Below are 495,670 nucleotides of genomic sequence, written 5' to 3'. Positions count from 1 at the left end.
CCTGAGGGAGAGACCACTCTGAGCCCAGAGGAACGGAGTCCTCCTTCGATGCCGGCAATGCTGGCAGACCAGAGCCCTGGATTGACTAGACCCGATGAGATGTCTGATCTGGGAGCAGGGGCAGACTCTGCTAGCAGAACGCCGAGTGCAGCAGTGCTGGTGGTTACTGCTGAGAATACCGAAGGAGCAGGAGCTGAATCACAAGAGAGCAAGACTGGCTCTAAGAAAGGAGCTCAGGAAGAGGTAACATTGAAATTATTTCCTAAAAAACCGGAGAAAATAACCCTAGAAAAAATTTGGGATGCTTTGGAATGTTTAGAAGATTCTTTAACCCAGAAACTATCTCCAATAGTTAAAGTTACTCAATCAAATCAAGCTAAAATAGCAGACTTAGAAAAACAGTTGGAACAATCTAAAACTTTTGAACAAACAATTATACTTGAAACAAATCAAATTAAAGAGAGTCAAATAACTTTAATAAAAGAAAATGTATACTTACAGAGGAAAATAGAAACTTTAGAAAATTTACAAAGGATGAAAACATTGAGATTTATAAATTTTCCTAAAGTTCCAGCAGTGGCTCCTTTAATAACATTCAAAAGATATCTTTCTGAAGTATTAAAAATTACTGAACAATTGTTTCCACCTGTAGCAAGGATTTATTATTTGGCTCCCTATGTTAAGAAACCAAGTGAGCACATAATACCATCTATGGAAACCCCATTTGAGGAGCTAAATTTGAATTTATCACAAACAATTGAAGATGAACTATGTGGAGTACAACCTGCTACATTAATTATAGACTTTGTTCTACAGCCGGATCGGGACTGGATCTTGAAAACTTTCTTTAAACATAGACATGAAGTCTTTCTGAATTGCAAAGTCAAAGTATTTCCTGATATTGCTAGACAAACTCAGAAAAGACGTCAGTCTTTTTTGAAACTTCGTGATCGTGTATTGTCACAGGGGGGAATTTTCTGGCTTAATTTTCCTTGCAAATGTGTTGTTAAATTTCAATCAATTAAATATGTTTTCTTTGAGAGTGATCAGTTAGCAAATTCCTGGACTCCAGACAAGAACCAGCTGTAAACTCTCTTGTGCTTCCTCCATTAGTATCTACTCCGTGATAGGATAAGTGGGAACATGTTCTACTCATTTTTTCCTATGTTAACCAATTTTTGAATTGTGCCTTGCCTACAATTGTGGACTTTAGCAGTAATTATCATTTAATAGATTTTCTTTATAAAATATTTTCTTGTATGATATGGTAATACTCCTTTTCTGTACAAGTGTATCTTGTAAAATTCATTAAAATTACAAATAAATTGAGAGGAAGTGACGTCACGGGACCGAATGGCCGCCTAAACCCGGAGCTCCGTTCTTCCCTCCTGCTTTAAAGCTCCACTTATCATAAGGAAGCCTCTCACAGAGTCCGCAAGAACTGCAAACTGTTGCTGACTCGTCTAAGCCAAAGAAGATGAGTAAAAAAAGCGGCGCATTACATCGAGAGAGCGAGCGGTTGTCGGCGAAGCAGATGGATCGCGGCCTAGCGCGACCCGCCTCCCCCAAGGTACGCAGAATCTCGGAATCCGGCCACAACCCGGCCCGTGAAGAACGCCACGAACCCGCCCCCAATCAGGACCTGGCGCAAGAAGTGACCAAAAGCTTGGAGGCGCTCAGGGCTGAAATCGTGGCGTCCAAGGAAGAAATACTGGAGCACGTGGACGCCCTGAGTGTTGACCTAAGAGAGCTTGGGGGCAGGGTAGAAGTGCTGGAGGAGCGCGTGGACGAGATGGGGGAGAGAAACGAAGAAGCTGAAAGGTGCATGAAAAAAATGTCAGAACAGACAGAAGACCTGCAGTTTAAGTTGGACGACCTTGAAAACCGGGGGAGACGTCAAAACCTCCGGTTTCGGGGCGTCCAGGAGAACGCTGATAATGAAGACGTCCCGACGGTTGTGCGAGCTATATGTGCGCAGCTGTTGGGCCCAGAATTTGATGTTAGCCAGATTGCCATGGACAGAGCGCACAGAGCACTGGGGCCGGCGAGAGATAACAGGCCGAGGGACATAGTGGTTAAGTTTTCCACATATGCCTGCAAAGATCAAATATGGCAGAAGGCTCGCCAGTGCTCAAACCTCGAATTCAATGGAGCTCGAGTGGCGATCTACCAAGACCTATCCTTGTTTACGCTGAACCTCCGAAGGTCTATGAAGCCGGTAACAGAGGTTCTAACCAAGGAGAAGATTGCCTATAGATGGGCATTTCCATTTGCCATTTGCTTCGACCTCAAGGGAGAGAAGATTCGCTGCAGGTCCGTGGGCGCTGCGTGGAAAAGCCTACATGAAGTGGGTTTAACCCCCACGGAAAGTTTGCCTATGGGAATGGCCCCCTCAACAAAAGAGCGTCTGCAGAGATGGAAGAGAGTCGAGAAAGGGGCAAAGAGCTCAAGACATCAGACCTGAACTGTAGAGGTTGGACTTTCAGGGGTGAACTCAGTTGTGCAGTTATTTTCCCCGAAGGGGGGTAAAGTTGAGAACATGTTCTAGAGAGAGCAATTCAAATGATAATGTACTGATTGGTAGTGGAAAATAAGGTGATATTGTGGTCGATTGGAGGAGGAGGGAGGGATGGGGGGTGGGGGGATTGGGGGGGAATTCATTATATCTGATTGTTACATTGGTTAAAATAAGTTGCGATTTGGTCAGGGGGGTTTCTTCTTCCAAGTCCCAGGCAGTGCCGAATGGCACTGGTTGGTGGATTCAGGTTAGGGGGGAGTAGGGAGGGTTTATGGGGTAGAGAGAGGTTCTGGGGGCTAAGGCGGGGGGGGAATTAGGGTAAGGGGGGAGGGGGATAGTTTGGGAGGGGGGAAGTTGTTATTAGAGTTAAGTCCTCAAAGGTCAACATGTTATTCTTCATTCTCTCTATTGAAGATTGAATGGTAGACTTTAAAATCTGTACATATAATATAAAGGGGTTGAATTCGCCTTACAAGCGACACGCACTGCAACGTGAGCTACACTTGATGAAGCCGCGAGTAGTCTTTTTACAGGAAACACATCTATTACAAAAGCACGAGGGGCTCCTGCTGTCTAGACAATATAGGCAGGTTTACTGTGCCTCAGATGCTACGGGTGCAAAGAAACGGGGAGTGGCCATCATGTTTCATAAAGACACCCAGGTACAGATTCTGCATTCCAGAAAGGACAAGGAGGGTAGATTCCTATTTTTACATGTGTTATTGGAGCAGGAGGAATGTACATTGGCTAGTATATACGCCCCAAATGAAAGGCAGGACTCTTTTTTCCTGCGCTTGAACAGGGAATTGCAGAAATTTGCTAGGGGTAAACTAATTGTAGCTGGTGATTTTAACGCCACCATGCAGCCAGGTCTGGATAGATCAGCTCCTCCTGCTCCGATTGACTGCAAACTTTCTCGAGCCTTGAAATGTTTGGTTGACGAACTGGGATTATACGATGTATGGAGACAGGCTAACTCTAGGGGGAGAGAGTATACTTTTTACTCAACGGTGCACCTTTCCTACTCCAGAATTGACTATATTTTAATGGATAAGACACTGTCTGACGGGGTAGGGGGGGCCACTATAGGTCATATTACTATATCAGACCATGCCCCAGTCTGGGCCAGAATTTCATCCTTGCAGGCTGAGAGGAGGGATAAGAGATGGGCGCTTAACAACTCTCTGCTGCAAAACCCAGAACTGGTGGTGGGATTTCAATCAGTCCTGAAAGAGTATTTTGACCTCAACATAGACTCTGGACCACCACTGGGGGTAGTATGGGATGCTTTTAAAGCTGTGGCGAGAGGGTATTTTATTAAACAAGCTGCTCAGAAATCCCGAATCCAAAGGGAACGTTTGACTCAATGTATGGGTGCAGTAGGGGACCTGGAAATTAAATATAGGCAGTCTGGTTCGAGGTCTGACTACCGGAAGCTGCAGGCAAAGAGACTGGAAATAGCCTCCCTACACGAAGATAGTCTGAAGTTTGCGCATGCTAGGACCAAACAGGTGTATTACGAATGCACTAATAAACCAGGTAGACTATTGGCCACAAAATTAAGGAAAATAATATCTGACCGGCACATATTAAAAATAAAGGGAGTTAGAGGAGAGGTTCTGCATAAGGCCACTGGGATAAGAGACTGCTTTGCACAATACTATGAGAGGTTGTATCGGGAAGATCCCACTGTACAGACGGGAAAAATAGATGAATACTTGGCTGAAAGGGGTTTGAAAGTTTTGTCCGAAACGCAGAGGGTGGCACTAGACCAACCAGTGAGTGTAGAAGAGGTGTTGCAGGTAATTAAAGCAATGCCAGCGGGTAAGGTGCCAGGCCTAGATGGTTTCACCAACGAATTTTATAAGATCTTTCGACCACATCTGGCACCCTATTTAACTTTGATAGCCAACTCGGTGAGAGAAGGGGCCCCACTACCAGCGACGATGATGGAGGCTTGGGTGGCAGTAATTCCCAAACCTGGTAAGGACGGAACTGAATGTGCCTCGTACCGGCCAATATCAATACTCAATGCTGACGTAAAAATTTTGGCTAAGGTTTTGGCCAATAGGCTGGCGAGGCTGTTACCTAGTCTGATCCACCCCGACCAGGTTGGGTTTATAGCAAATAGGCAAGCTATGGATAACATCCGGAGAACAGTGGACCTCTTGTATGCAGCCCAGACAAAGGCCAGTCAGGTGGTGTTGTTAGGGCTGGACGCCGAAAAGGCCTTTGACAGGGTTCACTGGGGGTTCCTTGATAAAGTCCTGGCTAGGGTAGGGATAGGATCTCAGTACAGGGCCTGGATTGGAGCGTTGTATGCGGCGCCGCGTGCGTGTGTGAGGGTGAATGGTGGACATTCGGAGATGTTTGGGCTAGGCCGAGGTACGCGACAAGGGTGTCCCTTGTCTCCCTTACTCTTTGCACTGGCAATGGAGCCATTGGCAGAGGCGATTAGAGAACATCCGGATATTACAGGGGTGAAGGTGGGTGGACAGGAATACAAAGTAGCATTATTTGCAGACGACGTTTTGTTGTCCCTGTCTAACCCTTTAATCTCACTGCCAAATTTAATGAAGGCGATAGATGAATATGCTGCAATCTCTGGCTATAAACTCAACGCGGGTAAATCTATCGGCATGGCGCTGGGTATACCCCCAAATATATTGGATTCACTGAAGGCGTCTTTTAATTTCAAATGGGAGCTTAAAGCCTTGGGTTACTTGGGAGTTAAGATCTCGAGCAACTTATCTGATCTGTTTGATGACAACTACCTGGCCCTTAGAAGGGAGATACAGAGGGATCTGGATAGATGGTCATCCATGGGACTGTCCTGGTTTGGGCGCATTGCCACGATTAAAATGAACATTTTGCCCAGACTATTGTATTTATTCCAGGTACTGCCCTTGAGGCTGTCCAGGTCCTTCTTGTCCGGGATTCAGGACTCCTTGATACGGTTTATATGGTGTCATAAGAGGCCACGTTTGCCGCGAGCGGTGCTATATAAGAGTAGAAAAGAGGGAGGCTTGGGTGTGCCCAATCTTACCTGGTACTATTGGGCAGCACAAGCTAGAGGGGCAGTCGATTGGTTTCGAAGGGAAGAGCATAAGAGGTGGATAGATATTGAACAAGCCCTGGTGGGTTCGCGTGAGCTTGGGCATCTCATGTGGTTGCCTGGTAAATACAGAGGTAGGGTGGAAAGATTTCCGCCAGCAGTCCAGACTACCTTCCACTACTGGGACTGTATGTTTCCGGAACGACAGCCGATTACATCTGGCTTGGCCCCGATTGTGGATAACCCTTTATTCGAACCAGGTATAGGCAATAGTGTTTTTTGCAGATGGGCAGCCTCGGGTTTGGAGTTGTTGGGTCAATTACATGTGGGGGAGGCTGTTTCGCCCTTTGAGTCCTTGGTGGAGGACTACGGTCTTAGTCCTAGTGATAGATATGCTTATTCGCAGCTCCACCACTTTCTCAAAGGGCCTATATATGGTAGATGCTTGGGGCGAGAAATTCACCCGACGGAGGAGATATGTGTAGACACTGGACGCACCAAGGGATTGATATCCTTTTTATATGACTATCAAATGAGACGCGCAAAAACGTCTATATTACATAGACAGAGATGGGAACAAGAGTTACATTTTACACTACCAGAGGCCAGGTGGCTGGCTCTTGAGAAACAGATTCGAAAATCTTCAACGGCGGTGGCCCTACAGGAAAACGCTGTTAAGGTGTTTTATAGATGGTACTTGACTCCGGCTAGGCTACATCACATGAGTGCTCAGATATCCCAAAATTGCTGGCGAAACTGTGGGGGGGTAGGAACAGCGGGTCACATCTGGTGGACATGCCCTAAAGCGCAGGCATATTGGATGGGGGTTCGAGCACGTATTCAGGTATGGACTGGTAGGTCTGTGCAGTGGCATCCCTCGATCTTCCTCTTGGGCGGGCGACCAGAAGGCCTTACGTTAGACCAGTGGCTACTTGTGCGCGCCTCCCTAAACGCTGCCCGGGTGAACTTAGCTCAAAGTTGGAAATCCCCGTTGGTCCCTCCAATGGTGAGATGGATAACTAAGATCAGATATATTTGTGAAATGGAGAGACTGACAGCCTTGAAGAGAAAAAGGCTACCTAATTGGCAGAGAATTTGGGACCCTTTTCTGAATAAGTGTTTGGAATAGCAAGAAAATGACTGTATGGCTCTGCTGACTGCGAGGACGGGAGGGAGGGGGGGAGGGAGGGGAAGAAGTTGATAAGGGGATTTGGGGGAATAGTATAATTAGAAAAAAAAAAAAAAAAAAAAAATTAAAAATGTGTGAAGTAGATTAAGATTGAGATAAGCTATTGTTATAATGATGGTTATATTGTTTGACACACAGTCTTCGCTACCGGTAATCCTTGTATTATGCTGAGATGTGTAATGTTCTTATTTGAATAACAATTTTCAATAAAGACTTCCAATAAATTAAAAAAAAATTACAAATAAATTAAAAAAAAAATGTTTGACTTTGTAATGATTATTGAGTAAGTTGTGACCTGTTATTGCAAGGTGATTTCCAAAAGGTACTACAAGCAATAATTTTTATACAATCTGAAGTATTATGTGGGCTTGCCCATTTTGTGTATACAGGCATAGGCAGTACAGAATGTTTCCACACGGTTGTAGGGACTATTTGAAAATTGAATATGTATTTCCTTACTATGGCAGTTGTGCTGGCTTGCTGTGGTGCAAAGAATCAAATTTTAAATTGTTGCTACTGGTTCATTTGGGATTACATCAGGATTCATCTTTTTATCTGTGCAGTGTATTAGAGTTATGTGCCTTCACGATCAGTGTTCAGCAAGTGCTTATGTATTTATTGTGCCAAATTTAAGATTTGTGTCTGACTATTACAAGAACTGGCACATTTTCTGTAACGGGCCCCTCAGAGTTGAATAAGTTACCCTTGCCACTGTCTTTTAAATTAATGCTAAACTGTTATGTTATGCCAAATTTTTGATCTGCCATGATTTGTCTGTGCCTCACTGACTCTACTTCCCTGCTGCATTATTTGTGTTTGTTAGTTGATTATATTTTAACTAGTAAAAAAGGCCCATTTCTGACACAAATGAAACGGGCGCTAGCAAGGTTTTCCTCGGAGTGTGTATGTTTGAGACAGTGTGTGAGAGAGAGACTGGGTGCGAGTGTGTACCAGGGCCCCCCCCCCTCCCAGTTCCAGGGTCTCCCCTCCCTCCTGCCCTCTGAGTTCCAGGCTCATCCCCCCCTCCCTCTGAGTTTCAGGGTCCCTCCCCTGCATTCATCCATATGCAGGCAATGTCCTCTGTGCCCTGCCCCCTCCATCCATGTGCAGCATCTCTCCCCTGCCCCCTCCACCTCCTTCCGAGTTCATGTCCCCTCCCATTTCCAGGGTCCCTTCTCTGTTGATCTGTCTGTCCCTAAACTGGGAGGGAGGGGGGACGTCAGCACATAGTTACAATCCCAGTGACACACATTGGGAGGAGCAAATTATTATATTAGATTGTGTATGTTTTGTTACTTGCCTTGGATAAAAGCAGGCTATAAATAATAAAACAAAGATGAGTGGTGGAATGATGCATGTCACGCATGGATTATATAACAGCACATATGAGCACATTTATGTGCCTAACTTTAGGCATGAGTAATTAAGCTACCCAAATGGCTGGTGGAAATGTTTGAGTCTAACTATAGGCAGTTTGACATATAAATATAGTTTCTTTAACCCATGTGGCAACTGCCAGACATGCTTATGCCCCTCCCAAGTTAATGTCCCTTTACAGTTGTGTGCTCCAGAATTTACAGCCAGTTTATAGCGTAACACTTGGGGTAGGTGTTGGCATTAAGTTACACATGCAACTACTCTTTTTTTTTTTTTTTTTTAATATCTTCCATATGCACTTTCACACAGCTGCAAAGGCGGGCACAAAATTTATAGATTTAGGTCAGTATCAGTGCATTTCCAGTGTAAAGGGGGGGGGGGGGGGGGGGGGAAGAGGCAACACCCATAGACTTTACTATTTCTCCTACACAGCAACTGGTGCTATTGCTAAGATACTTATCTGGTGCAGGTATGCTCTGAAGACAGCCTTATATGCTCACAAGTGGGTAACGTGACCTGCATTGCCCAGTTTGGAGCTTATATCAAGCTGAGTTTTGTAGGGCAAGAGACTTGTTCCACTGCACATTTGTGTGTGCCTTCCTGTCTGCCACAAGAGCACGGGCCCACCAGTCCCATACTAGAACATAAGAAAAAAGAGTAAATGCAGAAAGGTGGGAGGGTTTGTGAGAATATAAGGCATGCTGTCCTTGGAGAATACCTGTTACAGGTAAGTATCTTCACTTTCTCTGAGGACAAGCAGGCCTATATTCTCACAAGTGGGGAATCCCTAGCTATCAGGCTTACCAAAAACAACCACCATAGGTCAGTTGGGCCTTGCAATGGTGAGGACCAAACGCAGATCAACCTGAAATTATATCCAAACTGTGCAGCTTAGAACAGAACAAGACTAGGCGGGTGGAATTGGATTCTAGACTCCAAACAACTTCTGCAGAACTGTCTTTCCAAACCGACTGCATCGGGTGCCCTGCTCAAGCCAGTAATTAGATATGAATGTGTGGACAGAAGACCAAGTTGCAGCCTTGCAAATTTCTTCAATGGTGGCTGACTGCAAGTAGGCTACCGACACAGCCATAGCTCTGACATTGTGAGCCTTGACCTTACCCTCCAGGGTCAGTCCAGCCTGGAATAAGTGAAAGAAATATAATCTGCAAAACAGAGATTGTGCGATTCCTGAGAGTGACCCCCATCCTCTTGGGATCAAAAGAAAAACTTGTGTGGACTGTTTGTGGGGCTTAGTCCATTCCAGCTAAAAGGCCAAGACTCGCAGTCCAGGTCTGCAAGGCGCTGTCACCAGGATGGGCATGAGGTCAGGGAATGAATGTTGGCAAGCCAATTGAATGGTTCAGTTTGAATTCCGACAGCACCTTAGGAATTTAGGGTATGTGCAGAGGACTACTCTATTGTGATAAAACCTTGTACAAGATGCATCCACCACTAAGGCCTGAAGCTCACTGACCCTCTGAGCTGAAGTAAAAGCCACCAAGAAAATGACCTTCCAGGTCAAGTACTTTAGCTGACAGGAATCCAGTGGCTCAAAAGGAGCTTTCATCAGCTGGGTGAGAACAATGTTAAGGTCCCATGACACAGGCAGAGGTTTGATAGGGGGCTTTGACAAAAGCAAATCCCTCATGCAGCAAACTAGAGGCTTGCCAGAGATGGGTTTTCCCATTACATTGATAAGTACTAATCACACTGATGTGAACCCTTAAGGAGTTTATTTTAAGGCCCGACTAGAACAGTGGAGAAGGTATTCAAGCAGGGTCTGTGTACAGCAGGAAATAGGCTCTAGGGCCCTGCCCTCACACCAGATGGTGTGTGCTAGTCTGGTTTGTGTCATTTGGGTGTACTGGAGCTGTAACAGCTTAAAGAAATAGTTTATAATGGAAAAAAAAAAAAAGCACAAGTTATTTTTCATCTCCTATAAACTTAGTTGATAATGAAGAAGAACATCAATGAGCCTGAAGTATTTGCTTCATTGTATTAAAGAACAAAATAATGACAATCATTGGCCTACTTGTTAGACTTAGAACAAAAGAATGAATTGTGCCAAAAATATGACTGGCTCTCTATACAATCCTGGGCTGGAGTGGCATCACATATCTGTAAAGGAAGGGGCAATGACCAGAGCAAGAGCAATCCAGACAGACAGGTTTGCAAGTTTAAGAGATAACAAGATATTTGAGTGCTGCTGGAAGGCTTACAATCTATGTTTGTACCTGAAGCAATGCAGGGTGAACTGACGTCCAAAATCACAAGCAACAGCAATGGGATTTGAACCTGACTTCCCTGATTCTCAGCCTGCTATGCTACCCCATTAGGCTCATCCTCCAAATGGTCCTTTTTCTATCAACATCTATTAGATTGCATTACTGGCTGATATAACCCACTGGTGTGACTGATATAGCATGCTTGTTCACAAAAGAAAATATGCAATAAAAAAATCCAATCCATAGTAAACAACTGCCAAATAAATGATTAAAATACATTACTGGACCAATACAATATCTTTAAGGAAATTTGTGAACTTATAAAATAAAAAAAAAAGATGAGGGTATATATAGTAACACTTTCACAAAACATGTATATGGTGTCAACTTACATTTAAATTCTAGTTTAAAAAATTACTAGCTGGTAGATTTTTTTCTGTAAATGTTACAGAAATTGTTAAAAATGAATTTCAATACACTTCCACAAAGTGAGTGAAAGCAACTGAATAACTTGGGTAAAGAAATATACTTTTGAAAACACCATCAAAAAAACTCATTAAACTATGTTGAGCTCATTTTGAAAAAGGAAACCCAAATGAAAAAGCATTCTTTAACATTTATTATAAAACAAAATGATACTTCTCTTCCAACAGACAGTTGAAATGTAACTGACAATAAGAAATTCACTTAGAAAGTTCATACACTTAAAGAAGAAATTGACTAAACTTTATTGAACTGGGTGTAGGAAAAAAATGTTAAGGCAGGGTTTCAAAGGTAAGACAAGCTCTAAAAATGATCACATTGTTGAGGTTCTTCTATGATTTATAAGTTAGATGTGACCAGCTTAATTTGAATTTGCACTTTTTAAACATTACTGCACTGTGAAAATGCAAAGGGATAGAAACTCCTTCTGAACTTGACATTATAGACAATATTTTCATTTTTCTAAATATCAGTTTCTGAAGAATTACTTTGCTTTGGATTCTATCATAGTTATTTTCCCTGGAGAGCAATTATGACCTTGCAAGCGACTTTATCCTCATATGGTAAATCACTTCTTGTATATTAATGTTAAAGATGGAATCAGACTGCTATTAGTTTTCCAGAAGCATTGTCAATTTCTTATTGCATAACTATTACTGGCTGCATGTATAGTATCTTACACAATCATATCTAAATCTACAAAAGAACACTTAAATACATATTAGGAAACCACTGTTTCGCCGACACATTCTAACATTCCCAACCGGGCTTTCAACAAACTGTCATTAGTTATTAAAACTAGTAAAATATATAAATTTGGTCTCCCAACTCTAGTATTCTAATTAGTAGAAAATAATGTGCATTGAAAATTTCTCAAATTCATAATACAAATATATATTTTCCAGCACAGTTCATGTGAAATATGTATAAAACTAGTAATTCTCTATGGGCTTCTTTTACAAAGTGGCACTACTGATTAGCTCACCCTAAATGTGAAGAAGCCCATTCAATTCCAATAGACTTATTTGCATTCAGCGCACATTAATTAGTAGCGCCGCTTTGTAAAAGGAGCCCTATATGTTTAAAGCCTGTTCCAAAACTCTATTATAGATTGCAGCTTAAAACAAGTTGGTGCTTTATACTTAGCATAAGTAGATCTTGAAGTATAAACTATTCAACTTTCTTAACACTGCACAAAATTCAAAATTTGTTACAAGAGATTCTGAACTGCTAGTTGAAGAAAAAGTTATAAAACTGAGGACAGTTACGTTTAAAAGAAAAGTTATTTTTTATAAAATGGACTCGAGGTGACTTATGCTGTCCTATTTACACAGGGCCTTGTTTACTAAGCTGTGCTGTAGGTGCGTTTAGCGCAAGATAAAAATTAGCATGCACTAATGCTAAAGACACCCATAAGACACCCACCAGCATATATGGGTGTCTCTAGCATTAGCGCACACTAAAAAGTTAGTGCACCTACAGCTTGGCTTAGTAAATAGGACCCAAAGGCTGTAATTTAAGGCATTTTCATGTGTATATGATAGTATACATGTGGAAAATGCCTCAAAGTTACTGCACATATAAGTTTGCATGATGACAAGAATGCATGGGTACAGAAATGTTTGGGGGTAGAGCTGTAATTTACACATGTATATTTACTTTATGTGTGAACATTTACACCTCCTCTTGATCATGTATAAATTTTTGCAGCTTCATTTTAGCTGCTATTTATGCAGCTTTTCTAGGGCAATTTTGTCAACACTTAGGTGCCTATCAGGCTTATTTTCGAAAGAGAAGGGCGCCTATCTTTCGACACAAATCGGGAGATAGGCGTCCTCTCAGGGTCGCCCAAATCGGCAAAATCAAAAGCCGATTTTGGGCGTCCCCAACTGCTTCCCGTCGCAGGGAAAACCAAAGTTCCCGGGGGCGTGTCGGAGGGATAGTGAAGGTGGGACTGGGGCGTGCCTAACAGATGGGCGTCCTCGAGCGATAATGGAAAAAAGAAGGGCATCCCTTATGAGCACGTGGCCGACTTAACGTGGTCCATTTTTTCTTATGACCAAGCCTCAAAAAGGTGTCCAAACTGACCAGATGACCACTGGAGGGAATCGGGGATGACCTCCCCCAGTGGTGACTAACCCCCTCCCACCCTGAAAAAAACTTTAAAAACTTTTTTTTGCCAGCCTCAAATAGCATACTCAGGTCCATCGCAGCAATATGTAGGTCCCTTGGGGGGGGGGGGGGGGGGGGGGGGAGGTGTGCGTGTGTGTCAGTGGAGGCATAGCGAAGGCATGGACGTCCTTCTTTCAAAGTTATGGACGGCCAAATTTTAAGGGAGTGGAGTGGTTAGAGCACTGGTCTTGCAAGCCAAAGGTGGCTGGTTCAAATCCCACTGCTGCTACTTGTGATCCAAAATCCAAATAAATAAAGGGAGTGTCAGAGGCATAGCAAAGGCATGGATATCCTTATCACAGAAACATCCACATTTTGGACGTCAACTGCCGTCGCAGGGACGGAGGCATAGGAAAGGACGTCCTTTACCCATACTCTTTAAAAAAAAAAAAAAAAGACATCCCTGACGAGCACTTGGATGTTTTCACCTGGACTTGTATTTTTCTAAGGTTGTAAACGGCTATTATACACACAGCTTGTCTGCATGTATAAAGCCATCTTTGACATGTGCAGAGCAGCCATGCATAATGCTTGGCTGCTCTGCACTGGCTTCCCCTCCTTAGGAAGGAAATCATGTGCAAATGAGTTAACAGTGAGCAGCTCATTTGCATGTGATTTCCTTCATGCATGCCCGTTCCTTTCCGAATCACTAAGAGATCGGTAAGGGAAGGGCTTTTTCCGTTCAATTAGTGCATCAGTTAGTCCACTGCAGTGCCCCCTAGGGTGCCCGGTTGGTGTCCTGGCATGTCAGGGGGACCAGTGCACTACAAATGCTGGCTCTTCCCACGACCAAATGAGTTGGGGTGTCCTCGGTTTCCATTATTGCCGAAAACTGGGGACAACCATCTCTAAGGTCAACCTAAATGTTGAGATTTGGGCGTCCCCTACCGTATTATTGAAACGAAAGATGGACGGCCATCTTGTTTCGATAATACGGGTTTCCCGGCCCTGCGCGGGGACATCCTGGGAGGACGCCCTCAGGAAAACTTGGGCACCCCATTCGGTTATGCCCCTCCACGTGTCTTTTTATACAATAGGCTAAAATATGGGCCTGCTCGACCTCTAAACACAGGCAAACTGTTACAAAATTATCCTCATAATGTACACATTGAGCATTCACAATATATAACTGTTATCACATGACAGATGCTGCAGTATGTGACACCAAGACTTGCTTTTTTTTCTCCATACCCACCCTACTTAACCCATTATTCAATATACACAAGTGCCAAAAATTAATTCAGTACAATTTAAACAAATTGTACTACATTTTTAATGTCACCCCTATTTTAAAAGGCAACAGTTTATTTAGGCGTTATGTTCCTAATATTCTTAGAAAAAAAGCACAAGGCTGAATGGTGATATACCATATTTTAGCTATCCATAGAAATATGGTAAGTAATATATAATGTTTAAAACTGAATGAATACGAGGTTAGTTGAAAGATTTTATAGGAACATATTTTGTAAATTAACACAACTTCCTGAATATGTTACGCTTTCTCAATATTTGTTAAATTGTACAATTATATACAAATATAAGTCAGTAAGACCCATCCAAATTAAAGAGAACATGTGGGTAAAAACAAATGTTTTAGCAGCCTGATTCCATAGCAGATCCAACTTTGCTACTTTTCTTCTGGTTTTCTTTACCCTTCTTTTGAATCTTTTCTTTTTGTTTTTCCAGTTTTTCTTGCATTTTCCTGATTTCCTTAATTTTCTTCTTAATCATGGCGCGATCACTTTGGCTGGAAACACCTAAGGTCTTTGAAGAAAATGAATAATTATTTAGCTTTGGTCAGGACAACAAACAAGCTTTTTCATCCATTTTTAAAATCAAAGATATAGCCATTTATCAAAGACACACAGTAATAACATTAATATATACAAAGAGCAAAGAAACAAACACTAAGTAAACAAGCAATAAAGCCAAATTACTTACCTGTAGCAGATGTTCTCTGACAATAGAAGGAAGCAAGTCCTCACATATAGGGTGATGTATTCCAGAGCATACATGGGAAAACACTGTTTCTCATCTGTAGTAGGTGTCTTTCATAGATGACAGGACTGATCAAGCACACAAGTGGATGACACCACACACTGATTAACAGCTATCTCAGGGCTTAGATATGGCCCTTGTGCACAGTGGTCTCCTCAGTTAATTCCATAGCTCAAGAATAAATGCAACTCTTGGAGAGATGGAAGAGACTGTGTCTGATCAATCCTGCTGTGTACAGAAAACATCCATTTAAAGATTAAAAAAACAATGCTTTTCCTGTTGAAAAGCAGGATGAGGTAGGCCAACAACAGAGTGGGTTGTGAGCTGCTAAATTTGTAGTTCATACCTGCTGTGGAGTAGCCTGCTCTGAAATAAAGGTGGTGAGAGTTGCTAATTTTACAGATAAGTTAATCAGTATAACTCGACAAATGCACAGTTACTGTAGCCAAGCAGTAGTATGACTAAAGGATCAAGTTGCAGCTTTGCATTATGGTGTCCAGTTAAGTGGACTTCAGATGAGCCTTACTAGGTTTCACTTTACTAGTTAAAGGAGTACCAGTTCATTCTTAACATAATTGAATGGAAGATTCTAATCAATTGACTAAAATATGTTTGCTAATACCACCATTGTGGAGGTAAAGGAGTCACAAAATGGCAGAGTAAGATTCAAATTAAGGAGTCACAGATTTTTTTTAGGTAATAAGCAACAGACCTTTTGCAGTCCAGAATGTAAAGGGCAAAATATAGGGAGAATTGTTTCCTAATCCATATGAAAAAGTGTTACTATCTGTGAGAAACCAGTATGGGTCCAAAGAACTACTTTATGATGATGAAAGAGTATACAGCTCATAACAAAAGCTTGAAGTTCACTTATTCTTGTTGATATAACTACTACAAGAAAAAGCGAAGTTACTTATCAGTACTAGGTATTTGCTGAGAACAGCAGGGCTTATATTCTCACAAGTGTGAGACACAGCACCATGTTGCCCAGTCTGGGCTTTATGACAAGCCATAAGAGCTTTTGTGAAGTGTGAGGCACGCTCCACCACCCATGTGCGGGTGCTTTCCTGGCCACTACAGTTAAATACTACAGCAAGAAAAAATAAAAACAGGAAACAATTCCTAGGGGAGGTAGCAGGGTTTGTGAGAATATAGGCCATGCTGTCCTCGGAGAATACAGGTAAGTAACTTCGCTTTCTCCGAGGACAAGCAGGGCATTAATTCTCACAAGTGGAGTATCCCTAGCATCCAGGCTCACAGAAAACAACATGCATTGTTCAATCGGACCTCGCAACGGCGAGGACGTAACACAGATCAACCTGAACCTATATACAAATAGAGAGAGTGCAGCCTGGAACGGAATAAAACGGGCCTAGGGGGGTGGAGTTGGTTTCTAGACCACAAACAGATTCTGCAACACTGTCTGCCCGAACTGACTATCGTTGCTATCCTGCTCAAGGCACTAATGAGATGTTAATGTGTGGACTGAAGACCACATCACAGCATGGGCGTAGCCAGACTTTGGCGGGAGGGGGGTCCAGAGCCCAAGGTGAGGGGGCACATTTTAGCCCCCCCCCCCCCGGTGCCGCCCCTCCCCCATCCTTTCGACCCCCTCCCTCCCCCGCCACTGCCAGGCACCTTTGCTGGCGGGGGTCCCCAACCCCCACCAGCCGAAGTCCCCTTAAGCACATGTCTCTGAGTCCGGCGCGTTCACTGATCTGGATTCTGTTTCTGTGAGTCCTGATGTCAGGACTCACAGAAACAGAATCCAGATCAGCATCGCGGGACCCCCACCAGCAAAGGTACCTGACGGCGAGGGAGGGGGGAAGGGTCAGCAGCGGGGGAGGGGGGTGAAAGCAGGGGGGCTCTAAATCTGTGGGAGCCCATGCCCCACCTAGCTACGCCCCTGCATCACAGCCTTGCACATTTCTTCAATGGAGGCTGACAGCAAGTGGGCTACTGACGCAGCCATGGCTCTGACATTATGAACCTTGACATGACCCTCCAGGGTCAGCCCAGCCTGGGCATAAGTAAAAGAAATGCAATCTGCCAGCCAATTAAAGATTGTGCATTTCCCGCAGGCTAAGGGATCAGGTGGAGCGGGCTGGATGGTAGGCCCAAGCACCCCCGACACCGATGCACAGTGCTGCGAGATGCCAGCAGCTCAGGGAACAAGGCCCAGATACGCTCGAGGGCCGACACCGATGCACAGTGCTGCGAGATGCCAGCAGCTCAGGGAACAAGGCCCAGATACGCTCGAGGGCCGACACCGAGAAAGACTGGGGTGTCTGCTCTGAGACAAGCTGCAGAACAGATGGGCAGAGACGATGCCGAGGACCCAGACTTGGCTACCCAAAAATCTTCTCTTTGAGCCTCTCTGGATAGTTGAGTCCTTTTCTTCATACAAAGGACACAATTAGCAGGGCTATGGTTGGGCCCTACACACTGAAGACACCAAGAATTGGTGTCCATGCCAGAGACTGTCCAATTGTACTGGGTACTGCGCTTAAAGCCACTGAGAGCTTTAGAGGAGATGGACGAAAAACTGACGCCAAATCAAAAGACGTGACGGTGCCTGAAAAGAGGGGCAAGGCACCAGGAAAAAAAGATGGGAAAGATCCGACCAGATACAAGGCCTAAATGCAGCCTAGCAGATGGAAAATAAAGAAAACTTAAAAACTGGACAAAATAAACCAAAAATGTATGGGAAGAGAAGGGAAAACAAATGCCCAAAAAGGCACAGTGAAAAGCTGCCGAAAAAATACGAAAGGCACCAAAAATAAAGCTCTTCACACCAGGCGTGAAGAGAAGTCACAAATGCAGTCTTCTCCTCACTACGGTACAAAAAGAATTGCGGTAGTTGTGCACAGGTGGTGGGCAGGAAGGCACCCGCACATGTGCAGTGGATCATGTCTCGCACTCCACAAAAGCTCTTATGGCTCATCATAAAGCCCGGACCTGGTAACGCCACATTACCTACTTGTGAGAACCTGTTTGTCCTTTGAGAAAATATTTTACAGGTGATATGCATGAATGAAGCAGACTCCACTTGTTCAAAATGCAGCTTATGATAAATGCAAGGATGACATTCAGGTCCCAAGTTACATGAAGTTTTTTTGCAACAGTGGTTTGACAAAACGAAGGTCCATCATAAATTAAGAAATGATAGGGACACTATGAAACCAAGAGCCTATCAAAACAGGCATGGAGAGGTCAAGAGAGGATTAAGATACACTTTCATAAAGGATTTAATTTATTGCATTTGTATCCCACATTTTCCCACCTATTTGCAGGCTCAATGTGGCTTACAGAGTTTTGTTATGTCATAGTCATTACAAGATGTCAGATATAATTGTTGTTTTGTTATGGCATATTCATTATAGGATACCAGATACAATTGGTAGTATACAAAGGTTAAGTCAGGGTTAAGTAAGGGAAAAGATAAGGAAGGTTTTAGGAAGGATAGTATAGAAGGTGGACTGTCAAAGCTGGTGGATTCGTAGGTATTTTGTGGGTTATGGGTTCTCTTTGTATGCCTTGTTGAAGAGAGTTGTCTTCAGAGATTTGCGAAAGTTCGTTATTTCGGCAGTAGTTTTCAAGCAGTTGGTAATGCATTCCACAGCTGCATGCTCATGTAAGAGAAGGTGGTGGAGTGTATCAGCCTGTATTTTAGTCCTTTGCAGCTGGGGAAGTGTAGGTTCAGAAATTTTAGGGGATGATCTTTTGGCATTTCTGGGAGGAAGGTCCACAAGGTTTAGCATGTAGATTGGTGCGTCTGTGTGAATGATTTTGTGTACCATCATGCAGATCTTGAACGCAATGCGTTCCTTGAGTGGGAGCCAGTGAAGTTTCTCTCTTAGGGGTTTTGCACTTTCATATTTGTTTTTTCCAAATATGAGTCTGGCGGCGGTGTTCTAGGCTGTTTGGAGTTTTTTGATAGTTTGTTCTTTGCAGCCCGCGTATAGTGCGTTGCAGTAGTCCAGATGACTTATTATCATTCATTGTACCAGGGTACGGAAGATGTATCTCGGGAAGAAAGGTTTTACTCTTTTGAGTTTCCACATGGAGTGAAACATCTTTTCGTTGTATTCTTCGTATGGTAACTCCAAGAATTTTCAGATTTTGTGAGACGGGAAGTGAGCAGTATGGTGTGGTTATGGTGGAGTATTTGTTTGTGTTATGTTGTGAGGTGAGTACAAGGCATTGTGTTTTTTTCTGCGTTGAGTTTTAGCTGGAATGCATCAGCCCAGAAGTGAATGATTTGAAGGCTTTGGTTGATTTCGTTGGTGATTTCGTTTAGATCTTGTTTGAATGGTATGTAGATCGTGACATCATCTGCGTATATGTAGGGGTTGAGGTTTTGATTGGCTAGCAGTTTGGCTAGCGGTACCATCATTAGGTTGAAGAGAGTTGGAGAGAGGGGAGATCCTTGGGGAACTCCACATTCAGGTGTCCATGGGAGTGATATGTCCGCATTTGTTGTTACTTGGTAGGATCTTGTGGTTAGGAATTCTTTGAGCCATTTGAGAACTGTGCCTCCTATTCCGAAGTATTCTAGTATATGTAATAGTATTTCATGACTAACCATGTCAAAGGCGCTGGACATGTCAAATTGTAGTAGTAGTATGTTGTTGCCAGTTGCTATTGCTTGTTTTAATGTTAATTGCGGATACTAGTACAGTTTCGGTGCTGTGATTTGACCGAAATCCTGATTGAGACTCATGCAGAATTGAGTGTTTATTTAGGTATTCAGTGAGTTTCGTTACTATGCCCTCCATGAGTTTGGTTATGAGTGGAATCGATGCTACTGGGCGATAATTAGTTAGGTCCATTGTGCTTTTCTTAGCATCTTTTGGCAGCGGAGTAAGTATTCCCTTTGTCCGTGGGAAAGAGACCATTTTGAAGCCTGTGGTTTACATGATTTGTGAGGTCTTTTTTTTAAATTGTTTGGGGGCAGATCTTATTAGGCTAGTAGGACAGATGTCTAATTTGCATTGTGACTTAGTGTATTTTCCGAGCCAATGTGAGATTTCCTTTGACGATAGCGTATCAAAGTTGGTCCATGATCGGTCTTGCTGGGCATTCCCCGGGTTTTGGATCGAGACATTCAAGGATGTTTGTGTACTCAGTGCTGTTGGTAGGTATCTTGAGTCGGAGCTTTATCATTTTTTCCTTGAAGTATTTCGCGAGGTTGGTTGCGGATGGGGTGTCTGTATTATTAGAGGTAACCGGTGTAGTATTTAGGAGTTTGTTTACGAGAGAGAAAAGTTTGTGTGTTTCCTTGTAGTTTGGTCCTATGTCTGTATGTCTGCCGTCCAATAAAGATGGTAAAAGTAATGCAGTAAGTCATCAAAATCATGGCTATTTGTGAAGCACAAGATGGAAATCTCTTCCAATTAAAGGCATAGGTATACCTACTTCATTGTTTTCTTGCAGCAACCAAGATATCTTGAATAGGCACTGGGAGGCCTAGATTGAAAATTAAACATTGCTCAGCTTTCATGCTATCAGAGCTAGGGATTTGAAGATCAGATGAAGGGGCCCCTGTTCTGTGTGATCAGCAATGCAGAGGTGTGAAGCCTACACAGAAGAGGAACTGTGAATATTCCGAGAAGAGGGTCCTTGTAACTTGAAACTCCATTGAAGTTCTCTCAGTTTGGTGTGGGCACAGGACCCACATATACTGCACCACCCATATGACATCATCTGTAAGCTGGTCTTGACTGTGATGGTGCTAGAGGACAGGACATGAAAAATTAGGGTTTGCATTCTATCTGCTGGCATAACAGTTCTTGTTTAATTTGTGTCTAGAGTAGTTCCTATGAATGAACAAGTGGCTGAAACATTAACTTTTCAGGGTTAATGATAAAACCCACGCTATGTAGAAAGTGAATAGTTTAGTCTCTGATGATTAGAGCCATTCCATTCAAATCTCTCTCATGCATATTCACTGTGGGTATCCTGAAACCTGACTGGCTAGGTGTGTCCTGAGGACTAGGTTGAGAACCCCTGGTTTAAGTGAACAGCCACCACTATGAGGCATTTGGTGAGAACTCAGGGGGTTGGAAATTGTTAAAAGCTTTTTTATTTTCTGAAGCTTTTAATGGGCAAGTAGTCAATAAACCTAAATACTGGTTTTGAATGGTAATAATTAATCAGATGAGTAAACACTGGCTTGTAGAATAAACTAGAAATGCTGCTGCTGAAATATATGACCATATTTTATGAGGTATGTTGTAATGTTTGAATGTCGTTTTGTTTTCTTTGGTTCCTTATGTATTTTTTATTGTTAGTTGCCTAGACAATAGCACAGTCTAGAAATCTTTTAAATAAAAAATGCAAAGATTTTATGGTGATAATGGTTTGTATGCAAAAGGAAATGGAATTATTTTCTACAATGTGGCTGAATCAATGAGCGTGTAGCATCTTTGAAATTCAAAGTGCACAATCAGTCTCTGTTCTTCAAATAGAGTATTTATCTTAAACTTTTCCTTGTAGAGGAATAGATCGAGTTTATAGCTGGCATTGCTCACGGTTACCCTGGTTGAAGCCGAAGGTTACATTTAATCAAAGCTCCTGCAGTTCTGGTGAGGAAGATAACACTCATTATTCCAGCCATACAGATATGTCCGTTCAATCTCAGGATTTTTTGAATCATCATCCACATCAGAGGGGCAGGTCTAGAAGTCAAGGGGCTTTCAATGCCGATTGAATGCCAGGTTACAACTTACCCAGAGATCTTTGTTCCTTCACTCGGTCCCAGAACAGATGCAATTGGCAGTGATTACTATCTCTTCTATTCCACTTACTACAGCTCAGATTCAGGTGTTAAGTAGAGGTCTATCTTTTGTATCGGCACCCAAACTTGATTTGTTTTCTATACATCATTCTTTGCAAGGTTTCTTTCATCTGCTGAGATTAAAAGTTTTTTTCATAATCATCCCAATGAAGCTTCTACAGATACATCATGAGTGAAGTTAGGCTCTAAAGTGGGTTCCACCAGGACCAGTTGATCCTGCTGTTGAGATTTTTCAGCAATTAGTGATAAAAGACCTGCAAGTATATGACTTTCCTAAATGTTACCATCATAATTTAACTCGATCTGTGCAGCAAACTATCAAGGAATTGAGAAACCATGCTTCTTTAATTATTAAACCAGTGGATAAGGGTGGCTTGGTGGTGGTGATGGACTGCCAGTTGTATGGTGATGAAGCTTCATCCCAACTTTCCAAGACTGAATTTTATCAACGGATGGATCATTACCCCATGAGATATGTGAAGGATTTGGTAGATGTCCTGATGCATGAGGGGTTGGATACACAGTATTTAACCCTGTGTGAAGGCCAGTTTTTACAGGTACCACATCCGGCGATGCCAGTGATTTATATCTTGCCTAAGTACATAAAAACCTTCAGAATCCACTAGGTCGCCCTATAATATGTATTTTTTCTGTAATGTTGATTTTGTATTATTAATGTATTTTTATGTGTATATATTATACCTCGTCATGGATAAGGGCAAGTTTTAAAAAATAACTCTAGATCTATTATATCTCTTCTAAGGGGTCTTTACTGGAGCCTCTGTCCATTCATGTGGTTTCCTTCTTGAGACCTTTGGTGCAGAATGCCCCTTCTTTTCTGAGAGATTCAATTGATTTTATGTTGCAATTCGATGCTTGCAAGATTGAAGACAAGAATTGGCTTTTGGTCACTGCAGATCTCGAGGCACTCTAAACCAATATACCCCAGAAGGCTAGCTTGTGTGTGGTTCAAGAGGTCCTGAACATCCAAAGACAGGACCAACATCCATCTACTAATTTTCTGGTTGATCTCTTGAGGTTAGTTTTGAGAAAAATTTTCTTCATGTTTCAACATCAATAATTTTTTTTTTCAGGAGAAGGGTACAGCAATGGGAGCCACAGTAGCTCCAGATGTGGCTAACTTGTATGTCAAAGCGATTTCTGTCCAGTACCCCTTCTGCATCTTCTATACTTTTCTGGAAGCATTTTATTGATGATCTTCTTTATGGGAAGGTGATATCTCCAGCTTGGATGCTTTTTTTAGATGGCTTAATGGTTGTGGTCAAAACTTCAAGTTCGTTTACCACTTTGTAGATCCAAAAATGATATACAATGTGCAACAAAGTTTGAGAACTAGTACTGGGTTTGAGTATACTGTTTTTTGCTCCATTTTCAGAGTGCTCATCCATGTAACCTACATAAGAGTATTCCTGTGGGCCAGTTTTTACGCCCAAGACGGATATTATTATTATTATTTATTGCATTTGTATCCCACATTTTCCCACTTCTTTGCAGGCTCAATGTGGCTTACAATACATCTTGAGTAGTGGAAGTACATTAAAAATAGACAATTATTGTTACAGAATGATCTTGGACAGCATGATAATGATAAAACATGATAATGGTATAACAAGCATATATTGTTATGTGTATTCTCACATAGGTTGATCTTTGTGGTAAGCCTTGTTGAAGAGATGTGTCTTCAGTAGTTTGCAGAAGTTCATTAGTTCGCTGATTGTTTTCAAGTTGCGTGGCAATGCGTTCCACATTTGTGTGCTTAAGTAGGTAAAGTTTGACGCGTGCATCAATTTGTATTTTAGACCTTTGCAGTTAGGGAAGTGCAGATCAAGGAATGTGCGGGATGATTTTTTGGCATTCCTGGGTGGTATGTCTATCAGGTCTGACATGTAGGCTGCTGCATCTCCATGAATGATTTTATGAACTAGGGAGCAGATTTTGAATGTGATGCGTTCCTTAAGTGGGAGCCAGTGTAGTTTTTCTCGTAGGGGCTTAGCACTTTCATATTTAGTTTTGCCGAATATGAGTCTAGCTGCAGTGTTCTGGGCTGTCTGAAGTTTCTTGATTATTTACTACTACTACTACTTAACATTTCTAGAGCGCTACTAGGGTTACACAGCGCTGTACAGTTTAACAAAGGACAGTTCCTGCTCGAAGGAGCTTACAATCTAAAGGACAAAATGTAAAGTTGGAGCAATCAAGATTTCCTGAATAGAGGTGTAGTGGTTAGGTGCCGAAGGCGACATTGAAGAGGTGGGCTTTGAGCAAGGATTTGAAGATGGGCAGGGAGGGGGCCTGGCGTATGGGCTCAGGGAGTTTATTCCAAGCATGGGGTGAGGCGAGGCAGAAAGGGCGGAGCCTCGAGTTGGCGGTGGTGGAGAAGGGTACTGAGAGGAGGGATTTGTCTTGAGAGCGGAGGTTACGGGTAGGAACATAAGGGGAGATGAGGGTAGAGAGGTAAGGAGGGGCTGCAGATCGAGTGCATTTGTAGGTTAGTAGGAGAAGCTTGAACTGTAAGCGGTACCTGATCGGAAGCCAGTGAAATGACTTGAGGAGAGGGGTGATATGAGTATATCGGTCCAGGCGGAAGATAAGACATGCAGCTGAGTTCTGAATGGGCTGAAGGGGGGATAGATGGCTAAGTAGGAGGCCAGTGAGGAGTAGGTTGCAGTAGTCAAGGCGAGAGGTAATGAGAGAGTGGACGAGAGTTTGGGTGGTGTGCTCAGAGAGGAAAGGGCGAATTTTGCTAATGTTATAGAGGAAGAAGCGACAGGTCTTGGCTATCTGCTGGATATGCGCAGAGAAGAAGAGGGAGGAGTCGAAGATGACTCCGAGGTTGCGGACAGATGAGACGGGGACGATGAGGGTGTTACCAACTGAGATAGAGAGTGGAGGGAGAGGGGAAGTGGGTTTGGGTGGGAAGACAATAAACTCGGTTTTGGCCATGTTCAGTTTCAGGTGGCGGTTGGACATCCAGGCAGCAATGTCGGATAAGCAAGCCGATACTTTGGCCTGGGTTTCGGCAGTGATGTCTGATGTGGAGAGATAAAGCTGGGTGTCGTCAGCATAAAGATGATATTGGAAACCATGAGATGAGATCAGGGAGCCCAGGGAAGAGGTGTAGATTGAAAAAAGAAGGGGTACAAGGACAGATCCCTGAGGAACTCCAACAGAGAGGGGGATGGGGGTGGAGGAAGAACCATGAGAGTGTACTCTGAAGGTACGGTGGGAGAGATAAGAGGAGAACCAGGAGAGGACAGAGCCCTAGAACCCGAATGAGGACAGTGTGGCAAGAAGTAAATTGTGATTGACAGTGTCAAAAGCGGCGGATAGGTCGAGGAGGATGAGGATGGAGTATTGACCTTTGGATTTGGCAAGGAACAGGTCATTACAGACTTTAGATAGTGCCGTTTCTGTTATTTGCTCTTTGCAGCCAGCGTACAGTGCATTGCAGTAATCTAGATGACTGAGCACCATTGATTGTACCAGGTTACGGGAAAACATTCCTTGGGAAGAAAGGTCTTATTCTTTTTAATTTCCACATTGAGTGGAACATCTTTCTTGGTTGTGTTTTTCGCGTGGTTCTCAAGTGTTAGGTGTCGATCTATGGTAACTCCAAGAATTTTTAGGGTGTCCGAAATTGGAAGGTTCAGATTTGGTGTGTTAATGGCTGTGAATTTGTTCTTGTTATGTTGAGAGGTGAGTATAAGGCATTGGGTTTTTTTCTGCATTGAGTTTCAGCTGAAAAGCATCCGCCCATGAATGCATGATATGGAGACTCTGGCTGATTTCATTGGAAATTTCCTTTAGATCTTGTTTAAATGGGATGTAGATCGTTACGTCGTCTGCGTATACGTATGGGTTCAGGTTTTGGTTTGATAATCATTTGGCCAAGGGTATCATCATTAAGTTGAACAGGGTCGGCGAGAGAGGGGATCCCTGTGGGACTCCGCATTCAGGTATCCATGTGGCTGAAATAGTCGAGTTAGATGTTACTTGGTATGATCGTGTGGTCAGGAATCTCTTGAACCAATTGAGGACGTTGCCTCCAATTCCGAAGTACTCGAGGATATGTAGTAGTATTCCGTGATCAACCATGTCGAAAGCGCTTGACATGTCAAATTGTAGGAGTAGTGTGTTCTTTCCAGTTGCAATCGTTTGTTTGAATTTAGTCAAGAGGGTAACTAATACTGTTTCAGTACTGTGGTTGGACCGAAATCCTGACAGAGTCGTGGAGTATTGAGAATTTGTTTAAGTAGTTTGTGAGTTGATTGGTCACCAACCCTTCCGTTAGTTTGGTTATTAAGGGAATGGATGCTACTGGCCTATAGTTGGTTAGCTCGCTGGTGCTTTTCTTTGCGTCTTTAGGTATGGGGGTGAATAGAATGTTTCCTTCTCCTTCGGGAAGAGTCCATTTTGTAACATATAGCTCAAGTGTTTCGTTATGTCTGTTATAAATTGTTGAGGAGCAGATGTCAAAGTTATTTGGGCATATATCTAGTTTGCAAAGAGATTTGGCAAATCTTTTGAGCATTTGGGAGATGGTACCCTCTGATAGTATCTCGAAGTTGGTCCATGTTCTGTCTGCTGGGTAAATGCCAGGGTCTGGGTCTAGACAGTCAAGGAGTTCGGCATAGTCGATGGTACTGACAGGTATCTTAAGTCGTAGTTGTACGATTTTCTCGTTGAAGTATCTCGCGAGATTGTCTGCTCCTGGTGTGTCTTTGCTGTTGGTTGTGACTGGTGTAGTATCTAGTAATTTATTCACTAGTTGGAAAAGTTTGTGTGTGTCCTTGAAGTTTGGTCCAATTACAGTTTTGTAGTATAATCTTTTAGTTTGTCTTATGGTATACTAGTAAAAAAGGCCCGTTTCTGACACAAATGAAACGGGCGCTAGCAAGGTTTTCCTTGGAGTGTGTGTGTTTGGGAGAGTGTATGTGAGAGTGACTGTTTGAGAGTCAGAGTGAAAGTGTGAGTGTGTGAGAGAGAGAGTGAGTCTGGGTGTGAGTGTGTTTGTGAGAGAGTGTGTGTGTGAGAATGAGAGTGTGTGCAAGTGTGTATGTGAGACACAGTGTGAGAGAGAGTGTGTGTATGAGACCAAGCGAGTGTGTGAGTGACTGTGTGGCACATAGAGAGTGAATGTGATACAGTGTGAGACAGAGTGTGTGAGAGTGAGAGTCAGAAAGACATTGTATATGAGAGAGAGAGTGTGAGCCGTGCCCTCCCAATCCATGGCCATCTGTCCCCTGCCCCCTCCATTCATCCTTTTCCAGCAATTCCCCTCTCTCCCTGAGCTCTGCCCTCCCAATCCATGGCCATCCATGTTTCTCTGTCACCTGCCCCCTCCATTCATTCCTATCCAGCATTTCCCCTCTCTGCCTGAGGCCTGTCCTGCAATCCATATCCATCCATGCCCATCTGTCCCCTCCATTCATCCCTATTCAGCAATTCCCCTCTCCCTGAGTCCTGCTCTTCCAATCCATGCCCATCCATGCTCCTCTGTCACCTGGCCCCTCCATTTTTCCCTATCCAGCATTTCCCCTCTCTGCCTGAGGCCTGCCCTGCAATCCATATCCATCCATGCCCATCTGTCCCCTCCATTCATCCCTATCCAGCAATTCCCCTCTCCCTGAGTCCTGCTCTTCCAATCCATGCCCATCCATGCTCCTCTGTCACCTGGCCCCTCCATTTTTCCCTATCCAGCATTTCCCCTCTCTGCCTGAGGCCTGCCCTGCAATCCATATCCATCCATGCCCATCTGTCCCCTCCATTCATCCCTATCCAGCAATTCCCCTCTCCCTGAGTCCTGCCCTTCCAATCCATGCCCATCCATGCTCCTCTGTCACCTGGCCCCTCCATTTTTCCCTATCCAGCATTTCCCCTCTCTGCCTGAGGCCTGCCCTGCAATCCATATCCATCCATGCCCATCTGTCCCCTCCATTCATCCCTATCCAGCAATTTCCCTCTCCCTGAGTCCTGCCTTTCCAATCCATGCTCATCTGTCACCTGGCCCCTCCATTTTTCCCTATCCAGCAATTGCCCTCTCTACCTGAGGCCTGCCCTGCAATCCATATCCATCCATGCCCATCTGTCCCCTCTATTCATCCCTATCCAGCAAATTCCCTCTCTCCCTTAGTCCTGCCCTCCCAATCCATGCCCATCCATGCTCCTCTGTCCCCTGCCCCCTCCATTCATCCATTTCCAGTAATTCCCCTCTCTCCCTGAGCCCTGCCCTCCCAATCCATGCCCATCCGTCCCCTGCCGCCTCCATTCATCCTTTTCCAGCAAGTCCCCTCTCTCCCTTCCATGCCCCCCCCCCTCGCATCATGCTCCTCTCTCTCCCATGTCCCAGCCTGGCCCGCCCTCTTCTCCCCCCCCTTCGCATCCATGCATCCTCCCCCCCCCCGTTCGCATCCATGCATCCCTTTTTTTTTTTTCTTCTTCGTTTTAACTTTACCTCCGTGGCGGTTCGTGCAGCGAAGCGTCAGGGAAGGAGGCGGCGCTCCCGACGTCTAGCTTTCCCTTCACTGTGTTCCGCCTTCTTTTGAAGGCGGAACACAGCGAAGGGAAGGCTAGACGTCGGGAGCGCCGCCTCCTTCCCTGACGCTTCGCTTCCGGATTTGTTTGGTTTCAGGCGAGGGCGGGGCAGAGACGGCTGGCTTGAAGGCTTCACACCACGAATCCACGAACCCTTCAGCCTGGGAGTGACGTCAGATGGCTTCAAGGCTTCAGGGCTTCATAGAACGTTGGCCTCAGAACGTTGAGGGTGCGTTTTATTATATTAGATTTGTATTTTCTTTGGAGTTGTTTCCAGTTGTTAAGTGTGGGGTTGTCTTTCTTTTTATTCCATGCACGTTCTAACCTTCTAACTTGTGTTTTAAGTTTTTTTCAGCTCTTCACTGAACCATGGTGTTGAATTTTTTCTATGTAAGGTTCTAGTTTGTGTCTAATATGGAACTGCATCTGTCGTCCCATTCTAATAGGAATTGGATTGTATCTGCTTTTATTCATCGATCTCACAATTTAGACAACAGGCTGCAAATATGGTTGTGCATTTTATACAGCATGGTTATCCTATTTCAGTTATGAAGATGGCCTATAAGAGAGCAAGTTGGGCTACATGGACTATCTTCTTCTGCCCACAACAGAAACATCTGAATGTGTTACAGATGTTCTTCCCTATTGTCCAGGATCATCTTTTGTCAGGTCAACCAATTTAAAATTTGGGCATCAGCCTCCTCTTTTTGCATTTCAACAAGTGAAGAAATATGAGCACAAGTTATGCACTATGGAATGGGTTAAAAGGTCAGAGATTGATAAATCTGTATGACTCTGGAATCTATTTGAGATTGACGAGCCTGCATGACTCTGTAATTTATGATACCCTTAGGGGGCAAGCGGGCCTGGGAAGGAGACTAGTATAAACAGCAGAAGAATGTTGTTTTAACAGTTTAAGAGAACCAGACGTTGGAAATCAGATAATAATCTGTGAGAAGGACAGTTTGCAGAAAAAGAGTCACGTAAATCATTGTTTGAAACGAACGATATAAGCTGCCGGCTCAGAAGAATATTTCAGAGATGCAGACAGAAAAACATCTTGCTATGTAACTGTGTTGATCTCTCATGAGAAACTATAATTGTATCATTATTTGGTAAGTGAATAAAAGGACTTTTTCATATGCCCTTAGCATTGGTTTCTTTTACTCCTCCCAGTTGAGAATGGCTGGTTCATGCTAATTTGGGAAGGGATACAAGCAGCCTAAAAACACAAGGGAAGAATTTAAAGGACCTTTTGGTCCCCTCCTATTTAGGGAATGTATCTACTTTTTGTACCAGTGATACACCTGTGGGCCATTACCCCTGTAACCGTTGCAGTGTCTGTATGACTTCTCTCTCAGGCTCTGAATTAGTTTTGAACCATCACGTGATCAGGATGAAAATGTCCACCACATATGCTTCAATTCAGGCAGTTTATGCTACTTGGTGCCCCTGCATTTTGGTATATGTATGCAAAACTATGCGCACTGTCAAGACAAGACTTCTGGAACATAACAGTCACTTAAAATGTCAGGACCTGACTGCTCCTCTTGTGGAACATTACTTAACAGAAGGTCACACCTTTGATAATTTGAAGATCACAGTATTGGAAACTGTATCTCAATCACCTTGGAGAGGAGACTTAAAATACTTTGTTATGTTACAAGGAGAGACGGTGAATACATTTTCTAAGGACCCTTGCTCCAAGGGGGCTCAATAGGGTCTATGATGGCTGATGTTCATTTTTGTTTTTAATGATTTTGGAATTTTTGATCTTTGAAGAATTTTTTTTATAGTTGTAAGAGGTTTTACAACTCCTAACCATGACTCTCTTACTCAACACCCTCACTTATCACCCCTACCACTGCAATTTCCCCACCCCTAGCTGTCTGTTCGTCTGTCCAATTTAGAATGTAAGCTCTGTTGAGCAGGGACTGTCTTTTCATGTTAATTTGTACAGCGCTGCGTAAGTCTAGTAGCGCTATAGAAATGTTTAATAGTAGTAATAGTAGTAGTATCTCGGTAGTATTTTTCATAGTTTTATGGAATTTTTTCATTTTGGTTTTCTCGTCTTCCCCCGTTTTATTTAGCTATTCACTTCATTGATATGTGTTAAATTTATATATAATTCCAAGTATATTTGTTGACATTTATTTAGTTATAAGGATATAGTTCACTAAATATAAATGGATTCGCTCTTTCCCACGGCTGAGGGGTGATATGATAGAAGTCTACAAAATAATGAGCGGAGTAGAGCGGACAGATGTGAAGCGTTTGTTTACACTTTCAAACAATAATAGAACCAGGGAACACAAGATGAAACTAGAATGTGGTAGATTTAAAACAAATAGGAGAAAGTTTTTCTTTACCCAGCGTGCAGTTGGACTCTGGAACTCGTTGCCGGAGAATGTGGTGGCAGCGGCAGGCCTTATGGAGTTTAAGGGGGGTTTGGACAGATTCCTGAAGGAAAAGTCCATTGAACATTATTAATTTTTTTTTTTTTTCGGTTTTGCCAGGTTCTTGAAGCCTGGATTAGCCGCTGTCAGAGACAGGATGCTGGGCTTGATGGACCCTTGGTCTTTTCCCAGTATGGCGGTGCTTATGTGCTTATAAAGTGTTTAAATCAATGGAGTATAGATACTTTGGCAAGTGACTGATGACAAGTTATAAAGCTTTGATCTGGAATAGCTGGGCATTATAAGAGGTCTCATAGCTTTTCTCATGAACATCTGATGCGGTACCTTTTAATTAACTAATTAGTGTAAAAATGTGTTACATTGTGATGTTTTAAGGGTCAGTCACGTTTCATATTCCTCTCTCTCTCGCATGAAGCAAACTAAAGGCTGTCCAGAGATAGTTTTACCCTCTACATGTCGATAAGCACTAATTGCGCCGAGGTGAACCCTTATGGAGTTGGTCTTGAGACCAGACTCTGGCAAGTGTAGAAGGTATTCAACCAGGGTCTGTGTAGGACAAGAAAGAGGATCTAGGGCCTTGCTGTCACACCAGACGGCAAACCTCCTACATTTGAAAGAATAACATCTCTTCATGGAATCTTTTCTGGAGTGGAGGAGTGGCCTAGTGGTTAGGGTGGTGGACTTTGGTCCTGGGGAACCGAGGAACTGAGTTCGATTCCCACTTCAGGCACAGGCAGCTCCTTGTGACTCTGGGCAAGTCACTTAACCCTCCATTGCCCCATGTAAGCCGCATTGAGCCTGCCATGAGTGGGAAAGCGTGGGGTACAAATGTAACAAAACAAAAAAAAGCAAGGAAGACTTGGGAGACACTATCTGTGCAGCGCTGCGTATGCCTTGTAGCGCTATAGAAATGCTAAATAGTAGTAGTAGTACCTAAGGAGGCGAATTCTAAGGTCTCAACATCCAGGCCGTGAGAGCCAGAGACTGGAGGTTGGGATGTAGAATCGACCCCTCGTTCTGAGTGATGAGGGTTGGAAAACACTCCAATCGCCACGGTTCCTTGGAGGATAACTCCAGAAGAAGAGGGAACCAAATCTGACGTGGCCAGAAGGGTGCAATCAGGATCGTGGTTCCGCGGTCTTGCTTAAGTTTCAGCAAAGTCTTCCCTACTAGAGGTATGGGAGGATACATATACAGAAGGCCTATTCCCCAATGAAGGAGAAAGGCATCTGACGCTAGTCTGTCGTGGGCCTGAAGCCTGGAACAGAACTGTGGGACCTTGTGATTGATTTGAGTGGCAAAAAGATCCACCGAGGGGGTGCCCCACGATCAGAAGACCTTGCTGGCTATGCCCATATTCAGGGACCACTCGTGAGGTAGCATTACCCTGGCTCAGCCTGTCGGCCAGATTGTTGTTTACACCTGCCAGATAAGATGCTTGGAGATACATGCCATGACGGCGTGCACAAAGTCACATCTTGACAGCTTACTGACACAGAGGGCGAGATCTGGTACCACCCTGCTTGTTGGTGTAGTACATCGCAACCTGACAGCCGACCTCTGAAAACCTTCAGAGCATTCCAGATCACTCGTAATTCCAGGAGGTTGATCTGAAGACCTGTTTCCTGGAAGGACCAGGCTCTTTTGAGTGTGAAGCCCATCCACATGAGCTCCCCACCCCAGGAGGGATGCATCCGTCGTCAGCACTTTTTGTGGCTGAGGAATTTGGAATGGTCAAATTGGACCAAATTGTCCACCACTAAAGAGAATTTCGAAAGTTGGTGGACAGTTGGATTATATCCTTCAGATTCCCTGCAGCTTGACACCACCGGGAAACTAGGGTCCATTGAGCTGATCTCATATGTAGGTGTGCCATGGGTGTACATAAACTATGGAGGCCATGTGCCCCAAGATTCTCAAATCTGCCGAGCTGTGACCTGCTGAGACACTCGAACTGTGGACACCAGGGATAGGAGGTTGTCTGCCCTTGTCTCGGGGAGATAAGCCCGAGCTGTCTTCATGTCCAGTACTGCTCCAATGAACTCCAATTTCTGAACAGGCGTGAGAGGGGACTTGGAGCAATTTATTATGAACCCCAGTAGCTCTAGCACCTGAACAGTCATTCGCATGGACTCCAGAGCACCTTCCTCCGAGGTGCTCTTTACCAGCCAATCGTCGAAATAAGGAGATACATGCACTCCCAATCTGTGTAGCAACACTGCGACTACTGCTAGACATTTTGTAAACACTCTGGGCACAGACACCAGGCCAAAGGGCAGTACACGGTACTGAAAGTACTAGATGGGCTGAAGATAGGTCCCTAAGTGGTGAACTGGATTAGGAACTGGTTGACGGACAGACGACAGAGGGTGGTGGTAAATGGAGTTCGCTCGGAGGAGGGAAAGGTGAGTGCCTCAGGGATCGGTGCTGGGGCCGATTCTGTTCAATATATTTGTGAGTGACATTGCCGAAGGGTTAGAAGGTAAAGTTTGCCTATTTGCAGATGATACTAAGATTTGCAACAGAGTGGACACCCGGGTGGGAGTGGAAAGCATGAAAAGGGATCTGAGGAAGCTAGAAGAATGGTCTAAGGTTTGGCAATTAAAATTCAATGCGAAGAAATGCAAAGTGATGCATTTAGGGAGTAGAAATCCACGTGAGACTTATGTGTTAGGTGGTGAGAGTCTGATAGGTACTGAGGGGGAGAGGGATCTTGGGGTGATAGTATCCGAGGATCTGAAGGCGACGAAACAGTGTGACAAGGCGGTGGCCGTAGCGAGAAGGTTGCTAGGCTGTATAGAGAGAGGTGTGATCAGCAGAAGAAAGGAAGTGTTGATGCCTCTGTACAAGTCATTGGTGAGGCCCCACCTGGAGTATTGTGTTCAGTTTTGGAGGCCGTACCTTGCGAAGGATGTTAAAAAAAATGGAAGCGGTGCAAAGAAAAGCTACGAGAATGGTATGGGATTTGCATTCCAAGACGTATGAGCAGAGACTTGCTGACCTGAACATGTATACCCTGGAGGAAAGGAGGAACAGGGGTGACATGATACAGACGTTCAAATACTTCAAAGGTATTAATCCGCAAAAAAATATTTTCCGGAGATGGGAAGGCGGTAGAACGAGAGGACATGAAATGAGATTGAAGGGGGGCACACTCAAAAAAGATGTCAGGAAGTATTTTTTCATGGAGAGGGTGGTGGATGCTTGGAATGCCCTCTCGCGGGAGGTGGTGGAGATGAAAACGGTAACGGAATTCAAACATGCATGGGATATGCATAAAGGAATCCTATGCAGTAGGAATGGATCCTCAGAAGCTTAGCCAAAATTGGGTGGCGGAGCAGAGGTTGGTGGTTGGGAGGCGAGGATAGTGGAGGGCAGACTTATACGGTCTGTGCCAGAGCCAGTGATGGGAGGCGGGACTGGTGGTTGGGAGGCAGGAAATACTGCTGGGCAGACTTGTACGGTCTGTGCCCTGAAAAAGGCAGGTACAAATCAAGGTAAGGTATACACATATGAGTTTATCTTGTTGGGCAGACTGGATGGACCATGCAGGTTTTTTTTCTGCCGTCATCTACTATGTTACTATGTGTTCACAGCCAAAATCGAAGATACTTCCTGTGAGCATCGTGATGTGTGTGTAAGCATCCTTTAAGTCCAGAGAGCATAGTCAATCGTTTTCCTGAATCATGGGAAGAAGGGTGCTCAGGGAAACCATCCTGAACTTTTCTCGGACTAGATAATTGTTCAGGCCCCTTAGGTCTACGATGGGATGCATCCCCCCCCTGTTTTCTTTAGCACAAGGAAGTACCTGGAATAGAATCTCAGCCCTTCTTCTCCTGGTGGAAGGGGTTAAACCGCATGGGCCTTTAGAAGGGCGGAGAGTTCCTCTGCAAGTACCTGCCTGTGCTGGGAGCTGTAAGAATGCGCTCCCGGTGGTCAATTTGGAGGTTTGGATTCCAGATTGAGGGTATATCCTAAATGGACTATTTGAAGAACCCACTGGCTGGAGATTACGAGAGGCCACCTTTGGTGAAAAAACATTAATCCCTCCAACCGGCAAGCCGTCTGGTTCGGACACTTTTACTGCGGCTATGCTTAACTGGAGCCAGTCAAAAGCTCGTCCTTTGCTTTTGCTGGGGAGCAGCAGGGGGCCTTAGGCGCACACTGCTGATGAGAACGAGTGCGCTGGGGCTCAGCCTGGCTAGGCTGTCAAGAAGCCGGAGAGTACCTACGCCTATCATAGGAATAGGGAGCACTCCGCTTCCCACCAAAAAACCTCCCAGTTGAGAAGGCTGTAGCAGAAGGCACCGGACGGGAGAATCCATAGCATCATTATGCTTCTTGATCTGGTTAAGATCCTCTACCTTTTCTCCAAAAAGATTATCCCCCCCCCCCCCCCCCCAGCAAGGTACATCCGCCATCCGCTGTTGGACCAAATGATCCAGGTCAGAGACACGCAGCCATGAGAGCCTGCGCATCACTATACCCTGAGCAGCGATTCTGGATGCCACACCAAAGGAGTTGTAAGCGCCCCTAGCCAGGAATTTATGACACACCTTCTGCTGCCTGACCACCTAGCGAAAAGGTTCAACCTGCTCCGGTGGGAGGGCATCGACCAAACTTGACAGCTGTCTCACCGAGTTCCGCACGTGGATGCTTGTGAAGAGCTGGTAAGACTGGATACGGGCAGCGAGAATAGCGGCCTGATACGTCTTCCTCCCAAAAGAGTCCAAGGTCCTAGCTTCTCTGCCTGGGGGCGCTGAGGCATAGTCCCGCGTACTCTTGGCTCTTTTGAGGGCGGAGTCCACCACCATGGAATTGTGGGGTAACTGAGACCTCATCAACCCAGGTTCACTGTGGATCCGATACTGGGAATTTCGGGAATAACATGTATAAAATGTTTGGGTAGCTTTCCAGGTGCCCTTGACCTGGATTGGCCGCTGTCGGGGACGGGATGCTGGGCTCGATTGACCTTTTGTCTTTTCCCAGTAAGGCATTACCTATGTACTTATGGGAATCAGCTTTCTTCGGAATCACGGGAACAGAGGGAACAACCAGTTTTGCATAAGGACTTCCTTGAGTACCTTATGCAAAAGAGCCATCACAGCCTCCTTAGGTGGAGAGGGATAATCCAGGACCTCGAGCATCTCAGACATGGGCTCATCCTCTACCTCCACAGGGAATGGAATAGCAGTAGCCATTTCCCGGACAAAAGGTGTAAAAGAGAGACTCTCAGGAGCAGACAGTTCCTTTCAGGTGGAAGGGAAGGTTCAGAGGGAATCCCAGACGACTCATCAGAAGAAAAGTATCTGGGATTTTCCTCTGACTCCCACGAACACTCCTCTTCAGTATTGAAAAGTACCTTCCTAAGGGAACTCCGAGACTGAGTCTGCCTCAACGCCAAGGATCGATGTCCTCAATAGCAATGTCTAGAGGCCGAAACTCGCATTGACTGCGGCGAAGCTTCCTCCACCGAAGTGGAAGGGTAGTCGACCTGGATCGCAAGGACAGGGACCTCACTGCAGGTGAAGGGCCAGATGCCGCTGCAGCAGACAGCACGAAAGGCGCAAGCACCCCCGACACCGAAGAAGACTGGCACAGCAGTCCTTCCAGAAGTTCTGGAAGCAGGGCCCAAATGCGCTCGTCAAGAGCCGCCATCGGAGAAGGCTGCGGGTTAGGTGGAGCAGCCAGTGGCAGAATCTGGTGAGGCTCAGGTGCAGGTACCGGGCTGCTAAGAGGCCGACGCATCGGCACCTCCTTTATGGAGGGGGAGTGATTCTCTCTGTGCCGACACTTCTCGGGTGCCGAGTCCTTCGACGCCCTGGAGCTCCAGGCACCCTGTGTTGAAGGAGAACGGTGACGGTGCTTCTTTGCCTTCACTTGATGCCCGTCACCGAAGCTTCTCAGTGCTGACGAGGACGACGTGGAACCCTCACATCTTGGGGTCGGGTCAGACGATGGTTGGTCGCGGGGGGCCTACATAGCAGGTGGCCTCGAGACAGGTGGAGACCCACTTGACACCTCACTACTCCCAGTGCAATTTGGTCTCTTAGCAGCCATTACCTCTGCACCTGACGTCGATGCTTCCCTCTATGTTGACGCCGTCAACCTCGGTACCAATGTCGATGCCAACGTCGAAGGACCGGACCAAGCCCCAAAAGGTTTCTCGCGTTGGGCTTCTCAAGCTACTTGGGTCCGCTTCTTCATACGAAGACACAGAGCACAAGCAGCTGGGCTGTGGTCAGGCCCAAGGCACTGGATACATCAGGAATGGGTATCGGTACCTGAGACGGTCTGGTTACACAGAGTACAATGTTTGGAGCCGCTGGGTGTCCTCAATGACATGAAAGGAAAAACGGCTCTGGCGAAATCAAAAGACTCGATTGTGCCAATAAAAAGGGGCACAAATATAAGGAGAAAACCGGCTGCATCGAAAAAGAAAGGAAACTTACAATTGGACAAAAAAGACTGAGGATTAAGGATAATTAAAAAAAAAAAAGGGGGGGGGGGGGTTCTAAGCTCTTTTAAAAAAAAAAGAAAATAATGGCAAAATGCCGATTCCTAGGCCGATGCGGACGTCAACCCACGTGTGAGAATAAGCAGCCTGCTTGTCCTCGGAGAAATGCAATATCTCTTTCACAAAACTCTGAAAAGGACCTATTTGTTTCTTCGACTTGATTGTATCTGTACAGTGTTGCATGCATTTAGCAGCACTAAAAAAAATAAAATAATAGTGGTAGCCTGTTATACTTTCAAGAATACTTTAATTTGAATTTAATATTTTAATAAGAAATTTAAATTATCTGTGACCATTACCTTTAGCTTGTCACTATCTAGCAGCATCAGCTGTTGCCCATCTATATTCTTAGTTGTAAATTCAGCAATGTATTGTTCCATGTTCATTCCTATTAGCCACTGGCACACCTGCTGGACTGTCCAATCAGAAATGGGTCGGCTATGCCACTGATTCTGTTTTCCTGCTACACAGTCATCATCTAGTGCCTAGAAAGAAGAGACAGAAAAGGAATGTCACATGGAGCAATTCACAATTACATACAACTCAGTCCATCAACAACTAAAAATGTGGTAACTTGGTTGTTTAATATTTCTTAAATAATTTTACAATGACAATTTTCCAGATTCTACACAAACAGCAAGTAAACCTGATTACCACTCAGGGTGCGCCACTGAAACAGTGGCTTCCAAGCCATGGGTCATGACCCTAAATGGTCTCAGGTCATCAGTAAATGGAGTCACAGAAATAAGGCTGCTCCTCCTCTCTGGATATTCCACTTGTGGCAGTTAGCATGGGGCCTGTACATAATATGCCCTTCTCCCTCTTCCCATGTGGGCTTCTTGTTAGACTGGAAATCCTTGCAAAGTGTTGGGATCTCTGAGTGCTGCCTCCTGCTATTGCTGTCTCCAATGTTACTGCTGCTATCTTCATGCTTTGGATAAGGAGGGAGGAGGATGTAGATTAAAGGAGGCAAGGTAAGCAAAGATCTGCCTTTTGTTTCATCATTTTAGATCATGTGAACTTTTATGTGTTAAAATGGGGTCATACTGGATAAAAGTTTGGGAAGAACTGTGTTAGAGTACTGCAGTGCTCCTCTGCCATTAGTACTTCTCATCTCCTTCCTATGGGCAATGTAGTTCACACATCAGCTGTGAACTGAATGGGGCTCTGCAGACAAAGATGAACACTGAATAGCACAGATGTAACAAAAAGAACAGAGGCCAGCACTGTGGCATAAGGATGAATCAGAAAGGGTATGAAGGACAGAGGTGCACAGGGACTAGGAGATGGGTGAAAGAGCAGAACTTCTAGTCAGAAGGCAGTAAACTCTGGCATGGTTGCTTCTGCATAGCCAGGAGGGATGACGTGAAGACCCTTCCACTAATGACATTGGAAGAGACTTCCCCTGACCACTGAGGGAGCACGGCGATTTTAAAAAAGGAAATAGAAAGCAGTAAAGCAATAGCATTCTAAACCTGCTACAGAAAATGAAATTGCTTGCAGACTAAATATGTTCTCCTGATCACAGCTTTGAATTAAATCAATTCACTAGATTTCGAAGAGCTCCTAGTTGATATTTAACCAAACCTATAGTTCCTCTCACTGAATTAAAACATAATACTCCATATACCAAGATACTATGGTGTTCTTTCCATCATGCATGATAGCCATCAATGGCTATATGTGTAAAAATATCGCAAAAGTTAAGTTATCCAAAACAGAAGTCCTAAGGACCAATTAATGTTCTTTACAGTTGAACACTGAATTTGACAGGGTTATTACCCAACTGAGAAACCGGGTTAGCAACCTGGAAACGGCTGGATGAGGACTGGACTATGGTTCCCCAGCAGGAGCAACTGGGGATTAATCCTCCCTGCCATCACTAGACACCAGGGATTTTGAATAAGGTAGGCCTGAGGGGACATTTGGGAGGGTGAGGGAAGGGTGCTGGCTGGGCCACCATAATTAAAGGAGGGGGGTGCACTCTGGCCAATACTTGTTCTGAAGGGTGCTGACCCCTTCAAACAATAGTCCAAAAGCACTGGGCCACAGCTTGGTGACTCTATGCTTCCAGCCAGTAAAATAACCCCAGCTTTTACCTGGGGTTACTTTAAAGGTTGTAACACAGCTTGGAGTATACACCAGGTTTTTGCATCTTACTATGCAACGTGGGGTGACATAAATATTGCTGCATTAGGGCTTTAGAGCCGCTTTGTTTGTACCACAGAAAGGAAATATAACCAAATGAATTACCCTTAAACATGAGTTAAGGAGCAAACAACATGGGTCAGTGCCCTAATGCAGCTTGATAACTACTCCCCACCTCTCCTAATTCCAACTACTGGTACAAAATCCTGGATGTCAAAAAGTTACCACCCAAGAAAATAATTGGAATCATTGTGGACAATATGTTGAAGTTTTCATCCCAGTGTGCAGCAGTGGTCAAAAAAGCAAACAATGTTAGGGATTCTTCAAAAATTAAGAACAAAATAGAATATCATTATGCTTCTATACAGGTCCCTAATGTGATAGCACCCCCAGTATTGAGGGCTGTTCTGGTTGTCCAATCTCAAGGACGGTATAGTGGAACTAGAAAACATTCAGAGAAGGGCAACAAGTATGATAAAGGGGAAGGCTAAACAGGTTAGAGCTCTTCAACTTAGGGAAGAGATGACTGGGGAGAGGAGGGGGGATGGCTGACGTAGAAACGGGTAGGCCTGCAGGAAGAAGAGTGACTCCAGCCTTTTCTTTTTATTTGGGGGGGGGGGGGGGGGGGGGAGGATTGAGCATAATGGCTTGCCATTTCAAGAAAATATCTTTTGTTGCTCTACCCTCCTTTACCTTGATAGCAGCTGGAACAGCAGAAGGATTTCTCAGGCCCTGCCCCCTCATCGGATGTCATCAAAGCGAGGCCCAGTGGGCCATGTTAAGGACCCTGTGTGGCTCTTCAGGTGGAACAAGAATAGTTTTATATTTAAAATTGAAGTTGGGTACGCTGTCTTTCACTGGACTTTTGATTCTTTAAAAATCTGGAAACTTCACCCCATTTTGTTAACGGTGCTTTTTGTGGAGAAGACAGACAGTGTCATGGAACCATGAACTGAAGATTTGGTAAGATTTGCCTGGGACCTCCGTTGAGTTAGTTCTTTGCTCCGAGGCTTTCACAGTACCATTATAAATACTGATATTAAGAGGACTGAGCAGACTGGATGGGAAACAGATGGATAAGAGATATAAATGTTAAAAAGTGGTCAATATAAAACAAATAATGAATGTGTTTAGAAGGATCTTCTGCAAAGTCTGGCCATGGAGTTCAAGATATTACATAATTTAATTGACACTTTAATGCTTTTTAATGTTAAGAGGGAGGGAGGGACATACCTAATTCCAGTAGTTTGGGAATGGAGAATGGCCTATAGGAGATGGAGGAACTGAGGGAGTCTAACCTACCAACTGACTGTAGATTCTTCACAACATTCGCACATTGGTGTTACAATAGGTTGAGGGAGATATATTAGATATGGTTATAAGAATAGCAAAACAGAAAGGAGATCTTTGGTTTTCTGTACTTTCAATAGATTATCATGAGAAGGGAATTCTACAAATAACAGAATGATGAGTGACTAAGACTGCAATGTTTTATCAGATCAGTGATATATCTGTACAGACTGACATGGTTTTTATATAGCGCAGTTAGCACTACTTGTAGTGCTTTTGTGTTTGTTTTAGACCTTTTTATTTTTTTTAAAGGAAACTATTAGGAACTTCACTGGAATAAAATGACAAATTTTGGCCATCAATTTCAGAGTGTGTTTAGAATATTGCAGAATTCAGCCCACTACTTGTAAATGTACTGCAAGCACATCCATGCTGGATGGCAGCCCATACTAAGTAATTACAAAAAAACAATATTTTTATGAACATTAGAATATTTGCAAATCACAGTTACTGGAATAACAAACAGGAGCATAGCTTTTAATAGCTATCCACAACAACTGAAAAGTTGACCAATCCATATGTACCATAAATCACGTTCAAGCTATAGATAATTTTTAAGTAAAACCCAGAAAAAGAGGAAGTCTGGTGAGAACTTTTACAAGACAATCATTCTATGAATGACTGATAACATGAAGCAAACATGATTCCGGGCATCAATTATCAGTGTTACCAGTTTCTCGACAATTTGACAGCTATCAACTCAACGCCTATCATTCATGTTAGGGAAATTGAACACGTGCCCCATGTGATCCTGTTTATGTGGGCATGACAGCTCCACTATGTCATTGGTACTTAACAGCAATGTGTCCTAAATAAAATCTCTCCTTGTACAGTATTTGACAAGCACAAATTTCTCCTTGATTGCTGTTTTTCTCAGTCTTCCCATCTTCATCTTTTTCTTCCTCCTCTTCATCTCATTCCTCTGTCACTTCATCTTCTTGCCTATCACGCTTCATTATGCCACTGAGAGTAGTAGGATATCCTTTTCTCTCCACTCTAAAAACTTCCTGGAAGAGGTGATCAGGTCAGAATTGGGCCTGGAGAGGCTTTTAAAAGTGTGTCTATACTGCTTGATAGTGAATGATACATACCTGTAGCAGGTGTTCTCCGAGGACAGCAGGCTGATTGTTCTCACGACTGGGTGACGTCCGCGGCAGCCCCCACCAACCGGAAGAAGCTTCGCGGGCGGTCCGCACGCAGGGCACGCCCACCACGCATGCGCGGCCGTCTTCCCGCCCGTGCGCGACCGCTCCCGCCAGTTGAATGACAAGCAAAAAGATGAAAAACGCAACTCCAAAGGGGAGGAGGGAGGGTAGGTGAGAACAATCAGCCTGCTGTCCTCGGAGAACACCTGCTACAGGTATGTATCATTCACTTTCTCCGAGGACAAGCAGGCTGCTTGTTCTCACGACTGGGGTATCCCTAGCTCTCAGGCTCACTCAAAACAAGAACCCAGGTCAATTGAACCTCGCAACGGCGAGGATACAACAGAAAATTGACCTACGAAGAACAACTAACTGAGAGTGCAGCCTGACCAGAATAAATTCGGGTCCTGGAGGGTGGAGTTGGATTTACACCCCAAACAGATTCTGCAGCACCGACTGCCCGAACCGACTGTTGCGTCGGGTATCCTGCTGGAGGCAGTAATGTGATGTGAATGTGTGGACAGATGACCACGTCGCAGCCTTGCAAATCTCTTCAATAGTGGCTGACTTCAAGTGGGCCACTGACGCTGCCATGGCTCTAACACTATGAGCCGTGACATGACCCTCAAGAGCCAGCCCAGCCTGGGCGTAAGTGAAGGAAATGCAATCTGCTAGCCAATTGGAGATGGTGCGTTTCCCGACAGCGACCCCTAGCCTGTTAGGGTCGAAAGAAATAAACAATTGGGCGGACTGTATGTGGGGCTGTGTCCGCTCCAAGTAGAAGGCCAATGCTCTCTTGCAGTCCAATGTGTGCAACTGACGTTCAGCAGGGCGGGTATGCGGCCTGGGGAAGAATGTTGGCAAAACAATTGACTGGTTAAGATGGAACTCCGACACCACCTTCGGCAGGAACTTTGGGTGGGTGCGGAGCACTACTCTGTTGTGATGAAATTTGGTATATGGAGCATGAGCTACTAGGGCTTGAAGCTCACTGACCCTACGAGCTGAAGTAACTGCCACCAAGAAAATGACCTTCCAGGTCAAGTACTTCAGATGGCAGGTATTCAGGGGCTCAAAAGGATGTTTCATCAGCTGGGTGAGGACGACGTTGAGATCCCATGACACTGTAGGAGGCTTGATAGGGGGCTTTGACAAAAGCAAGCCTCTCATGAATCGAACGACTAAAGGCTCTCCAGAGATGGCTTTACCTTCCACACGATAATGGTAAGCACTAATCGCACTAAGGTGATTCCTTACTGAGTTGGTCTTGAGGCCAGACTCTGATAAGTGCAGAAGGTATTCAAGCAGGTTCTGTGCAGGGCAAGAACGAGGTTCTAGGGCCTTGCTCTCACACCAAACGACAAACCTCCTCCACTTGAAAAAGTAACTCTTTTTAGTGGAATCCTTCCTAGAGGCAAGCAAGACACGAGAGACACCCTCAGACAGACCCAACGCAGTGAAGTCTACGCCCTCAACATCCAGGCCGTGAGAGCCAGGGACTGAAGGTTGGGGTGCAGCAACGCTCTGTCGTTCTGCGAGATGAGAGTCGGAAAACACTCCAATCTCCACGGTTCTTCTGAGGACAACTCCAGAAGAAGAGGGAACCAGATCTGACGGGGCCAAAAGGGCGCTATCAGAATCATGGTGCCGTGGTCTTGCTTGAGCTTCAGTAAGGTCTTCCCCACCAAAGGTATGGGAGGATAAGCATACAGGAGGCCGGTCCCCCAATGGAGGAGAAAGGCATCCGACGCTAGCCTGTCGTGTGCCTGTAGTCTGGAACAGAACAGAGGCAGCTTGTGGTTGGTCTGAGAGGCGAAAAGGTCCACCGAGGGGGTGCCCCACTCTCGGAAGATCTTGCGTACCACTCTGGAATGAAGCGACCACTCGTGCGGTTGCATGACTCTGCTCAGTCTGTCGGCCAGACTGTTGTTTACACCTGCCAGGTATGTGGCTTGGAGGAGCATGCCGAACTGGCAAGCCCAACGCCACATGCCGACGGCTTCCTGACACAAGGGGCGAGATCCGGTGCCCCCCTGCTTGTTGGTGTAATACATTGCAACCTGATTGTCTGTCCGAATTTGAATAATTTGGTAGGACAGCCGATCTCTGAAAGCCTTCAGTGCGTTCCAGATCGCTCGGAGCTCCAGGAGGTTGATCTGCAGATCCTTTTCCTGGAGGGACCACAGACCCTGGGTGTGAAGCCCATTGACATGAGCTCCCCACCCCAGGCGAGATGCATCCGTCGTCAGCACTTTCGTGGGCTGCGGAATTTGGAATGGACGTCCCAGGGTCAAATTGGTCCGGATGGTCCACCAGAGCAGTGAAGTGCGGCAGCTGGTGGAGAGGCGGATGACATCTTCTAGATTCCCGGTGGCCTGAAACCACTGGGAAGCTAGGGTCCATTGAGCAGATCTCATGTGAAGACGAGCCATGGGAGTCACATGAACTGTGGAGGCCATATGACCCAGAAGTCTCAACATCTACTGAGCTGTGACCTGCTGAGACGCTCTGGTCTGCGAAGCCAGGGACAGGAGGTTGTTGGCCCTCGCTTTGGGAAGGAAGGCCTGAGCCATCTGGGTATTCAGCAGAGCTCCTATGAATTCCAGAGACTGTGTTGGCTGGAGATGGGACTTTGGGTAATTTATCACAAACCCCAGCAGCTCCAGAAGTTGAATAGTGCACTGCATAGACCGGAGGGCTCCTGCCTCCGAGGTGCTCTTGACCAGCCAATCGTCGAGATATGGGAACACGTGCACTCCCAGCTTGCGTAGGTACGCCGCTACCACCACGAGACACTTTGTAAACACTCGTGGGGCAGAGGCGAGCCCAAAGGGCAGCACACAATACTGAAAGTGCCGTGCGCCCAGGTGGAATCTGAGATACTGTCTGTGAGCTGGCAGTATCGGGATGTGAGTGTATGCGTCCTTTAAATCCAGGGAACATAGCCAATCGTTTTTCTGAATCATTAGCAGAAGGGTGCCCAAGGAAAGCATCCTGAACTTTTCTTTGACCAGGAATTTGTTCAGGCCTCTCAGGTCGAGGATGGGGCGCATCCCCCCTGTTTTCTTTTCCACAAGGAAGTACCTGGAATAGAATCCCTGCCCTTCTTGCCCGGGTGGTACGGGCTCGACCGCATTGGCGCTGAGAAGGGCGGAGAGTTCCTCTGCAAGTACCTGCTTGTGATGGGAGCTGAAGGATTGAGCTCCCGGAGGACAATTTGGTGGCAGGGAGGCCAAATTCAGGGCGTATCCGCACCGCACTATTTGGAGAACCCACTGGTCGGAGGTTATGAGAGGCCACCTTTGGTGAAAAAATTTTAACCTCCCTCCGACCGGCAGATCGTCCGGTACGGACACTTTGAGGGCGGCTATGTTCCTGTGGATCCAGTCAAAAGCCCGTCCCCGGCTTTTGCTGTGGAGACGCAGGGGGCTGCTTAGGCGCACGCTGTTGACGAGAACAAGCGCGCTGGGGCTGTCCCTGTGCCTGGCGAGGCCTTCGGGCCGGCTGGGTGTACCTACGCTTTGCAAAAGAATAGGGCACAGCCTGCCGGGCCCGGGAAAAACGTCCACCTGCTGAGGTGGGTGCTGAAGGCGCCCGGTGGGAGAGCTTGTCGAGAGCGGTTTCCCGCTGATGCAGTTGGTCCACCAGCTGCTCGACCTTCTCACCAAAAATATTATCTCCCCGCAAGGGACGTCGGCCAGTCTCTGCTGGGTGCGGTTGTCCAGGTCAGAGGCACGCAGCCATGAGAGCCTGCGCATCACTATACCTTGGGCCGCAGCACGAGATGCCACGTCACAGGTGTCATAGATACCTCTGGACAGGAACTTTCTGCACGCCTTCAGCTGCCTGACCACCTCCTGATAAGGCCTGGACTGCTCCGGCGGGAGCTTATCGACCAGGTCCGCCAGTTGCTTCACATTGTTCCGCATGTGGATGCTCGTATAGAGCTGGTACGACTGGATGCGGGTCACGAGCATGGAGGATTGGTAGGCCTTCCTCCCAAACGAGTCCAGAGTGCGAGACTCCCGCCCCGGGGGCGCCGAGGCGGTATCCCTCGAACTCCGTGCCCTCTTGAGAGCAGAATCCACGACCGCCGAGTCATGGGGCAATTGGGGCCGCATTAACTCTGGGTCCGAGTGGATTCTGTACTGGGACTCTGCTTTCTTGGGAATGATGGGATTAGATAGTGGTCTCATCCAGTTCCGAAGCAGTGTCTCTTTGAGGACATTGTGCAACGGCACCGTGGAGGACTCTCTAGGTGGTGATGGATAGTCGAGGACCTCGAGCATCTCAGCCCTCGGCTCATCCACAGAGACCACGGGGAAGGGAATGCAAATAGACATATCCCTTACAAAGGGGGCAAAGGAGAGGCTCTCAGGAGGCGAGAGCTTCCTCTCTGGTGAAGGCGTGGGGTCCGAGGGAAGACCCGCAGACTCCTCTGAGGAGAAATATCTGGGGTCTTCCTCTTCCCCCCATGAGGCCTCTTCCTCGGTATCGGACATAAGCTCATGTAGCTGAGTCCTTAACCGGGCCCGGCTCGACGTCGAGGCACCGAGGCCTCGGTGTCGTCGAGCGGTGGACTCCCGCGCCGGCGGGAACGAAGCTCCCTCCATCGACGTCGACTCCACCTGCGTGGCGGTCAAGACCGGCGCAAGCACCCCCGGCGCCGGCACAGCCTGGCGCATCAGCCCTTCCAGGATCCCCGGAAGGATGGCTCGGAGGCACTCGTCCAGGCCCGCTGCCGGGAAAGACGGGGGGGGCCGGTAGAGGTGTCGGTGCCGGAAGCTGCTCGGGTCCAGGAGACTGCACCGAAGTGCTGGGACCCTGACGCGTCGGTACCTCCACTACCGAAGGGGATCTCTCCTCTCGACGCGGACGCTTCGGCGTCGACTCCTCGCCAATACCGAGAGCCGGATGCATCGAAGGCGACCGATGACGGTGCTTCTTAGATTTCTTGCGGTGCCCGTCATCGGTGCCAGGTGGAATGGAGGAGGAGGTCGATCCCCCTCGGTCTCGAGGAACCGGGTCAGACAGGGTTCGGTCCCGAGGGCCATGGGCCGAGGGAGTGACCGGGGCCGATTGCCCGCGCAGCCTCTCACCCCTACCCTCACCGGAGGACCGGCGGGCCGACGGGACCTGTGCTCCTGGGGTCGATGCCATCGGTGCCGATTTCGCGGGCATCGATACCGGTACCGAAGAACCGGCCGTCGATACCGATGCCGTCGAGGTCGACGTTGAGGGGCCGGCGCAAGTTCCAAAAAGACGGTCCCGAAGAACTTGCCTCGCAACCTGAGTCCGTTTCCGGAGACCAAGACACAAAGAACACGACTTGATATTGTGCTCCGGCCCGAGGCACTGGAGGCACCAAGCGTGTGTGTCGGTCTGCGAGATAGGCCGGCCGCACCGACCACACTTCTTAAATCCACTCGGGACCTTCGAGGACATCGACGGAAAAATCGCATCGGCGAAGTTAAAGTCGTCGATGGTGGCGGTAAATCACACCTCGAAAAATAATCGACCGCGCGGCCACAAGGCCGCAACGCGACGCCCCCGCTAGAAAACGAGGGAAAATAAAGCGCGTGCTCTCTTTTTTTTTTTTTTTTTAAAGTAAAAGGAAAAAACTGGAGCGCGCGGCAACAGAAACAAAAAATAAACGAATTCGCGAACAACGCGACGGTTTTCCGGGGCTGACTAAGAGAGAGCGGCAGTCGCACGACTCTCTCCAGGCGCGGAAAAGAAAAGACTGGCGGGAACGGTCGCGCACGGGCGGGAAGACGGCCGCGCATGCGCGGTGGGCGTGCCCTGCGTGCGGACCGCCCGCGAAGCTTCTTCCGGTTGGTGGGGGCTGCCGCGGACGTCACCCAGTCGTGAGAACAAGCAGCCTGCTTGTCCTCGGAGAACAATGTAGCCACCTCCTGCATCTTTATTTCTGAAGAGATTCTCTCTATGGCACAGCACATCAGTAAGGTTTTCCTGCACATCATGCTTTGGGTCTGAGGCCTGAACCTGAAAGCCAGGAGACACTTTGGAGATGGAGGAGTGGCCTACTGTTCGTGTAGCATGTTGCAGATCTGGAGAACTGGGTTTGATTACCATTGCTACCTGATGGTCAGCAGCAGGTTGAAATCCTGGGGCAAACCAGGTTCAATTCCCTTTGAAGCTCCGTGTGACCCTGTCACTTAACTGTCCATTGCCACAGGTACAACAGTAGTGCAATGTACTACTTAGACTGTGAGCCCACTAGGGACAGACACAGTACTTGTAAAATGACCCCCCCCCCCCCCCCCCCAAAAACAAAACAAAACAAAACTGTAAACTGCTTTGGTCTAAGTGGTATATAAATACTTAAATGAATGAATGAATATCCACTGCAGAAGCTTCAGTGCTTTATCGAAAATACCATGGGTTGCTCAGACAATACGTTTTCCACACTCCACTTTGCCCACTTGTGAGGGAGAGTATTATCAAATTCTGTCACACTGTGCACAGTATCTTACAAGTACATGCACATGAAGCGCTGATAAGATGTTATACGAGGTATTAACACTGTTCTGAAAAAAACTTCCTTCCAAAAGACTCCAATGTCTGAGCTTCTTCTCCCAGGGCATCAAGGAAAAAGTCTTGCAACTTTTGGCCCTTTTGAGAGCAGATTCAACCACCATGGGAGTGGTAAGGAAGTTGCTGCATCTCAAATCCATGATCCTCTGGGCTCTGTACATCAAACTGACTAGCTCATTAACGGACACAACAGAGAGGATTTTTCCAATTCTCATCTGTAAGTTCTTCAGGATTCTGTGAACAACCTCACAGCCTCTGTAGGGGGAGGACTGGAGGATATCCAATGTTTCAGCCTCAGGCTCCTCCTCCATCTCTAACTTGAATGGAATGGCATAAGCCATTTCCCTCACAGAATCGAAGAATGAGAGCTCCCCTGATGGAGATTTTCTTTTCTCATTGGGTAGGGAGGGATCTGATGGCTATTCAGATGAACCCTCTTCAGAGAAAACCTCTGGCATAAGGCTGGAATTTCAGATGCGCTCAGTATCCAACCCAGAAAAATACTCCATCAGAGAAGTCTGTCTTGACCTACTGACATCAGTAGATAGGGGGATCTCCAATATGCCAGTGAAGCTTCCTCTCTTGATGGGTCTTGAAGATTAGCTGGAAGTCCTTTTGTCTCAATATTGATGTCAATGCCATAATAATATGTTGAGCAAAGAAGAATCCCATCTGTTCCACAAAGGTTGCCATCACCAAAGATATGGGGAGTGCAGCAAGTCTAGAGACAGCCCAGCCTGGAAGTGAAGGAAATGTAGTCTGTTAACCAATTGGAAAAGTGTGCATTTGCTGATGGCAACCCCATCCTATCTGGATCAAAAGAAACAAAAAACTGAGGACTTTCCTGTGGGCCTTAGTCCACTCTAGATACAAGGCGAAGGCTCTCTTGCAGTCCAGTGTGCAGTGCACTTTTGACATGGGATTTAGGAAAATGATTGGAATGACATGACTGGTTAAGATGGAATTCTGACACAACCTTAGAAAGCAACTTTTGATGAGTCCACAGCACCACCATATTTAGAAAACTTAGTGTAAGGCAGATCGGTTACTAGAACTAGGAGTGGAGGAGTGGCCTAGTGGTTAGGGTGGTGGACTTTGGTCCTGGGGAACTGAGGAACTGAGTTCGATTCTCACTTCAGGCACAGGCAGCTCCTTGTGACTCTGTGCAAGTCACTTAACCCTCCATTGCCCCATGTAAGCCGCATTGAGCCTGCCATGAGTGGGAAAGCGCGGGGTACAAATGTAACAAAAAAAAAAACAACCCCCCCCCCCAACACCTCACTAACCCTGTGTTCTGAAGTAACTGCCACAAAAAAATGAACTTCCAGGTTGGTACTTCAAGTGGCAGGTATCTAGTAGATCAAAAGGAGTTTTCATCAACTGGGTAAGAACATTGTGGTCCCATGACACTGCAGAAGGCTTGATGGAGGTTTCATAAGTAGAAAGCCCTGCATAAAGTGAACAGCTAGATACTGGTGGGTGACATCACTAACTGTATTGCTATTTGAATGTGTGCTGCCTTCTGAGCTCTTCCTCTGCTCCTTTGTACATTGGGAGAGCAGTTTCCAGCACTCAGAACAGGGAGAAAGCGGCCTCTGCTCTAGGTGTTGCGCGCCGGGGCATTTTTTTTTCTTTACATTTATTTTTCTCCCAGTTACTACTTATGGCTCCAGTACACTTTCTCTTCTTGGTACTGTCCCTTCCTAATCTGTTTCTCCATCTGAAACCACTGTACACTGCAGGAACACATTGTCCACCCTCTGTATTCATCATCTTACCATCTTTTTTTTCCTCTTCTCAGCTCTCAACCTTCAACATTTCCTTCCTTCATTCTACTCATCCTTCTCCTTTCTGAGTACATCTCGCTTTCGTCGCTGTCGTCATACCTCTCCTACTCTTCTCCTGCTGGGGACATTAATCCCAATCCTGGTTCTCCACATCAGCTCTCATCCTATTTGTGCAGGTCACACCATGATATCTCCAATCTAATTTCTGTTCCTCTCCTTCCCCCTTCTTTTCTGCCTTTCTCTTGTGGTCTGTGGAATGCCCGCTCTGTTTGTAACAAACTTTCCTACATCCATGACCTCTTTATCTCTCGTACTCTCCATCTGCTTGCCCTAACTGAAACTTGGCTTTACCCTGAAGAATCTGCTTCAGTCGCGGCCCTATGCCATGGAGGTTATCTTTTTTCCCATCTTGGGCTACTACTTTCACCCTCTTGTAGATTTCAACCTCTTCTTCCACCTCAGTCTCACTGCTTTTCTTCCTTCGAAGTCCACTCCATCTATTTGCCTCTCCGAGTAGCAGTCATTTATCAACCCCCTGATAAGTAAGTCCCTTTCTTCATTTCTTGCTGACTTTGATGCCTGACTTTCCTTCTTTCTTGGGGATTTTAACATTCATGCTAATGATCCCTCTGACTCATGCTTCTCAGTTTCTTGCTTTAACATCCTCTTTCAATCTTCAACTGTGCTCCACTGCCCCCACTCACCAGAATGGCCACTGTCTTGATCTTATCCTCTTCTCAAACTGCTCACTCTCCTGTTTCTGAGCCTCAACTCTTCCCCTCTCTGACCATCATCTGATAACTTTCACACTTAAACACCCTCCTCCCCAGTCCCGTCCAATCTTAACCAGCACATTTAGGAATCTTCAGGCTATTGACCCTTCTACTCTGTCCTCCAGTGTTTCAAATCTCTTCTCTACCAGTATGTTATCCAAGTCTGTCAATGAGGCTGTCTTTTCCTATAATACTATTCTCTCCTCTGCCCTGGATACTCTCGCTCCTCCCCGTTCTGTAAAACGTACCGAAACCCAGCCTTGGCTGACCTCTAGAATCCGCTACCTACGTTCCTATGCCCACTCTGCCGAATGCCTTTGGCTGAAATCCCATGCCCATGCTGACTTCATACATTTCAAATTCTTGCTGACCTCCTTCCAGTCTGCTCTTTTACTTGCCAAACAGGACTATTACATCCAGTTGACAAATTCTCTTTGCTCAAACCCTTGATGTCCCTTTGCCACACTGAACTCTCTCCTCAAAGTGCCTTCACTTCCTCCCCAGACTCTGGCTGAGTACTTTCATGATAAGGTTCACAAGATTAAACTTGAATTCTCAACCAGGTCACCTCCACCTCTTCTTCCCTTAGTCCATTCTCTCAACCCTCCAACCCCTGCCTCCTTTTCTGAAATCACTGAAAAGGAAACTACACATCTTCTTTCCTCCTCGAAACTAACTACCTGTTCCTCTGATCCTATTCCCACCCATCTACTTAACACTATCTCTCCTACTGTCATCCCTTTTATCTGTCATATCCTCAATCTTTCAATTTCCACTGCGACTGTTCCTGATGCCTTCAAACATGCCGTAGTCACACCACTCCTTAAAAAACCTTCACTGGGAGTCACGTGATGTGTTAGAGGGAGCAGGACGCGTGATTTGCTCTCTCTGAGGCACCTGGGGCCTTTCTGCTTAAAAATGTACCCTTAACCTGGGACGAAATTGTCTGCGATCGGCTCTGAGGACCATACACAAGTCATGGACAAATTTGTGGAGGCCAATCCAAAAACGATGGCCAGCAGAGTGAGTAAACGCGAAAAAGAGAAGCCCCGACAAGAGGTGATGGCAGAACAAAAATGGCCACAGAGCGGAAGCGCGGGGTTTACTAAAGAACAACTTGCGCAGCTTACTACAGCAGTGGAGGCGGCAATGGAACCCAAGCTAGAGAAACTTTCAACCCAACTCACTAATTTTGAGGCGGCTCAACTCGAGTTTTCGTGGCGAGCTGGTGAACTCGAGCAACGAGTATCTGATCTGGAGGACGCCACGGCGCTAACACCTCTGCTGCTTAAACAATTAAAGGAAACAATCGAGTTCCTTACTGTCAAAGTAGATGACCTCGAAAACAGGTCGAGAAGGGCGAATCTCAGGCTGATCGGAATCCCGGAATCTGTGGGGGACAGAACCCTGGCCACGGAGCTGGAAATTTGGCTCAAAAACGAGTTTGCCTTGTCATACCATGTGGGGTCATTATGCCTAGAGAGGGCCCATAGGCTGGAGCGGATACATGATGGCCGCCAAGCGCCATGATCGTGAAAGTTCATAATTATCCCCATAAGGTGGAAATTCTGAATGGCTATCGCCTGAAGAGGGAATCTACGAAGTTTAAAGGCAGCTCTGTAAGGATTTACCAAGATTACTACAAGAGAATAAAAAGGAAGGTGTTTTCTCTGTTGTGCAGCCGACTACATAATTTGAAGATCCAATTCATGTTAGTTTACCCAGCAGTACTAAAAATTAAACAGAACGGAACCTGGAGTTCCTTTGCTTCGGAGTCGGCTGCCAGTGACTATGTGGGGGACTTAGAACGGAGCAGAATCAGCAGCAATACAGGCTAATCTGCTGACCTAATGAAAGCAAGACATGGACACAAGATTGGTGTGTGTGGTTCTGGGAAGCAGGTTTGTGGGATTATGTATACGAGAGAATGTAGGGTACTGTATGTTGATAATATGGGGCTTGGGGAGGGGGATCTCTGCATATAGGTGACTCCAGTGATGTTTGCAAGGGGGTGGTTGGGGAGGGGGGGGGGAGGTTGGAGGTGTGTGGGGAGGTAGAGGGGGGGGGTGTTGGGGATGGGGGATGAGTGTGGAACGGGGGGGGGGGGGGGGTGAAAAAAGAGCTATGTGGTGCTTGTGACAGGTTGATAGGTGGTATAGGGTGGTCCCATGCTCAGCGCAACAGCAGTATTGCCCTGGGGGAGGGGCTGGGCCTCCGGGGGTTTCGATGGCAGGATTTTGAGAGCACATGACGATGGGATAGATGACTAGCCACCTTGGTATAAAAATAATATCTTGGAATGTCTCTGGCATTACGTCCCCAGTGAAGTGCTATAAGATTCTGCGTCAGCTTAGGCGCCAGAGTGCTACTATAGCCTGCTTGCAGGAAACAAAATTGTCAGACATAGAACATAGGAAACTTTGCCAACAGTGGGTGGGCTAGTGCCATTTTTCCTCGTCAAGTAACAGGAAAAGTGGGGTAGCAATATTATTGAAGGGGTTGCCCTGTCAGTCCAAACTGGTGTATAAAGACAGAGGGGCGTATTGTACTGCTTCATATTAATTACCAGGAACAGAAGTTTTAGTTTATGGCCCAAATTCTTATTGCCCTAGGTTCTTTCAATTCCTCATAGCGCTAGGACTACAACATGCAGATGATCCCTGGGTATGGCTGGGAGACTTTAATCAAGTACAGGACCCAGTCTTAGAAAGATTATCTCCCAAGGCCATCCCGGGGATGGGGAAAGGGAGGGGGTTGCCGGCATTATGTAAACACCTTCACTTAGTAGATCCTTGGCGGTCACTCCACCCCAATACAAAAGATTACATGCACCAGTCCAAGGTCCACCATTCCTGGTCGAGAATAGACTACATACTAATTTCCCAATCCTGGTTTTTCAGAGTCAAGAAAGCTAATATTGGTCTGATGGAGATCTCAGACCACAACATGATCTGGATAGATTTGGATCTGGTAGGAGGAGGCCCCGTGGGCAGGATGTGGAGATTTCCCTCCTATTTGTATCAAGAAAGCAGTTTCGTGATCACCTCTATAGGAAGTGGCAATTTTATGTAGACACTAATTCTGATTCATGTGAGTCGCCAGTAATATTCTGGGAGGCCTCCAAGGCAGTTATGCAGGGGGAAGTGATAGCGTTTGTGAATGCAAGGGCGAAACATCAGGCAACAGCCATTCTGAGGTTAGAGGAAGCATATACGATAGCGAAGAGAAGGTACCTTTCTAGTCCGACAGGGGTAAACAAAGACTTGATGTCATCGGCCTTCGTGGCTTTAAATTCACTTCTCCATGAACAGGCCATGGCACAGTTGATGGCTAGGCGATTAAATTTTCAGCGCTTTGGCAATAAAGCAGATAGGCTTCTGGCGAGGGTGGCTAAGGCGAGTTTACCACGCCAATTCATTCCTTCAGTAGTGACCCCCTCGGGGGACTGTGCCACTCAATTGCAGGACATATTAGATATCTTTCACTCACACTTTACGAATATGTATTCCTCCAGAGATAGAGTTCATGGCCCCTTGACGTGGGATTATTTAGAGGATGCAGGTATGCCAAGGCTAACAGAAGATGCGCAGCGGGCAATGTCAGCACCTGTTCAGGCGCAGGAGGTGCAAAGAGTCTTGAGGGCCTTGCCGCTGGGTTCAGTGCCGGGGATGGATAGCTTTTCAAGCGAGTATTACAAAATTTTGACCCAGCAAGTCTGTGGACCCATGATTGCATATTTTGACATGGTAGTTGAAAGGGGTTTTTCGCAGGGGGAGAATGAAGCTTTGATCACACTAATATCCAAACCGGGTAAGCCCAAAGACCAAGTGGAGTCCTATAGGCCAATTTCACTAATCAATGTTGACATAAAAATTCTGTCCCGGGTGCTGGCGGACAGATTAATGCAGAATATCCCAAATTTGATAGGAAAACACCAGGTGGGGTTTGTTAAGGGGTGACAGGCCACTAGGCACTGCGCAAAGTACTATTGGCAGTGGCTTATGGACAGGTCACGGGAGATCCCTTGCTAATGGTCAGCTTGCATGCAGCCAAAGCTTTCGAGAAGGTCAGCTGGGACTATTTGTTCCAGGTCCTTGAGTATATATATTGGGATGGGGGGATGGTTCCTAGCGGCCATACGAACTTTGTACAAGGGCACAACTGCAAAGGTCTTGATTAATGGAACTAGGTCCCCATCCTTTCAGGTAGAGCGGGGTACCAGGCAGGGATGTCCTTTATCGCCCCTCCTATTCCTGCTATATTTAGAGCCTCTACTGCATACAATTCTGCAGGACCCAGATATAAAGGGAGTAATGCTGATGGAGAAACAGATAAAGGTGCTGGCTTTTGCAGATGACATGTTTTTCACTCTTACCCAACCATGCTCATCAGTTTCCCGCCTTTTGGAGGTCATAGATGAGTTTAGTTTTTTCTCTGGGCTGCAGTTGAACTTACAGAAGTCGATGGCTCTGCTGGTCCAGTCGGCAGTCCAGACAGAATGGGTGGGGCACTTTCCCTTCCAGTAGGTCACAGGGGGTAATTCAATACCTGGGGATATATGTCCCGGCAGACCTAGCTAGAATGTACTTGGAGAACATAGGACCACTGAAGATGCGAATGGCAGAGATTTTACAAGGATGGCAAGGGCTACCCATCTCTCTGCAGGGTAGAATATCACTATGTAATATGATTCTTTTCCCAAATGGACATATGTGTTTCAAATGGTTCCAATCATATTGGGATATAGCGAGGAAAGGTGGCTACAAAGAGCACTCAACAGGTTCTTGTGGCAGGGTAAGAAAGTGCGCATAAGGCTATATAAAATTATGCGACCCCGCGCCAAGGGGGGATTGGGACTGCTGGATTTGAAATTATACTCTATGGCTAGCTGCCTACGCCACTTATCTGATTGGATCCGTTCCAAGGAATTTTTCTCTTGTACGACAGTAGAAATCTCCTTGATGGCACCACTTAGTTTTGCATACTGGCTACATGCCCCATTGGATAAATTGCCCGTACTAGGATCTTATGGATATATTTTGAACCCTCTGCGCAAAGCGTGGCGGTGGCTAAGCAAAACCTTTAAGTGGAATAAAGCAGTCTCTCCCTTACTACCTATTGGGGGAAACCTGGCATTTCCAGAAGGAAGGTCATCGTTATTGTTCAAGAGGTGGGCTACTCGTGGAATTCATTACCTATTTCAGGTGGTAACTGAGCAGGGGACCACAAAGCCCTTCCAGACCCTGTGTGATGAATTTGGGTTAGAATAGAGAGATATTTTTGCTTAAATACAGGTTAGACACTATGTTAGCTCTTTGCCTGCTTGTTATTTGACTCAGGAAATCTGGGACACTTTAAATGATCTACTGGGTCTGGAAGCTCAGTTAAGAGTTCCACTGAAATAAGGGACTCACTTGAACACAATGATTATGTCTTAGTGACGAGCCAATGGGAACAAGAGCTGCAATGGAGACTTGACCCTGGACAAGTGGAAACGTTTGACGTCTATGTACAGCATGACAGAAAATGCAGCTGGGTGGGAAATGCAGTATAAATTTACCATGCGATTGAGCATATCAGCACACAGGGCCTACAGAGCGACTTTGAGGAAAACAGATGATTGCCCCAAATGTAAGAGTGTGGGCACCAACCTGGCCCATATGTTTTGGTCTTACAGGGTGGTGCATTCCTTCTGGACAGAGTTGGGCAGGCGGGTATCATAAATGTGGTTGGTACAATGGGTGCCATCGCCGGGACAGCTGTTTGACGTCTCTGAAGTTCGAGGCAAGTGGCCAGAGGGATTTAAAGCCTTTCTGAAGAGAACTGTACTGTTGGGAAAAAGGGTAATACTACAGCTGAAGCTGGAGGTGCCCAGTGTTCCACAGTGGCAAGGGGCTATGATGCAGTGCTGTTCGTTAGAAAAGGGAGTCATGGATTTGGCTTCAAAAAAGGGAGATCAGTTTTGTAAGATTTTGTTACCGTCTTGGGATTCTCTGACACCTGTTGCAAGAAGCAGGATTTTGAACTGTTGAGGGGAGGGGGGAGGCGGGGAGGCAGTGGGGGGGGATTAGTAGTAGGGGGGTGAAGTAGGTGGGGGAAAAATTAGAAGTAAAAAAGGGCATAACTTTCTCAGATGCATATATGACATATTTTGACTGTGATTGTAATTTGCTCATGAATGTTCGACGTGTAATCTGGTTTGTCAATAAATTAAAAAAAAAAAACCTTCACTGGATCCTACCTGTCCTTCCAACTATTGCCCCGTCTCCCTCCTCCCTTTCCTATCCAAGATACTTGAACGTGTTCACCGTTGTTGCCTTGATTTTCTTTCATCTCAAGCTATTCTTGATCCACTTCAATCTGGCTTTCGCCCCCCTTCATTCAACCGAAACAGCGCTTGCTAAAGTCTCCAATGACCTGTTCCTGGCCAGATCCAAAGGTCTATTTTATCCTCATCCTTCTCGATCTATCTGCTGCTTTTGACACTGTTGATCACAGCCTACTCCTTGATACGCTGTCCTCACTTGGATTTCAGGGCTCTGTTCTTTCCTGGTTTTCTTATCTCTCCCAGCGTACTTTTAGTGTATACTCTGGTGGATCCTCTTCTACCTCTATCCTACTGTCAGTTGGTGTACCTCAGGGATCTGGTCCTGGGACCTCTTCTTTTTTCCATCTATACTTCTTCCCTCGGTACTCTGATCTCATCCCATGGTTTTCAGTATCATTTTTATGCTGACTACTCCCAGATCTACCTCTCCACACCAGAAATCTCAGCAGGAATCCAGGCCAAAGTATCAGCCTGCCTGTCTGACATTGCTGCCTGGATGTCTCACTGCCATCTGAAACTAAACATGACCAAGACTGAGCTTCTTATCTTTCCACCTAAACCAACCTCTCCTCTTCCCCCATTCTCTATTTCTGTCTCATCAGCTCGTAACCTTGGGGTCATCTTCAACTCCTCCCTCTCCTTCTCTGCACATATTCAGCAGACTGCTAAAACATGTCGTTTCTTTCTCTATAATATCAACAAAATTCGCCCTTTCCTTTTTGAGCACACTACCAGAACCCTCGTCTACACTCTTATCACCTCTCGCTTAGACTACTGCAACTTGCTTCTCACAGATCTCCCACTTAGCCATCTCTCTCCTCTTCAATCTGTTCAAAATTCTGCTGCACGACTAATATTCTGCCAATGTCGCTATGCTCATATTAGCCCTCTCCTCAAGTCACTTCACTGGCTCCCTATCTGTTTCCACATATAGTTCAAACTCCTCTTATTGACTTATAAGTGCATTCACTCTGCAGCTCCTCAGTACCTCTCCACTCTCATCTCTCCCTACAATCCTCCCCGGGAACTCCGTTCACTGGATAAATCTCTCTTATCTGCACCCTTTTCCTCCACCACTAGCTCCAGACTCCGTTCCTTTTATCTTGCTGCACCATATGCCTGGAACAGACTTCCTGAGCCGGTACGTCAAGCTCCATCTCTGGCCGTCTTCAAATCTAAGCTAAAAGCCCACCTTCTTGATGCTGCTTTTAACTCCTAACCCTTATTCACTTGTTCAGAACCTTTATTTTATCATCCTCACTTTAATATTCCCTTATCTCTTATTTGTCCTGTTTGTCTGTCCTAATTAGATTGTAATCTGTCGAGCAGGGACTGTCTCTTCATGTTCAAGTGTACACCGCTGCATACGTCTAGTAGCGCTATAGAAATGAAAAGTAGTAGTAGTAGCTAAAAGCTGTACAGAGATGGGCTTCCCTTCTACCTGATAAGCTCCAACTGCATTAAGGTCCATCCTTACTGAGTCAGTCTTTAGACCTGCCTCTGATATAGTAGAAGGTATTCAAGGAGTTTGTGTGTGGGAAAAATAAAGGGACCTATTACTTTGCCCTCATACCAGAGGGCAAACATCTTCCATTTAAATCCATATACTCTCTTAGTGGAATCCTTTCTGGAAGTTAAGAAGACCTGTGGGATACTGTCAGGCAAGCTCAGGAAAGCCAATGCCAGTCTCTCAACATCCAAGCTGTGAGAGCTGTGGACTATGCTGGAATGCAACAGTGTATCCTGCTCTTGTGTGATCAGTGTTGGTAAGAAAACTCCAGTCTCACAAGATTTCTAATGGAAAAGATCCAGAAATGAAAGCCATATCAGATTCAGCCGATAAGGGCTAAGAGAAACGTGGTTCCCTGATCTTGACCAAGTGTCAGAATAGTTTTCTCTATGTGGGGTATCGGAGGATAACACATACTGGATGGACCGCTCAGGTCTTTATCTGTCATTTATTATGTTACATACGGAAGACCCTCTTAATGCAGAAGGGAGGCATCCAAGGCTAGCTTGCCATGTATCCCTATCCAGGGGCACACCTGAGGATTTTTTTTTGGAGTGGCACTGACGTGAAAGCCATATGATAGAACGCAGCACTGGTATCAGAGTTTCCCTATGACAAATCATTGATACTTCTTGTGGCTAGGATGCATCTGTATGTAAGAGTCCTTTAGATCCAGAGAACACAGCCAGTCTTCTACTTTGAAGAAGTAGTATGATGGAGCCTAAGGAAACCCATCCTGAATTTTTGTTTGATGAGATTTGTTCAGGGCCCTCAGGTCTAGAATTGGGCAGAATTCGCTTCTTTGTGATCAGAAAATACTTGGAATAAAATCCTTTTTCTCCTTCCTGTGATGGAACAGGTTCAACTGCATTGGCCTGTAAAAGGGAATTCCTTTGTAAGTATTCCCTGATGCTAAGAGCCTAATCATGATGCTTGGTAGGCAATTTGGGAGCCACTCCACTAATTGAAGACTACTTTAAGAACCCAATTGTGAGGTTATAAGGAGCCATCTGTATGTAAAAAAATAAAATTATAAAAAAATTCAGCTTTCCTCCTACAGGTTGGCCATCCAAAATGAATATAAAGACTGAAGTTATATTCTCATTGGAGGCACTCAAAACCTTTTCTCTGGGTTTGGCTGTGACAGAGTTTGGAACTTTTGGGTCCTCTGCTGTCTGGGACATGAACCCTGTCTAAACTGAGGACAGCAGGAGGCTGGAGGTTACCTGCACTTATCAGAATAATAGGACTTCTGTTGCCCTTACTATGATACCTGCTGGAAGAGGCGGCTGGGTTGGAAGTTGGCCTGGAAATGGGTCTTTAGAGTGTCACTATACTGCTTGATAAAGGCAGATTCTTGTTGCACTTTATCACTGGATATTCTCTTCCTGGTACAGTATCCCAGCAATTTTTTCCTGCAAGTCCCAAGTGAAAGGTCCACAGCCAGGTGAGACTACAGGCACTAAATTTACATTGCAGAAGCTCTCAATGACATATCAAAAATATTTTAAGTCGCATGTACAACATTTTCTGCACTCTTTCCCTTTGACTACTAGTGAGAAGAGTTCCTTGGCCTACTCACCAGGAAGAGGGACTTAACTCCGCCACATTGTTCTGCAAGTAAATGCCCATAAATTGATGTTAGGATGCTATGTGAGAAGAGAGCATTGAATTCTGAAACTAACTGTTCCCAAAAGACTCCAATGTTTGAGCTTTCCTCTCCAGAGGCACCAAGGAGCAAGTCTTGGAACTCTTGGCTCTTGAGAGCAGATTCAGTCAACATAAATCAGGGGTTTTCAACCCAGTCCTTAGGCCACACCCAGATAGTTAGGTTTTCAGGGTACCACAATGATAGATTTGCATATAGTAGAGGCAAGTGCCTGCAAATCTCTCATATGCATATTCTATGTGAACATTTTTAAAACCAGACTGGCTAGGTGGGTCTCGAGGATCAGGTTGAGAGCCTTTGCGTAGATCAATGAGGAAGCTGCTGCTGCTTCTGTGTCTTGGTGTCAAGGTGTCTCTTTCTGGACAGCACGGGTCTTACATATCAGATTGCCTTTGCTTTCGACATCAATGATTTCAAGGCTGTGGCATCTCTTTCAGCAAAGAGGTGCTCCTTGAAGGATGCCATCATCAAAGATGTAGACATAACAGTGGGAGTGGCCATGTCCTCCTGAGTCATTTGGGAGTTTTGGAACCAGGTCTCAGGTCCATGAAGGTTGTCACACCCTCTCTGATGGCAAGGAGGGTAACCATTCTTCATGATTGGCCGCTGGTGGGGACAGGATGCTGGGCTCGATGGACCTTTGGTCTTTTCCCAGTATGGCATTACTTATGTACTTATTGGCCGCTGTCGGGGACAGGATGCTGGGCTCGATGGACCTTTGGTCTTTTCCCAGTATGGCATTACTTATGTACTTATGTTAAGGGAGCATCAAGGACACCAATGACCTTGGTGCCTCAGTTTGATGGGGAGCAATGCTGAGACATCGCAACTTCCACTCAAATGTATCTCATGGTACCAACAGATTAGGTCAAATCCTTCCTATTCTTCATATGGGATTGAGATGATGGCTGCTCTCTGTGGCTTCTCTTGATGCTCGATGTTGAAGGTGATCAACACACTCTTGATGCTGATGCATCCCCAGTAAACAGTGAGCTCCTGGACCTGTGGAGACCAATGTTTCTGATGCCGATGGTCTGGTCTTGTCTTATCACTGAAAAGCCTCTCTCTCTGCTTTTCTCTACCACAAATTCCTCTCTGACATATGTTAATAGACAGCATAAGAGAGATCATAGTTGGGTTTCAAGAATTGCAGACATGAATGGGCATCAATAATGGATATGGGTCTTGTTACACTGGGAACATCTTTTGATGCCACTGGCAGTCTTCTTTTGGGACATTTCATCTGGACACAGTGATGGTGACAATAATACCATAGCTGAGAGCTCGAGGCCTAAAAACGGTTTACACTGGACTAACAAGAAAAAAGAAAAAACTCAAAATCTGCTGAAAAATCTGATTAAAGAAATACTGGGTACTCACGAAAAGACAAAACATGACAGCGACAGGACTTATAGACTTGAAAGAAGAAATTACAAAAAAACCCTCTAAATGCACTGAGGCAACTACAATGGAAAACAGGTCTGACTGGCTCTGTAGGAAAATTTAGAGTGAGGAGGTTCCATATGACAGCAGCAGGCAGGCGGAAGCAGGCATGCATGTATGGCGAGTCTACCCAAAAGCTTCCAGAAAAAGCTCCTGGGGTACCATTTCCCATGCCGGGCTCTGTTGGTGACACCACCCATAGGTAAGGATTTTTACAGTCCTGCTTGTCCTCTGAGAAAAAATTAACTTTTTCATTAGAACAGTAAATGGTATCAATATGCTATTCTAAAATATACATAACAAATTATATATTTTGAAGGCGTACCTTGTCCTTGTTTTTTTCTTGACCAGGTTCACCTGGGGGTGGTCCATTCTGGGCAAACTGAATGCTAGTACTATATGTATCTCTGTGACTGTCTCCAAACCAAGAGAAAGGCATGCAAGATGGAACAGGAGAATCAGAGTCTGTTGGAGATGGATTCGTGTCAACTTCCTCCAACAATTCGCGTGAGCCTCTGAAATTACAACGTTTATTATTATATTTTCTACAATAGTTGCAATCAAATAGGGATCATTGCATTTACTCTGCCAAAAATCATACTCGTAATTTACTTCTGATTAGCCTTTAGATTGGAGGAAGCTTACTGCCCTGAGGGCAACACAGGGGACATGCAGTCATTTGTGGGCCACCCCTCTGAATCTAAACTGTTGTATCCTCCTTATCCCACTCCCACCTCTTCCACAGTCCCCCATCAATATCCCTCCATCCCCTGACCTTTAACTCCCACTTCCTCCAGCCATTCTCTCCATTCAACTCCCACCAACATTCTTCTCCTTTCAACATTCGTCTCTGGCATTTCCACCTTTTTCTTTTCTTTATTTATTTAGATTTTGCTCACAACTTTTTCAGTAGTAGTTCAAGGTGAGTTATGTTCAGGTACACTGGATATTTCTCTGTCCCAGGAGGGCTCACAATCTAAGTTTGTACCTGAGGCAATGGAGGGTTAAGTGACTTGCCCAAGATCACAAGGAGCAGCAGTGGGATTTGAACTTCTGGATTGCAAGACCGGTGCTCTAACCACTAGGCCACTCCTTCTGCTGCCCTCATCAGACCTGATCCTTGCTTCTTTGCTTCCTGCCTCTTCTCTCTAACTTTCCTTTATACATTCCACCTCTTCCCTTGATCCCTTCTGTCCCCGTCCCACTTTCTCTTATTCTTCCTTCAACCCTTGCCTTCTGCTGCTTCTACCCTACCTTTTATTCTAACCTTTCTATCAGCCTCAGATTTAGTTCTTCTCCATCCCCTTCAACAACTGTAAACATGAACTGAAGCAGTCAGCCCTAACAACTATTTATGCCTGTAGGACAGTGGTTCTCAACCTTTTTTCTGTTGTGACACATCGAAGACAAATTCACACTGAACAAAGCACATCTAAATATTTCATTGTTTAACTGTAAGTTTAGTATGAAATTGCCTATCCCATATCAAAACGCTGTATGCAATACGAGTCCCAAATTTTTCAATTGCCACACAACAAAACAAATATATATTCAAATTCTAGTGTCACCTCAGTAACAGCAACACAAAATCCCTCCACTACCTGATACTGTGAAGCAACACAAAAACCTACAAATATGCTACAAACTATGTAACAAAAGGAAGCTGTGGACAGCAGACCTGCAACATGTTAAGTTTTTTTTTTTTTTTTTCTTACATTTGTACCCCGTGCTTTCCCACTCATGGCAGGCTCAATGCGGCTTACATGGGGCAATGGAGGGTTAAGTGACTTGCCCAGAGTCACAAGGAGCTGCCTGTGTCTGAAGTGGGAATCGAACTCAGTTCCTACTACTACTACTACTACTATTTAGCATTTCTATAGCGCTACAAGGCATACGCAGCGCTGCACAAACATGGAAGAAAGACAGTCCCTGCTCAAAGAGCTTACAATCTAATAGACAAAAAATAAAGTAAGCAAATCAAATCAATTATTGTGTACAGGAAGGAGGAGGGTAGGTGGAGGCAGGTGGTTACAAGTGGTTACGAGTCAAAAGCAATGTTAAAGAGGTGGGCTTTCAGTCTAGATTTAAAGGTGGCCAAGGAAGGGGCAAGATGTAGGAGCTCAGGAAGTTTATTCCAGGCGTAGGGTGCAGCGAGACAGAAGGCGCGAAGTCTAGAGTTGGCAGTAGTGGAGAAGGGAACAGATAAGAAGGATTTATCCATGGAGTGGAATGCACGGGAAGGGGTGTAGGGAAGGACAAGTGTGGAGAGATACTGGGGAGCAGCAGAGTGAGTACATTTATAGGTTAGTAGAAGAAGTTTGAATAGGATGCAAAAACGGATAGGGAGCCAGTGAAGCGACTTGAGGAGAGGGGTAGTATGAGTAAAGCGAACCTGGCGGAACACGAGACGGGCAGCAGAGTTTTGAACGGATTGGAGAGGGGAGAGGTGACTAAGTGGGAGGCCAGCAAGAAGCAGATTGCAGTAGTCTAAACGAGAGGTGACAAGGGTGTGGATGAGGGTTTTGGTAGAGTGCTCGGAAAGAAAGGGGCGGATTTTACGGATGTTGTAAAGAAAAAAACGACAGGTCTTGGCGGTCTGCTGGATGTGAGCAGAGAAGGAGAGAGAAGAGTCAAAGATGACCCCAAGGTTTCGAGCCGAGGAGACAGGGAGAATGAGAGAGCCATCAACAGAAATAGAAAACGGGGGGAGTGGGGAGGTGGGTTTGGGGGGAAAAATGAGAAGTTCGGTTTTGGTCATGTTTAATTTCAGGTGGCGTTGAGACATCCAGATAGCAATGTCAGACAAGCACGCTGAAACTTTGGTTTGGATGCAAGGTGAGCTATCAGGGGTAGAAAGGTAGATTTGGGAGTCATCAGCATAGAGATGGTAGGAAAAGCCATGGGATGAGATTAATGAACCAAGGGAAGAAGTGTAGATAGAAAAGAGGAGGGGACCAAGAACAGAACCCTGAGGTACGCCGACAGGCAGAGGGATAGAAGTAGAAGAGGATCCACCAGAGTGAACACTAAAGGTGCGGAGGGGAGAGGTAGGAAGAAAACCAGGAAGGACAGAGCCCTGGAATCCAAGTGAGGACAGAATATCAAGGAGTATGCTGTGATCGACAGTGTCAAAAGCAGCGGAAAGATCAAGAAGAATGAGGATGGAATAGAGACCTCTGGATTTAGCCAGTAATAGGTCATTGGAGACTTTAGTAAGAGCAGTTTCGGTTGAGTGGAGAGGGCGAAAACCAGATTGTAGTGGGTCAAGAATAGCATGTGAGGAGAGAAACTCAAGGCAGCGGCGGTGAACAGCACGCTCAAGTAATTTGGAGAGAAAAGGAAGGAGGGAGATGGGTCGGGAATTAGAGGGACAAGTAGGGTCGAGTGAAGGCTTCTTAAGGAGAGGTGTGACCACTGCATGTTTAAAGGCAGTAGGGACAGTTGCAGTGGAAAGTGAGAGGTTGAGAATGTGACAGATAAAAGGAATAAGAGCAGGTGAGATGGCATTAAGAAGGTGGGTGGGAATGGGATCAGAGGAACAGGTGGTACATTTTGAGGAAGAAAGGAGAAGTGTAGTTTCCTCTATAGTAACTTCAGGAAAGGAGGAAAAAGAATGAGGGGAAGGAGAGAGAGGGGAACGGACTAGTGGAGAGAGAGATGGCGAGGTAGAGAATTCAAGGTTTATCTTTTGAACCTTGTCGTGAAAGAATTCAGCAAGGGTCTGAGGAGATAATGAAGGGGGAGTTGGGGGAGGGGGCACCTTGAGGAGAGAGTTCAATGTGGTGAAGAGAAGTCGAGGGTTAGAGCCAAGAGAGTTGGTCAGTTGGATATAAAAGAGCAGATTGGAAGGAGGTCAGCATGAACTTAAAGTGTAGGAAATCAGCAAGGGCCCGAGATTTCCGCCAGAGGCGTTCGGCGGAGCGGGTACAGGAACGTAGGTAGCGGATATTAGAAGTCAGCCAAGGTTGGGGTTTTGTGCGCCTTATAGGGCGGGTCATCAAAGGTGCAACAGTGTCTAAGGCAGAGGATAGAGTATTGTTATAAGAAGAAACAGCCTCGTTGACAGACGTGGATGGTGCCACAGTAGAGAGGAGGTTTGAAACATGGGAGGATAGAGATGAAGGGTCAATATCGAGAAGATTCCTAGATAAATTAGATATAATAGGACGGGACTGGGAGGGAGGAGATTTAAGTGTGAAAGTTATAAGATGGTGATCAGAGAGGGGAAGATGAGAGGCAAGGAAACTAGAGGGTGAACAGTTGGAGGAGAAGATGAGATCAAGACAGTGACCATTTTGATGACTGGGGGAGGTGGAGCATAGTTGGAGATTAAAGGAGGATGTTAAAGCGAGTAACTTGGAAATTTAAGAGTTGGAAGGATCATTAGCAGGAATATTAAAGTCACCAAGGATGAGAGAGGGGGAGGAAGGATCATGGAAGAAGGCAAGCCAGGCATCAAAGTCACTGAGAAAGGATGAGAGGGACTTATCAGAGGGACGATAAATGACCGCTATTCGAAGAGGCAGAGGAGAGAAAAGGCGGATAGAGTGGACTTCAAAGGAGGAAAAACAGTGAGATTGAGGTGGAAGAAGGGGTTGAAATCTGGAGGAGGGAGAGAGAAGTAGTCCAACACCGCCCCCGCGACCAGTAGGGCAAGGAGTATGTGAAAAAAAGATAACCACCATGGCAGAGGGCTGCGACTGAAGCAGAGTCATCAGGGCAGAGCCAGGTTTCTGTTATGGCGAGCAGATGGAGGTGACGCGAGATAAAGAGGTCCTGGATATAGGGAAGTTTGTTACAGATAGAGCGGGCATTCCATAGGGCGCAAGAGAAGGGCAGAGAAGAGGAGGGGAGTAGAGGAATAGAGATGAGGTTAGAGAGGTCGCGGTGAGATCTGTAGAGTTGGGATAATAGTTGGTGAGGAGGGCCAGGATTGGGATTGATGTCACCGGCTGAGAGTAAGAGAAGGAGTAAAAGAGAGCGGAGGAGAGTAGGAGAGGTGTGGCCACGCAGGCGTCGAAGGCGAGAGGTATTTAGGTGGAATGGGGAAGGCAAAATGGAGGGAAGAAAGAGACGGAGATTAAAAGCCAAGAAGGAGGAGGAGGGTAGGAGAGAAGGTGAGGTGATGAAGTCGATGGATGGGCAGTGAGTTCCTGTAGCGGAGAGAGGGTGGTGGACCAAAGTCCACCACCCTAACCACTAGGCCGCTCCTCCATTCCAAGTTGGAGCTGGAGGCAGCAGTTATTATTGGGGATAGTGGGGAAGCAGAAATAGGGACTAGTTACAGGGATTTCAAGAACTGGCATTCAAGATTGCTGGTCTTCCCAGCTTGCAGGCACAGATGATTGTCAAGGAAACACAGGCTTGCTGTCTACACCAAATTTTTTGTGACACCTCCCACCTCATGGGGACACACTGGTTGAGAACCAATGCTCTAGGAGGTATACAAACTCTCTTGTTGTTCTAAGCTTAGAAGAAATTCTAAAGAAGAAAGCCATGTAGTTACTAAAAGCAGATATGTAACAATTCAGGATTTTACTATATGAAGATAATACGTAGAAATAAAATAAAACAAAACAAAGTAAATATGATACCTTTTTTAAATTGAACTTAATACATTTTTTGACTCGCTTTCAAAGGTAACCCTTCTTCAGATCAGAAATAAGCAAATGCTGACAAATATTAGAATATATACATGAAACACAAAAACAGTCCAATGACAAGTCTCACAGGAAGAGGGTGGGGTGGGTTAGGTGAGAAACAGATTTGGGTGGGTGAGAGACCGGGAGAGATGGATGGCTAATAAGAGGGTGACAAAGCAGTAGAATTTTATGGTTTATAATGGGATAGAAAATCAGATCTTTGTTTAGTCCTGTCTGGTGGATGTCAAACTATTTTAACATTTTGACTTCAAAGGTCTTACTTTTCTGGATTGTCTTAAAGTTTCCATTTATTCTTGCCATAAAATCATTCATGAAGTGTTCTGGTTTTATAAAGTGCTGTCCCACACATGTGACATTCTGGTTGGCATTGTCATGCTTAATATAATTTCTATGTAGATGGAATCTTGTCCACACAAACACCATATTAAGCATAACATGCCAACCAGGATGTCACCTGAGAGACAGCACTTTACAAAACCAGAACCCTTCATGAATGATTTTATGGTGAGAATACTAAAAGAAAACTTTAAGACAATCCAGGAACGTAAGTACACCTACCAGAAAGGACTTAAATATCTGAGTTTCTATCCCGTAATAAACCATAAAATTCTATCGCTTTGCCACCCTCTTATCAGATATTCACTTCTACCTCTCTCTCACCCAGCTCTATTTCTCACCTAACCCACACCGCTCTCTTCTTGTGAAACTGTCACTGGCATACTTATATTTGTCAACATTTGCTTATTTCTGATCTGAAGAAGGTGGTTACCTTTGAAAGCTAATCAAAAATGTATTTAGTCCAACAAAAAAGATGTCATCTTATTTTCTTTTCTCTGTTTTATTTCTATTTATTACCTTTAAAAGTGGACTAACACGACTACCACACCATTATATGAATAAAATGGCATTTATGGTCTAGTCAAACTATTTTAATATTTATAATCTGCACAATCTTATATCCATGACAGATAATGTACATAAATAGTAGTAAATAATTAAAACCAATAAGATACATATAATTAAAGATAATACACTAAGGGCCCTGTTTACTAAGTCATGCTAGAGGTGCATTAGTGTTTTGGGGTGTGCTAACCGTGTAGATGGTCACGGTTAGTGCGTGCTAATTTTTAGCACATGCTAAAAATGCTCGTGGACCTTAATAAACAGGGCCCTAAAACAGCACAATAACTCAAATTATACATCACATAATTATTGTACCAAAACAGTTTAGTTCAAGCACTCTATATAAAATTTCATCATAGATATGACATCAGCATATCTAGTCTTATCTAGTTTTATATATAATTTCTTACTTTATAATATTTAATAAATTTACTACATAATCCCTGAATCTACAAAAAACTGAAGCAAATATTCTGGGTGAAAATTGTACATTTCTCTTGTATTTTACTAGAGAAAATTAAAAAATAAGAATACCGGCTGTCCAGAGATCCTCTCAGATTTTCTTTGTCTTGCTTCTTGCCTTTCCCACCTGATTTTCTTAAGCCTCTAGAGTGAAGAAAAATATGTCACACTTTTATACAAATTAGTTACGCTACTTAATTTTGATCTGCACATACAAAGAATATTTTGGATCAGATAACTACAGTCAATACTTAAAAAAAAATATTAGACTACAGTACATAGGAGCCAAATGGAAAAGTAAGCTGGGTCTGCCCTCATGGCTATGTTTTATTTATTTATATTTCTACTCCACATTTTGCCACCTGTTCGCAGTTTCAATGTGGCTTACAATGGAATTAATAGAAAATAAGTTACATAGAGGCAGTGTGGTGTGATTATCAAGTTCAGTCGCTTGGTTAATGTAAGATTAGTTCAGTGCGTGGATAAGGAATAGTGGACTGTTTGCTGTTAGGCTAGGTGTTGTCCTCTAGGAGGAGTGTTTAGAAGAGCTGTGCTTTCAGGTGTTTTCTGAATTGTAGGTAGTTTATGGATTTTAGGTTTTTTTGGTAATGAGTTCCAGATTTTGGTGCAGTCGTAGAGAAGCTTGTTGTGCATGTGGTTTTGTATTTCGTGCCTTGAGATTTGGAGTAGTGAAGGGTTGGGTAGGATCTTGCGCTCTTGGTTGCATTGCGTAGCGGTAATTAGGTCAGACATGTAGACTGGGGTGAGGCAAAGATTATTCTGTAGGCCAAGGTACAGATCTTGAATGATATGCGCGATTTAATGGGTAGACAATGTAGGTTTTGGAGTAGAGATCTTGTGCTTTCAAATTGATTTTTATCATATATAAGCTTTCAAATTGATTTTTACCATATATAAGTCTTGCTGCCGTATTTTGTGCAGTTTGTAACTTCTTTAAGGTCTGTTCCTTGCATCCTGCATAGATTCCGTTTCAGTAGTCTACATGTGCAAGGACCATGGTTTGGATGAGGGAGCGAAAGATCTCTCGTGGAAAATAGTTTTTATGCATTTGAGTTTCCACATTGTCTGAAACATTTTCTTTGTAGTGTTTGTGACCTGTTTGTCGAAGGATAATACGTGATCTATGGTGATTCCTAGTATCTTCAGGTCTGCTATGGGGATAGTTGTTCCCATAACACTGATGGATGTAAAGCGATCGGTATTGTATGGTGATGTATCAGGCAGTGAGTTTTTTTTTTCCTTATGTAGTTCATTTGTTGCATTTGTATCCCACATTTTCCCACCTATTTGCAGGCTCAATGTGGCTTACACTGTTCCGTTATGGCCTTTGCCATTCCAGAGTAAAAGATAGTAATTGGTGTTACATAGAGAACATAAATGAGATAATAGAATTAAGCAGTTAAGCAAACAGATATAGGGAGAAAACAATTCAGAATATAAGGTAAAGTGGTGATACGATTACGTTTACAATTATTGATCATTGTGGTATGCCTTGTTGAAGAGTTAGGTCTTCAGGTCACCAAACGGCATGGATGCCTACTAGCTGAGCTCCGTACAACCCGCGGGGATCAGACGCTAAGAAGCCTATTCAGCAAAGCAAAAACACTGCCAACCGGGAGCGGAGATATGAGCCAGAGAGAGCAAAAATCGGATGCAGGCGGAGGCGGAGAGAGTAGATTTTTCCCGTTTCGCATACTCACCGCTGGCACGAGAAAACAAAATGGCGGCCGCGCCACATAATCGCCCGGAATGAGCGTAGGTGACGGCCCTCACAGAGCCAGCATCCCCAACGGAGACAAACACTGGCGCTGACCAAGGGGGACCCGAGGAAGAGATGGGACCGGAATGGCAGAAGTGGCTGCAAGAGATACGGGCAGACTTAAAAGTGATGTGCGGCGAGCTGGTAACTATGGGAGCAGACCTCAAGGGTGAAATCAGAGAGCTTGGATCCAGGCTGGAAGAGGCAGAAAACCGGCTAGACGCTCAGTCAGAAACAATTGACGCGTTGGACCAGCGCACTACGGAGAGCCTGCTAGCACATCAACAGGTCTTAGATAAGTTAGAAGACCTAGAGAAAAGCAGCCGCAATTTACGCTTCAGGGGACTACCAGAATCCCCTGCTTATGCGGACTGCGAGGACACTATACAAAAGTTGGTGAATGATCTACTGGCAGCTGGAGGTACTGTGGTAGAACCCGCGTCGATTCACCTCGAGAGAGCTCATCGGGCATTCGGAACCCCACGAGCCAATCTGCCCAAAGATACAATAGTATGCTTCAAGGACTTTAAGATGAAGGAGCAAGTGGCGAAAGCGGCACGTCAGACCCCAAATTTCAAATGGGACACATACGCAGTTGAAGTATATCAGGACTTAGCCGCTACCACATTAAAAAGCGCAGAGCGGAACTCAAGCCAGTCACTAGGCGACTTCAAGAGCTGGGGATCCGTTACAAATGGAGACATCCTTTTGCATTAGTTTTTTACAAAGAGGGAAAAATGCAGCAAATAAAGACAATCTCAGAGGCAAGAGAAGTCCTACCAGAGGAAGGCGAGATGGAGACATCGAATCTGGCAGCACCTGCAAAACGAGGCCCACCGAGGGTGATACCACCAAAATGGCAACGAGCAGGCAACGGCCAGAAGCGCCTGAAGCATCAACAGTCGGCAACCAAAGTGACCTGAATGAGGACCAACCCAGTGGGGAGATCCTGTTCATGTGTAGCCGATGGACAAGCCGAAGGCCACTGAGATACCCATCAAGCTGTTCATTGGCAATGACAAAGAGATGATGGACTTTACAGAGTGGTTGGGTGAAGTATTTCATTATGTTGATAATGTGTATGCACCTGTTATACTGTTATGTTGTTACACAGTTCTATAATGAGGTCAGAATTGAAAAGAAGCAGGGCTTTGATTTAATATATAAGAGCACCCGCGGGGATACGGAATGATCAGCTTATACTTCTTCCTAGGATGCCCTTAGTGAAGCACAGAGGCAGCTTTAGAACTCGGGGGGGGGGGGGGGGGGGGGGGGGGGGGGGGGGCGAAGGGAGGGGGAAAAGAGGGAAAGGGGAGGGAGGAGACCTATCAGGAAGCTGAGGGGAGGATTACCCAGAGGCGGCAAACGGAAGAGAGACAGAGAGGCAAACTAGCTAAGATTCCAGAAGACTACAGATATATGTCAGCTATTAATTTATTGCTGCTCAATGCTAAAGGGCTGAATATTCCGAGAAAGCGACAACTCCTGTTTTAGAGGAATGCTCCGTCTTCGAGCGGATGTGGTCCTGGTGCAGGAAACCCATTACCTAGATCTGAATACCTGTGTCATCATAAAAAATATCCTAATATATACTTTGCGTTCAACGGTGATAACACAAAGAGTAACGGGGTGCTGATGGCATTCGCGGGTGATAAACCCCTGGAATATTCTGAAAGTAGTTAGAGATAGGGGAGGAAGATATCTCTTGGTGGTTTTTTCATTGATGGGACAGGTATACACTGTAATAAACTATGGGCCTAATACGCAGCAGGAGGAATTTTTCTCAGAGCTGGATTTGTTAGTTCAGAAACATATAAAGGGCTCCCTCATTGTAGGGGGAGACTTTAACCTCACCATGCAGTCCCACCTAGACAATTCCTCGAGCAGTATACGATATGGCCGTAGGGATACAGCAAGACTGCAAGAATTCGTCAATCATTGGCATCTAATAGATCTGTGGCGGCAGATAAATCCGAGAGAGCGTAGCTACACATACTATTCCACAGTCCACCAGTCCTCCTCCTGGATTGATTACTGGCTAGGAGAGGCAACTATAGCGGGAATGATGGAGTCACATCAGATAGTGCCCAGAACCTGGTCGGACCACTCCCCGGTTCTACTACAGCTGGTACTACCTAAAACACGTGAAGGGCAGAGAAGTTGGCGTCTGGATGACGCTCTTTTGCAAGATCCAATCAATATTACGAGTATAGAAAACAATATTAAAGAATATATCCAATTCAATGGGGCAGTCTCGCCTATAGTGGTCTGGGAGGGATTTAAAGCAGTTATGTGAAGTCACCTCATAGCGCTGAAGGCACGTTAGGAAGCAGCGGATATCCAGGGAGGCTACCCTCCGGAAACAATTAGAACAGGAAGAAGCCAGTCTCCACCGTGGTGGGTCAGAGCACTTACAGGCAGGTTTGGATAATATCCGCCGGCTCCGGAATCAAATCTGTGACCTGGAGCTGGCGGATCTCGCGGAGGACCTTCAGAAGGCCCAACAGACCCACTACGAGTTTGGCAATAAGGCTAGCCGTCTTCTGGCTTATAGGCTTAAACAGCAAACAACTCGTAACATAATTGCAAGCCTGAGGGATGAGGGAGGGGACAGCTATACAGACTCTGATTATATAGAATCAGCATTTAAAGATTTTTATGAGAAACTATATGCTAGGGGCGAGGAAGTAGCGACCTCAGACACAGAAAACTATTTAGAGGGTTTGGAGCTTCCCAGCCTGACGGCCAGTGCTACCCAGCTGCTATCACATTCCATTGAATTGGAGGAGGTTATTCATACTATCAAGGGGCTCCCAGCAGGAAAAGCGCCAGGCCTCGATGGATTTACCAACAAATTCTATAAAATACTTGGGAAACTTCTGGCCCCATTGCTGTTACAGGTGTTCAATTCCTTAGAGACTAGTTCGGGACTCACACCAACATGGAAACTGGCCAACATCATGGTCATTCACAAGCCAGGGAAGGACCGGCAACTTTGCGGATCTTATAGGCCTATCTCGCTGTTAGGGATAGACTATAAGATCTTTATTAAGATTCTGGCGACGCGATTGCAGAAACATCTGCCCTCTCTGGTCCATGAGGATCAGGCAAGGCTTTGTGCATGGGAGACAGACATTTGATAATATATGCAGAGCTTTGCACATGGTGTACCATGCACAGGACACACAGTCCCCACTATGCATTTTGTCACTAGACGCCGAAAAGGCGTTTGATAGAGTGAGTTGGTCCTTCCTGTTTGGAGTGCTAGACAAACTGGGATTCACAGGGCGATTTGTTCACTGGCTCCATCTAATTTATAAAACCCCTCAAGCTTCCATCAGAATAAACGGTAGACTGACAGAGCCTTTTACATTGTATAGAGGAACAAGGCAGGGATGCACACTGTCCCCCTGCTTTTTGCCATAGTAATGGAGCCACTGGCGGTCAGGCTTCGGACACACCCAGATGTTAGGGGGCCACGACTGGGAAGATTCGAGACACGAGCTCTCCTTTTTGCAGATGACATTTTGCTCTTGTTGAGGGACCCTGAGACCTCATTTCCGAGAATACTAGAGATGTTGCATGCTTATGGGAGAGTCTGAGGTTTCAAGATTAATTTAGACAAATCTGAAGCGCTAGACATAAACATCTCTACTGAACAAAAATCCATCCTGCAAAATACAGCCCCATTCCGATGGGCATCGCGATACATCCGATATCCGGGGGTTAACATCCCCAGGTGTATTGAGGAGCTTTTCCAGGTTAATTTCCCCGAGATAGCGAGGTGGCTCCTCCAGGATTTGCAGAGATGGGAGGGTCTCCAGCTGTCTTGGGTTGGGAGGTTAAGCGCAGTAAAAATGGTTATACTCCCGAGGATATTATATCTTTTCATGGCATTACCGATTTCCATCCCTGATAGCTTCCTAAGAGGCCTCCAGAGAGGCATCTTCTCATTTATCTGGAAAAAAAGACCCCCACGAGTCAGAAGGGAAGTTATGTATCAACCAAGAGAGTGAGGTGGGATGGGGGTCCCTTCTATCGCTTTGTATTTCCAGGCAGCACATCTCAGAGCAATAGCTGCTTAGTTTACAGATACGGAGAAATTAAGTATAAAGATAAAGCAGGGCTGGGTGAGTCCTTTCCTGCTTAGGGCTATACCATGGCTAGCTAAACAGGAGTTGGATGAGCTAATCAAAGGATGTCCGCCCCTGATGCAGTGGCCTTTGCTCACCTGGAGTAAGGTTCGAGAACAGTTTTTTCCAGGGCGCAGTTTTTTTCGGCACATGTATCTTAGATTTGCTCCACATTTTGCACCAGGGGGGCAAGATAGGGCCTACTGGAATTGGGAGGACATGGGTCTATGTACACTAGGACAAATGTGGGAAGAGGGTAAGACGATACTTTTTGAAGAGCTTTGCAAAGAGCATGGGCTATCTCCCCTACAAGCCTTCCAGTACTACCAAGTGCAAGACTTTATAAAGCGGAGGGCAAGGGAAGAGCTTAGTTTAGCGGAAACCAAGATAGAACTGGGAATGGTGAGAGGGAGAGGAAAGGGCAGTATATTAAGACTTTATGAAGCGCTACTTCTGTATTCCAACCCAGTAGAACACTATTTAGCTAAATGGAATGAGGCCCTGGGGGTGACATACACATACCAGCAATGGAAACTAGCATTTAGATCTCTGAAAGTCTCGATCTCTAGTGCCATGATTGAGAATGGACATAAGGTATTATATTGCTGGTATTACACTCCTCATCGCATTGCAAAGATGTTTAGGGAAAGTTCAGCTACATGTTTGCGGCAATGCGATGCAATAGGAGATATGTTCCACATTTGGTGGGCTTGCACCCGTGCTAAGACATACTGGGCTGCGCTACTGAAATTTTTGTCTGAGGTTACAGGGGTGACCTACCCAATGAAAATGGATCACTGTTTGCTACACTTTAAACCTAAAGGAATCCAAAACCCAATACATCAGTTTGCTGGACAACTATTTGTGGCAGGCAAGCTGGTATTGGCAGCGGCCTGGAAACAACCGTCGCTGCCGGGTCTTCAGCAAGTCTTGCAGAAACTGGACTATATCTGCCTTATGTCAAAACTTACAGCATTACGGACTGGCCGCCTAGTGCAACATCAAAAGATTTGGAAGCCTTATGAACAATGGTTGTCCTCACAGCACACTCCGGGACAGTAAAGTACAAGATAACATACAGCGAGATAGAGAGGCCTGGGAGGGGAAGGGGGAGGGGGTTCTTGAAAAGAAAGAGAGGAACCAGCAATGTGAAACTGATTTGGAAATTTGATTAGCAAGGTGGTTGTATTAGAAATGTTTTACACTCTGGCATGTTTATGTATGAAAATAATAAAATATATGGTTAAAAAAAAAAGAAGAGATAGGTCTTCAGAGATTTACGAAAGTTAATTAATTCGTAAATTGTTTTTAGGTTAAGTGGCAATGCATTCCACAGCTGTGTACTCATGTAGGAAAAGCTGGATGCATATGTTAGTCTGTATTTTAGTCCTTTACAGCGGGGGAAATGAAGATTGAGGAATGTGCGGGATGATCTTGTAGTGTTCCTGGGTGGCAAGTCAACTAGGTCTAACATGTAGGCCGGGGCATCTCCGTGAATGATTTTATGAACTAGAGTGCAGATCTTGAACGCGATACATTCTTTAAGTGGAAGCCAGTATAGCTTTTCTCTTAGGGGTTTTGCACTTTCATATTTTGTTTTTCCAAATATGAGTCTGGCTGCAGTGTTCTGGGCTGTTTGAAGTTTCTTGATGATTTGCTCTTTACAACCAGTGTAGAGTGCATTGTAGTAATCTAGGTGACTCAGCACCATTGACTGTACCAGGTTGCGAAAGATGATCCTAGGGAAGAAAGGTCTTACTCTTAAGTTTCAGTCTGAAAGTTGCTTATGCTGTAATTTTGAAAGTAATTTTGGATATATCTGTTTTGAAGGGAATGAAGATGGAAACATCAGCGTATATGAAGGGGTTCAACCCTTGACTGGAAAGGGATCTTGCAAGGGGGATCCATCATTAGATTGAATAATAGTGGACAGAGTGGTGAGCCTTGGGGTATTCCGCATTCTGCTTTCCAGGGTTTTCAGATCGTGGAGCTTAGTTTCACTTGGTAGGATTGAGTGGTCAGGAATCCACAGAACCATTCAAGTACTTTCCCTCCTATTCCTATTTTGACGAGCATTCTTTGTAGGATAGAGTGATCGACCATTTCAAAATGCATTGGACATGTTGAACTGTAGTAAAAGTATATTATTCCCAGTTGCAATTCCATGTTGCAATTCGACTTCCCTATGAAGAAAGACTAAGGAGGCTAGGGCTATTCAGCTTGGAGAAGAGACGGCTGAGGGGAGACATGATAGAGGTATATAAAATAATGAGTGGAGTGGAACAGGTGGATGTGAAGCGTCTGTTCACGCTTTCCAAAAATACTAGGACTAGGGGGCATGCGATGAAACTACAGTGTAGTAAATTTAAAACAAATCGGAGAAATTTTTTCTTCACCCAACGTGTAATTAAACTCTGGAATTCGTTGCCGGAGAAAGTGGTGAAGGCGGTTAGCTTAGCAGAGTTTAAAAAGGGGTTGAACGGTTTCCTAAAGGCCAAGTCCATAAACCGCTACTAAACAGACTTGGAAAAATCCAAAATTCCAGGAATAACATGTATAGAATGTTTGTACGTTTGGGGAAGCTTGCCAGGTGCCCTTGGCCTGGATTGGCCGCTGTCGTGGACAGGATGCTGGGCTCGATGGACCCTTGGTCTTTTCCCAGTATGGCATTACTTATGTACTTATGTTTGAATTTTGCTAAAAGTGTGATTAGCACAGTTTCTGTGCTGTGGTGGGTTCAGAAGCCTGATTGGGATTCGTGTAGATATTTGGTTAGCTGCTTGACTATGATGCCTTCCATTATTTTAGTCATTAGAGGTATGGAAGCTAATGGTCTGCAGTTTGCGTTATCACTGATATTTTTGCTAGTGTCCTTTGGGATTGGCGTGAAGTATGTTGCCCTTTTCTTTTGGGAACTGGCCTTCTCGGGACATGAAGTTTAGATAGGAGGTTAACTGGTCAATGAAATGATTTGGAGGAGCATTCATAATATAGTTGGGGGCAGATATCGAGTGGGCAGTGTGCACTCAAGAATTTTCTTATTGCTTGTGTTACAGTCTTGTTGGTAAGTTGGGCAAAAGTCGTCCAAGTTCTGTCTGCTGGTGATTCTTCTGGGGGGGTTGGTTAAGTTCGTCTAACAGCTTTTCAAGGTTGGTGTTAGTCTGTAGAAGACTCATCCCTAAGTTGATAATTTTCTCTTAGAAATATTTGGCCAATTCATGTGTTGGTGGGGTGTTGTCATTCCCTGTCTTGAGAGGTTTGGCATTGAATAGGTTGTTTACAAGTTTATAGAGTTTCTTCATATCTATGCAATCTGAGCCTACTTGTTCTTTATAGAATTTCCTCTTAACCTGATTCTATTTTTGTACCTTTTTCATGACTCGGTTGTAATTTGTTTCCCCCCCCCACCCCCACCCCCAAGGATCATTCTTGTCTTCTGCATTGGGTTTTTAGCTCTTTTAATGTATAATTGTACCATGAAGCCAGTTTCCTTTCCTGTATTCTTCTGGATTTCATGGGGGCTATCTCATTTAGTATGGTGGCACATCTTTCGTCCTAATATGAAATCCGCTGATTTCATTTGAGGTACCAGTGATCGTTGTAGATGGAGGCCCAGAATTTAGTTACATCAACATTTGAGTTAGGAATGGTACATGGTTGTCTTGGGGGTGGATCCCTAGCTTTCTCCAATAGAGGGTCATGTGTAGTTTGAAGTGGTTTTGGTTTTGTATGGTAAAGTCCTGGTTGGGTAAGAATCTGTGTGCTATCAGGTCTACAGCGTGTTCTTTAGTATGCATAGAGGGCTCTGGTGACCACTGGAAGTCCCAGAGGTGCAGGAATTCTAGACAGTCCTTTGGGTTTTTGATGTTTTGATTTTCTAAGTGTAGGTTTATGTCTTCTATTTTCAGTATATTGGAGTTGGTTGTACAGGTGTTGGAGATAAAGTTTATGAAGTGTGTTTGGGTTGTAGAAAAGTGGTTATGTAAAGCTTTGTCACTTATTCTAAATGAGGCAATTTCCAGCTGTTGTGTTATGGATTCTGTAATGGGTTCCACTGTGAAGAAGGATCTGTAAATAAATGATATACCCCCCTCCTTTCTTCCCAGTTCTGGTCCAATTCAAAATTTTGTATCCAGTAGGACATGGGTCTAGGATTATGGGGTCATCTTTATCATGAATCCACGTTTTGGTTAGGAAAATTAGTCCTAGGTCTTCATCTAGTATCCAGTCTTTGTTTCTGTGTTGTTGGCCGCTGATCTAGTGTTGATGTAACCTATTTGTACTGGGAAATGATTGTCATCGGGTAACATGACTCTAGAGATTTTCATTAATTGACGTCTGGTAGGGTTTTGGGTTTGGTTAATTTCCTTTTTGGCTAGTTGTTGTATTTGGGTTGTTGTAGGATGTGTCTCTTCTGTTGTTTTTGGGTTTGTGGTTTCCCATCTGTTGGAGTGAGGTCAACCATGATGGAAGGCAGTGTGTCTAGTACGGTGATTTGAGCTGAGGAGTATTGGTATTATGTTGTTGTCACCCTCTGTGAGGGCTACTGAGGTGGATAGCAGAGTAAGGATGGATATGCTAAGTAGAAATTTGGTAACATTCATTTTGTCTTTGTATGTGTTGCTGAGTGCTTGAGATATTTTGGTTATGGGGTGGGGGAGGTGGGGTAGAACACTATTGTGTTGTGTTTCATGTGTGTGTGGGTATTTCTAGGTTTGGCAAGTTAGTGTATTCCAGATGGAATTTTACTATGGGCTGAACGGTCAAGGATTAGCTAGGTGTGTGGAGTGAGGTGTATCAGTGGGAGGGTGAAGTGGTGGTGTGTCAGTAAGAAAGATTTGCCCAGTAGAGTGTCCATATGGTAGTCAGAATGTTGGTTCCCTTTTCTTCACCTGTAGGGCAGATCTCCTCACAGTTTCCTCCCTGCACTCATCAGGGCAGTGTCCGTTGGGTGGTATTCTCTGAAGTCACCTCAATGTGGTTCTACCTGAGGACTGAAGGAGTGCTAGAGTATCCTGTTTCTGTTGTTGCAGTTTGTTTTTCACCCAGTGAGGTGCAGTTGGGGAGCATGAGGGAGTAGCAGGCAAAATCGTTCCCGGCTGACACTAGGCTGGGGGACAAGAGCATCGGCGAGGTGAAGTCAGCAATCCAGGTAAGTTGGGTCCTGCCTCTGCTACTGTGCACATGGTGCCCTTCAGATCACACGTGGAGGGAAACTGTTTCCTTTGGTGTAAGGCTGTTTTCTCCCAATGAGGTTCAATTTGAGACAGCTGGGGGAGTTGCATGGCCAAATTGCTCCTTGCTGGTACTGGGCTGAGGGATAGGATCGTCGGCAGGTGAGGTTAGAACAATCTGGACAGTTGGATGCCCGCTCCTCTTCTGCTTGTGCATCTGTCTTCCAACTGCATGTGGACCCACCAATCCCCCTCCATATGAGTCAGCCACTCTGTTGTCTTGCAACCAAGCTCTCCAACCTCCGACAGTTGTTGGATGGCTGATCCTCTCAGCTCTCTCCTCTCTGCGAGCTCAATGCCGCTGCAGCCCGGGGTCTAAACCAACCTCGTGCGCCTCCCCTCATTGCGCAGAGACTTAGGCCGAGAGGGCCAATGGCATAGTGTCTCAGCGACCTGCCTTCGGGCCCTCTCTTTTTTTCTATTTACACTCTCCATGGGTAGCACTAATCTTCTCTGAAACAAAATGCAATATCCAGATTTCTCTTTATTTCCCTTTCCATCCATTCTCAGTCTGTTAATTCTTCTTCAATGTTCCCTTCCACCAACTGAATATGAGAGGAAGTATTTCTAACCTTTGAATCTGATACACTAAGATTAATATCTCAGTTCCTAGTGTATGGATGTTTACACAAACAAGAAAGTCAAGTTGCTTACTTATTACAGGTAATCTTTCCACTCCAAGATGGCTGACTGATAGGACGTGCAGTGAGGAGCTCCTCCGGACAGTATCGGAGATCTCCACTCTCGGAGACTACATTTAGTAGCTGCTCCAGCACAACCGCTGAGTCAGACGACGGATAGACAGCGGACTGGAGCGGACCGAAGTCGGAACCACAGATGTCCCAAATCGGATCCACAGACCTCCCCGAAGACGCCGGTTGGCAGACGCGCCGACCCGGGGCACACACCTGAGCGGCCCAAGCTACCCTCCACTTGGCAACCTCCATTCGGCAACTTTCACGTTGCTGATCCCGAGGGCCAACTGGGCAGCCAGCAGAGAACAATCACTACGGAGCTGACGACCAGCTCGCCTGAATCACCCGGAACACGTGGTAGCCCGGAAAGGGCACCAAACCTCCGATACGGCTGCTGGACGACCGTCTAAGGGATACAGTATTGCATACATGTATTAGAATCTGTGCTGACTCTGTGTTGGTATTGTCTTATGGCTCGAATGTTGAATGCACACATCTTAACACTGTTTCTTGGTCTCCTGTACATATATGTTGGATTGACTGAGGGGGACAGAACTACATACATGTGCTGGTAATAGGCTGGCACTGGGCTAACATTGTCTTTTACCTCAGCTTATACCCTGACCAATTGAAAGGTGCAGGGTTACACACATTTACTGACACTGTACTGGAATTGTCCTGTATCTTGACTGATGATTGTGCACAATCTAACACTGATTCCTGCTCAGAACTATAGTAATGCTGAAATGTGAAAAATTTGATGTTACTCGCAATTATCCTATTTTTCATTCGACTGTATATACATTGATACTACCTATGCTAACATTCAATGAACCCCTATGCCCCACCAGTACACATTGTAACTACCTTCTTGCAGTCCCATTCACCCAATCCTCTGCCTCCCTGCACCCCCATCCCTACTAGACCAACAAATCTAAACCTCCCTCATATAACCTTCGAAATGGCACTTGCCCCTTCGTAGTTCACCTCTCCTGTATCCCCCACTCCAACCAAGCCAACAAGAACACACCCTTCATAGTTATATTCTCCGGTGCCCCACCCCAACCATGCAAACAATGATAACCCACCCTACCCCTACCTAACCCACCCCTAACCCGCACACACCCCTACCCAATCTAAATCATCTCACCAACATGATCTTCCTGAAAATACTCATCATCATCCACTCAATCGTTATCATTCAACCAACTTTCAACACCCCCCCCCCCCCAACGGAAATCAACATGATACCAGTTCTTCAACATCACTCAAAAACACCCAAATTAATCTCAAACCAACAACTGTCACAGAAACCCAACAACACCCAACCATCCTCAAAAACAGAAACAGTCCCACCTAAATCTAAAACACCTAAAACAAGACAACTTATTAAAATCCGCCCCTCACTCTAGACTGCTGAACCACACCTACCCGTCCGAGTGGGATATATCAATGCAAGATCAGCACTTAACAAAACCGAAATCATCTCAGACTGGATTACATCAGACAACCTTGACCTACTCTTCATCACAGAAACCTGGGTACGGAACTCAAAAGATCCCATCATAATTGATCTGTGCCCCCCTAGCTACAAAATATCACACTGGCCTAGAAAAGACAAAAGAGAGGTGGAGGCATCGCACTCATCTACAGATCCAACTTCTCCGCAGAAGCCATCTTTGAGTCCATTTCACCACAACTCGAAATTCCTTCAATAAAACTTCACAGCCTCACACTATACGACCATCTAACCTGCATACTGTTTTACAGACCTCCCAGCAACTGGAACAATAACCAAACCATATTCATGGACTTTATATCAAATGAATGCGTTAACAACTCCAATATATTATTAACTGGAGACCTGAACCTTCATCTACAGGAGTCCAACTCTGCCCACACTATGTGACTTCAACCTCCCTCCAATGCAACCAACCCACATTAAAGGACACTCACTCGACATCATTGCCCACAAACACTCCACAGACCAAAACTTCCTTTTATCAGACATCCACTGGTCTGATCATCACAAAGCGACCCTATCAATACAAACGCATAAAAAAGACCAGCCTAAAACACACAAACCCATAATCAGCACCAGAGGACGGATAGACAAAACTTTCTGGCAACAAATCTATGACAACGAATGGTCAAAAGATCCAAACTCTAACCTCTTCTTCACAGAATGGAGTGGAGGAGTGGCCTAGTGGTTAGGGTGGCGGACTCTGGTCCTGGGGAACTGAGTTCAATTCCCACTTCAGGCACAAGCAGCTCCTTGTGACTCTAGGCAAGTCACTTAACCCTCCATTGCCCCAGGTACAAATAAGTACCGTGTATATGTAAGTCGCATTGAGCCTGCCATGAGTGGGAAAGCGCGGGGTACAAATGTAACAAAAAAAATGGGATAACAGGTGCAAACTTTTTCTGGATGAAATTGCTCCACTACAATCCAAAACTCTACGTAGACGAAACCCTTCACCATGGTTTAACGGCGAATTAAAAAATCTAAAGTCACAAACCAGGAAACTAGAAAAAACTTGGAGCAAATCAAAAAACAATCCCTCCCTGAATGCATGGAAACAGACACAAAAGAACTACAAGAATGCCGTTAAAAGAGCAAAAAGATCCTATTATACAAAACAAATTACATCCACTGGAACAGACATAAAAAAACAATATCAACTTATAAAGAATCTTCTCAACACCGAACCAGTCAACTTCATCCTCAAACTGTCCTTCTGCCGACCAGCTGGCCAAATACTTTAACGACAAAATCATCAATCTATGCAATACAATTCCCCAAGACGATGCCAGCATCGATAGTTTCCTCGATGAACTAGACCCCGGAATGGACGAAATCCCGGCAGACCGCTCCTGGACAAACTTCACCCTCCTCACCACTGAGGAAATTTCCACAGCAGTATCCAAACTCTCCAAGTCCCACTGCCACCTGGACCCCTGCCCCAACTACCTAATGAAAAATGCGCCAACACAATTCATTACAGACCTCACCACCCACTTAAACTTCCTACTTCCAAAGGGCTCCTTCCCCACCGAAAAAGGTAACATACTACTCACACCAATACCAAAAAAACCCAAGAAAACAGCAAATGACATCACCAATTACCGCCCTATGGCCTCCATCCCTCTACTGATCAAACTAATGGAAAACAGAGTAACCTCCCAACTCAACGAATTTATACAAAAAAAATTCTCCATACTACATGAGTCACAATCGGGCTTGCCCGCACACAGCACAGAAACTTACTCACCTTAATATCCAAGTTCAAACAAGAAATATCATTTGGAAACAACATACTTCTTCTAAAGTTCGACTTATCCAGCGCATTTGACATGGTAAGTCATGATATTCTTACAAAAATACTGGACAAACTAGGGATCGGCAGAAACATCATCAAATGGATAAAAAGTTTTGTCACCACAAGATCCTACCAAGTCAAAACAACAACAATCTCGTCTGCGTGGTCATCAACATGCGGAGTTCCCCAAGGATCGCCTCTATCCCCGATCCTCTTCAATCTTATGATGATCCCCCTTGGCCAAGTCTCTATCTATATACGGCCTAAACCCCTTCATCTACGCAGATGACGTTACTATATTCATCCCTTTCCAATCCAACCTAGCAAAAATCTCCGATAAAATAATCACTGGCATGAACATTTTAGCTTCCTGGGCTAACGCTTTTAAGATGAAAATGAATAAAAAGAAAACACAATGCCTAATCATCTTATCCCAACACTCCACACTCCTCCCAACTACCCTGACCACCCCTGTTGTCACAATCCCCATATCCGACAATCTAAAAATCCTAGGAGTAACATTAGACAACCACCTAACTCTGGAAACTCACGCAAAAGCCACGACAAAGATGTTTCATCATGATGTGGGTGCTGAAACGAATGAAACCTTATCTCCCCCTAAAAACTTTACGCAACTTGGTACAATCCACTGTACTTACCCATGCTGACTACTGCAATAGCATCTTCACTGGTTGTAAAGCCCAAATCCTGAAAAAAATTCAGACCGCCCAAAACACAGCAGCCAGACTCATTTTTGGTAAATCACAATTTGAAAGCGCAACACCTCTCCGTGAAAAACTCCACTGGCTCCCTATCAAAGAACGAATAAACTTCAAAGTCCACACACTGATTCACAAGATTATCTACGGAGAATCTCCAAGCTACATGACCAACCTGATTGACCTTCCAGCTAGAAAAAGGTCAAAATCTTCTCGAACATACCTCAACCTGCACCTTCCCAATTGCAAAGGCCTCAAGTACAAAACCTACTACGCATCGAACTTCTCCGTTATGGGCAGCCAACTCTGGAATGCCCTACCAAGACCCATTCGAATAGTCAGCGAACATCTACCCTTCCGAAAGCTGCTAAAAAAACTTACCTCTTCAAGCAAGCCTACCCAAATGAACCGACAATCTATGAGCCTATTCCACACCACCCCTACCTCTCTACCTTCCTTGCCCATCTCACCTTTCTTAACCTATTCCAAACAACTACATCATAACTAACTCCACTATTCCACAGCTGTGTGCTTTCTGTGATACTTTGTAACCTGTACTACATAAGCCACACTGAACCTGCTACCAAGCGGGAAAGAGTGGGGTATAAATGTAACAAATAATAATAATAATCTCTGAATACAGGGCAATCACCTAACCAATGGCTGATGCCATTATTGCTCAGTAATGACAGATTTCAGAACTTTCTAGAAATGTATTTTAGAGAGCTCCAGGTATGTGTGAGAGATCCCATGCACCTGCAGTGTTGAACATGCCTATATCCTGTAATTAAGCAAATAAGCTCAAACCCAAAAGGGAATTAAGGAGGAAATGTGTGACTGATCTGTATGCCTTCAAAGAACATTTGTTATAGGGACACAAATTTATTTTCCCTAAAGACAAAGTGATTTGTAAGTAACACCGCTGGGTCACCCTAGCGAGGAGGCATCTTCAGTACTGAAAGGAGCAGAGGAACAAAAAATTTACTAAGAGAATGATGGACACTTTTTGGGGGTAAGAACTCCTATGTCTTTTATTTTAAAGGCAACCCTAAATAATAAAATGGGTCCGAGGATTGGAGATGGAGGCACTGGGCTCTAACCCTCAAAAAGGCCCTAAAGAATGTACTCTCACACCAGTGAAAAGTGAATGTGTGGCAAAATTACTTCCACAGAGGCCACCCTCAGGTGGTCACTAACACAGTTATGGCCATATTATCATCATCATCTAAGATCAAACTGTTGAACTGAAGCATATGCAGTTTGCTATCCAGTCAGACAAGGTTCTTTTTGATGCTTCAATCCCAGTCTTGCTGGGAAGAAAACAAAATTAGTTATAATCTTCCTACGGCATTTAGTCCACACTAAACAGAAGGCAAGGATTCTCTTGTAATCAAAAGTACACATGGATTGTTCTCCTTTAACATGTTTTTAAAAAAAATGTTTGAACCCTATTAAGAAACAGTGCAGATGAGTCACAAAGGCCTAGGAGTTCACTGCATGCTAAAGTAATCAGATCATGTACTTCAGTGCACAAGAAGCAAGAGCCTTGCCATACTGAGGGTTCCATAACACTATTGATGACTTGACAGGAAGCTTCAAATGAAGCAAGGCTTACATAAATCTTCTAATAACAGGTTGTACAGAAACCAGTCATTCTTCTGCATGATGGCATACCATGTAAGGGATTATCATGAGTCCACGCTTTCAAATATGCAGAAGGTGTTCAGGCAGGTTTTGTGTGAAACAGGACAGAGGATTTTGGGCCATGCCTTCACACCCACTGTGGTCATCGGGCGAAGAAAGGAAGACCGTCCCACCGCCATCCCAGGAGCACTGGTTAGCGCCGCCTGGGTGAGCGTCCAGCATGCATGACCGTGGTGACATCAGACATGGGTCAACGCTAAGGGATTTAATCTCTCTGCTCCTGACTTCAGAACTTTTGTGTCATTAGCCGCCCTCTGCTTCTCCAAATCTGTGGGTTCTGAGACACCTTCCTGCCAGCCTGCCCTTTCTCTCGGAGCAGTGCTTGAGTGAGTTCCGGTGAAGCCTTCGGCTTCAGTACGCAAGTGGGTTCCCATAAGCCGCCAGCTTCTGTGTGTGACTGAGCCCCCGAGTATCTTTCAGTGTCTGTCCGTGTAGAAGTAGGGGGCCTTTCTTCTTGCCCCATCCCTGTGTACGCCAGCCTTCAGGTCACCGTTTCTTGTGCTTTCAGCTTTGCTGCTCACGTTGGACTGCTGGTGAACCAGATAAATTGCAACAGTAAATTACTTGCCTCTTAAAGTCCAAGCCTCAAAGGTGTGAGACTGAGGTTGTAAGAACATTCTTTGGCTTTGCATTATCAAATTGGAAAAATATCCAACCTGACTTCATAGGGGACTAGGATCAAAATCTGTCTCAGAAGAGGGTACTAAGAAAATCACAGTCCCCGACTTCTTATGAGTGTTACAAAGTATTTTCCCAGTAGCGGAAATGGAGGTGCATAGCTTATCTTCCACCAATAAAGGGGAAAAAAAGGAAGCAAACGATACTATTGCAACTATCACACATACTCAAATATAAACCCATCCAAATATAAAACAGATAATATTTTCCCCTAAAAAAGGGGAAAAAATGTTAACTCGAATATAAAGCACAGTTACTCACCTGTAGCAGATGTTCTCCGAGGACAGCAGGTCAAGTATTCTCACAGCTGGGTGTCATCATCCAATGGAGCCAGTGCAGATGCTGACTAGCGAAATTAAGTTAGAACTTTCTAGCAGCATCCTACCAAGCATGTGAAAGGTGCATTCCTGCACAACGGGCGAACGTGGGTTCCTCAAGTCATTTAACAAAAGATAAAGAATACAACCCCAAGGGGAGGTGGGAGGGTATGTGAGAATACTTGGTCTGCTGTCCTTGGAAAACACCTAATACAGGTGAGTAACTTTGCTTCCTCTGAAGACAAGCAGGTCGTTGTATTCTCACAGCTGGGAATCCCTAACTTGAAACCATTTACATACCAGTTGTAAAGGGGCAAAATGGAACTAAAGAAAACTAGGCTAGGGGGTGGAGACACCACACAAATTCTTCAAGCCTGACTGCCCGAACCCACTGTCATGTTGGGTATGAAGCTCAAGGAAGTAATGGGATGTGAATGTGTGGACAGATGACCACGTCACAGCTTTACAAATCTCCTCTGTGGAGGCTGACCTCAAGTGAGCTATCAAAGTAGCCATGGCTTTGACATTATGAGCCTTGACATAACCCTCTTGAGTCAGCCTGGACATAAGTAAAGGCGACGCACTCTGCTAGCCAATTAGAAATTGTGTGTTTGCTGATGGCTACCAACATCCAAATTGGGTTAAAAGAAGCAAAGCCAGCTGGACTATCTATGGTCTCTAGTCTGTTCCAGATAGGTTAAGACTCGCTTAGTTAAGTTATGCAGTACAAATCCTAGTAGCTCCAACACCTCAATAGTTAGGAGGATTAACTCTGATGCCCCCTCCTGCGATGTGCTCTTGACCAGCCAATCATCCAGATCTGCACAAATACATCTCAACTGCTGCTAGACACTTGGTGAATACCCTGGGAGCGGACATGAGGTCAAATAGAGCACAGTACTGGTAGTTCCCCTATACGGAATCTGAGATACTTCCTGTAACTGGGAAGTTTCGAAATGTAGGTATAGGCATCCTTTTAAGTCCAGAGAGCACAGAATCATTTTCCTGAATCATGGGAAGAAGGGTGCCCAGGGAAATTATCCTGACTAGGAATTTGTTCAGGGCCCGAAATCCCCCCACTCTTTCTGGGCACAAGAAGTACCTGAAATAGAATTCCTTCCCTTCTTCCCCTGGTGGTACGGGTTTCACCCTGCTTGTGCCTATGTACAATGCTATCGGTGGTCAATTCAGTGGTCTCTGATGTCAATGTAGGGTGTAACTGAGATGGACTATTTGAAGAACTTACCGGTTGGATGTTACAAGGGGCCACCTGTGATGCTAAAAATTCAGCCTCCCCTCCTACTGGTAAGCCTCCGGGACAGTTACTTTGAGTGTGGCTATGCTCCCCTGGAGCCAATCAAAAGCTCATCCCTTGCTTTGAATGGGGAGCCGGCTACAGCTTCTGTGGGCAGGACTGGTGAGGTCAAGAACACTGGGCCCGAGGGTTCTAGGCAGAACAGAAGGCAGCAGAAACCTACACCCTTGAGAGTAGTAGGGTCGTTGCCTAGGCCCACTGCAAAATCTGTGAGGAAAAAGAGGTTGCAGCTGGAAGGTGCAGAGACAGGGTTTGGATGGTATCAGTATGCTTCTTAATGAGGTCAGCAACCTCTTCTACCTTATCTCCAGATTGTCACCTCAGAATGGAATGTCCATAACCTCCCTGGAACCGGGTCAGACACACAGCCATGAGAATCTGTACATCGCCACACCCATGGTAGAGAGTCTGGACGCTATGTCAAAAGAATCATATGCACCTCTAGCCAGATACTTTCTGCACTCCAGCTGTTTACTGGCCAACTGGCAAAGCTTTGTGGCCTTCTCCTGTGGGAGAGAATCCGCAAGACTAAGTGTACTGCGAACTGGTAGAACTGGATGCGGGCAATGAGAATCGAGCCTTGAAAAGCTTTCCTCCAAAATGAGTCTAGTGTCCAAGCCTCTCTACCTGGGGGCACTGAGGCATGAGTCCTGGAGCTTCTAGCTCATTTGAGGGGGGGGGGGGGGGCGGGAGGGGATTCAACCACCAGAGAGTAATGAGGCAGTTAGGTCCACTCGAACCTGAAAGCCTTCTGGATACGATACTGCATATCCACCTTCTTAGGGGCAGCCTGCACTGAGAGGGGAGATTCCCAATTCTTTGCAGGAATCCTTAAGGATAGAGTGTAATTGTACTGTGACCACTTCCCTTAGGAGAAGACTCGTAGTCCAGGACAGTTAACATCTCCGTCCTGGACTCTTCCTCAGTCTCCAACTTAAGATGCTGGCATCGAGAATCTCTACCCAGGCATGGATGGAGCCTCAGGAAGCATCTGGGGCTGATCCGCAGTTGGGGCAAGCGAGCTCGATGTCCGAGCAGTCTGCAGCATCTGCGTCAGCTTCTTCCTGAGCATGGCTCAGAACAACTCATCAAAGGAAGGCATCGGCAAAGGCAAGGGGAGCCGGGAGAGAGGCAGCCTAAGGTGGTGTTGGTGCAGAACCGGTAGCAGGGACTTAGCTGCCTGGAGACTTACACACTGGCACCTTTTCCAAAGAGGAAGAGCACTTCTCCCAGCACCAGCACTTCTTGGGGACCAACAATGTAGATGTCCTGGTGCCCTTGGCATCATGCGTCAATGAGGACCGATGCTTATGCTTCCTGGGCTTCCCCTGATGTTCAACATCATGGTCCTTCTGTGCCGACGAGGATGATATTAAACCAGTATGTGGCCTCAGTGTTGGGTCCAATGCTGACTGGTCCCTGAGGCCTACTTTCTTGCCCAATGATGAGAGTGCTGGAGACCACCTTGATGCCTGTGTACTCCCAGTGGATGTTGAAGTCTTGGCAGCCATTTAGGACGATACCTCTTTGCTGATCACAATGTACTGGCCTTCAAGGAGCCAAAAAATCTCTCCTATTGAGTACGTATTGAGAACGTCATGCCCTCTGTGTCCTCAACTGAATTTTTAAACAGAGACAACAAGAGTTAGGCTCACGGTCGGGCCCAAGGCTCCCAGTGCACCAAGAGTACAGGTCCATCACAGAAATCACCCGGTTACATTGTGTACACCTTTTGAAGCCACTTGGGGGGGGGGGGGGGGGGGGTTCTTTTGGGACATTGAGAAAAGTAATTAAACAACTCAATTGTGAACAGAAAACAGGACAGTATTCAAATTGAGGTTGTGTTCTGGCCTAAACAGGCCTAGCAACTCGCAAAAAAAAAGGAAGAGCCGAAAAAACTACTAAAATATTAAGGGAAATAAAATAGAATAAAGAAAAATGAAAAATAATTCAAATAAAGAGAAAAAAAAATACTTGAACGGGAAGGCACTGCGAAACAGATGTACACATGAGATGCGTCTACCCTGCTCCACAGAAAAATCAAGACTGATGAACCCGTGCTCACATGTCAGGCTGGAAGGCACCAGTGGATGCGTGGTGGGATGCAGCTAGAAAGTTCTAACTTAATCTTACTAGTCAGCGTCCACACTGGGATCTGTTGGATGACGTCACCCAGCTGTGAGAATACAACGGCCTGCTTGTCCTCGGAGAAATCAAGGGTTTATTATTCAAGTTTTCCTCTCCTTTCTCCTCCCTATGGTGTCCCTCCAAGCCATGGCTTGATGCCCCTGTGGGTTACTGCCCTAATGCAGTGACAAGTATATAGGATCTCTAAGAGAGAGAAAAAGATAGTAGATGGCATGGATGGGCATACTGGTTAAGCCATATGGTCCTTATCTGCCTTCATTTTTCTATGTTTCTATAACCTTCCCTTCTAAATTGTAATCTTACTCTTAAGAATAGAATCAAAATACATGGGGAGACCTGTGCGGAAAAACAAACTGTCAAAATCCACACCAAACCTGTCAGTTTTATACTAGTATGCACAGTTCCTTTAAAATTTGAATTTATTAAAAAAAAAAGTCATACCCAAAATCTGGAAATCTTCTTTTGTTCTTTCCAGATGAAGTACCTTCACTTGTTTCCATTATTTTACCTTCAATTTTTTTGTCATCTAAGAGAGAGATGAAATCAGGTCAAAATCAAGATTGTCATTTACCTTAGAACACAGCTCTAGTAGCCATATTGGTTCTGGTGGAAACTGGATGCAGTGCAGGATGTATTTTATTGGACCAATGCAATCATTATTGAAAGATGATGCAGTATATGAGTTTGGAACATTATAAGTCCCTACTTCAAACAAATATATTAACTTACACTAGTCTCTATTCCTGAAGATGTGAAGTATTAACATGCAAAGGTGTGTTATTTATTTCAGGCCTGATTATTTTTGACAGAACCTATACATTCAATGCATATTTTGCTGCAATAAAGATCTTCCACAAAGGAGACCATTATTATTATATTATAATTATAATATAATATATATCATATATTATATCATACAAAGAGGAATTTACAATCACAGAAGCTAATGACAAGTACTTCTGATCTAAAATACCATTATTTCTAAGTCAAATTTTGTGATTAACAAACTTGCAGAGCCAACCATGAGAGATCCAATTCCAGAAGCAGATTCATCAAAATGTCCCATTTATGAACTAAAACTGACACTTTGCTATCTACAACAAAATAATGAAAATCCTTAGTACTGAAACAACAGAACTGCCTGATGGCTCAATGGGAACACTGTAAGGGTATGATACATACCTGTAGCAGTTGTTCTCCGAGGACAGCAGGCTGATTGTTCTCACGACTGGGTTGACGTCCGCGGCAGCCCACACCAACCGGAAGAAGCTTCGCGGGACGGTCGGCACGCAGGCCACGCCCACCGCGCATGCGCGGCCGCCTTCCCGCCCGTGCGCGACCGCTCCCGCCAGTTGAATGACAAGCAATAAAATATGAAACACACAACTCCAAAGGGGAGGAGGGAGGGTAGGTGAGAACAATCAGCCTGCTGTCCTCGGAGAACAACTGCTACAGGTATGTATCATACCCTTTCTCCGAGGACAAGCAGGCTGCTTGTTCTCACGACTGGGGTATCCCTAGCTCTCAGGCTCACTCAAAACAATAACCCAGGTCAATTGAACCTCGCAACGGCGACGGTACAACAGAAATTGACCTACGAAGAACAACTAACTGAGAGTGCAGCCTGACCAGAATAAATTCGGGTCCTGGAGGGTGGAGTTGGATTTACACCCCAAACAGATTCTGCAACACCGACTGCCCGAACCGACTGTCGCGTCGGGTATCCTGCTGGAGGCAGTAATGAGATGTGAATGTGTGGACAGATGACCACGTCGCAGCCTTGCAGATCTCTTCAATAGTGGCTGACTTCAAGTGGGCCACCGACGCTGCCATGGCTCTGACACTATGAGCCGTGACATGACCCTCAAGAGCCAGCCCAGCCTGGGCGTAAGTGAAGGAAATGCAATCTGCTAGCCAATTGGAGATGGTGCGTTTCCCGACAGCGACCCCTAGCCTGTTAGGGTCGAAAGAAATAAACAATTGGGCGGACTGTCTGTTGGGCTGTGTCCGCTCCAAGTAGAAGGCCAATGCTCTCTTGCAGTCCAATGTGTGCAACTGACGTTCAGCAGGGCGGGTATGCGGCCTTGGGAAGAATGTTGGCAAGACAATTGACTGGTTAAGATGGAACTCCGACACCACCTTCGGCAGGAACTTTGGGTGAGTGCGGAGCACTACTCTGTTGTGATGAAATTTAGTATATGGAGCATGAGCTACTAGGGCTTGAAGCTCACTGACCCTACGAGCTGAAGTAACTGCCACCAAGAAAATGACCTTCCAGGTCAAGTACTTCAGATGGCAGGTATTCAGTGGCTCAAAAGGAGGTTTCATCAGCTGGGTGAGGACGACGTTGAGATCCCATGACACAGTAGGAGGCTTGATAGGGGGCTTTGACAAAAGCAAGCCTCTCATGAATCGAACGACTAAAGGCTCTCCAGAGATGGCTTTACCTTCCACACGATAATGGTAAGCACTAATCGCACTAAGGTGATTCCTTACTGAGTTGGTCTTGAGGCCAGACTCTGATAAGTGCAGAAGGTATTCAAGCAGGTTCTGTGCAGGGCAAGAACGAGGTTCTAGGGCCTTGCTCTCACACCAAACGACAAACCTCCTCCACTTGAAAAAGTAACTCTTTTTAGTGGAATCCTTCCTAGAGGCAAGCAAGACCCGGGAGACACCCTCAGACAGACCCAACGCAGCGAAGTCTACGCCCTCAACATCCAGGCCGTGAGAGCCAGGGATTGAAGGTTGGGGTGCAGCAACGCTCCGTCGTTCTGCGAAATGAGAGTCGGAAAACACTCCAATCTCCACGGTTCTTCGGAGGACAACTCCAGAAGAAGAGGGAACCAGATCTGACGGGGCCAAAAGGGCGCTATCAGAATCATGGTGCCGCGGTCTTGCTTGAGCTTCAGTAAGGTCTTCCCCACCAAAGGTATGGGAGGATAAGCATACAGGAGGCCGGTCCCCCAATGAAGGAGAAAGGCATCTGACGCTAGCCTGCCGTGTGTCTGAAGTCTGGAACAGAACAGAGGCAGCTTGTGGTTGGTCTGAGAGGCGAAAAGATCCACCGAGGGAGTGCCCCACTCTCGGAAGATCTTGCGTACCACTCTGGAATGGAGCGACCACTCGTGCGGTTGCATGACTCTGCTCAGTCTGTCGGCCAGACTGTTGTTTACGCCTGCCAGGTACGTGGCTTGGAGAAGCATGCCGAACCGACACGCCCAACGCCACATACCGACGGCTTCCTGACACAGGGGGCGAGATCCGGTGCCCCCCTGCTTGTTGACGTAATACATTGCAACCTGATTGTCTGTCCGAATTTGGATAATTTGGCAGGACAGCCGATCTCTGAAAGCCTTCAGTGCGTTCCAGATCGCTCGGAGCTCCAGGAGGTTGATCTGCAGATCCTTTTCCTGGAGGGACCACAGACCCTGGGTGTGAAGCCCATCGACATGGGCTCCCCACCCCAGGCGAGATGCATCCGTCGTCAGCACTTTCGTGGGCTGCGGAATTTGGAATGGACGTCCCAGGGTCAAATTGGTCCGTATGGTCCACCAGAGCAGTGAAGTGCGGCAACTGGTGGAGAGGCGGATGACATCCTCTAGATTCCCGGTGGCTTGGAACCACTGGGAAGCTAGGGTCCATTGAGCAGATCTCATGTGAAGACGAGCCATGGGAGTCACATGAACTGTGGAGGCCATATGACCCAGAAGTCTCAACATCTGCCGAGCTGTGATCTGCTGAGACGCTCTGGTCTGCGAAGCCAGGGCCAAGAGATTGGTGGCCCTCGCTTCGGGAAGGTAGGCCTGAGCCGTCTGGGAATTCAGCAGCGCTTCTATGAATTCCAGAGACTGAGTTGGCTGTAGATGGGACTTTGGGTAATTTATCACAAACCCCAGCAGCTCCAGAAGTTGAATAGTGCACTGCATGGACCGGAGGGCTCCGGCCTCCGAGGTGTTCTTGACCAGCCAATCGTCGAGATATGGGAACACGTGCACTCCCAGCTTGCGTAGGTAGGCCGCTACCACCACGAGGCACTTTGTAAACACTCGTGGGGCAGAGGCGAGCCCAAAGGGCAGCACACAATACTGAAAGTGCCGTGCGCCCAGGCGGAATCTGAGATACTGTCTGTGAGCTGGCAGTATCGGGATGTGAGTGTATGCGTCCTTTAAATCCAGGGAACATAGCCAATCGTTTTTCTGAATCATTGGCAGAAGGGTGCCCAAGGAAAGCATCCTGAACTTTTCTTTGACCAGGAATTTGTTCAGGCCTCTCAGGTCTAGGATGGGACGCATCCCCCCTGTTTTCTTTTCCACAAGGAAGTACCTGGAATAGAATCCCTGCCCTTCCTGCACGGGTGGTACGGGCTCGACCGCATTGGCGCTGAGAAGGGCGGAGAGTTCCTCTGCAAGTACCTGCTTGTGATGGGAGCTGAAAGACTGAGCTCCCGGAGGACAATTTGGAGGCAGGGAGGCCAAATTCAGGGCGTATCCGTACCGCACTATTTGGAGAACCCACTGGTCGGAGGTTATGAGAGGCCACCTTTGGTGAAAGAATTTTAACCTCCCTCCGACCGGCAGGTCGTCCGGTACGGACACTTGTAGGGCGGCTATGTTCCCATGGATCCAGTCAAAAGCCCGTCCCCGGCTTTTGCTGTGGAGGCGCAGGGGGCTGCTTAGGCGCACGCTGTTGACAGGAACGAGCGCGCTGGGGCTGTCCCTGTGCCTGACGAGGCCTTCGGGCCGGCTGGTTGTACCTACGCTTCGCAAAAGAATAGGGTGCAGCCTGCCGAGCCCGGGAAAAACGCCCGCCCGCGGGGGCGGGTGCTGAAGGCGCCCGGTGGGAGAGCTTGTCGAGAGCGGTTTCCCGCTGATGCAGTTGGTCAACCATCTGCTCGACCTTCTCGCCAAAAATATTATCCCCCCGGCAAGGGACGTCAGCCAGTCTCTGCTGGGTGCGGTTGTCCAGGTCAGAGGCACGCAGCCATGAGAGCCTGCGCATCACTATACCTTGGGCCGCAGCACGAGATGCCACGTCACAGGTGTCAAAAATCCCCCTGGACAGGAACTTTCTGCACGCCTTCAGCTGCCTGACCACCTCCTGATAAGGCCTGGACTGCTCCGGCGGGAGCTTATCGACCAGGTCCGCCAGCTGTTGCACATTGGTCCGCATGTGGATGCTCATATAGAGCAGGTAAGATTGGATGCGGGTCACGAGCATGGAGGATTGGTAGGCCTTCCTCCCAAATGAGTCCAGAGTGCGAGACTCCCGCCCCGGGGGCGCCGAGGCGGTATCCCTCGAACTCCGTGCCCTCTTGAGAGCAGAATCCACGACCGCTGAGTCATGGGGCAACTGGGGCCGCATGAGCTCTGGGTCAGAGTGGATCCTGTACTGGGACTCTGCTTTCTTGGGAATGGTGGGGTTAGTTAGTGGTCGCACCCAGTTCCGAAGCAGGGTCTCCTTCAGGACATTGTGCAGCGGTACCGTGGAGGACTCTCTAGGTGGTGATGGATAGTCGAGGACCTCGAGCATCTCGGCCCTCGGCTCTTCCACAGAGACCACGGGAAAGGGAATGCTTATAGACATATCCCGCATAAAGGAGGCAAAGGAGAGACTCTCAGGAGGTGAGAGCTTCCTCTCCGGTGACGGCGTGGGGTCCGAGGGAAGGCCCGTAGACTCCTCTGAGGAGAAATATCTCGGGTCCTCCTCTTCCCCCCACGAGTCCTCATCCTCGGTATCGGACATTAGCTCATGTAGCTGAGTCCGGTACCGGGCCCGGCTCGACGTCGAGGCACCAAGGTCTCGGTGTCGTCGAGCGGTGGACTCCCGCGCCGGCGGGGACGGAGCTCCCTCCATCGACGTCGACGGGGACTCCACCTGCGTGGCGGTCGAGACCGGCACCGCAAGCGGCGGCGGTGTCGACAGCCCCGGCGCCGGGCTAGAGCTCGCCGGCGCCACAGTCATCGGCGCCGGGGGCGCAAGCACCCCCGACGCCGGCACAGCCTGGCGCATCAGCCCTTCCAGGATCCCCGGAAGGATGGCTCTGAGGCACTCGTCCAGGCCCGCTGCCGGGAAAGGCGGTGGGGCCGGTAAGGGTGTCGGTGCCAGAAGCTGCTGGGGGCCAGGAGACGGCACCGAGGTGCCGGAACCCCGACGCGTCGGTACCTCCACCACCGACGGAGATCTCTCCTCTCTGCGATGACACTTCGGCGTCGACTCCTCTTCAGGGTGCACCGAGGGCTCCCGGTGACGGCGCTTCTTATCTTTTTTCCGGTGCACGTCACCGGCGCCGGAGGGCATGGAGGAGGAGGAGGTCGATCCCCCTCGGTCTCGAGGTACCGGGTCCGACAGGGTTCGGTCCCGTGGCTCACGAGTTGAGGGAGTGACCGGGGCCGACTGCCCACGCGGCCTCTCAACCCCACTCTCACCGGCGGACCGGCGGGCCGACGGGACCTGTTCTCCTGGGGTCGCTGCCATCGGTGCCGATGTCTCGGGCATCGATACCGGTACCGAAGAACCGGCCTTCGATACCGATGCCGTCGAGGTCGACGTCGAGGGGCCGGCGCAAGTTCCAAAAAGACGGTCCCGCAGAACTTGCCTCGCAACCTGAGTCCGTTTCCGGAGACCGAGACACAAAGCGCACGACTTGAGATTGTGCTCCGGCCCGAGGCACTGGAGGCACCAAGCGTGGGTGTCGGTCTGCGAGATCGGCCGGCCGCAGCGACCACACTTTTTAAATCCACTCGGGACCTTCGAGGACATCGACGGAAAAATCGCGTCGGCGAAGTCAAAGTCGGCAATGGTGGCTAAAATCACACCACGAAAAAATCAACCGACCGAGCGGCCACTAGGCCGCAACGTGGCGTCCCCGCTAGAAAGCGAGGGAAAAAGGGGAGCGCGTGCTCCACACGCGCAAAAAATTTCTTTTTTTTTTTTTTTTTTTTTAAACAATACAAACAAAATCAGAGGAAACCGAACGGGATCCAAGCGACGATCCGCGCAAACGCGGTCGAAAATCCGGCGGCTGAACAGAGAGAGAGGCAAACGCACCACTCTCTCAGTCGCGGAAAAAAAGTAACTGGCGGGAGCGGTCGCGCACGGGCGGGAAGGCGGCCGCGCATGCGCGGTGGGCGTGGCCTGCGTGCCGACCGTCCCGCGAAGCTTCTTCCGGTTGGTGGGGGCTGCCGCGGACGTCAACCCAGTCGTGAGAACAAGCAGCCTGCTTGTCCTCGGAGAATAAATGATACACAAATGACCCCAGTTCAATTGCTGGCTTAGATGTTCCATTGCCTGGGACAACCCAGGTCTAAGCAAGTGTTCACAGCCCATGTCTGGAAGTCCCAGCCACCATACAATGGCAAAAAGTAGTGACCAGATTCAGGACTTAGGATTGTGGAGATCTCAAAGCAGGTGCCATGTTTATTTTCCATTGTGCTCTTTTTTTCCCCTGTATTCCTTTTTTTTTTTTTTTTTTTACAAAAGGCATTTTCTAGCTAGGGATTCTTATGGAAAAGCACTAATTGTTCTACTTATTCTCTGGGAAAGGAAAGATCCGTACAATAACTGTTATTCTCCAAGAACAGCAGGATCTTACTCCTCAGAAAATCTACCTGCCTCCCCCATCATCTTGTAAAGCGAATACTACATACCTGTAGAAGGTATTCTCCGAGGACAGCAGGCTGATTGTTCTCACTGATGGGTGACGTCCACGGAAGCCCCTCCAATCGGAACTTCTCTAGCAAAGGCCTTTGCTAGTCCTCGCGCTGATGCGCACCGCACATGCGCGGCCATCTTCCCGCCTGAACCGGCTCGTGTTCGTCAGTCCCATATGTAGCAAGACAGAGACAAGGGAAAACAACTCCAAAGGGGAGGCGGGCGGGTTTGTGAGAACAATCAGCCTGCTGTCCTCGGAGAATACCTTCTACAGGTATGTAGCATTTGCTTTCTCCGAGGACAAGCAGGCTGCTTGTTCTCACTGATGGGGTATCCCCTAGCCCCCAGGCTCACTCAAAACAACAATCATGGTCAATTGGGCCTCGCAACGGCGAGGACATAACTGAGATTGACCTAACAAATTATCCAACTAACTGAGAGTGCAGCCTGGAACAGAATAAACATGGGCCTAGGGGGGTGGAGTTGGATTCTAAACCCCGAACAGATTCTGAAGCACTGACTGCCCGAACCGACTGTCGCGTCGGGTATCCTGTTGCAGGCAGTAATGAGATGTGAATGTGTGGACAGATGACCACGTCGCAGCTTTGCAAATCTCTTCAATAGTGGCTGACTTCAAGTGGGCTACCGACGCTGCCATGGCTCTAACATTATGAGCCGTGACATGACCCTCAAGAGCCAGCCCAGCCTGGGCGTAAGTGAAGGAAATGCAATCTGCTAGCCAATTGGATATGGTGCGTTTCCCCACAGCCACTCCCCTTCTGTTGGGATCAAAAGAAACAAACAATTGGGCGGACTGTCTGTTGGGCTGTGTCCGCTTCAGATAGAAGGCCAATGCTCTCTTGCAGTCCAATGTGTGCAGCTGACGTTCAGCAGGGCAGGAATGAGGACGGGGAAAGAATGTTGGCAAGACAATTGACCGGTTCAGATGGAACTCCGACACAACCTTTGGCAAGAACTTAGGGTGAGTGCGGAGGACTACTCTGTTATGATGAAATTTGGTGTAAGGGGCCTGGGCTACCAGGGCCTGAAGCTCACTGACTCTACGAGCTGAAGTAACTGCCACCAAGAAAATGACCTTCCAGGTCAAGTACTTCAGATGGCAGGAGTTTAGTGGCTCAAAAGGAGGTTTCATCAGCTGGGTGAGAACGACATTGAGATCCCATGACACTGTAGGAGGTTTGACAGGGGGCTTTGACAAAAGCAAACCTCTCATGAAGCGAACAACTAAAGGCTGTCCTGAGATCGGCTTACCTTCCACACGGTAATGGTATGCACTGATTGCACTAAGGTGAACCCTTACAGAGTTGGTCTTGAGACCAGACTCAGACAAGTGCAGAAGGTATTCAAGCAGGGTCTGTGTAGGACAAGAGCGAGGATCTAGGGCTTTGCTGTCACACCAGACGGCAAACCTCCTCCATAGAAAGAAGTAACTCCTCTTAGTGGAATCTTTCCTGGAAGCAAGCAAGATGCGGGAGACACCCTCTGACAGACCCAAAGAGGCAAAGTCTACGCTCTCAACATCCAGGCCGTGAGAGTCAGAGACTGGAGGTTGGGATGCAGAAGCGCCCCTTCGTCCTGTGTGATGAGGGTCGGAAAACACTCTAATCTCCACGGTTCTTAGGAGAACAACTCCAGAAGAAGAGGGAACCAGATCTGACGCGGCCAAAAAGGAGCAATCAGAATCATGGTGCCTCGGTCTTGCTTGAGTTTCAACAAAGTCTTCCCCACCAGAGGTATGGGAGGATAAGCATACAGCAGACCTTCCCCCCAGTCCAGGAGGAAGGCATCCGGTGCCAGTCTGCCGTTGGCCTGAAGCCTGGAACAGAACTGAGGGACCTTGTGGTTGGCTCGAGATGCAAACAGATCTACCAAGGGGGTGCCCCACACCTGGAAGATCTGTCGCACTACTCTGGAGTTGAGCGACCACTCGTGAGGTTGCATAATCCTGCTCAGTCTGTCGGCCAGACTGTTGTTTACGCCTGCCAGGTATGTGGCTTGGAGCACCATGCCCTGACGGCGAGCACAAAGCCACATGCTGACGGCTTCCTGACACAGGGGGCGAGATCCGGTGCCCCCCTGCTTGTTGATGTAATACATGGCAACCTGGTTGTCTGTCTGAATTTGGATAATTTGGTGGGACAGCCGATCTCTGAAAGCCTTCAGAGCGTTCCAGACCGCTCGTAACTCCAGGAGATTGATCTGCAGATCGCGTTCCTGGAGGGACCAGCTGCCCTGGGTGTGAAGCCCATCGACATGAGCTCCCCACCCCAGGAGCACTTTTTGTGGCTGAGAAATTTGGAAAGGACGTCCCAGAGTCAAATTGGACCAAATCGTCCACAATACAGGGATTTGAGAAAACTCGTGGACAGGTGGATCATGTCTTCTAGATCCCCAGCAGCCTGAAACCACTGGGAAGCTAGGGTCCATTGAGCAGATCTCATGTGAAGGCGGACCATGGGAGTCACATGAACTGTGGAGGCCATGTGGCCCAGCAATCTCAACATCTACCGAGCTGTGATCTGCTGGGACGCTCGCACCCGCGAGACGAGGGACAACAAGTTGTTGGCTCTCGCCTCTGGGAGATAGGCACGAGCCGTCCGAGAATCCAGCAGTGCTCCTATGAATTCGAGTCTCTGTACTGGGAGAAGATGGGACCTTTGGATAACTTATCACAAACCCCAGTAGCTCCAGGAGGCGAATAGTCATCTGCATGGACTGTAGAGCTCCTGCCTCGGATGTGTTCTTCACCAGCCAATCGTTGAGATATGGGAACACGTGTACCCCCAAGCCTGCGAAGTGCCGCTGCTACTACAGCCAAGCACCGTGAACACTCTGGGCGCAGAGGCGAGCCCAAAGGGTAGCACACAGTACTGGAAGTGACGTGTGCCCAGCTGAAATCGCAGATACTGTCTGTGAGCTGGCAGTATCGGGATGTGCGTGTAGGCGTCCTTCAAGTCCAGAGAGCATAGCCAATCGTTTTCCTGAATCATGGGGAGAAGGGTGCCCAGGGAAAGCATCCTGAACTTTTCCTTGACCAGATATTTGTTCAGGGCCCTTAGGTCTAGGATGGGACGCATCCCCCCTGTTTTCTTTTCCACAAGGAAGTACCTGGAATAGAATCCCAGCCCTTCTTGCCCGGATGGCACAGGCTCGACCGCATTGGCGCTGAGAAGGGCAGAGAGTTCCTCTGCAAGTACCTGCTTGTGTTGGAAGCTGTAAGACTGAGCTCCCGGTGGACAATTTGGAGGTTTTGAGGCCAAATTGAGGGTGTATCCTTGCCGGACTATTTGAAGAACCCACTGATCGGAGGTTATGAGAGGCCACCTTTGGTGAAAAACTTTCAACCTCCCTCCGACCGGTAGGTCGCCCGGCACTGACACTTGGATGTCGGCTATGCTCTGCTGGAGCCAGTCAAAAGCTCGTCCCTTGATTTTGCTGGGGAGCCGAGGGGCCTTGCTGAGGCGCACGATGCTGATGAAAGCGAGCGCGCTGGGGCTTAGCCTGGGCCGCAGGCTGTCGAGAAGGAGGATTGTACCTACGCTTACCAGAAGAGTAGGGAACAGTCTTCCTTCCCCCATAAAAACGTCTACCTGTGGAGGTAGAAGCTGAAGGCTGCCGGCGGGAGAACTTGTCGAAAGCGGTATCCCGCTGGTGGAGCTGTTCTACCACCTGTTCGACCTTCTCTCCAAAAATATTATCCGCACGGCTAGGCGAGTCCGCAATCCGCTGCTGGATCCTATTCTCCAGGTCGGAGGCACGCAGCCATGAGAGTCTGCGCATCACCACACCTTCAGCAGCGGCCCTGGACGCAACATCAAAGGTGTCGTACACCCCTCTGGCCAGGAATTTTCTGCATGCCTTCAGCTGCCTGACCACCTCCTGAAATGGCTTGGCTTGCTCAGGAGGGAGCTTGTCCACCAAGCCCGCCAACTGCCGCACATTGTTCCGCATGTGTATGCTCGTGTAGAGCTGGTAAGACTGAATTTTGGCCACGAGCATAGAGGAATGGTAGGCCTTCCTCCCAAAGGAGTCTAAGGTTCTAGAGTCTTTGCCCGGGGGCGCCGAAGCATGCTCTCTAGAACTCTTAGCCTTCTTTAGGGCCAAATCCACAACTACAGAGTCGTGAGGCAACTGAGTGCGCATCAGCTCTGGGTCCCCATGGATCCGGTACTGGGACTCGATCTTCTTGGGAATGTGGGGATTACTTAAAGGCTTGGTCCAGTAGGCAGCAATGTCTTTTTTAGGACATGATGCATGGGTACTGTGGACGCTTCCTTTGGTGGAGAAGGATAGTCCAGGAGCTCAAACATTTCAGCCCTGGGCTCGTCCTCCAAAACCACCGGGAAGGGGATGGCCGTAGACATCTCCCGGACAAAGGCCGCAAAAGACAGACTCTCGGGAGGAGAAAGATGCCTTTCAGGGGAGGGAGTGGGATCAGAAGGAAGGCCATCAGACTCCTCGTCAGAGAAATATCTGATGTCCTCCTCCTCCTCCTCCCACGAGGCCTCACCATCGGTATCAGACACAAGTTCACGGACCTGCGTCTGAAGCCGTGCCCGGCTCGACTCCATGGAACCACGGCCACGGTGTGAGCGTCGAGAGGTAGACTCCCTTGCCCGCACCGGCGAAGCTCCCTCCGCCGACATCGTCGGGGAGCCTTCCTGGGAGGCGACCGCAGTTGGTACCGCAAGCGGCACCGATGTCGGAGACCTCACCCCGGGCAAGGGGCCAGCCGGCGCCTCACTCGACGGTACCGGTGGCGCAAGCACCCCCTGTACCGGAGGGGAAGGGCGCAACAGGTCTCCCAGGATCTCTGGGAGAACGGCCCGGAGACTCTTGTGCAGGGCGGCTGTGGAGAAAGACATGGAAGCCGATGCAGGAGTCTAAGTCAGAGTCTGTTCCGGGCGTGGAGGCTGTTCCGGGCTGTCCAAGGTGGAGCGCATCAACACCTCCTGAACAGAGGGTGAGCGGTCCTCCCGGTGCCGATGCCTGCTGGGTGCCGACTCCCTCGGCGACCCAGAGCTCTTGGTACCGACGCGGGAAGGAGACCGGTGTCGATGCTGCTTTGACTTTTTCAAACGAAGCATGTCACCGGAGCTTCCCGGTACCGACGAGGACGTAGAATCCAGCCGTCGCTTCCTCGGGGCCGAGGCCGAAGAAGGTCAGTCTCGGGGGGGCTGTAGCGCAGGAGCCCTCAGGGTAGGGGGAGACCCACCCGAAGGCTCACCACCACCAGCAGGGGAATGGACAGCCCTCACCTGCACTCCAGACGAAGCACCACCGTCCGACGACATCAGCACTAGTGGAGGTCCCGGTACCACCGACGCCGACGCAGCCTTCCGATGTCTCAGCCCGACGATGCAGAGGGTCGATGCCTCGATGCAATCGATACAGTCGCGGCCGAAGGCGAAGGTCTTGACGCTGTCGACGCACTCGATACTCCCGGTGCCGATACCGACGAAGAGCCCGAGAACAAAACGTTCCACTGGGCCAATCTCGCTACCTGAGTCCTTTTCTGTAAAAGGGCGCAAAGACTACAGGCCTGCGGGCGGTGCCCAGCCCCCAGACACTGAAGACACGATGCGTGCCTATCAGTGAGCGAGATTACCCGGGCGCTCTGGGTGCACTTCTTGAAGCCGCTGGGAGACTTCGATGACATGGGCGGAAAAATCATGCCGGCGAAATCAAAACTCGTAATTGCGGTAAGGCACCAAAAAGAAGGGGAGAAAAAAACTCGACCCGAGGCCTCAAAGGGGCCTACCCCGAAAATGAAAGAAAACTTATCGGGGCCAAAAACTAGAAGTACGGGGAAGGGAAAGAGACCGTAAGGCCCTTCTCCGAAATCCCTTTTTTTTTGTAAGCGAAAAATCAAAAGACGCACGAGGGTCAACTTAAGGGGCGCGAACGGCACAAACACGACCGTACCGAGCGCGGACAAAAGAAGACTGACGAACACGAGCCGGTTCGGGCAGGAAGACGTCCGCGCATGCGCGGTGCGCATCGGCGCGCGAGGACTAGCAAAGGCCTTTGCTAGAGAAGTTCCGATTGGAGGGGCTGCCGTGGACGTCACCCATCAGTGAGAACAAGCAGCCTGCTTGTCCTCGGAGAATTTTTTTAAATGTACAGGTCAGAAGGGTCACATGATGTGCTGTGTGAGGCGGCTGCGTTTGGAGGAAGCTCCAGGACTCTCTCCTCCCGAATCTTTTTTTTTTTTTTTTTTTACTAAAGTTATGGTGTACGGCTAGTCACCTTTGATAGAAATTCAGCGGGCCATTATATGGACAAGCTCTTGGCCGGGTCTCCGATGGTGATGGCGCATAAAACGACAAAGAAAGAGAAAACCAGATCCGGCGAAACAAAGATGGCAGATGCCCCATGTGCTTCGGCCATGACGTTTACAAACCTGCAGCTGACTCAACTTACTGAAGCGGTAGTATAAGCGCTGGAACCAAGGTGGGAAGTGATCTCACAAAAATTGTACAGGCTCCAAACCCTTCTAGATGGACTTAATACTCGAGCAGGAGATTTAAAGGTGTGTGTTTCGGTGCTTGAAGACAATGTGCGCACACAAGGCCCGGATTTGATTAATTTACGCCAACAGTTGCTGGACTATTCTGCAAAAATTGATGACTTAGAGAACCGCTCGAGAAGGAATAATTTGCAAATAGTAGGCTTACCGGAAAGCGTGCCAGAGCAGAATTTGGCCTCTTGGTTGGAGAACTGGTTGGCAAAAGAAATGGCTCTCTCCAATTCCATGGGCCCCCTAGTGACAGAATGTGCGCACCGCGTGGGCAGAAATGCAGAAGACCGAACCCGGCCTAGAACTGTGATGGTAAAGATCCTCAATTACACAACATAAATTGTAAACAATAGAAATCAAACAAAACATGGAAAATAAAATAAGATACCACCATTTTTTATTGGACATAACTTAATACATTTCTTGATTAGCCTTCGAAGGTTACCCTTCTTCGTCAGATCGGAAATAAGCAAATGTGGTAGATGACAGTATATATAAGTAAAACATCCAAGCATTTCATTGATAGTCTAACAGGGTGGGGGTGGGTAGGAGGTATGCATGGGAACATCAAAGCATTTCAGAGATAGTCTAACAGGATGGGGGTGGATAGGTGATCTCATCCCATGGTTTCCAATATCATCTTTATGCTGACGACACCCAGCTTTACCTCTCCACACCGGACATCACTGCGGAAACCAAGGCCAAAGTATCGGCCTGCCTATCTGACATTGCTGCTTGGATGTCCAACCGCCACCTGAAACTGAACATGGCTAAGACCGAGCTTATTGTCTTTCCACCCAAACCCACTTCTCCTCTCCCTCCTCTCTCTCTGTTGATAACACCCTCATCCTCCCCGTCTCATCGGCCCGCAACCTCGGAGTCATCTTCGACTCCTCCCTCTCCTTCTCCGCGCATATCCAGCAGATAGCCAAGACCTGTCGCTTCTTTCTCTATAACATCAGCAAAATTCGCCCTTTCCTCTCTGAGCATACCACCCGAACACTTGTCCACTCTCTCATTACCTCTCGCCTTGACTACTGCAACCTACTCCTCACTGGCCTTCCACTTAGCCATCTATACCCCCTTCAATCTGTTCAGAACTCTGCTGCACGTCTTATCTTCCGTCAGGACCGATATGCCCATATCACCCCTCTCCTCAAGTCACTTCACTGGCTTCCGATCAGGTACCGCATACAGTTCAAGCTTCTCCTACTTACCTACAAATGCACTCGATCTGCAGCCCCTCATTACCTCTCTACCCTCATCTCCCCTTACGCTCCTACCCGTAACCTCCGCTCACAGGACAAATCCCTCCTCTCAGTACCCTTCTCCACCACCGCCAACTCCAGACTCCGCCCTTTCTGCCTCGCCTCACCCTATGCATGGAATAAACTCCCTGAGCCCATACGCCAAGCCCCCTCGCTGCCCATCTTCAAATCCTTACTCAAAGCCCACCTCTTCAATGTCGCCTTCGGCACATAACCATTATACCTCCATTCAGGATATCTAGACTGCCCCAACTTTACATTTTGTCCTTTAGATTGTAAGCTCCTTTGAGCAGGGACTATCCTTCTTTGTTAAACTGTACAGCGCTGCGTAACCCTAGTAGCGCTTTAGAAATGTTAAGTAGTAGTAGTAGTAGGGTGATAAACACAGCAATACAACTTTATGGTTTATAATGGGCTAGAAAACCCAGATCTTTGTTAAGTCCTGTCTGTTGGGTGTCAAAATATTCAATCATTCTGACTTCAAAGGTCTTACGTTCCTGTATTGTTTTAAAGTTACCTTTCAGGATTCTTACTAGGAAGTCACTGGTACAGTGATCTGGTTTTGTAAAGTGCTGACCCACAGGGGTGGGAACCAGGCTAGCATCAGCATTGTTCATGTGATGTCTATGTAGATTAAATCTTGTCTTTAGCATCTGGCCTGTTTCTCCAATATAGCATCCTTCGTTACACTTTTTACACTGAATGACATATAAATCCAACACTATCTTAGGAAAGAATTTAGGATTTGTACACAGAATAACCCTATTACAGAAAAGCTTTGTGTAAGGTGATTCAGTCACTAGAACTCCGACTCTGCATGCCACATTCATTACCACAAAAAGTCCTTTCTGGTCAGATACTTCCACTCGCAGGAGTGTAGGAGCTGAAAGATAACTTCCATCATTTCAGTTAGAAGCACACCAAGGTCCCAAGATGCAGCAGGAGACTTCAACAGAAGCAAGCCTCATACAAATCAACGACTGAACTAGTCGTTTTTAATCTTTTTTCAGTAATGATGCACCAATGTGTATGTGCATGACACATGCAAACTACACTGCACAGTTTAACTTATAACACAGTTTAACTTATAAATGAGAAAAATTATTCTGAACACAATTCCAGGATACCTTAACAAAATGTAACTGTATTCTAACTATAAATAAATTGGCAGTGCCAGCCCTGAATAAAAGCAGTGTGCATTTCCAACTTCTAAGGACAGAAAACACCTCACCTGTAGGCCAGTTTATGCTCAATCTGATCTTAGTCTACAAATATAATGCTAGCATTTTTGTTACACTAATAGCTTCCTTCTGGAGTTCAAGGAATAAACTATGACAGACATCAAACCAATGCATGCTTGAATGTTTTTTTGTAATATCTCTCCATACAGGGAGTAATTTTATAAGAGGACACCAATGTCCAAGTAGTAAAAAGGCACCTATTTTATAAGAGGAAGAGAATTCTTGGTGAAAGGTTATATGGATTGTGATTATGGCCTTGTAATATATGTTTGAATGATCAGAGCTGGCTGAATACCTCAACAAAACCAACACCGGCTGTGGAACACTGTATCCAATTTAAACATGTTTAAAGTGACCTTCGTTGGAGAGTGATATGTGAAGGATGACTGGTTTGGAGGAAATTGAGATAATTTTAAACTATAAAACAATTCTGGATATACTCATTGAATACTGTTAGCACATGAAGGGCAAAAAAACAAAGCACTAACATTTATCCACATATATGCTGGTATAGCGAAGATACTTACCTGTAGCAGGTATTCTCTGAGGACAGCAGGCTGATTGTTCTCACATGTGAGTCGACGTCCGCGGCGGCCCAGGAATCAGCAAAAACGTTTGCAAGCAAAATAAAATCAAAGTCTGTCGCGAGAGTTCCATCACGCGGGCAGCACAAACCACGCATGCGGGAACGACTTCCCACACGCCGCGAGAGCGTGCCTCTTTAGTTTAATCAAAAAGCATATAAACAAGAAAACAACAACAACTCCAAAGGGGAGGAGGGCGAGTTTGTGAAAATAATCAGCCTGCTGTCCTCAGACAATACCTGCTACAGGTAAGTATCTTCGCTTTCTCCGAGGACAAGCAGGCTGCTTGTTCTCACATGTGGGGTATCCCTAACACCCAGGCTCACTCAAAACAATGAACATTGGTCAATTGGGCCTCGCAACGGTGAGGACATAACCTAGATTGACCTGAAACCAAAATCAACTAACTGAGAGTGCAGCCTAGAACAGAATCAAAATGGGTCCAGGGGGGTGGAGTTGGATTATAAACCCCAGATTCTGCAGCACTGCCTGCTCAAACCGACTGTCACGTCAGGTATCCTGTTGAGGGTAGTAATGAGATGTGAATGTGTGGACTGATGACCACGTTGTAGCTTTGCAAATCTCTTCAATGGAGGCCGACTTTCAGTAGCCCACTGACGCAGCCATGGCTCTAACATTATGAGCCGTGACATGATCCCGTAGAGTCAGCCCAGCTTGGGCATAAGTGAAGGAAATGCAATCTGCTAGCCAATTGGAGATTGTGCGTTTTCCAATGGCAACTCCCCTCCTGTTGGGATCGAAAGATACAAACAACTGGGCGGACTGTCTGAAGGGCTGTGTCCACTCCACGTAAAAGGCCAATGCTCTCTTGCAGTCCAAGGTATGTAAACTGCTTTCACCAGGGCAGGTATGAGGATGGGGAAAGAATGTTGGCAAGACAACTGACTGGTTCAGATGGAACTCCGGCACCACTTTAGGCAGGAACTTAGGGTGTGCGCGGAGGACTACTCTGTTATGATGAAACTTGATATAAGATGCATGCACTACCAAGGCCTGAAGCTCACTGACTCTATGAGCTGAAGTAACAGCCACCAAGAAAATGACCTTCCAGGTCAAGTACTTCAGATGGCAAGAATTCAGTGGCTCAAAAGGAGCTTTCATCAGCTGGGTGAGAACGACGTTGAGATCCCATGACACTGGTGGAGGTTTGACCGGGGGCTTTGACAAAAGCAAACCTCTCATGAAGCGAACAACTAAAGGCTGTCCAGAGATAAGCTTAACTTCTACACGGCGATGATAAGCACTAATCGCACTAAGGTGAACTCTTACGGAGTTGGTCTTGAGACCAGACTCTGACAAGTGTAAAAGGTATTCAAGCAGGGTCTGTGTAGGACAAGAAAGAGGGTCTAGGGCCTTGCTGTCACACCAGATGGCAAGCCTCCTCCATTTGAAAGAGAAACACCTCTTCGTGGAATCTTTCCTGGAAGCAAGCAAGACTTGAGATACACCCTCTAAAAGACCCAAGGAGGCGAATTCTAAGCTCTCAACATCCAGGCCGTGAGAGTCAGAGACTGGAGGTTGGGATGAAGAAGCGACCCCTCATTCTGGGTGATGAGGGTTGGAAAACATTCCAATCTCCACGGTTCTGCGGAGGACAACTCCAGAAGAAGAGGGAACCAAATCTGACGCAGCCAGAAGGCAGCTATCAGAATCATGGTTCCAATGTCTTGTTTTTTCAAACATTTTATTAATGGGAATACATGTGTTCCTAATTATTGTAACTATATGTCTTAAAAAAGTTATCACCACAGTATTTTTCTGCCTCAGCCTTACTGACAATGCTCAGGCTTGTTGGTATTGCATTACCTGTAATGCTTACTGAAGTTAATTACTTTCTCACACTAATTACCAAACTTGATAACTATTTATTAACCATAGTAACAGCATTACTATAGTTAATTACTTTTATCTTAGTAACAGGATTTCAAATAATTGTGTTTGGATGGAGGCTCCTGGCTCTAGAAGGAAAGCCTGGAATGGGGCTGGAGACTTGCTGACACGTTTGGATGAAATGAAGGTTCTCTGAGGATAGTGGCCAGTCGAGTGAGAACTGAACCATCCAACCCAGAGAATTCCCCCCCAGCTGTATGACTGTGGCACTGGCCCCTTTCTGAAATCCAGGGCTCAAACACTACACCAGCTGTTTGCCATGGAACCTCTCTTCTGAGACTCTGTAGCATGTTGGAATATTGAACCACAAGTATGGATCCTGAGTTTTTCAGTAAAACATTTTTGTTTCAAAGCCTCTAGTTTGAGCCTTACTAGTGAACAGTAAAGGAATCCTATAGAGGGACAGGTAGTGGGAACCCAGTCTGCTCCTACATTCCTGCCATGCCAACAGGTCCACTACTTACATCCACCCCTAGGGGGGTGACAGAACTGAAAACTAAAGATGAGAGATGGCTGCAGAACCAGACAGTGGATTATTATGGGCAAGATGGCTCAGCACACATTAAAAATAATTGTGTTTACTCATGACAATGTTTACTCATCACTGTCAATGTCAACAGCCACATCTCAATAACTATTCTACCAGTGTGCTCACCTTCCCTGAGGGCCCCAGCACTCCTGTAACCTCATCCTGCCCAGAGCGCATGCACAAGAACGGCTCAGAGTGCTCACCCTGCTGCCCCCAGAGCGGAGCTGCATCCCTTTTTCAGAGTAACATCAAAACACACGGTTGTTGGCAAATGAATCTTGATTAGAATGACTTATCACAGTGGCCCTGTCTTAGCGGATTCCAATGCTCTTTACTACAGCAGAATGAGGAGGAAAGAAGCGGCTGAAATATATTCGCTATATCAGCTTCGTGCTTCCTTTCCTTTTTGAGTACAATTATGTTTGAAGCAAAAATTTATAATGAATAAATCTACAGCACCAGAAACTACTTTTGAAGCCCAGTATTTAAAGGAATTTTTTGAGCTTAAAAGTCACATAAGAACATATATGTGCAATAAAAATTGTTTACTTACACTAAAAAATGCTCAGCACTGCTAAGAATACTACTTCAAATCTTATGAAACATCTTGAAGTACTAGTATGTTAACTACATCTTTATAGGTTCTTAAAGACTTTATATTTTTATAATATCGTGTCCTATGATGTCCATCTTGGTTTATTAACATCATTCTGTGTTTCTACAAAATGCATCCTCCTGCTCTGTCAAAATTTCAAAGAGATAACGAACTAAATTCTGAGAAAAGAAAAGCATATACCAGCTGAGGAATTAACCCTCCAAAACAAGAAAACTCATATCTGATGAAGGCACTTCGTGCAGTGATTACATTTTTGGATTGACACAAGGAAATGTCAATGCCTTGATAACCATCACAGAATAAATGCAGTCCTTGAGTTTTGCTGAATAGCCAGTATTTATAAAACTGTTTTACAATGCTTACAGCCATGTAAAACAGGATTAAAACAAAAAAAAAACTTTGGTAACCACTATTGAGAAACTTTACGAGATGTGTAGCAATCTTGCTCCACATTTTGCATCTGCTCGTTATCTTTACAGAACTGCCACTGTGGTACTGGTGAAGGAAAAGTAATTAGTTACTCCAAACAGGATAACTGTCATCCGTAATGAATTACTTTCCTAGATGTGCAATTTAAGTACTGCAACTAATTACTTTAAGCTGAGAAGTAACAGTAACTATAATTACTTTTGATGAGTAATCAGCACAACTATGGCGACAACTCTTTCTGGGAGACACTATCCCCCCCTCCCCCTCCCATTTCCTCATGCAACTTTTTATCTACAGGGTCTGCTCTCCTAGGTTTCTCTAATCTATCAAAAAAGTCAATCTTTATAACAAAACAATATTTACTGAAGCAACACTCGTCTAATAATAAAAGAATATATATTTAAATCTTTAAATTTTTGTGTAGAGCCTGAAGAGTTCAGTATAGGTTGCAACTGCAGTCGAGCATTTGAATCAGTGAGACTTCCCGCTGTAATGTGGCTCACTATATAGCTCTATACATCATGTGGTACTCTCCATACACAGCTCTATTTTGTGTGTAAAATTATAAACATTACCATAAAGTGACGTGAAATAAAGCGAATGCTACATACCTGTAGAAGGTATTCTCCGAGGACAGCAGGCTGATTGTTCTCACTGATGGGTGACGTCCACGGCAGCCCCTCCAATCGGAATCTTCACTAGCAAAGTCCTTTGCTAGCGCCCGCGCGCACCGCGCATGCGCGGCCGTCTTCCCGCCTGAAACCGGCTCGAGCCGGCCAGTCCAGTATGTAGCAAGACAATACAAGGGAAGACACAACTCCAAAGGGGAGGCGGGCGGGTTTGTGAGAACAATCAGCCTGCTGTCCTCGGAGAATACCTTCTACAGGTATGTAGCATTCGCTTTCTCCGAGGACAAGCAGGCTGCTTGTTCTCACTGATGGGGTATCCCTAGCCCCCAGGCTCACTCAAAACAACAACCATGGTCAACTGGGCCTCGTAACGGCGAGGACATAACTGAGATTGACCTAAAAAAATTTACCAACTAACTGAGAGTGCAGCCTGGAACAGAACAAACAGGGCCCTCGGGGGGTGGAGTTGGATCCTAAAGCCCAAACAGGTTCTGAAGAACTGACTGCCCGAACAGACTGTCGCGTCGGGTATCCTGCTGCAGGCAGTAATGAGATGTGAATGTGTGGACAGATGACCACGTCGCAGCTTTGCAAATCTCTTCAATGGTGGCTGACTTCAAGTGGGCTACCGACGCAGCCATGGCTCTAACATTATGAGCCGTGACATGACCCTCAAGAGCCAGCCCAGCCTGGGCGTAAGTGAAGGAAATGCAATCTGCTAGCCAATTGGATATGGTGCGTTTCCCCACAGCCACTCCCCTCCTATTGGGATCAAAAGAAACAAACAATTGGGCGGACTGTCTGTTGGGCTGTGTCCGCTCCAGATAGAAGGCCAATGCTCTCTTGCAGTCCAATGTGTGCAGCTGACGTTCAGCAGGGCAGGAATGAGGACGGGGAAAGAATGTTGGCAAGACAATTGACTGGTTCAGATGGAACTCCGACACAACCTTCGGCAGAAACTTAGGGTGAGTGCGGAGGACTACTCTGTTATGATGAAATTTGGTGTAAGGGGCCTGGGCTACCAGGGCCTGAAGCTCACTGACTCTACGAGCTGAAGTAACTGCCACCAAGAAAATGACCTTCCAGGTCAAGTACTTCAGATGGCAGGAGTTCAGCGGCTCAAAAGGAGGTTTCATCAGCTGGGTGAGAACGACATTGAGATCCCATGACACTGTAGGAGGCTTGACAGGGGGCTTTGACAAAAGCAAACCTCTCATGAAGCGAACAACTAAAGGCTGTCCTGAGATCGGCTTACCTTCCACACGGTAATGGTATGCACTGATTGCACTAAGGTGAACCCTTACAGAGTTGGTCTTGAGACCAGACTCAGACAAGTGCAGAAGGTATTCAAGCAGGGTCTGTGTAGGACAAGAGCGAGGATCTAGGGCCTTGCTGTCACACCAGACGGCAAACCTCCTCCATAGAAAGAAATAACTCCTCTTAGTGGAATCTTTCCTGGAAGCAAGCAAGATGCAGGAGACACCCTCTGATAGACCCAAAGAGGCAAAGTCTACGCTCTCAACATCCAGGCTGTGAGAGCCAGGGACTGGAGGTTGGGATGAAGAAGCGCCCCTTCGTCCTGTGTGATGAGGGTCGGAAAACACTCCAATCTCCAGGGTTCTTCGGAGGACAACTCCAGAAGAAGAGGGAACCAGATCTGACGCGGCCAAAAAGGAGCAATCAGAATCATGGTGCCTCGGTCTTGCTTGAGTTTCAACAAAGTCTTCCCCACCAAAGGTATGGGAGGATAAGCATACAGCAGACCCTCCCCCCAGTCCAGGAGGAAGGCATCCGATGCCAGTCTGCCGTGGGCCTGAAGCCTGGAACAGAACTGAGGGACTTTGTGGTTGGCTCGAGATGCGAAGAGATCCACCAAGGGGGTGCCCCACACCTGGAAAATCTGTCGCACTACACGAGAATTGAGCGACCACTCGTGAGGTTGCATAATCCTGCTCAACCTGTCGGCCAGACTGTTGTTTACGCCTGCCAGATATGTGGCTTGGAGCACCATGCCGTAACAGCGAGCCCAGAGCCACATGCTGACGGCTTCCTGACACAGGGGGCGAGATCCGGTGCCCCCCTGCTTGTTGACATAGTACATGGCAACCTGGTTGTCTGTCTGAATTTGGATAATTTGGTGGGACAGCCGATCTCTGAAAGCCTTCAGAGCGTTCCAGATCGCTCGCAACTCCAGAAGATTGATCTGTAGATCGCGTTCCTGGAGGGACCAGCTTCCTTGGGTGTGAAGCCCATCGACATGAGCTCCCCATCCCAGGAGAGACGCATCCGTAGTCAGCACTTTTTGTGGCTGAGGAATTTGGAAAGGACGTCCCAGAGTCAAATTGGACCAAATCGTCCACCAATGCAGGGATTTGAGAAAACTCGTGGACAGGTGGATCACGTCTTCTAGACCCCCAGCGGCCTGATACCACTGGGAGGCTAGGGTCCATTGAGCAGATCTTATGTGAAGGCGGGCCATGGGAGTCACATGGACTGTGGAGGCCATGTGGCCCAGCAATCTCAACATCTGCCGAGCTGTGATCTGCTGTGACGCTCGCACCCGCGAGACGAGGCACAACAAGTTGTTGGCTCTCGTCTCTGGAAGATAGGCGCGAGCCGTCCGAGAATCCAGCAGGGTTCCTATGAATTCGAGTTTCTGCACTGGGAGAAGATGGGACTTTGGATAATTTATCACAAACCCCAGTAGCTCCAAGAGGCGAATAGTCATCTGCATGGACTGCAGGGCTCCTGCCTCGGATGTGTTCTTCACCAGCCAATCGTCGAGATATGGGAACACGTGCACCCCCAGCCTGCGAAGTGCCGCTGCTACCACAGCCAGGCACTTTGTGAACACCCTGGGCGCAGAGGCGAGCCCAAAGGGTAGCACACAGTACTGGAAGTGACGTGTGCCCAGCTGAAATCGCAGATACTGTCTGTGAGCTGGCAGTATCGGGATGTGCGTATAGGCGTCCTTCAAGCCCAGAGAGCATAGCCAATCTTTTTCCTGAATCATGGGAAGAAGGGTGCCCAGGGAAAGCATCCTGAACTTTTCTTTTACGAGATATTTGTTCAGGGCCCTTAGGTCTAGGATGGGACGCATCCCCCCTGTTTTCTTTTCCACAAGGAAGTACCTGGAATAGAATCCCAGCCCTTCTTGCCCGGATGGCACAGGCTCGACCGCATTGGCGCTGAGAAGGGCGGAGAGTTCCTCTGCAAGTACCTGCTTGTGCTGGAAGCTGTAAGACTGAGCTCCCGGTGGACAATTTGGAGGTTTGGAAGCCAAATTGAGGGTGTATCCTTGCCGGACTATTTGAAGAACCCACTGATCAGAGGTTATGAGAGGCCACCTTTGGTGAAAAGCTTTCAACCTCCCTCCGACTGGCAGGTCGCCCGGCACTGACACTTGGACTTCGGCTATGCTCTGCTGGAGCCAGTCAAAAGCTCGCCCCTTGCTTTTGCTGGGGAGCCGAGGGGCCTTGCTGAGGCGCACGCTGCTGACGAGAGCGAGCGCGCTGGGGCTTAGCCTGGGCCGCAGGCTGTCGAGAAGGAGGATTGTACCTACGCTTGCCAGAAGCATAGGGAACAGTCTTCCTTCCCCCGAAAAATCTTCTACCTGTAGAGGTAGATGCTGAAGGCTGCCGGCGGGAGAACTTGTCGAATGCGGTGTCCCGCTGGTGGAGATGCTCTACCACCTGTTCGACTTTCTCTCCAAAAATGTTGTCCGCACGGCAAGGCGAGTCCGCAATCCGCTGCTGGAGTCTATTCTCCAGGTCAGCGGCACGCAGCCATGAGAGCCTGCGCATCACCACACCTTGAGCAGCGGCCCTGGACGCAACATCAAAGGTGTCATACACCCCTCTGGCCAGGAATTTTCTGCACGCCTTCAGCTGCCTGACCACCTCCTGAAAAGGCTTGGCTTGCTCGGGGGGGAGAGCATCAACCAAGCCCGCCAACTGCCGCACATTGTTCCGCATGTGTATGCTCGTGTAGAGCTGGTAAGACTGGATTTTGGCCACGAGCATAGAAGAATGGTAGGCCTTCCTCCCAAAGGAGTCTAAGGTCCTAGGGTCTTTGCCCGGGGGCGCCGAAGCATGCTCCCTAGAACTCTTAGCCTTCTTTAGGGCCAAATCCACAACTCCAGAGTCGTGAGGCAACTGAGTGCGCATCAGCTCTGGGTCCCCATGGATTCGGTACTGGGACTCAATTTTCTTGGGGATGTGGGGATTAGTTAATGGTTTTGTCCAGTTCGCCAGCAATGTCTTTTTTAGGACATGGTGCAGGGGAACAGTGGACGCTTCCTTAGGTGGAGAAGGATAGTCCAGGAGCTCAAACATTTCAGCCCTGGGGTCGTCCTCCACAACCACCGGGAAGGGGATGGCCGTAGACATCTCCCGGACAAAGGAAGCGAAAGACAGACTCTCAGGAGGAGAAAGCTGTCTTTCAGGGGAGGGAGTGGGATCAGAAGGAAGACCCTCAGACTCCTCGTCAGAGAAATATCTGGGGTTCTCCTCTTCCTCCCACGAGGCCTCACCTTCGGTGTCAGACACAAGTTCACGAACCTGTGTCTGCAACCTCGCCCGGCTCGACTCCGTGGAGCCACGTCCACGATGGGGGCGTCGAGAGGTAGACTCCCTCGCCCGCATCGGCGAAGCTCCCTCCGCCGACGTAGTCGGGGAGCCCTCCTGGGAGGTGGCCGCAGTCGGCACCGCACGCGGTACCGACGTCGGGGACCTCACCCCGGGCGATGGGCCAGCCGGCGCCACGCTCGACGGTACCGGAGGCGCAAGCGCCGCCGGTACCGGAGGGGTAGGGCGCAACAGCTCTCCCAGAATCTCTGGGAGAACGGCCCGGAGGCTCTTGTTCAGAGCGGTTTCAGAGAAAGGCAGAGAGGTCGATGCAGGCGTCGACGTCAGAACCTGTTCCGGGCGAGGAGGCTGTTCCGGGCTGTCCAGAGTGGAGCGCATCGACACCTCCTGAACAGAGGGTGAGCGGTCCTCTCGGTGCCGATGCCTGCTGGGTGCCGACTCCCTCGGCGACCCAGAGCTCTCGGTGCCGACGCGGGGAGGAGACCGGTGTCGATGCTTCTTCGACTTCTTCCGAAGCATGTCACCGGAGCTCCCCGGCACCGACGAGGAGGACGTAGAATCCAGCCGTCGCTTCCTCGGGGCCGAGGCCGAAGGAGGTCGGTCTCGGGGGGGGCTGTACCGCAGGAGCCCTCAGGGTAGGAGGAGACCCACCCGAAGGCTCACCACCACCAGCAGGGGAATGGACAGCCCTCACCTGCACTCCCGACGATGCACCACCGTCCGACGACATCAGCAGACGAGGTCCCGGTACCACCGACGTCGATGCAGCTATCCGATGTCCCGGCGCCGATGCAGAGGGCCGATGCCTCGATGCACTCGATGCACTGGCGGCCGAGGATGAAGCTCTGGACGCTGAAGACGTCGATGCACTCGATACCCTCGGTGCCGATGCCGACGAAGAGCCCGAGAACAACACGTTCCACTGGGCCAATCTCGCTACCTGAGTCTGCCTTTGCAAAAGGGAACACAGACTACAGGCCTGAGGGCGGTGCTCGGCCCCCAGACACCGAAGACACGACGCGTGTCTGTCAGTGAGCGAGATAATCCGGGCGCACTGGGTGCACTTCTTGAAGCCACTGGAAGGCTTCGATGTCATGGGCGGAAAAATCACGCCAGCGAAATCAAAATCTGAAATGACGAAAATGAGCACCAAAAACTTTTAGGGAGAAAAATCTCGACCGAGGCCGAAAAGAGGCCTACCCCGACGACGAAAGAAAACTTACCGGGGCAAAGACTGAAAATACGGGAAGGGGCAAAACGAAACCCGAGGGGCTTCCGGAGTACTTCCCGACAATTTTTAAAGATTTTCCTAAGAAAAAAACAACACGTCAAAGAAAAGGACGCGCGAGGTCGACTTTCCGGGGCTCGACACGGCGAAAACACGACCGTACCGAGTGCGGACAAAAGAAGACTGGCCGGCTCGAGCCGGTTTCGGGCGGGAAGACGGCCGCGCATGCGCGGTGCGTGCGGGCGCGCGAGGGCTAGCAAAGGACTTTGCTAGTGAAGATTCCGATTGGAGGGGCTGCCGTGGACGTCACCCATCAGTGAGAACAAGCAGCCTGCTTGTCCTCGGAGAAATAAATGTAAACTACGTGTGTTAATTGGGTAATGTTGAATAAAAGCATAAAAATGTTGAATAAAAGCATAAAAGGATAGAAGTGGAAAGCTTCAAAGATCATGCAGAACAAGCTGTTTCAACACTAAACTAAATCTCCTGAGACATGAGGCCCACATCAGCCAAAGGCAGGCTCCAGAAAGTCTGTGGGATAATGGGAACCAGATGCAGCATATGTTCTGCTGTAGGATTTATGGTATGGTACAGCCTGCAAGCACGTGATATCAGGAGAAGATTATAAGGAGAGTGGAACAAAGAAATAAGTAAGCATTTTGAATTTTTCTTTGTCTGTATATAGATTTCTCTCTCTGTATATAGCATTCTGATTTCTTTGCTTTACATTGCTTTGTTTTGATCATTCATTCTGACTTGTATCAAGAAATGCTTCCTGCAATAGCCCATTGAGCTATTCAGAACAATTGTAAATAAACTGTTTATATTAAATATGAAATTCGTCTAGCCGTCTCTTCAAGTGGCGAGCCAGCCAGGAGTAGGCCGCACACAGAAAAGAGAAGGCGAGACGAAGGACAAATTAAGTTGTTGTTAATGAAGTTTTTTACAGGATTGAAAGCAAAGCAAGCGTTGTTTAAACCTGATGATTTCTGTGCTCCACTGATGTGGGATTGATCAAACTATTGAAGTGGACATACGGGTGACTCCTGAGCTTGCTAAAAGAGAAATAAGAAGATGCGTGAGTAAGCTTACACTGTGGCCTTATTACTGGTATATTTGTTTAGTTTTGTAGTTTTCTGTTTTGTATATTTTCTTGGTTTAGGTGCAGTAGTATATTTTTGTAGGTTGTGGCTCTATAGGAGAAATTGTAATAGTCAGAATAAAATGAAAGGGAAAGGGGCAGATAAGAAAGAAAAGCCTCCTGTATATGCTATGTATTTAGATTTAGATAGTTCAAAAAAATGCTCCCCTTTGCAGCATGTCATAGAATTATTCCCATTAGAAAAAAAACAGATTGAAAAAATACATGACAAATGGGTCAAATATGATGCAAACTGGTCTCAGTATGGATCGTTTGATCGTCCAAAATTATTATCTCTCCTGACATACATACAAGAGAATAAGAAAAAGAAGAAAAGCTTAGAGAAGCATCTTACAATTTGGAATTTATTTTCTGTAACAGCAGATCTTTTTCATGCTGATGTAGATAGGATACAACAAGAGGCAGAAATGTATAAAAGAAATAATCCCCCGTCGTATGAATCTAGCAGGGACACGTTGTGCCCCCTAAGGGCGACTGATAAAATGAAGGAATCAAAGCCAAAGCGCTCTGTGCCATGCGCTGGGTATTCGGCTCTTGATGACCCCCCCCCCAGTGATTCAGAAAGTGAAAAGGGAGGGGATAATGAGGACAGTGATGTGGGGACTAGGGAACAGAAAAAGGAGAAAAAACGGGTGAGACAGAAAGAAAAAGGAAAATCTAGTGCAGAATCAGGCACTTACCCTGATTTGAAAACCCTAATTACATCAGAACAATATGACCTGGCAACTCAATTTGAAATTGAGGGACGACTGCGGATGTATTCCGAGCCTCCCATGACCATGTCAACCCCAACTCATAAGCGAACAAAAACTATGCCAACATCTTTAACCCCAGGGCCCCCCAGGCCAATTTTTCGAGGCACGCATGTGGCTGCAGAGCTTATGAGACTGAATAATACTAGATATGGTGAGGAATGGTGGGGGGCTACTAGACACTTGTTAGATGTAAAACGGCTCCCCTTGCCGTGCGATGAAAATGGTCCTAGTACACATGAGGACATTCAGGAATTATTAAAGGCTGTCCACAAAAATTGCCCGGGTATAGGGACTGGAACATTTGTAAAAGAGGGATTGGAATTCTGGGATAATTGGTTCCACAAAATAAAACGTGATTTGGAAGAAGAGGTGGAAGAGGAAGGTAAACAGGAGATTTGCAGCGCTTTAGATAGTAGTGCTTTACACATGCCAGTTATGACGCGCTTAGACGCAGCTGGCAATCGAATACGTCATTACAAACCATACACCCCCGTAGATGTTACAACTTTAGTTGCAAAAATTCCCAGTATAGTGAAAGGAGCTCGTATGTGGTTAGATGGGATAGAACAGGCAACTGCAGGGACTCAATTGACTATTGGAGATTTTAAAGCCCTGTGTGCAGCGTCAGGTATTAGTATATCTCAACTGGCAGTGCAGTGTGGATATCAGCGCCTGCCATCACATACTGTGGATGGGGATGTATACGCAGGGAATAGTAAGGCTGCTCTTTCTGCAGCTCTGCATGTGATGTATCCAACACCGATTGATTTTTCAGCCATAACAGCAAATAAATGGGACCCTAAAACTGATTTTTTCGGCACATTTGACAAAATGTATAAATTTGTATAAGGCTCAAACAGGGCAAGATGCAGATGTGGATCATAATGTAGCAGTATTTTTACACCTATTCATGTCCACACTGCCTGATAATATGCGTAAGAATTTAGACGCTGTCATTGCCCTGTCCTCAAAGCCGTGGCCAGAAATAAGAGAGACATTGATGCATTTTAGTAATGTGCATCGTAAACTGATAGAGACCCCACAGAAAGAACAGGCTAAATTAACTTCTAAGTTAATGACTATGCAGTTAAAGGATTTGGAAAGCAAGGAACAGGATAGAAACAAAAAACAGGAAACAATGGTAATGCCCTCTGCCTCACCTCCACAGGTCATTTACTATGTACAACCGGGATATAGCCGGCCATACCAACCAAGAGGACGAGGCATGGTTAGAGGCAGGGGTAGAGGCCGAGGGATGCAAGGATCAGGACCATCACCTAATAGAAGGACGCATGTACAATGTTGGGGCTGTAATCAATTTGGTCACTATGCTTCAGAATGTTATCAGAATGCAGGAATGCCCCAAGTACAAATGCAGACGCAGCAAGGATTAATGCCACAAGTAGTAGGGATACCTGCGAGTGCCCCGCAGACTGCAATACAGCAGCCGGCGACACAGTCACAGGGACCAGGAGCGGCAGTACAGAGACAGGGTACTGTGAATGCCTTTCCAACTTGGCAGAATATTCCAGACCAATGCTATTGACTGGAAGCAGACCAGTGTCAGGAAGAGGGAATGATTTTCAGGTTAGACACAAGGGAGCCCTTTATTACATTGACAATTGGAAAATATGGAACTCCTGTGAGATTTTTGATAGATACAGGGGCGAGTACCTCTGTGTTATGTGCAAAACCGCAGGGAGTTAAGCTTTCAAATCAGTATAGAACAACAGTGGGATTTACGGGGATAGAACAAAGAAAAAGGCTAACGGAACCGACTCTGGTGAGCTTGGAATGCCAACCGCACGGTTCAAGGGAGGCTGTGGTACCCTTCTTAGTGGCACCTGATTGCCCAGTAAATTTGTGTGGTAGAGACTTGTTGTCTCAATTAGGACTGTGTTTAGATTTTGGAAATAAAGAAATACCAAGTTTGCTCACTATGGTCCAGCAGTTGAATAATGAAAATAAATAAGGGTTATGGAAGAATTACCGCAACATATTTGGAGTACAAGTGAGTCACCATATGGACTAGCCGTAAATGCAAACCCCATAAGATAGAATTAATAGAAGGGGCAAAGGGGCCGAAGCAAGACCCTTACCCCATACGACCTAAATTAGTATCCAAAACCTTGGAACACATTGATAAATTATTGAAATGTGGTATTATTGAACCTTCAGTATCCCCGTACAATACCCCATTGTTTCCGGTTCCAAAAGGGGAAAACAATGTAAGGATAGTACATGATTTAAGAGAGCTAAATGAGATTACAAGAAATCAATTTCCGATTTGTGCAAATCCTGCTACTCTTTTGCATACCCAGAATATATATGCATATAACACTGTTATTGACTTGTCTAATGCATTCTTTTCAATACCTCTTCATCCAGAGTCTAGGGATTTGACGTCATTTATAGTACAGAATGAGGCATACAGGTGGACTAGGATGCCGCAAGGCTTTACTCATCGGTATTCTCAAAACAACTAATGATGGATTTAAAGGATTTCAGGAGTCACTTGCCTGACACGGTGTCATTGTTTGTCTATGTAGATGATATTCTACTGTCTGCTGAGACTGAAACAGAATGTCTAGAATGGACTAGAAAATTATTTTTGTTATTAGGAGAGTTAGGATATAAATGTAACAAGGAAAAATGTGTTATAGCTCAGTCTACTGTCACCTTTTTAGGACAAAATGTTTCAGCAGAACATAAGGTCATTATACCAGAAGTTATATCTATTTTAAATGAAACCCCGGTACCGCAAACAGTTACCCAGTTACGTGCTGTTTTGGGAATGTTAAATTACTGCAGACAATGGATACCAAATTATACACAAAAAGTAATGAGACTTTATAAACATTTGAAACTGCCCGCAGCCACACCAAAGAATACACTAATTGTATTGGAAGAACAGGATAAGATGGTATTGGCTAAGATTGTGAGGGATTTGTTATCCCCAGGACCCTTAGCAGTAATAGATATCCAATCACCTGTGCATTTGTGGGTAAAAGACATGGGAAACAGTTGGGCAGCTATGATTAATCAAAACAATGAAGTAAATGCACCAGTAGCTTTTTTATCAGGCTCTTTTAATCATGTGGAAAAGGGAATGAAAGAAATACCAAAGTTACTGACAGCTATAGTGGCTGCAGTAGGCAAATGGAGAGCACAAATGCCTTTTGTTCCTATTGTAATACATACCAACCACACGATTAAAACGCTGTTGAGCCCTAGCCAGACGGCATTGACAGCCACTAGATTTGGAAAATATCAAGCAGTACTTTTAGGACAAGATATAAGAATAATACCATTAACTAAAGAACAGAGAAATAAGATAGATCTGCTTTTTCCTGTTGATCAAGAGATTGAGATTGATACTATAGAAATCCCTACATTTCACTGTCTTACTTTTGAACCCTTATCTGATGGGTTAATATGGTTTACAGATGGAGCTTGTGAAAGGACTGTTGCAGGCTTTGCCTGCGTGCAGGTAGATGAGAATCTAAGAAAGATAATGCAAGTACAATATAAAACCCCTCCTGATCAGACTGCACAGCATGCTGAACTTTTAGCCGTTATTACGGCCTTACAACACACTGATATGACTCAAAATGTCACTATATATACTGATAGTGGTTACGTTGCAAGTTCACTACAGTATCATATATTAAAATGGCAGCGTAGGGGGATGATAACCAGTGCAGGTAAAAATCTACAACATTACACATATTGGAAATTGCTGTTTGAAATTTTGGCAAAAAGGGAACGTGAAGGTAGAAAAACTGCAGTTGTGTGGACCCCGGCCCACACTGAAAGGCCAACCTTTGAGGCACTAGGTAATGCAATGGCTGATGCAGCAGCAACGGAGGTGGTTAAGCAAAGTGAAAAGATTTTGTATAATACTAGACAGACACAGGAAGGGCCACTTACGAATGTAGATAAGATTGAAATGTGGCAGCCAGAGGGACAGGAAAGTGAAAAATGGTTGAAGAGAGGATGTATGAAATTGGGAAGTGAATGGTTTAATGCAGAAGAAGGATTACCTTGTATGCCAATGAGTCAGGTGATTAAGGTATTGGCTGAGTGGCATGCAACCATGCATTGGAATAAGGAAACAATGAGGCAACAGTTTGAACAAAGGTTTTGGACCTTAAAAATTGATAACTTGATTCAACAGGTTGTGCAGAATTGCATGGTATGTAATATTAACATACCTAAACGAGGTCCTAAAATATCGCCTGGGACACTTCCAATACCAGAAGGCCCAGCAAAAGAATGGTATATAGCACAGCTCAGTACTGGCAAAAGCTACAACCTATGTTGAACCTGACAAGTGATATGATCCGAACAAATGTAGCATCACAGGCAGGGACTACTAATGATGTTTGTGCTTTTAAAGTAGGTGATCTAGTACTGCGAAAGAACTTTACACATAAAACATGGAAGGATCCTGTGTATGTAGGACCTTTTGCTATCACGGCCCTTACTCAGACCGCTGCCCGTCTGGAAGGTCATACTTCTTGGATACACTTATCAGATATTCGACGAACTAATAATATTGAAATGGACAAAGAATAAACAAACATCATGTCCCTAAACATGATGGTATTGGGATGTTGTTGTTGTTGTTGTTTTGTTGTTGTTTGTTAATGGACAATGAACACATATAAGAATAGACTTGTTACAGCGGCCAAGATGTTGAATTTGACTAATTGTATCATATGTGCCCACATCCTTGTCCTTGCCAGCTATGATGTATGGGACTACAATGATAAAATTGAGTGGGCACCATGACTGTGATCCCAATAATACCTGTGTAAGGGATGATGAAAACCTTCATTGGACAAATGAGACTATTTATATTGCTTATGGACAAGTGCCCACAGACATCATGTTGGTGTCTGATTAATAGTATGACAACTGAACACATTCCCCCGATAAAGTGCACTTACATGCAGAATGTTGTAACAACTGATTCAATGAATGTTATGCTTTTAATTTGTGTAATTCTTAATGCCACATCAGCTAATGAAAAGTAAGAATGAATGACAGTGTATTCCCCTGTGATGAAGCTCACTGTCCTATAAATTATATACCTCAAGAGATATAAATTTTGTACCCTAGTACAATTGAATCTGTTTAATGCAACATGTATTAGCATGTTTGCAAAGATGTGCCAGGATGCTTTTAAAATGATAATGATAACTGAAATCAAGAATGAATAGAACTTTAAAATGTCAGCAGAAATATTGAAAGATGTATGATAAAGATGATGAAAAGGCAGAGCTTGCAGGCACAGCATATCATAAATAACAAGGGGGAGGAGATTTAGAAGGGAGGTAAGGAAACAGACTGGAGCTGAAACAGATGTGTTGAGGCCTGGAATATCAGTCCTCAAAGGGAGGATGTTGAATAAAAGCATAAAAATGTTGAATAAAAGCATAAAAGGATAGAAGTGGAAAGCTTCAAAGATCATGCAGAACAAGCTGTTTCAACACTAAACTAAATCTCCTGAGACATGAGGCCCACATCAGCCAAAGGCAGGCTCCAGAAAGTCTGTGGGATAATGGGAACCAGATGCAGCATATGTTCTGGTACAGCCTGCAAGCACGTGATATCAGGAGAAGATTATAAGGAGAGTGGAACAAAGAAATAAGTAAGCATTTTGAATTTTTCTTTGTCTGTATATAGATTTCTCTCTCTGTATATAGCATTCTGATTTCTTTGCTTTACATTGCTTTGTTTTGATCATTCATTCTGACTTGTATCAAGAAATGCTTCCTGCAATAGCCCATTGAGCTATTCAGAACAATTGTAAATAAACTGTTTATATTAAATATGAAATTCGTCTAGCCGTCTCTTCAGTAAGTATTGCAATTCTTTGGGATCCTCAACACGTCGGGTGAGAACTTTCACCCCGCAGGAATAACCTCAATTCTGATAAACATACACTGATTTTTATAAGGTTAAAGCACTGGAAAATAAAGCTAACAGGAGCAGAATTATCTGAATTCAAAGCTTCGTCGCCAATGCACTGAAAGTTTTAAACATCCTACAGGAGTTCCTGTTTCAAAGACTTTTTTTCCTCAGGGGCACCAGTGCTAGCATTACAAGAGGTCCTCCATTAGTAGTGATTGATTTCTCCTAGGTTTCTCAGCAGCTTGTCTCACCTTTTTGGGGTTTTCCTTTTAGAGTCCTTAGCCCTGGAGAGCTAGCCCCAGGTACAAAAACAGACTGTGAGCCCACTAGGGAGAGAGAGAGAGAGTACCTGTATATAATATGCAAACCACTGGTTGTACCACAGAAAGAAGTATATCAAATCCATGAACCTAAAGACTCGTATTGCTCTTCAGATGTACAATTTATAATTACCAAGACGCTCAGAGAAATCCTTTAATTCTTGTATCCAACTGATTGAAATTTCTCAGGGGCCAACTTATGCGCCCCCCATCATCATCATCCCAATATTTTTTTAGCCATAAGTACATAAGTACATAAGTAGTGCCATACTGGGAAAGACCAAAGGTCCATCTAGCCCAGCATCCTGTCACCGACAGTGGCCAATCCAGGTCAAGGGCACCTGGCACGCTCCCCAAACGTAAAAACATTCCAGACAAGTTATACCTAAAAATGCGGAATTTTTCCAAGTCCATTTAATAGCGGTCTCTGGACTTGTCCTTTAGGAATCTATCTAACCCCTTTTTAAACTCCGTCAAGCTAACCGCCCGTACCACGTTCTCCGGCAACGAATTCCAGAGTCTAATTACAAGTTGGGTGAAGAAAAATTTCTCCGATTCGTTTTAAATTTACCACACTGTAGCTTCAACTCATGCCCTCTAGTCCTAGTATTTTTGGATAGCGTGAACAGTCGCTTCACATCTACCCGATCCATTCCACTCATTATTTTATACACTTCTATCATATCTCCCCTCAGCCGTCTCTTCTCCAAGCTGAAAAGCCCTAGCCTTCTCAGCCTCTCTTCATAGGAAAGTCGTCCCATCCCCACTATCATTTTCGTCGCCCTTCGCTGTACCTTTCCAATTCTACTATATCTTTTTTGAGATACGGAGACCAGTACTGAACACAATACTCCAGGTGCGGTCGCACCATGGAGCGATACAACGGCATTATAACATCCGCACACCTGGACTCCATACCCTTCCTAATAACACCCAACATTCTATTCGCTTTCCTAGCCGCAGCAGCACACTGAGCAGAAGGTTTCAGCGTATCATCGACGACGACACCCAGATCCCTTTCTTGATCCGTAACTCCTAACGCGGAACCTTGCAAGACGTAGCTATAATTCGGGTTCCTCTTACCCACATGCATCACTTTGCACTTGTCAACATTGAACTTCATCTGCCACTTGCACGCCCATTCTCCCAGTCTCGCAAGGTCCTCCTGTAATCGTTCACATTCCTCCTGCGACTTGACGACCCTGAATAATTTTGTGTCATCGGCGAATTTAATTACCTCACTAGTTATTCCCATCTCTAGGTCATTTATAAATACATTAAAAAGCAACGGACCCAGCACAGACCCCTGCGGGACCCCACTAACTACCCTCCTCCAAATTAGGTTAGCAGTTTTTTTCCCAGTTGGTCAACTGTACAGACAGAGAAGCAAGAAAACTACATGCACGACCTGTTCCTGGCTGAGGAGAGCAGCACTATGGTCTCCACTTGCCCACCAGCTATTGAGAACCTTCCTCCAATTCCATCCTCAACAGCATCATCTTCAGCAGCTAATGAAGTAAGAAGAATCCCAGCTTCCCCAGGCCTGGGATGGGAGAGGGGGTTTGTGAGATTCAGGGCTAAGTAAGACCTCCACATACAATCATTTGTAAAATGAATAACACACCACCTGATTTCCAATTCTTATTTCAGGCCATTCCAAAGCTTTGATAATTGCCTTTCCTAAATTTTCTTGAATACCGGTTAGCCATTCTGATTCTAAGCTGTATTCTACAAGGTCCTTGTTCAGAATCCTCCAAAACCTGTTTTGGTTTTAGTTGGCGTTTTCTTCTACTATACTGCTACTCTTTGTCAGTTCCCCACAGAAATGTTTTGGACTCTCTAAATATTTATGCTGATCTCACTTTTCTGCTTTTTGATCTCTCCACAGTTCTGGTGCTGTTTCTGCTATTTTCAAATTATTATAGTTGCTTATAAATTTAAGGTTTTCTGTTTTGTAATCTTGATCCTTTGAGAGATACTCATTTAATAGGGACATCTCTGCAAGCAGAGTTTTTATTTTTCCTTCAATATGTGTTTTCCAAGGAGGAGCTGCTATCTTTCTCCTTTTTTTTCTAGTCCTCTGTCCTTTTTGGTAGAATTCTCTCAGTAGAAGTTTTTGCTGCACAGTATTGAATTCAGTTTATTTCTGTAATATTAATACATGATTCCTTAATATGGATTATGACCTTGCTATTTTCCTTGTCAAGCTTTATATTCCATGTGTTGTTAGGTGCAGTGGGGCACAGGAAAGGGAACGAGTACCAAAACTGAACCCATCAATCTTAATGCAGGCCAGGCGTTCTCTTCCTGTGTAGCCACTTTTTTTTTTTTAATAGAAACTTTGGAATAGAAAGATCTTCCAGAGGTGAGATGCTCCTTGCCTATTATTTGTTACATTTGTATCCCACATTTTCCCACCTTTTGCAGGCTCAATGTGGCTTACATATAACCGTTAATGGCGTTAGCCGATTACGGTCTGAACAATACATGGTATGAATGAATACAAAGTGATATTGTGGTAGAATAAGGTACATGTATGGTAGGTACAGTTGGGGGGGAACTTAGAGAGGGAAAGGGAGAAGAAGAGTCTTGTAATGTCCGTTACGGTCTTTGGTTACATTGTGTCACAGGTAATCAGGTATTTTTATGTTGGGTCGGTAGGGTATGCTCTTCTGAATAGGTTTGTCTTAAGTGCTTTCCAAAAATGTAGGTGGTCAAGTGTAGTTTTTACTGCTTTTGGCAATGTGTTCCATAGTTGTGCGCTTAGGTAGGAAAAGCTGGTTGCATAGGTGGATTTGTATTTGAGTAATTTGCTGCTTGGGTAGTGGAGGTTTAGGTATGATCGTGCTGATTTTGTGGAGTTTCTGGTTGGCAGGTTGATGAGGTCTGTCATGTATCCCGGTGCCTCGCCGTAAATAATTTTATGAACAGTCGTGCAGATTTTGAAAGTGATATGTTCTTTGATTGGTAGCCAGTGCAATTTTTCTGAGTGGTTTGATGCTGTCAAAACGTGTTTTTCCAAATATAAGCCTGGCTGCTGTGTTTTGGGCGGTCTGAAGTTTCTTTATGATTTGATCCTTGCATCCCGCATAGATTCCATAACAGTAATCTGCGTGGCTTAGTTAACATGGACTGTACCAGGTTACGTAATATTTCCCTCAGGAAGAATGGTTTTACGCGTTTGAGTTTCTACATTGAGAAAAACATTTTCTTTATGGTGGATTTCGCTTGGGTCTCTAGTGATAGGTTATGGTCAATTGTTACCCCGAGAATTTTCAGGCTGTCTGAGACAGGGAGGGTGTATCCTGAGGTGTTAATGTTTGTGGGTTTGTATGTATTGTATTGGGATGAGATGATGAGACAGTGTGTTTTTTCTGTATTGAGTTTTAGTTGGAATGCATTTGCCCATGAGTTCATGATGTTTAAGCTTAGCTTGATTACGTTGGTGATTTCCACCAGATCATGTTTGTATTGGATGTATAATGTAACGTCATCAGCGTAGATAAATAGGTTGAGGCCTTGGGTGGATAGGGTCTTGGCTAGTGGAGTCATAATGAGGTTCAAAAGGATTGGTGAAAGTGGTGATCCTTGCGGTACTCCACAGCCTGGTTTCCACGGTAACGATATGTTTGTTTTTTGATTTCACTTGATATGTTCTTGTGGTTAGAAAACCCTTAATCCAAACGAAAGTGCCACCATTGATTCCGAAGTATTCTAGAAGTCTTAGCAATATGTTATGGTTAACCATGTCGAATGCACTTGACATGTCAAATTGGAGGAGGAGAATGCTCTTGCCTATTACTATTTCGGTGATGTGTAGGGGTCGAAATCCTGATTGTGACTCATGTAGTATACTGAATTTGTTTACATAGTCATTGGAAGAAAGAGGTAACCTATTGTTGCCTTCCACAAATCAAAATTATTTGCTGGTAGAGATTTCCTTCTTTTTCTGTTTCCTTACTGCCATATACTCCCCTCCAGCCACCCTTCTCCCTTTCAACATGCCTGCCACCTAACACTCATCTTCTGAAACACTGCATACTTTTCTATCCTTCCCTACTGCACTGCTGCATATTCTTCACCTGTCTTACACTGTCCATTCCTCATTGTACACCATGGCATTGTATTCTTGTGTACTCTTTCCCTACTTGCTGAACACTAACTGTATTGTGTCATACGCATACTTTATTGGTTTACAGCCAATATGGCCAATAACTTAGGTATAGACAAAGAACTTCATTGTCAAATAGAACAGTAAAAGCAAAGCAAGGGGGGAAAAATAGAGTAGGCAAGGGAAGGCAATCACGACCCACCATATGTTCATACAAAAAAGTGGGCTTTTAATCCTGCCTTAAACTTCTTGTAGGTACTCTTTGTCACCACCAACATTATCTAATTTGCATTCCTTGCTATCAGTGGTATTCCGCCTCTCTCTCAGCCAACAACCGTTTGTATCAGCACAATGATGCTAAGATTGCAGAAGCTTTAAGAGGAAGAGAGGGATCTGCTAATGTAGAAGGCAGTGTTGAGGGGAAGAGGGGCAGCTGATGAAGAAGATATTTGGAGAGTGCTATATGAAGTACATTACTAAACTATACTATACAACACTGGTGGAGAAGACAGTGTTTGGAAATGGTCAGCATTCCAGACTGCTAGTTTGCGAGAAGGTGGAAATTCTGACTGAACCAACTGTTTCAGTGTAACCGTGACTCTGAATGCATGCACAACCAAGGATTTTAAAGCAAGACTCTAGTGCCACTTCTCTTTCAACACAGATTTTAGCTTCGGAGTCCTGATGAAGGCTTAGGCTGAAACACTGACCGTGTTGAATCCATCTTCAACTGGTTTGCTGTGTTTTTATTTTGACTCATCGAATTGGTCGTTCCCTCCCTTTTTTCCTTGAATCAACTGTCACATCAGGAATCCTGATCATTATGAGATGTGAATGTGTGGGCAGTAGACTACATTGCAGCTTTGCAGATCTCCTCAATGAAGGCTGACCTTAAGTGGAATACAGATGCAGCCATGGCTCTGACATTGTGAGCTGTGACATAACCCTCAAGAGTCAGCTCAACCTGAGCATAAGGAGATGCAATCTACCAGCCAATTTGACAAGATGCATTTACCAATGGCTGCCCCTATTCTGTTTGGATCAAAAGGAACAAAAAGCGGGGTAAACTGTCTATGGGCTTTAGTCCGCTCTAGATAGAAGGCCAAGGCTCACTTCCAGTTCAAGGTATGCATAGTGCACTTTCACCAGGATCGGTATGAGGTTTGGGAAAAATATGGACAGAACACTTAACCAAGGTGGAAATCTGACAGTACCTTCAGAAGAAAATTAGGATACGTGTGTTGTGGTGAAACAATGTGTAAGATGGATCAGGGGGTCCAAAAGTACACAACCAAACCAGCAAACAAGAAGCACAAATGAGTCTTCAATAGTGGAACAATGGAGAAACCTTTAATTCAACAGACCCAACACAGGCTGTGTTTCAGCACAAACTGTGCCTGCGTCAGGGGTCAAAGAAATACTCTTAACAAGGTGCAAATAACGTGCAAAAAAAGGGGGTCATTCAAAACAGTACTGAGTTATGATTTGCAGAAGAATAAACAAAATGCATTCATACACATCTAAGGCTTCCAACAAACTGCCTGGCAGCTTGTTGGACGCCTTGGATGAATAAGAACACATTTTGTTTTTTTCTGCTGCCAATCATAATGCAGTGCTGTTTTGAATGACCCCGTTTTTTGGACATTATTTGCACCCCTGAGCAAGGTGAAGTTTGTGCCGAAACACGGCCCGTGTCAGGCCTATAAATTGATAAACATGTTGCCAACTATCTAAAGAACCCAAATAATATGCTTACCTTTTCCTTTTGATTCTGTCTGGTTTGCATTTTTGGAATATTCGGTTTGAGAACTAAAGTCTTCTGTCTCATCATTAAACAAACTTTTACCAATACTGTTTTCAGTCTTTGGACTATGTACTGGGGAAGAATGGCTAGAAATGTAAGGACTTGATTCCAGAAGGCTATCTATGCTTTCAGCTGGTTCAGGTTTTCCAGTCATTTCATCATCTATATCATGAAATAGTGACGAACACATGCTCTCTTCTCTTTCTTCAAATGACAGGATTTCCAGTGAGGTGCAATGCTCTCCACACTGGATACTTCTACCCTCATCTTCATCCTAGATAATATAAAATGACAAAGAGATAGTAAATATCTTAAAATCAACCTAAACCCAAAACAGCAAAACCTTAACAGTTACCAAAGTAGCTGTTCATAACCATCATTTTTTTTTTAATTATATGCTTTTATGAGTATATACTCCCAAGAAATATTACAAGAACTATACAAAAGGGAAGAGAAATGGAAATGGGACTTGATATACCGCCTTTCTGTGGTTTTTGCAACTACATTCAAAGCGGTTTACATAGTATATACAGGTACTTATTTGTACCTGGGGCAATGAAGGGTTAAGTGACTTGCCCAGAGTCACAAGGAGTTGCAGTAGGAATCGAACTCAGTTCCCCAGGATCAAAGTCCACTGCACTAACCACTAGGCTACTCCTCCACTCAAGTTATAACTAAAGGGAAGGGAAGGGAAATGGGACTTGATATACCGCCTTTCTCAGGTTTTTGCAACTACACTCAAAGTGGATTACATATATTCAGGTACTTATTTTGTACCAACAATAAGCAATACAACAATAATCAAGTTCATATCATGGGGAGAATTTAAAAAAAAAAAAAAAAAAAGAAAGACTCAAAAGGAAATTATGAACAGTCCCATATTTACAAGACTGCATTCAATTTAAACTCCTACAAATCACACCTCAACTAAATTAATGTTCTATCAGAAATTTTTCCAGTTGAAAAGGATCAAACAAAATATATTGATGACCCTTAAATGTGACTAAACATTTATAGGGAAATTTTAGAAAAAAAAAAACCCATAGCTCCCTTACCCCTCCCTTTACTAAGCCACACAAGGATGCAGTGCGCTAATGTCAACATAGCCCATTCACTTTGAATGGGCTGTGTCGGTACTGCTGCGCAGCTTTGTAAACCCCGGGGGGGGGGGGGGGGGGGGGGGGGGTTTAGTTAACACTTCTGCCTTCAAAGTTAGAAAGGACTTTGCATTAACTGGGTAAAATTAGATTTATCTAGAAAAATCTGTATGTTATTTTATACAGTTCTTATATTCCACTACTTTCCAAACGGATTCTAAATGGATCACAAACAGCCGAAAACACAGCAGCCAGACTCATATTTGGAAAAACGAAATATGAAAGCGCTAAACCCCTACGTGAAAAACTACACTGGCTCCCAATCAAAGAACGGATTGCATTCAAAATCTGCACCCTGGTCCACAAAATTATCCATGGCAAAACTCCGACCTACATGGCAGACCTAGCAGATCTACCAACCAGAAACACAAAAACTTCAGCATGCACATACCTAAACCTCCACTACCCAAGCTGCAAAGGACTAAAATATAAATCAACATATGCAACCAGCTTCTCCTATATATGGCACACAATTATGGAACACATTACCAAACGGCCTGAAATCAATACATGACATAACAATCTTTTGGAAATCACTAAATACCAATTTATTCAAGAAGGCGTACCATAACGATCCAATCTAAACGCCCGAATCATGCAACACCATGAAACTTGCTAAACCAGGACACTTAAATTCTCCTCTTAACCACTTAATTCACTCTATAACTCATGTACTTTGAATCAACTGTATTTCTCATACCGGAAGTGGCATCCGCCACCAAGGTACTACATAAGCCACATTGAGCCTGCAAATAGGTGGGAAAATGTGGGATACAAATGCAACAAATAAAAATAAATAAAATAAAGACCTACATAACAGGAAAATTGCAACAATCCAACATTTGGTAGAAACAAAAGGAAAAAAATATCACATAACTATTGTACAAACAGTTCTACTGAAATTTTTCTTTAAAATTAAAAATAAAAACAAAGTCTTAAGAGCTTTTCGAAAAGTAAAATATATCTTAATTTGTCCAATGTTCAATGGCTGGCAATGAATTTCAAATCTTCACTCCCTGATATAAAAATGACTCCTCCAATACCAATCTGAACAACCACAGAACAACTTAATCTTATTTTTAAAATAAGACTTCATGACTGCAATCTTATCCACCTCATTAGAAAAAATAACTAGGAGGATGGCCCTGGCAGGGATATCTGTCAAACCCTTAAGAAAAGCAGATAAATCTGAATTCACAGAAGGAACCAAAGGGGCCAGGTCACCCTCTGGAACCAACACCTTCCTACTTGGCAAATAACAATTCTTAAGAGAAATTTGATCTAAATTAGATAAAATTTAACAGGGGGGGGGGGGGGGGGGGAACAACACCAGGAAAAAGACAGGCCACACTGGACTGCAGGTTCACAAGATAGTCCAATATATTCTACTAGGAGTCAGTTCCAGCAACTGCAGAATATATAAAAACACAGATATATTTTCTTTATTGTAAATTCTATGAAACCTAGTAACTGAACCCTATGCCTATATAGTGACACTTGTTTGCTACTAGTTAGTAGGAATATTGCCTCTCAGTGGTGAAGACACACGGCATCACCTGTCACCTTGAGGCAGTGGCACCCTATGACCTTTGAAATCTATTGACAATGACTTCTAATTGTTACATATATTATCATGCTTGGTTTCATTCTATTATATTTCCAGACGAATTGAATGTTTGGGAATCTATTCATTCAAACCACCCCTCCCCTATCAAAGGGACACACACCAAAGGAACTTATATGAGCACGTTTATATAAACATACAAAGGAGTTAGAAAGAATTCCATGAGCCATGCTCTACATGCTTTCCTCACACGTATAGCAGTGCAATGTGTGCACTGCCATGTTTCCTCTTTCTCTTTACGATATTTGAGAAAACATTTTTACTTAAAGTTGGATCTAAGGCCTCAATTTAGGTGCAGGAAGGACTAAATGGTGAGAATCCAAGGAACATAAATGCCTAGAAGGGGTGTATGGGATAATCAAAAAAAGAAAGGAAAGCAGGAAGACCGGTGTGATAAGCTTTATTATGGGCCAAACAGAGAATGTTGAAGAATGACCTTTTAAGGAAAAGGCAACCAGTGGATGTGTAGGAACAACGGGGAGGGGGAACATGGTCAAAGTGAAACTGACTACACAGAGAAGCAAATACCTTTCACCACTGGCAGTCTGGCTTTGTTTCCTTGCTCACACTGAGTGACTGCTGGAGTTAGGTGCTATCAGACTCCAGATTGAACTATGTTTATATCATTTTTGAACAGAGATTCACTGCTGCTGCCTGGTCTCCTCATGAAGGCAATAAGCTGAAACATGAACCATGTAAAGTCCTCACTCCAGTAAATACTTGTCCATTTTTATGGTGCTGATTCCAAGCATATATATAAAATAGAGACTTTTTTAAACTACTCCTTGAGTCATCACTCTGGGCATTCCCACCCTTTGGTTTGCTTATGCCAACTCTTGTGGGATTACTCGTCTTTCCTATTTGGAATGCATTTTAAAAGTAGTACTATGTAACATCCTTGAGTGTTTCCTAGTCTTTGTACCTTTTCAAAGAATAAAAAATCAATTTACATTTACCTGTTCTACACCACTAAGTAATTTGTAGACCTCTATCATATCCCCCCCCACCCCCCTCAGCTGTCTTTTCCAAGCTGAAGATTCCTAACCTCCAAAGCATTTCCTCATATGAGAAGAGTTCCATCCTCTTAATTATTTTGGTCCCCCTTCTTTGAACCTTTTCTAATTCTGCTATATCTTTATAAAGACACAGTGACCAGAACTGCACATGATACTCAAGGTATGGTCGCACCATGAAGCGATACAGAGGCTTTATTATATTCTGTGTCTTATTTTCTATCCCTTTCCTAATAATTCCTAGCATCCTGTTTGCTTTTTTGGCGGCCACCACACACTTAACAGTTTGTGGACTTATCCTTAGAACTTATCCAAACCTTTTTTAAACCCACATATGCTAACTCATCAATCCTCCACAACAAGTTTCAGAGCTTAACTGTTTATGGAGTGAAAAATATTTTCTCCTACTCATTTTAAAAGAATTACCATATAACTTCGTGGCATGTCTCCTAGTCTTTGTACTTTTTGAAAGACTAAACAACTGATTCACGTTTACCCATTGTACGCCATTCATGATTTTGTAGACCTCTGTCATATGCCCCCCCCCCCCCCCCAAAAAAAAACTCTTCTGCGAGCTGAAGAGCCCTAACCTCAAGCTTTTCTCATATGGGAGGAGCTCTGTCCCCTTAATCATTTTGGTTGCCCTTGAGTCTAATTTCGCTATATAGTTTTTGAGATACGGCAAACAGAACTGCACACAATAGTGAGGTTGGAGTGATACTGAGGCATTTGGAGCACCCTGCTAGTGGCGCTTGCACTACAGCGGCACACTGAAGAGTGCTCCTTGGAGCGACTCTAGGGTATCAACAGTTGTGTGCCCTTGAGTTGGTTCAACTCCGGGTACAGATTTGAAGAAAGGTCAGAAGTTTTTCCATTTCTTAGGTATGGCTTTGCTTTTGTTTTAATCTGTGGTGCTCTTATTATGACATCTATCCCTGTCTTCTGGTGCCACTGCTCCTCTCTAATTCCAGTCCTACCTATATCTAGATTTCTCACTCCGTGTCCAATTTTGAAGCTTGTACCCCTGGCTTTGTCCCCTTAACCCTGATTTGCTTCCATTGGTTGTTTTCCATTCTCCCTCTAAACTGTAGATCTCTTCGCTCTAAGATGGTTTTAATTCTCCTAGTGCCTTCCCCATGATTATTCAGACTTTTGTATACACAGATCATCTTCTAAGAGAGGCGGTAGGGTGGCTCTACTTGACCCCTCTGCCCTCCCTTTAACTGAAAAGAGTCCCAAGCTTCTTTCTTATTCCAAACTGCTCTTACTTCAATTATTTTCTCTCCTCTATATTTTCTTCTGGTATGTCTGCACCCTTCCCCATCCTTGTCCCTCCAGGATTTACTCTATCAGTACATTTCATATATCTAAATGCAGTTCCCTAATTTGCTTATTCTTGGACAATTTAACATTCATTTTGACAACCCTATCAGAGCTCATGAGAGAGACATTCTCTCTCATTCACAACCTAGATCTTTATCAACATGTTCCTTTTTGGCGGGATACATCTTGGATCTAGTTCTTTCACGTACTACTCATCCCTTCCACTTTCTTGGTCTGATCACTTCTTGATCAGCTTTTCCTTTTTCTGTCTGCCTCAAGACCCTCCCCCCTCTTATTCTTCTGCAACTTCTAGATCGTTATCTTTATAAGTTGGCCTCTACCTTCTCTCTGCTCATTCTTTCCTCTTTCATTTCTCTCTTCCCCTTCATGACCAGGTCTCTCTCTGGGACTTGACCCTGCATTCTGCTTGCTCTCCCCTTGCTAAATCTGATCTCTCTACCCTTTATCCTGCTAGAAAGCCCTGTGATCAAGCGGATTTCCACCTGTTAAAGCGCCAACTTTGCAAAGCAGAGCAAACCTGGTGGGGGTTGCACTTGCCTTCTAGTTTATCTCTGCAAATATCTACAGACTCTATATCAATTCCCAATTGAGAACTGCCTGATGCCAATATTACTCCAGCTTAATCAACAGGGCCACCATTTGTTCTAGGCAATTATTTTCCTTAATTTCTCAACTCTCTGCATTTACCCCCCCCCCCCCCCCCCCCCCAGTTCTTCGGATCTTCTAGTCTCACTGCTTTAACGTGCAATATTTTTCTCAGAAGATGTTGTTCCTACAATCTTCTTTTATCCTGTCCCCTCAGCACCCTACTCCAATTCCTTATTGTCCCCATATCTCCAAGTGATGTTCCCTCTCCATCCCCTTTTCTTTCCTCTTGGCTCTCTTTCAACATTCCTTCTTCAATGAAATTTTCTAAGTTGATCAGCTCTTCCTGACCTGAAAATTCCTTCTCTCAGTCTACTCCCCCTTTTGCTCTCAATGGTAACAATCTGAGTGATGGGTCAGTTTCTCCCGTCTGGAAATTTGCCATTATCCACCCCCTTCTTAAGAAATCCTTCCTCGACCCTTCCCTTCCCTCTAATTACCATTCTGTTTCTACCTTACCATTCCAGCTACTGTAGAATGCTAAGGCTTCTCATCTTCTTCATCCTTTCCATTCTGGTTTCTGTTCTAGACACTTTACGGAGACAATCATGGCCTCCCTATTGAATAATTTCCACTCCACTACTGATCACAGTGATGCTATCCTTCTTGTCTCTCTTGATTTAACTGCAGCTTTGATCTTCTTGATCTCTCGTCTTCTTTCACGACGTTCTGATGTTGGTCTCTTTTGGACTGTTCTTTGGTGGTTCCAGTCTTTTATTTCCAACTGAACTGTCTCACTACCTTCCTCTACTCCTTTTTCATTATCTTGTGGGGTCCCCCAGCGTTTTGTTCTCTCCCCCCTTCTTTTTAATATTTTTCTTAGGTCTCTTGCCACTCTGATACAAGACCATTTGATTAAGGCTTACTTCTATGTAAATGATATTTTAGTAGTAGCTGTACAAGACTCTTATCACTCAATTCAATTCTCTTAAAAGTTTTTTAAAAAGTGTCGACACTATTGACTCTTGGCTTCATTCCTACCCATTCTGTTGAATCCTTCTAAGACCATGGCCTTATGGATCACTGGTCGCCCCCCTTTTTCCAAAATTCACTCCCACCTTGAATGGCTCTCCAGTAGCCTTGGTTGGTTCATTTAGATACCTATCTTTCAAAACTCAAATTTCAGCCTACATTCTACCAACATTTGCTTATTTCAGAAGGGCAACCTTCGAAAGCTAATTAAGAAATGTATTAAGTTATGTCCAATAAAAAAATGTATCTTATTTTCCTTTCCATGTTTTATTTTGTTTTATTTCTATTGATTACATGACTCAGGAATCCAGCAGATTTGAAGATTTACTATAAATTCAAATAAGAAAAGGGCATTCACAGAGGCCTGGCACAGACCATGTTCTGCAAGAAGTCCCTGTGTCAGAGGTACTCAGACTGTGACATGCCAAACTTCTAATTCTGAACCGTAATAATCCTCAAATATGTTTCAACTCCATTACCCTTAGTATTCCCACACCAAAAGCAGCAGCTTCTAACAATGCTGCCAAACCAAAATGGTAATCCAGAAAGAATATAGCTGTGAAGTGCAGAGGAAATGGGTATAAAACAGTCATGGCCACAACAAATTTGGGAGAAAACCTCTTGGATCTGGGACTATGGGAACTACCAAGCCCTTGCACCTCTCACCTTCTGCTGACAGTGCTGGGGGTTCAGGGAATCCTAGGGTCACCTATTCTGCAAGCACTATTGAAGAGCCCAAAGCATCACATGGGAAATCTAAAATGGCATTTCCCACCAGAATCCCATCTGCTGCTGGGGGGGGGGGGGGGGGGGGGGGGGAAGGAAGGGGCGCAAAGCACACTTCCCCTCTCCACGACTTTTCCACAAGCAGTAGAAATTGTGGAGAAACCAAGTGCATTTCTGCAATCCCAGGCTCCATCAGACTGGATTCACATGCTGACGGACCCTCTGAACTTGTGGCTGCACTTAGTGTTTCCCAATACTTAGCACAGCTCTCCTGCTGTTGACTTGACACTCACATTCCTTCAATTAACCTCTTCTGCTGCACTGCATTCTCAGTTGCCTAACTTTCCACTGTTTTCTTTTTTAAAATAAACTTCAGTCTCAGTGCACAAGTAATAAAACTAGGCCTGGCAGAAATGATTAGTAAAGGGAAATGGTATGCACTCCCCCCCCCCCCCCCCCCCCCCCCACCATAAAGGAAGGAGGCCGCCACCTTAAAAGTGCCCCAGAGCCCCACACACTGGTCAAAGGAGGTACCAACAGCACACCTCTAACTCCCTATCCCCCCTGCTCAACCAAGGCTGCTATTCTATGCCTCAGAACTATGAGAATCAGAACAAAAAAGGTTACCACCAAGATCTGACTAGGAGTGACAGCCCACAGGATGTCTTGGGAGACTTGGCACCCATTCAACCAAGGAAGTCAGCCCTGAGACTGCTGCCTTGGAAACACAGGGATAAGTTCAACTTAGGGAACAGATAGCCCACTACCCTGAGAGCCATACCAGTCCCCTCAACCTGGAGCGATAGCTTGCAGGCCACTACCCTGGCAGATAGGCGAGCTGGTGCTCAAGCTGCAGATACTACAATGTTCAAGATATTTCTATCCTGCTAAACCAGAAAAGTACATGCTACCATTTGCTGGAGGCATGAGTACATCCTAAAGGCAAAGGCCTTTATAGGCAGTGATGTCACTTTGCTTCCATCTGCTGGCAAAGTGACAAACCAATTAATCTGGATGGATATAGAACAATGTTGACAAATAGCTATTTTGACTATTGTCAAAGGGAGGTGGGGCACTGGGCTCCCTGACAGAGCATGCAATGTTGTACCTAATATGCATTGGACAAAAAGGTAAATATCAATTGCTGTACATCTACAACTATAGAGCTGCTAGAGGAGATCTGCAGACCCTATTCTTTTGCAATTTATTACACAACAGACCAGAGATTGATCTGTAATAAAGGTATAAGGATCCCATGGCCACTCTGCTAAGCTTAGAAATGGTGGTGGGTAGCTGGACAAAACAGAGACAGTGTCCCCATTTATCATGCCACCTTGGAATAGAAATGTTCACCAAAATAGGGACGCAAGAGCATCCCAACAGTGAGATAGCAATAAACACAACCAGGTACTTTCAAACAAACAGCAGACTTCAAAGATGTCAAATTATCACCATCAACTGTTGAGCAAGTTGTAAATAGGAACAAAAAACTTTATCTTAAGTGTCTATATACAAAAGCTAGAAGCTTAAAAAAATAAGATGGAAGAGTTAGAATATATAGCACTAAATGAAGAGGTAGGTAGCATCTCTGAGACTCAGTAAAAGGAGGGTAACCAATGGGACACTCTCCTACCAGGGTACAAATTATACTGCAGTGATAGGGTGGATCAAATTGATAGAGGAGTACGGCTGTATGTTAAAAGGGGGCCATAAATCAAATAGAACAGAAGCTCTGCAGGAAACAAATACACCTTGGAAACTTTTTGGGAAGAAATGGTAAAATTATGCCTTACCTGATAATTTTCTTTCCTTTAACCGCAGCAGATGAATCCAGAAACTGGTGGGTTAAGTCCTCCTACCAGCAGGTGGAGATAGAGATAAACAAACTGAAGGGTGACAGCAGACGGCCAGCCCCTCTCTCAGTTAGTATGTCATTCGTAAGCAGTAACCAAGGCAAAAATATGAAACAAACAACAACCAAAAACTATCCTCACTATTAAAAACAGAGAACCAACAATAGCCTTGAAATAACTTCCACTTGTTCCCCAAATCAGAATCCTTTCCGTGTTCCCATATCTGTCTGAACTCTGCAAAAGAGAACCCGGAAGGAAAAAACAGTCACTCTGCGTGGAAAATGAAAAAACAGTCGGCTGAGCTAGGGAGGGATCCTGGATTCATCTGCTGCGGTTAAAGGAAAGAAAATTATCAGGTAAGACATAATTTTACCTTCCTTGTCACCTGCAGCAGATGAATCCAGGAACTGGTGGGATGTACCAAAGTAATCCCTAAGTAGGGTGAAAAGCCGACGCCCCCCCCCCCCCCCCGCCAACACTCCCGCCCCAAAACTCGCATCCTTCCAAGCAGACACGTCTAGTCTGTAATGCTTCGCAAAAGTATGATGGGACACCCAAGTAGCTGCCTGACAAATCTCTTCCAGAGATAAGGCCGATGCCTCCGCCCAAGAAGCTGCCTGCGCTCAAGCAGAATGAGCCTTGTGCCACTGGAGATGCCTGACCATGTAACACATACGCCGCCCCAATGGCCTCCTTAATCCAGCGAGCAATGGAAGCCTTAGAAACCGCCTCACCTCTCTTTGAGCCCGTCAAGAGCACAAAGAGATGATCCGAGGGGCAAAACACATTAGAGACCTGTAGGTACCGAAACAAGGCTCTCCACACATCCAGGAAAAGAAGCAACGCAAACTCCTCTGGATAATCCTCTCTTCGAAAGGAAGGAAGATAAACCGCCTGATTGACATGGAAAGCCGAAACCACGGCACCGTCCGAATCGATACCCCAGCTTCAGAGAACTGCAAAAAAGGGTCTCTGCAAGACAAAGCCTGAATCTCAGAAATCCTCCTAGCCGAAGCGATGGCCACCAAAAACACCATCTTAAGAGTAAGCACCTTCTCAGAAACCTTGTTCATAGGCTCAAAGGGTGGGGCCTGCAGGGCTCGCAGCACCACATTCAAATGCCATGACAGGCACGGCTGCTGCACTGGAGGTCGAAGACGAAGAGCAACGCGCAGCAAACGCACATCAGAATGAGCTGCCAAAGAGGAGCCGTCCAGTTTGCCTCGAAACAGGCTAACGCGGCCGCCTAAACTCGAGGGGAATCCTATGCCAACCCCTTTTGAAGACCATCCTGAAGGAACTCCAAAATAACTGGAATGGCTGCCCGAAAAGGTGACTCGGCACACAGGCCACACCATGCCGAGAAAGCTTTCCACTCCCATGTGTATGCTGCCGAAGTGGACTGCTTCCGTGCCCCCAAAAGAGTGGCAATGACTGGTGCTGAAAATCCCTCCCTCCTCAGCTGCTGCCTCTCAATAGCCAGGCCGTAAGACCAAAGCGGGAGGGATTTTCCATCTGGACTGGTCCTTGATGCAGAAGATTCAGAGTCACTGGAAGTCGCAACGGGGGCTCTGAGATTGCCCGAACCAGATCCGCATATCACGGACACCGGGATCCAATCTGGAGCCACTAGAACTACCTGCCCCCGATGCTGCCCTATGCGGCAAAGAATTCTCCCTATCAGAGGCCACGGAGGAAAAACATATATATAGTAACATAGTAGATGACAGCAGAAAAAGACCTGCACGGTCCATCCACTCTGCCCAACAAGGTAACTCATATGTGCTACTTTTTGTGTATACCCTACTAGCTGCTGCTGTTCCGGCCGGGGCTAGAGAAGAGCGTCCAATCCTGTGGTTCCTGGCTGCCTTTTGCGACTGAAGAACGGGGGAACTTTGGCATTCCAAGCCATGGCCATGAGATCCATCACCAGCCTTCCCCAACGCTAACAGATCAGCCGAAATGTGGAGTCCGACAGCATCCACTCCGCTGTGTCCAAAATCCGCTTTAACATTGGCCTGACCCGCAATGTGCGCTGCTGACAGACACAATACATGTGCTTCTGCCCGCAACAGAAGACGAGACGCTTCCTCTGCCAGTGGAAGACTGTGAGTGCCCCCCTGCTGATTGATGTAGGCCACCGTCGTGGTGTTGTCCAAGAATACACGAACTGCCTGCCCTTGCAGAATGTCCTGAAAACTCCGCAGCACATTCACGACTGCTCGCAACTCCAGACAATTTACCGGCCAAGTCACTTCGAGTGGGGTCCAAGATCCCTGGGCTACCCTGTAGACAATGGGCCCCCCCAGCCCGCAAGACTGGAATCCGTCATGACCACCACCCAATTGGGAGAAGCCAGAGGAACGCCCTTATGCAAATTGGCCGGCCGAAGCCACCAAGCAAGACTGTCCCTGGCTCGGCTCAGCCAAGGAAGGCGCCGTTGATAATCCATCGACGTTGGCGACCATTTGCTCAAAAGGAAGATCTGAAGCGGCCGTATGTGAGCCCTCGCCCACGGAATGGCCTCTAAGGTTGCTGTCATGGAACCGAGGAGCTGAACATAGTCCCACACTCGAGGAGCGTGATGACTCAACAAGGTCCGGACTTGGGAAAGCAACTTGATCCTCCGCCCCTCGGGGAGGAACACCTTCCCCTGCTTTGTATCGAATCACACTCTGAGGTACTCCAGGCTCTGAGTAGGAACCAGATGACTCTTGTCCATATTGACCACCCAACCTGATTGCAGGACCACTTGACTCTTCTCCACTGTAGTTGGCTGAATTAGCCAGTTGTCGAGATAAGGATGCACCAAAATCCCCTTCCTCCTCAAAAAAGCCGCCACCACCACCATGACCTTGGAAAAAGTGCGTGGGGCACTGGCCATTCCGAAAGGAAGGGCCCGAAACTGGAAGTGCTGACCCAGCACTGCAAATCTGAGAAATCGCTGATGAGGCTGCCAAATGGGAATGTGCAGGTAAGCTTCTCGCAAATTGAGAGCCATAAAAAACTCGCCTAGTTGAAGAGCAGCAATAACTGCCCTCAACGTCTCCATGCAGAAGTGTTGAACTCGTAAAAACTGGTTTACTTTACTGAGATCGAGAATAGGTCAAAAAGTGCCTCCTTTCTTTGGAACCACAAAGAAGATGGAGTACTGGCCTGTGCACCTTTCAAGAGGAGGAACAGGCACAATAAACCCTATCCGCAGAAGGTCTCGCAAACATTGCAGAACAGCTGTCCTCTTGGCCCGCGATATGCAGTGGGACTCCAGAAAAAAGTCTGTGACGGGAGAGAAGAATTCTAGCTTGTAGCCTCCCCACAACACATTGAGGACCCACTGGTCCGAAGTAATTCTGGCCCACTCTGGAAGAAATAGAGAGAGCCAACCGCCGATCTGCTCTCCCCCCGAGTGGACCTGCGCCCCATCATTGGGAGGCTCGAGAAGGAGCCCCCTGACGACAGGGGGGTCCAGTCGGACACTTCTCGTTATGAAAGGAAGGACGCTGCCCAAAACGAGGACGCTGAAAGGCAGCGTTAGACCGTCCCGGGCGATACCATCACGTTTCTCTGAAACGTGACCTCAAAGCTCCCTGCTTGGAACCAGACCTGGGTCTATCCTCTGGGAGATGCTGAGATTTGGAATTCCTCAAATCCTTAATCTTTTCTAGGTCTTCTCCAAAAAGCAATTTCCCCCGGAAAGGTAATTTAATAAGCCGCTGCTTAGAGGCCATATCTGCGGCCCAATAACGGAGCCCCAGAAGATGCCGAGAGGAGACGGCCAAGGCCATGAGATTGGCCGAAGCATGGACCAAATCATACAAGGCATCTGCCAAGTATGCCAAGCCAATATCCATCAGCAACATTTGAGGAGTTCATGGCATATCGGACTCCGAAACCGAATCCACGACAGAATGCAGCCAACTGAGACAAGCTCTAGCCGCATAACTACCAACAGAAGCTTGAAATGTCAAAGCGGCCACCTCAAAGGCACGTTTTAAGGAGGCTTCTAGCCGTCTGTCCTGCATATCCTTGAGTGCCACACCACTCTCCACCGGAAGAGTAGTCTTCTTAGTGACCGCCATCACTAGGGCATACACCTTAGGTAGAGCAAACAGCTCCAAACGCTCCGCTGAGACCGGATACAACTGGGACATAGCGCTGGCCACTTTCAGCCCCCCATCCGGGTCCGTCCACTGGGCCGAAATCAACTCTTCTATAGCTTCATGCACCGGAAAAGCCTTAGAAGGCCATCTGATACTAGCCATCTTGGGGTTGATCGCCTGAGAAGCAGAGACCTCCGGGTCCTCTATATTCAGGGCTTCCAGCGCCTGAGAGATAAAGGAGGACAGTTCCTCCTTATGGAAAATCCTCACGGCCGAAGAGTCCTCTGGCTGGTCAGTGAGGACACCGTCCTCCATTTCCTCTAGCCCCGTCTGCTCAGAAATAGCCACCACCGAGGGGGCTGCAGGCGACTGCACTAAGGACCCCTCCTCAGACCCCAAAGAAAATCTACGCTTTTTAAGGGAGGAGAAATCCTCTGGGGAAAAACCCAACATCCAAGATCCCCTGGCTACCCACAGACCCCCCAAGAGGTTCAATGCCCGAAGCTGCAGCAGCATGGTGGGGGGGGGGGGGGGGGGTCTTCTTCAGCAAATAAGCCTGATGGAGGAGCAAAATTAATTCAGGTAAAAACCCCTCCCCCAAATCGGAGGAGCCCGCAGCCATGGCCCCTAAACATAGCCAACAGTGCCTGACGGCCCCCCCCCGACTCACCTAACAGCGGAGAAGCAACTTTGCCCAAAACCGCTACCAGAGCCGGCTCCGTGGCAGATCAGAAAATGGCGCACGAATTGCCAGGCTCCAAGCAGGAAAGCGCTCTCTCGGGGGGGGGGGGGGGGGCACCGCTCTGTCGAGTCCTGCCAAGTCAGCGCACCCCGCACTACAAAGACCCGCTGCCGAATGCCATTTCCCGCATCAGGAACACCGCTTAACAGCCTCAGCTGCCATCTCCCATGCCAAACAAAACAAACCCTACAGAACTTACCCCCAACCGGGAAAAGCACGGGATCTGTCACCCGAGTCGATGAAAAAAACTCTCCGACTAATCCCAGGCAGGGCTCAGACAAGCAGTCAACAGAAGCAGGACTCAGACGGGCAGGAACACAGCCCTGCTCTTACAACAACACACCTCCCCTCTGCTTCTCTCGCTCTTTTTTTTTTAAAATAAATCTTATGGTTCTCTTTTTAGTGAGGAGGCAGAAACAAATGGAAGGAAAGGAACAGTAAAAGCCTGTTCAGAGGGAATTTGAGGTGCAGCAGGGACCCAGCACCTGAGTATGCTGCCAAAGGGAACACCTTCAGTCCGCCACCCCCGGCTCAAACTGGCCACCGGGCCCAGGAGCACCCTCAGCAGCCTTGGATCCAGGAGCTGGAGAAAAGCTGTCCACCACCTGCTGCAGATAGAGACATACTAACTGAGAGAGGGGCTGGCCGTCTGGCATCACTGCCTTCAGTTTGTTTATCTCTATCTCCACCTGCTGGTAGGCAGACTTAACCCACCAGTTCCTGGATTCATCTGCTGCAGGTGACAAGGAATCAATGTGTAAAGAGGAAAACGATAGCAATATAGTATACTATCATCCCACTGGACAAAATGGACAGATGTTGAAATGTTAGCATAAATTAGGAAGGCTAACAAAATAGGTAACAATAATAATGGGTGATTTCAACTACCAAAACAACTATCTCCTAAAACTGCCTTAGAGTTGAGTGCTATAAAGTTTTACACCTTATAACCCCATAGTTACAAACATTGTGGTTTAATCTGAACTAGCGCAATCATGGTTATACCACCATCTCCAACCTTGTAAACATACCAGATTGAAGAAAAAACAAACACATAATATGGACCAAAAAACCCAAACTCAACCCAAATAGAACAAAAGATACAGAATGTTTTATAAAACACTCAGCTGCAAGGATACCAAATTTTCACATGCTTGCTTAAAAAAAACAAATTCAAATATGCATCCTAAAAAAAAAAATCTCCCAAATTCCATGAAAAATATCAAAGAAAAAAAAATAACTCAGCAAATCTCAATATGGAAATTTAGCAAATAAATTTATTGATACATCAAATACTTCCTCCCAACAAGACTTCCTTGTTTAATGTTTTACTGTGTCAGGGGACTGAAGCTTTCACATCTATTAGTGATTTATTTTTAAAATCAAGCGTGGTACCGGAAGATTGGAGGGTGATCAATATAACACCAATTTTTGAAAAGGGTTCCAGAGGTGATCTGGGAAATTATAGTTTATGAAAACTTGCTATACCGACCAAGCTGACAAAAAATAAAAATAAAAAAGAGCAATAAAAAGAAATGAACTACAATATATGATAGGAAAGGAGGGGAACATTCAACCCCAGCAATGGTAAGAGAAGGGAGGGGCAGGCATGGTAGGAGGGAGGTGGAAAGGAAAGGGAAGGAGAAACACAAGGTTAATGGCTATAGTGAATGCTAACTCAAAAAAAAAAATCAGAATTCAGAGGGAAAAGCCTGTTGAGATAGCCAAGTCTTAATAGCAGTTTTAAACTTATTATGGCATTTATATCCCACATTTTCCAATTGACACTGTTTCAATGTAGCTTACAAATAAGGTAGTTACATTTGAAAAGTGATCTATGTTAGTGGCAGGAAAAGAAGGTAGGAGTATATATTAATGGCAATAGTTGTATTGACAAGTATTTATCTAACTGACATTTCTAGTTTGCTGTCCCTCTTTTCCTTCATAGAAGATCTTCTTGAAGAAGAAAGCTTTAAGTTGTTTTCGGAATATCAAGTAACCATTTATGTTTCTTAAGGATTTCAGCAGTGCATTGCAATTCTTAGTGCATAGGTACATGAAACTCAAGTACACCGACACGTATCGCAGTCCCTTGCAGTTGGGGAAGTGGAATGTGAGATAGTTTCTTGAATCTATGCTTATGTTGCATATTGGTAGTGTTATTAGGTCTGCCATGTAGCTTGGGGTTAGACCAAATATGATTTTGTATGCTATTGTGCATAGCTTGAAGGCTATTCTTGCCTTGACAAGAAGCCAGTGTCAGACCTTCAGTACTGGTGTGGCTCTGTCATAGCATGATTTTCTGTGAATCAACCTTGTGCCGTTAATTTTTTTAGGACTTGATCTTTGCAACCTGCATATATTCCATTACAGTAGTCTAGGTGTGCCAACGTTAGTATTTGCACTAGCATGCGACTTTTCTTGGAAAGTAGCCTCTTATTCACCTTAGTTTCCACATTGTTCAGAATTGTTTTGTTGCAACATTTGAGGTTTGCTGCTCGAGTGCCAGGTTTCTGTCTAATGTAATCCCTAGGATAGTGATGGCGAACCTGTGGCACGAGTGCCAGAGAGGGCACGCAGAGCCCTCTCCCTTGGCACACGCGCCATCGCCATCGCTGATCCGCCCACTCTCCCTCCCAGTTTGGCCTTCCTCCCGCCCTCCCTCCAACGCAACGAGCAACAGCCCGCCCGCCCGTCCTCCCTCCTTCCCTCCCTCCCAGCACCAGGAACCCCCCTCCTCCTAAAATTTAAAAAGCGTACCTCCTCAGTCGGGGTTAAGGCGGCGTGCGTCGGCAGCGAAGCGCCTGTGCTTCGCTCAACGCGCCTTCGGCCTTCCCTGTCTCTCAAGCTCTGGTCCCGCCGATAGCTTGAGAGACAGGGAAGGTCGAAGGCGCATCGAGCAAAGCACAGGCGCTTCGCTGCCGACGCACGCCGCCTTAACCCAGACTGAGGAGGTTGGAGGTACGCTTTTTAAATTTTAGGAGGAGGGGGTTCCTGGTGCTGGGAGGGAGGACGGACGGGCGGGGCGGGTGGCCTGATGCTCGTTGGGTTGGAGGGAGGGCGGGAGGCCGGCCTGGTGCTGCCTGTGTGCTGCTGGGTGGGAGGAAAGCCTGATGGTGGGTGCTGGGTGGGAGGGAAGCCTGATGGTGGGTGCTGGGTGGGAGGGAGGCCTGATGGTGGGTGCTGGGTGGGAGGGAGGCCTGCTGCTGCTGCATGCTGGGTGGGAGGGAGGCCTGGTGCTGGGTGCTGCTGGGAGGTAGGGCAGGGGGGAGAGGTGGGCTGCTGGACATTTGTGGCTGGAGGGGAGAGGATGGTTGCTGGACATGGATGGAGGGCAAGAAATGAAGAAGAAAGGAGGAAAGTAAAGAAATCAATGGAAAGGAAGCCCTGGAAACGGAGTTAAGAGAACAGATAGAGAGCAGCAGAATCAGCGACTAGAACCAATATGGATAGAAAAACAAAATCACCAGACAAAGGTAGGAAAAATCATTTTATTTTCATTTTAGTGTTTGGAATATGTCGAATTGGAGAATTTACATCTGCTGTCTTATTTTGCACTGGGCATACTGGAGCTGTAACAGCTTACAGAAATGATTTATAATGGAAGAAAGTCATGTTATTTTTTCTCCTACACTAGCATAATATTTTCAATGATGTCTGTTTATATGCGCCATGGCTGGTGTAAGGGGTGTGGCTATCATAGGGGTGGAGTCATATGTGGTGACCCCGCCCATAATGAGTACCGGCACTTTGCGATAAATAATTTGGTTTTGGGTTGCTGTTTGGGCACTCGGTCTCTAAAAGGTTCGCCATCACTGCCCTAGGACTTTTAGGTGTGTCCATTTAGAGTGAATCTGGGGAATGTGTTTTTGCAGTAGGTGGATGTGAGTATTAAGAATTGTGTTTTCTCTGTTCAGTTTTAATTTGAATGCATTTGCCCCAGATTCTAGGATATTTACTCCTTGGGTTATCTTAGTTGCAATTTCTGTTGTGTCTTTGTTGAATTTTTTGTAAATTGATACACGCAGATGAATGGGTTGAATCCATATATTGCTAGTATGTTGGCTATTGGGGCCATAATCATGTTGAAAAGTATTGGTGATATTGGTGATCCTTGTGGGACTACACATTTTTCCGTCCACTTGGGTGATAGTGCGTTACCCATCCTGGGTTAGGATCTGGATGCTAGAAATCCCTTGAATCAATCTAATATCCACCAATGCCGATTTTGTCCATTATTCTTATCAGGATCTGGTGATCAACCATGTTGAAAGCGCGTTTTTAAGAGTAAGAATTTTCTTGCCTTTGCTGATTTCCCTTTGAAGTTGGCTAATAGTGTTATTAGTACTGTTTCTGTGCTGTAATGTGGCCTGAATCCCAATTGTAAGTCATGCAGTATGGAGAAGACGTTGAGGTATTCCACAAGCTGTTTGGCTAGTAGACCTTGGTCATGAGAGGTGTGGAGGCCACTGGTCTGTAGTTGGAGATTTTGCTTTTGCTCTTTTGTGTGTTCTTTGGGATCAGTATTAGAACTATTCTGCCCCCTTCTGTTGGAAATAAACCTTTGGAAAGCATGTACTCTGTGTGTGATCAAATTAGTTCTATGAAATGTGCTGGGGCGTCGTTCATTAAGTAGTTAGAGCATTTGTCTATCCAACAGAATGCTTTTGAGTATTTTTTTTCCACTTTGACTAACAATGTCAAATGTGGGAGGAGTGAATGAAGTCCATATTTGATCCGTGATGATGCCTCAGTGTTTCAAATCCATCTATGTATGTGTTTAGGTATCTTTGGTCATTTGTTAGTCCCTTTCTTAGGTCTTCGATCTTCTTCTCCAAGTATTTTGCTAGATCTTGTGCTGATGGGGTCAGTTCTGTGATGTCACCAGCTTTGTGCCAAGTATGTTGTGTATAAGTCCATAACGGTTCTTTGTATTTTTGTAATCAGTTCCTACTTGTTCTCTGTAGTGATTCTATTTGGCATGTCTTACATTCATCTTGTAGCTTTTTGTTGCTTTTTTCCATTCCAGCTTATTCTCGAGGTTTTTTTTTTTTTTTTTTTTTGGGGGGGGGGGGGGGGGGGGTTGCTTTCTTTTCTCATCTTCTTCTTCATTGGTTTTTCAGTTTCTTTAGCTAGTCATTGAACCAAGAGGATGATTTAGTCCTTCCCAGGTGATTAGGAATCCTGTGGTTTCAGGTATTAGGTTTTTAGTACAGTTAAGAATTTTGTTCCATAACTCTTTGCTGTTAATCTTGCCTCACTTTTCATACTGGATTGATGGGGTTTTTCTTTCTAGTTTGGACTGATATGTCTTTCCAAATGAGAGTTAGATTTAGTCTGTGATGATCCGACCATATTATTTCCTCCCATTTGTAGTTTCCTATTCATAATTCTTGATTGGTGGTGAATCTGTAGGCTAACAGGTCAAATGTGCACCCTTTTTCATGAGTTTTGGTTACTGTTGGTTGTATGAAGTCCAAAATTTTTAGTATTTCCCTACATTCCCTTCAAGGGGGGCTGAGACATCTTTTAAGAAATTTAGAGCTGCTATCAAAACTTAGCTCTTTCAACATGCTTTTCCCTCTGAATCCTAAATCTTTCTAAGAATTGGCGTTCACTGTAACCATTACCCATGAGCCTGACACTGGTGCCAGGCAAAATGGTAAAGGCTATTATAAAGAACAAAATTACTGAGCATATAAAAAGGAATGGATTAATGGGACAAAGTCAACATGGATTTAGCCAAGGGAAATATTGCCTCATCAATCTTCATTTTTTGAAGGGATGAACATGTGGATAAAGGTGATCCAACTGGTGTTATCTGGATTTTCAAAAGGCACTTGACAAAATATCACACGAATGACTCCTAGGAAATTAAAGTGTCATGGGATAGGAAGCAGAATCCTATTGTGGATTAAGAATTGGTTAAAAGATAGAAAAGATTTATGCTGGGGCTGAGGCTTTCTAATGTGTTTATACATAATGAAGAAACAGAAACAAGTGAGGTGATCAAATCTGCTGATAACACAAAATTATTAAAAGTTGTTAAATCACAGATGATTGTGAGAAATTTCAAGACTTTACGAGACTGGGCATCCAAATGGCAAATAAAATTTAATGTCACTAAGTGCAAAGTGATGAATGTAGAGAATAGGAACCCAACCTATAACTACATGATGCAAGATTCCTCATTAGGAGTCACTTGTCCAGAAAAAGGATCGAGATGTCACTAATGATATGTTGAAATCCTCTGCTCAGTTTGCAGTGGTATCTAAGAAAACAAATAGAATGTTAGGAATTATTAGGAAAAGAAAGGAGAAAAAAAAACAGAGTTATAGCGCATCTGTATCACTCCATGGTGTGACCACACCTCAAACATTGCAGGCAATTATGGCCATCGCATCTCAAAAAAGATAGAATTAGAAAAGGTATAAAGAAGGGTGACCAAAATGATAAAGACAATGGGATGATTTCCCTCTGAGGAAAGGCTGAAGGAGCTAGGGCTCTTCAGTATGACGAAGAGGAGGCTGAGAGGAGATAAAATAGAGGTTTATGAAATCATGAGTGCCGTGGAATAGGTATATGTGAATGGCTTCTTTACTCTTTCCAAAAGTACAAGGAAATAATGACTACATCATAATAACACTCTGTAAGCCACATTGAGCCTGCAAAAAGGTGGGATAATGTGGGGTACAAATGCAATAAATAATAAATAATACTAAGTAATACATTTAAAACAAATGTGAGAAATATTTCTTCACGCAATTTGTAATTAAGATCTGGAATTCGTTGCCAGAGAATGTGGTAAAAGCAGTTATGTTTATTGGTATTTGCTAAAATCTCCCTTATTACATGACAAATCAGAGAAATGTACAATAAAATCAATAAAACGTTAGCAAAGGAATTCCATTAAAAATAGGCCAGAACATCAGATAGTCACAACCATACTAGAAAAGAAAAAACAAGAGCCTATGGCAAAATTGCTGCCTATAAACAAAATATGTTTGCTAACTGCGCGTTAACTCCAAACAGTATTTAGTTTAGCTGTGTTTAAAAAAAAGGTTTGGAAAAGCTCCTAAAAGAGAAATCATAAACCATTATTAAGATGGACAAGAAAAAACACTGCTTATTCCCGGTTTTTGGGATCCTGCCAGGTACTTTTGACCTGGATGCCACTGTTGGAAATAGGATACTGAGCACGAGAAACCTAACACAGTAGATGACAACAGATAAACACCTGTACGGTCCCATCCAGTCTGCCCAACAAGATAAACTCATAGCATAAGGTATGACTGTAGAAGTCTGTCCAGCACAGTCTTTGTTCTAAAAGTTCTGAAGTTGTTATTGAAGTTCCATTCCAGCCCATCCAAATCTGTCCAGCCACGATCAGGGTACAGACTGTAGAAGTCTGCCCAGCACTGGGTTTGCTTCCCAATTACTGATGTTGCCATCTAATCACCACTAAGCTTCTAAGGATCTATTCCTTCTAAACAGAATTCCTTTGTGTTTTATCTCACACATTTTTTAAAATTCAGTTACTGTTTTCATCTCCACCACCTCCCACGAGAGGGCATTCCAGGTATCCACCATCCTCTCAGTGAAAAAGTACTTGACATTAGTCCTGTGTCGGCCCCCTGCAACCTCAATTCATGTCCTCTAGTTCTATCACCTTCTCATCTCTTGAAAAGGTTTGTTTGTAGATTAATACCTTTGAAATATTTGAACATCTGTATTATATCACCCCTGTTTCTCCTTTCCTCCAGAGTATACATGTTCAGGTCCTCGAGTCTCTCCTCATACGTCTTGCGACGCAAACTCCATACCATTTTTGTCACTTTCCTCTGAACTGCTTCAAGTCTTTTTACATCCTTAGCAAGATATGGCCTTCGGTCTGTCTCAGTATAGCAATGCTTATGTACTTATATACATAACTGGAGAGACAAGGGCTGTAAGAACATAGTGCTACCAAAACTAGGGAAAAAAGACATCCCTTCCTTTGAGCAAGTAAAAAATAAGTGGGATATTCCTAACATGCAACTCTTCACATACTTGCAACCTAAGCACTATGGGCTTGATTCTATATATAGTGCCTGAGAATTCTGAATAGAAAAAAATATGCCTAAGCATATTCTCTAAAATGCGTCTAAATATTATAGAACTAGCCGTTATGCCCGTTAAAACGGGCGAGATTTCCAGCTACCCTCCTCGCCAGGTCGCCGCCGCCCCTCCCCCCCCGAGGTTGCCACTACCGTTCCCCCCCCCCCCCCCCCCCCGGAGTCGCCGGCCTGGGCCCTCTCTTCACAATTCAACTTACAGCGCCGAAACCGCAGCAGGCAGATCAGCTGAGCTGCCGTTGGCCTTCCTTCTCTGCCTGTGTTCTGCCCTCGTGTGATGTAACGTCGGCGAGGGCGGGACAGAGGCAGGGAAGGAAGGCCGACGGCAGCTCAGCTGATCTGCCTGCTGCGTTTTCGGTGCTGTAAGTTGAATTGCGAAGAGAGGACCTGGGCCGGATGAAGGGGGGACGGCTGGGTGGAGGGGGGACGGCGGTGGTGACTTCAGTTGGGGGGGGAGCCGTAGCGACCTCGGCGGTTCCCTCCCTCCCTCTCCTTCGCGCAGTTTCCCTCTCTGTCCCACCCCCGTCATCACGTATTGATGCGGGGGCAGGACAGAGAGGGAAAGTCTCTACTGCGCATTTGCGGGTGAGTACGGTCACTCGCAATTTATATGTTTGATAGGCTTAAATTTCTGCACAGCATACAGAAAACGCCGGGCACCTCTCCACATAACCAAATTTAGTCACAGCCATTTAGGCCATGTTTTGCTTGGTGTAAATCCTGATGCCTAAATTAGGCACACAGCGGGTGTATTCTATAACAATGTGCATAGATTTTACAAACATCTTTGCCCCACCCATGGCCAGACCCCCTTTTCCACTATGCATCTTAGAATTTAAGCACACCACGTTACAGAATACGTTTAGCGAGCTGTGTGCGTAAATCTTAATGGCAATTAGTGCTCAACATCCAATTGACAGAGCTGATTAACTAGTTAACCAATTAAGTTACACACACTGTTATACAATATTTTGATTTCCACACAGAAATTAAGGTGTGATATATAGAATTCCTGGATTTGTGAGGGCTTTGATAAGCAAGGCTGAAATGGACCTAAAACTATAGCAGGTGGATAAAGAATTTATATCTATTCCCTCAAATTTTAGAATACGGTGCTGTGTTACCTATTTCTGAATTCTTGCATAACATTCTTGCGCTGATTTAATAAAAAATAAAATAAAGCATTTGCTTACATTGCAATTCCACTTCACCCAACTATGCCTCTGGGAACGCTTACATCCAGAATGTTCTTGCTGGCATGTGTACTTGCATGCACATATACACCCATGCAATTTTATGAGCCATGGTTCATATGTAAAGCATGCTTACATATGGAAATTCCTTTACAAAAAATTATCCCCCTAAAGTTATCTGACAATAATCCCAAGCTTTTTTGGAGCAAAAATAAAGGCCAGAAGGACTTTTTACGAATTTTAAAGGTCTTTCATCCACTTCAGAAGTATTTTTTTCTTCTAGTGTTCACTTTGCCCAGTTTAAATGGTCAAAAATTAAATGAACCACTATTTATCAATGCTTATACCTTCATACTCAGGTTCTGCTGGTCATTTGCAAGAGATTCTCTCATTTTTAGTCGAGTAGGTGGATGTCGTTTAACTTTTAAGGCAAGCTGGGCTTTCGCTTTGTGGGCACTGGTATCTAACCTCGGAGTCTCTCTAACACATGCATCAAAATCTGAAACACACAAACAGCACAGAGTTAACATAAGCACATCAGCTTTACCTACTTAGTAAAAGACTTAGAATGAGTTGGATGCCAAGTAATAACACCCTATTTTGCAGCTGGCCAAGACAAAAGGAAAATTCATTTCCAAAAGAAGCAGCAATATTTTTCAAATAAATTATTTCACTCAATATATAAATTATGCAGACATATCAAGATTATGCTAAATTGTGTTAAATGGAGGAAGAACAGTACAAAACAAATTTGGTTCCACAATGAACTGTGCTGTGCATATGGGAAAATTAGGTTCTTACCTTGGTAATCTTCTTTCCTTTAGTCATAGCAGATGAATCCATTACAAGTGGGTTGTGTCCATCAACCAGCAGGGGGAGATAGCACTGAAAAATCATAGTGCCTCACGGCCAGCTAGCTCCATCTGCCTCTTCAGTATTTGAAGCTTCCAAAGCAGTGTTACACCGCAAAGCATAAGAACATGAACTTTCCTCACAGCGGATGAACACCCCAAAACTGGAGCTATAAGTCAAAGGAGGGAATGGATTCATCCTCCTAGAGGGAATGAACTCATCCTCCTGTAACTGAACAGAAATCCTGAAGACTGTTTTCCAACTTCTCCCAATGAGGGAACATATCTACAGGAAAAACTGAACATAAAATTGACAGTCACATAATGAACCACTGAGGGAGGGCTCATGGATTCATCTGCTATGACTAAAGGAAAAAAAATTACCAAGGTAAGAACCTAATTTTCCCTTCCTTGTCATCAAGCAGATGAATCCATTACGAGTGGGATGTATCAAAGCAATCCCTAGATAGGGTGGGAACAAGCCACACCACGCGCCAGCACTTGTGCTCCAAAATGCGCGTCCCTCCTGGCAGCCACATCCAGCCTGTAATGTTGGGCAAATGAGAGCTTAGAAGCCCAAGTAGCTGCACTACATATCTCTTGGAGAGAGTGATCCAGTTTCAGCCCAAGAAGAGGAAATCGCTCTTGTGGAATGTGCCTTAAAGGCTTCAGGCGGAAGCCGGCCAGAAAGCAGATATGCTGAAAAGATAGCTTCTTTGAGCCAACGGGCTATAGTGGCCTTAGACGCTGGAGACCCTCTGCACGGACCTGACAAAAGAACAAAAAAATGGTCAGAGGTCCTGAAGGCATTTGACATGCGCAGATATTGCAACAGAGCCCTTCGCACATCCAAAAGGTGCAACTGCCCATAGGCTTCTGGAAACTCCTCTTTAGAAAAGGAGGGCAGGAAAATAGGCTGGTTTAGGAGAAATGCTGAAACCACCTTAGGCATGAAAGAAGGCACCGTACGTACCATTACCCTGGACTCTGAGAATTGCAGAAATGGGTCTCGACAGGACAGCGCCTAAAGCTCAGATACCCATCTCCCCGATGTCACGGCCACCAAAAATACCGTCTTTAAGGTCACATCCTTCTCCAAAGGTCGCCTAAGCGGCTCGAAGGGCGAACACTGAAGGGCCTTTAAAACTAACCCCAGGTTCCAGGCCGGACACGGAGCCCGCACGGGAGGACGGAGCCGAAGCACCCCTCTAAGAAACCGTGTCACATCCGGGCAAGCAGCCAGAGAGAGGCCAGCAACCTTCCCTTGAAAACATGCTAAGGCTGCCACTTGAACACGCAGGGAATTATAGGCCAAGCCTTTTTGTAAACCATCCTGCAAAAAGTCAAGAATCGGCGAGACAGAAGCCCGCATGGGTGTGATCGCTATAGCAGCACACCAAGCCTCAAACTGGCGCCAAATACTGGCATAAGCCACGGAAGTGGAATGCTTGCGGGCCTGTAGGACAGTGGAAATTACTATCCCTTGTCTCTCAATTGCCCCCTCTCAATAGCCATGCCGTAAGACCAAAGCGGCAGGCGTCCTCCATGGTCACTAGGCCCTGTGACAACAGGTTCGGTACCAGAGGTAACGGCAGAGGATCCTCTACCAGCATCCGCCGGAGGTCCGCATACCATGGCCTCCTGGGCCAATCCAGGGCAATGAGAACCAAGGAGAGGTGGTGAAGCTGAATCCGCAGGAGTACTCGCCCTATCAAGGGCCATGGAGGGAACACATACAGGAGGCCCTGAGGCCAGGGTTGAGCCAAGGCATCCAACCCTGCCGAGTGAGGATCTCTCCGTCTGCTGTAGAAGCACGGGACTTTGGCATTTGTGATTGATGCCATAAGATCAATTACGGGCTTTCCCCATTTGGCACGTATCTGCAGGAATACTTCGTCTGCAAGTTCCCATTCCGCTGGGTCGATTTCATTCCTGCTCAGATAATCGGCTTGCACGTTGCTCTGACCTGCAATATGAGCTGCTGACAGAAACTGCAGATGAAGCTCGGCCCAGTGGCAAATCTGCGCGGCCTGCGTTGCTAGTGCTATGCACTGAGTGCCTCCTTGGCGATTTATGTAGGCCACTGCTGTCATGTTGTCCGACAGAACTCTGACAGCCAATCCTTCCAGGGTCAAGTGAAAGGCCAGATGCGCCTGGAAAATCGCTTTCAACTCCAAGTGATTGATGGACCACACCGACTCCTCGGGTGTCCAAAGACCCTGGGCATGCCTTCCCCGGCAATGTGCACCCCAGCCCTTCAGGCTGGCATCTGTTACCACCAGGCACCAATCGGGGAGCGCTAGCGGCATTCCTCGCCGCAGCATGCTGTCTGAGAGCCATCACTCCATACTGAGCTGGGCCGCAGGGAGCCATGTGAGTCTGCATTGATAATCCTGAGACATTGGAGACCACCATTGAAGCAGGGAGCACTGCAGAGGTCTCAGGTGCGCTCTCGCCCAAGGCACCACTTCCAAAGTGGCCGTCATCGACCCCAACAGCTGGACTATGTCCCAAGCTCGCGGGCGAGGTATCCTCAGGAGCAGATGGACCTGGTTCTGAAGCTTGCACCGCCTTTGCTCGGGTAGGAAGACCATCCCCGAGGCTGTGTCGAACCAGACCCCCAAATATTCTAGAGATTGAGAGGGGGTCAGGTGACTTTTGGCTATATTGACGACCCAGCCCAGAGATTGCAGTACTGAGACCACTCTGGCTGTAACCTAACAACTCTCTTCTGCAGAGTCTGCTCTGATGAGCCAGTCGTCTAGGTGCGGGTGAACCCGGATACCTTCTCGCCTGAGAAAAGCAGCTTCTACCACCATTACCTTGAAAAAGGTTCGGGGAGCTGTGGCGAGGCCAAAAGGCAAGGCCCGAAACTGGAAATGTTTTCCCATCACCGCAAAACACAGAAACCTCTGGTGCGGGGGCCAAATTGGTATGTGCAAGTAAGCTTCTTTCAGGTCCAGAGATGTGAGAAACTCTCCTGGCTGTACCGCCACTATGACAGAGCACAGGGTTTCCATGTGAAAATGCCGCACGTTCAGAGATTTGTTGACTTTTTTTAAGTCCAGGATAGGCCGAAAAGACCCTCCTTTTCGCGGCACCACGAAGTAAATGGAGTAACGGTCAGAGCCGCATTCGGCGGGAGGCATGGGGGAAACCGCCCCAATGTGAATCAAGCCTTGCAAGTCTCCTCTACCGCCGCCCGTATGGCGGCAGAACCGCATCGGGACTCCACAAACACGTCTTGTCGGGGCATTGAATTCTATTCTGTAGCCTTCTCTGATCAGGTCCAAGACCCACTGATCTGAGGTAATCTTGGCCCACTCCTCGAGAAAGAGGGAAAGTCGTCCTCCTATCACAGGAATCGAGGAGGGGGCCGGCGCACCATCATTGAGAGGGTCGCCCTTGAACTCCAGGTCTTGAGCCTGCTTCTGCGGAACGTCTGTCCGAGCACCACTCTCTAAAGGGGAATCCACCCTTCTGTGCTTGTCTTGCGGCCATCTGTCAGGGGAAAACGCGCCTGACGGTAATCCAAGGCCAGACTCCACTTGAGGGGATACAGAAAGCAGGGCCGCAGAGGACCCCTGCGGAAGAGCTCTTTTTAACATGTATGCATTATGCAGCAATAAAACAAATTCAGGGGAAAATGGCTCATCCTGGCCTCCCGGTTCCAGTCTGGGGGAAACAGCTCTTTTATTAGTCTCTATACGAGGCGCCCCTCCAGGCTTAAACCCCTCCGCCTCAGCGGGGGTCGCCCCATGCTGTTCCAAAATGGCGGCTGCTGCCAGCTCCACGGAGCGGGAATGAACATCGCTCGCCCATGCTCGGGCCGGCTCTACCATCTGAAAAGCACGCCTTACAGAGCCCCGCTGCAAATTTGCGCTTGCCACAAACAGAACAGCACTTTACTTTCTCAGCAGCCATCGCCGAAAACGGCGGAAATTCAAAATGGCGGATTCGCGCCAAAATTGTCCCGAACAAGAGCCCCTCCCCGGAGGAGCTACAAAATGCTCTTACCTCAGCAGACCGAGTTTCCGAGCTCTGGTCACGCTGCACAATCAGAAGAAAACCTCTTTTCTGGGATCGCAGCGCCAAAGTATGATGCGACTTTTTTTTTTTTTTTTTTTACGCTGTGAGGAAAGCTTGAGGCAACAGTGAAAGAGGCAAATTTCCAACTCCGGAGGATCAGTAGCGTGGGAAAGGCAGGGAAAGGGCGAACCTATGTGCCTGCATCCACGGCGTGAGCAAAGACAGGGACAGGGCTTGCCTATTTGTCTACTTCCACATCGGGGACCGGGTAAGGCAGGGAAAGGGCTAACCTATTTGCCTTTAAAGTGGGCACCATCAGCCACAACACCCCTGCTACAACTGGCAAAAGCACAGAAGCCACCCCAGGCAGATTTTCTGAAGGAGCTTGAATAAGCTGGAACCACCCTGCTGGAGAGATAGAGAATACTGAAGAGGCAGATGGAGCTAGCTAGCCATGAGGCACTATGGTTTTTCAGTGCTCTATCTCTCCCTGCTGGTTGATGGACACAACCCACTCATAATGGATTCATCTGCTTGATGACAAGGAAATGGTATATATCTTTTTATTAAAAACAAATAATTTACCACTATAAGTTCCTTAAGCAAACGTTCATACATCCATCTGAGCTACGAAGATGGGTCTCCCTTCAGATGGGACCTATCTCAAATATCAGTCAGCGGAGGCAATGTATAAACATTACATTTGGGATTGTCCTGGTCTACAGCTTCTCTGGCAATACCTCTGGACACATTTAAATGGCATTCATCATCCTGACTGGGTCCCCACGCCACAACTATCTGTTAGAAGACACCTCTGCGATTGCAGAGGCTACTCAAGTATATCTAGCTTTTTTTCTATGTAAGGCCACTCTGATTGAAAAAACATTGCATTCTACTTCAATTGATCAGACTGGACCCTCCAACACTACTTCAGTGGCGCAATCAGATACATGAACTTCTCAACACGGAGCGTATGTCTCTAGACATGAAAGGGCCAAAGGCAAAAAAACACTTTCTGAAACTCTGCCTACCATATTTAAACACTATGAATGTGTGTGTTCACTCGGTTTATTTAAATACCTGGAGATCTGATTTCTTGATCCTTCATAGTTTGATCTGAGGGATGGTGTATGGTATTTTGATTTTGTTTTCTTGTTTGCACTAATGTATGTTTGTTGGTCCTCAGGGGCCATTATTTGTATAGGAGGATAATGTACAGGGAGGGTGGGTATGGAATGGGGAGGGTGTGTTCACGATTAAGCTGCTCTTTTAATGTGTATTATTCTCTGTTATTCTGGTATATCAATAAAAACAAGGTTTTGACTAAAAACTAATACTAAAAACTATTCTCATTATTGACTTTTAAAAAAGTGATCTGCCACATGACAAATGTATTATTTTATTATGCAATAAAAATAATAAATAAAATAATAATAATACATTTGTCATGTGGCAGATCACTTTTTTAAAAGTCAATAATGAGAATACACCAATGCTTTAATCTAATCAAGGCATTAACCCTGTAAACATTTAACTGAATGCGACAGAGGTGCAAAGTCACACATTTTTGATGTGGAAGAGTAAATATATCAGTAATGAATGAATGTATTAAGCTGTTAAAAAATTTGTTTAGGAAGCCAATTAGCTTTTAGAACATTGACAAACTTTCATGCTTTTTAATTTTCTTATATTAACTTTCTTTACTCATATATAAGTTTATAAAATTAGGCAGGAACATGGAAAAGAGATGGGATTTGACATACTGCCTTTCTGTAGTTACAATCAAAGCAGTTTGTGTGATAATCTTAAATTTCTGCATCTTGCTGTTTTTTTTCTTACAAAATTACACTGATTTTTGCATCAGTATCCTGTCTCCTCTTTTGTATAGACCAATTGAGCTATTAGACCAATTGTCTGCAGCCCGCTTAAGTACTATAGCGACTTAACTGCAAGGTGGGCCATAGCCATGTCACCAAACGACGCACACATCTTACAGAATACTATCAAATGCATGCATTTATTGGCAAACCTAGGTATGCCACTTACACCAGTCACTGACCTGGCATAAGTAATCCCATCTAACTTCTGGCATGCCAAAGCAGGTTTGTATTAGTATTCTGCATTTTTCCTAGTCCTCTCTCAGAATATATAATTATTCCTTATTTCAGGACACATGCAGTAGCCAAGGGTTCAGCTCCTTAAGAAGCAGCAGCGAAACAGGGGCTCTCTATCGAGCGTACCCTACCGACCCAGCTACAGCCCAGATAAGTGCCCTTCCTAGTCAAAAAGCCTGAGTAATACTGCTTTTTTGAGACAAAGTTTATTGCTTAATCGGAGGTTTTTTTTGACGTGAGAAGCTCGCAGAATAACAGCAGAAATCTAGTCTGCATTGGATATGAGGCAACCTGCCATTCCACAAAACACATCAACAGTGTGAAGTCAGAGCATCTGAAGTCTTTTCCTCTGTTAATAAAAAAATTTTTTGATAAAAAAGTTTTGAGAGAATTATACTTGTGAACAGTATATATTGAATTAATATTGTGTAACAACTTAGGTGCACCCAAGTGCCATTATAGAATTGACACTAAGTACACCCCATTGTAGTGCCTACTATTTGATGTCAAATTGTAAAGCAGGGTGTTCAGGTGTACAAACCTGCACCCCCCCTCGCGGCTGGAGCGATAGACCGGAGGAACCGGACAGAACGAAACGGAAACCACTGCAGCAACTGTTCTGGGAGCCGGCTGAGACCACGGCACAGCCAAGAATCGCTTAAGACTGCGACCCGAGAGCACCAAAGTTTTATTGCTGAACATATTTAGTGGATTGTACTCGGTGGCGCTCACATCCCTCCTCGTGGTTGTGGCGGCGATCCAACACGAACAATAGGGCGGCGTGACGAGGAAACCTTACCGCACCACCACAGCCTTCAACCCAGATACAAGAAGAACAGGGACACTACGGGAGTAAGGCAGAGGCCAAACAGCATCGGAACCCACCACAAGATCAGGAACAGCTCGCACAGGAAACCAAAAGGTCGGCGGCTGTGGCGGCATCCTGGCTCGAATAACCAGGCGGTGTAAGAGGAAAATTTCCGTACCTAAGGAGCCTCCAAATAGCAGGAGTGGAACAGAGTCACTGTGGGAACAAGGCACAGACCACAAGGCATTGGAATCCACCACCTAACCCGAAGTAGACTGCACCGGATCCCGTAAGGCGCCCTATACCATAGAGGAGCAGAATTGGAACCTCCGGCAGAAACAGTAAGAGAGAACAGGGAAGATCAGACCACAGCAATGGAACCACCTTAAAACAAAAACTCCCAGCAGCTGGCTAACTCCTGCCCCAGCCCAAGACTGTAAGTCTGCCTTGGACTCGGAACCAATGGTCCAGGATCCACAGATCTCACCATCACTCAACTGAATTAAGCAGAATCTCCTCAATGCAGGGTAATTTGCACAGGAAACTGATACCCGATCGCAGATAAAGATTTAAACAGCAAGACTGTAAGGCTGCCTGGATCTGAAATCAACAGTCCGTGATCCAAGGATCCAACACCATCATCCAACTAAATTAAGCAGAATCTCTTCAGTGCGGTGCAATCTGCACTGGAAACTGCTACCCTGTTGAACAACAGATGCTGCAGGTAAAGATTTAAACAGCTCATCCTGTAAGAAACCAGGTATTTTCCAGAGAAAGAGAAGCAAAGCCAGTAAAGATATTACTCTTACAAACAATTACAAATATAAACACTCACAAAAACCCAAACACACACAAACACTCCTACATACACATACTGCAGACTCCACTGGTATAAGCACAACCAGAGTCACTCACCACAACTCTAAAGGAGCCAAAATGAACACCATAAAACTACTCCTACGAATCCACTCCCTAACACTGATCCAAGTACTAACAGCCGCATTTCGCAACGAAAATACCATCATACCCATACTACACAACCAACCGACAACAGAACCTACAGTAGAAAATCAACATCCTACGAACAATACGTACACATGGCAAAAAAAGGTTCAAACCAATGCAACCCAATAAACAAACGACAACTAATAAAAGTCACCACAATCCCAAATATAGAAGAACGATACCTTACAATTAAAGTAGGTTATATTAATGCCAGATCCACAGTAAACAAACCAGAAACACTAAGACTGGATCACAACAGAAGCCCTCGATTTACTGTTCATCAACGAAACATAGATCCATGACCAAGACGACCCCATAATCCTTGACCTATGTCCTCCTGGATACAAAATCACACACTGGACCAGAAAGGGAAAAGGAGGAGGAGGCATCGCTCTAATTTACAGATCTCACTTCACCACCGAATCAATAACACCTCAACTTGAAATTGCATCAATCAGAATACAACATAAAATCCTATCTAACCATCTGAACTGTCTCATATTCTACAGACCACCAAGAAACTGAATGAAGCCCAGACAAATTTCTTGGACTTCCTATCAGCCACATGTACAGCTAACTCAAACATTCTGGTCATAGGAGATATTAACCTTCACCTAGAAGACCCAAACTTAAATGGTGTAAGAGAATGTAAGGAATTCTTCCAAATCTGGGACATCAAATGGCCACATTTGGAAGCTACCCACATAAGAGGCCATACACTTGACTTACTTGCACACAAATTCATAATAGACCGAAACCTCAAAATTACAGAACATAAATGGTCGGAAACACCTTGGTCCAATCACTTCAAAACTAAATCTGACCCTACTATGGCTGAAGGGCATCATCATATAGATGAAAAATCATATACGAGGTCACGTGGACATAAACACATTTTGGCAATTGATATACGACAACAATTGGTCAGCTCCAACTGATAATCTAAACTACTTCGCGGAATGGGAAAAGAGATGCATCTCCGTTCTTAACGAAATAGCCCCCATACAAACAAAAACCTCACACAACCCCGATTAAGACCCCATGGTTCAACAAAGAGGTGAAAAAACTAAAAACAATATAAAGATGAATGAGCATGGAGGAAAGATAAAAATGTACAAACACAAACCACATGGAAAGAATCATAAAGAAAATAGAAATATGAAATGGAAAAAAAAAAAATCCAAACGGAATTACTATAAAACACAACTAGGAACAGACTACAAAGACATGAAGAAACTATACAAACTACTGGACACCAAACACAGGCATTCCACCAGCAGACGAACTTGCCAACTAAGGAAAAAAATCAACAACCTATGCAAAACCATGTCTCAGGAGAACACTAACCTTGATATCTTCCTTGATGAACTAGACCCACAATCAGGAGAATTCCCAGCAGACCGAACTTGGGTCAAACTTTACCCAGATCACAGACGAAACAGTTGCACAGGCAACAGTAAGTTCTCAACCGCTTACTGTCAATTGGATGCATGTCTCAACTAGTTAACAAAATCACCCCCCCCCCCCCCCCCCCCAACCGTTTCATAGCCGATCTTACATCCTACCTAAACTTTATGCTTAAGCATGGCATATTCCCCAAGGATAAAGGCAACATATTACTTACACCTATACCGAAAGACACCAAGAAACAAACAAGTAAAATCACCAATTATCGTCCTGTAGCATCCATCCGACTGACAACCAAATTAATGGAAAGCATCGTAACCAAACAACTCACAGAGTATATCGACAAATTCTCAATACTGTATGAATCACAACCTGGCTTCAGATCCCTCCATAGTACAGCAACGGTCCTAGTTACCCTCCTGGCCAAATTCAAGCAGGAAATTGCACTAGGCAAAATCCTCCTACTCCAATTCAACATGTTGAGCGCATTCGATATGGAAGACCACAATACCCTGCTAAGAATACTCAACAAGATAGGTATCGGAGGGAATACACTCTAATGAATCAAGGTGTTTCTAACCACAAGATCATATCAAGTAAACTCAAAATTGAACATTTCACCACCATGGAAAACTGACTGCGGAGTACCACAGGGATCACCTCTATCACCCATTCTTTTCAACCTAATGTTAACCCCCACTAGCAAAATCCCTCTTCAATCAAGGTCTTAACCCTTTCCTGTATGTGGATGATGTCATAATATATATGCAGGGATTTCTTCCAACTATGGGATCTCCACTGGCCAAATATGCAAGCAACCCACATTAAAGGACATACACTCGACATTATTACTTACAAGTTTTCCCCAGATTTAAATCTTGTACTAAATCTCATACTAACAGATACAAAATGGACGGACATACCATGGTCTGACCATTACAAATTAAACCTTTCCCTACAATGGCGTAAAAAAGACTCACACCAGAGTAAAGAACGTGTAACCTATACTACAAGAGGCCAAATTGACCTAATAAAATTCTGGCAACAAATCTACAAGAACGAATGGTCAGCTCAAATTGACTCGATAATTTTTTTCCTAGAATGGGACAACAGATGCAGAAACATATTAAACACCATAGCACCATTGCAAACCAGAACCTCATGTAGACAAAACCCAATACCATGGTTTAATGAAGAATTGAAAAAATTAAAAACACAAGTCAGAAGATTAGAACAAGCTTGGAAGAAAAAGAAAGATGAATCCACACTCTACGCTTGGAAACAACAAAGAAAATACAAATATACCATTAGACAAACCAAAAGATCATATTACAAAACCAAAATTGGACCAGACTATAAAGATACACAAACGTTTCCAACTTGTGAACAAATTATTAGATACTACACCGGTTACCTCAATCACCACAGACATTGCGATTTACTTCAATGAGAAAATTACAAAATTACGACTCACAATACCAATTAATTCCACTGATTACGTAAAATTCCTTGACTGTCTAGATCTGACCCCCGATGAGTATCCAGTAGATCGAACTTGGACAAACTTCAACACACTCTTGGACGATACCATCTCCCAAGCAATCAACAGGTTCGCCAAATCTCATTGCAATCTTGACAACAACCTTTTAAAATTTGCCCCTCAACGATTCATAACTGACCTCACGATGCATTTAAATTACATGTTACAACACGGACTCTTCCCAAAGGATAAAGGAAATATACTACTCACCCCAATTCCTAAGGATTCAAAGAAAAAATTAAGTGATTTAACCAACTATCACCCAGTAGCATCTATCCCTTTGGTAACCAAACTAATGGAAGGTATGGTAACCAAACAATTGAGCGACTTCTTAAACAAATTCTCTATTCTTCATGATTCTCAATCAGGTTTTCAGTCAAACCATAGCACTGAAACAGTACTAACTACTCTTCTAACTAAATTTAAACAAGCAATTGCAACCAGCAATAATATACTTCTCCTGCAATTTGACATGTCCAGCGCATTCGATATGGTAAACCATAAAATATTATTAAACATCTTAGAATACTTCGGTGTTGGTGGAAACGTTCTTAACTGGTTTAGAGGCTTCCTTACCACAAGAACATACCAAGTGAAATCTAATTTGAATACATCAGCACCTTGGAAACCTGAATGCGGAGTTCCCCAAGGATCACCACTCTCACCGACTCTCTTTAACCTAATGATGACACCTCTGGCCAAATCACTATCCAACCAAGGCCTCAATCCACACATTTATGTAGATGATGTCACGATCTACATCCCGTTCAAACATGATCTAAATGAAATTATCAATGACATCAACCACAGCGTCCAAATCATGAACTCATGGGCGGATGCTTTTCAATTAAAACTTAATGCTGAAAAAACACAATGTCTAATCCTCTCATCACAATATAACATGAGCAAATCCAATACTATAATGACACCAAACCTTACCCTTCCCGTCTCAGACAGCCTGAAAATTCTTGGAGTTATCATTGACCGAAATCTCACATTGGAAAATCATGCGAAGAATACAACAAAGAAAATGTTCCACTCAATGTGGAAACTCAAAAGATTAAAAACTTTTTTCCCAAGGGATATATTTCGTAGCCTGGTACAATCAATGGTGCTAAGTTACCTAGACTACTGCAATGCACTCTACGCTGGCTATAAAGACCAAATCGTCAAGAAACTTCAACAGCCCAAAACACTGCAGCCAGACTCATATTTGGTAAAACAAAATACGAAAGTGCCACATCCCTTAGAGAAAAACTACACTGGCTCCCACTCAGGAAACGTATTACGTTCAAGATTTGCACCCTGATTCTTAAAATTATCAATGGAGATGCCCCGGTCTACATGTCAGATCTCATAGACCTACCACCCAGGAACTCTAAAAGAGCTTCTCGCACATTCTTGAATCTCCACTTCCCCAGCTGCAAAGGACTAAAATACAAACTAATACATGCATCCAGCTTTTCCTACATAGGTAAGCAACTTTGGAATGCATTACCACTGGATGTGAAAAAAATGCGTGACCTAATCAATTTTCGGAAATCACTGAAGACCTACCTCTTCAACAGAGCATACCATAGCAATCCATCATATGAACTCAAAAACATTACCGCTTTATCTGTTATTTCAATAATGTTCTCTTTATAGTTGATGCTTTACTCCATTATGTTACCCATGTTCTTATGTAATTACTAATTGTATCTTTTATTCTGGTATAGCGATAGCCATGGCGGAACAATGTAAGCCACAAATGGGTGGGAAATGGGTGGGAAAATGTGGGATACAAATGCAACAAATAAATGAATACATAAATAAATACATACCTTTCAAATCAAATCCATCAGAAATCACCAACGTAGTAAAGAACAACCTAAGCAAAATGGACTCCTGGGCAACGGAATTCAAATTAAAACTCAAAGAAAAAACACATTGTCTCATTCTTTCATCCCAACATCCTATATAATAAAAAGCACCTCCAACGTTCTGAAGCTGACTCTGTGGCACTTAAACATTGAGCCATTCGTGCTCTCCGTGTGATGAAATGACGTCGGCACTTCCTGGTACGTCACCAGCAACACTAACCAACCACAAGAAAGCAACACGCCCCAAACAGCGTGCCCGAACATCAAGGGCACACAACCGCCGTGAAGAACAGCGCCGGTAAAGCAAAGAAAACAACCTCGCTCACACACTCGAAAACAGCCCCCCTGGTGATCTGTCACTCACCCCCAAGATGCCACTGGACCACATCCCCCAGCATCAGATACCCTCATCCGATCATGGACACCCACCCTCTATTCTCAGACTTCGGACCTCCCCCTCCTCCACCAAAAGACTCCCTCCCGAATCAGTGTAGAAATCATCCATAATCTCCCCCCTCCCGTCACGCCTCCGGATGTAGAGGACCCCACCCTCTCCCCCCCGCGCTCAACGGTCGTCGTCCCTCAGTAACACCCTACCTCACACTTGCAGGCACCCTCCATCGACAGTGTGACGGCGAATGGCAGCAGCAGACCAAAGCATCAACAACGTAACAACGACAAACAAGAAGATTCCCCCCTCGCCCCCCCCCCCCAAAAAAAACACCCACCCACCTCCAAAACACCTGCAAAACCCTCTAAGATAAAAAAAAAAAAACCACTTCCTCCAACTTACAGCACAACCCCCCCCCCCCCAAAAAAAAAAAACAGCAAAAACACGGATACAACCCACTACACCCCTCAATAACGCTGACCCCACTCCAACCACCCTCACATTTCACCCACCCACGGACCCCCCCCCCCCATCATTGACAGACACAAACACACACCATACACCCCCCCCTCCACCCCCCAAAAAGAAAAAAAACCCCACAGAACCACCTCCAAAACCACTGCAAAACCCTCTAAGTTATAAAACAATTCCTCTTACTTTGAAAGAACACACACAAAAAAAAGCCAGCAACAAGGACACAATCCACTCCACCCCTCAACAAACACTGACCCCCCCCCTCCAACCACCCCACATTTCAGCAACCCACGGACACCCCCCCCCCCCCACACCGTCATGGACAGACACAAACACACACACACACACACACACACAATACCACAGAAACACACACATTCCACTGCTAACACCCTGCAACAATAACCACCCTCAAAGCCACACACCACTTCATCCCACTTTGCCAGCACGGCACATCCCCCAACCCCCCCCCCCCCCCCAAAAAAAAAACCAACATTTAACACAAAAAAATTACAAAATCACAGACACTCACCAACCTCCAAATACACCCCACCCTCACTCACTTACACACACACACACAAACTGACTCTGTGACACAGACACACACAATGTAGCTCAGTGACACACATGATCTTTCACAAGCCCCCCTCCCCCCCCCCCAAAACCACAGAAGATGCACAAGGATACATGCACACTCAACCTCAACCTCTCTCTCTATATCATCCCTGCAACAATAACCACACTCAAAGCCACACACCACTTCATCACACTTTGCCAGCACAGGACATCACTAACCCCCCCCCCCCCCCCCCCACACACACACACACAAAACAAACATTTAAAACAAAAATATCACAAAAACAAAGACGCTCGCCCCCAACCTCAATCACTTACATACACACAAACAAACAAACTGACCCTCATACACTCCCAACCACCCCCAACATCATCATACATAAACTCTGCCATGGTGAATCTCTGTCTCTCACTCACTCCCCCCCCCCCCCCCCCCACACAAACTAAATACAGAAGATCTACCACGGAAAATCAACATCTCTCACTCACACATACATAACCAAACTCCCCCACCCCTCACATCACACACAATCTGCCATGCAACAATAACCACCCTCATAGACGCACGCCACTTCCTGCCACTTCGCCAGCACCGCACACCACAATCCCCCCCCCCCCCCCCCCCCCCCCCCCCAGCGGAAACAGGAAATCAGGGCGGGACCGGAGCTGAGAGACAGAGATGGGCCAAGCCTGTACGCCGTTTAACGATGCTGCTGCTACTGTCCGCCGTCACCCAGACTAAGTAAGTGAGACTTCTAAAATTTGGAAGGAGAGGGGCTGGCAGTGGATGGGAGGGAGGGAGGAAGGGAGGCACGATGACCCTGGAACTGTGAGCAAGGGGGGATCCTGGAACTGTGAGCGAGGTGGGATCCTGGAACTGGGAGGGAGGGAGGGAGGGAGGGGGATCCTGAACATCGGGGATCTGGGAGGGAGGGGGACCCTGCCACACATACTCTCATTCTCACAAACACACTCGCACCCAGTCTCAATCTCTCTCTGTCACACACACACACTCGCACATTAAATCTCTCTCTCTCACACAGTCACTCTCACACACACTCTCTCAAACATACACACTCCGAGGAAAACTTTGCTAGTGCCCGTTTCATTGTGTTCCGAAACGGGCCTTTTTTCTAGTAGCACATATCACCCCACAGCCATACACACCCCAAAATGTACTCTCCCAATCTCAGACAACCTGAAAATTCTCAGCATTACCATAGACAGCAACCTAACTCTAGATAAACAAGCCACTAACAGTACAAAGAAAATGTTCCACACAACGTGGAAGCTCAAACAGGTAAAACAATTCTTCCCGAGGGAAACTTTTCGTAACATAGTTCAAACAATGGTATTAACCCACACTGATTATTATTGTAACAAAATATACAAGGGATGCAAAGAACAAATCTTAAGGAAACTTCAGGCTGCTCAGAACACAGTAGCCAGAAAAACAAGATATGAAAGTGCAAAACCCCTTCGCGAAAAACTGCACTGGTTTCCAATTGGATTGCCTTCAAGATCTGTACTCTTGTCCACAAAATAATCCATGGCCTAGCTCCGGGCTACATGACCCAACTAATCGACTTACCAACTAGAAACACAATCGAATCAGCAAGAACGTACCTAAACCTTCACTTCCCAAGATGCAAGGGCCTGAAATATAAAATGTACGCATCCAGTTTTTCCTACATATGCACACATCTCTGGAATACACTACCAAAATACCTGAAAACCTCGAATAATCATTTCAAATTCCGAAAAAAACCATAAGACTCACCTTTTCAGAAAGACATACCCCACTCAAACCGAAATAAACACTGAACAATGAAACACAATAAAACTAAGAAACGGACAATTCTCAATGCCTTGTCGCATAATCCCACCCTTGCAACCTGCATGGGACAAACCTCTCCAAATCGAATTGTACTATCCACTCTGTATTAGTTCACACCGGAGTCTGTAACCACCCCTCCTGTACTATATAAGCCACACTGATCCTACAAAGAGGTGGGAAAATGTGGGATACAACTAACAAATAAATTATAGCACTGCGTCATATGTTTGCCCATGATAGACAAATTCTCACCAGAACCAATTCACACTAATAGACACAAAATGGACAGCCAGGCCATGGTCCGACCACCACAGTGCAAACCTCTCCCTCCACTGGAGAACAAAAAAGATACAACAAAAACAAAAACAACAAACATATACTACGAGAGGCAAAACTGACCCACTAACATTCTGACAACAATTCTATACGGATGAATGGACAATACCTACAGACTCACCCCAATTTCTCCAAGATTGGGATAACAGATGCAGAACGCTAGACAATATAGCACCACTTCAAACCAGAACCTCACACAGAAAAAACTCAATATCATGGTTTAACAAAGAATTGAAAAAACTAAAAACACAAGTCAGAAGATTGGAAAGAGCATGGAGCAAGAAAAAAGACAAAAAAAAAACACACAAAGACTGGAAACAACTACAAAGAAAATACAAATACACGATTAGACAAACTAAAAGGACCTAGAACAGCCCAGAACACGGCAGCCAGACTTATATTCGGCAAACCAACATACGAAAGTGCATCACCCCTTTGGGAAAAACTACACTGGCTCCCACTCAAAGAACGCATCACGTTCAAACTCTGTACCTTGGTCCATAAAATCATCCATGGCGACGCCCCAGCCTACATGTCGGACCTAATAGAACTACCATCCAGAAATGCAAAAAAATCCTCCAGCACATTCCTCAATCTCCATCCTCCCAAATGTAAAGGCTTGAAATACAAATCAGTGCATTCATCAACCTTTTCCTATACAAGCACACAGTTCTGGAATTCACTGCCACGTAACCTGAAATCGATCTACGAAATGACCAATTTCCGCAAACTCCTGAAAACTTATCTCTTCGACAAAATATATCATAAAGAACAACACGCGTAACTCTACTTTCTTTAAGTCACCCAGGAATGTTCTTTAATGTCTTCTGCTTTCACACTAGAGAGCTGCACGGCTTCCGTCCCCGCGGGAATCCCGCGGAACCCGCGGGATTCTCGCAGGGACGGAGGCAGTTCCTGCGGGGTTCCCGCGGGGATGGAAGCTGTTCTGCGGGGTTCCCGCGGGGACGGAGTCAGTTCCTGCGGGGTTCCCGCGGGGATGGAACCAGTTCTGTGGGCTTCCCGTGGAATTGTAAGCTCCACCTGCACCAGCCTCTCATCTACCAAATACCAATTTCTTTGAGTGCTGTCTCCTCCTCCTCCTCCTCTTTGCTTTAACAGCATAAATGTGGAAAGTCTTCCATTAAGGAGGTGGTAGAGTCACAAATGATGACGGAATTCAAAAAGGCATGGGATGAACACAGAGGATCTCTAATTAGAAAATGGAAGTTATATAAAACCTAACCTTAAATGGCTGCATGTGTGTGGATGTGTCAAGTGACGCTTAGATGGGGACTCTGGCTGTGATGAACTAGAGCTGATACCTGGCAGACTTGTATGGTCTGTGTCTCATACATGGCAATCTGGTGTAGGATGGGCTGGAAAGGGCTTAGACAGCAACTTCAGTGGCTGGAACATGAGGACAGTGCTGGACAGACTTTTATGGTCTGTGTCCCACAAATGAGAACATGAATAGGCTGGAGTGGGCTTCGATGGCAACTCCAGCAGTTGGAACATAAGGATGGGGCCAGATAGACTTCTGTAGTCTTTGTTCCAGAAACACGAAAGAAAGACCATAATCAAGTATATAATATCACACTCGTTGATTTAATGATGAATTGATCATGAGTGTGACTATTGGGCAGAGTGGATGGACCGTTCAGGTCTATTTGCTGTCACTTACTATGTTACTATTAATCCTCTTTGCTCCCAGGCTGGTGCACAGACCTCAGCTCTGACACAGGCACGAGAATCAGATGTCACCTGACCTACTGGCGCGTGCATGTGGCGACCTCTCAGCACACACTGCCAGTGAATCAGAGACAAATCTTACATGTGCGCACCAGAGTGTTCCAAGTTCCAACTTCCGTTCCTTCCTTGCCTACAGTGCTGTGGCTCAAATCCAGAGAGAGACTGAGGGAGCTGACTGGAACTTTCTTTTATGTACTATTAAATTCTTACGGGGATGGGTGGGGATGGTTTAAATTCTTGCGGGGACGGGTGGGGACGGGTTGGGATGGTTTAAATTTTTGCGGGGATGGGTGGGGATGGGTAAGATTCCAGTGGGGATGGGTGGGGACGGGTAAGATTCCAGCGGGGACGGGCAGGGATGGGTAAGATTTCTGTCCCCGTGCAACTCTCTATTTCACACTATCATGCACCTAACTGTCTATGGCTTTAACACTATCATGTAACCAAAACTTCTGCTAAAACAAATGTGTACTCCTTTCTACTTCTAACATTATGTATTTCACCATCATGTACCCAAAACTCGCTGTTAAACCAAATGTACATTCTTTTCTATTTCCAGTATCTACGATGAATTGTAAGCCACATTGAGCCTGCAAAAAGGTGGGATAATGTGGGATACAAATGTAATAATAATAATATTACAAAACCAAAATAGGACCAAACTATAAGGATATACACAAACTCTTCTCACTTGTAAACAATCTTCTAAATACTACCAAGGTAACCTCTAACAACTCAGATACTCCATCAGCAACCAACCTTGCGAACTACTTCAATGAAAAAATCATAAAACTCCGACTCATGATACCCTCTAACACAACGGACTACACAAATATCCTTGAATATCTAGACCCAAATCCCGGAGAATACCCAGCAGATCGATCATGGACCGACTTTGACACGATCTCATCAAAAGAAATCTCACATTGGCTAGGAAAATACTCCAAATCACAATGCAAATTAGACACCTGCCCTAACAGTCTAATAAGATCCGCACCCAAACAATTCAAAACAGAACTCACCAACCACATAAATTACAGGCTCCAAAATAGACTCTTCCCCACGGATAAAGGAAACATCCTACTCACTCCGTTACCGAAAGATGCTAAAAAAAAGCACAATGGACCTAACCAACTACCGACCAGTAGCATCCATTCCACTCACGACCAAACTCATGGAAGGCATAGTGACGAAACAATTGACTGAATACCTAAATAAATACTCAATTCTACACAAGTCCCAATCAGGATTTCAGACAAATCACAGCACTGAAACTGTACTAGTGTCCGCAATGAACGCATTCAAACAAGCAATTGCGACTGGTAACAACATCCTCCTCCTACAATTCGACATGTCCAGTGCCTTTGACATGGTTAACCATGATATACTAATACATATACTAGAATACTTCGGAGTAGGAGGCACTGTTCTCAAATGGTTCAAAGTTTTCCTGACCACAAGATCATACCAAGTAACAACGAACGAGGACAGATCACCACCATGGATACCTGAGTGCGGGGTCCCCCAGGGATCCCCTCTCTCACCAACACTATTCAATCTAATGATGATACCTCTAGCCAAGCTACTAGCCAATCAAAACCTCAACCCCTACATTTATGCAGATGACGTCACAATTTACATTCCATTCAAACATGATCTAAATGAAATCACCAACGAGATCAACCAAAGCCTCCAAATAATGCACACCTGGGCAGATGCATTCCAATTAAAACTTAACGCAGTAAAAACACAATGCCTTGTACTCACCTCACAACATAACACAAAAAACTTCAACACCATAACCACACCATACTGTTCCCTTCCGATCTCACAAAACTTGAAAATTCTTGGAGTCACCATTGATCGAAACCTCACTCTCGACACCCACGTGAAAAACACAACCAAAAAGATGCTCTACACCATGTGGAAACTTAAGAGTAAAACCTTTCTTCCCGAGATACATCTTCCGTACCCTGGTACAGTCAATGGTAATAAGCCATCTGGACTACTGCAATGCACTGTACGCAGGGTGCAAAGAACAGACAATCCAAAAACTCCAAAACTGCCCTGAATACGGCTGCCAGACATTTGGAAAAACTAAATATGAAAGTGCAAAACCACTAAGAGAGAAACTTCACTGGCTCCCAATTAAGGAACGCATTGCGTTCAAGATCTGCCCGATGGTACATAAAATCATTCATGCAGACGCCCCAATCTACATGCTAAACCTCGTGGACCTACCTCCCAGAAACGCCACAAGATCATCTCGTAAATTTCTCAACCTGCACTACCCCAGCTGCAAAGGACTGAAGTACAAACTGATGCATGCCACCACCTTCTCGTATACGAGCACGCAGTTATGGAATGCATTACCCGCAGATTTGAAAGCAATCAACGAAACAACTATCTTTCGAAAATCTCTGAAAACATTCTTCTTCAACAAGGCCTACAATGAACACCTATAATCTCACTGAATCACCTCACCAACCCACTCAATTATGAAAGCTCACTTTATACAACTATCCTAATCACTCCCTCCTTCTTCCCTCCTCCCTACCTGATCGCTACACATTACGAATTGTATCTGATATCTTGTTATGATTATGTCAACAAATCTATGTAAGCCACATTGAGCCTGCACATAGGTGGGGGAATGTGGGATAGAAATGCAATAAATAAAATAGACAATTTGAAAAATGCTCTGCTTTTACAGCTCGTCAAAAATGTATTAGTTGTATCTTTTTTATTGGACTAACATATTTTCCTCTGTTTTGTTTTACTTTTATTACCTTTAAAGCGGACTAACACAGAAACCACACTACTTTATCCGAGACATTTTCATGTAACCACGAATAAAACAATTAAATCTTGAGACTCTTATTCAGCCATTGTAAAGAAAATTGAACCACCTAACCTGAAGAAAAATTTCTCTCTAAATGGTGTAGCTGGCCAGACAAGACAGAGAAACTGCAAAGTTTAGGGTAAATCTGCATTTTCTAAGGGAATCTCATGACTAAATAAACAATCAGAGAACTATAGGACCAGAGCATGGAGCCCCTCTTCTGGGTAATATTATAGTAGGGACTCATTTAATGCCAGATCCCAAACTCACTGACCATCTGCAAGACCTGGAAAGTATTCTCCAACAAAAAGAAATAATTCTCCATTTCAGGGCCTAAGACGATGCTGGTGTCCCAAAACAAAGTGTTAAGCAAATAAATGTCTTCAAAGTAAACTAGTACATATTCCAAATAATAGCAGTATAGAAAAGAGATTAGAACCATACTTCCAGCCATTTCTAGGATATCCTCTCCTGCTATTCCTTTGGGTTCCCGCTGCACCTACACTGGGGTCCCTTGACTCTTCAAGTACCTTCCTTCATGCTCCTTTTCACCTCTCATGAACTCCTATGGAATCCTGGATTAGGTTCTAGCTGGGTAGTCTTTCTCCTTTCTACTCTGGTTGGGAACTTTAGAAACAGCTGCAACAAGTGAAAGTAAGAAGCACCCAACAGGGACTCCTCTGGGTAGTTCTCTATTTCCGCTGCAATGAAATTCAGAACTAAAGGCAGGTTTGAACTCGAAGTAGGAAAGGAGGAAACAAGCCTTCTCTTCCTCCCTACTGTAGTTACTTTTCTAGGAGTGCCTGCTTGAATCTCCTCATGGCCATACTAACTAATCCTTAGGTGATCACTGTTGTGGTTACTCTGAGGGGGGTATCACAGCAAATGGTCCAGTCCCCTCTACATTTACCTATTTTTATATACTCTGAACTGAGAGAAGCACAAAACTAGAAAGGGTAGGGATGGGTTGTCAATTCTGACCAAATGTAATTAACCAATATGTGTGCACTTAAAAACAAACAAACACCCTCTTCATGAAATTCATTCTAGAATTTAAAAAAAAAAAAAAAACAGAGAACAAAAGTATATATTTTTTGGCTGCTTATCTCTAAGTAAAGGGTGCAATGGCTCCTATACACAAAGAAGAAACTGACTGAGAGGACCTCGCACATCACTGGGAATATATAACAATTTACATGTTCAGTAAAGCTTAAAAGTTTTTACTCAGATACATCACTTACATCTTTGGACCACTGGATGTCATCATCCACCTGTATGACAATTTCTTGCTTGTCCATGAAGAAAACAGAATTCTTAAGAGAAGAAAAATAATGAAGGCTGCCTTAACCTATCTTCATTAATTCACCCCACAACCAGCTGCATTTTCAGGATATAGAGTGAATACACAATAAATCAGCACACACTTTCAGGATATACACGACGGCCCTTCATGCGTCCGTCGGCAGTCTGAACGGAGTAATATTAGACCGGAGGTTCTGAAGCAGCTCTGGAGAAACGGAGGCTCACGTTAACCACAGTTCTAATCATGGAGGAGCCCGAGAGAAGCTACGTACCCTCTTGAGTTTTCAATATATATTTGTCAAACATCTGTAATTCTCAAAAGAAGAGTGAAATACTTAATTAATATTGTTTGAAATAAATATTTTGGGAGGTTTTTTCCGATGATGAAGAAGCCCTAGCCCTTTCATTCCCTTATATAGTAAGAGAGGTGCTTCTTGAGGTTTTTCCTCCTATTCATAAATGTGTAACAGTTTGCTGATATGCTAGTTTCCAAACGCTTATAATTAATGGATGTTCCTTTTTTTGGAAACTCCCCCTGATTTTCAATTTAGCTTGAGTATACACAAAATAAATCAGCACACACTGAAGATCAAATTTGTAAATTTATAATATGAATATTCATTGTGGATAGTCTGAAGACAGTTGGCTGTAGAGTTTAAGAAGCCCTGCTGCAAAGAAAAGGTAACAATTACAGAACATATTATCTGCAGTTTTAAATTGTTAACTAGATTTTGACAGTCACACAGTGCTTTATGCATAAAGCATTAACTTACCAATTATAAGGTCAGAAGGCACTGACTGTTCCAATTCTGTTTCTACTGATGCTGTATCTTCAAGTAAACGCACATGGTTTTCTAAATTTACTGGATTATTTTGAAGAGAATGTTCATACTTCTCCACATCTTCAACTATACCACTTGACCTCCAATAAGTTATTTGCTTGTTTAACTGCATTTTATTTTCAAGTTCTGCAATCTGCAAATTTTAGGATACAATTTTAAGACAGGTACAAATTCAAAATAAAAGGTAAAATTATGTATCATACCTGATAATTTTCTTTCCATTAATCATAGCTGATCAATCCATAGACTGGTGGGTTGTGTCCATCTACCAGCAGGTGGAGATAGAGAGCAATCCTTTTGCCTCCCTATATGTGGTCATGTGCTGCCGGAAACTCCTCAGTATGTCGATATCCAAGCTCCATCCGCAAGACTCAGCACTTAGAGAATTACACCCACAAAGGGACACTCTGCCCAGCTCACCACCGCCGAAACGGGGGAGGGGAATTAACCCAGCTCATCCCCACACAAGTGGGGGAGGGGAATCCGTCCAGCTCATCCCCGCGGAGAGGGGGAGGGACACCACACCCGCCGATGCGGGGGAATCTGGCTTATCCTGCAACCGCAACAGGAGCTGACTGACCCTAACACCGCCGAAGCGGGAGGGGTACAAAGCTACCCTACTGCCGCACGAAGCGGGAGGGAGCGCCGGCAGAATTTATGTCTCAATCCAGCCCAGTAAAACGGAGGGGAGAGGAATGCAGCAGCTCACTGTAACACAAATTCGTCTCAACTCTTGAAGAATCCATTGAAAAACTTGAACACGAAGTCCTCCTGAACAGGAACTGAAGTCTAAACTTGAACCTGAAATGCAACCAGAATATAAACAATACAGATATCTGGGAGGGGCTATGGATTGATCAGCTATGATTAATGGAAAGAAAATTATCAGGTACGATACATAATTTTACCTTCCATATCATCATGCTGATCAATCCATAGACTGGTGGGATGTACCGAAGCAGTACTCACCCAGGGCGGGACATTGAAATCCCTGACCGCAACACTGAAGCTCCAAACCGGGCCTCCGCCCGAGCAGCCACAGCCAAGCGGTAATGCCTGGAGAAGGTATGGGCCGATGCCCAAGTTGCCGCCTTGCAAATCTCTTCCAAGGAGACGGACCCGGCCTCTGCCATCGAGGCCGCCTGAGCTCTAGTGGAGTGAGCCTACAGCTGGATAGGCGGCACCTTCCCCGCGGCCACATAAGCCGCTGCAATGGCTTCCTTGACCCATCTTGCCACTGTAGGCTTAGAAGCCTGCAGACCCTTATGAGGACCTGCAAACAGGACAAACAGATGATCCGATTTCCGGAAATCATTGGTCACTTCCAAGTATCTGATGATGACTCGTCTCACATCCAGATATTTGAGAGCAGAGTATTCCTCTGGGTAGTCCTCCCTACGAAAGGAAGGGAGACAGAGCTGCTGATTCACATGGAAGCGAGAAACAATCTTGGGCAGGAAGGAAGGCACTGTGCGAATAGTCACTCCTGCCTCAGTGAACTGCAGAAAAGGCTCTCGACATGAGAGTGCCTGGAGCTCGGAAACTCTTCTGGCTGAAGTGATAGCCACCAAAAAGACTGCTTTCAACGTCAGGTCTTTCAGAGATGCCCTAGACAAGGGTTCAAAAGGCTGCTTCTGCAAGGCTCTTAGCACCAGGTTGAGATTCCACGCAGGCACCACTGAGTGCAGAGGAGGGCGCAGGTGATTAACTCCCTTGAGAAAGCGCACCACATCTGGCTGCGAAGCCAGGGAAGCACCCCTCATGCGGCCCCTGAAGCAAACCAGCGCCGCTACCTGGACTTTAAGGGAACTGAGCGACAGGCCTTTCTCCAGACCTTCTTGCAGGAACGCCAACACTGAAGAAATTGGAGCATTGAAGGGAGAAAGTGAGCCTGCTTCACACCACGCTGCAAAGGTACGCCAAACCCTGGCATAAGCAGTAGAAGTAGAGCGCTTCCTCGCTCTCAGCATAGTGGCGATGAGAAGCCCTTCTTTCTCAGACGCTGCCGCTCAATAACCAGGCCGTAAGACCAAAGGGGGAGGGATCCTCCATCACCACGGGACCCTGATGTAACAGGCCCTGCTCCACTGGCAGCCGCAGAGGATCGTCGACTGAGAGCCTGATCAAGTCCGCATACCAGGGACGTCTGGGCCAGTCCGGACCCACCAGGATTATCCGGCCCGGATGCTTTGCCACCCAGTCTAGCACCCTGCCCAACATGGGCCAGGGCGGGAACACATAGAGAAGCTCTTGTGTCGGCCACTGTTGGAGAAGAGCATCTACTCCCAGGGATCGAGGGTCCCGTCCTCTGCTGAAAAAGCGCGGCACTTGGCAATTGGCCGATGACGCCATCAGATCTAGGCTCGGCTGGCTCCAGCGCTTCGTGATGTCCAAGAACGCCTGAGCAGATAGCTGCCACTCTCCGGGCTCCAAGGTATGGCGACTGAGAAAGTCCGCCTTGACATTCATGACTCCGGCAATGTGGGCCGCTGACAGCTGTTCCAGGTTCGCTTCCGCCCACTGGCATAGATTCATGGCCTCCTTGGCTTGAGGGGCGCTCTTGGTACCTCCCTGGCGGTTCACATAGGCCACAGCCGTGGCATTGTCCGACAGGACCCGTACTGGCTTCAACGCCAGTACCGGGATGAACTCCAAAAGCGCCAACCGAATGGCTCTGAGTTCCAGGAGGTTGATAGACCACTTTGCCTCTGCAGGAGACCAGAGCCCCTGCGCTGTCCTTCCCAAGCAGTGGGCTCCCCAGCCCAACAAAGAGGCGTCCGTCGTGACGACAATCCACTCCGGGGTCACCAGAGGCATTCCTGCAGACAACTTGTCTGTCTGCATCCACCAGCTCAGCGCCTTGCGCACTGCTGGGTCCAAGGGAAGGCGCACAGCATAATCCTCCGACATCGGAGTCCAGCGCTACAGCAGAGAGAGTTGTAGTGGTCTCATATGAGCCGTGGCCCAGGCCACTACTTCCATCGTGGCCGTCATAGAGCCCAACAGCTGCACATAGTCCCAAGCCCGAAGAGGAGAGGCTACTAGGAACTGGTCCACCTGAGCCTGAAGTTTGACAATCCGATTGTGTGGCAGGAACACTCTGCCCACTTGGGTGTCGAATCGAACTCCCAGATACTCCAGGGACTGAGTCGGGCGCAGCTGGCTCTTCTCCCAGTTGATGATCCACCCCAGGGAGCTCAAAAGAGCAACCACCCGGTCCACAGCTTTGCCGCACTCTGCATAAGAGGGGGCTCGGATCAACCAGTCGTCCAGATAAGGATGGACTTGTACTCCTTCCTTTTGTAGGAAGGCCGCGATGACCACCATTACTTTGGAGAAGGTCCGCGGAGCAGTAGCCAACCCGAAAGGGAGGGCTCTGAACTGGAAGTGTCGGCCCAGGACTGCAAAACGCAGAAAGCGTTGATGAGGAGGCCAGATGGGAATATGCAAGTACGCTTCCTTGATGTCCAAGGAAGCCAAGAACTCTCCTGCCTTCACTGCCGCTATAACAGAGCGGAGAGTCTCCATGCGAAAGTGCCGCACTTTCAAGGCCCGATTGACCCCTTTGAGGTCGAGGATAGGCCGGACAGAACCTCCTTTCTTTGGTACCACAAAGTAAATGGAGTAACGTCCCTTGCCAATCTGATTTTCTGGCACCGGAACGACCGCACCCAGGCATATCAGGTTGTCCAAGGTCTGCTGCACTGCCACAGCTTTGACCGGAGACTTGCAGGGAGAGAGTACAAACCCGTCTCTTAAGGGTCGGCAGAACTCTAACTTGTAGCCGTCTCTGATGACTTCCAGCACCCAAGCGTCTGAAGTTACCCTGGTCCACTCGCCCAGAAACGAGGACAGGCGTCCTCCAATCTGCACTGGGCCATGGACCAGGACCCAGTCATTGGGTACGAGACCCTGAGAGAGGACCGGAGGGCGTACCTCCGGGACGGCGGTCTCTGCGAAAGGAATGCTGCTTGGGGGAGAAGTTCCTTTTGAAGGAAGAGGGGGCAGAGGAGCCCGACTTGCCCGGGCGGTACCGACGGGCTTCCTGAAACCGTCCTCTGGAGATACCGGGGCGAGCACTGGCCCAAGCCCTGACCTCTGGTAACCTCTTGCCCTTAGACGTGCCGAGATCGGTCACGATTTTGTCCAGCTCGACCCCAAAGAGCAGCTTGCCTTTAAAAGGCAACTTAGCCAGGCGGGACTTAGAGGCGTGGTCCGCAGACCAATGTTTCATCCAAAGCCAGCGCCGCACAGAGACTGTCTGAGCCATGCCTTTAGCCGAGGCTCTCAAGACATCATACAGTAAGTCTGCCAAATAAGCCAAGCCCGATTCCAGGGCCGGCCAGTCAGCCCTCAAGGAAGGATCCAAGGGGGAAGCCCGCTGCACCATCGTCAGGCACGCCCTGGCCACATAGGAGCCGCAAACTGAGGCCTGCAAACTTAAGGCAGCCGCCTCGAAGGACGACCTTAAAGCCGCTTCCAATCTTCTGTCTTGGGCGTCCTTTAGTGCCGTGCCACCTTCCACCGGCAACGCCGTTTTCTTAGTCACCGCAGTGATTAAAGAATCCACGGTAGGCCAAATAAAGGCCTCACGTTCACTTTCAGGCAAAGGATAGAGGCGGGACATAGCCCTAGCCACTTTGAGGCTCGCTTCCGGGACATCCCATTGAGCCGAAATTAAGGTGTGCATGGCATCATGCACGTGGAAGGTTCTAGGCGGGCGCTTCGTCCCCAGCATAATGGCAGAGCCAACAGGGGCTGAGGGAGAGACATCCTCTGGCGAGGAAATCTTCAAAATGCTCATGGCCTGCAGTAACAGGTTGGGCAAATCCTCTGAGCGAAAGATTCGCGCTGCAGAGGGGTCATCCGCTCCATCCGAGCGGGAATCCGTCTCCTCCAAGGAATCCCCAAAGGACCGTTGGGAGAACTCAGATACGCTGCCCTCATCTACATCAGAGGAAACAGCGTCCTCTAAGGCCTGGGAATCCACCCGAGGGCGTTTACTTCCGGGGGCCTCAACCCCTTTATCGGACAAGGGAGAAGGGGCAGCGTTTTGCATAAGGAAGGCCTGATGCAGCAGCAAAATAAACTCGGGGGAGAAACCCCCCAGACTGTGAATTTCAGCAGCCTGGGCCACAGCCCTAGACGCACCCTCAACCGGCGCTCGCAAGAGCGGGGGAGCAACATGCTGCGCATCCAAGATGGCGTCCGGCGCGACACTCCGCGAAGGAGCCGTGTGGGAAGAACGGCGCTTAACTTTAGCCGCTTTTTTGCCGTCGCCAAAATCAAGGGCGGCCATGGCATGAACGTCTCCCAGCTCAAGGGCGGCCCAAGAAGAAGCCGTCCGAGCAGAGTGGCCTGCCAAGATGGCGGAGGCGAGCAGCGGGGGATGGGCGTTTATGGTGGGAAAAATCGCCGCGCCGGAGGAAGACCCGGGACACTGACCGGCCTCCAAACTGACACCCACCAAGGGCGAATCAGATTTTAAAACCCCCGCATCCCCGCTAGAAGCGCACACGCGGTCCGGGGAGCGATTCTTCGCGCCCTCGCCCTCCGACGCCATAGGCCACGTGGAGATCAATCGGGGAACCCCCTGCCCGTTATAAAAAGGTAAAAATTACCTGCTTCTCGCTCCGAGCTGTAACGACCTGGTGTCCCAGTGAGTAGCTGCAATAAACGTTTAAATAAACGTCAAAATAAACGCCCTTAAGGACGTCCAAAAATTATTATTTTTTTTTTTTTTTACGGAGCCAGCGGGAGGGGGGAGAAAAGGAGGGACCTGGCGCCACCAGGTTTGCACTTGCTCAAGAAGAGCCCTCAACCCCAGGCACTCAACAAAACCTAAAAATTAGGCTTGGAGGCCTAGCCAGACCTGCTGCTGTGTGTGACCACCACCTGCTGAGATAGAGAACATACTGGGGAGTTTCCGGCAGCACATGACCACATATAGGGAGGCAAAAGGATTGCTCTCTATCTTCACCTGCTGGTAGATGGACACAACCCACCAGTCTATGGATTGATCAGCATGATGATATGGAAGTACAAGTTATACAAAGAACAATTGTTAAATAATTTCTGGTTTTAAAAGAGAAAAAAATGAAATCAGGTGTATTATTTCCACTAATATTGGACAAAGCGAATGCTACATACCTGTAGAAGGTATTCTCCGAGGACAGCAGGCTGATTGTTCTCACTGATGGGTGACGTCCACGGCAGCCCCTCCAATCGGAACACTTTACTAGCAAAGGCCTTTGCTAGTCCTCGCGCGCCGATGCGCACCGCGCATGCGCGGCCGTCTTCCCGCCCGAACCGGCTCGTGTTCGTCAGTCCCATATGTAGCAAGACAAAGACAAGGGAAGACACAACTCCAAAGGGGAGGCGGGCGGGTTTGTGAGAACAATCAGCCTGCTGTCCTCGGAGAATACCTTCTACAGGTATGTAGCATTCGCTTTCTCCGAGGACAAGCAGGCTGCTTGTTCTCACTAATGGGGTATCCCTAGCCCCCAGGCTCACTCAAAACAACAAACATGGTCAATTGGGCCTCGCAACGGTGAGGACATAACTGAGATTGACCTAACAATTTTTCCAACTAACTGAGAGTGTAGCCTGGAACAGAATAAAACATGGGCCTAGGGGGGTGGAGTTGTATCCTAAACCCCGAACAGATTCTGAAGCACTGACTGCCCGAACCGACTGTCGCGTCGGGTATCCTGCTGCAGGCAGTAATGAGATGTGAATGTGCGGACAGATGACCACGTCGCAGCTTTGCAAATCTGTTCAATAGTGGCTGACTTCAAGTGGGCTACCGACGCTGCCATGGCTCTAACATTATGAGCCGTGACATGACCCTCAAGAGCCAGCCCAGCCTGGGCGTAAGTGAAGGAAATGCAATCTGCTAGCCAATTGGATATGGTGCGTTTTCCCACAGCCACTCCCATCCTGTTGGGATCAAAAGAAACAAACAATTGGGCGGACTGTCTGTTGGGCTGTGTCCGCTCCAGATAGAAGGCCAATGCTCTCTTGCAGTCCAATGTGTGCAGCTGACGTGGACAGGAATGAGGACGGGGAAAGAATGTTGGCAAGACAATTGACTGGTTCAGATGGAACTCCGACACAACCTTTGGCAAGAACTTAGGGTGAGTGCGGAGGACTACTCTGTTATGATGAAATTTGGTGTAAGGGGCCTGGGCTACCAGGGCCTGAAGCTCACTGACTCTACGAGCTGAAGTAACTGCCACCAAGAAAATGACCTTCCAGGTCAAGTACTTCAGATGGCAGGAGTTTAGTGGCTCAAAAGGAGGTTTCATCAGCTGGGTGAGAACGACATTGAGATCCCATGACACTGTAGGAGGTATGACAGGGGGCTTTGACAAAAGCAAACCTCTCATGAAGCAAACAACTAAAGGCTGTCCTGAGATCGGCTTACCTTCAACACAGTAATGGTATGCACTGATTGCACTAAGGTGAACCCTTACAGAGTTGGTCTTGAGACCAGACTCAGACAAGTGCAGAAGGTATTCAAGCAGGGTCTGTGTAGGACAAGAGCGAGGATCTAGGGCTTTGCTGTCACACCAGACGGCAAACCTCCTCCATAGAAAGAAGTAACTCCTCTTAGTGGAATCTTTCCTGGACGCAAGCAAGATGCGGGAGACACCCTCTGACAGACCCAAAGAGGCAAAGTCTACGCTCTCAACATCCAGGCCATGAGAGCCAGAGACTAGAGGTTGGGATGCAGAAGCGCCCCTTCGTCCTGTGTGATGAGGGTCGGAAAACACTCCAATCTCCACGGTTCTTCGGAGGACAACTCCAGAAGAAGACGGAACCAGATCTGACGCGGCCAAAAAGGAGCAATCAGAATCATGGTGCCTCGGTCTTGCTTGAGTTTCAACAAAGTCTTCCCCACCAGAGGTATGGGAGGATAAGCATACAGCAGACCCTCCCCCCAGTCCAGGAGGAAGGCATCCGATGCTAGTCTGCCGTGGGCCTGAAGCCTGGAACAGAACTGAGGGACTTTGTGGTTGGCTCGAGATGCGAAGATATCTACCAAGGTGGTGCCCCACACCTGGAAGATCTGTCGCACTACACGGGAATTGAGCGACCACTCGTGAGGTTGCATAATCCTGCTCAACCTGTCGGCCAGACTGTTGTTTACGCCTGCCAGATATGTGGCTTGGAGCACCATGCCATGACGGCGAGCCCAGACCCACATGCTGACGGCTTCCTGACACAGGGGGCGAGATCCGGTGCCCCCCTGCTTGTTGATGTAATACATGGCAACCTGGTTGTCTGTCTGAATTTGGATAATTTGGTGGGACAGCCGATCTCTGAAAGCCTTCAGAGCGTTCCAGACCGCTCGTAACTCCAGGAGATTGATCTGCAGATCGCGTTCCGGGAGGGACCAGCTTCCCTGGGTGTAAAGCCCATCGACATGAGCTCCCCACCCCAGGAGAGATGCATCCGTGGTCAGCACTTTTTGTGGCTGAGGAATTTGGAAAGGACGTCCCAGAGTCAAATTGGACCAAATCGTCCACCAATACAGGGATTTGAGAAAACTCGTGGACAGGTGGATCACATCTTCTAGATCCCCAGCAGCCTGAAACCACTGGGAAGCTAGGGTCCATTGAGCAGATCTCATGTGAAGGCGGGCCATGGGAGTCACATAAACTGTGGAGGCCATGTGGCCCAGCAATCTCAACATCTACCGAGCTGTGATCTGCTGGGACGCTCGCACCCGCGAGACGAGGGACAAGTTGTTGGCTCTCGCCTCTGGGAGATAGGCACGAGCCGTCCGAGAATCCAGCAGAGCTCCTATGAATTCAAGTCTCTGCACTGGGAGAAGATGGGACTTTGGGTAATTTATCACAAACCCCAGTAGCTCCAGGAGGCGAATAGTCATCTGCATGGACTGTAGAGCTCCTGCCTCGGATGTGTTCTTCACCAGTCAATCGTCGAGATATGGGAACACGTGCACTCCCAGCCTGCGAAGTGCCGCTGCTACTACAGCCAAGCACTTCGTGAACACTCTGGGCGCAGAGGCGAGCCCAAAGGGTAGCACACAGTACTGGAAGTGACGTGTGCCCAGCTGAAATCGCAGATACTGTCTGTGAGCTGGCAGTATCGGGATGTGCGTGTAGGCGTCCTTCAAGTCCAGAGAGCATAGCGAGAAGGGTGCCTAGGGAAAGCATCCTGAACTTTTCCTTTACCAGATATTTGTTCAGGGCCCTTAGGTCTAGGATGGGACGCATCCGCCGTTTGCTTTTCCACAAGGAAGTACCTGGAATAGAATCCCAGCCCTTCCTGCCCGGACGGCACGGGCTCGACCGCATTGGCGCTGAGAAGGGCGGAGAGTTCCTCTGCAAGTACCTGCTTGTGTTGGAAGCTGTAAGACTGAGCTCCCGGTGGACAATTTGGAGGTTTGGAAGCCAAATTGAGGGTGTATCCTTGCCGGACTATTTGAAGAACCCACTGATCGGAGGTTATGAGAGGCCACCTTTGGTGAAAAACTTTCAACCTCCCTCCGACCGGCAGGTCGCCCGGCACTGACACTTGGATGTCGGCTATGCTCTGCTGGAGCCAGTCAAAAGCTCGTCCCTTGCTTTTGCTGGGGAGCCGAGGGGCCTTGCTGAGGCGCACGCTGCTGACGAGAGCGAGCGCGCTGGGGCTTAGCCTGGGCCGCAGGCTGTCGAGAATGAGGATTGTACCTACGCTTACCAGAAGAGTAGGGAACAGTCTTCCTTCCCCCATAAAAACGTCTACCTGTGGAGGTAGAAGCTAAAGGCTGCCGGCGGGAGAACTTGTCGAAAGCGGTATCCCGCTGGTGGAGCTGCTCTACCACCTGTTCGACCTTCTCTCCAAAAATATTATCCGCATGGCAAGGCGAGTCCGCAATCCGCTGCTGGATCCTATTCTCCAGGTCGGAGGCACGCAGCCATGAGAGTCTGCGCATCACCACACCTTGAGCAGCGGCCCTGGACGCAACATCAAAGGTGTCATACACCCCTCTGGCCAGGAATTTTCTGCACGCCTTCAGCTGCCTGACCACCTCCTGAAATGGCTTGCCTTGCTCAGGGGGGAGCTTGTCCACCAAGCCCGCCAACTGCCGCACATTGTTCCGCATGTGTATGCTCGTGTAGAGCTGGTAAGACTGGATTTTGGCCACAAGCATAGAAGAATGTTAGGCCTTCCTCCCAAAGGAGTTTAAGGTTCTAGAGTCCTTGCCCGGGGGCGCCGAAGCATGCTCCCTAGAACTCTTAGCCTTCTTTAGGGCCAAATCCACAACTCCAGAGTCGTGAGGCAACTGAGTGCGCATCAGCTCTGGGTCCCCATGGATCCGTTACTGGGACTCAATCTTCTTGGGAATGTGGGGATTACTTAGTGGCTTGGTCCAGTTCGCCAGCAATGTCTTTTTTAGGACATGATGCATGGGTACTGTGGACGCTTCCTTAGGTGGAGAAGGATAGTCCAGGAGCTCAAACATTTCAGCCCTGGGCTCGTCCTCCACAACCACCGGGAAGGGGATGGCCGTAGACATCTCCCGGACAAAGGCCGCAAAAGACAGACTCTCGGGAGGAGAAAGCTGCCTTTCAGGGGAGGGAGTGGGATCAGAAGGAAGGCCATCAGACTCCTCGTCAGAGAAATATCTGATGTCCTCCTCCTCCTCCTCCCACGAGGCCTCACCATCGGTATTAGACACAAGTTCACGGACCTGTGTCTGAAGCCGTGCCCGGCTCGACTCCGTGGAACCACGGCGTGAGTGTCGAGAGGTAGACTCCCTCGCCCGCACCGGCGAAGCTCCCTCCGTCGACGTTGTCGGGGAGGCTTCCTGGGAGGCGACCGCAGTCGGTACCGCAAGCAGCACCGATGTCGGAGACCTCACCCCGGGCAAGGGGCCAGCCGGCGCCTCACTCGATGGTACCGGTGGCGCAAGCACCCCCGGTACCGGAGAGGAAGGGCGCAACAGCTCTCCCAGGATCTCTGGGAGAACGGCCCGGAGACTCTCGTGCAGAGCGGCTGTGGAGAAAGACATGGAAGCCGATGCAGGTGTCGATGTCAGAGTCTGTTCCGGGCGTGGAGGCTGTTCCGGGCTGTCCAAGGTGGAGCGCATCGACACCTCCTGAACAGAGGGTGAGCGGTCCTCCCGGTGCCGATGTCTGCTGGGTGCCGACTCCCTCGGTGACCCAGAGCTCTCGGTACCGACACGGGAAGGGGACCGGTGTCGATGCTTCTTTGACTTTTTCAAACGAAGCATGTCACCGGAGCTTCCCGGTACCGACGAGGACGTAGAATCCAGCCGTCGCTTCCTCGGGGCCGAGGCCGAAGAAGGTTGGTCTCGGGGGGGGCTATACCGCAGGAGCCCTCAGGGTAGGGGGAGACCCACCCGAAGGCTCACCGCCACCAGCAGGGGAATGGACAGCCCTCACCTGCACTGCAGTCGAAGCACCACCGTCCGACGACATCAGCACTAGTGGTGGACCCGGTACCGCCGACGCAGCCTTCCGATGTCTCAGCCCCGACGCAGAGGGTCGATGCCTCGATGCACTCAATGCAGTCGCGGCCGAGGACGGAGGTCTTGACACCGTCGACGTCAACGCACTCGATACTCCCGGTGCCGATGCCGACGAAGAGCCCGAGAACAAAACGTTCCACTGGGCCAATCTCGCTACCTGAGTCCTTTTCTGTAAAAGGGCGCAAAGACTACAGGCCTGCGGGCGGTGCCCAGCCCCCAGACACTGAAGACACGACGCGTGCCTGTCAGTGAGCGAGATTACCCGGGCGCACTGGGTGCACTTCTTGAAGCCGCTGGGAGACTTCGATGACATGGGCGGAAAAATCACGCCGGCGAAATCAAAACTCATAATTGTGGTAAGGCACCAAAAAGAGGGGGAGAAAAAAATTCGACCCGAGGCCTCAAAAGGGCCTACCCCGAAACCGAAAGAAAACTTAACGGGGCAAAAACTGGGAATAGAGGAAGGGGAAAAAGACCGAACAGGCCTTCTTCCGAAATCCTTTTTTTTTTTTTTTTCTCTAGTGAAAAGCCAAAAAAGATGCGCGAGGTCAACTTAAGGGGTGCAAACGGCGTAAACACGACCGTACCGAGCGCGGACAAAAGAAGACTGACGAACACGAGCCGGTTCGGGCGGGAAGACGGCCGCGCATGCGCGGTGCGCATCGGCGCGCGAGGACTAGCAAAGGCCTTTGCTAGTAAAGTGTTCCGATTGGAGGGGCTGCCGTGGACGTCACCCATCAGTGAGAACAAGCAGCCTGCTTGTCCTCGGAGAATAAGTATGTTTCCAACGAAATTGACTATACACCGTCTTGGGTTTGAAGAAGCCAACCAGATGATCAATGTGGAATAATGATTTAGATAAATAATAACTGCGGATAATCAGGCTAATACCACATTTTCTTTGTTTACTGTTTAATTGATCTCCTTGTCTTGTTTCACTCTCCCTATTTATTTAGTGGTCTAAGAAAAAGAAAGATTGTATATAATCCATTAATCTAGTTGAGATTGTTTTCTTCTAATACTGTATTATTGTACAGTCATCTCTGAATTACTGTTTGCAAGTGACCCTTGTAAAATGAAAAATTATAAATAAATGATTAAATAATACAAAGAACAATATAATTAGCTAACCTGGGCATGTAATATCTTAAGTTCCTCTGAATGTCTCTCTTCTTTTGCTTCAAGAATTTCTTTATGGTCCTCTTCTTGTTTCACAAATTCTACTTCTCTGAAAAAATACAGTTATAAGTACATAAGTATTGCCACACTGGGACAGACCAAAGGTCCATCAAGCCCAGCATCCTGTTGCCAACAGCGGCCAATCCAGTTATGTTGTGGAATTTCTAGAATAATACATTGCTACTGTCAAAGTTCACCTATGTTCCTATTCTGTCTGTTCTGATTTACAATACAATGAATATTCCAGTTTTAACAAGCAGCTTAACTTGTTTTTGGAAGTAACTTTTCAAGGGGGAAAAATAACTACTGTCTCAATGCATTTTTCCCAGATTAAGACTATGAAAAGCAACAGTGGCATCTATACCTTATTATACAAAACCAAATTTCACAATGAAGTGATTTATAAAATATACTATACACAACTATTAAATTAAGTGGCACAAAGCAGCAGATGGATATTTATCTTGCAAAAACATCCAAATCGCTATTTTCAGAACACATATTTAAGACTTTTTCTATGCATAATAACATATTAACATAGTAAATGATGACAGAGTCTGCCCAACAAGATACTCATTTTACATGGTATGCGATACTTTATATGTATACCCGAGTTTGACTTGTCCTTGCCATTCTCAGGGCACAGATTGTAGAAGTCTGCACAGCACTGTTCTTGTATTAAAAGTACTGATGCTAACGTCAAACCCCTTTAAATTTACACTCTAGCCCATCCCTATCTGTTCAGTCACAATCAGGGCATAGTCCGTTGAAATCTGCCTAGTCTGCCCAGCACTGGTTTTGCTTCCCAATTACCGGTGTTGCCACCCAATCTCCGCTAAGATTCCGTGGATCCATTCCTTCTAAAAAGGATACCTGTGTGTTTATGCCATGCATGTTTGAATTCCATTACCATTTTCATCTCCACCACCTCCCGCGGAAGGGCATTCCACATATCCACCACCCTTTTCATGAAAAAATATTTCCTGATATTACTCCAGAGTCTGCCCCCCTTCAACCTCAATTCATGTCCTCTAGTTCAACTGCCTTCCCATCTCCAGAAATGTAGTTCACCTGCAGTGCGTTCAAATCACCAGGGGCATATTAGGGTGGTATTTGGGTGTTCCCACAACTTGGACATTTTTCTGCCAAAATGGAACAAAGTAAAAATGTTCAGGGCTAATAAATTGGACATTTTGGTCTGGATCTGTTTCAATCATGACTAAGTCATAAAAAGGTGCCATAAATGAGCAGATGACCACTGGAGGGATTAAGGTCTGACCCCTCCTTATTCCCCCAGAGATCACCAACTCCCTCCCACGCCCCAAAAATGTGAAAGCAGTACATACCAGCCTCTATAACAACTTCAGATGTTATAGCCAGTTCTATTAAAGCAGCAAGCAGGTCCCTGGAGTAGTCTAGTGGTTGGTGCAGTCACAGTGCACTATAGAGAAGGGGACACAGGGCCATATCCCACTTTGTTACTTGTGGAAAGCATAAGCCCTCCAAAACCCACCAAAAACCTACTGTATCCACATATAGGTGAACACCTGCAGGCATATGGGCTATCTGTAGTGGTGTACTGTTGGGTACAGTACATTTTTGGTGGGTTTTGGAGGGCTCACCATATAAAATAAGGAAAAAACGGTGAGATGTGTACCTAGGACTTTTTATGTGAAGTCCACTGCAGCCCCCTAGGGTGTTCCACTGCTCTGCTGGGATGTGTTCCCCCCCCCCCTCCCCCCCCCCAAAAAAAAAATGTCCTAATGACTTGTTTTTCTGAGTTTTTCCCTTGGACTTTTTCTTTCTTTCGAAAATGGTCAGAAAAGAAATACACAGAGTACAAAATGTCTAGGAAATCGCCATTACTGAAACAAAGAGATAGCTGATTTTCAGGTTTGAAAATGGTCATGTTCGCCATGTTAAGCAAAATGTCCAAAGTTGGATTTAGATGTCATATCGAAAATGCTCCTTCACATTACTTAAGATATCATATGCAAACTAATTTGATTGCTTGGGTAGTGATGTATCCAAAGTAATGATTATATATAATCTGAAGATATCATATGCAAACTAATTTGATTGCTTGGGTAGTGATGTATCCAAAGTAATGATTATATATAATCTGCACTTGGCCCTCAACTACATAGTGAGCTGTATTGTACATAAAGCATTAGCATCATATCTATGTTATCTGAACGTTCTAATGTGTGCTTATTAGGTGTTTCATTGGTATTATGCTGACAATGTATTATACATATAACATACACTATACATATAACATTCAATAACATACATTGATATAGCAAAGATACTTACCTGTAGCTGGTATTCTCCGAGGACAGCAGGCTCACTCTTCTCACAATTGGGTCGTCTTCCACGGTGGCCCAGGAACCGGAAAGACATTTTGCCAGCAAAAATAAAGACTTTCGGGAACATTCTGTCATGCGAGGACGGACCGCGAATGCGCAAATGACTTCCTGCCCGCCGCACGAGCGTGTCTCCTTAGTTTAATCAAAAAGTATATAAACAAGAAACAACCATAACAACTCCTCCAAAGGGGAGGAGGGTGGGTTTGTGAGAATACTCAGCCTGCTGTCCTCGGAAAATACCAGCTACAGGTAAGTATCTTCGCTTTCTCAGAGGACAAGCTGGCTGTTTGTTCTCACAATTGGGGTATCCCTAGTACCCAGGCTCACCCAAAACAATGAACATTGGTCAATTGGGCCTTGCAACAGCAAGGACATAACAAAGATTGACCTAAAACTAACAGAGTGCAGCCTGGAACAGAAGAAAAATGGGCCTAGGGGGGTGGAGTTGAATTCTAAACCCAGAACAGATTCTCTATAGCACCGCCTGCCCAAACCGACTGTCGCATCAGGTATCTTGCTGAAGGCAGTAGTGAGATGTGAATGTATGGACTGATGACACGTAGCAGCCTTGCAAATCTCTTCAATGGAGGCCGACTTTAAGTGAGTCACTGACGCAGCCATGGCTCTAACATTATGAGCCGTGATGTGACCCTGTAAAGTCAGCCCAACTTGGGCATAACTGAAAGAAATGCAATCTGCTAGCCAACTGGAGATTGTGCATTTTCCGATGGCAACTCCCCTCCTGTTGGGATTGAAAGATACAAACAACTGGGCGGACTGTCATAAGAACTTCGTCCTCTCCACGTAAAAGGCCAATGCTCTCTTGCAGTCCAAGGTATGTAAACTGCTTTCGCCAGGGCGGGTATGAGGAAGGGGAAAAACTGTTGGCAAGACAATTGACTGGTTCAGATGGAACTCCGACACCACCTTGGGCAGGAACTTATGGTGCGTGTGGAGGACTACTCTGTTGTGATGAAATTTTATATTAGCTGCATGAACTACCAAGGCCTGAAGCTCACTGACTCCACGAGCTGAAGTAACAGCCACCAAGAAAACGACCTTCCAGATGGCAGGAATTCAGTGGCTCAAAAGGAGCTTTCAACAGCTGGGTGAGAACGACGTTGAGATCCCATGACACTGGTGGAGGTTTAACTGTGGGCTTTGACAAAAGCAAACCTCTCATGAAGCAAACAACTAAAGGCTGTCCAGAGATAGGCATTACACTGCGATGATAGGCACTAATCGCACTAAGGTGAACACTTACGGAGTTGGTCTTGAGACAAGCGTCTTTACTTTCCACCTTTCTTCTTCATTTCTTGCCCTACATCCGTAAGTAAAAGCTGGGTCCTCCGCAAACTTCACTGTCCGGGGATCCAGCTTCTGCCAATTTTCTTCATCCATGTGCAGTTTTTCTCCTCTCTTCCTTTTCCCTCATCTCATCTCCTTCCTCATTCTTCCCTCCCCTCCATCCATGTCCAGCATTTCTTCTCTCCCCCATCCACCAATGTCCAGCAACCCTCCTCTCTCCCTGCCTCCCCTCCAGCCACCCATGCCCAGCGATTGTCCTCTCTCCCCTGCCCCCCTCCAGCCACCCATGCCCAGTGATTCTCCTCTCTCTCCCCTGCCCCCCCCCAGCCACCCATGCCCAGCAACCCTCCTCTCTCTCTCCCCTGCCCCCCTCCAGCCACCCATGCCCAGCGATTGGCCTGCCACCCCTGCCCCCCCTCCAGCAGTGATTGTCCTCTCTCCCCTGTCCCCCCCTCCAGCCACCCAGGTTGTCGTGGATTCTTCGGGGCAGGCAGGAAAGATTCCCAGTCTTTCCTGCCCGCTGCCGGCGCTGACTCTCCCGCAGCGCTACTGCATCTCTCTTCAAAATGGCCACCAAGACTTACAAGGGCAGCCTCCAAGACTTCAGCAGAAGTCTCGGCGGCTATTTTTAAAGAGCGATCCGGCAGCGGGGGAGGGTCAGCGCCGGCAGTGGGCAGGCAAGATTGGGGATCTTTCCTGCCTGCCCCGAAGAATCCGTTGCCTTCTTCAGGTAGGAACCCTCTAGCTCGGGGAAGGGAGGGAGGAGAGCCGGCTCGCCCTGAAGAACAACCGGCACAAAAAAAGCACTGCCTGTCATTAAAATCATCCACTGTAGCTAAAGATTGGAAGATTGCCCATGCAAGGCCAATTGTAAAAAACAAGTTCTAGGGATGATCCAGGAAACTACAGACTAGTAAGCTCGATGTCCATGCCAGACAAAACAGCTGAACTATTATTATAAAGAACAAAGTTACCAAACACAGACAAAACTGCTATAGTGGGATAGAATAAAACATGGATTCAGTGAAAGGAAGTAGTGCTTCACCAATTTGATAGATTTCGTTTTCGAGGGCATGAACATGTGGATAAAACTAATTCTCAAAAGCTTTCTGAAAATCTAGATACTACTTTAGAGTCCCTCACGAGAGACTCCCGAGGCAATTAAAAAACCATGGGATAGGAGGTAATGTTCTGTGGTGGATTAGGAACTGGTTAAAATATAGGTTATGAAATGGCCACGTCTCTTAATGGAAGAAGACAAATACTGAAGTACCACAAGAATATGTACTGGGACCAGTGCTTTTTAAATATTTTTATAAATGATGGAAATGGGAATGAGTAAGGTGATCAAACCTGCAGACGACAAAGAGGGGCATTTTCGATTTGGATGTCCTTGCAAAACGTCCCAATCCAGGGGCAGGGAAACCCATATTTTGAAACAAGATGGACATCCATCTTTCGTTTTCGAAAATACCGTCAGGGACGTCTAAATCCTTAAATTTCGCCACCCCTAGATTTGGACGTCCCTACACATGGACGTTTCTGACTTTTGGCGATTTTCGAAACCAAGGACATCCATCTCAGAAACGACCGAATGCAAGCCATTTGGTCATGGGATGAGACAGCATTTGTAGTGCACTGGTCCCCCTGACATGCCAGGACACCAACCGGGCACCCTAGGGGGCACTGCAGTGGACTTCATAAAATTCTCCCAGGAACATAGCTCCCTTACCTTGTGTGCTGAGCCACACAACCCCCCCCCCCCCCCCCCAAACCCACTATCCCCAACTGCACACCACTACCATAGCCCTTACAGGTGAAGGGGGGCACCTAGATGTGGGTACAGTGGATTTCTGGTGGGTTTTGGAGGCTGCGCTGTTTCCTCCACAAATGTAACAGATGGGGGTGGGGCTGGGTCCGCCTGTCTGAAGTGCACTCATCCACTAAAACTGCTCCAGTGGCCTGCATGCTGCTATCATGGACCTCAGTATGACATCTGAGGCTGGCACAAAATATTTTTACAGATGTTTTTTTGAGGGTGGGAGGGGGTTAGTAACCACTGGGGGGAGTAACAGGAGCTCATCCCTGATTCTCTCCAGTGGTCATCTGGTCATTTCAGGCACCTTTTTGTGCCTTAGTAGTAACAAAAACAGGTCCAGGTGAAAACGTCCAAGTGTTCGTCAGGGATGTCCTTTTTTTCGATTATGGGTCAAGGACATCCAAGTGTTAGGCACGCCCAAGTCCCACCTTCGCTACGCCTCCGACACGCCCCATGAACTTTGGCCATCCCTGCGACGGAACGCAGTTGGGGACGTCCAAAATCGGCTTTCAATTATACCGATTTGGATGTTTCTGCGAGGACGTCCATCTTCCGACTTATGTCGAAAGATGGGCGTCCTTCTCTTTCGAAAATGAGCCCAAAAGTATTCGAAGTTGTTAAATCACACGTGGACTGCAAGAAATTGCAAGATAACTTAGGAAAGATGGACGACTAGGCATCCAAATGCCATATGTAATTTAATGTAGACAAGTGCAAAGTGATGCACATTAGCTACATGATGTTATGTTCCACATTAGCAGTCACCACCAAAAAAAAAAAAAAAAAGGAATTTAGGTGTCATCATGGACAATATATTGAAATCTTCTGCTCACTGCGTGGTGGTGGCCAAAAAGCAAACAATGTTAGGAATTATTAGAAAAGGAAGAGAGAATAAAACAAACTGGAAAAAGCAAAGAGAAGGGCGACCAAAATGACTAAGGAATGGAACCAACTCTCATATCTTATTATTACATTATTTAATTGTATTTTACTAACTGTAGCCTGCACTACGGTATTGTGTAAGCCACACTGAGCCTACAACTAGTGGGAAAATGTGGGGCATAAATGTGTTAAATAAATATGAGGAAAGGCTTAAGAGGTTAGAATTCTTCAACCTGGAGAAGAGACAGCTGAAGGGAGGCATGATAGAGGTCTACAAATTCCTCAGTGAACCGAGTGAACACAAATCAATCGTTTACTCTTTCAAGTAGTATAAGGACTACAGAACACTCCATGAAGTTACACAATAGCACATTTAAAACAAATAGGAGAAAATATTTTTCACTCAATGTATAGTTAAGCACTACAACTCACTGCAAGAGGCAAATGATAAAAAGCAGTTAATGTAACTAGATCCAGATTCACTCTACAGGGTTGATCCAGTCCTGGCCTTACCCCCCATGGCATGCAGGGACTTGTGGTTCTGATTTCCCCATTGGATTCCCTAAGAAAAGCAAGGCTACAAGTCCCTGTATGCACTAAGGTAAGCCCAGGACTGAATCAACCCTGTCAGGCAAATCTGGATCTAGTTGGCAACCCTAGATGTATGCAAGTTTATTTTTATGGCTGTCTTTAATAACTGAGATCAATAACTATCTTCCAATATGATGCATTCAGAAACTCACAGGAACGTTAACTTCTCAGCACTTACTTTTGCTGATAATCCTTCAGTAATTTTTTGGCCTTATTATATTTCTTCTCAAGCACATCATACTGTTCTTGAATTTCTTTTAGATGCTCATTCACTGTTTTACATAAACTTTGTGCCTCTAGCCAATAAGTCTCCAATTTTTTTGCTTTCTCCTTGTTTTCTTCAATATTTTGTTGAAGTTGTGACCTGCTCAATTCCCATTCGTTCTTCTCAGCTTCTGCAGCTTTCAGCTTAAACCAAAAATGTATGAAATATTAGATATGAGGAAAAGGCCCAAAACAGCAGCACTATTCTCAATGAAGCTGTTATTACATTTGTAATTAACTTTTAAAGTAAAATTGCCATTTTAATTATTAATTCTTTACCCTTCTTTGCACATCTTCCAAGTTCTCAGCACAGCATAATGCATTATCATTTTGTGATAAAGCAAAGTTACTCACCTGTAGCAGGTGCTCTCCGAGAACAGGCCAAGTATCCTCACATGTGGGTGATGTCATCTGACGGAGCCAAGTGTGGACACTGCCTAGTGTGTATTTGTTAAAGAAAGTTCTAGCAGTGTCACTGAGCATGTGTAGGTGACTTCCCGCCTGACGTGCGAGAATGGGTCCATCAGTCAAAACATATAGCTGTAAAAGACAATTCCTAGGGAAGGTGGAAGGGTATGTGAGAATACTTGGCCTGCTGACCTCAGAGTATACCTGCTACAGGTAACCTCACCTTCTCTGAAGACAAGCAGGCCAGGTGTATTCTCAAATGTGGGAATTCCTAGCTACAACAATAAAAATGAACCAAAAGATAAATCCTTACACAGGAAACCACAAACAGAAAGAAGTAGGGACAATGTTCTTCAACATATCAGTAAATAATTTATTGGAAAAGAACATGTACTGAGACCCTATACGGGACCGTGTTTCAGCTGCAGAGACTGCCTGCCTCAGGGGTCACACACTCAGATGTGATGAATTTCTAGCAACCAGGTTCACCGAAAACAACAACATGAGGACAACAGGGACTCAAAACATCAAAGTAAATTAACCTGAAATTATATACAAACTGGTTGTGAAGGTGCAGCCTGGAACAGAACAAAACTAGGCCTAGAAGGGTGATGTGAGTGTGTGGACTGAAGACCACATTGCAGCCTTGCACATCTGCTCAATGGAGTCTGATCTCAAATTGGCTGACGTAGCCATGATATGGCCCCCGAGAGTCGGCCCACATATGGTGTAAGCGAGGGAGATGAAATCTGCTAGCCAACTGGAAATTGTGTGTTTGCCAATGGCCACACACCCCCTTCTTCCTGCTTGGATCAAAAGAAACAAAAAGTTGGGTGGATTGTCTATGAGCTTTAGTCCACTTCAGATAGAAGGCTAAAGCTTGCTTGCAGTCTAAGGTATGTAGTGCGCTTTCACCAGGATGGGCGTGAGGTCTGGGGAAAAATGTTGGCAGAACAATTCACTGGTTAAGACAGAGCTCTGAACCTGCACATACCCTAAGTTCCTTCCTAAGGTGAAGAGCTACTCTGTTATGATGAAATTTTGTGTAAGGCGGATCAGCTACTTGGGCCTGAAGCTCACTGGCCTAAGTGACCGCCACCAAAAAAACAACTTTACAGGTCAGATATTTCAGATGTTTATGTGTATGAGAGCTAGATATATTGCTTTAGCTAACTGGTAGGACAAAATAAAAAAAAATGAAAGGGTGTGCCATAAAATGCTAGGAAACAGCCAGGAGACAAGTGACTCAAAAAGAGCTTTCATTAGCTGAGTAAGAACAACATTGAGATCCCATGAGACAGTAGGAGGTTTGACTGGGGCCTTCGTCAACAGCAAACCCTCTCATGAATCAAACTAGAGACTGTACAGAGATGGGTTTACCCTCTACACGAAGATAAGCACTGATTGCACTGAGGTGTGCCCTTACAGAGTTGATTTTTAAACCAGACTCAGAGGTGCAGAAGGTATTCAATCAGTATTTGTGCAGGGCAAGTAAGAGGATCTAGGGCCTTGCCCTCACACCAGACTGCAAACCTCCTACATATAAAAGAATAACATCTCTTAGTGAAATCTTTCCTGGAAGCGAGCAAGATTCTGGAGACACCCTCAGGCATATTCAAGGACTGAAATTCTATGCTCTCAACATCCAGGCCATGAGAGCCAGGTTGGGGTACATAAAGGACCCTTCATTCTGTGTGACGAGGGTTGTAAAACACTCCAATCTCCATGGTTCTTCTGAGGACAACTTCAGAAGAAGTGCGAACCAGATCTGCTTTGGCCAGTACAGGGTGATCAGGATCATGGTTTCCTGTTCTTGACTGAGTTTCAGCAAAGTCTTCTCTATGAGAGGTAGGGGAGGATACACATATAGAAGTCACCCCCAAGCGGAGCTGTGGCCAAGTGGTTAGAGCGCTGGGCTTGTAATCCAGAGGTGGCCAGTTCAAATCCCAGTGGTACTACTGAAAAGAAGTCACCCCCTCCCTCCCACCAATGTAGGAGGCAGGCATAAGACTCTACTCTGCCATGCAACTGGAACCTGAAACAGAACCGAGGGACACTGTTGAGATGAGAGGGTGCTCCACTTCAGGAAAATCTTATGGACTGTGCCCATGATGAGAGAGCACTCATGAGGTTGCATCACTCTGCTCAGTCTGTCCACCAGGCTGTTTTCCTTCCAGAGAGTTACATGGCCTGTAGGACCATCCTGTAAAGGATAGCCCACTACCATATCTCCACTGCCTCCTGACACAAGGGTATGAGCCCATATCCCCGACTGTTCACATAGTACACTGTAACTTGGTTGTCTGAAGTAAGAGATCCCTGAAATCTCTTAGAGCGTTCCATGTGGCCCTTAGCTCCAAGAGGTTGATATGGAGATTTGTTTCCTAAGCAGACTATGTCCCTTGGGTGTGAAGCTCATCTACATGAGCTCCCCCATCTTGCACTGTATCAAGCAGGGCTACTATGTATTCCAATTGTACTGGGTACAGATGGGACTTGGGGTAGTTTATAACACAATAACATAGTAAGTGATGGCAGATAGACCTGAACAGTCCATCCAGTCTGCCCAACAGTCACACTTATCAATTCATGATTAAATCGACAACGAACATGATATTATATACTTGATCGTGGCCTTTCTTTGGTGTTTCTGGGACATAGACTGTAGAAACCTGCCTGGCTCTGTTCTTATGTTTCAACTACTGGAGTAGCCATCAAAGCCCACTCCAGCCAATTTGTCTTATTTGCGGAACCCAGACCGTAAAAGTCTGCCCAGCACTGTCCTCGGTTCTAGTTACTAAAGTTGTCTCTGAAGCCCTTTCCAGCCCATCCTAAACTGGATTGTCATTTACAGAACAGAGACCTACAAAATTTAACCGGCACTGGCATTAGTTCTTCACAGCTTGAGTCACCGTCCAAGCGTCACTCACACATCCACAAATCTGCGCCCATTTAAGTTTTTTTTGTTTGTTTTATACCATACATTTTCTAAATAGAGATTCTGTGTGTTCATCCCACACCTTTTTAAATTCCATCACCATTTTTGTCTCTCCACCTCCCTTGGGAAGGCATTCCAGGCATAAACCACCCTTTCTGTGAAAAAGAATTTTCTGGTATTACTCCTAAGTCTACCACCCCACAACCTCAGTTTATGTCCTCTAGTTTTACCACTTCCTTTAAATGGAAAAGAATTGTTTCTATATTAATACCTTTCAAGTATTTAAATGTCTGTATCATATTTCCCCTGTCCCTTTTTTTCCTGAAAGCTATAGATATTCAGGTCTTCCAGTCTCACTCATATGTCTTACGGTGCAAGCCCCATATCATTTTTGTCACCTTCCTGTGGACCGCTTCTAGTCTTTTTACATCTTTAGCAAGATACAGCATGGAAAATTGAACACACTACTCCAGGTGAGGCCTCACCAGTGACTTGTACAAGAGTATCAACAACACATTTCTTCTATTGGTTACTCCTCTCTCTATGCAGCCAAGCATCCTTTTGGCTAAGGCCACTGCCTTCTCACGCTGTTTTGTTGCTTTAATATCCATGGACACCATCACCCCAAGGTCTCTCTCCCTGTCTGTGCATATCAGCCTCTAACCTCCTAGGACATATGGCTCCCTTGGATTTCTACTCCCCAAATATATTCACTTTGCACTTCTTTACGTTAAATTTTAGCTACCAAACATTAGACCATTCTTCTAACTTTTGCAGATCCCATTTCATGTTTTCCACTCCCGCCGGGGTGTCCACTCTGTTACAAATCTTGGTATCATCCGCAAAAGACAAATCTTACTTTTTAATCCTTCGGCAATGTCACTCACAAATATACTGAATAGAATTGGCCCCAGTACTGATCCCTGAGGCACTCCACTACTCACTTTTCCTTCCTCCAAGTAAATTCCATTGACTGCCACACTCTGGTGTCTGTCTGTCATCCAGTTTCTAATCCAGCTCACAACTTTGGGACCTAACTTCAGCCTATCAAGTTTATTTTAAAGCATCATATGAGAAATCATGTCAAAGGCTTTGCTAAAATTCAAGTAGATTACATCCTCAATACAATTCTCTGGTCACTCAAACAATTTTGATTAAATTAAAATTAAATTAAATTGTTTGGCACGATTTACCTTCGGTAAAACCATGTTGCCTCAGATCTTGTAACTCATTGGATTCCAGGAAATTCACTATTCTTTCCTTCCATTACTTTTCCAATAACCAAAGAGGCTTACCGGTCTGTAGTTTCCCACTTCTCTGACGAACCCTAGTAGCTCTAGCACCCAAATACTTCCCTGCATGAATTCCCACACACCTTCTTGTGACATACTCAACCAGCCAATCGTCCAGGTAGAGAAAAAAAACAAACTCCCAGTCTATGTAGCGATGCCAAAACTAATGCTAGGCATTTGGTAAAGACCCTGGTTGTTGACACAAGGCCAAAAGGAAGAATGCAATTTTGGTAGTAGTGCTTCCCTACCCAAACTCTGAGATACATCCTGTAACAGGGACTGAAATGTGGGTGTAAGCATACTTCAACTTTATAACAAACCTTTTTCCTGAATCATTGGGAGAAGCGTGCCCAGGGAGATCATATAGAACTTTTCTTTGACTAGGAATTTGTTCAGGTCCCTTAGGTTTAGGATGGGATGAAATTACCCCAACTTTTTTGGCACAAGAAGTACCTGAAATAGAATCCCTTTCCTTCGTCCTCTGGTGGCACAGGTTCAACTGCACTGGCCAGGGGAAGGGAAGAGATTTCCTCAACAAGTACCTGCTTGTGCTGAAAGCTGATGAATGATGCTCTCGGTGGGCAATTTGGTAGTTTCTGATGCAAATGAAGTGTGTTAACTGAAACAGACTACTTAAAGAACCCACCGGTTGGAGGTTAAAAGGGGTCACTCTCTGATGGAAAAAAAATTCAGCCTCACCCTTACTGGTAGGCCATCTGAGATGGTAACTTGGACTGCGGCTATGCTCTCCTGAAGCCAATAAAAAGTTCATCACTTGCTTTGACTGAGGAGCCAGTTAAGGTTTCTGGGTCCGTGGCTGGTGTGGCTGGGACTGCTAAGCACAGCGGAAAAGTGAAGGAAACCTACACCTTTGAGCGTAGCAGGGTCTCACTCCAGAACCCCCAATTAGAGGAAGATGCAGCTGGAGGCTGCCGAGAAAGGGACTGAATGTTGTTAGTGTTTCTTGATGAGGTCAGCAACTTCCTCCACCTTGTCCCCAAAACAGTTGTTACCTCGGCAAAGTACGTTCGCCAATCTCTTGGAACAGCTGCTACTAAGACAGTGACACGTAGCCATGAGAGTCTATGGATCCCCACACCCATGGCAGAGAGCCTGGACACAATATCAAAATTATCATAGGTGCCCCTGGCCTGATACATCCTGCACTCCAGCTGTTTCTTGGCCAACTAGCGAAGCTCTGCAGCATGGTCCTGAGGGAGAAAGTCCACGAGACTAAGCGCACTGTGCATCAAAGATGTCAAAGATTTGCGTAGAGCTGGTAGGTCTGGATTTGGGCAAATGAGCATCGAGGCCTGATAAAGCTTTCTTCCAAACGAGTCCAGAGTTCTGGCCTCTCCACCTGAGGGGAGCCGAGGAATGAGTTCTCCTGGCCCGTTTGGGGGCAGATTCGACTACCAATTGAGTAGTGAGGCAATACGTGACCTTTCGAATCCGGGAGCCTTTTGGATATGATATTGTGTATCCACCTTCTTTGACACGACCTGCTTTGAGAGGGGAGATTCCCAGTTCTCATCAGTGCATCCTTCAGGATAGAGTGTAACGAAACCGTGAACCCCCTTTCCTTGGGAGAAGATTCATAGTCCAAGAATGATTGCCCTGGGCTCCTCCTCGGTCTCCAACTTAAATGGGACAGCAGACACCATCTCCTTTACAAAACCAGTGAAACAGAGACCCTCAGGTGGGGATTTAAGCTTCTCTTGTAGCAGGGATGGATCAGAAGGGATACAATTTTATTTATTTATTTATTGTTCACTTATATCCCACATTTTCCCACTCACGCAGGCACAATGCGGCTTACAAACATTAAATAAAATACAGAATAGGAAAACTTAGAAGAATATACAAGGAGTATGCAGGGAGAGAAGCATCTAACAGGGTGAACTAGCAGAGTAGGAGCCAGGGAGGGTGCATCAAGCAGCGGTATAAAGTGAGGAGTAGGTCTTGGCAAAGAAGTAGGTCTTCAACAACTTCTTGAAGAGGGCGTGGTCCGCTTGAGTTTTAAGGTGTTGCGGGAGAGAATTCCAGTGTTTAGGACTCCAATAGCGGAAAGATGAGGCGAAGATCCTCTTGTACTTGACACCCTTACAATTTGGGAAGTGAAGGTGGAGGAAGGAACGAGCAGCAGGGTTGGCATTCCTGGGTGGGAGGTTGATAAAGGGGTGCATATACTCCGGGGCAAACCCATAGATAATTTTATGGGTCAAGGAGCAGAGTTTAAAGGCAATGCGCTCCTGAACAGGCAGCCAGTGCAATTTGAACCGTAAGGGTTCAGCATGTGCAAAGCGTTGCTCTCTCAGGATGAGTCTCGCAGCAGTGTTCTGAACTGTTTGGAACTTTTTCAACAGATAGGCCTGGCAGCCCGCGTAAATTCCGCTGCAGTAGTCCAAGTGGGAAAGGACAAGCCAGTGGACAAGTGTGCGGAACAAATCTCTAGGAAGGAAGTATCTGATACGCCGAAGCCTCCACATGGCGTGAAACATTTTTTTGGTGACCAAGTGCACATGATTGTCCAGCTGGAGGTGTGTGTCCAGTTGCACTCCTAAAAGTCGCAGGCTTGTGGCATTCGGAAGGACAGAGCCCAATACTGGGAGCATCATGTCAGTTACTGGAGTGTGGATGGACGAGAGGATGAGACACTGTGTTTTGTCCTTGTTTAATTTGAAACGGAAGACCTGAGCCCAATGTTCTAAGGTGGAGAAACAGGCATCAATGAGGTGAACAATTTCTGACACGGTGGTGCGAAAGGAAATGTAGACTGTAATATCGTCGGCATAGATGAAAGGGTTAAGGTCCAATTTTGCGAGAGCAGCAGCTAAAGGCAACAACATAATATTGAATAAGGCTGGTGAAAGTGGGGAGCCCTGCGGAACCCCACAGGAGGCCTTCCACGGATCAGAAGTAACTGAGTTCACTGAGACCTGGTAAGTTCTTGTTGTTAAAAAGCCCGCGAACCAGTGTAAGACAGGACCTCCTATACCAAGAGTCCAGCAGATGAAGCAAGATTTCATGGTCCACCATATCGAAGTCACTAGACATGTCAAATTGAAGCAGTAAAACCTTCCGACCAATGGATAGCTCTTGCTTAAAGTTAGATAAGAGGGTGACCAGGACAGTCTCGGTGCTATATTGAGCTCGGAAACCAGACAGAGGGGTGTAGGATATCGAAGGCAGTCAGGAAGTCGTTGAGCTGGATGTTGACCATACTCTCCATTAACTTGGTAACTAGGGGAATCGAAGCCACTGGGCGATAGTTAGAGACGACGTCTGGTTTAATGTTTAGATTCTTCGGAACGGGTGAGAAGGATATTACCATGGCCTGGCGGGAAAGATCCAGCACTTAACATGAAGTTGAGGTAAGTAGTCAGATCTTCAACAAAACACTTCGGTGCAGCTTTCAGGAGATGAGTCGGACAAACATCCAATCTACAGGGTTTGTTGGAGAACTTAAGTAAAGCAGCGGTTACCTTGTCAAGTGGTAAGCGGGAGAATTTGGTCCAAATGTGATCTGCTGGGCAGACACCCGTTGGCATAGTCAAAGATTCCAGGAAGTCATCCACATCAGAGAGGCAGCTCACAGTTGAAGACCGTAGGGTCAGTATTTTCTCATTGAAATAAATTGCAAGTTGGGAAGCAGAAGGAAGATCAGCACTGGAGAATTCTAGAGTACGGGTATCAAGGAAAGAGTTTATCAGCTGGTATATCTTTGTGATGTCCCGGCCAGCAAACTGTAGTGTAGCAGAAAAGTACTTTCGCTTTGCTTGACGGATGGCATACTTATACCTGCGGTGACTGCCTTTCCAAGCACCCAACTCAACATTCGACTTCCGCCAGGCTCTTTCCAGACGTCTAGTCTCTGTTTTTAAGGCTCTGAGATCAGCCGAGAACCAGGGTGTAGAGTTGCGGATGTGGGAAGTCTTGAGATGGGTAGGTGCAACATGGTCCAGCACAACCTTGCAGTGGTTCTCCCAGTCAGAGAGATAGGTTGGCGTGGTTGGCTGCAAGTCCACGCCGCAACTGTAAAGGGACTTCCAGAACAGGCTGGGATCAATGACGCCTCTAGTGTTGTATTGTTGGATTTGATGGGGCTGGGGGAGGCCTGAGGTTTGCCAACGCAAGGAAAACTGCAACTTAAAGTGGTCCGACCAAGTCGTTGCATACCAGCCAACCAAATGGTCCAGATCAGACTCCTCAAAATACTCTGAACAGACTGAGTCTGTCTGCCCCAGCTCAGTGAGATCCTGCCCATGCCCCGAAGGGTGCCAAGGTACAGCTCTAACCCCTCAGGCTCTGGAAGCTTGCTAACTCGATGTTGAGGGTGATACTGCATGGGTTGACTGTGATGCCTGTTAAGGTGCCGGTGAAGACTACTCTGGAGGCAGAATCTGGCACTCAGGCCGCCCTGAAGCTAAAGATGCAGCTGGCTCAAGTGTCCTCAATGCCCGAGTGGAGTGCAGCTGGAACATCTGTGCCAGCCCTTCCCTAAGCATGGCTCGGGTACCTCTCAGAAAACAGGCACTGGCAAAGGCTGGAGAGCCTGTTCACAAATAGCCTGGACAAGTGTTGCTGTCAAGCCGGAAGTGGGAAGCTGGTTGTCCGAACACTGGTACACCAACACCTCCACTAAAAATGGGGAGTGGTCCTATCAGTACTGCGCTTCTTGGGTAACAGTGACTTGGATGTTCCAGTACTGCCAGTACCATGCTTTGAAAAGGACCGAAAATGATGCTTGCCACTCAGCACCGTGGTCCATCAGTGCTAATGTTGAACCCGTACATGTCCTCTGTGTTGGGTATGACGCTGACTGGTCCTGGGGCCTGCTATCAATGCCCGATCCAGAGCACTCCCAGTGGTTGATACAGTCTGTGAAGCGATCGAGGTCGATGCTTTTGGTGCTGATGTCAATGGACCTGCGTTCGAGGAGCCAAAAGTTTCTCCTCCTGGATATGACACACTTTCCAGCTTATTTTCAAAAGAGAAAAACGCCTATAGTGCGACCTAAATCGGGAGATAGACGTTTGTCTCGCAAAGGCGCCCAAATCGGTATAATCGAAAGCTGATTTTGGCCGTGTCCAACTGCACTCCGTCGCGGAAACGAATAAAGTTGATGGGGCGTGTCGGAGGCGTGGTGGAGGCGGAACTGGGGCGTGGTTATCAGCCGAGGAGAGATGGGCATCTTTAGCTGATAATCGAAAAAAAAAAAAGGCGTTTTTACTGCGATTTTGGGTCACTTTTTGTGGACCCTTTTTTTTCACGAACAAGTCCCAAAAAAGTGCTCCAACTGCCCAGATGACCACTGGAAGGAATCGGGGATGACCTCCCCGGACTCCTCCAGTGGTCACTAATCCCCTCCCACCAAAAAAAACCCACTTTAAAAACTTTTTTTCCAGCCTGTATGCCAGCCTCAAATGCCATACCCACCTCCATGACAGCAGAACGTGTTCGATCCTGTCACAGCCTTTCCCTAGGTCAGATGTGGCTCTCGGGTGCAGTACAGGGTCACATCAGCATTGCATTGTGGTGGGTGTAGGGTAGTGGGCTCCGTGATTTCATTAGCTTGTGTTACAGTCTCAAGATGTTGGTAGTTGGTAGGCTCTTCTCCCATGGTGCTTTTCCCCCTGCCTACTGGGTCAGAGTGTGCCCTGTTGTGTTTCCTCTTGTAGTCCATGCGGTAGTGGCCATTTTTGTAAGCCAGTTTTAGTTCCCTTTCCTGTGTTAGCCACGTTAGACAACTTAGTTCTTACCTTGAATGTGGCTGAAAGAGGGCATTGTACACCATTCTGCCAGCTCTGACCTACTGCTCATCTCAGTACCAGGGAGACTCGTTGCGAGTGGGGCACAACCTCTGATCTGCAGTTAACTGTGAGTAAAGGCGGTTATTCCAATAAAGGACATTTTCAGAGAAATTAGTCTTCAGGTGTCAACTGCTGTGCCAATGTTATATAGCAGCAACCAGTCCTAGAGGCCTACGTGTATGCAGGTCCCTGGAGCACTTTTAGTGGGTACCGCAGTGCACTTCAGCCAGGTGGGCCCCAGGCCCATCCCCCCCCCCCCCCCCCCCACCACCTGTAACACTTGTGCTGGTAAATGGGAGGCCTCCAAAACCCACTGTACCCACATTTAGGTGCCCCCTTCACCCCTAAGAGCTATGGTAGTGTTGTACATTTGTGGGTAGTGGGTTTTGGGGGAGGGGGTTGGGAGCTCAGCACCTGTGGTAAGGGAGCTATGCATGTGGGAGCTTTTTCTGAAGTCCACCGCACTGACCTAGGGTGCCCAGTTGGTGTCCTGGCATATCAGGGGGGCCAGTGTACTATGAATCGTGGCCCCTCCCACAACCAAATGGCTCGGATTAGGACGTTTTTGAGCTGGGCATTTTTAGTTTCCAATATCGCTAAAAAAAACCAACAAACGCCCAGCTCAAAAACGTCTATTTTTTTCAAAAATACGGTTCGGCCCGCCCCTTCACGGACCCATTCTCGGAAATAAACGCCCATGGAGATAGGCGTTTCTGTTCGATTATGCCCCTCTTTGTGTCCTCAAAAGCAGTACCTAAAAATATAAGGAAAAAGAGATTAGCCTTTATAAAATAAAAAAGAGATCGCAGAAAGAGGAAGGCAGGCAACAATATCTGGAAAAGCTAAGAGAAGCTGGTAGAGTAGTCAGGAAACCAGAGATGCAAATGGAAGAAAAAATAGCCAATACGGTAAAATGGGGGGGGGGGGGGGGGGGGGGGAAACAAAGACATTTTTTAGATATGTTAGTGATAAGAGGAAGTACACAAGTGGCATTGTGAGACTCAAAGGAGAAGAGAAGGAATATGTAAAAGATAAGGTGGAACTGCTTAACAAATATTTCTGTTCCGTGATGACAGCTGAAGGGCCAGGAGCAGGACCACAGAAGACAAACAAACAGGAATGAAAGGGTAGTAATCCTTGAATGATTTTCAGAAGACTCTGTTTGTAAAGAGATGGCTAACCTAAAAGGTAGACAAAGCAACAAAGCAATGGGGCCGGATGGCATACATCCGAGGGTATTGAAGGAACTTAGGGAAGTTCTAGCGGCTCCCCTGGCCGACCTTTCTAATGTTTCTCTAGAGTTGGGAGTGGTCCCGGAGGACTGGAGAAAAGCAAATGTGGTCCCCCTTCACAAAGGCAGAAGTAAGGAAGAGGCTGGGAACTACAGGCCGAAGTCAAACTTCTGTGGTAAGTAAATTAATGGAAACGCTTTTTAAAAAACAGAATAGTTTTTGGAATCCAATGAATTTCAAGACCCAAGGCAACATGGTTTCATTAGAGACAGGTTGTGTCAGACAAACCTGATTAATTTCTTTGACTGGATGACCAGAGAGTTCGATCAAGGGAGAACGCTAGATGTGGTGTATTTAGGTTTTTGCAAAGCCTTTGACAGTTCCACATGGATGACTAATAAATAAACTGAGTGCCCTTGGTATGGACCTTAAAGTGACTGACTGGATTAGGAACTGCTTGAGTGGAAGGCGACAGAGGGTAGTGGTAAATGGAGCTCATTCTGAGGAAAAAGATGTTACCAGTGGTGTGGCCAAACAGGTGGAAGAGGTGACGGCAAAAGCTAGAAGGATGATTAGGGAGAGGAATAGCCAGTAGGAAAAAGGAGGTGATGATGCCCCTGTAGAAGACTCTGGTGAGACCTTATTTTTGAATATTGTGTACAACTCCAGAGACTGCACCTTCAAAAAGATATAAACAGGATCGAGTCGGTCCAGAGGGTGGCTACTAAAATGGTCAGTGATCTTTGTCATAAAGCATATGGGGGTAGACAAAGATATCAATATGTATACTTTGAAAGAAAGGCAGGAGAGGGAAGATATGAGAGAGATATTTAAATACCTATGTAGCATAAATGCACACAGGAGGTGTGTTTCAATTGAAAGGAAACTTTGGAACAAGAGGGCATAGGATGAAGGTGAAAGGGGACAGACTCTAACCTAAGGAAATATTTCTTCAAAGAAAGGGTGGTGAATTTATGGAATTACCTATCGGTGGAAGAAGTGGAGACAAAAACAGTACCTGAATTCAACAGAGCTTGGGAAAGTACATAGGATCTTTAAGGAAGTGATAGGGAGAGTAGACGGCATGGATGGGCAGACTGGATAGGTCATATGGTCTTTATCTGCCTGTATTTTTCTATCTTTCAAATGCATTTTTAAACAGAGAATCATCCTGTTGGTTAGGCCCTAAGCACCCAATGCACTAATTGCATGGGTCTGTTATAGAAATCACCCCATTATATTGGGTGCAACTCTTGAAATCACTGGAGGATCTTAGATACCAAGAAAAGAATCATGACCAAATTAAACTCAATCTTGAGAACAAATGGGACATAACTCAAATCAAGGCAGGTATTCAGGCTGAAGTGGACCTAAAGATAAAAAAGAAAGAAGTATGATTTAACAGGGAAAGGTACAGAAACTAAAATATTGAAGAAAAATAAGTAAAAGGAGATAAAGGTCCACACTCAAGACACTTGAAACAGCGAAGCAAAAAATGCGCTGAAGGGAAATCGCAAAGATGTGTCCTCCTAGCTCCATGGAAGAGAATGATGGACCCTCGCTTGCATGCCAGGTAGGAAGGCACCCGTGCGTGCACGACGGAACACTGCTAGAACTTTCTTCAGCTAATACATGCTAGGCAGCGTTCGCACTCTGCTCTGTTGGATGACGTCACCCACATATGAGAATACAACTGGCCTGCTTGTCCTCATAAAAAAGATGAGTTACATTATTTCTATCAACACATTTTGTTAACCAACTGGTTCATACTAAAATACAGAGCAGGCATGCAATTTTGGTAACATTAACATTTTTAACCTTTATGGTAACCAATGTCTATCACTCAGCAACAGTAAAAACAAAATACATGCGAAAGGCAATTCTATAAACTAGATGCTCACATTTATCTGCTTGTGTGCGCACACAGGCATGTAAACAGTAATATTCTGCCTAAGTGCTATTCTAAACGTAACTGCTTAAACTTGTGTAGCTTATATTTAGAAAGGGGCATACATGGGACTGAGCATGGGACAGGGGTACGAGTCTGACTTATGCACACAACTTACAGATACTTTAAATTCACCAACTCTAGATGTTATGCGCACTGATACCAGATTATACTAGTATTCTTTAACAGAACCTACGCATCTAAATGGAGGCACCCAGTTATAGAATTACTCTCCAAATGTTTTTATTTTTAATATTTGTGGACTACTAGAGACAAATCTTACAATGACTTTCCGCAGAGTCTGACTTTTTTTCAAATTCTTCTCGTTTTGTGTAATTTGTGATAAGTTAAAAATACACACACACTTATGTTTTTGCTTTGTCTGTCTGAAAATGACACCTCAGGCAGCGGAGCAGCATCATGCAGGCAGAAAACATACATGTAAAAACAAAAGTGCTAGTGGGGAAAGACCACTGCACTACCAGTCCAGCTGTGTTCAACCCCCACCAGGCAAAGAAGGGGAGCAGCTGTTGGCAGTAAAAGTAGCAACAGGACTATCAGAGTTTGCTATGCTTCACTCACCAGCCAGAGACAAAAAAAGAACAAATGGTGGCAAACACAGCACAACTAGCAAGGTTTCCCAAGCTAACAGCCAAAAAAGAGCCACCAGTAGCTGGATCAAGGCTAGAAGGTTCCCCAAACATTACCAGCTCAAGACAAGGCTGTGCCAGGAAATCAGTACCCTGATGGAGGAGCCAAATCCTACCTCCAAGCCCTCAAGTGTTTCAATACCTCCGATACATCACCCTCCACATTCTCAAAACCCTCCACTTCCAAACACATTATCCACCACCCCTGCCTACACAGATACACCCCATGCCTCATCCTCAGTCTAACAGCCTCCTCTTATATAACCCTTTCCCATCTCTCCTGAGAGAGACATATTTATCCAGAACACATGCACACTAAAACCAAGCTTGAAATTTCCTTAACAGGTCGAGGTAGATATTTCCGGTGACTGGTATTGAATATCCGGTTTATTTTTGGCCGGTTTAAACTTAACCGGCTAAGTTGATATTCTGAGACAGCTAGTTAAGTTTAAACTGGCCAAAGATATTCCATATATTTAAGGAGCCCGATGTGGCTGCTTACAATAGCCAGCTATGCACTGAATAGTCAGAGATTAGTGGCTATATCACGTGATCTAGCCAGTTACGTCCCAGTCACTAACCAGGAATATTCAGTGGGGGATAACCGGCTAGCACTAAATATCACCAGATACCCAGTTAAGTGTCATTTACTGGCCAGGTGTCGTTCTTGGCCGGTTAAATGCTTTTGAATATCGGGAGGAAAGAGCATTGGAAACAATTATAAAAAAGCGAACAAGGTAATCCATCAATTTTGATCTACAGGAAGAAAATTTGAGTATCTGGAGCAAGTTAGAAAACCAAACATACCAGATCAATATTTTCAAAGAACTATCCAAGAAAGTGAGCAGCTTTCATGAGAGAAAGAGAAACATGAAAACCCTCAAGGGAAAGGGGAAGGAGTAGAAGTGAGAAATAGGGCAAGGTGAATGGTAATCAAAAGGTGACAAAACAGTACAATTTTATGGTTTATCTATTAGATTGTAAGCTCTTTGAGCAGGGACTGTCTTTCTTCTATGTTTGTGCAGCGCTGCGTATGCCTTGTAGCGCTATAGAAATGCTAAATAGTAGTAGTAGTAGTAGTAATAATGTGATAGGAAACCCAGATCCTTGTGAAATCCTGCCAGATGGATGCCAAATATATCATCTTAACTTCAAAGGTCTTACATTCCCAGATTTTTTTTTAAAGTTACTTCTTAGCATTCTGACCATTATATAATTGGTGCTATACCCAGGTTCTGAAAAATGCTCACTCACACACGTTTAACTTTGGTTTGCTTTGGTGTCTATACGAGTTGATTCTTGAATTTAGCATCTGTCCCATTTCCTTCTTCACATTTTCTGCATCAGCTTAGGCTTTTATCGGCCTCCCTGTGCCTTGTGATTGGAATAAAAACAACTGCTTTGCTTAACAGGTAATTGGAGGGGCGTTATGAATCACAAGAAATGATGCATTTTCAATTAGAGGCCCAATGTTGTGGAATAATTAGCCTGAGAAATATTATGAAATTATTTTTAAGAAGCAGCTGAAAACAGTTTATTCAAGTTTTATGTTTTATTTTTTTTTTTTTTAGCTCCTTTTCTCATATAACGCATGTCAATGACTAAGTTTTTTTTTTTTTTTTTTTGTTACATTTGTACCCCGCGTTTTCCCACTCATGGCAGGCTCAATGCGGATTACATATTGTATACAGGTACTTATTTGTACCTGGGGCAATGGAGGGTTAAGTGACTTGCCCAGAGTCACAAAGCTGCCTGTGCCTGAAGTGGGAATCGAACTCAGTTCCTCAGGACCAAAGTCCACCACCCTAACCACTAGGGTTTGTTTTATTGTAACCCGCCTAGAAATGTTTTAAATAAACTGAATATATACACCATTTGAGGAATAGGATCAGTAGGTCCCTTATATTAAATATTTTTCCCAAGTGGGTAACTGTGGGGTCCTGTGACAACTTGCGGCTTGGTACATTGCAGGGACTTGTGTCATTCTCTTCTTTTTGAGCTTCTATTGGGAGTTTATTTTTCACTCATTTTTGCTTATGATTTGTTGGTTGTCAGAAAGCCAACATTGGTGGAGCTGGGAATATTTTTTTTAATAATACATCCTCCTGGAGTACTGAGAAAATCATAAAAGATTTACAGCCAGTTTTTCTTTCTTTGGATTGTATGTCACTACAAGAGGGACAGACTGAGGTTTTCTTTTCTTTGTACTACAGTAGGTTTTCTCTATGTGTATACAGCATGCACTGTGAGCGCGCTTTCAACTCTTCTGTGTGTAATTGCTACAGCACCTCCTTTGACTGCAGGTTTGATGGTAATGTTTTGGTTATTTCATAGGCTTTTTATAGCCACTTTTTCTAGTACAGAAAGGTTGTATAGAATTTTTGTTTTCCGTAAAGCTGTGATTTCACCTTGTCAAACTCTGTCAGTGATTTCCAACCTTTTTTTTTAATCTCGCGACACACTTACGAGGCACAAAAATTGTTAAAGCACACCACTGGAATATAACCCATCCCTGCCCATCCCCATCCATACCTGAAACCTTCAGTAGTACTTATTTCATTTAATTATGCTACTGAAATACATTAGAGCACCAATATACCTGCTACTGGGAAACTGGAGCAGGACGGACTGTTACAGATTCCTACACAAACACCACATACCAGCAGAATCCTTCACCTCAGTTGCAGATGCAAACATGACTTTCACCTGATACAAAATAGGGAACCGCAAAAAAAAAAAAAAAAAAAAAACATGCAAAAACTAAAAGCAGAGATTGTGGATTCTACATATCTTGCAACAACGGAAAAATAGAAAGAAATGCACCTCCTCCTGTACTGTGCTAAATAAAGCCAACAGATGTAAATTCTCAACACCAACATAATTCAATCACTAAACTTAAAATAAAATCATTTTTCCTACCTTTGTGGTCTGGTGAATTTATTAATCCAATCATCTTGTTCCCAATCTTTGGTTCTCCATCCCGCTGTCTGTGCTCTTAACTCTGTTTCCAGGGCCTCCTTTCCATTTGCAAATTTTTTTCTCACCTAATGCCCTCTGTCTGTTTGGCACTGATCTTTCACATTCAGCTTTCATGAATTTCTCTGCCGCCTCCTCAAATCTATCTTGTTTTCCCTTTCTCTTCCCTTCATGTGCAGTCTGTCTCCCCTCTTCCATAGTAACATAACATAGTAGATGACGGCAGATAAAGACCTGCACGGTCCATCCAGTCTGCCCAACAAGATAACTCATATGTGCTACTTTTTGTGTATACCCTACTTTTGATTTGTACCTGTGCTCTTCAGGGCACAGACCCGTATAAGTCTGCCCAGCACTATCCCCGCCTCCCAACCACCAGCCCCGCCTCCCAACCACCAGCCCCGCCTCCCAACCACCGGCTCTGGCACAGACCGTATAAGTCTGCCCAACACTATCCCCACCTCCCAACCACCAGCCCCGCCTCCCACCACCGGCTCTGGCACAGACTGTATAAGTCTGCCCAGCACTATCCTTGCCTCCCACCACCGGCTCTGGCACAGACCGTATAAGTCTGCCCAGCACTATCCCCATCTCCCAACCACCAGCCCCGCCTCCCGATCTTGACTAAGCTCCTGAGGATCCATTCCTTCTGCACAGGATTCCTTTATGCTTATCCCACGCATGTTTGAATTCCGTTACCATTTTCATTTCCCTTCCCTTATGTGCACGTCTCCCCTCTTCCAGTCCCTTATGTGCATATCTCCCCTCTTCCCTTCATGTTCAACCTGTCTCCCTTCTTCCCTTCCCTTATGTGCAGCATGTCTCACCTCTTCCCTTATGTGCAGAATGCCTCACCTCTTCCCTTCCCTTATGTGCAGAATCTCACCTCTTCCCTTCCCTATATGTGCAACATTTCACTCATTTTCGCTGTAATATTTTCTTCTCCTCCTTCATTCCCTGCAGGTCGTTGAGCACTCTCTCTCCCCCCTCCCTCCCCCGTCCAGTGACCTCCCTGCCCAACACCTCTCGCTCCCCTTGCCCCCTGATGCAGCACAGTCCTCCCTCCTTGCCCCTCATGCAGAACTTCTCTCCTTCCTTGACCCCTTGTGTCAGTCTTCAAAATTATTTCCCAAGTTTGCTTTTCCATTTCTTCTCTCTTCTCTAGTTTTCTTCTTTTCCTTCTCTACATCTATCTGCCACTGATCTGTTTTTTTCCATTCTGTCTTCTCTAGCACCTGCCCACTGTGTCCCCACCTCTCCCCATGTCCCTAACCCCTTCTACTAACCAGCTCTTTCCCCTCATTCAAGGGCAGGTATCTCTATAGATTTTTCTCTTTCCATCTTTGGGTCCAGCAACTTTCCCACTCTTCCCTCTGCTCATCTGCCTTCCCCCCTCCCCCAGCATCTCTCTCTCTTTCTCTCTCCCTCCTTCCCTTTATTACTCCAGCCTCTCTCCCACTGTTTCTCACTGATCTTTCTCTTATCTCCAGGTCACTTCTTACTCCCCAGCATCTCTTTCCCTCCCTGCCTGTTGGTCATGCATCTTCGTTTCCCTGCCCACCTGTACTGCTCTACTCAGCTGATGGGCATCTTCCACCCACAACAGCGACCCCATCCCCTGAACAGGCACATGCCATCCTTGCCCCTCCCTGAATTTGCATATTCCACCTACACCCCCCCCCCCCCCAAAAAAAAGCATCTTCCACCCACGCCAGTTCCCCACCCAGAACAGGCATCTTCTACCAGTGCCCACCCACCCTGAGAATAAAACAGAATATAAATAGTGTACACGATAAAAGGATTGTTGAAATAAGGAGACCATTGCCCCTTATAATTGATAAGGATGAAGGTTAAAGAATAATTCAAGAAAATTAGATGTATTTGGAATGAAACAATGTAAAGTTGTTACCTGCCACTGTGTGCAAGTTGTGCAAACTAACAGCAAACACTGTGAATAGTCACATGGAAGGGGTGACTACTATTATAATAGGCATAATGTAAAGAAAGAAAATTGCAGTTTGACTGGAAGATATGAGTAAAGTGAATATATATAGAAGTATTTTTATGATTTATGAACGCTTGTATCCCACTGTTATTTATGACATTTATACCCCACATTAGCTCGAAATAGACTCCAGTTCAATGTGGCTTACAAGCAATAAAGTGAATAAAGCATAATGCATAGAATATAATACAAATTACAATAAGTTCAAGAAGCAAATTGATACATGTGCAGTAACCAGGGATTTAGACTATCTCAAGGACAAACAAATAATTAATGGTGGATAGTTGAGAGCATAATTAGAAAGGACTAGATGGGAAACGAGATTAAGAAAAGGGTGTGGGTAAAATTCAAATAGAGTTCTTTGTATTCAGAAAGGCCAGACTGAAGAAATGTGTTTTTAGAAGACTTCTAAAAGTTAGGTATTCATCTGTAAACCTGATTTGATTTAGGAAGAGAATTCCAAATTTTGGTGCCTTGATAGGAGAAATTAGCAGAGTGAATTATTTTATATCTCACATTCTTACAGACAGGGAAATGTAAGACGAGATATTTTCTAGATGACAAAACAGCATTACAAGGGGGTAATTCAATAACATAGTAACATAGGACAAGCAGGCTGCTTGTTCTCACGACTGGGGTATCCCTAGCTCTCAGGCTCACTCAAAACAAGAACCCAGGTCAATTGAACCTCGCAACGGCGAGGGCATAACAGAAATTGACCTACGAAGAACAACTAACTGAGAGTGCAGCCTGAACAGAACAAAATCGGGTCCTGGAGGGTGGAGTTGGATTCAAACCCCAAACATATTCTGCAGCACCGACTGCCCGAACCGACTGTCGCGTCGGGTATCCTGCTGGAGGCAGTAATGTGATGTGAATGTGTGGACAGATGACCACGTCGCAGCCTTGCAAATCTCTTCAATAGTGGCTAAGTGGGCCACTGACGCTGCCATGGCTCTAACACTATGAGCCGTGACATGACCCTCAAGAGCCAGCCCAGCCTGGGCGTAAGTGAAGGAAATGCAATCTGCTAGCCAATTGGAGATGGTGCGTTTCCCGACAGCGACCCCCTTCCTATTGGGGTCAAAAGAAATAAACAATTGGGCGGACTGTCTGTGGGGCTGTGTCCGCTCCAGATAGAAGGCCAACGCTCGCTTGCAGTCCAATGTGTGCAACTGACGTTCAGCAGGGCGGGTATGCGGTCTGGGAAAGAATGTTGGCAAGACAACTGACTGGTTAAGATGGAACTCCGACTCCATCTTTGGCAGGAACTTAGGGTGAGTGCGGAGTACTACTCTGTTGTGATGAAATTTGGTATAAGAAGCATGAGCTACCAGGGCTTGCAGCTCACTGACTCTACGAGCTGAAGCAACTGCCACCAAGAAAATGACCTTCCAGGTCAAGTACTTCAGATGGCATGAATTCAGTGGCTCAAAAGGAGGTTTCATCAGCTGGGTGAGGACAATGTTGAGATCCCATGACACTGCAGGAGGCTTGACAGGGGGCCTTGACAAAAGCAAGCCTCTCATGAATCGAACGACTAAAGGCTCTCCAGAGATGGCTTTACCCTCGATAATGGTAAGCACTAATCGCACTAAGGTGATTCCTTACTGAGTTAGTCTTGAGACCAGACTCTGATAAGTGCAGAAGGTATTTAAGCAGGTTCTGTGCAGGACAAGAACGAGGTTCTAGGGCCTTGCTCTCACACCAAACGACAAACCTCCTCCACTTGAAAAAGTAACTTTTTAGTGGAATCCTTTCTAGAGGCAAGCAAGACATGGGAGACACCCTCAGACAGACCTAACGAAGCAAAGTCTACGCCCTCAACATCCAGGCCGTGAGAGCCAGAGAATGAAGGTTGGGGTGCAGAAGCGCTCAGTCGTTCTGCGAAATGAGAGTCAGAAAACACTCCAATCTCCACGGTTCTTCGGAGGACAACTCCAGAAGTAGAGGGAACCAGATCTGACGGGGCCAAAAAGGCGCTATCAGAATCATGGTGCCTTGGTCTTGCTTGAGCTTCAGCAAAGGTCTTCCCCACCAAAGGTATGGGAGGATAAGCATACAGGAGGTCATTCCCCCAATGGAGGAAACGACCGCACGGCCACAACGAAGCGCCCTCGCGGCTAACGACGACGAGGACACTTTTATTTTTTTAATTCGGTAGAAAAAAATACGCGAACGCGTACGCTAAACAGAAAAAAAGCCGCGGCTAGCCCGTAATCCGGGTTCCGGGGCTGACAAAGAGAGAAACGATAACACGTCTCCAGCGCGGAATAGAAAAAAACTGAGCGGGAACGGTCGCGCACGGGCGGGAAGACGGCAGCGCATGCGCGGTGGGCGTGCCCTGCGTGCGGGACCGCCCGCGAAGTTTTGTTACGGTTTGTGGGGGCTGCCGTGGACGTCAACCCAGTCGTGAGAACAAGCAGCCTGCTTGTCCTCGGAGAATTAGATGTTATACAACAGGGTCACATCAGGAAGGTATTCAGCAAGACTTGGGGAGAAAAAGTGTTCCCTCCCCCACAGAGACACACACAGCAACCCACCAGTCCATCTACTGTATTGCTTGTTGTGATCCCCTTTGTGTGTAGTTGTGTTGTTTCTGCGTGACAGAAGAGATGGTTATGAGGCAGTACTTTTGGGGGTGAGGGTAGTTGGAGGATGGAGGTAGTGGTGTATGTGTAAGAGGGGATTGCTGGGGGGGGGGGGGGGGGAGGGAAATAGTTTGAAAGGAGAAATTCTGTAACCGTTATGTTTTATTGTTTCTATGTTGCGCAGGTTAGAACTGCTTCTCCCATGGAAATAGGCCAACCTTTGAGAAGCATATTCCTCTGGAATTCTGTTTGATCTGGCCCATTTTTGAACTTGATGGGTCTTTTTCATCCCTGTCAAATTTTGTCCTGTTTCATTATCAGAGTTATTTTGCCCCCTTATGTATAGCTTTTGTCAACATGCTGGACTGGAAAGAATAAAGACAGAATATATTTAACTGAAACTTACCTTTTCTTTTAGCTGATTAACTTCAGCTGTAGTAACTGCATGTTTTAGTTGAAGCTAAAATTATTTAAAAAAAAAAAAAAAAAAAAAAACACACTGGTCAAGAACAGGACAATTTTATGCTTGTATATTTAATGCTCTGCTTCCTTGCTTATAGAGTTTAATGCTCTTCATCTAAAACATTACAAAAAATATATATATTCTGCAACATACTTCAATTTAATAAAACTAATAACACCCACCATTTCACCTAAGACTAAGAAAACAGTAGTCTGTTTGAAGGCTGTGACATATAAACTCTCACACACTGAAGTAGAGGAGTAGCCTAATGGTTATTGCAGTGAGCTGAGAACCAGGGGAACTGGGTTTGATTCCCACTGTGGATCCTTGGGACCCTTGGCAAGTTATTTAATTCTCCATTGCCCCAGGCACAAAAAAGCAAAACAAACAAAAAACAGATTGTGATACCAGCAGGGACAGATTAAGCACCTATATATAATGTTTAATAAAAATTTGATGGAGCGATAAATTTGAAGATACCAAGTCAAGGCAATTTACAAATAAAATCAATAAAAGTACAGACAGAAAATGAACTCCAATAACATAGCTAAACCAGGAAATGTCTTATAAGAGTAGATGTATGATTCTTGGCGATTTTGACAGCGTTCAAACAAAGTTTGCTAATAAGCAGTTCCTATATTCTAAGGTTCTGTTTTTGCACTTACTCGTATAAGACATTTCTTCTTGGAGTGAGCGACCCCCGAGGCAGACAGGTGTTTCCTGTCGAAACACAGCAGTGATGGGTCTGATGTATAAGTGGTGCCTAATAAAGACTTGTATTCTACCCATTTGGCAGCGAGTGCCTCCTTGGTTCACCCCTACTTCTTGGCCTGGATGTTTTACACGTAAGGGATCTTTATCCTATTTGGTGTTGCTCCAATAATATAGAACTGAATGTAATCACACAAGAAAAGGTCAATCAATCCAAGCACACAAGGATTACTTTATTGTTTACTAGTAAAAGAAGCCCGTTTCAGAGCAAATGAAACGGGCGCTAGCAAGGTTTTCGTCGCCAACACCCTCCTCCCTCCCTGGCCAACCCCTTCGTTGTTCTGGCATTGCTCTGCCCCCAACATCATGACGTTAGACGCGAAGGTGGGGCCCGGAGCGATTTCCCACCCCCCCCCCCCCCCCGCCTCCCTGCCAACCCCTTTGTTGTTCTGCCATTGCTCCGCCCTCGAGGGCGGGGCCCAGAGCGATTCCCCCCCCCCCCCGCCTCCCTCCCCGCCAACCCCTTCGTTGTTCTGCCATTGCTCTGCCCTTGAGGGCAGGGCCCGGAATGATTTCCCACCCACCCCCGCCTCCCTGCCTCCCTCCCTGCCAACCCCTTCGTTGTTCTGCCATTGCTCCGCCCTCGAGGGTGGGGCCCAGAGCGATTTTGGTGGCTTCACCACCACGAACCTTCGAACCTTTTTGAAGGAAGTAAGAGCTTGGCTTCACTGACGTCAGTGTCCTCAGAACGTTGAGGGTGAGTGTTATTATAGTAGATTATATATACCGATTCTGGTTGCCAAGCAAATTCACACAATCCACACAAAAATCAGTAAAATCAGGAAAGGAACTCCATAAAATGACAGAAGAGAGAACAAATATCAGACACTCTAAAAAACTTACTCAGAGAGGAAAGCTAACCATTCAAACAAAAGTCTAAAATAGCTACTTAAACATACCAACATCCAACACACTCAAAAACACACTCAGAAAGGAGGAATCATCCATTTAAATAAGGTCTATAAAATACTCACATAAAGTGTCATTACCAAAGTATCCCACCTGTTTGCAGAAACCAGCTGAAGCACCTAACCACTAGGAGAATCAAACACTAATTAAAAAAAAGGTATGTTTTTAAGGCAGAGCAGTCCAAAAAAGCAGGTAAGACGTTTCCAAACACAGATGTTGAGGTAAGGAATTCCAGAGAGCAGGAGATAAGAAATAAAAGGCTGAGGAGCGAGTAGATTTCCATCTAGACTGAGGGAGGTGGGAGTACTAACCTGCTGTCTGCCAAGGATAGTTAGATTAGCCAAGTGTGAAGGAGATGTAGAAAGTCTTGTGTGTCAATGCTAATATTTTTAATTCTACGTTCTATCGGTAACCAGTGTAGTCGTTGAAGAGGAATAGCCAGATTGTACTTCCCAGCTGGACAAATGATGTGTCTAATTAATCGGCCAAAACTTGGGCGGGCGTAACCAAGCACAAACAAATTTAAACAAACCTAGTATACCAATAGCTTACAGTACTTTTAAAGCATTCAGAGCAGATTTGCTACATAAAGTCAAAGACCTCAGTGGCAACTCGTGTCACAAGAGCCAGAAATACTCTTGGCTTGCCTCCTCACTGGTCTGTAATTACTTTAAATTTTTACTTAAACTTTAATTAAACTTCATATTAGATGCAATTGTCCAAATATTTATGAAACATTTTGTTCAGCTTTTTATTAAAAAATAATGCTAATTAGCTTGTTTTCAAATTGTAGGATCACTGGCCAACATGCATGTTTCGCATCCAGCTGCATCAGGGTCCAGTCCTCAATGTGCACACCATATAATCACAATCATGTTACTTATATGTTCAAAGAAAAGTACTGGTTGACTACAGAACAAAAGATCACCTACAAATTATTACTTACTTATAAGGCATTTAAAGTGGGAGTTCCAAATTATTTGGCCTCTCACAATTCCATATACCCCAGCTAGAGGTTTATATTCAATAAATGATTTTCAACTGGTCCTTCCCGGACCACACCTACAAATTATTACTTACTTATAAGGCATTTAAAGTGGGAGTTCCAAATTATTTGGCCTCTCACAATTCCATATACCCCAGCTAGAGGTTTATATTCAATAAATGATTTTCAGTTGGTCCTTCCCGGACCACACCTCAAATCAACAAGACATTGTGCCTTTTATTTTACGGCTCCTGCTACATGGAATGATTTACTAGTTACTATATGTAGCATTACTTCTATTAAAGAAATTAAAAAGACTATGAAGAAATGGTTATTTGAACAAGATTTCTGACTCACAGGATTTCTGTATAAAGTGTCATTCTCTCCTTGTCAGTAAATTTTTCTCGTGAAGCATTCTTGAATTGATATAATTGGTTGTCGATTGGTTCTATTTTCTTTTCTGTGAATGTCTTTCCTATCCTATGATTATTGTAGTTCAGCATTTTTCAACCAGTGTGCAGCAGGAATCCCATGAGGATCCCCTCTACAGAAATATGCTGCATCTTCCACCTGCACCACATGTCCCCCGCCCAAATCAGCATCTTTCAACCCCCCCCCCCCCCCCCAGCAAGGTCCACTAACTTTTTATTCCTTTCTTTCTCCCCCAACGCTTTTCCAACCTTCTCATTCAGTACCAGCAGTGTCAGCGATCAAGGCAGGCTGATCCTGGAAGCTTTCTTTCTGCAGCTCCCATGTCCTCTGATTCAACTTCCTGTCCCCGCATAGGCGGGAGCTGCACAAAAAAGCTTCAGGGAGCGGCCTGCATGGATCACTGATGCTGCTAGCACTCAATGAGAAGGTTGAAAGAGAGTCAGAGAGGAGAAAGGGGGGGGGGGAGCGGGCGCAGATAGATGCCAGTTTGGGGGGGGGGGGGTAGGAGTGGGTGGAAGATGCCAGTTCTGGGGGACATAGGCTTGGGTGGAACATGTTGGTTCAGGGAGGGAGCAAGGGTGGAAGATGCCGGTTCGTGGTGGAGGGCGCTAGAGTGGGTGGGAAGATACTGGGGAAGGGGCAAGGATGGAAGATGCTGGGTCTGGGGGGTGGGCTGCGCAGATGGAAGATACCTGCCTGCACTTAGGGGGGAGAGAGCAGAGCAGATCAGTACAGGGTGGGTAGGGAAACAAGGCAGGGAGGGAGGTGACCTGGAGATAGAGAGATTGGATAAAGTATTGAGAAAGAGTGGGAGAGAGGCCGGAGTAATGGAGGGAAGGGGAGAGACAGAGAGATGCTGGGGGGGGGGGGGGGGGGGGGGAGGAGGCAGGTGAGAAGAGTGGGAAAGTCACTGGACCCAAATATGAAAAGAGAAATATAAAGAGATGCCAGCCCTTGGATGAGGGGAAACAGCTGAAAAGTAGAAGGGGCAGGGACACAGAGGGAGGGGGAGGGACACAATGGGCAGGTGCTACAGAGAACAGGATGCAGAGGGAATTATGGTGGATAAAGAGAGAGAAAAAATGTCAAATGGACTGGAGACTCTTGAAAGAGCAGAAGATGGGACTCAAGGCTAGGGAATCAGAGCAGATGACTGGGAATTGGGGACTGAGTTGAGGCGCATTTAGGGGAGGACTATGGATGGAAGAGATGGAGAGAGACTTTTGAGGGGACAGGGAGGATCTGGCAATTAGTGGGTAAGAGTGAGGGTGTGTTGATGGGTTGGCAGAATGAGTGAGGATGTGTAATGGTGAGGGGGTAAGACAGAGGGGATGAACTGGGGGGGGGGGGGGGGGGGGGGGGGGGGGACTGAGACATATTGTAAATGACCTGATAGACTAGAGAGAGGATGAAAGGCATTGAAAAGGGATGGGGTCCTGAGGAGGGATACTGGAGGAAGGGGATGATGGGTCTCTGAAAGGGAAAGGGGGGATGGGACTTGATATACCGCCTTTCTGTGGTTACAATCAAAGCGGTTTACATATTTTATACAGGTACTTATGTTGTGCCTGGGGCAATGGAGGATTACGTGACTTGTCCAGAGTCACAAGGAGCCGCAGTGGGAATCAAACCCAGTTTCCCAGGATCAAAGTCCACTGCACTAACCACTAGGCTGCTCCTTGAGTGGGGTGGAAATGGGGTTTAAAAAAGTGGTGAAAGAAACAATATGAGTGGGGCACAGAGTAAGAAATTAAAAGCATAGCGTGGAGGCAAGAGAAGAACGGAGAAATAGGGATGGAGCTGGGACTGGTGAGGAGATGAATGACGTGCCTGGTAGGTGAGGAGTTGAGAGGGATTGCACAGAGGCTATTGAGCAGACCGGATAGAATGTTCAGGTCTTTACCTGCCATCATCCACTATGTTACTATGAAATAGAGGACTAGGCAGAGAGACTAAGGGAGCAAGGGGAATTTTGGAGAGGGGATGAGAGGTAAAAATGAGGACACTAAAAAGAGGGTGAGAGAAAGAGAACTAGGGTAAAATCAAATAGGTAAATATAAAGGCAGAGAAGAGAAAAGTTGAAAAAAAAAACAGATCAGTGGCAGACAGATGTAGGGAAGGAAAAGAAGACGACTAGAAAAGAGAGAAGAAACGGAAAAGCAAACCTGAGAAATAATTTTGAAAACTGACACAAGAAGTCAAGGAGGAGAGAGGTGCAAGTAGGGAAGGCGGTGCTGGGCAGGGAAGTCAACTAGGAAAGAGAGAGATCCAATGACTTTGGTAAAGAGAGGGTGCATGGAGAGGGAAAGAGGTGCTGGACTGGGGGGCGGAGAGAGCTTCCAGGACCTGTAGGAAAAGAGAAGACAATACCACAGTGGAAAATGAGTGAAATGCTGCACGCCAAGGGAGAAGAAGAGGGGCGACAGGCTGCACATGAAGGGAAGAGGGGCGACAGGCTGCATATGAAGGGAAGAGAAAGGGAAAACAAGATAGATTTCAGGAGGCAGAGAAATTGATGAAAGCTGAAAATGAAATATCAGTGCCCAACAGACATAGGACAGGAGATGAGAAAAGAAATTGCAAATGCAAAGGAGGCCCTCTAAACAGAGTTAAGAGCACAGACAGAAGAAAGCAGAACCAAAGATTGGGAACAAGGTTGGAATAATAAAATCACCAGACCACGAAGGTAGGAAAAATGATTTTATTTTCAGTTTAGTGAATGAATTATACAGGTGATGAGAATTTAGTGCTGGAATTTAGATTTCATTACTTGTTTTTCCAATTCTTACAATCAAGGCAAGCTCCATATTCAGGAACAGTTAGATTGATTTCTTTTAACTATACAGAAACTGAAGAGCTCAATATGAGAAAACAAAGCATACTAAACAATAGGAGGCTAAGTTATACATAGGTATTCAGTCAAAGGTTAAAAAGAATGAAGGAAACTTGAATAACTGCATTCGAACTGAGATACCAGTCCACAAAGGGGTCCCAAAACATCAAAAGTGTGTAGCTACCAAGGGAGGAAGTGATGTCGCTGCCCTAGATGGCTACTTAAGCTGAAAGCTCCTCACCCCCCAAGCCTGTTGATTTTTAGCAGCCTATTTGATGTTGCGGAATGGTCTCTGGTACCTGGGACAGTTTCTAAAAGTAAGCTTTACCAGTACACGTGAATTTTAAGCAGCGGGGGTGAAAGTCTCTCAATTTTCCTACTTAGCAGCAGTATAGGCTCTGCGGCAAGACTCCGCAAAGATGATGGACGCTAGCACGAGTGATCACCACGAGGTGCCTCAGAGCGGAACCAGTGGATTACAACTCACAGACCAAGAAGCAACGGGTGCTATCTGCAAATGGTTGCAGGAAATCAGATCAGACCTTAAGGCTGTGTGGACTGAATTGAACACGCTGGGCTCTGATCTGTGGAGAAATATAGCTGAGCTGGGCAGGCGCATTGAAGAATCAGACTAGTGCCTCGAGGAACATTCTAAAGCCCTCTCTCCCTCATAGATAAGCAAATGGGGGAGTTAAAAGCACAGAATACAGAGCTGGCATTTAAAATAGAAGACCTGAAAATAGGTCATGAAAGTGCAATCTACACAAAAAGGGACTGCCAGAAACCCCAGAATACTTAGATTGTGAGTCAGTTGCACAGCGAGTAGTGAGCTCCTTATTATCGGACGGAGGGACGAAGGTTCCTCCGGAGCATATCAAAATTGTAATTTTTTTATTTATTTATTGCATTTGTACCCCACATTATCCCATCTTTTTGCAGGCATTGTTCCTTGGGGAAGGCATGGAATAATATAGTCAGAGACATAATAGTGCGCTTCCAGAGTTATAAGATGAAAGAAGCAATCTTAAAGGCCACCTGTAGTAAAGACGACTTTGGTTGGGACACTTACCAACTATATCCAAATATCAGGACTTAGCGGCATCCACTCTGCGGCGCCGAGAACTTCGCTTCCTCATCATCCAACTAAGGAAGCAAGGAGTGTTAAATCGGTGGCAATTTCTTTTTGCCTTGGTTTTCACCGCAAGAATCAACTGCAACGCATCCGTTTGAAAGAGGAGGCTTACCTGATTTACCCATGCCCTGACCAGAGTCCAGAAGGAGAGAAGGCTCAGCATGTAACCCAGAAGATTTGTGATTGTCCTAAATGGAAGAGGATTTCCAACAACAGACGCCATCGTCTGCAACGCCAGGGCTCTACGACAAGTCTGGCAGGAGCCCCCTTCTGATTAGAGTCTCTTTTGAACTGGACTTGATATGTCAGAGTGGAGGGGGTGATTATGAAAATTGATAATATGCTGTTTTCACTTGTATTGCCTGTTTGGGGTTTGATTAGGGTCTGGGTCATGCATTGAGTGGCTGAATGAGGCTTGTACTAACAGTATTTGATTCTTTGCTATTTTCTTTTATGATTTCTAGAGTTTTGCTAAAAAGCAAGGTATCCTATTCCAGAAATTCTAAGTACAGTCTGGTGGATATAGAGGATGTGAGACTATACTGGGCTGCTACTTTCAATAAGCTTAGTTTGGAGGTAAATGCATGGGGGGTTGGGGAGGGGGTGACCTCGCTCTTTCCTTCATACCTGGTCACATACCTTCTGGGAGAGGAACAGGATGTGTGTGTGTGGGGGGGGGGGGGGATGGCAGGAGGGATATACAGTGCAATCCACTTCAGTCCAAGGGTCTGGGACCAAAGAAATGCATGCAGTTAACCGGAGAGTGCACTTAACCGTTGTGACCCAAAGAAGCTTGACATCTGATAAACATATTTACAGTACTGTTTATTATTATACATACAGTATACAATCTCCGTTAACTGACATTAGACTTACTTAAAGTAATACTATATAATAAAACGCACCTCCAACATTCTGAAGCTGACTGCATGGCTGAGGCATTCCTGCTCTCTGTATCCATCTCCTGAATTGACATCACGTACTTCCGGGTTCATCACAAGCAGAAGTGACCAACCACATGAGGTTTCTCGGCTTCAGAATGTTGGAGGTGCATTCTATTAAATAGGATTGGTCAGTTCCTTGAAGCACAGCCACAGCTCAGCATTCTGCACAGTAACGCTCAGACACCAGAGAAAGAGAGGGGGGCCTGACACCAGAGAGAGGGGGGGGGGGGGGGGCTGACACGAGAGGGGGGAGGTATCTCTGTCACACACACACTCTCTTTCACAGACTCTCTCTCACACAGTATCACATTCACTCTCTATGTGTCACACAGTCACTCCCACACTCTCTTGGTCTCATATACTCAGTCTCACAGAGAGTCTGTCTCACACACACTGTATCTGTGTGAAACACACTCTCTCTCACACACACACACACTCACACATTCACTCTCACATACACTCTCTCAAACATACACACTCCGAGGAAAACCTTGCTAGCGCTCGTTTCATTTGTGTCAGAAACGGGCCTTTTTTACTAGTCAGTTATAGTCCTCTGTACACTAATGGGTCTGTGAGTTCCATAGACTACGTCTGCCAGACGGTAAAAACTGTCATAGCACTGACATCCAGTGGCCTCCAGATTGGCCCGCACGGTGTTGAGACTCTACAGCACTCTTGCAAAAGTGACAGGTGGAGGTTGTTGAATTTCGTCAGCATGTGCCTCACTGCTCATTTCATCCTCTGTTTCATCATCAGCAGTTGTTGCCTGCGTGTAGGCGCGTATCTCCACATCAGTGCTGTCATCGGCTGTTTGTAGATCATAATCAACAGCTACGTAGCGATGAAACTTCTCTTCAATAACACCGGCTGGGATGTCAATAACCAGTTCATCTGACGCGTTTGCAACAGCTGCATCTGTTTCGTCCCGCTCCACATCCTTAACAAAGCTTGCCCGCTTGTAGCAGTTCACAATGGTTGCCTGTGTAACATGATTCCAGGCTTCTTTCTGCATATGTAGGGAATCCAACAGTGATAGATTATGAGCCAGTTCAACAGCACGTTTATCCTAGCCAGTCTGGTCATCCATAATGCTCATCAGATGACGTAGCACAAGAGCCCGATAATGTTGTTTGAAATTGGCTATTATGCCCTGATCCATAGGTTAGATTAGAGCGGTAGTGTTTGGTGGTAGTAAGACCACCTTGATGTTAGACAGCTTGATATCATCCCTGTGTGTCATCACCGATGATACGCTGAAACCCTCTGCTCAGTGTGCGGCAGCAGCGGCAGCTAAAAAAGCAAACTGAACGTTAGGAATTATTAGGAAAGGAATAGTAAATAAAAATTAGGATGTTATAATGCCTTTGTATAACTCCATGGTACGACCACACCTCGAAAACAGTGTGCAGTTCTGGCCACTGCATCTCAAACAAGATATAGTGTAATTAGAAAAAGTACAGAAAAAGGCAACGAAAATGATAAAGGGGATGGTACAACTTCCTTATGAGGAATGGCTAAAGCAGCTAAGGCTCTTCAGCTTCAAGAAAAGATGGCTGAGGGGAGATATGATAGAAGTCTATAAAATAATTAGTGGAGTGGAATGTGTGGACATGACTTACTACTACTACTACTATTTAGCATTTCTATAGCGCTACAAGGCGTACGCAGCGCTGTACAAACATAGAAGAAAGACAGTCCCTGCTCAAAGAGCATACAATCTAATAGACAAAAAATAAAGTAAGCAAATCAAATCAATTAATGTGAACAGGAAGGAAGAGACGAGGGTAGGTGGAGGCGAGTGGTTACAAGTGGTTACTTGTCAAAAGCAATGTTAAAGAGGTGGGCTTTCAGTCTAGATTTAAAGGTGGCCAAGGATGGGGCAAGACGTACGGGCTCAGGAAGTTTATTCCAGGCGTAGGGTGCAGCGAGACAGAAGGCACGAAGTCTGGAGTTGGCAGTAGTGGAGAAGGGAACAGATAAGAAGGATTTATCCATGGAGCGGAGTGCACGGGAAGGGGTGTAGGGAAGGACGAGTGTGGAGAGATACTGGGGAGCAGCAGAGTGAGTACATTTATAGGTTAGTAGAAGAAGTTTGAACAGGATGCGAAAACGGATAGGGAGCCAGTGAAGGGTCTTGAGGAGAGGGGTAGTATGAGTAAAGTGACCCTGGCGGAAGACGAGACGGGCAGCAGAGTTTTGAACCGACTGGAGAGGGGAGAGGTGACTAAGTGGGAGGCCAGCAAGAAGCAGATTGCAGTAGTCTAAACGAGAGGTGACAAGGGTGTGGATGAGGGTTTTGGTAGAGTGCTCGGAAAGAAAGGGGCGGATTTTACGGATGTTGTAAAGAAAGAAACGACAGGTCTTGGCAATCTGCTGGATATGAGCAGAGAAGGAGAGAGAAGAGTCAAAGATGACCCCAAGGTTTCGAGCTGAGGAGACAGGGAGAATGAGAGAGCCATCAACAGAAACAGAAAACGAGGAGAAGTGTAGTTTCCTCAATAGTAACTTCAGGAAAGGAGGAAAGGGAATGAGGTGAAGGAGAGAGAGGGGAACGGACTAGTGGAGGGAGAGGTGGTGAGGTAGAGAAAGCAAGGTTTATCTTTTGAACCTTGTTGTGAAAGAATTCAGTTAGGGTCTGAGGAGATAATGAAGGGGGAGTTGGGGGAGGGGGCACCTTGAGGAGAGAGTTCAATGTGGTGAAGAGAAGTCGAGGATTAGAGCCAAGAGAGTTGGTCAGTTGGATATAACAATCCTGTTTGGCACATAAAAGAGCAGATTGGAAGGAGGTCAGCATGAACTTAAAGTGTAAGAAATCAGCAAGGGCCCAAGATTTCCGCCAGAGGCGTTCGGCGGAGCGGGCACAGGAACGTAGGTAGCGGATATTAGAAGGCAGCCAAGGTTGGGGTTTTGTACGCTTTACAGGGCTGGTCATCAAAGGTGCAAGAGTGTCTAAGGCAGAGGATAGAGTATTGTTGTAAGAAGAAACAGCCTTGTTGACAGACGTGGATGGTGCCACAGTAGAGAGGAGGTTTGAAACATGGGAGGATAGAGATGAAGGGTCAATATCGTGAAGATTCCCAGATAAATTAGATAAGATAGGACGGGACTGGGAGGGAGGAGATTTAAGTGTGAAAGTTATAAGATGGTGATTAGAGGAGGGAAGATCAGAGGCAAGGAAACTAGAGGGTGAACAGTTGGAGGAGAAGGGACTTATCAGGGGGACGATAAATGACCGCTATTCGAAGAGGCAGAGGAGAGAAAAGGCATATAGAGTGGACTTCAAAGGAGGAAAAACAGTGAGACTGAGGTGGAAGAAGGGGTTGAAATCTGGAGGAGGGAGAGAGAAGTAGTCCAACACCGCCCCCACGGCCAGCAGGGCGAGGAGTATGTGAAAATAGATAACCGCCATGGCACAGGGCTGCGACTGAAGCAGAGTCATCGGGGCAGAGCCAGGTTTCTGTTATGGCGAGCAGATGGAGGTGACGCGAGATAAAGAGGTCCTGGACATAGGCGAGTTTGTTACAGATAGAGTGGGCATTCCATAGGGCGCAAGAGAAGGGCAGAGAAGAGGAGGGGAGTAGAGAAATAGAGATGAGGTTAGAGAGGTTGCGGTGAAATCTGTAGAGTTGGGATAATAGTTGGTGAGGGGGGCCAGGATTGGGATTGATGTCACCGGCTGAGAGTAAGAGAAGGAGTAAAAGAGAGCGGAGGAGAGTAGGAGAGGTGTGGCCACGAAGGCGTCGAAGGCGAGAAGTATTTAGGTGGAATGGGGAAGGCAAAATGGAGGGAAGAAAGAGGCAGAGATTAAAAGCCAAGAGGGAGGAAGAGGGTAGGAGAGAAGGTGAGGTGATGAAGTCGATGGATGGGCAGTGAGTTCCTGTAGCGGAGAGAGGTAAGGGGTGAGGGAAAAGATTAGGAAGGGACAGGGCTAGGAAGAGAATGTGAATAGGGGCCATAAATGACTGAGGTACTTTAGCAACTGGGAAGAAGATTAGATGTAAAGAGAAAAATGCCCCGCGCACCTAGAGCGGAGGCCCTGAGTGGATCGGAGTGGACCTGGGTATCACCCCGGAGAAGGCTGTAAGGATATGCAGATGAGCTGCAAGTCCTCCACAGCACCTGAAAGGCAGCCGGTGGTAGAGCTGGGCACCTCTCAGCTGAGGAAAGGCTTACCAGGGGTTAGGCCGAAGCCAGCATTCCTCCCCCTGAGGGTCGCTTGTTTACTCTTTCCAAAACTACTAGGACTAGGAGGCACGCAATGAAGCTACTAAGCAGTACATTTAAAACAAATCACAGAAAATATTTCTTCACTCAACGTGTAATTAAATTCTGGAATTCACTGCCAGAGAATGTGGCAAAAGCAGTTAGCTTAGCGGGGTTTAAAAAAGATTTGGATAACTTCCTAAAAGAAAAGTCAATAAACTATTAAGATGAACTTGGGGAAAATCCACTGCTTATTTCTAGGATAAGCAGCATAGAATGCATTGTACTGTTTTGGGATCTTGCCAGGTACTTGAAACCTGGATTGGCCACTGTTGGAAACAGGATGCTGGGCTTGTTGGACCTTCAGTCTGTCCCAATATGGCGACGCTTATGTTCTTATGAAGCTGCTGGTATTGTGTTTCCTCAAGTGGCATGAAGAAGTGCCTTTAAGTCTAGATTTATTAAGCCTTTTTTTTTTTCACTTAGACATGGATTGAGAAAAAAAGTCTTAGTAAATCAGGTCCACAAGTTACTGCAGTAGACCTCAGAAGGGATCTCTCTCTCTCCTCTTCCTTAGCCACTGACTATGAAGATTTTTGAAGGCTTGCCATAGACCCTTTTTCCTGTTCCAAATAAACACTGCTTGAATACCTGCTACATATTCTGAGTCTGTACTTACAAAACTTTGAAGGCATTGTGTAATTGGTATATATCATCATCATTACAGAATGGAAACATTTCTGTACAACCTTTAGTTTCAAGAATCACAAAGGGCTTGCTTTATTTTAGGCCTCCCAGCAAACAGAATCAGACCTCAAAGTCGTTCAAACTAAGCTGATGAAAGTCTATTTTTAGACAACAGGACACCTGAGTTTCAAGTACCTAACCTACAAGGTCTCATTTGGCAGCATTAGATTGAATCAGACCCTAGTAACTTATCTACATTATACTAAATTCCATCATATAAACGTGGTAGTGCTTATCTATTATTATTGAGGTTGTTTTACTGTTTCAAAAGGGAAAATTAGGTTCTTACCTTGGTAATTTTCTTTCCTTTAGTCATAGCAGATGAAGCCATTACGTATGGGTTATGTCCATCAACCAGCAGGGGAGATAGAGAGCACTCAAACTTTCACAGTGCCCTCTTGGCCAGCTAGCTCCACTGCCTCTTCAGTATTTGAAGCTTCCAAAGCAGTATGGCAAACCGCAATGGGAATCACAAGAGCTTTCCTCACAGCGAACGATGGCCCATCACAAGGGCATGAACTCATAAAGAAGGGAATGCACATCCTCCTGGAGAGAATAAACTCATCCTCCTTATTGTATAAGTGGAGGGGAACACACGCGCCTCCTGGAGGGAATCACGCATCCTCCCAACACACTGGAGGGAATGAACTCATCCTCCTATTTATAGAACTGGAGGGGAACACACGCGCCTCCTGGAGAGAATCAACACATTCTCCAAAAAAAACATGCTGGAGGGAATGAACATATCCTCCTAAATTTAAACTGAACATGAATCCTGAAGATTTTTTTCCAACTTTCTCCCAAGGAAGGAACTTCAGGAAATTAGAACAGAACCTGAAAAACAGATTCACAGCATACAGACAATCATACAGGGAGGGCTCATGGCTTCATCTGCTATGACTAAAGGAAAGAAAATTACCAAGGTAAGAACCTAATTTTCCCTTCCTTGTCATCAAGCAGATGAAGCCATTACGTATGGGATGTAACAAAGCAATCCCAAGAAAGGGTGAGAACAAGCCACACCACGCGCTAGCACTTGTGCACCAAAACGCGCATCCCTCCTGGCAGCCACATCCAGCCTGTAATGTCAGGCAAAGGAGAGCTTAGAAGCCCATGTTGCTGCACTGCATATCTCTTGAAGAGAGAGTGCTCCAGTTTCAGCCCAAGAGGAAGAAATCGCTCTAGTAGAATGTGCCTTAAAGGCTACAGGCGGAACCCTGCCGGCCAGCAGATAAGCTGAAAAGATAGTTTCTTTGAGCCAGCGGGCAATAGTGGCTTTAGACGTTGGAGACCCTCTGCGAGAACCGGATAGCAAAACAAACAGATGATCAGAAGTCCTGAAAGAGTTAGTAACTCGCAGATACTGCAGCAGAGTCCTGCGCACATCCAAAAGGTGCAGCTGCCCATCTTTATCCGATGCTCGCCGAAGCGGCTCAAAAGGAGATGCCTGCAGGATTTTCAAAACTAGCCCCAGGTTCCAAGCTGGACAGGGTGCTCGCACTGGAGGTCGGAGCCGAAGCACCCCTCTAAGAAACCGTGCCACATCTGGGTGAGCAGTCAAAGACACGCCTTCCATCTTACCACAAAGGGAGGCCAACGCTGCCACCTGCACCCGCAGGGAATTATAGGCCAAGCCTTTTTGTACACCTTCCTGCAAAAAGTCCAGAATCGACGAGACAGGAGCCCACATTGGAACAATGGCTCTGGAAGCACACCAAGACTCAAACAGGCACCAAATCCTGGCATAAGCCACGGAAGTGGACAGCTTGCGGGCTTGCAGGAGAGTGGAAATAACTTTATTGGAATAACCTTTATCCCTCAATTGCGCCCTCTCAATAGCCATGCCGTAAGACCAAAGCGGCCGGCGTCCTCCATGGCTACCGGTCCCTGAGTCAACAGGTTCGGTACCAGAGGTAACGGCAGAGGAGCCTCCAGGAGCATCTGTCGGAGGTCTGCATACCAAGGTCTCCTTGGCCAATCCGGGGCGATGAGGACCACTTCTCCTGGGTGCAGCCGAATCCGCAAGAGCAGGCGCCCTATCAAGGGCCATGGGGGAAACACATAAAGTAGACCCAGAGGCCAGGGTTGAGCCAAGGCATCCAACCCCGCCGAGCGAGGATCTCTCCGTCTGCTGAAGAAGCACGGGACTTTGGTATTGGCACTTGTCGCCATTAGATCCATCACGGGCTAGCCCCATTTGGCACAGATCTGCAGGAATACTTCGTCTGCCAGATTCCATTCTGCTGGATCGATCTGATGCCTGCTCAGATAATCGGCCTGCACATTGCTCTGACCTGCAATATGAGCTGCCGACAGACACTGAAGATGCAGCTCGGCCCAGTGGCAAATCAGTACAGCCTGTGCGGCTAGTGCTCTGCACCTTGTTCCGCCTCGTCGATTTATATAGGCCACCGTTGTCGTGTTGTCCGACATCACTCTGACAGCCAATCCTTCCAGGGTCACTTGAAAGGCCAGAAGCGCCTGAAACACCGCTTTCAACTCTAGGCGGTTGATGGACCACTCCGACTCCTCGGGTGTCCATAGACCCTGGGCATGCTTCCCCTTGCAGAGTGCGCCCCAGCCCTTCAGGCTGGCATCTGTTACCACTAGGCACCAAACGGGGAGCGTCAGCGGCATTCCTCGCAACAGCATGCTGTCTGAGAGCCACCACTCCATGCTGAGACGAGCCGCAGGGAGCAAAGTAAGTCTGCATTGGTAATCCTGAGAAATAGGAGACCATCTCCGGAGTAGGGAATACTGTAGAGGTCTCAGGTGCGCTCTCGCCCAGGGTACCACTTCCATCGTGGCTGTCATCGATCCCAGCAGCTGGACAATGTCCCAAGCTTGCGGGCGGGGCATCCTCAGGAGCGGGCGGGGCATCCTCAGGAGCAGACGGACCTGATTCTGAAGCTTGCACCGCCTTGGCTCGGGTAGGAACACATAGCCCGAGACTGTGTCGAACCTGGCCCCCAAAAACTCTAGAGATTGTGAAGGGGACAGGTGACTTTTGGCCATATTGACGACCCAGCCCAGAGATTGCAGTACTGAGACCACTCTGGCTGTAGCTTGTAAGCTCTCTGTTGCAGAGTCTGCTCTGATGAGCCAGTCGTCTAGGTACGGGTGAACCCTGATACCTTCTCGCCTGAGAAAAGCAGCTACTACCACCATTACCTTCGAAAAGGTTCGGGGAGCTGTGGCGAGGCCAAAAGGCAAGGCCCTGAACTGGAAATGTTTTCCCAACACCGCAAACCTCAGAAACTTCTGGTGCGGGGGCCAAATCGGTATGTGCAAGTAAGCTTCTTTCAGGTCTAGAGACGTGAGAAACTCTCCTGGCTGAACCGCCGCAATGACGGAGCGCAGGGATTCCATGTGGAAATGCCGCACTCCCAGGGACTTGTTCACTTCTTTTAAGTCCAGAATAAGGCGAAAGAACCCACCTTTTCGCGGCACCACAAAGTAGATGGAGTATCGGCCGCAGCCTTGCTCGGCGGGAGGCACCGGGGTCACTGCCCCTAACTGAATTAGACCTTGTAAAGTCTCCTCCACCGCCGCCCATTTGACGGCAGAACCGCATCGGGACTCCACAAACACGTCTCTTACTGGGGCGTTGAATTCTATTCTGTATCCATCTCTGATCAGGTCCAGAACCCACTGATCTGAGGAAATCTTGGCCCACTCCTCGACAAAGAGGGAAAGCCATCCTCCGATGACAGGCATCGAGGAGAGGGCCGGCGCACCATCATTGAGAGGGTCGCCCCTGAACTCCTGGTCTTGAGCCACCGGCTGCGGAACGCTTGTCCGAGCAAAAGGAGTTCCTCTGCTGACCACGGGCACGTGAAGTGAACCCAGCAGAACGCCCCGGGCGGTACCTTCTAGCTTCACGGAAGCGAGGTCTGTACGAGGAGTGGACCGCCTGGCCCTTAGAGGAAGGCCTCTGCCTATCTTCGGGCAAGCGCTGGGGTTTTGGATCACCCAGGCCTTTCACAATTTTCTCTAACTCCTCACCAAATAGGAGAAGTCCTTGAAAAGGCAACTTCACCAACCTTTGCTTAGAGGCCATGTCCGCTGCCCAGTGTCGCAGCCACAGACGACGGCGAGCCGCCACTGCTACTGCCATTTGTTTAGCCGAAGCTCTGACAAGGTCATAAAGGGCATCAGCCAGAAAGGACAAGGCCACCTCCATCCACGGAGCCACATCCAAGAAGGGCTCCGCTCCATCTCCGGGCTGAGCCACTGCCTGTTGCAGCCAAGCTAGGCAGGCTCTCACAGCATAACAGCTGCATGCAGACACCCGAACAGTGAGACCTGCAATTTCAAAGGACCGTTTCAATGCTGTTTCCAGCCTACGGTCTTGAACATCCTTCAGGGCAACACCTCCTTCAACAGGGAGGGTAGTTCTCTTTGTCACAGCAGTGACTAGGGCATCCACTGTAGGCATTAGAAAACGAGCCATATGTCCCTCACGCAGAGGGTATAACTGCCCCATAGCCCTGGAAACTCTCAAAGGTCCCTCGGGGTCAGCCCACTGAGCCGAAACAAGCTCTAGGATGGAGTCATGCAAAGGGAAGGCCCGAGCAGCTTTCTTGGTACTAGCCATCCTGGGATTACCCGAGGAGGCCATGCCACTGTCAGGATCTTCAATCGAGAGGGCCTGCAGGGTATCTGAAATAAGCGCTGGCCGCTCATCACGGTGGAAAATCCTCACCGCGGAGGGATCATCCAGATCCTGTGGTAAATCCGCACCTGACTCTGGTTCCTCAGACCAAGAACGTCTGTCAGAGTTCTCCGAATCCTCACACCCCGACCACGGGGGGGAAAAAGGTGCACCACAATCTGAAGGGGAATTAACCCTTCTGCGCTTATCCTTAGGCCAAGCATCCGGGAAAAAAACCTCACTGGGCAGTCCCAGGCCAGAATCCATCGGGGGGGGCAATCAGAGGAGCCTCAGGCGACCCTTGAGGAAGGGCTCTTTTCATCATGTATGCTTTATGCAGCAAAAGCACAAAATCCGGGGAGAAAATCTCACCATGGGCACCCAAATCCTGTCCGGTGCTAGCCACTCCTGAAATAACCTCATGTCGAGGTGCCCCACCCGGCTCAGGTCTCTCCGTGTCCACGGAGGCCGCGCCATGCGGTGTAAGCAAAATGGCGCCCGCTGCCAGCTCAGAGCGGGAAGAAACATCGCTCGCCATGCTCGGGCCGGCTCCTACGCCAATACAGCACGATTTACAGAGCCCTGCTGCTGATTTGCGCTTGCCACAAGTGGAACAGCGCTTTACATTGTCCGCAGCCATCGCCGAAAAACGGCGGTAAAATCCAAAATGGCGGTTTCGCGCCAAAATCGCCCCGATCGCGGGCCCACCCCGGAGGAGTTGGAAAACACTCTTACCTCAAAGGATCTAGTGTACAACTACGATCCTGCTGAAAATCAGGTCAAAAACCTCTGTTCCAGCGTCTCTGCGTTTAAAAACGCGTTGCGACTTTTTTTTTCTTTTTAAGCTGTGAGGAAAGCAGAGGTATTGAAGACTCCGGAGGCTCAGATGAGTGGGAAAGGCAGGGAAAGGGCGAACCTATATGCCTGCATCCACTGTTGGTGGGTAAGGACAGGGAAAGCAAGGCAATATGTCCACATCCACAGAGGTATGGGTAAGGCAGGGAAAGGGCTAACCTATGTGCCTTTAAAGTGAAGCTGCTATAGCCTCCAACACCCCGGTTAACAACTGGCAAGCCAGGAACCACCTCCCGGCAGATTTTTCTGGAGCTCGAACAAGCTGCAGCCACCCTGCTAAGGGAGATAGAGAATACTGAAGAGGCAGTGGAGCTAGCTGGCCAAGAGGGCACTGTGAAAGTTTGAGTGCTCTCTATCTCCCCTGCTGGTTGATGGACATAACCCATACGTAATGGCTTCATCTGCTTGATGACAAGGAATAGGGAATTTAAAAAAAAAAATCAAAAGCGACTCGCAGGTTTTTGTTGTTTCCACTTTTTGGCTAGAAAACCACCATTAGTTAAGTACAATCTTCAGAAAAAATAAGGTTGTTTACAGGTAATTAGTGTTCTCTGAAAACAGCAGTTCACCAATCACACATACTTTCTGGAGCTGACCCTATTACCCTCACTGTAGAACTCGGGCACACTACACGTACATAGAAGCTACTACGCATCCCTACGGGGACTCAAGTTTCCACTGGAAAGCTCTGGAACCCATGTTCTACGTCGTTATCATCAGATGAGGGCTCCCATCTACATGATCTGTGAGATGTCTTCAGAAAACACCAATTATAGAAGGTCAGTATGGTTCTCAGACTCTCTACCCTACACTACTACCACACATACCTCTTTAAATTTAAGAACAAATTGTGCAGAGTCCATATCCAATGAAAAAACTGTATCATCATTTTCTGGAAGATAAAAAACTTCAACAGAATTTCCACTTTGTAAATGGGATTCAATAGGATCGTCCTCATCATAGTCATCCTCCTGAAAAGTAAAGTACACAAATATTACATTGAAAAGTAAAGCGAAGATATTTACCTGTAGCAGGGATTCTGCAAGGACAACAATTTTATTATTCTCACAAGTGGGTAGATGCCGATCTGCGTCGCCCGGTCCGGCAAATATGCCACAGAAAAAACTAGAGCTTGAAGAGTGCGAGCCACTCTCCACCATGCAAACGCGAGTGCCTTCCTGCCCGCAGAATGAACGCGACTCCCTCAGTTAAATACTAAAGCAAAAAAACAAAAAAAAAAACAAATAAAAATATGCAAGGAGACAACTCGAAGGGGATGTGGGCGGGACTGTGAGAATAAGAAGCCTGCTGTCCTTGGAGAATACCTGCTACAGGTTAAGTATCTTCGCTTTCTCCGAGAACAAGCAGGCTTGCTTATTCTCACAAGTGAGGAATCCCTAGCATCCAGGCTCACCCAAAACAACAAACAACAGTCAATTGGGCCTTGCAGTGGTGAGAACGCAACACAGATTGTCCTGAAACTATATGCAATCTGAATGAGAGTGCAGCCTGGAACAGAATAAGACAGGCCTAGGAGGGTGGAGTTGGATTCTAGACCTCAAACAGATTCTGAAACACTGACTGTCCAAGCCGACTGTCGCATCGGGTATCCTGCTCAAGGCAATAGTGAGATATGAATGTGTGGACTGAAGACCATGTCGCAGCCTTGCAAATCTCTTCAATGGAGGCTGACTTCAAGTGGGCTACCGATGCAGCCATGGCTCTGACAATATGAGCAGTGACATGACCCTCCTAAGTCAGCCCAGTCTGGGCATAAGCGAAGGAAATGCAATCTGATTTGCTAGCCAACTGCATATGGTGCGTTTCCCCGATGGCGACGTCCATCTTGTTGGGATCAAAAGAAGCAAAAAGCTGGGTGGACAGTCTGCAGGGTTTTGTCCACGCCATGTAAAAAGCCAATGTTCTCTTGCAGTCCAAGGTGTGCAAACTGCTTTCGCCAGGATGGGCATGAGGTCGGGGAAAAAATGTTGGCAAGACAATTGACTGGTTCAGATGGAACTCCAACACCACTTTCAGCAGGAACTTAGCATGTGGAGGACTATTCTGTTGTGGTGAAACTTAATATAAGGTACATCCGCTACTAAATCCTGAAACTCACTGACCCTACGAGCTGAAGTAACGGCCACCAAGAAAATGACCTTCCAGGTCAAGTACTTCAGAAGGGAGGAATTTAGTGGCTCAAAAGGAGCTTTCATCAGCTGGGTGAGAATGACGTTGAGATCTCATGACACTGGTGGAGGTTTGACAGGGGGTTTTGACAAAAGCAAACCTCTCATGAAGCGAACAACAAAAGGCTGTCCAGAGATAGGCTTACCTTCTACACGTTGATAAGCACTAATTGCGCTAAGGTGAACCCTTACTGAGTTGGACTTGAGACCAGACTCTGATAAGCGTAGAAGATATTCAAGCAGGGTCTGTGTTGGGCAAGATAGGGGATCTATGGCCTTGATGTCACACCAGATGGCAAACCTCCTCCATTTAAAAGAATAACACCTCTTAGTGGAATCTTTCCTGGAAGCAAGCAAGACCCGGGAGACACCCTCCAAAAGACCCAAGGAAGCAAATTCTAGGCTCTCAACAACCAAGCTGTGAGAATCAGAGACTAGAGGTTGGGATGAAGAAGTGACCCCTCGTTCTGTGTGATGTGGGTCGGAAAACACTCCAATCTCCATGCTTCTTCGGAGGCTAATTCCAGAAGAAGAGGGAACCAAATCTGACGCAGCCAAAATGGTGTGATCAGTATCATGGTTTTGCGGTCTTGCTCGAGTTTCAACAAATTCTTTCCCATTAGAGGTATTGGAAGATACACATACAGAAGGCCTATCCCCGAGAAGGAAGGTATGTGGGCCTGAAGCATGGAACAGAACTGAGGGACCATGTGGTTGATCTGAGTGGCAAAAAGATCCATTGAGGGGGTGTCTCACGCTTGGAAGATCTTGCAGGCTATGCCCATATGAAGAGACCACTCGTGCGGTTGTATTATCCTGATCAGCCTGTTGGCCAGGTCTTTGTTTACGGCTACCAGATAAGTGGCATGGAGAAACATGTACTGGCAAGCCCAAGCCACATTTGGATGGCTTCTTGACACAGCGGGCGAGTTCTGGTGCCCCCTGCTTCTTGGTGTAATACATTGCAACCTGATTATCTGTTTGATTTAGAATAATTTGACAAGACAGCCGATCCCTAAAAGCCTTTAGAGCATTCCAGATCGCTTGAAGCTCCAGGAGGTTGATTGGAAGATTCGTTTCCTGGGAGGATCAAGCACCCTGAGTCTGAACCTCATCTACATTAGCCCCCCATACCAGGAGAGATGCATCTGTCGTCTGCACTTTTTGTGGCTGAGGAATTTGAAATGGAAGTCCCAGAATCAAATTGGACCAAATCATCCACCACTGAAGAGAACGTACAAGCTCCGGGGACACTTGGATGACGTCTTCTAGACCCCCCCCCCCCCCCCCCCGGTGGCTTGATACAACTGAGAAGCCAGGATCAACTGAGCTGATCTCATGTGCAGGCATGCCATGGGTTTAACGTACACTGTGGAAGCCATGTGGCCCAACAATATCAACATCTGCCGAGCTGTGACCTGCTGTGAAGCTCAATCTTGGACACTAAGGAAACAAGATTGTCCGCTCGCATCTCCGGAAGATAGACTCAAGCAATCCGCATATCGAGCAGGGCTCCTATGAACTCCAATTGTTGAACAGGGTGGAGATTGGACTTGGGGTAGTTTATAATGAACCCTAGCAGTTCCAGCACCTGAATAGTCATCCGCATTGACTCCTGAGCACTGTCCTCTGAGGTGCTCTTCACCAGCCAATCATCGAGATATGGGAACACATGAACTCCCAAGTCTGTGTAGCGACGCTGCAACTACTTGGTAAAGACCCTGCGAGCTGACACGAGCCCAAAAGGCAACACGTGGTACTGAAAATGATGTGTTCCCAGCCAAAATCAAAGATACTTCTGATGAGCTAAAGTATCGGGATGTGAGTACATGCATCCTTTAAGTTCAGAGAGCATAGACAATCATTTTCCTGAATCATGGGAAGAAGGGTGCCCAGGGAAACCATCCTGAACTTTTCTCGAACTACGAATTTGTTCAGGGACCTTAGGTCTAGGATGGAACACAAACCGGTGCACAAGGAAGTACCTGGAATAGAATCCCTGCCCTTCTTCCCCTGGTGGAGCAGAGGTTCGACTGCATGGGCCCTGCTTGTGATAAGAGCTTAAGGAATGAGCTCCTGGTGTGCAATTTGAGGGTATATCCGATCCAGACTATTTGAAGAACCCACCAGTTAGAAGTTATGAGAAGCCACCTTTGGTGAAAACACTTTAACCTCCCTCCAACCGGCAAGTCATCCATGTCCCTTGCTTTTTGCAGGGGAGCGGCAGGGGACTTTGGTGCATGCTGTTGACGTGAACGAGCACGCTGGGGCTGAGCCTGAGCAGGCTGGCGGGCCGCACGAGTGTACCTATGCCTACAGTAGTAGCAAGGAGCACACCACGACTTACCAAAAAACCTCCTAGATTAGGAGGCAGATGCAGAAGACGCCCGTCGGGAGAGAGAAGATATGGTATCCGTATGTTTCTTGATTTGGTCAGCAACCTCTTCTCCAAAAAGGTTATCCCCCGGCAGGGGTATCCGCCAACCTCTGCTAAACAGAATGTTCCAGGTCTGAAACACGCAGCCATGAGAGTCTGCACATTGCTATACCTTGTGCAGAGATCCTGGATGCCATGTCAAAAGTGTCATAAGTGCCTCTGGCCAAGAACTTGCGACACGCCTTCTGCTGCTTGATCAACTGGCAAAAAGGCTCGGCCTGCTCCGGAGGGAGCACGTCGACCAAGTCTGGCACCTGCCTTACCAAGTTCCGCAAGTACACGTTCGTGAAGAGCTGATATGACTTAATACGGGAGTTGAGCAAAGAGGCCCGATACATATTTCTCCCAAAAGAATCCAGGGTTCTAGCTTCTCTGCCTGGAGGAGCTGAGGCATAGTCCCCTAGTACTCCTGGCTCTTTTGAGAGCAGAGTCCACCACCATGGAATCATGAGGTAACTGGGACCTTACAAATCCAGGTTCACTGTGGATCCAATACTGGGTGTCAATCTTCTTAGGGACCACAGAGACAGAGGGGAAGCCCAGTTCCTGACGAGGACTGCCTTGAATACCTCGTGGAGAGGAGCCGTCACAGCCTCCTTAGGAAGGGAGGTGTAGTGCAGGATCTCAAGCATCTTGGCCCTGGGCTCATCCTCCTCTTCTACAGGGAATGGAATGCCATCAGCCATTTCCCTCACAAAAGATGTAAGAGAGAAGCTCTCAGGTGGAGATAGTCTCCTCTCAGGTGGAGGGAAGGGCTCAGAAGGGATCCCATAGGACTCATCAGAGGAAGAGTACCTGGGATCCTCTTCTGATTCCCATGAGCGCTCCTCCTCGGTGTCGGATAAAATCTCCCTACAGAAAGTCTGAGACAGAGACTGGCTTGATGCCAAGGACCCATATCCTCGAGAGCGGCGTCGAGAGACCGGTTCCCATCTCAACTCCGGCGAAGTGTCCTCTACCGATGTCAAGGGTATACTGGTCTAAGTGGCAGTCGACACCGGGGCAGCAAGCAGTGCCAGCGTCGGAGGCCACACCGCAGGATGAGGGCCAGGCGGAGCCACAGAGGAAAGCAAGGCAGGCGCAAACACACCCGATACCGATGCACATCACTGCATGAGGCCATCCAAAAGCTCAGGGATCAAGGTCCAGATGTGCTCATCGAGGACCGACATCAGGAAAGACCGTGGCGTCGGCTGAGGCACAGGTTGCAGAATCGCTGGGGCCAATGCAGGAGCAGTATCTTGGCTGCTTGGAGATGCGCGCATCAACACCTCCTGGATGGAGAGCAGTCCTTCCGGCGCCAACGCTTCTCGGATACCAAATCCCCTGGCGCCCCAAGCTCCCAGCACCATGAATTGAGGGAGACCGGTGACGAGGCTTCTTGGCCTTCGCCCGATGAACGTCACCCATGCTCCTCAGTGCAGATGAGGACGACATCAAATCCTCCCGTCACCTTGGGGTCAGGTCTGACAATGGACAGTCCTGGGGGACCTGCATAGCAGGAGGCCTCAAGACAGATGGTGACCCACACGACGCTTCACTGCTCCTAGTATCGCGGATTCTTGAAGCAGCCATGCCTACCATGACTCCCGATGCCGGTGCGATGCTCAACATCGATGCAGACGCATCAGACCTTGATGCTGATGCAGACTTCGAGGAACCAGGCCTGGCTCCAAAATTCTTCTCGTGTTGAGCCTCCCAGGAAACCTGGGTCCTCTCCTTCATACGAAGGCAGAGGACACAGTTGGCAGGGTTATAGGCACTTGAGACACCAAGAACAGGTGTCTTTCCCCGAGATGGTCCGGTTGCACCAGGTACAACGCTTGAAGCCACTGGGAGTCTTCATTGACATGGAAGGAAAAACTGCACCGGCCAAATCAAATGACGCAACGGTGCCTGAAAAACAGGGCAAAGGCACAAAAAAAAAAAAAAAGAAAAGAAACCTGACCGGGGCAGACCTAAAACCGGCCCGCATCAAAAAAAGAACAGAAACTTATACGCGGAGAAAAAAAACACTACTAGGTAGATGGAGGGATTTTTTTTTTTTTTTAAAGAAAAACAAAGCAAGGGCCGAAGGCACTCGAAAAAAGCAAAATAGCTCTGACCGGGCGTGTGAGGAGACACCACAAAAAGCAGCTACTCCTCATGCGGAAAAAGTGAAACTGGGTCGCGTTCACGTGGCTGGCAGGAAGGCACTTGAGTATGCGCGGTGGAGCACGGCTCACGCTCTTCAAAGCTCCAGTATTTTCTATGGCATATTTGCCGGACCGGGCGATGCAGATCGGCGTATACCCACTTGTGAGAATAAGCAAGCCTGCTTGTCCTCGGAGAATACATATAGTTTTACAAGTTAAAAGTTTATTGGATAATTTTACACAATTATTTTAGTTTGAGTATATTTCAATTTTATCAAAAAGAAGCTTATTTACTTAATAGCACATTTCAAGACACTAAAGGCAAGGTACAGCAAGATCAAATTCAAGGGCAATCAAAAATAACCATTACACAGGATTTTTAAAAACATAAAGGGAAAAGGAGCTCATGAAATAAAAGTTGGATGGTGAACAAGAAAGTGGAGTTTATACACAAAGCATGGGAAGTGGTGTACATACTTTTTTATGCATGGGCTCTATTGGATGGCAACACCCAATTTGAGGACATTGTCCTGCTTGTCCTCAATGAAAGTATAAAATTCTCTCTTTTGCTAATCTTAGTCTCTAGTAAGAGCATATATGATGCTCCCCCCTCCACACAAATATCAAAAGGGTATAGCCAGAAAAATTAATGCTAGTAATTTAAATTGGACTTTAAAAGGCACAGGTAATCTGTGCAGTCGTACCTCCTTGTCACTAGTGCAGTGAGTCCCCAAAACTTTCTCGGTTCACAGCGCCCTTGGTGTTTGAGTAATTTTTTCACAGCGGGCAGCAGGATAGGAATCCTATCTATGCTGGAAGGGATGCCCAAGCCCCCGGGCCAGCCAAAGCAATCCATTCGAGCTCCATGTTGCCTGAGGAAGTCGGCAGCATGCATCAGCTGCCTACACTGAGACACCTGCGTATATTCAGTTCAACATGAACTGAGCATGCACGGGAGAGCAAGCATTGGCAGTTGATGAATGCTGCCAACTTCCTCAGGAAGCACGGAGCCCGGGGGGCTCTGGCCGCGGACTGCTTCAGTTGGTGGGTCTTGGGCATCACTGCCATCCATTCCATGGGTGTCACAATTTTTTATTGAAACAGCAAACAGCGTATAATGTACAACACAACAAGAAGCAGGTACATGTGGTTTCTTCAATGCAGTCACCCCATTCCACATCCATACTTGCTCCTCCCCCTCCACTCCCTCTTGCCCTACCCCCATCAGAAAGAAAAACCCCTCAAGCCAAAGAGAAAAATGAGATCAAGGGTAAATCCCACTCCCCATCAAGTTATTGCCATCTTTGGAACTGTTTCCACTTGCATTCAAAACTACGCAACTTAAGCACTGTCATGATATACATATAATCAGGCATCCAGCTTCTCCCCACCCTTCTCCAATAAGGCATAACAGGTCTCTGCCAAGTCAGTGCCACGGTCGTGTAGCAGTCAACAACAAATCACAGAAAGCAGACTCACTCTCCTCCAAGGCCATAGCACACAGATGAAGTAGCATAGTCCCCCAGGAAGCTGAAACCCTCCACCCCAAAATCTGAGACATGGTAAAAGACAGAGACCCATAATGGTTGCACCAGAGGACAAGTCCACCACGTATAGAAAAAAAAGCCCCCCCCCCCCCCCACAACACTGCTTATCCCCTCCCTCCTTCCAACTTAGCCAGCAAAACTGGGGTATAGTACCATTGCAACAGAACCTTATAGCTGTTTTCCATGATAAGTGGCCAGACCCAGGGAATTAACTGTCCACCATATATGTTACCATTCCTCAACAATCACCTCCCAAGGTCTTTCTAGGCCAAAGGTTCACCCCTTCGTACATTTAGACACTTATAGATGCTAGATGTCGATGGGAGTTACGTGATGTGCTGAGCAGGGATGGATGCATTTTTGCCTGTTCCAGGAGCCTCTGATTCCTTTATCCACTTTTTACACCTAAAATTGGGGGGGGGGGGGGGGGGGGGGGGGTTGGCTTCAACACTGCGCTGCAACAAAGCAATTGGCATATGGATAAATATTTGGCTCATTCCAGCAGTCATCACCAGCAAAATACTTCAAAAAGAGAGAAAAATATAGCCGTGGATACAAATATAGTGGCGGGAATGAGTGCGGAGGCTCCAGTTTTCTCCTGTAGCAATGACAGATTACCCAGAAGTTGCCACTACTGCACTAGAATCCCACTTCGAAAAATTACTAACACAATTATCACATTTGGAGATGTTATGCACCAATATTACATCCTGAACAGCTAAGTTGGAAATATCTCTCTCTTCTATCGAGGATGAGGCCCTAACCATACGGGAACAGATGGCGATATTACGCACGCAGGTACAGCTCCACTACGATCACATTGAGGAGTTGGAAAATAGATCTGAGAGAATTTATGATTTGTGGGCATCCCTGAATCAGTATCTGGTGCTCTGATTTTATCAACGCTGGAACACAGGCTTCAAAAGGAATGGGGCCGGTGCACCTGGATCATGCACACAGACTTGAATGTCGCCGAACTAGTGGTTTGCATCTTCGAATCATCATAGCTAACTTTCACAATTTCCAGTATCGAATGAAAATTCTGCAGCAAAGGCGCCTTAAAAGGGATACTCTTCCTTATGAAGGGGAACGTGTTCGGTGTTTCAAGACTTTTCTGCAGCACTGATAGAAAAGAGAAGGCACTTTACTGCCATCTGCGCCGCCTTGATAGATAAGGGAGTTCGCTTCATGTTAACTTATCCCACCATACTGAAGGTCTACCATAGTGGTATGACACTCCTGAGAAAGCGCAGGATTTCATAAATCAGTTAAATATTTCTGGCTCTCCATCCTCCTCTAATGGCTGAGCCTGTGGTCTCCTACTGTGGGGGACAGCTGTGTTAAAACTGTCTATGCTGGAAAGGTCTGCTGGCTGTGGCACTGTACAGTCTGCTGTGTTCATGTTATTCAGCCCCAGTGTCTGTGGCTCAGTATTACTGTAATGCCTTGTTGTCTTAAATCCTTAAGTGCACTGTTTTTAGTTTTCAATATTATTATTGTCGTGTGGGTGGAGGGGTTAGAGGCTCCTCAGAACATCAATTATGCCCTCTACATGTCATCTCCATTTTAACAGATGGCATACAGTGGTGGAAATAAGTATTTGATCCCTTGCTGATTTTGTAAGTTTGCCCACTGACAAAGACATGAGCAGCCCATAATTGAAGGGTAGGTTATTGGTAACAGTGAGAGATAGCACATCACAAATTAAATCCGGAAAATCACATTGTGGAAAGTATATGAATTTATTTGCATTCTGCAGAGGGAAATAAGTATTTGATCCCCCACCAACCAGTAAGAGATCTGGCCCCTACAGACCAGGTAGATGCTCCAAATCAACTCGTTACCTGCATGACAGACAGCTGTCGGCAATGGTCACCTGTATGAAAGACACCTGTCCACAGACTCAGTGAATCAGTCAGACTCTAACCTCTACAAAATGGCCAAGAGCAAGGAGCTGTCTAAGGATGTCAGGGACAAGATCATACACCTGCACAAGGCTGGAATGTGCTACAAAACCATCAGTAAGACGCTGGGCGAGAAGGAGACAACTGTTGGTGCCATAGTAAGAAAATGGAAGAAGTACAAAATGACTGTCAATCGACAAAGATCTGGGGCTCCACGCAAAATCTCACCTCGTGGGGTATCCTTGATCATGAGGAAGGTTAGAAATCAGCCTACAACTACAAGGGGGGAACTTGTCAATGATCTCAAGGCAGCTGGGACCACTGTCACCACGAAAACCATTGGTAACACATTACGACATAACGGATTGCAATCCTGCAGTGCCCGCAAGGTCCCCCTGCTCCGGACGGCTCATGTGACGGCCCGTCTGAAGTTTGCCAGTGAACACCTGGATGATGCCGAGAGTGATTGGGAGAAGGTGCTGTGGTCAGATGAGACAAAAATTGAGCTCTTTGGCATGAACTCAACTCGCCGTGTTTGGAGGAAGAGAAATGCTGCCTATGACCCAAAGAACACCGTCCCCACTGTCAAGCATGGAGGTGGAAATGTTATGTTTTGGGGGTGTTTCTCTGCTAAGGGCACAGGACTACTTCACCGCATCAATGGGAGAATGGATGGGGCCATGTACCGTACAATTCTGAGTGACAACCTCCTTCCCTCCGCCAGGGCCTTAAAAATGGGTCGTGGCTGGGTCTTCCAGCACGACAATGACCCAAAACATACAGCCAAGGCAACAAAGGAGTGGCTCAGGAAGAAGCACATTAGGGTCATGGAGTGGCCTAGCCAGTCACCAGACCTTAATCCCATTGAAAACTTATGGAGGGAGCTGAAGCTGCGAGTTGCCAAGCGACAGCCCAGAACTCTTAATGATTTAGAGATGATCTGCAAAGAGGAGTGGACCAAAATTCCTCCTGACATGTGTGCAAACCTCATCATCAACTACAGAAGACGTCTGACCGCTGTGCTTGCCAACAAGGGTTTTGCCACCAAGTATTAGGTCTTGTTTGCCAGAGGGATTAAATACTTATTTCCCTCTGCAGAATGCAAATAAATTCATATACTTTCCACAATGTGATTTTCCGGATTTAATTTGTGATGTGCTATCTCTCACTGTTACCAATAACCTACCCTTCAATTATGGGCTGCTCATGTCTTTGTCAGTGGGCAAACTTACAAAATCAGCAAGGGATCAAATACTTATTTCCACCACTGTATGTGATACTGTCTTGTCTGTATTGGGTTTGAAGGGAGGGGAAGTGACAGGGGGGCAAGCACTGGTACCATGATAAATGGGTGATCTTATTGGGTATTTTTTTAGAGACTTTTTTTTCCTTTTCCTGCACTTGCTAACCAGAAGTTGAGTGGTAGCTTGGGGTGGAGACTGGGCACCCTTTTTTGCTTATACTCTGTTTAATTATTAGGCCTTAGTAGTTTTGTTTTACTATGTCTATACCCAAATGTAGAATCCTTACTTGAAATGTAAGGGGGGTGGTATTACCTCACCAATTAAATGGGCCAAATTGTTGTTTGCATTAAATCGCCAACATGCTAACATTGCTTGTCTCCAAGAGACTTGTCTCACTGAAGCTGAAGATAAAAAGTTGCATAGGCAATGGGTAGGCAAGATGTTTTATTCCTCTTGTTTTGAAAATCTCTGCCTTACAGGTTGTTCCCTGCGGCTCTGCAAACTCCCTTCCCTTGAAGGGATTAAGGTCAGCAACAGATTAAAGTCCACCCTGGGCCTACAGGCACTCAGGGAAAGCTCAGGGATAGGGACTTGGCCACCCGAGTTTAGCACCCCCTAGGCATCAGATAACCCCCCACGGGTCTCAGTCTCTGCCAGTAAATTAACCTAACGGCGCACAGATGCAGGAGAGAGGAAAGAAACAGGAATCCTTAATCTTGCTGTTATGATTTTTTTTGTTTTTCTTTTTTAAGAAGACAGAAATTAGAAAGAAGATCAGAAAAAGAGAAACTTGGAGACCATGGGGCTCACCACATCCACCACCTGCTAGAGAATGAGAATACTGAGGCTTTCAGGGACTGAGCAGAGGTCTTATTGGCTTGATCTAGAATCAGTCATTCTGGGCCGGTCTGGAGGGACGCTAAGGAAAAGCAAGTTGTGGAAACATGTCCATGGCGCCTGCAGTTTTGAAAAAAAAAAGCTACACACAGCTTTCATAAATGCACATATAAACAAAGAATGGAACCCCCCAAGAAAATATCAACTGTCACACAAGACAATTGTAAAAGCAAATTTAATGGACTTTTGGTCTTCATTCAACTAACCTATACTACTAACTTATGGAACTAAAGATTTATTTGCTGGAAAATATCAAATTCACCATTTGGACATTAGTGGAAAATGTTTAAGCCAGGCTCACAGTTAACTAATAAAATACATTTAGAAAATATTGGATTGAAAACTATCAGGTCAACATTCAGCCACCCTGGTCAACTTTTTTTTTTTTAAATAATGGCTGCAGTGGTAAAAAAAAAAACAACAACTGGGAGATATGATAGAAGTGTATAAAATAATGAGTGGAATGGATCGGGTGGATGTGAAGCGACTGTTCACGCTATCCAAAAATACTAGGACTAGAGGGCATGAGTTGAAGCTACAGTGTGGTAAATTTAAAACGAATCGGAGAAAATTTTTCTTCACCCAACGTGTAATTAGACTCTGGAATTCGTTGCCGGAGAACGTGGTACGGGCGGTTAGCTTGACGGAGTTTAAAAAGGGGTTAGATAGATTCCTAAAGGACAAGTCCATAGACCGCTATTAAATGGACTTGGAAAAATTCCGCATTTTTAGGTATAACTTGTCTGGAATGTTTTTACGTTTGGGGAGCGTGCCAGGTGCCCTTGACCTGGATTGGCCACTGTCGGTGACAGGATGCTGGGCTAGATGGACCTTTGGTCTTTCCCAGTATGGCACTACTTATGTACTTATGTACTTATAATCAGCATAATGGCGGAGCCAGTAGAGGCAGAGAGAGGGCCTTCCTCCGGAGAGGCAATCTTCAAAATGCTCATGGCCTGCACAAGCAGGTTGGGCAAATCCTCTAAGCGAAAAAGCCGCGATGGTCATCCGCTCCATCTGAGCGAGGATCAGTCTCTTCCATAGAGTCCGCTAAGGATCTCTGGGAGAACTCAGACACACTGCCGTCATCCACATCAGAGGAGACCGAGTCCCCCGGAGGTGGAAGATCCACCCGAGGGCGCTTGAGCATAGAGGCCTCATCACCCCTATCAGAGAGGGGAGCAGGGGCAGCGTTCTGCATAAGAAAGTCCTGATGCAGCAGCAAAATGAACTCAGGGAAGAAACCCCCCAGTCTGTGCATTTCTGCAGCCTGTGCCGCGGCCCTAGAGGCGCCCTTCCATCTGCGCTCCCAGGAGCGGGGAAGAGGCGTGTTGCGCGTCCAAAATGGCGTCCGTCGCGAAACTCCGAGAAGGAGCCTCGCGGGAAGAAAGGCGCTTTAATTTCGCCAACTTTTTACCGTCGCCCGAGTCAAGGACGACCAAGCTGTTAACGTCTCCCCCTCGAGGGCAGCCCAAGAAGACGCCATCCGAGCAGCGTGGCTGGTCACGACCGGGAGGGCGGCCAGCGGGGGATGGGCGCCTAAGGCGGGAAAGGCCGCCGCGCCGGAGGAAAAACCGGGGAACTCTCCTGGCTCCGAAAGGGCGCCCCAAAAAAGGCGACTCTACCTTCGAGCCCCCCGCTTCCCCGCTAGGCGCGCGAACGCGTTCCGGGGAGCGCCTTTTCGCGCCCTTGCCATCCGAGGCCATAGCCACGTGGAGACCGTTCGGGGAACCCCCTGCCCGATAGTAAAAGGTAAAAATTACCTGCTTCTTGCTCCGAGCTGCGACGACTTGTTCCAGTGAGCAGCTGCAAATGGACGTCCTTTTTGAACGTTAAATTTTTTTTTTTTTTTAACGGAGCCAGCGGGAGGGCGGAGAAAAGGAGGGACCTGGCACCACCAGGTTTGCACTTGCTCACGAAGAGCCCTCAACCCCAGGTACTCAACAAAACCTACACAATTAGGCTTGGAGACCTAGCCAGAGCTGCTGCTGTGCGACAACACACCTGCTGAGATAGCGAACATACTGGGGAATTTCCGGCAGCACATGACCACATATAGGGAGGCAAAAGAGTGCTCTCTATCTCCACCTGCTGGTAGATGGACACAACCCACCAGTCTATGGATTGATCGGCTTGATGATAGGGAAGATTTATTTGCTGGAAAATCTCAAATTCACCATTTGGACATTAGTGGAAAATGTTTAAGCCAGGCTCACAGTTAACTAATAAAATACATTTAGAAAAATATTGGATTGAAAACTATCAGGTCAACATTCAGCCACCCTGGTCAACTTTTTTTTTTTTTTAATAATGGCTGCAGTGTTAAAAAAAAAATACAACAGGATAATCAGCATCTGGATAATGGCTGGCATGAATATCTTGATATCACAGTATCAGAACGTATCCAAAAAGTGGCAATACTCAATCTGCTAACCAGATAACTTAACTCAGGACAGATAGAAGGCTATGCTATCAGGGTAGCAGAATGAACATTTCCAGACTCCAGATAATTTTCAGGACCATCCTGGTTTCACCCACTCTCTGCCCCAGGACTATCTACATAGAATAAAGGCAGTCTGTAAGGATATTCAGAGGCACTATCCTGATCAACAACACTTATCTGGATAGCAAGTGCTGTTATACAGATGAGTGCTTTTAAAAATTGACCTGTAGCCTATTTATAATTATTATTTGTATCATACCTGCCCTGTGCTGCCCTCTGAATAGTGTTGTTCATACATCTGCTGTTGACATCTTTCTTGTTCCAAAGTTTCACTGATTAATCGTGCTACTTCACTTTGTGCCCCTGGTTTTTCACGTCCAATTAAAAACCTAGACAAACACAGAAAAAAAGAAATAGTACTTAAGAACTATTTTATAAAGACTCATAGGCACCTTGGTACCTAATGTATATATGTAAGCAAAAGTCAAACCTATCTCGCAGGCACAGACACTTACACCTGCTCTTGAGAAGGTCCAAGTGTGTCTGCCTTGAATGTGCATGCAGACATATAAATCACTGTATTTGATAATCTACACTAGGCAGTATTTTATAAGGTAAAATTAGTCCTTAACTGATCATTTTCTTTCCATTAGTCCCAACAAATCAATCCAGAGATGAGTGGGATATGTCCCTCTACCAGCAGGTGGAGATAGAGAGAACTTCAGAGATTAGTATATGTGGACATGTGCAGCCACCTTAATCTAAGTATTGTTGATACCAAAGCAGTGGAAGAAAAAAATGAAATTCCTCTCCTGCCTGTATAATCCCCGTATAGGTTCATCCTCCACCACCACAGCGGGAGGGGAAACAACAACACCTGAGTGGCAAATTGTAACATGCTGATCCTCCACCTTTATTATAGGAAAGCCCTCTCATACCGCTATAAAATCCGTGTAGCGTCATCCTCCATGGCCACAGCGGGAGGGAAACTGTCAGAGAGGTGAATTGCAGCATGACGGTCCTCCACCGTTCCATTATTTATTTGTCGGTTTGTTCGATGGTTTCAAAGAACAAATGACGGAACCTAAAGGACCAGAAACAGAAAGCAAACAGTGCCTCATACACGAGGCAAAATACTCACGTAAGAGCAGCAAAGGGCAGGCCTCTGGATTGATCTGTTGGGACTAATGGAAAGAAAATTATCAGGTAAGGACTAATTTTACCTTCCATAGCGTCCCACTGATAAATCCAGAGACGAGTGGGATGTACCAAAGCAGTCCCAAGTAGGGTGGGATCCCCGAAAGAATCCAATGCCTGATTGCCAATGCCAGAACAGGCACGAGCCCCCAAGCAGTCTCAGCATTCCAAATGGAGCCAAAAAGACTTCCCCTAATGCAAAGAATAGGGATGCTCACTTAGAGCCAGGAAGAGAGAAGGGCTCGAAGGTTCAAGCCGGAAACCGAAAAGTACGACACCCGGAGACAAGCAAACTCCGAACTCTTGAGACAGGAAAACTGAGATGTGACCATTGCGGAAGACAGTCTGGCCTCTGTCAACCGCACAGAGATAGCAAACACAGAGAAGAGAAAGCTAGATAATCCACAAAACAGCAGAGTCCAGGAAAATCAGAGAGTCCAAGACATGCCCAGCCTGTACGAAAGGGGTGACTACTGTCACTCTCCCCGCTACAATGCCCAGACTACAAGGCAAACCTGCAGAGCTGGAGCAGCAGAAAGAACCATCTACTTGAGATACAGAGGAAGCAGGGCACACTCGCCAGGGAAGAGAAAGAGGTCACCAGTCAGCCAATCTCCAAACGAGAGGGAAATCACCAACCAACATCTCGCAAAGATTCAAGGCCCCGCAGCCAATGCCAGCCCACAGCTGTAGACTGCCTCCAGCACACCGTCTGGTAAGTAGGAAGGACCACCCACCAGAGACAAAGCTAGGCTCTACTGAGGAGTCATGCCCAACAGCCGACAAGGGAGCCCAGCATATTGGCGAGAAAGAGTCAGGCCGGAGAAGAAACCAAGCCTGGCAAAACCATCAGGGACCAATAAGGTCCTACCAGCAAAATCTGGGGAAACCAGAGAATTAAGAGACCATGCCAAGCTGGACAACCAGGGAACAGACCAATTCCAACCTGCCAAAAGAGACCAGGTAGACCTGTAACAGCTGAGCAAGCTGAAACCTAAACACGGGTAAGACCTTCCTCCAGTACCGCAAGAAGGCAGCCCCCAAAGACAGATCCCCAGAATACCTCCAGGCCATGGCTAGTCGACAGCCAAGAAAGGAGCGAGATCATGTGCCCGGACTGAGCAAAAAGTGGTAGCCAAGGACCGCAGGAGATAAACCGCTGGGGACTGAGCCAGTCTGGTAACCCCAGATGGCGAAGCCTCGGCAACCAGTGCCCAAAGAAAGGCCGCCGGACGCTTAATATCAAGCGACGGAGACCCACTGATCAACCACAGATGGGCAAGTACTGATACTCGTCTTGACACCCAGAGACGGGGCCTAGATCCACCGCCACAGTAGGTACTACCAGCATAGATGGCGCCAGACCCGCCACTCAGAACCAGAGAAATGCAGTGCTCCAGGAATGAACTGGGTGACCAGCAGAGTAGAAGAAAAGTCTACGTCCAGAGATGGAGCCATGCCTGCCGGTCAGCAACAGAACAAGGCCCAACATCCAGGGTCTGAGAGCGGCCCAATGTCCCAAGCATCGGCCGAAGTAATTCTCAATGACCAGAGAAGGAACAAGGCCTGCCGGGCAGAGAAGTAACCAGGACCAATATCCCCGGACGCAGAATGGTTCCATGTCCAGAGACGAACCACGGCCTGACACCAGCCGGAGTACAACTCGATGCCCAGAGATATACCAAAGGCAGATGGGTTCAGGAGCAGGAAGACCAATGTCCCTAAACAGGGAAGGCTCTACGCCCGGAGCAAGGCTCGATACCCCGAACTGAATCGTGTTGTTGTCCTGAGACGTGGCAAGGTGCACCATTTAATGACGTACGCAGAATGATACCCAGAGTCGCTGACAGTCGATGTCCACAGACAGAGCAAGATGAGCATTTGACAAAGACAGCATCACAATAGAACAAATACCCCCTGCCGAAGGCCGATGCTGAAAGCAAAGCTCCGACGTCCAACAACGGAGCAGGCCTGATGGACTGACAGTTCGATGAAGCTGTGCTCACCAAGCAGCAATGGAGCTGTGCTCAACAAGCAAAATGCATAGTCCAAAGGCCGAGCAACGCTCACCGACTAGAGACAGGATGCACTGACATCCAAGCCAGGGCAATAGTAGACGCCAATGATGTAAGCAAGGCCCAACGCCCACAAACGGAACAAGACTCGCCCATCAAAGACAGAGAAGACTCTACGCCAAAGGTGGAGCAAGGCCTAACAGCCCAGAAAGCAGCAAGAAGCAATGCTCCAAGATGAAAGTAGTCTCCGTGTCCAAAAAATCGGATCCAAGCAGAGCAACACCGACCCACAGCGGTGACAATGTGAACAGAGGGAGCTCCCATGCCCCCAGGACAATGCTGCCCCTGCGATGCGGACCATTAATGGAGAAGAAGTCTCCTCCGCATACCCGGATGCTACAAAAAACACAATCTACCAGACAGCTGCCAAGTGTCGCTACCGGGATGCCCCGCATCAAAACAAATAGTGTCCCACCAGACCAACACTTGTCTGAATCAGGGTCTCAGTGCATAGAAGGTGGTGCCAGCCTCTAGGGACCAAGTGCTGTGAACTGCAGTTACAGTAAAAGGTACCATGCATCCCTAAGGATGACATAAACCCGAGGGGAATACGTGCCAGATCAGATACACCAAGGGGTGACCTTCACAGCCCCGAAGATATTGGCACCACCTGAGGCACCAGAAAAACAGCTCAAAGCTGCAAGACCTGAAGCAGGAAATAGGGAGCTAGAGTAAAGCCACTAGAAGAAAAAAAAAAACCTTATTGAAACATAGGAAGACACTGTCCATATCCATTATCTTGCAAGACAAGATAAGCAAGATACAAAAGTTATACTGCCGAAAATAGGCAGCCATAATCACTCACTGAGAAACCAGTGATCCAACATAGCATTATCGGCTCGAACACGGTGGGCAATCTGTTGTGCCGCCCCAGAGCTTGGCTTCAGTGCAACCCGGAGGCAAGGCCAAAAGCCCCAAGGAAGAAACAGAATTGCCAAGAAGTAACCCAAGGAGCAGAATGCCCCAGGAACCAGTGCCACAGGAGCACTGAGGGCAAAAACAGGATAATGGCCAGCGCTGCCAACTACAGCCTAGAGAAGGCCACCGACCCAAAGCCCAAGTGGCCAAGGGAAAAATTAATCCAGATCACAGAAAACTCCTGAGACCCAGGCTGACATGCCCTCGAAAAAGGCCCCTAGAAAGCAGGGCTGCTAGTTAGAGAAGCACCTAACCAGGAATGCAAAGCAAAGGTGCCCGCAGATCCAGCCAAGGAAGGAGCAGTACAGACTCCCTAAAAACAGACAACGCCTGAAGGCCTATCCCAACACTCCAAAGGTCAACTCCATTACGCTGGAAGAATTGTCCCCTGAAAAGGGTGTGCAGCACAAGCGAAGGACCATGATATAAAGCCTTCAAGCCCCCGAGAGCAGAAAATGAACACTCCCAGAACGCTAGACTGCTGCCTACAGCACCCCATGGTCCCCGCTACAAAGCCTGCCAGTCAGTAGCCTAGGCCGGGAACAGAGTTTATTAAACAATCCAGAGCCAAAGCAAAAGAAAATGGTGGCCACCACTTGCACAGCCCACCCAAAAACAAAACAAACACTGGGTTCCCCGCTTAACTGGCATGAGCGGTACCTCATGCCCGAGCAAAAAAAAAACAGCCCCGCCAGCCAACAAGACCCGACAAGCTTCAGAAACGCTGAAGAAGGAATTTGCCCCCCCCCCCCCAGCTGCAAGACATAAGCAGAGACCGAGAAAACAACTGTTCACTACCGAGAACTCCGCTGCTCAAAACATTGAAAACAGCGCAGCAGCGCAACGCCCTAAGGAACCAAGCGCCACTGACCTACCAGAGTAGAAGCAGCCGGATAAAACTAAAAGCGCGACTACCCACACTACCATCGACATCCCAAGAATGCTGTTCCCAGCAAAATGGCACCGAAGGAGCAAAAAAAACCGCCAGACGGGAGCCCGCCTAAGATCTGCCACAACTCCTCTGTCAGAGCAAGACAAGAGGAACAGCCACAACGGTAAAAGAACATTAAACCACCGGGAGTGGACTAAAATTGCTGTACTGGTTAGTCCAAAAAGGAGGTAAGGGCACTTACTGTGAGTCCGACAAGCCCCTGTAAAGTTGGCTCCCTGTAGTTTGTTGTCTTTTTTTTTTTTTTTTTGTAGGTAGGAGAGAACCCAGGCAAAGCCTGTAAAAGAAACACAGCCAGACTGGCAACAGAGAGCATGGCCAAGAAGGAGAAGGGGTGGGGGAAGGACCTGGCCCCACCAGGTGTACCCCCAACAGAAAGTCAGAGAAGACCAAGACTCCCAGCTCAACTAGACCTGAGGGAACAGGCCAGGAGCAAATCAATCCTCCAAGCTGCACAGGATATGTCCATCCACCTGCTGAGATAGAGAGAATACTGAGATTAAGGTGGCTGCACATGTCCACATATACTAATCTCTGAAGTTCTATCTCCACCTGCTGGTAGAGGGACATATCCCACTCGTCTCTGGATTGATCTGTGGGACGCTATGGAAGGGAAAATTAGGTTCTTACCGTGATAATTTTCTTTCCTTTAGTCATAGCAGATGCAGCCATTACAGATGGGTTGTGTCCATCAACCAGCAGAGGGAGATAGAGAGCACACTTTTTTCAGTGCCTCATACCAGCTTGCTCCACTGCCTCTCTTCAGTATTTGAAGCTTCCAAAGCAGTATGGCAAACCGCAATGGGAATAACATAAGCTTTCCTCACAGCGAACGATGGCCCTACAACAAAGGGCATTAACTCAGAATGGAGGGAATGAAACATCCTCCCGGAGGGCATAAACTCATCCTCCACAGACATATCTGGAGGGAATAAACTCATCCTCCCAGAGGGAATAAACTCATCCTCCAAAACATGAAACTGGAGGGAATTAAGTCATCCTCCTTTAATTAACCAAGAATCCTGAAGACTGTTTTCCGACTTTCTCCCAAGGACGGAATCTCCAGGAAACACGAACAGAACCTGAAATAGATTTACAGCAGATAGCATCAGACAGGGAGGGATCATGGCTGCATCTGCTATGACTAAAGGAAAGAAAATTATCACGGTAAGAACCTAATTTTCTCTTCCTTGTCATCAAGCAGATGCAGCCATTACAGATGGGATGTATCAAAGCAATCCTTAGATAGGGTGGGAACAAGCCACACCACGCGCCAGCACTAGCGCTCCAAAATGTGCATCCCTCCTGGCAGCCACATCCAGCCTGTAATGTCGGGCAAAAGAGAGCTTAGAAGCCCATGTTGCTGCACTACAAATCTCTTGAAGAGAGAGTGCTCCAGTTTTAGTCTAAGAAGAGGAAATTCCTCTAGTGGAATGCACCTTAAAGGCATCAGGTGGAGGCCGGCCGGCAAGCAAATAAGCTGAAAAGATAGATTCTTTAAGCCAGCGGGCAATAGTGGCTTTAGACGCTGGAGACCCTCTGCGAGGACCTGATAGCAAAACAAACAGATGATCAGAGGTCCTGAAAGAGTTAGTAACTCGCAGATACTGCAGCAGAGTCCTGCGCACGTCCAACAGGTGCAATTGCCCAAAAGATTCTGGAAACTCCTCCTCGACAAAGGAGGGCAAGAAAATAGGTTGGTTTAGGTGGAACGCTGAAACCACCTTAGGCAAGAAGGAAGGCACGGTCTGAACCGTGACCCCGGACTATGAAAACTGCAGAAAAGGGTCTCTACAGGACAGCGCCTGGAGCTCTGACACCCGTCTCGCCGAAGTAATGGCCACTAACAAGACGGCCTTCAGTGTCAAATCTTTCTCTGAAGCACGCCGAAGCGGTTCAAAGGGAGCACCCTGAAGGGCCTTCAGCACTAGCCCCAGGTTCCAAGCTGGACAAGGTGCACGCACGGGAGGACGGAGCCGAAGCACCCCTCTAAGAAACGGTGCCACATCCGGATGAGCAGCTAAAGACACGCCTTCAACCTTGCCACGCAGGGTGGCCAATGCTGCCACTTGCACCCGCAGGGAATTATAGGCCAAGCCTTTTTGTACACCATCCTGCAAAAAGTCCAGAATTGGCGAGACAGGAGCCCGCAGGGGTGTGATCTCTCTGGAAGCACACCAGACTTCAAACTGGCGCCAAATCCTGGCATAAGCCACGGAAGTGGAACGCTTGCGGGCTTGCAGGAGAGTGGTAGTTACTTTATTGGAATAGCCTCTGCCTCTCAATTGCGCCATCTCAATTGCCAGGCCATAAGACCAAATCGGGCGGCGTCCTCCATGGTCACCGGACCCTGTGACAACAGGTTGGGAACCAGAGGTAAGTGAAGGGGATCCTCTACGAGCATCTGTCGGAGGTCCGCATACCAAGGCCTCCTGGGTCAATCCAGGGCGATGAGAACCACTTCTCCTGGATGCAGCCGAATCCGCAGGAGCACTCGCCCTATCAAGGGCCACGGAGGGAACACATACAGTAGGCCCGGAGGTCAGGGTTTAGCCAAGGCATCCAACCCCGCCACACGAGGATCTCTCCGTCTGCTGAAGCACGGGACTTTGGCATTGGAGCTTGTCGCCATTAGATCCATCACGGGCTTCCCTACTTGGCACATATCTGCAGGAACACTTCATCTGCAAGTTCCCACTCCGCTGGATCGATCTGATGCCTGCTTAGATAATCGGCTTGCACGTTGCTCTGACCTGCAATGTGAGCTGCCGACAAAAACTGTAGATGTAGCTCGGCCCAGTGGCAAATTTGTTCGGCCTGCGCGGCTAGAGCTCTGCACTGAGTGCCGCCTTGTCGATTTATGTAGGCCACTGCTGTCGTGTTGTCCGACATCACTCTGACAGCCAATCCTTCCAGGGTCACTTGAAAAGCCAGAAGCACCTGAAACACCGCTTTCAACTCTAGTCGGTTGATGGACCACTCTGACTCCTCGGGTGTCCATAGACCCTGGGCATGCTTCCCCTTGCAATGTGCGCCCCAGCCTTTCAGACTGGCATCTGTCACCACTAGGCACCAATTGGGGAGCGCCAGCAGCATTCCTCGCCGCAGCATGCTGTCTGAGAGCCACCACTCCTTGCTGAGTCGGGCCGCAGGGAGCCAAGAGAGTCTGCATTGGTAATCCTGACATACTGGAGACCATCTTTGGAGTAGAGCATACTGTAGAGGTCTCAGGTGCGCTCTCGCCCAGGGCAACAGTTCCATGGTGGCCGTCATCGATCCAAGCAGCTGGACAATGTCCCAAGCTCGCGGGCGGGGCATCCTCAGGAGCAGACGGACCTGATTCTGAAGCTTGCACTGCCTTTGCTCGGGTAGGTACACATACCCCGAGGCTGTGTCGAACCTGGCCCCCAAATATTCTGGAGACTGCGAGGGGGTCAGGTGACTTTTGGCCAAATTGACGACCCAGCCCAGAGACTGAAGTACTGAGACCACTCTGGCTGTTACATGCTGACTCTCTGCAGCAGAGTTTGCTCGAATGAGCCAGTCATCCAGGTACGGGTGAACCCGAATACCCTCTTGCCTTAGAAAGGCACCATAACCTTCGAAAAGGTGCGGGGAGCTGTGGCGAGGCCAAAAGGCAAGGCCCTGAACTGGAAATGCTTTCCCATCACCGCAAACCTCAGAAACTTCTGGTGCGGGGGCCAAATTGGAATGTGCAAGTAAGCTTCTTTCAGGTCTAGAGACGTGAGAAACTCTCCTGGCTGTAGCGCCGCAATGACGGAGCGCAGGGTTTCCATGTCAAAATGCAGCACTCTCAGGGACTTGTTTAATTCTTTTAAGTCCAGAATAGGGCGAAACGACCCTCCTTTTCGCGGCACCACAAAGTAGATGGAGTAGCGGCCGCAGCAGTGTTCGGCGGGAGGTACCGGGGACACTGCCCCTATCTGAATCAGACCTTGTAAAGTCTCCTCTACCGCCGCTCGTTTGGCGGCAGAACCGCATCGGGACTCCACAAACACGTCTCTTACAGGGGCGTCGAATTCTATTCTGTAACCGTCTCTGATCAGGTCCAAGACCCACTGATCTGAGGAAATGTTGGCCCACTCCTCGGCAAAGAGGGAAAGCCGTCCTCCGATGACAGGACTCGAGGAGAGGGCCGGCACACCATCATTGAGAGGGTCGCCCCTGAACTCCAGGCCTTGAGCCAGTGGCTGTGGAACGTTTGTCCGAGCGAAAGGAGTTCCTCTGCTGAAAATGGGCACGAGAAGTGAACCCAGCAGAACACCCCGGGCGGTACCTTCGAGCTTCACGGAAGCGAGGTCTGTAAGAGGAGTGGACCGCCGCACCCTTAGAGGAAGCCCGAGGCCTATCTTCGGGCAAGCGCTGGGGTTTAGCCTCACCCAGGCCCTTCACAATTTTCTCCAACTCCTCACCAAACAGGAGAAGGCCTTGAAAGGGCAACTTCACCAACCTTTGCTTAGAGGCCATGTCCGCCGCCCAATGCCGTAGCCAAAGAAGACGGTGAGCCGCCACTGCTACTGCCATGTGTTTAGCCGAAGCTCTGACGATATCATAAAGGGTGTCAGCAAGAAAGGACAAGGCCGGCTCCATCCGCGGAGCCACATCTGAAAAGGGCTCCACTCCATCACCGGGCTGTTCCACTGCCTGTTGCAACCAAGCCAGGCAGGCTCTAGCAGCATAACAACTGCATGCAGACGCCCAAATAGTGAGACCTGCAATTTCAAATGACCGTTTTAAGTGCTGATTCCAGTCTACGGTCTTGAATATCCTTCAGGGCAACACCTCCTTCAACAGGGAGGGTAGTTCTCTTTGTCACAGTTGTGACTAGGGCATCCACTTTAGGCATAGCAAAGCGAGCCATATGCTCCTCACTCAGAGGGTATAATTGCCCCATAGCCCTGGAAACTTTCAAAGGTCCCTCGGGGTCAGCCCATTGAGCCGAAATAAGCTCTTGGATGGAGTCATGCAAAGGAAAGGCTCGAGCAGACTTTTTGGTACTAGCCATCCTAGGATTCACAGAGGAGGCTGTGCCACTGGCAGGGTCCTCAACAGAGAGAGCCTGCAGGGCATCAGAAATAAGTGCTGGCAGCTCATCACGGTGGAAAATCCTCACCACGGAGGGATCGTTCAGATCCTGAGTCACTTCTGCACCAGACTCTGGCTCCTCAGACTATGAAGGCCTGCCAGAGTCCTCCGAATCCTCGCAGCCCGACCACCGGGGGGGGGGGGGGGGGAGGAGGTGCAGCACTCTCTGAAAGGGAATGAGCCCTTCTGCGCTTCATATTCTGCCAATTATCAGGGAATAACGCCTCAGAGGGCATACCCAGGCTACAATCCACCGGGGGGGCATTAGAAGAGGCCCGTGTCGGGCTTTGTGGGAGAGCTCTTTTAAGCATGTATGCTTTATGCCTTAAGACAAAATCAGGGGAGAAAAACTCACCCTGGGCACCCGGATCTCTGCCGGGGCTAGTAGCTCCCATATCAGCCTCACTCCGAGGCCTTCCCCCGGGCTCAGGACTCTCCGTCTCAGCGGAGGTCGCACCATGTGGTAAATTCAAAATGGCGCCCGCTGCCAGCTCAGAGCGCGAAGAATCGTCGCTCGCCATGCTCAGGCTCTAACGTCTGTACAGCACGATTTACAGAGCCCCGCTGCTGATCTGCGCTTGCCACATTTGGAACAGCGCTTTACTGTCTCCGCAGCCATCGCCGAAAACGGCGGTAAAATTCAAAATGGCGGTTCGCGCCAAAATCGCCCCGATCGCGGGGCCCCCCCCCCCCACGGAGGAGTCAGATAACACTCTTACCTCACTGGACCGAGTATCACAGCTCCGGTTCCACAGAAAAAGGCAAGGAAAAACCTCTGTTCCAGCGTCTAAGCGCCAAAGCGCAACGCAACGTTTTTTTTTTTGTTTTTTTTTTAACGCCGTGAGGAAAGCAGAGGTAAATAGAACTCCGGAGGCTCAGGTGAGTGGGAAAGGCAGGGAAAGGGCGAACCTATGTGCCTGCATCCACTGTTGGTGGGGAAGGACAGGGAAAGCTAAGCCATGTGTCCACATCCACGGAGGTATGGGTAAAGGCAGGGAAAGGGCGAACCTATGTGCCTTTAAAGTGAAGCTGCTATAGCCTCCAACACCCCTGCTAACAACTGGCAAAAGCACAGGAGCAACCTCCAGGCAGATTTTAGATGGAGCTCGAAGAAGCTGCAGCCACTCTGCAAGGGGAGATAGAGAATACTGAAGAGAGGCAGTGGAGCAAGCTGGTATGAGGCACTGAAAAAAGTGTGCTCTCTATCTCCCTCTGCTGGTTGATGGACACAACCCATCTGTAATGGCTGCATCTGCTTGATGACAAGGAAGAGCCCATTTACACATGTAAACCAGTGTGTTACCAGAAAAAATGGTTTATAAAATTACCCTCAAAGTACTGTAGATATACTGGGCCAATCCAGAACAAAATAAAACTTTACAAAACCTTTACTAAAACTCCTCTTTCAATACAACAGAAAGCAAACATTTCCAATCTGATTCTTTCCTACCACACCCCAGCTTCATATGTGATCTTTTGGACACAAATTATAAGCAGAATTCCCTTTTGCTTCAGGCTACATTTCTCAACTTCAAGGCTATCAGCTTCAGAGATCTTGGGAATAGATGCAGCATTACACCTTGACTAATGAATCTCCTTCTAGTGGAAGGATTCAACAGGTTTCATGCTAATAACTATCAGTTCTGGAAACCAGTGTCTCATTCAAACATGATCACACCACCATTCCTTTTTCAGCTCATTTATGACTGGCTACCTGCTCAGTAATGTCCAATACAACAAACATAGTTATTATATAAATAAAAATTTGGATTACCCCAAAAATGTTATGAAACACCCACCTGACAGTACCCTTGGTGTTTTTAAGTACAGTAGCTGCAAAAAGTTGTGTTACACCTACTAAGCTTGTGCCATCAACTTCAACAATTTGATCATTAACTTGAATCCTGTATGAAAGACAGCAAAAATGTAAAAATATATCTCAATTTGCCATATAAAATAGAGGAAACTACATAAAACATCCTAATTAAATAAAAAAAAAGTTTCAGTGGACAGAAACATTTCTCCACGTCATGTTAACATAATAAATTACAGCAGATAAAGGTCAAATTGCAAAGGGTGAGGGGAGAGGGACTGATATTATGGCCTGTGACATGGACAGTGAGGGTCATCCAAGGACTTTCCCCTGTCAGCAGGGCTCACTCTAGAAGCAGTCTCCCAGGTCAGCATATCCTCCTCCCAAACCACAGAGAAAAAAACCTGTTTGTCCTTGGTGGGTGGAGGGGAGTGTCATAGTCCTGTCTCAAGTCATGGAGAAAACTACTGGCAAGAGCATCTGTGTCTGGGAAGAGGAAGAAGAGTGAGGAGTCTCCCTGGGACCACTGGCAATATGATCTCTACCCCCCCCCCCCCCCTCCCCGCAACTAACTGCTTCCACAGAGTTCCAAGAAATGCCTCCGAGATCCCCATAAACAGGGACACCAGTGGTTCTCCTCCTCAAAGCAAAGTCTTGAGCAAGAAAGACAACTCTTTTGAGGAAACTGACATGTCCTAAAACAAGGTATTTTCTGTAACAGATGTAAAGAGAAGGGCTGCTCATTTTCATGCACCTCACTGGGGCAGATGTGTGTCTGGTTGTCAGATACTATGTTTGTGAACCTTAAGAGGGAGGAGCGGGGTCCAGCTCCAATTGCACATTTTGGACTATCACAGGAATTTATTAGTGCTCTGGAGATGCACAGAAAAATGTGAACCTGCTGGAAAGAAAAGAAGTCAGTATTTTGAACAGAAAGGGACTTGAATCTATGTCTTTAACTTTGCACAACATATTCCCTTCAATGCTGGCTGAAAGGTTTAAAATCCAGGCACTGATGGGGGTTTTTTTTATTTTTGTCTTTTTATTTTCTTTCTACAGAGCAATGAATGCTGGAACTCAGAGAAAGCTGCCCTGGGGCCCTTAAATAAGGACTGGTTTAAATACTGCCAAGCTGCTACACCCCTGCAAAAAGCTATTTTATTTTTCTTTTGGGACCTTTGAGGAATAGAGTTTTGGTGTACAAAAACTAAGCTCTATTAAAGTGCCTTTTGACTTGACCTTTTTCTCCTCCCCCCCCCCCCTCTTTTGGGTTATAACTGACAAATTGGGTTTGGCAAAGTTGTGACTGTGGAAGGCACTATTGCACTAGATCCCCAACAATCAGCCTGATTTTTGTGAATTACAATTAACTGATACGCTATTAAGACTTCAAGCGATCAAACTTATATGGGGAGTCACCGTAAGCATCCACTTCCCTAAAACCCACCTCAAGCCACAGTAAATATGACAGGCCACAGATGGAAGCCTGATCCCGCAGATTCACTGAGCCAGGCTGCATTAAGCTACATTTCACATCAACCCAAGACATAAGCTAGCAAATCTGCAAACCAAAACTGATCTAAGATCAAGGAGCAAGTGCCAAGGTGGTGGTAAGTAGATTCATTAACCTCCGAGTACTCATACTCAGGAAGTCAAGACGGCATTTTGACGGAGAACAATAGGGTGCTCAGTGCGAACGTAAGATAAGGAGAGTGTCAGATGAAAATGCCAAAACATGCAACTCATTCGACAGTGAAGAAAACCTGCCAATATTGAAGATGGAGTTCAATGGGATGTTTAAAAAGATGAAGGCTAAATTCAGAGTAGTACATCACAGCCATACAAGAGGCGGTGGTAGAACTGAGGCACTGCATGAACAAATCTGAAAAACACATGGTAGGAGCAAGGTGAGAAACTTGGAAAAGCCACAGCAAGACCTTTCAGACAAAAGACTCTGAAAATAAGGTCCCAACACCGGTGAGATCTTGTGATGTGCTGAGGGGAGCAGAGGTAGAAAGCGCTCCTCTTAGGCCTCGCCCTTCCCTCCGCCGCCAAAGATCGACAACTCAAGAAGCTTTAGCTTAAACTTTAACAGGGAGGTAGGAATGAGTGTATAGACCCCTTTGTCACTTGTTTTGAATCAACTATGCTGGCGAAAAGTGTAAAAAAGGAAGCGGACAGGCCCCGCGCTGCTGAGTAAAAAATGGTGGCGAGTCCCACATCCGCGACACCCGCATTGATGTTTACAGCGCCGCAGTTGCAGCAGCTGACAGAGGCTGTAAAGTCGGCACTAGATCCGCAGCTCCAGCAGCTATCAAGCCAGCTAACCTCTGTGGAGACACTGTTGGAAGATACAAGGCACACCGGGGAACTGGAGCAGAGGGTATCCGCAGTGGAGGACGAGGGGGCTGGAACGGCAGCGCAGATGAAAGAATTGAAGCACCTGGTCCAAATGCAGATGCAGCAGATTGACAATCTGGAGAACCGGTCGAGGAGAGATAATTTGAGAATAGTTGGTATACCAGAGGCTATACCAGAACATCTGCTGCCTAGTGTGTTGGAAAAATGGCTGAAGGCTGAATTCGCCCTGTCGGACAGTGTGGAACTTCTGTGCCTTGAGCGGGCACACCAAGTGGGTCGGAAGGCAGAATATACTCAGAGACCCAGAGTAGTTATGCTTAAGGTACACAACTTTGTACATAAAGTGGAAATACTTACAGGGGCGCAACTGAAGCGAGACTCCCTGATATTTGAAGGCTCGCCAGTAAAAATATTTCAAGACTTTTCCTTTTCTTTGCAAGAGCGACGGCGGGCCTCTGGGCCAATCTGCAAAAAGCTGGCAGAGGCAAAGCACAGATTCAGGCTGGTATATCCCGCCACATTGAGAATCCATCGTCAGGACAAATGGTACACGTTCAAAAGCGCAAGGATGGTTAACTGAGACATTAAAATTATAATAGTTTGGACAATTAGGAATAACAAAGCTATTGGATATAGGCAGAACCGCATGAAACTGACCAGTGAGTACTTTGGTAATGAGACCTCCGGATCCAAGGTATTTGATAGGGCTAAAATGATTCGGGATAGGTTGAGTGGTGGGGGGAGGGGAGGCTAAACACCATTGGTCCCTAATTTTATTTTTAGTAGCAGAGGGAGTTTAGGATGGAGAAGGGGAGGGGGAGAGGGAAGGGGGTTGGGATAGGGTGGGATGGGAAGAGGGAGGTAATGAAAAGGCAGCAGGGTTGGAGTCTGTCATCAGAGAATAGGTTTCAGCAGTCAGTTTGGAGTCCATTACTACTAGAGCTTGCGAACGATAGTAGAAGAATATTCTATAAAGTCTCAGATGGGGCTGGGCGTCTGAGGTACGGTACTAAGAGCGCAGCGCAAGGGTTAGAATTTTGAAGCATGGTTAAGCATTAAGACCATGCGCTTTGCTACTTGGAATGTGGGAGGGACAGAGACTCCAATAAAGTGGCCAAAAATTTTAGCAGCCCTTAAAAGACATAAGTTAGACATAGGGTGTCTCCAGGAGACAAGGCTTACAATGGAGGAGCACTTGAAGTTAAAGAGGCAGTGGTTAGGGGAGGTATATGCGTCCTCTTCTGGGGACCGTAAAGGTGGGGTGGCATTATTGATTTGCAAGGGTATGGCAACAAAATCAGAGTTAGTGTGCGTGGACGCGAAGGGACGTTATGTTCTGGTGCGGTTGTGGGTACAGCAGAGACATTTTCTGGTATTGGGCTTATATGGGCCAAACGTATATGATGCAAAATTCTACTTGAAATTAATATAGCTATGTCTCCCGCACAGGGACCCACAGCTTTTGGTGTTGGGAGATTTCAATTTGGTTGCGGATCCTCATTGGGACTGTTCAAATGCCAGAGTAGCTCACAGGGGAGGGACGAGATCACATGCATTGTCCTTTTTCCAGCGCTCACTTAACTTGGTAGATGCGTGGCGCAGTTTACATCCGGGGGAGCATGATTACACCCATTTCTCTCGCGCCCATGAAACGCTTTCCAGAATAGATTATATACTAGTAGCCCAATCGGCATTCCCATGGGTAGTTTCATCAGAGATAGGTCTGGAGGTGGTTTCGGACCACTCTATGGAGTGGATAGACGTGGAGGCCCCCAGCTTTTATCAGCAAAAAAGGGGCTGGTGGTTCCCAGCTTACCTCTCTCAGAGTAGAGAGTTCCAAGATTTTATAAGACAGAAGTGGGAAGACTACGCCCACCACAATAGTGAGCATAAGGACCAGCCAGGATTATTTTGGGAGGCTGCTAAAGCAGTTCTGCGGGGTGAGGCCACTGCTTTTGTTCATGCTAGGAACAAAAAAACACTCCATAGCAATACTGAGATTAGAGCATAGTTTAAAGAAAGCTAAATCCCAGTACATTAAATACCCGTCATCAGAAACTAAGAGCAGGTACGAGCCATCCAAGTGACGCTTAACTCTCTGCTCCATAAGTACATAAGTAATGCCACACTGGGAAAAGACCAATGGTCCATCGAGCCCAGCATCCTGTCCACGACAGCGGCCAATCCAGGCCAAGGACACCTGGCAAGCTTCTCAAACGTACAAACATTTTATACATGTTATTCCTGGAATTGTGGATTTTTCCCAAGTCCATTTAGTAGTGGTTTATGGACTTGTCCTTTAGGAAACCGTCTAACCCCTTTTTAAACTCTGCCCAGCTAACTGCCTTCACCACGTTCTCCGGCAACAATCTCCAGAGTTTAATTTTGCGTTGGGATCCTTACCGTGCCAACAATTTAAGTTTTATAGATTTGGCTAGATTGATTAAGGCTTTGTAAGCCTATAGTTACACTTAAGGACGAGGCTGGAAAACTACATAATAAAAGTGAGAAGGTGCGGAGATTTTTTACTAAGTTTTTCTCCGACATTTATGATTCTCCACGGGCCCCAGAAGTTTTTGGATCAGGCCGGGCTCCCACGATTGACAGAGAAGGAAGTGGCAGACCTAGAAGTACCTTTAGATGCGAAGGAAATACAGACAGTAATTAAGTCATTGCCATCGGGGTCCGCACCCGGTCCAGACGGATATACTGGAGAATTTTATAAAATGCTGCCTAGTTCCTTTTACCCTTCGATATGCAATTACTTTGATCAGGTTATTAGGAAAGGCCATTTCCCCCAGCATACAAATACAGCTTTGATATCCCTGATTTTGAAGCCTGGACGCCCTGAAAACCAAGCAGATTCATACAGGCCTATTTCCCTCCTAAATGTAGATCAAAAAATTTTAGCTAAGACATTAGCCAATCGGCTAGCTATGATTCTACCTAGACTGGTAGGTGAGGAACAAGTAGGCTTTGTTAAATCCAGACAAGCAGCAAAGAACGTCCGCAGATTATTGCTGGCTATGGCAATGGGTCAGTTGACGGAGACCCCAACCTCCCTGTATTCCCTAGATGCTGAAAAAGCATTTGATCAGGTGGGATGGGAGTATCTGTTCGTGGTCCTGAGGCATATGGGATTTGGTGGAAGGTTCTACAGAGCTATAGAGGCATTATATGTGGATCCGGCTGCCTCGGTTCTGGTGAATGGAATACGAGCTCAGCCCTTTAAGATCTCGCGGGGTACCAGGCAGGGATGCCCTTTGTCACCAGTGCTGTTCATATTATCTTTAGAGCCTTTATTGCGAGTCATAAAACAAACAAGAGGGAATACCAGTGGTGCGGGTTCGGGAAGCTACAATCAAAGCCTTAGCCTTCGCAGATGATCTAATGGTGGTTACAACACAGCCTTATAGCTCTCTAGCCCATGTGTTAAAATTGATACAGGCATTTGGGCAGTTTTCAGGGTTTACCTTGAACGTATGCAAGTCCCTGGCTTTGGAAGTATACCCAGATAGAGATCATCCTGAGGTTGGTGATATTCCTTTAACCTTTCATTTATCAGTCATTTGACAGTTATCACTTTTCATTGTTTGGTGTTGCTCTGTCCCCAATATCTGCTCACATAATTATAATATATTAACATTTTTTTTTACATAATTTATCATTATATATTTACAAATGTGCAATACTATTATGAATGTCCGTATATGTTTGGCTACATATTTTATTTGAAATCTCTTAATATTATGTTTTTAATTTGTCCTGTTTTTGTAGAAAGTTGATTGTGACCCCTGAGGCAGGCGCTTTGGCGCCGAAACACGGACCGTGTCGGGTCCTTCATATGAATATTCTGAATAAACTGGTTTTTGATATCTCCCTATTGGTTTGCGCATTTGTCAGCCTCTACTTTTGCTGTTTTGCAAGGAAATATAGAAACCATTTTAAAATTGAGGAAGCCATGCAAAACACGCTGCAGAGCAAACCTTGGCTGATAGCATAGATTGAATGGGCAAACGAAAATATTTTTATCCAGGAAGCTAGAGACATGAGCTTTGCCTGCTTATCTGAGATGTTTCCCTTGCTGTTTTGCCCAGAGAGGGCAAAGACAGCAGCTGATTCATGCATTACATCGTGTGCCATGCCTACAGCTGCATGACCCTGCCAGGTAATGAGCAATGTAGTGAATATATGTGTCAAAAAACACCCAATAAAAGAAACGTAGGAAGAGTAAAAACCTCCCTAGCCACATGCTCCCGTCTGAAATACCAAGCACTAGGCTCTCCACATCAGACAACTGTCTCTCTCACTGCGTTCCGCAGTTCTCTTCCCTCCTACATAAAACCATTCAAAATGGCGGCGTTTCCCGCCGAAATCGGCACCGGAGAGGAAGACGCGACCCCCACCCCAACAGCACCCACGATACACTGAAAAAAAAAACAGCACTCTGGTAGTCCTTCAGAATTGAACAGACAACGGACCACACAGCAGCCCCTAAACCTCGCCGCTGCAACTGAATAGCGATGAAGTTCCCTTATATGGGGAAAACAAAATAAACAAGAAACAGCTGATCAGTTAACAGCTGATTGCTACGGAGCTGCCTTGCTCCTTCTTACTGCCCAGAAACGGCTCTGCTTACACAGCAGACCGGGAGGCTTTTTCTTTTTTTTAAACAGCAGCTGCCTCTCCCTCTTCTAAAGCTTCCCTCCTCGAGGGGCTTTAGGAAACTCTTAAATTGCTTGAGAAAGCAAACAGGCTAGCCGAAAACAAATGAGCCAGCATCAGGGAGGATAGGGGGGATGGACTCGGCTTTCCGAGTGCAGCACCCCCAAGGCTCTGAGGGACCCACAGGGGTTTGAGGCGTCAAATAGCAGGTTTTTGTATTTTATTTTTAAACAAATGCACAGGGATACAGAACAAAAAGCATACCAACACTTAAAAGTTAACCAAAAGAGAAAAAAGTATAGAAAAGACTGAGACTGAAGGGCTCACCACCTTCCACCTGTTGGAGACTGAGATTACTGGATCTTTCTCTAGCTGGCAAGGGCTCTTATTGGCTGGCTAGAGTCAACTTTTTTTCTCAGTCTCCACCTGCTGGAAGGCGTACACAACCCATCAGTCACATTCTGGGCCAGTCCGGAGGGACGCTAAGGAAGCAGGTGTTACTTCTCATGACATTTCTATATAGCAAATAGCAATCTCATGTTTTTACATATACTGCAATTCTGGGGAAAAAAGTTTTTGATAAAAGGATTCTAGCCAGAGAAATCCCATTAGCAATCTGTACACGCTATCACAGATCAGAGAGAAGTTTGCTTTCCCTTTCTCCCAGCCTCTAGTGGGGGCCTTACCTCACAAAGATGTAGACCAAGGAGATTAGATTGAGACAGTCCAGAGAACAGACTACCAAAATGGGCATAGACTGGGGGCGGGGGGGGGGGGGCAGTGCCCCCCCAAATGACAAAGACGACAATCTTCTTTCCTGCAGCGGCAAACGGCCGGGCGCCGCGTAAAAGCAGCAAGCAGCCAGGCTCAACTCCGTCCTTCGCTTCCTGAATCCTGCCCTCTCAGTGTCCCACCCACCCGAAAGGAAATGACATCAGAGGAAGGCAGGATGAGAAGAGGGCAGGATTCAGTCCTAGCAAGCAACAGATGCTCCAGTAAAAATCTGGAACATTACCTTTTATGGCTGTTACTCAGGAAATTATTTCCTTCACATTCTGGCAGGAAGGAAGGTAGGGTGAAAGAGCTGTCTTGATATCTCATTCATATTCATTATGGTTATTCCCCAAAAAAGCCAGTTCTTTTTCCCTTCCTTCCTCCATATTAGCATATTCATTTGAATATATATGCAAATGAATATGCTAATATGCTCCACCCCATCCTTTGCCCCCCCCCCCCCCTCCCCAAAATGAAACAGTCAAACTATGCCCATGCCGTCTCCACCCTTCCCTCAAGTAACTGTTCAGTGCTGACCTGGAAGCCTTGCTGGTAGCACACTAGGAAGTTGAGTCACTTGGGGGGTGGGGGGGGGAAGCAGGATGAGGCAAAGGCACATCTTCTGGGTCGGCAGTGTGGCAATTAGTGACTGAAGAGATGATGTAAGGTACATGCGGGGGGTGGGGGCAGCATTAAAAATAATTTCCTGCATTAAAATATTAATTCGTTAATCATATTAATAACACGTTAATTGTCAACCACAAATAAATAAATAAATGAAGAGAGACAGATTGGAGAATTGTTGCACATAAATAAAATGTCTATATATTTGAGTGAACAAGTGTCATGTCCGTTGACATCATGGAAGATGTTAATGATGCATATTTTTGTCTGTGCTGAATATTTACTTCAGGTTATGACAATTTTAATTTGCCACCTATTTCCTTAAAGGTGCTTTTTCAACAATTACTAGGGTCCACCCTTCAGTGCCCAAAGACATGTTCAGTAAATTGAAGCTACTGTTCTTTACATTTAAAACATTACAATCAAGAATCATTAAGTTTGAAAAGAAAGCAAAAGTTTTAAAAGAAATTGCTACCTCCTGGCAAAAATGATACTAGACAAAAAAGTTACATTAACATACCACTGTAAAAGCAACAGTAAGATTTACTGATTTCATAGCAAGCAAAAATAAAGTTACAGTAATTTATAAATCAGATTACAAACTTACCGTCCATCTTGTTCAGCTGCTCCACCTTCTGTAATAGTTTTTACAAAAATTCCCAACTTCTCTAGCCCTTGATCTGCACCAACACCCATGCCAATGATGCTGATGCCTAGACCACTATCACCTAAAGAAAAACCCAACATAAGCCATTAGACATTTTTAAAGAGAAATTTGAAGCACCAACATTACCACTGCTCTTAAAAATTTCAATATAGTCGAAACACAATGTCTAATTTTAGTGATAACTCCTTATAAGACAAACTCCTCCTTCGTAGAGAGATATGTATTTATTCTGCAGCCCCATCTTTTATTAAAAATAGTCTGAAGTGGAATTCTTTAACTGTTTATCCAGCTGAACTGGTTTCTCATGCAAAGAAAAATGAGCTTCAATTTCATTAGGTCCAATGACTAGGAAATGACTACATAAGGTAAAATTATGTATCATACCTGATAATTTTCTTTCCATTAATCATAGCTGATCAATCCATAGACTGGTGGGTTGTGTCCATCTACCAGCAGGTGGAGATAGAGAGCAATCCTTTTGCCTCCCTATATGTGGTCATGTGCTGCCGGAAACTCCTCAGTATGTCGATATCCAAGCTCCATCCGCAGGACTCAGCACTTAGAGAATTACACTCACAAAGGGACACTCTGCCCAGCTCACCACCGCCGAAACGGGGGAGGGGAATTAACCCAGCTCATCCCCACACAAGTGGGGGAGGGGAATCCGTCCAGCTCATCCCCGCGGAGCGGGGGAGGGACACCACACCCGCCGATGCGGGGGGGGGGGGATCTGGCTTATCCTGCAACCGCAACCGCGGGAGGAGCTGACTGACCCTAACACCGCCGAAGCGGGAGGGGTACAAAGCTGCCCTACTGCCGCACGAAGCGGGAGGGAGCGCCGGCAGAATTTAAGTCTCAATCCAGCCCCGTAAAACGGAGGGGAGAGGAATGCAGCAGCTCACTGTAACACAAATTCGTCTCAACTCTTGAAGAATCCATTGAAAAACTTGAACACGAAGTCCTCCTGAACAGGAACTGAAGACTAAACTTGAACTTGAAATGCAACCAGAATATAAACAATACAGATATCTGGGAGGGGCTATGAATTGATCAGCTATGATTAATGGAAAGAAAATTATCAGGTACGATACATAATTTTACCTTCCATATCATCATGCTGATCAATCCATAGACTGGTGGGATGTACCGAAGCAGTACTCACCCAGGGCGGGACATAGAAATCCCTGACCGCAACACTGAAGCTCCAAACCGGGCCTCCGCCCGAGCAGCCACAGTCAAGCGGTAATGCCTGGAGAAGGTATGGGCCGATGCCCAAGTTGCCGCCTTGCAAATCTCTTCCAAGGAGACGGACCCGGCCTCTGCCATCGAGGCCGCCTGAGCTCTAGTGGAGTGAGCCTACAGCTGGATAGGCGGCACCTTCCCTATGAAGAAAGATTAAGGAGGTTAGGGCTATTCAGCTTGGAGAAGAGACGGCTGAGGGGAGACATGATAGAGGTATATAAAATAATGAATGGTGTGACCGCACCTTGGGTATTGTGTTCAATTCTGGTCGCCGCATCTCAAGAAAGATATAGTAGAATTGAAAAACGTGCAGCGAAGGGCAACTAAAATGATAGCGGGGATGGGACGACTTCCCTATGAAGAAAGATTAAGGAGGTTAGGGCTATTCAGCATGGAGAAGAAACGGCTGAGGGGGAGACATGATAGAGGTATATAAAATAATGAGTGGAGTGGAACAGGTGGATGTGAAGCGTCTGTTCACGCTTTCCAAAAATACTAGGACTAGGGGGGCATGCGATAAAACTACAGTGTAGTAAATTTAAAACAAATCAGAGAAAATTTTTCTTCACCCAACGTGTAATTAAACTCTGGAATTCGTTGCCGGAGAAAGTGGTGAAGGCGGTTAGCTTAGCAGAGTTTAAAAAGGGGTTGGAAGGTTTCCTAAAGGACAAGTCTATAAACCGCTACTAAATGGACTTGGGAAAAATCCACAATTCCGGGAATAACATCTATAGAATGTTTGTACGTTGGGAAGCTTGCCAGGTGCCCTTGGCCTGGATTTGCCGCTGTCGTGGACAGGATGCTGGGCTCGATGGACCCTTGGTCTTTTCCCAGTATGGCATTACTTATGTACTTATGTCTCACATCCAGATATTTGAGAGCAGAGTATTCCTCTGGGTAGTCCTCCCTACGAAAGGAAGGGAGACAGAGCTGCTGATTCACATGGAAGCGAGAAACAACCTTGGGCAGGAAGGAAGGCACTGTGCGAATAGACACTCCTGCCTCCGTGAACTGCAGAAAGGGCTCTCGACATGAGAGTGCCTGGAGCTCGGAAACTCTTCTGGCTGAAGTGATAGCCACCAAAAAGACTGCTTTCAACGTCAGGTCTTTCAGAGATGCCCTTGACAAGGGTTCAAAAGGCGGCTTCTGCAAGGCTCTTAGCACCAGGTTGAGATTCCACGCAGGCACCACTGAGTGCAGAGGAGGGCGCAGGTGATTAACTCCCTTGAGAAAGCACACCACATCTGGCTGCGAAGCCAGGGAAGCACCCTTCAGGCGGCCCCTGAAGCAAGCCAGAGCCGTTACCTGGACTTTAAGGGAACTGAGCGGCAGGCCTTTCTCCAGACCTTCTTGCAGGAACGCCAACACTGAAGAAATTGGAGCAGTGAAGGGAGAAAGTGAGCCTGCTTCACACCATGCTGCAAAGGTACGCCAAACCCTGGCGTAAGCAGTAGAAGTAGAGCGCTTCCTCGCTCTTAGCATAGTGGCGATGACCTTGTCTGAGAAGCCCTTCTTTCTCAGACGCTGCCGCTCAATAGCCAGGCCGTAAGACCAAAGGGGGAGGGATCCTCCATCACCACGGGACCCTGATGCAACAGGCCCTGCTCCACTGGCAGCCGCAGAGGATCGTCCATTGAGAGCCTGATCAAGTCCGCATACCAGGGACGTCTGGGCCAGTCCGGACCCACCAGGATTATCCGGCCCGGATGCTTTGCCACCCGGTCTAGCACCCTGCCCAACATGGGCCAGGGCGGGAACACATAGAGAAGCTCTTGTGTCGGCCACTGTTGGAGAAGAGCATCTACCCCCAGGGATCGAGGGTCCCGTCCTCTGCTGAAAAAGCGCGGCACTTGGCAATTGGCCGATGACGCCATCAGATCTAGGCTCGGCTGGCTCCAGCGCTTCGTGATGCCCAAGAACGCCTGAGCAAATAGCTGCCACTCTCCGGGATCCAAGGTATGGCGACTGAGAAAGTCCGCCTTGACATTCATGACTCCGGCAATGTGGGCCGCTGACAGCTGTTCCAGGTTCGCTTCCGCCCACTGGCATAGATTCATGGCCTCCTTGGCTAGAGGGGCGCTCTTGGTACCTCCCTGGCGGTTGACATAGGCCACAGCCGTGGCATTGTCCGACAGGACCCGTACTGGCTTCAACGCCAGTACCGGGAGGAACTCCAAAAGCGCCAACCGAATGTTGATAGACCACTTTGCCTCTGCAGGAGACCAGAGCCCCAGCGCTGTCCTTCCCAAGCAGTGGGCTCCCCAGCCCGTCAAAGAGGCGTCCGTCGTGACGACAATCCACTCCGGGGTCACAAGAGGCATCCCTGCAAACAACTTGTCTGTCTGCAGCCACCAGCTCAGCGCCTTGCGCACTGCTGGGTCCAAGGGAAGGCGCACAGCATAATCCTCCGACATCGGAGTCCAGCGCTGCAGCAGAGAGTGTTGTAGTGGTCTCATATGAGCCCTGGCCCAGGGCACTACTTCCATCGTGGCCGTCATAGAGCCCAACAGCTGCACATAGTCCCAAGCCCGGAGCGGAGAGGCTACTAGGAACTGGTCCACCTGAGCCTGAAGTTTGACAATCCGATTGTCCGGCAGGAACACTCTGCCCACTTGGGTGTCGAATCGAACTCCCAGATACTGCAGGGACTGAGTCGGGCGCAGCTGGCTTTTCTCCCAGTTGATGATCCACCCCAGGGAGCTCAAAAGAGCAATCACCCGGTCCACAGCTTTGCCGCACTCTGCATAAGAGGGGGCTCGGATCAACCAGTCGTCCAGATAAGGATGGACTTGTACTCCTTCCTTTCTCAGGAAGGCCGCGATGACCACCATTACTTTGGAGAAGGTCCGCGGAGCAGTAGCCAACCCGAACGGGAGGGCTCTGAACTGGAAGTGTCGGCCCAGGACTGCAAAACGCAGAAAGCGTTGATGAGGAAGCCAGATGGGAATATGCAAGTACGCTTCCTTGATGTCCAAGGATGCCAGGAACTCCCCTGCCTTCACTGCCGCTATAACAGAGCGGAGAGTCTCCATGCGAAAGTGCCGAACTTTCAAGGCCCGATTGACCCCTTTGAGGTCGAGGATAGGCCGTACAGAACTTCCTTTCTTTGGTACCACAAAGTAAATGGAGTAACGTCCCTTGCCAAGCTGATTTTCTGGCACCGGAACGACCGCACCCAGGCGGATCAGATTGTCCAAGGTCTGCTGCACTGCCACAGCTTTGACCGGAGACTTGCAGGGAGAGAGTACAAACCTGTCTCCTAAGGGTCGGCAGAACTCTAGCTTGTAGCCGTCTCTGATGACTTCCAGCACCCAAGCGTCTGAAGTTACCCTGGTCCACTCGCCCAGAAACGAGGACAGGCGTCCTCCAATCTGCACTGGGCCATGGACCAGGACCCCGTCATTGGGTACGAGACCCTGGGGGAGGACCGGAGGGCGCACCTCCGGGACGGCGGTCTCTGCGAAAGGAATGTTGCTTGGGGGAGAAGTTCCTCTTGAAGGAAGAGGGGGCAGAGGAGCCCGACTTGCCCGGGCGGTACCGACGGGCTTCTTGAAACCGTCCTCTGGAGTTACCGGGGCGAGCACTAGCCCGAGCCCTGACCTCTGGTAACCTCTTGCCCTTAGACGTGCCGAGATCGGTCACAATTTTGTCCAGCTCGACCCCAAAGAGCAGCTTGCCTTTAAAAGGCAACTTAGCCAGGCGGGACTTAGAGGCGTGGTCCGCAGACCAATGTTTCAGCCAAAGCCACCGCCGCGCAGAGACTGTCTGAGCCATACCTTTAGCCGAGGCTCTCAAGACATCATACAGTAAGTCTGCCAAATAAGCCAAGCCCGATTCCAGGGCCGGCCATTCAGCCCTCAAGGAAGGATCCGAGGGGGAAGCCCGCTGCACAATCGTCAGGCACGCCCTGGCCACATAGGAGCCGCAAACTGAGGCCTGCAAACTTAAGGCAGCCGCCTCGAAGGACGACCTTAAGGCCGCCTCCAATCTTCTGTCTTGGGCGTCCTTTAGGGCCGTGCCACCTTCCACCGGCAACGCCGTTTTCTTAGTCACCGCAGTGATTAAAGAATCCATGGTAGGCCAAAGAAAGGCCTCACGTTCACTTTCAGGCTAAGGATAGAGGCGGGACATAGCCCTAGCCACTTTGAGGCTCGCTTCCGGGATATCCCATTGAGCCGAAATTAAGGTGTGCATGGCATTATGCACGTGGAAGGTTCTAGGCGGGCGCTTCGTCCCCAGCATAATGGTGGAGCCAACAGGGGCTGAGGGAGAGACGTCCTCTGGAGAGGAAATCTTCAAAATGCTCATGGCCTGCATTAACAGGTTGGGCAAATCCTCTGAGCGAAAGATCCGTGCTGCAGAGGGGTCATCCGCTCCATCCGAGCGGGAATCCGTCTCCTCCAAGGAATCCCCAAAGGACCGTTGGGAGAACTCAGATAAGCTGCCCTCATCTACATCAGAGGAAACAGAGTCCTCTAAGGTCCGGGAATCCACCCGAGGGCGTTTACTTCCGGGGGCCTCAACCCCTTTATCGGACAAGGGAGAAGCAGCAGCGTTTTGCATAATGAAGGCCTGATGCAGCAGCAAAATAAACTCGGGGGAGAAACCCCCCAGACTGTGCACTTCAGCAGCCTGGGCCACAGCCCTAGATGCACCCTCAACCGGCGCTCGCAAGAGCGGGGGAGAAACATGCTGCGCATCCAAGATGGCGTCCGGCGCGACACTCCGCGAAGGAGCCGTGCGGGAAGAACGGCGCTTAACTTTAGCCGCTTTTTTGCCGTCGCCAAAATCAAGGGCGGCCATGGCATGAACGTCTCCCAGCTCAAGGGCGGCCCAAGAAGAAGCCGTCCGAGCAGAATGGCCTGCCAAGATGGCGGAGGCGAGCAGCGGGGGATGGGTGTTTATGGCGGGAAAAACCGCCGCGCCAGAGGAAGACCCGGGACACTGACCGGCCTCCGAAACTGACACCCAACAAGGGCGAATCAGACTTTAATACCCCCGCATCCCCGCTAGGAGCGCACACGCGGTCCGGGGAGCGATTCTTCGCGCCCTCACCCTCCGACGCCATAGGCCACGTGGAGATCAATCGGGGAACCCCCTGCCCGCTATAAAAAAGGTAAAAATTACCTGCTTCTCGCTCCGAGCTGTAACGACCTGGTGTCCCAGTGAGTAGCTGCAATAAACATTTAAATAAACGTCGAAATAAACGCCTTTAAGGGCGTCCAAAAATTTTTTTTTTTTTTTTAACGGAGCCAGCGGGAGGGGGGAGAAAAGGAGGGACCTGGCGCCACCAGGTTTGCACTTGCTCAAGAAGAGCCCTCAACCCCAGGCACTCAACAAAACCTAAAAATTAGGCTTGGAGGCCTAGCCAGAGCTGCTGCTGTGTGTGACCACCACCTGCTGAGATAGAGAACATACTGAGGAGTTTCCAGCAGCACATGACCACATATAGGGAGGCAAAAGGATTGCTCTCTATCTCCACCTGCTGGTAGATGGACACAACCCACCAGTCTATGGATTGATCAGCATGATGATACGGAAAAAACATTTTAATGAAGAACGTCATATCTCGAGGACACGTAAATCATCTGTTTCTACTTCCTCTTCATCAATGTGAGCAGGTCTTAATGTTAATTTGTTGATATCCAAATACTCATTGCTTAAAAACCTCATGAACCAAGAACAGCATCATTCTTGGCTGTAAATGAGACATGGCTGAAAGATGATGGCGATATCTCCTGCCACATAAGACATTTTCTCAGAGACGACAATACTCTCATTCTGCTGCTGCTTGAGTTCTTCTAAAATCAGCTCTTCTGATTGGGAGGCTTGGAAGTGCTGGGCTTTGGTTGTGTGTTTGCAGCACCTACTTTAGCCTCCCTTTCTGGTAACTCTGATAAGATTTGGGTTCAGGTACTTGAAGGGGAAAAAAACACCGAAGTTTAGGAACAAGAGAAACCTTACAAAGACCGTAAAAGCAATCAAACACTGTCAAACAGATGAGTCTTCCAACACTAGGTAGATTCTCAAGGATGTAATTTATTAAGGACTTTTTGCCCAATAAATTACATCTTTGATAATCTACCTAGAGTTGCAAGACTCATCTATTTGACCTTACTGTTTCGCTGTTCAGGTATTTGTAACCACAAAAGAATTGCCCTACCTCTCTCAGTCCTGCTCCACTAACTATATTTCTCTCTCATCATTATTGGGTGGCTAAATGAGGTGTTGGTTGTAGAATCATGAGCACAGGTCAGCACCCCAGAACAGGTCAAAAAGGGCAGAGGCTGACGACTCTGGAATCTATCAGAGATTGAGAAGCCTGTAATTTATTAAAGAACATGAGCCTGTGTAAACTCAGGAATTTATGATCTATTATGATACACTTACGGGCAAGCTGGCGTGGGAAAGGTGCAATTATAGATGAACAGAAGAATGTGATTCAGCAACTTAAGGGAAAATAGATGGTGAACAGAGAACAGAACGATCTCTGAGGAAAATAAGTGCTGAAGTAATGTGAAGCATTGCTTAACACAAAAGGTATATAAACAATTGAACCAGAGCATTACGTTGGAGAGGCAGTGGCAGGCCACATGTTTGTGTCCCCTGCTCTCCACATGAGAAACTACTACTACTATTTGACATTTCTAAAGCGCTACTAGGGTTACGCAGCGCTGTACAATATAACATAGAAGGACAGTCCCTGCTCGAAGAGCTTACAATCTAATAGCATTTGTAATTGTAACTTTCTCTTCGTAATTAATTAAAGAATTGCTTTTCTCATACGTGTGGCCTTCCTAGTCTTATCTCTCTAAATTGCGGGTGGTTGGTGAGTACTAATTTGGGGAGGTGGAAAAAGACTAGTAATATAAAAACAAGGTATAGCTCCACGGGAAATCTGCTCCCGTTTATCTTTGTATACCAAGTCACTGGTGCAGCTTGGCCTCTCCTCTGGATTTAGACCTCCTCAGTTCGTTACCATTCCTACTCACTAGGCTGGCCACTGTTTCAACCTTGTTGACAGAAAGGATTTTTTCCTTCACCCAGCCTTACCTTCTATTGTTTCATTCTCCTGATCTGATCATCTCCTGCTCAATTTTACCCAAATTATTCATTCCAATATTTGGCACAGTACAACTATCATGTGCTTGGTAGGTAGGTTTTTGCTGAGCAATGCCTCTCGGTCTGTTTTTCTTTCCCTCTCATTGGGACAGTACAGTTGCTACTTTTCATTACCTACTAGAATCCATGCTTGATATGGCCCTGATAAAACAGCTTTCTAAATGCCTGCAGCCACAACCCATGGTTCACACCTGAACTGACAGATTTTTGAAGATGCTTGTGAAGAGCAGAGTGAAGGGAATAAGTCTCACCTAGCCACTTACTGTGTAAACCTCTCTAGTACGAACATAAGTCCTATCTGATGCAAGTCAAGATTTTATATTTCCATGCAAATAAACTCTTCCAAGAACTACCCTAGTTGTTTAATATTGATAATCAACTTTGATCAAAGAATGAACACTCTAGATGCACTGGGCTTTATTCCAAACTGCTTTGCACATGCAGGATAAATTAGTGAACCTTCAAGAACCCATCACTTCAAGTCATAAAATTGTTTTTCCCCTCTCTCTTTCTCTTTCACACAGTCTCATGTAATCTAATCTGTTCTTCCCCTGCTACGGTTACAGTGTCTTTACATCTTTCTCTTCGCTGTCCCAAGTCTTAGAAAGCTCACTAATAGTGCATGATCATCTGGCCCTATTTTTGATGGGGATCCAGTTTGCCTCCTAAGTTCATCCATGCTCTCACCCATCTATTTGGATCTTATTAATTATAGCTTGCAGATCAGTGTGGTCTCACACCAATGAAAGCAATCTTTGGTTAATCCAGGCTTTAAAAGACCTGGCCTCAATTCCTCTTTCCTGTGAAACTTTCAGGCAATTGCTAATCTGTCATATCTTGCAAAACTTGCAGAAAATACAGTCCTGTAACAATTACTTAAGTTCTGGGACTCTACTAATCTTTTTCATCCTAGAAAATCTAATTTCATGGAAGGACAGAGCAAAGAAACAGCCTGAGTTTTTTTTTTTGGGAGGGGGAGGTAGCCTTTTTGTTTGGGGGACGGCAAGCGTAGCCACAGGCCACATCCCCAGAGTCATGATCGATCATGATTACATACATTCAGCCCCCCCCCCCCCCCACAACATTCTCCTGCCTTCTCCTGCGCTTTCCCGTACCCCTACCCTCTGATGCTCTCTCCTTTTCCAAATATATCTCCCCCAACTGACCTGAATCAAGCCAGCTGGTTTTATCCTCAGGCAACAGCGGCAGAAGTAGGAAAGTACTGGCAGCCAGCAGTGAAAAACTGCAGCGGATATCAGTGCGCTGTATAACAAACAGACTGTGAAGGTGAGCAGAAGGGAGAGAACTGGTGATGGCACTTTATCTGCTGCAGATAGAGTACACACAGCAATCAGCAGGCAGTTGAAAGTTATGTGTTATAACTTCAAGCCACCTGTTGATTGTTAAAACTAGGGACGGAGCATGATTGTATTATACTATTTTCAGTGGTGCCATGGCACCTGTGGCTCCCCCCGATCGGATGCCTACGTTACTAGCTATGTACAATGACATTACTGCATCCTGGACTTGAATGACATGATGCTCATCCAGCCTGATCTGAGTCCCGCTTTCATCTGCAGGAGACTGGAGTTAAAGGCACTGTTCACTCTAAGCTGAGTGAGAGTCCATTGCTGCAGGTCTGGGGGAGTCGGGGGGGGGGGGTGCTTCTATATTGTGTTTTCAGTTACTAGACACAGACATATTCTCTGGTCTCCTGCAGAGCTGGTCTGTCCCACATTACTGAAAGTGTGATAGTGAAACAGCACTCCCCCCACAGACACACATACAGGGAGAAACTGCTCACCTTGGAGGGAACAGTGGTTAAAGGTATCATAATAACTACATAAGTACGTAAGTAATGCCATACTGGGAAAAGACCAAGGGTCCATCGAGCCCAGCATCCTGTCCACGACAGCGGCAAATCCAGGCCAAGGGCACCTGGCAAGCTTCCCAACGTACAAACATTCTATAGATGTTATTCCCGGAATTGTGGATTTTTCCCAAGTCCATTTAGTAGCGGTTTATAGACTTGTCCTTTAGGAAACCTTCCAACCCCTTTTTAAACTCTGCTAAGCTAACCGCCTTCACCACTTTCTCCGGCAACGAATTCCAGAGTTTAATTACACGTTGGGTGAAGAAAAATTTTCTCCGATTTGTTTTAAATTTACTACACTGTAGTTTTATCGCATGCCCCCCTAGTCCTAGTATTTTTGGAAAGCGTGAACAGACGCTTCACATCCACCTGTTCCACTCCACTCATTATTTTATATACCTCTATCATGTCTCCCCCTCAGCCGTCTCTTCTCCATGCTGAATAGCCCTAACCTCCTTAATCTTTCTTCATAGGGAAGTCGTCCCATCCCCGCTATCATTTTAGTTGCCCTTCGCTGCACGTTTTTCAATTCTACTATATCTTTCTTGAGATGCGGCGACCAGAATTGAACACAATACTCAAGGTGCGGTCACACCATTCATTATTTTATATACCTCTATCATGTCTCCCCTCAGCCGTCTCTTCTCCAAGCTGAATAGCCCTAACCTCCTTAATCTTTCTTCATAGGGAAGTCGTCCCATCCCCGCTATCACTTTAGTCGCCCTTCGCTGCACCTTTTTCAAGTCTACTATATCTTTCTTGAGATGCGGCAACCAGAATTGAACACAATACTCAAGGTGCGGTTGCACCATGGAGCGATACAACAGCATTATAACATCCTCACACCTGTTTTCCATACCTTTCCTAATAATACCCAACATTCTATCATTTATTGTTTATTCAAAATATTTATAGACTGCAACTATCCACAGTTCTAGGTGGTGTACATTGAAAACACACAACAACACTTCAGATGTTACATAAACATATGAATGAAGCAGTACAATATTCAAATTATTCTTCAACATCAAGGTATAACTCTCAACAGGTAAATATCTGATTAAAAAGTAGCTCATCAGACCGAGGGAGTGGGGGGTCAAGATGGTGACCGGACAAGTTGCAACATTGGATCTAGAGTTGGATCTTGGGGGGTTTTTTTAAGCAACATGCCCCACACAGAGGAAGGGATGATCAAAATTGTTCCGCTGCCTGCAGTAGCATAGTCTCTGCTCCAACCTACACGCCAGCAGGCACTGGAACACTAAGCTGCCAGATCCCAGTTTAAAAAAAAACCCTGTGAGCGGCCCTGCTTCACATGTGAGTAAAGGAGAAATTAGGTCCTACCTGCTAATTTGCTTTCCTTTAGTCCCGCTGGACCGGCCCACAATGACTGATGGGTTGTGCACACCTATCAGTAGGTGGAAACTGATAAGACTGGTTTTGAGGCAGCCCATAAGAGCCGTGTTCATCCCCTTGGAAGCCTCAGTATTCACATAGCAAAGCAAAAGGAAAAAGACGCTAAACATCTCTGCGCCAGTTGGTTCATACAGCCACCTACCAACAAAGAGACTACTCCAAACTGAGTCAACAACATCAGTAATGTGCCTATGTGCAACCACGTAGAAATGGTTGAATAAGTGGTCTCTTTGTGAATATAGACATATCCATAAATATACTTAAAAAAAAAAAAATCAAACAGCTCCCCACAGACACAAGAGCAAATTAAATTAATACCAGTACAAAACTAATCTCCAAGAACAAATTGGATATTGAATAGGAAGGGATCTGGGCTGGTCCGGTCCAGAGGGACTAAAGGAAAGCAAATAAGCAGGTAGGACTTAATTTCTCTTTCCTTAGCATTCCTCCAGACTGGCCCAAAATGACTGATGGGAAGTAACAAGCAGTAAACCACAGGTGGGACCAAAGTAGAACCACTGCAAGATCCTGGTAAACGAAAACCGAGATCATACGCACCCAGCTGTCCAACTATATCAAACAAGTAACTATGTCCAAGACACCCGAACACTAGAGCTCAGTTCCCGCCACGTGGGTCGCTAAAAGAGCAACCAGATGCAATTCTGTCCAACTCATGAGCTGATCTGAGCACTAGAATACTGAAACCTAGAATACGCCTCACCAGAGTCACCAAAGAATGCTGCTGTCAATTGGAGACCTGAATCCTTTCATAACGAGCAAAAGGAAGAAACTGTGCACCACGACAGCAGGAAAAGATCTATCAAAACACCGAAGTTCCAGGAGCTGAAGTGTTGAATTTAACTCATCTAAACTGGGTCATTAGATTACACAAGTCATTTAAAATAAGGAAATGTGCATCTCCCACATCCCCACCCCAAGATTTCTACTCATATTTGGATTTCATGTAAACATTTTACCTTTTTCAATTTCCACAGGAAAGACATCCATTTTCTCCACTCTCTTCTCCAATTCATACTCAGCTGATGCAGCCACGGGATCTACCTCTTCATTACGTCTGTCATAGTCTTCATTTGAATATGTCATATATACCTTGAAACAAAAATGAAAGAGAAATTAGGTCTTAACTGCTAATGTTCTTTCCTTTAGTCCCACTAGACTAGTTCAAAACCTGTGGGTTGTACCCGTTGATCAGTACATGGAGACAGAGAGAAAAAGAAAAAAAAGAAAAGAAATGCCACGTGCTTCATCCTTTACATTCTCAGTATTTGATAAAGCGATAGACCACCTGTTTTCCATTTCATTTTAGCCATTGTACTAATACTATTCATAACATATCACTGGTAAAAAATAAATAAATACAAATAAAAAAACTTTGAAAACAAACTGTTGAAAAAAACAATGTTGAACCTGAAGAGAGTTTGATGAAAGAGTGAAAAGAGCAATATTAGAAGTATACTAAAGTGGTTAATTGGACATTTTTTAGGTAGGGTCTTTGGACAGGTCTGGCAAGACTAAAGAAAAGAAAATTAGAAAGACCGATCTAACTTCTCTTTCCTTAGCATACTCAACAGACCAGTCCAGAGCATGTGGGAAGAATCTAAACAGTTCCCAAAATAGGGGAACTCTATAATGTTTTCCAAAATAATTTCAGTCCCAAACGCTCCTACAATGTTTTGTAAATATAAGAAGAGATGACTGTATCACCAACCTATGGTAATGTTCGTAATTGCACCCACAAGATCAAAACACATCTGGTAGAAAGTTTTCTAACCTTAAACAGTTGTTTCCTTTTGAAATTAAATACAGGCCCCTCAGTTACCAGGTAATGATGGTTTTAAAAGATGGTTCGTTGTACCTGAAATCTGCAAAGAGAAAAACTGATCTGCCCAACTAAAGTACACACAGTACATAGATCAAATCTCTCTGTTTTTGCTCCATTTGAAATGGACACTTCCTCAGAAAAAAAGGACAGAATTGTATATCGATGCTCCTGCTTCTGCAAACCAGAGAAAGGGATCTGTATGTGTCAAAATGTATAGCTCAAAATCTCTAAGAGGGGACAGAAACAAAGAATAACTACAGAAAGGGAAAATTAGGTTCTTACCTTGGTAATTTTCTTTCATAGCAGATAGCATAGGGTCATAGCAGATGAAGCCATTACGTATGGGTTGTGTCCATCAACCAGCAGGGGGAGATAGAGAGCACTCAAATTTCACAGTGCCACATGGTCAGCTAGCTCCACTGCCTCTTCAGTATTTGAAGCTTCCAAAGCAGTATAACAAACCGCAATGGGAATAACATGAACTTTCCTCACAGCGAACGATGGCCCCATAACAAGGGCATGAACTCAAAAGGACGGAATAAACACATCCTCCTGGAGGGAATAAACTCGTCCTCCTCTTTGTATTTATGGAGGGAATACACACATCCTCCTGGCGGAAATGAACTCAACCTCCTACACATGAACTGGAGGGAATGAACTCATCCTCCTATAAGTGAACAAGAATCCTGAAGACTGTTTTCCAACTTTCTCCCAAGGAAGGATTAGAACTTCAGGAAACAACAGAACCTGAAACAGATTCACATCATACAGACAATCATACAGGGAGGACTCATGGCTTCATCTGCTATGACTAAAGGAAAGAAAATTACCAAGGTAAGAACCTAATTTTCCCTTCCTTGTCATCAAGCAGATGAAGCCATTACGTATGGGATGTATCAAAGCAATCCCTATATAGGGTGGGAACAAGTCACACCACGCGCCAGCACTTGTGCTCCAAAACGCGCATCCCTCCTAGCAGCCACATTCAGCCTATAATGTCGGGCAAATGAGAGCTTCGAAGCCCATGTTGCTGCACTGCAAATCTCATGGAGAGAGTGCTCCAGTTTCAGCCCAAGAGGAAGAAATCGCTCTTGTACAATGTGCCTTAAAGGCTACAGGCGGAGGCCGGCCGGCAAGCAGATAAGCTGAAAAGATAGCTTCCTTGAGCCAGAGGGCAATAGTGGCTTTAGACGCTGGAGACCCTCTGCAAGAACCTGATAGTAAAACAAACAAATGATCAGAGGTCCTGAAAGAATTAGTAACTCGCAGATACTGCAACAGAGTCCTGCGCACATCCAACAGGTGCAGCTGCCCAAAGGATTCTGGAAACTCCTCCTTAACAAAAGAGGGTAAAAAAAATAGGCTGGAATAGGTGAAACGCTGAAACCACCTTAGGAATGAAGGAAGGCACGGTACGAACCATGACCCCGGACTCTGAGAATTGCAGAAATGGGTCTCGACAGGACAGCGCCTGGAGTTCTGACACCAGTCTCGCCGAAGTAATGGCCACCAGAAAAACGGCCTTTAGTGTCATATCTTTTTCTGAAGCTCGCCGTAGTGGCTCAAAAGGAGAACCCTGCAGAGCCTTCAAAACTAGCCCCAGGTTCCAAGCTGGACAAGGTGCCCGCACGGGAGGACGGAGCCGAAGCACCCCTCTAAGGAACCGTGCCACATCTGGATGAGCAGCTAAAGACACGCCTGCAACCTTACCATGAAGGTAGGCCAATGCTGCCACTTGCACCCGCAGGGAATTATAGGCCAAGCCTTTTTGTACACCATCCTGCAAAAAGTCCAGAATCGGCGAGACAGGAGCCTGCATGGGTGTGATCGCTTTTGAAACACACCAAGCCTCAAACTGGCGCCAGATCCTGGCATAAGCCACGGAAGTGGAACGCTTGCAGGCCTGCAGGAGAGTGGAAATAACATTATTGGAATAGCCTTTGCCTCTCAATTGCGCCCTCTCAATAGCCATGCCGTAAGACCAAAACGGCAGGCGTCCTCCATGGCCACCGGTCCCTGCGACAACAGGTTCGGTACCAGAGGTAAAGGAAGGGGAGCCTCCACTAGCATCTGTCGGAGGTCCGCATACCAAGGCCCCCTGGGCCAATCCGGGGCGATGAGAACCACTTCTCCTGGGTGAAGCCGAATCCGCAGGAGCACTCGCCCTATCAAGGGCCACGGAACGAACACATACCAGAGGCCCAGAGGCCAGGGTTGAGCCAAGGCATCCAACCCGGCTGAGCGAGGATCTCTCCGTCTGCTGAAAAGCACGGGGCTTTGGCAATTGAGCTTGTCGCCATAAGATCCATTACGGGCTTGCCCCATTTGGCACGTATCTGCAGGAATACTTCGTCTGCCAGTTCCCATTCCGCTGGATCGATTTGATGCCTGCTTAGATAATCGGCTTGCATGTTGCTCTGACCTGCAATGTGAGCTGCCGACAGAAACTGTAGATGCAGCTCGGCCCAGTGGCAAATCTGTTCGGCCTGCACGGCCAGCGCACTGCACTGAGTGCCGCCTTGTCGGTTTATGTAGGCCACTGTTGTCGTGTTGTCTGACATCACTCTGACAGCCAATCCTTCCAGGGTCACTTGAAAGGCCAGAAGCGCCTGAAACACCACTTTCAACTCTAGGCAATTGATGGACCACTCCAACTCGTCGGGTGTCCAAAGACCCTGGGGCATGCTTCCCCTTGTAATGTGCGCCCCAGCCCTTCAGGCTGGCATCTGTCACCACTAGGCACCAGTCGGGGAGCGCCAGCGGCATTCCTCGCCGCACATGCTGTCTGAGAGCCACCACTCCATGTTGAGTTGGGCCGCAGGGAGCCAAGAGAGTCTGCACTGATAATCCGGAGATACTGAAGACCATCGTTGAAGCAGGGAATACTGCAGAGGTCTCAGGTGCGCTCTCGCCCAGGGCACCAAATCCAAGGTGGCCGTCATCGATCCCAACAGCTGGACAATGTCCCAAGCTCGCGGGCGGGGCATCCTCAGGAGCAGACGGACCTGATTCTGAAGCTTACACCGCCTTTGCTCGGGTAGGAATACATATCCCGAGTCTGTGTCGAACCGTGCCCCCAAATATTCTAGAGATTGCGAGGGGGTCAGGTGACTTTTGGCTACATTGACGACCCAGCCCAGAGATTGCAGTACTGAGACCACTCTGTCTGTAGCTTGATGGCTCTCTGTTGCGAAGTCCGCTCTGATGAGCCAGTCGTCTAGGTACGGGTAAACCCGGATACCTTCTCGCCTGAGAAAAGCAGCTACTACCACCATTACCTTGGAAAAGGTTCGGGGAGCTGTGGCGAGGCCAAAAGGCAAGGCCCGAAACTGGAAATGTTTTCCCATCACCGCAAACCGCAGAAACATCTGGTGCGGAGGCCAAATTGGAATGTGCAAGTAAGCTTCTTTCAGGTCCAGAGACGTGAGAAACTCTCCTGGCTGTACCGCCGCAATGACGGAGCGCAGGGTTTCCATGTGAAAATGCCGCACTCTTAGGGACTTAATTCTTTTCAGTCCAGAATAGGGCGAAAAGACCCACCTTTTCGCGGCACCACAAAGTAAATGGAGTAGCGGCCGCAGCCGAAATCGGCGGGAGGCACCGGGGGAAAACGCCCCAATGTGCATCAAGCCTTGTAAGGTCTCCTCTACCGCCACCCTTTTGGCGGCAGAACCACATCGGGACTCCACAAACACGTCTCTTATCGGGGCATCGAACTCTATTCGGTATCCTTCTCTGATCAGTTCCAAGACCCACTGATCTGAGGTAATCTTGGCCCACTCCTCAAGAGGGAAAGACGTTCTCCTATAACAGGAATTGAGGAGGGGGCCGGCGCACCCTCATTGAGAGGGTCGCGCTTGAACTCCAGGTCTTGAGCCTGCTGCTGCGGAACGTTTGTCCGAGCGAAAGGAGTTCCTCTGCTGAAAACCGGCACGAGAAGTGGACCCAGCAGAATGCCCCGGGCGGTACCTTCAAGCTTCACAGAAACGAGGTCTATAAGAGGAGTGAACCGCCTGACCCTTGGAGGGAGGCCGTGGCCTATCGTCGGGTAAGCGCTGGGGTTTAGCATCTCCCAGGCCTTTCACAATTTTCTTCAACTCCTCAAACAGGAGAAGGCCTTGAAAGGGCAACTTCACCAACCTTTGCTTAGAGGCCATGTCTGGCGCCCAATGCCGTAGCCACAGAAGACGGCAAGCCGCCACTGCTACAGCCATCTGTTTAGCCGAAGCTCTGACAATATCATAAAGGGCATCAGCCAAAAAAGACAAGGCCAACTCCATTCGCGGAGCCACTTCAGACAAGGGCTCCGTTCCATCACCGGGCTGTTCCGCTGCCTGTTGCAACCATGCCAGGCAGGCTCCAGCAGCATAACAACTGCATGCAGACGCCCGAATAGTAAGACCAGCAATTTCAAAGGGTCGTTTAAGTGCTGATTCCAGTCTACGGTCTTGCATGTCCTTCAGGGCAACACCTCCTTCAACCAGGAGGGCAGTTCTCTTTGTCACAGCTGTGACTAGGGCATCCACCTTAGGCACTGCAAAGCGAGCCAAATGCTCCTCACTCAGAGGGAATAATTGCCCCATAGCCCTGGAAACTTTCAAAGGTCCTTCGGGGTCAGCCCATTGAGCTGAAATAAGCTCTTGGATGGAGTCATGCAAAGGAAAGGCTCGAGCAGGCTTTTTAGTACTTGCCATCCTCGGATTTCCAGAGGAGGCCACGCCACTCCCAGGATCTTCAATAGAGAGGACCTATAAGAATCTGAAATAAGCGCTGGCAGCTCCTCGCGGTGGAAAATCCTCACCGTGGACGGATCATCTGGATCCAGTGGCCCTTCTGCACCTTCCTCTGTTTCCTCTGGCCACGAGGGCCTGCCAGACCCCTCACCGCCTCAGCGGGGGTCGCGCCATGTGGTGCTTTCAAAATGGCACCCGCTGCCAGCTCCACCGAGCGGGAAGAATCATCGCTCGCCATGCTCGGGCCGGCACTTACGCCTGAACAGTACGCTTTACAGAGCCCCGCTGCTGATCTGCGCTTGCCACACTTGGAACAGCGCTTAACACTCTGCAGCCATCGCCAAAAAATGGCGGAAAATTCAAAATGGCAGTTTCGCGCCAAAAACGTCCCGACCGCGGGCCCTCCCCGGAGTCAGAAAACACTCTTACCTCACTGGACCGAGTATACAAGCTCCGGTCACGCTGTAGAAACTGAAGAAAACCTCTTGCTTTTTTTTTTTTTTTTTTTTTTTTTAATGCTGTGAGGAAAGTAGAGAAAAGAGGCAATCAAATCAACTCCGGAGGTACAGAACAGTGGGAAAGGCAGGGAAAGGCGAACCAATGTGCCTGCATTCACCAAGTATAGAGTGGGAAAGAGCAGGGAAAAGTGAAACTAATGTGCTCACATCCACTGGGGGGATGGGTAAGGCAGGGAAAGGGCTAACCTATATGCATTTAAAGTGAAGCTGCTATAGCCTCTAACACCCTGGCTAACAACTGGCAAGCCAGGAGCCACCCCCAGGCAGATTTTTTAAGGAGCTTGATCAAGCTGCAACCACCCTTCTTGGTGAGATAGAGAATACTGAAGAGGCAGTGGAGCTAGCTGACTATGTGGCACTGTGAAATTTGAGTGCTCTCTATCTCCCCCTGCTGGTTGATGGACACAACCCATACGTAATGGTTTCATCTGCTTGATGACAAGGAAGGGTAAGATTCTTCCACTGCATTCCTTAAAACGGGAGTCAAAAGATGAAGTCCCACAGCACCTTAAGCAGCAGAATTAAACTACTCAGGAGAAATGTAGAGGTCAACATATAGCATCCCCCCTTAGACAAAACTCTCAATTCAAAGGAAGTTCTGCAACGAGCAGGGCATAGGATGAAGGTGAAAGGGGACAGACTCAGAAGTAACCTAAGGAAATACTTCTTCATGGAAAGGGTGGTGAATTCATCGAACTGCCACCCAGTGGAAGTGGTGGAGATGAAAACAGTATCTAGATTCAAGAGAGCTTAGGGCAGGGACACAGGATCTCTAAGGGAGTGCGATAGGGAGAGTAGTTGGCATAGATGGGCAGAATAGATAGGTCTATATGGTCTTTATCTGCTTACATTTTTCTATCTTTCTATGTTACATGTGGATGAAATACCGGAGAGAACCTTTCAGGTGGCCTCAAAAACATGAGTCATAACTTGAACTTAACGACCCTCAAGCCATTTCTACTTAGATTCAGACCTGAAGAATGGTGAAATTTAGTCATACCTCTTAATTTCCTTTCCTTGAGTCCAGCCACACCAGTCTGAAGTGGAATTGTGTCCCTTTCTTAATAGCAGATAGAGGTAGAGAACTGAATTTTCCAGCAATAGCCTGCTGCCCCCACTACCCCAAAGTAGTTTAAGGTCTTGAGACCAACACCCAAGAAGAAATTAGACCTTGCCTTCTAATTTGCTTTCCTTTAGTCCCTCCGGACCGGCCCAGAATGTGACTGATGGGTTGTGCACGCCTTCCAGCAGGTGGAGGCTGAGAAAAAAAAAACGTGACTCTAGAGAGAGCCAATAAGAGCCCTTGGCAACAAGAGAAAGATCCAGTAACAAAGTACCAAAGCAGAAGGAAGTAAAACAATAAGTAAATGGTCTGTGCTTACGAAAGCCTGAGCAGCCACCGGCACATTGCCAACACAGGGTGTGTGCCACCAACAATAATGTGACCAATGACATGCCCCTGCATATCATGCACAAAAGGTTACATACTGAGCCACAGAATTTGTGTTTTCCTTTTTTTTTTTTAAACAATGAAACCAGAAACAAGCAACACAGCTCCCAAGAAAACAATATCACTTAACTCTTGAAGACACATAATACCTAAAGGGAGGGATCTGGGCCGGTCCGGAGGGACTAAAGGAAAGCAAATTAGCAGGCAAGGTCTAATTTCTCCTTCCTTTGCGTCCCTTCGGACGGGCCCAGAATGTGGTTGATGGGAAGTAACAAAGCAGTAAGATTATGGGAGGGATCCTAACAGCCCCGCCGTCAAAACGTGTGCCCTGAAAACAAGGGAAAATTAGGTTCTTACCATGGTAATTTTCTTTCCTTTAGTCATAGCAGATGAAGCCATTACGTATGGGTTGTGTCCATCAACCAGCAGGGGGAGATAGAGAGCACTCAACTTTTCACAGTGCCTCATGGCCAGCTAGCTCCACTGCCTCTTCAGTATATGAAGCTTCCAAAGCAATATGGCAAACCACAATGGGAATAACATGAACTTTCCTCACAGCGAACGATGGCCCCTTAACAAGGGCATGAACTCAAAAAAAGGAGGGAATGAACTCATCCTCCTGGAGGGAATAAACTCGTCCTCCACTTTGTATAAACAGAGGGAATACTTGCATCCTCCTGGAGGGAATAAACTCATCCTCCCAAAACATGAACTGGAGGGAATGAACTCATCCTCCTATAACTGTAACAAGAACCCTGAAGACTGTTTTCCGACTCCCCAAGGAAGGAATATAACTTCAGGAAACAACAGCAGCACCTAAAATCAGAATCACTGCAATACAGACAATCATACAGGGAGGGCTCATGGCGTCATCTGCTATGACTAAAGGAAAGAAAATTACCATGGTAAGAACCTAATTTTCCCTTCCTTGTCATAAAGCAGATGAAGCCATTATGTATGGGATGTAACAAAGCAATCCCTAAATAGGGTGGGAACAAGCCACACCACACGCTAGCACCTGTGCTCCAAAACGTGCATCCCTCCTGGCAGCCACATCCAGCCTGTAATGTCGGGCAAAAAAGAGCTTCGAAGCCCATGTTGCAGCACTGCAAATCTCATGAAGAGATAGTGCTCCCATTTCCGCCCAGGAAGAGGAAATCGCTCTTGCGGAATGAGCCCAGCCAGACAGCAGATATGCTGAAAAGATAGTTTCTTTGAGCCAACAAGCAATAGTGGCTTTAGACGCTGAAGACCCTCTGCGAGGACCTGCAAACAGCACAAAAAGATGATCAGAGGTCCTGAAAGCATTTGTAATTCGCAGATACTGCAACAGAGTCCTGCGCACATCCAAACGGTGCAACTGCCCAAATGAATATGGAAAGTCCTCCTCAACAAAGGAGGGAAGAAAAACAGGCTGGTTTAGGTGAAACGCTGAAACCACCTTAGGCATGAAGGAAGGCACGGTCCAAACCGTGACCCCTGACTCTGAGAATTGCAGAAAAGGGTCTCTACAGGACAGTGCCTGGAGCTCTGACACCCGTCTCGCCGAGGTAATGGCCACTAAAAAGATGGCCTTCAGTGTCAAACCTTTCTCTGAAGCACGCCGAAGCGGTTCAAAAGGAGCCCCCTGAAGGGCCTTCAATACTAACCCCAGGTTCCAAGCTGGACAAGGTGCCCGCACGGGAGGACGGAGCCAAAGCACCCCTCTAAGAAACAGTGCCACATCTGGATGAGCAGCTAAGGACACGCCTTCAACCTTGCCACGCAGGGAGGCCAATGCTGCCACTTGCTCCCGCAGGGAATTATAGGCCAAGCCTTTGTGTACCCCATCCTGCAAAAAGTCCAGAATCGGCGAGACAGGAGCCCGCAACGGAGAAAGCGCTCTTGAAACACACCAAACTTCAAACTGGCGCCAAATCCTGGCATAAGCCACGGAAGTGGAGCACTTACGGGCCTGCAGGAGAGTGGAAATTACCTTATTTGAGTAGCCTTTATCTCTCAATTGCGCCCTCTCAATCGCCATGCCATAAGACCAAAGCGGCAAGTGTCCTCCATGGCCACTGGACCCTGTGACAACAGGTGCGGAACCAGAGGTAATGGAAAGGGAGCCTCCAACAGCATCTGTCGGAGGTCCGTATACCAAGGCCTCCTGGGCCAATCCGGGGCGATGAGCACCACTTCTCCTAGATGCAGCCGAATCCGCAGGAGCACTCGCCCTATCAAGGGCCACAGAGGGAAGACATACAGTAATCCCAGGGGCCAGGGTTGAGCCAAGGCATCCAACCGGGCCGAGCAAGGATCCCTCCGTCTGCTGAAGAAGCACGGGACTTTGGCATTAGAACTGGTCGCCATAAGATCCATCACTGGCTTGCCCCATTTGGCACATATCTGCAGGAATACATCGTCTGCTAGTTCCCACTCCGCTGGATCGATCTGATGCCTGCTTAGATAGTCAGCTTGCACGTTGCTCTGACCTGCAATGTGAGCTGCTGACTGTAGATGCAGCTCGGCCCAGTGGCAAATTTGTTCGGCCTGTGCGGCTAGAGCTCTGCACTGAGTGCCGCCTTGTCGATTTATGTAGGCCACTGCTGTCGTGTTGTCCGACATCACTCGGACAGCCAATCCTTCCAGGGTCACTTGAAAGGCCAGAAACACCGCTTTCAACTCCAGGCGGTTGATAGGTCACTCCGATTCGTCGGGCGTCCACAGACCATGGGCATGCTTCCCCTGGCAATGTGCGCCCCAGCCCTTCAGGCTGGCATCTGTCACCACTAGGCACCAATCGGGGAGCGCCAGTGGCATTCCCTGCCGCAACATGCTGTCCGAGAGCTACCACTCCATACTGAGGTGGGGCCGCAGGGAGCCAAGAAAGTCTGCACTGATAATCCTGAGATACTGGAGACCATCGATGAAGTAGAGAATACTGTAGAGGTCTCAGGTGCGCTCTCGCCCATGGCACCAAATCCAAGGTGGCCGTCATCGATCCCAACAGCTGGATAATGTCACAAGCTCGCGGGCGGGGCATCCTCAGGAGCAGGCGGACCTGATTCTGAAGCTTGCACTGCCTTTGCTCGGGAAGGAACACATAGCCCGAGGCTGTGTCGAACCGTGCCCCCAAATATTCTAGAGATTGCGAGGGGGTCAGGTAACTTTTGGCCATATTGACGACCCAGCCCAGAGATTGAAGGACTGAAACCACTCTGGCTGTAGCTAGATGACTCTCTTTTTCTGAGTCTGCTCTGATGAGCCAGTCGTCTAGGTACGGGTGAACCCGGATACCCTCTCGCCTGAGAAAGGCAGCTACTACCACCATTACCTTGGAGAAGGTTCGGGGAGCTGTGGCGAGGCCAAAAGGCAAGGCCCGGAACTGGAATTGTTTTCCCAACACCACAGAAACATCTGGTGCGGGGGCCAAATTGGAATGTGCAAGTAAGCTTCTTTCAGGTCCAGAGACGTGAGAAACTCTCCTGGCTGTACCGCCGCAATGACGGAGTGCAGGGTTTCCATGTGAAAATGCCGCACTCTTAAGGACTTGTTCAGCTCTTTTAAGTCCAGGATCGGGCGAAAAGACCCGCCTTTTCGTGGCACCACAAAGTAAATGGAGTAGCGGCCTAGACCTTGTTCGGCGGGAGGCACTAGGGTCACAGCCCCTATCTGGCACAGACTGTGCAAAGTCTCCTCTACCGCCGCCCATTTGGCGGCAGAACCGCATCGGGACTCCACAAACACGTCTCTCACCAGGGCATCGAATTCTATTCGGTATCCATCTCTGATCAGGTCCAAGACCCACTGATCTGCGGAGATTTTGGCCCACTCCTCGAAAAAGAGGGAAAGTCTTCCTCCGATGACAGGAAACGAGGAAGGGGGCCGGCGCACCATCATTGAGAGGGTCGCCCCTGAACTCCCGGCCTTGAACCAGCAGCTGCGGAACGTTTGTCCGAGCAAAAGGAGTTTCTCTGCTGAAAGCGGGCACGAGAAGTGAACCCAGCAGCACGCCCCGGACAGTACCTTCGAGCTTCACGGAAGCGAGGTCTGTAAGAGGAGCGGACCGCCTGACCCTTAGAGGAAGGCTTCGGCCTATCTTCGGGCAAGCACTGAAGTTTGGAATCCCCCAGGCCTTTAACAATGTTTTCCAGGTCCTCACCAAACAGGAGAAGGCCTTGAAAGGGCAACTTCACCAACCTTTGCTTAGAGGCCATGTCCGCCGCCCAATATCGTAGCCAAAGTTTGCGGCGAGCCAGCACTGCTACAGCCATTTGTTTAGCCGAAGCTCTGACCATATCATAAAGGGAGTCAGCCAAAAAGGAAAAGGCTGACTCCATCCACAGAGCCACTTCAGATACGGTCTCCGCTCCATCACCGGGCTGTTCCACTGCCTGCTGTAACTAAGCCAGGCAGGCTCTAGCAGCATAACAACTGCATGCAGACGCCTGAACAGTGAGATCTGCCAAATCAAAGGACCGCTTCAGAGCTGAATCAAGCCTGCGGTCTTGAATATCCTTCAGGGCGACACCTCCTTCAACAGGGAGGGTAGTTCTCTTTGTCACAGCCGTGACCAGGGCATCCACTTTAGGCATTGCAAAGCGAGCCAAATGATCCTCACTCAGAGGGTATAATTGCGCCATAGCCCTGGCAACCTTCAAAGGTCCCTCAGGGTCAGCCGATTGAGCCGAAATAAGCTCTTGGATGGAGTCATGCAAAGGAAAGGCTCGAGCAGGCTTTCTGGTACTAGCCATCCTTGGATTAACAGAGGAGGCTGTGCCACTCCCAGGATCCTCAATTGAGAGGGCTTGTAAGGCATCTGAAATAAGCGTTGGCAGCTCCTCGCAGCGGAAAATCTTCACCGCAGACGGATCATCAAGCTCCTGTGGCAATTCTGCACCAGACTCTGGCTCCTCAGCCCAAGAAGTTCCGCCAGACCCCTCAGAATCCTCATAGCCCGACCACGGGGGGGGGGAAAGGGGGGTGCGCCACACTTAGAAGGGCAATTAGCCCTTCTGCGTTTATCAGGAGAATAAGAACCAGGCAAAGCCAACTCCAAAAGGCCAGGATCCAACGGGGGGGCAGACAGAAGGTCCGAAGATCCCTGTGGAAGAGCTCTTTTAAGCATGTATGCCCTATGCATCATTAAAACAAAATCAGGGGAGAAAACCGCTCCCTGACCGACCGGATCCTGCCCAGGGCTATCAGCTCTATTATTAGCCTTACTCAGAGGACCCCCCCGGATTCAGGGCTCTCCGTCACAACGGAGGCCGCGCCATGTGGAAAATCCAAAATGGCGTCCGCTGCCAGCTCAGAGTGCGAAAGATCGCCGCTCGACATGCTCGGGCCGGCTCTACCGTCTGTACAGCACGAATTACAGAGCCCCGCTGCTGATTTGCGCTTGCCACATTTAGAACAGCGCTTTACAGTCTCCGCAGCCATCGCCGAAAACGGCGGTAAAATTAAAAAATGGTGGTTCGCGCCAAAAACGTCCCAATCGCGGACCCACCCCGGAGGAGTCATTAAACACTCTTACCTCACTAGACCGAGTATCACAGCTCCGGTCCTGCAGAAGAATCTCAAGAAAAAAACCTCTTTTCCAAGATCGCTGCGCTAAAGCGCAACGCAACTTTAATTTTTTTTTTTTTTTTAACGCTATGAGGAAAGCAGAGGCAAAAGAGGTAAATAAAATCACTCCAGAGGCTCAGATAAGTGGGAAAGGCAAGGAAAGGCGAACCAATGTACCTGCATCCACTGAGTGGGAAAGGACAGGGAAAAGCAAGCTAATATGTCCACATCCACGGGGGCATGGGTAAGGCAGGGAAAGGGCTGACCTATGTGCCTTTAAAGTGAAGCTGCTATAGCCTCTAACACCCCGGCTAACAACTGGCAAGCCAGGAGCCACCCCCAGGCAGATTTTTGATGGAGCTCGAAGAAGCTGCAGCCACCCTGCTTGGGGAGATAGAGAATACTGAAGAGGCAGTGGAGCTAGCTGGCCATGAGGCACTGTGAAACGTTGAGTGCTCTCTATCTCCCCCTGCTGGTTGATGGACACAACCCATACGTAATGGCTTCATCTGCTTGATGACAAGGAACTTGCTGATGACTCAGGAGGTCCAATCGATAGTGCTTAGAAAAGGAATGCAAAGAAGACCAAGTCGCCGCCATACAAATGTCCTCCAGAGGCACCAGACAATGCTCTGCCCAAGAAGTAGCCTGACCTCTGGAAGACTGAGCCTTAACTCCTTCTGGAACAGCTTTCCCAGAAAGAAGGTAAGCTGATGCAATAATTTCCTTAAGCCAACGAGAAATAGTGGGCTTAAAAGCCATAAGCCCTTTGTGTGAACCTCCGATCGGAACATCAAATGTCCTCCGTGGACTTGACATAATGCTTCAGAACTCTTGACATCCAAAAGCTTCAAGAGAAGCTGCTCCTCTGACCCGGAGAAAGAACCTAGAACAAGCAACACCACCAGTTGAGATGAATGAAAACAAGTCAATACCTTGGGCAGAAAAGAAGGAACTGGTCTTAAAACCACTCGATCCGAGTTGAATTCCAAAAACGGAGACCTACAAGAAACAGCCTACAACTCCGAAACTCTCCTAGCTGAGGCAAGGTCTAATTTCTCCTTCCTTTGCGTCCCTTCGGACCGGCCCAGAATGTGGCTGATGGGAAGTAACAAAGCAGTAAGATTATGGGAGGGACCCTAACAGCCCCAAAGTGGAGGAGTGGCCTAGTGGTTAGGGTGGTGGACTTTGGTCCTGGGGAACTGAGTTTGATTCCCACCTCAGGCACAGGCAGCTCGTTGTGACTCTGGGCAAGTCACTTAACCCTCCATTGCCCCAGGTACAAATAAGTACCTGTATACAATATGTAAGCCGCATTGAGCCTGCCATGAGTGGGAAAGCGCGGGGTAGAAATGTAACAAAAAAAAACGTGTGCCCTGAAAACAACTTGCTGATGACTCAGGAGGTCCAATCAATAGTGCTTAGAAAAGGAATGCAAAGATGACCAAGTCGCTGCTCCTCCGACCCGGAGAAAGAACCTAGAACAGGCAACACCACCAGTTGAGATGAATGAAAACAAGTCAATACCTTGGGCAGAAAAGAAGGAACTGGTCTTAAATCCACTCGATCCGAGTTTAATTCCAAAAACGGAGACCTACACTTAACAGCCTGCAACTCCTGCAACTCTCGTAGCTGAGGCAATAGCCACTAAAAACAATACCTTCAGGGTTCAGTCCTTCAAAGTACAAGAAGATAAAGGCTCAAAGGGAGGCTTAGTAAGAGCCAAGAATACCAAACTAAGATCCCAGCAAGGGAAAAGAACAGCGAGACGGAGGACGCAGGAGGCTTACTCCTCTTTAAAAAAAACAGAACACATCCAGGTGGCTAGCCAGCAATCTTCCTTGAACATGACCTCGAAAACACGACAGAGCTGCAGTGCGCACTTTTTTTGTTTGTTTGGTTTTTTTTTTCGGTTTTAAACAATTTTATTGATGACCTCTCACAGACAATACAATATTCATACGCTATGTTCAAGATACATCAGGAAACAAATGAACAACTTGTAATCATAACATAGAGGTAGCCATCACTTTTCTCTTTAGCTTCCTCCCTCCCTACTCCCAGCTATTTCTCTTTTTGTTTGTTTGTTTTTGTTACATTTGTACCCCGCGCGTTCCCACTCATGGCAGGCTCAATGCGGCTTACATGGGGCAATGGAGGGTTAAGTGACTTGCCCTGAGTCACAAGGAGCTCTGCCTGTGCCTGAAGTGGGAATCGAACTCAGTTCCTCAGTTCCCCAGGACCAAAGTCCACCAACCTAATCCACTAGGCCACTCCTCCACAAGGCCTTTGTCGAAACTATGCTGCAGAAAATCCAAAATTTGCAAGACGGACGCGGGAAACGGAGCTATCCCAAGCTCCTCACACCAGGCCTCAAAAATCCTCCAGGTCCAAACATAATTCAAAGAGGTAGAACGCCGATGAGAGCAAAGCATAGTAGCAATTACGTTAGCAGAGTACCCCTTCTTGTCAGTCTCACCCGCTCAAGAGCCAGGCCATAAGACAGAATCGACCCAGATCCGGATGAAACACCGGGCCCTGAGCCAAAAGATCCTGCCTGACCGGGAGCTTAAACGGATCCTCTACTAGAAGCCGCTGAAGATCAGCATACCACGGTCTGCAAGGCCAATCCGGCGCCATCAAGATCAGACGGCCCCTGTGCATCTCGACTCTCTGAAGTAGACGCCCTATCAATGGCCAGGGAGGAAAGGCATAAAGAAGACCGGTCGGCCAGGGAGCAAACAGATCCATCTTGGGGAACCCCCAACGGTTCACCACCGCCCGATACGCCACATCGCTTAGAGCCCACTCCCCGGGATCTAGCATGCTTCAACTGAGAAAGTCTGCCTGAACATTTTGAACTCCTGCCACATGAGCCACTGACGGGCGCCACCAGATGCACCTTGACCACTGTAACAGCTTCTTGCTCCAACTGCTGACTCCTTGTTCCTCCTTGCCAATTGATGTAAGCCATCGCGGTGGCATTTTCTGACATCACACGGACTGCCTCGCCCCTCAACAGATGGACAAAGGTCAGAATTGCTAGTCTAACTGCCCTAGTCTCTAGATTTATTGAGCAAGATCTCTCCTGAGGAGACCACAGGCCTTAAGCATACTGTCCCTGACAGTGAGCTCCCCATGCCTGGAGGCTGGCATCTGTTGTAAACACCCTCCAGTTGGGCTGATCCAGAGGCATTCCCTTGGTCATACTGGCATCTCGCAGCCACCAACGTAGGTTGCTCTTCACCTGAACCTGAAGTGACAATTTCTGATGTAGAGAGTCCTTCTGTGATGACCACCGAGAAAGAAGCGACCTCTGAAGCGGCTTCATGTGAGCCCTGGCCCAGGGAACTGCCTCGATCGCCGCCACCATGGAACCCAGGACCTAAAGATAATCCTTGGCCGCTGGCCTCGGTGACTGCAATAAGTGACGAATCTGATACTGCAGTTTGAGGACACGAGCCGGCAGAAGAAAAACATGGCCCTGCAACTTGTTGAAACAGACTCCCAGGTACTCCGACTGAGATAGCTGCAGACGGATCTTTTGTGCACTGCTTACCCAACCTAGGGGACTTCAAGAAGTCTACTACTCGAACTATCACCTGAACGCTCTCCTGGTAAGACTTTGCTCTGATCAACCAATCGTCGAAATAAGGATGGACTAGAATGCCTTCCATTCTGAGTGCTGTGGCTACTACAATCATGAGTTTTGTAAACGTCCGAGGAGCAGTCACAAGCCCGAAGGGAAGAGCCCGAAAATGAAAATGCTGGCCGAGCACCGCAAACCGAAGGAAACATTGGTGTGCCAGTCAAATAGGGATATGCAAGTAGGTTTCTGTGAGGTTGAGCGACGTCAGAACCTATCCGGTCTGCACCGCCACAATGATCGACTACAAAGTCTCCATATGAAATGAGGGCACCCTGAGGACACGATTGACCATCTGGAGATCTAAAATCGGCCTGAAGGAACCCTCTTGCTTGGGAACCAGAAAGTATATGGAGTAATGTCCTAGACACTGCTCTGCCAAAGGAACTGGACAAATAGCCTGAAGGTCAAGAAGTCTGCGTAGTGTGTCCCTGACAGCCCTGGTTTTGAGCACAGAACGGCAGGGAGACTCCACGAAAGCGTATGACAAAGGACGAGCAAACTCTAAGGCGAACCCCATCGCGAATAACCTCTTGAACCCACTGATCTGAAGTAATTTGGGCCCACCTCCCATAAAACTGCACCAACCGAGCTCCTACCTGAACCAGAGGCTGGGCCCGCAAACCTTCACTGCTGAGGATGGGAGGAAGACAAGAAAGAATTTGCCGTTTCCCAACCACCTCTATGACCACCCCAAAAGGAGTAGATCCTCTGAAAAAAACTTGGATCATTAAAACAGAACTATTCTGCCTGGTCTATACTGAAAATCACAGCCCCTACCACGGCCGGAAAAAAACACCATGTCCAGGCCTCATAGGACAATCCTCAGGAAGCCTCGGAACTTTAGCCTCACCCAGGCTACACAGCAGCTTATCCAACTCATCGCCAAAGAGAAAAGAACCCTGAAAAGGAAATTTATTGAGCTTGGACTTAGAGGCCACATCCACAGACCAGCCACGAAGCCAAAGAGAGTGACGGCTGTCATGCAAAGAGCCATAGACTTAGAAGAGGCCCGAAGCAAGTCGTAAAGAGCATCCGCCAAAAAGGCTGAACCAATTTCCAACTTCACCACTTCGGCATCCATCGCTGAAAAATCATCAGAAGAATGGTTCAAGACCTGTTCAGACCAAAGAAAACAGGCTCTCGCTACTAAAGAAGCACAGATAGCAGCCTGCACTGCCAGAGCAGAAACATCAAAACTATTCTTTAACAAGGATTCTATATGGCGATCCTGGACATCCCCCTCAAAGCCGTCCCGCCATCCACGGGAACCGTATTTCGTTTAGTGACTGCGGACACTACGGCATCCACCACTGGAGGGAATAAAAGATCCTTGTCTGAATCCGGAACAGGATAAAGCCTGAGCATGGATCTGGCAAGACGAAAGGCAGAATCCAGAAGCTCCCACTATGCCTGAATGATGTCCCTAATATTCTGATGCATTGGAAAAGTCTTACCTGGCCTATGAATACCTTTCACCAGTAAATCCACCTTTCTGGACTGCGCCACTGGAGTCTCCTGCTCCTCAAATTGCAAGGTAGTGGAAACCTGAGAAATAAGCTCCTGCAGATCATCTTTATGAAAAATTCTCACCACTGAAGAATCCTCCCCTGCAGAGAAAGGCTCCGCACCACCTTCCAGCTGACCGAGGTCCTCAGGAAAATGACCTTCCAGAAACACCTACGTCTCCTCCAAGGACGGAATTTCCTGGTCCAAATCAGAAGAAAAATCCTCTTCTAAATCTCAAAATTGCCTTGGCCCTCCTGAGACCTCTTCACTGAAGCCTCTCCTGAAGCAGCTTTGTGCAATAAAAAAAAAAACTTAGTACATTTGTACCACAAAGTCAGGCAGGAAGCTACCTTCACCCGCTGAAGAAACAGGAGTCTGAGACAGAGCCGGTAAAGTAGGCAGGAATGCAGCATTTAGAGGGGAAGACAAAATGGCGATGTTTCCCGCTGAAATCAGCGCTGCCAGCGAGGCTAACCTGACCGCACTTAAAACTGCCAAATCGGACCCCTCCCCCCCCCCACTAACGGCGCCAACATTTTTACAGCCCCTGCTCCGACGACGCATCTACCGCTGTGCAAAACTTACAAGCACTGCTTGAGCCAACTCCCTGCCGCTGACAGACTGAACAGCAGCGGAGCTTCTCTGCCATCGCGTCTGCCTAAGCCAACTGCGAACCAAAACAGGAGCCAGAAAAAACAACAGCAAACCGTCACAGAGAGAAAACAGAAGCTGTCTTGTTCGTTTAAAGAGAAAGTAAAGGGTAAAGAACCAAAATCAAAGCTCGTCTTTTTTTTTTCTTTTCTCGTGGCTGCCTCTCTCTGCCTCAAAAGCTCTTCCCCTGAAGAGCTTGAGGAAACTGCATTTCTGTGCAGAGATTTCCTCTTTTCTTTTTATTTTTTACTTAAGCACAGCTTAAAAAGAATACCAGGGAGGACATGGGGGGAGGGACCCGGCCACCCGAGTTTGACACCCCTGAGGTGTAAAGCGACCCCCACGGGCCTCTGCCTCTAAATAACAGGCTTTTTTTTTTTTAATATATCCGGATGCACAGAAGAAATAAATTCAACCAAAACAAGATATTATAACCAACTAAAAAAATTACAGCAAGAAATAGGAAAAATATAACAAATATAATATAAAGAATGAGACTGAAGGGCTCACCATCTTCCACCTGCTGGACACAGATTACTGGATTTTTCTCTTGTTACTATGGGCTCTTACTGGCTCTCTCTAGAGTCACAGTTTTTTTTTCTCAGTCTCTACCTGCTGGAAGGCGTGCACAACCCATCAGTCACATTCTGGGCCGGGCCGGAGGAATGCTAAGAAAGCCTCATTTAGCACTGCAGCAAAATTAACCAACTAACCTATACACAAAACTATGTATAAGCACTGAGAAAAAAAAGCAGAGAATCCATCGAGTCCCCAAGACACAGTCTTCCAGGGCGGATCTCAGACTGGTGTGACCAGACTCAAGGAAAGGCAATTAACAAGTATGGCAAAATTGTGTCTTACCTTTCTCAGCTGCACCATTCTGAACATGTGGGTGTTATCCCCTCCTACCACCAGATGGAAACAGAGAAAAGGCCAGGCTTTTCCAGTGAACTCATTGATATAACGTGCTGGTGCTCGGGAAAAATCCAGTGTGCATTTGCCAAAGCAGTAGAAGGGCCTTTTGTATCACACATCCATGCCCCATCAACCACTGCAGTTGCAATAAATGCAAGCAAGTATACCACAGAGTGGCAATCGCACCTCTGTAGCCAGTGAGCATACCACCACAGAATATCACTCGCAACTCCACATCTCCGAGGATCACCCAAACAACCAAATCCAAGGTCACCACAATCGAGCCCAAGAGCTGCAGGTAGTCCCAACTTTGGAAGTCAGAATTTGCAGAGCCTGCAGCTTTGCAGCTCAATCCTCTCAGAGGAAAACCATTTCTGGAGCTGTGTTGAATTGAACTCCCAAATACTATAGCACCTGGGTCGGAAGCAGTGACTCTTCTGATGATTCACCACCCAGCCTAGATCCTTCAGGAGAGCAATAACCTGAGCAGTGGCCTCCCTGGACTCTATTTAAGTACTTCCCAAGTAGGTGTCTTGCCATTGTTTATAAGTGATATCATGCTCCTTTGCAGATTCTTCTGCATGGTGTCCTTGACTTCATAGCTGTGGCCCACCGGTGGTGGTTTTTTCATATCCTGATCCTACTGCTATGTTTTGCTACTAACCTGATGCATTTCTTTTATCCCTGCCTTTACAGTTTAGATTAAGTTATTGTTTGAGAGCATCAGATTTTTTAATCAACTGCTGGAATTGGATCTTTCCTCCACTGACCTGTCCTTTGACGACCTCTGTACTGCTCAGCCACAGAGATGCTGCTATATTCTTTAAAAAGAAAAGAAAAAGGGGGACACTCATCGGTAGCATCCATAAAAGAAAGTGCTTTAAAGTGTATTCCAGCAACTAAGGTCAATGGACTGCTACTTAAGGTGACATTCCATATCATCATGCTGATCAATCCATAGACTGGTGGGTTGTGTCCATCTACCAGCAGGTGGAGATAGAGAGCAATCCTTTTGCCTCCCTATATGTGGTCATGTGCTGCCGGAAACTCCTCAGTATGTTCTCTATCTCAGCAGGTGGTGGTCACACACAGCAGCAGCTCTGGCGTTTATTTCAACGTTTATATCAGGTTTATTGCAACTGCTCACTGGGACACCAGTTTGTTTCAGCTCGGAAGGAGAAGCAGGTAATTTTTACCTTTTGTAGCGGGCAGGGGGTCCCCGTTCGGTCTCCACGTGGCTTATGGCGTCGGAAGGCGAGGGCGCGAAGAATCGCTCCCCGGACCGCGTGTGCGCGTCTAGCGGGGGTTTCAAAGCCTGAATCACCTTTTTTGGGAATCAGTTTGGAGTCCGGTTCTTCCTCCGGTGCGGCGGTTTTTCCCGTCATAAGCGCCCATCCCCCGCTGCTCGCCGCCCCCCCCCCCTAATTTCTTATGCAAAACACTGCCCCTGCTCCCCTGTCTGATAAAGGGATTGAGGCCTCCGGAAGCAAACGCCCTCGGGTGGATTTCCAGGCCCTAGAGGACTCGGTCTCCTCTGATGTAGATGAGGGCAGCGTATCTGAGTTCTCCCAACGGTCCTTCGGGGATTCCTTGGAGAAGACGGATTCCCGCTCGGATGGAGCGGATGACCCCTCTGCAGCGCGGACCTTTCGCTCAGAGAATTTGTCCAACCTGTTAGTGCAGGCCATGAGCATTTTGAAGATTTCCTATCCAGAGGACGTCTCTCCCTCAGCCTCTGCTGGCTCTGCCATTATGCTGGGGACGAAGTGCCCGCCTAGAACCTTCCACATGCATGAAGCTATGCACACCTTGATTTCGGCTCAATGGGATTTCCCAGAAGTGAGCCTTAAAGTGGCTAGGGCTATGTCCCGCCTCTATCCTCTGCCTGAAGGTGAACGGGAGGCCTTTCTTTGGCCTACCGTGGATTCCTTAATCACTGCGGTGACTAAGAAAACGGTGTTGCCGGTGGAAGGTGGCACGGCCCTAAAGGACGCCCAAGACAGAAGATTGGAGGCGGCTTTAAAGTCGTCCTTCGAGGCGGCTGCTTTAAGTTTGCAGGCCTCAGTTTGCGGCGTGCCCGACGATTGTGCAGCGGGCTTCCCCCTCGGATCCTTCCTTGAGGGCTGATTGGCCGGCCCTGGAATCGGGCTTGGCCTACTTGGCAGACTTACGGTATGATGTCAAGAGCCTCGGCTAAAGGTATGGCTCAGACAGTCTCTGCTCGGCGCTGGCTTTGGCTGAAGCATTGGTCTGCTGACCACGCCTCTAAGTCTCGCCTGGCTAAGTTGCCTTTTAAAGGCAAGCTGCTCTTTGGGGTCAAGCTGGACAAGATTGTGACTGATCTCGGCAATTCCAAGGGCAAGAGGTTACCGGAGGTCAGGACTCGGGCCAGTGGTGCCCGCCCCGGTTCCTCGAAAGGACGGTTTCAGGAAACCCATCGGTATCGCCCGGGCAAGTCGGGCTCCTCTGCCCCCTCTTCCTTCAAGAGGAACTTCTCCCCCAAGCAACATTCCTTTCGCAGAGACCGCCGTCCCGGAGGTGCATCCTCCGGTCCTCCCCCAGGGTCTCGTACCCAATGACGGGGCCCTGGTCCATGGCCCAGAGCAGATTGGAGGACGCCTATCCTCGTTTCTGGGCGACTGGACCAGGGTAACTTCAGACTCTTGGGTGCTGGAAGTCATCAGAGACGGCTACAAGCTAGAGTTCTGCCGACCCTTAAGAGACGGGTTTGTGCACTCCCCCTGCAAGTCTCCGGTCAAAGCTGTGGCAGTGCAGCAGACTTTGGACAATCTGATCCGCCTGGGTGCGGTCGTTCCGGTGCCAGAAAATCAGCTTGGCAAGGGACGTTACTCCATTTACTTTGTGGTACCAAAGAAAGGAGGTTCTGTGCGGCCTATCCTCGACCTCAAAGGGGTCAATCGGGCCTTGAAAGTTCGACACTTCCGAATGGAGACTCTCCGCTCTGTTATAGTGGCAGTGAAGGCAGGGGAGTTCTTGGCATCCTTGGACAACAAGGAAGCTTACTTGCATATTCCCATCTGGCCTCCTCATCAATGCTTTCTGCGTTTTGCAGTCCTGGGCCGACACTTCCAGTTCAGAGCCCTCCTGTCCGGGTTGGCTACTGCTCCGCGGACCTTCTCCAAAGTAATGGTGGTCATCGCGGCCTTCCTACGCAAGGAAGGAATACGTCCATCCTTATCTGGACGACTGGTTGATCCGAGCCCCCTCTTATGCAGAGTGCGGCAGAGCTGCAGACCGGGTGATTGCTCTTTTGAGCTCCCTGGGGTGGATCATCAACTGGGAGAAAAGCCAGCTGCGCCCGACTCAGTCCCTGGAGTATCTGGGAGTTCGTTTCGACACCCAAGTGGGCAGAGTGTTCCTGCCAGACAATCGGATTGTCAAGCTTCAGGCTCAGGTGGACCAGTTCCTAGTAGCCTCTCCTCTTCGGGCTTGGGACTATATGCAGCTGTTGGGCTCTATGATGGCCACGATGGAAGTAGTGCCCTGGGCCAGGACCCATATGAGACCTCTGCAGCACTCTCTGCTGCAGCGATGGACTCCAGTGTCGGAGGATTACGCTGTGCGCCTTCCCTTGGATCCAGCGGTGCGCAAGGCGCTGAGCTGGTGGCTGAGGCCAGACAAGCTGTCCACAGGAATGCCTCTTGACCCCGGAGTGGGTTGTCGTCACGACAGACGCCTCTTTGACGGGCTGGAGAGCTCACTGCTTGGGAAGGACAGCGCAGGGGCTTTGGTCTCCTGCAGAGGCAAAGTGGTCTATCAAACTCCTGGAACTCAGAGCCATTCGGTTGGCGCTTTTGGAGTTTCTTCCGGTACTGGCGGTGAAGCCAGTACGGGTCCTGTCGGACAATGCCACGGCTGTGGCCTATGTCAATCGCCAGGGAGGTACCAAGAGCGCCCTTCTAGCCAAGGAGGCCATGAATCTATGCCAGTGGGCGGAAGCGAACCTGGAACAGCTGTCGGCGGCCCACATTGCCGGAGTCATGAATGTCAAGGCGGACTTTCTCAGTCGCCATACCTTGGATCCCGGAGAGTGGCAGCTATCTGCTCAGGCGTTCTTGGACATCACGAAGCGCTGGGGCCAGCCGAGCCTAGATCTGATGGCGTCATCGGCCAATTGCCAAGTGCCACGCTTTTTCAGCAGAGGACGGGACCCTCGATCTCTGGGAGTGGATGCTCTTCTCCGACGGTGGCCGACACAGGAGTTCCTCTATGTGTTCCCGCCCTGGCCCATGTTGGGCAGGGTGCTAGACCGGGTGGCAAAGCATCCGGGCCGGATAATCCTGGTGGGTCCGGACTGGCCCAGATGTCCCTGGTATGCGGACTTGATCAGGCTCTCAGTAGACGTCCCTCTGCGGCTGCCAGCGAAGCGGGGCCTGTTGCATCAGGGTCCCGTGATGATGGAGGATCCCTCCCCCTTTGGTCTTACGGCCTGGCTATTGAGCGGCAGCGTCTGAGGAAGAAGGGCTTCTCAGACAAGGTCATCGCCACTATGCTGAGAGCGAGGAAGCGCTCTACTTCTACTGCTTACGCCAGGGTTTGGCGTACCTTTGCATCGTGGTGTGAGGCAGGCTCTCTTTCTCCCTTCACTGCTCCAATTTCTTCAGTGTTGGCGTTCCTGCAAGAAGGTCTGGAGAAAGGCCTGTCGCTCAGTTCCCTTAAAGTCCAGGTAGCGGCTCTGGCTTGCTTCAGGGGTCACCTGAAGGGTGCGTCCCTGGCCTCGCAGCCAGATGTGGTGCGCTCTCTCAAGGGAGTTAATCACCTACGCCCTCCTGTGCACGCGGTGGTACCTGCGTGGAATCTCAATCTAGTGCTAAGAGCCTTGCAGAAGCCGCCTTTTGAACCCTTGTCGAGGGCATCTCTGAAAGACCTGACGTTGAAAGCAGTCTTTTTGGTGGCTCTCTCTTCAGCCAGACGAGTTTCCGAGCTCCAGGCGCTATCATGTCGAGAGCCCTTCCTGCAGTTCACTGAGGAAGGAGTGTCTATTCGCACAGTGCCTTCCTTCCTGCCCAAGATTGTTTCTCGTTTCCATGTGAATCAGCAGCTCTGTCTACCCTCCTTTCGTAGGGAGGACTACCCAGAGGAGTACTCTGCTCTCAAATATCTAGATGTGAGACGAGTCATCATCAGATACTTGGAAGTGACCAATGATTTCCGGAAGTCGGATCATCTGTTTGTGCTGTTCGCAGGTCCTCGTAAGGGCCTGCAAGCATCCAAGCCTACAGTGGCACGATGGGTCAAGGAAACCATTGCAGCGGCTTATGTGGCCGCAGGGAAGGTGCCGCCTATCCGGCTGAAGGCTCACTCCACTAGAGTACAGGCGGCCTTCGATGGCAGAGGCCGGGTCTGTCTCCTTGAAAGAGATTTGTAGGGCGGCAACTTGGGCTTCGCCTCATACCTTCTCCAGTCATTACCGCTTGACTGTGGCTGATCGGGCGGAGGCCCGGTTTGGAGCGTCAGTGTTGCGGTCATGGATTTCTATGTCCCACCCTGGGCGAGTACTGCTTCGGTACATCCCACCAGTCTATGGATTGATCAGCTTGATGATATGGAAGGTAAAATTATGTATCATACCTGATCATTTTCTTTCCATTAATCATAGCTAATCAATCCATAGCCCCTCCCAGATATCTGTACTGTTTATATTCTGGTTGCATTTCAGGTTCAAGTTTAGTCTTCAGTTCCTGTTCAGGAGGACTTCGTGTTCAAGTTTTTTCAATTGGATTCTTCAGGAGTTGAGACGATTTTGTGTTACAGTGAGCTGCTGCATTCTCCCCTCCGTTTTACGGGGCTGGATTGAGACCTAAATTCTGCCGGCGCTCCCTCCCGCTTCGTGCGGCTGTAGGGCAGCTTTGTACCCCTCCCGCTTCGGCGGTGTTAGGGTCAGTCAGCTCCTCCCGCGGTTGCGGTTGCAGGATAAGCCAGATCCCCCCCCCCCCGCATCGGCGGGTGTGGTGTCCCTCCCCCGCTCCGCGGGGATGAGCTGGACGGATTCCCCTCCCCCACTTGTGAGGGGATGAGCTGGGTTGATTCCCCTCCCCCGTTTTGGCGGTGGTGAGCTGGGCAGAGTGTCCCTTTGTGGGTGTAATTCTCTAAGTGCTGAGTCCTGCGGATGGAGCTTTGATATCGACATACTGAGGAGTTTCCGGCAGCACAAGACCACATATAGGGAGGCAAAAGGATTGCTCTCTATCTCCACCTGCTGGTAGATGGACACAACCCACCAGTCTATGGATTGATCAGCTATGATTAATGGAAAGAAAATTATCAGGTATGATACATAATTTTACCTTATCAAGTTTGTACAAGTGATTATTGCTCATGTCAAATATTATTTTGATAGTTCAATTTTTTCTTTTCACCTGTTCAGTTGGTTGTAACTTCCATGGTCCACAGTGTCATTTTCTGGGCTGCCAAACACAGAGCTGAAAACTACACAAGACAGACAGGCTTATCTTGGTTTGGGAACATTAATGAATTGTGTTTCCCAGGCTACTGGGAAGCAATACTTTTTTAAGGTCATCTGAATGGTACAGAAGCACACCAGGATGCATGACTCTTTGTATACGTTTGTTCATGCTTTGATAATGAGTAGACTAGATTATACCAATTCTTTTTTTAATGGCTTTCCACAATACATAATTAAAAGACTTCAATCCATTCAAAACTTAGCTATCAGGGTTGTTACAGGTACCAAGTGTCTTGATAGGATCTCTCCTCTCTTAAAAGCAGCACACTGGTTACTATGCAAACTTCAAATGCAATTTAAGTTGTTACTTTTGACTCATAAATGTCTTATTCTGGTCACGATATCAAGTAAATCAACTTATTCCTACTTATTCTATATTGCCCCTCTCGGTCATTAAGATCTCAAAATCAAAACCTCTTAGTCATACCTTCATTATCTAGAGAAGTATTCTTCGATGCAAGGCCCTGCAGCCAGTGGCAGCCCCTGGAGACCTCTGGGGTGGCCCTTATCATTTTGGCTTATTTTCTGCTATGCTCTGCCTCTCTATCCAAGCTCATGGCAGAAAGAGGTAAGTGGATGATGGGAGGAAGAGCCACATGCTTGAAGGACAAGTCATTTCTCAATAGACCAAGAATGTATTTGGAAATGCCTCCTTCCTCGAAGATACATTTAATGGAAGGTACGAAGGCCGGCTGGTGGGGTGGGATGTCATTGACACACCCTGATCAGCAGTGTCAAGGCCTCACTTGGGAAGATTTGATGGTAGTCCTTCAGATCATTTGGATCCAAAGTGGCCCCCACTTAAAAATTAGAGAAGACCACCGATCTAGAATAAGACTAGATTCTTTTATTTAAATAAAATTTATACCAACAGCAAAAGGCAAAACAGTAGACAGAAAAATGTTAGAATTAACAAGCACAAGCAAAGCAGCAATACTCCAGGGTTCAAAGTAACATGAAAACGCAAAACTCAGCTCCCACTCGGTTGATTCTTATCTGAGAGAGACCAGGCCTAAGCCTCTTGCCATCCAATTTCACCCCCATTTATATCCCCAAGAAACCAAACACACATGCACCCCCCCCCCCCCCCCCCACACACACACACACAAACCAACCTTCCCTCCCCCCACAGGTGAGAGAAACCCAAGGGAAGAAAAAAAATAAAGGGTGCACAAAGTAAGAGCGATATGCCACACAGGGTCTTATATACCATGACTAAAAAACACCTCAAGAGTCATTGACAACAGGATCCCGCGTACCAGATGTCAGGGACAATAGTTTGTTCCACAAGCACCCCTTGGACACCACAGACGGCCCATAATACTGGATCCAAAGTTAGTATGAACAAGAGAGGAGACAACAGGCAGCCCTGGCAAGTACCCCGATGAATATCAAATTCCTCCGACAATCCATCGTTAACCCAAACCCTCGCCTTCGGGCCAGAATATAAAGTGAATGATACATACCTGTAGCAGGTGTTCTCCGAGGACAGCAGGCTGATTGTTCTCACGACTGGGTGACGTCCGCGGCAGCCCCCACCAACCGGAAAAGGCTTCGCGGGACGGTCGGCACGCAGGGCACGCCCACCGCGCATGCGCGGCCGTCTTCCCGCCCGTGCGCGACCGCTCCCGCCAGTTGAATGACAAGCAATAAAATATGAAACACAACTCCAAAGGGGAGGAGGGAGGGTAGGTGAGAACAATCAGCCTGCTGTCCTCGGAGAACACCTGCTACAGGTATGTATCATTCACTTTCTCCGAGGACAAGCAGGCTGCTTGTTCTCACGACTGGGGTATCCCTAGCTTTCAGCCTCACTCAAAACAAGAACCCAGGTCAATTGAACCTCGCAACGGCGAGGGTACAACAGAAATTGACCTACGAAGAACAACTAACTGAGAGTGCAGCCTGACCAGAATAAATTCGGGTCCTGGAGGGTGGAGTTGGATTTACACCCCAAACAGATTCTGCAGCACCGACAGCAGGCTGATTGTTCTCACGACTGGGTGACGTCCGCGGCAGCCCCCACCAACCGGAAAAGGCTTCGCGGGACGGTCGGCACGCAGGGCACGCCCACCGCGCATGCGCGGCCGTCTTCCCGCCCGTGCGCGACCGTTCCCGCCAGTTGAATGACAAGCAAAAAGATGAAAAACGCAACTCCAAAGGGGAGGAGGGAGGGTAGGTGAGAACAATCAGCCTGCTGTCCTCGGAGAACACCTGCTACAGGTATGTATCATTCACTTTCTCCGAGGACAAGCAGGCTGCTTGTTCTCACGACTGGGGTATCCCTAGCTTTCAGCCTCACTCAAAACAAGAACCCAGGTCAATTGAACCTCGCAACGGCGAGGGTACAACAGAAATTGACCTACGAAGAACAACTAACTGAGAGTGCAGCCTGACCAGAATAAATTCGGGTCCTGGAGGGTGGAGTTGGATTTACACCCCAAACAGATTCTGCAGCACCGACTGCCCGAACTGACTGTCGCGTCGGGTATCCTGCTGGAGGCAGTAATGTGATGTGAATGTGTGGACAGATGACCACGTCGCAACCTTGCAAATCTCTTCAATAGTGGCTGACTTCAAGTGGGCCACTGACGCTGCCATGGCTCTGACACTATGAGCCGTGACATGACCCTCAAGAGCCAGCCCAGCCTGGGCGTAAGTGAAGGAAATGCAATCTGCTAGCCAATTGGAGATGGTGCGTTTCCCGACAGCGACCCCTAGCCTGTTAGGGTCAAAAGAAACAAACAATTGGGCGGACTGTCTGTGGGGCTGTGTCCGCTCCAAGTAGAAGGCCAATGCTCTCTTGCAGTCCAATGTGTGCAACTGACGTTCAGCAGGGCGGGTATGCGGCCTGGGGAAGAATGTTGGCAAGACAATTGACTGGTTAAGATGGAACTCCGACACCACCTTCGGCAGGAACTTTGGGTGGGTGCGGAGCACTACTCTGTTGTGATGAAATTTGGTATACGGAGCATGAGCTACCAGGGCTTGAAGCTCACTGACCCTACGAGCTGAAGTAACTGCCACCAAGAAAATGACCTTCCAGGTCAAGTACTTCAGATGGCCGGTATTCAGTGGCTCAAAAGGAGGTTTCATCAGCTGGGTGAGGACGACGTTGAGATCCCATGACACTGTAGGAGGCTTGATAGGGGGCTTTGACAAAAGCAAGCCTCTCATGAATCGAACGACTAAAGGCTCTCCAGAGATGGCTTTACCTTCCACACGATAATGGTAAGCACTAATCGCACTAAGGTGATTCCTTACTGAGTTGGTCTTGAGGCCAGACTCTGATAAGTGCAGAAGGTATTCAAGCAGGTTCTGCGCAGGGCAAGAACGAGGTTCTAGGGCCTTGCTCTCACACCAAACGACAAACCTCCTCCACTTGAAAAAGTAACTCTTTTTAGTGGAATCCTTCCTAGAGGCAAGCAAGACCCGGGAGACACCCTCAGACAGACCCAACGCAGCGAAGTCTACGCCCTCAACATCCAGGCCGTGAGAGCCAGGGATTGAAGGTTGGGGTGCAGTAACGCTCCGTCGTTCTGTGAAATGAGAGTCGGAAAACACTCCAATCTCCACGGTTCTTCTGAGGACAACTCCAGAAGAAGAGGGAACCAGATCTGACGGGGCCAAAAGGGCGCTATCAGAATCATGGTGCCGCGGTCTTGCTTGAGCTTCAGTAAGGTCTTCCCCACCAAAGGTATGGGAGGATAAGCATACAGGAGGCCGGTCCCCCAATGAAGGAGAAAGGCATCTGACGCTAGCCTGCCATGTGTCTGAAGTCTGGAACAGAACAGAGGCAGCTTGTGGTTGGTCTGAGAGGCGAAAAGATCCACCGAGGGGGTGCCCCACTCTCGGAAGATCTTGCGTACCACTCTGGAATGGAGCGACCACTCGTGCGGTTGCATGACTCTGCTCAGTCTGTCGGCCAGACTGTTGTTTACGCCTGCCAGGTACGTGGCTTGGAGGAGCATGCCAAACCGGCACGCCCAACGCCACATCCCGACGGCTTCCTGACACAGGGGGCGAGATCCGGTGCCCCCCTGCTTGTTGACGTAATACATTGCAACCTGAATGTCTGTCCGAATTTGGATAATTTGGTAGGACAGCCGATCTCTGAAAGCCTTCAGTGCGTTCCAGATCGCTCGGAGCTCCAGGAGGTTGATCTGCAGATCCTTTTCCTGGAGGGACCACAGACCCTGGGTGTGAAGCCCATCGACATGAGCTCCCCACCCCAGGCGAGATGCATCCGTTGTCAGCACTTTCGTGGGCTGCGGAATTTGGAATGGACGTCCCAGGGTCAAATTGGTCCGGATGGTCCACCAGAGCAGTGAAGTGCGGCAACTGGTGGAGAGGCGGATGACATCTTCTAGATCCCCAGTGGCTTGAAACCACTGGGAAGCTAGGGTCCATTGAGCAGATCTCATGTGAAGACGAGCCATGGGAGTCACATGAACTGTGGAGGCCATATGACCCAGAAGTCTCAACATCTGCCGAGCTGTGACCTGCTGAGACGCTCTGGTCTGCGAAGCCAGGGCCAGGAGATTGGTGGCCCTCGCTTCGGGAAGGTAGGCCTGAGCCGTCTGGGCATTCAGCAGAGCTCCTATGAATTCCAGAGACTGTGTTGGCTGGAGATGGGGCTTTGGGTAATTTATCACAAACCCCAGCAGCTCCAGAAGTCGAGTAGTGCACTGCATAGACCGGAGGGCTCCCGCCTCCGAGGTGTTCTTGACCAGCCAATCGTCGAGATATGGGAACGCGTGCACTCCCAGCTTGCGTAGGTAGGCCGCTACCACCACGAGGCACTTGGTAAACACTCGTGGAGCAGAGGCGAGCCCAAAGGGCAGCACACAATACTGAAAGTGCTGTGCGCCCAGGTGGAATCTGAGATACTGTCTGTGAGCTGGCAGTATCGGTATGTGAGTATATGCGTCCTTTAAATCCAGGGAACATAGCCAGTCGTTTTTCTGAATCATTGGCAGAAGGGTGCCCAAGGAAAGCATCCTGAACTTTTCTTTGACCAGGAATTTGTTCAGGCCTCTCAGGTCTAGGATGGGACGCATCCCCCCTGTTTTCTTTTCCACAAGGAAGTACCTGGAATAGAATCCCTGCCCTTCCTGCCCGGGTGGTACGGGCTCGACCGCATTGGCGCTGAGAAGGGCGGAGAGTTCCTCTGCAAGTACCTGCTTGTGATGGGAGCTGAAAGATTGAGCTCCCGGAGGACAATTTGGAGGCAGGGAGGCCAAATTCAGGGCGTATCCGCACCGCACTATTTGGAGAACCCACTGGTCGGAGGTTATGAGAGGCCACCTTTGGTGAAAAAAACTTAACCTCCCCCCGACCGGCAGATCGTCCGGTACGGACACTTTGAGGGCGGCTATGTTCCCGAGGATCCAGTCAAAAGCCCGTCCCCGGCTTTTGCTGTGGAGGCGCAGGGGGCTGCTTAGGCGCATGCTGTTGACGAGAACGAGCGCGCTGGGGCTGTCCCTGTGCCTGGCGAGGCCTTCGGGCCGGCTGGTTGTACCTACGCTTTGCAAAAGAATAGGGCGCAGCCTGCCGGGCCCGGGAAAAACGTCCACCTGCTGAGGTGGATGCTGAAGGCGCCCGGTGGGAGAGCTTGTCGAGGGCGGTTTCCCGCTGATGCAGTTGGTCCACCAGCTGCTCGACCTTCTCACCAAAAATGTTATCCCCCCGGCAAGGGACGTCGGCCAGTCTCTGCTGGGTGCGGTTGTCCAGGTCAGAGGCACGCAGCCATGAGAGCCTGCGCATCACTATACCTTGGGCCGCAGCACGAGATGCCACGTCACAGGTGTCATAGATACCCCTGGACAGGAACTTTCTGCACGCCTTCAGCTGCCTGACCACCTCCTGATAAGGCCTGGACTGCTCCGGCGGGAGCTTATCGACCAGGTCCGCCAGTTGCTGCACATTAGTCCGCATGTGGATGCTCATATAGAGCAGGTATGACTGGATGCGGGTCACGAGCATGGAGGATTGGTAGGCCTTCCTCCCAAACGAGTCCAGAGTGCGAGACTCCCGCCCCGGGGGCGCCGAGGCAGTATCCCTCGAACTCCGTGCCCTCTTGAGAGCAGAATCCACGACCGCCGAGTCATGGGGCAGTTGGGGCCGCATTAACTCTGGGTCAGAGTGGATCCTGTACTGGGACTCTGCTTTCTTGGGAATGGTGGGGTTAGTTAACGGTCGCACCCAGTTCCGAAGCAGTGTCTCCTTGAGGACATTGTGCAGCGGCACCATGGAGGACTCTCTAGGTGGTGATGGATAGTCGAGGACCTCGAGCATCTCGGCCCTCGGCTCTTCCACAGAGACCACGGGAAAGGGAATGCTAATAGACATATCCCGCACAAAGGAGGCAAAGGAGAGACTCTCAGGAGGTGAGAGCTTCCTCTCCGGTGAAGGCGTGGGGTCCGAGGGAAGGCCCGTAGACTCCTCTGAGGAGAAATATCTAGGGTCCTCCTCTTCCCCCCACGAGGCCTCATCCTCGGTATCGGACATAAGCTCATATAGCTGAGTCCTGAACCGGGCCCGGCTCGACGTCGAGGCACCGAGGTCTCGGTGTCGTCGAGCGGTGGACTCCCGCGTCGGCGGGGACGGAGCTCCCTCCATCGACGTCAATGGGGACTCCACCTGCGTGGCGGTCGAGACCGGCGCCGCAAGCGGCGGCGGTGTCGACAGCCCCGGCGCTGGGCTAGAGCTCGCCGGCGCCACAGACATCGGCGCCGAGGGCGCAAGCACCCCCGGCGCCGGCACAGCCTGGCGCATCAGCCCTTCCAGGATCCCCGGAAGGATGGCTCTGAGGCACTCGTCCAGGCCCGCTGCCGGGAAAGGCGGTGGGGCCGGTAGGGGTGTCGGTGCCAGAAGCTGATGGGGGCCAGGAGACGGCACCGAGGTGCCGGAACCCTGACGCGTCGGTACCTCCACAACCGACGGGGACCTCTCCTCTCGGCGATGACGCTTCGGCGTCGCCTCCTCTCCCATGTCCGGATGCACCGAAGGCGACCGGTGACGACGCTTCTTGTCCTTCTTTCGATGCGCGTCACCGGCGCCGGGAGGTATGGAGGAGGAGGAGGACGATCCCCCTCGGTCTCGAGGAGCCGGGTCAGACAGGGTTCGGTCCCGTGGACCACGGGCTGAGGGAGTGACCGGGGCCGACTGCCCACGCGGCCGCTCACCTCCACCCTCGCCGGCGGACCGGCGGGCCGACGGGACCTGTTCTCCTGGGGTCGATGCCATCGGTGCCGATGTCTCGGGCATCGATACCGGTACCGAAGGACCGGGCGTCGATACCGATGCCGTCGAGGTCGACGTCGAGGGGCCGGCGCAAGTTCCAAAAAGACGGTCCCGCAGAACTTGCCTCGCAACTTGAGTCCGTTTCCGGAGACCGAGACACAGGGAACACGACTTGATATTGTGCTCCGGCCCGAGGCACTGGAGGCACCAAGCGTGGGTGTCGGTCTGCGAGATCGGCCGGCCGCAGCGACCACACTTTTTAAAGCCACTCGGGACCTTCGAGGACATCGACGGAAAAATCGCGTCGGCGAAGTCAAAGTCGTCAATGGTGGCGAAAATCACACCTCGAAAAAAGAAAACGACCGTGCGGCCACTAGGCCGCAACGCGGCGTCCCCGCTGGAAACGAGGGAAAAAGGGAGCGCGTGCTCCACACGCTCAGGTTTTTTTTTTTTTTTTTTTTTTTTTTTTTTAAAAGAAAAGGGAAACCGGTGGTAACAAAAAATTAAATAGAAAAAACAACGATCCGCGTAAACGCGATCGACTTTCCGGCGGCTGAAAGCAGAGAGAGCGGCAAAGCACGACTCTCTCCAGACGCGGAAAAAAAGGAACTGGCGGGAGCGGTCGCGCACGGGCGGGAAGACGGCCGCGCATGCGCAGTGGGCGTGCCCTGCGTGCCGACCGTCCCGCGAAGCCTTTTCCGGTTGGTGGGGGCTGCCGCGGACGTCACCCAGTCGTGAGAACAAGCAGCCTGCTTGTCCTCGGAGAATACTCATACTGCCTGTTCAAGTGTGCCGTCCATGCCATAACAATGTAAAACTCGAAACAAAGTCCCATCGCACACGGTCAAAAGCTTTTTCAACATCAAAGCTGATTAAAAGCAAAGAGACCTTTTTCCAATAAATCTGTTCCAAGGAGGCTAAAATTCTCCTAATATTCTTGACTGTATAACGCCCTTTAACAAACCCTACCTGCAAGTTCAACAAAAGAGAGGGGAGTACCCCTTGCCATTCTGTTTAAGATTTTTACCAGCAGTTTAGCTTCAACACACAACAGTGAAATGGGGCAATATGATTCTGGGATCTCCACATCTCTTTCAAGATGGTATTTCTAAACAGCGTCCATGCCTGTTTTAATGTCCTAAACTTTGCAGATGATCCTTTTAGCTTCTTTTTAACCATTTTCCTCATTTTATCATAGTCGCCCTTTCAAAAATTAAATGCGGCTACAGTAGATTTCCTTTGTGGCTTCATTCACTAGAGTAGCCCAAACTTTATCAAGTTGTGATCACTGTTCTAATGAGCCCAACACTGTTACCTCTCATACTATGCCTTCCACTCCACCAAGGACTAGATCTAAAATGGCTCCCCCTCTTGTAGGTTCCTGGACCAGCTGCTCCAAGAAGCAGTCATTTTTACATCTAGGAATTTTATTTCCCTGGCACTCCCTGATGTAACATTTATCCAGTCAATAACTGAAATCACCCATTATTATACTGTTGACCGATTTGCCAGCTTTCCTAATTTCTGTAAACATTTCTTTATCTGTTTGTTCTGTCCTGGCAGATGGCAGTACAGCCCTACAAGAATCCTGTATTAGTAATTCCTAATTCAAACAATTTACTCATCAAAATATATTGGTCAACTGTAACAAAGGCTGCCAAGATGTCAAACTGCAAGAGCACCACCTGCCCTCCCCTACCGAGTACTTTCTTTACTTCACATGTTAAATCTATCAACAATTCAGTGATATGGGACTGTCTAAATCCATATTGTGAAGAATGAAGCACATTAAAGTCTTCCACATAATCTGATAATTGTGGGCAGACTACAAACTCAGTTCATTAAGAATTGGAATGCTAGCTATTGGCCTGAAATTGCATATTTTAGTTAAGTAAAGGCCTTCAACCTATAGAATAGGAGTTAGTACAATCTTACCTACTGGGTATTTTTCCCTCTCAATGGGTAACACACAATTTACAAACTTCACTAACCATTCAATTATTTCAACAGGAGTATCAGCTAGAAGAAAGGATAGACAATGATCAAGAATGCAGTGTGCTGAAGATAGTTTATGTATATTTGTTGTAGATTGCCAGAAAGAACTATTAAATAAATTTGTTCAGATTGGTGACCCAATATATGCAAATTTAATGTATATTCAACATTGTTATTCTAAGGGTTACCTGGAAAGGATTGAAAAACCTTCTGCAAGGTCAGCAGAAAACTCCAAGTACCAGTGCATCTATGACTTTTGGCTCCAATTTCTCTAATAAAAACAGAACTACAAGTCTGCAAAAGGAGGAAGAAATGTAAGTTAAAACAGCTTATCAATGATACGTGCCCTCTGACCACTTTAAATTACCAGCAAGTGACACCCCATAGAGGCTGGAACAGATGGACTTGAGGTTCATCTCTAGGAAAGGTAGGGGCAAGACCAAAGATACAAAGGAGAAAAAAAAAATCTGAACTGGTTCCATCTACAACTAAAATCTTAATTATAAATTGTTATAAAGACCAACGTTTTGGGAACTCATCGTGGGAAAATGGAGGGGATATGCCTACACGAAGGGGAACTCAATTCTTTGCTGGGAAACAGTGAAGGTAATGCTGCAAGTGGAAACCTTGGTAAACTCTTGGAGGAAGGAGGACAAGGATAGTGAATAACTCAGACTGGAGAAGCAAGTCCAATGGGGACCAATACCAGTACGGTTTAATACCATCTGAGCATTTGTATAGTCAACTTCTGACAACATAAAATACTCTGAATAAATCCCAATTTTATTATAAATATCAATACTATAAATTTGGGAATAAATGTAGTACACTGCTATCAAATGCTAGGGTGTTACAGGTTAAAAATAAACGAGGCCATCTGATCCATGCCGATAAGAGGATATGTAAAATCTTCTGTGATTTTTTACAAACAGTTATATCTTCAATGAGAAGTGAATCAGGATAAAGGACAGGATTTTTTTAAAGGTCATTATCTCCCAAATGGATGAGGAGGATCTTGAAATGCTGAACAGTCCTATTAATGTTGAGGTAGAATGAACTGTGCAACAGAGTGTAATGGACAAGATGCCAGGTCCTGACAGATATTGGGCAGAATTTACAAGATTCTAAAGGAAAATGATCACCCTCTGTTTGATGGGAGTTTTAATACCTTTATCAGCAATTAAAGACCTTATACTTTGAACCAGGCTTATATGGTTGTAATCTTGAAGCCTGGCAAAGAGGCCTTGGAACCAGGGTACTACCATCCCTTATTACTGCTGAATTTTGAGGGCCAAGTTGTTTGCTAGAGCAGTACTTCTCAACCCAATCAGGTTTTCAGGATATCCACAATAAATATGAATGAGATAGATTTGCATAACAAGGAAGCAGTGCATGCAAATCTTTCTCATGTATATTAATTGTGGATATCAGACTGGCTAAGTGTGCCCCAAGGACTGGGTTCAGAACCACCATGCTAGACAGCTGATGAATACACTAGCCTGGGTTCTCACTAGAGTGATATCGGAGGTTCAGGTGGGGTTTACTCAAAAGAGGTACCAAGTAAAAAAACAGTCAGCGGATACTGACTTCCATGAGGTATGTTCAAACACACCAGACTCCATCATTAGCTTTGATGCTGAAAGGTCTTTGATCAGGTTACATGGAACTACATGTTTCAAGCAAAACTTGGGCTCCAGGGAGTGTGACACAGGACAGACCTTGTATGAAAAGCCTAGTGCAAGTGTTTGAGTGAGTGGGACACGTTTTTGAGAGTTTCATAGGCAGGGATGGTCCTTTTATTCATTTTGGCATTCGACCCTTTCATAAGAACAGCACTAAATCAGGAAGACAGTAAAGGGGTCTTTATAAGGTGCCAAATCTTTAAAGTGGCAGACTTTGCATAATCGAACGGAAACGCCTATCTCCATGGGTGTTTATCTCCGAGAACGGGTCCGTGAAGGGGCGGGCCGAACCGTATTTTCGAAAAAATGGACGTTTTTGAGCTGGGCATTTGTTTTTGTTTTTTTGCGATAATGGAAACTAAAAACGCCCAGCTCAAAAACGTCCTAATCAGAGCCATTTGGTCGTGGGAGGGGCCACTATTCGTAGTACACTCGCCCCCCTGATATGCCAGGACACCAACTGGGCACCCTAGGTCAGTGCAGTGGACTTCAGAAAAAGCTCCCACATGCATAGCTCCCTTACCACGGGTGCTGAGCTCCCAACCCCCCTCCCCCAAAACCCACTACCCACAAATGTACAACACTACCATAGCTCTTAGGGTGAAGGGGGCACCTACATGTGGGTACAGTGGGTTTTGGAGGCCTCCCATTTACCAGCACAAGTGTTACAGGTGGGGGGGGGATGGGCCTGGGGCCACCTGGCTGAAGTGCACTGCGGTACCCACTAAAAGTGCTCCAGGGACCTGCATGCACCCAGGCCTCTAGGACTGGTTGCTGCTATATAACATTGGCACACCAGTTGACACCTGAAGACTAATCTCTCCGAAAACGTCCTTTATTGGAATAACCGCCTTTACTCACAGTTAACTGCAGATCAGAGGCTGTGCCCCACTGGCAACGAGTCTCCCTGGTACTGAGATGAGCAGTAGGTCAGAGCTGGCAGAATGCTGTTCAATGCCCTCTTTCAACCACATTCAAGGGAAGAACTAAGTTCTGTAACGTGGCTAACACAGGAAAGGGAACTAAAACTGGCTTACAAAAATGGCCACTACCGCATGGACTACAAGAGGAAACACACCAGGGCACACTCTGACCCAGTAAGCAGGGGGAAAAGCACCATGGGAGAAGAGCCTACCAACTACCAACATTGCAAGACTGTAACACAAGCTAATGAAATCACGGAGCCCAATACCCTACACCCACCACAATGCAATGCTGATGTGACCCTGTACTGCACCCGAGAGCCACATCTGACCCAGGGAAAGGCTGTGACAGGATCGAACACATTCTGCTGTCATGGAGGTGGGTACGGCATTTGAGGCTGGCATACAGGCTGGGAAAAAAGTTTTTAAAGTGGGGGTTTTTTGGTGGGAGGGGGTTAGTGACCACTGGGGGAGTCCGGGGAGGTCATCCCTGATTCCCTCCAGTGGTCATCTGGGCAGTTGGAGCACTTTTTTGGGGCTTGTTCATGAAAAAAAAAAAAGGGTCCAAAAAAAGTGACCCAAAATCACGGTAAAAACGCCTTTTTTTTCCCGATTATCAGCTAAAGACGCCCATCTCTCCTCGGCTGATAACCACGCCCCAGTTCCGCCTCCACCACGCCTCCGTCAACTTTATTCGTTTCCGCGACGGAGTGCAGTTGGAAACGCCCAAAATTGGCTTTCAATTATACCGATTTGGGCGCCTTTGCGAGACAAAACGTCTATCTCCCGATTTAGGTCGCACTAGGAGAAATTAGATCTTACCTGCTAATTTGCTTTCCTTTAGTCCCTCCGGACCGGACCAGGATTGGACTGATGGGTTGTGCACGCCTACCAGCAGGTGGAGACTGAGAAAATTCTAAGACTAGAGAGCCAATGAGAGCCCTGGCCATGTGACCCTAGCCTAAGTATTTGACTAACAAAGCAGGAAAGAAAGAAATACGAGACTTCTGTGCCACATGGAATCCTAGCAGCCACAAAGCACCCGGCAAGGCCAGGTATCAGAGCTCACCAGAGAAGTGGTATGGCCCGATTTGTATTAGAGCTCACCAGCAACTCTCACCAGAGAAGTGGTATGGCTCCCTTGTCTTAGAGCTCACCAGCAACTCTCACCAGAGAAGTGGTATGGCTCCCTTGTCTTAGAGCTCACCAGCAACTTTCACCAGAGAAGTGGTATGGCTCACTTGTCTTATAGCTCACCAGAGAAGTGGTATGGCTTACTTAGTTTCACATATATATACACTAGCATGGCTTACTTAAAGGTTCACACATATATATAAAGGTTCACACATATATATAAAGTTGACGGAGGCGTGGTGGAGGCAGCGAGAGGGGTGCTATCCAGTCTTTTGCATTGAGTGTCACATGTATGATTATCTCCCAATTGGTGAGGTGTCATATGTGTGTGCCCGATGCAAAGAGCTCCTAGCTCTCAGAGAACGTGTCCGTTCCCTTGAGGCTAGAGTAGCAGACTTGATGGAGCTGAGGGAGACAGAGAGGTACATAGAGGAGACCTACAGGGATGTTGTAGAGAAGTTCCACCTCCAGTCAGGTAGCCCCTGTGCTACCTTGGAGGAGGGAGGTCTCCTAGAAGGAGAGCATCACCCTGGTGAAGTAGGAAGTACTCCTGTAGCCAGGACCTGCCCACCAGGGGATGTATTATCCTTTCGCACCGAGGATATATCTCCAAATGTTGCCCGGGAGGGAAAGGTTAGGACAGCTGTTGTACTTGGTGATTCGATCATTAGGCATATAGATAGCTGGGTGGCTGGTGAACGTGAGGATCGCCTGGTGACTTGCCTGCCTGGTGCGAAGGTGGCGGACCTCACGTGTCACCTAGATAGGATTCTAGATAGTGCTGGGGAGGAGTCCGCTGTCTTGGTACATGTGGGTACCAATGACATAGGAAAATGTGGGAGAGAGGTTCTGGAAGCAAAATTTAGGCTCTTAGGTAGAAAGCTGAAATCCAGATCCTCCAGGGTAGCATTTTCTGAAATGCTACCTGTGCCACGCGCAGGGCCCAAGAGACAGGCAGAGCTCCAGAGTCTCAATGCGTGGATGAGACGATGGTGCAGGGAGGAGGGCTTTAGATTTGTTAGGAACTGGGCAACATTCTGGGGAAGGGGGAGCCTATTCCGAAAGGATGGGCTCCATCTTAACCAGAGTGGGACCAGGCTGCTGGCATCGGCGTTTAAGAAGGAGATAGAGCAGCTTTTAAACTAGAAATGGGGGGAAGGCCGACAGTCGCTCAAAAGAGCATGGTTCGGGATAAGGTATCTTTCAAAGATATCACCATAACAGGGAAGATAGAGTATCCTGATAGTGAGGTTGCAAAAGAGATTGTAGTAGATCGGGTATCTTTAAATAACAATAAAAATCAGACAAAAGATTGCCAATTAATACTGTCAAGTACTAAGCATGATGTACTTAGGAACAACAAACATAGTTTGAAATGTCTATATGCGAATGCCAGGAGCCTAAGAAATAAGATGGGGGAGTTAGAATATATTGCACTAAATGAAAAATTAGATATAATAGGCATCTCTGAGACCTGGTGGAAGGAGGATAACCAGTGGGACACTGTCATACCGGGGTACAAATTATATCGTAGTGATAGGGTGAATCGGATTGGTGGAGGGGTAGCATTGTATATTAACGAGAGCCTTGAATCAAATAGATTGAAAATTCTGCAGGAAGCAAAACACTCCTTGGAATCACTGTGGATTGAAATTCCATGTGCAAAGGGGAAAAGGATAGTGATAGGAGTGTACTACCGTCCGCCTGGCCAGGACGAACAGACGGATGCGGAAATGTTAAAGGAAATCAGGGACGCAAACAAACTGGGTAACACAATAATAATGGGGGATTTCAATTACCCGCATATAGACTGGGTTAATGTAACATCTGTACACGCAAGGGACATAAGATTTCTTGATGAAATCAAGGACAGCTTCATGGAACAGCTAGTTCAGGAGCCGACAAGAGAAGGAAAAATACTAGACTTAGTCCTTAGTGGTGCTCATGATCTAGTGCAGGGGGTAACGATACGAGGGCCGCTTGATAACAGTGATCATAATATGATCGGTTTTGATATTGGCATTGAAGGAAGTGAAACTAGGAAATCAAGTACGCTAGCGTTTAACTATAGAAAAGGTGATTACGACAAAATGAGAAAAATGGTGAAAAAAAAGACTGAAAGGAGCAGCTCGCAGAGTAAAAAACTTGCATCAGGCGTGGATGCTGTTTAAAAACACCATCCTGGAGGTTCAGGACAAATATATTCCACGTATTAGAAAAAAGGGAAAAAAGACTAAACGTCAGCCGGCGTGGCTAAACAGTAAGATAAAGGAAATCATTAGAGCCAAAAAACAATCCTTCAGAAAGTGGAGAAGAGAACCAACTGAAAGTAACAGGATAGATCATAAGGAATGCCAAGCCAAATGCAAAGCGGAGATAAGGAGGGCAAAAAAGGACTTTGAGAAGAAATTAGCGTTGGAAGCAAAAATACATAGTAAAAACTTTTTTAGATACATTAAAAGCAGGAAACCGGCCAAAGAGTCGGTTGGGCCGCTGGACGAAAATGGTGTTAAAGGGGCGATCAAGGAGGACAAAGCCGTAGCGGAGAAATTAAATGAATTCTTTGCTTCGGTCTTCACCGAGGAGGATTTGGGGGGGACACCGGTGCCGGAAAGAATATTTGAAGCGGGGGAGTCGGAGAAACTAAACAAATTCTCTGTAACCTTGGAGGATGTAATGGGTCAGTTCAGCAAGCTGAAGAGTAGTAAATCACCGGGACCTGATGGTATTCATCCCAGAGTATTAATAGAACTAAAAAATGAACTTGCGGAGCTACTGTTAGAAATATGCAATCTGTCCCTAAAATCGAGTGTAATACCGGAAGACTGGAGGGTAGCCAATGTTACTCCGATTTTTAAGAAAGGTTCCAGAGGAGATCCGGGAAATTATAGACCGGTGAGTCTGACGTCGGTGCCGGGCAAGATGGTGGAGGCTATTATTAAGAATAAAATTGCAGAGCATATACAAAAACATGGACTGATGAGACAAAGTCAGCACGGATTTAGTGAAGGGAAGTCTTGCCTCACCAATCTAATGCATTTTTTTGAGGGGGTAAGCAAACATGTGGACAATGGGGAGCCGGTTGATATTGTATATCTGGATTTTCAGAAGGCGTTTGACAAAGTGCCGCACGAAAGACTCCTGAAGAAATTGCAGAGTCATGGAATCGGAGGTAGGGTATTATTATGGATTAAGAACTGGTTGAAAGATAGGAAGCAGAGAGTAGGATTGCGTGGCCAGTATTCTCAGTGGAGGAGGGTAGTTAGTGGGGTCCCGCAGGGGTCTGTGCTGGGTCCGTTGCTTTTTAATGTATTTATAAATGACCTAGAGATGGGAATAACTAGTGAGGTAATTAAATTCGCCGATGACACAAAATTATTCAGGGTCGTCAAGTCGCAGGAGGAATGTGAACGATTACAGGAGGACCTTGCGAGACTGGGAGAATGGGCGTGCAAGTGGCAGATGAAGTTCAATGTTGACAAGTGCAAAGTGATGCATGTGGGTAAGAGGAACCCGAATTATAGCTACGTCTTGCAAGGTTCCGCGTTAGGAGTTACGGATCAAGAAAGGGATCTGGGTGTCGTCGTCGATGATACGCTGAAACCTTCTGCTCAGTGTGCTGCTGCGGCTAGGAAAGCGAATAGAATGTTGGGTGTTATTAGGAAGGGTATGGAGTCCAGGTGTGCGGATGTTATAATGCCGTTGTATCGCTCCATGGTGCGACCGCACCTGGAGTATTGTGTTCAGTACTGGTCTCCGTATCTCAAAAAAGATATAGTAGAATTGGAAAAGGTACAGCGAAGGGCGACGAAAATGATAGTGGGGATGGGACGACTTTCCTATGAAGAGAGGCTGAGAAGGCTAGGGCTTTTCAGCTTGGAGAAGAGACGGCTGAGGGGAGATATGATAGAAGTGTATAAAATAATGAGTGGAATGGATCGGGTGGATGTGAAGCGACTGTTCACGCTATCCAAAAATACTAGGACTAGAGGGCATGAGTTGAAGCTACAGTGTGGTAAATTTAAAACGAATCGGAGAAAATTTTTCTTCACCCAACGTGTAATTAGACTCTGGAATTCATTGCCGGAGAACGTGGTACGGGCGGTTAGCTTGATGGAGTTTAAAAAGGGGTTAGATAGATTCCTAAAGGACAAGTCCATAGACCGCTATTAAATGGACTGGAAAAATTCCTCATTTTTAGGTATAACTTGTCTGGAATGTTTTTACGTTTGGGGAGCGTGCCAGGTGCCCTTGACCTGGATTGGCCACTGTCGGTGACAGGATGCTGGGCTAGATGGACCTTTGGTCTTTCCCAGTATGGCACTACTTATGTACTTATGTACTTATATATATATATATATATATACACACCAGCAATTGGGTAGCCCAGCAACTCTCACCAGAGAAGTGGTATGTCCCTTTTGTAGGAAAGCTCACCGGCAACTCCTACCAGAGAAGTGGTATGGCTCACTTGAATTAGAACTCACCAGCAACTCTCAGCACAGAAGTGCTAAGGACCTCAAAGTTCTATACATATATAGATATATATATATAAATACATACATACATATATATTCCAGCAACTGAACCCACCAGCAACTCCGACCAGAGACGTGGCATGGTCCACTTAAAGTCCATATATGTACAAGCGTCTTTTTTTTTTTTTTTTTTATACCCCGTTGAAAAAGTGACAAAATATGGGAGGGGCCTGGTCCGGTCCGGAGGGACTAAAGGAAAGCAAATTAGCAGGTAAAATCTAATTTCTCCTTCCTTAGCGTCCCTCCGGACCGGACCAGGATTGGACTGATGGGAAGTACCAAAGCAGTAACCTTAAGGGAGGGACCCTTTCAAACCCCTAAGCTTCTCCGAGTTGCATAGATCACCTCCTGGCGACAATGAACATGTAGAGTGTATATCAATCAAAAGAGAATGAAGCTAAGCTCAAAATGGCACCGTACAAAATGTGCACCTAGTGCACCAAAATTCGTTGTGCGAAGGAAAGAACCCCGCTTCTCAAGATGGAGCATATGTTATAACACTCTCAGGAAATGGTCCCCCAGTGAGTAGACAAATAAAAGGTATGAATTCCTTAATCCGTCGAGATATAGTGAGGCCGAAACAACGGCAACCTTTTCTTGACTAGAAGTACCAAAAGGAAGGACCAAATAGCTTGTAACAGCTCTCTAAATATATAAGATCTGTTTTAATATGTAAAGCATATATAACGCATATAATTTCCTGTGATCTTGAATGCCAGTAGAAGAGTCCAGACCAGTAAGAAAAAAGTGATTGGAAAAGATGAAAAATGGGAAACTACGGTAGAGTGAAAAAGAAATACCCAGGTGAAGAAGTACTTCTTACCTAGACGTACTAGCTGTTTGGAAAAAAAAGAAAACCTGTATGAGAGAAACTTGCAGTTCTGACCCTGCTAGCTGAAGCCATGGCTACTAACAACAGTGTCTGAAAGGAGAAAGAAACCTTAAAGGAAACAAGATGATTTTGAATTATCGTGCGAAGAAGAATAACACCCTGTCCCTCTGACAATGTCACTAAGGCACAGAGGCTAAAAACTGAGAAGAGAATACTGCAACTACAAAAGATGCCATCCTGCTTAGCAAGGCTGAATGCCTGTCCCAGACTGAGAGCATGCACCAGCCTGAGCAAGAGAGAAACAAAGAGGCCGGACTGGGGAAGAGAGAAGGTCCTCTAGAAAAAACAGAACCCCCCCCCCCCCCCCCCCCCCGGCTCCATAAAAAGTCAAGATGACAACCTAAAAGGCAGCCTGGTATATCTGCAAGGAAAAAACATAAGGGTTACGCCCCTGAGATCCAAATATCTAAGCGAAATGCCCGACCTGAAGAGAAGGCCACCATGCCAGAAGGGGATGGCATGCTACAGGGCTGGTCAGATGGTAGATCCATACAAATGACACCCCTTGAATAAAACAGACATCAGCCATGAAATAAACCAAACGTCAGTGCGGATGTGAACCCACCTAGGAGGCAGGACGACTAGAGTCAGAGTGAGAACCGAAGCTGGGCCTCCCCGATGACATCTCACTGCACTGTTCGCTAGATTACCCCTTAGGCAGCTTACAGAGAAAAGTGAAAACATGCAAAAATAAAATGACATACATGTCAATCCTGTAAAGGGGGGCACATGCAAGCCCTGTAAAGAAACAGAATGACCAGATAGTAGAACTGTCCGAGGAAAGGATGTACCTTCAATACACAAGAAGACCAGAGACCTACCAGGGGCCTCAATATGTAGCCTAAGAAGGCAACAGACCTACCAGGAGACCGAAGACCATTCTGAAAGAACATAAGCTAGAAACAGTCCTGCCAGAGAGCAGGATTGAGTCTTTGAAGTAACCTAAGATGATAGTCCTATGAGAGTACAGAAAGAGCATTCCGGACTAACATAACATGGCAACAATGCTGACCAAAGACAGAGTGCTCAGAATAAAACGCTAGCCCTCAGGGATACCTCCTTGCTCCGAGAGCGACTGACAGTCCCCTAGTTGCAATGTAAAGAGACCACATGGTAATCCTGAAAGCAAACCGAATGCCAAGAGCCAAGAAGGAAAAAATTAAGTTGCAAAGTAAAGAGACCACATGGTAGTCCTGGAAGTAACAACCAAATGCCTGGAGGAATGTCCTACTCAACTAATACCGAAAAGAAGAGCAGCAGTCTCGGGGAAAAAAACAAAAGGGAAGCTGCAAATGCTTCAGAACACTCAAAAAGATAAAGAGCACGGGAGTGCAGCTCATGAGACTGCAAAAGGCAATTGCCCAGGGAAAAAACCTTGCAACTATGTCGCACGTAACCCCAAAATATTGTGGAGACTGCGAAATATTTAGATGACTCTTGGCCACCAGTACTAGGCATCCTGAGAACCATAAAAATTGCACTTCTCGGTCTGCAACTTGCTGACTTGTCGACAAGAGGTTTTGTTTTTTTGTTTTTTAAATAACTAGCTGACTCGCCATGAGTGAAGAAGAATCTCCCCTTTTCTGAGGGGTAGCATAATTATGATGAACTTTTAGAGACTGGAAAACAGTGTTGAGAAGGGACATTATTGCGCATTGTGAGCTGGTCACCCTTCCAGGACCCAGCCCAGGCGGACCCTGCTTAGCTTCCTTCACACCGGGCTCTATCCTTCTCAGAAACTCTCCTAAGAGAAATATGCAGAAAAGTTTGTATCAAAAAATGTGCTGCACGAAGCTTCACTATGGATCGAAGGCTTTCATGAAAAAGACTTGAGACTTTGAGAGTGCTCTTGACAGCATTTAGAATTGAAATAGGAGGAAGGAAAATTCCTTCTTAGGAACTAGGTTCTTGTGATAAAGATTTGAGACATTGAGAGTGCACTTGACGGCAGTGAGATTCCAAATAGGAGGAAGGGAGATCCATTCTTAGGATCTAGAAATTAAAATTGCATTCGTAAGAATCAAGAGAGAAAATGGTCTAAGATCCAAGAGTCTATGTAGGGAGACCCCTACTTCACATGCCTTGCCGTGAGAGCGACAGAGAAAGGAGGCGAAATGAAAAGCATAACCATCTAAAAATAAAACCGCAAGAACTCCTGGACAGAGGAAATAAGAAGATGACTGTCATGTAAGAGTAGCCTGCAACTATGATTTCATGACACAAAGTTAAACAGGTGAGAGTGGCATGTACCTATGATAACATCCTTACTGCCCCCATGCCTGTGGAAGAACAAACGTATAGCTAACATATAGGAAATATCCTGGTATGGAAAGCAACCTTTCGAAAAATGCTATAACAAAAAAAAACACAACTGTGAACTACCTTCCCACAGACATTGGAGCCGACTCTGTGGGTGCTGTGGGTGCTTGAGCACCCCCAATATTGAGAAAAACTCATGTATATGTCCAGGGAGGGGTCATTTCCATTGGACTTAGCACCCCCAATAATTTTGAAAAGTTGGCTCCTAGCCCACAGACAAACGCCACCCGAGATTATAAAGAAACAAACATCAAACAGGCTGGCCAAGTGATATATATATAGTGGGACACAGACATACAGGAGTCCCAGATAGAGAAATAAATTGCTAAAACTGGGACCTGCACCCAGTTCTGTAGCCCACCTTTTGATGCTGCTTTTAACTACTAACCTCTTAATTCACTCTGTTCAGAACCCTTATTTTAACCTGCTCACTTTAAAATCTCCTTATCTCTTGTTTGTTCTGTCTGTCCTAATGGGATTGTAAGATATGAGGAGCAGGGACTGTCTCTTCATGTTCAAGTGTACAGTGCTGCGTTTTTCTAGTAGCGCTTTAGAAATGATAAACAGTAGCAGTAGCAGCTTCAGAGACTGTAGTGCTATTAGGCTACAGCAACCAGCTACTCAACATTAAAAAACATAAAAAGCAAAGAAATGACCCCCCTAAAGAACATAGGCGACTCCTGAGAAAGATCAGCCCCAAACGGCCTGAAGACAGCGAAAGAGAAGGTCCCGACGCACCCCCCAGCGGCACACAATATTTACAGGAGCCGGAAGAGGAGATCCCCGACGCTGGCATACAGCGCAGCGTCTCAGCTTCTCGGACATGATGGTAATGCGCGTGCACGCACGTACCCGATTCGCGCCAAAATCTTTTTTTTTTTTTTTAACCCTGCTCCGCCGAACAAACCGCTAAGGGAAGAACACAAACGGCAGTGCTAAATAAAATACAGCTCAACTCTAAAAGAGGGCTGAAAACAAAATGCTGCCGCTTACTCTTTTTTTTTTTTTTTTACACAGCTGACTCACAGCATTCCCATGCAATCAAACGGAGCTGTCTGCTCATTCAGTCAGTGGGGACAAGTTGTCTTTAATTGTTTATTTTTTTTTACACCTAAACTCCTCCAAATTACTGCTGCATCTTTTTTTTTTTTTTTTTTTAACCAGCTAGATAATATAGACACCCAAAACAGCAACCAGAGCTGCCTGCTCGTTAAAGTAATGGGGAAAACTCCGCTGAAGAGTAATAGAACAACACAGAGCTGTCTGCTCGTTAGAAGCCGGGGGATGTAGCTTGCTCCTTAAAATGCTTATAAGATTTAACTTTCTATAGTGGCTGCCTCTCCCAAAGACATACACCTTTCTAAACAAAGGGTAGTCCTTCCCAGCTACCTATGGGAGATGGGGAGGAAGGGGGGAGGGACCCGGAGACATCCGAGTTTGACACCCCCAGAGGCTGTAAAAGAAAGAAAGGAAAAGAAGTCCCTACCTGACCAGCGTCTAACAGAGAATTCCTAGGCACAGAAGAAGAGGTAGCAATGTTGTTGTTATTATTAACCTCTAAAAGAGAAAGAGAAAGAGAGAGACTAATGGGCTCGCTTCCTACCTGCTGGGAGACTGAGAAAATACTGAGGCTAGGGTCACATGGCCAGGGCTCTCATTGGCTCTCTAGTCTTAGAATTTTCTCAGTCTCCACCTGCTGGTAGGCGTGCACAACCCATCAGTCCAATCCTGGTCCGGTCCGGAGGGACGCTAAGGAATAGGCGATTTTCTCTTTCGAAAATAAGCTGGACAGTGGACTAGAAGCACTCTTTAACCCAATTGATGGATTGCTCCCAAGGATTTGAAAGCTTTTCAGGATTGTGACTAAATTGGTGCAAGTTAGAGGTTATAATTACATCAGATCACTACAGGCAACATGGGACTGAGAGTTCCCATTATAACACATGGGAGACTTATGTTTTATAAATTTTGCCAGGCACAGGGAGGGTTGAGATTGAAGATATCCAGCAATATAGTTGGGCCTGCTTATACACCCACATTATATCAGAAAACCTTTATGTCACCCTGTATTTCTGTGGTACAACCAAAGCAGTTTACATTTTACTATATGCAGAAAGAGAGAGAGAGAGTCCAGAGTCACAAGGCACCTTAATACGGTTCTTAGCCCACTACTCGCCCTGTATACAAGGAGCAAAATCCTACATATTCATATGATTTTCTCCCATGGGTCCAAACACAGACCGACTGGCTTTAAAGGGGCACAAGTTAGGGCTAAATGAGCAAGGAATTTAGGGATACCTGCCAACCAAATTGAAATATGAAGATAAAATTCCAGAACTGGCCTTTAGTGTAGACCTCAGGCGTATCAATAAAGTATGTAGGTATTACTTCTTTCAACAAGTCCACCTAGTAGGCAGAGTGCAAAATATAAGTTGCTTGAAATGTCAGGATAGAGAGGACTCCCCAGTAAATAACAACAACAAAACCTATTACCCACTCTAGACTTTCAGTTCAGAGCGGTTTACAAAATAAGATACTGGTCAATACCCAGGAATTGCAATATAAAAACTATAAAAATATTTCTTACCTCACTATGCATTTAACACTCCAAGCAGAATAAAAAATGTATCCTAATCTTCAGCTAATATACTGAATAAAAATGTTTTAAAATATTACAATGACATTCTATGTAAGAGCCAGATCTAATTATACTTGAAATTTCTTTTTGAAACCTAGCTGCTTGGAAAGATAAATATTCAAAGATTTTCAACCTTTTTATACCTCTAGTGGAGAGGAAAGAAAATCTCTTGTTCTTAAGCATGTCTGCTTTAAACTATGTGACAGAAAAAAATCATACCCTTTTCCTAGAGTCCCTGTTAGTTTTTGCTAGCTTAAAATGTCCATGAAAATAAGATGGGACCAGGCCATATAAGGTCTTATAGAGAAAACACGACAATTTATTTTTTTTAAATATTTATTTATTAAATTTCAAAATTAATACATTCACAATAATAAATGTATAGAAATCGGGAAATACATCCAAAGATTAAAGAATCATCCATTTACATCTCCATGGATTTTCAAAAGATTTCTTTTATACTTAGTCCACTATTAATGATCAAGATACAAAGTATTAGTCAAAGGAAATAAAAGAGTAAAGAAACTCTTACAATAGACATTAGGAGGACAGAATCACAAGTTAGCCTGCGGTTTCAACTCCCCATGGGTGTCTCAGAAACTTGAAGATCCCTGCTTTCTTTACTTATTAATAGGAGCTCCAATTTTTCAGGATCAAAGAAAACATAGTATATATTACCAAAAGAAACAAGACATCTGCATGCAAATTTCAACTTAAATGTTCCTCCCAGGGAGAGAGTTCGAGACCTAAGCCCCAAAAATTCTCGCCTTTTCTTTTGTGTGAATTTGCTGACATCTGGAAAAATCTGTATCTTTGAGCCGAAAAAAGGAGCTTCCCTGAATTTGAAGTAAAGGCGAAATATATTATTGCGATCAGTCTCGAAGGCAAATGAAACCAGAAGAGTAGTGCGTTCAGTTATTGACTCTAGTGATGTTTCAAGAAATTGAGTAAGGTTTAAATCAGGAGCAACCTCCTGATTTGTTTTAATTCCAGTAATGTAGTATAATTTAACAATCGGAGGAAAAACTTCTTTTGGAATCTTTAAGATTTCTAGGAAATATTTCTGTAGCATTTCTAGTGGAGATAACAAAGGGGTTTTAGGAAAGTTTAAGAATCGTAAATTATTCCGTCTGAGTTGATTGTCCAAAAATTCCACTTTCCTTTGATCCCTTTCTTTCTCCAAAAGAACATTGTCAACTAGAGTTTGTAATTTTTTAATTGCAAGAGAGTTTAACTCACTTTTTTCTTCTTGCTTCGCCATTCTCGACTCCATTAGTTGTTGAGAGTTTTTTACTTCCTTCACTTCAGCAGTTAATTCAGAAGAAATCTTTTGCAGTGAAACATTCATTATCTGAATGGCATCCCATAAGGTATCCAATGTTACTGTTGGTGGTCTAATTAATTCGCCGAGTCCCACTGGTGAAGGCGTCTGAATAGAAGCGGGTACAATCTCCCCTCTTCCCGCCTTGCGCTCAGACGTCGCCGCGTCTGGCGTCGAATATCCCACAGGGCCGCTAGCAACTTCAAAACTATCAAAATGAAGTTTTCCTGTAGGGTCCGTCTCTCCACCCGGTCTCGGCGGCGCAACTCTACTAGGCGGACTCAGCGAAATCGCCTCCACGCCAAGATCTCCGACAAGATGTTGCTTCGGAGATCCAACCAAGGCTGAAGCTTGTGATCCCAGCGTTTGTAGCCCGAAGTCTTCTAAGGTAGGCTGCTTTAGCGGTACGGTGTCCCCTGTGCTAGAAACGGCTTTAGCACCAATCTTTCCTTTCCTCTTAACCATTATTAAGGTAGGGAAAGGAAAAACGCCAAGCTAGCTTCCTCGAGTCTCAGAGCCTCAAAACGCTGCTCCTCCCCTGGACGCCATCTTGATCCAAAAAACACGACAATTTAAACAAAATTCTGGTCATACCCTTGATTTTATGCCTTCTGTTGAGGCTTGTATCATTATTTTTGAAGTATGTGGGTGGAGGAAAGCATCAATTTCAACTCAAAGGGAATCTTGCTAGACTAGGTTGAGGACCTGGGGGTGAGTGTGAAAGGCACCAGGATATTTATTGGAAAAGTGTGTTTAATTGAGAAAAAGTGCATTATGAGACACTAATCTAAGATGAGGTCCCATCAGTTTGGGAATGGAGAAATACTTTTCATCAAGCGATGTGGGAATGGAAAGGCGCAAAAAGATACTGAAATAGAAAACACTTTTTTTTTTTTAAATACAGGGAGATTACAAACAGAACTTCTCTCCAAGGGCTAGAAGTCTGGTTCTTAATCAGAATGAGATTTGAGGCAAATCTCATCAGAAATATGAAGCAGAGATGGAAATTCTCTGGCTTGATGGCGATGGTTGGGGGGGGGGGGGGGGTGGAAGTGAATAGAATGGGATTGAGCTAAGGAGGTCAAATTTGGATTCTGGTGAGCTATAAGAAAGCAGGCCCACTGGCTAGACAGGGATTCTTTGATGACTGGGCCAAGGGGGCTACGAAATATAAAAAGTTTCTGGATGCATGATGAGTTTAAATGGATAAATCAATGCAAACACGTAAGCTTTCAGTAACATCATTCTTAATAAAGAGATTTAAAAATAGATTAAGTGACATTCTTGTTGGGGATTCCTCATCAGTTCCACCTCTGACCCTACAGCCATTAAGAATAAGGGGCCCTGCCCTCCATCCTGTTTTATTCACATGCACTTAAAGCAGTGGTTGTGAACACCCCTCCAGTATACATGAACCAGTTACATTTTCAAGATTTTCACAATGAATATACATGGAAAATGTGCATACATGGAGATCTAGTATATGCAATCTCTCTCGTGAGTACTGATCAAGATGCTCTCCATAATTATAAACAGGTTTGGATACTTCTACAGCTAAACAAGGTGCCCTTGACCTGGATTGGCCACTGTCGGTGACAGGATGCTGGGCTAGATGGACCTTTGGTCTTTCCCAGTATGGCACTACTTATGTACTTATGTACTTAAGTATGTGTGTATGTATGTATCTGATATACAGTAGAACTGAGGCCTCCTACTTTTCACTGGCCTGGACCTCTGTGATTCTCTGAAAAGCCCTGCTTGCAGTCACCAGAGCAGCTTCAGGAAGTCTTGCTATGATAGACTCCAATGACAGCTTGTACTTAATTCCAATCATCCTTAAACCAAAATTAAATTGCAGCTTCAGAATGAAGTCTTACATATTATGTTTTGAATACAAATCCAAAAGCTTTTTTTAAACTGAAACCATAAATGTTCCTCTAATTTCTGGTGAAAAAAAATTATATTGGAATCTAAAGCTCAGACTAGCTCATTCTCACAGCTAAAAAGGTATTATGGTTGTGCATGGCCACGCAGCGCAGTAGGGGTTATTTTACTGCATAGCTTTTCGGGGGGGGGGGGGGGGGGGGAGCTTCTTACCCACTGCAGTAAAAAGGACCCTGGTGAATAGGAAAAACGGCCCCCACTGCTACCGCAGGACCCTTTTTCCTGCAGCAAAAGGACCCCTTAGTGCAGAATGCTCTTTGGCCACATATCCTATATAATAATTCTCACCTCCAACGTTCTATGCATCAGGCTGCCTGTGTCCGTGGCTTTCTTCAGAGTTGGTCTGCTAGGCTCTGAAGCCCAGGCTGACGTCACACGCAGCACTGACCAACCGAACAGCAGCAGCACAAGGCCCTGCACTTGCCACCCTCCGCTGCTCACCCCTCCACCCGCCCCCCAAAGTCGCCACCGCTCCCCCTCCGCCCCCCCCCGAGGTCACCACCGCTCCCCCTCCCCCCCACGAGGTCGCCACCACTCCCCCCTCCACAAGGTCGCCGCAGCCACTGCTCCCCCCTCTCCCCTGAGGTTGCCGCCCAGGCCCGCCCAGCCAACACAGACCTGCCAAGTCTCCCGCGAAACACATGGCGCCAGCTCCCATTTCCGGCCACTGCTGCTTCTCCTGTTGAGCAGCAGCCGCTACAAAATAAAAACAGCTGTTTTTAGGAAGCAAGTGCGCACCGCAGGCAGCCATCAGGCATTGGCTGTCGGCTCTGCAGCCGCTCCTCTCCTCTCATGTCACTGCCCCTGGAGCAGACCCCGGAGGAGGGGGGGAGGAGGAGGTATCTCTGTCACACACACTCTCTCTCTCTCACACACTGTCTCTCACACTGCATCACATTCACTCTCTATGTATCACACAGTCACTCTCAAACACTCTGTCTCACAAAGTCTGTGTATCACGCACATACTCTCACACACACACACTCGCACCCACACTCACTCTCTGTCACACACAAACACTCACTCTCTCTCTCACACACAGTCACTCTCAAACATACACACTCCGAGGAAAACCTTGCTAGCGCCTGTTTCATTTGTGTCAGAAACGGGCCTTTTTTACTAGTATGAGATAAGATTTTAATGATGACACTGTAATATAGGATTGTTCTTTAATGTATTTTATTATTATGTATGTTTCTGTTGTAAACCACTGAGAATGGCAGCTCGTGCAGTATATAAAACGTTTAAATAAATACTATATAAAATGGTTTCAGCTCCTAAATCACTTAAACCTTAATTCCTATTTCCATTCAGGGGCCCTTTTACTAAGGGATGCCAAAAAATGAGCTGTGCTAATGTAGGCGCATGTTTTAGGTGCACGTAGATCCATTTTTCAGCGCATTTGTAAAAAAAAAAGGCCTTTTTTAAAATTTTTGCTGAAAATGGGCATGCGGCAAAATTAAAATTGGCATGCGTCCATTTTGGGTCCGAGACCTTACCGCCAGCCATTGACTTAGCAATAAGGTCTCATGCGTTAACTGTGCAGTAATCGTCTACGCGTGTAGAATGATTACTGCCTGGTTTCTGCCGCACACCACAAAATACAAATTTTCCAACGTGCGTAGTGGACGCGCTACCACAAGGGCCACGCTGTAGCCAAGTGGTAACTCCAAACTGACACACGTTGGGCGCAAGCATGCACCTACGCGGCTTAGTAAAAGGGCCCCTCAGTACATTAAAATTTAAAGAGGACAATCATTTAATTTGTTACATTTGAATCCCACATTTTCCCACTTATTTGTAGGCTCAATGTGGCTTACATAGTTCCAGAGAAGAGCTTGCTGACTCCGGTGTAGACAAATACAAAGTGATGTTATGGTTAATTGAACAAAGATCAAATTTAAATCCTAAAAGGTAAAATGAAGGGATCATGTCAACGGGTAAATTAGGCCTTACCTGCTAATTTGCTTTCCTTTAGTGTACGCCTTCCAGCAGGAGGAGACTGAGAAAAAAACTGTGACTCTAGGGAGCCAATAAGAGCCCTTGCCAGCTAGAGAAAGATCCAGTAATATAGTACCAAAGCAAAAGTAAAGCCATAGAAGAAATACATAACCTGTGCATACAGAAAACCTGAGCAGCCACCGACACATTGCCAACAAAGAGTGCCTCCACACATATCATGGTCCTACAAACAGGACATTTTAGTAAACCAGAAAAAAACATTCCTTTTATTTATATATTAATTTTTTTTTTTTTTAAATACAGAAATCAACTAGCAAAACCGCTCCAATAGAGAACTCTTAACTTCTGAAAACACAGATACCTGAAGGGAGGGATCTGGGCTGGTCTGGAGAGACTAAAGGAAAGCAAATTAGCAGGTAAGGCCTAATTTACTCTTCCTTAGCGTCCCTCCGGACCGGTCCAGAATGTGACTGATGGGAAGTATTTATAGCAGGGACCTTAGCAGCCCCGCTGACAAAACACGCGCTCCGAAAGCAACCTGTCGACGACTGAGGACGTCTAAACAGTAGTGCCTAGAAAAAGAATGCAAAAACGACAAATGTCTTCTGGAGGCACCAGACAACGCTCTGCCCAAGAGGCTGCCTGACCACTTGAAGAGTGAGCCTTAACATGCTCTGGAACAGGTTTCCCAGAAAGCAGATAAGCTGATGCAATCATTTCTTTAAGCCATCGAGAAATAGTGGGCTTAGAGGCCATGAACCCTTTGCGTGCACCTCCAATCAGAACAAACAATCAGATCGCCGAATGTCATCAGTAGATTTAATATAGTGTTTCAACACCCGTTTGACATCCAAACACTTCAAATGCCGCTGCTCCTCTAAGCCGGAGAAAGAACCTAACACAGGCAATACCACCGACTGAGAAACATGAAATTGAGTTACCACCTTGGGGAGAAAGGAAAGAACTGGCCGCAACACTACGCGATCAGAACTCCAAGAACGGCGATCTACACAACGGCTGCAACTCCGAAACTCGCCTAGCCGAAGCAACGGCCACCAAAAATACTGTCTTCAGAGTCAAATCCTTCAGAGTACAGAATGACAAAGGCTCGAAGGGAGGCCTAGTAAGAACCGTAAGCACCAAATTCAGATCCCAACGAGGAAAAGAACATTCAGAGGGGGGGGACGAAGGAGATTAACCTCCCTCAAAAAATGCACCACATCCAGATGACTAGCTAGAGACCTCCCTTGGATACGACCACGAAAACATGTCAAAGCCACAATCTGCACCTTAAGAAAAGACAAAGCAAGGCCTTTGTCAAAGCCCCGCTGCAAAAAATCCAAAATTTGTGGAACCGAAGCACTAAAAGGAGATAGACTACGCTCCTTACACCAGTCCTCAAATATTCTCTAAGTGCGCACATAATTCAAAGAGGTAGAACGGCGACGAGAGCAAAGCATAGTAGCAATGACCTGAGCGGAGTAACCTTTCTTAATCAACTTAGCCCTCTCAAGAGCCAGGCCATAAGACAGAATCGATCCGGATCCGGATGAACGACCGGACCCTGCGACAACAGATCTTGCGTGACCGGACGCCTGAAGGGAAGATCCAACAGAAGACGGCATACCACGACCTTCGAGGCCAATCCAATGCTACCAAAATCAGACATCCCTGGTGAGTCTCGACCTTCTGAAGAAGACGCCCTATCAGAGGCCATGGAGGAAAAGCATACATTAGACTGGCTGGCCAGGATTGAAGAAGAGCATCCACGCCCTGCGCTTTGGGATCCTTGCAACGACTGAAGAACAGAGGAAGTTTTGCATTGCCGGCGGATGCAAACAGATACATCCTGGGAGACCCCCAACGATCGACCAGTTGCCGAAACGCCATTTCGCTTAGCGACCACTCTCCGGGATGGAGCCAGTGACTGAGAAAATCCGCTTGAACATTTAGCACCCCATACCACGTGAGCCACTGATAAAGCTTCCAGGTGGATCTCCGCCCATTGAAGCAGTAGCGATGCTTCTCGCTCCAACGGCAAACTCCTTGTCCCTCCTTGCTGATTGATATAAGCTACCACGGTGGCATTGTCTGACATCACACGGACTGCCCGGCCTCTCAGAAGATGAAGAAACCTCTGAAGCGCCAGACAAATCGCTCTGGTCTCTAAGAGGTTGATGGAGAATAACATCTCCTGATGTGACCAGAGACCCTGAGCAAACTGCCCCTGACAGTGAGCTCCCCAGCCCTGGAGACTGGCATCTGTCGTCACCACAGTCCAGCTGGGATGAACCACGGGCATACCTTTAGTCACATGGGCCTCCCAAAGCCACCATCAAAAACTGGTCTTCACTTGGAGTGAAAGCAGCAATCCTTGATGAAGAGAATCTGTCTGGGACGACCATCTGGTCAGAAGGGACCGCTGGAGAGTTCTCATGTAAGCCCTGGCCCACAGAACCGCCTAGATTGTTACCGCCATGGATCCCAGTGCATAGGAAAGGACTTACCTGCCCTGCGAATACCCCTGGACAGCAAATCCACCTTTCTGGGCTCCGACACCTGAAGATCCTGATCATCAAAACACAAAGTAGAAGAAACCTGAGAAATAAGCTCCTGAAGGTCATCTTTATGAAAAATCCTTACTGCAGACGGATCCTCTCCCACAGGAATAGATTCCTCACCTTCTGCTGTCTGCTCAAGCTCCTCAGCAAACTGCTCCTCAGGAAAAAAAATGCCTCCTCTTCTAAGAAGGGCATGTCCTGGTCATGAGAACCAAACAAATCCTGCTCAGCTTCCTCAGAAAGCCTACACCATTTTGTAGCCACAAAGGCCCCCTCCAGAGACCATTTCCCCGGAGGATCCACAGGTGCAGCTTTATGCAGAAAAAAAGCCTGGTACATCTGCACCACGAATTCAGGAGGAAAAACTCCTTCCCCCGCTAGCAAAACTGGATTTTGTAAAGTAGGTACAGGCCCAACAGCAAGAGAGACCTAAGGAGCAACAGACAGCATGGTCTGTAAAATGGCAGCATTTCCCACCGAAATCGGCACCAGGAGAGCGGGAGACGTGACCACCAGCAAGATGGTAGAATCAGACCCCCCCCCCCCCCCCGACGATTTACCGACTCCTGCACCCTGGTCCTCCACAGCGGTGCAGTACCGACAAACACCAGGCCCACCAAGACCCCGCCGCTGACATACTGAACAGCGGCGGAATTTTTCCGATATCGCAAAGAAAAAACAGCTGATCGCTCCGAAAACTAAAGATGCAAACCGCTAAGGAGCTGCCCTGCTCATTAATAAGACTCTGACCAAAAACGGCTCTGCCTAAGAGCAGACCGGGTGGCCCAAATCCTTTTTTTTTTCTTAGTAGCTGCCTCTCCCCACGTCTAAAGCTCCCCCCCCCCCACCCTTGAGGAGCTTGAGGTAAACTTTATATTACTGTCAAAGATAAAGAATGCTAGCAGCCAACTAGCCAGCACTTACAGCTATCAGGGAGGATATGGGGGGAGGGACTCGGCCTCCCGAGTGTGACCCCCCCCCCCCCCCCGGGGCCTCTGCCTCTAAAGAACAGGTTTTTTGGGGGGGGTTGTTTTTTTTTTTTTTAATGCACAGGGAAAAGAACCATAAATTAATACAACCATACTACTTTAACCCAAAAGAGAAAAAGAAGTACAGAATAGGCAGAAAGACTGAAGGGCTCACCACCTTCCACCTGCTGGAGACTGAGATTACTGGATCTTTCTCTAGCTGGCAAGGGCTCTTATTGGCTCCCTAGAGTCACAGTTTTTTTTTCTCAGTCTCCACCTGCTGGAAGGCGTACACAATCCATCAGTCACATTCTGGGCTGGTCCAGAGGGACACTAAGGAAATTGTGATTAATCTCCGAACTCTGAGGCTCATTTTAAAATTAACAAAGGACAACTCAAACTTTTATACAAGCTTTATGACCCAGTACAATGCAAGTGTTGGCTAGGCACCGAATTCCAAATTCAAACAGATCCGTAAGAGGTCATGCTCCCTCTCCATTTTATGCTGATAGTGGCAACTACAAACGAGTGACCATGATAAGAGTTGGTACAATCCAGAAGCCAGGTTGCCCATTCACCTAAAATGTGGTGCTTTTAGGTGAATGGCAGAGGAGCAGCAGAAGATTGCAACTGAGAGACAACAAGGAAGAGAAAAGGCTGAAGGAGATGACAGCAAGAGTCAGAACTAGAAAGAGTACAAAATCTTTCTTCTAGTATCCAAATTTCCTTCATCTTTGATCATGATCAACTTATGTACAGGAGGGAAATAAGACAAGTGTTGCTGTTTTAAAGTTTACCTCACTTATTGTATTTGTTTACATTTGGTCATTTCACTATTGTTACGATGTTAAAATTTTAAGTTTTATGTTAAACTACTGCACATCACCTTGGGTAAATCTCTTCACAAAGGCAATTAATAAAGCCCAATAAATAAGTTTTACAGCACTGTAGAAGGCGGTTACTTGTACAACAAACAGCAGTAGACACCTCAATTCAAACCAGAAAATTTAGAGACCCCCTTTGATATTTTCATTTTGTGGACAACATTGTTTTTAAATTTAGAACTGCATCTAAAATCTAAATATCAATTAACCATTTAACTAGAGATCAGGTCTGGACTTTAAAATGCTCAATCCAAAATCAAAACTTTTTGAAGCTCCTTGATTTTTTTTATTTTGTTTGCGACACTTGACTGAAACAGCTGCTCAATGTTTTAACAATGACTGCATTATTTACTAATCCTAAAAAAATCATTTGTTTTCCCTGCACTTCAAAGAGAAACTATTTTCTAATAGCTCCAGTATACAAGAAAACAAAAAACCTATTTGATAAGTCAGGTATAACAGGAAAAAAAGTTACAGGCAATTTATCATAATGGGGGAGAAAAACACTAATCTTCCATATCATGATTTTTTTACCAGAGGCACTAGGGTTTTAATTAACATGAATTATGGACCCTGTTTACTAAGCAGCGCAATAGGCACGTTAGCCATGTATGTGCCTACAATATCCCTATAGCGCCTACATGGTTAGTGCATGCGCTAAGTGTAGGCGCACTGAAAACACTAACGCACCTTAGTAAACAGGGCCCTATGTGAGCAAAACAAAGATTGTGAGCTCTAGAAAGATTAAACAATTACAAAACTGAATATTAATGCAGGCCAAATCAGCAACCAGATTCAGCAAATATTAAAGTAAACTGAACTTATTAAAGAAACGTTCATTTAACAGCAAGAATACTCTTGACAACAGATGACCAATAATTTCTCTTAACATAGGTGTGTGCCCTGACTTGAAAGTGTAGTACAATAGTTGTCTCAGTTTTCGCTGCTATTTGTAACATTGCTTAAATAAGATTAGAAACCATGATCCTATCTTTAAAACACACACACAAAAAAAGCTATAAAATTCAATTCAATTCTCCTTACCTTGATAGGAGCTGTAGAAAACTTAACCTTGCGCTCTGGTTCTGGATCTTCTTCCTCAGAAAGCCCAGATACTTCCTCATAATCACTAACATATCTGCACTCTTTTACAGCTTCCAGTCTTTCTTTATCTTCATTTCCTTGTTTTTCTGATTCTGTATCCCTATCATCATCAAAAGCTGCATTCTCTATGCCGAAAGTAGAACACCCTATGAAGTTCTTTTCAGACTGTTCTTCAGCTTCACTTTCTTCCTCTTCCTCACTCTCCCCTGCTTCTTCAAGTCGATCCTCTGTTAGTCTGGATTCAGCCACCTCTTGAAACGCACCTGTAGTTTCTTTATGGTTTGCATTGGGAGTGTCTTCTTTTTTCACCTTCTTTACAGTATGACCAATACTATCCGCAGACATTTCAAGAGATTCTTCTTCCTCGAATACATCATTTTCCAATTCATCTCCTTCACTCTCTGAAGTTTCATTTCGCAATACCACCAGCTCTGCCCTCACCATCTCTAATTGAATTCGATTTCGGGAAGTGCTGGCAGGGTCCTCTGACTCACTGGCCACATTATTTGATAAGAAGACACCAGTGAGGCAAGAATCCGAGTCCACGTGGAAATCTACAACTGGATCCTGTTCTGTACGTACCCGGTAAGAAGTCTCTACATTGTTTTCCTTGTGCCGGTCCTGACATATGACCCCTTTAGAGGAAGTCGATTCTCCATATCGAGGCAGTTGGTCAGGGCCTGGACATGGCACGGAAACACCAGCTGTCCTGGGGAATTCACTGTTGGTTAAATCCTTGGATTCCTCACTATCGCTATCAGCTAAAAAACTCTCTAACCTCTTGGATATCGGCCCTGCATCGAGGAATGATCTGTGCGCTTCCTGCTTCATTTCTTCGCTGTTCTTGATTTCGCTCGAGGCAATGCTACTAGATTTATGAACAACACAAACAGGACTGGTCTCTATAATCCCATCATCGATATTTGAGGAAACCGACCCACGCGTCTTTTCTGCCGGCGCAAATGTGTTGCATTTACTAGGGCATTTGTCGACAACAATCTGCCTTTTAATGTTACTTTCAAAAAGTTTCCTGGTTTCTGAAAATTTCTCTGCTAACGACACTTTGTCCAAATCTCCATCTTCGCTTTTCATTTTATCAACTGTGGCAGGCTCCAAGCCGGAGTTGAGGACATTGGTCTGATAAACACTGACAAAAGATGGACTTGTGGGTGAAGGTGGAATGTCGGCCTTTATAAGTTTTATCTCTGGTTGACTTTCGTTTGGCGATGATCCCATTTGCATAAACATATTTTTTATTTTATGTACTCGATTGCCATAAGTAGCTCTACCTCGTGTGTTATCTGTTGAAGTGTTATTGGAGTTCAACCGGCTCTGTTTGGGAGCGTTTTCTTGCCTGATTCCATCAAAGGAACATTTAATAGCATGAAAGTCAGATTTATAAGCATTCCGGTGCGGGGATGCACTTCTCAACGTTCTTTCTGATTTTCCTTCGGTTTTCATCATTTTTTCAAAGATTCGCGTTTACGCCTTATGCCACAAATAGAAAATCCTCCCGTTCCAGTTAACGATCTCCTGACGTCTCTTTCTTTCCCTCAGGAAAGTACATCGAAAATGATATCCACTTTTGATGGAATTCACTTTAATCCCAGTCGCGGCGCTTCTTTCTCCGACAGTGCGACAACCGCTTTCATGGCAACCACAAAGCCATCTGTAAAGAGAAATAAAGAGTTTCATTAACCTGCGGCACCTCGCTTCGTTCGTGCCACGCATTTCAAACTTTTCCAGCCCTGTAAATGTCCAGTCGAATGGGGGATGGGAATAAACACGGAATAATAAACTAAAATCCAGAAAACGTTAGTCTCATGCTCTTCTCTTGCCTTTGCTATGGAGTTTCAAGACTTCCCCCCCCCCCCCCCTCCCTCCGTATTATTTTTGTTAAGTATTCGAGGTCCCAGAGCAGCTCATATTACAACCCCCGGGGATAGAGAGAAAGAGAGACACCGCCTCGTCCATGATGTAGTTCCAGGGCTGCCTGTCTGCCTCGGCTTGGAAGTAAACACAAGTTTTGGGCCCCGGCTTAAGCCCAGTCTCGAGAAGCCCCCAAAACTCTCGCCTGTGCTGCGGGACAGCAGCCTTTTCCTCACGTGAAGCAAAGTGGTAATCTTTTACCCACATCAAACTCGCCTCACCACAAGATCAGTTCGTTAAACGAACATGAGGAACATCACCTCAAAGTTTATTTTTTAAAGAAACTATCTCGACTTTTCAGTGCAAGTTTAGGTTCCTTCAGACTTACCTTCCAGTTAAAACCCCTTTTTTTAATTCATCCGTTTCGTTTCTCCTTCTTTAATACTTTCCAGCGCCGACCGCAACGCCATCATTCCCTACTTCCAGTTCCTCTCTCAGCTTCTCTGAGTCCCAAGTGCCAAACTAGTCTACTACCGCCCCGTCGCACCCGCGCGCCAGACAAGCCGGCCTTTGCCGATCGCAAGCTCGTGCATAGGAGGAGCAGCAAGGGCCAGGGCGCGACACCTGCCTAGTTCGTCTCGGTCGCGCGCACAGGACGCCACCAGGCTGCAGTCTACCAGCAACTAGTTCTCTCTCAAGCCAGCTACGCCCGCGCTTATTCCTAAAGCCTACTAGGGTGGGGAGGGGGGATGTTCCTCCGGGAGCGCGCACGTACAAACAGACACACGAAGATGTTGCTTGCCAGGGAAAACGTCTCCATAAGGATATACCATTCTACTGCCGTGAGTAGGGGCTTAGGAGTTCCCACAATGGTACGATCTGTTGTGAATCGGACTGCCGCAGCCTGAACTTGGAACCTGTGGAATCTCAAGCACTTGGATAAAAACAGGAAACTGCCAAATTAAGTCAGTCTTTCAAAAATCCTTTCAGGTGTGCTTTCAGATCTGTATATATAATCCAAAGTACTGTCGAACTACAACGAACTGGATTTTTTTTAAAGAAAAGAAAACAGAAGTGGTTATAGGTCTGCTGTAGAGAACCCACTCACTGAGGCGTAGTTTCAAAGTGCTTTGAAAATACGCCACACTGTGTTCACAGAGAGGTAATTTGTGTTGGGTGTAGAGCACCTGATCATTTTGAAATGTTGGCTTCAACGGGACTGGCCATTTTAAATATAGATATAAACTACTACTTAACATTTCTAGAGCGCTACTAGGGTTAAGCAGCGCTGTACAAATTAACAAAGAAGGACGGTCCCTGCTCAAAGGAGCTTACAATCTAAAAGACGAAATGTCAAGTTAGGGTAGTCTAGGGTTACCATATGGCTCCAGAAAAAGGAGAACAGATTGAGCCAGTCTGGGTTTTACTTCCATTGCTTTCAATGGAAGCAAAACCCGGACTGGATCAATGTGTCTTCCTTTTTCTGGAGCCATATGGTAACCCTAGGGTAGTCTAGCTTTCCTGAGTAGAGGTGTAGTGGTTATGTGCCGAAGGCGACATTGAAGAGGTGGGCTTTGAGCAATGATTTGAAGATGGGCAAGGAGGGGGCCCGGCGTATGGGCTCAGGGAGTTTGTTCCAAGCATGGGGTGAGGCGAGGCAGAAAGGGCGGAGCCTGGAGTTGGCGGTGGTGGTGAAGGGTACTGAAAGGAGGGATTTGTCTTGAGAGTGGAGGTTACGGGTAGGAACGTAAGGGGAGATGAGGGTAGAGAGGTAAGGAGGAGCTGCAGATCGAGTGCATTTGTAGGTGAGTAGGAGAAGCTTGAACTGTATACGGTACCTGATCGGAAGCCAGTGAAGTGACTTGAGGAGAGGGGTGATATGAGTATATCGGTCAAGGCGGAAGATAAGTCGAGCAGCAGAGTTCTGAACGGACTGAAGGGGGGATAGATGGCTAAGTGGGAGGCCAGAGAGGAGTAGGTTGCAGTAGTCAAGGCAAGAGGTAATGAGAGAGTGGATGAGAATTCGGGTGGTGTGCTTGGAGAGGAAAGGGCGAATTTTGCTAATGTTATAGAGGAAGAAGCGACAGGTCTTGGCTATCTGCTGGATATGTGCAGAGAAGGAGAGGGAGGGACACCGAGGTTGCGGGCAGATGAGACAGGGACGATGAGGGTGTTATCAACTGAGAGAGTGGAGGGAGAGGAGAAGTGGGTTTGGGTGGGAAGACGATAAGTTCGGTCTTGGCCATGTTCAGTTTCAGGTGGCGGTTGGACATTCAGGCAGCAATGTCGGATAAGCAGGCCGATACTTTGGCCTGCGTTTCCGCAGTGATGTCTGGTGTGGAGAGATAAAGCTGGGTGTTGTCGGCGTAAAGATGATAGTGGAAACCATGAGATGAGATCAGGGAGCCCAGGGAAGAGGTGTAGATTGAAAAAAGAAGGGGTCCAAGGACAGATCCCTGACGAACTCCAACAGAGAGCGGGATAGGGGTGGAGGACGAACCATGAGAGTGTACTCTGAAGGTACGATGGGAGAGATAAGAGAACCAGGAGAGGACAGAGCCCTGGAACCCGAAAGAGGACAGTGTGTCAAGAAGTAAGTTGTGATTGACAGTGTCAAAAGCGGCGGATAGGTCGAGGAGGATGAGGATGGAGTAGTGACCTTTGGATTTGGCGAGGAACAGGTCATTGCAGACTTTAGATAGTGCCGTTTCAGTCGAGTGTAGGGGACGAAAGCCGGATTGAAGCGGATCGAGGATGGCATGAGAAGAGAGAAAATCAAGGCAACGGCTGTGAACGGCGTGTTCAGGTATCTTGGAGAGGAAGGGTAGGAGGGAAATGGGGCGGTAGTTGGAGGGACAGGCAGTGTCAAGTGATGGTTTTTTGAGGAGTGGTGTGACTACAGCATGTTTGAAGCTCTCCGGGACAGTTGCAGTGGAGAGAGAGAGGTTGAGGATATGACAGATGGGTGTGGGGGGGGGGGGTGATAGTAGGAGAGATGGTGTTAAGTAATTTTTTAAAATACCTACTGTTCCTGAATGTACAAACTGGCTACTTCCTGGTGTGGAGTGACAATTATTTCACTGGCAAGTACCAAGGGTCTTTTTAAAGACCATCATTTTAACCCGCTTAACCAAAGGATTGAATAATCTCTATACCATCATCTTCTCAGAAGTTTGTGCTCATACAGACTACTGATGCAGGCCTAGCAGACGAAACACAACGTTGTGTCTAGTCTTTTTATCGAATAAACATTTGATTTCAAGTATCCACCTCTCCAGTCTTTGGTATCCGTGGTCAACCTCCCACTTTTTTCCTACCTCTGTGTTTTCCCGTGGAGCGTTTTGAGTTCTCCGTTTTCAGCGGATCTTTTTGTCTAAAAAATCCCCACATAAGCAGTATTCTATAAGCCGCTGTTAAGTTTGGTGCAGTTTATAGAATAACTGCTTAAGCAGAGAAGTTGTGCGTAAATTTAGGCACTGTCATTTGCACCAATGAAAACATGGTGCAAATACATGCGCGTAAATTACACACGGAGCAGCTATATTCTGTAATTACACGCGTAACTGAAAACCATGCCCTGAAATGCTCATGGCCCGCCCTCTTTATTGGACCATGCGTAAATTTTAGGTGCATTAGTCCCAATTAAATCTAATTAGTGCCAATAATTGCTTGTTAAAAAGCCAATTTATTGGCACTAATTGGCTCATTCTATTAAATTGTACACGCAAATCAGGAACACACCTAAATTTGTGTGTGCAATTTTTGGTGACCTTTATCAGGGAGGAAATAGGTTTCATCCTTCGTAAAAGTTCAGATTAGTATTGTCTTTTTCCAATGTTGAATAATTATTTATTTATTTAGATTTTGCTCACACCTTTTTCAGTAGTAGCTCAAGGTGAGTTACATTCAGGTACACTGGATATTTGTCCCAGGAGGGCTCACAATCTAAGTTTGTACCTCAGGCAATGGATTAAATGTGTAGCCAGAGCTATCATTGTGTTAATGAGTTTCGGGTGTCTGTCCTGTATTCGTAGGTTCGGCATCGATCTCAAAATAGTGATTTTATAGGAGACTAGTAAAAAAAGGCCCGTTTCTGACACAAATGAAACAGGCGCTAGCAAGGTTTTCCTCGGAGTGTGTATGTTTGAGAGAGTGAATGTGAGAGTGACTGTGTGTGAGAGAGAGAGTGAATGTGCGAGTGTGTATGTGTGACAGAGAGAGAGTGAGTCTGGGTGTGAGTGAGTCTGTGAGAGAGAGTGTGTGTGTGTGTGAGAATGAGAGTGTGTGCATGTGAGACACAGTGAGTGTGAGAGAGTGTGTGTGAGACACAGACTCTCTGTGAGACCGAGTGTATGAGACCAAGAGAGTGTGTGAGTGACTGTGTGACACATACAGTGGGGGAAATAAGTATTTGATCCCTTGCTGATTTTGTAAGTTTGCCCACTGACAAAGACATGAGCAGCCCATAATTGAAGGGTAGGTTATTGGTAACAGTGAGAGATAGCACATCACAAATTAAATCCGGAAAATCACATTGTGGAAAGTATATGAATTTATTTGCATTCTGCAGAGGGAAATAAGTATTTGATCCCCCACCAACCAGTAAGAGATCTGGCCCCTACAGACCAGGTAGATGCTCCAAATCAACTCGTTACCTGCATGACAGACAACTGTCGGCAATGGTCACCTGTATGAAGGACACCTGTCCACAGACTCAGTGAATCAGTCAGACTCTAACCTCTACAAAATGGCCAAGAGCAAGGAGCTGTCTAAGGATGTCAGGGACAAGATCATACACCTGCACAAGGCTGGAATGTGCTACAAAACCATCAGTAAGACGCTGGGCGAGAAGGAGACAACTGTTGGTGCCATAGTAAGAAAATGGAAGAAGTACAAAATGACTGTCAATCGACAAAGATCTGGGGCTCCACGCAAAATCTCACCTCGTGGGGTATCCTTGATCATGAGGAAGGTTAGAAATCAGCCTACAACTACAAGGGGGGAACTTGTCAATGATCTCAAGGCAGCTGGGACCACTGTCACCACGAAAACCATTGGTAACACATTACGACATAACGGATTGCAATCCTGCAGTGCCCGCAAGGTCCCCCTGCTCCGGAAGGCACATGTGACGGCCCGTCTGAAGTTTGCCAGTGAACACCTGGATGATGCCGAGAGTGATTGGGAGAAGGTGCTGTGGTCAGATGAGACAAAAATTGAGCTCTTTGGCATGAACTCAACTCGCCGTGTTTGGAGGAAGAGAAATGCTGCCTATGACCCAAAGAACACCGTCCCCACTGTCAAGCATGGAGGTGGAAATGTTATGTTTTGGGGGTGTTTCTCTGCTAAGGGCACAGGACTACTTCACCGCATCAATGGGAGAATGGATGGGGCCATGTACCGTACAATTCTGAGTGACAACCTCCTTCCCTCCGCCAGGGCCTTAAAAATGGGTCGTGGCTGGGTCTTCCAGCACGACAATGACCCAAAACATACAGCCAAGGCAACAAAGGAGTGGCTCAGGAAGAAGCACATTAGGGTCATGGAGTGGCCTAGCCAGTCACCAGACCTTAATCCCATTGAAAACTTATGGAGGGAGCTGAAGCTGCGAGTTGCCAAGCGACAGCCCAGAACTCTTAATGATTTAGAGATGATCTGCAAAGAGGAGTGGACCAAAATTCCTCCTGACATGTGTGCAAACCTCATCATCAACTACAGAAGACGTCTGACCGCTGTGCTTGCCAACAAGGGTTTTGCCACCAAGTATTAGGTCTTGTTTGCCAGAGGGATTAAATACTTATTTCCCTCTGCAGAATGCAAATAAATTCATATACTTTCCACAATGTGATTTTCCGGATTTAATTTGTGATGTGCTATCTCTCACTGTTACCAATAACCTACCCTTCAATTATGGGCTGCTCATGTCTTTGTCAGTGGGCAAACTTACAAAATCAGCAAGGGATCAAATACTTATTTCCCCCACTGTAGAGAGTGAATGTGATACAGTGTGAGACATAGAGTGTGTGAGAGAAAGACTGTGAGAGAGAGAGAGAGAGTGTGTGATAGAGAGAGTTTGTGTGTGTGACAGAGATACCTCCCTCCCTCTCTAGTGTCAGGCCCCCTCCCTCCCTCTCTCTCTGGTGTCAGGCCCCCCTCCCTCTCTCCCTCCCGCTCCCTCTCTCTCTGGTGTCATGACCCCTCCCTCTCTGGTCTCAGGACCCCTCCCCCCTCTGAGGTCTCTAGACCCCCTCCACCCCCCTCTCTGGTCTCAGGACCCCCTCCCCCTCACCCCCTCTGGTGTCGGGACCCCCTCCCCCTGTTCCCCCCCAGGGGGGTACTGTTGAACTGGGAGGAGACTGAGGCGGAAATCTTACCTGATTTGCGGTTGATTCTTTGATGTGGCCCACACGGTGCTGTGTTTTGCGAGACGCGGGCATATCTAACATAGTAACATAGTAGATGACGGCAGAAAAAGACCTGCACGGTCCATCCAGTCTGCCCAAGAAGATAAATTCATATGTGCTACTTTTTTTATTTGTACTGTCCTCTTCAGTGCACAGACCGTATAAGTCTGGCCAGCCCTATCCCCGCCTCCCAACCACCAGCTCTGGCACAGACCGTATAAGTCTGCCCAGCACTATCCCTGCCACCCACTACCGGCTCTGGCACAGACCGTATAAGTCTGCCCAGCACTATCCCCGCCTCCCAACCACCAACCCCGTCTCCCAACCACCAGCTCTGGCACAGACCGTATAAGTCTGCCCAGCACTATCCCTGCCACCCACCACCGGCTCTGGCACAGACCATATAAGTCTGCCCAGCACTATCCCCGCCGCCCAACCACCAGCCCTGGCACAGACCGTATAAGTCTGCCCAGCACTAGTCCCGCCTCCCAACCACCAGCCCCAGCACAGACCGTATATGTCTGCCCACACTAGCCCCGCCTCCCAACCACCAGCTCTGCCACCCATTCTAGGCTAAGCTCCTGAGGATCCCTTTCTTCTGCACAGGATTCCTTTATGTTTATCCCACGCATGTTTGAATTCCATTACCGTTTTCATCTCCACCACCTCCCGCGGGAGGGCATTCCAAGTGTCCACCACCCTCTCCATGAAAAAATACTTCCTGACATTCTTCTTGAGTCTGCCCCCCTTCAATCTCATTTCATGCCCTCTCGTTCTACCGCCTTCCCATCTCCAGAAAAGGTTTGTTTGCGGATTAATACCTTTCAAATATTTGAACGTCTGTATCATATCACCCCTGTTCCTCCTTTCCTCCAGGGTATACATGTTCAGGTCCGCAAGTCTCTCCTCATACGTCTTGTAACGCAAATCCCATACCATCCTTGTAGCTTTTCTTTGCACCGCTTCAATTCTTTTTACATCCTTAGCAAGAGACGGCCTCCAAAACTGAACACAATACTCCAGGTGGGGCCTCACCAACGACTTGTACAGGGGCATCAACACCTCTTTTCTTCTGCTGGTCACACCTCTCTCTATACAGCCTAGTAACCTTCTAGCTACGGCCACCGCCTTGGCACACTGTTTCATCGCCTTCAGATCCTCAGATACTATCACCCCAAGATCCCTCTCCCCATCCGTACCTAGCAGACTCTCACCGCCTAACACATACGCCTCTCTTGGATTTCTACTCCCTAAGTGCATCACTTTGCATTTCTTCGCATTGAATTTTAATTGCCAAACCTTAGACCATTCTTCTAGCTTTTTCAGATCCTTTTTCATGTTTTCCACTCCCTCCGGGGTGTCCACTGTGTTACAAATCTTAGTATCATCCGCAAATAGGCAAACTTTACCTTCTAACCCTTCGGCAATGTCACTCACAAATATATTGAACAGAATCGGCCCCAGCACCGATCCCTGAGGCACTCCACTACTCACCTTTCCCTCCTCCGAGCGAACTCCATTCACCACCACCCTCTGGCGCCTGTCCGTCAACCAGTTCCTAATCCAGTTCACCACTTTGGGTCCTATCTTCAGCCCATCCAGTTTATTTAAGAGCCTCCTGTGGGGAACCGTGTCAAAAGCCTTGCTGAAATCTAAGTAGATTACGTCTATAGCACGTCCACGGTTCAATTCTCCGGTCACCCAATCAAAGAATTCAATGAGATTCGTTTGGCACGATTTCCCTTTGGTAAAACCATGTTGTCTCGGATCTTGGAACTCATTTTCTTCCAGGAAATTCACTACCCTTTCCTTCAGCATCGCTTCCATTACTTTTCCAATAATCGAAGTGAGGCTTACCGGCCTGTAGTTTCCAGCTTCTTCCCTATCTGAAGGGGGAGAAGGGAACCGTGTGAAGCTAATTTGGTGCAAGGGTGTACTTGGCTCCGCGCACGTGCGTTGTTGGTTTCACTGCACCAACCTACAATCATACTGAAAAAACAAATGGGAAAGAATTACAACTATTATACTAATGGGCAATATAGGATAGGGCCAGGATTGCCCATTAGTATAATAGTTGTAATTCTTTCCCCATTTGTTTTTTCAGTATGATTGTAGGTTGGTGCAGTGAAACCAACAGATGAGGTAGAGTTTCTGTTTCTGATGAGCATAACCAACTTAACTTAGAGGAAGGGGTCTTCAGCATCCTAAATAATAAAATGCACCTCCAACATTCTGAAGCTGACTGCATGGCTGAGGCATTCCTGCTCTCTGTATCCATCTACTGAATTGACATCACATACTTCCGGGAAGGAGAGATATGTTGGATGCCATAGGAGGGGACTAGGGTGGTATGGAAGGGTTGGGGGTGGAACTTGGGCACCCTCAAACAAAAAAGCATTCCGCTATCCCTGAATGCACATTCGTTTTGCTAGGTTTTGGGGGGGGGGGGGGGGGGATATATTATTCTGTTCTGCTCCAGCAGGTCCACTGGCAGCCAGAGCAAAGGTCACAGGCAGCGGGAGGGAAGGCAGGAAGAACAGTGTTACCATGGCAATGGGAAACGCAACCACCAGCCTGGAACCCCGGTGGTCCCGGGCTGGGGAGAGGGGGAGGGAGGACATGTTTGGAGTGACTGCTGCTGGGTCCCCTGGGCAGGGGGCTCCAGTGAACGGAAGGGAGTTTCCAAATTAGTTAAAAAATTTCCATAAACAGCATAACATTTCAAGTTTCTTTTTCATTTAATACACAGTCCATAGGTATGTACCTTCTGAGCGGCGTACAATCTGATACTTATAAAGATGAGAAGAGAAAGTGAACTGCAGTAACAATAGGGACATATAAAGTAGCTCATACAATTAGTTTATCTTGTTGGGCAGACTGGATGGACCATACAGGTCTTTATCTGCCATCATCTACTATGTTATGTTACTATGTTCTCTCCAATCCTTTGTTACTTTCCTTCTCTCTGTTCTCTTTCCTGTCAGTTACTTGAGGTTTATTTGTTTATGTCATTTGTACCCCATATTATTCCTGCACAGTAAATGAGGAAGCCCATTCAGTTTCTATGGGCTTCCTCTCATTTGCCACATAGGAATCACTAGCACGGCTTTGTAAAATAAGCCCTAAATGATGTTTTTAATATGCATGGAGTTGGAGGGAGGACAGCTGATTTGGTCCAATTTATTTTATATCCTGATATTAGAGAAAATGAGTTTATACATTGAAGTAAATGCTGAAGTGAATTGGAACTGGGAAGGTGGTTTATAATAATCTTAAATAAGTGCATTACAAAAGTAAGCTCCATTGGTTCTGTGTGGAACTTCTATTTTTTTTTCTTTTTTAGAGTTCTTTACTACTACTACTTAACATATTAGTTATGCAGTTCAATGTGGCTAACAATACAGTTAATCAAGGCTAAAGTACACAAAACAAATGGAGTTACCACCCGACTACCACGTGGCTCTTGCAGTAATTTCATTTTTGGCGTGCGTCCGATACATGCGTCTGAAAAATATTTTTTATTTTCAGGCTTGCGTAACAGATGCGCGCCAAGTGACATTTGGCACATATAGGTCATTACTGCCCGGTTACCGCATGAGTCTTTATCGCTAGGTCAATGGCTGGTGGTAAGGTCTCAGACCCAAAGTGGGCACGCGGCAATTTTCATTTTGCCGCACATCCATTTTCGGCAAAAAAATGCCTTTTTTACAGGCATTATAAAAAATGGATCGTCGTGCGCCCAAAACCCGCACCTACACTACTGCAAGCTATTTTTCAGTGTGCCTTTGTAAAAGGACCCCAAAGTGAATACAACTATATCATACAATATTACAGAGAATAGAAAACACTACAGTGCCTGGATCAGACAGGGAGACAGAAAGGTAAGAGCGATCAAATCAGCCTAAACAGGAAGATCAGGGACCACTTTCTGAAATCTGCTAAAGCGGAAGATCTTTAGCATTTTTTTTTTAAATATCATATAATCACATTGACCGTGGACAGATTTAGGTAAGTCGTTCCAACATTTAGTACCCTGATATGTAAATCCCGCTTCAAGAACTGACATATACAATTTTCTTACTTCTCTGATAATCAGTGCTTTTTTTTGTAGAAAAAAAGGTGCCGGTACTCAATATGGGAGGGGTCACCACATATGGCGCCACCCCTATTATAGCCACACCCACATTAGCCACACCCCTTATTCCAGCCATGGCGCATATAAACAGACATCATTGAAAATATTATACTAGTATAGAAGAAAAAAATAATGTGATTTTTTTTTTCATTGTAAATAATTTCTGTAAGCTGTTACAGCTCCAGTATATCCAGTGCAAAATAAGACAGCAGATGTAAATTCTCAAATTGGACATATTCCAAACACTAAAATGAAAATAAAATGATTTTTTTCTACCTTTGTTGTCTGGTGAATTTTTCTATCCATATTGGTCCCAGTCTCTGATTCTGCTGCTCTCTATCTGTTCTCTTAACTCCATTTCCAGAGCTTCCTTTCCATTTATTTCTTTACTTTTCTCCTTTGTTCTTCATTTCTTGCCCTACATCCATAAGTAAAAGCTGGGTCCTCCTCTGTGGAATTGACTGGAGGAGGTATAAAGTGGATCCAGCTTTTGCCTATTTTCTTTATCCATGTGCAGTTTTTCTCCTCTGTTCCATTTCCCTCAACTCCATCCATGTGCATCTTCTTCTTCTTTTTTCTTTCCTCCCCTCCCCTCCATCCATGTCCGCATTTCTCCTCTCTCTTCCTTCCCCTGTATCCACATAAAGCAATAATTCTCTCTCCCCTCTCCTCCATCCAAGTCTAGCATTTCTCCTCTCTCCCTGCCAACTCCTCCATCCATCCATGTCCAGCAATTCTCCTCTATCTCCTGCTCTCCACTCCTCTCCATCCATTTCCAGCATTTCTCCTCTCTCCCCTGCCCTCCCCTCCCATCCATGTGCATCTCCTTCCTGTCTTCCCTCCCTTCCATCCATGTCCAGCATGTCTTTTCTCTCCCCTGCCCTCCCCTCCCATGTCCAGCGATTCTCCTCTATCCCCTGTCCTCCCCTGCCATCCATGTCCAGTGATTCTCCTCTCTCCCCTTCCCTCCCCTCTTATCCATGTCTAACGATTCTCCTCTCTCCCCTGCCCTCCCCTTCCATCCATGTCCAGTATGTCCCCTCTCTCCCCTGCCCTCCCCTCTCATCCATGTGCAGCGATCCTCCTCTCTCCCCTGTCCTCCCCTGCCATCCATGTCCAGCGATTCTCCTCTCCCCTGCCCTCCCCTCCCATCCATGTCCAGCAATTTTCTCTTCCCTGCTCTCCCCTCTCATCCATGTCCAGCATGTCTCCTCTCTCCCCTGCCCTCCCCTCCCATGTCCAGTGATTCTCCTCTATCCCCTGCCTTCCCCTCCCATCCATGTCCAGCAATTCTCTCTTCCCTGCCCTCTCCTCCCATCCATGTCCAGCATGTCTCCTCTCTCCTCTGCCCTCCCCTCCCATCCATGTCCAGCAATTCTCCTCTCTCCCCTGCCCTCCCCTCCTATCCATGTCCAGCAATTCTCTCTTCCCTGCCTTCCCCTCAAATCCATGTCCAGCGATTCTCCTCTCTCCCCTCCCCTCTTCTCCCTTCCATGTCCAGCAATTCTCCTCCCCTCCCCTCCATGTCCAGTGATTCGTTCAAACCCCTGCCGCCCCCCCCCCCCGCCCTCAGCTCCCCGACTTTCCGTTCGTGCACCCATGCTCCCTGCCTTGAAATTTTTAGTTTACCTGAAGTTGCAGCGAACCGGCAGTAAAAGCAGCAGGCAGGCAGGCTCGCCTCCTCATTACTTCCCTTCCCTCTCAGAGTGTCCCGCCTTCCTCTGATGTAATTTCCTTTCCACGCCGTACCGGCATGTACTGACACAAAAAAAGCACTGCTGATAATGTAACTGTATATAATTCCTAGCCCCTAGAACAGCATTACATGGTGGTAGGTCAACAAGAGGTTGCTTATGGTCAAGGGTCATACCAAACAATATCTGATAGATAAGAACACAAAGGGGCCCTTTTACTAAGCCATGTAAGCGTCTACGCGTGCCCAACGTGTGCCAAAATGGAGTTACCACCCAGCTACTGCATGGCTCTTGCGGTAATTTCATTTTTGGCATGCATCTGATACAGGTGTCCAAAAAATAATTTTTATTTTCAGACTCAAAATGGATGCATGCCAATTTTCATTTTGCCGCACGTCCATTCTCGGCAAAAAATTTTAAAAGGCATTTTATGCAGGCGTGCTAAAAAATGGATCTGTGCGCACCCAAAACACACACCTACAATACCGCAGGCCATTTTTCAGCGCACCTTAGTAAAAGGACCCCAAAGTATCAAAAGTCAGAAAAGAACTACAAAATCTTCCATAGGAAAGATTAAAGGCACACAATCGAGAACAAGCAAGCATAACTAAAAGATGTCATATAAAGTGTAACAAGGGAGGGGGTAAGGTAGAGGTACAGAGGAGGTTATAAGGAAGGAGAGCATCTGGGCGCTAAGTGGATTACTCCTGGCAGTCACCAACACACAAACCTCAGCTGGGAAAGGCTTCTTCGAAAAGATACATTTTAATGGCTGCTTTAAAGTTTTTAAATGATGTTTCAGCATGGATATGTAAGGGCAGGGAATTCCAAATAGAAGGGGCTATAAAATAAAAAGCATGGTGTCTGGTAAATTCAAATTGGGCTGCTTTAGGGATGGGAAGAACCAAACGGTGGTCATTCAGTGACTGAAGGAGACAGGTAGATGTATATGGTATAGTATGAGTTGCTAAATATGGAGGAAGCTCTACCCTATGGGCTTTAAAAGTGAGACACAATAATTTAAACAAAATTCGCTGCGTGACTAGGAGCCAGTGATGAGCTTGGAGTGTGGTAATTGTTCCCAATCTATCACCATTTGTTTCAACAGATTAGCATTTAATAAAATTACAATAAACCATACTAGATCTATGAGCATATTCATAAAATATAGATAAATATATTTTCTTCTTTACTTCCTCAAGAATTTTATAGCTTTCATATTTCTTCATTAGGTAGTCACAGCTAAAAGTTCCCTACAGCTGCTGCCTGTTGGTGCCTGTTCTGGTGATCACAGCATGGGTTTGGTTTAAGGAATGTAAAATGACTCATAAGTTATTTTTTCCATGTCTAGAGGTAAATATGATTTAGTAAACTCACTATTATAATTCAATTTTAATTGGAATACAAATTAATGACCAATTAAATCACCATATGCAAGATAAAATATATATCCAGATTTGTTTGCTCAAACATTAACATAATAATCACATCTTAATGCACTTGCAATTTCCCAAATTAAATAAGGTCAATGATCAAGGATTTATCATGTTACAAAAACACGACTATGGATGTCAGGCCTCTACAGCAGTGTATCCCCATTGTGTCATGCATTGATCTGATCAGGTGTGGGTCAAATCCAGACCATTGCCTGGGTTTTGCTGTTAGCACCTCACATTAGCCAGAGATACCAGTAGTGGTTCTTAAACATGCAGGAGCTCCTTTGTTAGAGTGAGTCCTGGACTGTAGAGTTTAACAAGCAGCAGTGAAAGATACTGATAGCTGGGCTCTGCTTTGTGCAGCATATAGCACCTCCCTCTCTTCCCCCTCCAGAGCTTCCTTCTTTGTGTCCTTCAAGCCTCTGTTTAGTGAGATGGGAAGAATGTTCATGTAGCACTGGGTGTGACTCACCCACTGCTGGGAAAGCAGTAGTAATAGAGGAGCTATAGAGATGTAAGGGAGAGCAGTTGTTCAGTGGTTGATTTTTGACTGCAACTTCCAGCCAGCTTATGCTCCACCCTATTCTGCCTATGCTCTGCCCCTACTCCACCCCATTCTGTAACTCTCTTCTCTGCCTGCTTGGGGGGGGGGTGGGGTGGGGACACACCACCTCTGGTTCTTTGGGATGAACTGTGAATGGAAGGCCTCACCAAATTTTAAATGAAGGTTCTGCAAAAAGGTGCTGCAGTAGTTCAAAAACAATTAATTAGTTAAAGTACATCCACTAGGTGTTTTATTTAGTCCTGAGGAAATTCTGTGCAAAATATTTGAAATTTCTACATTATTTGTAGTGCTTTTGTACAGATTATCCCCATCATAAGGCCTGAAAGTCCCTCCTGTTTTTTCTCTCCTCAGCTCCAGCCTCCAGTGTTGTATAGTAGCTAAGTAAATGTAACTAGTTAAAGTACTTAAGTAAAAGTTTTCTCACTTGTACTTGTAAAGAAGTATGGGATAACATTTACTTTTACTGAAGTAATAATTTCACCAATTTTTACTACTTTTACTCGATTACATCTAATGTTTGCACTTAAAAGTAAAATGTAAAAGCTGAAGTGAGATGTAAATGGTGATTCCCCAATAAACCAAATGAAATAGCAAAACCGGGAGCAGGATTTTGCTATTGCAAACCTTGCCATGCAAACAGTGAATCATCTCATCTTAAATTTTGCTGTTCCGTGAATAAGAACAGCGAAGTTGTCTGCGTTTGTTGAGCTGGTTAGTGGTCTCCAGCCAAACAGATCAATGATAGGCTGGTTCGCTTTAAAGGGGAGATGAAGCTGAAGCTTTTAGCAATTCTTAGTGAACAGACATATGTCTCTAATACGACAGACTGGTGGTCATCCCATGGAAAATTTTACATTGGGATGATAGCGTCTCTAGAGGAAGTCTCCTTGCTGGCCTTAAGACTGAAGGGTTTCTCACACATTTGATGTTCTTGCATCAGTTCTCAATGATATTTAAACAGAGTTTGCCATCAGACAAACATTGTTAGAACAACAACGAGGTAAATGCTATTCTATTCTATTGTGTGACTTATATTTTGCTTTATCTCAGCAATTCAAAGCAGATTACAAAAGATAACACATTCTTAGCTGAAAGGAATTACATCAGAATAAAGAAAGATATAATTCAAATTCCTTAAAACATATAAACTTATTTATACAATGAAAATAAGTTTTAAGAGCTTTTTAAATATCAATTTAAAGTTTTAAATTCAAAGAACAAACTTATGAATGATATTAGCAAAATCAGAAATAAAATATACTCACAAGAAAAAACTATGGAAAAATACCCGAAAATTTAGTCCACAATTCACTAAGCCAAGATACAAGGAAATGTTTATGGAAAATACTTATAATTAATGTAAGATCAATTATTGAAACAGAGAAGACTCAGAACAGTTGCAACCAGTTTAAACAGCATATAACTAACAAGTGGGTTCATTCAAGGAAACATTTCTTTCACCTTCTTTAACAGAAATAAATTCTAGCAGCTTTTTTGGATCAAAGAAAACATAATTAATTGTATTTAGGCACACCAAGCATCTACAGGAAAATTTTAAGACAAAAGAACCTCCCAGAGAGAGAACTCCAGGCTTTAAAGCCAAGAATTCATTTCTCCTTTTCTGTGTGTCTCTACCTAAATCAGGAAAAAATCTGAACTTTAGCTGCCAAGAAAGTTGCATTCTTATAACAAAAATAAACCACAATGTACAAAACCAGGGTAACTATATTCCAATATAGTTGTATCAATTGTTACGAAACAATATATCAATTACAACTAATAATAACAAATCTTTTTATTACCTCTCATATCAAAAAAAGTTTTTTGTTAAAAACCATTAAATACCTAACATCAGCACATAGAACACATCATTCATACTATCACTCATCAGTCATACTATCACTTACCATTCCCACATAAATTCTAATCATATATTATCCTTGACAGAAACCATAAATTCAATACTCTGTATCATACAATATTTGGCATGGCTAGTAACAAAATGAAGAAGTTTTTAAACTTATCTCAGCAGTCCTCCAGCCTTAAAGTCCACAGTCAGATAGAAGTTGGCTGTATAGATAACAGCCTATCAAAAGTTCTCAATTCGTGATTCTCAAATCATATAATAATCCAACTGAAGACACTGCAGACCTCAAATAATGTATGGCTAAGGACGTCATGAACATCAAATGTACAAATATGCTGATTGAATATTCACCATCTGTACGATGTTACAAACGCCAAGTCCACCCAGATACAACCAATGTTGTTCAAAAGTTTCTTCAAGGTGCAGAAATCTTTCTCACATCCTTCTTGACCCTCATGTTGCACTTGACCATACACGGTCCATTTCGTTCAACCAAGCGTCATCAGGGGTCTGTACATCTAACAAAACAAATTCACAATTTCATAATCACCCACACATAACCATACACACAAAACAAAAACCTCTAACCTACTGAAAAAATAATGTTGAAATATCTTACCGGCCAAGATGGGCAGCGGGGAACTCAACCACGCTCCCATACTATGCAACGGGTAAGTCAAAAAAGATGCCCACACATGCATGTGGAGCGAGTTAGGAATGCTGTTTTTAAATACCCTTATTGTTAAAACAGTAAACCACTAAATTTCCCTATTTAAACCATACAGGGCGACAGTATTCCACTGAAAAATCATACATTGTTCTTTTCTCAACATCATCAATGGAATATTGCCACCTCTAGGGGCTACCACCATATGTAAAACTACAAATTTTAAATCTTGAATCACATGACCTTCTTGCTGCCAATGGGATACGAGAGGAGCTTCCATGCGTTGCAGGCGTAAATTGCTCAAATGCTGAGCAATACGAGACTTAATCCTATGTGATGGCTGCCCGATATACCACAACCCACATGGGCAACTTATCCTATACACACATTGAGCAGAATTGCAATCCACTTAAGTAGTTGAAACATCTGACCCCGTGAATGTGGAATCAAAACTTCCTTTGTCTGTAAGACATATTGGCAATATATGTATTGATCGCACTTAAAATGCCCCCTTTCCATCTGATCAATCCTAATATGTACGGAATCATTCCATCTACGGGAAAACAAAATCTCGCCCAAATTTTGACCTCTTGTAAAAGCAAAAATGGTATATGTTGGAACTGTGCATGTATAGCCCACATTGGGGTGAGATGGGTGAGGGGAGAGGGAGGAATGGTGGTGGGGAATTGACAGCTATGTGGTTATCTCACCATGGTCAGATAAAATGTGGATGAGATGGTCTTGGACCTCCTGGCCTCTTTGTCTTGCTTGCAGAGTTGGCAGATCATCTCGAGGTCCCCGGGTTTCCTCATCTTCATCACTCTCCTCTCCAGCCTGGTCCTGGAGTTCAGGCATATGGCGGGCTATCGCCAAATTGTGCAGCATACAGTAGGCAACAAAGATGTTGCAGACCTTGGACGGCCTATACAATAGCTCTCCCCCCCCCCCCCCCAGAACGGTGAAGACATCAGAACTGGGTCTTTAGAAGTCCAAATGCCTGTTCAATCACTTGGGCCCTGTTGCATCTTTGCTTCTCTGGACTCTGGATGTTCACTGTGGGGGTCATTAGCTGCCTCCTTAGTGGATAGCCACTGTCACCTGCATTGAGGACAGGAGACAACAGAAGATGTTACAGAAGGGCACACAACTTTTGTTGCATGTTATCACATTCCACAAGTGTGTTCTGTGGCATCCTCCAGACCACTGGACCCACGCAGGCCACACACCTGTGTTGAAAAGAGAGAGATGTAGTCAATGAACCAAAGGGTGCTGGGGTTGTAGGATGGCCCTCACCTAATAACTAGCTACTTTGGATCTCTCCCCTCTTGAAAGCATTGTGGATGTCAGACCTTGAAAGGATATAGGAATCTTGGCGTGATCCTGGGTAGTTCACACGCACATCTGGGAATTCCATGAATTCCATTGCAGCATTGCAGACCACCTGCATGTTTAGCAAGTGAAAGCCTCTCTGGTTCCGGTACTCTTGCTCAGTAGCTGCAGGTGGCCTGAGGCCTACGTATTGTAAGGAGTATGGTAAGGAGTCTGGAGAAAGAAAGGGGGTGGGGAGGAACCCCAGCTACCAAAAAGGGAAAGAGGACACGGTGGGGGTTCCGATCCTGCCCAAAAGGGACATAAGAGTAGAACACTACAAGTCCCAGAAAGCCCCAGGAGAGCACCTGGTAAGGGGGAGAAATAGGGTGCACCTCCCAGAGGCTCCAAAAGGGGGCCAACCAAAAAGGGAGAAAGCTGAAGCTCTACCCTGGTGGAAAAGGTGGTGGTGGAAAAAAGGGGCAGAGAAAGAACAACCCCAGAACCCGGTTAATGAGGGAAAAGGGAATCAGCTGGAGGGGGGGAGGGGAGAGGAGAAAATGGACTGGGCTCCAGAGGAGAGGGGAGGAGAGGAGCCAGAGGCGATGGAAGAAGGAGAGCCAGAGGAGGTCCCTGAGGAACCGATGGAGCTGTTGGCTCTGACTCAGTCAGAGCAGGAGGTATAGGGGGCTGTCCGGGTCAAGCGGGAGGAGGTCAGGAGAAAAGGCTGACCAAGAGGGTGGGACCCGGAGGCTTTGAGCCCGCGCAAAGCCTTGCTACTTTGTGATACTGTGTTTGAAAAGCCTGGCTACATTTAGGGCTGTGTTTGGAAAAGCCCTGCTGCAAGTGGAACTGTGTTTAAAAGCCTTGCTACTTTTTGAGACTGTGTTTGAAAAGCCAGGCTACATTTAGGGCTGTGTTTGGAAAGGCCCTGCTGCAAGTGGAACTGTGTTTAAAAGCCTTGCTACTTTGTGATACTGTGTTTGGAAAGCCTGGCTACATTTAGGGCTGTGTTTGGAAAAGCCCTGCTGCAAGTGTAACTGTGTTTAAAGGCCTTGCTACTTTTTGAGACTGTGTTTGAAAAGCCAGGCTACATTTAGGGCTGTGTTTGGAAAAGCCTTGCTGCAAGTGGAACTGTGTTTAAAGGCCTTGCTACTTTTTGAGACTGTGTTTGGAAGGCCAGGCTACATTTAGGGCTGTGTTTGGAAAGGCCCTGCTGCAATTGGAACTGGGTGTAAAAGCCTTGCGGTAAATTGAAAGGTGCTGGAAACAGCCTGTCTCCCCAGGGAGCCGGGTTTTGAGTGGAAAGATCCCTAAGGAAGTGGGACAACAGAGGAAAAGGGCTCTGAGCTGAGGACCAGCAGGTTCTTTTCTACAAATGGTGGCAGTGGTGAGATCTTTGTACAGGACCTGTCGCTAGAGAGGAGACTGGGATCAGACGGAGGGAGAAGCCCCTCGGGAGGGCCGACGCGGAGAAAGGCGCAGACCCATCTGGGGTTCCGGTAAGCGGGCCGGACGGGGGAGGGGAGATAAAAAAGGGGTCAGGAAAAGAGCCCAACATAAAAAGGGGTAATCGCCCTTGGAGGAGTTTTCTCTGTTGTTTTTCCCCAGGTGGTGATGCCGGCCTCGAGATGGACCCCAAGGAGATCTTCGGATGGATGACTCTGCAATTTCAAAAACAACAGGAGCTGACCGCCAAAATAGTCGAGGACTCCCTGACCGCCGCTCGCGATCAACAGCAACCCGTACTGCACATGCTGCAGGATTTTTTTCAGAGAGGAGCTACTACTCCCTGTGAGGAGGGAGCTGGAACTAATGGACAAGGGATCGGAGCAGGAGGAGCGGTAGGACCTGTATCCCTACATTCACTTAACTGGGGAAAATTGTCAGAACAAGATAATGTGGACGATTTTTTAACGGCATTTGAAAGGGTGGCTGGAGCGGCGGGGTGGCCAGGAGAGCAATGGGCTATGAGGTTAGTGCCTTCCTTGTCAGGGGAGGCATTGGCAGCCTTTAGGGATTTATCTCCTGTAGATGCTGCCAATTATGCAAGACTGAAAGAGGCTATTAAAGACCGATATGGCCTCAGTACCCAAGCTTACAGACGCAAGTTTAGAGCCACAAAATGGGAAAAGGGTACCCCCCCTAGAGCCGTAGCAAATAAACTTATGGATTTAGTAAAAAAATGGCTGGAGCCCGAGCAACATAGCCTGCAAGAGGTATTGCAGGAGTTGGTGGTGGAGCAATTCCTTCAGGGGCTTCCCGAAGGAATTAGGGCTGAATTAATAAAGAGGGGATGTAAGACGGTGGAGGGGGTGACGGCTGGGTTGGAGTGCTACCTAGAGGCCCAGCAGTGGGGTACCCCAGGGCTGGAAGGAGGAAAAGCCCGGGTGGTAGAGAAAGAGGGGCCCCCCAAAGTTTCCCTCATCAAGCCAGAGACCCCGACTTGGGGTAGGAAGCCCGAGGTAGTTGCAGGCCCGAGTAAAAAGGCTGCCCCTTTTGGGAACAGGGTGTGTTTTAAGTGTGGTAGCGCTGGACATTTAAAAAAGGATTGCCAGTGGCGGGAGGGATGGATCTCGCGTCTGGAAAAAGGGGGTATGCCCCGGTACCTGACTCAGGTTCAGGTAGAGGGGGTACCCGTTACGGCAATGTTAGACTCAGGCGCAGATCAGTCCATGATCTCTAGAGGGCTCTGGGAACAGATACGGAGGAGGAGACCCCCGGGGAGGGAGATCTATGAAGGAAAAGTGGCCATACAATGTATTCATGGGGCTAAGACGCCTTATGCCCTCCACAGGGTCAACTTACAGGGACCCCTGGGGGACATAAAGCTTGCGGTGGCTATTCTGCCCAGATTACCCCAAGATATGATCTTAGGAAGGGATTGGCCCCAGTTTAGGGAATGTATGGGAGAAAAAAAAGTGTTGGTTACCACCAGAGCTCAGTCTAGCCGTGAGGCAGATAGGGGCGGGGAGGACCTCGGGGGTGTTTTTCCTTTTCAAGGCGAGGTCCTGGGGGATCCAGGCCGAGAAAGGAAAGGAAAATCCTTGAAAAGAAAGGAACAGAAGGATAGAAGGGAGGCTCTTCAGAGGGTACAGAGGGAAAGTTACCTGCCGGTGGCCCCGGAGGAATTGAGGGAACAGTTTCCCCAATTTCACCGAGAGCAGGCCACAGACCCTACTCTGGAGTATGCGTGGGAGAGGGCCCACCAGGGGGAAGGCCAGGCAGCCTCCGGGTTCATGGTGGACGGGAATATATTGTATAGGAAGGTGCCTAGCTGGGAGAACTCGGGGGGAGGGAAACAGCTAGTGGTACCCCGGGCGTTCCGTTCTCTGGTGGTAAGGCTGGCCCATGATCATCCCCTGGGGGGGCATAAGGGCTCCCAAGCTACACTAAACCAAATATTGGCCCGATTTTATTGGCCAGGGATTTATGGGGAGGTGGAAAGATACTGTAAATCCTGTCCCAACTGTCAAAAGGTATCAGACAGATTCCCTCCAAAAGCCCCTTTAATGCCGCTGCCTAGGGTAGACCAACCTGGGAGGAGAATGGCCATGGATATCGTGGGGCCGGTGACAAGGTCACAGAGAGGGTTCCTCTACGTGTTAGTGGTGATGGACATGGCCACCCGATATCCATGGGCCCTGCCCTTAAGGAATATTTCGGCGAGGAATATCGCTAGGGAGCTTATAAAAATTTTTTGCGAGGTAGGGTTCCCCCAAGAAGTATTGACCGACCGGGGATCCAATTTTATGTCGCAGACATTGAGGCAGGTATGGGAGGCCTTTGGAATAAAACATATACGCACGGCGGCTTACCATCCCCAAACAAATGGGATGGTGGAACGCTTTAACCGGACCTTAAAGGGTATGCTAAAAAAGCCTTGGGGGCGGACAGGACCGGGTGGGACCAGCTTTTACCATTCGTGTTGTACGCCTACCGAGAAAAGGTGCAAGCCTCCTTAGGGGTTTCTCCTTTTGAATTAATGTTTGGGAGGCGCCCCAGGGGTATGTTAGATATAGTGCAGGAGCACTGGGTGCCCCCCGAAACAACCGATAAAACCGTGGTGGAGTATTTACAGGATCTAAGGGGCCGGTTAGACAGGATACAAGAATATGCCCAAGACCAACTAGAACATAGCCAAGAACAACAGAAGGGGTATTATGACAAAGGGACCCGGGGAAGGGAGTTTTCCCCAGGGGATAGGGTCTTGATATTAATTTCGGAAGATCCCATAGGTTCTCCTCCCGGTGGAAAGGACCTTGGGTGGTAAGGAGGAGACTCGGTCCCCTCACCTATGAGGTGGCGAATGAGAGGGGTAGAGTACAAACATTTCACGTTAATCTAATGAAGCCCTGGGTAGCTAGGGTAGGGTATCAAACCTGTGAGGAAGAAAGGGGGGGCGAGGAGTTAGGGCCTCAAATAAGGGAGGCCCTTGTCACCTCTCGTTTAGACTACTGCAATCTGCTTCTTGCTGGCCTCCCACTTAGTCACCTCTCCCCTCTCCAGTCGGTTCAAAACTCTGCTGCCCGTCTCATCTTCCGCCAGGGTCGCTTTACTCATACTACCCCTCTCCTCAAGACCCTTCACTGGCTCCCTATCCGTTTTCGCATCCTGTTCAAACTTCTTCTACTAACCTATAAATGTATTCACTCTGCTGCTCCCCAGTATCTCTCCACACTCGTCCTTCCCTACACCCCTTCCCGTGCACTCCGCTCCATGGATAAATCCTACTTATCTGTTCCCTTCTCCACTACTGCCAACTCCAGACTTCGCGCCTTCTGTCTCGCTGCACCCTACGCCTGGAATAAACTTCCTGAGCCCCTACGTCTTGCCCCATCCTTGGCCACCTTTAAATCTAGACTGAAAACCCACCTCTTTAACATTGCTTTTGACTCGTAACCACTTGTAACCACTCGCCTCCACCTACCCTCCTCTCTTCCTTCCCGTTCACATTAATTGATTTGATTTGCTTACTTTATTTATTTTTTGTCTATTAGATTGTAAGCTCTTTGAGCAGGGACTGTCTTTCTTCTATGTTTGTACAGCGCTGCGTATGCCTTGTAGCGCTATAGAAATGCTAAATAGTAGTAGTAGTAGTAGTAGTAGTAAGGGAGATTTTTAAGCACGGCGAGCCCGGAGTTAATCCCCAGTTACCCCAGGAGAAAAGGAAGGAAATAGGAAGGCTCTTAGAGCGCTTTAAGGATGTGTTGACGGCCTGTCCGGGGAGTACCCACTTAATAGAGCACGAGATAATCACCGAACCGGGGAAGATCGTAAGGCAAAGGCCCTATAGACTCTCCCCGATGAAGAGGAGGGAAGTCATTACCCAAGTACAAGAAATGTTAGACTTTGGGGTAATTGAGGAGTCCCATATTCCTTGGTCCAGCCCGGTAGTGTTAGTACCTAAGCCTGAAGGCGAATGGAGATTTTGTATTGATTTCAGGCAGCTTAATACGATCTCCCAAACGGATGCTTATCCTATGCCGTATATAGAAGAGCTAGTGGACCGGTTGGGAGCTGCCCAGTATTTGACTACTCTAGATTTAACAAAAGGGTACTGGCAAATCCCCCTGTCTCACGAGGCCCAAGCGAAGACCGCTTTTAGTACCCCCATGGGCTTATACCAATTTAAAAGGCTGCTTTTGGCCTCAATTCAGCTGCGGCCAGCTGCCAACGCTTGCTTGACCAAGTCCTCAGACCACATCAGACCTATGCTGCAGCGTATATGGATGATGTGGTAATCCACAGTGAGGACTGGGACACCCATTTAAAGCAGGTAGGGGCAGTGCTGCAAGCTTTACGGGAGGCGGGTCTTACCCTTAACCCTAAAAAGTGCTGCTTTGCCCAATATAGGGTCAAGTACTTAGGCTATAACGTAGGCCGAGGAGAGGTGCGGCCTTTATTGAACAAAGTTCAAAGCATCCAAGAATTTCCTCGGCCCAGCCGGAAAAAACAGTTGCGGCGATTCCTAGGTATGGTGGGCTATTACAGGCGATTCATCCCTCACTTTTCCGAAATCGCTACTCCCTTAACAGATATGTTGAAGGGTAAGAACCCCGATCAGCTGAGATGGGGGGAGGAGGAGTTGCGGGCCCTAGAGCAGATGCAGAATGCCCTGTGCCAGGAACCGGTGTTGAAGGCAGTAGATTTCAGAAAACCTTTATCCTGCAAACCGATGCTTCGGGTAGGGGGCTAGGGGCGGTGCTGTCTCAAGAACACGAAGAGGCAGAGCACCCTGTTCTGTATCTGAGCCGAAAACTCCTACCACATGAGACCCATTATTCCACCATAGAGAAGGAGTGTCTAGCCATAAGATGGGCGGTGCAGGAATGTACAGTCTATCTGGAAGGGCGACCCTTCAAGTTGGTGACGGATCATGCTCCACTGAAGTGGCTTAATTTAATGAAAAACAACAATGGAAGGCTGATGCGCTGGTATTTAGCCTTGCAACCCTTCCAGTACACAGTGGAGCATCGTCCGGGGAGGTGTCTGGCGAATGTGGACGCCCTATCCCGGGTAGGGGACGATACTGAGGAAAAGGGAAAACGGGGGGGGGGAGTGAAAGCTTAAGGGGGGGGGTATGTAAGGAGTATGGTAAGGAGTCTGGAGAAAGAAAGGGGGTGGGGAGGAACCCCAGCTACCAAAAAGGGAAAGAGGACACGGTGGGGGTTCCGATCCTGCCCAAAAGGGACATAAGAGTAGAACACTACAAGTCCCAGAAAGCCCCAGGAGAGCACCTGGTAAGGGGGAGAAATAGGGTGCACCTCCCAGAGGCTCCAAAAGGGGGCCAACCAAAAAGGGAGAAAGCTGAAGCTCTACCCTGGTGGAAAAGGTGGTGGTGGAAAAAAGGGGCGGAGAAAGAACAACCCCAGAACCCGGTTAATGAGGGAAAAGGGAATCAGCTGGAGGGGGGGAGGGGAGAGGAGAAAATGGACTGGGCTCCAGAGGAGAGGAGCCAGAGGCGATGGAAGAAGGAGAGCCAGAGGAGGTCCCTGAGGAACCGATGGAGCTGTTGGCTCTGACTCAGTCAGAGCAGGAGGTATAGGGGGCTGTCCGGGTCAAGCGGGAGGAGGTCAGGAGAAAAGGCTGACCAAGAGGGTGGGACCCGGAGGCTTTGAGCCCGCGCAAAGCCTTGCTACTTTGTGATACTGTGTTTGAAAAGCCTGGCTACATTTAGGGCTGTGTTTGGAAAAGCCCTGCTGCAAGTGTAACTGTGTTTAAAAGCCTTGCTACTTTTTGAGACTGTGTTTGAAAAGCCAGGCTACATTTAGGGCTGTGTTTGGAAAGGCCCTGCTGCAAGTGGCACTGTGTTTAAAAGCCTTGCTACTTTGTGAGACTGTGTTTGGAAAGCCTGGCTACATTTAGGGCTGTGTTTGGAAAAGCCCTGCTGCAAGTGTAACTATGTTTAAAGGCCTTGCTACATTTTGAGACTGTGTTTGAAAAGCCAGGCTACATTTAGGGCTGTGTTTGGAAAGGCCCTGCTGCAAGTGGAACTGTGTTTAAAAGCCTTGCTACTTTGTGATACTGTGTTTGAAAAGCCTGGCTACATTTAGGGCTGTGTTTGGAAAAGCCCTGCTGCAAGTGGAACTGTGTTTAAAGGCCTTGCTACTTTTTGAGACTGTGTTTGAAAAGCCAGGCTATATTTAGGGCTGTGTTTGGAAAGGCCCTGCTGCAAGTGGAACTGTGTTTAAAAGCCTTGCTACTTTGTGATACAGTATTTGAAAAGCCTGGCTACATTTAGGGCTGTGTTTGGAAAAGCCCTGCTGCAAGTGGAACTGTGTTTAAAAGCCTTGCTACTTTTTGAGACTGTGTTTGAAAGGCCAGGCTACATTTAGGGCTGTGTTTGGAAAAGCCTTGCTGCAAGTGGAACTGTGTTTGAAAGGCCAGGCTACATTTAGGGCTGTGTTTGGAAAAGCCTTGCTGCAAGTGGAACTGTGTTTAAAGGCCTTGCTACTTTTTGAGACTGTGTTTGAAAGGCCAGGCTACATTTAGGGCTGTGTTTGGAAAAGCCTTGCTGCAAGTGGAACTGTGTTTAAAGGCCTTGCTACTTTTTGAGACTGTGTTTGAAAAGCCAGGCTACATTTAGGGCTGTGTTTGGAAAGGCCCTGCTGCAATTGGAACTGGGTGTAAAAGCCTTGCGGTAAATTGAAAGGTGCTGGAAACAGCCTGTCTCCCCAGGGAGCCGGGTTTTGAGTGGAAAGATCCCTAAGGAAGTGGGACAACAGAGCAAAAGGGCTCTGAGCTGAGGACCAGCAGGTTCTTTTCTACAGTATGTGCAATCGATTGCACCCAGGACAGAGGGGAATTGGGCTAGCTGGTAAAAGGCCATCATTGTTTCTTGCTGTTCTACCGCATGCATGAAGAACTGGATATAAAGGGTGTCCCTTCTTAAAAAGGCCTGAAGAAACTGGTTTATGATACATGAGGCAGATGGCTGGCTTACACCTGCTGCAGGCCTCTGAAACATGCCAATTTCCAGGAAGGCCAGGGCCGTGGTCACTCACACATGGACCGGAAGGGTGTGCTCCCTCCAAGCAGTGGGCTTCAGGTCCTCCTCTAGTTCACACAGATGTACAATGGTCTCTCGATTAAATCGGTAATGGCCTATACATTGCTTATCGATCATATCTAGAAAGTTGATCCTGGGCCTGTACATCCACTGCACCTGGCTTCAGTCTCACCCTCGGCCTCTCCTCTGTTGTACCATCAACCATTCCATGAAGAGCTCAGCAATCACTCTTAGCAGCAGTCACACACACACACACACACACACACACACACACAATGAAGCACCAACACGTACTGGGACACACAAAATACAAAACAAACACACAAGTGGCTGCAGCTGCACACACACCACACTGTATCTTGCACTCAGGTGGGATATAGGATTGGAGTGAGCACTCAGGGGTGGGTATAGGATTGGGGTGGGAAACAGGGAGGGGGAAGGGACAGCAGGGGACTGTAAAGGTATGAATGGACAAAAATGGAGGTGGTAGAAGTGAGAAGGGAGTGAGGAGGAGCAGCAGGAACACTAAACTATGGAAATGGGTATAGTGTAGAATCAAAGCACACACCAAAATCACAAAATATCACAAGAAGCACAAGCACCAGAGTACGCAAACACACCCTCTCTGAGGCCAAGGGCAAACTCACCTACACCTGAATGCCATTTCTGAGAGATCAGAATTAATGTCACCATGCCATGCTGTTTTACACCGAAACTTTAGGTTAGATTATAAATAGTCCAATACTTCTTACGGGACCTTTATGTGCAGATACAATGGCAACTAAAAGGAAGGGCAATTTTTTGCTTGGTGATCTGTGCCTCTTGGTGGCTGAGGTGAAGGCCAATTACAATGTCCTCTATGGGGACGCAGCAAACAGAACCAGCGCCAGTACACAACTTGCTGTCTGGTAGCGTATCTGCCGTAGGCTTAAGGCGGAGGATCTAAAAAAGATATGGCATATGCGGAACAAGGTCTGCAACAAACACCACCAGAGAGAGGCAGAGGAACCCAACAGCACAACAACCCTGAGTGCCCTGGAGAGGAAGGCACTAGCCACAGTTGACCCCAGAACAGTGGCTTGAGTCAGAGGCCAGGACATACCCTGCAGGTGGTGAGGTAAGACTAAGCACCATACATTCAATATAACCATTGACTTTCTTCCAGATGGACATGTAGTGGGACTTATGCAGAGATAACCTGTTACAATTGTGGTTGTGACCCCACTTTTGGACTCATCTTGTCTTCCGGTGGTCAGCTTCTGAGGTGGCTCCAGTCTGTTTTTTTCTTGCATTGTTGCCTCTGCTACCACTTCTGTGTTTCAAGCCTCATTCTGGTATTCTGTGTGCTTCAAGCCTCACTCTGGTCTTCAGTGTGTTTTAAACCTCTTTCCTGTAGTCGTGACATCATCAGTGAAGACCTTCATAAGGTAGGTGAGGACATTCATTCAGGGCCTTTGCAATGCCGAAGGTCTCCAGGTTTGTCTGTGTTCTTGTGTAGCACTTCTACCTTGTTTCCTAGTTGGTGTGCTTGTGTAGCACTTTTGTCTTGTTTCCTAGCCTATGTGCCTGGGTGGGCACTTCTGCCTTGTTTCTTTTGTTTGCTAGTGTGCCTGTGTGGCACTTCTGCCATGGTTCTTATTTGTTTGCCTGTGTGCTAGGGTTAGCACTTCTGTTTCAGTTTTTGACTGTTTGTGTACTAGGGTTAGTACTTCTGTCTTGGTTATTGCCTATTTGATTGATCTGTTGTTTGAATCTGAGTGGCTGTGTGGAACAGCCTCGCTCCTCTATGTGGCTAACTTCTACCCTTTCAGTGGCTGTGTGGCACAGCCTCGAGTTGCTTCTTTGTGTGGCTTCTCTTACCCTAGTGACCATGTGACCCAGCCTTGTGTTCTACCTAGTCTGCCTTGCCTTGAGTGCTGCCTAGTCTGCCTTGCCTTGTGTTCTGCCTAGTCTGCCTTGCCTTGAGTGCTGCATAGTCTCCTTGCCTGGTGTTCTGTTTAGTCTGCTTCTGCCTTTGTGTACATGCCTTCTCTTTTGCCTCATGCTGTTGTGCTTGGGTTCCAGTTAGGCCTTGCTTCCATCCCATATGAGAGGGTTCTGGTGTGCATAGGTTCCTGTTTGGCCTTGCAGCCCGTTTGAGTGTCTTCCTTCTAGCCTTTCTTGGCTCTGCTCCAGTGTACCCTGTTACTGCCTAGCCAAGCGCTGCTCCTGTGTACCATGTTCATGCTTAGTCAAGCGCTGCTCCTGTGTACCATGTTCATGCTTAGTCAAGCTCTGCTCCTATGTACCCTGTTCCTGCGTAGCCAGTCTCTGCTCCTGTATACTCTGATCCTGCCTAGCCAAGCTCAGTTCCTGTGTACCCTGTTCCTGCCTGTGTGCTTATTTTATTCTGTTCCAGTCCTGCCTGTTTAGTCCAGTCCTGGTTGGAAAGTTCACCAGCTGCTGCCATTCGTCAGCAGAGCTCACGTTTCCCTGAATCCATGACAGTTTGCAAAGGCCCTCGAGGTCTATGATGGTTTGCAAAGGCCCCCAGGGTCGTGACTGTGACACAACCTTTGGGTCACAGGTAGCCAGGCTTTATTCACAGCCAGTATTGAGGTCAGGAAATTTATGTTCCATGCTGCCTTGTGAACCAATTACAAGGATTAGTATGTTGGCCATTCCTGGACATAATCCTCTTGGGGTGCAGGGAACATGCATGGAAGGCAGCCAAAAGAAGGTCAGGAGTCCAGGGCTGCTGAAGTCCATCAGAAGTGCATTCAAAACATGAGGGGGCGTGTCACGGGGTGTTAAGGAAGGGATTTGGGCGTTCTTAAGACTTGGATGTTTTATAGCCATAATGGATAAAACCGTTCAGGACTAAAACTAAGATGTTTTGAGCTAGACCTGTTTTTATAACGAATAAGGCACAAAAGGGTGGCATAAATGACCAGATGACCACTAGAGGGAATGAATCAGAGGTGACCCCTCAATTCCCCCCCATGTAGTCACTGACCCCCCCCAAAAAAAAAAAATGTGAATAAAAATATGATTTCCCAGCCTTTATGACGGCCTCAGATGTTAGAGCCATTTCTATTAGAGCAGCATGTAGGTCCCTGGAGTAGTGTAGTGGTTAGTGCAGTGCACCATGGCTTAGGGATCTCAGGTCCCTATTTCCCTCTACCTGTCACATTTGTGGTGGAAACTGTGAGCCCTCCAAAACTCACCAGAAACCTGCTGTTCCCACATATAGGTGTCCTCTTCACCCATAAGGGCTACTGTAGTAGTAGTAGTGTACAGTTGCGGGTAGTGGGTTTTGGGTGGGTTTGGGGGGGCTCAGCAGACAAAATAAGGGAGCAACGGTGAGATGTGTATCTGGGAGCATGTTTTTGAAGTCCACTGCAGTGTCCCCTAGGGCAGTGCCATAGCGGGGGCCGCTGGCACCCGGGGCAGGTCGCCGCCGCGCACCCCCCCCCCGGGTGCAGCACGGTGCCCCCCCCCTCCGGCGTGCACCCTCACCCCCTGGAGCGCATTGTAACTTACTTTGGCAGGGAGGGGTGGGCGAGAGGACCAATCCGCCCCCGAGTCCACGTCACTGGGAGCTGCGTCGGCTCCATTGGTTCCGTGCTCTCTCTGCCCTGGAACAGGAAGTAACCTGATCCGGGGCAGAGGGAGCAAGGAACCAACAGATACGACACCCCCCAGCGGCGTGCACCCGGGGCAGACCGCCCCACCGCCCCCCCCTTCCTACGCCACTGCCCTAGGCTGCCCCATTTATCTCCTGGGATGTCTGGGGGAGCAGTCTACTAAAAATACTGGCTCCTCCTACATCCCAATGGCTCCTCCTACATCACAAAACCTTTTTGAAAACAGAATTTAAAAAAAAGATTTTTTTATTTTAATGACCTTCTTTTCTATTCAGAGATTTTGGATGGTTTTTTGTAAAACGTCCAAAGTTAGACGTCATATCAAAAATGCCCCTGTGTGTTATTGTTTCTCACATATAGAACTACTCCTCCACCTTTTCAACCATCTCTATCCTTCCTAAATAGATTATAGTCTGGTATGTTTGTGTCCCATTCATGGGAGTCGTTGAAGCAACGCAAAAAAACTGGAGAAAACCTTTCACAGAAGCACACAAGCAACACAACAGCAGAGGAAAAAAGGCCCAGCTTGGCCAAGTTTTGGCTTGCCTTAGTCAGGGGTTACCGAGTTCTTCCACTCTGAAAACCTCCTTAGACTGCATGGCATACAGCTTCATCAGTTGTTTGCCACACAGTGTAAGGAATATAAAGGAGATAAAACATCACAGCTACTAACATGCTGCAGCTCTTCAGCATGTGACCTTGATGTACCAAAGGTTTTAACCCCTCCCCAAACTCATTGAAAGCTCTCTGTGCTACAGGTGGGGAATTATTGGCTAGATCATTTGTTCCCAGATGGATAACAACATCTGTGTTAGAATCCTTAGCCTCTTCTCTGAATATAGTGAATATTTGCCTGGTACTCCTTCCAGCTCAGGATCCTGGAAGGCATTTTACTTTGTTGGGCCCCTTGAACTGTGTTCCAAAGCTATTTGTTTCACCACTTTGAGATCCTCAGACACTATCACCCTAAAGTCCCTCTCCTGAACTGTGCTTATCAGTCTCTCACCTATCTCATACAGCTCCTTTGGATTTCTGCATCCCAAGTGCATCACTCTACACTTCTTCGCATTAAATTTTAACCTCCACTTTTAGTGGTGTGTGTATTTTCAAAGCAACAGCTGTACATATAACTGCCACTGAAAACATGTACAACTTTGAATGACCAGTTATAAGTTTGGAATCTGCAATGCTTTTTGTAACAAATATTTCCAAAAACCTACATCAGATTCATCTATTCTCAAAATCTTCTGGGAAGGCTAAGGTCAGTTAATAGATTATTGAGTCTATGAATATCTTAAGACTATTGTTTGATTAATTTATAAACAGTTAAACTCTTAAAACAAATCTAGAAAAATCTACATTCCTGTGGCACCATAGTTAATATTTCACCTAACTGGAATTCTCCTTGGATGAGACTCAGCTTTGAAAACAGGTTTACGGTGTGGTGTTTTCCAGTGAGAACATTCTTTAGACACAAACACAAACATTGATTTCATAACTAGTTGAATGAATCATTATTCTCTAGTTAAACTGTAATGGCTTTCTGCCATAGACCTGAATTGTAACATAGTATTTCCACTATTCTAGTATATCCAAAAAGTGGTTTATCTACTTGCAGAATAGCAAAGAATGGCAGGTGAAAGACCTTGGGAATTGTAATCATGCATCATGTATCTGATTATCTTTTACACAAAGAGTTGCATTTGGGCCTAGATTAATGCATAGGCCTCCAGGTTTGTGCGTAGGCATTGAGCCATTGCTGTTTCTTCTGCCCAACTTGAGCAGAAGAAACAGCAATGGCTCAATGACCATTGCATACAGTTGCCCAGCCAGAGGGCACTCCAGTGTACTCTTTATCAAAGGTAAGAGGCACAAATTGGAAATAAACTTGAATACCAGCAGCGTACTCATGAGATACATGTGATCAATCCTGTCATTTAACTAGTTTGACTGTCACTGAAAAAGAAGCAGCACTGGTGTTCCCACAAATATTTAGTGTGAGATAGCTGGTTATTTCCAATGAAAATTCACATTCAGCGCTGAAAAGTTAACCAGCTAAATCACACGATAACCGGCAAAATTCAGCACTGACTGGCTAAGTTTAGCAGGCATTCAGACCACAAAAATAGCAGTACTATCTTTGCCTGCTAATCAGCCAGCATTGATTATTTGCTTAGTACTACTACTACTACTACTATTTAGCATTTCTATAGCGCTACAACGCGTACGCAGCGCTGCACAAACATAGAAGAAAGACAGTCCCTGCTTAGCTAGTTAAGCTAGTGCTGGCAAAAAAAAGAAAAAGATATTCAATTCCAATAACTGGAAATGACCCAACATTGAATATCCAGGGTCAGTGCCAGCTGCAGCATTTATGCAGGCTGCCTCCCACTGGCCCCTCTATGTGCAAAAGACAAGTACAGCTACAGCTGATACAGAATTCTTGCCATTCCAGAGAGCAGTAGGTGAGTGATATGCCTATGAGGAAGGGTCCAAAAGCTATGGCCCAGGTTCCACACAGGAAGGAAAATGTAGGAGTAAATGGTTCAACTAGTATCCAAGATAATTCTTTGGTCCATAAAATAACATCTTGACTGTAGCCAAGAGGTAGTTGCCCAAGTGGTCCCATGCTTAGTTGGGGCCTCAGGGTGGTGCTAGGCTTACTGTTTGGTAGAGTATGCAAGGCTGGTGACAGTTAAGACATTTCCTCCAAGTGGACTTTGGATTTTTTGAGCCTTCCAGAACCAACAGCTTCCACAGAGACTTTAGTGAGACTCATTATTGGGATCCTTATGATAATCCAAACATACTTGTCATTGGGGGGCAGTGAGTATACATGATGATACCCTAAAGAATGGGGAGCTGAAGTCAAGATGGGACTAAATACAATGCCACCAGATGTCCAATGCAGCTAAGTTGCTTGTGAAGTGTGAAGCCTGTGATGAGTGGGACATATTTCCTATGAAATCCAGATGGTACCTATCCCTACTTTTGTGTGTTAGTTCAGCAAAGAATTCCTTTGACCAACTGGAAGGTATGGGTATTGCACAGTGCTTCTAGGTGATGTTTTCCACAGTGAAACAGAAGTGGAAAGTCTGGAACTGTCAAACAGAAGCCAACAATCCGGCATGGATTTAATACTAGCTTAGTTCTACCACAAACTCCTATAGAGTATTTATAGCTATAAATTCTACTGTGATTTTCCAGAGAGAAATCTGATTGTGCAGAACATTTTGAAAACCTATATCCAAATGTGGAGCTACGGAAAAACACCAAGGATGCAGAAAGATACATCACTGCAATACTATAGAGATTTGCACATGCTCTCTGGCTGGAGTATAGTGTACAGGCCTCATCAGAAGAGGTACAGCCAAATGAGAAAAGACCAGGATTGGTGCTGGACATTTCTTTCTGTGTGGTTCATTGTTCATTTCATTTCACATTGTCCATATAAGATGGTTTTGTTTTTTATTACATTTGTACCCCATGCTTTCCCACTCATGGCAGGCTCAATGCAGCTTACATGGGGCAATGGAGGGTTAAGTGACTTGCCCAGAGTCACAAGGAGCTGCCTGTGCCTGAAGTGGGAATTGAACTCAGTTCCTCAGGACCAAAGTCCACCACCCTAACCACTAGGTCACAAGTTCTATGGCTGCTGTTTGTTCTAATAATGAACTTGTGTGTAGTAAAGGTCTAAATTCTCTAAGATATTGTCATTACTTCCTATTACAGTAGAGAATGCTATTTGCTGATGTTCGTACTGGTAAATCTGTTAATTATGAGGAAAAAGTAATTGAATACAGTCAAGTCTTGAAATTTTTCTCATTTTACTATACTCTGAAATAGTTAACTAGTTTACTTTGAAGATAAATACTGTAGTAGTAGATGACAACTTTATTCTGATTTTATCCACCCTGTAAAATATATATTTTCATATAGACAGCAAAAAACTTGAACTGTGACTCATTTAGATAAGTGGAGGAGAGTGCAAGACACTAGTTACCACAAAAGGGGGTTATTTTAGAAATATTTCCATATGTAAATAGCAGTATTTTTACTGTACATATAGATTCCATGCACATGTAAACGGCAATTTCAGAAAGCTGCTATTTACATTAGAGATCCACACCACATAGATTTTCAAGGGGGATGTGGTGGGGGTGCGGTTGGACATGCCTTGAGCAGGGCAAAAATCTACACATGTATTCTGCATTTTACAAAGGGAATATATGTTTATAGAAACAAATTTAATTTCCTTGTTCAGTTTTACACCAGCTAAAAGGCACACATAGATGTTTTTAAAATGTTTGTTTTGAGCAAGGCTTTACATGAATAATTCTTCTTAACCCCCTGTTGTTTATTTCTGCCTCTAAAATGAAGAAAAATACAAATTGCAACCTTATTACTTAATTGGCATTACTTGCAAGTCTAGACTTTAAAAGTGGTTTAGCTACACATGGAAATGGTGTTACTTATATATAGAAGTTGTGACATCAACACTTCCACATGGAGGCTGCAGATTCGTGCCTTACTATCATGTATATATTTGTAAAATAGCTGCTCGCTGTGTGTGCCAGCAAATACATGTGCACTTCTGTGTGTCCTTACAGGTATTTTACAAAGGTTTTACCATTATAGAATAGGCTGTTACCACATGGCATTGAATGGAAGTGTCCAATTATAGAATTTTTCCCTCAAAGTGATTGAAATACAGGGGACCTGGAGAAAGGAAGAAGCAATATGGATCACCTTGAAAAGAAAAGACGGAACCTCTTCCCACATGGGTGTTGTCTACAGACCTCAGCTACAGTCGAGGCAGCTTGATAAAGGTCTGGTTCTAGATATCCAAAAGTTGGGAAAGAAAGGGGAAGTGCAGTTACTGGGAGACCTCAACCTGCCAGATGCGGACTGGAAAGTTCCATCTGCGGAATCGGAAAGCATGCATGCCTTTCAAAGTGCTCTGCTCAGACAAATGGTGATGGAACCCAAGAGGGGAGCAGCAACGCTGGATCTAGTGCTCACAAATGGAGAAAGTGTGTCTGATGTCTAGATGGGTGCCCACCTGGGCAGTAGTGATCAAATGATATAACACCTAAATCCCTGGATTCCAAAGTCCTGGATTTCAAACATGCTGACTTTAGTAAAATGGGGGCGTACCTGAAGAAACAGCTGAGGACATACGAGAAGTGGAAAGACAGTGGTCCATGCTAAAAGGAGCTATAAAAATGGCTACTGACCTTTACATGAGGAGAGTAAATAAAAGCAAGAAAAAAAAAGGAAACTGCTATAGTTCTCCAAACAAGTGGCTGAGAAAATAAAGGCAAAAGAATTGGAGTTCTTGAAATACAGAAAAACTCAAGAAGAGGAACACAGAAAAGAATACGGGATGAAACTGAAAGAAGCCAAGAGAGATATATGTCTGGCAAAAGCACAGACAAAGAAACAAATGACTAGAAATGTAATGAGGGGAGACAAGAATTTTTTCAGGTATATTAGTGAAAGGAGGAAGGCTAAAAATGGAATTGTGAGACTGAAAGGTGCTGTGAACCGCTATGTAGAGAGTGATGAGGAAAAAGTGAACGTGCTAAACAAATACTTCTGTGTTCATGGAAGAAAGTCCTGGAGAAGGACCACGATCGGCTGGCAAAGATATATGTGAGAATGGAGTGGATATTGCACCATTCACACAAGAAAGTGTTTATGAACAACTGAAAAAACTGAAAGTGGACAAAGCCATGGGACCAGACAGGATCCATCCCAGGATATTGAGGGAGTTTAGAGAAGTTCTGGTGGGTCCTTTAAAGACTTGTTTGATAAATCCTTGGAGAGGAGAGAGGTTCTACGGGATTGGAGAAGAGTGGATGTGGTCCCTCTTCACAAAATTGGTGACAGGGTTTATTGGCCCTATATATTCAAAACCCTAGAAAAGGTCAGAGTCTAGGGGCAATTCATGGATTCGATCCAGATGTTGTATACTCAAACCTTGGCCAGCCTGCAAATAAATATGACCTATACTGATAGTTTTGAACTGCCTCAAGGAATTTGGCAGGGTTGTTCAGTTTTGCCTTTTTTTTTTTTTTTGCACTAGCAATGGAGCCATTGGCTCAATTCACAGAACTGATGCCGTTAGGGGTTTGGGTTGTGGTGAGAAGCAGTAAAAAATTCTTTTATTTGCTTACAATGTCTTATTTATTCTTACAGAGCCTTTTTGTCACTGCTAGCGGTGGAGAGATTGCTAGATAGTTTTGGAGGGGACTCAGGCTTCCGGATTAATAAAGCAAAATCAGAAATTGTAAATATTTTGGTACCAGAAGCTACATAAACGCACAAGTATTGCCATACTGAGACAGACTGAAGGTCCATCAAGCCCAGTATCCTATTTCCAACAGTGGCAAATCCAGGTCACAAGCACCTGGCAAGATCCCAAAAAAGTACAATACATTTTATGCTGCTTATCCTAGAAATAAGCAGTGGATTATCCCCAAGTCCATTTTAATAATGGTCTATGGACTTTTCTTTAGGAAGCCATGCAAACCTTTTTAAACCCTGCTAAGCTAACTGCTTTTACTACATTCTTTGGCAACAAATTCCAGAGTTTAATTGCACGTATAGTGAAGAAAAGTTTCCCCGATCTATTTTAAATTTACTACTTTGTAGCTTTATTGCGTGCCCCTTAGTCCTAGTATTTTTGGAAAGAGTAAACAAGCAATTCACGTCTACCCGTTCCACTCCACTCATTATTTTATAGACCTCTATCATATCTCCCCTCAGCCGTCTTTTCTCCAAACTGAAGAGCCCTAGCCGTTTTAGCCTCTCCTCATAGGGAAGTCATCCCATCCCCTTTATTATTTTCATCACCCTTCTTTGTATCTTTTCTAATTCCATTATATTTTTTAAAGATGTGGTGACCAAAATTGAACACAGTATTCGAGGTGTGGTCACACCATGGAGCGATACAAAGGTATTATAATGTCCTCATTTTTGTTTTCCATTTCTTTCCTAATAATATCTAACATTTGCTTTCTTAGCCGCCACCGCACACTGAGCAGAGGGTTTCAACGTATCATCTACAACAACAACCAGATCCCTTTCCTGGTTGGTGATTCCTAATGTGGAACCTTGCATTATGTATCTATAATTTGTGTTCCTCTTTCCCACATGCATCACTTTGCACTTGCTCACATTAAACGTCATCTGCCATTTAGATGCCCAGTCTCCCAAGGTCCTCTTGCAATTTTCTACAATCCTCTTGCCATTTAACAACTTTGAATACTTCTGTGTCATCAGCAAATTTAATTACCTCACTAGTTACTCCCATCTCTAGGTCATTTACAAATATGTTAAAAAGCAGTGGTCCTAGCACAGACCTCTAGGGAATCCCACTATCTACCCTTCTCCATTTAGAATACTGACCATTTAACCCTACTCTCTGTTTTCTATCTTTTAACCCGTTTTTAATCCACACTATCTCCTATCCCATAACTCTCCAATTTTCTCTGGAGTCCTTCATGAGGTACTTTGTCAAATAGGAGCAGGCAATCCACAGAAGTGGATGAACACAAACCCCCACAAAAGTCAAAACAATCAAATGAAGAATGGGAAGTGCTATGGTCTCTTTTGCAACCTCGCTATCGGGATACCCTATCTTCCCTGTTTTGGTGATATCTTTGAAAGATACCTTGTTCCGAACCATGCGGTTTTGAATGACTGTCGGCCTTCCCCCAGGTTATAGTTTAAAAGCTGCTCTATCTCCTTTTTAAATGCCGATGCCAGCAGCCTGGTCCCAACCTGGTTAAGGTGGAGCCCATCCTTCCGGAATAGGCTCTCCTTTCACCAGAATGTTGCCCATTTCTTTACAAATCTAAAACCCTCCTCCCTGCACCTGACTGTGGAGTCAGTTTCCCTATAGTTGGGCCACCCATTTCTTGAGCTATTTGGGGGGTTAATCTAGCATTAAATATAGATGATTTTTATCAAGCTAATTACCTGGGTTTGTTGCAGATGTTATGGGAGCAGTTGGATAGATGCCAGGGATTGCATATCTCTTGGCTAGATAGGATTCATGCAGTCAAGATGGTGATGCTGCTGAAATTGTTATATTTATTTACTCCCTTGCCGATCCCTCTCCCTGACAAGTTTTTATGGTTATAGCAAAAAAAAATCTTCCAATATATTTGGAAAAAGAAACCCCTTAGGGTGTGTAGGCAAATGCTGTTTTGATCTCGGAAGTAGGGTGGAATGTCAGTTCCAAACTTCTGATTTTACTATCAAACTGCCAGCTTAGATATCTCACTAGCTGGAAAAGTGAAGTCTATAAAAGCTGGGTGCGTCTTGAGCAATTTATAATAGGAGAGACTCCAATATGGGCCTTATCATGGCTAGCCCATAGGGAACTACATTCAGGACTACCTTCCCTTGAGCAGGTCATGAATGGGAGTAGTGGGCGAGGGAGTAGAACTAGATTTTATGCAGTTCTGCCCAACCTTTGAAATATATCCAACACTGGGAAGATCTATTGGGATACATTATGAGTCCAGAGTGGGAAAAGGTATATAAGGGTCTTCTCCAGGTTTCTTTTGCTAGCAATGTGGTGAAGAATGGGTATAAAATGCTCTGCTAATGATACTACCCCCCAATTAGGTTGAAAGCTATATTTGGGCATGGCTCGCATCTATGTTGGCATAATTATGGGGGTCAGGGATCTTTCCTACATATCTGGTGGTCTTGTCCAAGGGTGCAGTGGCATGCCCCTCATCTCTTTCCTGAATTCTTCTGTGGTCCAGCAGCCTCCTGTGTCTAAGGAATTTTTTTCTGCTTCATGGAACTGCATTTCCTTTTTATAGCCCTGCCAGGCAGTGCTGACTGATGACATGACATCCTGCTTAGGTATTTAAGGAAGTTCCCGACACTCAACCGTTACCTCAGCAACAGGCTTCTTGGTGTTTTGATGACTTCCTGTTCCTGCCTTGCTTTGTTCCAGTATTCCTGCCAGCTGCTTCTGCCCTGCCTTGTTCCAGTATTCCTGCCAGTCATTCTGCCCTGCCTTGTTCCAGTGTTTCTACCATCCTGTTCCTGCCTTGCCTTGTTCCAGTGTGCCTGCCAGCCTGCTCCTGCCCAGCTTTATTCTAGTGTTCCTACCTGCCACCTGCCTAGATCTTTGGTCTGTTCCAGACCTGTCTGTCTTCTGCTGGGCTTGGCCTCTGTCCCTTTTAGCTTGGGTTTGCTACAGTGCCCTGGATTTTGTCAAGCATCTGTGTCAGCAGCCATCAGTACTATCTTTATGTAGGAACCCATAGCTGGTGAACTGCAGAATATCGCACATTACCAGCTATGCATTAGCCGGCTCCACAAACCTGGAAATTCAGTGCCACTGCCTGAACATGACCCGGCATTGAAGTTCCAGGTTTAACACCAGCGGCAGTAAGCAAAATGCTGTTCACCACCAGCTGAATATCGGGCCCAGAGAAAGATTTTAAAAATACAAAGCAAACTAGAAACATTGGTTTGTTGAATAAGATGGAAAGAAGGAAAGTGTTAGGATATGTTTTTATATAGCATACCCTTAACTTATCTGTTACTTGTACAAAATTCCATTACCTGTATTTAAATATATTTTAACATTCGACAGGAGACGTAAATAAAACCCTTTATTTAAAGTTTTGTTTTTTTAGACTGATAGTTGGTTCCATCATGTGTCCTCCAGCCTATTTGGAGCAGCATCTTGGCCTCTCTTGGTGCAAGACAGACTACAGGGCTTACCCATCCTTTAATAGATATGGTACAGAGATAGGATTGTGGAGGCTGTGGTAGGGAAGCCCTCCTTAAATATGCCTTTCAGAAAGGCAGCAAGGTCCACAGAGCATTCCACCCAGTAATATCACTAGAAATCTCACTGTGCTATCATGATGCAAATAAAGAACAGGGAGGACCCACAGCAGCTTGCATGTGTATACGCTTGCCTATACTTGCCCCGTTTTGCAACATTTTGTGATATAATTAAAAAGTATGAAACAGGAACTATATATTTGTGTTGACCTGCAACTCAGTTTCTCCGTAAGGGAGGAACCAGCCGCTGTGCGATGGAGGTTCATTCCTGTCTGGCAGAAATAAACTCTTAGCAATGGGAATAGATTTAAACCAAACCCTGTGAATTCAGAAGTAATATTGATGGAAAATTACTGCCCAGAATATAGTTATTTATGGATGGCATCTTTTTCCCAACCTGTGATAAAATGAAAGACTTAGGTATTTGCTTAGATGGGTCTCTGTCTATGGAAAGCCAATTTGGCAAAACTAGCTCATGAGTGGACTACTGCAACATGTTGAATGTTAGTTTGCCGCAAAAGAATTTCAAGAGACTCTAGCCCAAACAACAAAGGTAGAAAACAGTTTATTTTAAATTTATTGACTGGATATGTGAACTTTGTGAATGTTCACATCTCATGCTTTTGCATTTTGCAGAGTTGGAAAGGAAATAACATTTCTGGTTTTCTTTTCTTTTTTTTTCATGTTGCGCTACATGCAGAGCCTGACTTCTTGGAGTTTCTGTTTCTAATTTGTGGTTTCTCCTGGGTTTACCACATTACTTGCATGGACTTCTAGTCTTGTCTTTCCTAGGGGATGCGGTAAGGAAATTAGAATTACCAGTTACCCCATGCAATAGTATAAAACCAGATCAATCTGAAAATCTGGAGCCAGTTGGCAATCCTAGTTGGTGAGGGTTTGTCTGTATTTTTCTTGTGTGACAGAAGTAAAATATTTGACTAGAGCTTAATTTTTTTGTAGAGATCTCTAATAGTCACATCTGTTGGTGTCTTATTCAGTATCTGATGTTTTCTACCAGTTCCTTTTCTTTTCTCTTCTCATCTTTATTTTCAACCCAGTTTTCACAAAATTTTAGATCTCTCCCCTGTCCCTGCATTTTCCGTTTTTAGCTTCTAACTTGACATCCTATTCCCTTTATTCCTATGGTTGTTCCCTTCTATGACTGTTACTCCCACCTCCATATATCCCCTCTGCTGTTCTGTCTTGCTTTTCTTCTCATTATTTTTATGAATTTATTATTTTTAAAATCCATTTTCCTGGCCCTTAGAAATGTATTTTTAAATGGTTTGCGTATAGGCATTCCAAGGGGCATCATTTGGGTAGGCATGTTCACACACACATTTACATTTAGACCATTTTATGTTTGAATCATTTTTATTAAATTCCGGGATTCCGTATGTAGATATAAATAGTTGCAAACAGTACATAGTGGAAAGCAGGAGACAGTTCTATTAAAAACAAGGTTTCTCCCTGTCGTAACATCTCCCCACCCCCCAAGTCTAATAATAAAGAGGCATGCTAACTTCAACAGAATATAGAACAATACAACCCCATATCAATCCCAATGAACCCTCCTACCCAATTCACCCCAATCCACCCTTCTCTGTAGACAAGTAACCAGAAAAAGGTTGATCAAGGGATGAAACTAGACCCTATTGATTCAGCTGTGAACGGCTGGCTGCAACGTGGCCCAAAAGTGCTCCCAAATGCGCTGGAATTTGACCCCTCTGGCTGAGGAAAAATTGTGTACATTCAACTGTTCCATTGTCAGCAAAGTAGTCATCTGAGTGTGCCAGAGGGATAAAGAAGGTGCAGCTGGTTCCAGCCAACACAATAAAGTAACTTTTTTCCCCATGAGTATTTTTCTGCGCAAAAGCCCAGGCAATCCAGGTGGCAATGGAGCAGGAAGGGAAACAATTTCAAAAAGAATAAGTGGAGACAATGGCAAAATAAATTTCCAAAAGGACATCACATGGTGGAGCACTTGTATCCAAAACTTTCGGACAGCAGGACAGTCCCAAAACATATTACTGAGAGTGGCAGCTGAAGCTCTACATTTAAGGCAGGCTCATGTTGAACAGAGCAAAACCCGGAAGGCCCACTGTGGAGAAAAGTAGAGTCATAGCACAAATTTATATTGAAGTTCCCAAAGAAGAACATTAACACCGTATTTCTGTAAACCCAGCAATGCTGCTTTTACCTGCTGGTCCTTTAGCCCAATCCCTAAATCAGCCGACCATAAAGCAGCTAAGCAGGTATAATCTAAGTCCTTGGTGGTATATTGCAGATAACGATGATGAAATGCAAGGGGCACTTTATCTTGAGCACCCAGCATCAAAGCTTCATTTAAAATGTCCTGAATATCTTCACTTAAATTTTCCCATCCCAAGCTACGGACATACTACTGCTACTACTTATAGCGCTACAAGGCATACGCAGCGCTGTACACCATACATGAAAAGACAGTCCCTGCTCAAAGAGCTCACAATCTAAATAGGACAGGCAAACAGACAGAACAACTAAGAGGTAAGGGAATTAGAGGTGGGGATAAAAGGGTACAGGGCAAGTGAGTAGTGGTTAGGAGTCAAAAGCAGCATTAAAGAGGTGGGCTTTTAGCCTGGATTTGAAAACGGCCAAAGATGGGGCTAGACGTACAGGCTTGGGAAGTCTATTCCAGGCGTGAGGTGCAGCGAGATATAAGGAACGGAGTCTGGAATTAGCAGTAGAGGAGAAGGGGACAGACGAGAGATTTATCCACAGAATGGAGTACCCGAGGGGGGGGGGGCGTAGGGAGAGACAAGAGTGGAGAGGTACTGGGGAGCGGTAGAGTGAATGCACTTATAGGTCAGTAAGAGAAGTTTGAATTGAATGCGGAAATGGATAGGGAGCCAGTGAAGTGACTTGAGGAGAGGGCTAATGTGAGCATAGCGACTCTGGTGGAAAATGAGTCGCGCAGCAGAGTTTTGGACTGATTGAAGAGGAGAGAGATGGCTAAGTGGAAGGCTGGTGAGAAGCAGATTGCAATAATCTAGGCGAGAGGTGATAAGAGTGTGGATAAGGGTTCTGGTAGAGTGCTCAGAGAGGAAGGGATGGATTTTGCTGATGTTATAGAGAAAAAAACGACAGGTTTTGGCAATCTGCTGAATGTGAGCAGAGAAGGAGAGAGAGGAGTCGAAGACAACCCCAAGGTTACGAGCTGATAGTGATGAAGCTGCAGATAAACATGCATAGTGATCTGTGGGTGGAAGTGCATACATCTGCTGAAGATCCTCAAATGGGTGCAATTTGCCTTCATCATTCAGTAGCTGATGTAAATAACAAGGGAGCACCAATAAGAAAAAACTGAAAAATTGGTGCCTGCAGAAAAATCAGGATTGTAAAACAAAGACAAATAGGGAGATGCCGCCACTGAAAAATGGTGGTGTTTAAAAATCCAGCGCCATGCCACCCGAGCCGAGTAGAGAAAAGGGTTGTCTTAGACCATTTTATAAAGGCACTGCATTGTCTATGTTGCCTTTAGAAAATGAGAAGGCGAAAAAGGACAATACACTTCACAAAGAAAATCAAGAAGAACAATCACAGGGGCCCTTTTACAAAGGTGCGTAGGCACCTACGTGCATCCAACATATGTCAAATTGGCACTACTGCCTGGCTACCATGTGCCCTGGGCAGTAATTCCATTTTTGGGTCGTTATGCTCATATTAGCCCTCTCCTCAAGTCACTTCACTGACTTCCTATCCGTTTCCGCATACAGTTCAAACGCCTCTTATTGACCTATAAGTGCATTCACTCTGCAGCTCCTCAGTACCTCTCCTCTCTCATCTCTCCCTACATTCCTCCCCGGGAACTCCGTTCACTGGGTAAATCTCTCTTATCTGCACCCTTCTCCTCCACCGCTAACTCCAGACTCCGTTCCTTTTATCTTGCTGCACCATATGCCTGGAATAGACTTCCTGAGCCGGTACGTCAAGCTCCATCTCTGGCCGTCTTCAAATCTAAGCTAAAAGCCCACCTTTTTGATGCTGCTTTTAACTCCTAACCCTTATTCACTTGTTCAGAACCCTTATTTTATCATCCTCACCTTAATATTCCCTTATCTCTTGTTTGTCCTGTTTGTCTGTCCTAATTAGATTGTAAGCTCTGTCGAGCAGGGACTGTCTCTTCATGTTCAAGTGTACAGCGCTGCTTACGTCTAGTAGCGCTATAGAAATAAGTAGTAGTAGTAATGCCCAAGACACGCGGTAGAAAGTATTTATTTTTGTTACATTTGTACCCTGCGCTTTCCCACTCATGGCAGGCTCTATGCGGCGGGCAATGGAGGGTTAAGTGACTTGCCCAGAGTCACAAGGAGCTGCCTGTGCCGGGAATCAAACTCAGTTCCCCAGGACTAAAGTCCACCACCCTAACCACTAGGCCACTCCTCCACTCTACTGCGGAGTCCCTTACCCGGCGATAATTGGCAGTTGGCGCATGCTGCATGCTTACCGCCTGGTTAGCATGTGAAACTATACCACTAACAGGCTTATTTTTGAAAGAGAAGGGTGCCCATATTTCAACACAAATCGCAAGACAGGCGTCCTCACAGGGTCGCCCAAATCGGCATAATCGAAAGCTGATTTTGGGCGTCCTCAACTGCTTTCCGTCGTGGGGACAACCAGAGTTCACAGGGGCTTGCTGGAGGCATAGCGAAGGCGGAACTGGGGCATGCCTAACACATGGGCGTCCTTGACCAATAATGGAAAAAAGAAGGACGTCCCTGACGAACACTTGGACGACTTTACCTGGTCCTTTTTTTCTTATGACCAAGCCACAAAAATGTGCCTTAAATGACCAGATGAACACCGGAGGGAATTGGGGATCACCTCCCCTTACTCCCCCCAGTGGTCACTAACCCCCTCCCACCCTCAAAAAAATTAAAAAAAAATATTTTTTCCAGCCTCTATGCCAGCCTCAGATATCATACCCAGCTCCATGACAGCAGTATGCAGGTCCCTGGAGCAGTTTTAGTGGGTGCAGTGCACTTCAAGCAGGCGGATCCAGGCCCATCCCCCTACCTCACACTTGTGGTGGTAAATGTGAGCCCTTCAAAACCCACCAGAAACCCACTGTACCCACATGTAGGTGCCCCTCTTCACCCCTAAGGGCTATGGTAGTGGTGGAAAGTTGTGGGGAGTGGGTTTTAGGGGGTTTGGGGGCTCAGCACACAAGGTAAGGGAGCTATGCACCTGGGAGCAATTTCTGAAGTCCACTGCAGTGCCCCCTAGGGTGCCCGGTTGGTGTCTTGGCATGTCAGGGGGACCAGTGCACTACGAATGCTGGCTCCTCCCACGACCAACTGGCTTGGATTAGGTCGTTTCTGAGATGGGCGTACTGCGGTTCCATTATCAGCGAAAATCGGGGACGACCATCTCTAAGGATGACCATCTCTAAGGTCAACCTAAATTTCGTGATTTGGGCGTCCCTGACTGTATTATCGAAACGAAAGATGGATGCCCATCTTGTTTCGATAATACGGGTTTCCCCACCCCTTTGCCGAGACGTCCTGCGAGGACGTCCTCAGGAAAACTTGGGCACCACTTTCGATTATGCCTCTCCACGTTAATGGTGGCGTTAAGGTCTCAGGCTGAAAATGGACGTGCGCTGGTTTTCATTTTGCCGCATGGACATTTTACGGTATATTAAAAAATCCCCTTTTTTCCAGGCACGCTCAAGAAATGGACCAACGTGTGTCCAAAACATGTGCCTACACCAGCGCAAGCCACTTTTGGTCGCGCCTTATTAAAAGGGCTCCACAGTGAGGAGATGCAGTCAACTTCCAGAACCAGACAGTCTTTATTCCAACCAGCATAATCAGTTCAAGTGAGATGGCCCAACTCGGCCATGTTTCTACAAGAGTGATGCCTGCATCAGGAGTTGGAAAACTCTCACAGCATGGATTGCTGGTATACTAAAACAAAACACTGATCGCAAACACTTGGTCAGCTGGCTTTAGCAATTGTGATCGCCAAAAGCGCTGTGAAAACACTAAGAACAGCATCACACTAGAATTCTTAGTGTTTTCACGGTGCTTTTTGTTATCACAATTGCTAAAGTCAACTGACCAGGGGTTTGCGATCGGTGGTTTTGTTTAAGTACACCGGCAATCCACATTGTGAGAGTTTACCAACACCTGACACAGGCATCATTCTTGCCGAAACACGGCTGTGTCAGGTCATCTCACTTGAGCTGGTTAAGCTGGTTAAAATAAAGACTCTCTGGTTCTGGAAGTTGACTGCATCTCCTCACTGTGTTTGTTCTTCTCACCTTTATAACATGACCATTCAAATTTAAATCTTATAATATTCTTGTTCTCTTAAAGACCAACATCCAATTACCCACATAATTCCTTCATATTTAATGATTCGTTATGATTAAAACTTTTAATTGTGATTAATCACACAATTAAAGGTATTTTATTTACTTATTTATTCTTTTTTTCTCATTGTAGCTCCTTGTGACTCTGAGCAAGTCACTTAACCCTCCATTGCCCCAAGTACAAAACAAGTACCTGTATGTAACATGTAAACCATTTTGATTGTAACCACAGAAAAGTGTCATAAAGCACCAGTTGGACATTTTGAAAAGAAAAACGTCCAAATGGTGCTTTATGACACTTTTTGGATGTTTTTTCTCTTTTGAAAATGAGCCCCGTGGAGGGGCATAATCGAACGTTGCCGGCGAAATAGATGGCCGTTGATCTATTTTGGCGGCAACGCTACAGCTGGCTGGAACCGTATTATCGAAAAAGATGGCCGGCCATCTTTTTTTTCGATAATACGGTTTAGTCCGGCCAAATGCCGGGGTTGAGATCGCCGGTTTTGTTTTTCAGCGATAATGGAAAAAACTGCCGGCCATCTCAAACCCGGCGACATCCAAGGCATTTGGTCGTGGGAGGAGCCAGCATTTGTAGTGCACTGGCCCCCCTCACATGCCAGGACACCAACTGGGCAGGCCTCTAGGACTTGTTGCTGCTGTATAATCTTGGCACACCAGTTGAGACCTGAAGACTAATCTCTTTGAAAAAGTCCTTTATTTGCATAAGCACGTTTACTCACAGTTAACTGCAGATCAGAGGTTGTGCCCCACTGGCAAAGAGTCTCCCTGGTACTGAGATTAGCAGTAGGTCAGAGCTGGCAGAATGGTGTACAATGCCCTCTTTCAGCAACATTCAAGGTAATAACTAAGTTCTCTAACGTGGGTAACACATGAAAGGGATCTAAAACTGCCTGACAAAAATGGCCACTACCTCATGGACTACCGGAAACAAAACTGGACACACTCTAACCCAGTTAGCAGGGGGAAAAGCACCATGGGAGTAGAGCCCACTAACCAATGCATTGCTGATGTGACTCTACAGTGCACCTAACAGAGAAGGTGTCACACTCACCCAAGAGCCACATCACAACCAGGGAAAGGCTGTCAGAGGATAGAACACATTCTGCTGTCATGGAGGTGGGCACGGCATTTGAGGTTGGCATACAGGCTGGCAAAAAAGGTTTTCAGTTTTATTGTTTTAGTGTGGGAGGGGGTTGGTGACCACTGGGGGAGTACGGGGAGGTCATCCCCGATTTTTTTCCGGTGGTCATCTGGTCAGTTGGGGCACCTTTTTGAGGCTTGGTCGTGAAAATTAAAGGACCAAGTAAACCCAGCTTTTTTTTGTTCCATTATCCACGAAAGCCGGCCTTCTGGTACTACTACTACTACTATTTAGCATTTCTATAGCGTTACAAGGCGTACGCAGCGCTGCACAAACATAGAAGAAAGACAGTCCCTGCTCAAAGAGCTTACAATCTAATAGACAAAAAATAAATAAAGAAATCAAATCAATTAATGTGTACAGGAAGGAGGAGAGGAGGGTAGGTGGAGGTGAGTGGTTACGAGCAGGGGCGTATCTGAACTGCGGCGGTAGGGGGGCCAGGGCCAGAGTGCACATTATAGCCCCCCCCGTCACCATTGCCGATCCCCCTCCCCCCAGCCGCTGCCATTGCCAACCCTCCCCCTCCGTTGCTCGCCTACCTTCACTGGCGGGGGACCCCAACCCCCGCCAGCCGAGGTCCGCGTCCTCCTGCCGCTGCCGGCTGCCTTTAAAAGAATTCCGTCAGCTGGTGGGGGACCCCCAACCCCCGCCAGCCAAGCCGAGGTCCTTTCATTTTTCCACTGAAGCTGGCGCCGACAAAAGTTTCTTTTGAGTCTGACGTCGCTGCACGTTGTACGTGCAGCGACGTCAGACTCAAAAGAAACTTTCGTCGGCGCCAGCTTCAGTGGAAAAATGAAAGGACCTCGGCTTGGCTGGCGGGGGTTGGGGGTCCCCCACCAGCTGACGGAATTCTTTTAAAGGCAGCCGGCAGCGGCAGGAGGACGCGGACCTCGGCTGGCGGTGGTTGGGTCCCCCGCCAGCGAAGGTAGGCGAGCAACGGAGGGGGAGGGTTGGCAGCGGTAGGGGGGTCCAGGGTGAAATCTGCGGGGGCCCAGGCCCCTGAGGCCCCACGCAGATACGCCCCTGGTTACGAGTCAAAAGCAATGTTAAAGATGTGGGCTTTCAGTCTAGATTTAAAGGTGGCCAAGGATGGGGCAAGACGTAGGGGCTCAGGAAGTTTATTCCAGGCGTAGGGTGCAGCGAGACAAGGCGTGAAGTCTGGAGTTGGCAGTAGTGGAGAAGGGAACAGATAAGAAGGATTTATCCATGGAGCGGAGTGCACGGGAAGGGGTGTAGGGAAGGACGAGTGTGGAGAGATACTGGGGAGCAGCAGAGTGAGTACATTTATAGGTTAGTAGAAGAAGTTTGAACAGAATGCGAAAACGGATAGGGAGCCAGTGAAGCGACTTGAGGAGAGGGGTAGTATGAGTAAAGCGACCCTGGCGGAAGACGAGACGGGCAGCAGAGTTTTGAACCGATTGGAGAGGGGAGAGGTGACTAAGTGGGAGGCCAGCAAGAAGCAGATTGCAGTAGTCTAAACGAGAGGTGACAAGGGTGTGGATGAGGGTTTTTTTTAGAGTGCTCGAAAGAAAGGGGCGGATTTTACGGATGTTGTAAAGAAAGAAACAACAGGTCTTGGCGATCTGCTGGATATGAGCAGGGAAGGAGAGAGAAGAGTCAAAGATGACCCCAAGGTTTCAAGCTGAGGAGACAGGGAGAATGAGAGAGCCATCAACAGAAATAGAAAACGGGAGGAGTGGGGAGGTGGGTTTGGGGGGAAAAATGAGAAGCTCGGTTTTGGTCATGTTTAATTTCAGGTGGCGTTGAGACATCCAGACAGCAATGTCAGACAATCACGCTGAAACTTTGGTTTGGATGCAAGGTGAGATATCAGGGGTAGAAAGGTAGATTTGGGAGTCATCAGCATAGAGATGGTAGGAAAAGCCATGGGATGAGATTAATGAACCAAGGGAAGAAGTGTAGATAGAAAAGAGGAGGGGACCAAGAACAGAACCCTGAGGCACGCCGACAGGCAGAGGGATAGAAGTAGAAGAGGATCCACCAGAGTGAACAGTGAAGGTGCGGAGGGTAGCCATGCCCATGCCCGCCCATGTCCCGCCTTTGCTAAGCCGCCGACACGCCCCCTTGAACTTTCGCCGGCGAGGTGATAGGATGTTACGTCTGTGGCCGTGACCACCCTCGGACTTACCCTGTTTCTGGGAGTCAGTGGCTGTGCTGGCTTCTGCTTGTCTCTGTGTCTGTCTCTGTCTTAGTTTCTCTCTGGCTCTGTGTGCTGATTGCCCTACTGAACCTCACCTGTGTGGGCTATGCCTTTTCCAAGATGGCTGCCGCCGACTCCTCTATGCCAGTATCCAAGATGGCTCCCGCTGGGCTGACTTCTCTGTGTGTCAAGCCTCTGTTTGGATGCAAGGTGATTGCTGCAGCTGTGCCTCTGGTGTGGCAGGGCTTTATTAATGACTTAGAGACTACAGCCCGGGCCTTTGCATTTCATCTAAGGGCCCTGGTGTATAGAGTGCTCTGTACACTGTTTCAGTGTTTGCTCTGTGTGAGTTTCTATGTTTGACTAGATAGCTTAGGCACCGTGTGGCTTGTTAGCCTTTGTATAGCTTTGCTAGTTCTCTGTGTTTGTTCCTAGTGTTAGACTAGCCAGCTTAGGCACCGTGTGGCTTGTTAGCCTGTGTATAGCTTTGCTAGTTCTCTGTGTTTGGTCCTAGTGTTAGACTAGCCAGCTTAGGCACCGCTTGGCTTGTGAGCCTGTGTATAGCTTTGCTAGTGCTCTGAGTTTGTTTCCAGTGTATGACTTGTTAGCTTGGGCACAGCTTTGTTGTTAGCTGGTGTATGGCTTTACTAGTCTCCTGAGTTGCCTAGTGTATGTTTCTTGTGTATGACTGGTTTGCCTGGGCATAGTTTTCCTATTAGCTTGGGTACAGTCTACTAGTCCTTGTGTCTAACCTGCCGACTGCCAGAACCCGGACATTCCCTGCCTGGCTGCCTTGCCTTCGCCGAGGTGCCAGGGGGCACTCCTGGATCCTCATTCCTGCTGTTCCTGCTTGCAAGTTCCAGTTCCGGTTTTTCCTGTAAGCCCTGCCGGCCGCCCGAACCTGAGGGCTCAACCCTCGGGGAAAGGTGGTCAAGCGTAGGTGAAGCCTAGGTCCAGTGTGTTCCAGTCCAGCGGGTTCCGGTCCCGTGGGTTCCGCTCCAGTGTGTGCCAGTCCAGCGGGTTTTACTCCTGTATGTTCCAGTCCAGTGGGGCCCTCCAGTGTGTTCCAGTCCAGCGGGCTCCACTCCAGTGCGCACCCGTCCGGTGTGTTCCAGTTCCGTGTATTCCTGTGTAGAACTCCAGTCCGGGGTTCCAGTCCACTTTTGTCTTATCTCTACCTTGGAGGTGATCTTGCCTGCCACTGCCGCTCCACGGTAGTGGCCCACGGACTCGCAAACCCAGTGCTCCCGGGGAGGAAGCCTGACAGTATGCCAAGGTCCTCGAGCACGCGACACAGGAAAGAGGCGATGCTGTCAAAAAAGCAGCTTTCGATTATACTGATTTCGCCACTTTTAAGAAATCGCCGACCATCTCCCGATTTATGTCGGGAAATGGCCGCCGATCACTTTCGAAAATAAGCTGGATAGTCTGTTATCAAAACCATTTTTTTTTCAAAATTTATAATTCAAATATGTAACACAAAAGCCTTTTCAGATCCAAAATATTCTAACGACTATAATATTGACTACTTATCTTCTAAGCCACTGAATTCAGCAATGCTTGGATCTGGAACTGCAGCAGACAAATCGCTAAATAAACCTCCAGTGTTAAACGTAATTGGAGCTATAAAAAAATTGTCTCATTTTGAGGAATCCACTGCTGTGCTTCAGGGCACAAGCACCAGTTCTCCAAGCAAAAGGTCCTATTCACTTATTGACATTCAATAACTGGTGCTTGTGCCCTGAAGCACAGCAGTGGATTGCTTGAAATGCAATTGCATTGGTGATCTACGTTTTCATCATAGCTCAAGTTACATTTAATGCTGGAGTTTTTTTGGTGATTTGTCCACTGCAGTTCCAGATACAAGCATTGCTGATTCCAGCGGCTTAAAAGATAAGTACTCAATATTATAGTCGTTAGAATATTTTGGATCTGAAAAGAGTTTTGTGTTATATATTTGAATTATACATTTTGAAAAAAATGTTTTTGATAAGAGACCATATATTAACACACATAACATATTTGATAAATTATTGATAGGACCAATGGTTGTACTCTGAAGCACTACTGGAAGGCTTAATTAAAAGAGCCTATTTTTGAAGATGTATTTACCTTCATTTATGAGAGTCCTTATCAATAACAAATGATGGGGCCATTTCACTAAGCCGCGTAAGTGTCTACACATGCCCAATGTGTGCCAAAATGGAGTTACCGCCCGGCTACTGTGTGGCTCTTGCGGTAACTTAATTTTTGGCGTGTGTCCAATACGCACATCCAAAAAATAATTTTTATTTTCGGACATGTGTATTTGGCACACGCCAAGTGGCATTAGATGCACATAGGTCATTACTGCCCGGTTACCATGTGGGACTTTACCGCTAGGTCAATGACTGGCGGTAAGGTCTCAGACCCAAATGGACGCGTGGCAATTTTCATTTTTCTGCATGTCCATTTTTGGAAAAAATTTTAAAAGGCATTTTTTTACAGGTGCACTGAAAAATGATTCTGCGCATGCCCAAAACACGTCTACACTACCGCAGGCCATTTTTCAGTGCACCTTTGTAAAAGGGCCCCTATAATATTTAAAGCAACTGTTATTTGGGTAATTGAATGGGCATAAAATATACATTTTATTGAAAATGTTTATAGGTGCCTAACTATAAAATTCTCCCCCACATTATGAAATTCACAATTTTTCACAAAAAAATAAATCAATGAATTGGAACTCTTAAAGGGGTCTTTTACAAATGCATGTTTGCGTTTTTAATTTGCGCTAAATGCTAGAAGCACCCATAGGAATATATGGGCGTCTCTAGCGTTTAGCACACACACTAAAAACAGTAGTGCACCTTTGTAAAAGGACCCCATAAACAGGATCTACTGGGTAGACTGGGTAAAGCAATTTGTCCTTATTTGCAAACAACTTGTGTGTTTTTATGTGAAGGTAATATGATTGAAAAAGATCCTACCCATCTTGCAATTTATTGTAAGGGATGGCGCTATTTGCTATTTTAGCAAACAAATAAAACTGTTGCTATTTCAGCTGGTATTTGATTTGTAGGTTTATAATGTTTTATTGTATTATACAGATCATCATATCAAACAAAAGTTTGTTGACTTTTATGCTAGAACTCTGTAGAATTAAGAATTCATTGGACATAGAAATATACTTATGTACAGCCTATGTGTTCTGTGGTTTGTCTTGTTCTGTGTAAATATTATTGATGTTTGAAGGTAACCTACTTTGGACTGTATTTTATAGGAGGGCTAGATATATTTAAACCAAATGAATAAATAAATATGCATTCAGCTCAACATGTAAAAATATCCAAATTTAAATATGTGAAGTGTGATTACTTTTGCAAAATAGTAACGTGGAGGGGCATAATCGAACGTCGCCGGTGAAATAGGTCGCCGGCGATCTATTTTGGCGGCGGCGCAACAGCTGGCCGGAACCGTATTTTCGAAAAAGATGGCCGGCCATCTTTTTTTTCGATAATACGGTTTAGCCCGGCCAAATGCCAGAGTTCGCCGGGTTTCAGATCGCCGGTTTTGTTTTTCAGCGATAATGGAAAAAACTGCCGGCCATCTCAAACCCGGCAAAATCCAGGGCATTTGGTCATGGGAGGAGCTAGCATTTGTAGTGCACTGGTCCCCCTGACATGCCAGGACACCAACCGGGCACCCTAGGGGGGCACTTCTAAAAATGTTCAAAAAATACACAAATAGCTCCCAGGTGCATAGCTCCCTTCCCTTGGGTGCTGAGCCGCCCAAATCCACTCCCCACAACTCTACACCATTACCATAGCCCTTATGGGTGAAGGGGGGCAGCTACATGTGGGTACAGTGGGTTTTGGGGGGGTTTGGAGGGCTCAACACTTACCACCACAAGTATAACAGGTAGGGGGGATGGGCCTGGGTCTGCCTGCCTGAAGTGCACTGCACCCATTAAAAATTGCTCCAGGGACTTGCATACTGCTGTCAGGGAGCTGGGTATGACATTTGAGGCTGGCATACAGGCTGGTAAAAAAAAGGTTTTTATTTGTATTTTTTTAGTGTGGGAGGGGGTTGGTGACCACTGGGGGAGTATGGGGAGGTCATCCCCCATTCCCTCCGGTGGTCATCTGGTCAGTTGGGGCACCTTTTTGAGGCTTGTTCGTGAAAATAAAAGGACCAAGTAAACCTGGCGAAATACTGATGAACGCTGCTTTTTTTTCCATTATCTGCGAAAGCCGGCCATCTGGTAGCCACGCCCATGCCTGCCCATGTCCTGCCTTCGCTATGCCGCCGACACGCCCCCTTGAACTTTCGCCGGCGCGGCAACGGTGTCAAAAATGCCGCTTTGATTATACCGATTTCGCTGCTTTTGAGAGATCGCCGGCCATCTCCCGATTTATGTCGGAAGATCACCGGCGATCACTTTCGAAAATAAGCCTGATAGTAGCATAGTAAATGACAGCAGATAAAAGCCTGAACGGTCCATCTAGTCTGCCCAACAAGATAAAACTCATTTCACATGGTATGTAATACTTTATATGTATATCAGAGTTTGATTTGTCCCTGCTTTTCTCAGGGCACAGACAGTAGAAGTCCGCTCTGTACCGGTTTTACTCTCCAAATACCGGCGTTACCACCCAATGTCCGCTAAGATTCCATTACCATTTTCATCTCCACCACCTCCTGCGGGAGGGCATTCAACATATCCACCACCCTCTCCGTGAAAAAATACTTCCTGACATTACTCCTGAGTCTGCCCCTCTGCAACCTCAATTCATGTTCTTTATTTCTACCACCTTCCCCTCTCCGGAAAAGGTTTGTATGCAGATTAATACCTTTCAAATATTTGAACGTCTGTATCATGTCACCCCTGTTTCTCCTTTCCTCCAAGGTATACATGTTCAGGTTGGCAAGTCTCTCCTCGTATGGTTTGCAATCAAATCCCATACCATTTTCGTAGCTTTTCTTTGCACCGCTTCCAGTCTTTTTACATCTTTAGCCATATACAGCCTCCAAAACTGAACACAGTACTCCAAGTGGGGCCTCAGCAACGACTTGTAGAGGGGCATCAACATCTCCTTTCTTCTGCTGGTTATACCCCTCTCTATGCAGCCTAGCATCCTTCTAGCCACGGCCGTCGCCTTGTCACATTGTTTCTTCCCTTCATATCCTCTAACACCAACACCCCAAGGTCTGTCTCCTGAGTCGAGCTTACTAATCTCTCCCCTCCTATTCGGTATCTCTCTTTTGGGTTTCTACATCCCAAATGCATCACTCTGCAGTTCTTGGCATTAAATTTTAACTTCTTAATTTAACAGAAACCAGAATGCAGGTATATACTTAAAAAATACAATAATGTAAACCTAAATGTACACTAATGAAACAGTATTATATAGTGAATCAGTATATAGTGAATTGTGCTCAGTTTTTTTGGTGCTTTACATCGACCCGAAGGCTGCAAATATATAAAGACACCATTCCAGCATTATTGCACACCCTACCTCCACTCCTATACCAAAAGTTAGCAAAAAAAGAAAACAATCATAAAAACGGCTACTTAGCTGTATAGTCGTAGCAAAAAAAATGCTCTTGTAGTATCTGAAAGGAGAAGATCTTGTGAGTGGGGTGGCGCGAGTACTGGTGTCCTATGCAGATAGCAATATAAGCCCCGGGGCAACGTAATGCTTATATATTGTAAACACTCTGTGATACATCAGATGAACAATCTTCATTATCTTTATCTTTGGTTCCCAAATTTTAACTGCCAGACCCTCGACCATTCCTCTAACTTTTGGAGATTTCTTCTCATTGTTTTTACTCCCTCCAGGGTATCCACTCTATTGGCTATCTTTGTGTCATCCGCAAAAAGGCAAACCTTTCCTTCTGACCCTTCAGCAATATCTCTCACAAATATATTAAACAAAATGGGACCCAGCACCGACCCCTGAGGAACCCCACTACTCACCATCCTTCCCTCTGAGCGGATTCCATTTACCACCACCCTCTGCCACCTGTCGGTCAACCAGTTTTCTATCCAGTTCACCACTTTCGGTCCTAAGTTCAGCCCTTTCAGCTTATTCACGAGTCTTCTGTGGGGGACCATATCAAAGGCTTTGCTGAAATCCAAGTAGATTACATCTAGTGTACAGCCTTCATCCATTTCTTTTGTCACCCAGTCAAAGAAGTCAATGAGATTCGCTAAAACAGTTTAAGTACTAATGTATTCCTTAAATTTTAAATTCATTATTGTACTTCCCACACTGTAGATCTCCCTAAAAGCTTTACTAAAAATAGATCTTTTTACAAATTTGAAACCCCAGCATTACAACACAAACTTACCAAAGATGTTAAGAGAATAAAATGAAATGCAGCAGGTTTTTACTAAGAACATAAGAACTGCCATACTAGGTCAGATCAAAGGTCCATCTAGCTCAGTATCCTATTTGCAACAGTGGCCAAGTCATGTCACAAGTAACTCGCAGAATCCCAAGAAGCAGCAAGATTCCATTCTACTGTCCCTAGGTCTGCCTTAATAACAGTGTATGGACTTTACCTCCAGGAACTTATCCAAACCTTTTTTTAAACCCAGCTATGCTAACTGCCTTTACCACACCTTAAATTTCAAAGCTTAACTATGCATTGAGGAGCCCTTTTACAAAGCAGCAGTAAGCCTACTGTGAGCTTACCGCATGCCAATCTGGAGCTATCGCCAGCCCAAGGTGAGCCTGGCAGTAGTTCCACACCCAGCATGCGGCATTTGCAGGACTAGTGTAAATATTCAAAAAATATTTCCACAGGTGCTAACCAGGTGGTAATCGGACAGCATCGCATGCTACGCAGTTACCACTGGGTTAGCGTGGGAGCCCTTACCGCCACCTCAATGGGTGGCAATAAATGCTCCCCCTTTTGCAATGCAATGTGGTAATTGAAATCTTACCACATAGCCATTTCTTTTTTCAGCCTTTTTACCTGCTGCAGTAAAAAGGGCCTCAGCCCATGGCAAAAATGGCCCACACCAGTAGCGCAGGGAAAAGGACCCCTGAGTGAAAAATATTTTCTACAATTTGTTTTAAAATTATTATTTCGTAACTTCACAGCATGTCCCTAGTTTTTCTACTTTTTATACGAATAAACAATTTGCTCACATTTATCAATTTATTATTTATTTATTTATTAGGATTTATTTACCGCCTTTTTGAAGGAATTCATTCAAGGCAGTGTACAGTAAGAATAGATCAAACATGAGCAATAGGCAATTACAGCAGTGAAAATATTCAAGTAACAATACAAAATATGGCATGATATACTACTTGCAATGACAACACAATACGTAATAGAACATTATAATTGGTAGTGAAGGGTAAGGCAAAGTTGTAACATATAGATGAGTAAGAAAGTAGGAAGAATTTGAAAGTAAGGTGACTGATTTGAAGAAAGTTGCACATGAGGTCAGAGAGATGGTTAAATATTATCTCAGTTAGGCTAGGAGTAGATAAACATGTCCCCCTGCAGTATGTGCAGCCTGAGTCAATCCTTGTGTGTGTGAGTGAGATTAACAAGTTAGTTACTTCTTCCATTAAAGGCTTGGTTGAAGAGCCAAGCTTTCACCTGCTTCCTGAAGTAGAGATAGTCTTGTGTTGAGCGGAGCCTTTCAGGCAATGCATTCCAGAGTGTGGGGGCTACTCCAGAGAAGGCTTGCTTGTGGGTATCACATCATGTAATGTCTTTTGGAGAGGGTGTAGTTAGTGAAAGTCCTTGGGAAGACTTTAGTGTCCTTGGCGGTGTGTGGAGGATCATCCTATTCTTCAGACACTCTGGACCATTTCCTTTCAGGGCCTTGAAGATCAGACATAGAGTTTTAAATTTAGGTAGCCAATGAAGTTTTTGCAAAAATGGTGTGATGTGGTCACGTCACTTGCAACCTTCTATGAGTCTTGCTGCTGCATTCTGAATCAACTGGAGCTGGTGCAGGCCCTTTGTAGTCAGCAGGGGCGTATCTGCGTGGGGCCTCAGGGGCCTGGGCCCCTGCAGATTTCGCCCTGGACCCCCCTACCGCTGCCAACCCTCCCCCTCCGTTGTTGTCGCCTACCTTCGCTGGCGGGGGACCTCAACCCCCGCCAGCCGAGGTCCGCGTCCTCCTGCCGCTGCCGGCTGCCGTTAAAAGAATTCCGTCAGCTGGTGGGGGACCCCCAACCCCCGCCAGCCAAGCCGAGGTCCTTTCATTTCTTCTTCCAGTAAAGCTGGCGCCAAAAGTTTCTTCTGAGTCTGACGTCGCTGCACGTTGTACGTGCAGGACGTCAGACTCAGAAACAGAATGAGCTTCATTCTGTTTCTGAGTCTGACGTCCTGCACGTACAACGTGCAGCGACGTCAGACTCAGAAGAAACTTTCGGTGCCAGCTTTACTGGAAGAAGAAATGAAAGGACCTCGGCTTGGCTGGCGGGGGTTGGGGGTCCCCCGCCAGCTGACGGAATTCTTTTAACGGCAGCCGGCAGCGGCAGGAGGACGCGGACCTCGGCTGGCGGGGGTTGGGGTCTCCTGCCAGCGAAGGTAGGCGACAACAACGGAGAGGGGAGATTGGCAGCGGCTGGGGGGAGGGGGATTGGCAATGGCGGCGGGGGGGGGGGGCTATAATGTGCCCCCTCACTCTGGCCCTGGCCCCCCTACCGCCGCAGTTCAGATACGCCCCTGGTAGTCAGACCATCGTATAGTGCATTGCAGTGTAATGGTATCAGTTTATTACTGAAATATGTAGCATGTTTGCTGGACTATATATACACCAATATATTTGTGTATCTTTTGAAGATATATGTTTGTGCAGCTTTTGGAGAATAGTTTCATTTCAAGCCTCTCTCTCTCCATTCCTTTTTCTGGGAGCTTCTGAGAGCAGGAATAAGTTAACTACAAACACTTAACAAACACAAAAGAGCTTCCTCTGCCCTCCCACCTAACCAAAGATGGACTAAGGTGGACACCTGACTACTCAGAGGAAGCATAAACAGGACATTTGCTTGTCAAAGGTATACCTGCCCCTCCCATCAGCTTCCAGACATGTGCAGAAAGGAAGGACTTGTAATGTATATCTGCCCCAGAGACTGAACAGGACATCAAAAGACATTTGCCAGCAAAGTCCAGACTGTAAGTCTCGTGATGTCATAACACATGAGACCAACTCAGGGGTCGTGTGCAGACATGAGACTACATTAACCATAATGCCTTGCAAAATATCCAAGACATGCACACACCATGCGTCTCTGCTAACATTATAAAAGGCCTGGAAACAGCCCAGCTCGCTCTCTTGGAACCTGCCTCCTCTTGGGACCTGCCTCCTCTGGAAACCTGCCTCTCTTGGAAACTGCTGCTCTCTTTGGGGTCTGCTGAGGCCTTGCTCCTGAAACATGTGCTCATCAATCAGCTGGACCACAGCATGCTTGTAACAAGGACTTGTAAGTTGATCTAGCTGCTACTTTGTTCTATTTTTATGCACAGATTACCTGTAAAGATTCCTCTTAATACCTACCTCTCGTGTGCAATTGTATATTAAATCAATCTTTTTGAAGCTAAAAATATGGTCTCTTTGTGTTCTGAATATATATATACTTAATATATTTAATTTATTGCAATTATCACCTTTGGTGATTGGTGGAGAAATTAATATCCTAAAACTTATAAATACAGCGCTTGCTCTTAAATTATAAACAGTAGCGAGTTGCTCTCGAGCTATTTTCCCCAAAATAACTCATTTCTTCCAACATATTAATTGCTGGAGAAGTGGGTAGAATTTCTTGTAACAGCAGTAATCCAGTCTTGATGTTACCATGGCATGCACAACTGGGATAAGATTTGCCTTCTCGATGTAAGGAGAGAGGCAGCGTAGCTGTCGCAAATAGTAGAAGCAGCTCTTGAAGGTTGCTTGGATTTGGGGAATCAGAGTAAGTGTTGAATCTAACTGTACTCCAAGGTTCCTGACTTGTGATTTGAGGGGGAGGTCATACTTCCCAAAAGGGATTTTGATGTCAGGTATGTATCCACTTGTGTTAGGGACCCAGAGAAGCTCGGTTTTACTTGGGTTCAGGCAAAGTTTGTTGTGTTTAGCCCATTCTTGAATTGATGCTAGACAAGAAATCAGTTTATTCAAGGCTATAGGTAAGTCAGGTTCAATGGGTATGAGCAGCTGCACATAATCCGCATAGATGTAGAAATGAGTGTCCATTGACTGAATCAGCTCAGCTAGTGGCTTGAGGTAGATATTGAATAGAATAGGTGACAGTATCGATCCTTGTGGTACCCCGCAGGTCAGTGTCCATGGTGGTGATGAGTTGCTGCCAAACATTATGGATTGTTGCCTGTCTGATAGATAGGATCTGAATTGTACTCTAGTCAGGATTTTGAAGACCTCTATCATATCCCCTATGAGTTTATCTTGTTGTGCAGACTGGATGGACTGTGGAGATTTTTATTTGCTGACATTTACTATGATACTAGCATCATGTAGTTTGATTTGAGTTCTTCTTTCCTATGTGCGTCACTTTGCTGTTGTTGATTTTAAATAGGTGGCGGTGGGGGCTCATGCGCTAATGAGGAAATTAGCATGTGGCCATTATTGGACAAAGAGAAAAATGTGCCTTTTACCAGCAATGGTAAAAGTGGCCCCAGAGTGTGGGAAAGATCCATGATGGGGCTACCGCAGGCCACATTTCAGCACTGCTTGGTGAAAGGCCTCTATGTGTTTTGTGATCTTACAGCTGTTTACCCAGTTTTACTGCAGTCTCTTGACAGCATAGTGGAGCTCTAGCACTTCTTACTGTCCAAGGAAATGACCTGGTAATGTACAGCACAATTTTTCTATCCAAAATCCAGTTTAAAGACTGATACAAAGATTAGGACAGAGATTTGTGCAGGTTGGTGCTTGGAAAGATTACAAGAAGCAGCACACTATAAAGAATAGTCAGAAAGCAAGGAGGTAAAAGGCCTGGTTATCGCCTGGCAGAGAAGGCTGTGGAAAGTTTTTGTGTGTGTTTTTGTGATGGAAGTCAAGGAGGTTTCTGACATATAGATTGTGATCCTTCAGTCAAGCCTTCATCTCTTTGTCCCTGCATTCTTCTATGGTTCCATTCATCTGCTCTGCTGGAAGATGTGGCTGCCTAGAGTTGATGGATGTTCTTCTCAGATATGCATCAATTTTTTTAGACCATTATATCCACGATCAATTGTATTAATGCATAATGCTACAGCCAGTTTTCATTTCTCTGGAATAGTCCATTATATTACAGGCAATATACATTTACTTTTCTATTAGACTTTTTAAAACTCAGTGCAAAAGAAAATTTAACCCTGTACAACTATAAAGACCATCAGGTTTTTTTTAAAGTCTTTTGTGCAGTCTTATTAATGGATGGATAGTATAGTAATGATGAGATGGACACAGTTTATTAGTTCATCAACGAAAGGCTTTTCCTCAGATCTTCCACTTTTATTTCATTTCTTTCCCTGCTTTATATTCAGAATCATTCATTTCTTTGTGATCACCTACATTTGTTTTCTACAATAGAATGACAGAGGAAGGGCTGCAATGTTCAACTGATCCACCTCTCCTTCATTGTCAGGCAGATGTAATAAGATCACAGTAAAAAATCTGCATTAAATTTTAACTAACTTCTAATAAAGTAATGAGATGCATAGCATGCTGATGTAAAAAAATAATCTGTACTAAATCAGAATTGTGCAGTGAAATCAAAGTAAATTTCTGTGCTAAAATGGAAGTAGAATTAACTTCTGTATTACAAAGTTCAGTCAAAAGTTCTTATGTTTTTATTGGCTGTAAAAATGCAGGATAACAGAAAAGTGCTAGGTAGGAGCATTTCCTGTTCACTCATATTTGCTGGAGATGCCCACTCCAACTAAAGATGGTAGGCGTGAACACAGGCAAGAAAAAATGTGGTTAATTTTCATTTTTTCCACAGAATTTTCCCAGTTTTTAGGTGATTTTTTTCAGTTAGTTTTGTGAATTTGTTTTAATGGGGAATTTTGAGTGGATGCTGAATTGATTTAACATCAGTAACCATGGGACTGACCTGTGGAGGAAAGTTTGTGGTTAACTTGATTGTTGTGACTTGAGCCATATTGGTGGTGTAATCAAGGAGCCAGCAGGGAGAGTGTTGAAAGAGGCCTGGAACAGCATGAGCTTTGGTGAAAGGGTCCGCCCCCTGCAGTGACATTACCTGTCACCAAGATATTTTGCTAGTACAGTACTGTCTCAGTTATCCAACCTTTATTGATCTGACCATCCAGGGTATCCGACAGACTCCTGGTGACATCATGCAGCTTCTCTTTCCATTATCCGAACCTGGTACCTTACTCATACCACCATTCTGAGCCAGGACTGCTTTTACTGCCTTTGTTTCTGCATTGTTTGATTTCTCTTTCTGTTTTCCAAACCCAGGACCCTACTTTTACCACTGTTGTGAGCCAGGACCCTGCTTTTACCCTGCCTTTGTTTCTGCATTGTTTGAGGGGTTACCATTGTTTTCCATATTATCCAACTTTTCATTTATCTGACAATGGGTCGGTCCTGTTTAGGTCAGATAATTGAGACATTACTGTATTTCCTTGGTGCACCCACGGACTCACTACCTAAGGGATGGAAGATCAAAGGGGCCATGCCCCTTTTGGTACCACTTATGTGCCACTTTGGTAGCATTTTGTTCTATTTTGTTTGTGCTGCTTGTTGGAGTGCCTCCCTCTCCCTCCTCTTCCCCACTTGATTCTGCATATCTTCCTCTCTCTTCCATCCTTCCCTCCCTCCCAGCATCACCTTTTCTTACCCTTCCCTTCAAAACTGTCCTAGGGGTAGATGCATCAAACAAACGTAAAAAAATCAGAAACGTTAAAACCTTTACCGAATCTCAAATAACGAAGCATGCTCCAAAAACACAGCCCCAAAAAGTTTGGTGCGGTATTGCAACCCCTGATTCCCGAAACTTTCGCAAACGCTGCCGTAGCAGCGTACGGAACGCATGCGCACTGGTCTATTCGGAAAGCGTGTGTTGTAGGCGTGGCTGTCGCACGCCTGTGATGTCATAGGCGTGCGTCGATACTGAAAAAGAAGTCGCTGCATAGTTTTGTTTTATGGTTCCTGCCGAGTACTAGCGGAGCTGATTTCACGCAGATTTTCCTCAGATACAGATTTTCAATCTGTATGAGACACCTGATAACCTTTAGCAAAACTGTAAGCAGGAAAGAAACTGCATAGAAGATCGGAAACCCGTGCAGACAGCTTGCTGGCTTTTCGAGAAAGCACCGCTGGGAACAGAGGTAAGGTTTCTGAAAATGTGTCCAGTTTGCTTCGGATCAGCATCTAAAATAGTTTGATGGAATGATATGATCGCAGAATGTATCTGTGATAACTTTTTTTTTTATTGTTTGCGCTAACCTTCTTTTTTTTCTTTCGTCTTTCGCAGTGGGTGACCGTTTTGCCTGTATACTTCCAAGTGTGGCTTTGCAAATCGCGCCTGGGAGCTGTGAACAATAATAAATTACGGTTCAGAGGAAGACGCCTGTTAAGTTGCACTGGAAAAATTATAGGCACGGGTAAGTGTGAAATGTTGTTAGCAAAAATTCAGCTGTTTATCCCATTTAGCAGTGTTTAACGTCTTTTCCTCATGGTGTTTTGTTTTAGGTGTTCTTTGTGTGCCACCTTCCTTCTTGCACGTGTTAATATTTTGGTAAGAAGTTCACGTGAGCGTATGGTTCTTTACCAATGTGATTTTTATGTCATCCTATTGCTGTTAGGTAGTCCGTGTGTGTGGTGTGTGGCTACCTTTCTGTTGTTTTCACCTTTCTGGTTTCCAGTTCTCATTTCTATCGGTGTGGCAGGGTGGTGGCGGATTGATATGTGTTCAATTTCTAGGTCTTAACTTCTGCAAAATTTTATGTCTGTGGAAGCAATGGAGGATAATGTCTCGTGGCGTGAGGACCAGGAGGCAGTTGGCAGTGATGGGCATGGTAAGCGGAAGCGTGCTCCCAAATTTACGGAAGAAGAGCTGGAGGTGTTGGTTCGTGGTGTATGTGCCGAATTTGGGAGGCTTTTTAAGAAGGGCAGGCTGACGGTTGGACAAAAGAACAGGATATGGCGGAACATCGTGGCAGAGGTGAATGCTCTGGGTGTGCGTGTGCGCATTGTACAGCAATGTAAGCACCGTTGGCACGACTTCAGGGGCATGGTCAAAGTGAAGGCACAGCGGAAGTGGGAACATGCAAGGGGTACAGGGGGAGGTCCTCCATGTGATGTGGAGCTGACCCCCCTGGAGGATGCTGTGTTGTCCACCCTTGGTCAGGCGCAGGTTGTCGGACTTCCTGCTGGTGGCGACACGTCGGAGGATGCCAGTGGTGTGCTGGAAGGTGAGTTTGATTAATGTTGCGCAAGCGATGGAATATGTGTGTGTGTGACAACTTCCGTTGTGGACTGTTTGTGTCGACCTCCTCTCTGTCTATGTTTACAGGTGTACCTCTGGAAGAGTCCGCATTATCATGCCCCACGCCAGAGGACACAGACAGTGGTGAGTTGTGCTGTGATGTCCAGCCGGTGTGCTGGAAAGGAAAATAGGTACATAAGTATTGCCATAGTGGGAGACACTGAGGGCCATTGAGCGTGTGTTCTTTTGTTCCCTGTATTACAGTGTGTGCGAGAAGCCAACCCCCCTCTGCCCCTTCCTGTTCTTTCGGCATTGCTCAGCTAGGAACAAGGAGGGTCACCTCTTCCCCTTCCTCGGCTAGTAGTGACGTGGTTCCGCGTAAGTATTGTGACCGAACTGCTGATTGTTTCCTTTCCTTCTTTTGGCTTTTTAAGGCGATTGAAGCCTACATTGCAAATTACACCATAGGTTGTAAACCTCTATCTTATCTCCCCTCAGCAACACCATGTGCCACACGACGTCCGGTACAGGGAGATTTAACATTCTCAACATTTTCACCAGGGCCTGCAACACCATGTCCCACGCAACCCGATGGAGCGGAATCACGTGTGTACTTTCTTCTGATTGTATGTTGTGGCAAGATGAGAACATTTGTGTAACTTCGTTGCAGTTCTCCCTTTTCTACTTTCTATTTTTAGGTGTTTGTTTGTTGACGCCGACACAGGGGGGAGATGAGGTGGATGACGATGAAACAGTCACACTACACCTACTTGATGTCACACCCCCATTGGATGGTCATGCCACCCCCATTTCTGCCGCTACGCAGATGTCCACGGTCCGTCCGCGCAGAACGCCCATGGAAGAATGGCAGGCTCGTCGTTGTTTGTGGGAGATGCAGGGCAAGTGGAATGACGGCATACATTCTCTGCTAGGAAAAGTGGCAGAGGGTCTCGAGCGTTCCTGTAACGCAATATGTGCGCAGGTGCAGAAGGTGATGGAGAGCACCAGCGCACAATCAGATAAGACCATTGCCCTCTTGGAGAAAATGTATGCCGTTATGGAAAAAAACAACGCCCTTATGGAACAGAACAACACCCATCTCCGTGTATGGCCAGCAGTATCGGCAGGAGCTCGGGGGGAAGGAGCTTGACATATCGCGTGATGACTCTGCATGCAGCTCTCGCGCCGCTAGTGGTATTTTTTCCTCGTTTATTACCCCCCCAAAAAACCCCGGTTACTATTTATGTGTTCATCTAATGTGTCTCCTCTTTTCCCCTTATATCATTTCAGCATCTACGTCGGGACTGCCCTGGCCTATAAACCATTCGCATTCAGGTAAGTATTGGTGCTGTTTGTGAAATCCAGTCCAATCCTACACATGCATGCGCACAAATGTTACATATAATTATTGTTCTACACGGAGGACGACAACTGTTCCTTCTACGCTCCCTTCCTTCTACAACATGACTCACTCCGCTCATACAGCTCATACCGGTAGTACACCTCTTGAAAGTACGTATAAATTTTCGGTGCTTCTTCTGTTTCTGCTATTTTATTTTTTATTCACTGTGCCACGTATTGTTGTGCTTCCTTTTTGCAGCCGCCGCGGGGCAAACCATTGTCTCCAGGGACCCCTTCCATGAGTAAGTGTCACGCGTTACGATGTGTTTGCCGTTAGCCGGCCCATATAGAATATATACCTCGGTGCGGGGCCACGTTTACTTGACTGTTCAATTATTGTTTCTTAACACAGGCTGTGCCACAGTACGCCACTGACAGGACAACGGGACATCAGGACAACCCCCTTTACCACCCCTGTGTGGCACACACCCTCTCATTTGTAAGTATGGCATACAAATATACTGGAATCTAATGTTCGCAGACTTAATGTTTCACTTCTTTGTTATACAATTTCTACTGTCCAAACTGCAAGTGTTTGGTATCATAATGTGTAACTGTAACGTTTCTGTTTTACATTGCGAGTTTTGTTTTGGATTTCCCTTGCAGCCACAGAACAGCAGGAGACCCCTTTGTTCCTCCCACGTTTGGCGGGCATACTATGCATGGTGAGTTTCATGTTGGCATCTATTATTTTGTTCCATTTCTATCCATACCATGACACGGCTACCACTGCTCTGTCCTTCAGCTGTACAGATATGTACTACGAAACAATGTTGAAGAATGCATTGCTCACGTGTAAACTTCTGTGTCCGTTGTGCATTTCCTGGGTGATACTGATGTTCCTATCCCCCTTCAGAACCTCCCCATTAGAGCACACTGAAAAAGTTAGAATTCTCAACATTACTTTTATTTTCGCATAGATGCAGAGAGACAGCAGCAGCATCCTGTGTTCCAGCGCTAAGAACACACCTAGAGGACACTCTACCTGCTTGCCGGTGCATGGGTTCTACCTCGTTTGTAATATGTAGAAATAAGCATTCTCTGTGCTTGGCTTCCAGGCCTTGTATGTGTGGGTAACATCTTATGGAGACGATTTCAAATTTTTTTTGCACGTATGCTGTAATAAAAAATCAACGCCTATTCATTTGAAGGTATTAATTGGTATTGTTGGAATTGGTTTCTTGAATTATGTAAGCATTTTATGTGTTTGGCTTTCTGGCAACGTATGTATACCTAACATCATATGGACACGTTCTTTCTTTGTTGATGTATGTTATAATAAAGAATCAAAGCTTATTCATTTGAAGGTATTATTTTCCTCCATGTTTAACAGCTTATGTAAAAATTAAAATGGTCACATGCTGAGAGTCCGTGGACCTTGAATAAATGGCCAAGCACAACAAAAAAGGGAACATTTGTTAACCGCATATCAGTAGAGACCATGAAGGGAGGGTTTAATGTAGGTTGTGAGAAAGACAGAATAGCTTTCTTCTTGCTCCTCAACATAAGATGTGTATAATTATAGTACAGCAAGAGGCCCTCACCGGATGCCCACCGGAAGGGTGGAAGGCCAGATTTTAGGCAGGCTGTAAAAATACCAGCTAGGTTTAAAAATCTATGACTGGCTGAGCAAGGACGTGCTTTTCCTGTAAGTTAATATGTGTCCCAGCTTGGAATCCATGCACTGGAATGGTGGTGGGCCAAGTTACACGGCTTTAACCAACTGCGAAGCCCTGACTAGGCCTGATAACCAGCTAATGGCCTTATAGTTGAGAACCTGCAAAAGCAGGACTGCATGATGAGTCTTAACAAAACCTGGTACAACTTTCAAATTGAATGTAGCACCTATGATGTAGGAATAATGGACAAAAATGGATAAAGTTTGGTTTTTAAAATGGAGTTTGTCTTTCTATAAGATGGCACCCAGATTATAGGATGATATGACACTGATATGTCCATATTAAGATATCTTTATAAAAGAAAAAAACAGTTGTTTACAAAAAGGGAAATTGCACAATCACTTGCAATAGCTAAAACGGAAATGGCCAAAGATTCATTTTGACCCAAAAGGACAGAGCGCTGTGGTCATGGGAATTAGACTTGAACTGCGCCTTCTGATGCCTCCCCAACAGCAATACCCACGGGAAGGGGTCTCACAGGAATTTAGGGAGGCGGTCCACAAGATCATAGAAGAACAGACCCTCTGTACATCTCCGTGTGGAAGGATCCCACGGGGGTACACAGAGGGGTAGATTAAAAACAGATGGTATTTTATTGCAATTATAGACTAGAGCACATTGTTATCGTGCAAATGTTAATGCTATTGTTGACATTACCAACAATAAGAACCCAAAAACATTTCCACAGGGCTGCAAGGGCAATGCTGGTTCGGCGTTCACATGTTACACCTTCACGGCGGGAATATAACTTTCACTTTTTAAAAAGTGACGGTAAGGGCATGTGTGACCTGTCCACCAACATTTAAAACATTTAAATGATTAGCACCCAATTCGATGACGCACAAGGATGCGGTTCTCTGCACATATGCAAACTGTTTGTTAAACCATATAACTGTAACGTGGCTACAGTGCCTCGCGGGGTTGCGAAAACCATTCCCTGATCACCTGCCTGCGCACAGCATTGCCCCTGCTTACGTCAGATCCGGTGGCCAAGGGGGTTATGTCAAGTTCAGGAGGGACTACAATGTCGATGTCAATGTCAAGGTTATGCCTCAGCGCTATGTTATGAAGCATACAGCATACAAGCACTATATCAGCAACCTTCTCTGGGGAATATTGAAGGGATCCACCGGAAATGTGCAGACAGCGAAACCTGCTCTTCAGTACTCCAAAAGTACGCTCGATCGTACATCTGGTCGAGATGTGTGACTCGTTGTACCGCTTCTCAGCATCAGAACGGGGGATCGGTATAGGTGTCAGTAGCCATGTTTTGGATCCATAACCTGCATCCCCTGAATGCAGACAACAATAAATTGTAATCATGGTAAAAGTTTTTTCTTCTGCATATTTGTTGATGTGCGCTAACATGTCCTACTGAAAGAGATTTTAGTTTAGCAAAGTGCACTCAGCAGAATCACGGCTATAGCGCAAGTAGTAGAGACACTGCCATGCTACCTTGAAAATGCAACCACCCTGAACCCCTGTGTTTTATGAATAACGGGCACTTACCAAGAAGCCATCCTTGGGCAATCCGTCCACAATGGCACCTGTTACAAAAGACAATGGAAGAACTGTCAGAAAACATCACCACGAACTGCTGTAAAACAGAAACACACAGTGATATGCAATAATAGCCAACATTATTATTATGAACCTTAATAGAGCGCTTACAGGTGCACGCGGCGGTAGAGACATCAGCAAAAAATTTGACAAGTATAACGAGGCTAGAGATGAGTCATGCCGCAGACTTTGGTAACTCACCCTGTTCGTGCATCTGGAACATCTCTGCGGCGGTGGATGGGATGGGACGGCTTAGGGAAAGAGGGAGGGAGGTCAGATGGGGAGCGTAAAAGGAGGTACTAGGAGGGCTGGTGGGACTATGCGGCGGAGGGGGGGAAGCGGGGGAAACAGGGGGGCTGGTGGGACTATGCGGCGGAGGGGGGGAAGCGGGGGAAACAGGGGGGCTGGTGGGACTATGCGGCGGAGGGGGGGAAGCGGGGGAAACAGGAGGGCTGGTGGGACTTTGCGCCTGGGGTGGGGTGACAGGGGGACTGGAATGTAGACGGGGAGGAGGAGAGGAAAGGTGGGAAGGGCCATACCTGGGAGCAGGGAGGCGCAAGACAATGGACTGGCGGGATCTCTTAGGGGGGGGCTGGAGACCTGAGGAGGGGCCGGGACGGCAACGGGCATAAGGCAGGAGGTGGGGACCAGGGGTAGGAGCGGAAGGGCGGGGAGGTGTGACAGCAGCCAGGGACCCTCCAACGATGTCATCCTCCTGCTCCTCGTCCTCATCAGAAGATGACAATTCTGCACGGACAAACATTGTCTATCACATAAAAGCACAAGGCCACTATCAAACCTGTAATGTGGCAGACTCATGTCAAATGAACCAATACCTGGGCTGTTGTCAAGGTTTGCCTTCACCTCTTTTAGCCATTCGGGGTGGTCCTTGCGCAACGCCCGCGCACGTTTTTTTTAGCTCCTCAACCTGTAAACCCAAAAAAAGGGAAATCAGATGTACATTAAAAACTGGAAATAGGCATGCACTGTCGATGTCAGTAACTGGACCACCTTTGTTTTTCATGCACATGCAAAAATCTGTTATATGTAATGAGTGTTGTGCATAGGGGGGGCAGACAACAGGGACGGATCTCCGATGCGCCCTGCCCCCAACGGTGTGCCCCCCCGGCCCCCCACGAACGGACACCCTCTGTGAATAGGATGACCGCCCCCACCCCCTTGGTACGACACTGTGCGTAGAGCCCTATATACTGCCAACTTACAGATCTGGGAAAGGAGGAACGCTTATTAAAGAGGCGTTGCAGAGTCTCCCAGCCCTTGTCCATCCGCCCGATATTCCTCCTTGTCCCTGTGCGGGGGAAAAGACGCTTTTCGTTTATGATGAAAAGTTGAGCGAGCCAGAGGACATCCATATCTGCAAAGTTAGGCTTTCTTCCTCTGGCTGCCATAACTGCTGCACGTAAATTTACTGCGTATGTTATGCACGTGCTATATGAACGTGGTTATGACACGTTTTCTATAAGCTTTATTAAAAGCAAAACAATACAGGTGCAACGTGTTTTTGTCCAATCACAGCGCGTCTCGCGTATCGTCTACGCTGCAATTGGTTCTTTTTTGTGTTTCACATTACAGTTCTTTAGCCGGAGAGCCCTAACGACAGGTACAGACCTGTCGTTACATTTCTCGGCGTTGTCTTTCATTAAACCAATCGGAAAAGGTTAGTGCATGTCATTTGAAAAGGGTTTCTACACTGATTGCTCATCTGCATTCCATTTTCGTTAGCTGCTACGGTCGTCGAAAAATGGGCTTTAGTACATGAAACGGTTGGCGATTTCTTTGCAAAATGGTCGGTAAAGGGTTGTTAAAGTTTTGTGCATCTGCCCCCTAGTCCCATGGCTCCTACCTTTTCCAGGGATTGTCAGCACTTAAAAAAAAAAAGAAAAAGCAGCCGGCACAGGGCCTTGTGCTCAGGCACTCAGTCAGGCTTGGCCAGTCCCACTCCCACACCAGCAGGAAGTGTGCATCAGAGAGGTGTGGGACTGGCAGAGCCTGACTGAGAGGACAATGCACAAAGATCACTGTTGAAGTCGGCGACCTCGAGTGAACTTACTAATTTGCAAAGAGTGACCAGTGAACAAAGGGGATGGCATGCAAATGAGATGCATGAAAATTTAACGGCCGATGAAAAAAGGTTACCATTAAATTTCTGTGCATTCCATCCCTTTGTGTATCGGTCACTGTTTGCAACCAATATGCTGTCAAAAGCAATTGTGATGAAAATTCCTTTTTTGTTGTTATAGTTGTTTTTAACCTTTTTGCCATGTCTTCTGTCCTATTTTATGATGGTGTTCCTTTATTTGTTTGCTGTTATTTTTTGGAACTAAAAACATAAACATAATCCAGAGCTTCCCAAACTGACCCCATGGGGGTCACAAAACCTGCTTTTGGAATCACAACGTAGGTGGGCTCTCCATAGATACATCATTATTCTGTACCTCCAGGGGGGTCACACAATTTTATTTGGCCACAATCATGGGGTCACTGGCATAAAGAGATTGGGAAGCACTGATCTAATCCTTAAAGCAGTGGTTCCCAAACCCGCCCTGGGGAACCCCCCAGCCAGTCAGGTTTTCAGGACATCTGCAATGAATATTCATGAGAAAGATTTGCATGCAGTGGAGAAGATGCATGCAAATCTCTCTCATCAATATTTATTGTGGATATTCTGAAAACTAGGCTGGCTGCGGGTTCCCTCAGGACAGGTTTGGGAACCACTGCCTTAGAGGAATGCAGGACTTGGGTGCTAGAGTTAATGGTTTTTGGGCAGCTTGGCAGCTGGTTTGTAATGGTACCGGTGACCCCTAGAGGTAGTCACTAAACTACTGTACTAATGTTATCGCAGATGGGGCACAATTCAGTTTTTTTTGTTTAAATATTTTTATTCACAACCAGCAAGACAACCAGTACGACAACTACATGATCCATTAAACATAATGAAAGAAATCCCCCCAAATAATCAGCACGTCCTCCCCTCCCCCTCCCTCCACACAACAACGGAAAAAAAAGATCAGGAGGTTGTACTCTTATACCTCCTGACCGCCATCTCTCGATTCAATTCACAAATGCAAAATGTTTAAAACAAAGACTGTATATAATCATTCCAAATAGACAAAAAGAATTTCCTCCTCGATTAGCGCCTTTTTTAAAAATTCACTAATGACCATATTTTATAACAGAGTAGATTCAAGCAGTCATTTCAATAGTCATCCCTTCCAGGGATCTGAAAACTGTAGATTTTCCCACTGGATATACTGGAAATAAACTGATTTGAATACCTATAGCATGACTGTGGATTACTAGCATTACCAAAGGACTAAAAATATAAATCAAAGAGCAGTGATTTGGTGCTAACCAACAACTTGATTTAATAAGAGCATAGAGGATCGATGACTCAAATTGTGTTTGGAGAGGCTAATATGGGTGGAGCTAAGGTGGGGTGGGCCAGGATAGGATGGGATGGGCTAAGTTGGGGCAAGTTAAAATCCTTAGGGTAGGGGGAACACTTATGTGAGCAGTAAAGGGACACTTTTGAATACAACAGGGAAAAACCCCTTCTTTGTGTACTAGCTGCCCCCCTCCAAGTACCTTGGTTACTAATGATATTATGCACACTGAATACAGTTCAGGAATTATGTACCAAAAAATAAGGATAAAAATAATGCACACCAAAATAATACAAGTATTAAACAGAATAGTATTTGCAGTGTTCTGGAAATATATGGAAGGGAAGGGAAATGGGACTTGATATACCGCCTTTCTGAGGTTTTTGCAACTACATTCAAAGTGGTTTACATATATTCAGGTACTTATTTTGTACCAGGGGCAATGGAGGGTTAAGTGACTTGCCCAGAGTCACAAGGAGCTGCAATGGGAATTGAACTCAGTTCCCCAGGATCAAAGTCCACTGCACTAACCACTAGGCTACTCCTCCACTCCAGTACTTTCATTCTTGGCTGTCAGTCAGCCCTAGCTCCCCAGTACTGTTCACAGAGGCATAGCTAAGTGGGTTGCCAGGGGAGCGGCCGCTCCCCCAAATGGACTTCCGACAGCACCAGCGTCTATTTTTCACGTGATCTGTTGCATTTAAAATATACGGTGGCACCATCGGCAGTCCACTCTCCGCTCTCCCTACGCCCTCAACCTGGCTACACTTCTGAGTGTTCAGCAACACTGTTAAAAGAAACCCTGTGGTTGTGGCAACCATAAAATGATTTACCTATCAGTGTTTTTGATAGGTTGCCAAATGGCCACCAGGCTTCAGCTATGCTATCCTTTAGTTGAGTTACTAAACATGTATGTAATATATATTTCCAGTGGATGAGCCATGCCACCATGTTATGCCTTTCTGTATAGAAATTATCTACCAGCAAAACTTTGCAGCCAGCTGTGAGATGAGTAACTATTTCTAGCTCTCTTACCGAATCTACAGATGTCCGTTGCACCAGTTTTTTCTGTGCTTGCTGTAAATCATCTCATCTGTAATCCATTATCCTCAGATGCAATTATCAATCACTCATTCTTAGATTTCAATTCACCTCTATCCAACCATTTCATGTGTCCAGTTTCGATCAACAAATGTATTTCTCATTGTACTTATGCATTTGCTCCTTATTGTTCCTCTTTTGTTGATCCAATTCCCTGAAAAGCCTTTTCTCTTCCTTTGTAAATTCTGCTGCTTCCCTCCCTTTTTGGTGCTGGTGGATTCTCACGCATTCCTTTTACTCGCTGGAACAGTTGTCCAAGTTTAATGATGGAGTCGGAGATGGATTCTAGATGTTTACTTTCATATTTGAACATCTTTTGTGCATTTGGATCTGATGATGCTGTTAAGTAAGCCTGGAAGCTTTTTCATTACCTTCTGTGGCTTATCTCCTGCTGCAGTGGTTTCCATGCGCATCCATCATGACCTTATCTACAGCAGGGTTGTTATCTTCATCTACAGTGTCTGCAATATTCATACCGCCATAGCGTGTAAGCTACGGCTGAGTACCATTTTTATCCTGAGTGACACGTATCCAGTATAAATTTTTCCTTTTCTTTCCAACCACCAATTACATGTTGTTTTGCTGAGATTTGGTATAGATGTTACCATGTGAAGGTACTCAGCAAGAGTTGAGGAGAAAACTTATTCTTCCCACCCCCCACCCCCAGAGCTGTGCAGCAATCCACCAGATGCTGCTGCTACATTTTATATTGCATTCCCTTTTGACCCCAAAAAGGAATTCTTTTCTCCAGTATCTGGGGTGATCACATCTGACAACATTAAGGTGGCCAAATAAGTAAATAAAGGGGGGTCTTTTACTAAGGCGTGCTCTCGCTTTTAGCGCACGCTAAAAATAGGCACGCACTAAACATTAGAGATGCCAATGTATTCCTATGGGTGTCTCTAACGTTTAGCGTGCACCTATTTTTAGTGCATGCTAAAAACATGAGCGCGCCTTAGTAAAAGACCCCCATAGTGATGGCAAAAGCAGAAGGATGCTCGGGTGCCTTAGGAGAGAAATAGCCAGCAGGAAAAAGGAGGTGTTATTGCTTTTGTATAAATCTCTGGTAAGACCTCAGTTGGAGTTCTGTGTGCTATTCTGGAGATTGTACCTTCACAAGTGTATATACCTGATGGAGATGGTCCAGAAGGTAGCTACTAAAATACTCGATGATCTTTATCATAAAGTATATGGGAGCAAATATTTATACATGTATATCATGAGGGAGAAATGGGAAAGAGGATACATGTTAGAAACACTTAAATACCTCCAAGGTATAAATACATGATGAGAATCAAGCCTTTTTCAATGGAGAGCAGGCTGTGGAACAAGAGGGTCATCAAATAAGGGTGAAAGAGGTAGATTCAGGTGTAATCAAAGGAACTATTTCTTTATAGAAAGAATGGTAGGTTGTGAAACAGCCTCCTAGGGGATGGGATGGTGACAAGGACTGTATCTGAATTCAATAAAATAAAGGATAAACACAAAGGCTCTCTGAGGAAGAGGAAGGGATTGTAGAGATGAGCAGTCGGTATGGATGGGCAGATTGGATAGATCATGTGGTCTTTTTCTGCTAGCTTTATCTATATTTCTGTATATATTGGCATGGATCCAAAATACTATCTATTTAAATTGGTGGATCTAGACTGAGTCCTTAAGACACACCCATCCACTCAGATCTTCAGAATATCCACAATAAATATGCATAATATACAGTAGAATTGTATACAGTGGAGACACTCCACCCTTTTTTTAAATGATTGCTGTTGCAGTACATTTTTTTTTTTGTACTTCAAAAAAGTACTCCAAACAGTAAAACAGTGGTAAAGAACAGTATGGGTGTGTGTCCAACAAATATTTCCTATAATATTTCTCTGAAGGCTAAGAAACCCCCTTTTCTCTGAGCCCTCTCTTTAAAACTTGCTGTTAGTTAAAATATTTGCCAGTGAATCAAAAGACTGAAATCTAAAGCTTTGATTTTGCAAATGCTATCTGTGCAGTAGAGTCAGAATTTCATGAGTAATTATTTTCTCTCTGCTTGCATTCCAGACAACTGCAGCAACCACAAAACTTAAATATTCCAATACAAATCTTGTATCCAGGCATGCCTGCTGTAGTTTCCCACAATGTCTGCCAACTCCTCCTCCCCATAAAAGGAAAATGTGCTGGAAACTAATCTCATTCTTTGATGCTCAGTTTTTGTCAATTTAACCCCTTATGTGTCTCACAGTGCTTGGAAATGTCCCCGAAATGCCCTAGTACTTCATAGATGCGTAATGATCAATACATACTTAATCAGCTTTGTTAAAATTATACATTCATGCATGTTAGCCAATTTTCTGTAAGTTCCTGTATGAATAGAACGTAATGTGCAAGTACTATTTTGGAAAAAAAAGCCCTGTAACCTTAAGTAATAACATCTTGGGAATCAGTGTTCAGGGCTAGATAACCACTGACAGGATATTCAGGGGTCCTTTTACCAAGCTGCAGTAAAAAAGTGGCCTTAGTGTGCCCTTATACTGGCCTTTCCTGCCTGCTAAAGTCATTTTTACCACTGCTAGAAAATGGCCAATTTTCCAAATCAATGGTCATGCGTTAATGTTACCGTTTTAAGTCTTTGCTTAAAGCCCACCTCTTCAATGCTGCGTTCGGCATCTAACTCTTACCGTTCAGGAAATCCAGACTGCCCCAATTTGACTGCCCCTATCGGACTGACTGTTCACTTGTCTTTTAGATTGTAAGCTCTTTGAGCAGGGACTGTCCCTCTATGTTAAATTGTACAGCGCTGCGTAACCCTAGTAGCGCTTTAGAAATGTTAAGTAGTAGTAGTAGTAGTAGTAGTAGTGTGCGGCCATTAACAAAAATTAGCATGTGAGCCCTTACCATCGCCCATTTTGTAGGCTGTAATGGCTCATGCACTAATCCTGTGCTGATCAGTTAGTGTGCAGCAATGTAGATGCACTGATTAGTATAGAAATGCCCACAACCCATCCTCAGACATGCCCCCCTCTCAGAAAAATTAAAAAATATTTTTTTAGCATGTGGTTTACACATGCACATTCAGAACTTACCGCGGGACGCCTCAGCGCATCCCAGGGAAAGCCCTTTTAAGCTGCAGTAAGCACATGCTAATACTGATTGCAGCTTAGCAAAAGGAGCTGTTAGTGATATATAACCAGACTCTGCTGCTGAATATCTTGTCTGACCACTGTGGCACCATCTAATGAACTGGGTAGCTTTCCAGGAACTGCTGCTGAATATCTGGGTAACTCCCAGCAGGCTGCCAATTACCCAGATATTTAGTGCTCTTAGAGGCAGATGCACTAAAGCTTAATGAGCCTTTAATGACCCTCCAACTAGGAAAATTTGATCCGTTGTATGCATCAAAGGGCTTTTACCGAGGAAGCCAGCAGCTAACGAAAACGGAATGGAGATGAGCAATTAGTGTGAAAACCCCATTGAAACGAGATGCACTAACCTTTTCCGATTGCCTTTACGCAGGAAAAAGGCAGGAAATCTAACGAGAGGTCTGGACCTCTCGTTAGGACAGCTCTGTGCCAGGAAAAATAGTAAAGTGAAAAAACAAACAAACTGTGAGCCAATCCCAGCGCATTAGCAGAGCTAATAGCACTGTGATTGGTCAAAAGGAAACTGAAAGGCACAATCCATAAACAGAAGCCTCTACAAGCCCCAAGGAGTTCAAAAATATTTTTTTTCTAGGCATGCATCCCCGTCCTCAGACTGCAAACAAAACACAAGCACATGGCTCCCAAATCAAAACAAAAATAAAAAAAAAAGGGTCGGGAGGGGGCAAAGGCGCTCGTCAGGAGCGTCCTGTATGGCTGTCCTTGCCCCCCCCCCACCCTTGGTCGCCGTTCCCCCCTGCCCCACTTCCCCCTGCATTCTAAATTAAAAACCTACGTAGGTTACCGACGTCAGACAGGGGCGGGCCCAGGAGGAGAGAGACGCGCCACAGAAGCTAGGCGAAGGCAGGCATCAGCTTTCTTCTTGCCCGTGCAGCGCCTTCGGACAGAGGAGAGAGGCGCTGCACGGTCCCGGTAAGAGGGAGGGGGGCCCGATGGAGGAAGGGAATGGCGGCGACGACCCCAAGAGGGGGCGGGGCACAGGGCGGAGGATGTCGGGAGGTGGAGCTGAGGGGAGACAGAGTAGTGAGGAAGGGAGGGGGGCCGGGGCTGCTAAAGGTACGTTTGCTTTTCTTCTTGCTTTTTAATTTAGAATGCAGGGGGAAGTAGGGCAGGGGGGAACGGCGACCACGGGTGGGGGGGGGGCAAGGACGGCCATACAGGACGCTCCTGACGAGCGCCTTTACCCCCTCCCGACTCTTTTTTTTTATTTTTGTTTTGATTTGGGAGCCATGTGGTTGTGTTTTGACTGTGTTTTGACTGTTTGTGGCATGCGCAGAGCAGCTAACATAACGCTTGGCTGCTCTGCGCATGATTTGGGGGCCGATTAACGATGTGTATTGTGATTCTTTAATACATTGTACGTTTCAATACCGATCTCAGCATGTGGTGTGACTTTTTTTTTGTGTGCATTCTTCGTTATTTTAAAATCGTTAGGGACTTTAACGATTTAGATTTTTTTACGTTTGGTTGCTGCATCTGCCTCTTAGCCTGGATAGGGGCCGTCACTGAATATTCAGTCTGTTTCTTGTGGGCTCTCAGCTTAATTGAAGCTGACTTTTGTTGGGATATAGCAACATGGGTCTTTGTTCACAACTATTGGGATTTTTCCTTTTTATATTCCCTCCCAACTCACTTACCTCAGTAACTGCAGAGAGTCTGCGACTGGGGCCTTACACCAAGGTTCCTTTTGAAAACTAAATTCAGCCACTAGGTATTGTTGTTGTGTGCTGACAGGGATGCCTCCGTCCTGCGGCTTTTTGCACAGCATCACTTGTCCTTTCTGATCCCAGGGAGCTGAGGATCTGTGTGGGAACTGAATCCAAACCCTCCGTTGTGCACTGCACTGCATTACCACTGAGCCATTAGGCTGTCTCCCACATTCTGTAAACTATGTAGCCCTAGAAAATATGGAGCTTGATCACAGGTTTGGAATTAGAGGCATTTCAGAAGTAACTGTAGCTTCCTTTACTTTTTGTATTGTTTTTTTTAATAGCAATAAAAATAAAGAATTTCATATAATAGTTCTCAATAGAAATCAAACAAAATAAAACATGGAAAAGAAAATAAGATGATACCTTTTTTATTGGACATAACTTAATACATTTCTTGATTAGCTTTCGAAGAAATGTATTAAGTTATGTCCAATAAAAAAGGTATCATCTTATTTTCTTTTCCATGTTTTATTTTGTTTGATTTCTATTGATAACCTTTAAGAGTGGACTAACATGGCTACCACACCTCTCTACTATATAATAGTTCAAAATCTGATTGGCCATGTTAAGATGTAACTTGTCTACAAACAGATTGCTTGGCCAGACATCCCAACAAGTCATATTTCACTAATTAAGCTATGATAGAAGCAAGAAACAGAGAAAATGAGAACAGATAAAGACCATATTGCCTAGCAAGACTGCCCATATATACCAACTACTAATCTCTACTATCCCTTCCTCTTAAGGTCATATATGCTTGTTGTATGCTGTCTTGAACTCAGATATTGTCCTTGTCTCTACCATCTCTGCTGGGAGGTCATTTATTTATTACATTTGTACCCCGCGCTTTCCCACACATTGCAGGTTCAATGCGGCTTACATAGTAATTTGAAATACAAAGTCTTATAAGGAGAGAAATAAAATTTCAAACTGTAATAAAACATAGTAATGGTGAAGCTTAATAATGTATGATTAGGATAAGGGAGGGTAAACAGGATAGGGTAGTATAGGTTGGGGGAAATGGGATATAGAGGGATATGGTAAAGGAGAGATGGAGAAGAAAAGGTTGGGGATGAGTAAAGGGAGAATGGGGAGGTGGGGTAAGTGTAACCAATGATGAGGTCGGTATCAGTGTCAGAACAGATTTGGGAGTGTAGGCTAATCCTCATCCTTCTTGACATATCTGCTGCTTTCGACACTGTTGACCACATCTTACTCCTCCCCTCCATTTCTTTCCTGGTTCTCTTCCTACCTCTCACTCCGTACTTTCAGTGTTCACTCTGGTGGATCCTCTTCAACTTCCCTCCCGCTTTCAGTAGGTGTGCCTCAGGGTTCTGTCCTTGGACCACTCCTTTTCTCCATCTATACCTCTTCCCTTGGTACCCTGATCTCATCCCATGGTTTTCATTACCATCTTTACGCTGATGACTCTCAGATCTACATCTCCACCCCTGAAATCTCAACCTTAATCCAGGACAAAATCTCTGCCTGCTTGTCTGACATTGCTGCCTGGATGTCTCAACGCCATCTCAAATTAAACATGGCTTGTACACATCCACCATTCTTTCCATAAAAAATATTTCCTTAGATTACTCCTGAGTCAATTCCCTTTTACCTTCATCCTATGACTCCTCACCCCAGAGCTTCGTTTTAATTGAAAGAGGCCTGCCTCCTCTGCCTTTATATCATGGAGGTATTTAAATGTCTCTATTATATCTCCCCTCTCCTGCCTTTTTTCCAAAGTATACATGTTGAAGTTAATACTATAACAATGCACCTATTCTATAAAGGAAAATAGGTGCCTACTTCTATAGAATATTAGTCTAACAGGAGAAATACATGCATATAATTTACGCTCAAACACTTATGCCAGCCGTAGAGCTGGTGTAAGTGCTTGTATTTAAATGTGGAGACAGGGCTGGCTCAAGGGAGAGTGGTGCTCTCAGCCAACTTGCTTTGGGAGCACCCTCTCCCCATCACAATGCTTCTGGCATCCTCTTCCCCCACATTAGTTTGGCATTCCCCCCCAGTTCAGTCTCTCTTTCTCCTCTCCTCCCTGCAGCACTGCTCCCTCACCTCTCTCATTCCCCCGCGGTCTGTAAAGGTTTCATTAGTCACCCAGTTCACCAAAAGCAGCATGACAGACTGCCTTCAGCCAGCCCCTGGGTCTTCCCTATGCTGTGTCCTGCTCACAGGAAATTGCATCAGAGGAGGCAGGATGCGTCAGAGGGAAGAACCCAGGGGCTGAGGGAGCATTGTATATTAACGAGAGCCTTGAATCAAATAGATTGAAAATTCTGCAGGAAACAAAACACTCCTTGGAATCACTGTGGATTGAAATTCCATGTGCAAAGGGGAAAAGGATAGTGATAGGAGTGTACTACCATCCGCCTGGCCAGGACGAACAGACGGATGCGGAAATGTTAAAGGAAATCAGGGACGCGAACAAACTGGGCAACACAATAATAATGGGGGATTTCAATTACCCGCATATAGACTGGGTTAATGTAACATCTGTACACGCAAGGGACATAGGATTTCTTGATGAAATCAAGGACAGCTTCATGGAACAGCTAGTTCAGGAGCCGACAAGAGAAGGAAAAATACTAGACTTAGTCCTTAGTGGTGCTCATGATCTAGTGCAGGGGGTAACGATACGAGGGCTGCTTGATAACAGTGATCATAATATGATCGGTTTTGATATTGGCATTGAAGGAAGTGAAACTAGGAAATCAAGTACGCTAGCGTTTAACTATAGAAAAGGTGATTACGACAAAATGAGAAAAATGGTGAAAAAAAGACTGAAAGGAGCAGCTCGCAGAGTAAAAAACTTGCATCAGGCGTGGATGCTGTTTAAAAACACCATCCTGGAGGTTCAGGACAAATATATTCCACGTATTAGAAAAAAGGGAAAAAAGACTAAACGTCAGCCGGCGTGGCTAAACAGTAAGATAAAGGAAATCATTAGAGCCAAAAAACAATCCTTCAGAAAGTGGAGAAGAGAACCAAATGAAAGTAACAGGATAGATCATAAGAAATGCCAAGCCAAATGCAAAGCGGAGATAAGGAGGGCAAAAAAGGACTTTGAGAAGAAATTAGCGTTGGAAGCAAAAATACATAGTAAAAATTTTTTTAGATACATTAAAAGCAGGAAACCGGCCAAAGAGTCGGTTGGGCCGCTGGACGAAAATGGTGTTAAAGGGGCGATCAAGGAGGACAAAGCCGTAGCGGAGAAATTAAATGAATTCTTTGCTTCGGTCTTCACCGAGGAGGATTTGGGGGGGACACCGGTGCCGGAAAGAATATTTGAAGCGGGGGAGTCGGAGAAACTAAACAAATTCTCTGTAACCTTGGAGGATGTAATGGGTCAGTTCAGCAAGCTGAAGAGTAGTAAATCACCGGGACCTGATGGTATTCATCCCAGAGTATTAATAGAACTAAAAAATGAACTTGCGGAGCTACTGTTAGAAATATGCAATCTGTCCCTAAAATCGAGTGTAGTACCGGAAGACTGGAGGGTAGCCAATGTTACTCCGATTTTTAAGAAGGGTTCCAGAGGAGATCCGGGAAATTATAGACCGGTGAGTCTGACGTCGGTGCCGGGCAAGATGGTGGAGGCTATTATTAGGAATAAAATTGCAGAGCATATACAAAAACATGGACTGATGAGACAAAGTCAGCACGGATTTAGTGAAGGGAAGTCTTGCCTCACCAATCTAATGCATTTTTTTGAGGGGGTAAGCAAACATGTGGACAATGGGGAGCCGGTTGATATTGTATATCTGGATTTTCAGAAGGCGTTTGACAAAGTGCCGCACGAAAGACTCCTGAAGAAATTGCAGAGTCATGGAATCGGAGGTAGGGTATTATTATGGATTAAGAACTGGTTGAAAGATAGGAATCAGAGAGTAGGATTGCGTGGCCAGTATTCTCAGTGGAGGAGGGTAGTTAGTGGGGTCCCGCAGGGGTCTGTGCTGGGTCCGTTGCTTTTTAATGTATTTATAAATGACCTAGAGATGGGAATAACTAGTGAGGTAATTAAATTCGCCGATGACACAAAATTATTCAGGGTCGTCAAGTCGCAGGAGGAATGTGAACAATTACAGGAGGACTTTGCGAGACTGGGAGAATGGGCGTGCAAGTGGCAGATGAAGTTCAATGTTGACAAGTGCAAAGTGATGCATGTGGGTAAGAGGAACCCGAATTATAGCTACGTCTTGCAAGGTTCCGCGTTAGGAGTTACGGATCAAGAAAGGGATCTGGGTGTCGTCGTCGATGATACGCTGAAACCTTCTGCTCAGTGTGCTGCTGCGGCTAGGAAAGCGAATAGAATGTTGGGTGTTATTAGGAAGGGTATGGAGTCCAGGTGTGCGGATGTTATAATGCCGTTGTATCGCTCCATGGTGCGACCGCACCTGGAGTATTGTGTTCAGTACTGGTCTCCGTATCTCAAAAAAGATATAGTAGAATTGGAAAAGGTACAGCGAAGGGCGACGAAAATGATAGTGGGGATGGGATGACTTTCCTATGAAGAGAGGCTGAGAAGGCTAGGGCTTTTCAGCTTGGAGAAGAGACGGCTGAGGGGAGATATGATAGAAGTGTATAAAATAATGAGTGGAATGGATCGGGTGGATGTGAAGCGACTGTTCACGCTATCCAAAAATACTAGGACTAGAGGGCATGAGTTGAAGCTACAGTGTGGTAAATTTAAAACGAATCGGAGAAAATTTTTCTTCACCCAACGTGTAATTAGACTCTGGAATTCGTTGCCGGAGAACGTGGTACGGGCGGTTAGCTTGACGGAGTTTAAAAAGGGGTTAGATAGATTCCTAAAGGACAAGTCCATAGACCGCTATTAAATGGACTTGGAAAAATTCCGCATTTTTAGGTATAACTTGTCTGGAATGTTTTTACGTTTGGGGAGCGTGCCAGGTGCCCTTGACCTGGATTGGCCACTGTCGGTGACAGGATGCTGGGCTAGATGGACCTTTGGTCTTTCCCAGTATGGCACTACTTATGTACTTATGCCAGATAGTGGGGAGGGGAGAGAGTGGATGGAGCGGGGTGTGGGTAGAAAAGGCTTAATCTGTAGACCAGGTGAGGCCAGAGGCTGGGTATTTTGGTGCCCTTAATCACTGGTGCCCTGGGCCAGAGCCTCACCTGGTCCAGTGGTTAAGCCAACCATGGCTGGAGATGCACACGTAAACTTGTGAAAGGCACTTCTATAAAGGATGCCTTCTGTCATGAAGGGTTACGTAAAAAAATATGCCTAAGTGTACCCAAGTATCCACTTAAAGTTGTGCACACATTAGTGCCCTTTACAGAATTGTCAAGTACCTTGACTTAAAGTTGTGCACTAGCCTGCAGCAAGCTGTTGCTTGTGCATTACAAAGACTGTGCCAACATTTACATGACATATGTGTTGATGTTGCAGATACAGGGATACTTCCAAAATGGTGGCCATTATGCACATACCCCAGTTTGGTACTGAAGACACCCTCTTGTTGGCCTTGCTCTTCCTACCCAGGGTGAGAAAATTGTTCCCTGAGCCTGGACTACATCAGAATGTGCAGGGCCTGGGAGAGACTGGCACAGATTCAGCAGGTAGGCAGCCTATCCCTATAGAGGTATCTACAGTCAGAAGGCAGAGCTAGAAGAATGGGTGAAGATAGGATATGACAGGGAAATAGAGATGTCAGCAACAAATATATGTGGGTCTGTGACAATACCTGCAACACCTAATCTGTTCATATAAAGTCCCTAAATTGTTCACCTTTACATGGTAGCAGACAAAAGGAGAAAGAGAAAGGCCATCTGTACCATAGCACCCTCTGCCCCTGCTATCATGGATATGGTATACATAGAGGCCACATAAGGGGGGGGGGGGCACACAAAACAGTGGGAGCTGGATCAGGAGGAGGAAGCTGCTGTCATGTTGACATATGTATGGCCCATAGACATGATCAGTACAGCCATCCATGTGCCCCATGTGCCAATGAACCACCAGTAGACTTGCACTTGGAACCCTACAGACAAGACATGGGGGAAATGTGCCATAAATATTTTCACAGAGGGCCAAGTACTATGTCAATATGTTCCCACAGTGTGTAATTTGTCATTCATCCCCTCTTTCCCCCACCCTTTACTTTTCCACACAGATTGAAAAGCTAAAGGAAAAGGGCTAGCAAACCTGAATTTCTGCAGAGGGTCTAAGAGCAGATGGAGAGAGAGGTGGACAGTAACAATCCACTATGATATGTCCCCACAATCATTTGATATGTGCCACATATTACTGTCAGTGCTTGTCCAGCTACTAGGTGGGCCAGACACCCACCCATGGCAGAATTAGAGGCATGGTGAGATGGCTGAGGTATGCGCTCAAGTTCTCAATTGGTTCCTTTATCTCTGCCAGGGCCGTCCTTGCTGCAGCCCCCCCCCCCCCCCGACCTTGCATCCTAGTCAGAAGAATCAAGAAGCAACTATTCTGCATTGCTGCAGAAAACACAGACTTGCTCTGGGGCACTGCTGTGTCATGCCCCATGTTCCCAGGAAGTGTGATCTGGGAGGAGAGTGGGGGCTGGACAAGGTGCTCCGCGAATGAAGAGTCAGAGGGAGCTCAAAGGTTGGATGTAATATGCAGACTCCAGGAAGCCCTTGACAAACCGCGCTGATCCACTCTAATTGAACAAGCACATTGTGGTGTAAGTAGTAGGAGGAGAAGTTTCCTTCGTGGGTGTTGTTCACCTTTTTGCACTATCAAACATACTTCTTTGAACAGACTAAAGAAATATATGAACTACACAAGGACATAAGCGTATGAACTTAAGTTTATGGGAAGTATATGATAATCCATACTATGCTGTTGTATAATCTGCATTGAAAGTGTGTTAATGTGTATTCTTAAAGGGGCATGTAATTGAATGAGTGGAGAAGTGAAAGGTTTGGATGAGTGAGTTCCGGAACCTGCATAGGTGATTTTTGTATGGTACATGATTATCCACAATAAAGTGAATGAAATATTGTAAAGGAAGTACATTTTTGTGGTAAGCAGTTACGAGAGTTGTACTTCTAGGTATAATTGGTTTATCCCTGTAAGTATATATAGTTTAAGCTAAATCACCAGATTGCAGTATGTGAAGATTATATATTTATCCTTCACTGATGACAAGTCTTCAACTTTATCCATCACTCTTTCACAATCTCAAAGACTCTCTCACTCTGAACTTTAGCAAGTTCACTAAAGCAAATGTTGTAGAAAAATATTTTCACAAATCTCTCACCCTTTGGCTAGGAATCAGCCCTTTGGTTACACTTTCATTTGCTTATACTGCCTTTCTGTGGTTACAATCAAAGTGGTTATATACAGGTACTTATTTTGTACCTGGAGCAATGGAGGGTTAAGTGACTTGCACAGAGACACAAGGAACTACAGTGGGAATCAGACCCAGTTCACAGGCTACTGCACTAAGCACTAGGCTGTTCCTCCACTCCATGTTCCCTCTCTCCTATCCTAACCCCACCCTACACTGTCCTTATCACTTTACTCTTCCCTCTTTGTGTCCTTTTTAGGTAGGAAAGGTTATATTTCAGATTCAGCTGTGTTTGGTATAGAAAGAGAGCTGGTAAGTGAAATTCTGATTGTTTTTTTATGTCATAAAATAAAAACAGGAGTGCATGTGGATGCTGAGAAATCAAATCCTACTCCCTTTCCCCAGTGGCAACAGGAGGGAGAGAGTAGGTGGGGGAAGAGAGAAGGTAAGTGGACAGCAGGATAAACGACAGGGAGTGTGGATGAAGGGATGGGAGACAGGAGTGAAGGGAAGTGCAAGAGAGAGAGAAAGAAGTAGTTGGATACAGTATTCAGAGGATTGGGAAGAGATATGGGCGGTGTTTGAAATTAAACTTAAATTTGTGTCACAGTTTGCACAAGTGTTTTTTTTTCCAGCTTTAGCAATTTAGAGAATTATATATTTATCCTTCACTGATAAATATATTTATCCTTCACATGCTTTTAGAGAAGGCCTGTTTGAATCAACTTATGTTCACATTAGTAATGAGCAGACTCAATGTGTCAGTGGTCACTGGTCATTCTTTCTAACATATCTTCAGGTCAGAGAAGCAAACAGAATGTTAGGAATTGAAAGAAATGAAGAATAATCAAAATGCCTCTATGCTAAATTATTATGTAACTGCAGATTTGAGTGCTATGTGCAGTTCTGGTTATCCCATCTCAAAGATGCAACAAAACTTGAAAAGGTACAGAAAAGGAAAAAAAAGAAAAGGGGATAGAATGAATTACGACAATTTCAATGGAAGCAAAACCCAGACTGGATCAATGTGTCCCCCTTTTTCTGGAGCCATATGGTAACCCTACCTACATGTGTCCAACATGCATGAAATTGGAACTACTGCCCGGCTACCACGTGCCCCAGGCGGTAATTCCATTTTTGATGCGCGTCTAAAACACACAGTAGAAAATATTTTCTTCCGTGTGGCAGTTACCTGGCAGTAATTGGCAGTTTACGTACACTGGACGCTTACTGCCCGGTTAGCGCATGAGACCTTACCGCTCAGTCAATGGGTGGCAGTAAGGAATCAGGCCGAAAATGGACGTGCGCTGGTTTTAATTTTGCCGCACGTCCATTTTTGACCACAAAAAAATGCCTTTTTTTCCAGGCGTGCTGAAAAAATGACCTGCGTACATCCAAAACACGTGTCTACACCAGCGCAGGCCACTTTTAGGTGTGCCTTACTAAAAGGTCCATAACAGCAGATTGAAAACAATGTATTTATTTATTTATTATTCTGCACAATCAAGTTGTGGAATTTGTTGCTGGGAGGATCTAGTCTCGTGGTTTGGGCAAGTTCCTAGAAGAAAAGTTGATGAAAATTTATTAGACAGGGGGACTGGCAAACCATTACTTAGGAATGGATCTATTCTTTGGAACATGCCAAGTATTTCCTAAAGACCCAATGCTGGGAGGCAGGTGCTGGGCTTTATGGACCCTTGATTTTTATCAGGTATAGCATATCTTGGGGCCCTTTTAAAACCCTGCAGTAAGCACTGACTCTTGCTTCCCATAGCAAAACATGGCACACTGAGACAAACCTGCAGTAATTGTACAACCTGCACACACTACCCACAGGCTAAAAAAAATAACATTTATTTTTTGACCCAGGGAGCACGTCTGGGGGCGGAGAGTGGGCATGTTCTGCACTAATTGGTTAGCACAACCACATTGCCGTGCACTAATTGATTAGTTCATGCTTAGTTTGTGAGCCTTTACCACCTACATAATGGGTGGTAAGCAGGGGCGTAGCCAGACCTCGATGAGAGGGGGGCCAGAGCCCAAGGTGGGGGGCACATTTTGGCCCGCATCTCTGCTGCTGCCCTCCCACCACCACTTCTGCCCCTCCACCACCGCTCGCTCTCCCCCTGCCGCCGCTGCTGCTCCCTACGCCGCTACTGGAAAGTACTGCTTCTGCCTTGCCGCCACCATTGCTCCCACCCCGCCGCCACTGGAAAGTACTATTTCTGCCTCACCGTTGCTCCCCCCTGCCACCACTGGAAAGTACCACTTCTGCCTCGCCACCGCTGCTCCCACCACCACCACCACAGGCGCCCTGTCCTGTTTTCAGCGCCGTGTATGCTCATTTTAATTAAACTGAGCATGCGCGAGCATGCTCAGTTTCATTAAAATGAGTGTGCATGGTGCTGACAAACAGGAGGGTGCCAGGCAATGTAAGACCAGTGCGGGACAAACGCCTTAGCTGGTGGGGGTTGGGGACCTCCGCCAGCCAAACCAGTTTGGGGCGGCCCAGGCCCCCGTGGCCCTCCGTAGCTATGCCACTGGTGGTAAGAACTCACATACTAACCTGATTAACTGCCATGCTCAAATGGCAAAATTAGCATGTGACTATTAATACCAAAAATAAGAATTTTGGCCATTTTAACCTAGCAATTAAAATGGTCTTAGCATGGGGGAATGACCCACGTAAGGGCCTGCAAAGGCAATTTTTTTTTCTGCTGTTTGGTAAAAGGACCCCTTTAAGTTCTCCCTGTGGCACTGATGTAACATTAATCCAGTAGCAAGTGAATCTTATGGAATGTGGGTGAATAACTGATTCAGATCGTATGCAAATGAGTCTGTTTAGGGAGGACAGTGTAAGCAGAATTTTTGGCTTCTGATCCAGAGATTTAGCTCAGCCCTGAAGTACTTAGGTCATTTCCCCCTCTTTTTTCTGTAGGGGGCAGGCATCAAGCAAACAGTGTTGCATATCATTAAAAAGAGAGAGAGAGAGATAATGGGGCCTATTATCAAAATAAAAAAATGTCCAAAAAACATCATAAAGGTGGCAGAAGGACGTTTTTCTCTCAAAAACATCCAAGTTGCAATTTTTGACACCCTGAATTTAGACATTTTGCTCCATAGTTCATCCAAATTTCAAGAGGGCATGTTGGGGGCATATTTTGGGTGGAACTGTAGAGAAGGGGGACCCAGGCGGGCCCATTTCCCACTCTAACTGGTTCATCTGTGGTGGAAAGTATGAGCCCTCTAAAAAAACACTAAATACCTACTCTACCTACATATAAGTGACACCTGCAGGCATAACAGCTATTGAAGTAGTGTATACTTTGGTACAGTAGGTTTTTGGTGGGGTTTAGAGGGCTCCCTATACAATATAAGGGGGTAACAATGAAATATGTTACTCAGACCTTTAATCTACTGTAGTGCCCCCTAGGGTGCCCCAATGCTTTCCTTCCTGGGATGTCTGTGTTACTAGGCTACAAAGAATGCTCCCCCCCCCCCCCCCCCATACATCCCAGTGGCTTGTTTTTGTGCGTTTTCCCCTTGGATGGTTTTTTTTTTTTTTTCCCGAAAATGGTTCTGAAAGATAGATGCTCTGAGCACAAAAATGTCTAGCAAATGGCCATTTTCAAAATAAAAAACTGGATGTTTTTGTGGTTGAAAATGACCGCTGCTGGATTTGGGGATTTTTTTTTAAAACAAAATATCCAAAATCGGATTTAGACATCATATCGAAAATACCCCTCCTCATGAATCATGCATAGAAAAAGAAAGCAGTTAATGTATTCAAAAGCTTTGAGAGGGGCAGCTCTGATTTCCTTTATTATATGCTGATTTGCTTGCAATTTACACCAAAATACATCCTTTCCCAGGAGTAAATAGTAAACATTTTAGCCATTTTTTTTTGCATTGGTTTCCAGTTTAGCTTCAAAACTGGTAGATCACCCCCGCAGAGATCACAGTAACTAGAAAAAAAAATAAGAATGAAATGGTATAAAGCTTCTACTTTATGAATTGTACTGTTGATATGAAAGTATAGAGATGAGAGCCTGGAAATAGGTGTGCCAGAAAGAAGAATTCAGAGCCCCAGACCAGTTCATTGTTTACTGGAAGTCCACTTGTGATTAAGGATTACCAAGAAAACAGTACTTAGATGAATAATTCGGTCATGACCTTTCTGTGAATGGGCCTGTACATTCTAATTATAAGTTATAGGAAGTTGTTGAAGAATAAGTTTGTTTTAGTTTGGGGAAGTTCTTAAAGGCGGTTGTAAGAGCAGAGCACACTCTATAAGTTTACTGAGGCTTAGATGGTGTATGAGCTTATTGAGTTTAAATAGTTGGGAGGATATAAATAGATTACTCTGCAGAGGAAGGGAGTTGAGGCTGGCTTTTTGTGTAGTAATGACAAGAAGGGAGAGCACTTGTGAAAAGGCAGTTTTAAAGCCATTCACACAGCCAGATAGCACTATACCCACAATCCCTGGTTTCTTGCAGAAGAGTTTTCAAGATTTGGCAGCAAAGGTTTGCAAATATTTGCATATTATATTAGTCATTTTAAAATGATTTTATAAAAATGTAATTTTCTGGCATTTCTTCTACATTATTTGATCCTTTACTTTTCTTTGGGGGTATGCTGGGAATGGAGGAGAGAGGGAAAGGGATCAGGGGTACGTAGAAGAAGAGCAGATCTGCAAAGGAAGGAGATGTGGAAGATTATCTCAAGCTAGACCCATGGGCTCTGTACCAGTTTTCAAAGTAAACATACATACATATTTTTACTTGGAAACTTCCCATGGGTATAAAGTAGGTGCTGTAACTTGCATACGCTTTTGTTATAGGTAGATCTCTGCTGCATGAGAAGGTTAGAAAATTCCATTTCTATGGAATGTCCTTTAACCTAAACATGCCCTTGAGAACCCCTCCACTCAGTGTGGCTGAAAATAAGACTTTGTGAAGGGGGAGGGGCATAGACATCTCTGGAGGGATAGACTTTGAATTGCATTCTAATGTAAGATGTTAATCTGAAATTGTTTTCAATTACTGAGTGTTTGGACTTATTGCAAACTGCACTAGGCAGTACTTGTACTAGGAGTGAGGTATGCAAGAAATAAATGGAATAAAATGAAGTATCATTGAGGGAAGGCAATTTACATACTGCCTATTAATACTGATAAAACACTTGTTACCTATGTTAATTGTGTTCCCTGTGTTAAAAGGCTAAACGTTTCTCATACAAAGAAAATGCTATTTAGGGAAGTGAGGAGACTAGGCACAGGAGATACACCTAAGAATAACAAAAATGAGGTTGCTTAACAACAGAAAATATTCATACATTTTATTAGCTCTAAGTCATGATCATCAGGAAAGGGGTTGGGTCTCCTGGTTGCTAGGCATAGCAGGCTGGTAGTGGAAGAAGTAAAATGAGATAAATATAGAAGGTATAGCTTTGTTAAAGTTCTTATGAAGTGTTATAAAATCACTGGGACAGATATTCAATGGGAGATAACTGGGCAAGTGAGGCTCTTATCTAATTATCTCTTGCTGATTGGGTGATCCCATGGAATTTCAGCAGTATGTAACTGGATAGTGTTTCTGAAAATCCAGAGACCACCACAGCACTATCTGGTTAATGCCAGAAAGGTCTGGGAATGGACCCAGAACATATCTGGGCACCGTAATTATTCAGTGCCAGGCAAGCAAAACTGCAGAAATAGTTTTCCTGCACTGTTCCCTCTAAGTTGAGCGGGAATCTTCCACCTGCATTACTGCCAGTGGGGGTGGGAGTGGCAGCATTTCAATGTCATGTTTTTAATCATTAGGGAAAGACAGTTTCCCTGGAGTCCTGCAGAGCTTGCCTGTCCCTCACTATTAAAAATGTGATAGTGAAACAGCACCCCCTACTGCCAGAACTGTAGGTGGAGGAATCCCACTCAGCTCAGAAGGAACAATGCTTTCTTGACTTGCTCAGATAGTTATCCAGGTACTGGCGCTGAGTAACCAGGTAATTGAGTCTCCTACCTGAATCTCTCTCACTGACTGGTTGATCCTCAGATTTTCAGTGACACATAACCAGAGAGTGCTGCTGAAAATTCAGAGAGAACACTGTGGCAGTATCTGCTGAATATCGTCTGGCACTCAGAGATAACTTCTGACAGCTAGGCAAAACCCGGATATTCAGTGCTGTTGTCTGGATTAAGCCTGGCATTGAATATTTGGTTCAAATTCTGCCTATGGCGGACAGTGCCTTAAAAAACACTGACTGCTGCAGGCTGAATATCAGGCCCACCATTGCTAATGAAAATGTATCTTGAATCAAAGATGTTTGATGCTGCTTGCACCGTGTCCTAGACCAAGCAACCAGTTGAACTTGCAATAGTATTTTTGTTCCTTTCCTAGGTCTGTGCCTTCACAGGTAACTCAGTTCCTTTCTTCAGACCATAACATTTTATACATGTATGACCAGATATCAAAACAGTTGCTGTCTGCTGGACAGAATAGTGCCCAGGGCAAGGGTAATTTTCAGCACCCCTCTTTTCTTTTTTGGACTCACAGACTCACAGATTTATTCAAAATTGCAATGTAGTACCCCTCCCTCCATGTGTGGCACCCCCTCTCCATGCTTGACACCCTGCCTATCCACCCCAGATGGGTATGTGTCAGTGGCGTAGCCACTTAGGGCTCAGGCCCAACCAACAGTAGCACATGGATGGTAATGAAAATGCTGCTCTCCACAATACTGGCACCCTCACATGCTCAGCTTTCAGCGCATGCCTGCTGCAGACTACCAAGGTGGAGACTGGAGAGAAGCATTTTCCCATCAGCTGAGATATGTTTTTGGTGTGGGGGTGGGGGAGAGAACATTTGGTGCCCACCCACTTCTTGCCTAGGCCCACCCAAAATCTGCTGTCTGGCTACGCCCCTGGTATGTGTGTGTGTATATATACATATGTGACCTGCTGAGTGAATAGGTACCAAAGGTAGGGTATGTAACTTATTTATACCACAAGATTGAGGGATATCAACTGCATAATCCTGCAAAATTTCAGCCTCCAGAATGGACTAATTACGTCTTTAAAAAATGAGTAACATAAAAAAAAAAAATGAGTAACATTTATCACTTTAGGTATCTGCAAAGTTAGTATATCCCATTCTACTGGCCCTATCAAAACTTTCAAAAATGAAAGTTGCCCTTCCAAAAAGTAGGTAATTAATGTATATCTTCTGTTATTATTAACTAGAATAATGCTGAATTGCAAATTGAGATACCAGATGTCAAAGGAACCCCCACAATACATCTGGCTTTTTGTATTTGGAGCACACTTACTTCAAGTGCAACCCTAGCAACTTGTTTCATTTCCTTCTGCACTGTTCAGGAAATTACCCGAATTAATAGGTTGTCTAATTGTGAGGATTTCACATTCTGTAGATTACTCTATAATCTAGGGACTGTTAACACACCCTCCGTTTACACTAATGATCAGCTATTCCATATCTCTTGTTACTGTTACCACTGCAGCTGATTGCTTTCTTTTTAAATTAATCTAATTATATTACTAATGTAATCTATCTTGGTCTTCTGTGCAATACAACTTCTTTAGTGTCATTTGCTTATTCTCCTATGTATTTACCCATTGGCTGGTTCCTTTGTATGGAAGAGTGGCTTTCTCATATCTTCCTGCTACTGCCTCAGGGGCACTTTGCACTATTGGAAGACTTACCACTGCGGCCTTTTGAGGTGGCCCTCTTCTGGTCATGCTCATAACCCCCTCCCCCCCTAGATCACACACCACCTAATTTTCCTCCAACTGTTACTCTGAAGTACATCTGTTTTCTGAAGCTGGAACTCTTTTCTTACCCACTTCCATGGTTGGTGTACATGTATATATAGAATTAACCAATCTTGCTTCTGGCTTAGCTAAAACTATTAATGTTACTTATTACAGCCTTGACCCAGGAAACCCATTGTTTGAGGAAAACAGTTATCCAAAACCGCCTGATCATTGATTATTTGCTCCTTAGGGCCAGTCATGAGTACGAGGAAGATGAGGGAATGTGTTGTTTTATCTTCATCGAATAGAAACTTGAAGACCTTAGAAATTTGTCTTCTAGCATTCAGCACTCTATAGCAGGGAATATGTTTTTTTTCTCAAGTATTTCTGATTGGTTTGCTAGCTGTCTTCCTAATATTGCCTGGCTGTGTGGCCTCTTGCTTACAGTAATGGGCTTCCTATGTGTGATTCTGGACAGAATCAAAGGGGGGACTGTGGAAGAGGTCCAGTAGGGAACCAAGGGAAAGTGGAGAATTTGTGTCAGTGGGGTCCAGTAAGAGACCAAGGAGAAATGGAGAGTTTGTGTCAGTCATATAAAGAATTATTATTAAATTCTTCATTTGATGAGAGCAGCAACCTTGGAGGGAACACATTGTGAATATTATCTGTAATCTGTAATTGCTGAACCAGAATGTACTATACAGATCCTTGAGAAACAAACAAAGCGTAAAGGAGGAAATGTGTATGTAGTCTAGCCAAAGAAGATAAGGTGAGCTGTAAATGTTGCAAGCAATGTGTGAGAAAGAGGGAAGTATATTGTTCACCAAATTTGTAATCATGTATGGAATGCGCAGTCATGCTTGACTATTGCTAATAAAAAGCCAGAGTTTAGAAGAGAAGTCAGAAGTCAGTTGAGCAAGGCAACTGCTTCTCCTAAAGCTTTATTCATATATATTTTGGTGTCTGGTTTATTCTTTCCTGTCACACAGACCTCAGGCTCTGAGAGAGGATACACATATTGGATTCCCGGACCAGAACTGGACTATATTTTCTCCTGTTTATTTTAAATATACTACAGTACTAAGGGGTCATTTTACTAAGATGTATTAGGTGCTAATGTGTGCCTAACACAGCAGAAAAAGTACCCCACACTAGTTTTGGCATGTGCATGTGCTAACCATGCATTATTGCTTTTTAGTAATTTTTTTTGAGGGGGCTTGTCAGGGGCAGAGAGAGGGCATTCCTGCACTAACTAGCTAGTGCATCTATATTACTGCATACTAACTGGTTAACACATTTAATGCAAGGGCCCTTATCATCTCCTAAATAGGTGGAGGTAAGTGCTCCTGTGGTAATTTTTAAAACTGGTCACCTACTAATGGTAACAGCACATGGCCATTTTTTTTTATTTTTTTATAACTCATCTTTATTAACATAAAGTTCAAGAACAGGACACAAGTCATGAGAAAGAAAAATTACAAGTACGAAATTGGCCTGTCTTTTCTTATACAAGTACCAAGATTTCAACGTTTACAACATTTTCTCCCCCCCCCTCCCATTTCTACCCCATCCTCCCCCCTCCCCTTCCCATCTTCAGGAATTTAAGATTCTGCTGCGGGCTACTGAAGTCAATGTGTCCCAAAAGGGTGCCCAGGCTGTACAAAAGAGGTCTCCCTTAGTCCCTGCCAAGTCTGCAATCCCACTGCGTTCGAATGAGCACATATAAATCATGAATGAACGCCATTGGGCTAGATTGGGGGAGTCCGATGTCATCCAGTGTTGTAAGATTGTTTTTTTCCCCATCAATAGAGATCTATGTAAGAAGGCACGTAAGCCTGGCTTAGATTGTCCTTGTATTGTATAGTCTCCGAATAATTGAGTGGGAGTATGTCGCCATCTCACCTGCCACATAGACGAGACGTGTGACGCCAAGGCTATCCAGAATTGTTGAATAACAGGACAAGTCCAGAACATGTGACCTAAATGGGCATTTTCTTTCCCACATTTGCGACAGCGGTCTGATTCACACAAAGTAGCCCGAAATGCTCTCCTGGGAGAGATGTGCAGGCGAAAAATAAACTTGTACTGAATTTCCCACCAGCTTACATTTTCAGTCAATTTATATGTTCCAGCCAAGATAGTCTTAGTGATCTCCGGGGTTATTTGTGTAGACAATTCCACCGTCCACTGCTGTGCCACCCGGTCGAAATCCGAAGAGTGCAGATGGTCCCTTAAGTGCGCATGAAAGTATTTCAAGGGGATCCGTAGTTGTGCATCAAGTCCAAACATTAAATTAAAGCATTCATACACTTCCATGGATAAGTCTTTCTTGGGCAAAGAGTGCACATAGTGTTGGAGTTGTAAAAATGCAAATGTATCTTGCCTGTGTAAATGAAACTCTCTACTGATTTCAGGAAGCAGTTTAATCTCACCCTTATCTGTTAGCACCTGGTGCAGAAAGGAAATTCCCCTGGCCTCCCATTCACGGAATGTTCTAGAGGTGTCTCCCACTGGGAACTCCGGGTTGCCCCGTAGCGATAACAAGGGAGAGGTCGATTTATTAAGACTAAAAAACTTACATAACCATCTCCAAGCCTGTCGCAATGGGCAAAGCACTGGGCCCACCATTCCCAAACTCGAGGATGATCTCTGGCCCTGATGTAGCCAATTTGAAAAATGTAGGGAACCCAACCAGCTAGTCTCTGCCGTTGCAAGGGAGAAGTGGTTAGTGGATCTAAACCAGTCCGATATGTGGCGCATGTTACTTGCCACAGAGAACAAGCGAAGATCCAACAATCCCAGTCCCCCCTTAGCTCTTGGGAGGATGGCTCTGCTTATGGTCATGCGCGCCCGTTTCCCTTGCCACAAAAATAAGTTTAACTTTGACTTCAACCATTTTTCATCCCTAGCGGTCAGAAACATAGGTAGGGTTTGGAAAGCGTATATCCACACAGGGAATAGGACCATGTTATAGAGTGCTACTCTGCCCATCAATGAGACTGGAAGGTCTTGCCAACCCTGGAGGGACCGGGCCACCCGCCTCTTCAGGTGTGCCATATTTCGTGAATATAGTGAATGCAAATCCACGGGAATCCTTACCCCCCAAGTAAGTCACCTCCTCCTGTGCCCACTGTAAGGGGAAAGGGCCCTCCCAATTCAACTGAATCTCTGCTTTAGATGGGAGTGCTGTGGATTTCTGCAGATTCAAACTAAGACCTGAATACAATCCAAACTCGTCAATAGCGGCTAGGACCCTAGGGAGAGACCGTTGGGGATGGGTCAAAGTTAGTAGGATATCGTCCGCAAAAGATAGGACTTTTACCCGTTGACCCGGGAGAGACACCCCACATATATCTGGATCTTTCTCTAAAGTGCGCAGTAATGGCTCTACATATAATAAAAATAATAAAGGGGAAAGGGGGCATCCTTGTCTGGTACCCGCTCTGATCCGCAGTGGAGGGGACCTTGTTTCATTAATCAGAAGTTTGGCTACAGGTTCTCTATACAGTACTTTAATTGCTTCTAGAAACCAGCCTCCTATTCCCACATATGATAGTACTTGGAACAAATAATCCCACCGCACTCTGTCGAACGCTTTTTCGGCGTCCAGGCTGACTAGCAGCAGATCAATATCTTTGGCATGGCAGTGTGCAATTGTCAAAAGAACTTTGCGTACATTTAGCACTGAGTTTCTATCCCTCATAAATCCCACTTGGTGCTCCCCAATCAATGTATTCATAAAGGGGGCTAACCGATCTGCTAAGACCCGGGCCAAGATTTTAAGGTCCACATTAATAAGGGAGATGGGTCTGTATGATTCCACTCTATCGCTCGGCTTGCCCAGCTTTGGGATTAAGGTAATTAAAGCTTCATTGCTCCCCAAGGGTAGCTCTCCTCGGTCTATCACTTCTTCCAAATAGCCAATAAAAGTGCTTATAAACTGGGGGGGCAGAGTTTTGTAGTATTCAGCTGAAAACCCATCGGGACCCGGGGCGGAGCCCAGGGGGAGAGACTTCAGCACTTTCTGAACCTCTTGTGCCCGCAGCGGTCCCGTAAGGACTCTCTGGGCTAGGGGAGAAAGGCGGGGAAACCCCGCATCTACCAGATAGTCTTCCACCGCCATATCTGTGAATTCTCCCCCACCTGCGTATAATCTAGAAAAATAGTCATGGAACACCTGGGCAATCCCCTCTGTGGATTGGATCCTGTCCCCCTGGGGAGTCAATATTGATGCGATCAATTTTCTCTGACTGCGTACTCTCGCCATTTGTGCTAACAGTTTTCCGGGTCTATTCCCATATCTACGGTAATTAAATCCCCTTACTGTTAGTCTCCTTTGGGTTTGCTCATGGATTAAGGAATTCAGAGCAACTCTCGTTGAGGACAGTAAATCACTCGCTTCCGGAGAGGGGTTCTGCAAATATTGTGCCTTTACTGAACGTAAGGTGCGTTCTAGTCTAATTATTCCCGCCGTTAGTCTCTTTACTCTAGCACTCATATATGCAATGATGGCCCCCCGCAAAACTGCTTTCGAGGCTTCCCACAGAATTACTGGGGAATCACAGGAGTCTTGATTGTTTAGGATGTATTGTTCCCATTGAGACCTTACATATTCATTAAATTTTTTGTCTTTATGTAAATAAGCGGGGTATCTCCAATAGTGTGTTTGTTCCCCGGGAGCCTTGAACTGTAATTCTGCCCAGATCAAGGAATGGTCAGTGATTTCCATAGGGCCAATCTCAGCCTGAGTAATTTGAGAGAACAAGGGACGTTGCACCAGAATATAATCCAGCCTAGACCACTAATGATGAACCCTAGACTGGTGAGTGAAATCTATTGTGGATGGATGAAACAGCCTCCATGGATCTACTAAATTTAGGGACTGGCACAGAGCCGATAGCCCCCTCTCTCCCCTTCTCTCACTTCGCAGGGTTCCCCCGGATCTATCCACCTCTGGGTCCAATACCTGATTGAAATCTCCCGCCCACACCCAGGGTGCATCAGAGTATCGTAGGCCCAGGGAAACCAGAGATTGAAAAAACAGGGGTGAATATACATTTGGTCCATACACCGCACACAAATACAACTGTTGTCCGAACATTGTCAGGCGGATCAGGACCACTCTACCCTCCCGATCTTTATATATCAGTTTGGGCTGGCACAGGACACCCCTCCTAATCAAAATCGCAACACCACTTCTTTTTACCCCAGATGATGAGTAAAAGCACTCTCCCACCCATTGCTGCTTTAGCTTCTCATGTTCTTTATCGCTCAACTTCGTCTCCTGTAGACATGCAATTGAGGCCTTGTGGCGCTTCAGCTGGGCTAATATCTTGGCCCGTTTAATCGGGGAAGAAATCCCAGACACATTCCAAGACATCAGCCTCACTGGGACCCTATGGGATTAAGTTAATCTGTGAAGTTTGCTGACGTTTCACCGTAAGGAAACCCCAGGAGGCCCAGCCCCTCCCCCCGGGGAATGTTGTACTCCAATAGCTATAGATGTTGACTGCAGCCTGCCCTTTTATTATCCTTTGTATACTTCCTGAAGAGAATCCCACCCCTCCCTCCCTCCCTCGTTCCCCACCCCCCTCCCTCTTTCCTCCCTTCCCCCCTTCCTCTTTTACCCATCCAAGAACCATATTCTCCTGACTAGCAGTTGAATAAAGGTCACTTCCATGCTAGAGGCCCCCCCGTCCCTCCACACCAACAATCACAATATCTCAGTCTTTTATAAAGTCTCAGTTCTCACATTCTACCAATACCTTCGCTTTACTCCAGTTGCACACATGAGTTGACTTTCAGGTTTCTGTCACAGCCTCCAGCCCACTATCTGGTGCAGTATCTAAGTGTTGAACAAAGTTGTGTGCTTCATCCGCATTATTAAATGCTTTCCACCCATTGCCTTGCTTGATTTTCAATACCGCGGGGTAAAGAAGCATAAATTTAATTTTCTGTCCATGTAGCTTCTGGCATATAGGGTTAAATAGTTTCCTTCGTTCCTGCAGTGCAGTGGAGTAGTCTTGAAATATGCGGATCAGCCTTCCATCATATTTAGTTGATTCCCTCTTCTGCCGATATCCGCGCAGGATTTCCTCCTTGTGTAGGTAGTTATGGATTTTAACAAGGACTACTCGTGGGGCCTGGCGGCCATCTTGGAGGCGCCCCACACGATGAGCCCGTTCGAGGCATAATGGGCCCATGCTGTCCGAGAGCGCGAACTCTCTCTTCAGCCACTGTTCTAATTCCGTGGCTAGGAATCTGTCTCCAATCGACTCTGGGAGCCCTACAATTCGTAGGTTTCCTCGGCGCGACCTATTCTCTAGATCATCGATTTTCGCTAGCAGTTGCTCGATCGTGCCATTTTGTTTCTTCACCTGCGCCGCATTAGCTGTACACGTGTCCTCCAGCTCCGAGACCCGTCGCTCTAGTTCTCCTGTGCGGCCCGTGGTATCCGCCTGTGAGGCCGTCAACGTAGCGATCTGGGACGCCAGCTGTTCAAATTTTGGAGCCAGCGCTAGCCCCACCGCCTCCGTGAGTTGCTTTAATTGCTTCGGGGTAAAAGTAGCGTTATCGCTCTTAGCATGCTCTTCGTCGCCGTTCAGCGCTTTGGTTTTTTCTTTTTCCTTCTTCGCGCCTCTAGCGGGTAGGCTTTTGATTTGCGGTTCCACAAATTTATCCATGAGGAGTTCTTGTTGATCCGCTGTCAAGTTAAGACCGAAATTCTAAGTTTTAATCAGTTAGTTGGTGAAGATTAACGGAGGAGCCTCAGAGAGCACAGAAAACACGTCCTGAGCCCCCTAGCGCATCACGTGACCTCCCAGCACATGGCCATTTTTATAGCCGTGGAAAAAAATGGCCTTAGCACATGGGAAAGACACATTTAAACGTAGTGATGTTTTATTTATTAGAAGTACAATACTGTTGGTATTTTTCTTGATGTCACTATGGAAACTCAAGGATGAAGGAAGGAGTTTTAGATGAAGATGGCAGTTTTTATTGTTGCGACCAGGACTGCTTCAGCTTGGAGCCCTCTTTTTTTCTGAAATATCCCTGTATATGCATTATAAAGTACAGAGTAGTTACGTTTTTGTTTTAACCAGCCTACAAAGCAGCGGTAAGCCCACCACGGGTTTACCATGTGGCAATCTGGAATTACTGCTGGCCAAATGCAGGGCCTGCCGCTAGTTCCACCCCCAGCACATAGCATATCCGTCACTAGTGGAAATACTTGAAAAATATCTCCACAGGGGATTACCACCAGGTTAGCGTGGGAGCCCTTACTGCCATTATGCCTTAATGCCAGTGGGTGTCATTAAGTGCAATCTTACCGCATGGCCATTTGGGTTTTTTTTTTTGGCCTTTTTACCCACTGTAAACTAAAGGGCCTCAGCGTGCAGCAAAAATGGCCAATGCTGCTAGCACAGGGCCCCTTTTACCGCAGCTTAGTAAAAGGACCTCCCAATGCCTTCATTCGTAGAGTCCTGGACCTTGATTCACTATGAAAGAGAATCCTGACAAGTGTACACACAGTTAGATTTTCTTTCTTTAATGTTAACAATTTTCTTTTGAATTTTCCTTTTGGACTCTTCTTAATTTTGTGGACTTGATGCTGTATTTTGTTTTTCTGTCTTTGTATTATTTCTGTTTGGAAAATGGTTATTTCCTCTAGACTTGTGTATTACTTGATTAGTAAATTGAAATTCTTTAATAAAAATAAAACACAAAAAGACTAAAGAAAGATAAAATGAAAGATCTTAAACAGCAGGTAAGATCCTTAGAAACTATACATAACACAGGAAGTTTAAACAGAGTGTTGAGAAATCTATTTTGAGAGGGAACATTACAGGCTGCCTAGACAGATGACATTGATTATAGGCTTAAGAAAACAAACAAACAAACAAACAAACAAAACTTATACGAGCAGGGGGATGAGGTGGACAGATTGCTAGCCCATAAGATCTGTGCTTAAAGTACAGTAACAGGTGAATAAAGAGAGAAAGGTGCAGGTGATATATGAAAGCTTCAAAAGGGGCAGATGGAAAAGAGAGTAGGTACTATTAGAAACCTCTAAATTTCAGGAGAGCTGTGCTTCATAGTACCAGAAATTATTTGTAGCAGTCCAGTTAATAAAGAAATTAAGCATTAATGTATGCATTTAACTTTGTGTCCTTGGACTCTGGCAGTGTGTGTTTACCTTTTCCATTACCTACTGCACACGTGATCTGTTACACAGTCCTTCAACTTAAGTATTAATTTAACCAGTGTGTTTTTTCTTGCAAAAAAGGTGCCAGTACTCAAATGTTAGGCCGGAGTGGGGTGATCACTGAGGGACCCACCCCATAATAGCTATGCCCTCTGCAACCAGTCACAGAATCTATAACAAAACAGAATTGGTGTGTAGAGCCTGAGCTCTATCATTAAAACTTGGGGTCCTTGGGTCTATTTTACCAGACAATGGAAAAGGTGCTAGTACTCAGTATCCCCAAGTACCCCCTCAAAAAAGCCCTGAATGTAACACTCCAGGGATAAAGGAGATTCCCGCTTCATGCTCGATGTTTCAACTGCCCCCATGACACTTGGAGCACACATAAATTGAAGAGGAAGATCTGATCACTGTCCTCCACAATCTCACCTCTCCACAGGGTCACTTAAATAATGGGTAGTCTCACTCTGTCAAGGATTCAACTGGAGGTAGGGAGGAGGGACTAGGATGGAAAATGGGGGGATGGGGGGAACCTTCCAGGAAGGTATAAATAGTACATTTAAAACAAATAGAAATATTTTTTCACTTTATGCGTAATTAAGCTTTGGAATTCATTGCCAGATAATGTGTCAAAAGCAGTTAGTGGGTTTGCAAAAGGTTTGGACAAGTTTCTAGAGGAAACGTTCATAAATTGCTATTAAAGTAGACTTGGGAAGACCACTGCTTATTCCCAGGGGTAAGCAGCATGGAGTCTGGCTACTTTTGGAATCCTGCTAGGGATCTGTGACCTGGATTAGCCACAGTTGGAAACAGGATACTGGGCATGATGGGCCTTTGGTTTGACCCAGTATGGCAACTCTTAGGGGCCCTTTTATTAAAGGGTTGCTGTGCAGCAATCTAGAACTACCGCCGACCCAACGCAAGTACCGGCGGTAGTTCCACCCCCAATGCACTGCATTTCTGGTGCTAGCAGAAATATTTTTAAAATATTTCCGCAGGGGGTTACCCGGTAGTAATTAGACAACACCACATGCTGCCAGGTTACCACTGGGTTAGCATGGCAGCCCTTGCCGCCACCTTGATGGATGGTGGTAAGTGCTCCCTCCGAAATGGCCGCGCAACAAGCGCAAACTTACCACATGGCCATTTTGGGGGGGGGGGGGGGGGAGCTTTTTACCCGCTGCAGGTCTTAACCGGAAGTATTCACTTACCTACTCAACATTTTCAGTCAACCCTCACCTCCATGAATACCATAATCACTATGCCTCTGATTAAAAATATAATGTGCTTGGTGAGCAAAATTAATTCTTCTATTACTTTATATTCAAGTGGAAGAGAATCAAAGGAAATAATTAAAAATGCTGGAACTTTGTGCTTGTGACAAACTTTCTGTTCATGGTTCTCAGCTCTCCTGATGATCTGGATTCTAAAACTCGGATTCTTCCTCTCCTCTTCTTCTCCTATGGAACTTCTCTTCCTCTCACCTCTCGCTTCTCTTCTTTTTCACCTCTCAGTACTCCACTCTCTCACAGTGGTGTGGATGCTGCACTAGTCCTTCCTCCAGCTTCCCCTTACTGGTCTAAAGGTCTCTGTTAGCTCCTGTTCTTTTCTTGTTCTTTATAGACCTTGGTCAAAATCCTACCTCAGCTAGGTAGAGTGGGGAAAAAGACATAGTTCCTGTTTCGCAGTATATTTCTCTGGTTTTGCTCTGTTTACATTTATCCTGAAACTAAAACATAGTAACATAGTAACATAGTAGATGACGGCAGAAAAAGACCTGCACGGTCCATCCAGTCTGCCCAACAAGACAACTAATGTGTGCTAGTTTTGTGTATATAAGTCTGCCCAGCACTAGCCCCGCCTCCCAACCATCGGCTCTGGCATAGACCGTATAAGTCTGCCCAGCACTATCCCCGCCTCCCACCACCGGCTCTGGCACAGACCGTATAAGTCTGCCCAGCGCTATCCCTGCCTCCCAACCTCCAGTCCCGCCTCCCACCACTGGCTCTGGCACAGACCGTATAAGTCTGCCCCGCACTATCCCCGCCTCCCAACCTCCAGCCCCGCCTCCCACTACCGGCTCTGCTATCCAATCTCGGTTAAGCTCCTGAGGATCCTTTCCTTCTGAACAGGATTCCTTTATGTTTATCCCACACATGTTTGAATTCCGTTACCGTTTTCCTCTCCACCACCTCCCGCGGGAGGGCATTCCAAGCATCCACCACTCTCTCCGTGAAGAAATACTTCCTGACATTTTTCTTGAGTCTGCCCCCCTTCAATCTCATTTCATGTCCTCTCGTTCTACCGCCTTCGTATCTCCGGAAAAGGTTCGTTTGCGGATTAATACCTTTCAAATATTTGAACGTCTGTATCATATCACCCCTGTTTCTTCTTTCCTCCAGGGTATACATGTTCAGGTCAGCAAGTCTCTCCTCATACGTCTTGTTACGCAAATCCCATACCATTCTCGTAGCTTTTCTTTGCACCGCTTCAATTCTTTTTACATCCTTAGCAAGATACGGCCTCCAAAACTGAACACAATACTCTAGATGGGGCCTCACCAACAACTTATACAGAGGCATCAACACCCCCTTTCTTCTGCTGGTCACACCTCTCTCTATACAGCCCAACAACCTTCTAGATACAGCCACCGCCTTGTCACACTGTTTCGTCACCTTCAAATCCTCAGATACTATCACCCCAAGGTCCCTCTCGCCGTCTGAACCTATCAGACTCTCGCCACCTAACACATACGTCTCCCGAGGATTTCTATTCCCTAAGTGCATCACTTTGCATTTCTTCGCATTGAATTTTAATTGCCAGACCTTAGACCATTGTTCTAGCTTCTTCAAATCCTTTTTCATGTTTTCCACTCCCTCCTGGGTGTCCAGTCTGTTACAGATCTTAGTATCATCCGCAAATAGGCAAACTTTACCTTCTAACCCTTCGGCAAGGTCACTCACAAATATATTGAACAGAATCGGCCCCAGCACCGATCCTTGAGGCACTCCACTACTCACCTTTCCCTCCTCCGAGCTAACTCCATTCACCACCACCCTCTGGCGTCTGTCCGTCAACCAGTTCCTAATCCAGTTCACCACTTGAGGTCCTATCTTCAGCCCATCCAGTTTATTTAAAAGCCTCCTGTGGGGAACCATGTCAAAAGCTTTGCTGAAATCTAAGTAGATTACGTCCATAGCTCGTCCCTGATTCAATTCTCCTGTCACCCAATCAAAAAACTCAATGAGATTCGTTTGGCACGATTTCCCTTTGGTAAAACCATGTTGTCTCGGATCTTGCAACTTATTGGCTTCCAGGAAATTCACTATCCTTTCCTTCAGCATCGCTTCCATTACTTTTCCAATAACCGAAGTGAGGCTTACCGGCCTGTAGTTTCCAGCTACTTCCCTATCACCACTTTTGTGAAGAGGGACCACCTCCGCCGTTCTCCAATCCCTCGGAACATCTCCCGTCTCCAAGGATTTATTAAACAAATCTTTAAGAGGACCTGCCAGGACCTCTCTGAGCTCCCTTAATATCATGGGGTGGATCCCGTCCGGTCCCATGGCTTTGTCCACCTTTAGCTTTACAAGTTGTTCATACACACTCTCTTCTGTAAATGATGCTGTATCCACTCCACTATCAATTGTACTTTTTCCAGTCCATCGTGGTCCTGCTCCAGGATTTTCTTCTGTGAAAACAGAACAAAAGTATCTATTTAGCAAATTTGCTTTTCCTTCATCACTATCTACATAGCGGTTCGCAGTATCTTTTAGTCTCACAATTCCCTTTTTAGTTATTCTCCTTTCACTAATATACCTGAAGAAACTTTTGTCACCCCTCCTTACATTTCTAGCCATTTGTTCTTCCGCTTGCGCTTTTGCCAGACGTATCTCTCTCTTGGCTTCTTTCAGTTTCCTCCGGTATTCTTTTCCGTGTTCCTGTTCTTGAGTTTTTGTGTATTTCTGGAACGCCAACTCTTTAGCCTTTATTTTCTCAGCCACTTGCTTGGAGAACCATATCGGTTTCCTTTTTCTCTTGCTTTTATTTACTTTCCTTACATAAAGGTTTGTAGCCCTATTTATAGCTTCTTTCAGCCTGGACCACTGTCCTTCCACTTCTTGTACTTCCTCCCAGCCTATCAGCTCCTTCCTCAGGTATTCCCCCATTTTAGTAAAGTCAGCACGCTTGAAATCCAGGACTTTGAGTTTTGAGTGGCTGCCCTCCACTACAGCAGTCATATCAAACCAAACCGTTTGATGGTCACTGCCGCCCAGGTGGGCACCCACTCGGACATTTGACATGCTATCCCCATTTGTGAGCACCAGATCCAGCGTCGCTCCCTCCCTCGTGGGTTCCGTCACCATTTGTCTGAGCAAAACACTCTGGAAAGCATCCATGATCTGTCTACTTCTCTCCGATTTCGCCGACGGAACCTTCCAATATACATCCGGCAGATTGAAATCTCCCAGCAACAGCACCTCCCTCTTCTTTCCTAACTTTTGAATATCCGCGATCAGATCCCTATCTAGTTCTTCCAGTTGTGTCGGGGGTCTGTAGACAACACCCACATGGACTGAGGTTCTATCATCTCTTTTTAAGGTGATCCATATCGCTTCTTCTTTTCCCCAAGTCCCTGTCATTTCAGTCGCCGTGATATCATTTCTCACATACAGAGCTACTCCTCCACCTTTACGACCCTCTCTATCCTTCCTAAATAGATTATAGCCTGGTATGTTTGCATCCCATTCATGGGAACCATTTAGCCACGTCTCCGTGATTGCAACAATGTCTAAGTCTGCCTCCACCATCAGGGCTTGAAGGTCATGAACTTTATTGCTTAGACTGTGAGCATTTGCGGTCATTGCATTCCATCTACATTTCCTGGTATGTGTTTTAGTGATTTGGGGGTGTCTTAACCCTTTGGGTACCTTCCTATCTTTTTGTTCCACCTTCATTCCTTTTTCTTCTGCATCCGTTCTATTTTCAGAAATATCACAGTGCTGTAATGGTGCAAAAGAATTCTGTAGGGGCATCACTTGTGAGGGCGGATGCTTGTGTGTCACATAACGAACTCTGCCTGAGCCTACTGTGAACCATCTATTTTTAGGTGGTTTTATCCTTTGAGGCAGTGGTGTGAATTTGGTTTGATTCTGAGCAGTATGATTTTGTGGAGTCTTTGAAGCTGCTTTAAGTGTATCTAATTCCTCCTTTAGTTTACTAAGCTCCTTTTTTAAACTAGCGAGCTGATGACATATAGGACAAGCTTTTAGTGTCCAGATGATTGGCCTTGAAACTAAAGCACCACAATTATTACAGAGAATAAGAGTCATGCTGATGTATTTGGTATGAATAGGTATGCTATGATGGGGTTAAGAGTATGCAAGATTTACTTTACTCTTAAGTCATTCAAAAGAATGCTTAGGATGCACCCTGCACAAGGCTTGAGCCTTTTAGCTGTTGGGCACTCAAGCCTGCTTTCTGGGAGGCAAAAAAAAAAAAAGAGGAATGAAAAGATTTCCCACCACATTTTCTTGTTTTTCTTGCTCTACAAACTCTCTAACTCTTCCCCTGGCCATCCAAACATGGGAGGCCAGCTAGAAAAGTTCTTCTAAGTTATCTCTATACAAGGATGGGGGCTACCTTCAACTGCAGTATGAAGCACACCACATCATTGGATCTAACTAAGAACACAACTACTAGGGCATTCACATGACCCTAGGGTCACATATTTATTATTTATTAGGATTTATTTACCATGTTTCTATGAGGAGAGAACTGAGGAGCAGGAAAATGGTAGTAGAAACACAGGAGGGGAGTGGATGGGAAAGAGGATGATAGAATTAATATGGCAGAGTTGGTGGGGGCAATAGGAATAGCTGAAAGAAGAGCAGTTGAGAGACTAGAGAAATATGGAATACAGCCTGGAGGTGCACAAACATGAATCGGTGACAAGTGTCATGGCTGTGGTTGTGCCCCTGCATCCTGACTCACCTTTCCTTCCAGTGGTCGGCCTCCATGGCTTTTCCAGACTGCCTCCCTGGCACTACATTCCTCCTGCACTGATGCCTCTGCTGCCCGTTTCCATGTTTTCCAAGCCTCACTCCAGAGACTATCCAAGTCCCAGTATTCTAGCCTCTCTCTGGTGCCCTTGCTGTGCTCTTCGGTGTGTTCTGAGCCTTATTCCAGGGCACCAGAGGTAGTGAGGGCCTATATAAGGAACCATAGGATTCTCATGCATTGCCTTCGCAACAAGGTTTCCTGCCTAGTTGTGCGTACCTGGTCTTGTGTTTCTCCTGTTTGGATTTGACCTGCTTTTCCTGACCTCAGCTCCAGACCCAGCCCTGCTCATCTTCAGCTCCAGTCCCAGCCCTGCTTGCTCCAGCCCTGCCTGCCTCAAGCTCCAGCTTTTCCTATCTCCAGCTCCAGCTCCAGCCTGTCTTGCCTGGTTTCTTCCTTTGTGCTCTGTCCTGCCTGGGTGGTTCACCTGCCACTAGCTGATATCCAGCGGCTGTCCAAGGGCTCACTTTCCCTGAGATCGTAAGAGTGGAGAAAATAGGGATGAGGTAATTAGCAGGGGATAATGGCATGCGTGTGTGTGGGGTGGGGGTGGGGGGGGGTAGTTTTGAGAAGTAGATTGAGCTGCAGAAGTGGTCCAAAGGAAGATGAATCTGAAGAACCTGGAGAGGAAGACAGATAAGAAGGGGCAAACAGACTAAGAAAGTAGAGCTGGCATAGACAAGTTAGTGACTGGAGAAGCACATTATAGGGGAGATAGTGTGAGAGGAAAATAGAGCTTGAAAGTAGTAAGGCAATATAGGATGATTACATTAGATGTAGAAAATGTATAAAAATTAAATTAAAAAAAAAAAAAGAAAATGAGAAGAGAAAAAAATTTATGGACAATTATGCCAACTTAGACACATTAGATCCTGCTTAGACACATATCTGCAGATAGTAACTCAAGCTGTGGTTCTATCAACACTAGACTATTTTAGTAGCATATTGATTAGCATTCCAAACTATTATATATTCTGTCTGCAGGTGCTGCAGAATATTGCAGCAAAGATGATATTTGTGTGAATCCTTATACGATACCTCTTCATTTGCTTCCAATTAAGGCAAGGCTAAACATTTTAATTCATGTCCAAGATCTTACACAGTTGGGTTTGGTCATCAGGGAGGTTAGGCTGACATCAGGGAGAGGAGGGGAGGGTTTGGTCATTCAGTGGATTCAGAGTCCGGGTTGGATGGTTGGGTTTGTTCATTGGGGGTTCAGGGTCTGATCGAGCTTTGAAAACACTGTTCAGCTACTGTATTAAAGTCTAATATTATGCTCATAGAAAACTGGACAAAAAGTTCTTTCCCACTTCACATCCAGAATCCCACTGTCTTTCCTCCCCTTGTTTCTCATTTCCCCCTATCCTCCCTATCCAGAATTTCAACTTCTGTCACAGCTGGTCACACTTCTACCAACCCATCACACCCATCTCCTTCTCATTCCCACATTAGGCAGCTAATGTGGGCCTTTTACCACAAAGGTTGCCTTTTAAGTGCAGGAGACATTAGTGTGGGCCTGGGCTAATGTCTACTGTGCAGTACAACCCGCCATAGCTGCTTAATGCAGCTTAGTAAAAGGGCCCCATAGAGTGTTTACATGGCAACAATGCATTGTTTCTCTTTGAACTTTCTCCTCTCGTCCTCATGATGTCATGATGTGGTCTAGGAGATGTTAGTTTGGCTAATACTTTAGGTATTCTGTATATGGGTTTTTTTCTGTATTTTTATGCGATATATACTGAAAATTTGGAAATAAAAAGAGATTAAAACATGTATATTTTTATTTCATTAAGTTGATAAAAATGATAGTTTCATTGCAGGACAGGTTGTGTTTGTGTAGACAAGGAGGTCTTTGCATTTTTTATAAAAAGCTGTCATTCTCATTCTCTTTCTTGCACAACATTGTTCAAATATGCCTTTTTATATTATAAATTATGACATCTTGACATAAGAAAGCTTTCAGAATCAATATCAATCATCTACACTATCTCTATTTTTATTTTACTTATTCCTCCTTATCAGTCTCTTTTATTTCAACCTCCTTTATCTATGGGTCCTTCATCTCTGTCTCTTCTACGTCTAACTCTTCTAGGCTGTTTATCTTGTTCACCTCTACCTTTTCCATCTCTACTTCTAAAATCTTTATATTTTCTCCATCTCTCTTATGATCTGTTCCATCTCTGTTTATTCCATCTTGAATTTTCTCCAACTGTATTTCTATCTCCTGTACCTTTTCCATCTCTATTTCTAAAATCTTTATATTTTCTCCATCTCTCTTATGATCTGTTCCATCTCTGTCTATTCCATCTTGAATTTTCTCCAACTTTATTTCTCTCTTCTCAATCTCTCTCTTTTGTGCCTCTAATTTCTCGATCTCCATTCTATCCATTTTTATTGCTATCTCTTCCATTTCAATGTCTAGTTCCATCTCCTTCATTGCTATTTCTTCCATCTCTATCTCCATCTTGTCCATCTCTATCTCTATTTCTTCTATCTCTATTTCAGTCTCTTGTATTTCTATTTCTATCTGTTTCATCTTCATCTTTATCGTCTGCATCTCCATGTCTGTCTTCTCCATCTCTTCTCTCTTTGTTTTCTGTATATCCTCTGTCCATGTCATCCTTACTGAGGTCTTCTCTGTCTCTTTCTGTAATTCCGCCATCTCCTCCATTCCTGTTTGCTCCATCTTGTCTGTCTTTATTTTCTCTATTTTATCAATCTCCATCTTCTCTTTTTTTCTCTCTCTCTTTTTCTTCTCCTCTAGTATCTCAATATTTTTTAACTCTATTTTCTATCATTACAATTTCTGTCTTCACCTCTGTCTTTATCATCTTCTCCATCTTCATTTCTCTATAAACATATAGGCACACACACACACACAGGAGTATATGATTACCAATTCTTATTTCAATAACCTATACTTTCAGTGCCTTTCACACTTTTCCCATCCAATATTATAAAAGATAGTCTGAAAAAAAATCAAAATCTGTGATCACAATTCTATAATTTTAGGGATTTTCCAGTTATACCATTGTAGGATCTGGTTAATTTTTAGCTAATGCAATGAATAGAAATGTTTCAGGGATTCTGCAAGGTACTTGTGACCTAGATTGGTCACTGCTGGAAGCAGGATACTGGGCTAGATGACCATTGGTCTGATCCAGTATGGCTATTCTTATGTAAATCCATAAATAAGTCAAATTGCCAAAATTTTTAATCATGAATATTATTAGCATTTTACCAATTTAAATTAATCTATTTATTGCAGAACTATAGTAATTGGCAGAATGGTAGAACTTTAGCCCCCTGTATTCCTCCTTTCCTGAAGACAACAGAGAAACAGGATCCTATTCCCTCCAATCCTACCCCTCTCAGATTCAGGGTCCGGAAACTTTATTGACATGACAATTTGTATGAGCAGTACCTTGTCAAAATAATCATAAAGAGGGCAATAATAAATCTGGGCTTTATTATTAATAGCTCAACATTTTCATGGTTATAAGGTACATGGATTGTTCAAAAACACAAATCAGGTCAGTATTCAAAGTTATTTATCTGGATAATGACCACCATTATCTGGATAAATGACTTACCCAGTGCTGGCTATAGATTTTCAGTGGCATTATCTGGATAGCGCTGTGAATATTTTTGCAGACTGTCTTAGCACTATCTGGATAATTTCAGCTGCATGGGTGCAGAAAGGACAAAGGTCAGATCTGGCAGTTATTCCGAAAGCAGCAATATCAGGACAGAAAAATTGCTGTCCTAACTTTCTCCTGTTAGGTATTTTGGATAGTGATTTGAATATTACTGCTAGCTGGTTAGATGTGAAGCTTTGCAAAAACAGAAGAAACTAGTCTTCGCAAAAATATAAATAACAAACAAAACAGCGAAGATGACTAAAAATCAATGGACGACGCTCCAGATAAAAATCCAGTCTTTATCGACTGATGAACAAGACTCGACACAGCTGTGTTTCGGCCTAGAGGGCCTGCATCAGGAGTCTACTTTCAAAACAACATGTAAAGATAATAAGTAACATCAAAATACAAAAATAAGGGATCAAAACATTGTAAATTAAATATAAAATTAAATAAGTATTTTTATCTATTTAAATATTTGTATTTCATTAAATATGACTTTTTTTTACTGGGTTATTATTTCATTTTAAATTTTATATTTTATTTATAATGTTTTGATTTTTATCTGGAGCGTCGTCCATTGATTTTTAGTCATCTTCGCTGTTTTGTTTGTTATTTAGATGTGAAGCTTGCCATTCTGTTCAGATATTCAGAGCTATTTTCTATCTTGATAGTGAATAAACATTGTGGTCACTGTTTAAAACAAATGCTGACTGCAGAGTTTAAATATTGACCCAATGTGTTTTTACCTGTGGATAGAAGAAGTGTTCCCAGGGGTGGAGAGACGATGGAGATCGGAATAAGATGCATCATTTTGATTATACAAAACTATGTGCTATTTGTGATGTAAAAATTACCCACAGAAAAAGCAGGCATAAATCTATGTGGCTAACTTCCCCTTGGGAAGTAATAAGAACTATCCAAACAGTTTTGCTTTCATTATTGTACCAAACCCACAGGTTAAATTATTCCTAGAGTTTGCTAGACTAGGGTAGTTTGAATATCTAGGCCTACTTGGACAGGGAAATAATAACTTTCATAATTCAAATCCAAATTCTTAGGTGGGAAATCCATGATTAGTTCTGGTAAATGTACACCTCTTGCCGCTTTGCATTTTGCACAGTACAAGAGGAAATTTATTTCTCCTGTATTGCATTGCATTCAGAGTCTGACTTCTTTGGGTTCCAGTTCAATTTTTCTCTGCATATTCTGTTTTTAACTTGATGGTTACTTATTCTATACTATGAGGTTCCATATGGGTTCTCCCTTTGTAGAAAAAGGGGATGTGTTAAAACAGAGAGAAACTCTCCTGGCTCACTGAGCGTGTCTCCTAAAAGGAGGAGCAGATGTGAAGGATTCTCTTCAAAGTGTTCTTCCTGGAATGTCTCAAGGACCATGTCTACTCCTATATACTTGGGAAAGGGCCCAGAGACAGGAGTTCCCTGTGTCTATGCACACTCCTGTCTCTGGGCCCAAGAAAGCCTCAGATCATACTTTGCAATCCATAAATTTTGAAGTGATCATGATCCAGATAAGTATTGATCATTCGTTATCCAAATGGATTATAGATCTGATCTACAGATCACAAAATCAGGATTATCCTATTTCTCTTCATTAAAAGCATTGTTAGAGAAACATTATTGATCTCAGTTAAACAGAGAGCACTATAATTGCTGTTTAAAATAAAAACCACAGGCTGATAATATAAATATTTCATCATACTTACACATAGTACAAATTGATCCTTAAAATATATCACAAGCATGCTACTTTCACTTCATTGCTGGTTTCTGTCTATCACTTTTGCTAGTTCATAAAAAGTGTTTGGTTTTACAGTTGGTATAAAAGCAGGAAACAGGCTCTGCCATTACATCACAAAAAGCATCACAGCTCATATTCTATGACATCATATTACATAACTAATTTATTACATGTTTAACAAAGTGATTACCTGTTGAGGAGATTTTGCATTCTGTAGGTTTCATGAGTTGTTTGATTATGTTTCTAAATGAGAAATGATTTTCACTTCTTGTCACTATAGGATGAAATCAGACACCAATTTGTGATGTATGAATTTCTAGTAGCAATATGGGCCCTGACCTGGGAAAATACTCCATTGTGGTAGTCAAGGAGGTTTGATTGAGGACAGGAGATCTGCATGAAAGAAAATATTTATGGGGGGAAGTGACGTCAGCTCTAGGAGATGGCAGCCTAACTGCAGAGCTCTGTCAACTCTGGAGTGAAAAGAGACACTAACCCCACAAAAACGTAGCGAAATAACTCCAAAATCATTAAGTATAGTGGCCATGGCTGCGAGGAAGAAATTGGCAAAATTCAAATTTACCTCCGAAGCCCAGAGCGGCGATAAGGGAGCGGGATCTCGAGCGCTGACACGAGGCAACAAAATGGCGGCTGCGGAGGAGGAATCGGACTTAGAATCCGAAGAGCAGGCTGCTAGCGATACGGAGATCAGCAAACAGGACTTTGCACGCTGGTTCAAGGAAATTAAAATGGAGCTTGTGAACATGAGGCGCAGTATCCACACTGCAGTCACGGAGCTGAGAGAAGAAATGAGGGAGATTGGCAACAGGATGGCCGAAACGGAGGAAAAAACTAAGGTACTCACGGAGGAGGTACGGGGGCTTCAGAACTCTTTCAAAGCTGAACAACAGGCAAAAATTGAACTTGAAGAAAATATTTATTTTTATTATTTTGACTTATGAAATCCACTTGTCCCTGAAATATGCTCAAAACAGAATAATCCATTTGAACAAAAGAAATAAGGTGAAGATGTGATTCCATGTGTCCCAATGAAAGGAGAGTTTATTTTTTTTCTTACATTTGTACCCCACGCATTCCCACTCATAGCAGGTTCAATGTGGCTTACATATTATATACAGGTACTTATTTGTACCTGGGACAATGGAGGGTTAAGTGACTTGCCCAGAGTCACAAGGAGCTGCCTGTGCCTGCAGTGGGAATCGAACCCAGTTCCCCAGGACCAAAGTCCACCACTCTAACCACTAGGCCACTCCTCCACTTTTACTGCCAATCTTTGTAACACCAGGCTTCCCAAGGCAGGTTATAACAACAGTTAAGATGAACCCATCAGTAAACAGGATATCCTCACTGAAATTTAGCCATGTATTACTGTATTGTACAGAACAGTGTAGAAAAATGAGCACAAAATACAGCCTTTATTAGTGCTGTTTCCAGCAGCTACAATAATTTTTGAAGCTGTTTTAATGATATTCAGTTTTGATTTCATGATATTTATATCTATATATGGGACACTTTCAAATAAATTAGAAAGCTGTCAAATAAGTTAAAAAAACAATCTTTTGTCCTCCACCTTTTAAGGCACTGTCTATCCAACAGGAACACCTTTTGACTTTTTACAGATAGACCATGCATAGGCAGTCCGCTATTTCTTATAATCTTTTATTATTGCTTTCATATTGTTTGCTATTATTTTGGGTGTACTTGTGACTCCGCCTACTGCCAGCAAGCTTCGCCTATTGGCTTCAACCCATACAATGGGCTAGATAGCCTCGTACTGTCTCCTGTTCTCAATCTAACCTCCTTGATGGTAGCCTGTGACACATTTTATTGGTCCAACAGAAGAATTAAGTGATATTGTAATTCATGAGGTTTCAAGATCACGGGGTTCCTCTTTGAGATGTGATGAGATTGCAAAAGGATGCTGATATTTTCAAGTGCCCCTAGCTATGAATTTTCCTGTTTTCGTTTTGTTTTTTTGCATTTATTTGACATCTGAAACACTTCTGTAAAATTTGTTAAGAGATTATTCTGTGTATTGTTGTGAACTAATGACCACAATTATTCATGCAATCCAAAGATTTTCTTTTGCAAAAGCGATCTGGCCTGACTTAGAGAATGAGTCACAGTAGACTGAAAATGAACTTTTAATTTTGTAATGCAAAGTAATTTTGGTTTCTGTATACTGTGGTGTTTAAGCAACCTACCCTGTGTTTATGTGAGAAATCTTTGCTGTGAATAGTTTCATCTTCAGATGAGATCCTTCAGCTCACTGAGCCAGATTTATTTCTGGGATTTGGTGTTAGCTGCAAGATAATTGCTGTCCTTGTGGTTCCCCAACTACCATCTCACAAATAGTTTATATATGTATATTTTTCCTCTGTTGGAACATTTAACTACTTTAAAAATAGTCTGTGAATTTTTCAAGCTGATATTTGAACTTTCCGTGTGAGAATGCTTAATATTTCTGCACTGTGTGAAACTGATGTAGTTCCCCTTTCCTCTCACTTCCTTTTTAGGAGCTCTGTTAACCAAGGGAATGACTGAAAATGGTTCTTCTGACACAATTTTCCTGTAGAAGAGGGGAGAAATGGCTTGAAGAAGCTGAGACAATTAGACTCTGCATTTTTGCAGCATGTCTCCCTTCTGCATAGGATAAGGCTTTTCAAACCTGTCCTGGGAACCCCCATAGCCAATTAGATTTTTAGAAAATTCCCAAAAATATGCATCAAAAACATTTGAATGTACTGGAAACTTAGCATATGCTACTTTGGCCTTAGTTTAGAAGCTGTTCTCATGTTTTGGATGTCTGAAAACCAGCATTTAAACATCCATATTGTATACATGTCCACATTTCAATTATATAAAGCCAGGATATAAATATCTAAAACCATAGAACATCTTTATGGCAAGAGGATGTGGTCTGGCATGTTTTGGGAAGAAATAGGGAGGGATCAAAATACGGATTGTAACCAGGTGCCTCTCTTGTGCAGCCAAGGATAGAACAATCTCCTCCAGCCGCAGGCTCCTGGCACAATGAAGAAATAGATGTCCACCAGTAACTTCAATCTTAAGGACTTTTATTCCATGCCGGTTTCTAGTACACAGTTCCATTAGCAGCATAGCACATACCAGGATTCAATACAGGCTTACAGGCTCCAGTCTGGGCTCTTTATCCAGTGCACAATAAACAGTAATTCAATTCCCAAGACAAACAGTTCTTTCAGTTCATCATCACAGTTCAGTCACCCAGCAGCATTTTCTACCTTCTATCCTCTTTACCTTCAGGAGAGTTCAATATTTTAGGGACTCCTTCTACCCAAGGGTTTTCCTCTGCATCAGCTTCACAGTGAATTCAATACTTTTGGGACTTCCTCTCATCCAAGGAATCTCAGCCTGCTTCAGTACTTTAGGGACTTCCCTGCCCAAGGATTTTCAGCCTGCAACTGCTTCTCTCTCCTGAACTGAACTGAACTCCCCTCCTGGGACTCCTTCCCACCTGCCTAATCAATCCCTGGCTTCAGCTACCACCACCAATCATTCTCCTTCCCTTAGCTTCCTCACACCCAAACCAGCTGAGTTAAGCATTAGACTAATGAGACCAATGATGAGCTCCTGCACACAGGGTTTCCCAACTCTCTTTCTGCCTAGTGGCAGCCACTCTACACAACCTGCCAGCTTACACCCATGTTTTCCCTGATTGCAGCTAGGAGTCCAGTCCGGGTTCTTCATCTCCCCCTCTGGCTCCTTGCCTGCAATGCCTTCTGGGACTTGTATTTTAGACTGAAACTGCCTTAACCCAACTATCCTGGAGGTGACTTTATCACATTCCCCCCCACTTAAGAAATTGCGAGTCCCTTTGGGACCTTCCCAGGGATTCGCAATTTTCAAGAGGGCCTAACTATCTTCGGACCTCATGGATATTCTGGCCCCAAGCTACCAGCTTCCACTCCCAGCTTCTGCTCCCAGCTCCCAGCATCCAGCTCCCAGCCTCTGCTCCCAGCATCCAGCTCCCAGTTTCTGCTCCCAGCATCCAGCTCCCAGCCTCTGCTCCCAGCATCCAGCTCCCAGCCTCTGCTCCCAGCTTCTAGCATTCAGCTCCCAGTTTCCAGCTCTCAGCAACCTGCTCCAGATCTCCACTCCGGCTCCACCGCATTCACCCTGTAAAGCCAGTGGAGGAGTGGCCTAGTGGTTAGGGTGGTGGACTTTGGTCCTGGGGAACTGAGGAACTGAGTTTGATTCCCGGCACAGGCAGCTCCTTGTGACTCTGGGCAAGTCACTTAACCCTCCATTGCCCCATGTAAGCCGCATTGAGCCTGCCATGAGTGGGAAAGCGCGGGGTACAAATGTAACAAAACAAAAAAAAAAAGAAAGAGACCCAAGTGCGATATCTTTACACTGGTCCCCCTTTCAAGCCAGCCCGGTCCACTCCTGGTCTTCCCCACTTCTCTTTATCCAGCCTTGGCCCCCCTAGGTACCTCTTACCTGAGGCATCCAGGATTTAAGCATTTAGGCCACCATGACCAGACTCTCCGGCTTGCATGGATCCGTGTTCAGTCCCATCTGGGGTGCCATTTGTAACCAGGTGCCTCTCTTGTGCAGCCAAGGATAGAACAATCTCCTCCAGCCACAGGCTCCCAGCACAATGAAGAAATAGATGTCCACCAGTATCTTCAATCTTAAGGACTTTTATTCCATGCCGGTTTCTAGTACACAGTTCCAATAGCAGCATAGCACATACCAGGATTCAATACAGGCTTACAGGCTCCAGTCTGGGCTCTTTATCCAGTGCACAATAAACAGTAATTCAATTCCCAAGACAAACAGTTCTTTCAGTTCATCATCACAGTTCAGTCACCCAGCAGCATTTTCTACCTTCTATCCTCTTTACCTTCGGGAGAGTTCAATATTTTTGGGACTCCTTCTACCCAAGGGTTTTCCTCTGCATCAGCTTCACAGTGAATTCAATACTTTTGGGACTTCCTCTCACCCAAGGAATCTCAGCCTGCTTCAGTACTTTAGGGACCTCCCTGCCCAAGGATTTTCAGCCTGCAACTGCTTCTCTCTCCTGAACTGAACTCCCCTCCTGGGACTCCTTCCCACCTGCCTAATCAATCTCTGGCTTCAGCTACCACCACCAATCATTCTCCTTCCCTTAGCTTCCTCACACCCAAACCAGCTGAGTTAAGCATTAGACTAATGAGACCAATGATGAGCTCCTGCACACAGGGTTTCCCAACTCTCTTTCTGCCTAGTGGCAGCCACTCTACACAACCTGCCAGCTTATACCCATGTTTTCCCTGATTGCAGCTAGGAGTCCAGTCCGGGTTCTTCATCTCCCCTTCTGGCTCCTTGCCTGCAATGCCTTCTGGGACTTGTATTTTAGACTGAAACTGCCTTAACCCAACTATCCTGGAGGTGACTTTATCATAGGATATATAACTCTGATTTCAGAAGGCCATAACAGAGAAACTGAATGAATTCTTTGCTTCTGTCTTTACAGAAGAAAATGTAAGAGATCTGCCTGTACCGGAAATGGTTTTCAAGGGTGATGATGTGGAGGAACTGAAAGAAATCTCGGTGAACCTGGAAGATGTACTGAGCCAAATTGACAAATTAAATAGTAGTAAATCACCTGGACCGGATGGTATACGTCTAAGGGTACTCAAAGAACTCAAGCATGAAATTGCTGATATGCTGTTAGTAATATGTAACCTGTCATTAAAATCATGTGTAGTACCTGAAGATTGGAGGGTGGCTGATGTGACATCGATTTTTAAAAAGAGTTTTAGGGGCAATCCGGGAAATTATAGACCGGTAAGCCTGACATTGGTGCCGGGCAAAAACTATTATAAAGAATAAAATTACAGAACATGTAAACACATGGTTTAATGGGACAGAGTCAGCATGGGTTCAGCCAGTCTTGCCTCATCAATTTGCTTCATTTCTTTGAAGGAGTGAATAAACGTGGATAAAGGTGAGCCGGTTGATGTAGTGTATCTAGATTTTCAGAAAGCTTTTGATAAAGTTCCTCATGAGACACTCTTGAGAAAATTAGGATAGGATGCAAGGTTCTAGTGTGGATTAGGAACTGGTTATTGGACAGAAAACAGAGGGTAGGGTTACATGGTTATTTCTCTCAATGGAGAAGGGTGAATTCAGGAGTACTGCATGGATCTGTACTGGGATCGGTAGTATTTAACATTTTTATAAATGATATGGAAATCGGAACAATGAGTAAAGTGATCAAATTTGCAGATGATACAAAACTATTCAAGGTTGTTAAAACATGTGCAGACTATGAAATATTGCAGGAAGACTTTAGGAATTGGAAAACTGGGCATCCCAATGGTAGATGAAATTTAATGTGGACAAATGCAAGGTGATGCACATTGGAAAGAATGATCCGAATCATAGTTACCTGATGCTAGGGTCCACCTTGGGGGGGAGGGTCTGCATTCAAGAAAAAGATCTGGGTGTCGTTGAAAATAATACGCTGAAATCTTCTGCTCAGTGTGCGATGGCGGCCAAAAAAGCAAACCGGATGCTAGGAATTATTAGGAAAGGGATGGTGAATAAGACTGAAAATACTATAATGCCTTTGTATCGCTCCATGGTGCGTCCGCACCTTGAGTATTGCGTTCAATTCTGGTCACTATCTCAAAAAAAGATATAGTGGAATTAGAAAAGGCTCAAAGAGTGACCAAAATGATTAAGGGGATGGAACTCCTCTGGTATGAGGAAAAGCTAAATAGGTTAGGGCTCTTCAGCTTGGAAAAGAGATGGATGAGGAGAAATATGATTTGAGGTCTACAAAATGGTGAGTGGTGTAGAACGAGTAGAACTAAATCGATTTTTTACTCATTCCAAAAGTACAAAGACTAGGGGACAGTTAAAGAAGTTATATGGAAATACTTTTAAAACAAATAGGAGGAAATATTTTTTCACTCAATGAATAGTTAAGCTCTGGAACTCTTTGCTGGAGGATGTGGTAACAGTGGTTAGCGTAACTGGGTTTAAAAAAGGTTTGAACAAATCCCTGGAGGAAAAGTCCATAGTCTGCTATTGGTTAGGGCTCTTCAGCTTGGAAAAGAGATGGATGAGGAGAAATATGATTTGAGGTCTACAAAATCCTGAGTGGTGTAGAACGAGTAGAAGTAAATCGATTTTTTACTCATTCCAAAAGTACAAAGACTAGGGACACTCAAGGAAGTTACATAGAAATACTTTTTAAAACAAACAGGAGGAAATATTTTTTCACTCAACGAATAGTTAAGCTCTGAAACTCTTTTGAGGATGTGGTAATAGCGGTTAGCATATCTGGACAAATTCCTGGAGCAAATTTGTTTGGACAAATTCCTGGAAGAAAATCTGCAGCTGTGTATAACCCGCACTTGTGTACAACCCATGTGGAAGCACTGGTTATGTGGGTAAAACTATAGATAGCCCATGTCTTTCTATACACCATAGTTGTATATTACCCACAATTCCAATAAATTCCAATATTTGATTCTTTAATCTAAACTCTGAAAACTTGACTAGTTAAGGTGTTCTTAATCACTATTTTGTATGTAAAATCCTGTATTGCCCACATTCGTGCATTCCCCCTCATCTCTTGCAGCAAAAGGTAAAATTGTGTATTCCCCACATGGTATATACAAAAAATACAGATTTCTTTTTTCAAAAAAAGGCGGCTTTAGACCCCTTTTAATGGGATGCCAACCACTAGGTCTATTGGTGTTGAACAAAAGTATGAAAGATTTGTTGAATAAAAGTATGAAAAATGCGGAGTGGAAGGCTCCATGATTACAACAAGCTGTTTTAACACTAACCCTCCTGAGACATGAGAAATTTGACGGACATTAAACATTAGCCAAAGGCAGGCTCCAAAAAGTCTGTGGGCTAAAAGGTAGGGGGGTAATAGAAAGCAGATGTTCTGCACATGATTAACAGTTTGTGGTATTCAGAGACTTGCACAGGAATGTTGTATGAGAGAATTAGTCAGAGGCCCGGTATAAAACTAGAGGGGAACAAAGAAATAAGTAAGCATTTTGAATTTCTCTTTGTCTGTCTATAGCATTGCTTTAAGCACTCTGATTTCTCTCTCTGCTGTACATTGCTTTGTTTTTAATCATTCATTCTGACTTGTATATTGCTTATCAAGAAATGCTTCCTGAATATGATTGATATTCAGTTCATAAACTACTTTTTATATTAAATATTAAATCGTCTAGTCTTCTCTTCAAAGTGGCGAGCCAGCCAGGAGTAGGCCGCAAACGGAAAAGAGAAGGCGAGACGAAGAACAAATTAAGTGTGTGTTGTTAATGAAGTTTTTTACAGGATTTTGAGAGAGCAAGCGTTGTTTAAGCCTAATTTCTGTGCTCCACTGATGTGGGATTGATCAAACTGCTGAACTGGACATATAGGCTACGACTCCTGGGCTTGCTAAAGAGAAATAAGAAGACGCGTGAGTAAGCTTACATTGTGGACTTAGGTATATTTGTTTAGTTTTATAGTTTTCTTTTTTGTATATTTTCTTGGTTTAGGTGCAGTAGTATATTTTTGTAGATTGTGGCTCTATAGGAGAAATTGTAATAGTCAGAATAAAATGAAAGGGAAAGGGGCAGATAAGAAAGAAAAGCCTCCTGTATATGCTATGTATTTAGATTTAGATAGTTCAAAAAAATGCTCCCCTTTGCAGCATGTCATAGAATTATTCCCATTAGAAAAAAAACAGATTGAAAAAATACATGAGAAATGGTATGATGCAAAAGATTCTTTTTTGAGCTGGTCTCAGTATGGATCGTTTGAAAAAATACAGCAAGAGCGGGAAAAGCAACCTTTTGTTCAGCCTGAAGGTTGAGGAATGTCATCTGTTTTTGATTTCTCGGTGTCTGGCTGTTGCTAAGCTAGGTTAGACAGGTCAGGAAGAACTGAAATTTTTTTTGTTCCTTTTAAAAGATTGTTTTAGATTAGATTTAAATAAGTTTGATTTTGTCTTATAAGGTGATCTCTGTTTATTTTAAAATATGTGTTATTCTGTTTCTAGTTCTCTATGTGGAATGTCTTTGCAATTTAACTTTGTTTGACTCTTTTTTAAGTGAGATTCCTGCAGTGTTAAGAGATCATCTGGCTTAAATTAGTCACAGTCCTAGCTAGTTCTGTGTGTAGGGCTAATAGGGGAAAGAGGTGATTTAAAATCTTTAATAACATCTGAACAATATGATTTGTCAGCAATTTGGTCACTATGCCTCAGAATGTTATCAGAATGCAGGAATGCCCCAAGTACAAATGCAGACACAGCAAGGATTGATGCCACAAGTAATAGGGATGCCTGTGAGTGCCCCGCAGACTGCAATACAGCAGCCAGCGACGCAATCACAGGGACCAGGAGCGGCAGTACAGAGACAGGGTACTGTAAATGCTTTTCCAACTTGGCAGAATATTCCAGACCAATGCTATTGACTGGAAGCAAACCCGTGTCAGGAAGAGGGAATGATTTTCAGATTAGACACAAGGGAACCCTTTATTACATTGACAATTGGCAAATATGGAACTCCTGTGAGATTTTTGATAGATACAGGGGCGAGTACCTCTGTGTTATGTGCAAAACCGCAGGGAGTTAAGCTTTCAAATCAGTATAGAACAACAGTGGGATTTACGGGGATAGAACAAAGAAAAAGGCTAACAGAACCCACTCTGGTGCGCTTGGAATGCCAACCGCACGGTTCAAGGGAGGCTGTGGTACCCTTCTTAGTGGCACCTGATTGCCCAGTAAATTTGTGTGGTAGAGACTTATTGTCTCAATTAGGATTGTGTTTAGATTTTGGAAATAAAGAAATACCAAGTTTGCTCACCATGGTTCAACAGTTGAATAATGAAAATAAAGTAAGGGTTATGGAAGAATTACCACAACATATTTGGAGTACAAGTGATTCACCATATGGACTAGCTGTAAATGCAAAACCCCATAAGATAGAATTAATAGAAGGGGCAAAGGGGCCGAAGCAAGACCCTTACCCCATACGACCTAAATTAGTATCCAAAACCCTGGAGCACATTGATAAATTATTGAAATGTGGTATTATTGAACCTTCAGTATCCCCGTATAATACCCCATTGTTTCCAGTCCCGAAAGGGGAAAACAATGTAAGGATAGTACATGATTTAAGAGAGCTAAATGAGATTACAAAAAATCAATTTCCGATTTGTGCAAATCCTGCTACACTTTTACACACTCAGAATATATATGCATATAACACTGTTATTGACTTGTCTAATGCATTCTTTTCAATACCTCTTCATCCAGAGTCTAGGGATTTGACGTCATTTATAGTACAGAATGAGGCATACAGGTGGACTAGGATGCCTCAAGGCTTTACTGATAGTCCATCGGTATTCTCAAAACAACTAATGATGGATTTAAAGGATTTCAGGAGTCAATTGCCTGACACGGTGTCATTGTTTGTCTATGTAGATGATATTCTACTGTCTGCTGAGACTGAAACAGAATGCCTAGATTGGACTAGAAAATTATTTTTGTTATTAGGAGAGTTAGGATATAAATGTAACAGGGAAAAATGTATTATAGCTCAGTCTACTGTCACCTTTTTAGGACAAAATGTTTCAGCAGAACATAAGGTCATTATACCGGAAGTTATATCTATTTTAAATGAAACCCCGGTACCGCAAACAGTTACCCAGTTACGTGCTGTTTTGGGAATGTTAAATTACTGCAGACAATGGATACCAAATTATACACAAAAAGTAATGAGACTTTATAAACATTTGAAACTGCCCGCAGCCACACCAAAGAATACATTAATTGTATTGGAAGAGCAGGATAAGATAATATTGGCTAAGATTGTGAGGGATTTGTTATCCCCAGGACCGTTAGCAGTAATAGATATCCAATCACCTGTGCATCTATGGGTAAAAGACATGGGAAATAGTTGGGCAGCTATGATTAATCAAAACAATGAAGTAAATGCACCAGTAGCTTTTTTGTCAGGCTCTTTTAATCATGTGGAAAAGGGAATGAAAGAAATACCAAAGTTACTGACAGCTATAGTGGCTGCAGTAGGTAAATGGAGAGCACAAATGCCTTTTGTTCCTATTGTAATACATACCAACCACACGATTAAAACACTGTTGAGCCCTAGCCAGACTGCATTGACAGCCACTAGATTTGGAAAATATCAAGCAGTACTTTTAGGACAAGATATAAGAATAATACCATTAACTAAAGAACAGAGAAATAAGATAGATCTGCTTTTTCCTGTCAATCTAGAGGGTGAGATCGATACTATAGAAATCCCTACATTTCACTGTCTTACTTTTGAACCCTTATCTGATGGATTAATATGGTTTACAGATGGAGCTTGTGAAAGGACTGTTGCAGGCTTTGCCTGCGTGCAGGTAGATGAGAATCTAAGAAAGATAATGCAAGTACAATATAAAACCCCTCCTAACCAGACTGCACAGCATGCTGAACTTTTAGCCGTTATTACGGCCTTACAACACACTGATATGACTCAAAATGTCACTATATATACTGATAGTGGTTACGTTGCAAGTTCACTACAGTATCATATATTAAAATGGCAGCGTAGGGGGATGATAACCAGTGCAGGTAAAAATTTACAACATTACACATATTGGAAATTGCTGTTTGAAATTTTGGCAAGAAGGGAACGTGAAGGTAGAAAAACTGCAGTTGTGTGGACCCCGGCCCACACTGAAAGGCCAACCTTTGAGGCACTAGGTAATGCAATGGCTGATGCAGCAGCAACGGAGGTGGTTAAGCAAAGTGAAAAGATTTTGTATAATACTAGACAGACACAGGAAGGGCCACTTACGAATGTAGATAAGATTGAAATGTGGCAGCCAGAGGGACAGGAAAGTGAAAAATGGTTGAAGAGAGGATGTATGAAGTTGGGAAGTGAATGGTTTAATGCAGAAGAAGGATTACCTTGCATGCCAATGAGCCAGGCGATTAAGGTATTGGCTGAGTGGCATGCAACCATGCATTGGAATAAGGAAACAATGAGGCAACAATTTGAGCAAAGATTTTGGACTTTAAAAATTGATAACCTGATTCAACAGGTTGTGCAAAATTGCATGGTATGTAATATTAACATACCTAAACGAGGTCCTAAAATATCGCCTGGGACACTTCCAATACCAGAAGGCCCAGCAAAAGAATGGTATATTGATTTTACCGATATGATTGTTCCAGTGCAGGGAAAAAGGTATTTGTTAGTTTGGGTGGATGCTTTTTCAAGGTGGGTAGAAGCATTTCCATGTAAAAGGGAGACAGCACATGAAGTGGTACAATGCCTGGTAACTCATATTATGCCAAGACATGGGTGTCCATCTAGAATAATTTCTGATAACGGGACACATTTTAATAACAGTGTTTTGAAAGAAATGGCAACGATTATGGGTTTAACACACAGAAAAGTATCAGTGTATCGCCCCACCTCCAATGGTTTGGTGGAACGCTACAATGGTATTTTAAAAACTAAATTGAGAGTATTACTGAAGGCTTTAAACAAGGAAACAGCAGGTAAACCATATACCTGGCTTGATTTGTTACCATTAGCTTTGATGGTTATAAGGGCCCAACCTAATGGGCGTACTAAATTGACCCCATTCCAAATTCAGACAGGACGTCATTTTTTCCCGATGCAGACAGCAAGTACTGATAGCACAGCTCAGTACTGGCAAAAGCTACAACCTATGTTGAACCTGACAAGTGATATGATCCGAACAAATGTAACATCACAGGCAGGGACTACTAATGATGTTTGTGCTTTTAAAGTAGGTGACCTAGTGCTACGAAAGAACTTTACACATAAAACATGGAAGGATCCTGTGTATGTAGGGCCTTTTGCTATCACGGCCCTTACTCAGACCTCTGCCCGTCTGGAAGGTCATACTTCTTGGATACACTTATCAGATATTCGACGAATTAATAACATTGAAATGGACAAAGAATAAACAAACATCATGTCCCTAAACATGATGGTATTGGACTGTTGTTGTTTGTTAATGGACAATGAACACATATGATAATAGACTTGTTACAGTGGCCAAGATGTTGAATTTGACTGATTGTATCATATGTGCCCACTGACTGACATCATCCTTGTCCTTGCCAACTATGATATATGGGACTACAATGATAAAATCATGTCTGTTATCCCAATAATACCTGTGTAAGAGATGATGAAAACCTTCATTGGACAAATGAGACTATTTATAAGCAAGCCTTGCTTATGGACAAGTACCCACAGACATCATGTTGGTGTCTGATTAATAGTATGACAACTGAACACATTCTCCCGATAAAGTGCACTTACACGCAGAATGTTGTAACAACTGATTCAATGAATGTTGTGCTTTTAATTTGTGTAATTGTTAATGCCACATCAGCTAATGAAAAGTAAGAATGAATGACAGTGTACTTCCCTTTGATGAAGCTCACTGTCCTATAAATTATATACCTCAAGAGATATAAATTTTGTACCCTAGTACAATTAAATCTGTTTAATGCAACATGTATTAGCATGTTTGCAAAGATGTGCCAGGATGTTTTTAAAATAACAATGATAACTGAAATTCAGAATAAATAGAACTTTAATATGTCAGCCAAAAATATTGAAAAAGCGTGCAGAAACTGAATGCCACAAACAAAGGGGGGAGGAAATTTAGAAGGGAGGTAAGGATACAGACTGGAGCTAAAACAGATGTTTGAGTCCTGGAATACCAGGCCTCAAAAGGGAGGATTTGTTGAACAAAAGTATGAAAGATTTGTTGAATAAAAGTATGAAAAATGCGGAGTGGAAGGCTCCATGATTACAACAAGCTGTTTTAACACTAACCCTCCTGAGACATGAGAAATTTGACGGACATTAAACATTAGCCAAAGGCAGGCTCCAAAAAGTCTGTGGGCTAAAAGGTAGGGGGGTAATAGAAAGCAGATGTTCTGCACATGATTAACAGTTTGTGGTATTCAGAGACTTGCACAGGAATGTTGTATGAGAGAATTAGTCAGAGGCCCGGTATAAAACTAGAGGGGAACAAAGAAATAAGTAAGCATTTTGAATTTCTCTTTGTCTGTCTATAGCATTGCTTTAAGCACTCTGATTTCTCTCTCTGCTGTACATTGCTTTGTTTTTAATCATTCATTCTGACTTGTATATTGCTTATCAAGAAATGCTTCCTGAATATGATTGATATTCAGTTCATAAACTACTTTTTATATTAAATATTAAATCGTCTAGTCTTCTCTTCATTGGACACCTAAGTCTCTGCCTTCAAGATCAAGTACAATCGACTGAACAAACTTGAAAAAAGAAAGTGTTTTAATCTGACTAGAACAGAATAATGAAGAGTCCAGTAATACTACAAAGACAAGTGCTCGACTTTTTGTTATTATTAAATAAGTCAAACACACAGTCATTATTGAATGAAAAAGAAGGGAATGTTTTCTGTGAAAAATTAAGAAGAAAACAAAGATGATGAAAATTTTTTTTTAAAAGGACTAATAAATAAATAAATTTGAATAAAATAAGAAAAACATTACGAGGTTTTCAGACCAATGATGAATACTACAACCCCAGTGAAAGACGCTAAAATTCAAGCAAGCGTTTGGGTGTTTTGAGGTCTTTTCATCGTTTTAAGAAAAAGTAGTAATATATGTCTTTGTAGTATTACTGAACTCTTCATTATTGTGTTTTATTTGATTTTTAGAGCCACAGTTGTCTTTCATTTTTTAAATCTGACTAGGACACAACATAAAGCACTCCAGGATCTTAAAAATAAATCTCAGCAGACAACAATATGTCTCAGAGGGTGTCGGACAATCGGGAAATATTTCCCACTATCGTCCTTTCCTAGGAGAACCAACAGTGATGTTGATCTCAGAAATTAAGTCTAGTGGATGCTGCTTTAGAGAGTTTTTCTTACTAATCTCCCTGTTTATTATTCCGTGCGGCAATGCCGACACAGCACAAAGTGAATAGACAGTGTCGGCATTAGTGCATGGCAGTCGCTAGCGTGGCTTAGTAAACAGGGGGGGGGGGGGAGGGGGGTAAGAGTGAAAGAACTTTTCTTCAGATTCAGGACCCTGGTATTCCAGTTTTTTTTTAGTGCCTAAAATACCCACGTGGCTTGACAACTCCCTGAGACGTCCTATAGTCTCATTGAGGGGTTTTGAAGAGCCTTCCATTTTCACAATTTTTACAATACCATAGGATCTGTTCATCAATGTTTGAATATAAAATACAATCAAACATTTTTTCTAAAAAATTACAACAAGGAGGATATCCTAAAGATTTGATCAAGTGGGCATATAGATGGGCTTTCTTTAAGGACTGAGATCTATTATTCCAAGAGAAATCTTTAAATGTAGAATCAGATGAGTATGTCACATGTGTAATTAAATATGGGGCAGGAGCCCACCAAGTTGCAGCAATTATTCATAAATATTGGAATGTGGTGTCAACCTTTCCAGTATTTGCTGACAAGATTCTGGCCGATATTTAAAACCTTTAACCGGCCAGGAATGGCTCCTGACTGTTTAAACGGCATTTTGCCAGTTATTCAGCAATGTTCATATCTTTTTGAAAGTGCAGTCTCCAGAATAGTACATAATATTCTAATTGAGATCTCATCACAGTCTTATACAGGGGCATCATCGTCTCCTTTTTCCTACTGGCCATTTCTCTTCCTGTGCACCCAAGCATCCTTCTAGCTTTCACAATTGCCTTTTCTACCTGTATGGTCACCTTAACACCATCATCACATATGATCATACCCAAGACCCACTCCTCTCTTGTGCGCAAAAGTTGTTCACCCCCTAAACTGTACTGTTTCCTTGGGATTTTGCTGTGACTTCAAAGAATTTAATTAGGTCACCTCTTCCTTTGAAACTGTGGTAAAAAAAGAAATCCCTAGTGCAAGCAAACAAATAAGCTCCTTAAAAAAAGAAAATATACTAAGTCCTATTTACTAAAACTAGAAAAAATAAAGCAACAGTTAACCCAGCAATGTAAAATTACAATTTGAAAATCTCTTTTTTAATAACATATGAGGCAGAGCACTTGATGCACAAAAGAGAAACAAATTCTCAATCTGCAGTGTTCTCCTAATTGGTTGAAAAACCTGTAAATCAAAGATCAGCCTTCAGATGGGAGGGGCTTCCTTTAACTCCTAGCTGTGCTCTAAACTGGTAAACCTTAACCCTTTAGTGTCCAATGTTCCCATCAATCTGTTCCCATATGGCTTATTACGGGAACATTGGACACTAAAGCAACCTTAAATACTAAACTATACTCTTAAACAGCTTTTCGATGAAACCCTAATAGAGATTTCAAAGGCTACACTTTCCTCTAAACTGACTTTGCTAAAGAAGCAGAGTAACTTAGGTAATTTCATTGCCTCTTTTTTTTTCTTATTTAACCTCAAGTCTACTTTTCCCCAAGTCTGAATGGAATTTCCCAGCAGGTAAGATACTCAGCAGTGAAGCTTTCTCCCCTTCAGAAGGTCCTCTCTCACCACCTCTTCAGGTATCAAAATGGTTTGCCTTCCTTTTAAGTATGATTTACTGATACCATCCATAGTGCAAGTGTAATCCTCTGGTAAATTAAAGTTTTGGAAATTTCCTCAGGGGATTACTAGATTGCTGTGGAATTCTCCAGATTACTGGAGGGCGGGAGAACAGCCACAGTGGGTGAAAGTAGGGCCCAACCTAGAGGGAGGTTCAGGAAAGAAAGAATGACAATGGGGTGAAGTTGGAAGGTGATAAAGTGATGGGATTAGGGAGCACATGGTCTCAGGTTGCCTTCACCCCTGCCAGGACCAATGAGGAGAGGGGGTATCCTGGTCAGGGCCAATAACCTAAGGCTGAATAAAGAGGAAGTTTTTGCCAACAAAAGCATAAACCAGAGTGTGAGGAGTGCTTTGGGTGGGTAGAAAAGGTTAACCTAGCCCAGGAGTGGAGCAGAAAAAGCCTGTTCCGTACCAGAGGCAGCAGCTCAAAGAAGTGCACTCTAGTGGAAGGAGAAACAGGGAGTTCTGGTCCTGAGTGGGTCCGGTGGCTGGGTACAAGCCCAGCGGGACATAAGTATTGCCATACTGGGAAAGACCAAAGGTCCATCAAGCCCAGCATCCTGTTTCCAACAGTGGCCAATCCAGGTCACAAATACCTGGCAAGATCCCAAAAAAGTACAAAACATTCTATACTGCTTATCTCAGAAATAGTGGATTTTCCCAAAGTCCATTTAATAATGGTCTATGGACTTTTCCTTTAGGAAGCCGTCCAAACCTTTTTAAAACTCCGCTAAGCTAACTGCTTTTATCATATTCTCTGGCAACGAATTCCAGAGTTTAATTACACGTTGGGTGAAGAAACATTTTCTCCGATTCATTTTAAATTTACTACATTGTAGCTTCATCGCATGCCCTCTAGTCCTAGTATTTTTGGAAAGCATAAACAATTGCTTCACATCTACCCATTCAACTCCACTCATTATTTTATAGACCTCTATCATATCTCCCCTCAGCCACCTTTTCTCCAAGCTGAAGAGCCCTAGCCGCTTTAGCCTTTCCTCATAGAGAATTCATCCCATCCCCTTTATCATTTTTGTCGCCCTTCTCTGTACCTTTTCTAATTCCACTATATCTTTTTTGAGATGCGGCAACCAGAATTGAACACAACATTCGAGGTGTGGTCGCACCATGGAGCGATACAAAGGCATTATAACATCCTCATTTTTGTTTTCCATTCCTTTCCTAATAATACCTAACATTCTATTTGCTTTCTTAGCCGCAGCAGCACACTGAGCAGAAGGTTTCAACATATCATCAACGATGACACCTAGATCCCTTTCTTGGTCTGTGACTCCTATCGTGGAACCTTGCATGATGTAGCTATAATTCGGGTTCCTCTTTCCCACATGTATCACTTTGCACTTGCTCACATTAAACGTCATCTGCCATTTAGATGCCCAGTCTCCCAGTCTCGTAAGGTCCTCTTGTAATTTTTCACAATCCTCCCACGATTTAATGACTTTGAATAACTTTATGTCATCGGCAAATTTAATTACCTCACTAGTTACTCCCATCTCTAGGTCATTTATAAATATGTTAAAAAGCAGCGGTCCCAGCACAGACCCCTGGGGAACCCCACTAACTACTCTTCTCCATTGAGAATACTGACCACCATTTAACCCTACTCTCTGTTTTCTATCTTTTAACCAGTTTTTTTTTTTTTTTTCGCAAGGGTGGGAAATACAGCCTTGGATTGTTCTGCCAGAAAGGATGGGTATTGGAGGACTGGTGGTGCTGTAAATACCAACCAGTCCTCCAATACCATTAGAAAAGGACCATCAGTTAAGTAGTTGATATTTACACCAAAAGTCTTGGATTGGCACAAAAATCTGTTTCAGCAAATGAACTGTTTTCATGTAAAGGAAACTTTTGTCATAAGAGAAGTATGACATTTGGACATCTGCCTGTTGCTGTGTTTCAGTAAAGTTATTGCATTTTGTTATAAAACCTGGAATGGAGAGAGTTTCTTTGGAGTGCAAATGAAGTTATTTTACTCCCAAACTGATAAAGTAATAAATTGTGGCTTAAAACCGTACGGCCTACCGGGATGAAACCCGTCCCCGGCCTGCACCCAGCTCAAGTGAAATAAAACTTTTGTTTGTGGCTCTGGTTCAGGTTACTTGACCCAAAGAGCTAGCTGGTGCCTTGAACTGTGTGGTGAGACCAGGGTAACAGACAATGGTGCCCGTAATGTGGTGCAAGAAGGTTTAAGCCGGAGAGAGCGGGTTCCCATTGGTGGACTGGCGCTAGTGACATCAGACACATCGCAGGACAGTGAAGGTCAAGCATGAGGGCCCAAGATGGAAAACGTGGGGATAAAACTTGTGATGGAAGTGGAGCTGTGTGGAGAGGAGTCAGAATCGGTATATTCTGAGGATTGTTGGTGGAGCGAGGAGAACATGGCTTACAAGCTGAAAGCGACAATTGAGTTGGCAGTCGAGGATGGAACAGTGGGCCAGATCATCTGTCCATATTGTGCCCAGCATGTAGAGGTGGCTCCAGTAAGTCTGTGCTGCAGTAAATGTGGCACAGCGTTCTATCAGGGTGATGAGAGGGTGCTGGCCCCTCCGATGGAGTCTTTGGTTGTAACAACGACCGAGAAAGAGCAGCCTAGCAGCTGAAGTGATATCTGGACCTGGATTTGGGAGAGGAGGAAGGCCGGTTTCTTGATTCCAAGCACCTCGGAGGAGTATCCCAAGAGGATGGATGTCATCAAAACAGAGCCACCAGGAATGGTGAGCTAGAGTGGGAGCCAGGGTTTTGGAGGGCCTGGCACAGCAGCATCAACAACTGAGAGGCAGGAGAGTGGAGTAGAAGAGGAGCAGAGATGGGGGTCGTTACTTTTTAAAAGTACTTAAGTAAAAAGTAAAAGTACTGGCTTCAAAAGTAGTGAAGTAAAAGTAGAAAGGCTTATCAAAAAAAATACTCAAGTAAAAGTAATAAAGTACAACTCTTAAAACTACTGTTGCATTACAAAGTAAAAAGTATTTTTAATAAGTTGGACCACATGTTTACAAGCAATATTCCAGGGGGTCACAAAAGGTCCTTCCTAGAAAAAAACACCCTGAACATTGCAGTGAGCAGAAGAACATTAATACACCTATTGGAAAACAAAGCAAGCTGGATTAGTATAGATCAGTCCTACACTGACACTTGATGCTAACAGAATACCCAGCCTTTTTCACACATGAACAGAGGTAGCTCCTTATTAAGTATAGAATAAGTAACCACAAACTAAAAATAGAAATATGTAGACAAAAATTAAACTGAACCCCTGAGAAGCCATACTCCCAACCCATCCTGTCTTGCCTAATTTCTCTCTCTCTCTCCCCTCCCATCTGGCCCTGCAGCACAGTCTCGCTCCCTTTTCCCGTGCACCTTTGCCGGGTCTGCACTAATAAACTACCATGGGAAATGCGCAGGACCCAGCTCTCTGCAGGACCGCTAGTGCTTCCTGGGCCAGTCCTGGAAGTTTACATCAGAGGAGGTGGGCCTAGCACAGGAACCACTAGTGGTGCTGCAGGGAGCCAGGTCCCACATGTCTCCCATGGTAGTTTATTAGCACGAGCCTTGTAGAGGTGCAATGGGAGGGAGGGAGCAAGACTCTGCTGCAGGGCCATGATGGATGGGAGGGGAGGGGAGAGAGAGTGGGCTTTGTACACAGTGAAGGTGCAGTTCAGACTGGGGAGGCAGCTGAGCCTGACAACAACAAAGTAATAGCCAATCAACTGCTGTTCTGGGCAGGTGTAGAGGAAAGGAACTAGGGTTTTCAGGTGATGTCAGACCCTGGCTTTCATTTGATTGGGCCCAAACTTCCCGTCCCAGCTCAAGTGAAATAACACTTTTGTTTGTGGCCTTGGTTTGGGTACCTGACCCAAACAGCTAGCTGGTTTTCCTGAAACTGTGAGGTGAGACCAGGGTTATACAAGCTTTACAAACATTTTGTAGAAAGGCTTAACTTTGTGAATCCTCATTTATACTTTTTCCAACGCATACCATCATAGGGAGATAGATTTTTTTAATGCAATGGTGCAGAAAGAAGGGATGACATCTACTTATTTTATAGATGTGGAGTGCAACAATGTTGTATTTTGACAGTCATCGTCCACATAAACTGAAATGTGCAGTACCCATAGGACAATTTGTAAGAATTTGCAGGATATGCATTACTGTGACTGAATTTAGACAGGAAACACTACGGGTAAGAGGTGGTTTCTGTGTACAGTCCTTCCTGGACTCGCCCCACGTGTCCCTTGACACTTTTATGGAATTCCTGTGGTAAACACAGTTTCTCAGGATGATCAGAGTATCTTTCCTTTCTCAGTATAGTACCTGATTTTTGCATAAGTGGACAATCCATCTCCATGATTATCAACCAGGTGGCTGGGTGACTAAGCTGGACTGTATGGGCCTCCAAATTTCTTTCCTTAGCCCTCAGTATGTTATCATCCAGGGTATCAGCCTGATATGATTGTCGAATGCCCCTCAAAGTGTTAGTGGAAACAAAAAACACAGTATCACAGCTTGTGGGAGGGATGCCTTCAGGGGGAACTCCTAGGCTGGCTGCTATCTGATGTGCATTGTCAGTATTCAGTTCAGTTGCATCTCTTGCCTGACTGTATACAGCTGCTACTCTAGTCTGTGATTAATTATACAGGTCCCCTTTGGGTAATGGCACTCTTGTGGAAGCGTCAGGACAGTGCATCAGCATCCCCATGTGCACTTACAAGTTGATATTGGAAGCTGAACTTGTAGAGGGATAATGCAGCTAATCACTGATGTTTAAGTGCATCCATGATCCAACTTTTTTTGTTGCTAAATCATAAATCAGTGGGTAATTGTCCATATAAGTATTTGTCTATGATCACTCATTTAAAAGCTAAGAACTCTAGTTTGCATGCTGAATAGTTCCTTTCAGTCTTACTCAAGGTGTGGGTTACATAAGCCACAGGTCTTAGGCCCAGATGCACAAAACCTAACGAGCCAGCAATGTGGTTTTTACACTGGTTCTAGCTGGTTTAGTGAGTAAAGAGCACAGCGAGACATGCATAAAAGTGTTCTCCAAGCTCTTTTCCTATCACAGTAGCAGCTAATGAAAACAGAATGCAAAGATTATAATGAGCTAATTACTATACAAATGTGCATGCAAAGCGATGCACAGCCGTTTTCCGACCTGATGCACAGAAACTTTAACGGGAGGGCTAGAACTGTCGGTCCTCACAGTTCTTGCAAGTACTGCCACATTGATCCGGAAAACGCCACAACACAAGAGTAAGGAGAGAAGTGGTTCAGAAAAAAAGCTGCCACTTTGCTTCTCTTTTCTCCAAATCAGCAGTGTGGAGAGAAAAATACAAACGCCTTTCTGGCTTCAGTGGCTATTCTTTCATATAGCCACTATGACAGAATATTTTCTTCTTCACTGTTTTCTCTCCCTGTGGATTGCATTGCTCCGCGCTCTTAAAAGAGGCAGAACAATTATCCTACTGAAGGAACAGCATGGGAAGAGCTCCAGCCATGTGAACAAAGATGTGAGAGAGCCGTGTGAAAGATATGATGAGAAAATATATTTGCCGGAAAATTCAAACAAGAAACAGAACAGAAGCCTCCAAAGAATCCACATACTGCCATTGCACACGTGCAGAGGGAAGGTATCCAGCATGGTTTTCACCCAGCTCCTGCCAAAAGTTACAAACAGAGAAAAAGGAGCTAAAATCTGGCTGGAGGGGTCCGAATAGGTTTGTGCCATCTTGCATCTCTATCAGGAATCTCTCTTGCAAACACATCCATTAACGTTAGCGGCTGTACTGGCCAGAAGCTGTGCAAACTCTCCCTCCCCCGCCTCTCTGGAGGCCCGTCTGGGGAACAAAAGATCTGAGCAGCAAATCTTTATGCAACTGGACATTGAAAAGCAGAGCAAAGGATACTCCTTGCCCCATGCAAGAGTCAGCAAAAAAAACATCCCCCTACACACAGCATATCTGCGTGTATGACAGCTGCCTGTGGCATGCGCAGAGCAGCCATGCTTAGCGATGGGCTGCTCTGCGCATGCTCAGCTGGCTGACTGGCTTCCCCCATATCTCATACAAATGAGCCTGTTCACAAAAGCAACGAGTAGCTCATTTGCATGCAGTTTATCTTTGGGAATCCCTCTGTATTTCCAAATTGGTAATTTTTACCAATTTGGAAATACAGAGGGATTCTTAATGGGGACCTTTGTGCATCTGGGACTTAGATCTTCTGGAGGTGGTTGATACAGAACTACTGCCAAACCATCTAAGAAAACATGTACTGTAAAACATGTTACTGCATATACAGCTTTTTTCATGTGGTATAGGGAGAAGTGAGGTTGGGAGGAGCAGTTAAAATATTTACATATAGCATACATTTTTTTTAGCATAAAGCTAACTGACCAATATAGGAAATTACAGTTCCTCCACATGTTGAGTGCTTGATTCCAGTTTTCCACAACCATAATCTACAATTAGGATTAGAAAATTAAGTTTCTTCTAGCATAGAAAATTATTGATGTTCTGTACCTGTTATCATGTGGATGCTACAATGTTGTCTTTGCTTAAATATAATTAATCAAAATCTTTCTCATCACCGTGCAAACTAATGTGTCACCCCCCCCCCCCCCCCCCCCCACCCCTCATCTGTTCTCTGTGGTCTCCATCAGCATTCCATGTCAAGAAGAATCTATTTACTTCCTGGAAACCTAGCACTTCCTTTATAGCTCTGTAAGAGGGCGCTGGCTGATGTTATCACTTTCTGTCTGGTAGTATATAAAGAAGTTCTTGACTGCCAGCCAGAGCCTTTGCAACAGGTTTTTAGTTGTTTAGTGTGTTGTAGCCTTGGTCCAGCCTGTTCCTGTTCCTGCTCAATGTTCGACTCTAGTCTTCAGTATCTGCCTTGCCTTTAGTTCCAGCCTTGATTTTCTTCCAGCCTTCCCTAAGTGTCTCACTCTCTGCTAGTCAGGGCCTAGCTAGCCCTCAGCTTGGTTAGGTAGCATCAAATTGGCTAAGGACCAAGGGCTCACCCACCCCAAGCCATGACCTGCTAATTATCTGAATGCTGTATGAGGTGGGAATTTTGTTGCTTTACCTTGATGTTCAAGTGTATTTGGAGTGTGATTTGATAAAATTAATTCAGGAGTGGATTGCAGCAAGATACTGCCCAGGGGATTAAAAAAACAAAAAAGTCCAATCCAGCCCATCTCTTTCTTACCTCCCCTATGGTGGCCTGAAGAAACCCTGCAGCCCAGCAAGCTGCATGCTCAGTTTCATTAAACAAGCGTGCACAGCAACTGAAAACAGAACAGGGCACCAGGCAATCTGAGACCAGCACTGGACAAGCGCATTAGCTGGCGGGAGTTGTGGACCCCCGCCATCCAAGGTACCTTCGCAGTGGCAGTGGTGGTGGGGAGCGGCGGCAGGGGGGTGGCGGCAGGAGAGCGGCGGCGGGGAGGTGGGCCAAAATGTGCCATCCCACCTTGGGGTCTGGCCCCCCTCCCATTGAGGTCTGGCTACTCCCCTGCTGGTCATGCTTCCGCTGTCCTTTCACAAGGTTCCTCTAGGCCCAATATTCAAATGGACAAAGTTTAGAGGCTACTGCTAAACTTATAAGTTTGCTGTCAGTGGATTTTCAGTAGCACTATCTGGATAATGCAAGCAAAAATCCCTCTAACTGCTGCAACACTAACTGCATAGTGCTGGGGTAAAGTTAGGGTGCAGAAAGGGTAGAATTATTAGCTATAGGTATAGTGGAAATATTCAGCTACTAGTACAGGGCCAACTTTAGGGGAAGCGGGGTGCCTATCCATGGTTCCGCCCCCTATAGTAGCCACACACCCTCAAGAAGTATGCCCTTATCACCAGCCATGCAGCATATAAAAAAGAAGCTTGCAAATATTTCACCAGTCCCTAGAATACCACCACATCTCTCAATGGGGAAACAGAACAGACAGGAGTTTCTGCATGGAAATTACATAGCAGATTTTCTCACCTCGGACACATATACACAGAACAAGAATATTACATTACATGGCCTTAAAACACCAATATACAGTAAAGGGTGATGGATTTCATATACCGCCTTTCTGTGGGTATAATCAAAGCAGTAACAAAAAGTACCACTTGCTGCTATGACATGGCAAGGAGCACAGCCAGCATCAAATTAATGCTATAAAATGCCAAATCTATCTGATGGATCCATATAATTTAGGGATAGACTGAGCCAGTCCTGGTTGTGCCCCTGATGACCTGGAGCTGTCTGGTAGCTAGCTCATAAGCTTTTCATATTCAAACTATAGGAACAGCTACAGATGAAAGCAAGTAAATTGTTAATGGATGCAGGGTCATCTATTCCAGACATGACTGACCAAACCTTCCAGAGACACAACATATGTTTGTAGCCTATGAAGCAGAGACTGGTAAGTGCTAATACAAAAAGAGCTCAAAAAGAGTAAAATGCCATTATACTGCTCAAGTGGGACTAAAGAAAACTCCACAGGAAGCCATTTGGTAGCAAGAAAGGTAAAAAAGAATTCAAAGAACACATATTTCACTGATTGGAACCTAAGTAGCTCCCAACTGAATTACCCTAGGACACATCAGTGGCCTAGCCACGGGTGGGCCTGGATGGGCCGGGGCCCATCCACTTAGGACTCAGGCCCACCCAACAGCAGCACATATTTAGTGCTAGCTAGTGGGGATCCCAAGCTCCGCCAGATGAAGACCTCCCCCTGATGGTGCTGAAAACACTGCTTTCCACTTCAGCAGTCTAAGCTTCCTAAGCTGCTGATACTGGCCTCATCACATTGGGGGGGGGGGGGGGGGGGGGGAGAAAACTTGGTGCCCACCCACTTCTTGACTAGGCCCACCCAATATCCGCTGTCTGGCTACGCCCCTGGGAACATAAGCAAAATTTACTTCCATCTCTTCTGGGTTTCTCTAAATACATTAGGGAAGATTCTAATTTTACAATTGAAAATAAGCTTATCATGATTCCTGAAGAAGATTCTCAACCATCAGCGCTTAAGATTTCCTTATATGGAAGGATGACCCCTAGCGGTAGTACTGTGAGAATACTGCTAGGTGCCATGGTAGTGATTTTGCATTCTGGCACAGTCCTGGGTGGGAGCAGAAGGTTAACTCTCGTGCCCGAGTGCACTGATCTACCAATGAAGACCCCCAGGCAAGTCCAACTCATGAAGGGAGTGGGAAGAGGATTATGCCAGATAGAGGTAGTATAAGGCCCAAGTCAATGGAGGGGCCCCATAGAGTCAGCCTTATGTGTGTATTTATTGTGAATACTCTTAAATCTTAGCCTTAAAACAGGACAGGTTTGGGAATACTATTCTACCAATTTAAGGATGTTTCTGTCCTCCACTTATTCTTTTGAACTCTAGATGGCAGCATACAGACTCCTTTAGATCACAAATTCACAAGAGTATGTCCAAGCAAGCACAGTTCTAACATACCAAAAGGATGCTGGTTTAGAGAAAATGAAACAAATAACCCAATGTAGCAAAAGAGATAGCTAATCTATGAAATTAAAAAAACAGGGAAAATGTTAAAGTGAAAAACGCCAAAAGAAAATAATTGGGTTGATACTCAAAGCCATTTATCCAATATATGCAAAGAATATAATCTTGCCAAATCACAAATAATGATTCAAAAATGCTGCCCGCACAGTTCTCTTTCTGCCATGAGCAGGCAGAGTTTCGCTATAGTGGTAGAGAGAGAAAGGTTGGCAGGCTTCTAGGGCACGAGAGAAGAAGTGATGCTGGAATGGGATGTGAGGGGAAGGAAGCAGAAAGGGAAAGATGCTGGATTCTTTGGGGGGAGAGGAGAGGAAGAGATTGCAGGATTTGTGGGGAGGGAGGGAGATGCTGGACCCATGGGGGGACAGAAGGGAGGGAAGAGAGAAGGACATTTGCTGGACCTCGGGTGTGTGTGAAGGAAAGGAAGAGATGCTGGGACTTGGGGGAATAAGGAAGAGGGAAAGATGCTGGCCCTGTGAGGGGAGCGGGACAGAAGGGACAGACAGAAAGAAGAGAAAGGGACACTTACTGGATCCTCCAAGAGGGGGACAGGAAGGAAGGGAGAGAGATGCTGGCCCTCGGGGGTGGATTGGGGGGACAGGAGGGAAGGAAGAGAGATGCTGGCCCCCTGGGATAAGGAGGGTATATGAGGGATGAAAAGATGCTGGGCCTAGAAGGGGGTGTTGCAGGAGGAAAGGAAGAATGAGGGACAATGCTGAACATATGGGATAGAGAGACAGAGGAATGTTGCTGGACATATGGGGGGACAGGAACATACAGTGGAGATGCTGAACAGAGCAAGAATAAGGACACAGAGAGAGGAAATGCCCCTATCCTTCTGTTATGTTGAGCAAGGACACAGAGGGGAGTTGTGGGACGGAACAGATAGGGACATAGAGGGAAGATGAATGATGGACATTTAGAGGGAAGAAATGCCAAATGCACAAGAAGAACCTGGCAAGAGAGTTAAGAAAATATAGAGGAAAGCAGAATCTTGAGACTAGGACCAACACACATTAGAAAAATAAAATGACCAGACAAGAAAGGTAGAAAACAGAATTTCGTTTCTATTTATTAGTTAAAATTTATCAGTTTTGGAATGTACATCTACCAGAACTGGCTTTAGACATGGCTGGGGTCCATAAGAAAAATCTCATTCATTGGCCTTTGAGGCCATTGACCGGTGACTAAGAGTTGTGGAACAGGCTCTGGCCAGCCAAGCTCATGTTCACTAGCTAGGCCCAGACTCTTACCATGACCTTTAGGTCTGCCCCCCCCCCCCAAGCAACTCCAGGAGCTTTTGAGGGGGGGCATTCCTCACCCTCTCTCCTCCATCCCTCCCTCCCCTCTGGCCTCAGTGAGTCTTTCCCTTTCTGATAACTTTTTTTTCCTATTATATATTTGCACATATTTAGGTTGTTTAAAACTTTTTCCCATTCCCTCCCTTCCTCCTTTATTTGGTTAAATGTTTTTTTCTGTAAATAGTGATATTTAAAGATTTTATTTTTTATACTATAAACATTATATATTATGATATTTTATTTTTCTAAAATATAAAGTTTTTACAATTGCTGTTTAAATGGATGTCCTGAGTCACCATCTTAATGCCTAGGGCAGCTCTATCTTTTTTTATATGTATATTATTAAGTTTTTTGGATACAAGTGATTATCATCTATCATACATTTACAGCAAGAAACTTAACTTCAACCATAACTTCCCATCCCCCCTCCCGCCCAGTAATCAGCCAATGACACCAATGTCCTGCATATTGAACGAGTAGAATAAAGTCTTGTATCAAACCATCACAGTGGTGTAATTATCAGCCTGGGGGCATCCTATGGCAGCTCTATCTGATCTTACATTTCTACACAAGTTTTGTGAGCACTGTGAAAAGTGGAATGGAGAGAGGAATAAGGGACGCTGTCAGGGATGGTGTAAACCCATGTCATCTATGACCTGCACAACCTCATCTCTGAGTGGCCAGGGTCTCCTATTGCATATCACCAAACATTTTGTTTGAATGAGTACAAGGAAGTGAGCCCTTTCTTGGCCTCCCAGAATCACATAGTTGCTTGAAATATAATATATGCAATAGTGTGTGTGTGTGTGTGTGTGTGTGTGTGTTTATATATATATATACACAGTGCAATCCACTTAAGTACAAGGGTCTGGGACCAGAGAAATGCATGCAGTTAACCGGAGCGTGCACTTAACCGTTGTGACCCAAAGAAGCTTGACATCTGATAAACATATGTACAGTACTGTTTATTATTATACATACAGTATACAGTCTCCATTAAGTGATGTTAGGCTTACTTGAAGTAATCAGTTATAGAGCTCTGTACACTATTGGGTCTGTGAGTTCCATAGACTACGTCTGCCAGACGGTAAAAACTGTCATAGCACTGACATCCAGTGGCCTCCAGATAGGCCCACAAGGTGTTGAGACTCTCCAGTGCTCTTGCAAAAGTGACAGCAGGTTGTTGAATTTCATCAGCATGTGCCTCGCTGCTCATTTCATCAACTGTTTCATCATCAGCTGTTGCCTGCGTGTAGGCGCGTATCTCGACATCAGTGCTGTTGTCAGCTGTTTGTAGATCATAATCAACAGCTACGTAGCGATGAAACTCCTCTTCAGTAACACCGGCTGGGATGTCAATAACCTGAACATCTGACACATTTGCCACAGCTGCATCTGTTTCGTCCCTCTCCACATCCTTAACAAAGCTTGCCCGCTTGTAGCAGTTCACAATGGTTGCCTGTGTAATATGATTCCAGGCTTCTTTCTGCATATGTAGGGAATCCAACAGTGATAGATTATGAGCCAGTTCAACAGCATGTTTATCCTTGCCAGTCTGGTCATCCATAACGCTCATCAGATGATGTATCACAAGAGCCCGATAATGTTGTTTGAAATTGGCTATTATACCCTGATCCATAGGTTAGATCAGAGAGGTAGTGTTTGGTGGCAGGAAGACCACCTTGACGTTAGACAGCCTGACATCATCCCTGTGTGCAGCACAATTATCATAAAGCAACAAAATCTGATGCTTTTGTGCCCGCATTCTAGTGTCTAACTTCTTTAGCCACTGCTTCCAAATTCCAGTCATCCATGAATTTGCATTAGCCTCATATGACACAGGAAGTTGCTTAACTTTCTTGAAGCAACGGGGCTGTTTGCTCTTTCCAATGATAAGGGGTTCCAACTTCTCACTCCTATCCATATTGCAGCAAAGGAGGATCGTCAGTCGGTCCTTCGATGTTTTACCTCCAGTAGTTTCGGCATGTTTGAATGCAAGTGTTCCATCAGGAATCGCTCGCCAGTAGAGACCATTTTCATCAGCACTGAAAATGTCACGAGGTGCAAACTCGTTCAAGATGGTAGGAAGAACCGAAACAACCCAGTTTTCAGCACCAAAGTCATCAGCGTCTTCTCACCCTGCTGTTTCTTGAATTTTATGCTGTTCCTCTCCTTCCATCTTTCCAACCATCCAACAGTGGCTTTGAATTCAGTTAGTCCAAGACTTTCAGCTAGCTGGTTAGCTTTCTCCATAAGCAGTGGACCAATGACAGGAAACTGTCAGCTCCTGACTTGAGAAAACCACCAAAGAAGAGCATCTTCTATCTCCTCAGCTTTTCCCGCCTGTTTTCGTTTCCGTTGTGGATTTGTATTTTTTTGCCAGTCTTCCAGAAGCTGGTCTTTCTGCTTCAAGACACGTGAAATTTGACTGGGATTGACACCATATTCTTTAGCAATAGATGCTTGACTTTGTTTGTTTTCTAATTTTTAAAGAACTTCTATTCGTTCAGCCAGCGTTAAACTCTTACAGTTCCGCCGCGACGACAACGACCCCAGTGTACACTCTAACAACATTCTTTTGCTTATTCTGCCTGTGGCAGTTAAAGGGGTGGTAAATTTGAAATCTCGTTGGTTGTCACGTGCCAATTGGCTTCCATATTCCGTGCACGCACTTATGCGAAGTCTTTCCTGCAGAGGAGCGGTCTTAAACCATGCACATAAGTGAATCTTGCACTTATCAGTGGTGTGCTAAACCGAAGTTTGTCCTCATAGACAGGACCGAAGTACGGCATGCAGTTAAATAGAGCATGCGCTTATCCAACATGCACTTAAATGGAGTGCACTGTGTGTGTGTGTGTGTGTATATATATATATATATATATATATATATATATATATATATATATATATATATATATATATATATATATATTACTAAATATGACTACGTTTTAACCCAGTAGGCAATGGTATTAAAATACAAATCCATTTCTAAGGGTGCAAACACCACTTACATTTGGCCAATAGTGAATAGTACAGAATTTAGGCATGAAAGTTAACAGACTTGAGACAATCTAAACTCAATTCTAAAGACACAGTATTCTTAGTTCTAACTGAACATGTATGTCCTGTCACTAAGAAATGTAGCCTTATTTAAATTTTTAAGTTAGAAATCAATTAGTATAATATTTGAGCTATGTCTCTCTGTCACACAAGCTGTTGGGTTGACCTAAGGTGAGAATTGAGCTTAGTTCCCCTGGTTGTTGGGCTACAGCCCTAACCACTAGGCCATAGGGCCACTTCCCAAACTGCACAATATCTCACATTGTACCATTGTGTGGTTTATATTCCCACCACCAAACGTTTCACAGCATGCACCCCAGCCCCATGGTCCAGTGAGCTAGGTGCAGCAATGGCTGAGAATGGCAACATTCTGCCGCTGGAAGCAGATGAGGAGGATATTGGAGACACAGGCACGGAGGCATGGGAGCACAAGGCTGATCTACAGCAGGCGCCACCACCAGGGGAGGAAGAGCTGCATGAAGATAAGGATGGCCTTGCCTACCCTAAGAAGGAACTAGAAGGACATGAGGGAGAGATTGTTAGAGCTTTGGCAAAACAAAGAATTGAACAGCAGGTCATGCTCATGGAAAAGGTTACTGGCATGAGAGTGGAGCTTTTGGGTTATGCACAAGACACAATGTCTAAATGTTGGTGCACAAATGACCTTTGAGTGACTTTTTTTGGAACTACCTCTTAAAGAGGTAAATTTATAACAGGGTGTCCAAGTTAATAGGACAGCCTTTTTTAAAGACTTACAGGTGCCAATGTGTCCTTATAAAGTATTAGCACAAGGAACCAAGATGGCGTCAGAGTAAGATACTGGTGCTAGGTGCTCTTGTACTGTGTCTTAT

General features: G+C 45.9%; 1 protein-coding gene across 1 annotated transcript; it reads right to left on the bottom strand.

Moving 5' to 3' along the window:
- Nucleotides 1-14,345: 14,345 nt before the first annotated feature.
- On the bottom strand, nt 14,346-351,918 carry LOC115473968 (neurabin-1-like). The gene is made up of 18 exons (XM_030209200.1): nt 351,788-351,918; nt 349,471-351,199; nt 289,096-289,228; nt 276,406-276,526; nt 267,361-267,465; nt 255,576-255,705; nt 241,348-241,491; nt 221,999-222,052; nt 199,654-199,883; nt 192,459-192,555; nt 179,753-179,954; nt 156,204-156,355; nt 132,326-132,647; nt 91,532-91,616; nt 69,120-69,191; nt 62,345-62,534; nt 37,608-37,793; nt 14,346-14,786 (listed from the first exon to the last, which is right to left on the bottom strand). Exons 2-18 carry the CDS (start codon nt 350,992-350,994, stop codon nt 14,616-14,618), a joined length of 3,918 nt encoding a protein of 1,305 aa, XP_030065060.1. The 5' UTR covers nt 350,995-351,199; nt 351,788-351,918; the 3' UTR covers nt 14,346-14,615.
- Nucleotides 351,919-495,670: the final 143,752 nt, after the last annotated feature.

The sequence above is a fragment of the Microcaecilia unicolor genome, chromosome 7, assembly GCF_901765095.1.
Source record: "Microcaecilia unicolor chromosome 7, aMicUni1.1, whole genome shotgun sequence".
Lineage (NCBI taxonomy): Eukaryota > Metazoa > Chordata > Amphibia > Gymnophiona > Siphonopidae > Microcaecilia > Microcaecilia unicolor.
The sequence above is the reverse complement of the archived record's forward strand: the minus strand, read 5'-3'. Positions and strand labels throughout refer to the sequence as shown.

Bases quoted from the DNA above. Each gene is read 5' to 3' on its own strand.
- LOC115473968 (XM_030209200.1), bottom strand. From the start codon at position 350,994: ATGATGAAAACCGAAGGAAAATCAGAAAGAACGTTGAGAAGTGCATCC. The intron at 267,466-276,405 runs GTAAGTTTGTAA...TCTTTCATACAG, and splicing joins GCAGCTGAACAAGATGGACG to GATTCAAGTTAATGATCAAA. The intron at 37,794-62,344 runs GTACGCCTTCAA...TCTTCTTTCTAG, and splicing joins AAGAAAAAAACAAGGACAAG to GCACTAGATGATGACTGTGT.